The 441,165-nt window shown below is 42.5% G+C and overlaps 40 protein-coding genes and 1 long non-coding RNA gene across 82 annotated transcripts; 25 read left to right on the top strand and 16 right to left on the bottom strand.

Annotated features, from left to right (window-relative positions):
• The first annotated feature begins 5,149 nt into the window (after positions 1-5,149).
• On the top strand, positions 5,150-11,865 carry LOC100677938 (serine protease nudel-like). The gene is made up of 12 exons (XM_003424331.5): positions 5,150-5,238; positions 5,316-5,411; positions 5,488-5,733; positions 6,353-6,721; positions 6,881-7,087; positions 7,426-7,595; positions 7,684-7,808; positions 8,595-8,975; positions 9,569-9,867; positions 10,042-10,183; positions 10,263-10,393; positions 11,036-11,865. Coding segments are annotated over exons 1-12 (2,400 nt in total). The 5' UTR covers positions 5,150-5,237; the 3' UTR covers positions 11,269-11,865.
• Positions 11,866-21,087: 9,222 nt separating this feature from the next.
• On the top strand, positions 21,088-22,395 carry LOC103317956 (trypsin-1). Its single transcript, XM_016983483.3, has 5 exons — positions 21,088-21,214; positions 21,287-21,388; positions 21,454-21,698; positions 21,760-22,080; positions 22,151-22,395. Exons 1-5 carry the CDS (start codon positions 21,151-21,153, stop codon positions 22,337-22,339), a joined length of 921 nt encoding a protein of 306 aa, XP_016838972.1. The 5' UTR covers positions 21,088-21,150; the 3' UTR covers positions 22,340-22,395.
• Positions 22,396-24,516: 2,121 nt separating this feature from the next.
• Positions 24,517-68,827, top strand: LOC100122612 (sushi, von Willebrand factor type A, EGF and pentraxin domain-containing protein 1). 2 transcript variants are annotated; one of them, XM_031927972.2, is made up of 32 exons: positions 24,517-24,954; positions 40,014-40,088; positions 46,732-46,765; positions 50,572-50,653; positions 51,422-51,588; positions 53,775-53,918; positions 53,998-54,581; positions 54,676-55,050; positions 55,130-55,298; positions 55,382-55,927; positions 56,001-56,177; positions 56,259-56,461; positions 56,613-57,236; positions 57,326-57,449; positions 57,529-58,851; positions 58,936-59,388; positions 59,465-59,935; positions 60,019-60,860; positions 60,937-61,820; positions 61,900-62,279; positions 62,367-62,784; positions 62,871-63,412; positions 63,491-63,703; positions 63,783-63,938; positions 64,013-64,139; positions 64,322-64,384; positions 65,020-65,210; positions 65,279-65,916; positions 66,000-66,349; positions 66,427-66,629; positions 67,015-67,131; positions 67,437-68,827. In XM_031927972.2, exons 2-32 carry the CDS (start codon positions 40,017-40,019, stop codon positions 67,466-67,468), a joined length of 10,704 nt encoding a protein of 3,567 aa, XP_031783832.1. In that variant the 5' UTR covers positions 24,517-24,954; positions 40,014-40,016; the 3' UTR covers positions 67,469-68,827. The 2 variants fall into 2 exon arrangements, with proteins under 2 accessions (XP_031783832.1, XP_031783833.1); XM_031927973.2 differs by lacking the exon at positions 64,322-64,384.
• LOC116416985 lies at positions 62,293-65,026 on the bottom strand. Its single transcript, XR_004344690.1, has 2 exons — positions 63,512-65,026; positions 62,293-63,392 (listed from the first exon to the last, which is right to left on the bottom strand). It is a non-coding gene; the product is annotated as an uncharacterized LOC116416985 (long non-coding RNA).
• Positions 68,828-69,245: 418 nt separating the features above from the next.
• On the top strand, positions 69,246-78,306 carry LOC100122625. The gene is made up of 5 exons (XM_031927974.2): positions 69,246-70,632; positions 73,276-73,350; positions 74,505-74,910; positions 75,802-76,382; positions 76,714-78,306. The coding sequence occupies exons 3-5, from the start codon at positions 74,634-74,636 to the stop codon at positions 77,383-77,385; spliced, it is 1,530 nt and encodes a 509-aa protein (XP_031783834.1). The 5' UTR covers positions 69,246-70,632; positions 73,276-73,350; positions 74,505-74,633; the 3' UTR covers positions 77,386-78,306.
• A 1,881-nt stretch (positions 78,307-80,187) lies between these two features.
• Positions 80,188-87,080, top strand: LOC100122636 (xanthine dehydrogenase). Its single transcript, XM_008218408.4, has 24 exons — positions 80,188-80,644; positions 81,394-81,467; positions 81,551-81,731; positions 81,843-81,974; positions 82,038-82,194; positions 82,265-82,493; positions 82,558-82,778; positions 82,861-82,963; positions 83,046-83,173; positions 83,285-83,407; positions 83,470-83,637; positions 83,721-83,999; positions 84,079-84,183; positions 84,251-84,467; positions 84,568-84,751; positions 84,828-85,207; positions 85,290-85,483; positions 85,567-85,725; positions 85,808-85,936; positions 86,009-86,142; positions 86,216-86,468; positions 86,557-86,653; positions 86,737-86,847; positions 86,919-87,080. Exons 1-24 carry the CDS (start codon positions 80,610-80,612, stop codon positions 86,984-86,986), a joined length of 3,861 nt encoding a protein of 1,286 aa, XP_008216630.2. The 5' UTR covers positions 80,188-80,609; the 3' UTR covers positions 86,987-87,080.
• Positions 87,081-87,182: 102 nt separating this feature from the next.
• On the top strand, positions 87,183-88,642 carry LOC100678079. The gene is made up of 4 exons (XM_003424333.3): positions 87,183-87,456; positions 87,549-87,888; positions 88,055-88,272; positions 88,328-88,642. The coding sequence occupies exons 1-4, from the start codon at positions 87,370-87,372 to the stop codon at positions 88,535-88,537; spliced, it is 855 nt and encodes a 284-aa protein (XP_003424381.1). The 5' UTR covers positions 87,183-87,369; the 3' UTR covers positions 88,538-88,642.
• On the bottom strand, positions 88,629-99,360 carry LOC100122659 (chaoptin). Of its 5 annotated transcripts, none has more exons than XM_003424334.5 (17): positions 99,185-99,360; positions 98,859-98,954; positions 98,423-98,768; positions 97,422-97,592; positions 96,668-97,143; positions 96,366-96,585; positions 95,879-96,207; positions 95,579-95,803; positions 95,094-95,315; positions 94,840-95,014; positions 94,235-94,767; positions 92,779-92,973; positions 92,261-92,545; positions 92,045-92,170; positions 91,699-91,812; positions 91,355-91,590; positions 88,629-91,285 (listed from the first exon to the last, which is right to left on the bottom strand). In XM_003424334.5, exons 3-17 carry the CDS (start codon positions 98,700-98,702, stop codon positions 90,997-90,999), a joined length of 3,876 nt encoding a protein of 1,291 aa, XP_003424382.1. In that variant the 5' UTR covers positions 98,703-98,768; positions 98,859-98,954; positions 99,185-99,360; the 3' UTR covers positions 88,629-90,996. The 5 variants fall into 5 exon arrangements, with proteins under 5 accessions (XP_003424382.1, XP_031783346.1, XP_001606268.2 ...); XM_031927486.2 differs by having other exon boundaries at positions 98,423-98,711; XM_032597751.1 differs by having other exon boundaries at positions 90,267-91,285; positions 95,879-96,189.
• Positions 99,361-99,994: 634 nt separating this feature from the next.
• On the bottom strand, positions 99,995-121,921 carry LOC100122683 (lysophospholipid acyltransferase 1). 4 transcript variants are annotated; one of them, XM_031927493.2, is made up of 11 exons: positions 109,944-110,072; positions 109,569-109,714; positions 109,266-109,343; positions 108,291-108,382; positions 107,767-107,878; positions 107,389-107,515; positions 106,714-106,864; positions 106,358-106,563; positions 105,256-105,453; positions 105,004-105,155; positions 99,995-102,733 (listed from the first exon to the last, which is right to left on the bottom strand). In XM_031927493.2, exons 1-11 carry the CDS (start codon positions 110,055-110,057, stop codon positions 102,577-102,579), a joined length of 1,533 nt encoding a protein of 510 aa, XP_031783353.1. In that variant the 5' UTR covers positions 110,058-110,072; the 3' UTR covers positions 99,995-102,576. The 4 variants fall into 4 exon arrangements, with proteins under 4 accessions (XP_031783353.1, XP_003424410.1, XP_031783355.1 ...); XM_003424362.5 differs by lacking the exon at positions 109,944-110,072 and adding an exon at positions 121,714-121,921 and having other exon boundaries at positions 100,850-102,733; XM_031927495.2 differs by lacking the exon at positions 109,944-110,072 and adding an exon at positions 121,714-121,915 and having other exon boundaries at positions 100,850-102,733; positions 109,573-109,714.
• Positions 110,239-111,665, top strand: LOC100122694 (hymenoptaecin-1). 2 transcript variants are annotated; one of them, NM_001172358.1, is made up of 4 exons: positions 110,239-110,247; positions 110,449-110,646; positions 110,896-111,039; positions 111,168-111,665. In NM_001172358.1, the coding sequence occupies exons 2-4, from the start codon at positions 110,479-110,481 to the stop codon at positions 111,483-111,485; spliced, it is 630 nt and encodes a 209-aa protein (NP_001165829.1). In that variant the 5' UTR covers positions 110,239-110,247; positions 110,449-110,478; the 3' UTR covers positions 111,486-111,665. The 2 variants fall into 2 exon arrangements, with proteins under 2 accessions (NP_001165829.1, NP_001165830.1); NM_001172359.1 differs by lacking the exon at positions 110,896-111,039.
• LOC116416940 (hymenoptaecin) lies at positions 114,474-115,979 on the top strand. The gene is made up of 3 exons (XM_031927498.2): positions 114,474-114,834; positions 115,002-115,198; positions 115,327-115,979. Exons 2-3 carry the CDS (start codon positions 115,031-115,033, stop codon positions 115,642-115,644), a joined length of 486 nt encoding a protein of 161 aa, XP_031783358.1. The 5' UTR covers positions 114,474-114,834; positions 115,002-115,030; the 3' UTR covers positions 115,645-115,979.
• A 6,308-nt stretch (positions 121,922-128,229) lies between the features above and the next one.
• Positions 128,230-133,319, bottom strand: LOC100122702 (putative homeodomain transcription factor). 4 transcript variants are annotated; one of them, XM_008218415.4, is made up of 15 exons: positions 132,828-133,319; positions 132,444-132,583; positions 132,165-132,376; positions 131,900-132,086; positions 131,580-131,825; positions 131,436-131,500; positions 131,192-131,358; positions 130,957-131,093; positions 130,532-130,841; positions 130,224-130,452; positions 130,040-130,135; positions 129,818-129,961; positions 129,653-129,748; positions 129,392-129,580; positions 128,230-129,316 (listed from the first exon to the last, which is right to left on the bottom strand). In XM_008218415.4, the coding sequence occupies exons 1-14, from the start codon at positions 132,851-132,853 to the stop codon at positions 129,431-129,433; spliced, it is 2,205 nt and encodes a 734-aa protein (XP_008216637.1). In that variant the 5' UTR covers positions 132,854-133,319; the 3' UTR covers positions 128,230-129,316; positions 129,392-129,430. The 4 variants fall into 4 exon arrangements, with proteins under 4 accessions (XP_008216637.1, XP_008216639.1, XP_008216638.1 ...); XM_008218417.4 differs by having other exon boundaries at positions 128,230-129,267; XM_008218416.4 differs by having other exon boundaries at positions 128,230-129,331; positions 132,828-133,317.
• Positions 133,320-133,403: 84 nt separating this feature from the next.
• Positions 133,404-137,167, top strand: LOC100122711 (ER degradation-enhancing alpha-mannosidase-like protein 2). 2 transcript variants are annotated; one of them, XM_008218414.4, is made up of 4 exons: positions 133,404-133,645; positions 133,851-134,024; positions 134,092-135,559; positions 135,648-137,167. In XM_008218414.4, exons 3-4 carry the CDS (start codon positions 134,218-134,220, stop codon positions 136,376-136,378), a joined length of 2,073 nt encoding a protein of 690 aa, XP_008216636.1. In that variant the 5' UTR covers positions 133,404-133,645; positions 133,851-134,024; positions 134,092-134,217; the 3' UTR covers positions 136,379-137,167. The 2 variants fall into 2 exon arrangements, with proteins under 2 accessions (XP_008216636.1, XP_031783348.1); XM_031927488.2 differs by having other exon boundaries at positions 133,456-133,645; positions 133,766-134,024.
• A 167-nt stretch (positions 137,168-137,334) lies between these two features.
• LOC100678302 lies at positions 137,335-140,750 on the top strand. The gene is made up of 3 exons (XM_016983802.3): positions 137,335-138,143; positions 138,364-139,611; positions 139,694-140,750. The coding sequence occupies exons 1-3, from the start codon at positions 138,098-138,100 to the stop codon at positions 140,014-140,016; spliced, it is 1,617 nt and encodes a 538-aa protein (XP_016839291.1). The 5' UTR covers positions 137,335-138,097; the 3' UTR covers positions 140,017-140,750.
• LOC100122733 (CXXC-type zinc finger protein 1) lies at positions 140,026-146,972 on the bottom strand. 2 transcript variants are annotated; one of them, XM_031927492.2, is made up of 7 exons: positions 146,449-146,972; positions 143,000-143,285; positions 142,630-142,751; positions 142,463-142,553; positions 142,128-142,366; positions 141,443-142,019; positions 140,026-141,351 (listed from the first exon to the last, which is right to left on the bottom strand). In XM_031927492.2, exons 2-7 carry the CDS (start codon positions 143,024-143,026, stop codon positions 140,839-140,841), a joined length of 1,569 nt encoding a protein of 522 aa, XP_031783352.1. In that variant the 5' UTR covers positions 143,027-143,285; positions 146,449-146,972; the 3' UTR covers positions 140,026-140,838. The 2 variants fall into 2 exon arrangements, with proteins under 2 accessions (XP_031783352.1, XP_032453643.1); XM_032597752.1 differs by having other exon boundaries at positions 140,273-141,351; positions 146,455-146,972.
• On the top strand, positions 143,686-145,678 carry LOC100122744 (alpha-tocopherol transfer protein-like). 2 transcript variants are annotated; one of them, XM_031927496.2, is made up of 4 exons: positions 143,714-143,873; positions 144,021-144,289; positions 144,385-144,748; positions 144,835-145,678. In XM_031927496.2, the coding sequence occupies exons 2-4, from the start codon at positions 144,021-144,023 to the stop codon at positions 145,093-145,095; spliced, it is 894 nt and encodes a 297-aa protein (XP_031783356.1). In that variant the 5' UTR covers positions 143,714-143,873; the 3' UTR covers positions 145,096-145,678. The 2 variants fall into 2 exon arrangements, with proteins under 2 accessions (XP_001606341.1, XP_031783356.1); XM_001606291.6 differs by having other exon boundaries at positions 143,686-144,289.
• Positions 145,181-148,592, top strand: LOC100122752 (alpha-tocopherol transfer protein-like). The gene is made up of 3 exons (XM_031927497.2): positions 145,181-146,345; positions 147,100-147,463; positions 147,686-148,592. The coding sequence occupies exons 1-3, from the start codon at positions 146,062-146,064 to the stop codon at positions 147,941-147,943; spliced, it is 906 nt and encodes a 301-aa protein (XP_031783357.1). The 5' UTR covers positions 145,181-146,061; the 3' UTR covers positions 147,944-148,592.
• A 115-nt stretch (positions 148,593-148,707) lies between these two features.
• LOC103317942 (retinol-binding protein pinta-like) lies at positions 148,708-151,050 on the top strand. The gene is made up of 6 exons (XM_008218419.4): positions 148,708-148,961; positions 149,138-149,424; positions 149,516-149,877; positions 150,024-150,107; positions 150,191-150,330; positions 150,485-151,050. Exons 2-3 carry the CDS (start codon positions 149,153-149,155, stop codon positions 149,823-149,825), a joined length of 582 nt encoding a protein of 193 aa, XP_008216641.1. The 5' UTR covers positions 148,708-148,961; positions 149,138-149,152; the 3' UTR covers positions 149,826-149,877; positions 150,024-150,107; positions 150,191-150,330; positions 150,485-151,050.
• A 233-nt stretch (positions 151,051-151,283) lies between these two features.
• On the top strand, positions 151,284-154,204 carry CPR35 (cuticular protein RR family member 35). The gene is made up of 4 exons (NM_001172807.1): positions 151,284-151,376; positions 151,766-151,967; positions 153,120-153,334; positions 153,434-154,204. Exons 1-4 carry the CDS (start codon positions 151,362-151,364, stop codon positions 153,611-153,613), a joined length of 612 nt encoding a protein of 203 aa, NP_001166278.1. The 5' UTR covers positions 151,284-151,361; the 3' UTR covers positions 153,614-154,204.
• On the bottom strand, positions 153,968-156,244 carry LOC100122790 (synaptosomal-associated protein 29). Its single transcript, XM_001606343.6, has 3 exons — positions 155,886-156,244; positions 155,360-155,649; positions 153,968-155,121 (listed from the first exon to the last, which is right to left on the bottom strand). Exons 2-3 carry the CDS (start codon positions 155,627-155,629, stop codon positions 154,564-154,566), a joined length of 828 nt encoding a protein of 275 aa, XP_001606393.1. The 5' UTR covers positions 155,630-155,649; positions 155,886-156,244; the 3' UTR covers positions 153,968-154,563.
• Positions 156,245-156,793: 549 nt separating this feature from the next.
• Positions 156,794-162,031, bottom strand: LOC100122801 (citrate synthase, mitochondrial). The gene is made up of 9 exons (XM_031927491.2): positions 161,541-162,031; positions 160,968-161,408; positions 160,275-160,487; positions 159,730-160,080; positions 158,256-158,470; positions 157,876-158,008; positions 157,373-157,570; positions 157,195-157,296; positions 156,794-157,114 (listed from the first exon to the last, which is right to left on the bottom strand). Exons 2-9 carry the CDS (start codon positions 161,109-161,111, stop codon positions 156,899-156,901), a joined length of 1,572 nt encoding a protein of 523 aa, XP_031783351.1. The 5' UTR covers positions 161,112-161,408; positions 161,541-162,031; the 3' UTR covers positions 156,794-156,898.
• Positions 162,032-162,718: 687 nt separating this feature from the next.
• LOC100122813 (ras-related protein Rap-1b) lies at positions 162,719-181,105 on the bottom strand. 3 transcript variants are annotated; one of them, XM_001606364.5, is made up of 6 exons: positions 175,146-175,488; positions 173,812-174,296; positions 171,958-172,124; positions 168,047-168,283; positions 164,841-165,044; positions 162,719-163,709 (listed from the first exon to the last, which is right to left on the bottom strand). In XM_001606364.5, the coding sequence occupies exons 2-6, from the start codon at positions 174,047-174,049 to the stop codon at positions 163,515-163,517; spliced, it is 1,041 nt and encodes a 346-aa protein (XP_001606414.3). In that variant the 5' UTR covers positions 174,050-174,296; positions 175,146-175,488; the 3' UTR covers positions 162,719-163,514. The 3 variants fall into 3 exon arrangements, 2 of the variants coding, with proteins under 2 accessions (XP_001606414.3, XP_016839293.1); XM_016983804.2 differs by having other exon boundaries at positions 173,812-174,031; XR_004344689.1 differs by lacking the exons at positions 173,812-174,296; positions 175,146-175,488 and adding an exon at positions 179,855-181,105.
• Positions 181,106-182,549: 1,444 nt separating this feature from the next.
• Or1 (odorant receptor 1) lies at positions 182,550-194,115 on the bottom strand. 3 transcript variants are annotated; one of them, XM_031927183.2, is made up of 9 exons: positions 192,891-193,197; positions 192,249-192,380; positions 191,779-192,162; positions 191,455-191,709; positions 190,854-191,098; positions 185,392-185,491; positions 185,219-185,323; positions 184,986-185,141; positions 182,550-184,713 (listed from the first exon to the last, which is right to left on the bottom strand). In XM_031927183.2, the coding sequence occupies exons 2-9, from the start codon at positions 192,378-192,380 to the stop codon at positions 184,663-184,665; spliced, it is 1,428 nt and encodes a 475-aa protein (XP_031783043.1). In that variant the 5' UTR covers positions 192,891-193,197; the 3' UTR covers positions 182,550-184,662. The 3 variants fall into 3 exon arrangements, with proteins under 3 accessions (XP_031783043.1, XP_008216398.1, NP_001164465.1); XM_008218176.4 differs by lacking the exon at positions 192,891-193,197 and adding an exon at positions 193,871-194,115 and having other exon boundaries at positions 182,836-184,713; NM_001170994.1 differs by lacking the exon at positions 192,891-193,197 and having other exon boundaries at positions 184,663-184,713.
• Positions 194,116-196,323: 2,208 nt separating this feature from the next.
• Positions 196,324-199,565, top strand: LOC100680268. The gene is made up of 10 exons (XM_008218421.3): positions 196,324-196,546; positions 196,675-196,846; positions 196,974-197,184; positions 197,264-197,405; positions 197,489-197,605; positions 197,688-197,998; positions 198,560-198,889; positions 199,010-199,069; positions 199,180-199,236; positions 199,322-199,565. The coding sequence occupies exons 1-10, from the start codon at positions 196,462-196,464 to the stop codon at positions 199,481-199,483; spliced, it is 1,647 nt and encodes a 548-aa protein (XP_008216643.1). The 5' UTR covers positions 196,324-196,461; the 3' UTR covers positions 199,484-199,565.
• A 2,386-nt stretch (positions 199,566-201,951) lies between these two features.
• Positions 201,952-208,456, top strand: LOC100122839 (alpha-tocopherol transfer protein-like). Its single transcript, XM_001607886.6, has 5 exons — positions 201,952-202,254; positions 205,451-205,589; positions 205,751-205,910; positions 206,487-206,956; positions 207,743-208,456. The coding sequence occupies exons 2-5, from the start codon at positions 205,451-205,453 to the stop codon at positions 207,892-207,894; spliced, it is 921 nt and encodes a 306-aa protein (XP_001607936.1). The 5' UTR covers positions 201,952-202,254; the 3' UTR covers positions 207,895-208,456.
• A 1,617-nt stretch (positions 208,457-210,073) lies between these two features.
• LOC100122849 (endoglucanase E-4) lies at positions 210,074-221,529 on the top strand. Of its 3 annotated transcripts, none has more exons than XM_003424339.5 (7): positions 210,074-210,385; positions 212,251-212,533; positions 216,640-216,883; positions 217,656-217,934; positions 218,007-218,347; positions 218,539-218,788; positions 219,098-221,529. In XM_003424339.5, the coding sequence occupies exons 2-7, from the start codon at positions 212,501-212,503 to the stop codon at positions 219,406-219,408; spliced, it is 1,458 nt and encodes a 485-aa protein (XP_003424387.1). In that variant the 5' UTR covers positions 210,074-210,385; positions 212,251-212,500; the 3' UTR covers positions 219,409-221,529. The 3 variants fall into 3 exon arrangements, with proteins under 3 accessions (XP_003424387.1, XP_008216646.1, XP_001606454.1); XM_008218424.4 differs by having other exon boundaries at positions 210,084-210,389; XM_001606404.6 differs by lacking the exon at positions 210,074-210,385 and adding an exon at positions 211,215-211,380.
• A 272-nt stretch (positions 221,530-221,801) lies between these two features.
• LOC103317943 lies at positions 221,802-229,782 on the top strand. Of its 5 annotated transcripts, none has more exons than XM_032597744.1 (15): positions 221,802-222,045; positions 222,377-222,502; positions 222,567-222,659; positions 223,064-223,228; positions 223,773-223,910; positions 224,289-224,419; positions 224,708-224,830; positions 224,929-224,963; positions 225,282-225,471; positions 226,027-226,320; positions 226,952-227,200; positions 227,488-227,845; positions 228,017-228,591; positions 228,665-229,192; positions 229,267-229,782. In XM_032597744.1, exons 1-15 carry the CDS (start codon positions 221,940-221,942, stop codon positions 229,396-229,398), a joined length of 3,243 nt encoding a protein of 1,080 aa, XP_032453635.1. In that variant the 5' UTR covers positions 221,802-221,939; the 3' UTR covers positions 229,399-229,782. The 5 variants fall into 5 exon arrangements, with proteins under 5 accessions (XP_032453635.1, XP_008216651.1, XP_016839536.1 ...); XM_016984047.3 differs by having other exon boundaries at positions 221,803-222,045; positions 227,488-227,929; XM_008218428.4 differs by having other exon boundaries at positions 221,803-222,045; positions 227,485-227,845.
• Positions 229,783-235,028: 5,246 nt separating this feature from the next.
• Positions 235,029-262,153, top strand: LOC100122870 (glucose dehydrogenase [FAD, quinone]). The gene is made up of 8 exons (XM_001607898.6): positions 235,029-235,227; positions 248,017-248,186; positions 251,819-252,062; positions 252,133-252,391; positions 252,810-253,070; positions 254,280-254,510; positions 260,116-260,443; positions 260,831-262,153. Exons 2-8 carry the CDS (start codon positions 248,017-248,019, stop codon positions 261,141-261,143), a joined length of 1,806 nt encoding a protein of 601 aa, XP_001607948.2. The 5' UTR covers positions 235,029-235,227; the 3' UTR covers positions 261,144-262,153.
• A 31-nt stretch (positions 262,154-262,184) lies between these two features.
• Positions 262,185-274,149, bottom strand: LOC100122881 (zinc metalloproteinase nas-13-like). 9 transcript variants are annotated; one of them, XM_031927756.1, is made up of 6 exons: positions 273,847-274,067; positions 273,502-273,754; positions 265,758-266,133; positions 265,169-265,474; positions 263,610-263,743; positions 262,185-262,672 (listed from the first exon to the last, which is right to left on the bottom strand). In XM_031927756.1, exons 3-6 carry the CDS (start codon positions 266,125-266,127, stop codon positions 262,511-262,513), a joined length of 972 nt encoding a protein of 323 aa, XP_031783616.1. In that variant the 5' UTR covers positions 266,128-266,133; positions 273,502-273,754; positions 273,847-274,067; the 3' UTR covers positions 262,185-262,510. The 9 variants fall into 9 exon arrangements, with proteins under 9 accessions (XP_031783616.1, XP_008216665.1, XP_031783615.1 ...); XM_008218443.4 differs by having other exon boundaries at positions 262,185-262,630; positions 273,502-274,149; XM_031927755.1 differs by lacking the exon at positions 273,502-273,754 and having other exon boundaries at positions 273,843-274,067.
• LOC100122893 (leucine-rich repeat-containing protein 47) lies at positions 270,598-273,263 on the top strand. 2 transcript variants are annotated; one of them, XM_008218435.4, is made up of 5 exons: positions 270,858-271,035; positions 271,315-271,604; positions 271,686-272,165; positions 272,235-272,562; positions 272,637-273,263. In XM_008218435.4, exons 1-5 carry the CDS (start codon positions 271,022-271,024, stop codon positions 272,833-272,835), a joined length of 1,311 nt encoding a protein of 436 aa, XP_008216657.1. In that variant the 5' UTR covers positions 270,858-271,021; the 3' UTR covers positions 272,836-273,263. The 2 variants fall into 2 exon arrangements, with proteins under 2 accessions (XP_001606500.1, XP_008216657.1); XM_001606450.6 differs by having other exon boundaries at positions 270,598-271,604.
• Positions 274,150-275,451: 1,302 nt separating the features above from the next.
• On the bottom strand, positions 275,452-283,001 carry LOC103317958 (CDP-diacylglycerol--inositol 3-phosphatidyltransferase). Its single transcript, XM_031927757.2, has 5 exons — positions 277,495-283,001; positions 277,201-277,360; positions 276,478-276,766; positions 276,182-276,345; positions 275,452-276,082 (listed from the first exon to the last, which is right to left on the bottom strand). The coding sequence occupies exons 2-5, from the start codon at positions 277,244-277,246 to the stop codon at positions 275,928-275,930; spliced, it is 654 nt and encodes a 217-aa protein (XP_031783617.1). The 5' UTR covers positions 277,247-277,360; positions 277,495-283,001; the 3' UTR covers positions 275,452-275,927.
• Positions 280,869-306,122, top strand: LOC100678715. 3 transcript variants are annotated; one of them, XM_008218430.4, is made up of 10 exons: positions 280,869-283,115; positions 292,055-292,168; positions 293,574-293,954; positions 294,585-294,866; positions 295,538-295,898; positions 296,104-296,556; positions 296,633-297,014; positions 297,090-298,161; positions 298,254-298,938; positions 299,102-306,122. In XM_008218430.4, the coding sequence occupies exons 1-10, from the start codon at positions 282,798-282,800 to the stop codon at positions 299,170-299,172; spliced, it is 4,119 nt and encodes a 1,372-aa protein (XP_008216652.1). In that variant the 5' UTR covers positions 280,869-282,797; the 3' UTR covers positions 299,173-306,122. The 3 variants fall into 3 exon arrangements, with proteins under 3 accessions (XP_008216652.1, XP_008216655.1, XP_031783609.1); XM_031927749.2 differs by lacking the exon at positions 293,574-293,954 and having other exon boundaries at positions 282,712-283,115; positions 299,102-302,110; XM_008218433.4 differs by lacking the exons at positions 293,574-293,954; positions 294,585-294,866 and having other exon boundaries at positions 281,010-283,115; positions 299,102-302,110.
• Positions 306,123-306,985: 863 nt separating this feature from the next.
• On the top strand, positions 306,986-309,448 carry LOC100122912 (WD repeat-containing protein 55 homolog). Of its 3 annotated transcripts, none has more exons than XM_032597745.1 (8): positions 306,986-307,372; positions 307,558-307,701; positions 307,848-308,062; positions 308,132-308,314; positions 308,382-308,455; positions 308,536-308,702; positions 308,775-308,992; positions 309,079-309,448. In XM_032597745.1, exons 2-8 carry the CDS (start codon positions 307,621-307,623, stop codon positions 309,338-309,340), a joined length of 1,200 nt encoding a protein of 399 aa, XP_032453636.1. In that variant the 5' UTR covers positions 306,986-307,372; positions 307,558-307,620; the 3' UTR covers positions 309,341-309,448. The 3 variants fall into 3 exon arrangements, with proteins under 3 accessions (XP_032453636.1, XP_003424389.1, XP_031783611.1); XM_003424341.5 differs by having other exon boundaries at positions 306,990-307,372; positions 307,843-308,062; XM_031927751.1 differs by lacking the exon at positions 306,986-307,372 and adding an exon at positions 307,437-307,464 and having other exon boundaries at positions 307,843-308,062.
• A 728-nt stretch (positions 309,449-310,176) lies between these two features.
• On the bottom strand, positions 310,177-316,937 carry LOC100122923 (cytoplasmic FMR1-interacting protein). 2 transcript variants are annotated; one of them, XM_031927344.2, is made up of 17 exons: positions 316,623-316,937; positions 316,039-316,267; positions 315,782-315,961; positions 315,497-315,678; positions 314,899-315,423; positions 314,385-314,804; positions 314,175-314,305; positions 313,898-314,068; positions 313,729-313,811; positions 313,436-313,504; positions 312,624-312,697; positions 312,127-312,532; positions 311,311-312,040; positions 311,130-311,224; positions 310,811-311,049; positions 310,588-310,735; positions 310,177-310,497 (listed from the first exon to the last, which is right to left on the bottom strand). In XM_031927344.2, the coding sequence occupies exons 2-17, from the start codon at positions 316,246-316,248 to the stop codon at positions 310,285-310,287; spliced, it is 3,876 nt and encodes a 1,291-aa protein (XP_031783204.1). In that variant the 5' UTR covers positions 316,249-316,267; positions 316,623-316,937; the 3' UTR covers positions 310,177-310,284. The 2 variants fall into 2 exon arrangements, with proteins under 2 accessions (XP_031783204.1, XP_031783205.1); XM_031927345.2 differs by lacking the exon at positions 313,436-313,504.
• Positions 316,938-317,195: 258 nt separating this feature from the next.
• Positions 317,196-324,479, bottom strand: LOC100122942 (cationic amino acid transporter 4). 3 transcript variants are annotated; one of them, XM_001606499.6, is made up of 10 exons: positions 324,292-324,479; positions 322,874-323,017; positions 322,505-322,753; positions 322,019-322,354; positions 321,087-321,333; positions 320,295-320,730; positions 319,979-320,213; positions 319,741-319,908; positions 317,749-319,658; positions 317,196-317,640 (listed from the first exon to the last, which is right to left on the bottom strand). In XM_001606499.6, the coding sequence occupies exons 2-9, from the start codon at positions 323,013-323,015 to the stop codon at positions 319,480-319,482; spliced, it is 1,992 nt and encodes a 663-aa protein (XP_001606549.1). In that variant the 5' UTR covers positions 323,016-323,017; positions 324,292-324,479; the 3' UTR covers positions 317,196-317,640; positions 317,749-319,479. The 3 variants fall into 3 exon arrangements, with proteins under 3 accessions (XP_001606549.1, XP_031783238.1, XP_008216668.1); XM_031927378.2 differs by having other exon boundaries at positions 324,271-324,368; XM_008218446.4 differs by having other exon boundaries at positions 324,263-324,349.
• Positions 324,480-327,738: 3,259 nt separating this feature from the next.
• LOC100678888 (dentin sialophosphoprotein-like) lies at positions 327,739-329,615 on the bottom strand. The gene is made up of 2 exons (XM_003424342.3): positions 328,210-329,615; positions 327,739-328,108 (listed from the first exon to the last, which is right to left on the bottom strand). Exons 1-2 carry the CDS (start codon positions 328,342-328,344, stop codon positions 327,785-327,787), a joined length of 459 nt encoding a protein of 152 aa, XP_003424390.1. The 5' UTR covers positions 328,345-329,615; the 3' UTR covers positions 327,739-327,784.
• A 1,263-nt stretch (positions 329,616-330,878) lies between these two features.
• LOC100678927 lies at positions 330,879-332,598 on the top strand. The gene is made up of 3 exons (XM_016983435.3): positions 330,879-332,148; positions 332,213-332,338; positions 332,418-332,598. The coding sequence occupies exons 1-3, from the start codon at positions 331,963-331,965 to the stop codon at positions 332,445-332,447; spliced, it is 342 nt and encodes a 113-aa protein (XP_016838924.1). The 5' UTR covers positions 330,879-331,962; the 3' UTR covers positions 332,448-332,598.
• Positions 332,599-338,268: 5,670 nt separating this feature from the next.
• Positions 338,269-340,838, top strand: LOC100678959 (UDP-glucuronosyltransferase 2B15). The gene is made up of 5 exons (XM_016984729.3): positions 338,269-339,023; positions 339,258-339,680; positions 339,758-339,989; positions 340,073-340,298; positions 340,373-340,838. The coding sequence occupies exons 1-5, from the start codon at positions 338,616-338,618 to the stop codon at positions 340,656-340,658; spliced, it is 1,575 nt and encodes a 524-aa protein (XP_016840218.1). The 5' UTR covers positions 338,269-338,615; the 3' UTR covers positions 340,659-340,838.
• Positions 340,839-343,743: 2,905 nt separating this feature from the next.
• Positions 343,744-346,654, top strand: LOC100122972 (phenoloxidase 1). The gene is made up of 9 exons (XM_031927596.1): positions 343,744-343,884; positions 344,028-344,220; positions 344,302-344,525; positions 344,602-344,804; positions 344,882-345,299; positions 345,380-345,508; positions 345,587-345,914; positions 345,982-346,220; positions 346,296-346,654. The coding sequence occupies exons 1-9, from the start codon at positions 343,783-343,785 to the stop codon at positions 346,515-346,517; spliced, it is 2,058 nt and encodes a 685-aa protein (XP_031783456.1). The 5' UTR covers positions 343,744-343,782; the 3' UTR covers positions 346,518-346,654.
• A 47,214-nt stretch (positions 346,655-393,868) lies between these two features.
• LOC100122980 (zinc finger protein Elbow) lies at positions 393,869-403,545 on the bottom strand. Its single transcript, XM_001606538.6, has 2 exons — positions 402,474-403,545; positions 393,869-397,112 (listed from the first exon to the last, which is right to left on the bottom strand). Exons 1-2 carry the CDS (start codon positions 402,534-402,536, stop codon positions 395,613-395,615), a joined length of 1,563 nt encoding a protein of 520 aa, XP_001606588.1. The 5' UTR covers positions 402,537-403,545; the 3' UTR covers positions 393,869-395,612.
• Positions 403,546-425,813: 22,268 nt separating this feature from the next.
• Positions 425,814-428,781, bottom strand: LOC107980963. The gene is made up of 2 exons (XM_016984731.2): positions 428,128-428,781; positions 425,814-427,842 (listed from the first exon to the last, which is right to left on the bottom strand). The coding sequence occupies exons 1-2, from the start codon at positions 428,601-428,603 to the stop codon at positions 427,725-427,727; spliced, it is 594 nt and encodes a 197-aa protein (XP_016840220.1). The 5' UTR covers positions 428,604-428,781; the 3' UTR covers positions 425,814-427,724.
• Between the last annotated feature and the right edge of the window lie 12,384 nt (positions 428,782-441,165).

The raw sequence follows: 441,165 nt of genomic DNA, 5'->3' as shown, positions 1-441,165 counted from the left end.
GAGGTTGTTACCACTAATTCTATAAGAACGATAACAGTGAATTTATGAAACTCGACGTATATTTATGGAGGATTGATGCAAGAGATGCATTCGCAGCATTGATTAGGGTCAGAGAGTATTATCAAATGCGTTTAGCAATACGATTTTTTTACCTTCGAAAAAAGTTGTTGAGGCTGCACCTATTAACTTCTGTCAGTGCGTAAGGCTACTAAACATTCTTTAGCATATACTACGAATGATTTGCGTTCTGTTAAGAAACCATGCATGACAACTAGTGACATTTCATGTGATGTCTTTAATATTATTGAGATTAACAAAAACCAGCCTTATTCAATTTCCTCTTCCTGTGATGAGTATAGCTCTGTTCAAGGCACTTGGTACAAGATAAAACTCCAAGCACGAGATGTAACCACTTTCACTTTTGCCAAAAACTCTTGACGAATTATGTTCGATAATTCCTGCTTTTCACTTTCCTTTTCACACCCGTAACTTCTATTAGGCGGTATCTTGACACTCATTCTCTGAATTTGCACTCTGATTATCCGATGCACATGTTGACCTACTTATCCACAATTTTTCAATGACTCTGCTCATCAGATTGTATGAAATAGTATTTATGTACTCGAACGTTTTTTTTTTGTTTAGCTTAGATGCGAGCCCAGATGTGTCTGTCAAGGCCAACCATTTCCAATTTCCAAAACCTTCGTAGCTTCTGCATTGAGTATCAGATTTTCTAACATGGATTGTATTCAAGATTACATTTAACATTTAAACATAACTTAAACAATATTGGCTACAACCATTTACTTTACCGTTAATTTGAAATGTATGCGTTCGATCCAGATAATAGACATTATACAAGCGTACACTGTAGTCGCTCTGCAAATCCCGGAAAGAGGAAGCGAAAAAAGAGAAGGTAAGGTGAATAAAAAAAAAACGAGAGGATAGACGCGACCTTTGAAACACAGTAAAGCCGTGCTCGTTGGAATATTTTATCAAATCGCCTATAGGGCCTTGAATCGAAGCGTTTCTCGCATGCACGATTGAAACAAATGCCTGTACATACACGCGAGACTTTGTAAAAAGGGAAGATAGCACACGAGACCGGAACATACATTCTCGTAGATAATTACGTGACCAGACTTTCGGGCTACTTAATTGTTCAACTCAAAGTTCTCGCACCTTGTCGGGACATCTTTCCGCGTTTAGGTGGACGCGATTGGAGTACATTATTTCGAGCTTGGATCATGTTATAAATAGATAATGTATAGAACCGTTACTAATGCTTATTCAATATTAATTGAGTACTTATATAGTCGGTGAATACGTAGAAGGAGAAGAAGACTTGCCAGTGTCAAATTCTAAATTTATACGTTATATAACCAGAATAGTACGGACAGTAGGCAAATGCAGAATAAAATTAATAAAAAAAAAATACGCAACGCCCGCTACAGATAGCTCTATCATCGCGTAATCGATATTGGAGCCACATTTTTCAGCGTCTACATAATATCATAACTACAGCGATTATCGAGAATCGCGCAACAACAGCGAGACGGAACCATAAATGCAATAACCAAACTGCGAGCATTAAGAAACCATTAGGAAGTGAGCCATAGAAGCGGGCAGTGAGTATTCTTCGCAAGCTATAAGCGCTCAGGCACGAGAACACATGCGTAATAATCAGCGGCGAACGACTCGTTTCGATATAGCCATGCTTCCTGTGTATTATACATCGTCGTCATCGTAGCAGAGATATCGGAAAATGTCGTACCACGAAACAACCCATATAACAACTAAACACCCTATGAACACATAACAGAACTAAGCCCCTGAAGCATTAGCGTCGACTTTTGCCATAGAAAGCACAGCGCGTATAACAGCAGAACTGCATGTAGGTATTATCATTGTGTCACCAGTCTACACTACTGTCTCCTTGCTTTCCTTCCTTCCGCTCGATATGTGCAGGTGTAATGCTATGTATTTATAATCTTATTAAGTAAGGCGCTTACTTACTTGGTGAAAGAGGGAATTTACTATGTCTATGCTTAGCTTGTTATTCTTGTAACGCTGCATATATAGATTCAATTTGTGAATCGTAAATAATAATTCTATTGAGAAGTAGGTCTATATTCAACAGTAGGATTTTACGCTTTTGATTTCAACAATTTGGGAATAGCTTAGTTTATTTTTGGATTTTATAATGGTTATTTATGCGCAAAAGCATTAACGGTAACTTGCAGCAATCAATGAATTCTATACTGATATAATAGTACGAACTAATGTTCTAACGCATTGTATAAATACTTTAGATATATTGAACGTATCGGTTCTTCCTGTACTACCGCAACTTTTTACACATGACCGAAATACATTTTGAAGCTTGGCTATTCGCTGCGTGGCGACAAGCGCTTGTTCGCATACGAAATGATCGTTTTTGAAAGTATACTTACTTTACAAGCATTTTTTTATACTGAATAAATTATATCAATTATCCAATTGATTAACGTAGACATAATACAAAGATACAGGAACTTTCGCTAAAAATAGCAATAATAATTGTACGTGTTGGGTAATCATGTTCATTGTTTTGAACAAGTTAAATTAGACAAATATCGATTTGCTTTTAAGTCAATTGGCGGGTGATACTTCCGTAACAACATTAATTAGAATTTCAGTTTCCAACTGTGACAATCGCTTACGAGATATTCTGATCATGGCGTACATGTGAGAATCAAAACTAGTATTTTTTGGCTTTTATAACGTAATCTCTAATTATCCTAAGCTTCAGTACCTTCCAAAAGAATTCACTTTTTTCTATTCATAAGATTGCCTTCTACGTGTATGCATAATGTTACAAGCTGTTAGATCAACTTCAACGTTGACCGCATTTTTTCAACCATTTTCCCTGAAGCTATACGTGAAAATACTTCTGACTTTAAATGAAACTTTTTATGGACTCTATCCTAAAAGGTTGTTCTTATTACTGCCCAACGGAATGTAATATAAAACTTTGCTGCTATAATGTGTCGTATATTAACAGAGTTTTTTATTACCATAATAAAATGGAAAATGGAAAACCTCTCCGTCATATCAGATCTTTGACGCTGTATCCACATTACGTCCACACTCCAAGTGCATCCCGTCGATCAGCTGATAGAGTAAATGTATCAGACAGCATTCTCCTGACGCCGCACCAAAACGTCTGTCGAAAACGATGTCCAGCTCCAATTTCAAATCTGCAGATTTCATCGTCGAGAATTCTACAAAACGAATTTTACTCCTAAAAACTGACACAACATCCTTGTTTCTCAACCAAATCTCGAAAAGATTCAAATCACTCTGAGAAAAGCGTCTCATTAGGCTCTGTCCACAACGACTCCATCAGTACAATAAATCACCGTGTCGTCGGCTCGCACGCGCGACGAAAATCTCGGAGATCATCGTTTGCATTTTATGTAAGGCGGAATCGGTCACTTTCAAAACTGTGGATAATAAGACGGCAGTGCGGCAAGAGAGAGAGAGAGAGAGAGAGAGAGAGAGAGAGAGTGAGGGAGAAAAAAGCGACGGAAAAATAGGAGAATTATAGAGGAAAGGCGGACGAGCGCGTTATCGCGAAGCAATGCTAGCGCGGGTACTGGCCGTGCGAATCGGCTAAGCTAGTGGAGAGACCAGCACTCCAAGAGAGAAAGTGAGAGAGGCTGTTCGCTACTCGGCCAATACTTATGTATTGCACAATGGATATATACAATAAAAGGCGAGTGTGCGCGTGCTACCGATGGCGTGCCTCGCGATCGACGATTAATAGAGCGATGGATCCGTGTATGGGAGGCGTTGTATTACTGCTTGATTGAATGATGAGCGATGAGATGGATCGCTGCTTTGACTGATGATGGGTCCAGCTTCTGGGTGGTGTTTGAAGTATACCGACGTGTCTTTTCGTATATTGGAAGATTGATTTGGTAATTATACGTTCTCGAGAGTTGAATGTGTATTTTTAATTTAATAGTACTCCTGCCATGTTTTCAGTAGGATGAAGCATGAATTAGAGAGATGTAGACCTTTAATTTTATCTTAGGATTGAGTGAAACTCCGAGTTCATAGGTTCATAAAAATATAAAAGAATACAGCAGTTGGAAGAAAAACTATGATCTTTATTCATTAGCCCACGTTGAACAAGACAATTGTAACATCGCTAATTCTAGCCATGAAATCTTGTTAAATGATAAAACTTTTTCAATACAACTGCTGATTGACTTTTCAATAACGATGCAGTACCCATCTAACAAGAAAAAAAACTTGGTAACTAAGTCTCTGTGAAACAGTAAATGACTACAACACAAAAATGGACTCTACTTTCTTCTTTCAGCACATAAGCAGGAAATTGCATAATTTTATTTCTATAACTTTTTTCTTATGGATTTCTAAGATTTCACTTGGAGTTTCTCTCGAATCATTTACTTATTCTATGATTCCTTCAATAATCAATGAAAATTCACAATCATCTACTGCAAAATGCTTATATTTTACATAATTATGTAATAAATATCAAGCTATTGTATTATAAATATTAATCTAAATGTTTTTTTTTCGACAAATAAAAATGTACTCTTACAATTTATCAACATGATAACGGAAGCAAGAAAAACGATAAAAATGCAAAATAAACTGTTCGTGTTGCCAAAAATGGATTATTAATCCTCGGAGTCGCAAAAGCTTACTGGGCGCGTGTTAAGCTTGTCTTGGCCATAAAGCAACCTTTACTGACGTAAATGGGCTTAAAACTTCACACGCCTCAATTTTAACTTTCCCAACTCCCGCTCGCCCGTGTGTCTGCGACTTTTCCGAGTTTTGCCAAAAATATGGTTATTGGATTATTGTTACATGTCGAAAGCCTCTTCGGAATGAAAATTGACCCAAAACATATCACACAATTTTCATGCACATTTAATTCGATCACAATAATGTAGAACTAGAACAATAAACAAAGTACTATTCAGCATTATGATACACAGTAAGCATAAAAAGCAAATAAAGCACGCGTCGAAAAATAGGCATCAAAATGAAGGCAGTAACCTGAGATTGCAAAATATCGCTAAGCATTTTTCTCTTGGTCTTATACTGCTTATGCTAGCAATTTTGCTTTACTGACATTCGAATATCAGTGATCTACTATCGTCAGTGCGAGTTTGACAACGAACGTGACAAATTTAATTGCCTCATAAAATTTTTCGAAAAGTCTGTATCATTCAATCACAATACCCATACTACTTTTTTCAAAACTAGTTGACTAAATAATTGATTTTTTCTTATAGTGTTCTACCAACTAAAAGTTTTCTTCATAACTCTGATTGTTGTCGTTTGCTGTTTCTGTTTATTTGCTACGATGACTTTTCATTACTTCGAATTGGGTAATAGACATGCATCAGAAAGTGCTAGTAATAATTCGGTTCAGAGATTGATAAGGTTTTTTACTGTGATGTGCAGGTGAAAATTCAATCCGAACAGTAAAACAAGATGGCACGCATGCGAAGCGAAATTCACACGTGGATAATCCTATTCCGATTCACCAGGCCTATTCATCGGTTTCTTTTGTTGGCCGCGTAAAACGCCAGGCAAAAGAGAGCTTGGAAAAAATTTCAATTCCCGCTACGGAAATTACAAAAAGTAGTCAACAGATACTATTCACTCCCCCGCTTTATGGCGTTCCAGAGTCTATAAATTCCTATCAGAGTAAGTACTCTTTTATTGATTATGCTTTCAAATGAGAACCACAGCTCGTATTTGAATATATTTTAATAACGAGAGTATACTGACAGTATAATACTAACAAAAGGAAAACCTTTAATTATTCAGCACATCTTTTGAAAGGTGCATCATGCAATCACAAAGTATACTTTTTACAAAAGTTTTGACCACATTGATTATACTCTCAGTTTGTTACAAATCAGAAGCACGGCTCGTATTTATTTATATTTTAATGCCGAGTGTATATTGGCAGTATATTCTAACAAAAGAATAACCTATATTTATTTCATTTATAGCATGTTCTTTGAAATGAAAAATACGCAATCACGATATTATAAAAATATTATAATAAATCGAATATGGAGATACAATTTTTAATTTTATTTACTGACATCGAAAATCAAGCTCGTTAAAGTTTCCGTTTTATGCTCATTCAAATATATCCAAATTCATAATTCAATTTAAAATATTACATCATTCCCACGTGCAGTCAAGCGCTCGGCGAAATTACAAATAATAGTAACAACGACCTACATTTTTTTCCTCGTGTAACCCATTCACTTCTCTGTTTCTCTCTCCGACCATTAAATTAAATTCTTTCCAGTGACGGGTCAGCAGCAATTCGCGCTACCGCATTACGGGCCTCTCCCGGACGACGCAGTATCCTCTGTTCCTGCATTTTCGCAATTCCTGCAGCAGTCGCAGCAACAGCAGCCGATAATGCATTTACAGATAGGCACGGACAACCAGATGATGCGGCCCGTGTGTTTCATGAGTCAGGGAAATCCGCCTTACCCCAACGCTCAGCCTTTTTATTGCACCTACATTCCGATGCCGCCGACCTATCAGTTTCCTGTAGTGCCTGGAATCACCAATTTCAATCAAGCTATCCTCGGGTCTAGTAAAGGAAATAGCGAGCAGGATGATCTTGTGAGAGCCCAGTTCGCCAATCCCTTCGAGCACTTGTTCAAAGGTTATTATATTTGTACTTATTCTATATATTAGGTGTATGAAAATCGATATACTTTAAAATTCTTTAGCGAAATATTCTTCGCATAATTTTGTGCTCTTCGCTGAAACTGCGAAATTGCGATTGAATTGCTTGAAATGTGCGTCCTTCGCTCTTTTTCAGAGTACATTCGAGAGTGCCCAGTTAGTTTTTATCGCTGCAACGACGGCTCGAAATGCATTTCAAAGCTGCAATGGTGCGACAGTCGCGTCGATTGTGAGGACGCGAGTGACGAAACTAAATGTTCGTGTCGAGAGCGCATCGGCAGAGAACGGCTGTGTGACAATTACCAGGACTGCCCTCATGGAGAAGATGAACTTGGCTGTTTTGGTAAGTATTGTTCAGATTGGAATATTTCAATGTATCTTTTTTTTATCGTCGCGATTCAGTTGTATGTGCTATTTTACTACTTTATTACTACTTTTTTATATAAAAGCTGCATAAGGAAGCTTAAGTTTATAACTTGCTTCACTGCAAATTTTCACTTTCGAATTTCAAAAGTAGGTCAAAAACTCACTTTACTTTCTATGTATCGCACGCCATGTTATTTGAAAATTCGTTATTATGTGCGGACTTTTGACCTTATACATATTACATATTTAACGGGATTACGAAATTTTGTTTCAAAAAATCCGTATTATTATTCAAGAAAACGTTACTTCTTTAAGGCTGTCCAAAGAGCTCGTTTAGCTGCAATGACTCGTCCAGCTCGTTATACAACAAAGGCATCAGCTGCATCTCGCAGGAGCAACGCTGCGACGGAATCAGACAATGCGCCAATGGTAAAGATGAAGAACTTTGCACCATCTTGACTGAGTCGTACACCGGCGGAAACGAGGTGACTCTTGACAAACAAAATACACTTCAACATTGTTGAAATTTTAATTGACCATTCGTCTTGATTACAATGATTGTATCACTCCTAGATGTATCCAGTGGGTTACGATGTTGGATTTCTGCGCAAAAACTTACGAGGCATTTGGTATCCAGTATGTGGTCACGCGTATACATGGGCTAAAGAGGCTTGCACTGCTGAACTTGGATTAATAAGGTACACTTTTATTACCGCATAGTTTTGAATTAATACGTATGTGTGAAAGCACATCTTTATTCGTCCGGAACATAAAAAATCAGATGGAACTGATTACTATCGATAGAAAAATACAATAGATTGAACGGCACCAGCGCCGTAAGTATTTAAACAAAAAAGGTTCAAATGTTTTCAAGTTAGCAAAGTTTTATTAGGATGGCAAAAAAGAGGGACTTCAAACGCATACAATTTGAAAAATGATGATTTTTATATTGAAGGGTGAACAATATAAAAGGAACCTAATTAAATAATGAAATTTTCGTAAATTACATAGTCGGGAGATTTTGTCCATGGGCAACATATAGCGAATAATAATTTACAGGATCAAAAGCGCTACGAATATTTCAACAGAAATTAAAGAATACGAAATAGAGAGACTTCACTCGAAAAAAATTCAACTTCAAAAGAGAAAAATTGGCTTCTGATAAATGATCGAAATAACAGAAATTTTATGGTTCAAAATTACAGTGTTTGAATAAAATGTCCATTATAAAATGATATAATATTTATAGGGGATTGAAAATGAAAAAGAAAATTCAAGATGCAAATTTTAAAGCTTGCAAAGGGTCCGCAGCTAGTGTTGCATAAGCTATATTTCCAATTTTATATTCTCCTTGCAATTGATACAAAGAGAACTGAAATAAATATAAAAGAATATTATTAAGTCCTTGATGGGCCCCTATACACAACATAATTCGATACTATATCGAATAAAATAAATATTAGTAACCCTAAATCTTGATACAGCGAAGACCCGCAGATAGAAATGGTGGTGATGCCCAATCAGCGCGAGATAGGTCCCTTTTTGATGCAAGACGGCTACCTCGGCAAAGTCATCCCCGAGTGTCCCACCGAGATCACCTACGTCCGCTGTCCGGGACCTTCGAGCGACGCGAATGTCGTGCGACCCTGGTCCAACGACGACGAAGTCTACCTGTCGTCGAGCAGAAAAGCCGGTGGCAATTTCACAGCCGGGTCCGATCCGATAGTCAGCATCGTTGGCGGCCACAACAGCTCGCCTGGTGCCTGGCCTTACATCGTTGCAATCAATAAAAACGGCCGCTTTCATTGCGGTGGCGCCGTGCTGAGCGAATGGTGGGTGCTCAGCGCGGCCCATTGTTTAACCGAGTAAGTATGATATCCAATGAGCTTTTCTTGCGCTTTCAAACTCTTTGTTAAGCTCGTACTTTATTACGGCAACTGCGTGCTCGCTGCTCGCTCTCGTATTTTCTTTCTTCCGTCCGCGAGAAGAGTCGTTTAAAGCGAGAAAGGAACGATCGATTAATTATTTGTTTTTATATACGGCGTCGCTCGACACACGACCTCCTGGCTCTGCTCGAGTGAGGAGATGATCCTAATTACTCGCTGTAGTCTTGGAGGTTTAATGGAGTGACTTATCGTCTGACCTCGGAAAAAAATATTACTATGTATAGATGCAAATTAAGGAATGATATTTCAAACCAGTTTCAGTTCATTTAAAAGTTCTTAATTAGTATCTACTTATCCGTAGCTTTATAAACTCATCCTAAACGTCAACTGACGAAAATTTCGGCCGTCGTATCAATTAATCTTTTCATGCGTTAAATTAAGCAAACGTCATCCCGTCAGAAACGTAAGAACAGCTTCTCGAATTCATCAATGAGGCATCGAATGAAATTCAGAGCGAAAATCCGTTAATTAAAAAGTCGTTTAAATCAAACAAAACTAATCCCTTCGAACAGCGCCAGGAATCATTACTACGAGATCGAGGCGGGAATGCTGCGACGTTTTTCGTACTCCCCGGCTCAACAGATCAGACGAATCGACGGGGTGATAATTCATCCGAAATACGATTCCACGACCCTAAAGAACGACATTGGTTTGGGGCTTCTCAACGAGCGGCTATACTTCAACAGTTGGGTGAGACCCGTTCGTCTTCCACAGTTGGACGGTCAGATTTTTGGTTGGAGACAAGAGCCCGTTTCGGGAACCATCTGCGTAGCAGTAGGCTGGGGTTCGATGGAAGAAGGAGGAGCCGATCGTAAGATATATTTTCCATCTATATTTAACTTTTACATTTACACTTCAATTATAATAATCGCTAAGTATTGCAAACGATACAGTACGTAATCGATCGATGATTTCTATTCGTATATTTAGCTTTTCTTTGCCACTCATATTATGCGACTCATTAAATTGAGCGTTTGATTTTTAGCCGACCATTTACGAGAAGTCGAAGTGCCTATAATAAAATGCCAGCATTGGGAAGACAGAAATAGCGCAGAGATTTGCGCAGGACTGATGCAAGGAGGACGAGACGCTTGTCAAGGCGACAGTGGAGGTCCTTTGATGTGCAGGTGTGTTTTGCATGAACAAAGGAAACAGTAGACACAATGATGAAAATTCTTTTTTCTCAACGTTTATACTTTGACACAGAATGTCTGAACCAGACTCCGGCTGGTACATCGGGGGGATAGTAAGTCATGGAATAGGATGCGGACGACGAAATGAGCCTGGAGCGTACACAAAAGTTTCTCACTTTGTCGATTGGATAAACAGTATCATGAGTAAGTTTACGAGCATATTTATTGACGCATCAGATTATTTAATCAATTTAATGTTGCTTCTTCATTGTATCAGTCGGAATAGATATAAATGTCTCACGCAAGTTGGTATAGTTATAGCTAACATTCGCTATCATCTTAAGAGTCATTTTTAACTTTTACTTGATCACAGAGCTGAAGATTTGTTATCAAAACGTAACATTTCCTACGTTTACTTCCATAACTTGATAAATATCAATTTCCGAAGCTTAGTATCAGTATGAAAAACAATTTATTTTAAGAACTTATTTACTGCACTATAAGCGGTATACTGTGTCTTTATTATCAGCTTAGATTAATCACGAAGATTTCTCACGTTTACTACACTAATATCTCAGGGAAGCTCAAAAGAATCAGTCTAGCGACCTCAAAAAAATTGAATGTTTGTGACAGTCTGTTCCTTCAATAATTTTTTTTAATTGATCGAGCGCGCGATAATCAAACATTTCGAATCTAATTATCGAGCAAGTGCTCTAACGCAATTATCATCGTAAAAAATTAAAAGGCTAATACATGATTTTCCACCCTCACGTTTACCTCATATTTGCGCTCCTTCCTTCACACCACTCAAGGATGATATCACTTCACCCTCCTTATTGTTTGCAGACAGTCGAAAAGCACCTGCGGCTTTAAATCGACCGCGCACCGTTTGCCCGGGCTTCAGCTGTAATCAACCCTACGCCCGCTGCCTCATGGCCAGCAGACGCTGTGACCGAGTAGCGGACTGCCTTGAGGCCGAGGACGAGATCAACTGTCCGTTCTTCACGAGTCTGTTGAATAGTATTCTTGGGCAGCCGCAGGAAAGTACTAGTACAGCATCTACGATTGGGACGCAGTGAGAGAGATAATACCCGGCTAATAGCTAATGTTCGTAATTACTTATAGGGAGAAGTTGCACTTGTGTGCTATATGGTAGAGAACTTTGAGATTTTAAATTTGATGTAGCTCAGGAAATGATTTCTTGTGATAAATTGTCGAGGTCGTGTTGAGGCTATTAGTAAGGCTTTTCAGCTATTTTATGCTCTTGAAACTTTCGCAGTGAAGTATGCAAAGGGCTGTAGTATACTTAATTAACTTAAATTAAGCGGTTTTAACTTAGTTGTTTCATAGCTATGAGTTACAATTTGAAACAGATAAAAAGAGATATCACTTTAAAGTAACTAATTATCACTTAGTTGTTCGATGACTTTTCGGTAGGCGCAGAAGTTGCAGGCCTGCAAATGATGAAATAAGTATTAAGCCCTCCAGCACTACGGGAAGATGATCGAGAATCTTCAAAAGCCACTTTTCACCAAAGAGTCTTTTCACTTTGAGCATGCACGTCGCATCAAACTTTAAAAATAATTTTTAACTTAAAATCGCATTGTATATTTGTAGGGATCTCCTCTACTTCATTGAATCGATAAGATATATTATAGGTATCATGTAACAATCAATTACTTGTAATTTCTGATTTTATTGTTTATTCAATTATCAACATTTCATAAAAAATCGGTGAATCCTCAATCGGATTATATAAAATTTATGTAAATGCGTCCATACGATTTCAACAACAATAAAATGTATATCATAAAATAATGGCCGAATGGCGCTGCGGTATCGTTGAATTGCCAATACGTATAATTTTATTTATTTTTAAACGTTTTCATACGTCCATCAGTTAGCGACATCTAGAGTACCTGCATAAAAGCTTCAAAAAAGAGAATCTACTGCCACCTACGCTTGATTCCTAAGCGTCGATAACACAGTCTTTACAAAATGATACTTTGCCGACTGTAGGCATGCAAGGATTTATGGGGTCCAATTATAGATAACTGAGGATATCTCAGAAAAATTCAAAAATTCACTCGAATCATTTAGTACAATACATAATGAACTAAAACTCCTTCCGATTTAATTCTCGCTTAATACCATACACTTACTCAAAATATGTTTCAAAGACTTCCTTTCGCCTCGACCAAAAGCACGTGTGTTCACACATTACTTCCCGCATTATCCTTTCGCCAGTCGCGCACTAAAAAGACGCATCCTCGGCACTAACTAACATCGCAGACGAAGTAGAGAGAAAAAAGGAACTAAAAATCTCGCAATTTTCAAGATATCCAAAGGCAGTAAATTTCCGCGCGAGAAAAGCCCTGCCTACGCGCGCGCCATAAGGAAAGCGCTCGAAGGCGCGTCGAGCGTACGTTGCTCCTATCTCTGGCTGGCGAATTAGTAAGCAGAGAATGTGAATGGCTCGGTTAAGCGTTATGGAAGAAGGCAGCGGTGGCGGCGCGGCAGGCAGGTCGACAGGCGCAGCCGTTTGCCTTCAACGGCAGCGACCCCATTCGCTACATTCCTTCTCCTATCTCTCTCTCTCTCTCTCTCTCTCTCTCTCTCTCTCTCTCTCTCTCTCTCTCTCTTTCTCTCTCGCTGCCCTCCTCCTTGTTCCCTCTTCTTTGGCTGTTACATGTATGTGTGTGTGTGTGTGTGTGTGTGCGGCGCGCAAGTCGCGCGCTTTTGCCTTTTCCATTGCGCGCCGCTGTGAGAGTTTCTTCCTGATTACGGCGAACGCGAGCGTATACAGTGTCGGGCTGGAGGCAAGTACTTACTGGCCGAGATTCAGAGAGTACGAGGCTTTGTAATAAGGGTTGAAAGGGTTTTTATAAGTGGGTAAATGCTTGCATTGTGGAAGAATTTTTTTGCTCTACTTTTATTAGCGTAGAGGGATGATTTAGGATACGTGCGAATTCCGGAAGAATTCCAAGCGTTCCCATAACATAGTGTGATATGCGTATCCTATCCACCTGAGTTTTGGACCATCGCGTTCTTTAGACTAATTTCATCATTTTGTATGCGGCAACGTGGATTTTAATCATTATCATCAGCATTTTCATTAAACAGTTATAGCATGAGTATAGCCCAAGCAGCAGGCCCAGCAAGACAGTTTCAAAAACTTCCAAAAGGTGAAAATCGGATACACCAAGACTATCCCACGCAAGCAGACAACGCTCGCTACATCTCCTTCGTGACCTTTGCAGGACCGCATCCGAGATAATTTGCACTCTCCTCCCGCGCGCGCGCGTGAACTCACCGCAGCAACAGGTAGGCTGCGCAGATATAGGCGCATAGGCCGCGAGATGACACAGCCGCGGTGTGGAGCTTGTGAAACGCGCTGCCGTGCAGTGCGAGTGAGTCACCTGAGGTAATCGACCGCAAACGCGCTGTACACATCTCCTAGAATCATTGTCGCGAGCGAGAATTGCAAAAGCCCCTTACGGTCAATTTGAATGCGCGCGCGCGCAGAGGAAACCTTGAAAGGGAGTATGGAGAAGCTGCGCGAGAGAGTCGCTCTTTTCGCTTGCACAAAGCACTGATGCTGATGCAGAGGAAAGGAGGACTTGTGCAGCAACGATACCAGCTTGCGATGCAACGGTGCGAATTGCCTAACGCCGTATGCTTTTATTTATTTTGCAAGCTCTCGCTAATTGAGTGCATTTGCAATTTACGAGGTGGTATTTTTAAGTCGAGTTTCTACTTCTGTGAGTGAGAGTAAAGCTGATGAACGTCTCGATCTCTTTGAATTTTGTAAAAAAATTATGAAAATTGAGAGAGACCAATACGATAATTCGAACTGAAAATCATTTGAGTATAATAAGCATTGCGTAACGAATTATTGCGCAACAAATGATTGTCCAATTCGACATAAGTAGAGTTTTACGTATTTCTCCAAAATTATTGCGTACACAGTATGGTTTTAATACTCCCAACTATAAAATTACAGTTCCCGCATATGCAGCTATATGAATTGTACCAGCGTGTTTGGGTAGAACAATTATATCACCGACGAGTAAAAAATAATTCGTTTAACTAAAATCAATAAGTATAATAAACGTATGATTTTCTCCTGTAATATAACAGCACCTCGATCATCGATCCAGAATCTCGAACCGCCGACGGCACCTATGTGAAAAGGAATCCGCCACTAGATTCCGCCAAGTGGAACTCATCACGCTCCAGTCCGAGACCGGCGATTTTTGTTATTAATTTTGAATTGCCGAGCATCTACCAAGGCAGCACTCTAGTCTCGCGCTGCATCGATACGAAGAAAAAGACAACGAGGCGGTACGAGATTCTTCATCCGTGCACGTACAGCGCGAGCGAACTCGATCTTCCTCGTCATACACCTATATATATATACTATATAAGGAGGACGACGTCGGGGGTATGTACAGGTACACGCCCCGTGATTATGCAATCTGTGCACTGCACAGGCCGCATCGCTATGTACGTAATTTCGATCCTCCTCTCGCGTGCTTGGCGGCAGCGGCGCAAAGTACCGTTCGTCCTCCGCCGCAGCCGCCGAGAGTGGCCCCAGTGGCGCGCGCAAGCCGATCGCCGCCGATATTCCTCGCAACCTTTACGAGTTATACGAGAGAGAGAAGGAGAGAGAGAGAGAGAGAGAGAGAGAGAGAGAGAGAGAGACGGACGCTGAAGGATACGTGTAGGAAAGGAACGTATGGGTACATACACACATGCCCGAGGCAGCTGGAAAATCAGCGGCACGATTCGCCCGTGGAACGCAAGGCATTCGTATAGGATATGTGTGCTAGAGGAACAGCCGAGGGATTAGCCGCTGATGAAGTGAGAGGCTAATGAAGGGGAGAGCAATTACTGTTAGCGATTATCGTATGCGCTGTTTTCTGATTTTTTATACAGGCTGGTGAACGCTTCGATTTGCGTCGATTCGAGCTAAGTGTGTGTACTTATATGATGACTATAAATTCAAAGGTTTAGACGATGTATAATAATATGTAGTACCCGTTAACTCGGCGCGCTGCAGCACATTTATAACTGCAAATCCTTCTGTGCGTGACTCAGATCCGATGCGAGGGATAAAGTAGCCTGTTACACATTGACACTGTTTCGACTTTGTTCAGCCGTCGACAAAAGAGCGCAGAGTACGGTATTCAATCGGTACACGCGCACGCACGCGCCTCGTCATACCCGACAACCTAATTACCGACCGACACTGATTTCAGAGGATTAGTAAATATAGATATTGAAGATGACGATGCAAGCGTCAGGCTTCCACGATTCATCATCGCGGCTCTGTGTGTGACTTTGACCCGACAGTCATTGCGATTTAGTGTACAGCGGACACACATCAGCTGCGCTTGTCGCTTTTAAACATTGTAAAATCACAACGTCAACGAGTCGATCATGAAAAACTCGGTTTATTTCGTTGTTTCTAGAAAAGAACAAAAAATATGTCGCGCTTTCCACGAATGTTTTCTTCAGTCATCGATGGGCATAGCTACACGGAAAAATCTGAATGAAAAATCTGGTCTTCGGAACTAGTCGAACGAGAGGCGGATGCTGACCGGGACGACGCTCGATCTTCCTCGATACAGTAGAGGAGAGGGGCGATAGGAACTCGAGAGAAACAGAGCGAATGACGAATATGAGGAGAAAGCAGCAGCAGACACCTGCATCGCTCAGGAATGTGTGGAGTTCCGTTGCATATTACGTATGGGTATACACGTGTGCATACCCCCGTCGACGAAAAATGAGAGAGAACGCCGGTGATGCCAGGCTCGTTAACTGCCCTTGAATGTCGCCATTCATTTTTGCATGCTAGCTGACTTGTAATCCGCGTGTGGACTGCGAGACTTGTGCGAAAAGAGATTCGTCTATTGCGTAATTCGATCGTGACAATACTGTAAGTAATAATTTTCAAGAAACCACGAAAACCACCTTCCCGCTGCCTTACACCTCGGCTCTCTGTCGCCCAAACAGCGAAACGTGCAGCGCACCATCAGAGCCAACGGTTTTTTCTCCTTCACTTTAATCGCGGATCTCGCGCGCTCGTCATATTAACGACATCCTGTTTGGAACCGTGATTCATTTCGCACCTAATTCATTTATCGCGAGGTGCGGAATACTGATGGTGGAGAACAATCGACGATTATGACACTAACGCTAACGAATCGCATGATCCTTGTGTCTATAGAGGTGTAAACGTCGACTCCCGTTACGTGCATTAAAATAAATAGGATGAAAAACTGTTGGAAGTTATTTAATGCGGCTCGTGTAAATGATATCTCCCGAACGGATTTATAATAGCTCGTTGTGTTATTCTTAGAGGAGCGAGAGCTTTTCGAAAGTCATCGACTATGCCTTTATTTTGACCTCATTCCGTTTGTACGAACGGAATTGTGATGCGCCGCGAAGCCATATAATTTTCAAAGATGACGTACTGTCGATCATTTAGAAATTACCTAAAAGAGTACAGAGAATGAACCGTTAAAAGGATTACCATACACCCCGTGGTTGCTACTGCTGGAATGTAGTATAAGAAGTAAACTTTGCGTATCCGCGATATTTTTCAGCCTTCGCTTCGCAATCTTATAATCAATCACAGAGCGACCAGCTCCTACAAATCGATCAACGCGAATAAAACCGCAGCGTCTCACTTCAACCCAAAGCATCCAGCGACATCTTCGACAATTTGTCTCGAGTAGCTCGGCGGTATCGCTGCTCGCGAGTAGGACGATCGGTACGCAAAGTGTCCGAGCGAAACGAATAAGCGACGACGCCGCGCGCTCGTCCACATTTATACCGTTACAAACGAGCGGCTCAGACTCTGCTGCTTCTGCTTCCTGTCTCTCTCTCTCTCTCTCTCTCTCTCTCTCTCTCTCTCTCTCTCTCTCTCTCTCTCTCTCTCTCGCTTACTTACTCCCGACTCGGCTCTTTACTGCCGGCGGCGCGTCACCTTCGCATCGCGCATACTTATACACAACGAGGCGCATATACGATCGACGCAGGGGGAACTGCCTTATTCGCCGTTCGAAGGAGCTACCCCGGGAATTCCAATTAACCCGTATGGCGGACGCACCGGATGGACGCGAGGATGCAGATACGGCCTGGCACGAGCTGGGTATATCGATGGGGCTATTGACGCCGACGCGCGCCGCGGGTAACGACGTGCTCCGGGTTATGAGGCAACGCTGCCGTAATCACGGGATAGGTCAGCTATGGAGGAATTTTCCGAGATTTTGTATTGGAGAGTGATTTAGGGGATATAGGTTTGGGAGGTTATTGGTGTACAGGTGAATTCCGGGTGCTGAGTTTTAGATGATTTTCATCATGTACGGGAATTCGAGGTTGATGGGCTGTTTCGTGAAGATGCGCGTAATGAATATGAGAAAAAAGTAAGATTCCATATAGGTGCAAGGTAAATATTCCGTAAACAGCGGTGTTGACGTATGGCGTAAAGTTGTTCGGTGCGCAAATAAAATTTACAAAAATTCCGGTGTTGGAAATCCGTGCTGCACGCGCGTACAAATTTCAGCTCGCCGATACCTTCATAAATGTGCAAAAGAATGCGAGGAAACCGGTTCGACTCGGGCGCACCGCTTCACCCTAGCCCGAATAAAAATGATTTCTATATAGTTATTTATGATCGGTATATTACGATTGTATCTAGTTATGCATAACTCGTGTCTCCGCTTTATCTGGTTTGAATAAATTCATCGAAAAACTCGAAAATCACAACTGAATTCAGACTTCATAATAGTTATACTTTTCAATCACTATTAACGTTGAAAATTCCGTTACCATCAATCCCGATACTTTCCTCCTACTTCCCACAGGTTCTCCTCTCGAAACGCGAAATAAGTACACACATCAATCGCAAATCATGACGCAACGACCGAAATCCTTCACCGAATCTCGTATTAGTACTCCGAGCCTCATAGCTTCTCCCCTCCGTCATCGACCGCAAGCTTCGCCAGAAAGAGACACGTCGCGATGACTGAATCAAAGTGTAATGATCCGCGTCCTCCCATAGCCATATCACGTGGTACACACTCGCGCTTTAATCCGCAAACTCTTCCGATGCACGGATAATCCTGCGCCGACCGAAAAAAAACGAAGCCGTCGCGCTCGATTTTAAAAACCCACAATCCCAACAGCGCACCTGACGATGCGAAAGAGTGAGCTCTCCGTAGCCGCGGAAAGTGGTCCGAGAAGTGTATACTATATATATATATATATATATATATATATATATATATATATATATATATATATATACGCACGGCGTACACGCGGCGCGAGCAAACGGTTCGGACGAAAAGGCGGAGGAGAGACTCTCGGGTCGACGGCCTGCCGAAAAACTCTGGTATAATATCGCCGCTAGATTCCGGCGATCGGTATGCAGGCGGCGCCGCGGCGCAACAGGTTTCTCGAGCGCGACGCGCTCTTGTGAGAAAGAGAGACGCTCGATTAGCGCTGATCGAGTGTGTATAGAGTTCGATTCGGTCGACGCGGCTTTTTTCCGCGATGCTTCTTGACTATTTTTTTCTTCTTCCTTGAGAGAGAGAGAGAGAGAGAGAGAGAGAGAGTTTTTCTCGCTTGAGGTGAGCTTCGAGCAGCGATGGGTTTACCGAGGGAAGCGCGAGATTGAGACTTCAGGTGGATTGGCTACGCTGTGGAGTTTTTATCTCGCGCAATGCAAGGAAAAATGAATGGATTATGTGGATGCAAGCGGCTGCGATAGGGGAATTTTAATATTATGAAATTTGAATAAATATAAATTGTACATATAAATTGTTTGAATAAGTATATAATTGTAATATAAGTGTATATATATATATATATTATATATCACTATTTTAATTGAAATTTTCTTTTTTAGATTCAGTAAGTAAAGTAATAGAATACTGTAAGAAAAAACTTTATCCTCGTATATAGGACATCAAAATACATCACGTACAGCAGGTACTTTCGCAATCTCCTTATCGCGTCGCGCAAGAGAAATTAATAAATACCTCAAGATAGCCTGCTCGCAAGAAGCCAGGCAACTTCATTAAAAACTCGGCATCACATTATTGTACAAACCAACAAAGTACATCAAAAGTCACATCTCTTCGCTGTTGCATCTCCGGCGAATCTGCGCACACGTCATAATATGTGAGCATCGACTCGTCGATTGTTGATACATCAAAAGGCAAAGAGACTGGAAAGTATCTTTGGCATAAGAACTTTTCAACCGAGAGCCATTATATACGACGACAGTGGGATATACGCTTGCGTCACGCGCTTCTGTAATGTGCCTACGCGCTGACTCGCGCCCCAGCGAATAAAAGCCAAGAACTAGGAATTCTCGTGGGTTGCCGCGAGAGCTGACGTTGCTCCATAATAAAGTCTCCGTCAGCGCTACAGCTCTACGTCTCGGTGATCTCTGAAAATGGCGAAAACTCGCACTTTTCCGATTTCGCTTCGCGAGCTATATAACTACACGCGCTATACGCGCTTTTTATTAGCTCTCGCGTGTGCGTTCGCTTTATCGAATGGCATTATATTGTGTACGTCGATGCAGGGTCTTTTATGGCGCGCGAGAAATTCGCCGAGAGTTTGCCAGTTGTGGGCATTGACGAAAAAAACGAAACGCTTCAGCTTAATTGCGGATGTTGATTTGCAAGAAAGTAACTTTTTTTTCAACAATTACTCGTTAGATCGTTCAAGACAAATATTTACCGCGATAATCGGCGAATAATATCCACACCTTTGATCGTACACACACGTATACAATTTTCCTCTCCACACCTAGCGAAGAAAAAATTCAGCCCGAAAATGCAGGCGCGTACATACATCCGCGCGTACTTAGACGTGCGCGTGTATCGCGCGTAAAAAATCATTACACCGCGGGCGCAGCAGTGCGTCCGCTCGCGGGATTTTCCAGTTTGTCGAGCAGCCTAAGGACGACGTTGGCCGTCTGCGTGCCGCAGCGCGCGGCTGGAAAGTCGTAGCCAAGGAGATGTGCTGCAGCAGATACACGCAAGTGGGTATAAGTGCGTGGAGGAGCCTGGGCTGTATAGCCGGGTTGAACGCCTCCGAGTGCAGCGGACCTCGTAACTGATAACGGAAGGTGCTGCGTGTGCTGCTGATGCAGGGCTCCCTCTCTGTGAGCTCGTTAAATGTATATCGCGCGTGCGCGCGCGCGGCGTCGTCATCATTTTTATCCTTATTAAAGTCGAGCGAGCCGTGTTTCAGTCGGCAGATTCCGAGCGTTATACTGTGAGAGCAGATGGACTTGTTGGAGAAATTTTGTGATGTTAGGTACGCTGATGCTTGTGATAAGGGGAGATTTGACATAAGCATAATGTAATCGTTGGAAGATAATTTTTTTCCATGTGCGATTACATGTTTTAAGAGATTAGAGGCGATAGAGAAGCATGATAAGTAATAAAAGATCAATGTTTTACTCGACCAGCTGTAATGAATGAATAAAATGTACTACTTATTACACTTTGCAGAAAAATTTCCATTTTTTAATCATTGCAGTCCGATATTGTACCAATTCTATTGTGGCTGTTCGATTGTTTTCACGAGCGATTTTAATGTATGAATCCAGAACCTGATTATAATGGGTGAACTGACGCACTGACAAATATAATTTGTAAATAGACTTCTTGTAGGCTAATTTCTTTTTTTCTAGCAAAAAGTATAAGGCTAATTTTTAAAAAGACACTTGTGAAGAACTATTATATTCATTTTATGTCAAAGTCACGCTGCTATCAGATTTATGCATCGTAACTTTATTTTACTTCTACACGTACACACTGTTCTATAGCTTATAATGCTACTTACATAATTTATAAAATACAAGGAAAATGATCTGCTTCTTAAAAAACTATAAGCTCACAAGACCTTTTGAATACTTGTGAGGAAGCAAAATGACACACATTCAATTTATATTATATTTTTTAGCTCAGTCTATAGCTTTCTTGAATAGCAATGGTAAGTGAAAACTTAGATTTTTAGTAGTTTATTTAAATTAAAAATATTAACATTTAACATATTCCCCGCTAGTGAATGGTTTCGAAGCTGAAAGTATCGTTGGTGGAGAAAAAGCCACAATTGGTCAATTTCCATACGTAGTGTCATTGCAGAATGCGGGGATCAAATTTCCTGGTAAAAATTTATAAATACTTTAATGCTTATTCAAATATATTAAAATTCGTGCATGTTTTCACCAGAATACGTGTGTGGCGGAGGCATTATTAGCGATGAGTTCATCCTTACCGCAGCTCATTGTTTGTTTAATGAAAAAGGATATTTATACGATGTATCATATTTGGTAGAAGCAGGAACTATCGACTTACAGTCTCCGACGGAAAAAATTGAAGTAGAAAAAATCTACAAACCTAAAAACTTTGAATATTCAAAATACGAGTCTGAAGGTTTTCGTGAATATTATATTTCTGATATCGCAGTACTGAAGGTATAAAATTCAAATATTTGTTAAATGCAAACAAAAATGCTCTAGATTTACGAAATTTCAGTTGAAAAAAGGTCTGGCATTATCAAGTAATTGCAATTTAAGCAAATTAGAACTACCTAAAAGACCTTACTCACTGTACGTTGATGATAGAGCTGTATTAGCAGGTTTTGGATACATTTCGGTTGATGTAGCGGTCGATTATACAACTGGAGAATTATATGAAACAGGTGGAACGGTGGATGACAAATTGCATTATGCCGAAACCAAAGTAATCACGAACGACGAGTACGCTAAAGTTTTCGGATTTGTACCTGTTAACAAAGATGGTCTTTGTGCCAGGATAGAACAAGGTGATCCTAACAAACCTAAGGGATTGTGTAATGTAAGAAAACTTAATTTTTTCAATCAATCAATGCATTGTTTTAACATTTTTATAAGTTATAATTTTAAAGGGCGATAGCGGTGGCCCGCTTGTTTACAATGGCACTACTGTTATTGGAATAGCAGTATCCAGTCCTATGGCGTGCAACGAAACGGTAGAAGCTGGAGTCTACACCAGGGTTTCGTCTTACGTAGAATTTATTGAAAATGCTATGAAAGACAATGTTACTGCTGACATGCAAGTCACGATGTTATCCTAAGTTTATAATTGTTGATAATCTATTATTTTAAATAAGAAGCTATATACAATAAGTTATATGTGAAGCGAACTTCTCCAAACACATGAATCCTTCATAAATAATTCCCACCTTCAGCAGACATTTGACCAACGAGAAATCACCGAGCGTCGCTAATAAACTGCTCTCGCGTTACGTCAATAGCCGTTCCGCAGCTTCCGCAAAAGAAAGCACATTAGTTTAACGTCCGATCCTTAAAAAAAAGTCGGCGTTACGCAGATCCAAGAATCTCAAATCTAAATACCAAAATAACGCGCAAAAACCGAACCTCGCGTTACAACAGAATTCTATTGAATGTAAAACAGCGCGCGCGTTCAGGGTAATAATCCGTGCCACGCATTGACATAATATCGCGCGCATCGGCAACACTTCCGCAGTGGCAGCCTCCGAAAATTGGCCTTTGCATCATCGTCCCGGCGATTTTTCGGTACGAGCCGGTGCTTTCCTCTATATCCTCGGCTTATAAGCGCGATCTAGTGCGGAACACGATAGTCACGAGCCGCTGGGTGCGAAAGTGGCTTAAGTCATAGGGACTAGCGCGAGTCTCGCGTACATACGATGTACCTGCGGCCAACTCAATCAACGCCGTGCGGTACAGTATATACTCTCTCTCGGCGCATATTCAGCTATCTGGGCATATGACTGTGTATACACACGGGTTCGTCACAATTCCACGAGGGAAACGGGGTCAGATGCGGCGTTTACCGTACGTGTGTACACAAGCGGGCGCCGCCGCGCATCGTGAGTGCCCGCGTGTTTTTTAACCTTCTCCTTTCCTCCTTTATACGCGTTTCCACCTGATGCGATGTGCGCTTTGTGGCCGGGCGAGTATGTTGTGTACTGTTGCACGCTGGGCTTACTTTGGCCGTTTTTTTTTTATCTCGTATTTTTTAACGCTTATTAGCCAGCCGCGGTGTGCGAGGATCGAGGCTGTTATTGTTGCCAAGCTGAGACGGTCGGGTTGAGATTGTTTGGGAGCGCGTGGATTTTATAAGAAAGGAGCGTGATTGACGATAAGACGGATGTAACTGGTATTTTTCTTGATTTTACTTGGATCTTTTTATTCTGGAACGGAATGTCAACGAAGCTAAAAGATAAGATTCCTCACAAAAAAATTAGATATCCCATTTAGTTGATTCATAGAATTTGTAAGCATTGTAATAAAAATAACGTGTTTTATAGTTGAGAAATCAAATTGAATCGAACAATCGCAAAATAAAAAATAAAAAAATTACGCAAATAAAGATTGTAAACACGGAAGCGAGAGAAAAATCCGGATGCGCGCGAGCTGAGGATTCAGGGCTCTCTCACACGGTACTGGTACACACAACTGCTGCTGCCCTGCCACCGCTGCGGCAAACTCGCGCAGTCACTCTGTGCTCCGCGGTGAGATATCAAGCAGAAAGAGGGAGCGCGAGAGATCCCGCCGAGTCGCATGGCCTACTGTCCATATTCACTCGCCGCCGCCGCCAGGAGAGAAATGTACAGTCTTGCGGCTGCCTCACTGTACCAAAGCGTCGTGCACTGTAGCATAACCGACGCCAGCTCCGAGCGCAGGTAAAAAGACGGAGCGCGCCGTTCACCAAGTTGGACGGAGACGGAGCTGGAGGATCTGGAGGACTAATGCAGCGGCTCCACTATGTGGGATGTGTAGATGAAGCGATGCGTTATCCTCGTATGCTAGAGATGAATCTTATAAGGAAAATTTCATGACACGTTGACCCCGTAAAAGTTTATCTCTCGGTTAAAAAAGCCCGCCAAAGTCGCTGGATCACCCGATTCCATGCAACGAAAATCCAGTTTCGTCATAATCCTCGACAGCGGGACAAGTGCACACGGAGCTGGCGTATACGGACCATATAAAACGGGCCCGAAAATGCCAATAAAGCGCTCGCGGAGTGGAGAGGCCCCTTAAGAAAGAGGGACGGAGATAGGAACAGGTATATTATATACAGCGGAGAGCGGGAGCGAAACAGGTAAGAAGGAGAGAGAGATAGCCGCACCTCTCTCCCTCTCTCTCTCTCTCTCTCTCTCTCTCTCTCTCTCTTCGGCGGTGGCATACAAGTCGCTGGCTCCCCCTGCCGCAGCGTTGGGCCTCCTTGCTCCTCTCACACAGGGGCCCGAAGGAAGCCTCGCGCGCGGGCCAGTTCCTTAGTCTCGACGCGGCGGGCCGGAGGGAAGGTGCTCCGTGACCCTGGGATAGAATAGCCCTCACAAGTCTCTAGTATATAGTTGTTGTTTTGCACATCGCCAGCAGCGAGATATCGGCCACGCACTCTCAGTGCGGACATTTTCGAGAGTTGTTTTTTGTTGCACCGTATTTTTTGTTTTTTTTTTATTATTAATCTCCCGGAAAACTCGAGCGAGGAGACGAGTTCAAGTGCAGTACATACACAGGACCGTCGTAGAGTATACAGAGAGAAAAGTGCAGCTGGACCGGACAGTTATCTCGGCCCGAAGACGCAGCATCGAGTGGTGTTCCATGAGTCGACGGCGCGCGCCTCTCGGAGCGTAGGACCGCAGTGGGTGATTGTTTATAATTTTCATCGACAACGAGCCGTCGCAACGACGTACTATACGTGAGTGCCTTTTTTTCTCTCTGCAAAGTTTGTTGCACTTAACTCCCCATAATGCTCTGTATAATGTAACAACTCGTTGCGCTCTTACCGCGAGGAGGAGCGAGTCCCTCTCTCGCGCGGGGAAAAAAGTTCCTTGAACTCGGCCTATGCTCGTCTCTGATGTACACGTATACACGCGTATGTGCAGGAAGGACAGTCGTCGCGTGTGTGCACTTCTCTTCTGGAGACACGAGTTCTCGCTTATATGCGTTTGCACGGCTGCACAGCTCGCTGTAAGCGAGACGCGCTATTGTCCGGGACTTGTACGAAAAAAAGAGCGCCGCCAGAACAGACGCGGATGACTGGGCAGCGGGTATAGGAGTTTGGTTACGGCAAAGGATTTTTCTCTTCTTCCCGAGCACGCGGGAGAGTTTTGCTTTGCTGATCGATATTTTTAAACAACTAAACTGTTTTGATACTACCGATTGGAATCTATCGAAAATTAAAATATTCCATCCACCCATACCGGCAGCGATACACCAGCCGAAAAGCAATTATAGAAGCCCACGCGCTAAAAACAAACAAGATCTCCTCGCCGCGAGGAATTCCGAATCAGGAATCTCCATCTCGCGCAATATCCTTCGATCACCTTCATCCCGGTAAACTGTGGCGAGCGAAACCACTCCTTTTTTGTTTTGACGCCGGGGCACTCCCGCATCAGCCGACATAAAGCGAATTTCGCATTCCCGATCTCCTTCGCTCTTTCGCGCCCGAGAGATCGGATCCATAATGCAGCGGGAGACGCGAGGGCAGAGAAATAAATAAAGGACGAAAACGGAACGGTCGCGCGCGCGCGCATGGACCTTGAGACGCGTATAGCGATAATATTATACTCGCCGCTACGGATAGGTATACATATAAGCTTCTCTGGGAAGGAGCGGGCGACGGCCGTTTCTTTTCTGGAGTCACGGCCTCTCTTTTTCATTCTCCCTCGCTCGTCTTTCTCCGGCGTGAGCCGCCGCGAGCGATTCTCGGAGCTGCGGAGAAAGAGAAAGAGCGCGGAGAAAGAAGGAAGGAATGTCATGGAAATTCGAATAGGGTGTGTGTGTGTGTGTGGAGGAGCGATTGTTGATTTTTTTTTCTTATCTGAGTTTTCACCTGTGCATATCGCAGCGTGTAGGTAGCGTGTTTGAGGAGCCGAGCGAGGAAAGGAGCAGTTGTTGAACTTTTGAACGTCGATTGTTTTGGAGTCGGTGAATGTTGTCTGGTTGGGTTTGTGTGCTTACTGAGCGGAGACTAAGTGCGCCTTGTATTATCTTGCTTTTAGCGTTTTCATTTAGATATGCGAAATTATGTCGTTGCCTCATGAAGCTTTGTCTGCGAAATGAATACTTCGCTCACATTTAGAATGAATTAAGCGTAATGGCTGCAGAAGTTAAACTATATAAGAGTTTCGGAAATACATTCGTTAATCTGTGACCGAAATTAGCCGGCGCATTAGAAATTTCACCTTTTGAACGCAAACATAGTAGGCGGGGCTATTTAATGCTCATTAAGCGGCAACCCCATGCAAGAGTCTCTCTTTATGACGAATTTTTAATTGCCTCTTCCGCACTGATACACAGCTAATTGCACCTCAGCGCGCACGTGCTCTGTATATTCGCAGTAATTGCTTCTTTGTATACGCACACACAAGTAGTTGTTCAAATGCGCACTCGGTATACATAAACTCGTAATGCTCTCCTAATGTAACATATTCATGTCTAAATGGAATCGGCCGTGATGACTGTACTCCACAAACGCAGTCGCGAAGAGAATTTTTCTTCACGCTTGATAAAAATCCTATATAGTTGTTATCCAGTTGCAAAAGCCTATTTACACTCGAGCATGCAGCATTTCGCAACGTATTTCAATGGCTTTAAACTCCACGTTTTTCTCAAATTATATATATTGACTAGACACCATCCAAAACATTCTTGAAATCGGCGACGTAAATATACCAGCCGCGCTTTTTTCTCCTACACACAGCTCCGCTCGACCCGTGTACATATTTTTCCCTCCCCATACACACACACACACACACACACCGCACAGGTTTCTCTCGGTTGCAGTAACTCTACGGCAATAATCTCGAGCGCGAGTAGGCTCGTTACGTAAACGCGAATTCCTGGCGCGTTTAGCGGGATGCCGCCGATCAATTAGCATATACATCGTCGGCCAGAGCCAAAACGGCTTGAATTCAATCGAACCGCGCGCGCTTATTTTCTCGTATTATGCACACACACAAGCAGCGCACTAAATGTTCCCGCGTGGATTGCAGCTTGGCCGAAGAAAGAATAATAAATAAAGCGGCGTGTAAAGGAAAAAATAAAATACGAGGGGGAGAGAAGAAGAAACTCTCGCGATCGGCTGGCAACCGAACTACCGTTCGGAGCAGGATACTTCCTCGGCGTGTACGTGTATAGTAAAACCGGTCGAGTATACACAGCGACTGGAGGAGGACGATAGTCGTGTCGGCTCAGGGGTTAGTACGTACAAAGGCTCGATTTCCCGATGACCACGAGCGAGACGCGATCTGCTCTTTCCGTGTAAGCCTATATCCGTATTGGCTGGAGATGTAGGCGAGAGTGTGATGCATCGGTATACATCATGCGGTGAGTTTCTGCACAGGTCTTATCAGTATAGCGCACAGCAACGATCGAGTGTTCAATCTGCCGCTAACGGTTTTCAAAGAGTGTCGCCAAATTCTTTTTTCTAGATCGGGATAGACGCGTTCGTGTACGCGGTTTTCCGTTGCTTCTCGTGGGAATCGGTCAACGTCGGGGAGATCGAAGTGTGCGCGGGGAGGGAAGTTTGCCAACGCAAACGGAAAGAATAACGCGGCTAATTTAATGGACAGCAAAGCTCCATTGTCTGGCTAAAATGGCTTTGGAGAAATGACTTTTTACATTAGCCGACTACGGCTATCCGCAGTTCTCAAGGCGAAGGTCGACCTTGGCTCGTTCTATGCTGTGTAATTAAGGACGATTAGGCGCGAGCCGGCTTTATTTTGGAGGAAAGGGCAGCAAATCGTTATTCTTGTCGACTTTCCTTACCGCAGGGAAGCCGCGTATACTTTTTTCAATCTCGGAGCGAACTTTTTCTCAAAGAGAGAGAGAGAGAGAGAGAGAGAGAGAGAGAGAGAGAGAGAGAGAGAGAGACGACCGAAGCGGAAAGAGCGCAATCATACGCTGATACCGTAAAGCCGATATTGTTTCCGCACACGAAAGTCCAAACATGGATGAGAGATGATTTCTTAGCTACGGGCGTATAACGCACTATAAGGTCATAGCTCATGATTCCACGAGTATTATGGCGAGAGAAAGTCCATAAAAAATTACTAAACTTTCCCCGCACAAAAAGTCTCACGGAGATGCGTGCGGTATAACACTTGAAAAGGAAGGGTCATAATTGTATGCGCGTCTCGGTATTATTTTGTCAGGCATTCATGAATTCCCATTGAATTCTGACGCCCGGCTGACTTTTCCGCAAGGGCCGTACACACCAAAATAATTTCTTGTAAATAATCGCTTCGTTTTCTTTATGCGAGAAATGCGATAATTACGTTTTCCATAAAAATAAAGCGCGAATGCAAATTCACGTTACATTGCGATAATCCGATTTCTATACTCACAGCGTTACACACGGACTCGCTATCCGATAATCAGTTGCACTAAATAACACAAGGATTTTCACCCAAAAGCGATTAAAATCAGACGCCCGTCTAAGAGCCTGCATCGACAGACAGAAATTAATCAGCTTTAGAAAGTCCGGCATATCAAAAATCCATTTTTTTTTTTTTATAAAGCCCTCGGCACACTGCCGTTCGATTAAAACACCGTCGAGCCCGCGTACAAAACAAAGAGCGCCTCAAGAGAAAAATTTAATCATTCACTTTCTAACGAGCACACATACCACTCGGCACCTGTTATATCCCTCCTCGATCCGAACAGCACACTTATAACCGCGAGAGCTTTCTGACAGTTCTAGGATCATTTTCCCGCGACTGTCCGCGCGCGGCAACTCTTGCTTTCGATCTTTTCGATGTATCGGGCTCTCGTATAAACATTACGAATTTCTACTCGGCTCTCTCGCTTCATAGTGTATTATAAACCCGCACGGCGGGCATCTCGGCTCGAAAGTGCGCCGCGTTGCTTTATGTAAGAGCAGACGGATAAAGTAAAAGTAGCCGCCGTGAGAGACGTCAGGCAGAGAGGCTCGTCCCGCCGAATATAATTTTATTTCGCTACGGAGCATATTTTTCCGCCGCCGATGTCATCGCGCAATTAGCCTCGTCGCGCGTATCGTGTAATTAACGCTTGTGCATTATACCTACAGCTTATAGGAATTGTAGAGAGCGAATCGTTCGCGGAGGATTTTTTCGAGTCACGAGAATTCAGGATCAGAAGTATCATTGTGTGTACGTTGGTATAGAGATTATATGCTCGATTTCGTCATCGCGCAGAGACTAGAGCAGAGGATCGTGGAGATACAGGCTTTAATCCTGGGATACACAGCGTGCATCGCATTCCTTCGTGGATCAGATTTCGGGATGCATAGAATTTGATTTTTCTTTGAACAAAAGTAAATTCAATATTTTTTCAAAGTTTTGTACGAGGGAGCGCGAACTTTCAGGATCTAAATTTAAATTCGAAGCAGCAAGTACAGGTCGAATTTATTAAAATTTCACGATCGTCCCTTGCGGCGAACGGTCGCTGCATATAAAACCAGGCGGCTCTCGGGTTTCGCACGACAATGAATACTACTTATGCACGCGTGAAGGTTTCAAGGTTAAATGGAACTCAGCGTTTTTTAAAGCTACTTATAAGGATTCGAGTACACTCGATTCCGCCTGGACAACGCCTCGCTTTTGCTTCTGGTCTCTTATCGTTATACTGCGCGAAAACACTTTTATTCTCTTGAAACTCCTCAAAGAGTCAAAAATAATCGTAATATAATCCGAGTCGAACTTGAAACAGGTCCATGAATCATTGGCTCGAAGCGATGCTCGATCCTTGCGACGAAACCTCTCTCTCTCTCTTTCGTGAAAAACCAGCTCCGTTTCCCGCTCCCTCTCGCGCGTCATTTCTATTTTCGAAAGGCGCAAGCTCTCTCGACAATATCTCGCTCGCGGCCCGTAAACGAACTACTCGAGAGATTTCGTATCCGCCTCGCGCGATGTCCCGTTATCACAAGCGCCTAGAGAGCAAGAGAGAGAGAGAGAGAGAGAGAGAGAGAGAAAATGCGCGTCCGCTCAAAAGTCGCGCCGTGTACAGTGTATATACAGATCGGCCGAGTGAGATTCGAGGCACGCGCGGCGGCGGCGGCTTCTCGACATCGATAATACAGCGCGGAATCATAATTAACGGAGTAGGTACGCGCACGAGCGACTTAACGGTTATGTGTGCCGGGAGAGATGGATAGAAGCGCTGGTGTGGTATGCTATAGCTAGATGTGGCAAAAGGGACAGGAGACACGTATAATAATAGAAGAGATGGCTATGGATTTTGAGAAGGAGTCTGCGTAATTGCGGAAAGTATTTATAGCTTAATTGCGGACAGTTATGTACGTATAGCGTCGATATAATGCATCAGCGGGTAATTAGCGAACGGTAATAACTCACGTGGGATAGAGCTTCTGCGGTTCGTCTCTCGGCTTACTGTCTGTGCGAGCGAGTTTACGGTTTCCGAGCGAATCTGGGGAATCGATCTTCGACATACTGTCCCTGCGTAATTAGCTCCACATTTCTTATGTATGAATCATCGACTAATTCCTACTTAACGATATTTTAACATATACGAAAAACAAAAATACACAATCGCACATTCTGCACACATAGCAATTTGTACATCGTCCGATATCATCAAAAAGCGCTTCTCTTTTCGCGCGCGAGCAAAGTTTCACCTTTGTCGGAAGTTCGCTCGGTGCGCCCGCAGAGCCGACGATCGTATCGACTTTCGCGTCTGGTGCACTTCTATATCGCGCGTATCATACTCCTGCACTTGCGGGCGAGACTATTAGGTGGAAGCCCGCGTGAATTTCTATATAATATAATATACCGGTAGAATATGGAATATAATAGAGAAGATCGTTCCGTGAGTGGGCGATGCTAATCGCTATAGATTCTAGAGGAAGTGTCTTGGTGCGGTCATATAGGTAAGATCGAAGTAGCATTAGCATTTCCTGACTCGGATGTGGTGAATATTAAAAAAAATTCATGAGACGCATTTGAGTAATACGTGATGTCACTTAGAATATATTATTGTCATATAGCGTAGAGAAGCATTGTGTTGTCATCCAGCTAAACGACTATTGTAACAGTTCTTTTGTTGGATTATACATATGGAATTGATTATGCAAGCGCGCCTTTCTTTCTGGGTAAACAAACCGGGAAAAGTTAGGAAGCGTGTATAGTGTGTTAATTTTAATAACAGTCCACTGTAGTCCATATAATTTTGACGCACTGAAGCAAATTCGCGCTTACTGTATCTCATAATATACTGTTGCACTTTTTTTCCAAGAAAATACATCGCTGCTATATCAAAGATGATCACGTTACAATAAACCACTTCCTATTTATGCCTCGTCGTTCATTCAGAGGACGATTGCCGGCGCGAAAAAGTAGGCTACCATATAAGGATTCGGCGCAGCATAAGAAGCGTATACACACGCGCTCACTTGACGTAACTATCACGAAATGGAGTACCGTTCGCTATTGTCTAATCGTCGACGTCGTCGTCGGCGGCGACGCGACGTTTCCGGTCAACGACTCGTGTGTGCGATCATGTGTGTACAGGCTGAATTACTTTGACATTGAATTGGACGATTGATTCGATTCGGAGATGAGCGGATTAAATTCAAATGAACGCTTTAAATCCTGTAAAATCAGTCGTGAAAGTGTGTAAAGTCAAGCTCGTCTCCCATTGTGCATCACTTCCGTCGATCACAATGACACTCGAATCCACCCGCCTCCTCAGCCCTTTGTGCCGTGTACTGCCACAAGAACAAAAGCAAAAGGCGCTTATAATACTCAAGAAAATTACACTCGAACATCGGCGCTCTCGTCATCCTCCCACCATCATCATCAAGCGCTGCGAGAGAGGGCCCAAGGCCCAAAATAAGCGTCTTTATCCCCACTACTTGCCGACTATAGGCTCCCCCAATTTTCGCTCGTTCCGTGCGCAGGTGCTCGAAATTCCTCAAGCGCCGCCGCTGGTGCATCTGCGGGGAGCGTATACCTGCTGACGGGTTTACCAGAGGGCTCAGATGGAATTTAAAGGTTTCCGCTGCGCGTGGAAATCTTGTTTTCAGGTTTATGGGATCGACAGCGTAGCTTCTTCGAAGAGTATTACTGTGCGGGTTCATGGTTTTGGCTGTGGACTGTTTTTTTTCCGTGGCTGGCTTCGCGTTGCTGAGATTTGGGAAAATCATTACGGAGCTGGCGCCGGTTCGGGGTCTTTTATGGCGTGGAAAGTTTTCGAGAAGAGGCAGGCAGAAGTTTTCGTAAATTAAGGCTGCAATAGTAAACGCGACCGCGTTGGTTGATGAAAAGTGAAAAAACTCTCGGTATCGCCATAAGTTTCACTCTTCAGGTGAAAAAATGTATTTCCAATAATAAACGCGGCGTTTATTAGAAAACAGAGCAGAAAGTCGTCGAGGCATTTCACTGGATGAACAACGTTCTGATTAATTACACTTAAACAGACAGCTATGGAAAGTGCCTTAATTTTCGTAAACGCGAAGTGTAAACGTATGATCATAGCTTCGGTCGCTTTCGAGTATCAAAGCGTGAAACCCTCGACGCGTATAAGTTTCCCAGCGTGGGAAAACGAATACACAAAGTCGAAAATCGTCGCCGCTGAACAAAGAACCCCGCGATGCTTTGGATAATCACGCTTTTTTACGATCAATTAACCAGTAGTTTCCTCGCGCATTATGTAATTACGTCGCGGATAAAGGAAAAGCGATTCCGGCGGTTAGCTTAACTTTTACAACGACTTCGTATACATGAACGCATCGCACCTAATCCGACTAAAACCAATCCAGCGTCTCAAACGCGTCACCGACGACAGGTACACATACAGCACGTCCGCCTCTCGCGCATTAATTCCCGCGTCCGGCATCAATTAAGCGCGAGAGAGACTCACAGCGCGACCACCGCGCGACGATGTATTTTCGCAGGGTACCGTTCGCCGCGATTGCGGTACACATACGTGCGGAGCGCGCGGGACCGTTACAGTCGATGCAACGCACCAAAGGACACACGAGGATGTCGCTCTCGCGCGATACTTTCTCGCTGCGAGCTGCGGAAAACGAAATCGACGGCGAGAGACTTTCCATTTTTCGTCAGCTGCTCTGTCTCCTTCCTGGCTATTATGCGTTGAAGCTGTTTTAGGCTTTTTGGGGTTTAAGGAAAGTCATAGGTATAGAAAGATGCGATCGGTCGCGGTTGAGTGGCTGATGATTCAGTCGAACGGAAGCTTATTGAATTAATGGTAATGCAATGTAGTCTTTTTGCTATTTGTGCGTAAAAAGAGATATCTTCCGAGCGCTAATTATCTGCGTTTCAAAATATTTGGAAATTATTCCTTGAATTATTTCAGCTGGTTATCAGCTTCGACAAGAAAATTGGTCTTGTCAATTAAATGTGTAGCAACGATATGATAATTATTTACAACCTGAACTATACGTTTGTCACAGTTGCTCGCTTCAAAAAAATGTAGAAAGAAAGAAATGAAATTACCAAGATGACTGACAGAAAGTTCACTTGATCAATCGCAGCCAATGTTCCAGAACGAGTTTATACGAGCTTATTATACAATGCCAAGATCTTTTCTTTTTTCATGAAAAAAGTGCAAACTATATCATATGGCACAGCTGTCTCTTCTCACATAACTCTATGCACAGCTCGACCTAAATGAACACTTTTCGCTAGCCGCATGACTAAGCACTTCCAGCTCTCTCGCAAAAAAAAATCACCCTGGTAACCTTAGACTATAATTGGATCTTGATACAACTAAACTGCAATTTTCACCATCGCAGCGCGAGAAAAGAAAAGTCATAACCGCACGTCGCTCCGCAAGACAAAGAGACACCGCTTCATTTTTTCCAAAGGAACGCGCTCGACTTATCTCGCGGTCTATCGCCTCGCTTTAGTATAATGTGCATGTAGGTGGACACTTAGCATTCGTACGGTGCAGCGCGATGCTTTTGCCCGGAGCGCGAAACGCCGCCAACGCTCCGCGGCCATTCTTCCCGCGAGCCTTTCACACGCACACGCGGCGGAGACGCGGTTTATATTGTGCCGCGAGTAAACGGGTTACCCGAATGCTTTCTCGTATGACTGTATACTCGCTTATACGAGTGTTTATTAATGCTTCGGCTTCGACCTTATATTTTTTTGGCTGTGGTGTATAGTGTGTTATTTTGGCGGTTGCACTATATTGCCACATGCGTATGTGTGCTCCGATTTCGTGTGGGATATGGGGTCGATGCTTTAGATCGAAGATCGAGATAGTGAGGTAGGATTTTTTATTTTTCAGTTTCAAGGCTCCAGTACTTTCGATATCGGGCCACGAGAAATTATTGCTGCCTTACGTACTATATGATGGCGGGAGTACAAAGTGGATATGTACAACATGTGCTTTTGTTGCGAGACTTACATGTGGCTGGTCTAATTGATCGATCTATATAAAAAGGCGGAATGGCTATCGTTGCGGCTATTTCTCAAAGGTGGATTGATCAAGAGACTGTATAATGAATTCTCGTAACAATCGTAGATGCATATTTTTACACGCAATTGATATGCCTTTGTCAATACAACAATGATACATGCGAGATTTAAACGATTACTGACAAGCAAATTCTGGTTTCGAATTACGGGAGAAACTTTCAGTAGTGAGTCAATAAAACAAACCTTCATACTTTTCAAGATAACACACCTACCGGCGGCTATAACTGTACTCCGTACAGGTAGAAACTGTATTTTTTATACTTCCTCTTTTTTAAGGAAATCGCAACAAGTTTTTTATTCTGCTATACGTACAAATTCCGAGATAAATTTTTTAAATCCATCCGTCATTGTTATTTCGCCCAACGCTGCAGTTGTTTATATACGTTCCTCTAGCTTTAAAAAAAGAAACGATGCATCAATGTCGACGCCGACTTTGTGATTCGAATCCTTAACTACATGCGAGCGCGTTTGGTCTCTTTAAACGGAAAAAATTTAAATGCGCTTCGTATACACTCACGCACTTTCTCACCTGAAAGCTTTCCAGCGACTAAATAACAGATTTTCTCATAGGTGAATATACGTCTACGTTCGAGTCCGAAATAGTAATGAAGTCTGCGAATGTATTTGGTTCAAAGTTGATGTCTGCCTTGCGCATGCTAATCCTAAACAGAAACTCCCTGCATTAACATAAACTATTAATTTCTTTGCAAATCCCATGGAGAAACGCGATTATTTTTTCAAACGCTATACAGCCGAGTTTCTTGGGAATATGCGGAGTCGAGATTTTGAAAAGGCCAATTATAGAAACATCCCCAGAGGTGTTTCCTCTGCACTTATTTCCTCGAAAAATATTCCACTAACTGTAAGACAGTCGTTAACAGCAACGCTCTCGAACCGAACCATATTTCCACCATTGGTACAGTAATTTCTGTTGTTCCCCGAATCACCGTCACAGCTACACATGTTTACGATTTCCATAAAGAAAATCCTATTCATTCCTCTCGGCTACCCCGATAAACCGACAAATAAATTCTGACGAGAGAGCCAAGTAGCTTTCTACCCGCACACCTGGTATAATTAAACAATTCACTACACTCGTCCCATAGCTTATCCTAACACGTGCAAAAACAAACGGCGCCTGAAATAAAATCGATTTCTCTCGCTTCCTCAAGCCATCAAACGAGCTTCACACGCACATGCACGTCGCGATCCAGTTAAAAGCAATAGAACACGCCTCTGTAAAACGCTGACCGAAAACGCCCAACGCACGCGCGGTGCAATAAGAAGGAAAACACATCGGTGTACCGGTTTCCCTCACGGCGACGGTCATGCAGCTGCAGTTGCGCCACTTTTACAGTAGCTACAAGTATTGTACGTGTAAGCAATGCGGCATCTAAGGTTGGTACTTTTGATTGTCGCGCTTCGACGCCTTGGGTAGATGTGTACGCTAAGAAGAGAGAGAGAGAGGCTTTTAGAAAGGTGCGAAAGATGCGCGAACGCGTATATACCGTACGTCTGCTGCTGTTGACCCTGAATTCGTAATTGCCGCGCGCGACGACGAGAGAGTTTTCTAAACTGTGAGAGAGAGAGAGAGAGAGAGACCTGTAAGGTGCTATTAGGCTCTTTCGCGAATGGAAGATTATCAGACATGCGGTGGTTCGTTTTGAAAGATGCAGGTATACAAAAGATGATTTATATCAGAGGGTTGTCAGGATGGAACCTATAGTGCGGTGATTTGGAATTATGCTAATCCTCAAAACAAGTACCGTGTAAATGACCCGCTGCTACGAGTGAACGACCGCGTAACGCGACACTTTTATCGCTTGGCATAAATGATTGTTTCTAAAAATAGACTCTTCATCAACGTTAAATCCGAGCAACAATAATTACCCTCACCGCACCGCGCATTAAACTATTACGAACAAACGATAGGAGCACCACCTCTCACACACATAATAATTAAATTCCCCACACTCGTCACCGCCGATTTCAATAAAGTCGCGTATGAAAAGTTCAGTTAGCTGATGGAATTAGCAACACATCCCCGTGCGCGCGGCTCTCACACCGTTAGCACAGGCGTTACAGTCATGTTTATGCAATCCGGCGTCATCCTCGCGCACGCATTGTGTCCTCTCTTACATGCTCCGGCAACTGGAGCGAATCACATGAGACTGCAGATCTTATTGTACAGCGATCGGAGGTGTGGATAAGCGTATACGCGCGGCTAATTAATTAGTGCTGCTGACTGCGATATTATATTCTCAATCGGACGATCGTCGTACAGGTGTATTATCCTCGAGGACTGCGCAAGACAGTTTGACGGAAAAATGTAGGTCGACGAGCGATGAGTCAATTTGCTCGCGAAAATTGGCGTGTATACGCTTCATTTGGGTTAATGTCTTCACTCTTCTGCCGTCGTCGACGTTCTCGGTGTGGATTGAGACGCTTCTGGATTATTTTGCTGGTCATCGCGCGAGTGAGACTGGGATGCTCGAGTGACAAAACAGTTACGTTTGAATGCACTTCGTATACTGTACATACCATATAAGCTGCTAAAACTGAATTTAAAAAAAATCGTCCTACACTACTATACACCATAGCAGCACTTCGCGATAGGTTCAACACTCCTAATGGCATTTAAATCGCACGCGTACGATCCCCTCGCGAACGCGCTCACCTTGAACGCCGCGTATACTCCTCGCGATAATTGCGCCCATTTGCACGCGCGCTGTTATAATCTCAGCGCGTGTGTATATAGATAGCACTACTGCTGCAGGTGTAACGGTTCTCGCGTCGCGCATAGCTGGCTACGACGGCCCGCGATTATAAATCGGTTCCATTTCTTTTTTAGGCTGCAGCTATAGCGTGTACTGACTCGCTTTCTGAATTTTCCCCAACGATGTTCGTGCGTGTACGGAGAGAAACTTCTCGTCTCGACGCGGATGGTTTATCTCGAGACAAGCGCGATTTTTTTTTCGAGGACGAGAGAGTTGGAGCGGTGTATCGGTTGTATACTCTAATAACGAGAGCTGGGCTGGGCGAAATTCGCGCGAGGAGATCTCGTTCGGCTGGAACGAGAATGCGCTGCGGCTGATGTATTCCGATCTAATGAAAATCGCGTATTGGAGAAGTAAATGTACATTTAGAGGACGCGCATGCGGTCAATTATTTCGAGCGATCGCCGATAAGATTCTTCGAATGTTCAGTTTTTTTTTTCTCATGCTTGGAAAAATGAGCGCATGCGGTCGATCTTTGCAAGCGGTGCTGCGATATTTTTTTCGCTAGTGTTGTGAAATCGCTGGGATGAAAAAATCCTTCGTTGTGAAATCGACGACGAAGGCTTACCATTTCGATCTTATATCTGAAAATCTCCCGCCGATAGTTATAAATAACCCTGAGGACAGCTTATAGGCATTAGTAGCGTACGATCCATGTCGAAAGAATTCGCCTGGCGAAAAAAACCGGGCTTTTTCCAAGCGACATTCTCGCCGGCAAAGAAACTGGTTTCCAATGTATAAATCAGGCGTATCACAGGCGTCGACGAATTAACCGTATACATACCTCTAAACGACACATCCTCGCGAGATCGAAAAAAAAACCGAATATTAAATAATCCAGTAGGCATGAATTTCTTCACACCTCGACGTACAACACACAACTAGAGAAACTACACGCCACGTGTGCGCAGCTCGTATATAGACTTAATAAAGGCGCGTAACAAGCACCTGCGCGCTTTCCTTTTTTCACGCGACTGCAGCGCAACTTGGAATTCGGATACTTCTCTTTCCATGCTACTGCACTCGATGCATATAGACATGACTCGTCTTACGTCAGCTGCGCGCTTGCAATTAGAATCGCATAGGCAGGGAAGAGTTTTCGACGCCGGTGCATGGGAACCGAGCGCGTGTACTTGGTTTTTTGCCCGCATAAATGTATTGCGAGCGAATTCGTCGCGGTAGTTTGCGCCGCTGATGATGATTCATTCGCGTTGCGCGATTTTTGACAGTGTAACTTATTGCGCTCAGAATGAAGTTATCAATTTTCTTTGCGGGAGTTGATGTTTTTCGGAGCATCGAACTCGTTGGTGGACGATAAAAAGTGCGAAAGTTTATTTGCAGGAGATAATCTTATCGTTCCTCACGCACTCACTTTGGTAAACAACTGCATATTCATACTAAAGTTTTCCATTAACGTAAAATTGTACAGATAAGAATCGAATGCTCATCGATCATCGAACGACGCGCGCACTTATACCTCCGCGGACAATGAAGCGCTGCTTAGATATGCAAGTGTCTCGAGCCGGTAAATCGAGAGGCAAAGATACTCTCACGCTTCTCGGTGTGAATGGGATCTCTTTGCGCGTTACGCTTACTCACAGTACAAGGGAATGAGCTAACGAGCTACGCTTTGACTAAAGGCCGTTACCTTTAATTATGTCATCTATTGTCTCGGAGAAAATTCTCAGACTGTGCAGCGAATTGTCTGCGTTGGCTGTGTATACATAGACGCGCGAACGAGAAAACAAAGAAATAGAGCTCGCAGTGATGCGTCTATTTATAACTGTTTTAGTGCAATAGCTTCTGTATACGCAAAGCATAGTGCGCGTTACATTTTTTCTTTCTTCCTCTCCATTGATTTTTGTGAGGATGATTCGAGTGAAACTAAAGTGCACTACATATTCGATTCAGAAATTATCAACTCAGTTATAGCAATGAGCGGCCCAAGCAAGCCCAACAAAAGTCAGTTTTCGCATTAGTAATATACCCCTATATATACATTCCGTGCGTGAATTATCATGCGGGAAAAGAAAGCCCTTATGTGCCACCTATATCTTGACTGGCTAGAACCTCAGTGAGTTTGAATGAATCACGGTCCACATGTCCACGGCTATGAAAATCTATCTTTCACCCAAAAATGATGATAGAATTTCGTTTTCTCATGCATACGATTATGACGCAGCCTTTTTAAACGAGATTTTGTGAGACTTCACTTTCTCATGTAAGATGATGTGGCATTTTTATTCCGTGCACGTGTGCAGCTCGCAGAAGAAATCAAAAGAAAATCTCAAAATAAGGCCGTTTCAGAGATAATTAACCTATAAGTTTTTTTCTAAACCGATTCATAAATCACGGGAAGAGGCTTTCTCAAATAATTAACGTTATGAAGAGCTACACTAAAAGATAATCATCGATAATCACCATAAATCTAAGCGCGGTTTTATGCGTGTTGTGAATATTATCAAATAACGAAAAAAAAAAAATCCACAGAATATACATGAATGCTAAAAACTACTCTTCTCTCTTTACAGAAAATGCTGATAAGGAAATCGGCGGCTGTTTGGCTCGCCGTCCTCTTGTGCCATCTTCGACTAACGGAGTCTCAGGTGAGTTACCTCTCTCGCATGTACATACTCCAGCGCTTTAATGCCCACACACACACACAAACACGTCTACATATAAACCCACGAATGCAGCAGCAGCAGTATAAGCTGCCCCGGAGCGCGTTCGCACTCTCATAACCGCCGCGCGCGGCGGCGAGAGAGCTTGCCCAACCGGCATTCAGCCTCTCTCGAAACAGGTTTTCGCTATTTTTTACTCGCGTTTTCTTCGCCAGTCCAACGGGGAGTACGCATTCCCCGCTCTTATTCTGCTCTTCTTGCGCGCTCGAGAATATATACTTTCGACGCGGACAACACCGAGCGCGAACAAACGGATAACCGATCGCGATTGTGCAACTCTCTCGCGGAGTTTATTTTTAATTTGCAGCCAGCGGCGAGACCGGAAGCGCTGCGTTAAATAATTTAAGCGCGTAACTGCGTTTTACCGCGCGACATTGCGCAAGGAAATCGGATCGGAGATCGGTTGATCGAAGCGCAGATCGTCGACATCCCTGACTCACAGCGGCTTTCGCAACGAGTAGGAGACGGAGTTCCGTTCGGTCGATGTAGGTGGCGGGCCGAGGCTGCAATTAGACGAGCCAGTCGTCCGAGGAGAACAATGCCTCGGCGAATAATTTGCGTCCCCGCCGATGCAGGCGCGTAGGTTGTCCCCGCATCGCTTATTCTCTCTCTGTCACTTTCGTTATTAGCCTGCGGGCGCGAGATGGCTTTTTAAGTTTGAATAGTCAACCATGGACGGAGTAGAAAGTGTACACAATGCGATATACTTATGAGTAAACAAGTTATCATTTTCTTTCAATTAGCGCCTTGGATATCGTTGTCATTGTGTTTTGCCATTGTTTCTCGGGCTGCCGATCGTATAATGCCTTTCTTAAATGCCGAAAGTCCTAACTGGAACTTAAAATTGTTATTTGTTTGCACACGTCGATCGTAAACCATTCGGCCAGCTTACTTATGGTTCGAGAAAAATTCATGAGATTTCATGAGAAGTTAGTAGACCGAAAAGTTCGTATTTTTTTCGCAGTCGAACGCAGAAAAGAAGAAAACTACCGTAAACTCGCGATACCGAACATTAAGTTTACAGTCGTTACCGTAATAAACCATCTCCGGCATCAGACATCTCTTAATTTGACGCTTCGATTTTGTTTGCGTTGACTTAATTGATTAAACGTGCTGTGATTGCATGCTTTGAATTTTCAGGGAAAATATCAAACGCTCGCGGTGGATATAGCGTTTAGCAGTCTATATCGAGGCTCTTTTGAAAGCGGCGTAAAACCGTTAGTTTGCCTTACATATAAAAACAGTACGGTATATAATTCAGTTACGGAGCGATAGCGCCATCATGTGCTCAGGCGAAATTAGCACTTCTCACAGCTTCTGCACACAATTCGCTCAAACGTGCGTGTGTAAAGAATAAATCCAGGAAAAAAACAAGCAGACCCGCGGTTCCTTTCTATACTGAAAAACTTGACATCTCGCGTGTGCATATGTGTAGTAATTATAAACTGGTTTGAATGGCGAGGAAATTCGCACGTTTTTAGAAAAGTGTATTATGATTAAGTGATTTCATTTTCGAGAACCAGATACATTCACGAAAAATACTTTCGCGCATATAATTACAATATACGTATACGATCAAGTCGGAGAACGTGCGCGCGCACCTGCTTCTCGATTACGTAAAAATCATTGAAAATCTCCGGCAAGAAGTACCGCTCGTTAACCTACACTCCAAAAAAGTACCCAAAAAAAAAAATAGAAAACACTCGTTTACTCGTATATCGCTATAACACAAGCAGCAGCGTCTCAAGGCGAGCACATACAGTCTCGGAGACTTGGAAAGGCTTAGGTCGCGAGATAGGCATCTGCGAAATGGCCGATCGGCGCGGCCTAGCCTTATAGCGGTGAAAGTGCATTCTGCGCGAGCTCACGCACCCATGGCCGAGAGGTGGTGGCAATAACGCATCTGTGCGCGCGGCTGTGGTGTTGTTGTTCGCTGAGTTCGCGGAAATTGGAATCGATACTTTTGCGCACTGCGCTTATTAGATCGGCGAACTCGTTTGCACGCGCGAAAGGAGTTTAATCGGTAGCGATTTTCCGCTATGGACTCGCGTCGTTGCGAGTATGGTATTTTCGAAGTGTAACTTGTGGTTACCTTATGTGCACATTCTTGATGTATGACTGCGCACATCGAAGTTCGAAGCTTGTTAATCAGCAGATACGCGAAGCATTATTCGAAAAAGTTTCTCAGTAGTTTCACGCCGGGATAATGCAAAGAAATCTATTAATAATTTGTAGTAGCGTCAGAGGGAGAAGAACTAAATCATCATTTCCGCATAAAAATCTCGCGCTAATTAAGTTGTTTCGCCAAATGACGTTTCTAATTTCCCGGGCATACGCGGCTCTTCCCGCCAACCTCTAGACGCGAGAATATGATTGATGTGATTTACTTCGGGCTCGCTTAAGTAGCGACAGGTAAAATTGCGCTTTTCACAATTGCGAGCGCATTTGTGACCAAAACAATTGCACGAATCATGTGTAAATCCACAAAATGGAACCGGAGCAGCGCGAATTGAGTCTCGCGTTTAATTGCAAAAGAGCTAGATAAACGGTTCATTGCAAAACAAATAGAATAATGTGTCTCGCCAACACTTCGAATTACATTAAAAGCCCATATCTTTACGACTCTGAACTGTATACAAACATTCGCAAGCACAGAAAGCCAGCCAACCGGCTCTATCCCTTTCAAGACACGCACATAGGGAATTCCGCGTCCGCGAACACGAAAAGCGCGTTAAAACAATCGCTCGCGCGACAAACGAAACGCATTTGCGGCTACACTACCTGCAAGCATACCCCCATGGGTGCCTAACTCGTAAATTAGTCTCGCAAGGATTTGTGTGCGCGTGTAATAGAAAAGCTCGTATAAACGCGGAGGAAGGATCGGACGAAGGAATGCGTATAACGTCTGCCGCTCCTCGACGGAATGCGATAACCCGTTATGTCATTTACGAGCCGAGCGAAGGAGGAGTGGACGTGGCTCCGAATACGCGCTGCGGACTGACTGCGGGATGAGCGAGCGGTTTTGACTTGACAGTGAGGTGTCGCGGAAGATTTTTGCTCGGGGAAAGGGAGTGGCTTTTCTTTTAGAGGGTTTTGTATGTACTATTAGATTGTAGCAAAGCTGATCTTCTCGGTAAAAGATGACTTTGGTTATACGAGCTGTGCGTTTATCGCTGTGAATCCATCTGAGAGCACAATGCGGGTTGGAGGTGCACCGAAGCGGCTTTTGGAGTGGATTCTATTGTAATTGCCTGATACGGGGATGAGAGAGATTATCGCGCGGTGTGATCTCGAGTCCGAATAATTTATTATTCAAGGTTATTTATATTAAGTCATTTCGAATAGCCGAATGCGTGCCTGGTGTGAATTTATCGTAATTCTGAGGATGTAACGTAACGAGGATCAACGACTTTGAAAATTAAAAGCATCGATAACGCATTTCTCTCCCTCTCCGTCGTTATCCAACCGTGCGTGCCTTCGACCTCTCCTATACTCTCTAGAGAACAGCGCATTAGCCTAAGCCACACGCACGTACCAATCAACACTCTGAATAAATTACAAAAAAAATGCTGCACTCCGGGAACTTTCCTTACACAAGCCCATACGCAACAATGCCGATATTCGTCGCATAACAAGCATCGAAAACCGCGCGCACACACAGAGATCGAAGAACATTTCACCTCTCGCACACGTACGCATACAGCTCGAAAAATCTCGACCCGCCGCCGGACCGCCAGGGTGCAATCTTTGTACACTTTCACTCGGTCTTTCCGCGGCCACTCGACGCGCGTCTATAACAAGTGTGCAGCTCGCGCATAGCGCTGGAAAACGCGTCACTGGAATGTGTCCGTTTGGGCGCGTAGCTCTATGGATTCTTTTTTGCGCGGCTATTGCAAAGTCACGTTCGCGTTTCATTCAGCGCGATATGTGCAGCCATTCACCGCACGGGTTTACGGCTAGATCTGCGCGGGTTTTAATGAGAAACGACGGGAAGTCTCTTTCGCGTCGAGAGAAATCTCGGGCTAGTCGAGGCTATTAGACGACGAACTGGTATGGGACGTTATTTTGTTGCTTTTTGGAAAGCTGCTTCGAGAGGAGCCGGTGTGACTCTTGATCTTGAGAGCCGTTGCGGGCAGATCGACTGGCTGATAAGTGCTAACGAGATGATAATATGGTATCGCAGTGTTGCTTTATTATCGAACGGTTTTCCGTATATGTGGTATGAGTAACGTTTCGCCGTTTTCAATTTGCAATTATTCCGCGGAGATTATTGGGAATGTGCGATTGAGCGCACACGTGTGTCTTTATTATGTGCGAATAGGAGTTTTTCGACGGGAAATCGGTATAATGATGAAGTTCGTCGGGTGCAATAGATATGCCTGGAATCTCAACCGCAACGAGGCGCATAAATTTGCGCGTGTACGGCTTGATTGCGGCAACGCGTTACTCAATATCGAATTTGACGGTGTTTACTTGCCTGAAACACATCGATCTGATGTACTGGAATCACAAATTTAGTTGTCTATTCATATCTCCTGCGTATTACCATACGTCGAAACTTAGAAAAATAAGTCTCACAATGGCAGCGCTGCAAACACAAAAATACACGCATTTTGCTTTTGCGCAACCGAACACGTTATAGGTTCGGTTTTCGCTGTACTTACCACAAATCATTGGTAAACAAGCTTCGAATAATAGATATGCATATAGGCTTCGGAGCATTAAACTTCCTTATTCGCGGCAGCAATCAACAATGAAACACGGACAATTACACAAGCCAATAAATCTCTCTTTTGTCGCCGAAGATTATACCAGCGGCGTGTATAACCTTACGACCTCTTAGCAACGCACACAAACACCTAAAAAAATGCACATCGCGTTTTACATAACCTCTCGCATCGGGTATACCAGCAATAACAAAATAAACTATCAATACACCCATAGACTCGCAAACATATCCATAAAGAAGCCGCGTATCTGTAAGTTCCGCGGACGCGTTATATCACCCGACATTATCGGACCGGTGAACCGCAGGAGAAAGCCGCGACACACCGCGCTGCATAAAGTCTGACTAATCGCACGCGATTCCCTCGCTCAAAAGAGTCTCTCGACAGAATATTCGGTAAAACGCGCGAGAGTATAGAAACGTACGTAAGTAAAGCCTATTGTCAGCGCAAGAGTGCGTGAAAGTGGCGTGACCACCGAGAGAACCGAAGCTCGCGACGAGAAATACTCTCCGCGAAATATATAATGCATCCGGGGGTCTCCTGTTCGTTACGCTTCTGATCCGAGGAAGTTACGTGTGTGGTTTTGAGGAGTCGCACGCATTGTTGTGCGACGATGCTCTGATGCCGTGGGACGCGTCGATGCTGTAATGCTCGTTTTCTTTCAATTCACGTGACGAGGATGCGCAGCTCGTGAGAGAGATGGGCGGGCTCGCTTTTGAATTTGTTGAATTTCTGTATAGGATCGCACTGCTATACGGCAAATGTCAGAAAAAAGGATTGCATTTCAGTTTATTGTAAGAAACGCTTCCTTTTTGCGCGAACGAGTGAAGAAAAAAAATGTCGTAAAATACTTGTATACCTACTCGTTATTGCTGTAGCCTGAAAACAGGTGACTCACGGGTAATAACGTGTTAGACGAATAGAAAAGAGTCAGGAAAACTTGATCGGCGAGTTCAGTAAACTCTATAAACTTACTTCCACCGCTTTGATCTCCGCGTCGATGGATATAACTGTTCTCAGCTTTTTTATAACTGTATATTAATTTCGGGATTGATAGGGTACAGGGACTTTGGCAGAAAGTTAGTGAGACGTTAATTGATATTAAATGTATATTATTTGTTTGTAGTAATGAGCTTTCACTATGTATACGACGTTTATTTAATTTAATGACCAGAAAACATGTCCGCGGATATACTTGTATAATAGCTGGAGTGAGTGTTTTTATTAGAGTAATATCCGTATTGTCAAGTACCGAGCAAACGATTTCTGATTCAAATTAACACACTTTTTTATACATTTTTAAATGTAATTAACACTGAATCTACAAAATATTTTACAAGCTCATTAGTTATTATTCCTGGTACAACAACTGGTCGAATAAAATTCTCATAATTAATTACTTCCGCTGCTAATATACCACTCGAATTTGTACGAACCTTTCACCAAATATTCTATATTCCTACAAATTTTCCAACGTAAACACCGCACACACTCGAGCACAACCTACACTTTTCCCCGAAGCCCACAATCGCAGTTTTTTGATCTCCCGCACGCAGCGACGTTAAAAAGTATTGCCTCACCGATCCATTATACACCAGCCCACGTAATCGGCGACGAAAATCGTATTTAAGGCGATTACACAATTTTTCCTCTCACGATAGCCACCTGCAGCTCCGAAAAAAATGTCTCGGGCATGAATAAAATACCGATTACGCCGAGAGAAGAGTCGAAGAAAAAAGCTGCTCAATCTCACACACGCGCACACAGGCATCACATAAACAAGAAGCTATAAAAGAAGCTGCATCTATCAAGGCTAACGTATTTCATCTTGTCTGTTACAGGTCCCAGCCACGAGCGTCTTTACCTGCCCGAACGGTGAGTATACAACCAAAGCCCATTGTATACGCCCCCCTGCGTATCTTTCCCTCTTATATACCCACGATCGTCGCTCTCTGGAAAAACTGAGGCGCCGGTACGAGTCCAATGCTCCCTCCCATCCAAAGCATAAATTGCTCCGCCGGAGTGTATAATACCCTCCCGTGTGTTGTTTGATTTCTCTATACCTGCCGCGCGCAACGTATCTCTACACACGAGCTATGCAGCCGAAAAATTTCGGGTTCGACAAAGATGCCGGCTTTTCTCGTTCCAGCCGCTGGTTTTCACAGTCTTCTCCATATAGCTCGATGTCGACGCCTGTCTTGTCCGAAAGAGAGAGAGAGAGAGAGCACACATTGTAGACGTCAGGTGTATATGTGGATGGAGGAGAAAGGCAGCGAGACCTTTTTTCCATGCTGCATCGTAAAATTCGATAAGTTCAGCGTCTGATGAAAGGACTTTCTAGAATCGAAAAATTTAGAGGAATTTCATGGCACCTTTTGAGCTCGGCTTTTGAACTTCCGGTGTGCGGCTTCTCACTTTCGGAGAGATTCGGCGGCTGATTAGCACTTTTTAGCGTTTTATTACGTTACTTAATTAGATACGCGGAAAGATGATTTTATGAAGATGGAAATTCAGGGGCTGAACTTTTTTCGTAGCAAAACAAATGATCAGTAATAATCCTGTTGCCGAGCTGTATTTCGTTAATCTTCCGTTCATACCAGTGCAGTGCTCGTTACGTAAGGCCCTAATAATGGTATAAATTATTTAATACCATTGTACAATTCACATGATCGATCGTACTCATTTGCGTATATAAACAAGTAACAATCAACGCACAGCTCGATAGCTCATAATCATTCAAATGAGAGTCGCTCACTCGCAAAACATTTCACCTTCGTACCGCAACAAAGCTCGATATAATCGCAAGAGCTTCATTACCGCACGCAAATAAGTACAACCACACGCGAGCAAAAACTGAAAGAAAGTTGTTGTAGCTTTCGCATATACATCCCACTGAATAATTCATATCATGAAACCGATGCAGCATTGCACTATACACCTATCACATCTCTATACGATTCAATTATAAAGCGCACGCGTCGTTTAGAAACTCCAAAACGAGGGATAATCAATTAATCAGCCACCGAGTGTCCTCCGGTATAAATAATAAGTCACGCCGAGCACAGTTGGAAGCTAACTTTATACATCCATATACACAGAGACGAGAGAGGAAGCTGGCGCATGCACGCGACTCGCGGGGTTAACGGCATCGCCGCAGCGCGAGAGAAGATCCTTATACTCGCGCGCCGCTGCGGATATAAACCGGCAACCTACATAATTGCACGCGGCTCACTGCGCAAAAGTGGAACGACGTTAACGAATGCTCGAATTCTCCGCAATCTTTTCTCGCGTTTCCACGTCGCGCTTTTTTCTCCTATGATCTCGTTCTTCTTTTTTTTCCTTCGCTCGGATCGTTCGATGCACTTACAGCCCCGACACTTTCGTCTAGTGTATATTGTAACGCGGAAGAATCGCTGGTCCGGTCAATCGTGCGGATCTTACTCTGTGTTTCCTCGTTTACAGCTGATGTATAATACAGACGCGAGAACAGCTGTTGCGGAGAGATGGAGAATCGAAGGATCGAGCGGAAAATTGGAATTTCCGTTGGGGGGAGTGATACAGCGAATAGTTGTTTGAATGACGCGCGAAAAGTGCGATGATGTGGATAGTCAGGATTCGAGGATCGTGTTATCGATGAAAATTGTAAATTTGGTCGTTTGAGAAGAGACAAAGCTCGCTCGAAGGTAAACGGGAATTCCGGCTATCATTTTTGGATGACACTCTTGCGGCTGTGATTTAAGGATGAGTCGACTCGTAAAACCAGTCATCCTCCCAAGGATGAGACTTTATTCTAAATAGAATGTCTCTTTTATTTTATATATTCCGCACAGTGCTTTTTATACTGTTCCGGCTGATTTGCGTAATTTAAACATATAACTCATACGGAAAGAGCGACAGATTCGAGATGTTACCTAATTACCTTGCCTAATTAAAACGTGCAAATAAAGAAAAATAAACCAATCCAATACTCCACACCTGAACGGATCGAAATTGCGTAAGCAAAATCTGAAAAAAGCACGGGCTCAGCACTCGAGCAAAGGTCGATCACCTTGACTCTCTTCGCGACTCATCTCCTCTCTCCTCCTCTCGGCTTCATAATATTCCGAAGGAGATTCAGGTGACACGGATCGGTTTCTCAGAAGCGACGCGTCACACACGCGTGCGCGGAAAGAAAGAAGCCGTCTGCCACTGCATCAGCGCAGAAAAAGAAGACCGGCGCGCGAAAAGAGAGAGCGTACGCGCTGCACACATCCCAGTTTCCGGCGTATCCGCGATACGTCAGAGCAGACGCGGATGCTGTCACCGCGGAGCAATGGCTCTACGATAACGCGACGGGACTTTGACGCCGGTGAAAGATAGATCGACCGATCGGAGATATGAGTCATCGAGGGACTGGCCCAGATTTTATTGTGTACAGGCCCGCGGGCGAACCGATTTCGTGTATCGAGCTTTGATGTCTATCGCGTCGGTATTGCGTCGATCAAGAGGATGTGTACATGGGAATGCTGAGAGGATTGTTCTGATGAATGGGATGGACTCGGAGGATCGTTTTTGATGCAACGCTGGTGTGTCCTGTGGGGATTGCCCAATAACCGACTACAGCCACTTGAAAAATTTGAGTATACGACGCGCTGCAGCTTGGCTTAAAAATTCATAGTTCAATAGTTATGGGCTCGGTTAGGCTGTACCGTTAGCCGGTAACGAGCACGCGGGAACGAAAAACGATACCTCGTCCAAGCGCTCGTTGAAAAAGCTATAGATACGCGGCTAAAAATCCAAGTACAGTCGCCGAGATCGACCACATCCCTTGTTGAACACGTACACGCTCTAAAACCACGATCTCTTTCCTACTCCGCGACAATAGAATCGCCGAGACGCTTTTGCACAACGGCCGCATACCTCGGATACAATAAATCCACACACAGAGTCTCGCGACAATCGCAAATCATAGAGGAGAAAGCAAGGGCATCGCCATCATCATCGGAGCTGAATAAAACCGCGACTCTAATATATAAATGCATTCCAGACCGCGCCGCGCTTGGCTAACCTATCAACCCAATATATGCGCGGCTTTCGCTCTTTCTTTTAGCTGCGCCTAGCTCTTTTTCCTCTGTCCGCGCGCGCGCGTTTACTGCACGTAGACACGCACTCGAGAGGCGCACTAGAAACGATCGAGGTCAGAGCCTCGTTTGTCCCTTAGGGGAAGACTCGCGGCGGCCTTTCGTATAGCGATGTGGCTCGTGTCGCTGTGTATTATCGCGAGAGAGGATGGATCGATCTGAGGGATATGATGTGTATATGCTTATAATATGCGCTGACCTCGAGACCGATGAGACGTGGATCGGTATGTGTGTGCGTATCGATGAAGGCCGCGGGGGTTTGGGAATGCGTTTCTGCGGGAGGTCGTATAATTCTCGAGAACGTGTATATATGGCTCGTACTTGACCCAAAAGTCGATTCGTGCTGATAACCGGATTCTGAAGAAGAGATTATGGTGAAAAATGCAAAGATATTACGCACAACGGATGCAATATAATATAAGAAAGGCTGAATCACTCCGGTACAATTTTCCCAGCCATCTGTGTGTACCCCTTCGTTCTCATTTTCCTGAAAGCTTCACCGCCCACCGCATCATCTCAGCGGAGGTTCAATAAATTCATCTCTGACTTTTTCTTCCGCAGGATGGGAGCTGAAGGGCATCCACTGTTACAAATTCTTCAACATCAGGCATTCATGGGAAAAGGCAGCGGAACTATGCAGAAGGTAATCTCTCTCGGGCCATTGCGCGCTTTTGCTACCAGCAGCTTCTCGTAACTCTTTCTCTCTCTTTCTCTCATCCGTATATATATATATATATATATATATATACATGTATAGACTAAGTTACGTAGTATATCGGCTACAATATTCGCATCCCCGCGGATTCCCACGATACGCGCAAAAGGCTCTTGAACCTCATATACGCATATAGCCTCCCGGCGACGGCTATTTCCGATATCCATTCGTCAACTTATGTACTTCAAGACTTTCCAATTACGCGCCTATTACCGTAATCGCGAGCTCACGGGATCACCAGATTGAGCAACTTGCCAGACGCCTGCGATTCGCACGTTTTCGCTCGGCTAATTATATCTAGAGACGGGATATATCCTCTGCGGCGGAGAAATTGAATCGGATCGCGACGCGTACGTGTACGCATAAATGCCTAATTGAATGTGGCGGGAGATTCAAGCGTTGTATATGTATATATGGGAGGAGGAAGAGGCGGTGCGGAAGGAAATGATTCTAGCCGCGAATGGTAATATGGAGCCGAGAAAGTGACGAGGTGTTATTGTTCGAGGGCGTAGCATAAATTTTCGTTTAGCCGATCATTCGTTGATAGAAAGTGACATGAATGCATTCATGATATCGCGATTGTTTCATATACTCTCTCGGTCGAGTCATTGATAGTCTTCTTCTTGTTTTCAATCGTCTTTGTATAATATGGATAAACAATTATAAATTTCGACGCTTACCATTGGTGACTCGCAGATACGGCAGCGAACTGATGGTTATCGAGTCCTACGGCGAGAACAATGTGTCGGCCAGTATGGTCGGCCGACACTTGGACCGCTACTGGCTCGGACTGGCATCCTTGGACGACCTGAGGACCAACACTCTGGAATCGGCGGCTGGCATGCTCGTCTCGCAATATGCTGGTAAGTGCTGTATTTTGAGATTATTTTTTTTGCGAGTGTAAACGGAGCGTCGATGTTAACCGGCAGGTGTTATGCAATATTACGGTGTTTAAATGAGAGTATCGCGTCTTATGAACCGAAAGAGGTCATACGAATTTTGCGTTACGTAAAAACGGGTCTTTTTTCGTTCAATATTTAAATTAACTTATACAGTAAATATACTTTCTTGTTGTTAAAATTCAGAATAACAAAATCTATAAATAACTTCTCAATCAAAAATGTTCCTACTCGTTTCCCAATGAAACCATCGTCTCGTTCACCAGCGAACGCTGAAATAAACAGGTTCTTGTTCCTCGGCATGTACAAAAAACAGTAATCCACCATAAATAAGACAAACTAATTAAAATCCGTAAAGTGCATCCAAGCGAGGACATGAAAACAGCAGAACGCCGCCGGACGACAGTGCATTTATAGCCTCGAGATACCATAAAATATCGGATGCAAAAGCCCGCAGCATTTCCTAACGACGAAAATATAGATCCGCATCGCGGTTCCACTCAATTTTTTACTACCCTCCTAGATCGTAGCCGCGCGTCCAATTACGTCTTCCCGCGCGCGTTCTTTTTTTTCCGGTAATCTGCACCGCAGTGAGTCGACGTGTCTTCGCAACGCATAACGATCTGCTATTTGAAAACGGAAATCGGCGCAGCTCCGTCGCGAAAGCGAAATCGAGTGTACGTATCGTTTATCAATGAAAGCATACGCGCGCAGTGAACGACGAAACGGTTGTTAAGTGTCGCGCGCGACAAGCTCGAGCGCGGCGATGTGGTCATTATTATAGCCTCGCGCAATATGCATCGGCTCTGTACTGGAAATCATCTGGATTTTGCAACTAGCGACTCTTGCGCGAATATAATGGAAAAAGTTTATATCCTTGTGAAACACAGCGCTCGCTCCGAGATGCGAAATACCGGTTATATTCGGGGGAAATTATTGTAGTTGTTAAAACTGCATAATTCGTAGCTAGTGCATTAGAATCGATGATGCAAATTTTTTAACGCTGCTTTATGGATTCGAATCGTATCGGCGTTCCTTTTCCCCATAATTGTACGAAGCCGCATGAAAAAAAAAAATACATCGCTCGTGAATCACGATCATTTGCATAACGGTACCTGTAACACAGTGGATGAAAAAACGGAGCATCATCCGATCATCGCCGGCGCTGATTCACGCATCGTCTGTCCGCTCCGAGTGTGATGTGCTAAAGTCACGGGAATTTTCTAAAAGAAAAAAACGCGCAATTGAGTCCACGCGACGCGCGAGAAAATCGCGATCCAGGCCCCCCTTATTAGTCGTCTCGGTACGCGCAAAGCCGAGCCTCGCCAATGGTCTGCTGTCTTCTTTCTAGTCTCTCTCTCTCTCTCTCTCTCTCTCTCTCTCTCTCTCTCTCTCTCTCTCTCTCTCTCTCTCTCTCTCTCTCTCTCTCTCTCTCTCTCTCTCTCTCTTGAGCGGCTCGTTGAACATTATATCGAGGTCGCGGAAACGCGGAACTCGCACGCGGCACGAAGACACACTTTTCCCACTACAATACGCGATGCCATCTCTCTTTCTCTTAACGCGTGTGTGTGTCTGACGCGCTAGGCTGGTTCCCTTTTGCATAATGGGGCGGCGCGCAAAAAGCGTAATCGCGACGCGCGTCTATATGGTAGAAAGGAAACCGAGGGAAATCATTATTGTACATGCATGCGCGGTGTGTAGCTTTCGGTGAAGGACAAAAAATTAGCGGCGGAAACTTGTACTTTTGCGTTACGAAACTTTGTCATAGTATGACTGCGGAGCGGGTAATTACGCGCTGCTAATGAATGTTTATTTAATGTTTGTATAATAGTTATGAGGCCTGACTGCGGTATCGCTTTTTGGGAGTTATATATACATATGTCGTATCTAAGAGGTGTTATTTTAATTCGTCGAGATTAATCTGACAAGCCGGAAGTGTTGATTGCGTAAAGTTTAAAACGGAACTAATCGGAGTTACGAGTCGTTCAGCTGTAAGAATATTTCCTTCTTCGTAAACTGTCAGACGGCATTACTAGAGTCATGTTAACAAAAATCGAATGTCACGACGCTCGAAATAATCCTTTCCCACGACCGAAAGGCTCTTTATAAAAAAATAATCACCAATACAACGCACTCGATTGTCAATGTAGGTTTCTGGGCGCCGAGACAACCGAATCCCCGATCAGGTGAATGCGTCGACGTCAAAGTTACGGACGACCAGCATCAATCTTGGGAGCTCACGACATGCGAGTCTCTTCTTCCTTTCATGTGCCGTGCCAACGCCTGTCCAGCAGGTGAGTTATCTCCGCACGATTCTTTTCCCCGAATCCTCACGACCCGCCCATTAATCCCTCGCTGTTCTCTCGTCTCCAGGCTCGTTTCACTGCTCGAACGGCAAGTGCATCAACAGTGCCTTCAAGTGCGACAAACAGGACGACTGCGGGGATTTCTCCGACGAGATGGACTGTCCGCAAAACTGTCAATTCTACGGGGCGAGCAGCGGCGACGTCGTCGAGAGTCCGAATTACCCACACAAGTACATGCCTCTGAGCAACTGCAAGTGGACTCTGGAAGGTCCACAAGGGCACAACATCCTCCTGCAGTTCCAGGAGTTCGAAACGGAGAAGAGCTTCGACATCGTGCAGATCCTCGTGGGCGGAAGGACCGAGGAAAAGTCTGTAAACTTGGCGACGCTCTCCGGCAAGCAGGAGCTCAGCAACAAGCTCTTCGTCTCGGCCTCGAACTTCATGATCATCAAGTTCAGCACCGATGGCTCGGTCGAGCGCAAGGGATTCCGTGCCTCCTGGAAAACGGAACCGCAGACCTGTGGCGGTATGCTCAGGGCCACGCCCCAGGGTCAGGTGCTCACTTCGCCCGGTTATCCGCAGAATTATCCCGGAGGCTTGGAATGCCTCTACATCATTCAGGCGCAGCCCGGAAGAATTTTGTCGCTTGAGGTGAGTTTAATTTACGTTACGTCTTGCGGCTATAGACGTCGAATGTTTGCGTGGGTATATTAGAGAGATATTATAATTTGAACGTCTATTTCAGATCGAAGATTTGGATCTGGAGACCAACCGCGACTACATCTTGATTAGAGACGGAGAGTCGCCCATGAGCCGACCGATCGCCAGATTGACTGGCGATTCCGATGACAATCCGAAGGTCATCATGTCGACTGGTAGCAACCTGTATCTTTACTTCAAAACCAGCCTTGGCGATTCCAAACGCGGCTTCAGCATTCGCTACACCCAGGGATGCAAGGCCACGATCGTCGCGCGCAACGGCACCGTGCAATCGCCTTCTTATGGTCTCAACGACTACCCCAACAACCAAGAATGCTTGTACCGAGTTAAGAACCCCAAGGGAGGACCTCTATCCCTAAAATTCGACAACTTCAACGTTCACAAGACTGATTACGTACAGGTATGTTAACCGAACTATTAGATACTGCGTAATTCGGTCCTCTTCAAAGATTTAGCTGCATTAACGACGTTTTCACCAGGTTTACGATGGATCTAACATGAACGGACTGAGACTGCACTCTGGCAACGGATTCACCTCGAACACACGACCAAAGATTACTCTCACCGCTGAAAGCGGAGAGATGCTGATTAGATTTGTTTCGGACGCTCTGCACAGTAGCACTGGATGGCAAGCTTCCTTCTCAGCTGGTATGATCTGAATCTATATACCTTCATTCGACTGATATCCTAAATTGTGAACAACCAACGTCTGAGTCTCAAACCCTTTCCAGATTGCCCACCGCTGCAACCAGGTGAAGGAGCAATGGCCTCTAGCCGCGACACAGCCTTCGGCACAGTCGTCACCTTCTCTTGCCCACTTGGCCAAGAGTTCGCAACTGGAAAAGCCAAAATCACGACCGAATGTCTGCCTAGTGGAAACTGGTCCATCACCTACATTCCCAAATGCCAAGAGGTGTACTGCGGTCCAGTTCCGCAGATCGACAACGGCTTCTCCATTGGATCCTCCAACGTCACTTACCGAGGAGTTGCCACTTACCAGTGTTACGCCGGATTCGCCTTCCCCACTGGCAGACCTACCGAGAAGATCTCTTGTCTCGCTGATGGCATGTGGGAGAAGAAACCCGCTTGTCTGGCTTCCCAATGTCCTCCACTTCCTGAAGCTCCTCATGCCAACCTCACCATCTTGAACGGCGGAGGAAGAAGCTACGGAACCATCGTGCGATTCGAATGTGAACCTGGCTACGTAAGAAGTGGTCATCCAGTGATCCTTTGCATGAGCAACGGAACGTGGTCCGACGATGTTCCAGTCTGTTCTCGTAAGTTATACAACGATCAAAATGATCATCATCAAAATCAAACATTTTACTAACCACTCGTTTTAAATTCCAGGCGCGAAGTGCCCAATCATCCCTACAATCAAAAACGGCTTCGTCGTCGACTCCTCGAAGGACTACTACTTCGGCGACGATGCTAGAGTACAGTGCAACAGGGGCTACAAGCTATCCGGATCCAACATTATAAGCTGCGGCACCGCTCAGCGATTCGAGAACGTACCCACGTGCGAAGGTACGTTTTATCTCTCTTTGAATTCTTGAAATACAGAAGTTTTCATCGATAAGGCTAAAATTTATTGCTGGATTCTTGCAGATATTAACGAATGCGCCTCGAGCCAATGCGATCTTGCCTCGACGGAATGCATAAACACACCCGGCGCATTCACGTGCAAGTGTAAACCAGGTTTCTCTTCGACAATGGAATGCCGGCCGATAGGAGATCTGGGTCTGATTAACGGTGGCATTCCCGACGAGTCGATCACCGTATCCAGCTCCGAGAACGGATATACAAAATCGGTATGGATATTGTTTCTCAATCTTCTATTATATCCAGTTTTCTTCCTCAAATACACATGGAAGTTCTTAAGCTTCGTTCGCAGATTTTCAAAAATGCTCTATTAAGCCAGACTGCAGCTTATGCTAATATTTGCAATTCCCGTGATTACAGGGCATCCGATTAAACAACGGTGACGGCTGGTGTGGCAACAGCGTAGAGCCTGGTGCAAACTGGGTCACGATCGACATGAAGGCACCCACCATAATTCGTGGTTTCAGAACACAAGTGGTCGCTCGTGCTGACGGAAACATTGCGTTCACCACAGCCGTGCGAATCCAGTACACCGACAACCTAACCGACATTTTCAAAGATTACACAAATCCCGACGGTACGCCCGTCGAATTCCGTATACTCGAGGCAACGCTCTCGGTTCTCAATCTGCCCGTGCCCATCGAGACCAGATTTATCAGATTCCGCGTCCAGGATTACGTTAGCGCGCCCTGCATGAAGCTGGAAATCATGGGATGTACTCGACTCGAGTGTACGGACATCAACGAGTGCGCCATGGGTAACGGAGGCTGTCATCAGAAGTGTATCAACAATCCGGGTAGCTTCACGTGCTCTTGCAATACCGGCTTCGAGCTTTACAAAGGCAACGGAACCGCTGGTTTCGCGATCGAGAAATCCGAGACTGGAGAACGGGACGGCGATCTCTATCAGAGAAACAAGACCTGCGTTCCTGTTATGTGCCCTGCTCTGCCTGCTCCTGAAAATGGAAAGATTCTGGCTACCAAGGTAATAATCTTTTATGATTCTCTCTTTTTTAACTCTACGAGCGTATTTTTAAAATAAACTAAAATTAAATGATTTACTTTTGCTTTCAGGCTCAATATCACTTCGGCGATCTTGTGAGATTCCAATGCGACTTTGGATACGTTCTTGCTGGATCGTCCGCCGTACTTTGCACGTCCACTGGATCATGGAACGGCACAACTCCAGAATGTCAATGTGAGTTTTATTGATCCGAGGGTTTCGCTATGCTTACGAAAAATATTATGGCAGATACTAACTTTTTAAAATATTCCAGATGCCAAATGCGTATCTCTACCTGACGACAAAAACGAAGGACTATCGGTCATCCGAACTGACGAGACCAGCGTTCTGGTCCCATTCAAACAAAACGTAACTCTCAAGTGTAACAACAATGGACGTTCTCTTCGTAATACCGCAACTTCCAGCTTCCGCCAATGTGTATACGACCCCAAGCCTGGTTACCCCGACTACTGGCTATCAGGAACCACACCAGCTTGCCCAAGAGCCGATTGTGGAAAGCCTCTTCCAACTCCTGGTGCTGAATATGGACAATACATGGACACGAAATACCAATCATCCTTCTTCTTCGGCTGTCAAGACACCTTCAAACTGGCTGGACAAACCAACCGCCATGACAACGTGGTTCGTTGCCAAGCCAACGGAGTCTGGGACTTTGGAAACCTTCGCTGTGAAGGGCCAGTTTGCGAAGACCCTGGCAGACCAGCCGATGGCTACCAGGTTGCAAGAAGTTACGAACAAAGCTCCGAAGTTCAATTTGGATGCTCCAGACCAGGTTACATTCTGATCAACCCAAGACCGATCGTCTGCGTCCGAGAGCCAGAGTGCAAGGTTGTCAAACCTTTGGGCTTGGCTTCTGGGAAGATCCCAGATTCTGCTATCAATGCAACTTCCGAAAGACCTAACTACGAAGCTAAGAACATCAGGCTCAACTCCGTTACCGGATGGTGTGGAAAACAGGAAGCTTTCACCTACGTCAGCGTTGACATGGGACGCGTATATAGAATCAAGGCCATTTTGGTCAAGGGAGTCGTGACCAACGACATCGTGGGAAGACCCACCGAAATTCGATTCTTCTACAAACAGGCTGAGAGTGAAAACTACGTCGTCTACTTCCCGAACTTCAATCTCACCATGCGTGATCCTGGAAACTACGGAGAGCTCGCAATGATCACTCTGCCCAAATACGTCCAAGCTAGATTCGTCATTCTTGGGATCGTCAGTTACATGGACAACGCTTGCTTGAAATTCGAGCTCATGGGATGCGACGAACCAGTTGCAGAGCCTCTTCTTGGATACGATTACGGATTCTCACCTTGCGTTGACAACGAGCCACCGGTATTCCAAAACTGTCCGCAACAACCTATTATGGTACAGAAGGGACCAGATGGAGGCTTACTTCCGGTTAACTTCACCGAGCCTACAGCTATTGACAACAGTGGTAGCATTGCCAGACTCGAAGTCAAACCTCAGAGTTTCAAGACACCAATCCGAGTATTTGAAGATACCGTTGTTAAATACATTGCTTACGATTACGACGGCAATGTAGCCATTTGCGAAATCAACATTACCGTACCTGGTAAGTTTTTCGTTGTACACAGGCTCGATATAATTACATTACCTATAAATTCAAAATTTAACTTTCTTTTTTAACTTTTTGCAGATGTAACTCCACCAAAACTAAGTTGCCCACAGAGTTACGTAATAGAGCTTGTGGACAGACAGGACAGCTACAACGTAAACTTCAACGAGACTCGTCGTAGAATCAACACTACCGATGCCTCTGGGCCAGTAAAAATCACTTTCGTGCCAGAGCGAGCTGTGATTCCGATTGGAGGTTTTGAAAACGTAACCGTATACGCAACCGACTCCAGTGGAAACAGAGCCTACTGTCATTTCCAAGTATCAGTCCAAGCTACGCCTTGCGTGGATTGGGAATTGAAACCACCTGCAAATGGAGGACTCAAGTGCCTTCCTAACGACAAGGGACTTCAGTGCATTGCAACTTGTAAGGCTGGATACAGGTTTACCGATGGCGCTCCTGTGAAGACTTTCTCTTGCGACGTGCAGAGACACTGGGCTCCAGCGTCTGTCGTGCCAGACTGCGTTTCTGAAAGTGAGTTTTCTTTCGATTCGAATAGAAGTAGTTTTTATTTTGCTATTATTTCAAACATTCTACTTTCTACTCGTAGATACTCAACAAGCTGATTATCACGTGATTGCCTCGGTAACGTACCGAGCGAATGGAGCCGTTTCCCGACCATGCTTACCACAGTACCAAGACCTGATGTCCCAGTACTACATGAATCTGAACACCATATTGACTCAGCGTTGCTCTGCTGTCAACGTTCACATGAATGTCTCGTTCGTAAGATCCTTGCCAACACTTCTGGAAGAGAACGTTCTGAAGATGGACTTCGTACTATCGATCATTCCCGCTATCAAACAACCACAACTTTACGACCTTTGTGGCTCCACTTTGAACTTGATCTTCGACCTTTCCGTACCTTATGCCAGTGCTGTAATTGAACCTCTGTTGAATGTCTCGGCTATCGGTAACCAGTGTCCTCCACTCCGAGCGCTCAAGTCATCCATCTCACGTGGATTCACGTGTAGCATTGGCGAAGTATTAAACATGGACACAAACGACGTTCCACGATGCTGTAAGTTCAAATCGGTTGCAACTAATATGGTTATTTAATATTCTATAAAGACATATCTTAATTTCCTATTCGAATCGTTTCAGTGCACTGTCCGGCAGGAACATTCGCTGGTGAGAAGCAAAAGCAGTGTACGTCCTGTCCCAAAGGCTTCTACCAAAACAGCGACCGCCAAGGTTCCTGCTTGCGTTGTCCCTTCGGAACCTACACCAAAGAAGAGGGCTCCAAGAGCATCGATGACTGCATCCCTGTTTGCGGTTACGGAACATACTCACCCACAGGTCTCGTACCCTGTCTGGAATGTCCAAGAAACAGCTACAGTGGCGAACCACCAATCGGTGGCTTCAAGGACTGCCAAACTTGCCCAGCTGGCACGTTCACCTACCAACCAGCAGCTCCAGGCAAAGACAGATGTCAGGCCAAGTGTTCCCCAGGAATGTACTCCGATACCGGACTCGCCCCATGCGCCCAGTGTCCCAAGGACTTCTTCCAACCTCAGCACGGCGCCACCACCTGCAACGAGTGCCCGACCAACATGTACACCGATAAACCCGGCGCAGTTGGCCGTGAAGAGTGCAAACCCGTCCAGTGCACCGATAACATCTGCCAACACGGTGGCTTATGCGTACCCATGGGTCACGGAGTTCAGTGCTTCTGCCCTGCCGGATTCTCCGGAAAACGTTGTGAAATCGACATCGACGAGTGCTCCTCGCAGCCTTGTTACAACGGTGCTACCTGCATCGACTTGCCACAAGGCTACAGGTGCCAGTGCGCTAACGGATATTCCGGTATTAACTGTCAGGAGGAGAAGTCCGACTGCAAAAATGATACCTGTCCCGAGAGAGCCATGTGCAAAGACGAGCCAGGATTCAACAACTACACGTGCCTCTGCAGATCCGGTTATACCGGTGTTGATTGCGACATTACTGTGAGTACTAGCTTTATCTTCCTCTTTCTCTTATTTTAATAAACATGAAAATAAACGTGTTCATGAATATTTACAGATTAATCCTTGCACTTCGAACGGCAACCCGTGCAACAACGGAGCTAGCTGTGTTCCTCTACAGCAGGGCCGTTACAAGTGCGAATGTCTGCCTGGTTGGGAAGGACAGAGCTGCGAGATTAATACCGACGATTGTGCTGAACGTCCCTGCCTTCTGGGAGCTAACTGTACCGATTTAGTGGACGACTTCACCTGTGACTGTCCACCCGGCTTCACTGGAAAACGTTGTCATGAGAAGATCGACCTTTGCTCCGGAAACCCTTGCTTGAACGGCATTTGCGTGGACAAGCTCTTTAACCACGAGTGCATCTGTCATCCGGGCTGGACTGGTCCAGCTTGCGAGATCAACATCAACGAGTGCGCCGGCAAACCGTGCCGCAACAACGGCCAGTGTACCGACCAGATCGACGACTACACTTGTACCTGCGAACCTGGCTACACTGGCAAGCAGTGCCAGCACACGATCGATGACTGCGCTTCCAATCCTTGCGTCAACGGTGGTACCTGCATTGACCAGCTCGAGGGCTTCACTTGCAAGTGCCGTCCAGGATTCGTTGGTCTTCAGTGCGAAGCCGAAATCGACGAGTGTCTCAGCGATCCTTGCAGCCCTGTTGGAACAGAACGCTGTGTCGATCTGGACAACCAATTCGTCTGCCAATGCAGAGAAGGCTTCACCGGAGCTACTTGCGAAACCAACATTGACGACTGTATGTCCGACCCTTGTCTCAACGGAGCCACCTGTCGGGACGAAATTGGAGGATTCAAGTGTATGTGCAGAGAGGGATGGACTGGAATCAAATGTGAGACTGACGTGGGAACCTGCCAGAACAAGCCCTGTCAAAACGACGCTGCCTGCGTTGATTTGTTCCAAGACTTCTTCTGTGTGTAAGTATATTTTGTTATGCTTGAAAATTGAGATTGTTTTTTCAAAAGGGATAAAATAACCATATGAAAAATTTCACAGATGCCCATCTGGAACTGATGGAAAACGTTGCGAGACCGCACCCGAACGATGCATCGGCAACCCTTGCATGCACAATGGACGTTGCCAAGACTTTGGATCTGGTCTCAATTGCACTTGTCCAGATGACTATACCGGAATCGGTTGCCAATACGAATACGACGCTTGCCAAGCTGGTGCTTGCAAGAACGGTGCTACTTGCATCGATAACGGTGCTGGATTTACTTGCATTTGTCCACATGGATACACCGGCAAAACTTGCGAGGAAGACATCGTCGACTGCAAGGAGAATTCCTGTCCTCCATCGGCTACTTGCATCGATCTTACTGGCAAATTCTTCTGCCAATGTCCATTCAACTTGACTGGTGATGACTGTCGAAAATGTAAGTCATTCAATAACACAGTTGTTGTTAAGCTTTATTACTCTGTTTTAATTTTCACAAATAAATCGTTATTTCGTGATTCCACAGCCATCCAAGTCGACTACGACCTCTACTTCAGCGACCCAACTCGCAGCAGTGCGATGCAAGTGATTCCATTCTTCACTGGAGCCAAGAAGAGTTTGACCATCGCTATGTGGGTGCAATTCACTCAGCGCGACGAGGCTGGCATCTTCTTCACCCTGTATGCCGTCAGCTCTCCTCACGTTCCTACCAACCGTAGACCAATGATGCAAGCTCATAGCAACGGTGTTCAAGTTTCGATCTTCCACGATCTGCAAGACGTGTACTTACCATTCAGGGAATACGCCACTATAAACGACGGACAATGGCATCACATCGCCGTTATTTGGAACGGTGAAAACGGCGGTGAATTGACTCTCATCACGGAAGGTCTGATTGCCAGCAAGACCGAAGGCTACGGTAGCGGAAGAACTCTACCCTCATAGTAAGTGATTGAAGTTAATAAATGATAATAAAAATTCAACGAGAGTATCGAATAAAATTAAAACAATCAATTCTTCAAATTTTTAGCGCCTGGGCTGTCCTGGGTAAGCCACGCAGCGAAGTTGGCAAAGGCTATACGGAGTCTGGCTTTCAAGGTCACCTTACCAAGGTTCAAATCTGGGAGCGAGCTCTTCACGTGACCAACGAAATCCAGAAACAAGTCCGCGACTGCCGTACCGAGCCAGTCCTCTACCAAGGTCTCGTGCTCACCTGGGCCGGCTACGACGAAACCGTTGGTGGAGTCGAGCGAATCGCACCATCGCACTGTGGTCAGCGAGTCTGCCCACCAGGTTATGGTGGCAGCAAGTGCCAACAGTTGGAGTCCGACAAGATACCACCTAAGATCGAACACTGCCCTGGTGACCTGTGGGTCATTGCCAAGAATGGATCGTCAATCGTTACGTGGGACGAGCCGAAGTTCAGTGACAACGTTGGCGTTGTCAGGGTTCAGGAGAAGAGTGGACACAGATCTGGACAGACGCTTCTGTGGGGATCATACGACATCAGCTATGTGGCTTACGATCAGGCTGGAAACTCTGCCAGCTGTAACTTCAAAGTTTACGTACTTCGTAAGTGAAGATTATAATTATATTTGAATTCACTTAATTTTGGAACTTTACTGATGGAAAATTTGTCAAACTTTATAGATGACTTCTGTCCTGAATTACCTGATCCTATTGGTGGAATGCAGCAATGCAAGGACTGGGGCGCGGGCGGTCAGTTCAAGGTTTGCGAGATTTCTTGCAATGCTGGACTTAGGTTTGCGCAAGAGGTGCCCAAGTTCTACACTTGCGGAGCTGAAGGTTTCTGGCGGCCAACCAACAACCCCGGCCTGCCACTTGTCTACCCTGCTTGTACAAGTAAGAATAAGTTTTATCTTTAAATATTTGCGTGATCATCTAATTCAGGATTATTTTAATCAACTAAATTTAACTTTAGGCGCTTCTCCCGCTCAACGTGTATTTAAAATCAGAATGAACTTTCCTACGTCTGTACTCTGTAATGAGGCTGGACAAGAGGTGCTGAAACAGAAGGTCAGACACGCTGTCAACTCGTTAAACAGGGACTGGAACTTCTGTTCTAACTCATTCGAAGGTAAGTTTTTATTCGAAGGTAAAAGTGTTATCTATTCGCTTTGTTTGTATTATTACTAACGGTACGTATCGTAGGAACCCGGGAGTGCAGAGACTTGAACATCAACGTTCAGTGTGACCATCGTGCACGAACCGCCAGACAGGCGTCGACTGAAGACGATGCCGGAACTTACACGATCTCTGTTGACGTACTTGCCGAGCCGTAAGTGTTTTTGTCTATATTCACGTTCTCAATCGTTACATGTAAATTGTAAATTACTGCTCGAAACAGCAGTTACACTTGTTATCATTTTGCAAAATATAAATATGCATATTATCTTTGCAAAAGCAAAAAAAAATGTACAAACACAGTTTCATAAAACTGAGAAATTTCTTGCACCATAGAACGAGACAAGCTCGCCAAGGCAGTGATACGTACGAAGTGGAAATTTCCTTCCCAGCAATAAAGTAAGACATAGTTTGGGCGCAAAAAACCATAGTCTTTTCGTAATTTGCAGATTACCTAACTGTCACTAATAGAGGGATAGCGGCGTTGCTTCCCGTAATCGGGCAGCGGACAAACATACAGAATAATCAATAATTTATACTCAACAGTATAATATAACGAAATTTCATACAATTTATTAATCACTGCAATAGCGTTGGCATGGTGCATGAGCTTAACAACACATTTATACGTATACGACAATTACAGTATTACCCTGTGGACACTCTCCGATGCATCTTCTTAGTGCTAAGCTTATTAGTATATAACGTAGATTTTAAAATAGGCAGTGCTGGAATTGCGCATTAATCATAGTGCCGACACTCCAAAGGTGAAGAGGTAAACCCCACATAGGACGACACGACGATGCTATCACATAATATATAATCTACAAATCACAATACCGAATAACGATCTAACTAATTATATTCGATTTATACCTTAAGATTATTTATTAACAACCACAGCAATGTCTCGATGTGTATATACCGCGTCTAAATACTAAGTGTACAAAGGAATGACTAAATGCTATAATATAAACATCTATGCTCCGTTGTGACTAACCAGAAACTAATAGCCGATTTTCTCTGATGTTTAGCGATCCGATCCTGAATTCGAACTCGAACGAACGAGCCACCGTTCAGAACCTCCTCGAGAAGCTGATTCTCGAGGAAGACCAATTCGATGTCCACGACATCCTACCCAACACCGTACCCGACCCAGCCTCTCTAGTCTTAGAATCCGATTACGCTTGCCCCGTCGGACAAGTGGTCATGGCTCCCGATTGTGGTGAGTACTTACCCTTATAATATCTTCGATCTCCAATCAACATCTCTCAAAAAAAAATGCCCCCACAGTACCTTGCGCGATCGGCAGCTACTACGACACGACGACGAAGAAGTGCGAGTCCTGCCCGGTGGCGACCTACCAGAGCGAGTCCGGCCAGCTAAAGTGCAGCTCGTGCCCGGTGATCGCGGGCCGTCCCTCGGTGACGATCGGTCCCGGGGCTCGCAGCGCCGCCGACTGCAAGGAGCGCTGTCCCGCCGGTAAATACTACGACGACGCGGCCGGTCTGTGCCGTAGCTGCGGTCACGGCTTCTACCAGCCCGAGGAGGGCAGCTTCTCGTGTCTGCTCTGCGGCCTCGGCAAGACGACGCGAACCGCCGAGGCTGTCTCGCGCGAGGAGTGTCGCGACGAGTGCGGCTCCGGACAACAGCTCGCCGTCGAGGGCAAGTGCGAGCCCTGCCCCAGAGGCACCTACAGGACCCAGGGTGTTCAGGCCGCCTGCCAGGCTTGTCCACTCGGAAGGACGACGCCGAACCTCGGCTCGGCCGCCGTCGAGGAGTGCTCGCTGCCGGTCTGCGAGCCGGGATCTCACCTCAACGGCACACTCAACGAGTGCGTCGAGTGCAAGAAGGGCACCTACCAGCCCGAGGCCCAGCAGACCTCCTGCATACCCTGCCCACCCAATACCAGTACCAAAGGACCCTCGGCTGTGAGTTACCGATTTATACGTTACAGCTGATAAATTTTGTTGCAATGAGAGGGGACGTTTTTAAAAATGTATTTCGCTTACAGACCAGCAAAGCCGAGTGCACGAACCCCTGCGAGGTGAACGGCGAAGAGATGCACTGCGACGCTAACGCCTACTGTCTGCTCATCCCCGAGACGAGCGACTTCAAGTGCGAGTGCAAACCCGGCTACAACGGCACGGGCCACGAGTGCGTCGACGTGTGTCTCGGCTACTGCGACAACGAGGGTGTCTGCCTCAAGGACTCGAGGGGCCAACCCTCGTGCAGATGCAGCGGTAGCTTCACCGGCAAGCACTGCACCGAGAAGTCGGCCTTCTTCTATATCACCGGTGGTATCGCCAGCGGTGTCGTCCTCATCATCATCGTCGTCCTGCTCGTCTGGATGATTTGCGCCAGGTTGGTTTCACATCCCTATCATATACGTATAGCTATAATATCGTACAGACACGATTAAAACGAGCGAAATTCAACAGGGCATCGAAGAAGAAGGAGCCGAAGAAGATGCTGACGCCGGCTACCGATCAGAACGGCTCGCAGGTGAACTTCTACTACGGCGCCCCGACGCCCTACGCCGAATCGATCGCCCCCTCGCATCACAGCACCTACGCGCACTACTACGACGACGAGGAGGACGGCTGGGAAATGCCCAACTTTTACAATGAAACTTACATGAAAGGTAAGAGCGAATCTGAGCGATCAGACGCCATTATTTTTTGAGCACTACTTTCATTGATCTTTCAATTATAAATACAAATTATGCCTCGCAGACCAAATATTAAATAGAGCCATATATAAGTGACGCACGCAGAGTCGCATGAAACTGCAAATTATAACGTTGTATACTGTGTGTGCTTGTGTGCGCTTGAATTATTCTTATATATATATATATATATATATATATATATATATATATATATATATATATATATATATATATATATATATATATATATATATATATATATATATATATATATATATATATATATATATATAATAATGAGAAAAGACAAGACAATCTTTTGTAAAAAACCCATATTCTTTGTTCACGTTGCACGCAGAGAGTTTACACAATGGCGGGAAAATGAATAGCCTCGCACGATCGAACGCGAGCATTTACGGTACGAAAGATGATCTTTACGACAGACTGAAACGCCACGCGTACCCCGGAAAGAAAGGTTCGTAGAAACAAACAACACAGCAAATTTAGCACTTTTATATAAAACCATCATACATATACATATATCTCATTTATACACATGAATTATATGCATGTTCATTTATGCATTCAATACCTTTATTTCGCACATAATTCATCATTTATATATTGTTATACATAGTATAAATATTTTTGAGCTATAGCATGTAAGCTTTGTTGCATACACCCATCCATCTATACATTATCATAATTATAATAACCACAGTCCACGTTAACAATTGGACATTTGAAAGTTAATTGTATTGAATTGTGGTGAATTTATAGATAAGAGCGACAGCGATAGCGAAGGTCAGTGACTTTCGGGAAATGTGGCCAAAATCTCGAGTCGAAAGTGACGAATCTCCATAATTACGGCGAATACTCAACGAATGTGTCTCTATATGTCAGTGTGTGTATTCGCATAGAAAAAAAAAATTAAGCAAAAAAAGTGCAAAATCGTTGCGCTTTCTCTTGCGTATAAAGCACACGTGTGAGAATATAAAGATTGATCGGTATAACTCGAGAGATACACACATACACACATACACGACGATGCGAGCGCATGGATAATTGCTTGGGAAAAATAGTCCTGGAGCCGCGATCGACCTCAGGCATTAATACTACGAGAAGATTAAAGCAGTATATGCATATATATATATATAATTAGCCAGAAGGAGGAAAAACAATGTGTAACGAGCCAGTCGACGATCGCCGCTTCGGCGCGTTTTCCTCGCAACTCTCGCGCCTCGCGAAACTGAGAGAAAGAGAGAGAGAGAGAGAGAAAAATACTCCAAATGCAGGACGATTTATTATTACTGTGTAAGGAACGATTATTATATACTTTATGATATACGATTATACCAAGTGCGACTGATATTCACATTCTGATTTGTGGTATGAAAGGGAACGAGCGATATCCGTGTTTAACTATATAGACCTACACATGTGAACGAGTACATACATACACACTTTGTATTTAATTCGAGAAGCTGATTGACTATAAGTGATCTTTTTTTTTATTTTACGTAATACATGATATTACACTCGTTCGTTGTATGTTTTATAATAATCCAGTTTTTACTTCGGTGATTTCATTTGTTTACTCATCTCATTGATCTACTGTCAGTCATAACGCGTAGGTATACCTATATATTTGTGGATTACGTACGATTCTTTCTCTTTTACGTTGATTAAACGCAGTGTAGGTTTACTTCTTTTTTTCATTACTATTTAAACCTTTATACGAAAAGTCTTCCCAGTATATAGTTATTCTTTACATTAACGGTGCGAAAGAAAGATATAAGCTAGTGTGTGCTGATTGTAATTATTAATTTTATTATTATATTGAAATTAAATTAGATGTATAAGCGATTTTTATTATATATATATATATATATATATATATATATATCGTTATATTATAAATATGTAACTATTTTGTACAATAATTTACGTTACACGCATTGACCGAAACGTGGGAGAACAATGTTTGAAAATCACTTATTACCGACGACTAACATGTGCAAGAAACATTTCATAGTCAGTAGAAAGGTAGAAAGCTCGGTATGTATTTTCATCGACAGATTTTGTATTTTTAAACCCAGAGCTTGTTCTCCATTGACACTGTAAAAATGCTTCGACGAATTGTTTTTAATAAAAAAATATGTCTACAATAATCGTCAGTGTTTCGATTTCCCAATATATCCTACCGTTCCCGAAGTTAATTTTGTATCGTGAGTCCATTACATTATAGTTTCGTTGATAAGATAACACTTCTGACGTTAGCAGTGTAGTTTCAGTAAAATGACTGTTATAAGAGTTTGACCAACGTTGATTAAAGAGACAAAAACGCATTTCGTTAAAATGTCACCCAAAAAAAAACTGGATCATTTGAGAATTTAGACGCGACTGGTCAAGCAAACAATATTGTTAATGGAAGGAATGTTAGCTGATTTTATAATGAGAGTGTGGGAAGGTTACGACAATTTCTGATGTTATATAATTGCTCACCACCTAGTGTGTTATTATCTAGAATTATTGATCAAGATAAAAGACTAGATTAGAATTGGAGAATTTCTAGTGCTCATCAGTATTATTGCACCATGTAAGCCAAACTTCTTATAAACCGTTCATGCATCGCGTTCTAAATGATCTTTCACTATTTACAATCTTTTTTTGATCTTCCACGGCGTTCGATGAAAAAATGGCGCATGACGTCTGACCATGCGAGCTTTTACTACTTACACCACCCACGTCAAAACATTCACGCTACAGATACGATATTTTTAGTTTCGACGAGTCGACTGCACAATTTTAAAAACAAAAAAAAGACTATATAATTCAACGCATTCTCTTATTCCGGAATGCATGGCGCGCAAGGCGAATGATAAAATTAGTAATTAGTAAAACAATTATTCCTCGTACAGCAGCGTCCTGGCAAAATAGCTTACGTAAGTAATCAACAGCTCAAAATTACGCGCTCGCGATGTCGTGGCGTAATATCGACGTAGTTTTTCAATTGCCTGTAATTGCCATTTCAGTATACACCTACATTGTTTCGAACGCTTGAAAAACAAACGACGCACCGTATCGCGAATAATAATTCACCGATCAAACGCGGCAAAAAAACTGATTTAAACACCTACACTCGCATATAATGCCCGTCTACTCCGCCAAGCGCGAGACGATAAAAAAGTCCCCTACCTTTCCATCGACCAGCCTCTCGGAGCTTGGTTCCCGTCCAAGATAAATCAATTACCCGCACGCGCTCGATCCAACTACGCACTTCATCATTGCTGCGCCGTCCCAACTTCTCGAGAGCAAGCCCACACACACAGACACACACACACACACACACACGCGCGCGCGCGCTTTAGAAAGGGGAGCCACTCACAAAGCTGTGTGCAAAATTCACGAGTCGCGATGACGTCGTATCTTTCTCTCGGCTCGAGCCCCCTCGCCCTCCACTACTCGGCAGCACAATATCAAGCGGCTCCGGATTGTCGGGCCGTAGTCGATTGGCCGGCTGTAGCGTCAGCGATTCTCCCATTGGCCGAGTCTGACGCAAAAGCCAGGCCGGTGCCCGCAACCTACGATTCCGGCGGCTGCAGACAGCACTGCTGTGACGTGCGTGCGCGAGAGTTCGATCCCCAGCCGCCAGACACTACTCGACAGTGAGCCGAGAAGGACGTGATCGCCAGAGCCACACAACTCGCAGCAGCAGCACTTATACTTATACGCTTATACCGCAACTGCAGTAAACCGGCGAGCACACTACTACTTGTTGTACCCGTCGATCGACACTGAGCGTTTTCACGGCGAGCCAGCGCTAGAACAACGCTCTAGAGGACAGCCAGCGGTAGAACACCTCGAGCGAACGCGGTAGACAACCACGTTCGTGACGACAAGAGCCGGGACAGCGACTACGCACGTCCCTTCCGCCCAGGTGGACAGAGTAGAAGGGTTGGCAACTTTTGGGAGGGTGAGTACCATAATTCACGTATAATCATTCCGTGCACCATTGCCTCTTCGCGATACCGATCGCCAGTCTTACGTAACCCGGCTGTTACTACTGCCGGCTCTCGTACATCCTCTCCGGGCACTACATGTGCATTCCGCGGCAAAAGTGGCGGACGATAGTGAGGACGAGTTACATTTTACGTAACGCGGATAGCATGTAACAATGAGTCACTTCGGCGCGCGACGATTACGGATTAGAATCGAGCCGGAAAATTTGCCGAATCGATAGTGCATAAGCATAGCGATAAAGCCGCGCGCAGCGCAACTCGAAGATAATAATAAAACCGAGTAAACAAACAGCCGTGCGAGGTGTGCATGTGACCGTGGGCTCAGCGACTCAACTTCGCCGCTATTATATACGTCGAAGCTTCCAGAAAGACGCTCTCTCGCGCCACCCCTTGTAGCGTACGGGCGCACACCTGCCGCCTCTGTACCTATGTGCGCACGCTTGTGCGTCTATGTATAAAGTTTCGAGCGAGTTTCGAGGACCTGCCGGGAGTTTTTAAACGACGGACGCAAAAGCTTCGCTAACGTCTGACGCAAGCGTCAGCAAACGTCGCGACAACGCGCGTAGCTATATATACATACTCGTGCGCTGCAGCGCGATTCGTTACGTAACGGCTGGCTATGCTATACTCTCATCGCTTCTCTATATTGAGCGGTGCACTACCCATACCGTTTCGTCGTTCTTTTCCTTCCGCTGCAGAACAACAACCGCTTTAGGACACTCATATATGCGTCTAGACCGTGTGCGCGCGAAAATGTGCTATCGTCACATGACCGACAAAAATCACGTGATCGCTGTCACGAGAGCGGCGCGAAAGTTACGTGACAGACGCGTGTTTTTCTCTCAACCGGCGCGTCTTTGTTCTCTAGGTTAGACAAATTTCCGCGAAAATCGCGGTGAAAAGTCCCGCGTTTTCGGCTCCACCGAGAGGATGATGAAACTTTTCGTGGTAGCACGCGATCCGCCGCTGCTGGAGAGAAAGAGCGCAGCTTTATATGCGGAGTGGGGGAAGCCTGTGAGTAAGGATGACTCGACGGAATTCCCCGGTCAGACGCACGGTCGACACGGTCAATGGACTGGCGATATTCACGGGCGCGCCGTGTATGTATGTACCGTCATGTGCATGCCACTCTCTCTCTCTCTCTCTCTCTCTCTCTCTCCCGAGCGCGGCCTCTTTAATAGGCGCATGCGCAAATTCTCGGAAAAGCCGCTTTCGGAGGGTGCTTCTATACAGCTCTCTCGTGACTCACGTCTCGCCAATGTTTGCCGCCGCTGCTCTTTCGGGGAATCACTCCACACAAGCCTGTTATGTATGCGTATACGGATATACACGTATACTAAGGCTGCCGGTATCGCGAGTTATTGGACGAGCTTTTTTGGGCGTTTTATCGCTGCTTTTTGCGACAGAGAAGATACTTACTTTTGAACGGTGACGCGTGCGCGAGAAAGAGAGAGAATGACGAAACAGGCAACGGATAAGAACATACAGCGTGGCGAGAGAAAGAGAGAGATAAGGATCGTGTATAGGTGGCGACAGAGAAGGGGTATTGCACACATCTGCTGGAGGCGACGGTCGCTCGATAAATTCTTAACTTGCACGGACCTGCACAGCCGGGTTGACGCTCGCGTGCTGTGCCTTGTGGCTTATTCAGGCGATTCTCCACGCGCGGCGCACTGTACGATTTTTATCGCGCGCACGACTTTGACGTTGTTTTCTCCTCTGCCGGGGTAGGGATGAAATTATTAGTTAGCGATGATGGCAGATTGCTTGTTTTTATTATTGCGCTTTATTTTTTTTTTCGCGATGTTTTTTTTTAGTTGCGCATGTAGAAACGATCTGAAAACGTAAGTTTGAGTTTTGTCTGTTTTTGTTCGATGAATTATTTTATTGTCTCAAAGAATTTTTCGTTGCGTAAAAATGAGTCGACCGTTAGTAAGGAGTATACCGCCCGTATAGATAAACGCGTAAAGACACTTTATCTCGTTTAATGAGAAAACTCGGCGGTACTTTAGAGGAAGAGGAATTTTGATGGAAACTGATATCTCTGAACAGCAATGTATATACCGAGCGGCAAATTTTTCAAATACTTTGTAATTGCAACCATCGTTATTATATCAGATAAATCATTGTTTTTAAATACTCAAGGTCTTCTCTTACATCCAATTATACACTTCCACTCGTGTATCGCAATTCCGTTTTTTCCCTGTAATATCTTGATTTGAGTTATTAAAATCTATAATCTACGTACGTGGATCTATGGGCACACTCTTTTGCGAACGGAACACTCAGCTAGTATATGTCAACACGAGCGTAAGTAGATACAGACACGAGTTGGTCAGACATGCTGATTGTACTTGCGTGGGTAGAAACGCAAGGTCAAACAGTGCGGGACTAAACGTTATTTTCTTTATCATTGTACGTAGGTAGTTTATTCATACACAGGTAAAGCTAAACCACGTAGAGCCTGATGCATCTTTTGCATCTTATATTCATATATGGCGTAAACGAAAAACAAACGATTTGCCTTATCGTGTAAAAAAACGTCCGTATGGCAACGCTAGTGGCAGAGTTGTAATGTGACGATATTTTTTTTTCAGGCATCCAAAATCCCTCCCGTCTACGAACGCCAAACGGCCAGCAACATTTCAATTGAGCACGGGGTTGAAGTCAAAGTAAGCACCTTTTCATTATACCGTATTTTACTTGATTATATGCAAATTGTGGACGCAGAAGGTTGAAAAGCAAAAAAATGTTTGTAAACACGCTCATGATTCTTTTGTTTCCCTTCGCCGTAGCGCATTTAAGACCATGAATTACATCCGTTCATTATAATTCAACTTATATTTGTGCACGATGAATTATTTAATGTTACCAATCGGTTTCCAAGGCAACATTTCTTGGAAAGATATTTTAAAAATACCTTTGGCACTTTTCAGGCTCGTAATCAGATTACGTAATGAAATCATTAAATTCGAAAAAACGAGGATTACCAAAGTAATGTCGCGAATCAAATGTTAGAAACAAAAGACTGAATATATAATGCAAAATTGATTTAATTTTTACGAAATAACTCTCTGAAAACGCACAAGGCGTGATGAATTAAAAGACTTTTTAAGAATCAATGAGATTACGTAACGACTATATCTTGATTCTAATAAGATAAAAGGATAACAAACTATATTTATTATTTATTACTACTACTAGAATTATCAAGACTTAAGATATTCTAAAATTTTAAGATACATCATAAGTTTAATGTTAAGGAACTTATTCAAAGAACAACTTATATAATGTTTGTTTTTATTCCTTTTAATTGCATAGGCAATAATATCAATGGACCAAACAACGTATAAGGTATTTTAATATTAAAACAAGATCTATAACCATTGAAAAAGGACAAAAAAAAAATACAAAAAAATACAAAAAAAATCTGGTAACATTTTATCAACTAGCATCATATCATTTTTTATATAAAATTCACAAGATCGTTGTATTCTGATAGATTCACTGCCCAGCTATAGTTTCAGATTTATAAATATTAAACCGGCAATTATCAACAATTGAAGGACAAAAAAATCGATTATTCCTATTATCTAACGCAGTATACCTATACAGCATACAATTAGCTCGCACCCGTGAATCTATCAAATACGTTCATAAGCCCGAAAAGATATACGTTTTTCGTCAAAAAAAGACTTCAATCCCAAAAAAAAAAAACAAAAAAAAAAGACTGCGCTACAATATGCATCGTGGCGATCAAGGACACGTTGAAAGCGCTGCAAAACCGAGGATAATAAGTGACATTTTGCTGTCCGACTACCCACAGGGACTAGAACCATGCAACCTAAAGCTACTTCAGTCATCTGCTTCTCGTGGCGTGAGATCGCGGCAGCAGCAGGAGATCGACCGCTTTGCCCCGGTAAAAGTCGAGACGATCCCCCTGCTCAGCCCGACAATGGAGTCCGAATTGATGCGGGAGCCTTGGACCTTCCCGCGGGAGCCGACCAGCTGCGTCATCGCGCCCCACGTCGTCCAAGCAGCTTCGCAAGCAACAGCCGCTACTGCGGCAGCATCCGCACCGCTCACGATTACACTAGACGAGGAGCCCGCAAGCACGGCCCTCTCCGCTTGGGAGGAGAACTTTCAGGATCTAAGCGGCTGGTGCATGAGCAACGTACAGCCGAGATGCGATTTTCCTACAGGTGAATCCCCCATGGCTGCTAAACTTACAGGTGAGTCTGACTTTTCAAAGTGCTACGCTTTGCTAAAACGGCAGCGATGAGCTGCTTGAAAAACAAAAGAAAATCAATAATTTATATTATCTAATCTGCAGCGTCATGACGTTATCTGCGCTCTTAGACAAACAAGGCAGATGGAGGCATTTGTCGTTGCCTGAAATTTCGAAAATCGGTACCTAAAATTAGACTTTTATCGCGCGCGAGACTAACAATTGCAGCTTTCGCAAACGTTTTTATTCAACAATGATCGCGTTACGTAATTATTTTTGCGCACATTCTCGAACGCCTCATCGAAGTATCAATTAGAATCTACGCTACAGCGAAGATTAGATTATACAACGTGAATCATTGGATGACGCGAACTTATGTCTCGTGTTGTACTCGATCGCTGAAAAATATACGGAAAAACAGAGTGTATCAATGTTTCTGCTTTCCCAGAATCGGCGCCGATCACGCACTGCCGACAAAACCAAAATTATTTATCCTTCACGTAACGTACGGAGGAGTAAAGTGCAATTCGACGAAATAAATGCCGCAAGAAGAGTTGACTTTCCGAAACGTTGCTTATGCATAAAAATAAATATGTTAATTACGTAAATAGCTTATATAAAATAAAGTGGAAAAGTATGAAAATAACACGTAAATATCGTGGCATCAAAGTATAAACCGCGAGAATGTGCCAAATTCATACGTTCGGAAGGTCGATGATTGAATAACCCTAATTCCTATATACGCAAACTCGAGGGTCTAGACTAAAATCGAGCATGCGTATCGCGAGTTACGAGGCATGAATTTCGCCAACTGCAGCGTATATGACAAATCAAAAATAGCAAACCGCGAAACAATTCTGGCTATTCTACAATACTCTTGTTCACCACATTACAGGTACGAGAATTGAGGGTAGTGACGTCTTAACCGCACCGGACGGGGCGACAAGGGGTTTTATACAAGCGATCGGAAGGAAGATCTTCAAGGGCGGTGACGCGATCGTGGGCGCACGTCGGCCGCAACAGGCCACGGGCCTCGTCCCGCCGCAACTGGACCATGCCTATCCATTGGTTGGTCACCAGCAGGAACATCAGCAGCAGCAAATGTATTTTAGTAATAATAACAATCATCAGCATCAGAACAACAACAACAGCACAGGTATCGGTATCGGTACCAAGCGCATCAGCATCAGCAACGAGAATAGCCCGAATGACAACAGAAACGTGTGGATGGGACTACCGGCGAAGACCGAGCCCATGATTATTCCAGCGGGTAACAACAATAGCGTCAACTGGCAAGAACTCGGAGATCTGGGAATCGTGTCGGCGGCCACTGGACTGCCGGTTTACCAACAGCCAGCGACGGATTTGGACGTGAAGCCGCTGCACCAGATGCAGCGACAAGATAGCCAAGACGTGTTTAGGAGCTTCGAGAACGAGGCCTCACCAAATTTCGATTTGCTCTCGTATTTGTGCGAAGTAAGTGGACTTTCTTTGTTGTACAATGTGGGGCAATCGTCCATAATTTGATATTGCCATAGAGTAGCTAAATTTTAAAAGCTATCGCTCAATTAAGGAAACATGTAACCGATGTACGATCGTCGATCTTGATATCGATAAATGTCGGACTCTATTCCACCCGACACTCGTCACAACCAGAAGCACGCGTATAGCGTAACTGATAAAGTTACGACTGCGTTTTGCAAAATATCTCGCAACGAGGAAAACGAAATCTTCTTATTAGAATCAAGTGTATAATGGGGGGATAAATACGAACGGCTATTATACAGAGAAATCATTTTGTTTTCAGGACGACATTCCATCACCAGGCGACAGCGTGTCCACGGACTCCTCGCACATCAACAACCTGCCGAGGTTACCCTCGAATCCATCAGCGCACATAGTCGTCTCACCGAAGACCTGCGAGCCCATCAGTCTCTCAAGCATCCAAGCCACGGACCCTCTGAAATCTCGACTCCAAGTCTCGGCGGACTCGCCCTACTCGCACGACAGTCCCAAACACTCGCCGATATCTTCCGCCTCGTCGGAGCTGGCGATGACGAGCAGCAGCGGTCGGCCCTACCGGCAGCTGCGCAGCATAGTCAAATTGGAAACACCCGAAAGCCCGACACCGATCGAGAGGCGATCCAGCCGACCGAGGCGGGCGCGAACGAGCTCGAGCACCAGCAGGAGCAGTAGCAGTCGGGGCAAAGGCCGAAAGCGCGCTTACGACGAGGACAGCGATCTGTCCGACGACGGCAGCTACAGGGAGACGCGCGAAAAAAACAACGAGGCGTCGCGCAAGTCCAGGATGAACAAGAAGGCCAAGGAAATGGAGATGTCGAAGAGGGCCGTCGAGCTCGAGAAAGACAATAGGATACTCAAGATGAAGGTGGAGGAGCTGGAGAAACTGGTCTCGTCGATGCGCAACGCCCTGTTGCGCTCGGCTCTCAAGAGGGAGGTCAAGCCTAATATGTTTTGAGCTCTTGGCCTTACCCACGCGTAAGATGGGCTTGATGATTCTTTGCTTTATTATATAGCCAACCACTCGCTAAGCGGCGTGGCTCGAGTTCTTGTTTTTTATTTATGGAACGACGCGCCGTCGAGTGGAGATCGAACGATTTCGAGTTGCCGATCGTGAAGTGGATGATATTGTTCTGTTCGTATTTTTTATTTTTTGTGAACGCAAGCCTTTATGCATTTGCACTAATAGTACGAGTTATGTTTTTTTTTTATTTATTCCGACGATATCCAGTTTGCTGTGAGCGTATAAACGCTAGGGATGTAAAGTGATTTGTAATCGTTGTGGTCGGGACCGACCCTTTTTTATCAACTTTGGTTAACGACGCGATGTTAGAGGAGAAACGATCAGTAGACATTACTGACGATGCATGATTTTATTTTCCCATCGGAACCGATGGGATAGATATCTATATATATAGATTATTTTTTCCACCAACTGTAAAAGATCGCATATATAAGATGGTTGGACGTGAAAGATGAAATATTGATAAGAATAATGATCGTATTATATTTTTATCCACCCTGGTAGAATGATTCATAGTGATTCATAAAAATTCTGATCCGACTACAGTCGGACTAGAAAGATTTGTGCTACAAAGTGTGTACTTTTCAGAATCAAATTTACTGTGTATTCTGTTTTAAATATGCAACCGATCATTAACAAAATGAATTTTTATTGGCTTATTAAAGATCGCATCCTATTGTACTATGTGTAAAATGCGTGTGAATCGATGTGAGCGAAGTAAGTTTTCTACCAGGGGAAGATCATTCGCTATTTTATAACTTGCAAGAATATCTTACTATTATAAATGATAAAACTATGTGAGTTCACGAGATTCACGCAAAACAAATATAATGAATCTGATTGTTGAAAGCGAAATAATCGACGCTGCAACTTATTATTTTGTATAATTTACTCATTCTTTTCTACATTATGGGAATTTGGATCAACATACCTGTAGTTTTTATTAGTTCTTATCAAGCTTTTGAACAAGAGTGTCTTGTTGCGCATAACGATAATAAATTTTACTATTTTGCTGATTTTATTGAAATGTGCTATAAACATATATATATATATGTTTATATATATATATATATATATATATATATATATATATATATATATATATATATATATATATATATATATATATATATATATATACATGGCAATAAAGAATGAGAAAGAGATATTTTGTATATTAAGGGTGTTGTGCTGTTGAAAAACGATTAAAAATGATTTATTTTAAACGTATATCGTTAAATTTTATTAATGTTAGAATATTTCCTGATGATAAACGCAGTACAATGCATCACTCGCAAGAAAAAAGTAACGAAAGATATGTAACCGGAGTAAATAGTTGAAAATACGCAATCTTATTTTCGTAGCAATTATTGTAGCGACTATATTAGAATCCACGTACATGAAATATTTGAAACCAACAGTGAGCAATCACGAAACGCGGCTGATTCGAGCTTCTGATTATATTTTTTAAAAAAAGTTGCTCGAATCTTAAAAGAGCCGAAGAGAGTTATATTCAAATATTACAGAGATCTGTCATCAATATATTACAGATATATTATATTTTGTCATCGGAGAGTCGACGATTATGTTGGTTCTCTAATATGTAACAATATTTTTGTTAGTGAATGTCTATTTTTTATACGCTGCTAATGTTGCTTTATACTTCACAATTGCACACTGTAAAATCAGAGTACCGCCACGCAAGCGAGAAGCGATGAGCAGCATTCGTTACTCAAAAGAAAAGCATTTCCCGTGTATTGGATAATCATTTTAAACAATTTGAATGAACTTCAATCTGTGAACTGAAAGAAATGTCTTAACGATCATATTTTATTCATCTTGAACAAGATAATAATAATCAAATACACCGATTTACATTTAAATAACTGCAAAGTAACGAAAGGTGATCATTTAGTAATCCTCCAGTTCTAGACAAAGTGTCTGAGAAAGCTTGCCACATGTCACAGTTGAGGCTTTGTGGAAAGTAATCGCATACACTGCGTTCCGTTTATGCACAAAAAATTATAATTCAACATACTGACTGTCTTCTGTGACAGTCATGTAACTACCACGAACAGCTTCAATTGCATGTGTTGACTTTTGTGCCGATTCAACAATGTATCACATCTTGTATGCAATAAATATGTCTAATTCAAACCTTTCATTATTCACCCGTTTTTAACCCTAATATATCCTTGCCAAAAAATATAAATTCAATGTATGTATCTAAACTCTTAGAAAACAGTAAACTTGAGTTAGTCAATGAGAAAAAAATTATTAAAGATTTTTTGTAAACTTAAAGTAATTACGGCAATATGTTTGGCTATAATTTATTTTCAATTGCAAACAAAATTAAATCTCTACAGTAGTCTAAAAATTGTACTTCAATATGCTTGAGATATTTGCAAATTTCCACTGACGTCCAAACATTCAATATTGCTCCGTCACATAATTGCCATTTAAAATGGTCAGGAACGCTAATAATGTTTGTATATGTACTATACAACGAGCAGTAAGGAAACAATTTAGGTTTTTTTAGTATCCGCCAATTTTATACTGACACAAATTTCACACAATGAGTTACAATTCATAGATCTGCAAGATAAGAATAACAATTAACCATGAACAGTAATAACCCGTGGTACCGCAGTATGTGTACGAAGAATCACAGACGTCGATTCCCAGTACTTACAGTAGGTTTAATTTTTTTGCACATTCACCGTGAAAAATTATCAACTTGGCATTACACAGATTCGCATATGTGCATCAGGAATCTACGAAAACGGATTGAGCTTTCAAGTATTACCGCGCTTACCTCGAGCGGGTTATGCAAAAAGGAATACAGGAACACCGTTCAGAACAAGTGCAGGTCTTTGCTAACAAGACGTTGGTTTTCAGTCGCGTATAGCTTTCGGCGTAAGAAACACCAATTGGCGGTGATCCTGTTCGTTGGAGTAAGTGGAGATAAAAATTCCTGAAAGAGATACTTTGCGCTCCATATAGCAGTGACCTAGATACCAATTAATCGCAAGTGACTTTGGAAGCAACTTGTTAGGGCTCGATTCTGAAAAAATTATTCCTTGGATATTACAATTGACTTGATATATCTGAGTTGGATTTGATAAAAAAATTGTGTTTTGAATAGTTGATTTTTAAATATGGGTCAAGGAGAGAGTACGCTGACCCATGAATCGTAAGTGAATGCCATTTAAAAATTACCTAGCATATTTTGTAATCTTTTTTATACCCATAACTATTGTCATGGTACACAAACTTATTTAAATTGTTTACAATAGTTTTAGAAACGCATCTAAATATTACAATTCAATTTATACCTGTTTAAATCACATAGTTTTATCGTTTGATACATATTTATAAATAATGATCAATTTAAAAATGGCACCAAATGCAATTGTTTCATTATTGTAAGTTGTATAATCAAGGTGCGCAAGTTAACTTTCACAATGTACTTTCACCATCATAAAACGTGATTCTTGAAAAGCTACAGTAACAGAAATTGTAAAAAATTCCGTCATATATAAGAGAACATATATAATGAATAGGTCTATTATTTTTCAAAATAAGTTGTTTTTATTATCCTATAATAATAGAAAATTGAAAAATTATGATCGAAAAAAATGAAAATATCTGATATTAGCACATAACTATGAAAATGTTACTTTGTATCTTCACGTGTACATTGGAACATCTTATTAAATATCATTGAAACCACTAACATCCTTCTGTACTTACTATGGTTCCATGTATAATTTCTTTAACGATGTCTCGTTTTGTTTCATGTATGTAGAAGTATCCTTTTGCGTCATTAATCATAATAAGATAGTTATTAAACTCTTCGACATAACCGGATTATGGAACGTTGACGACAAATTTTTGTATTAATTTAATTTTGTCTAATAACCAAAAATTTATTATTTCTAGATTAAGCGAACTAAAATTGATTGAAGATGATGACATGAACGTACAAGTAACAATTAATAATATAATGTATAAAGGTAATAATTATAATAAACATATCTAATTATTTCTCATCAAGTTTTTTGATAACAAATAAAATAAAATCATTTATATGCATTAGTTTCCCCGGAAGTACCATCGGGAACCTCATTAAATACTTTTATACGAGATTATGCAAAACTTAAGGGAACTAAAGCAATGTGTCATGAAGGAGGATGCGGTTCTTGTATTGTAGCTGCAGAAATGAACGGACATTTAATGTCTGTAAATTCTTGTCTCGTTCCAATATTCATCTGCGATGGGTGAGATTTAATGGATAAATATAGTTATACACTCTATTATAAACAAGTTTTTACAATATTTTGCGCTGGTTAATTGTGTAAAAAATGAATTTTTGATTTTATGATGTATAGGTGGAAAATTACAACGATAGAAGGATTAGGAAATAAACAAGTCGGCTACCACACTTTGCAGGCAGCTTTGGCCGAGATGAATGGATCTCAGTGTGGTTTTTGTTCAGGGGGATGGATAATGAACATGCATAGGTATGTATCTCATTTTTTAAATGATAAATTAATAGAATAAATAAAAATAACTATTATTTTTAGCTTAATTCAAAATGGCAAAATGACTATGAAGGAAATTGAGAATTCTTTCGCGAGTAATATTTGTCGTTGTACTGGCTATAGGCCCATTTTAGATACTTTCAAAAGCTTTGCAAGCGATGCGCCACCTGCGATGAAAGATCAAATCAAAGATATCGAGGTAATTATATCGTAATAAAATAATTCTTAATTATTTTAAAAGTTTTAAATTTTACTTAAAATATTTTAAGGATCTGCACAACGTAAGAAAATCATGTACCAATTGTCCAAAAAAGACATGCAAAGGTACTTGTCAAGATTTAGAAATCATTTACAAATCCAGCATTCCAAGATCTTTAGAATTAGAGTTGCACGATTCTGTAAAATTTCATAAGGTTCTAGATATAGAAGGTATATTTGCTGTATTTGAAAAACATCCAAATTCAACTTATGTAATGAACGGAGGCAATACCGCTCATGGTAATTATACCAAAAAATATATAAATTACATATATTTATATATATTCATAAAAACTTTGCGTAGGTGTCTACCGTCTCAAAAAGCGACAGGTGTACATTGATATTAACAATGTGGCAGATCTGCATAAAATCGAAAAGACGAAAGAAAGCTTAATCTTGGGTGCTAATGTCACTCTATCTATGATGAAAGCTACTTGTGAGAAATATATGACTGAGCCTGGATTCGAGTATCTTAAGAAACTGGCTAGACACATTGATCTTGTTGCAAGCATACCTATAAGAAATGTAAGTTGGATATAAACTTAGGTATACATTTTATGTATCTAAAATAAAGTATTGTGACAAATTTGTATGTTTGCGTGTATAGATTGGAACTATAGCAGGCAATTTGATGATCAAAAATCAATATCATGAATTTCCATCGGATATCTTTTTAATACTAGAAACTGCCGGAGCACAAGTCCATGTTTGTATGTAACTTATAGCGATAAGAACTATTAGTAAATATAGTGCTTTATATGTGTATGTTTATAATAAAATATATATTTATAGTGGATTTACCAGGCTCTAAAAACAGCCTAAACCTACGAGAATTCCTGCAAATAAAAATGAACAAAAAAATATTGTACAGCATCGTCATCCCAGCTTTAGGTAAAGAATACATGTATAAAAGTTACAAGGTAAATTTTGTTTACATAGCGTTCACATAATTGCATTGTCGTACTTTTAATTCAAATATAACCCTTTTCCATTTAATGCTGAATTCATCTTGTTTGGTGAAATGCAAAAAGGTTATGCCTAGAGCGCAAAATGCCCATGCCCTCGTTAATGCTGGCTTTCTTTTTAAACTGGATAATACAGGGAAAGTGTTAGAAAAGCCAAACATATTGTTCGGTGGAATCAGACCAGATTTCGTAAGTAATCAATTTAATCAAAGATTTTAACTAAATCAATGTTTACTATTGACTTATTACAGCTCCACGCATCAAATACAGAACAATATTTACTAGACAAAAATCTTTTCAATGCGAAAGTTATGGAAAAGGCTCTTAGCACTCTCTATTCAGAGCTTAACCCTGATCACGTTTTACCAGATTATTCACCGGAATTTCGGAGGCTTCTTGCTGTTGGTTTGCTTTACAAGGTATGACATTTCTAAAACCTTCATTTTGTAGACCATTTTTTTATAAATAACTAATTTGCTTGATATAATGACTCCTGATATAGTACATTTTGAACCTGAATCCAAATAAAGCAAGCCCTAGAATAAAAAGTGGTGGTACATTATTACAACGAGAACTGTCATCTGGAAAACAAGAATTTAATACAGATCGTACAACGTGGCCTGTAAATGAGCCTATAAACAAAATAGGAGCGATACATCAAACGTCAGGAGAGGGCGAATACATTAATGACATTATAATCAGAAATGATGAAGTCTTCTGTGCACTCACACTAGCAGAAGCTCCTGGAACAATTGAAAAAATCGATTTTGAAGGAACCATGGTACTTCATAACTTAACTATTTAAATTAGTATCTTTTAGGATGATAATCTGATGCTAGTTTTCTTGTTCATTTTTCTAGGAGATAGATGGCGTAATAGCTTATTTTACTGCAAAGGATATTCCGGGAAAAAATACGTTCATCAATTCTATGCACAAGTATTTATTTTTGGAAATAGACGAAGAAGTGCGTTTTATCAGTCGAAAGCTAAACTTTCAAAATACAATACTAAACAAATTTAATTATTTTTCAGCTTTTTGCTGATAAAGAAGTAATGTACGCTGGCCAGCCTTATGGAATGATAGTTGCAAAAACTCAGAACATAGCTCAATATGCAGCTTCTAAGGTGAAAATCGTGTATCCCAATGGTCCGAGGAGAAAACCCATGATTACCGTACACGACGTAATAGCCAGTAACGATAAAACGCGGATAATGAAAGTAGTGGATTGGCCTGCAAAGCAACCAGCGGGTATTTAAATCATACATTCAGAGCTGCGTCTTGTATAACCGTGTATTTATCATCATTGCTTAAGAAACGTTAACTTTACTGACCATCAATTTTTCCAAAGGCAACGATGTAAAACATAAAATAGAGGGGACGGTCCAGTGCGGACCACAGTACCACTTTTCCATGGAGACTCAGACATGCGTATGTGTACCTATTGAGGATGGCATGGACGTTTACTCGTCCACACAGTGGATGGACCTGAATCAAACGAATATCGCTGCAGTACTCGCGGTTCCTATAAACAGGTTTGCAACAACTCTGCGAACGATAACTTTCGAATTTTTATTAAATCAACGTATTCAAAGTCGTTTTATCCCGCAGTATAAACCTCAAAGTCAGAAGACTCGGTGGCTCGTACGGATGCAAAATATCTCGTTCTTGTCTAGCAGCATGCGCTTGTGCTCTCGCTTGTCACAAGCTCAATCGACCAGCTCGGTTGGTAATGTCCATCGAAGACAACATGCGTTCAATCGGCAAGCGTGTGCCTGCTTACATGGAATACGAAGTGAGCACTAACGATGAGGGCAAAATTCAACAACTCAATGGAACTTATTACGGAAACGTTGGCTGTTCGTTTAATGAAACGCACTCCATAGTTGCGATCTATCATTTTTACAACTGTTACGATCCTGCGAGCTGGAACATGATCGGTAACGACGTTAAGACTGATTTGCCGTCAAACACGTGGTGCAGAGCTCCTGGTGAGAATAAAACGATAAGAGAACGCATTTAATTTTTAATTTTTGAGTGTAATGCAAAACTAGTAGGAATTTTATCGTTTAGGCGCTGCTGAAGGAGTGGCAATGGTAGAGCAAATTATGGAAAAAATTGCTAGGATAACTGGAAAAGATCCACTTGATATCCGAATGATTAACATGAACGATGCTGATAAAGCAATTTTGACACCTATGATTGACGAACTGAAGAAATCTTCAGATTATGAAAAGAGAGTGAAAGATGTTGATAAATTCAATAGCGTAAGAAAAAATACGATCAATCGTAACAATTACACTGAACTGGTTATTTTATAGATTCATGTTGACAAATTACATTTTCGCAGGAAAATCGCTGGAAAAAGCGGGGAATTTCATTGGTACCAATGAAATATCCATTCTCCGTTTACGGACAGTTTCATTCATTGGTTTCTATCTATGCACGAGATGGTACCGTTTCAATTTCGCATGCTGGTATTGAAATGGGTCAAGGACTTCACACGAAGGCACGCGTTATCAGTTTTGTATTAAGATATATACTCTCAATATGTTAATCAATGTGAATTAATTTTTACGCTATTTATATAGGTTGCCCAAGTAGCAGCATATACTTTGGGAATCGACTTAAAAATGATAAGCGTCAAACCAAGTACTAACTTAACTACGCCGAATAGCTATGTCACTGGTGGTAGCCTTGGAAGCGATGTTTGCGGATATGTAAGTTTTACTTGCTATATTTTTGTTAGATATATTTATTAAATGAAATGTTTACTGTATATTTTTATTAAGGCTACGCAACAAGCATGCAAAATACTTTTGGAAAGACTCAAGCCGATCAAGGAAATGCTAGGGGGAAATCCCTCGTGGCAGGAATTAATACTAACAGCCCATGCTAAAAATGTCGATTTGTGCGCTTCGTTTATGTATGTAAAATCAAAGCCAACACAATCATGGTTCCAAACAAAATGCTGTATATAAATTTTTACTTCTTATCAGGTTCACAGCGGAGCAAGATATCAAGTCATATCCAGTCTATGGGGCAACGGTATCCGAGGTCGAGATTGACGTACTAACGGGTCAGCATTTGATTCGTAGAGTGGATATCTTGGAAGATACAGGAGTAAGCTTGAGTCCGAAAATTGACATTGGTCAAGTGGAAGGGGCGTTTATCATGGGGATCGGTTATTGGACCTGTGAAGACTTAATTTACGACCCCGAGACCGGAGCTTTGACTAATTACAGAACTTGGGTAGGAATTCTCATTTTTGTAATTCTCTTTACTAAGGCTGTATATACAAAATCAAAATATAACTAACTGGTATTTTGATACTTCAAAGAATTACAAAGTGCCGGGGGCAAAGGACATACCTATAGATTTCAGAGTTTCATTTGGACGCAACACGCCAAATCCTCTTGGAATTCTTCGATCAAAGAGTCAGTATCGATAATCATATAGTCCATGAGGCAACAACGTGGTTTTTATAACATACCAATAACGATCCATTCCTTTTATACAGCAACTGGTGAACCACCTTTTTGTATGAGCTGCTCCGTTCCCATTGCGATACGTCATGCTATAGATTCTGCTCGAGCAGACGCTGGAAATAAAGACCACTGGTACCAGTTAGGTTGGTGAAAACTCTAAAAACGTTTACTTACACAATAATAATGTGTAAACTTAATATTAATTTTCTTTCAGATAACGCAGTTACTGTAGAGAAGATTTTACTCAACTGTCTTACTTCAGTGGACGCAATGATGTTTTAGAAATTATTTAATTTACCAATTTTCTTTTTTTAACAGATATTTACGGGAATAACATTAATGATGTACATTTAATAAAGTATTATTTATAAATGATCGTATGCAGTACCTTTGATAAACCTTGCCTTAATTGCTGGTCCTTATATGTCTGTTCTAATCTATCGTTGACTGTTGACGAAATTTTGTTTTTTGCTTGAAGTGAAAATAGTTACACTTACTGTTTACCAAGTTCACAGGAGTCATGTAAAATAAAGTTCCGCCCGAGTTAGGCTAAGGATTCATATTTTAGTTATTTAATAACAAAAATAAAGTCATTAATATCTAAATTTTATTGACCTGCGAAATAAATTCTTTTTCAATAATAATAATATTTCTGAACAATAAACATGGTGGCCGATAACTCCTTACCGGAAAAATCCTCCATTGATCACAGTCTTGGCGAAAATGTTAGCAAGATTATCAGTAATTTTGATGTAAGTTAAGGGGAAATCTTTATTTAAAATGTGTTTTTCTAAATATCACGATTTATAACAGAAGATTAGATTTTGATATGGAAATTATTTAGGTTAGCCAGTCTAGTTCATCTTCAGACGAAAGTTCAAAATCAAGGTTGGATAATGATAGTCGCAAGGATAAATCGTACGATACCAGCGCGAAGGACGAATCCAATGACGAAAATAGGCAGCTCAACAACACGTATTTGTGTTACAAATCCGATGCCCAAGGCGATTTCGTTGAAAATGCAGCTCTAGAAAAAGAAGAAGAAGCAAAAGATCTTATAACTTCAATAATGAGCAAAAGGAGTTCACCCGCAAAATCTACACCAAGAAAACGCCGAAATGTTTTTAGTTTGACAAGTGATTTCGATGAATGCGATTGGAATTCCGAGTTGGGCTCAAAAATAGGTAATGAACATTTAACTTTGTATATTTTAGCATTGTCATACTAGATCGATATCACCAACACTCGAAAACATATGAGTATATTGAAGCCTATTAGCTAAAAAGTCATTTTCAAAATTAAAAAAGTTACGAAATGAATGCCTTAGTTATCTTGCTTAATCAAATTTAGAAACTTTGACGGTGGACGAGTCAAGGTTAGCAGACCATGACACCGATGAATCCTTGTTTGTAAGGATAAGGAATTACTTGGCTGAGTATCAAGAGCTGCGTGGAACGTCGCGCGAAGAGTACACATTTTCCACTTTAATCAAGGTTATGGGCCAAGCTACCGGACGTTGTTTGTTTGCGCTGTTCTACGTTTTTCTCAACATTGCGCCTGTTTTAGAGGTAACCAAATTATCCAAATTATGTGAAAACGATTTTAAAATTCACGAAATTTCAGGTATTTCTTCATATCTTGAGATTTATTCTCGACAAAGTAATCGATATTAAATCTACAACTGATGTCCAACAATTCATTGTTAAGAATGCTATATTTGTTTTTCAACTGGCGAGTATTTACGTCTGTTTGATTTTTATTTTTGGTTTCATCATTTCCCCATTTATAAGAATGGCTTTTGGGATTCTCTTAAAGATAATGTTGTATGATTGAATCCTTATTTCGATTGAAAATTCTGTTACACTCTTGAAAGTGAAATGTAATACCTTCGAATTCGAAATTAAAGTATAATGCTTAAAAAATGTTTCATTTACAAAATTAGGTGGTTCATTTTATTTATTACATATCGATTTATAATTTACTTACAATCATCTCTTTGATCAACAAGTAGTAATTTAGTAATATACTACCTGTTTTTTCATAGTTATAATAGTTTTGCATTGGTCGCTTCGTACAGAAATTAATCATTTTGTCTCAGAGACTAATTATACATAAGTATAATTATACTTATGTATAGAAATGAAATTATAATTATGATTATGATCGACAGATTAATTTCTTACATTTTTCTATCATATTATTACATAGTGGGATTGTAATTACAAAATGTAAGTTATATAAACAACTTATATGATCACTCGTTACTATATATACTAAAGTGTTACAAAAGTAACTCAAACTCTTTATGTTATTCCAAATTTTAGTAACTTACGTAACTTATATCCAAACGGCGTACATTTATGACTATACATATATTTTGATATAAAAGAGAATGAATCAGACAATTTGATTTTACTGCAAGGCATTTTTGGTTCACTTGATATTGAAATACCTAAATAAAGAACTGTCTCATAGAAATTTAGTTTATCTGAGTACTTTAAATACGCTTGCAATAATATTTTATTCTCATAAATGCACGATATGGACATATTATATATTTATAAGAATTATTTTTATTATACATATATATATATACTTATATATATATATATATATATATATATATATATATATATATATATATATATATATATATATATATACTTTTAAGTTTATATATAAGAGCATAAATATTTGAAAAAATACAATCCAGCTGCCAGAAGGAAATAAAAGAAGTCATTGAATAAGAAACAGTTAAAAACTAAAAATAGTTATAATATACATTATATCAACGAAAATGTATTTCCTTATCTACGATAATGTGTTGTGTTATTGCGCCTGTGCAAAAGAACCTGTATTATTGTAAACAAATCATAAGGTTAAAAAAGATAAAATGTTAAATGCAATTATTTACTCTTGAACAATGTCAAAGAGATAAAATATTGTACTCTTGCAATTATTTATGCACTTTTAAAATGTTCAAATGTTATGCATACATGCGAAGTAAATACTATGAAAAGCACCTATTATACATATTTTTTTCTTTAAATTATCATACAGCGTTAAAATTCAGATGCCCTAATGAATATTTTTAATTGTTGTTGTTTATTTTTAATAGAAAACATTCATTTTTTAATTCGGTAGATAAATTTAATGTATCAAAGAAATATAAATTGACGTGATCTCTATAACTTCGTTAGTCATCAGTCAGGCTCGCTTTGTATGCCACTGCTTAAGTAAGCCTCTTTGCTTTGCGGCAAACAAAAGTGTGTTTTATGACTGATGTAACTCTTTGTAGACAAGCGATTTTACATTTATTTCATGTCATAGAGACCGAAGGATTCTGTTATAAATCAGGTTTTGTAAAGTGAAAAAACTGCGAAAGGAAATTTTCGATTTTCAACCCCAGTACAGTCATGTGCACTGATAAAACAAAAATACAATATTATCAACTCTAAAAATAAATCTCTATTTGCAATTATAAACCTATCATCTATTGCTACGTGCACATCTAAAATATTCTCATAAGCTTAGAAGATGACGATGATTATGATGGTAAAAATTTAATTCATAAAGTAATACAAAATTTTATTTACGAAAATACATAAAAAGTTTTTTAAAGGTACAAATGCGCGAAACCTTCAATGAATTCAAAGGTCAACTTTATAAGTTTTTGATAAGCAACGGTAACGGCTGCAATTCTTCGTCATTCACTAGTTTTCACGATCAAACTATAAATAATAATCATAATTATTTAGATGCGCAGTTTAAAGTTGGAATAAGTTTAATTTACCCCAACAGTTTTCAAATAAAGATTATCCATTTAACTTAATTAATTTTTTAAAATTAATTATAGATTCTACAGTACAGTAGTATACAGTAACTATATATGTAGATATATAGTTATTATATATTGCCTCTTTCTCGTGTTGATAGAATAACTATGATTAATTGAGCAGATTTTGTTTGCAAATCAAAATGCTTCATTTTATAAAAAATCTGATGAACTATTATTGAATAATCAGTGAAGTATTTTTTTTGAAAAATACTCATTATTGAATCCTCCAATTTGTGATCTTGACAAAGTTTTTTGTGTAATTTTGACTTTTTCAATTTAACAAACTGTTTTTAAATCTTAACCAGACATTTAAAACTCTATTTTTTGATTTGATTTTTCATTGCCATTTAACAGTTTGTATCCACATACCAAGCGAACGTTCGATTTAAAGAGTAAATCTCTCATTCCGAAAGATTCTGAAAATAGAAAAACAAAAATCAATCTCTCATCTCCTTTAGTACGCTGCTGCAAACATTGCAAAAAGAATCGAGAACACGATGATTTTAGACAAGTGAGGCGAGTAGGCTGCAGACCAGCCACACTCGAGATCAGACTTGAGGGACTCCGCAACGGACACATTGTTCTTGTTGACGCAAAAGCTTTCGCGTAGATCGTCGTCCCAGCCGTTGTCCCAGCAGTCGTACTCGCTTCCTTCTTCTCGCTCGTAATTGTTCAATTCCGTATGAGAATTGCAGCGATCCTCTTGATACTGTCTATGCTTTCTTTGCCACATTTCGATCCAGCTAATACAAAGAGCCACCGATTAATACTCTCGTTTCAATTGTATGCTTATTAATTGTGCACTAACTCACCCAATATCGCAATCGCAATTCATGTGACTGCCTCGCATTCGAAGCCTCAGCAAAAACCGCTTTCCTGGCACCCCAGGCTTGTAGCCATCTGAGGGATTGTGCAAAGTCCGAATCTCGTTGTCCCGAAGCTCTATCGTCACGTTCCTCACGAGCTCCGCGTGTTTGAACATTTCCGATGGCACGTTGCTGACACTCGTGTTGTACAAGCTGAAGTGCAGGTGGGGGTTTCTCATCCCCTAAACACAAAAACAACGTATAGATTTCGTTTGTTATTATATTTTTTTAAGAAGTTCTTCGGCACTGCGCGTGTATGACACTTAAATTAGCTTAAGCAATTATCTTACATGTAAGACTTCCGAGTGGATGTTTTTCAATGCTCGACCGCTGAACGTGAAATTGTAGAGTTTCACAGGGAAACGGCCCTTCATTTCTTTCTCCAGGTTTGTCTCGTTTTGTACCTGAATACCCAAATATTACGATTCGTCAAGTCAGTTGTCAAACCCCAAATAATTGGACTTATCAAGTCTTATTTGTTGCATATTATTTTTCTTAAATCAGTTTTGACCTTTTGACATTAATTACAAATGCAAATTGAAATCCGATTTCAACAAAATATTATTGATTACGTAATAGGATTAACTTTTCTTCTACCGTCTATAGTAGTCTTTTTTCTGAAAATATTTTGCTTACATCAATGAACAAGTGCCTCAGACCATGGTTATACTCCAGAAGATTCGGGAAATTGAAGTTTTTAACTCCAGTGTAAGCAGTACATAATAGGCTTCTAAGTTTAGTAGCTTTGCACAAAGCTCCAGCCTATTGAAACAAAAAAATTGTCGTGTCAACAAAATGTGCTTACATTGTGCTACTTATTATAAATTATGAAAAAGGAAAATGGAAACAAACCTCAAAAGTAGAAAGCGAAAGACGGCGTATATCTAGCAGTTCGAGAGTATCCGCAATTCCGAGAAAACTCGTGTTCGTGATTATCGTAATAGGATTGTAGGCGATGTTAAACATCCGCAAGTTCGGCAAAGCATGAGTAATAAGTGGAACGACGGTCAGATCGTTGTGACTCAAGTCCAGTAAATGAAGACTCGTCAAGTTCGACGCCATCTCCGCGGGTACCGATGCCAGCTCATTCTGTGCCAGGTGAAGCCTTTGCAGTCGATGGAATGGAAGCTCCGGAACCTAAATATCACAAGGGAAAAGAAACGAACGCTATAGTCGGTGACCTGTTTTCATTAACTATCGGCGCACAAGTAGAATACATCAGATGGTAGAGCTGGTATTATGAATTTAAGTATATAGTACCAGACTTAAAAATCGCCAATCAATAAATGGTTATTTTATCAACAAGAATTAATCATCGTTCTTAAAAACGCAAAGATAAATTATTATTTTCAATTTTATTCTAAACATACCGACAGTAAAGAAATGTTGCTCAATCCAAGAAATAGTAGAGAATCCTCTAAACCATGGAAAGTTCTTCCTCGTGGCTCAAGTATAAGTTGTTTGTTGTGACTCAAATCAAGATACGATAACTGTGGCAAATCAGAGAAAACGCCGTCGTCAAGCCTGACGAGTCGATTGTAGGACAAATCAAGCCAGGTCAAACCCTACAAATTCATCAATTGAAAAAATAAGAACACAATCAATACAGAAATTAGGTTATCGTTTGTAATGCAATAGTGACATATATTTTTCCTACAAACTGAATAATCATTGTAAATCGTGTTCTATGTTTACAAAAAAAAGTATAGTCAACATCCATATAATGGTAGCAAAAATAAATAAAAATATCGCAAATGTGAGGTATCGAGTGCACGTGATGCAGATTTACTAAGGTCAATTAGCTTATCGCATTAGCGAAATGTCCACGTTCGTCGAATCCAATGAAGCGAAATTTACCGAGCAAAGTAGAAACATATCCAACCTAGTCTAATTAGCCACTAATCAGATTCAAACCGCGTGTTCTAGGAAATAACTAAAATTAGGTCTACAGTTAATATATATATATATATATATATATATATGGAAGTATATTTATATATTGTGAGTCTATTGCTCGTTTAAAATTACAAAAATGTTAAACTGACTCTATCGGTCTATACGAGCACAATTAATTTTGAAATAATAGGTTATGACACTGTTTATTCTCAAAATTTGAGATCTTGAACATGCATACCCTTCAAAAATAAATAAAAATCTCAGCGTTACGCCCCACCGTCAGATTGGACTCCTCAGTAAGGATCTGACGGCTTCCTTAGACGTCTGCCGCCTTGTCAAGTCGCGGCCTTTAAGTAGCCCGCGTCTCCGTTATCTCTTTCGAGAAAGAGAAAAAGAAGACTTAGCCATCTAATAGACACAATTTTCAACCAAGTGTCAAAATACAGTTAATATATATATATATATATATATATATATATATATATATATATATATATACACATATATATGGAAGTATATTTATATATTGTGAGTCTATTGCTCGTTTAAAATTACAAAAATGTTAAAATGACTCTATCGGTCTACTTAAAGGCCGCGACTTGACAAGGCGGCAGGCGTCTAAGGAAGCCGTCAGATCCTTACTGAGGAGTCCAATCTGACGGTGGGGCGAAACGCTGAGATTTTTATTTATTTTTGAAAGGTATGCCTGTTCAAGATCTCAAATTTTGAGAATAAACAGTGTCATAGCCTATTATTTCAAAATTAATTGTGCTCGTATAGAACGATAGAGTCATTTTAACATTTTTTTAAAATTAGGTCTACCTATATTTCCACTTATAACCAAAACGCTTCCACAACGTTCCGCAATAATTAAAATGTGATCTCAATGATTGTATCAGTAATAACATAACAAGAAATGAAAATATTTACCTTCATTCTAAAAATAGCGTCTGTGTTATGCACTCCGGATAAGAAATTCCAAGACAAATCCAGTATGGAAAGACTGGCAGCAGCCGTCATCGACATTGTCTTAATCGGAAGTCTCATAAACTGATTATGGGATAGATCGAGACTCTCGATACTTGCATCCATAAACAAATTATCGGCAAGAGTTCGAAGTCTGTTGTGCGACAAGTCGACGATACGTAATTTCTTCAAAGGTCTAAATGACTCAGCTGGTATGTCCATGATATTATTATGAGAAAATTTGAGTACTTGTAGATTCTTCGTCTCCCTGAAGCAATCGAAGTCGATTTCCATGAGATCGTTGTAGCTAAGGTCGAGCCACTGGAGATGCGGCATGTTCCCGAATACGCCTTGAGTCACATTGTTCAGCTCGTTATGCGAGAGATACAAGTGAGTCAAGGAGTACTCGACAGGCTTAAAGTAGTAACGCATTATTTCTGTGATATTGTTGAAGCTAAAGTCCAGCACTTTGATGTTGGATTGCATCATTCCACCCACTGAAATAGTATGATCGATTCTTTAAAAATACTATTGCATGAGAAAAATGTGTCCACGAAAATAGAACTTACTGTTATTTGTTGATGAGGATGCTGCAGAAGAGCTGTTGATTGATAACCGGTGAATCTCGTTGTGACTCGCGTTAACTTTGAATGATGACAGTGTACCGACTTGATCAAAGGATGCAAAGTCAAACTCGAACAAATCATTGTATGCTAGATCCAAAAATTCCAAGTCAGGCAAATTCTAAACAGAAACATACAGTGCTTGATTATAATAGCAGATGATACTTCAAAAAAATTTGTAAATAATTTTTGGTTCATACCTGGAAAGCTTCATCCTGAATGTTCTTAATTTTATTTCCCCTTAAGTTGATGTATTTCAAACGATTCATATTCATGAATGCGCGACGTTCAATGTTACTTATAGAATTATCTTCAAGATTTATAGTGCTCATCATATGCAAATCAACGAAGGTATGCGTAGCTAAGCTGCCAATTTTGTTGTAGCCGAAGTTTACTTCCTCCAAAGCTGAATGTATGTCGCCCTAAAATTGAAAGATGAATAGTAGCGCAAAATAGTATATATTATGCAACGGGTACATAAAGACTGCATTTTCAAAATTCGTTACAGCACGAGCCTTCGGCTCGTGCTGTAAACTCTCGTTTTGAAAATGCAGTCTTTATATACAAGTTACATACGATATTTTATGCCGCGAGAGCCGAAAATTCACATTAAAGTTGTGATTTTGAGGTTAGAGTGGTATAAATGCTATTAATTACAATTATTTATGTGGATTTAATGGTATACCTGAAAAGTTCCCTTTTTGATAGAATCAATTTCATTATCTTGCAATTCTATACGTCTTATTCTCTTCAGAAAATGAAAAGACGTTTCTGGCATAGATCGAATCCGGTTATTGCTGAAGTCCATAAGTTGCAAATTTGTTAGAGATTTAAAGGGTTTATTTGGCAATTCACTAACTGACGATGACAGACCGTGTGCAATTTTCAAACTTATCAAAGAATTTCCAACCTTCAAAGGTGTATCAGTATAATTAATCATACAGATTTATAAAGAAAGTGAACATGAGTTGTAGTAAAATTTTACCTCTGAAAAGGCATCATCCTCAATGGACGAAATAGCATTTTCCGAAAAATCTAGATATTTGATTCCTCTGACGTGTCTGAAAGCATGGTTTTTAATAGTTTGCAGATTGCTTTTTACTATTCTAAGCTCTTTGATGTCCATTCCAAACTCGAGAAAATCTTCTGGCGACAGGGTCGACCCTGGCATCCTCGATATCGCCAGGAATCGCAAATTTCGCATCTGGCGCAAATCCTGAAGCGAAATCATGCCGTTCTGCTTTCCGCTTAAATCCAGAGTGTACAACGAGTATTGAAAGCCGTTAAAAACTTCAGCTGCAGAAAAATTCAAAACTGAGATTTTTTTTCAGTAAGTGCACTACCTCGGGGCTCGAGACAAAACTCGAAGGCAGAATCATTCTTTTCTCTATGCTACGAATAATTTTCCTTCCAGTTTTATCTCGAAGCCCCACGATCTGAAACGAATTATTTAGTAAAGCGAGTAATAGTACTTGGATTGAAGGTACTGATGCGATTTTCACGGAAGATCAGAGTGCGCAAGAAATCGTACTCTTGAAACACGTGATTTGGCAAGGACGTTAGATTGTTGCCAGAGAGATCCAAGAGTTCTAGGGAAGATTCTAGACCCATGAAGTCTGGCGAATCGACTTCGTAGAGATCGCAATCGGTCAAGTAAAGCTCTCGAATCCTTGAGTCTTTGAATGCTCCTTGCTGAGTCGGGAACCAAATGTAAAAGTTCAAAATTATCAGTACTAAACCAGTTTAAACAACGTGACGCATTCTTTTATCTTACCTCGATCGTCATAATAGGATTTCCATTCAGATAAGTCCTGTTTACTTTCTGGAAGTGCTGAAAAGATCCCGGGTGCAGAGAATCGATTTGATTGTAATCAAGTCTTAGCACGTCCAAGGACATGTGGACACCTCTAATTTCCGATTCCATTTGCGAATGTATCATCTTCGAGATGCGATTGTAGCTGAGATCCAGAACTCTCATGCGCTTCAAAGCCGACAATTGGTTGTAAGGTATGCTGTTGAGCTGGTTGTCGTTGAGATACAATTGAGTCAAGTGAGCCATGCCGTCACGGAAGACAGAAGGGTCGATATCTTTCAGGCTGTTCTCGCGCAAATCGAGGTATTCCAAGTAAGCCAAGCCAGCGAACGCATCGGCTGGCAGTCTGTCGATGGAGTTTCTGCCCATCATCAAAGTCTGTAAGGAGTTCTCCAGACCGCGCCAATTGTCGGCGGCAATGTGCGAAATCTGGTTACCTAAGGGATAAACACAAGCGGCAATGTACTCCGTTAGGTCAGTATCCTGTAACTGTCCATTCATATTTGTTAGCGATTCACATCTCGGTTATGAACTTTCATCGGATATTTTCAGTGAAACATCGAGTCGCACAGTAAAAGTGTGGAGGTCGTTTACGTAATCGTCGAGTCGAAGCATAACAGTATTGAACATTCACGGCATTGCTCTGGACTTATTGTCTAAGACGCGGGTGTCGATGACTCGAGACAAAGGCGAACGGTCGAAAATTAGACAATACCTGTTAGATCAAGAAGCCGCAGCTTCTGTAGGTGCCGGAACGATTTGCTGGGCACTCTCACGAGACGGTTGTAGGGTAGTTCAAGCTCCCACAACGATCTTTCAAGCCCTAGGAACGCCTCGTCCGGTATATCCGATAGGGGATTATGCTTGATCTGCAGCTTGTACAGACCTGAGACATAAGACACATACTGCCTGCTTTATGTGATCTCAATTTTTTCGATCATCTTTTCCTATTCTTCTTCGATATCGTTTAATGTAACATGTAGGTCTGGTATCGCATCAGCGCGTACCTTAAATTTTATTCGCGAGAATGTAATGTACTTTATTTTGCTGAACAATCGTTTCATCAAATTTGGTAATGCATTACAAATCAAAATTTCTAATTAATAATAGTTAGTAATAAATTATTTCTAATGATTTTATGACTTTGAATTAACAAACCATTCACATTACAAATGACACACGAGACGTATATTTACGTACGGAATACGATACGTATACGCGCGCGTCTCCCCTAACTGCTAACTGGGTGGCGCTGCCCAAATAATGAATCAAAGTTGTTTACTGACAAAATATTTACGGTATACTCATCGTTGCTTCAAGATAGACGCATATATATATATATATATATATATATATATATATATATATATATATATATATAAAAGATGCTTGAAAAATAATTTACACAGCTTGATCAGGAACTACGCATGTCAGCACATTAATTAAATCATTAAAATAATTGCTCATCCCTTTAATCCAATAATAGTTGCAAATGTCGCTTTGACAACATCAATGAGCATTCATGCGTTCCGTCTTAATAAACGATTAACTCATAACAGTTTGCTGTCAATTGCACGCGTCATTACTCGAAAATTCTAAATAAGGAATGAGGAATCTCTTAACAATCTTTCTTTAGAACTCGAGCAAAAACATCTCTAATACAATTCTCCAGATAAAAAATTTAATCCACCAGTCAAAAATAATAAAATCACTTACCGGTATTCATGAGAAATTGCGGCTTTATCGAGCGCAGACCGTTATTCTCGAGCTGGAGCATGAATACCTTGGAGGAATTGATGGGATGAGGTATTCTGGGCATCGGTACGTTGAAACAGGTGACGATGCCGAGATCGGGTATCACCTTGGAGCACGTGCAGAGCGGATTGAAGAAACAGGGCGGGTACTGAACGGGCAGCTCGTGCATCCGGACCACCGACGTCCAGAACATCAGTATGAGCGTGATGATCATCATCGTGTAGCCGAACTTTATGAACATCAGCAGATTCTGCAAGAGCACAGCGCGAACGCGTCCACCTGCTTATTCGTTCGATTCACTTTGTGGCTGTTATCGAATTTTAGATGAGTATAAATGACAGATAAAATTTCAAAATGATAATTATATCGTTTCTTTTCGAAAACGAACGAGCTTTACCGATCAATGCTCCACGTCGGCGAGCTGTATACTATACTCCAAATCAACTTGAACTAGATGTATAGAAGCCTCGAACTAGTTCAGCGTTTCGCTGCGCTGCGGAAAAAAAAGCGAAAACAGGCTAAACCTCGAGTCGAACCAAAACCACCCCCATCGTCGCCGCGAACTCAAGCAAAACTGAACGAAGTTCGCGCACTAGCGTAAAAAAGTCCTTTTATACTTTATATTACGATCCCGCGGTTAAAAAATCGTCGCTTGTCACTCGTCGAGAAACCGTATGAAAAATAAGGATTCTGCATGAAGACAATATACACTTCCCCATTTACCATGCTGATCGAGGGCGTTCCTCACAAGAACACGTCCCTTTATCTCTCACTTTCGTTTGCGGGTGGCAATATATCGTGGAGAACTACTTAGGGCGAGTTGGCCGCGCGTAGCCGGCGGCTCTACTCTCCGCGAGCGCTAGACACTGATGTGATGCCGGCAAAGACGGACCTGCACCGGCCCGTGGATGGGAGACTCTCGCAGTGCTCTCTCTCTCTCTCTCTCTCTCTCTCTCTCTCTCTCCCTCCCGCGCTCTCAAAACTCTTTGCTAGGGCTTCCGGAGTGCGCAGACATTTACAGTGCTTCTCTTTACCCGATTATGCCCTGCGATATTCTATTAGGTCGCGGATGAAAATAGTTGCGCAAAAATGTATAAGCATGCACAGGCTATGCTATAACGACGCGAGACGCTCTCGTTATTGCGCGCGGTTTGTTACCTTAATATATTGAGACTCATCGGTGCGATGAGACAGAGAGAGAGGGATGAATTTTTAGTTGTATTTGTTGACGGATTATCTTGAGATGTGTATGGATTAATAGGCACTTTTATACTGAACGAGTCATGTTCGGTGACTGCAATTTCTGGGTGGTGAGAGATCGGTGTTGGCTTGTCGACGCTTTCTAAAAAAAATGTTGAAATCGTACGTCCCATGAAAAAATTACTTTTATTTATTAATCGTTTTTAAAAAGTACCGACGAAAAGTTATAGATTTTATGAAAATTATAATAATAAACATTTATTTTTTGAAATGCTTTTCATGATTTGGTTTAGGATAATGGGTACATGAGAGGTCCAAGTGAAAGATCGTAAATTTTAAAGAATATTTTATATTCCAGAATAACACGTTACACGATACAAAATTTATTAACGTTAGTGTAAAAAAAAAAACTAAATTACGATAAGACGAATCCACATGAATCGATATGTTTATGCTTTCATAAAATGCTGTTCATTCAAATCCATTCCAAAATTCTTCAAATGCGACATTTCATTTCTTTCACACAAAAACCAGACAACACTTATCAACGTAACGTTAAATTTTTTTTTTTAATCGTAGAGAAAATTTACAATTTGTAACATTTCAAATTATTAACAACAATATTCTCGTATCGTATTCTGTATTGTCAATGCGTACATTAAAAATGGGGTGATTCACATTATTACATGTATTATTTATTCGCGATCGTAATTTACATATTTTTTTAATACGTATAAAAAGTTGATAAGAAACATTTTTATTTGATAATTATGTACTTTTGAAAATACATAATTTTTGTGCACATAAATCTCGGAAGACAATGGCGTTGGAACAGATTGCGAGTAGTCCAAGATTCATATAAACGCTTTATGAATTAGGAATAGTTACTTCAAACTGTTTTCTCATGTATTAAAAAATGTGAATCCCATTCCCAAACAATTCTTCGCATTAGTAAAAGTTTGTGAATCTTAAAATAGTGTTAAACGAGATGCCTCCTCGTAGCTCGTTTATTATTTGAGGCGGGCAAGTTTGATTATCAGTTTTTACATTCCATAACTGTGCAGCATGAAAAGTAAGTAATCCGAGTCGACGGCGGCACCCTAGTCATTGCTTTCTGACTTTTCGTTTATCTTCGTATATGCGCCTCCAGCGCGCTATATATAATCACAAAAATCGGAAGGCGCACACATGCTGCTCACGCTCGCCCCCATAATAAACAGAAAATGCTATTGCGTGAAAATCTTTTCAGTTGTTCGAGTTCGTCCAAATAAACATTTCTTGTCATACCGCGTGTCAAGAAATATGATACATTGTTTGAGCTTATATGCGTGAATATGAAAAAGTGACGTACATATTTTATTAAGTATTTTAATTGTTTTATTATAGTAAATAAAATTAGATATATAAAAAGTTTGTAGTGTAAGTCTTTGCGTTAAAAAACCTTTCGTATCGGTGTATTATAAGATTCTGGAAAAAGTGTAAATTCATTTTGTGTGAATTTTTCATCGGTCAATTCATCGGTTTGATTTTCCCTGTATCACGTTATCACTAGAACCATATAAAAATATTAGATTGAAAACGCTAAAATTACGGTAGAATAACAATTCATTGATTTTCGCATAAGTTTACAATTAAGATTATCTTGCCAGAGCCCAACAACGGATTTTGGCGTTTTCGTCGACATGGGCAACGCGGCGGTAAAATTAATAAAAATAAACAAAGTAATAAATCTTTGCAATATACAATCATAACAGTAGATACGCAGATATCAAATCTTTTACAATTCAACGAAATAAAAAAAAAAGAAGAAGAAGAGACTGTTGCAACGTTGATAAAGCTTGGCGTTCCCGATGGCTACGCTTAAAAAGCGCGTACACCTTGTCCCACATTCATTAGGCTTGCATCTATACACACACATATCATCATCACCATTGTCATGCGACCGCTCCTGCAGTGCATACTAAACGCCCTTGCATACATGCGGATACGTGCATTCTTATCCATGTACAATATCATGTATATATAATTATAAATATTTTTTGTCTCGCTCATTCGTTCGCTCCCGTGTATATATAAATAATATAATCCCTTTAAAAAATAATGTATGTAGTAGTCAAGCCACCGCGCTCACTTCCGAGTTTACAAAGTATATATCATATATTTTCACCGGTAACGCAATAAAGTACTCGTGCAAACTCGAATTCCAACGATTTGAAGCTTGATGTAATGTAGAAACTTCGAATTACGTAGTGTACGTATATTAATTTGCGGGGAAGCGACAAAAAGAGATCACAATTTAGCGGCTTAAGTCTAAATAAAATGTATATAAAACCAATCGCGGCGATACTCGTAAAAAAATGCATCACCGCGAGCGCATCAGTTTCACAATCATCACAATTTTGGTTAATACTAGCTCGATCGGTCGTAATGGATACTTATAAAAAGAAAAGAAATGGTTGGTAATCGATCGGAATAGGTTATAAAAAAATCTATTCGATCTCCCATGATTATTGGATAGAAAGCTCGGCGAGATCAGCAGCCGATCGATCCCAATAAACTTAAAACTTCATAAACGTGAAAAAGTGGAATTTCGAGTTATACGTGCGCCGCGACGCGACGAATTATACGCACATATTGCGTCGCACGGAGAAGGCCGGTGCACGCGCCGGCACAGCAGAAACTGTACCCTACAACCGCGCGCACTGCTTCTCTCCCTCGCGGTTCCAAAACATCGAGCTGCCGCTGGGTAGTCGTAAAATTGGTATAGTAGCTGCATGTAGACCGGGGACCGCAGCGCGAGGATATAGAAGCCTTAGCCGGCGGCGGCGGCGGCGGCGGCGGAGCCAAGTAAAGCGAAGGGAAGGCGGTCGCAGCGACGGTACAGGCACGAGCGAACGGCGGCTGCTGCTGTCTCACTACTTGTCTTTGTGCACGTGTCCGTTGCTGTGAGAGGCCGCAGCCGATGCTTTCTCGTGCTTGGCTTTGGAGCCGCCGGCTTCGCGTGTCCTTGGTAACATGGGCAGCACGAGGATAGCCGACAGGCCGAACAAATGCGGTGCGAGGTACATGTTCCTGAAACACAGAGAAAAATCGATCGATGCTTCATTTTGTTTTCCATAATACGCATACTTATAGGTCGCGGGATTTCCGCGTTGGAATTTTTCACGTGTTTTTCCCCCGCAGAGTTCAAGCGCCGCCGCGCTCTACGATTGCATTATGTAATGTTTTATTTTCTTTTTAGCGAACACATATGTGAGCAGCGTCGCTCCGTGTATTATGTATGGATACGTGATTTTTACGAGAACGGAAGTGACCATGAGAGATCGTTTAACGGCTGATGATTTTCCATGTTTATACCTGGGTATAGAGTATAATGACAGCCGGCGCGAGAGCGATATAATAGCCGTCCTTCGGATTTTATGCGCGATTTTTTATACGTCACGTAGACACACGACTTGCTCGTCTGTATCAAGAAAGTTCGGTTACTATTCACAGGAAATAAAAACCGCGACAGAGCACAGTGGTCAACGACTTATTTTTTATACGTGTAGCTGTCAATGATTTCTTTGATATTTTTTCAAGGTTTGTTTTGTTCGATACATACACGCGAAACAAGAAGGTAAGGCGAAAGTAGGGCACAACGTAAACATGTTTGTTTTTTGCAAATGAGAAAGACACTTTCTGTCATTATAACGCACACGCTAACGAGTACTACGAGTTCGTTAGCAATAGTTATATAAAAATGTGACTGTTAAACTATGGCGAAACGATGAATAATGATAAATGGATACGCGGTCGTAGCAGTTTAATTGTACACATAATGATACTACAGTATTATGAAAAAGATAGAAACATTTATCAGAATAGTCTTTACAAATGTAAGATAAAATTACTTATTAGTATATTACGCTCGCTCTTATCGCTATAAAAGTTGCGCTGTTCTAAATTTGTTGTTATTTTTATAATTCGCAACACTATTTCCAAGTGTTTGTTCGATCGGTCTCTGTAGCGGAGAAAATAATCTCAATACAATGATTCACGCGCTGCAGATAAACGTTATTATAATGCATATACTTATGGCCGTGCATCGTGCACGTGCCGCAAATTATGCTACGTGCTGAAGCACGAGTAAGCGTCTCTCCCACCCTCTGGTACATAAGTTGCTGTTATCTCGTGAGCCTCGGCAAAAATCATACGGGTCCGTATATCTATATAGATGTCACTGTTACCGACCCGTGGCGTTCAGACGCATACGTATAGATATAACGCCGACACACACGCGGAGAGTTTGTTGTGGAACAACTCGCGTCGATTAGAAAGTACAATATTTACAAGATTTTCGATGCAACTCGAACGACAGCCGCTGAATTTTCACGTAGAAGCGAGAAAACGCCATTTTATACGCACCTCCAGTCGAGAAATCTTGACGAGTATTTTTACAAGAAAAAAACTGTAAAAATATTCAGAGCCCAAGTAGGCCTAAGCGCTGCGTAGACTCTGCTATTCGACGGTGTAGTAGCGATGCACTTCACGAAACGTAAGGATGCAACGATAATTTTTTAGTTTTGAGAAAAGATTACACATAATACTGCTACGAGTTCGCCAGGAAAACGGAGCGCACAATTTTACACAACATGCACAAGACCAGAGCTCTATAAGGTTACTGACTTTCAAAGTATGGACACACAACGCTATATATAAAGCGGCCTCTGGTGTACGTTTACTCAATCGCGCGACAAAACAACACACCAGTACACCACTCTCCACTATAAGGCTGTCACGCGCGCCTGACAGATACGTACTCGCGGCGCATTTGATAAAAAATTATTAGATTTATCAATTTCAATGACACGGTTTATAAATAAACTCGAGTGATTCGGAAAAATATATTATTTAACCGAATTATCAATCGGCGAATAACGAATAACGTTCATAGAACGATTATCCTGCGATTACAATATTAAGTGGAAATTGCAAATTCTTCTTGTTTGAAATGTGTCAAGTTTTTATTGTTGTATTTCCACTTAATGCAGTTGAGAATTTATTAAAGTACATTCTAGAACACTTTGTGTCTTATTGAAATGCTCAGATATATGGTACCTATACTTGCTAAATAGATCATAAGTAAAATGGTGAATATTTAGTTAATTCAAGAGCTCGAAGATTTTTTAAATTTTAAAGCAAGCCAAGCGATAATATAGTTTTGTTATTTATAAAAAATATACGGACGTTACCGTTAAAAATGCGTGTACCTAATGGTTTTACATACAGATAACTGTAAGCACTAAACGAGAATTATATTAAGATTTATAGTAAGATAAAACTTTAGATGGATAACTTACAGGTACAAGTTGATACTTGGTCTGAACTCGAGGAGGATGAAGCTAAATGTTATGTATGCCAGTACGAATCGAGTTGTGACCAAGGTAAGCGCGTCATAAAATACTTTCTTTGTCTTTGAGGTAAGAAAATACGGTCTTATGTGTCGACGAACCTGGAAAAAAATCACAAAAGTATATCATCATGTTGCAAGGTGTAAAAACGATGAGAACGCGAATGCCTTGGAATATTTATATTTTCAAAGAAACACCCACAGCTCGAGAGGCAAATGTGAAGAAGGCTCCGCCTGCAAAGGTGAGGTAATATCCAGGATAGAAACCGTGCCATAAAGCGGAAAGGGCATAGGTGAAAACGGTTTTATTCCGTTCAACTCTTTCATAGACTATCATTCTTAACCATCGATTTGTTCCCTTGTTCCAAGCCTCAATACTATCTCTCAAGCTTAGTGCAGTCTGTAACAAAACATGTAATTACTTATACAATTTAACGCGGAAAAGGCGATTATGATGATCTGTTTTACATGACGGTATCGTTTTACAATAAACATCATCAATATGCGGAAGCCGAGATAAATATTAAGGTCGACCGCAACAATGTTATATAATTGAAAATATTGGCATGTCAAGAGTCACGTATGACCTTACGGAGGTAGCACGTGGATCGCAATAATGTAAGAAATCAACAATCATTTTACTCAAAGGGAAAACACTCCATCGGTATTCACGAAGATCGAGGTCATAATAATATTTATTCGCGATAAGTGAACTTTCGTTTTAACAGCTTCGCTGTTTTAATCAGAGAAGATGTTATCTCCAGACGAGATTATTTATATCTTTTGCTAAATCCTTATCAAAGAAAAACTAAAGTCCTGGATACTGTACAGTCATTACCAATGAAGCATTCCTTTCAGTAAATATTAAATCTTAAACGTTCTTTTTATTTCTTTGATAAATTAAAAAAAAGGAGCAAAGGAATATTTAAAATTATTACTAAACAATTTATTTCGCTTATTTGAGCAATTTCACTTGTCAGGTATTAAATTGAAATGCTGTGTATTTAAGTGACTGCATTTCAATTTTGCTCTAATATTGAATGAAATTTGATTAATTAGAGCAACAGGTGTTGCAGCAATTAAGACAAAGCAAACATGAAAGATAAGTATCCAGGTGAAAATCTGTTGATCATAAAAATGATTATGGATGACCCAAATAATGGGTGAGAGAATTCATTTTCTGAATTGATTTCTAAAAAATCGCTAAAGAGAATTTTGAATAACGTATGTGTAAACGTAACTTTTGCATAAATAATTAATTAGGTACTTTCACAAAGAAATAATATGTACGAAATATTAAATACCTCAAACTTGAAGGCATCTACGTTAGAAATAAGATCCCAACGGGCCGTGCCATCTTCGTTGTAGCCATTAAATCCCAAACCGGAATTGTTACAAATAGCATCAGCGAAAAGCCACGCGTGATAATACTTAAAGCGAATCAGCATTGTCGCTATCGTCAGGTACCAATATTTGTAAAGCATTGAGGTGTTGTAGAGGAAGTCATCGTCTGTAAAAAGAAATGCGCGTTTACAACATTGATAATTACGGTAATTAATTACGTTTATATTATGTAATATATAATTACGTTTAATATTTCGTACATATATTACGGTATCCTACAAAATTAGCATATTTACAAACTGTTCTAAAATATCACCTTTGATCTTTTGCATCGGATACGATGGAAGCATTGTCACAAATATTAATGCACATAGTAGACTTGCGACAACTTTCTTTATCACAACTAATCGTGGCGATGGCTCCAGCACTATTTCATTTACTTGACCAATTTGCTCATCATAGGTACCCTGTTATGTAAGACATAAATAAAACGGTACGTAAGTTTCATATCATTCCTATAATGCATTACATTCAATGCAGTTTCCTACTTTATCGACGATATAATTTTCTTAAGTCGTTAAGGTTTTACCAGCACACTCGTCGTTTATTCGCTAAATATACTTTACTTCTTATACTAAAAACTACCTTATTCTATTACCAGTAGAACCTTCTTAAATTTATAGTATAACTAAAGGTATAATGCAATAATGTATATATATTCTGGCTTTAAGACAATGTCAACAAATATGGCTTCATATTTTAGTTCACGTAATAATACCACTAACGCATGTTTGTATAAAGCTCCAAATATTTAACTTTGAATGAAGAATACACAAGTGTATAGCATACAGTGACAGAGAAAATCCAATTATATAATAGAGCTTGATTACTTAAACATTATTTTGTGCCGTGTTATTAAAAAATTAAAAAATTGAGCAAATTAAAATTAAAGTCAAACAAATATACTTCCTAAACTCTTATATGAGATTACCTTTAGCAACTTTTGTCCACGCCCGTGAATGAAATCGATGTAATCGCGGTAAAAAATGATTGGACCTGCCATAAGAGCTTGAAAGTGGAAGACATAACTGAAATACTCCAGCGCAGTCGGCATTTTGCTAGAAAATCAATAAACGATTGAACGATTAATAAAAAGGCAAAAACAAAAATTTCAATCAAAATAAATAAATACATGTAAGAGTGCAATATCAATTTTGTGAACATTAAAATTTAGCTAGACTGCATAAAGCAACGCAAAATAAGTCTATTTCAAATGCTAGTGTTACGCAAGCACGGGGCTATAGAATGAAAAATGCATTCTATACACTAGATTTTGACACTTAATTTGCCCGTACAAAGTGGAACGTACTGCACGGCATGATGACGTTGCGAAGGCGTCAGTTCGTCCTCCTTACGCGTTAGCCCATCGTGCACGCTATATGCCAGGCTCGTAACTTTTTGAGTAATTACCATCAGTGGACCTATTAACATACATTATTTATATATGTAGCGCTTTTTTACGCAACTAGAAACGAATGATTCATAAATTAAAAGCCTCCAAGTGCAAGATAAAAAAGTAGACGAAGAATAGATTTTTTAAGATTACGTGTAACGTGTTTACAGTTAAAAAACCGTTCTTATCGTTCGTCACGTGTAAGCAATTAGTAGAAACTGACAAAAAAGGCATTTTAGTTTATGATGATAATCGCGTGATTAGCTCTTATCTATTATTCTATCAGTACTTATAAAAATGTGCATAGCAAAGATGAAAACATAATTTTCATTTAACAATTACGTATTAAAGTTAAAGAATACGTCCGTTTAAAATGCACGTGATTAATAGGCTCAAGATCCGGCTACATGAACCACGACACAAACAATGCATACACATACCAGTAATATCGAGAGTGTAAGAGCCGTAATCATACAATTGACGATGAAAGTGTATGCACGACAGATAAATCAGCGCAACTGCAAGGACCACTCTGCAATCATACAAATATTATTTGTCAGGCTTCATACTTATTTTAAGAAATTAATTCATCAATTTTATCGCAGAAAGCTGTATAATGCGGATCATTGTTACATATACTATATATCAGTAGATTATACATTCGTTATCAAGATAATAACATCTTCTACACTCACATTATTATCTTCAAATTTAGCCACTAAACCTACAGGCTTTCTACGGGGTATGCATATTGAAATTGAACTATCCGATAATCGATAACCGATATACGCGTTGATGCCGGCAAGAAGCGATTATACATATACGTACGCTTAGTCACATAAATAATTCTCAATGCCGAGCGCAGCTATACTAAATTTATAAAGTATAAAAAAAAACATGATTCTTCCTCGTCTCCGCATTAAAAAAACGACACAATACACGCGCGCGTGCTTGCAAGCTCACACGTGAAAAGAGCAACATAATAATTATAAAACGTTATTCCTCGATACACATGTTCGCGCGTGCGAATGAAAAAAAGGGCGGAAGAGAAGCGAGATCGTCCGAATCGAAGCTGGAAACGCCTTGTATGGATGTTCTTAATCCGATAAAATAATCCGAGGCATCCGGTGGACGACGAGCCGCAAACCGATTGGCATTGCTCTGTAGCACCGTCAGCAGCAAGCAGCGCCAAAGAGTCTGCGCTGTCCGCTAATCCGCTTAAATGGAAAGAAATTGTGCAGCGTCGCGATACACAGCGAACCATTACCTATTTGGTCTATAAAGAGGTAAAACGCATGCTAACAAAATGCGGTGGACGACGCGTGTATAACCGGGAATCGGAAAGAGAAATGCAACAAGAGACTTTATTTAATCAATGGGACACATGGTTAAAAGGAAAGAGAGAAAGAGCTTACCTCTGCATGTGATGAGGGTCCAGCACTCGCATGGCTACGTAGCATAGCGCCGGAAGTCCTGCCAAGTGTATGGCTTGCCTGAGAAAAAAATGCATATGCATGGCATAAGTAGTTATTTATCTTTTTATGAAGTATACTATCGACCGGATATAATCATCCGTGATTAAGTTACAATTATAACCGAAAAGTGGATTATAGATTGTTTTAGATACTATTTGCGTGATAACACTAATGCATTATTAAAGAAAGCGATGCGAAAATTGTAAAAATACTTGATAAATTAACGGACATTGCAAACCTTACTTGCCAAAACTGAAGTAGCCAAGGACAAGGCCAATCACGAGACCAAAGGCGTGTCGGCTAGCCGGAGAGGCGGCCACTGGATTTAACGACGACCTCAGTAATCCAGCCAATGCCAATGCCGTGAATTGGGTTATTAGGAAGTTTACCTACAAAAAGCCAAGTCGTTAGCCGTAGCCTGATTCGATTAAGTTATTCAATTTTAATAGACTTCATTCCTCTTATATTCAACTTTATAACTCAATCAACTAATTGAACCCCGTTAGGAAAATCTAAACTTGAATCTTCGTGATTATCAAGAGGCGTATAATATTAAAAAAAAAAACATAATGCTACACAGTGTATACGGCAGCTACACTCAACGAGAGCAGAACTTACTCTGAATTGAAAAATAAACCCCGATTCCAGTTTGAAGAAAGACTGTATGATTAATTGATAAGCATAGAATGAAAGAACATCGCGGGAGTTCCCACTTCTTCCGCGTCTCTGCATACGTCACGCATATGATGCCTCGCAGCATCCACACTAAACTTGATAAAGCTTAAGAAAATCCTAAGATTCTCAAATACAAGACCAGTGGTTCCCCGGCTTGAATGCATCTTTTCCTTTTAGCCACCGACTATAAATATTCAGACTACATTGGAGAAATCATTCAGTCCTTCTCGACCACTGCTGCAGTAAGGTAAGTGTTTTAAACGCCAACAGAAGTAATACTATACTTGAGCTTTTAATAGTCAAAAAACATTTCTTAATTATTCTAAGTTATTAGCTATATATAAAAAGAATATTAGCTCTTTATGAACTATTTATAAAAAGTTTACAAGCATTAACCATACTTGTAAATACTATGAACTTTATTTAATTCATTACAATATTGTTCTAGGACACTAGAAGAAAAAAACCAACAAACATCATGAAGCTTTCGATTGCTGTTGTCTCGCTGTTTTGCATCGTCGCATGCGCCCACGCAACTTTTGCACCCACTAGACCTGGGCAGCCATCATTTCCTTATCCTGGTACTAGAGGAGGATGGCCCCCAAGATCTACAGGACCAACTTTCCCTCGCCCTCCCCAACAGCCCGTAAGTTTTGAAAACTACATATTAGAAGTAAATGTTACAGTTCTATCCACCTGATACTTTATAATTATCAGGACCAGAATAGATTTAATTTAATCTTATGCGCTAAAAATTATATCAATTTAAATAGGCCTTTTTTGAAAAAGTCCATTTATTATGAAGATCGACGAGATGATCCCATACGATATAATTTTTTGCTGTAATTGAGAAGAACTTAGAATAAAACTAAATTATTCCTTTTTTTCATAACAGATTAATCATCGATTTCGTCGGGAGGCAAGCCCGACTTTTGCACCCACTAGACCTGGGCAGCCATCATTTCCTTATCCTGGTACTGGAGGAGGGTGGCCCCCAAGATCTACAGGACCGACTTTCCCTCGCCCTCCCCAACAGCCCGTAAGTTTTATAACATACAAATTACCACTAAATAAACATTGATGGATCAGATTGTTTCAAATAACAATATTCTATCCTTTAATTGAAACTCTTACAATGATCTAAATGATTTTTAAATTCTATAACAGTTCAATCATCGTTTTCGTCGGGAGGCAAGGCCGCAGCAAAACTCCATCAGTCTTGAGGGCGTTAAACCTCTGAGTGGACCAAATCGCCAGCCCTCCCTTGATCTTAACTACAACCATCGAATCTTTGAGGACCATCGCGGCAACCTTGATGCCTACGGGGGCGCGAACTGGGCGCCTGGCCGACTAAGCCCACACGCGGGACTCAAATTCGAAAGGAACTATGGAAATGGCTTTATTGGTGGCCATGGTCAAGTGCAGCCGGGACCTGGAGGTCGCATGGATCCCTCGATCGGCATTCATGGTGGATTCCGATTTTGAATAAAATTTGATCATTAATTTATACTTCCACGTCCGTGTCCATTCAATATAATATGTATTATAATGTATATAATTTATTTGAGAAAAGGCTTGATTATTCTTTGTAAAAAATGTAAGACTATTATAATTATTATTCTGTATTTGTAAAAAAAAATTAAATAAAATAAAAATAAGTAATTCAAAATTGATGTCGATGATAACATTCAATAGATTAAAACCTGTTCTGAAAATCCATATTCGTACAATTCGTAAGAGTAACAAAAATATATGTAGGGAAATATAGCACTTTCATGTAACATTTATTTGTACAATTATCATTTATTGCTATTGATGTATGTTAGAGTATGGCTAAAGTACGTGCGACATTTTAACAGTTGCGTAGAGCTTGATCAACCCCACTATACCTATCGGCAGGTCAGAGAGCACACCCACGTATTCTCGTTGGACCTTTTCTTATTAATAAAGCTTCGGTACTTTAACTAGAATCATGCAATACTTCTATTTATTTATCCATCTCACCACCGGATTCCCTCAATGTACAATTAGAAAAATAAATTTATAAAACGTTATTTTTTGAGTTTCTTATAAAAACCATATACATAAAAATATGTATCCTATGTACCCCAATTAACATTATAACATTGTAATCATACATAATCATAAATGCGTAAAGTTATAAAAGATTCTCCGTGGCGTTCGGAAAATCCTTCATACATGACTTTTCTCGTTAAGCTCCCTGTTCTACCTATTTGCATTCAATTACTTGTAAAAAACATAACTTTCTAGGCCCAGTGAGTCTTATAAATCGTGCACAAAGGGGTCCGTCTAGCCCGAATACGCAGAGTAGCAAAATCTTGACTTTAGAAAATCCGTCGCAGCGTTCGACCCGGTCAAGGCACCCTGTTATAATCACTCTGATCCGATTCCTTGCGTAAAAACACAACTTTTTAGGCCCGGTCGGTCTCTCGAATCGTGCACAAAGCGGTCCGTCTAGCCTTAATTCGCCGAATGGCAAAATCTTGACTTTAGAAAATCCTTCACAGCGTTCATCCAGATCTAGGCACCCAGTTCTAACCACTTTGATTCGATTCCTTGTAAACAGACACAACTTTCTAGGTCCTGCGGGTCTCCCGAATCGCGCACAAAGAGGTCCGTCCAACCCGTATGAGCTGACCAGCGAAATTGACCTTCGGAAAATCCTTCACGGCGTTCGTCCCGATTGAGGCTGTTCTGACCTCTTTTATTTAATTCGGTATAGAGAGTAGCGAAATTCTTGATGCCGACGTCAGAATAGTGTTTTCCTAATTTGCCGTCGATATATATTATCGATATTATAGCTACACCCTGTCATCGAAAGCAGAATTTTATAAATTGAAAATTAAACGTGTTCAGTTAGAGGAAAAACTATATTCCTCTCTTTAAAAAATGATGGCCTTTGTTGTGAAGCATTTAATACGTGATTCTGATTGGTTGCTGGTTGGTTGCCTAGGCAACGAGATCAGAACCGCGCTTTAAATTCATAACCCTCAAAACAGTCATAACTCATAACCCTGGTAGAAATATTTAAGGTGTTTAAAATGAAATGTGGAAACCTTGATAACAGATAAAATATATGTAATATAACTAGCAAGAAATTTTAGTAAAAATTAATCATTACCAAGAGTGTGTAGTATTACAACATGTGTATTGAAAAGTGGCACCCTAACCCTATTTGAAGTAGTAATAAAGTGTGGGAATATTATTTAGTTTTTTTTGAAATGTCACTGAGAAGTTCAATTAAAAGAATAAAGAGTTTGAAGATATACTGTGTCTCTGTGCCCAAAGTCGCCCTCGGTGAGGTTTGAGAGGTGAATTCAAAGAAAAGTTCAGTATCCGAGTCAGTAAGTTTAAGTCTATCATTATACAATGCTCTTTGAATTTTAAAAAGGCTACTAGACAACTAAAATATGACACTGCTACTTCCTATGTTACCTAGATGATTCTGATTTTTAAACTGTTTTCGTTCATATTTTCACATCCAGGCTCATGCGAATTTTTTAATTGAGTAGGTCAAATTTTACTTATACTGGCTATAAGTAAAATTTGACCTGCTCAATTAAAAAATTCGCATGAGCCTGGATGTGAAAATATGGACGAAAACAGTTTAAAAATCAGAATCGCAGAAACTACCATCTCTAGCACATTGTATTTCTGGTTTCTAGCATATTTTTACGTGGAAAAAGTGATAAATGTTTTGGCTTTTTTGTCAAGGTTTTAGGTAATTAGAATTTTGACTTTTAATAGATGTGAGAGATTTTGAGACCGATACCTGTTTTTTCATTTTTGCATTTATTCTCATTCAAAAACTAACAAGTCGAGAGAGCTCATATTTTGATTTAACTTTAAGTATATTTCCACAATCGCAAAAGAAATCTACATGCAAAATATGAGCTTTCTAGACCTGTTAGTTTTCGAACGAGAAAAAATGCTAAATTGGAGAAACAGGTATGGGTCTCAAAATCTCTCACAACTGTTAAAAGTCAAAATTCTAACTAATGCCTTGACAAAAAAGCTAAAATACTTATCACTTTTTTGATGTAAAAATGCACTGGAAAGCAGAAATACAATGTGCTAGAGATGATAGTTTCTGTGTAACTGTCTACAAGCAAAATTTGATACGCTAAATTAAAAATTCATATGGGCCTCGATGTGAAAATATGAATGAAAACAGTTAAATCATAATGTAGGTTACATGTTTTCTAGGTAGCATAGTAAGTATCTGTGTAAAATTTCAGTTGTATAGCTTTTTTATAATGCAAATAAATGGCATTGTAATAATAGACAAACCCACTGATTCTTATACTGAACTTTTCTTCAAATTCACTATTCGAACCAATGATGACGACATTGAGCATTATTAATATATTTATTAAAAAATAGTTTTGAGGGTTTTAGTAACATGTTACATGCTTATTAGCAGACGTTAGTGTGCCGTCCAACACTTATAATAGATTTTCTACCAGTGTTATTAGACAGAGATAGAATCAAGAGCGCGCGAAGCGCGCCTTCATTCCTAGGATTATAAACGATAAGCGTTTAAAAATGACAGATCATCGAGGGAGTTCCCAGTTCTTCCGCGTCTTTGTATATACAATCTACATCGTGTATATAATGCATCACAGCATCCGCACTGAAGTTGATAAAGCTTAAGATAATACTAAAACTTTCTTACAAACCTCAGTGGTTCCCCGGCTTAAGTGTGTGCTTCATAAAATGCATCTTTTCCTTTTAGTATTTAGCATACTGCCTATAAATATTCCGACTACATTGGAGAAATCATTCAGTCCTTCTCCTCCACTGCTGCAGTAAGGTAAGTGTTTTAACTTCAATAGGACTTATTATACTAATTTTGTTTTTTAATAGTAATAAATTGTTTCCTCCATATTACAAATTATAACTATTAAATGAACTTAAACGTTTAAAAATTTGCTTTGATCATACAAACTTTATTTAATTCGTTTTGCATCATTGTTCTAGGACCATTTGCAAAAAATTCAGCAAATACCATGAAGCTTTTAATTGCTGCTGTGTCGCTGTTTTGCATCGTCGCATGTGCCCATGCGACTTTTGCACCCACTAGACCTGGGCAGCCATCATTTCCTTATCCTGGTACTGGAGGAGGGTGGCCCCCAAGATCTACAGGACGAACTTTCCCTCGCCCTCCCCAAAAGCCCGTAAGTTTTATAACATACAAATTACCACTAAATAAATATTGATGTATCAGATTGTTTCATATAACAATATTCTATCCTTTAATTGAAACTCTTACAATCATCTAAATGATTTTTAAATTCTATAACAGTTCAATCATCGTTTTCGTCGGGAGGCAAGGCCACAGCACAACTCCATCAGTCTTGAGGGCGTTAAACCTCTGAGTGGACCAAACCGCCAGCCCTCCCTTGACCTCAACTACAACCATCGAATCTTTGAGGACCATCGCGGCAACCTTGATGCCTACGGAGGCGCGAACTGGGCGCCTGGCCAACTAAGCCCACACGCGGGACTCAAATTCGAAAGAAACTATGGAAATGGCTTTATTGGTGGCCATGGTCAAGTGCAGCCGGGACCTGGAGGTCGCATGGATCCCTCGTTCGGCATTCATGGCGGATTCCGATTTTAAATCGAATCGGTTTTTTATTAGTTTTTTGAACGATCATTGTATGTACATATTTTATATTATTTATTATAATTCATTTAAGAAAAAACGCGATGACTGCAAAAAATGTGAGAGTATTGTAATCTGTTATTCCGGACTTGTAAAATAAAACAAAATTTTTTGAAATTGATAAAACAATATTTTACGTCATTTGAATAATCGCTGCGGAGATTAAGTTATCGAAACTTTAGTGCAAGCATCTCAGTAGAGTTCAAAGTTGAGCCTCTCTAAAAAAAGAGATGATCAGATATTGTGAAGCCGTTAATAAGGCGATTTAATTGATCCTTTCTTAAAAAAAAGAGATGATCGGAATTTGCGAAACCGTTAGTAAAGCGATTTAATTGGTTATCTCTTAAAAAAGAGATGATCAGATGTTGTGAAGCCTTCAAGAAAGCGATTTAATTGGTTATTGAAAAACAAATATCCGGTCTGAATGTAGTTGCAATTTTGAACTTCTAACCTCAAGAAAATTGAGCGCTCATTGGATTTAGCTATAGTTAAAAAACTTAATCTGATCAGAAGAATTGCAATCCATGAAATTTTGACTTAATTAATAACTTGTAAAAAATGTTCTTTTAATTTTGAATTTTTGTATAACTGATATTAAATGCTGTTCATATGATTATTTTAACGTTTCAATAAATTACACAATTACAGACTTTGAAAACCCTTAAATTTGAAATGACTTACTGAGCTATAATTATGTTAAACTTTTGCTACTATAAATTGTTTGTTGTTGAAAAAACTTGAAAATGCGGTTAGAATTACAGAAGACTATAAGAGGAGCAAAATGGATTTATGGAAACGCGTTTTACTATACTCGACTTGTGCTACTTCCTAAATATAGTTAGGTGTATGGGTTTCATCGCTTTCTACGGGTACTCAATTAGTTATTCTGAACACGTATTCCTTTAAAATGCTACACTGAACAATAGAACGACTTAAATACATTTTATTAAAATAAATATTTAAATACACTTTTCAAAACTCTAGTAATTTTTGGAGTGTTGTTGTTTGCTAAAATTATCACGTTGTCGTTCAAAAAAGACCAACTAGGTATAGTATCGGTATCTTTTAGGTTAATTGCTTAAATAATAGCGGGACATCCTCTACTGTACGATAAAACTCTATTGAACTGCGAAAAGTTTTACCTTGAGATAAGTGGAAAAGGCCGAAGAAAACTTTGCATTCAGAATCGTCTAATCAATAATTATAATGATAATAAAAATTTCATTTGTTTTAGTTCGTATAACATAAATAAAGTAAATGATTCATCATCGTCCCGATTAAAAATGAAGCATATTAACGCGAAACCTTATATTTAGTTAAAATCATATTCAGGAAGCGTAAATAGCTATGTGTTCCATATATGTATATTATAATATCCTCTTTGTATCCTGCCCTGCTGTATCTCGGCGAATGAACTCAGCGAACTCACCAGCTCCTCACACATGCATGGTTGGAAGGAAAGTTCGCATAACAAAAGACTCCAAGTTGAAGTGCAAAAGAGCGACAACGTAACTATATACATGCTGCTGTATGGTCATCGATTGGGGGCGCGAAAGGAAGCAGACGCTGCAGCAACAGTAACGGAGAACGTCTCGTCAGTCTCTTCTCTTAATAAAAGCCCTATTCACATGATAACAACACGCATACATATAGTGGTGTGTTATTGTTGTGCAATTTAATTCTTGAATCGGGGGGAGACGTTGATTGTATTTTTTCCGAATTATACATAGTTTTTATTGATGATTAGAAAAAATTGAAGTATATATGACACATGATAATTATAAAATGTTTAATTTATTTAATAATGTACTTTATTCTAAAATGGTATTCGAGAAAATGAGTAAATAAAAGGGGTGTCGTTTGATAGCGCTATCAAATGAGCAAGGAGCAATATTAAAAAAAGTGTACGTACATACTATATTCGACAAAAAATAATTCATATGCGCGCGTTATTGAACGTCGTATAAATTTTCATTGAATTCTAAAAATCCAAGTCAGCTATACATATATCATAGCGATGGTTGTTGATTGATCGGTATCATAAAAGTTGAAAACGCATTTTAAATTTTTATCGTGCGCTATGCTATATATCGTGCACATACCCATCAATATTATAATAATTAAGCGGAAACGTACAATAAATCTTCTTATACATAAAAAAATCATCAATAACGTTACAAATTCATCATCTTCACAAAACACAGCAACCTCGCTAATTCGCAGTGACTCAAGCTCTAAAAAAAGTTTATATGCAGAACATCGTCGCATTAGATCTTGAACGCGCGCGCGCAGATATTATACGGTGTATATGCAATAAGTAATATTCTGATCGATGATGATCGAATGACAGAAGTTCCGTTCTAATTCCGAAATATCCACTAAATTTAACCAAGCGTGCGTTTAACGAGCCCACGTGGTCACATCAAGGTCGAGCGACGAACTTATATAAATTATAAATATCCAAGAGTGCAAGCACGCGCAAACTGCAATATCCGCAATGGTTATAACGAATGCTGATTAGAACCGTGGCAGATTCAATAAGCCGCGCTCACTTATTGGTGTATATAGAGAGATAAATCGTCTTTTTTTTCTACGGTCGGCTTACGATTGCGTTATGAGACAGTCGAGCACGTGAGCCATCAGACTATGAATGACCGTCTTGAGAGAAGTTTTTTCGAATTTTACTCTACTTATACGTACTTGTATCCAACGCGAGATTTTGAATCATTATTTCTTTTAAGACAAAGAAAGTATAATCAATCGAGAATTCAGGTTGACGTCATGCTTTAAAAAGTTCTATCGAGCTTTGTGACGTCAGCGTAGTCAAACAGATATAAAATTGGTCCCTATTTTCGAGGTGTTTGCAGAAGAAAAAATGTGAACGTTCATGCCGTCTAAATATACCATTCCAGATCATTCTTCGTCGATGACAAAGTTTGATATTATAACTATACCTATACGGATATTTTTTCAAAATTACAGTGAAAGATTTTTATTGCTGGTCGTAGCATGTAATAAATTTATGTAACTGTATCATAAAGCGCCGATCGCTTTTGCAAAAATGTCGTAAAATCAACTTTATCTCTAATCTTTTCACACATCAGTTGTATCAGTGATCTAAAAACGATTATCAAACAAATGTGCGTTAATATACTTGGAAATTAATGCACTCCACCATGCGATTGAGGAAAATTGATAACAATTGAGGTATATATGCAGCAAAAAGCCACCTCAATAACTACTGCAAATAATCGCAAAACTTGACAAGTATTAATGCCCCCCTTCAGTATATCTATGTTATGGATTAGTTCAAGAAAAAAAGTCGTTATACCCGCTTTCGAGCGATTCTTTTTTTAACGATTTCCATTGTTTCCGCGCAATGACTCAAGTCGACCCGACCACCGGTATCCACGCAATATTGTCTCTGTAAATACGTAGATAAAGAGCCCGACTCGATACGTCTCTATAACATAGCTACCGCTGCAGCAATTCGTTCGGCCGTTAGCGAGCCGCGCAAAAATTTTTCGCGGCGCTTACCTACACATAAACGCACAGCAGCTACGTGATGCCGGCCGCGAAGTTATAGCGCCGACGAAAATAGGCCTCTGAAAATAAAATCTCGCGCGTGTATTATATACATCGACGGATGAGGCACGCGCGAATATTCCGCGAGCGGCATATAAGATCATCAAAGCGGTACCAGTTGCTGCCCGCGCGATCATGCCTAGAGTCCGCAAATTGCGCTTTATTTTTATTGCACTGGCTCGTTCAAGACGCAGCGGGAATTTCGAATAGTTTGTTCTTAGCTCGGTTTTCCTTCGCTATACTATATATATATATATATATATATATATATATATATATATATATATATATATATATATATATATATATATATATATATATATATGTGTGTGTGTGTGTGTGTGTGTGTGTGTGTGTGTGTGTGTGTGTGTGTGTGTGTGTGTGTGTGTGTGTGTGGTGGGCATGAATATATTCTGCTTCCACACGCGGGTTTATAATACTTGGTTCGAAAGTTTATAGATGAGCATTGTTCTCTCTGCGCGCGGCGAACTGGGTATTCGTTTAGAACGAAGTGATTACATATTCCATGGAATAATGAATGAGAGAGAAGTAGGTGTATCGAGGAGTGAATATTTGAAATTAACTTTAACATTTTTTGTCGGTTTGTACACGTTGACATATTGAAATCGAATCAATCATGCAAACGTTTCGATTGCGTAGAAATAATAATTCCATTATTTCCATTAATACCTGAAGATATAAAATGCTTGTTAATAATGAATGAGATAAAATAATGAATGAGAGAGAAGTAGGTGTATCGAGGAGTGAATATTTGAAATTAACTTTAACATTTTTTGTCGGTTTGTACACGTTGACATATTGAAATCGAATCAATCATGCAAACGTTTCGATTGCGTAGAAATAATAATTCCATTATTTCCATTAATACCTGAAGATATAAAATGCTTGTTTACTTTGAACTGATATAAAGTCATCTGAATCGTGAGAGTATTTATAAACGTATAAGTGCATTAAAAAAATGTCTGCACATATTATATTGTCGTGTACTTTCGCGTCAGTGGTATCAAAGAAAATTGGAACGCACCAGAGTGTACATCGCAGTTGTTTACCGATTCCTAAACTTCCAAACGAGGAGTTGAACCAAATAAAGATTTAAAGTTTGCAAGTCCGTATGGATAAGAATAGTCCCATATTTCTAACGATTACTTACGAGGTTTTACAAAGCTCATCGCCTATAGCTATACACAACGATTTGCAAATTAGAGCCAGGCGATGAATTCCAAAGTGACAGCAAACGCCTTGTTAATTTGCATTACAAAAAAAAACACACACACACTTCTTTTTGCGACAATATCTAACGAGCAAGAACATTTTTTAAAATCAGAACGAGGAGATGCTTCGAAATAAAACAAAGAGAACATTGACAAATCACGCGACGCAATTATTATGCATCGAACGACCTCATTATCATCGGCAGTTGCCTAATAGTCGAAGTAATTAAGTGGGGACGAACCCGTTAATTTCACACAACGCCGTAAGTACATAGAGTCGCCCGTCTTGCGCAATAGGACGTTTAATTCCTATACGAACCCGCAACGGTTCGTAACCCCTCATGACAACGTGGACTCGCTTGCTGAAGCATGTCTCTGTATAATCCCCCCCATCATGCCACAAGATATAAACAGCCCGACTCTCGAAAAAAATATGTCTCATTATGCCTATCGCAGAACGCTCGTGTGATCTCGCGGCGCAGCTTTGATCGAGAGATGGCAATTGAAAACGACGACTGAACTCGAAAGTAGCTGTATATACGAGCGGCGCGACTGCAGCTCTCGGGACTCAACAAGTGTGCCAAGCGAGCGAGGCGTAAGTATTACGGTTCGAAAAAGGCCGCTAATGCGGACCGGCTAACCCTGGTTTCGGCCGAAGCGCGTCGACACTCGAAAATCACCGATTCAATCAGTCGGCGGATATACACGTATGTGGGACTCTCATCGAGAGCGCGTACGTGGGTGGAGGTATGAGTCAGTTTGGAACGCCGGGATTAGATTTCCCACGGCCAATAAAAATTACGAGTACGTGACATCATGGTATATATCCTCGCGACTTTAGTAATTCTCTCGCGAGCGATCAGCTGAGCGACGAAAACAATGGAAAAACGACAACAAGGCAAAGTGACAGTCGAAAAACGTGCGCGCGGAGCAGCGAGCAATCGTCGCGTTTCGGAGAGCGCGCGGGTCTCCGCGGCTCCAAAAATTACAAACGGAGATCAGCAGCTGGCGGCGGAGCAATTATAACGCGTATATAACCGTAAAACCACGCCGACCTGTACCGCGGCCTCTGTGCGGAGAGTACATGTACACAAACACATGAAGCCATCCCCGCGTATATACGCGCGAGAAAGAAGAGCAAAGAAAAAGGATCAACAGTGTCAGAGCGTGGTGCTGTCGGCGGCGCTGGGACACAGGCTGCACTCACTTGGTCGATAGGGAGGCCGGTGAGCTCGGATAACCAGCTGAAGGTCCGAAAGCCATTGTAGTAGACGTCCTCGTTGGCTGCCATTGCCAGGGCCGCTTTTGCTTCTATCCGGCGGTGATGCTTCCGTGAGCGTTAACCTATCCTGCGGCTGCGAACCTGGGACGCGCGTCTCGCTTTCACGCTGCTTCACGACACACTACCTTATAACACTGCGGCCAAACGGGTGAGCTATATGCTTATACCAACGAATATAGACTTCCTATAGAAGAACGGTTCGTATAGCGGCGAGGGGGCAGAAAGCGGTAGTTCGGTACGCTCCGCGAGATGGCGACAGCCATCAATTTCTATCGTGCTGTCTCTCTAACTTTCACGGCGCCATTCAAATTTTAAGCTTGCGGTCAACTCAGCCGAATATCAATGTCCTTGCTATATGAATGTTATAAAATTAAATAATAGCAGCTTAGATGTAAATAATAAATAAATATTATATATGACGCACTATAAAAATCGTGATACTTTAATTTTTACGTAATACTTAGAATTTAATTTTCGCTACAATGTGCGTAAAAATAATAAATCGGGATACTTGTTCTTAGTTAATATTAGTTTGTTTATGTAATTAAAAACAATCAAACTAATATTATTCGATGGAAACAAATCAGGAAGGTGGCTAAGTTTTCTTCCATTAGGAACAGGTTAGGATAAAAGGAAAGCATAGGTGTAAGAATAGCGATGATGATACGCATAAATTATTTACATTTCATGCAACTATCGATCAACACTCATGCAACTGCTGTTAATGAAGGTATTTACAAATATTTAATTAATTAAAGAAAAGAAAAGAATATGAAAAATCAAAACATACTATTATTTAATTAATGAGTTAAAATATTTATTATGTGCATGCAATTAAATACAAATGATTTTATATTGATGAGTGATTAAAAGTTGTAAACAAAAATAATTTTAAATAAAAACCAGTGCTTATTCTATTTAAAAAATTACTACCGTTTATCGACAATTTATAAGAATTCCTCGGTGAATAAAATAAAATATAAAGTATAAAGTAATAATTGGCTGAGACGACACAATAAGCAAATAAGCACTTTGATTATCTTCGAGACATAAAATTTGTTGCTAAAAATGACTGTAGAATTTGATTGAAAAATTTATTTTTATATACTCGAACTGTGCTTATCGATGGCTTAATTTCTGTAATTTGGCATTCGGTTTCTCACCAGCAACAGCACGTTTTTGACATTTTGCATCACGTGCACGCCAATTAATCCATTTTAATTCATAAAAAATGTGCACTCTCACAAAAAAAGCTACTATACGTTGTCAATGCGATTTGCATGTCCCATCAATATTAAAGTACTTTTGATCCACTCTAAACTATTTTTTAAATAATCTACAACCTGTGGATTGTGATCGGATAAAGGTCGGCGCAAAGGATTTTTGTCTTTAGGGCTTCTATTGTTTAAGCAATTGAAAAGATCATTAACTTTTTTAATAAAATCACCCGTGGCTATACTGTGTGGATTATTTAATTTGTCCCTAGTTACAAAAGAAGCAGTTAATATAGCAGATGAAACTATGTTAGTGAAAATTTGAGCCGCTAAGCTAACATTCATTACTTCAAAGCACTACGTTCGAGATGTTTCATAGTTAATTTAGGTGCCGATTTAGAAATTCAATTTTCTTCTTTAGCGTACAATTCTTTTAAAACGTCCCAAGATACTTTGTTACTCGCAATGGTCATTTGATGAAGCCTAAAATTATTACGGAGGCATTTAAGTAGGTGAGGAGCATCGTAGTTAAAGAAAATTTTACGTTCATATCGCTCAATGTAAGGTTTATCTTTCTTAATTTTTAAAGTATTATCTGCAGTTCGATTTGGAGAACCCCCATCGCAAACCATGGATTTTACTTTAAAACCGGTTTCTTCTACATAATCTAAAATATCCAAAATAATTTTACTGAGTTGAGTACCACAAACGGCGTTATGTGAAACATAGTAAGCGACAGGTTGTCTCCAATTATACTGCATGAAAACATGAAAACTAAAACATGATTACCCGCCTGCACGCTTCGGCCGTGTTCAGCTAAATATGTAAATCCCTCAACATAAACTTTTTTAGAATTGTAATCTAAGCGTTTTTTGATGCTCATCTCATCCCACATTAAATCACATTCGCGTTCTTTTGAAGACATCGCGTCAGCTTTTAACAATTTAGATAAATTTTCAGATTTTCCCGTAGCTAAATCTATTTCATTAACCCATTTCCTAATATTTGTTACGCAAGGGAGAGCAAAATTCTATTATTTACGTAAAAAACAATAAGCTTTAGGAGATGTATAAAACAACTGTAAAGCAAATTGTTTTTCCTTGTCTGTCCATTTACGTTTTTTGATATGATTAGTCTGCATTTTAAAAAGGTTTAATTGTTTTTCATTTAATTTTTCAAATTGTTCAATAAAATCTAAAGTTTCATTATTTTTTTCGATTGTTTTACTTAAATTAACGATTTTTTTGTTTTTACTTTTCAAAACTTTTTGGTAATTTACGATTTTATATTTATGTTTTTTAGTTGAGCTTTAGCGGCTATTTGTACTAATTTTACAGATTTCTTGCAGTTTTCGTCTATTTGAAGTAATTGTTTTTTTTAAGTTAGTGACTTCTTCTTCTAACTTTTGTTTTGAATTCATATAAGCATGAGTTGAAGTTTGATTTTGGAACAGTTTGCTGTTATTAATTATACTTGAATTATACTTCGCGTGCATTTGTCGAAGAAGAAGCGCGTATAGTTGAACGAACATTTAAATCGATCAATCTTGGCTCTCCATTAACTAATTGTGACAAATCTGAATTTAATAAAGTATCATCAAGTAAACTATCATCAATTGGTTCATCGATTTCATGAGTAACATGTTCATTTATGTTTTGAGAGCCTTCTGGAACTGTACATAACACAAATGCTTTTGGGGTTGCAGAAGTCTTAAGTTTTCTCGTACCTGCTTTATTAGTATTCATCACATTATCATCTGCGAAATGTGATGAACAGATACGCTTGTTGTCTAACTGCTGCTTAGTCAAATCTACCAAACTTGCGTTGCTTTTTCGTAGAATCCATTCGGAACGTCTATAAATTTCGGCTGGTTAAAAACTAGATATACAGAGCTACAAGCTAAAAATAATCCATGCTAGACGGCAATTCACATTGGGTACATAATCTCTACGTTATTTTATGTTAGATTATAAAATAATCGCGACTGTAGAAAAAAATAATAGAAGTTGTTTCACTAACCATTTATTTAATTACTTTTTCTTCAAAAAATTAACAAATTATATATTATATATTGGATAAAATCAATTCCTTGGTAGAAATGCTCCGCATTAGTTGAGCAATACATGGGGAATTTTCAAAGTTGAAACGTAAGACTGCTTATTTAATTATTGACAAAAAAAAAAAAAACTAAGTATGTAAGCATCTATATTTTGCATAAGTTAGCATAATCACAAGTTAATATTAAATTAAATTAGATTGCTCCTGTTCAGTAAAACAACCCCATTTTATTAACATATTCGCCAACGAAAATTGTGAAATTACTGCCAGGGTTGAAAAATAGTTGTGTAATTTATTTAGTTTAAATTTACAAAAGGGTTGTATGGGATACAAAATAAATTTTGTTTGTACTTGAATATTTTCCAAAAAATACTAATATAAAAAGAGAATACATGAATATATAGATATTTATGTATATATCAATAAACAATTGCTCGTACAACTTTGTGTATGAACAGTTGTAGAATAAGATTTTAAATATAGTATGTTGCTCAATATTTGCAGAGATCATGAATAATTAAAATAAGCCGACTGTGCAATTTTTTAATGATTAGAAATTATAAATGATTATTATAATAAAAATACAATAAATAATTCAGTAAAACGTGAAAAGACAAACGAGTATGAACTATTGATGAAGAAACAAAATATTCTTACAAAAGTCATCGTCACATGCATCATACAAAACGTAAAAATCAATTCAATGCAATCTTAATTACCTGCTTAATCAAACGTGATAATGAATTTAAAAAAATTACATCTAAATAAAATCTCACTTGCTCATCAAAACCAAAAATTAATAAGTTAAAAATAAAAATCCAAAACCATCACTATTTTTGGTAAAAAAAAATTTGTCGTTATAAATGTTTACAAAGATTTTATCGACTTTTTACCTTGAAGGAACTCAAATTATTTGTTTATTTCCGCAATTTTCTTTTAATTTAGCTACATCTGAAACTTTTACTGATGCCCTGGTATATAGGATATATAGGATTTAATAGGATCAATCGTTTTATATAGATAAATTTCCGATTAAGATTTACAATTAGAACTGATTATATTCTTCTAAATCGGATTTAATGAGTTATTTTTACCAGGGTGTATAAAGATTTTCATGAATTTGGGATGTTTTTATAACCTCCGATTACTGAATTTTCACATTTATTAACTCTAACAACACCCATGACAAACAGATTTATCGTATCTCATCACGCGGAAATCTGTGAAAGGTCAAATCAGGATTTTTTGCCTTTGATGTTCCACAATCGGTGTAGACACAAAGTGCACGTGGAGACGACATGCTGACCACGAAATCTTCTTCGCTAAACACAATAAACCTATCTGAAAAATCTCACGAAACTAGAACGATGTACTTCCCTATTTACTACTATTATTTAACGCTATTTGTTGCAAAAGAACTCTGTAGACTGTGAACAAGAATGACTAACAAACACAGAGACTGCGGCAAAGCTCTCTTCGCGCTGTTTACGCGGCTTTTTTCCTAATCAGAAAAATATGGTTGTCACAAGCAATACTTTTGTAGAGCCTCCTTACACACTCATTAATCATTTTCTTATCATTTATTTATTTTCATTATTGTTAAAAAGTATATTTTACATAATATACTGCGTGAATGATGAATCGTCTGCTGGTGCGTGCTCATATGCGCGACAAGCTGAAGGAAACTCATAGGTGGCGCCGCTGAGCGGTTGGGTAACAGAACTAACGGCCTGTTACCCAAGCTTTCGTCCCCCCATCTTAACACAGAACCGTTCTTCTATAGGAAGTCTATATTCGTTGCTTATACGCGCGCGCGAGAGAAAGAGAGAGGCTGAGAGCCGTCTCGCCCCGCCTTGGCTTGCGCGCACGCGCCAGACCGAGACGGACAGTCAAGCTACTACTGAGTACTGCCTGTGTGTTATTACTCCGTATATATGCAATATGGAATCGCCTGATATGCCGCTGCTCTGCGCGTCTGCTGTGTACTTTGGATCTCAAACATCGAGGGGTGTGGATGCGTGTATGGTATTTATTTTTTTATAATAAATCGACTTCTCGTTGTAAGTACTACGGAATCTACGCTGTCGGTGTGGAAATTCAAAAAATTGTTTTTGCGGAGCTTCGAAGTAGGTTTCAATTATTAACATTTTACATACGCAAATAGAGTCTCTGTGCGATTATGACATAAAAATCGCTGCTCTCTACATTTGCAAAGTTCAATCGATTAACAAATAATTAATCACCGGGCGGCCTTTTTTCTCGCCGATGACTGATCGACGCGAAACTAAATTTAGTCGAAGGCGGGAGAAGGAAACGCGAGTGAATATATAAACACACGCACATGCCGACTTGAGAAATGAGAATTACTCGCGCATAGAAGACGAATCCGCGAATGATATAATACGCAGAGGTTCATCGAATATGCGGGTGTGTTCGCTGAAAAGAGATAAATACAAGGCGAAAAAGCTTTGTGCCGATAATGCGTCCAGTTGTTTTCGAACTCATAACCCGAACCAGAGATTGCGTAAACGTTTTTATCGGTTGTATTATACTTTTCTTTCTACTTTCTCTTTTTTCACGAAGCATTGTCAAAGTCTCGAGGATTTTTATCTGGTGCGATTACACGTCTCTATCGATCTACGCGATATTGTATTGTAATAAAATATACAACTTTTTCCTGTATAATTATTATAGGAAATTTATAATTAAAACGTTTCGCGCGCGGTCATCTTATTTTTGCTAAAGATCAGTATGTATAATGAAAATTAAAATATTTCAACTTTATAACAGTTTTATAAAGTTTAAACGAAAAAAAATGCGAACTATTAAACTTACGAGTTTGTAAGCAAGGTTAGAGATTATTAAACCAGTTTTCAAATAAAAGAGAGCTGCGCATTTCAGCACAACGAGACTATATTTTAGATAAAGAATGTAATTACGCATCATCGTGAAACTTATTAAAAAATTATTAACTTGATTAATTAAAAACTTAGAATACTAAACAATTATATACTACGTTTTCAAGAACCCTTTAGAGCTATTTAAAATTGTCCAAGTAGATCTTTGTTTCCTTTTGTTAAATACAATTAACTAAGGTATAGACAGGACATCTATTTCAAAGTGAACAAAAACAGATATTCAAGGGATCTAGATAAAAAAATAAGCAAAGTTTAAGTTTACATATTGTAACTAACATTGTTGTATTTTTTATTGATTCTAAACACTGAAATGTACAGATATAAAATGCAAAACTTATATAAAATTAAAATTATTTATTATATTTGTAATTCTTTCAGAGACTAAAATGGTAAATGAAAATATCTATCTATTTAAAGAATATAAATATATGTTTATATAAATAACCATTTATATAAACTAATATTATTTTACAATTTATACATTTATACAGACAAACGCGTTTTCTTTACATAAAGTCTATGAGTTCTAGTTTGAATCAACAAGTTCACCTTTCAAACAAGTATGTATGTACATTATAATAAACACAATTCATTCGAATACATGTAACAATAATGCATTCGTCATTCATTTTCAAGATAAACTTTTAACAAATTACATAAATATTTATATCTCAAGAGGCGCACTATAGTCCCGATGGCAACTATAATTTAGTATATTTATTAATCAAAATTTTCGAAAAGATTTTCATTTCATGATTTCAAGTAAAACTATGTATCATAATTAAAGGTAAATTGTTCTGAAATCGTTACTATCAATTTTATTAATAACATGACTAGTTTCTTGGGGTATCAAATTCGTAGTAAATAACTTTTTGAATTGCTATTAATGTTTCATTTTAGATATTTTAACAGTTTTAATAATATTTTACTATTAAATTAGCTATATTGTACCTAATATATTATATGTAATGAAAATATTTATTTCAGATATTATCAGTAGAGGTAGTCATCAATACATTATAAAATAAGTATCATTGAGATTTTAATTGATTTATAAGGATTCTAATAAATTACAAAGTGGTCATGCTATTTATAATCTACTATAGAAATTGGTGATGACGCGTGCCGCCCGCGTTAATTTTATTGTTGTTGAACTCTCTGAAGTTTCTCCCTATTTCCACTGTACCCACCAATGCAATTTTTTGATAACGGTCTGAATTGGCTCTGTAAGAGCTTCCATTCGATACTATCGCAATCTCCCTTTTAGAAATGGATTTTTAGAATATAATCTATACACATATTAGATGTCAAATTTTGCGAAAATTCGTGTGTAATTTTCTAAGAAAATATTCTCTGTAATTTTATTGATTTATTGCCGTAGGTATTTTCTAATAGGTATTTCCAAATCCTTACCTGTATGCCTTTTGTAGCAATAGCAGAAAAAGTAACAATTTACTTTATCTTAATTTTATGAAGCTTCAATTTGAATCCAAGTAATTCTGAAAGAACTCCAGATAATGCAGATAAAAGTATAACTTTCGTTATTGTATATAAATATGGATTCGCTGATAAGCCGGAAATTTTAAATGGACTTTCAAGCTCCTATAAACAAAAACAAAGATTTGACTCTGATAATTAAAAAAAAGTAGTTACTAAATAAAGAAATGTAGCTACCTTTATCAAATCTGCTGCTAATTTTAAAACACTATTAGCAATCATTAGTTCCTCCTTTTTGTGAGGCTTTTGTTCAATTTGCAAATAAAGATTTATCTAGAAACAAAATATCAATTTGAAGAAGTTGAAATCATTTAAATGCAATCAAAAGTAAAACAAAAATACCTGCTCTGTAATCAATACAGAAATATTTCTATATTTTTTATTAATTTTTGTTCCAAGTGTCATAAATCTTAGTATAAATATACCAAGGGCAAAGCTCCAAAATAAGGCCTCAATATTGTAATGAGAATGCAAACTATTGAGATCCTGAAAAAATAATCATCTTGAAGTCATATGTAGACATAATAAAACGTAAGTTATTTTCATCGCATATATTTTACTTACCTTTATCAATTCCAAAGAAACAAATGATAATAAGGCTAATGTAATGATAAAAACCGATGATACAATGACGTCAACGGATCTCTGTGGACCTCTCCTCTGCAAAAATAAAAAAAATATTGATTACCTTGTTTTCAAAATTATTGCATTTTTGTCTTATATTAGTATATATTCGGGATAGACTGACCTTCAAATATGATCTAACACTTAACCATGTTTTAATATTTCTAACTTTGTTCAAACGAAAATGAGGTAGATTGGATTTTCTTGCTCGTCTCGAAGATGTTAAATGCGAAAATAATTTTGCGTAAAGCAATCGTTGCTTATACGTTCGTTCGGCAACTGCCAATAAAAAGAATAACAAAGATGCCAAAACAAGTCTTTCCAAAGCTGAAGAGAGAATCAATATTCGTTCTCTAAAAGTAAAAAAGAAGATTAATTTTCTTACCTATAATTTAGCTAAAATCGAAAAATTAATCAAGTAGAAATACGTACAAAAGAGATGACCCAAAAGCCACGTTGATTAATTTACAAATTAGATCTACAATTGTTTCAGAATTGGCCAGAGATAATTCACTAGGCTTCAAGGAACTAGCAGTATTGTTCATGGGATCTATTCCAAGATGATCACTCACACGTCTCAAAGAAGGCACCAAAGACAGCACAACAGCAAGTACCAATCCAGCATAAAAATAATCTATACTTTCTGGCATAGACTCTACCCTTTCGATTATTGCCGAGCTTATATCAAGTGCTGAAAGCTCAGCTTTTTTAATATCACGAGAAGTCCATATTGTGCACGACACTAAAAAAATTAATTACATTCAGTTTTCAAAGTTATTAAATTAGAAAACTTTCCTTATCTTCTAAATAAAGAATTTTCGGATTTATTTCTTTTATATTTTATTATTGTATCAAACCTCGATCTGCTGAAGCAGAGCCTGAACTTAAAAACATTGATTGTGGAAGTTCAAATTCCCATGCAAATGGACTTTCCATATATTCTTCATGATTCATATTAGCCTCAGTTTGACAATCAGACTCTTCAAATTCAGAGCTAAGAAAGATGGTTTAAAGCAAAATGTTAAATAATCTGTACATTAAAGTATATGGATTTTACGAGTTATCGTAGTATAGGTACATATATCTACATACCTATAACTACATTCATCACTATTTGTTGTAACCCCCATCCACTCAGTTGCTGAGGATGTTGCTTCCAATAAATGATTCGTAATTGCTTCTTCACACTCTCCTTCCTCTTCACTTTCACACTCTTTCTTATCACTTTTTGAACTTTGGATTGAAGGATTTCCACTACCCTGGAGTATAACTTAATTTTAATATTTTTTTTCTAAGTCAGTTTAACTCTAGGTACAATAGATTTTTAAATACTTACTGGACTATCACAATTATCTTCTTCACTAGGATGCAAATCAGTGTTAATTATGGAAATTTCTGGTGCTACATATAAAAAATTTTAGTTTAAAAAACTATTTAATTTTGTATTAGACAGCAACTAACCATAATAAATGTTTAATACCTAAATGATCTTTTATATCTACACTTTGAATTTGAATAATAGATTTAGAATTAGCTAATTGAGTTTTTCTACTGTTACTTAAAGGTTCACGGGAATCTTTAATTGTAGATTTGGTATCCAATATTATTGTTTGTTTATCAATTATTACTTTATTAGTGAATCTCACTGAGGGGGATGCTTCACAATCTACTTTACTGTTAGTGTCTGCAGTTGCATCTTGACAAGTTTTTGCATCTTCATTATCACCTGTAAAGTTATAATAAAAAATTAATTTTGAGTGAAAAATCAAAGGGACTTTAAGGAAAAATTTGCTATTTTACTGCGAATGTTTCTTCTTGCTCTTGTCTTGTTAAGCCGCGATCGATCTTGTCTAGAGCGTCGTATTCGTTGTCTATCATACTTAATACTTAATATTGGACCAGAGTTTGTCGATACAATCTGTGAATGTACCAAACATAATATAAGCATCATTACTGCAGGGGTTATCACCTCTGATATTGTAATAATCTGAAAAAATACACGTTTAATAATTATTCTGTAAGATCCTTTAGAATTTAGTTCATATGCAATAGTGAAACTTCTTACATCAGATTCATTTTCCTTAGGAAAGTAGTTGAAGAATATGTAGAGATTAAGCATTTGCAGGCCATAAAGAAGTATAAATAAAATGTAAATGCGAAAACTAGTTTGATGAATCCACCATTGAGCATGATAGGGTAAAAATAATAGCCTTTGGATTGCAAGATAAACCACTGTTCCAAGTCCATGTTTGGGCTTAGCTTTTGGAAAGGATGAACCTGAAAAGCATAGTACATTGTAATATGGTTTAAATAATTTTTCAAATTCTATTCTAGCATCACATACCTCTTACTAGATCAACATCAATCAATTCAGTTTTAAGTTTGGCTGCTCTCATAGGTACATGAGTCAGCCCACAAAATATTTTTTGCTCTACTGTATCTTCCCATTCTTGTCTGTCGTAAGTTCCAATTTTTTTCTGATACCTGTAAATGTTTAAAAGCATAAGTAAGAATAAAATTAAACTGTCATTATACATGTTCATCAATCAATTTGAAAATTTAAAATAATAAAAAAGCGCACAAGTGAATAAATGATTCAATCGATCAAAAGCAAATGTGAATATTGAAATGCAATAAGTTGTCGAAGAAACACAGCTTGCGAATCAAACATTTATCAAAGTGAATGCAATTTTCTAAGAAAAGAAAGATAACAACATTGGCTTCTTACCAGTAAACGAGCTTGTTCAATGCCATCTTACAAGTTAGTCGCGAGTAGGTTTTGTCGGTTCGTGAGTCGTCGTCTTGCTGTTTCAGTATCTGATCGCGCTGGAGCGTATAAGCTTGCAGGGGCCCAGTCAATTCGAGGGTAAACCGAAAAAATGCTCATCTTACTGGTTTGCTTTAACCTCGAGTAGTCCGCCTTTCTCCGTCTCCCGTTCGCCCCAATAATTATGTCCTCGGCGCCGCGCAGAACACCACTAGTCAAGTCGACGAGTAGTGGTGCTGAATAACAGTAGTGCTCCAAAATTTTCGAAGTTCCCCCACCTCCTTGTGAACTCACACGCTCGAACGATGATGATGATGATGATAATCGTGACCTGTCACTCAGCTGCGGAATCACAACGACGCTGCCAAGTGCCGTTCGCATTGTTTTGACGGACTTCCGTCATTGTTGTCGCGCGCGACTATTATTCTCTCGGCACTGCGGATCGACGACTGCGGCAGCGACAACGCGAAGGTTGAACATTTTCGACGAGCTCGACTGTTCGCTATATATGTACCTATGGCTATACATATATAGCATGTCTACAGCTGTATAGCGCTCGCGCGTGCGAATTCCGGCCTGGCTAAATAATTTTTTGGACGTCGGCCACGTCTGCGCATTGTGTCCCCTTGAGCTGTAGATATATCTGTACATGAAAAAAAAAAAGATAATAATAAATAACTATTGAATCTGATTGCCATGATAGATTGAGACAGATTGTAGCGTGCAATCTTATGGATAATTGGTTTCACAATATATCGTGAAAAAAATAAAAAATATAGGTGACCGCATTTTCTACTAATTTATTTGTGTTTTTTGTTTTGTGCCGGTAATTATAAGCGTACGCTATAATCTACTACATATTTAAAATTCTATAACGGTATAATTGACTTTGCTTTTAGTGCATATTGTTTATAACTGTATACACAGTAGAATAGAAGTGAGAAAAACACGATTAAATCGAAGAAAACTATATTGAATTTTCAGATCACGCATTGTTATAATTTTAAAGTCCCACAGGGGGCGTCTTTTAAAAAACTGTATCATTGTAACCTAATTGCAAGAATGCAAGTTCGCCGTATGTAGCAATTATATAGCTACTGTCAGAAATCTAAACTTGTTCCATATGTATGAATAATAATCGCTATTCTTTCAAGCAAGGTAATTTCTGATTCACTTATGCTCATCGTTATCAATACACATCTAATACTGTTGTATTTTTTTTCAGAATGAAGATGTAAACTATAAAATAGTATAACTTTTTGGAGCTCCTTAGTACTTAAAATGCAATATGAAAAAACGTAGTTATTTACGCTTGATTTCTACTATTAAAAAATAACCCATATGTTAGAAGATGTTGATAGTATATATAAGCTTGCTCACTTTACAATGTGTGTCATTAGTTACGGGGGTGCCTCAAAGGTACGAAAAAAAAGACCTTCTGAAGTATCGTGAAGAAACTCGTGCAATGTTTGATCATGCATATTCTAGTTACTTGAAATACGCTTATCCTTACGATGAGCTGCGCTCCTTGAGCTGTGATGGTTTTGATACATGGGGTAGTTTTTCGCTGACCCTAATAGATGCTTTAGATACATTAGCTGTAATGGGAAATTTCACTGAATTTCGCAGAGTTGCAGAAATTATTGCTTCAAGATCTGATTTTGAGGCTAACATCAATGTGTCTGTGTTTGAAACTAATATCAGAGTTGTTGGTGGTTTATTGAGTGCACATTTACTCTCAAGAAAAGCTGGCATGAAACTAGAGCCAGGGTGGCCATGTAATGGTCCATTGTTACGACTTGCCGAAGATATGGCCAAAAGATTAATTGTTGCATTTGACACTCCTACTGGGATGCCCTATGGCACAGTCAATTTGAAATATGGAGTTCCCCAAGGAGAAACCAGCATTACATGTACCGCAGGAATTGGAACATTTATATTGGAATTCGGTACTTTATCAAGATTAACTGGTGACCCATTGTACGAAGAAGTGGCAATGAATGCCATGAAAGCACTACACTATTATAAGTCTAATATTGGCTTAGTTGGAAATCATGTTGATGTTTTAACTGGTCATTGGACAGCTCAAGACTCTGGTATAGGTGCTGGGGTTGACTCGTACTTCGAATATTTAGCAAAAGGAACACTACTCTTTCAGGATCCTTCTTTAGCTGTTATTTTTCATGAGCATAGAGCAGCTATTGAAAAGTATATTCGTCGAGAAGACTGGCATCTTTGGGTATCTATGACCAAAGGTCAAGTGACATTACCAGTATTTCAATCTCTTGATGCATACTGGCCTGGAGTTTTGAGTCTCTTTGGAGAAATTGGTGATGCTATGAAATCACTTCATAATTATCATAGAGTTTGGAAACAGTTTGGATTCACTCCAGAATTTTATAATATTCCACAAGGCGAAGCAGGAACTAATAGGGAAGGATATCCACTTCGGCCTGAATTGATAGAATCTGTTATGTATCTTTATAGAGCAACTGGTGACCCATATTTGATTCAAGTTGGTGTTGATGTTTTGAGAAGTTTACAACATAGTGCTAAAACTACCTGTGGATATGCTACTATAAATGATGTTAGAGATCATCGTAAAGCAGATAGGATGGAATCTTTTTTCCTTGCTGAAACAACAAAATACCTCTATTTATTGTTTGATCCTGATAATTTTATTCATAATGCAGGTATGCTACTAAATATTGTAATATTCTTATTAATTAAAACCATCTAATGTAATATTTATCGAATCTAAAAATTTTTATATATTTTTAGGCAAACATGGCGATGTTGTCCAAACACCATGGGGCCAGTGTGTTGTTGATGCTGGTGGCTATATTTTTAACACAGAAGCTCACCCAATTGATCCTGGTGCATTGCATTGCTGTCAACGTCCACACAACCTATTTCCTCAAAAGAAGTCTAAAATGCATAAATTTGTTATCATGAATGACAGAAAAAATGAAGATCCGACCAATGTAAAATTTTTTGAAGACGATGCTAATAAAAGAGAAGAAAGCAATCGAACTATGAAAATCGAAAAGCTCTCTGATATCAAAAGAGTTGCATTAAGTGATATTAATAATAATACAAAGTCAGATAATATTACTGAACCTGAAGTAATTTCTGTTAAGAAAGAGGCTGACACCCTTGAAACAAATGGATCTGAAGATTCAAGTAACTATAAGGTTCGAGTAATAGCGCCTCCAAGTGCAATTTATAAAGCTGATGATAGTGAAAATGTAGAAACACTTGTAACTGCATCAAGAGCAAGTGGAGACTTTCCGCCAACTAATGACGATACATCGAATAAAAGTGAATCAATAAAATTTGAAGAAACTACCTCAGAAAGAAAGATTTACTTTGACCCACAAATAATGCTAGAAAGGATAAGGAAAAATAATTTATATCCATCTAATACCACAGCAAAAGAAGATTTCCAATTACTGAGTTGTCAATCACAACCTTTTCTACAACGTATATCTATTGTGGGAGAATTTTTCTGATTTGCATATTATTTGCCAAAAACCTGAATTGTTATACAATACATTAACTTTTTTCTGAAATCATTTGAGAAGTACAAAAATGTTTGATATGAATTTATCTAAAATTTGAAACTCAAGAGTAAGACTAGTCAGTTGCAATTTTTTAGTATAAGTGCACTGATGAAATTAAACATTCTTTTTATTTATATACTTATATCTATTCCTTATACTTTGTGCATTTACTATGTATTTTACTTTATGATGAAAAATGTGATTGAGCCTATTTAAACTATTAATAATTAGGGAATAGATATAAAAGTAGGAAACATTAAGATTTTTCTTGCCACTTTACAATAGAGAAACAAACATTGGCATATTGTAAACTGTGCAGGGATAGCTTTTATACTGGAATCTATACACATAATGAACTTATGACGAGTTTTTGTAATGAAAACATTCAAAACTATCGACCATTTATAACGAATCGCACGATTTAAAAAGTATAATTTTGACTATTAAAGTATGCTAAGAAATGTGTGTATAGAAATGCATGAATTTCAAGTCCACATTATACACATTATAACACCTGATTTAATTGTGAAATTTGAGTAAATAGTTTGAACTTATTGTGCTGTATATCATTACAGTAAGTTCAATTAATCTACTTGTACGATTGTGTATAATTGTATACTGCAGTGACACGCTGTACCTATTTTTGGAAACATATCTGGGAATGGTATTTTTCTGTTTCAATGTTGACTGACATTGTTGTACAGTTTTAGAAATAAAGTGTTATTGTTACAACTGCAATATTTTATTTTCATTTGATTTCATTTATTTATAATAATAATAATCTAGAATGAAATGACTAATTTTGAACTTTTAAAATGCATTAAGAATTCTTTACAAAGGTATTGAAAATTCAGACTCATTAAAACTGACATCTGCACACGTATTCCTACGTTTAAAATTTCACAAAATTATACAAATGTGGGTGTTAAGTATATACGCACCTGTTAGCATGTTTCGCCGTGTGCGCCGCCGGTAAGCGATTCGCTCGTCCGCAGTTTGTTTACGCCCGCCTACCGACCACCAATCCGGTTTGCCCATTCCCAACATTGAAAAAGTTAATATCGATAGCGCAGAAAAAATCGACGCACTAATCTCGAGCGTCTCTCCATGATCTAACGTAAAACAGTCCTCTCAAGAGCGTGTGAACCAACGCGGAATCACCTTATCGTAGGGTCGCATTAAACTTATCTCAACGCTTTATCTGACGCTGCAGTTGGCATTGCCTCTTTCCCGTGATATCGTAAGGGCATATTTCAAAAGTGACCGTTTGGGTTTCGAGTATCCGCGCGCGGCGGCTCGACCGTTTTTTTCTCGGTTTCCATCCCTTCCCCAACCTGCTCGTTCTCTCTCTTTCTCCATGGGCTGTGCTGTAGGACTCTGGTATCCTTCTATATCCTATACGCGACGCAGGGCGGCTCCGATTTCTACGTATAATGAGATACAGTGTAGTAGGATTCGTAGTATAGATGGACAGCACTGCAATCACGCTGTTGCGGTACACTCCCTTCAGAACTCAAACTCAAATGCGTCGCGATCGTTCTAGTGCACTGACAGTACTTTCTGTATACTTATAGATGTTTGGTATTTTTTACGTTACTTCGTACAAATAAGCAGTACTCAGTTCACTTGGTTGACTGCAGGACTGTGTGCAGATTTTGGCATTGCAACATGAATCGCCTAAAAGGTTTTTTGCCCAGCAGCACCGTCGGCACACGTGAGTAAAATGGAAAAATTTTCGTTGTTTCCCTGCATGGATAGACTTTTGTTTTGTTTTGTGACAATTGTCTTACATACCGCCACCTATATACTTCTTTACTTAGTTCGAATGTTACAACCAGCACGTTTTGTTAATGGAAAATGCTAATTCAATATAAGCTCCATAAGTAAGTTCAAAAACACATTTTTTTAAACAAAATATTTTTTTTCTTTTTTAGGCTGTACAAGTTCTGAAAATGGTACTGCAAGCGGTACATCTGATTACAGTACCTGCTCTGATAATCCAGGACATTTATACATGAGAAATGAAAATGCACAGATAACACAGCAATCTGTCATTTTAGCAGGACATACTTTACCAAATCAAGAATCCATAGATGAATCCGATTATTCAGTGAATTTTTTGGAAAAAAATATAGACGTTCTCACCGAAGATGAGGATTGTTTTGAGGATTGCAAAGAGCCAAGTCAATCAGAATCAAATGGAGGAGATCAAAGCTCTGAATACATACCGCTTCAATCTGTATCCAATTTATTAGAAATGAAGTCAAATAATCATTTTTACAAGAGTTATTTAAATGCTAATAATTTATCGAGTAATGCTGAAACAAGTCACTCAACTGATTCTGTACCAGTTACTAATTCACAAACAGAAGCTGAGCGACTAATAACTATTATGGAAGAAACTGAGGTGACATACACTACTAATACTATTCTTGTTAAAAACAAATCTCCGATAAATTATAATAACACAGGAGAGTTAGTGGTGGACATGGTTGAACAGCTCAAAAATTATGAGAAGCATAATAAGACTGATGGGAACTCCACTAAAAGAGTTTTGTTTGCTAATGAAGAAAATATAATTAATGATAATCAAGAAAATAGCAGAGCTGATAAATCTATATTTAAAAAATGTAGACGTGCTTCTAATTCATTAGTTGATAAAAATGTATGCTCTGCTGGAAAAGGAAAAGATATAAATGAAAACAGTAAAAGTCATAATCATAATACCACAGAATCGTTTGTTTTGTGGGAAAAATATCTTGAATCTTCTGAGAAAATAAGTAGTAGAAGAAGCTTGTCATTTTCAGAATTGAACTGTGTTAATGAAAGTTATGGAGGAGATGATGAATATTCAACGACTTTCAAATCACTGGATGAAACTTGCTTATCAACTTGTTCATTCGATTCAGTTCATGAAAAAAAGAATTCACAGCAGAAACGTTTTAGTCGCAGGAGCAAATCATGCGATGATCTTCTAAAAGAAGTAAAACACTTACCACACATTATATATCAAAGATTTTTAAAATGTTTGTCAAAAGAAATTGACAGCATGTTAAAACAAAATGTTGTTTGTACATGTGAGCGATCTTTTAAAAAACGATCAAATAAAGAGAATAATGGAAAAAATACAAAAGCTGCTGTGTGCAGAGCTACAGATTTCAAAAAATATAATAGTACAAAAGGTAAATTTTTATTTAGAAACATAAATAAGATATTTAATGACTCATTCTATTTGTATTTAATATAAATTATTTTATTTTATAGAATCAAGATTGACTCCAGATAGAATAGTTACTAAAAGTCCACTTAAACCTCTTGCTAGTGAATCAAGATTGACTTCAGATAGATTAGTAATTAAAAGTCCTCTAAAATCCGTTACAAATGAATCAAGATTGACTCCAGAAAGATTATTATCGAATGCATCTAAAAATCCTTTAAGAATGAGTCCTAAATCACCAATTAAAACACCAACAAAAAAACGTGAATTATATTGTTGGCAAAAAGAAATTGTTTCACCAGTTGGAGAATACATAAGAGGAAAAAGGCAAAGTCCTTTTCAAAGTTCTCCAAACAAGAAGAAAGTGTAACCTTCTTTATTTATTTTTTGTTTCAAACTATTGCAAAGAAAAGTGATAAGTGCAAACGTATGTATTTTTTTTATTCGTTTTTATTTTATTTTATCTAAATTTTATGTTGGAGACAAATTTTAATATTAATATAGGTTCAATGAGTATTCTTGTTTATATTATTATCTTACATTAAGCTTTCAAAATAATACATTAAAAGTATTTTGCAAATATATAAGTTATAGAAAATAAGAGAATTATTATTAGTAATGAAGTATTTTGTATATGCAAATTGATTGCCAAGAGACTAGTTAATAGAAATATTAAATGTGTCTATTTGGCAATTTAATAAAATATGTGCAAAGTTGGTTTAATAAGATAAAAGTTTTTTACAAAAAGAAAAATAATACATGTATTAACTTTTGTAATATAATCAACGTTTTAAATATGTTTGAAACTATATTTTTCAACTTTGAAGTTACTTTATAATTCTTAGAGCAATACAATATTAGTTATGGCAGCTACTTAATTTATGACATTTTGCATTTAAATCAGTTTTTAAGAAAAAAATGCAATAGCGAAAATGTACAAAAGAATACACATTAAAATCATTTAAATTTAAAAGAGAAGTATATCTAAATTAATGATGATTATACATAAGCGTAATAATTCATCTTGAATTTATTGTTATTTCGAAAAACATTGTACAAATTGTAAATTATTATCAGTAATGTAATAAAATTATTTACACACTACACTGTCTACAAAATTATTTTACTTGAATAATTTGAAATCTGATTTTTAAAAAATAGGACCTGCATACTGATTAAATATAAATTTAAACTAATCATTCTTTTGCTCCGTTTTTATTTGCATACTATATTTCTGCATTTCTTCTTCCATCGCTCTCATTTGCTCTCTATTCTGCTGTTGTGTTATTTGCTCCATTATTTCATGGTTATAAGTTGAATGTAGTAAAAGAGCAAGCACACCTGCTCTAGATGCCATATTTGATCGAATTTGTTTTTCTTGTTCAATAAGTTCATCAAGTTTTAACCATTGACGCACTCTTTCCATATCTATTTCAGCTCTTCGTAATTTTTCCCATACATAATGCCTTACACAGTGCTTTTTCGGAGCTCTACAGAACTCACCTGTAGCATCAAAAACATTTGTCACTAGAGGACACCCACATACTTCTGTGTCACTTATTTTAGGGTCTTTACAATGCTCTGGACAAAGCACTTTCAGTCTTTTACAATAGGTTTGATTTATTGGATTGTAAGAATCACAAAACATAACTTGTCCTTCAATTCTTGTTTTAAAAATTGATCCAAATGACGCTTGAGATTCATACTATAAAGAATATATCAATCAATTAATTTTACTGACATTTTTAGATAAAATTAAAATTATCATTGCATGAATATGTTAATTTTTTAATCACCTTATTAAAACATTTCTCCATGTGTTTAATAGCTGTCCTTGAATTTATTTCATGACCACACGTAATACAGTACATACTCATCTCGGTATCATCAGCATCATCAGTTTCAGCTTTGGGATCTATCATAGCGTGTTTGGCACGTTCTACGATTTTGTCTAATTCTGCATGTCTCTTGTCTAATTCATCAAGAATCCTCTGTGACTCATATATTTGTCTTCGAACCGTTTCCAAAGATATCCTATTGTTTTGTTCAGCTATACAAGGTGTTAGAGCCCATTCTTGAAGTCTTTGAGGAAGAACTTGAAATATTCTACTAGTAGCTAATTTGATTCCACAATCTTCAGAGCAATACTTGCTACCAGGCCTGGATTGTTTTGTACATGAAGGCCCATAGCAATGTCTGGGTGGTTCAAGATAATCTATTCTTTCATTACTAGAATCGCGTCTTCGTTTTCTGTTTAATTTTGTATTACGGTTAAGACTTTTTGATGGCTTTAATGGATCCCCGAGAACTCTACAGGTCCTTTGATTACAACAAAGTTTCAATCTAACCGATGGGCCAAATTTTTTCAAATGCCTGCAATAAAATAATTTAATTCATAAATTTTATTCCAGTACGCATGATTTTTATGTAATCAACGGTTTAAAAAAATGTTTGAGTTGCATCAAACTAAGAATATTGTACCTGCATGCATCACATTTTCCACAGTTATCAGTTCTTAAACAACCAGAACATTCACCACATCTTTTAGAGGATTTCTTAGTTGTTGCTGGATCCCATGCAGCATCATACTCATACCTTAAAACTCTTTCTTTTTCTTTGTATCTTTTATGTTTGTGTTCATCCTGTTCAGACTTCTCTACCCGCTCTGATTTTTTAGGTTTGTATCTAGTAACCAGAGTTGGATCTTCTTCTCTGCATCTCTGAAATAATTTTTAAAATATTTTAGTACACATAATACAAATGAATTATAAATGGCATCAAACGTTTTCTCTATTTAAAAATATAAAATAACTTACAACACAGAAAAATTGTTTGATGTACTTAGCTTCCTTTTCAGTTATATTTATGCAATCCCCATGATACCATTCCTCACAAGCATCACATCCTCTAATAAATATAGAAATTTATGATATCAATAAAATATTGCATAGTTAAAACGTTATTCAGATTCTGAATCACTTACATCATAAAACGAGAACTATCAGAACTCCGGCATATACAATATGCTTGTCCATCTTGCTTTAGGAGTGTTGCTATCTTACTTTTTCTTTCTGGTAACATAAACTGCTTTGCAATTTCTTCTTTCTAAACAGTTTCAACAAAATTATATTATATTAGCATCAAAAATATTTGAAAACATATAGCTACTTGGAATAAATAATGATTTCTTGAGATTCACTAATGTAAATATAACCTAACCTGACCAAATTTTAATACATTTAATTACGAAAAAATCTTGAAATTTAAACAAATTAAAATGTGTTGAATATATCTGATACTAAATAGCAAATTTAATTTTGAAAATGATAGTACAATAAAAAAAATTTAATTACCGACAAGCCATGACGTTTGTCTCCCATTTTATCGAATGACTAATATTTTTTGATAATTATTCTTCGAGCGAAGTGCTGGGATATTATCGAAAAAATTGAAAGTAATAAAAGAAACTGAACAAATACATATTATATTAAATTATTAGTATGCTCGTTTTTTGCTCATGGAAATAACTGCAATAATTACACTCTCCTGGCGCAGAAACAACAAAAATCCACATCACTATATATATATATATAACACTAGTCAGCCATTTTGATTTTTCCCTTGAAGCGCGAAATTTAACTGAAAGCAGACGAAAAATATATATATCAAAATAACGTCACACATCTTTGTGTCTGATTCAAAGTAACAAAATATACTAAATTTAATTTGAATTTCAGAAAACTGAAACTAAAATAGTTATACAATGATTCAAAAAAAAATCTTAATAATACATTTTATATACGAATTCTATTGCAGTAAATTCGATCATTAATAATAAATTATATACGTGAAATATTACTTTATTATTATAACAATGTGCGTAACGTATCAAATATACCACATAATACAACGCATAGAATACTCTGAACCTGAAAATCATCAAATTATTAAGAAGATGTTTTTACGGATGTCATTGTTGTGTCGTATTTCTTTCTATCATTATGACATGACATAAATCGTACGCCTATATCTCCGTTTTTCGTTTTGTAATGCTATAAATATAACAAGTGGTAGAATTATTCAAACGCTGAACAGACGTTCGAAAAACGTCTCAGAATTTTTTTCTAAAAGTTTCCTTTATTTTATTATAAGATGCAACAAACCTGTTCGTATCTTTAATTTGTTTACCGCACACAAAAGAGAGCGATAGCACTGAATCACTCTTCGGTATTATAGCATTTTTTCTCAAACGCTTTATCACTTAATTAAGTTTAGATGATGTTTATAGTAGTAAGCACCAAAAAGAAGTGATAAAATTGTGTTTTCACCTGAATTTTGAAGAAAAGCAACATAGATATAATGGCGAAATTACAGATGGTACCGTTAGCCAAGGAGATGAAAAAGAATCCCGAACTAAAAGAAGCGGATATTCAATCGTTACGCGATTGGTGTCAGAAACAGCCTCACCTGCCGCAAATGACCGACAGCGAATTAGCTTTGTTTTTGCACAGTAATTACTATCGTTTGGAGCCAACAAAAAACACCATTGACACGTTCTACACCGTCAGAACTCACGTGCCGGAGTTTTTTTCAAACCGCGATCCGGTAAACGCCAAAGATCTGCTGCAAATGTTCAAAGTTGTGTGAGTATAATTTTTCGCGCGAAAATTTCGAATTTTATATTTATTAAATTAGTCCCCGAAAAATGTCAAAGAATAATAAATTATTATTATCGCAGGATGAACATGCCTCTGGAGCGTACGACTAAGGATGGCTACGACGTGATCTACGGCGCGCTCTCCGATTTCGAGCCTTCGAATTACGACTACACGTTCAACATGAAGCTCTTCGGGATGGTGATGGATCTGTGGCTTTACGGCAAGGGTACTATGAAGGGACACGTGATACTGGTCGACCTGAAGGGCCTTGTGATCGGTCATGTGGCGCGATTCAGCCCCATGGCTCTCAAGCGATTTCTCTACTATCTGCAAGAGGGTCTGCCGGTCAGGCTCAAGGGCTTTCACTTTGTCAACACGAACCCCGTCATGGACATTCTCATGAACATCATGCGCCCCTTTATGAAGAAGGAACTGCTCGATATCGTAAGACGCATTTAAATTTTGATCATCACGTACTTGTATGTACTTTTATGACACGTTCGTAAACATCGATTTCGTTTTATCATCAGCTTCACCTGCACCAAAGCGTTAACGCAATCGAGGAGTTCAATATTCCCGTGGATATACTGCCGAATGAATCGGGTGGTAAAGCCGGACCGGCAAAGGAACTTTTTGCGGCGGAAGTGAAAAAATTAGAGGCTCATCGCGAGTGGTTTATTCAAGAGGAAAAGACTCAGCGCATCGACGAGTCGAAGCGTCCCGGAAAAGCGAAGTCTGCTACGGATCTTTTCGGAGTCGAAGGAAGCTTTAAGAAGCTTGAAATCGATTAAGTTATGATAATAAGTTTGAATGTTAATATATTTACTTGATGAGATAAATCAATGTCCTTGTAATGAATTCTGTTCCCCTTCATATAGACAGTGATACATAAGATTAATAGTTATGTCAACGTTAAATAAAAATAAGATGATGGTTCATGTTGTGTTGTATCATTTAAAAATGTCGTTTTGATAAAATTTAGGCTTAAAAATTGTGAAGAATCACAACTGTTCTGTTTAAAATTTTATACTGTTGAATTCAGATAATATACTCAGTAATTATATAACAAAACAATATATAGAAGCTGATAAAAACCATTTATTTAAAAATTGATTTAAAATGAAAATTTTATTAAAATGTTAGCGACTATTGAAATACAAAATTTAATTACGATTATCACTTTCATATTCGACAGAATGAAAACAATAAAATAAGAATGATGATGAGAGTAAGAACTTACGGTCTTCAAATATATAAGCAACCAAAATGTATGTGTCACTTCAATGTCGTATAAAATATTACCTTTTAGTTTCACTGCGTCTTCTGTGTCGATACTAATTGCATATCTATTAAAACGTTTTGATGTATCACTCGGATCGCATTCGTATACAAATTATTTTTCAAAGCAACCTATGATTATAATCAAGTGACAAAAGGAAATGTGACAATCATACAAAGCTACAAAAGTGCGTAGCATAAAGCATAATTTGTACTGCAATAGTAGTTGGAATGAGTAGCAGAAGTTAGCTTTTATGATATGTTGCAAATTTTATACCGCTTAACTGTTCGTATGTGACTGCGATCGTGCTGCCGTTTCAATCTAATTGAAATTGCACCTTGGTCGTTGATGCATAGTCGCTCAGTTTTTCCTGAGCATCTCAAGTGTCGAGACACCAACTTGCCAAAGGCTTTAGCAAAGCTAACAACATTTTTAAGACATACAAGACAATCGTTTTAGTTTAAAAAAAGAAAAAAAAATGGCTAACACGATTTTTGTCCCTCTGGAAGAGGAGTTGAAAAAGAATCCGGAATTGAAAAAATCAGATATCGAATCTTTGCAGAACTGGTGCGCAAAGCAGCCGTTTTTACCGAAAATTTCCGATAGCGAGTTGGCCATATTTCTACACAGCAATTATTATCTAATGGAACCGACGAAAACTACGATCGACACGTTTTACACCATCAGGACACACGTACCGGAGTTTTTCACAAACAGAGATCCAGTAGGTTCGAAAGAGTTACGGAAAATGTTTAACACTGTGTGAGTAACTAATTTTATTATAGTAAAACGTTTTTATTTAATGCACAATCAATGAAGTGTTAAAATTAAAATTTGTTTGAAAAATATAAAAATTAATTTTTACCGTTACTTTTTTACATTCCATCGCTGAAAATCTACATGACTAATTCTTTGTATGATTCTCAAGGCCGACAACTTGTTCGAAGCACAAACCTCCTTTTTATTTCTCAATTCGTTACAAGCACGTACACGTGTTCGCACTTGACAAAAAGCATTTGTCAACTGTCCTCTCGTGCAAAGTCTGTCCAGTCCTTTTCCAACTTCATCATCCAACATCGACCCCGCAATTACGTCTCTTATGACGAATTGTGCTTCATATACTGAATGATCGCGTGGTTCAAATTTGCAATTATAGCATCGTTGGGTTATTAATTTCAACCTGCGCGTGCCGTAAGAAATACGATCGTATATAAATTAAAATTACCGACAGTTTTTCAATTAATTTTACTGCATTCACTCGAGCGTTTGCCGCATTTCTGTTAAAATTCAATACCTCACACACACAGCATGACCTTCAGCGCAAATTCGTACTCATATAACGGATGCCCGTAGCGTGATTGTCTTTGAACTATCCGCCGTAAATATACACACGAGCGTCGCATCGCTGACACGTGCGGCTGGTTGTTCGCTCACAGTTCTCCTTGTAGACTAGTGACTACTTATATATAGTGTTATATTTCCAAGATTGTAAATGAAATGCTTTTCATGGACTCAGGTGCATCATGCCGCTGGAAAAGCGCACCAGAGAGGGTTACGCGGTTATCATGGGTCAACTCCTCGACAGGGATCCCGCTAATTACACCTACAACGACCACATAAGAGATCTGTGCATGTGCATGGATCTCTGGATGTATCAAGAAGGCACGACAAATGGCCACGTAATCTGCTTCGATACCGCCGGTGTTACAGTCGGTCATGCAGCCCGTTTAAATCCGATGGGACTGAAAAAGTTTCTCTTTTATTTGCAAGAAGGTTTGCCCGTCAGGCTCAAGGGATTGCATTTTCTCAACACGAGCCCTGCGATGGATCTGATATTGAGTATGATGAAGCCCTTCATGAAGAAAGAACTCCTCGATATGGTAAATCCATCGGGTTTTTTGCATTCCCTGTTGAAAATAATGACGTCATAAAAGGTTCCAATTTGTAGCTTCAGATGACGTCATCTAATGACGTAATTTAACGACATTTAATGACGTCAGTCAATGACGTCATATTGTTTTCAACAGGGTTGAATAATATAAGAACATATTTAAACGAAGCTTGATTATGTTACTGATCGATTATAAACTTTTGTGTTACAGTTGCACATGCATTCGAGCATGGACAGCGTCGATAAGTTCATCCCTATTGAAATTTTGCCGAACGAACTTGGCGGCAAAGCGGGACCATTGATGGAGCTTCACAATGTCCAGATTAAAAAGCTCGAAAGCTTTCGCGACTGGTTTTTGGATGAAGAAACACGTGCTAAAATCGACGAAAGCAAGCGTCCGGGCAAAGGCAAAACAGCGACTGACCTTTTCGGAGTCGAAGGAAGCTTCAAGAAACTTGACATTGACTGACAAGATAGAGACTTTTTCTTCGACTATACAATGTGTTTTCATCTGATATAAAATGAGTCTTGCTGTTTATTTGAAAATCTGACATACCATGAAAAAACATTGCCTATTAATTTATTATTTTATTTTTGCTGTTTTTGTGCTGCTGTCTAGATAATAAAATTGGAGTTTGTTTAAAAAATTATCTTACGATTATTAATGTTACACGGTATGACTTTATGCAGCCTCCAATATAACGTGATGTGCACTATACAGATAGCTTTGACTGTATAACCATCAGAGTCGCCGGGTAAAATTTTAAGCATATTCTTAGAGTAGTTTCAACGATAAGATAAAATAGAATATCATAGGGAAAACTGCAGTTAAAGTGATTTATTTTTAAATCGATAAAAGTTGCCTGCACAGCCGTAATGCGTTGAGAAGTCTTCAGAATAAATTCTGACCATATCGAGTAATTACAAAATATATAATTCACTTTCTTGTAAATTATTGTTCTAAGTGTAAAATAAATAAGCAGTGACTCATTGTAGCAAAGAAAACAGTCAATTTGTAGTTTTTTTTCGAAATATCCATTAATTGATGTTTATAAACATACGCGTTTTCTCGGAACCGTACATAAGAAAGTAATCAAATATAATAATCAAAGGGTGAACGTTTGTGATGTTTTTGTATTTTTTTCCTTGTGTTTTGATGCCAATTTTGAGTTTAACAAACCTTATTATTCTGTAATTTTAACAGCAGAATTTTCTAATTTTACAAGAGCGAGGCTATGGTCAAGCAATTTGTTTCGATTCATCTGAAAAAGTCTCGTTAAAAAGTGCCATCCAACAATGTACCTCAGCAGAGTGCACATCGCTGCAATCGGAAAATTCGGAGTGACATTCATTTTAAAGTCGACATAGAATTCAAGCAGGTATATAGCGAACAACAAATCTTTATTTTCGCTGTTATACGGATCAGCGCGCGTCGCTCACCCGCCTAACCGACGAAACTAAGAGGGGTATCGTAATGATAATCACAGGTAAACACGCATACACGATATCGCTATATATTCTACCCTTTGTCGCAGTCGATGAGCAAAAACTCGCGACTGTAAAGCCTCAGTTTTACTCGAACGCTCGAGATCGAAAAGCTTCTTTTTTCCACACACAATTTTTCGATTTGTGGTGTAATTTTCTTTTTATTTGAATTTTCAAGAGTATCAAAGGCGCCATGAACTCCGTATCCATCAACGAAGAGATGAAGAAAAATCCAGAATTGAAGGAGGATATCAAGGTCTTGGAAGAATGGAGCGGTGGTCTGCTTCATTTGCCGAAAATTAGCGAAAGCGACTTCGCGCTTTTCCTTCACTGCAATTCTTACGATGTAGAAGCCACGAAAGAGCACATCGAGAACTTCTACACCATGAGGACTCATCTGCCCGAGTTTTTCGCCGACAGAGATCCAGAGAAAAACGCAACGTTGAGGAAAACGTTTGATAGAGTGTAAGAAATTGTTTTTTAAATCGAACGATGTCGCATGTAGTGAGTTATTTTTATTTAGCTTAACATTTGTTTTATTTTCATGTGATTTCAGGAGCGTCATTTCTCTGGAAAAGTGTACCAAGGAAGGCTACGAAATAATTCTGGCGCGCTTGATCGACACCGACGCCGACAACTACGTTTTCAACGATGCCATCAAGTATCTTAACATGGTTCTGGACATCTGCGTCCACGAGGAAGGAACCAGTGACGGATACGTGATCGTCGTCGATTTGAACGGAGCCAATATCTCGCACACAACTCGCTTGACCTGGCTGGGGTTGAAAAAATTCATGCTCTATATCCACAAGGCGGCTCCGATCAAATGGTCTTCACTACATCAACACTGGAAAATCTTCCAATGAGTTGGAGGACTTCGTTGTGGAGAAAATCGTGAATAGTATTTTCATTGCAAGGGTGAGTCGCAATAACAAATTATTATATTCCTGCTTTTAGTCCGAGCTACCTTTTTTTTAATTTTTACGGTATGGTTGATTGTATAAAATTAATAATTCAATTTTGATTTTTTTCTGTAAATCCTTTGATTTTTGGAAATGCTTCAGCATCCGTCTGTATCATCTGAGATAATTCTAAAGCGGAATGCCCTTTGAGCGGACAATCCAAACTTCACAGCTGAATTAAACTATGTAAGTATAAAAAATATTAATTTTATAATAATCAATTTATCAACGTTTAACTATATATTTATAGAAAGTTTCATTTTTTTCAGATTCACGCAACATGCATATAAACTGTTCGTTCAATTTGGATTCTGTATATGGAAGATACGACAGATCTCAAATAGTTACTAAGACTAGCAAAGGCCAGAGGGTTTGCAGGGAAATAAATGAAGATTTTTAGTTTCAGAAGGTAATTATACATATTATATCTTGCAGAGATAACAGTTCATTTGAATTGCTGAGATTGTGTTTTGTGTAAATTGCTACGTGCATCGTTTTTAAATCGCATTAAAATTTAGGAATTCGGATTATACGTTTTACAACGACTACGATTCAATTCACAGATCTCTTTGCACTCATCAATGGAAAAAGGACCGGTACAGACTCTTCATAAAGCTGAGATCAAGAAGCTCGAGAGTTACCGCAATTGGTTCTTGAAGTCCGAGACACAATTCAAGGTCGATGAAACGCTGAGAGCTGGAGGACCAATGGATGCAGACAAATTATTCGGCGCTGATATGCCTAATTTTAGAAATCTCGACATTGATTAATCAACGCGCTATAATCTGAAAATCCTATACCTTTTGTGATGCTAGTTTTTCTAGAAAAATTGTCAGAAATGAAAATTCGTGGAATTTAAAATAATTTTTGACATTTAAGATGAAAGCCTTGAAAAGACTGACGTAGAAAATCAGAACTGGTTTTCTGCCTGGATAGTGTCATCACCGGATATTCTATAATACTTGCATGGTTAAATCATCGAAAGGACTGATTATAGCATTTGGATTTATTTTAAGTGATGCAACGTTATATAAAACCAACATCATAATGTATCGTCATTGTAAGACATTGGCTGAGTTATAAATAAAATGAAATCAAGCAAATATTCCTAAGTGTAAGAAAACTAAAACTTTGTTTGTCCGAATCTTTGAGACCTTTATGAATCATTGCATGAAAAAAAAAACAGTGTATAGGCAAATCCCCCACATTATTATATATATATATATATATATAATACGTCGTGGCCAAACTCCTGATGTGATCCCACTCACTCCGCCTTTTCCACACGGTGCGCGTTTCGTCTTTACATCACTTTCACTGGCCGCCCAAAGCAAGAAGCGAATGTCTTCGGCGTTTCGTTTCAGTGGCACATCGTACGAGGTATCGGGAGGTTCGCATCTGAGTTTCTTCTATACTTATATACACAAATTGGATGCCAGGATGAAGTTTTTGATCGTAAGTTTTTGAAAAGCCGCAACGCTCCTTTATTAGCAAAATCGACGATTGCGCTAGTATATGGAATATTGCGAGTATAGACGTATAATGCGCTGCGGAGAGTGAACATTTTACATGAACGTCGCAAAGCGCAAAGAAAGTGAAAGCAGGGGATACGTCGATTATCCAAGTTCGATTTGACACTATACATATGCAACTCGTGCGCGAGTCAAGTCCATTATGTCATTATCCCATACAATTTTTTTAAGCGAAGGAATTTTTATTGCGCGTTGCTAGACGAAATATATTCGCGTAAACACGTTCATGAAATATATGCATGCGAGAGGTAGCTGTGTGGCAAATTCCATCATCGCTAAATAAACTCTTATTAAAAATTCATTCGCATGCAGGCATTTTTGGCTCTAACGAGCCTCTGTCACGCCGACGTGTCCCACTTTCTGCAAGCACAGGGGGCCGTGGATTACCAGGAGCCGACCACAACGACACAGGGACCACCGAAACCCTACAGCTTCAAATACAGCGCGGGCCGATATCCCGGACACATCGACAGGGTCCAGAGTGAGTCTAGCGATGGCTTCGGCCACGTTCGAGGTAATATTATACAATATACACGCATATGCGCAGTAAACGTGGATTTATAATGATTCGCTCGATCGTTCGACATCGGCGAACAGCAACTATAGCGATAGAGGGATTTTGCAATGAGAATAGCGATGAGTTGTAGCAGATGCAAATTTTTACGAATTACTTTGCAGCTGGCTTTTGGATGTTGATGCTAAAATGTTTTTACAGTCGCGAATGTTTAGTTAAATTTTCGTTCGTTTCCATACGTTCTCGCACGTCATCCTGCGGTATACCGATATATCGCACTGAATTAAACTGAAATATACAAAAATGTACTTAAAAGTAATGATAAATTAGCATCGAGTGAAAAATAGGTTTCAATCGGAAAGAACTTTATTATTTCAAATGCGCGAAAACTTTCCGAAAATTGTTTATTTTATTTCTGTACGATACTGTAAGTTTTCGTGTGTTATAGTACTATTTGCGTATGCGTTTTAATACCTTTTCGTAAGATTTAGTACATTTTAGTACGTTTTGTTACGTTTTTCCTTATATACGTTCTTGTACGATTATGTTATAATTATGTATAATTTGGTATTTTATTGTACGTTTCCGTATGTTATTCTGTACAATTCCATACGTTTCCGTACGTTTTTGCATGATTGCGCATAAAGCGCCGCATGAAACGCACAGGAACGTATACCGTACGTACCTCTGATTCTAAATTAATTTCTGCGTTGAGTATTAATGATTTTTTTCCATCTGGGGTTGGGTTTCATTTTTCATTATCTGTAAAGTTGTTTGCGCGAGTTTAGAAGATTTATTTATATACACGATTTATAAATTTAGAAAGTAAGATTCACCCCAACTGACAAACATGTTGACTTGTTGGGCATGGCATACTTATTGGTTCCGTGTGCGATTCTTGATGATATCTCTACATCGAAATTCATTCACGGCCGTGATTGATTTGAATAGTTTTTGAAAAAAAAAAATTGATTGCTTTTAGGATGATGCAAAAGCTTATTGATTATTAATTTGATTACAATTGATAGCTATAACTGTAGTAGCTTTTCTCGGTGATTTGTAGAAAATCTATCAAGGAAATCATTGATAATAATATAAGCAAATTTCTTTTAATCTGCAATCATTTAAAATATGATTCTTTCATTATTTCAGGATCGTATTCTTTTGTCGATCCCAAATTCAAAGTCAGAACTGTGCAGTACACCGTAGATGAAAATGGCTTTCATCCATCTCTGAACAATTACGACGATATATTGAGACAACCAACAGATTCTGAAGCTGTAAAACAAGGTAGAGAAAGACACCGCATACTTTATGAAAATATTGCCGCTCGCAACTCCCAAGGCGCCCAACATTATATACCTCAGGTACATACATACGAGAGTGATATATTTTTTATGTGATCAATTTCGATTTAAGAACATTTGTGCAATATTATAATTAAATCTTTTAATGATCTTTTACAGGATACTTATGTCGTGGCAAGAGCCAAAAACCATCATCACTATCTTTTCCAAAAAATAGCAGCAGAACACGCTGCAATAGGAGCGCAACGCGAGAACACACGTTCGGCCTTTGAAGCAACCTCCGTAGCAAACGAAGTCAACAATTCAGAGGATTATTACAATTACCGTCGAGCCTTATAATTCAATATATAAATCCACATTCAGTGCACGTATTTTACAAAACTATTTATACCAATCGATTTTGACTCAAACCTACCCCAAACACAAAATGTTATAGTCAGTAGAATGCTTATATGTATACTTTTGTAACTTTCAATACTGATAGTCTTGAAGACCCACAGAAAAAATGCCATTTGCTATCTGGATAGTGTACTCCCTAGATATTCTGTTAGCTATGTAATCGTAAGAATTTATTAAATTTAGTATTTTTTCCTTATATCGTTGATTTTCCGCTTATTTTAATATCAATTATTATAATTTATGCGGTATAAAAAATGGGAACAGAAATTTAAGTAATATAAAATAAGACTAGTATATAATTACCATGCTTATTTAATTTCTTTTAGGTATAAATTGCTTTTATATATGGTTTTTACAAGATATATGTTTATGTAGAACAATATCTATTATTCTAAAGATGATAAAGTTCACCAACAGTTGAAATATTCGTTTTATAGAAGCTTTTACTGAATCTCGTAGTAGCATTTTTAATAATGATTATATAATTTTTATAGAAACTTTTTTTTAAATATATTACGAAATTAAAAGATACTTCAACTTATTACAATGTACTTATTTATATATACACAATTTTTCATATTCAATGAACCTGTTCAATATACAATGCACCCTTGAGTGATTAAAAACGTGAGTACACTTCTTACAGTTAACTATAATTCAGTTTTAAATAAAGAAATTCAACGGTACACAGGCAGGTTGACATAAAAACTATCCCTTTCACAATATTTTTAAAATACATACATTTTAGAACTGATTCTAGTATTGCATGGAACTAAATTGTTCAAAATCGTTTTTCACAAGTACATAGTTGATAATTTATGCACCATTTGATCAGACCTTTATCCTAGAACAATTGATTTAATTCGGCCAGCCAATCATTCACTAAGTTATTACTTCTTTAATAGATTTCTAATGTCCTTATTTTGTCGCTGCAGTGTTATATCTGCCTTTTCTGCTTTGTCTGTGATGTTATCAATTAAATCATTTTGTGTCTCAATTTCTTCAGATAAACCAATAGCTAAACCTTTTAGTCTTGCAATAGAGCCACTCATTTCATCTAAATTTTTCTCCAACACAGCAGCTATATTTTTAGTAGGATCGGGACGAAAATCTTCTTCTTCTTCTGTCATACCTCGAAGACGGAAAGATGGATGTTCTGAGTTTCGTCTTGCATTCTCGACAGAACTGTTTAACTTATCTGCTAGAGAACTGTTAGAGATTGGAGATGTTGGGGATGTAGGAGACATTGCAGATTCAGGAGTTTTGATTCCACCAGCACTTGAACCGGGAGGCACGTCCATAGATTTACTACCACTGAAATAGTTTTTCAATCCACCAAAAACACTTTTTATACCTTGAATGTGTTTTTGACTGAATCTTAATGTGCTGTTAATATCATCCAAACGCCTGTCAGTTCTTTCTAACTGTTCTCGTTGCCTAATCAATTCCTACAAAAATATAAACTACGTGTTAAAAACTATGTGATTTTCTACTCAACATTTATTTCTAATTTACAATCAAATCTTTCAATGAATTGGAAATTAAACAACAAATTGTAATCAAAATTGTATTGATACTTTATCAATTTAAATAGGAGTTTTGACATGCAGCAGGTTGTGTCTGGAATTCATCTGGCTTGGTTATCAGACTAATGATAAAAGTATCACATGAATAGCATTAAAATACCTCTGCAGTTGCAGTTCCAACTTCTTCTGTGTCACGTAGTACTGATATAGAGCGTTGAGAGGATTTAATTGTTCTTTCCTCTATTTCTTTTTTTCGCTGGAGTAGTTCTTGATGCTTCTTTTCAAGCGTGTTATCATAATTTTGATAATGATTATTGGAAGTAGTTGGACACCTTGGCGGGGCACTTCGTAAGAATGTATCATCATCCACATCATCTTCTAACGAGAAGAATGGATTTTTTGGGTCACTGAGATAATTGTGACCAGCCATTTCTTCAAAGTTTCTAAATGCTGACAAGAGACAAAGAACAAAGAAAATATATCAAACAAAGAAACTAATGCTCCAGCAATATTAATTTATTCACCAAATTGTAAAAAAAAATTTAGAAAAAAACAAAATTATTCGAATTATCTACTGTTTACTCAATATAATGAGACGTATTATCGAAGAAAAAATTTATTTTGTAATAAATATCTAGTTCAAATATTTTTGTTATCCTTTACTGGCATAACATTCTCTGACTCACCAAGGAAATCCTTATTGACGTGTTAATAACCTCGAAGTACTTTCCCAACACTTCTTTATTCAGAATGTATATTTTTCGTGCAGTTCTTTGAACTTCGAAATTTCACTGATAATCAGCGTTTGATAAACAAGTTCTCAATTAACTAAAAGGCAGTGTAGCAAAGCCTTGTAAAAAGTACCAAATGGTTCATTGTAAGAACAAGGTTGAATGGCTGATTTGACACACCGACTGGCACTGGCTACAGTTAAGACTCGCGACAGCATATATATACAATGACCATAGTATTATACGGGATATATCAAGCAACGAGTGCGAGTGAGACACGAAGCGAATAATCAAAGTTGCCAAGTTGCTGCAAGTCGCCATTCGCCAACGAAGCCAATGATAATACAGGAATTTTTCCTAGTTCAGTTTGTGGTCACTAGATGGAACTACGTGTTGGATGCAGTTTTTAGGGATTTCGTCTTGTCAATTTGTCATGACTGCAGATCAAGACTTAAGCCAAATATAAACATTCATAGTTAGAATTTTACTTGTGTATAGAATAGTTTAATTATAAATTCTCTGTATCCATCAGTTATCATAAAAATATGTATTTGAAGAATTTCCGTCAGTTACATGAAGGTTAGGTGCGTCTTGTAGGGGATTTCCCAAAGAAGTTTCTTTCTAATTTACGGTAACACTGTTCGAGGAACCAAATTTGAAAAAATATATATTTTTACAGTTATAGAAAGAATATGTTTACATTGCTCCATAATGTGATTTCAATAATAATATACACAGTGAATCGTGAAGCAATACTTGCTTTATTTTGGATCTCCATGGTAAAAGTATTTCTAGTAATCGAATCCAATAAGTGATAAATCTATGTACTAAATATAACGTATTTTTTAAAAATAAATATCTTCGAACAGAGACAAGTAAAAAAATATATTTCTCTTAATTACAATTTACAATAAATTATATATTTAATAATAATCAATGAATTTTCGATCTTCGTTGGAACCACTTCTCTACTTCCCAGTGTTTTTCTGATGTCTGCTTGTATTACCGCGACGGCCGTGATGGTCGTTTCGAAAGTCGCTGAAATAGCTGTGCGTACATTTGGCCCTTGGTCTCTCGACCGGAGCATTCAGGGCCGTCGTCCAGATCATTGAGGCCACGATACCGAGAGCCCGAGCCATACACAACAGCAGCTGATTGTAGTTCATGTCGCGCAGTCCGTAAAACTGTCGAGTGTAGATTGGCATTTTAATTTTTTAATGTTGTTATACATACAGTCATAAATCGTTATAAATTGATAATTTACTTGGAACAGAGGTGCCGCGATCGCGTTCTGCTCAGCGACGACCGAGCGATTTCTGGCCTCTTTGATCTGCTTCTTATAGATGTTGGACAGTTCTTGGGATAACTGACTCGGAAAGAGGAAAACACGATTTAAAACAAAACTTTTTTATATATCAATTTCATAATAATTTTCTCATCACCTTGATCTCCGGATCGTTGGGTACGTGGTTCTTCACAAAGTCCCGCAATACTGTGTATCGAGTGTCTTCGAACTGAGCAATTTTATGTCCAGCGATTTGGAATCGCTTATCGATGAGGGTGCTGACGAAATTTCGCAGAATATCGTTCTTTGGTTCTCGGCCAACGGCGTTTTGCAACTGTACCAGGAAATCCATGTACTGAAAAAGAGAATTGTTCGCTATATATAGATGAAACATACTGATGCGCTTCTGTATAAATAGAAACTTTAACAGGATTAAAAAAAAATGCATCAACACAAAAATTCTGGTCTTTACTTTAAAAGCCAGGATGTGTGCACGCATAAAACAATTTTTTTATTTTTGGTTATCATATTTCCCAACAATTATATTTGGTGTAATCTCTGGGAGGCACAATAATAATAATATATATGATATTGCACGAAGCCACACGGCTGTATTACTTTTGGCGAATCTAAAAGCTACACCTATATAGATATACCCACTTGAAATAGAGTGCCGCTGGTGGGTTCATTGGCATAGGCAAGCACACCCGCGGCTAAGGCTCGACTGGCGTCGAATTGGCAGGATCCCATAATTTGCGCCACGTGCGCCCCTGGTATTCCACCGTCGTCGTCTCTGTTAGGCAAATTTTGAATATATTCATCTATCAGTAGAAAATATTCTTTTGTTCTATTTGCACATCGCATATTCGTGTAGCAACGAAAAGCTCTCACGTTATTGTTTACGAGTAAAACGTTTCAGTTATAATCGCGACGATATCCAAATAAACGCTCTGTTATTTTTGCCAATATCGTACTATATTATTGACATTGGTGGCAAAGACAAACGAAAAATAAAATTCTTCGTCGCAGAGCAAACTTACGCATTGACGGCGATGTAGAGCCTCAAAAAATCAGCGAGACTCTGCCTCTGAGCCTCGGTGAAGCCGTCGGTGGTGTTGTGCAGACAGTCGATGAAGAAGTCGACCCAGTCGGCCTTCTCGAGAGCCAACGGCGTCGGTCTTGACTCACAAGCGCTCACGAGGGCGACTATCGCCGGCAGCGAGGCCAGCAGTTCCATACTGTCCTCGTAAATGTGCTGCGGGCCGCGCAAACGTTCGGCGTAATTAATGGACGGGCATAAGCGACCAGAGGGAAACTCGCCGGCCAATTTCGCGGACCTTTGTGCACCCGCCCTCCCCCCTACCCTCCATCCCCGCGCGCGAGCGAAAGCGATAATTAATCGAGACTATTTGGAGCCATTGAACGCGCGAGGCCAGCTTGTACATTGTTTATACGCGGGAAAAGGGAATGAAAATTGCTCAAGTATTCGGCGCGCAGGGTGAGCATCGAGAAAGTGAAATCTCGTAGAGAATTCCGAGGATATTAAGTATGATGAAGGTAAAGGAGCCGTATTACAATGGGGTAATTATACAGGGACCCAGCTTTCGGCGCAAGCTCCGCTTTTAGGCAGCGCGCACATAACGACGGCTCGTTTGTAAAAGAGCTGATGACGGTGGTCGCTGGAGCGCGAGATTACGCGGCCTTTTGTTTATGGACTCGGACCATTTATCTGTATTACAAAGGGCCGCCGCACATCTGCATTCGAGTGCCGGGCCGGAAAGCTCCCGCGAGCCGATCCCAAAATATATAAGATTACATTGTGTGTGGGTGTGTGTGTGTGTGTGTGTGTGTGTGTGTGTGTGTCGGCTTTGTGTGCGGAAACTTTGTGATTTATGGATGATAAGCGTATAATATGGTATGTATCGATATATTTGCTCGCTATATATATATCGGTTTTTACGTTCAATCTCGTATTGCAATAATAATATAATTCGATATAGCATAATACGATATTTCATTATTGATTTATTGGCGCAAATGAATTGACAGAATCCGTCGCAACGTTTCATAATTTAATCATCGCGCGGTCTCATTTTAATAACGAAGAAACATTTGCGCCGTAATTCCTTTCAACCGAAAATCGAGCGACTATATTTCAACTGTACAAGATTGACGGCTCTTTTTGCCCGCGGCAGCTTTATATAGGGGAATCCCCAGCGCGGTATTTTCCAGATAATGCTATTCGCATTCTGTGCGCATTCAACAAGACAGCCTGATAGATCGCTTGTTCCCTGCGCACTTACGAGCAACTGATAGATTCCCGGCAGTTCGAGAAAACGTCGCGAGCACCGAGCAAACGAATCCCTTTGCGTAAATCAACGTCACAAAAGAAGGAATTGAACAGATAGCTCGCCCCTTCATCTCCCTATTCGGCATTAACTTTCGGCACAGTCCGTTCGGTGTGTTAACATACTTAGTCCAACACTAGAGAGCGACTCAAATCGACCTACTCACTTCCCAATAGGTGTAGCTCATGGCGCCGCTCTCTACGGCCTTACGGTAGTGCTTGTCGGCGTCGAGGGCAGTCAGGGCGATGGCGAGTCGACCGACGGGCGCGACGTTCTTGGGTAAAGCTCTGAGGACGCCACCGACGACGCCGCCGATCTCGCCTGACGAACCTGACCACCACCAGTCCTTGCGACGCTCCCGACGTTCCGTCCAGTCCGCTGTCAGGGCTTCGGTCTGCTCGTGTGTGGGAACGTCGCCGGTTAACAGCAGCCAGAACACGGCCTCCGGACTCGGAGATTTACCTCGCCGGGGTAACAGCTGGTAGAGCTCCGGGATCGAGAGCCCTCTGTATTTTATCTACAGGTTTGATTTTTACGTTTTAATTTTAAACGTGAGCTTGCAAGTTAAAAAGCACTCGACAAAAGGTTATACTAGGTTAGTTAGGACTTCACTTATAGGACTCACGGAATCGCAACGAAATGTGTAAAACAAAAAAATCTGCGAGTAACGGGCGACATTATGTTCCTGCATGGTTGAATAAAAAAGCTTACACCGCATTGCGAGTCGATCTCGGAGGTCTCCCTGATGAGGGCAGTGACACCGTCGAGGCCGCGATAGATGTCATTGACGGTTATCTGGCTGACTACGTCCAGTCCGTGCTGCTGGCGAAACTTCCGCAGAAGATCGTGGTGAAGGGGTATCTTCTCGCAGAGCGCCTCCTTCAGATCCGTGCTGGTGCTCGGCACTCCCCTCGTCACGCTCAACTTCTCGCCGGGAATTAGAATTTTAAATCGTAAAGCTTCCCGCGCTTTCTCTACTGGAGCAGCACGGGATTCTCCGCTGCTCGACTGCGACCGAATGGAATTAGCGACGAGAGAGAAAGCCCTTTCATAACGAAAACTTTCAAGCTTTGTCCCTCTCTCTAACTTTGAATTTCAACTATACATAGTCTCTCGCGGCCGGATTTGAGCGGGAAATTATGAATTTGTGCTGTAATGGAAAATTACGAAAGCCGCGATGTTGATATGAAGCAAACATATCTTCCGTTCGAATATTTTATTAAAAAGTCACAATGGAATTTTTATTTAAATACATCGAACGATATACCTATATATGCACAACTGCATTGAAATACTTGGAGACTAGAATCTAATGCCATTAAGCAGCGCCACGTACACTACATGTATACATATTCAAAGAAGTGCTTAACCTAAAAAGCGAACGAGTCTCTCTCTCTCTCTTACCTGAGTGAATACGAATCCTTCCTGATTATTACTCGCGAATCCAGCGGACGACGCAGCCAAGTGGTCGAATTCCAGAAGCAAAAGGTTAGCGGATTCCTTGAAAAACTTGCGTTTCTGCCTTGCACCACGACAAAACTTGAGCATTTTGCGACTCTCGTCGGAGCTCTCGGGACGTCCTCTACTTATTTTTTATTGTGCAAGTGTGTAAGATCACTTTACGATTTTTCGCGGCGCGACAACAAAGCTTCTGCACCGCGCGGAGGTCATTGTTACTGAAAATTTTGAAAACAGCCCGCGCGCTGCAACCGAGCGCGGTCGAGAGAACTTGAGGATTTGGAATGAAAGGTTAGACACACTGAAGACAGCCGAAGTCAAGGTTTTCGATCTATTTATTTCACGCTCCTGCACTCGACGTCTACTCACTCCCGCCAAAATCTCAAACTGCAACAATGTTCATATAGTTCATATAATGCACCTTATACTCTCAATCTAACTTTCTCACTCTGTCTTTCTCACTTTATATATATATATATATATATATATATATATATATATAATAGATTTTTAATTAACCGTAAGAACAGTTTTTCCTTTTTTCATTTCCTCAGCTAATAAAGAGTGTAAGAAAGTCGCGGTAAAAAGAGTCGACTAAAACTGATTTATACCATTGTATATATGATTCGAACATCCGTGTGGCTAATAATACGCGCAACATGGCACAGTTTCAACGTTCGCGCGCATGAGCTTGCAGTTGCGAAAAGGAATCACTTCAAGGTTATATGCACACTTCATGTCATCACACATCTAACTTAATTATAACGAAGGCTCAAACTAGATAACCATTGTTTTTTTTCTTTTGTTCAGGCTCAGCTGATCGTTCGCTCTCTCGCGGCTCACTGCAACAATTAAAGCTCTCTCACTCTGCACCTACGCGCGAGTGTGTATAATATATGCGTCGCCCGCGCAACTGCGTCACGAATAACAAGACACCCTGTATATATATTTATATGATTCTAAATCAAGTGTAACAGATATAAACTTGGCACTGCAATATATAATCATATATATATATATATATATATATATATATATAATATATATATATATATATATATATATATATATATATATATATATATATATTATATATATATATATATATATATATATATATATATATATATATATATATAATATATATATATATATATATAATATATATATATATATATATATATATATATATATATATATATATATATATATATATATATATATATATATATATATATATATATATATATATATATATATATATAATATATATATATATATATATTATATATAATATATATATATATATATATATATATATATTATATATATATATATATATATATATATATAGTATTATGTTCATCTGTATATGTTGTCCTCTGGTTCGCCACGCAAAGTTCGCCGCATCGATTATCGAAAGCCAATTTGAAAGTATTCATGGATAAAGGTTTTTTAAGAAAGTTTCTCCTATTCCGTTTATCTTTATCTTCTCTTTGTTTCGTTCAATGCCGTTCGTAATCGTTTCGTAAAGAGCGGCTGTGCATATCCTGTCATTTTTATCTTGCATCATACGCACGTGCAGCCTACAGATAGCCGTCGATGCTCGCTTTGCGTTCCGAGGTATACAAATTGACGTCAGCATCGTATAATATATAGTATAATAGTTGTGTTTTTCTTTTTAATTTAAATCCTCATCGTTATTATATAATATCATATATAATTACAGTGTCGTCGTCATTTTTTTTTTGTTTTATACATTTTACAAACAATATACTGCAACACACATCGCGCGTCTCGGTCTCGGACGCTTGCGTTTATATAACGGCTAGTTTTATCCTTTTTCCACTTTTGCTTTCTGCCGTATATGCTTTATCATAATGTACTTATTACTAGAAACGTGTGTATATTATTCGGTGCGTCGTTTATTTTCGTAATCATAATCATCAACCTTTTTCGCATAAGTATCATCCATAAGACATAGACTCATTATTTTTTTTTTTTATGGCGCAAAAGACTTTTCTAACGTTTATCTTATTACAATATTAAAATATACAACACGTCGTCACTCAATAATAATAATAATATTGCTTGAGCCGCCGTCTGCCACACTCGCATGGCACATTGCTACGTTAGGCCGTGTATATTATACGTTTAATCGTAGTTATAATATAATAATATCGGATCACTCTTTCCCCGGTAAACATCAATCTCCGTCACTCAAAATTCAAACTACGCGCGTAACGAATAATAAGCATATACAAATTCCCATCATCACCGCACGCAGACCTGATGCACACTAACAGCAATTAACGTCGTCTCTCGCTGGCACAAACGAAAAATTCAAAAGGAAAAGCTCTACTTCCTCGCGCGGCTTCTACTCTCTGGCGTATACAGATCTACAGTACCTATGATAGATGCAGCGCTAACTAGATGGAAATATAGGCGAGGATCCTGTTGGGGGGAAAGAAGCGGCTACCTCTTCGCCTAATGTCAGAGAAGAATACATTTCTCGGAGTTGCCGGCCTGTCCGCTGGCCCCCGCGGCACCGGCGGCCGCCGAGCCGCTTTCCGGCGTTTGTCCAGCGCTGCTCGCCCCGCGCATCAAGGGCTGCAACGAGCTCGTCGGCGTCGGTGAGGACGGCTTACCCTCCACTGCCTGGATGCTCTTCATCAGCTCCCGGAACACCTGCGCATGTGGATATAGCAAGATTAGGGAGCTTGCAACTTCCTAATGCATGGCTCGGGATATAAATTCGACGGGTGCACGCGACGCTGGAAGGCCTTAATATGCGAGGGAAGCTGAATACTCGCTGATAATATAGCGGGGGCTGGGAGAGTTGTCGGGAAGTTTCGGCGCGGGCGGGTTGTTAGCGAGTTTTGGTGTGTATAAGGCGAATTTTTATCGAGGCTTCTTTGCGCTGATTATTATTGCGTTACGTTATTAATGAGGTTCAAGATTCCAGAGCTGCTTTGCGATGCGCGCAAGGAGGAGTTAAAATTGCTCGGAAATGGTAGATTTCAAGGCTTTTAATCGCTCCGCGCTTTTGCTAAAATATCTCGCATTTTGTTATTGTCGAGTAATTCGGGCGCGAGCGAGATTGAACAAAGGGACTTTTCCCTTTAAAATCGTGCCAGCTCTCTCGAGTTGATTACTTATTCATTCTTCGAATCCATCGCGCGGGATTATCATTCTTCCGATAGTTCATGTATGAGCTTTCTGAAATATCATCCTTTGAGTTGCCATTTGTAATTCTCCGCGTCGCGAACGTTATTCCAGGGAATCGATTTCCTGCCAATCGGCTGTGCATATCAATCAACGTGGAATTCCGAAGATAGTTGGTGAAATAATACGTCACAGGTGCACGTGGTTAATAGCGATTCGAGGTTAGAATTGGAAAATCATTACAAGCAGGCTTATATTCGAGTTTTTTTTTAAATGAAAGTATATAGAATAATGATTTGCATGCGAAAAATCATCCGAAAAATTTCGAGCGATCTGGGACTCGAACCCGAGCCCTGCACAAGGATAGCCGCGTGCCTTAGCCAACCGAGCCAAGTAAACGTTCTTAGCTTTTTCACCATTTTAAATCGGCCAATTTCTACAGGGTAGGTTGAAACAAAAATTGCATTATAAATCACGAAACCCGGGACGCGTCACGTCCTCACGACCCGTTGCACATCAGTCGGGCGCAATCACGAGGTTCGCGCGATCAAATCCAATATAAGGAACAAGCCCGAGCAATCGATAAAACCGCGCTGACCCACAGCCATATACCAGCTCATATGCGTATATGCAAAATAAAAGCCGCGTACTCACCTGCACGACGCGGCAATTGAATCTGGCGCTGCACTCGACGTAGCCGCATCTCCAGTGTTTGCGCACGAGGTTGACGATGTCCCGGTGCCTGGAGCTCGAGGCCACCGTCGAGGGAAGCTTGTCCTGTTTATTGCCGACGACGAGCAAAGGGACGCTCCGCATGTCCCGGGCCTCGTAGATCTGCTCGCGTAGCGTCCTTATGTACTGAACAAACATCGCGCGCATAAAGCTTTCCGCTTAATCTCTCCCTCTATACTACCTCCTCATCCCCAGAGCTATGAATATACATGTGCCAGTGCTGTGTGACATGCAGACGAGGCGCCGAACGTTTCGGCGCTGCAAGCTCTCTGTGATTTTCCGTATAATGATTCTTCCCCGTGCATGTAAAATTATGGGCTTGTGTGCGATTGAAAAATCACGCGCAAGCTGTAGTAGATCACGTCGCGCGGTTCGAAAAAGCCGTGCATGCAGTTGGTGCAACTTTTTTACTCTGTATGTAAATTCGCGAAATCCCGCGGATTATTATTCATACGAAAACCCGATGCCTGCGCTCGCTATAGAAATTTCCATTGCAAGCTTCCAGCTTTGTATTTATAGACATTAAACTGCACTCGAACTAAAACGCGGTAACGTAATGAATTTCATTATTCAAACGATACTATACGCTCGATTCGTTGCCGCGGGAGAATCAAGCTCGATCGCTCGCTACATAATACATAGTTGTATTCGAAAAAAAATAAAAAATAAATAAATAAATGCGGGTTCGATTGAACGATACTATAAATACACGTGTGTTTACACGTTGGAATATTTAAGCTCTGATCGCGCGAGCCGCCAGTATATCCGTTAAAATCGTTTACGTTCAATTACTCATTTAAATCGGCGATTCTGTCGAGCTTGTTTTGATTCTAAATTCTTCATCACCGGCTTGCAACTAAGTCGAGCGGATATAACCCTTGTGCACATATACCGACGGATTTTTGACTCTAACCACTTCGGCGTGTATATGCTGATTTGCCCAGACAAGGGCTTCGCGCAGCAGCAACAGCCCGTGTGTTTGTTGTCGCGCACGTCAAATTGCGCTGCCCGCCGGCTTTAGGCTATTCCACCTCGCCCGGCCGGCGCATCGCAGCTCTGTGTACTGCGTTAAATCGCCAAAGGAGCTTTTGCGTGGGAAAATATGCCGGAAATGACGAGGAAAGACGCGCGACGGAAAAGTTCGCCCTCGCGGAAAAGAGAGATTACACTTCTATTCAGATTTGCCCTAGGGGACCTGACGTTTTCAATAAGATGCGCGCACCTTCTTTCGCCGTCTCTTGGTTTTCTCTTATATACATATATTTCTCGAGCTTACGGACGAGGGATCAAAGCTTTCCGACGCAGAGATGTGATCGTTATTTTTTAATTACTCGGCAGTCGCATAGCGCCGACGTCTCTTTGATCCGCGGTGTAGCGAAGAAGGATGCTTTGTAGTAATGGGATAAAAAGCTCGTTGTCGTATTTACAGCCTCTTCACAACGATACATATCAATTCTTTTCGATCTACGAGGTCTACTATGATGCTTTATTTTTTTCTCGGAAAATCACACAGCACAGGAGTACGAATTGAACTTATCGCAGCGGGGGCATCGCGTATACACACAGCAGCTTTATCAACTCATTAGCCTGCCGCGAGTAAAGCTCGAATGGCTTTATAAAATTTTACGCGTTATAGCTGCGCGCGCGCCTTCGGTATTTACAGCGTTTAGTTCATAAAAAGGCGAGCACGTGCGCCTCTCTCTCTCTCTCTCTCTCTCTCTCTCTCTCTCTCGCGGGACTCGGAGCAGATCCCAGTAAAGATTGTCTCGCCGCGGGTTGAACAAAAAAAGCTCTCGTGATCTATGCGAATTTTTGCATTTTTAAAGCTCGCGCGCGTGCGCTCCGCGAATATACTTTACATTTATCGGCTTGGCGGTACAAATTGAAACGAAACGGTTCGCGGGCTCCGTCTTGATTCCTTATATAGAGAAGAAATACGAGTATTATGCGAGCTCGTTATATTATAATACAGGGGAGTAGAAGAGAGGGACGATCGTCCGCGCGAAATTGCTATTCGTCGGATCCCCGTAAAACTTGTTAACTTCCGTGATTGCGGCGTCGGGATGCCCGGAGATATTTTTCAATTAAACTTGGAAAGCCTCTGCCGCGTCGCACGTACAATAATCCCTCGGCCGAGTTTTCTCCTCCTCGATGCGAATAAAAAATGAAAAGCGAAAAAAGCTCGGCGCGAGTATAAAATAATTGCGATCTCACAATGCGCGCATAATAATACGTATAAAGCAAATCCGAGTAAAGAAAAGCGTCGATTTAATAATAATAATAACCGCCGTGTGCGAGGGAAGCGGCAGAATTTAATATTGTCCCGCCGGAGACGCGCAGCTCATCATCGTCGCACCACCTGCGACGCATATCACACGCGCGCCTAGCGTTGGGCTCATTTGCAGACACGGATGCTCGTGGGTGTAGTAAGCGCACAGGCGCCTCGAAGCAACTTTATCGAAGCCGCAGGGGGTGTCGGTTTCCTCTTTGTTGCCGCCGCATCGATACGGATGATTCAGCAACGCGGCTCTGCTGTCGATTGCTGGGGGCAGGGGCTTGTTAGGTATGCGGCAACGTGAGTTTTCCAAACGTACGCCGCGCGAATGATTAGTGCCGCGGCAGCAGCAGCACTGCGTGCGCGTTGTTAAGCGCCCGAATGGAGCTTGATGGGTGGTAAAGCCAACGAGCTTTGCGTTCGACAGCTTATATAATGTGTAGCTGCGGGGGCTTCGGTTGCCGTGCGAATTTTGAAGGAATATCGAGTATCGTGATGGGGAAATCCGAGAAAAATATTGAGTTATTATCAACCCAATTAATAATTCTAGGAAGCGGGAATGTTATACTTGGAATTATGGAGGGTAGCTGAAATAAAAACGAGCTATTCTTGAAAATGCAAAAATAAAGTGAATGAGAATGTCTGGTTGAAAGATCAAAATTTCATTCACTACAGTACGAATCATGGATATGGATCGAAATCGAAATGAAATCAATTATCCGACATGCGCATATCCATAACCGACCCGCCGCATAAATATTCAAAAGCTACATCTCATAAATGACGGTCGAGCTCCTTGTTATCTCGTAAACCCTGACCAGAGATCTATGAATACGACAATAACGACGCATACCTGAAAGGTGTCCTGATTGCTGAGGTCGAAGACGAGCACGTAGGCGGTCGCGCTGCGCAGCCCGTAGTACCGGAAATCGGTCCATTCCAGGTGCGAGCTGACCGGGAAGTAGGGTATCGTCGGTAGATCCGTGATCTTGAGCTCGTAGAGCCGCTCCGCGAGGACGACGCTCGGGTAGTAAGTCTCCCGGCGATCCGTCGGCCTGTACTCCTCCGAGAACTCGCTCCAGACGAATTGCTGCAATCGACGTTTGTTTGTACAACTGACAACGTCAAGCAGCGCTGCGCTGAATAGCCTCGTCGGCGCATGTTGGATCAACGTGTACCCCCATACATGTATATACGATTCATGTGTCCTGTGTAATTACGAGGGGCCGCAGCTGTGTACACTCGCTTGTATAAGCCGCGGATGTACGTTGCAGATGTTCCATTATACGAAGGCGAGCTTGATTTTGATTTGTGGATGTCGCGGCTAAGTTGTGTCCTGTCGCGAGTTTCGGGAAACAAGCACCGATTATCGCTAAGAGCTTTAGGTTCTATAGTCTAGAGAATTTCTAATCTTGACTAGTTTATCCGAAGTATAACTCTGGGCGTTTATTTTCCTTACACCGTTCGGAACGAAAACAGCGAGGAGCTCACATCTCTTCGCCGGAGATATTTGTCAGCGCTGCGCACGCGGCTTCTTAATTAATCCGAGATTAATGATCGCGAAAACTTTTCCAATTAAGCCGCGCCCGCGTCGGAAGAGACTTTTTCGCATATAACAGTTTAGTATTTTATCGACAAGCCGCACGCGCGGTAAGTCGCTTAATTAGTGCACCGACGCAACAAGTATATCGAGCGCGGCGCGTATGAGCTTTTCTTCTTGGCGGCAAGTTCGAAATCCGATGCGCACTGTTGGATCGTCGTTGTCGGCTTCGCAGCGCATGGGACAGGCCGGAAACGACTCTCGGAAATGAGCGGAAGTCGTTCGCACGTTGGGAAATGGATTTTCCTCGCGGAGCCCGCTCAGGTGCAGCTGTGTGTCTATGGATAATGCGACGAGCGAGTGTATGACGCGCTAGAGGAGCTGAACTTGTATGCGCGGGCTTATTTCCTTTCGGAGCGCGCGCCGAGTTACCGAGCGAAGTTGTACGTAAAATGTGGATGCGGTTTTTGGCTGTTTTGGAGTTCAGGATCACTTTTTCTTGACATGTTTTTGAAAAGATCTTTGCTCGAATTAAATCCCTCTAAAAGAACCTTTTCGCGATCCCAACGTTTTCGCACACAGGTGTATAAATTCCGCCGCATGCACGTCCTCATTTTCCACGCGGATCGCATTCCATTCCACTACTCTCGCTTTAAAAAGCGTCAATGGCGGCGGCAAGGTTTTGAGTTCGACCAAGCGGAAGCATTCCGCGCGAACAACTGTTTATCGAATTTTTCGCTCACAGCTCTCCTTTCAACCCTCACGCAGCTCTCATTCTTCTTTCTCCTATTTCACTCCTTGCCGGTTCTCTTTTTTACGATGTTGTTATCTTCGTTCCTAGAAGGCTTTCTATTTCCCTCTCCGCCGATGCAGGACTGCGCGCGTATTTTTTTTTCGATTCGTTTCTTTTTTGCCTTTCATTCGCGGTCGTTGCAGCGCGAGCTCTAGGCAACCTGCTGTGCAAAGCTCGGCCCTTGTGTGTGCCTTTGCGTTCGTTTATTTTTTTTCTGCTCCGAGCCGCATAAATTGCGCGCGTGCGAAGGGTGTGCTTTTCTTTGCGGGTATTTTTGCTCTGATGCTCTGAGTTTTTTTTTCTCTGATGTTGAGGTCTGTGAATAAATCTGCGGGAGAGTTTTTCAGAGGTTTGATCTCGATACTCGCGCTGCTGTATCGCTCGCGAGATCTTTATGGGATTACTTTTGAAGTTGGGGCGCAACTTATCGATGCGGCGGAGAGTCGTGACTGAATTTTTCGAGTTACACGCGTTTCCCTCGATTTTATCGAATGTATATACCAGTGTTAATATGAGAAAAAGCTCGAACGTGTGAGCATTTATGTAGCGAGCGAGAAGTGCAATTAACGGGCTAGTACTTTTTATACAGTGGTGAGCTTTTTTAGAAAGCTGTTATTGAGTAGATTTTCTTTATGAGAAAATCAATGAACTTTGATTCTAGCAATATTTAATTTCCGTTTACACCCACCAATATTGAGTACGTGACGTTGAGCATAATTGCATGTTCATTTTCCCATGTTCCAGAGAATTCAAACTGGCTGCCATGTTCAGACCATCTAGATATTTTTCTCATATTCGCTATACATTTATCCACGCCACACATATAGAATTTCCTGCAATCACGGCGAGAAAAAAAATTTGTTCCCCACACCTGTACATCCGCGCGGACGCTAACAAGTGCTAATCACGAAAGCTCGTGTCCCTGTGAGTGTCAATCTCTCGCGCCGCAAAAGTTTGCCAGCGCGCGCTCGCAGCGCTTTGGTCTAATTAGTTTGTAAGCTCCGCGGCAGCGGCGGCGGTAGTCTTGCCAGAAACGCAATTACACGCAACGCGTGCGCCCAGCAAAGGCCTGACAAAGGCAAATTAAATTTATTATCCGACGTGGCCAAGCGTTATGCAGCGCCCGCTGGTCCGAAAAAAAGCTCGAATCGCTTTATGCGCTGCAATGAACGCGTGTAATCTCATCTCTGGACCCTCTCTAGCCTTGCTCTATAGTGTATATAATCGTCGTTTTATCGTACGCTCGCGCACGAGTGTCGGGAATAAGAAACGGCGCGTACCTGTTGTGCAAGTATATTGTCGTCGAGCTTTTTTTCGAATGCCCGGATGAGCAAAGGTATTTTCTGCTTGGATAGCTCTATTTTTATTCCGTAATTCCGACGAAAGTATGCAGCTCATAAGCATTCTGACGATTTTTCTGCGATACGCGTATACATACATAGGCGTTGTAGTTGCAGAACAGCGCAATGAAAGCTCTCTCCGCGAGGTTTATGGATTTTTTATTTCCATATCTCTCGCGCTGAATACTCGTTTCTTTTTTTCGTTGCATATCGTGCGTTGTATTTTAAGCTGCGAATAGGATCTCGTTTGTTTAGATTTCGCTGAGCCGCGATGTAGGACGAGTAAAACTTCCCGTTGGAGCTTTTGTGGAACGTTACGCTTATTGTAGAGTGTAGCGCGGGAATTTACATAGAACTTGAAGTTGCTGAATCAAATCTTAACAACTGTTGATCACGCACTCGTCATTGTTATAGACTAGACGATCGGGTTGTGCTTTATATTTATGGCAGGGAAAAAACTGCCACTGAGAGTGGAAACGTTGCGTCGCAATTTGCATCGCAAACTCCTGTGCTTTGCATAGACGATCGATGGAGAACAGAGTCAAGTGTAAATGTTTATTTTCAAATGTTTATTTTCAAATGTTTATTTCCCGATGTCGTTACTTCGTGTAAAACTGTAGGATTGAGAAAATCTGTCCCTTTCGCCCTGAAATATAGATCATTTTAATCTGCTTGTGTGAAGCGGGAACGGGTGTTTCAAAAGTAGGTCAATTATTCCACTAATCTGTCCTAATCCGCTCAGTCGACGACTAGACCGTAAAAATGATTTCACTCGTGTAACGAAGAAAGCCATCTAGAACTCGTTAATACAACAGCAGCAGCCCCTTGATTACCGTCCCAAAAAATCCTCATCGCATTAATAATAAAAAATAAAAAAACCCCGGCTTAATTACTCGCGACGAGATATATCTGGTCCGGGGATTCGAGATCCAATATCTCATTTCCTGTCCTTTTCGCAGCCGCAGCAGCCGGCGAAAGCGCTGCAAAATGTGCGATGCACGCTCGGTCAGCTCTCTGCGACTGCACGGCGTCAGTGCTCGGAGGTTCGGGAAAATTAAAGCCAGCGGTATATACCGGGGGACGCAGCTTACCCGAATGATGCTGGATTTGCCGACGCCGGGAGCACCGAGGAAGACGACCTTAACGCGCTCGAGGCTGTCGGCTGGACTGTCCTCCTCCTTGCTGGCGGATCCACCGCTCGTGACTTCCGGCTCGTAGCCGTCACCTCCACGTCGTTCCAAGTAGTCGAGGTCTAGCTCTGCAAAGAGAAAGATCCACGTGTATGTGTATATCCCTAGGAACGAGACTTTATATACACCTTCGCGTAAACACACACACACACGCACACACACACACACACACAAGCTCGACTTGCGAACCGGTTACTTGTAACACTATACACCAGTGCCATTCAACGCTGCCGCTGATGGTCTATTGGGCACGTATGTGTGGTGCAGGCCGCGCGAACCCGCTGGCTTGGAACTTTAATTAGATCGGCGACTTTGCGCTACTTTGATAGATAATTACCGCGGGCTGACGGCTTTAATCTTGAGATTTCTGGCACGTCAGCCCACGAGTATCATTCAGTATTGCCCTTTTGGATCGATTGCGTTTTACGGATGAGAAGTTTCAATGGTTAAATTGTTATGTTATTGCTCTTAATGGTTCATAAACAAAGTTAAACAAATTTTGCAATCACGAAGCATCTGATACTTGAAATAAATCGTTTTATGACTTGCGGAAGAGAGATATTGTTATTGCCAGTAAAAGTATGAAACAAATACGATATCGAATATTCATAACGAAACTATGAATCTAGACAAAAGTGGATATTAATTATTTCAACCGGTATATCGCCAAATTATAAGTATAAATCTTTTAATCAACACGCTGAAAGCAATTATTACGTGGGAAATTATATTTTATTGACCCTTTTTTTTTCAATCTAAAGAATCATTGTCAGCATGATTTCACATTTCATTCAAGTATCAGCTCTTTGGCACATTTTATCAGTATATACAGGTTATTTTGCTAACATTTATTCAAGCACATGATACATTAGAATGTGTTTTCCTTTGGTTCAAAGCAGCTACTGCATATCCCATACATATTAATAGCAGTCACGCCTTTTCCGTTCGCTACTTTATTTTCGTCAAGTCAAGCTGCGGAGTGAATAAAAGGGATAAAGGAAAAAGTGCTCCACGCGGGTAAATGTAGGACGGGGCGAAAGTCATTGGCTGAAGGCGAAGTTCTTTCTTCTCTGGATTCCCCTGCATACACCTCTACAAAAGACGAGGTAACGATCGTGAAAAAATACTGCCTTTTGTATCCTTTAGCTTTCTCGCACAATGTGACCCAGTCTATATAGTTCCCCAAAGGTAATACCTAATTTCGAATTCCATCTCGAACGTTTAAACGAGACCCTTTTGTACGAAGCATAATTGGCGTAAAATCTCGACGTGAAGCGCTCTACAGTTTCACGCTTTGAAGCGGGGAGAAAAAAAATTCGACGATCTCGGCGCATGCATGTAACCCACTACACGCGCACTGTAAGCGCGGCGGCTTTATGCGCGAGCTATATAAAAAGCTCGGCTCGTCGAAAATTCTCCGCTCATTTGCACTCTAATTGGGCACGACGGCAGGCGAAAGCTTTCTAATTTAGCAGAGAAAAATACAGGCCGTTCAATTAACTAATACGCCTCGCATCATTTTCCTCCTCGACTTTACGCACGGCAGAAGCGCAATAAAGGCCTGACGGGAGTATAAAGGATCAAGAGCGTCGAGCGAGGCATCAATGACGGGTAAAATATAGCGACGACGACGCATACGACTCTGACGAAACAAAATTCCCAAGCTAAGCAAGTCCAAAAGGATGTGATGCATCATAGTCAGGTCCCATTAATTTCGTACACACACAGACAGACACAGTGTATAGGCTTATTTACCCAGTAGAGTTTTGCTGGCGACGAGCGTTCGCGGAAACGTGTCGCTCTTCTCGGCAAGCTGGTCGTCCATCCAGTGTCCATTCAATATTTCATTGGCCCGAGCGACGAAGGAGAAAGCCGACAAGAACCAAAGACCGCCGCCGGCGTCGCCTGGCGGACAATCCCTGTCCGATAGGTGGATCCCGCTATCCCAGACGCCGGATTTCGAGCTATTAACAAACTGCCTCGGTCGTCGCATGAGACTCTATGCGATGCTTTATCAAACGCCACCGTCCGACTTTTTTTCCTATCCGCGCCTAGATTTAGTCCTACGACGCTTGTGTACGTCCGCTTGTGTACGTTCGCATTTGCATTCTCGACTGTTTTTGCACGCCACTCCATACACCGCAATCATCCTCTTACGGAAAGTTTTGATCTTATACGCTTGTTTCGTCCGTACAAACTTTGGCCCGGACGGCTTAGCCAAAACTTTCCGAGAGCGTATACTACTCGCGGGCATAAACATGTAAATAAAAGAAAGTTTCGCGGGGGGGGGGGGTCGTTCGTCATCTTATCCGCTCCGATTCGAAACTTTTTTCGCGACTCGACGATAAATTGTATCAGACGAATGTATGCTAAGTCTCGCGTGGTTTTAATTTTCTCGCGGCGCGCGATTCTAGTATATAGTTTAGAAAAGTCCGCTTTTCGCGCGCACCGCGTGTCGAGTACATGCGGCGCGGCCGGAAGTTAAGTTTTATTATACGTATTATATACAACCGGAAACAAATTATCGGAAAAAGTTTCGTGCTGCAGACTGTGGGGAGGCAACAAATCTGGCACTGTAAATCGGAGTGTGATACGAGCTGCTTTTCAATTCATCCTCGCCAGCGCGTATACTTGAATATTATATTCTGGTCATGCATAAATTGTGAAATTGGATCTTTATTACGCATTCGCGCTTTGATTATAACTATAAAATAATGCCACGTAACGGCGAACAATTGCTTCGCGTTTCGATACAATTTGAGCTGTTTTTGCAGCATATCATACAGATTCGTTCGATGCTGTAATTTAATCAATTATACTTCATATTGTAATTCAATAAAAGCATTTGTTACATCAGTCGTGCAGAAACACATTTGCATACGCAGAAAGCCATCGTTCACGTATCTAAATTGGTCTCGACGCACGATAGGAACTTCAAGCAAACAACGTGTAAACGATCATTAAAAATCGGCAAGTCTTCGATATAACGAATTAAATTAATTAGCCGCTTCATCGCCCGGCTCACAGCTAAAATAGCAGCACGAAACTAATCCCGATACAACGTCGCCCAGCAGCAGCGCATCGAATACCATTTTGCATAATTTCCCGCATTCTAGCAGCGGAACACAGAAGGGCAGCTTCCCTAAGCAGTCCAGTGCGGCATCATGAGAAATTTTCGCAACTCGCTCGAAGCCACCGCTGTTCCCTCTCAAGAAAGAAGAAAAAACTCCAATAATTCGCTCGCTCACTGAACCACCCCACAGTAGTGCCGCGTGCCGAGTTACGAGTCGCGAACGTAAACACCGTGTATACAAGGATAAACACAGAGCCGGAGACTCGTGGCGCGCGAGTGATAAGAGCCGGGTACGGTCGGACAGGGCGCGATGCGCCAGCGACCTTCGCGCCGGAGTTTCGCGGGACGACTGACCGTCGGAGTATGGAAAAGGCGCGCGTTGTCCGCCTGCGGATGGCACGAGCGAGCAAGAGAGAGAGAGAGAGAAAGAGACCCCCTCCAGCGCATGCCTCGCCACCTCCGCGGAAGGGAGGATGCTGCTCTGCTCTATGTGTGTGTGTGTGTGAGAGAGAGAGAGAGAGAGAGAGATAGTATATACTTACGTGTGCGGTTCCTCTCACCCTCTTTCGCGCGCGCGCCTTCGAGCGGCCGTTTCCATTGGATTACGCGGCGCACAGGGGAAGTTCGAGTCTTTTTGGCCGAGCGAACGCTTCTCTCCTACAGCTCGACAGAGGCGCTTTTCTTATTTCTCGCCGGCGAGGACGCTACGCACAGCAAGAGGAGAGCTTTTTTTAAAGGGCTTTACTTTCGACGGACGACAGTAATTAGCCATTTATACCCTGTGCGGCATTGCCTACTTTCTCTCTCTCTCTCTCTCTCTCTCTCTCTCTCTCTCTCTCTCTCTCTCGCGCGCAAAGTCGCTTAAGTTTTACTCGCGCGCAGGAGATTGATCTTGCTGTCTTTTAGAGAGGAAGTTTTTCAGAGATTTGCTCGCGGTAATTAGATTCGAAAGGATATGGACTTGTGACGCTGCGCTCGAAAATGCAGCTTGACGGTGGCGCGCGGTGCGTTATATTCGCCGGTTTTATTGAGAGAGGGAATATTTAATTAACGCGCGCGCGTTTAGTTAATAAATGTTTTATACCTCTGCTGGCCGTATAATTTTGATAATCATATACCGTCGGATTTTCCTAAAAATGTGATGGGCTTTTTTATCTGTTATAGATTTAAGCTTATTTAAATAAACTTGCGGAGATACTTAAAATTTATACAGCTAGTATGCGATCTAGCTGCAATTTAATATAATATCGGTCATAACAGTTTGTTTTGCTTGTTCCGAGACCGAGAACCATATTGAAAGCTTTCATATCGAAACTGAAATCTCGCAGTTCACGCGGACTACTACAATAATATACTTAGTTGGAGAGCATGATTAAATCAACGCAAACAACGGCATAAAGCGCTATTCTCATTCTTCCGTGGAAACTCAACGCGAGAAAGCAAACGAAAAAAAAATCCGTTACGTTCAATCACATACGCTCATTTTTTCCGTTTTAACTTTTTACTTGGGTCACGCATCCTTATATGATTAAAAAATACAAATCTGGAACAGCATGGGATCCTCTTATACATTTGAACTGCGCACTGATTTGAATATTACGAGTTTATAATATAGTACTCCAGAGGATTTATGCAAGAGTCAGAGGAACTTGAAATTCGGAATGTAGTTCAACTGGACCCATTCCAAATGCTACAAAATTAACATCCTCGCCATCATCGCCGATCTCGTACACACTTGTAGGTCGATGTAGGTACACCACACATATAACTACTCTCATGGCCAGTAAACATAATAAGCGCAAAAACTTGGAACATGCTTTTTGCTCGACATCACACTGTAGTTAGCACGCGCGTAAACACGATATTTTGCAACACCAACAAGTGCAGCACTTGAAAACCTTGCATACGTGTACGAAGTCTAATTTTATTATTGTCCATCATGTTGATGTAATTAATCATGTTGATTAATTTTAAAAAAATTTTAAGATATAGTTTCATAATTTTAATCGATGTCTTATATAAAAGTAACGTGTCATACGCAAGCCAAATATTGTCTTCGCAAACTTAGCGCGTTATGCTATTAAGCCTCCCACTATGAATGTGCAAACTAACGTCTTGTTGCCTAGCCGCATATTGCCTCCACTTTTCTCCTAATTAAGAAAGTGTACACGATCGCTCACACATACGAGCGCGTTGGCATCGCCATTCTAAATAGACTTGCAACTATACACATATGCAAGCTCCTATATAAGGTGCTTGCGCAGTAGTGGCCCAAAGAAGCAAATGGAAACTCGTGTTCGTCAATATTGACGAGATGCTTGGGAAGTATCGCTCGCTGACCATACAAAAGCAATAACGAGACGATACAGCGTCAGCAACAAGCAAACGCGTCGACTTGACACAGTACGGAAATTAAGATTGTGAGTCATCTACAGAGCTGAAACAACGGTCGCGATTCCATACGATCACGCGGCACAGAAAGGGTCCAATTCGTGTATTTAACTCGTATTCTGCCTTCGCAAGCAAAGATATTTTAATCGATGATGCTTCGCTCGCCGCAAATAAAAAAGCTTTGCGAAGCTAGTCTTGCTTTCGCCGCACCACGCCTACTCTCTGCTCTTTCTCTTTCGTGTCGTCCGATTCATCTCTCCGCCTCTCGGCCGCTTCTCTCTCTTTCTCTCTGTGCTGCAGTCGACGACGTGAAACTGCGAAACTGCACTTTTGATGCGCTCAAACTTTACCGCTTGCATGCTCCGCGGCTACGGGCTTGAAAAACTTTTCAGGCTATCGACGGTGCATGGAAGCTTGTCGAAGAGCTTGCAGCAATTATTCAAGAGCTTCGGGCGTGGCTTTGCGTTTTTTTGCTGTAGGAGTAATCGATTTTGGGAAAATTTTTCATCGGTAATTTCGCGAGTGCGATATCGTGTCGCGTTGAACGAGGATACTGTGTATAAGTTTCTGATGTATCAAGTTTATGAAGTATATCAACAGAAAGTTTGAGCCAATTTGCTAATTTTGTTTTTCTTTAATTGGTGGAATACGGTTAGCATATTTTCATACAAAATCTCCCTGAAATAAAAAAAACGTGCTTCCTTTTTAAAAATTCAACTTAGCTCGATGTAAACCTATTTTTGAGCTCTAAGTCACAAAGTTGTTTTCCACACGAATGAAGTTCGTTCGTGAAAAAGTTTATAACAATCTTCCGGATAGAACAATATTAAAAAACTTTCAAAAGAACTTATTTAACTTATCTTTCCTCTTACAATAAAACAGCTGTGATATACAAAGAAGGGTAAAGAATATGGATCATAATTTTGCGCTCCTTTATACTTAGGCCTCATAATTCCTTTTTATCAGGTTGTACGCAGTATACAGTGTTTATAACTATATGCATAACTGTACGTTACGAAAGTAAAGAAGTATTAAGATATCAATATTATGAAGTTCTTATGAAATAATACAATCAATGCAATTCTCTTCAGCATCAATCAATTTAATAAAAAGCTATGCATATTTGGAGCAAACGTTCCCAAAGCTTTTCCATAATGAATAGCTTGAATAGACGTTACAATTTAAATGAAATAGAATTTGAACTAGCGACGTAAATAACTCGAGTGCACTTGTTTGATCAAAGTTACAATAGAAGGGCTCAAGTTTCTTTAGTACATAGTCGAGTATCCAAGACTCGACAAGCTATAATCAAGTAATCAATGTACGATCACTTAATCACTGATTCTTTTCTTAATTTTCGTTCTATACGCACACCTATCAAACATAATTAAATATTAAAAGTTTTCTCCGTATTTATTGACCCTAGAGAATAATTGAAAATTAGAATGTTAGCGTGACGTTAAGTACTGCCTACTCACAAATTATTAATCCTTTCATTTAGCTGATATCTGAAGTGCTATTGAGAATTACCTTAAAACGACTGCGTCAATTAAAACTCATGTAACGCATGTCTATTATCGCTCCATTATTGAAGGTCTCTGATAATGAATAAGCTAATGAGTTTCTAATCACCAAGATATTTTTTAAAGTCCTGTATTTTGTTCCTACATCTTGCATAGATTAATAAACGTTACAAAATATAGTATTGAGATTTTTTTATAAATCTAAATTAAATTAAAGAAAATTAAATTAAATATTGTCCCGATGCAGTGCTAATCGTTTCTGTAATCAAACTGATCTAAAAAAACTGTATCTAAAAAAAGCAAGTAAAACATTGATAACAAAAAAACTAAAGTTTGAGAAGGTTATCTTAACGATCTGCACATACAAATATCCAGCCAAACACCACCAGTTTTTACTCCTATGTGGTTTCAATACCTTCCGAATAACCAGAGTATACAAAAACAAGCTCTACAAATCAACCCCCACGTCGCGATAGACGAGAAATACAGCAGTGCATAATAATAATCCCCACAAAGCGTTAAAATAAAGTCTCGGCTTAACACTCGATAAGCGAGAAAGAAACGAGAGCCGAGGAAAAAGCTCGTAGAAAAACTATTATACGATACCCGCTGCTCGACCCCCGTTGCGTAACGCTGGATATAAACAAAGAGCAAAGTTTCCCAATCTCCGCGCGCCATACGTAGCAATAACGCACAGACTTTCGCCCGCATCGTAAGCTCGAATTTCTCTCTCACACATAAACGCTGCACGTATGTATAGGGGGAAAAACACTTTAGGAGAGGATATAAGTATATATACGATTATACTCACGGCATTGTCTCAGCGCCGGGAGGCTTTTCCTCCTCCTGCCGCTCGCGGTTTTCGTCCCTATGGTGACTGCTTGGCTGGAGTCGTCCCTCCAGCGGACCGGAGGAATGAGCTCCGCATTCGTCGCGGGTCAGGGCGAAACAACGAGGACGTTTAGTCGGGCGTTAATAACCAGCCTTGGCACGCTTCGTCGAAGATTCTTTTTGGCCGCGTTGTCGCTTCTCCATGCTTCGTCTCCCTCTCGATGTGATACGCTTATTTTTGTATACGTGTGCAGGCTCTCTTCGACTCTTCCGTTTTTGCGTCGCGACGAGCCCTTCTCCGCTGTCCTACAATCTGTTTTTTTTTTTTTTTTTTTTTTTTTTTTTATTGGCGCTTAAGTATTTGTACGTTCGTTCGATGCCCCACGAGTGAATACACTCTTCCGTACTCGTGGCACTGGGTGTTTTATTGCTTCCTGCAGCTGCGACGCGTGATCGTCAACTTCAATATTGTCTTCACTAAATCTTGTACAAACAACAACAATAACCTCTCTCTCTCTCTCGTGTGCGCGTAACATGTTTCGGAGAACGCCGAGCACTCGATCTCTCAAAGTCGCGCGTGTACGTCAATATAACAGAGTCAACAGCAGCGCGGTAACAACAACAACGTTATAGGCAACATATTTATCCAAAAAGCACCTGCGACGTCCTCTCGGTGGCAGTGAGCGAGGAATCCCTCGAAGCGCAGCGAGCATCGCCGTCGCTTATCCCAAAGAGAAGTGCCCAGAGAGGATGATGAGAGTGAAGTGCGTGTGCAAGGCAGAAGAAGAAGATGACGAAGAAGAGCGGAACAGCGTGTCAGAGCACTGGACGGCCCTCGGGCCACTCGACGGCAGCAGCAGCGAAGCCGCGACGGCAGTTGCGCTGCAGGCCGAAGCTCATTTTCACCACTGGCTCTTCCGATCGACGAGCTCCTCGTCCTCGTCCTCGCCGTCCCGGCTACACTTGCTCGTCGTCATCCGCTGCCGCCGTCCGGAGCTTCGACTCGCCAAGATGAGATCTCTCTCGCTATGTGCACACGAGAGAGAGAGAGAGAGAGAGAGAGAGAGAGAGAGAGAGAGAGAGGGAGAGAGCGCGCGCGTCGAACACGAGGTTAAGTCTCCCCGTGTGCTGTGCCTGCCTCGTTTACGCGGGTGAGGGGGACAGGGAGGACGCGGCGGCGGAGGCGGCCAACCCCCGAGACGATCGAAGCTCCCCTTCGGGCGCCGACTGCCGTTTGGCGCATGCGTCCGCTCCCGGACCGACTGAGAGGGATGTATATGCTATATGCGCCGAGGCTGGATGCTGGGCTGCTGCGCGATTTAGATTTTCGAACGTCGAATCTCGACAGCTGTGATGCGGGGATCGATCGCTCGCGCTTCGATTTCGCGCGTGTCTGAGCGAACGCGGGCTGTTTCACTGATTTTGAGTTTTTTATTGAACAATTTTTATTTATCCATGATAAGGCAAAGAAATAATAGAAGTTTATGAATCGCTTGAGAACGATACTCCGTATGAATAAGCTGCTACTAGACAAGTATTCACGATTTAACTATGTTTGTGTTTACGCTGATGGCTGCGTCTGTGTCGAGATTATGATTAGGCTGGATTAGACGGAACTGTGTACACACGAGAAAGCAATGCACACAAAATTAGGTGACCCACATCAGCGGCGTTTCCATAGGGGGCCGCGTGTCGATTGAGCGGTCGATTAGCTAAAATTTGAGTAAACTATACTGCCAACGTAAACATGGCAAACTCGTATGTAATTTATCGAACTGAATGCAACGATTTAAAATTTCGAGAAAATTAATAAATGAATCGCATATAGTATATAGTATATGATTAATTTACAAATCTATACGATGCTAACAATTAACTTCTGATGGTCATAGTGTTGTTAGCAAGGCTTTAAATTTTATGAAGCAGGTTTAAGAAGTGAACATTAATGAAAACTCGTGGCCTTATTAATATAGCAGACCTATGACCTATACGGTTTACCTATAGACACCTCAAAGATACCTCAAAGACAAGCATAACGTACGCCCCCTGGAGAATCTATATGTGCCCGGCGGGTTCCATTATTGTTGACCACAAGCATTTATCTCACACAATAAATATCGGCGAGTCGAGAAATTCCGTTGATGCATTGGGCTGTTATTTACAATTGGTAAAATACAGTTTCAGTTTAAAAACGTTTACGTGAATGCTTTTTAAAGTAAATAACAACAAATAAATGCCGCAACAAAAGTTTGCTCTAAATCGATGTATCTGCGCCACCGACTTGTCTTTTGCCACCCCGTTTTTTTCACATCTTACTCTTGCTTTTTCAGTTATATTAGTTTTATTAGAAGTCTTTCGTAGCCTAGATGTGTCTGAGATTTTCTCTATATAGACTCGAATCTTTTTTTTTTTTTTTTGCTGTTACCGTGTCGAGATATTTCTTGTCACTGGCGCACATGTGCGCTTTGGCTGAGTATACAATACCGAACTCCAGGGAAAAATGACACTTGCGCTATTGTGTAGAGAGAACAGAATAGCTCTGATGCATGCGAGCGATGCGCAACATCTTTCTCGTTAACACGTGTTATCTAAGGAACGAAAATACATACCGAATAAAGCTTCTTTCTTACATTAGTTCCGATTTTGAGATTTCTTATATAAGAATGAAAAATATCTGTATTTTGTGGTATTTTATTAAAGAAATATAATACAGTTTACATAATTTTACAGAGAAAATCATCTTCGTAGTACTGAAAATACAGATCGTAAATTAAACCGTTACACTAATTATTTTAAAGATATTATTGCGTATGATATTGAGTTTAATTGATACAGCCCCAAATTATACTTCGAGGGGACCCACATGTGTAAAAATAAATTCGTATTTACTATATTGAATCTTTATTTATATTGTTCGAAATGAAAAAAGATTAGTTGTGAAAATCTTGAAACACCATTCGATACTATAAAACACGTTTTTTTATTTTCATTACTTGCTTTACAAAAACATTCCTCAAGCCATACGCAAGTTCTTTCGGTTCTTGACGGCACTTTTGCTTCGTTATGCTCTATATACGAGAAGAAAAATTGTGAGTTATTATAAATATAGCAGTAAACAAACAGGTGGTTCTAGGTGGTGATCACAGATATTTTGTATTATTAACGTAAATAGCTACATTAATCGATGTTATCTTTGTTAATATATACGAAGATTTTATATTTTTACAATTATAGCATTTCGAATCGCATTGTATTATACATATACAAGTTGCGCAATTTTTCATGTACAAGCTCAATTTACGAGATGAATAGCATGTTCTCCTTTTTTTTTTTTGATTGACTAGCTCCGACAGCTGCACTTCCGCACATATGAGTGGATAAACGTGCAAAACTTTGGTACTTTAAATTACTTGCAATGAAAAATGCCTCAGAAGAAAAACAGGCCACCAAAAATATTGAACGTTGTATTTACAGTGTTTTGCATCGTATATAATAAGTATATTTCAAAAAGACCATTCTTCATCATCATATTGTACATAATTATGTAGCATAAATAAAATTAACTGAAAAGCTGCAATAGATTTTTAATAAAATATTTGATGCGCGGTATCAATACAAAAAAGATTGAAAACTATTTTTTTTTTGGCCAGTCGACGATCGGTTGATTGATAATAATTAAAAAGACATAGAAAAAGACTTATCCGACTATTTCGTTCAACTTATTTTGCAAACTTTTGAATTTTGAACTGGTTAATAATCATATAATCTACATTATATTTAACTCTACTCTGAAATGTACGTTATAATATGTATTGTCAACAGTTAACATTGATAAATCATGTACAAATAATATGCATTATCTCTTTTCAATATACAATTAAAAAGTCACTTAATCGATGCATATATAGATATCTATATGTCAGGTATATCTATTTATGTTTATAGCGTATTACTTCCCCTGCAGTATATGATTGCGTCTACTGTTTCAAGTATACAAACAAAGTAAAACCCGCGAGAAAAAGAACAGAAACAAAATAAAAACGAAACAATAAGAATAATCCTGTGAAAATTTCAGGACACTTGCAACGAATTCATACCGATAAACGAATAATAACGACTGTTGCGAGACCTTGGAAAGTTTGAAAATTGTTGGATTATAGAAAAATTGATGAAGCAAGGAACTTTGATAGTTTTGTATTGTGCCTTTAAATGAATAATAAGCGCGCGCCGTACGCTTCCTCTTGGAAAGCTTCTTCTCGCAGCTGTTTCTCGTTCGCCAATGTTCCTTTCCTTCGATAAAACCTATATACGCATATAGGAGCTGGGATTCGAGTGTTTTCGAGATATCAAGAGATATATGTAGAATCGTTCGGCCGAGTGCAGCAGCACAAGGACAACGCGAAATTCGCTCGGCTGCCAAAAGCGCTCGTCGGAATGATCTCGCGAAACTCGCCGAGACAGAGAGAGAGAGAGAGAGAGAGAGAGAGAGAGAGAGAGAGAGAGAGCGAGAGAGAGAGAGAGAGAGAGAGAGAGAGAGAGAGAGAATCCACGCGAGTATACGCAGAGCAGAGTGGGTTCGGCTCTGCCAGCCGCGCAATCTCTAAATAACGAAGTTCGAGCTTTACTTTCGCCTCGACGAACTCCCTCTATCTCAGCTGTACTGCCGAAAGATTGCTACCGCCGCTGTGTGTTGGAAAGTTCGCTCGGGCTTGCGGATGTACAGCAAGTAGTAGGCGGCCCATCGCGAATTGTAAAACTGATGTTGCAGATGCGCCAGCCAGCCAGGATTTACTTCAGCTGCACCAACACCATGAAGTATGTCACCACGGCTCCGAGGACCTACGCCGAGTTAACGTCATTAGTTTCAGCAAGTCAAATTTTTGCCCCTCGAGTAAGCGCGACGGAGAGAGCTAGACTGACTAGTTATGTGTATGTATGTATAAGTACTCGAGCTTTTTTCCCCCACTTGGAGTTCCGAACTCCAGACTATACAGCTCGTTTGCAACTTTTTCTCGCGAGACATCCTCTATAGCTGATTGCGTCGCATTGTGCTTGTTTCTCTCTCGGAAATTTTCTCCACCCGAAATGTTTTCAAAAAGAATTTTCCTTACCGAGGCGAAGAGATCCAGCGACACCGTGAAGAACTTCGCGCCGGATATAGACATGGCTTTCTGACACTGTTGACACACAATTTGCACGAAGGTCTTGGCCTCCTCGGATCCGTCGTACCAGTGGCAGGAGTAGGCGGCTTCCATCACCGACGAGCTCTGCGAACGACATAACGCGTCATGAGATTTATTCAATGCAAGTAGGTATACACTTGAATGTCGATATGTGTAACCACCTCTTCAATCAGTCGGTTTCCGAAGATACAGAAGAGGAACACCTGGCCGAGAGTGTAGAGCAAGTAGCCGATGACCGTGGCCGCGTAGACGTTCACTCCGTTCACCTGTGGATCGACGATTTATAGACACCGATTCCGATCGATGATTTCGGTATAGTATGAAAGATAAGTACCTTCGTGGCTTGGTAAGCGAGCAGCGTCAGAGTAATGGTGGTCGTCAACATGTGCAGCAGCAGCGCAACGCCGTACGCGTCACCGACCGACGTTACCAATCTGCAACATTTTACTCGTTACGATATACTTCTCTACTTGGCTAAATTAGTATGCTAATCAGCATCAGGAGTCAATTACAGTCCGATGACCCTCCCCCAATAAACACTAGCATCCTTTCATCGAGGGGGGACCCAACGGCGCAATGATAAATTAACAACGCACACGAGCCATCGATACTACCATCGAAGCAATAAGGGTATCATGACCGGCCAGGCCATCATCGAGCACACGATAATTCCGCCGAGTCATACATCGTCGAGCGCGCTCGTAAAGCGGCGAAGCAGTCCGTTAAAACGCTAACGAAGCGGCCATTAAAGTTTGAGTCGTGCGCGGGCGCGCAGCGAGGGAATTAGCGGGCAATTACGCCGGCGATACGCTACATTATTCAGGGCCAGCGCGAACTTTAGGCCATGCCTGCAGCAGCAGCGCAACGACGGCATCGGTAGCTTGCGCGCGCGCCTCCGGAAATCGATAGCGGAAAAGCGGCGACATTTGAAGGAGAGAGGGTGTGTGTGTGTGTGTGTGTGTGTGTCTAGAGCCATGTTCCGCGTGCGCGTAATAACGGGAAAAGCGAAGAGCGTAGATATGGGCTGTAGAGCGAGTGCCGTTCGCGACCAACTGCGGGGGTGGAGGCTATACGCTGCTTTACGAGCTGCTGCGGCTAAGTAAGACCGTGTACGCGGGCTCGCGATTGATTGCCGTGTACGGAAGCGTCTAGAGGTCTCGGGGCCTCTACACACAGTCACACACTCACACACACTCACACACACTCACACACACGCACACACACACACACACGTGGTGCGCGCTGCAGCGAACGTCGCGAGCCTACTACATGCCCCCCGGCTTTTATAGCGGTTGTTATGAGCCGGAGGATCAAGCGACTGGGATGTACGAGGCTTCATTCATTGCCCGTTTACCTTGATTCAGTTACGGATTTTGCTGCACGGATGATTCCGCAAGCTCACGTTTTATTCTCCGTCTCAAAATATCCTCCTCTCGCTGAATCATATCACCACTTATAAATTATACTCTCATGCATACGAAAGCCTCGCAGAAAACCGACCGATGTTCGCGCTCGAGAAACAAGCAAAATAAAAAAAGAGAGAATCTCCCGTCGTATACCGATAAAACAAACCAACATCGACATCGAACAAGCGCCTTCAAATCTCAACTTCCTCCCCCTCCCACCCTTGAAAAATACACGCGCAACCCGCAGCATCTCTCGTCCGCGTGCAATCGAGTTAGAAGAATATCTTCCCGCGGCAAAAAGAAAACTTTTTTTCTCTTTAGCCTCTTCCCGCAAAGCTCGGGAGAAAAAGTCTCGCGCAAAAAAGCTCTCAACGCGTTCATTAATCTGATCAGCGTCGACCTGTCTCTTTCTCGCTCGCTCGACGTTATACCGCTACAGCCGCGTGTGTGTAGAGTCACGTGAATATTTGAACGGCTGCGGCACACAGCTGCTGCGACGGGAAATAAAACGCTAGCGCGAGAAGAGAGAAAAGCCCTGCTTGCACGCACACTAGTTGCACCGCAGCGATCCCTTCCCCCGTTGCGGTCAATATCGCGAGCGTAGTGCCGCGCACCGCTTGGATGAATACTTCAGGAGCGCGTGCGACTATATCTTTCTTTTAGCGCGTTATCGCGCGCGGTGGCAGCTCCCCTCCGTATACTCGATTCTTATCGCTCTCTCGCGTGATGCGCTGCAACTTTGCACTTGTGTTATACTCTTGAGAGAGAGAGAGAGAGAGTGATTTTTTTCTCTCGGCTTTTACATTACGCTATATGAAGTGATCGGTAATTTGCTAACTGAGAGGGTGAAGCGTATAACGCAAGTCGGACGTGGACCGAGTTGGCTCTGAATTTACAAGCGAATCGATCAATTTGAAGCATCTGCCGCAGCGGTCGGTAATTCAATCTTTCGACAAATCGATTTGCACTTCTGATTAGGGAAGTTACACTCGTAGCGAATCAGCCTCGCTCGCACCTGGGACTCTCTCCCTTGTAGCTCCCGCGGTGTGTATACACGCGCACAATGCAGCGCGACGAGGACATTCGAGCGCTCTTGGATGGGCTACGTCGGATGCGATATAGCATAGTGAATAACCAATGGTGATTGAGGGATTTGATTGGAGAGTGTCGTAGTGCGTTTGTTCGGAACCAGCTGCCCCAGTGATTGTGTGTCCGATTTCGTATAGCACCAGTGATTATGTCGGATATTTTAAATTCGCTCTGTTTATGAAAGCAAACTGAATTTCCTTTCGATCGCTATACGTCGATTGCAATCATTGCCAACTTTCTTTTCATACATCACCAAAGTGACAATTTTTCCGAACAACGAGCATCGACGGACTAATTCTCAAAAGCTTCCGGATGAGCGTAATAATAAATAAACGTCTCCGCTATATTCCGTCGAGCCGTTTTACGCGGGGATTTATACGTCGAGCAGACGGGAATCAGCCGCGCACCTACGTAGCCGAACGCGCGCTTTACCATAAAGTTTTCATCTCATTTTCCCGGGAAATCCCTCGCGATTTTATTGCTAAATTTAACATCCTCCCGCACTGCGAGCTGAAAAAAAACGCGTCGTTTCCTTTGATGCGGCACATAAGTCCGCGACGAGCGACAGGTATTTTTTACGGTGCCAAAAGCGCGGAATTTCATTTTGGACTAGAGTTGCAGGGCGGTGCGATCCGGATTACGGAACTTTTATCGAGGGATTCGCGCTCGTTTTCCTTAATTGGAAAACCATTGGATTGGAAGAGGCCTTTAAGGCCGCTTAACCTGTGCAGACATCGCGACAACCTATTTCTCGATAGCCAGCGACGAAAGTAGGAATGCAATTCATATATCTCTCTATACAAAACGCGCGATATTCTCCCTGTGTCCCGAGGTCGTCGTACGTGCCGCGAGAATTCAACGAAAAACACGACGCACCGCGCGAGTATAAATTATTTGGTCGCGGCATACACGCGCTTAGGAAAGGAGGCGCTGCACGTGACTGCATCTCGCTGTAGGTATAATACACATTACGCGCTAGGTGTACCGCGCGTAGCCTCGCCGAGTATTTCCCGCAATAAAGCGCGCTCTATATGCATTCCTCGCGATCGATCTAAACGCGCGACTATTATCTTCAAGAGCGGCTTTCTTTATTCTCTCTTTCCAATACTCTTCCGACGTAGTGTTATATGGCATAATATAGCTGGCCTTCGCCGATGCAGCCGCGCGTGAATTTCCCCGCGACGAGCCAGACGCTTTCTCCGGAAATACATAGCTCCCTCGCCGATGCTTTTTGCCGTATAGACTCGCTGCGAAGGCTATGGAGAGCGAGAAAATGGAGAAGGAGAAGCAATCGCCGGGAGGAAAATGTACCCCGAGCTATCTCTGATGTTGATCGTCCGAAATTGCGCCGAAGTCTGTACAGTGCGTTATGCTGATGTTGCTTTCTGGAAAGCTCTGAAAATTTCACTCGCACGCGTGTGTATGTGTGGTTAACGCCAGAAAAGCTTGCCCAGGCTCCTTTTTCCAGAAATAGCGACGAAAAGATTGCGCGAATCGCCATTGAAAAGGATTGCCGTGCGGGAATATATTCCGCGCTTGCGCGCGAAATGTGCGTACGCAAATCTTCGTGTAACGTTATACACCGGGAAATGTTTGCAGCCAAGATTGCCGTGCGGTTTTTCTTTCGTCGCGTTTATTTGCAACTGCAAAATGTTTACGAGGCTGTATATTTTTCACGACTCTCGTCGGTTGACACTGGGTTTCGCGGAATTGAAAAAAGTAACGAGTAAAAAAGACGTTTCTTCTATTTTTTTTTTCATCTGACTAATGCTTTCCTTTTGAATTTGAGCGCTTTCGTTTCGTTATAAGAAAATGAAGAAAAAGCGTAGGTGTAAAACCGAGACGTATAAAACTTGCCTCCATTTCCCAAGTGCTTCCCTCCCACGGAGGAATCATTTAGTTTATACTGCAAAATCGAAGCGGACGGTTCGTTTTGCATAAAACCACTATACCCGGCGCGCGCGATTTACGACGGCAGCCGGCTGATTTACGCTCGAAAAAGTTCATCCGCGAATCTTCTAAATGTATATGACAGCGAAGCGCCATTGTGCGCAACATGCGGCGCAAGTAATTACAAACTCAGCGTCTTCTTCCGCGCGCCGCAGTAGTAACAGGTGCGCTACGGTCGGACGTCGCTTTGGAAATTTAATAAACCCGCGCCTCCGCTCTTATATATATACTTGATATAAACCGAATAAGTGTATCACGGCCCCAAAGTGGAAGTAGGTTCCCGATGAGGCAAAGTAAACAGTTGCTCGAAGAAAAAAGCGAGAAAACACATTGTATAGCGAAAGAACAATACGCGCACGCAACCGACAATTAAACTTTCGCTCTTCAAAGTGCCTCTGAATTATAGAGCAGCAGCCACGTGCGCGTCGTCGTCGTCGTGGGTTGAATTAAAAACCGGTATAAAGCGAGCCCTCGGAAAGCGCGACCTCCGAGAGTCGAGCAAACGAAGGTCGACGCTCGCGCAAGCTCGGAAAGCGCCGAAAGCCCAATGAGACAGTGTTTGCTCAGTGTGAGGTTTGACGTGGAAAATTAACGCGGCTGCGGCTACATACAGGAGTCGCAGTCGGCCTTCCGAGAAGCTATAGAGATTATAATGGCATCAATGATTCAAGCGCGAAAAACGCTGTAGCCTCAGAGCGGTGAAAGCCTCGAGCGCAGCTTTCCATGAGCTTCGTCGCTATGTTAGTTCAAGGGAATTACTACGTTGAACGCGGCTCGTTGTTTTTGTAGGATATAGCATTGATGCGACCAACTCCGCCTCTAATTAAAGCCTCGAAGGTAACGAGATCTAGAGCGAATAAGAACAAGGCGACTACGAGAGAGAGAGGGTTGATGCTCACAGCGGATAAACAAGAACAACAGCGAGAGTCACCGCATCAGCTCTGTCTCTCTGTGCTTTTTTTTCTCCCTCGCGGCCATATTCAGCGGAGTTATTTGCATGAGCGGAGAGAGAGAGAGAGAGAGAGAGAGAGAGAGAGAGAGAGAGAGAGAGAGAGAGAGAGAGAGAGAGAGAGAGAGAGAGCGAAGCGATCGAACGAAAAATCTCCCCCGCTGGGCTGCGGGTGCTTTGTTCACCGAGTGTTGCTGACAGTACACACACGGGGAACATACGGTTATGTATTTCGAAGCCTCGCAGCTCACGCTCCAGATTTCAGAGAGCGCGAGAGGCTATAATTTATGCCTCCGCCGTGGCGGAAATACGTCAGTCAAATTCTGACAGTGTCCCGGGCTTTTTCAAGGGGGTATTTTAAAAGGCGCGAGATCTCGTCGAGCGATAAATTCTCCCCCTCACCTGACGACGTGCTTGTGCCTCTCGACCCAGTACTTGATGGCGCTTCTCACGAGCATCTCCTGCTTCTTGGTCAGGCCATTGGGTCCGACGCCTCCGTTAAAGGTCGTCCCGGCGGTCGGTCTAAACGTGGCCGTAAAGTCCTGTCTGTTGCTGTAGATGCCTCGGAGATCGACGTCGAGGACGTTGTCGCCGTTGCCGCTGGGCTGTACTCCCTGAGAGTCCCTCAAGTGGTCCGCGCTGCCAGCCTGGACACGAGCGGTATGTTGTGTTGCAGTGGACAATGCGAAAATTTTATGATTTTGATTTAACAACATGTCCGAACCGAAACGTTGATTAATGATCGAACCGACAGACTACGCGATATATCGACGCATCTAGGATTATAGTTTTGTTTTGTGTTACAATTCTCGACGCGTTAATTATACGCATCACTATCCCCGTTATTTAGCGATTCTTCGCACAACAATAACGCAGGACGCAGTGTAACAGCGAATAAAGCTGCAGCAACGTAGTCGGAAATTTCTCGAAAACTAATTTAAATATCAAAAGCAATGCAAAACGTGACGTGAAAACGAAGTGCCGCGCATCCGCGCATACAAACCTTGAAGAGTTCGCCGCTGTTGGGAACGACGGTGTCAAGGGTCGCGCTGAGCTCCATGAGCGGCTTCATGATCGCTTTGAGATGCTGGAGCTGCTCGCAGGCGAAGAGCAACCACGAGCAGAACAGCACGTCGAGGGAATTCGAGATGGCCATGGAGATGATCAGGTAGTAGAACTGGTAGATGAGGGCGAAGACGTGCCCCGCGCCGCTCATCGCGTTAAACGGGTAGAACGTGCGTATCATCAGTCTTGGAATCTATGGATTTTTTTTTTTTTTGAGTATAGAGCAGAATTCGCTATACGAGATCAGACAGTTTTGACTTACTGGAATAATGGTCGTCTCGTTGGTCTCGGGATCGACGATCCTCTTGACCGACTCGTCGACGAAGGTGATGCCCGTCCAGGAGATGACCGAGAATATCGTCGCTCCGGCTACGCAGAAGAGCAGCCGCCTCATCTTGGTGATGGCGAGAGCGTGGAAGCGAGCGTTGCTCTCGGCGAACAGAGGATGACTGTTGGGGTTGTTCCAGATGGCCAAGGTCTTGTAGAAGATCTTACTGCGCACCGGGAAGTAGATCATCTTCACGATCGGATGGAGGAAGAAGAGCATCGTGATCGTGTTGGCCGTCAGGTCGTCGACGTCGTCGCTCTCCATCATCAGGTTCACGGCCATCATGCCGTACTGCATCAGCAGCATCAGTAGCGTCACCTGAAATTATTCGTGGACGTCGGGTTTATTATGTACTGCTTTGCTCGACGCTTCGAAGAGAATCGAATAGAATAGCTGGCACTCACGATGCAGTAAATTCTGTGGGGAAACTTTTTCCCTTCGCTGTAGTAGTTGAACATAAAGTGACCCACTCCCTGCATCACCCTGATGTTTGGTAGCAGGTCCGCTACCAAACCCTGTTGCTTCATTTTCATCATCTGGTGGACAGAAAATGGTTAATCGTGAATTTTTTCTGCAATATACACAGCGAGAATTTCGATAGAATTGCAGAGCCAGCAGATATTCAGCAAAAATATGCAAACATGTGCAACGAACTTCAATAACAAAAGCAGACTTTCCGGTAAAATAATTTCGCAGCAAGCCTGGAAGTTAAAGCGATATTTTCTTGCGCTACACCTTATAATTTATTCAGGCAAAAGAATATTCCACACAAGACACGTTAACCTACGTCGATTTCGTTCTCGCAACGCGAAGACTACGTTGAGAAGAGCATCGTGATACAAGATTGCACGTGCGCACAAAGTGGAACGTTCTCGAAGCGTTAAATCTCTAGATTCTTTAGCGCTGACATGATGTACGTGCTATCAAAGCCTCGTCGAGAGCTTTGTACATGATATTGATTAAGAACTTTTGCTCTCTCTCTCTCTCTCTCTCTCTCTCTCTCTCTCTCTCTCTCTCTCTCTCTTACACTTCACGGTGGTGCCTACCTTTCTCAAAACACGAAAATTCGTATTTTTAAGAAGCAACGTTACTTCCTTTGTATTTCCATAGCTGACGTAGAGCAGACCAGGTATGCATAGGGGTAAACTGCAATTATTGACTAACTTGCAAAAGTATTTGACGTTGTCATCAAAACTGTATCTAACCTTTGAACGTCTGGTGTGTATCGTAGTCCTTGGTGGACTTTGGGGGTATAAGCACGCTCAACTCCGTTTAAGTATGTATAGCGCTGTGGTCGCGACGATCGAACGGAAACTTTACATTTTAAAGGTTGTTACATTTTCCGCGATTCGTTTGTTCAGTAAGCCCCTGTACTTAACCGGGAATTAAGAACCGTATATAATTGATTCCGGATCGATCTATATACGAATACACGATGTTTTTCCCTGTCGAAAGAAACAGCTCTGCACCGCGAATAACGCACAAATAGACTCTGGCTGCGGTATAAACTTTATGCATCCATTATTTAACGTAAGCCGTACAGCGCGATATATAGAATTCGCGATTTTGCTGGTATTGCAAAGAGACTTTAGGTTGGAATAAAATGCTCGGAAATGGTTTTGTAAAAAGAAATATCGTATCAAAGCGTATCTCTCATCGAAGCTCGAATTTTCGCGGTATTTATTCTGCCGAATTTAAGGCGCGACTTTTGTCATCGTGAAAAATAAATTTTCCCGAAACTCCGATATAATAGTTTCCGTGTAATATTGTTTTCAAAGCGTGATTTTATTTAAAAAAAGGAACCTTTGATGTTTGTGTTGTCGACAATCTTTTGCTAACAAAATTAAAATCGTTTACCTGGGCCGCCTCACAACGCCTCGAAACAACACAGACACACACAAACACGAACTCCCGACGAAAGCACTGTCATCACCTGCACCAGAAGCACCAAAAACCCGCGCAACAGATCTTCGCTCGTCCGCCACACAGAGTCAGAGAGAAAGATCGAAGAGCAAACCGATCCTACCTTGAAATCGTTATCCTTCTCGGCGCACTCGGGGTAGAGAGTTGAAGAACGCGCCGCGTCCCAGACGCGATTCGCCTACGATCGTCGCAGTGAACGCTCGGCCAGCCGCACTCGCCGTATGTATACTTATAAACGCGCGTCTATAGATGATACACACGGAAACAATAAGACGAGTGCCGTGCGAGAGGGTGAACGCAGCACGACTGGCGCACCTGGCGCGCCGAGCTGCCCCCGCGTTTCTTCGCTCCCCTGCCCGCCGCGGCGAACTCTACCTAGGCGCCGTCGGTATAGGTACCGAACCAAACGTGGACCAATCGCCGACGCGGAACCGGCAACTCCTCGTCGTCGCGGGCTAACGTAGGGGCGCTGCTGCTGCTGCTGCTGCTGCTACGGCTGGACTTGCTCTCGATGATCAATTATTCATGCGCGAGTGTTGTTGAACGAGGGGACGCTCCGTTCTGCGCCGGACATCTATATCTATGTGTATGGTATAGCGGGAGAGGCGAGGGGAAGAGAGAGAGAGAGCGCGATTTTCCTGAGGGGACGAGAGCTCCCACCGACGTTTTTCTCTTCCATTTTATTGCTATCTTCGAGAACGAGTGTCTGGAGATTTTTATGGAATTTACTTTCTGCTTTGGGAGCGGACGCTTTTTAGCGGTGTTACGACCACTGAACTCTGTCGTTGCAACAAACAAAAAACAGTAATTTAATATTCGTAATTGTTAATGCGGCTGCAGAGATTATAGACAATATACAAATACAGCGCGGTACGCGAAGAGCAACGCAGCACAAACACGCTTCGCGGATATAATACACCATATTTAATTATTTACATACGTTATACTTTCGCAATAATGCTTCATTTCGAAACAATGGGAAAACGTAAATTTAATCCCGCAGTTATAATTTGCTTTTGAAACGTAATAAGCGCAGTTGATTCGCAAAGCGCATATCAGCTGAAAAGCGTGTATAAGGCCAAAGGCTTGCTCCTGAAATAGAACAGCCCAGTATATATCCGATGACTTTTTTTTCTAACGCGCGCATTACCTATGTGGATAATTGTAAAGGGGCGGTCAGCACTGGCATATATCGACCAACAAATAACTATAATTTCTCGGAGGCGCACATATGGGCAAATTCAGAAAAAACCGGACACTTTTGGGGGTCTGAGTGAACGAAATTAAAATTTGAGGGCACACCTACAAGACCAACTTTTTTGGGTTCTTTAGGCCACCCAGAACCCGAAAAACCCTGGGTTCCCGCGATCACGAAATACTTATTTTTTGCCGGGCACTTTAAATTCTCTTAAGGGAATTTAACATGGGAAAAATAAACGAAAATTAGCCATGGTGTGTATTACTAGGATCGAAGTATTAGAAGAGAGCTTTAATTTAAGGGCTGGTGAGTAGCGGTCAATTTTAACCATCTAGCCCCCAAATTAAAGCTAATTACTTCGACTTTTGTTTTAAAAATTATATATATGCCCATCAATTATAACTCTTTTTTATCTTTATATATATATATATATATATAATGAAACCGGTAAAATGTTCAATCTGATTTTTGAAAGCAAAATTAGAAGAAAAGAGCTTTCATTTGAGGGCAGGATGGTTAAAATTGACCGCTCGGATCAAAAGTTATAAGGATTTTAAAAATGGGGAAAATCGCTAATTTTCGTAAAAAATCCAAGTCTTAATGATTTTTCGCTATTTTGAAGCCTAGACAACTTTTTCCCTAGGCAATTATTTTTAACTCACCAGCCCTCAAATTGAAGCTCTCTTCTAATACTTCAATCCTAGTCATACACATTTTTTTATTACGCCTTTAGACACTGATTGGGTGAAGTTGAACCATGGCTAATTTTCGTTTATTTTTCCCATGTTAAATTCCCATAAGAGAATTTAAAGTTCCTGGCAATAAAATAAGTATTTTATAATCGTGGGAACCCAAGGTTTTTCGGGTTCTGGGTGATTAGAAGCCTAAGGAACCCAGAAAAGTCGGTCTTGCAGGTGTGCCCTCAAATTTCAATTTCGTTCACTCAGACCCCCAAAAGTGTCCGGTTTTTTCTGGATTTGCACATATGCGCGCGACCGGCCGCAGTATGTCCACGAATAAGTTATATTCCGCTCCTTTTGTACCCGTACGACGCTTAATACCCATGTCAATATCCGAATCGTTAAAAGCCCCGAAACTCGATACAGTAAAGGCTAATTGGATTAGCCACGCTAACGAGCATGTCAATTAGTCCGTCCTGAATTTCGTCGGCTCATGATACACCGACGAGTGATCTATCGATCGGCTTTGCCGTATTTTGTCTACTCAAGTATATACTCACCGATTGTTTGTACTTTCTTTCGTGGATTTTATTCATTCAAGCATGTAACAATAGATTTAAGACGTAAATTACACCGAGGAGAAAAATACCGAAGCAACTCGACTCAGCTGTTTGGCATTGCCAGGCAACGCGACTTCGGCGTTTTATACACATAATAAAGCTCTAAAGTTTTCACGGCGCTTCTCGGAAAAGCGCAAGCTCCTAATTTTCTTCTCTCCCACTCTCGCGAAATAAACTTTGATTAACGTTTTACGCGATGAAGATAAAAGAGATCGTGGCGTTTTGCAGTCTATTCAACGCGCTGTGCTTCGCCTCTGGATTCACTGCTACTAACCGATCTGGTAAATAAAATATATCGCGTGAATTACGGCCGGGTAGTTAAGCGTCGCGTATAATAGAAGAAAAATATTTTTAAAGCACAAGGGACGTGATAAATTCCTGTTTTATGTTTTTTCACGATAATTGCTAGAATGGAGCGCAGTTCCGCAATTAAAGCCTCGGCCACAAGTGTCAGCGGAAGTTTTAATGAAAGACGCTCGAGCTAGAGGAATTGATGACGCGTTAAGAAGTTCAGAGGAGAAAAAGTCGTTAAAACGGGAAAACGTGACGATAGCGAGGAGAACTCCTTCGCTAGAGAAAAGGTTAGAATTTTGCTTCGGACGTTAACAATATATTGAGCAATTTGGAAAAAATAAAATTTACTCGGCTAAAGTTAGACAAATTAGTTACTTTAGACACCTGTTCATCGTTATAATATTATTTCAAAAGCGATCCGGAGCACCAGACCAATCTCGTGGTCGATTTGATGACCGGGCCGGAAGTCCGCTTCGATCAGCGCGAGAAATTCACCAAGGGCAGCGGCAAAAACGAACCCTTGAATGTGATTCTGTTGCTGATCGATGGACTCGACGACGCGGAAGAAGATCTCAAAATGCATCTCGAGAACCCGGACTATTTTCCGACTCAAGGATTCTTGCAGGTTAACATCTCACGGTTACGCTGTATCGTATACGAAGCGAAAAAAAAAGCGAGATATATCATGAGAGCATTACTTTCAGAGCTGTCCTGAAAAGCCGAATACAGAGCCCGAAGCTTTCTATTTCGCCGAGAGAAGCATGAACTGCGACTGCGAGGATTTATTGCGATCCAATATCGTCGCACTATTATCGTGGGCGCAGCACGAGAGGGAAATGTCCACAAGTACGTATTAAAAGAAGCGCGACGACAAATTATTGCGCCCATTCGGCACTCTTACTCGCGACTGTGTAAATATCGATTCGCAGGCGCCCTTTACGAAATGCCGACGGTCTACTCGCGGAGAATAGAAACGGATAGCCCTGCTCATGTGCGTCGGATCGATCGCCAACGTAAAGCCTCAAAGACGCCGAGCTCGCAAACTGGTAACGACCCAATTATCATATTATTTTTCGACGACCATCCGACGACGACTCGTATATGTGATAAAAACGTCTCGGAATTCAGAGCCGAGAAAATCCCGCCACGCGGGCAAAGACAAGAGGAGCAGCAGCCTGCACGAGGAGGGTCACGTATCGGGCGTGTTATCGCGTTTGCGAGAGGCTTTCTTCCGCACTCTGCTGAAGAGCCTCGGCAGTAGCGAGCAAGACGAGCAGAAGCGACGTTCGTTTCCTCCTCGAGGCTACTCGAACTTCCGCGAGCTGGCTGCTCGCACTCTCGAGGAGCTCAATTCGATGCCCAACGAGAGGGGCTACGTGCTGCTAGCCACCGCCGCTGCCAGCGAGCTTCCCGGTGCCCTTGAACTTTTACGGCTTTACGTAAGTCTACGATATAGTCGAGATGGACGCTAATGATTTCGTTGTGTGTACATATACATGTTATAGTGTGTAAAAGTTGCTCGGCTTGTATACGATGGGGAGTTAATTGTGCGGAACGATTTCTCGCGCGGTTGCTCAATGCGCGCATGCGTTGGCAAATTTATTGGAGATAATTCCGCGGATCGGGTGGATTTCGCGGCGGGAAAGTTTTTAGGCGCATGGAGTTGGTTAATTCCTGCTGGTATACATGCACGATGTGTATTAATTTTGCAATGCCTCGATATAAACGAGAAGTGCGTTTGTAGGGGAATTCAACTCTGTGAAACGGTCATCAAGAAGAATTTCCTCGAACAAAAGGATGTATAGTTTCCTGAACAATACAAAGCTTCGCCTCCCGTCTAAACCTGTATCGAATTTTTAAATTCTCGCTAGACCACTTTTTTCTCAACGCGCTTATGGCCGGGGGAATCGACTTCTACAAAAACATAGCTGCTCATGACGCAAAACTCATACGAATTCCGGTCTTTGAAATACGAATTAAAAAATCTCAACTATCCAAAGGTATCTCCACTGAATACACTGGTCATCGTCACGAGTCCCTGTCCACGCGACAAATTCAGCCTCATTCCATTCTTCGCTCGCGGTCCCCATTCGGAAGATATAATCGAAGCCAACCCGAGCAGTCTACAGGAGATCCCAAGCGTCATCCGCGGTATCATTAGCCGAAGCCACGAATGTCGAGATTCAACGACCGGCTGCGAAAACGCCTTTCCCGCGACCGTTCAACCGTCGCTCTTGACATTCGGAGATCCGATCCTGATTCTCAGCGACGAGGAGATACCCATCCAAAGATTCGCCAGAGACGAGCGGGTGGAAAATAAAACGCACCAGGTGAGAATGATCGACTTTGGTTTTTGCGAACACTTTCTCCTCGATCACATCGATCTAAGAGTCTTGCGCAATGGTCGGAGGCTTGCTACAGACTCTAACGCACTGAATATTACGTTTCAGAAATTAAAGAGGTCGGAAAAAGAGCAGCAGCAGCAGCCGGAGAAAGTTGCAGAAGCTAAGGTAATAATCCAGCGCTAGAGAGACTTCTCGATGTTTTTCACGCGACAAAAGCCGCGAAAAAGCGAGTTAGCGCACTGGGGATATGTAAGTTCCATAATTTCGTTTTACAGAAACCTCGGGAAACAAAAGCCATTACAGCTAAGAGAACCGACGAGGCGAGAGTAACTGTATGGAACATTGTTAAATTAGAGGAACTTTCTCGTCTACGTCATATTATATATACGAATATAACACACGTCCGATCCTTTTCAGGATGAAACTTCCAAGGCCAAAAGCGTACCCCTCGACGTGGAAATTCAATTGCGAATGGGAGACGAGAGCCGAGTTAAGAACTCTCAAGCCACCAATTTGCCGTCGACCCTCGTGTTCGTGACAATCGTTACTTTTTTAACGGTGCTCGCCTCGGAATATTGAATTTCCTATCGATTATAAAATGCAACATCGCCGTAATTAAAACTGTATAACGTATCACGCAATAAAATCGAATTACATCCAACCCGTGAATAATTCGTCAACTCGCGATGCGCGACGTCGTTGTCCAATGCGCGCATCATACGGACGCGCTGCACGCGCTAACGAATTGCCATTACACAGGCGCGTAGTGGCGGCCGTTGCAATGTTAATCGGTCGTGCACCGCTGACTCCCGAGTCAGATTCACGCATCAGCTCGTTTAGCTCTCTGTTTGCACCGAGCAGAAATCGATTACTATCGCCGATTGGATTGATGCGTTGAGAAACGAAAAATACTCCTCCTCGTCGTTGTCGTCGTGCTATCGCAGTGTGTGTAGCGTCGTTAGTATAGCTAATGGTCGCGCGGTGTGTGAGGTGAAAACGCTAACGATTTTTTTTTCAAACGAGCTAATAATAAATACTCGGATTCGCTCGAATCGCCAGGCTAATTGCTACGCTTCCGTGAAAATTCAACGTTGGAAAAAAGATATAGGCAGAAGTATAAGAATCACTGTGTAATCGTGAAAAAGATAGACCAGTCGAGCGGCCACGCGCGCGCACGCTAATTAGAAAAGCAATTTGGCCTCATAATTGCAAAATATTCGCGGCGCGGTTTGCGCGACGGACCGACACTCTCGCGGAGCTGCAGCGCTCGAGTGTGCTGAGTTTATACACGCGATATATGCCCTTTCGCAACTTTAGCGCACCGAGTCAGCGGAATGTTTGACGCGTCGCTGAATGTATATATAGGCGTATGAGCGAACGCGCGCCCAATTACGTTACACGCGCGCTTTTTTGGGGCGAATAAGGAGGAAAATGATATAATAAAAAGAAATAGTGCGCGTTGCGAGTAAAGAAAGCGGTCGGTTGTTGGGCAAGCTGGATTTTTCTATCACAAGTTCAGGCGCACTGCGCGATTTGATGCACGTATGAATCATGCGGAGCTGGTGTATGCGTACGCAATACAGCCAAGTCTGAATAATTTATTGTATTTCCATTTGGAGAAAGATTACTCGTGCATTATTTGTGAGGGATCGCATTGAAATTTTGACGTGAATGACTCGTGGAATATCGGAATTATTTTTTAGTTGCGTTGTTACAAGAAAAAGTTCTCTACCGATCTTACAAAGGCAAAGAAACGAGTTGCATGTGATGTCTTTCGTGAAAGCTGATATTGTATTCCGGTTTCTTTTTTTATCTCTTGGTTTTTAGAGTAACGAGTCACCTAGCAATTCGTGATTCATAGTAATTGTCTTTAATTTTTAACAAGTTTTTGCGCATCCATGCGTTAGATAAGAATCCACGGTGTTTATAAGATGTAAGAAACGCGGATCCGATAAATAACACTGTGAGCGATCATTAATTATCAAGTAGTAAACTTTCTATTTCATTTGTAAATTTCTATATCTCTGTTTAAAATAGTTACGTATATTGCTGGATAAAACAACAGCTAGTTACGTTCAACCCAACAATAGTTTGTGCGGGCACAAAATATTTCAATTTTATGTGGAGCATTGCATGCCTATACGTAATATATGACATTTTCTAATCTTAAAGAAAATACATTTTTCGTCGCGCAGTAATTGGCTGGATAATCGGTTGATGACTAAGATAATTAGCGTATGAAGCTTTTATTATTGAATGATTGTAGCTTTGAAAACAACGTTGATTGTTCCGTAGATGGGCATCATAATGGCGTGTCGTTAACATGCTTTTCCGTGTTAAGGGAAGCTATATACCATGAGAACGACACTAACGAAGCTTGACAAGCTATTCGACACAATTATCTGTTGTTTTGAATATTTCGAAGGTTCGTCTTTTCGCGTATGACATAATGTCAAAAATATAAATTCAGTGTCCGTGACATAAGTAGGCTGATGTTCAGCGTTGCATGTGTTATGTCATCTCAACGTACGGTACCTTGTTAAAGATTCTATTGAAGATTGAAATTCGAATGAAAAAATATTATAACTAGAATGGTACATACATGTATTTGATTCAAAATTTTTAATTAAAAATTTGTTCAAATCTCGAGAGCAGAATTTAATTTTTAACGGTTTACATTGGAGAAAAATCGATCCAATTGCATTAAATGAAATAACAGCACGAACTCTTTCAGCATCGAGGAAAGAAATTTTCTTTAAATTTCTCGCGTGTAACGCAAGAAAGCATTAATTGGATCACACGTACACAGAACATTGTTAAAAAATAAAAAAAAAATTCACGGTTCAAAGGACGTGGGTCCATCATCCGTGAAAGTAAAGAAAAATTCCAAACGTCGTATTCACCGACAAAAACTCCCATCGTGCACATAGACCTCATAATCCAGCAAAAAATAACACAAGCCGGTATACGCGAGCCACGCGTGGATACGGTTGATCCAGTCGAAAGTCAGCCGAAGCAGGTTATTGGCAAAGCGCGAGCGCGTATATATTTCGGGCCTGCGCTTGCAGCTCTCTCAAGTGAGAGAGACGTCGAGAGGAGGGGGGAGAGTAGATATAAAGAAAGAACCGGTCCACCAGACGCTTTCCCACTCTCGGTGTCTGCTCCCCCCTGTGTAAGAGGTGTAGAGAGCGGCGGCTTTGCTCATCAGGTGCGCCCGGCGTTTTCGAGTTTTTCCCCGTTTCGCCGGACGCTGGTCCACCAGTTCGTGTTCGCCAGTCCCAGTGTGCGCAGTCGGAAAGGAGCGAGCTGACGTTTGCGACGAAATCGAAAGTATATCGAGAGCGGTCAAGGTGAGTCGCGAGAGCCAGTTTTGTTGATGTAAGAGCGATGAATTTTTGGGTCAGTGCGGATTATTATGTCGCGCGCGGGAATGCGGTGCTAATGGCTTTTGTTGTTATAATGTATACTATACTGCTGCGAGTGCAAGTTTAAATTTGCGCGCGCGAGAGAGAAGTTGCGCTTCTTTTTGGATTAGTCGTGTGGATTACGCGCTTATGTTTAGAGGCTGGCTTTGGCTTGTACTTGCGCGGTGTAACGCAACGTACAGGTGGAATCGAGAGAAAAAAATGAAGCGTGAGGGGATTGCGAGATGAAGTTGCACGTGCATTACTCAAATAATTATTAAAATATAACGATGGTTGAAATTTTCTGATTTTTATGCATGGAAAATGATGTGGGATTATTTGTATTATATTCATGTTCGAAATTTGGTTTTGAAAAAGTTTAAAATGGTGAATGAAAAAATTAATTATTTAAAAACTGTTGTCATAATGAACAGTATTTACCAAAGAACTAAGTTATTTGACCAGTACAAATTTTGTTTTGTACGGAAATTTGTATGCAGATAATGTACATTTTCCACACAAATCTGTCGGTTCATTATCAGTTTGTATATGTGTTTAATTTATTCGTAAATGTTCATATAGAATCTACTTTCCAAAATAACCTTTCTTTGCAGTATACAAACAATAATGTAACTAAAATAATGAATAGTAGTAATATTCTATGAAAAGTATAATGAACTAAAAAAAGTGTTAATACACAAGCTAACTTCTACTTACGCATTTAGGCGATTCATCGCAATAAAAACATTGATTTATAACGCTAATGGTGCAACAGAAAAAAGACAGACAACGCGCTCGGTTTATTATTAACGAATGAATTTAAGGAATTTCCTAATACAATTTCCGGGTTATGCAAAGAAAAAATCAGAAGCGCGTATCTCACAAAATTAGACGTTCTCTTGATAGTCTAGCAGAGACCGGTACTTAAAACGCGTTCCATGAAAAGAAGCAATGCGCCATATATGCGACGTGCTTAATTTAATAACAGAGTAGCAGGCCCGCGCGCGCGGTAAAAAAGCGATTATTGTTTTCGATCCTTCGAAAAACGTTCAGTAGCGGACGTCAGTGACGCTAAATCTCTCGATATCAGCCCTAATGTGATGCATGACGCAGTCGTGTCATTATAATATTATTTTACACGTGCGCGTATACAGAGTTGGCAGTATAGATGAATTAGAATTTTATATTCTGCTTAAAAAAGCTCGATTAAATTCTCGCGTGAAAGTTTTTTTCCCACACGAGAACCCGCGTAAAACGTGTACGACGATGAAGCAAAACCAAACGAGATAATATCGTCTGTACACTCGACTCGCCTGCGCTACTGCACAAAATGAAAGTACCGCGCACCATCAATCCCGGTCATAAATAATGACGCGACGCACACAAGTGAACAGAGATTTAGGCAACAGCACCGTGCAAAAGTCGGCGATAAACATTATTCTCGGCTCTCCCTCATTCCACTCCGATATCGCAAGCCAAAAGCGATACGAATTTAGCGTCCCCCAAGGAAAAATTCCGCACTTCCCTTTCGTTCCTCTTGAACCAGAGCGCGAAAACCCTAAAAAATCGCGAGCGCGCGGGTCACGGTGAAAGTTGCGGATCCAGACAATCATCTTCCTCTGTACCGCAAGTATAGTCTCCATTTTCTCGCGGCGACAATAAACAATTTCTCCTGTGTATACCGCCGCGCACCGAAGAGCATTAGAGAGATGCTGCGCGGCGGATCCCTGACAAGCATCGGCCATATCTCGTTACATGGCTCATAAGCATCAGTAGTAGTGGCGGTCGCCGGAGAGAAAGTCACGGTGAGGCAACGGCGAGCGCAGCTCTCTGGTCACCGTCGACGCATTAAATCCTCACAAAAGTCCGAGCTCGCCGTAATATCTCGCGATCTACGCTTATAACATCGAGTGTGCATGAGCTCGAGCGATGCTTACGCAATATCTTCCTACTGTTCTATGACTTTCGTGTAATACTTATGATAGCACGTGTGCAATGCATACGAAAAGGTTCATTGCGTTTTTCGACATCGAAATTAGCGTGTTATATGATATTGTAAAATTCTTCGAATTGTTAAGTTTTTTTATATCGCGTGTATAGCTAGTTGGGCAATGTAGCGCCAGATTTGTGAAACCTTGATTTATCGTGCGGCGATCTCTTTACTCGAAGGTATTGAGGTGTAATTATGTAATGCGATGTATCCATATTTGATTTCTATGTTTGACGGACGTTTCTGAAATAACTCTGCGTTTGACATCTATATACAGTCCCGATGTATATACGTTTTGAGTAATCAAATAGTTTGAAGAAAAGAAAAGCACGTTTGTGTTCAGTGAGCAATGTACTGTAGGTGAACCTTAGCTCATTAATATCCCAACTTAATATTGAATCGCGCGCGTTTACGAGAAGTGAAATGACCGATTTTTAGTAGGTTATAATCTTTACTCGGAAAAGCAGTGCAATGTCTCGAGGTCACCTCCATGATTAGTCACGAATTGATGAGCTCCGAATGAAAGGTCTATTCCGTTCCCCGGCCGTCGATATTTAAAAAAGCCACCAAGGTCTCGGATGAATGACGGCTTTACCATTATCTATTGCCCAATCATCACAATTACCTGCTCCTCTAATGAACATCGACAAAAAAGAATCTAGAGACGTCGAATCATTATTTGAAAAATTTCTTTGCCTCCTGCATCATCCATCGTTTGTAATTGACTCCCGGTATCGTTTCTTCGACGATCGCTTAAAGAGTAAAAGCGAAAAAAAGATATTAACAATGAAACTCGCGGGTGAGGACAGCGCAAGATATGGGTCTATAAGCAGAGTCACGAGCCGGCTAATGTACGGACAGGGTCAAGCTTGAAGATCGACGACGCGGCATCGTCACTGTTAATGTCAACTTTTTATATTTGCGCACTACGCGGACCATTATTTATTTACGGCGCATCGATCGCCGTTTTTACCAGCTCATTCAGCGATACTCTATAACTTAAATACGCGGTTTTAAAGTATTGCACTGCCTGCGCGACATTTCAATGTCAGTACACACACTGCCAATAATTATGGATTTTAGTTTGCTTTTCGTCACTATTTTCGATATAATATAAAAATTAATTAATTTATGATTTAATTCGCATTGCAGATGTTGCTAATTCAGCCAACAGAGGAAATGTCCAAGCTGATCCGCGTGGAGCTCAACGAGAACGTTGACACGCGTGAAAAGGACTTGGCATACATCAAAGATTGGATTTCGAAGCAACCTCATTTACCTAACTTTGAAGGTACTTTATCGCGGAATATATTTTTAGCTAAAATGAAAACTTTCTTGTTTGGTAAAAAAAAGAACATTTTGCAATTTACATGGAAATGAATAATTTTCTTCTTGACACCTTATTATCTTTACAATATTACGGTCGACTCATTTTCATTGTATGTCCCACAGACGACTACAGGCTGATGACTTTCCTGCGAGGATGTAAATTTTCCCTGGAAAAGTGCAAGAAGAAGCTGGACATGTATTTCACAATGCGCGCTCTTGTCCCAGACTTTTTCGCTAACCGAGACGTCACCAGGCCCGAAATGAGGCAGATCACAAGCATTGTGTAAGAATATGAAAGTAGCTTAGTTCAGTGTCGTTTATATTGGAAATTGTGAAACTTGAAGGATCATTCTTGAACGTATATAGAGGAATTTTTATAAGCCTATTTTCAAAACATACGATAAGCAAGTAGGGCATCGTGTCAAATTTCACAGAAACTTTTGATTAGCTTGAATTATTTACCCTGGTGAATATACACGCGATGAAAATAATTTCAAAAAATAAAATGTCGCACGTACTCATTCTAAAATGCAAGGTCTATTCTTTTACGCCATTGAGCTCCTCGTATAAGACATTTATATTTTAATGTTTGAATATACATCAGTATTTTAAATACTACTATGCATATTTGCGTGAAATCAAATCTTTTATATCTTTTTTATGTTTCTATTGGCCGTCTATTGTATCTTAACGATTGAGTCATTAGGTACATTAATTCAGATATAGACAAAAACAAAGAATCAATATATAATGGAGAGAATAAGAAAAACGAATTGTTTCTTTTTTCACTATCCCCTGAATAATGTATCAGATTTATAATCAACTTCTGCAAAATACTTATCGTACACAAACTTTGCAGGCAAGTACCACCCCTACCAGGTCTGACCAAGAACGGCCGTCGCGTAGTGGTGATGCGCGGCATCGACAAGGACATGCCGACACCGAACGTTGCCGAGGCTATGAAGCTGGTCCTCATGATCGGTGACATTCGCTTAAAAGAAGAACTGATCGGTGTCGCCGGAGACGTCTACGTTCTAGACGCAACCGTGGCCACACCCGCCCACTTCTCCAAATTCACACCGGCCCTCGTGAAGAAGTTCCTCATCTGCGTACAGGAGGCCTACCCCGTCAAGCTCAAGGAGGTGCACGTAATCAACGTCAGCCCACTCGTCGACACCATCATCAACTTCGTCAAGCCCTTCCTCAAAGAGAAGATCAGGAACAGGATATTCGTCCACAGCAACCTCGAGAAACTCTACGAGTACATTCCCCGAGAGATTCTGCCTACGGAATACGGCGGTGACGCTGGTCCCATTCAAGCTATTCACGGTATGCGTTTTCATGGAGGATGATACAGGGCTTTCTTTGATTGAGATCCTCTTTAAATCTTGAATATTTTTTAAACGTTGCATACATGCTAGATTCGTACGCGTTTCATCTATTGATTCTGCTAATTCGTTTAATTAAGGAATTCTTTCTCTTTCGTACACACGAACGTGGCTTAATTCAATTATACGCTAAAATTTTAATACAGCACAATTGAAACTGTACTCGTAGTTCAAACAAAATCAACGTAGATAATCTGGAGTGCTCATAAACAGAATCACTTTCGAAATGTACATATTAAAATCACGATCGTACGAATAATTAATGAAAATTTCCTGATACGTGCAGAGTATATGTTTCGAGTGAAAACCTGTACCTTATATATGCAGGTATAAAAAGGTCAGTACTTACAGTGAATGATGCTATTTGTTTATAATACTCAATCAAGTGTCAACTCTGTTCTGTATAAATCAATGGGGGAACGCAGATTACATATGGAGTTTTCAAACCCATTCGCGTCGAAATAAAACAATCAATCCCATATCAAAACTTCCATACAAGCTAAATCCCTAGCAATCACGTAACGCTATATATCGATACTTTGAAACTTGAAACGAGTGACCATTTAAAAAGAGTGTCCGTCGACGCCGATCGTTATTAAAAGCCAACCCATGCGGCTGAAATTTTATTCGCAATCAATACGGCGTTCCGTAAAAAGTTTCCTCCCCCGAAACTCTTCCCTATACTTTCATGCGCTCATGGATATTTTATGTGAGCCTTTACTTTTAGAAACTTGGATAAAGAAGTTGGAGGAGTATGGGCCGTGGTTCAAGGAGCAGGAGGCCATGAAAACCAACGAGGCTCTTCGGCCCGGCAAACCAAAGACCCACGACGATCTCTTCGGGCTGGAGGGATCTTTCAGGCAATTGGCTATCGACTAGGGCAAATTATTTTCGAGGGACATACGGAACTTCTTCCAGTATCTTTCATCCGCATATTATAGCTTCTGTATCATCGTATAATTTCAACTTGGAAGGTGTAGACTTATTGGAAAACCATTGCATCGTTTGTTGTATTTTGTTTTTCTTTTTTTCTTATTATTATTATTGTTTTGTATAAAAAATATATTAGGTTGTAAGGAGCACGATTATCGGTACAAGTTACCATCACGTCTATCACACATGTATAGCTCGTAAGATCCTTTTGTATGATTTGTAAATTGAAAAAGCAAAAAAAAATGTACATTTCACGTATAGTTAAGGCTAAATTTAGTCTCCAACTCATTGGTGTGAGCTACATCAGCTGTATCAAGCGTTATATATCCAGAGTCTTCCAAAAAACTGTTCGCACAAAAGAGATTATCGCTCGAATATACCAACTTTTGAAAAATACCAGTGTATTGCGCGCTATAAATTCCAACGCCGAGGAGCATTCTCCAATGTGTATACCTATATATGTAAAAAATAAAAAAAATAAATAAATTCCCCATCTTTTCGTACCAAACCAGACACGTATCCGCTCGAACGTTTCGCAATCCCAACAATCCCATAGCCGCTCGTACATCGCCGCCCTATTACGGCCTGTCGATTCTATACGCCGCAGCTCGAATGCGCGGGGCTATCGAAATTCCGCAATTGGCTCACACAGGGCCCGCCGTTGGTTTTGTTTTGCCCGCTCCGAATCTCGCAATTATCCGAGCGCGAATTAGCCCGAAAAAATCAGTCCGTCTAGAGAGAAAGAGAGACGTACTGCACTTGTGTAAGCCGCAGAAGTGCGCGCCCGAGTGAAAGTCGCGCAGGCTCTAACGAAGTGCATAAGAGTTCGCGTTTCCGTTCGGCTGCTTTATGCGCGCTCGTATGGGTATACGGCTCCATACACGCGCTCCTTGACTTGCGTAATGCGAGTATCCCGAAAGCGTCGTTTATTTCTACGCGTTATGTCAGCTTTTCGTCTTTGCTACTTTCTTAGATAAGCGTGTGCAGCGGATTATTGTAATGTGCATCGTTTTGCCATGACCATTACCGAGGCGATTGTAATTGTTACGTAAGGAGACTCCTGTGCGCGAGTTTTTGTGCATGCGCGGCGGTGGATTTCGCATGATTTGTATTATGTATACTCTTGGGACTTTTTGCAAGAAAATTCGGAGGAGAGATTTTGTTTATTTTTCGTACGCGGCAACGCGAGTCTGAGAGAGATAAAGTCGAGAGAAGTGAGTCACGCTGGACGATTGACGACAAGTGAAACGGGTTTCGCAACTTTCTTATCTCGGATTTAACTGCGATGAGTCGTTTTCGAGAGACAATGCGTTTCTCTGGCAACCGAATTTGTAAAATTATTCACTCGAACGTCGTGAAAGCATCGATCGATTACTTTCTAACGCGGATCTGATGGATTCGACCTAAATTCAGTTTGAGCCTCGTAATTTATTCACTCTAATTACCCCGTAATCGCGTGTGCGACATAAACTTTTCGTTGGCGCAACACAAATACGAAGCCCTGCCCTGATCAGTCATGGACGGACTAATAAGCATGGAAATTCAATACAATCACGACAGTCGGAGCTGCAGCTGCGAAATCCCCGTCGTCACCGCATCGACGTGTAATAATCTCGACGAGTCCTATATGTACATAATCGAGAAATCGATAAACTCATCAAGGGATTAAAACTGCACGCGGACAGGAAGTCAGAGCGCAGTAGCTACTGGACGGGAAATAATCGCCTTAAATCAATCGGATACAATAATCGCGAGAGGCTGGTCTTGGCGCAACAAGCTTCGGAAAGCTCGAGCTCCTGACAAATTGAACAGGCGCGCCGTTTCAATCAATTATAACCAAGCGCTATATTCTCTCACTCATATATCGCGAAATGAAAAAATTCACGCTCTAATCATCGCGCATTCCGAGCACAGCGCTCGGCACAATCGCAAATTGTTTATCAACACACAGGCACGTACTCGCCGACGGTATAATATAACTAATCTGCTCGCTCAAAATAAGCGCGAGAGCTCGAGAGAGACGGCTTGTTCCGAGCAATATCCCCACCTCGAGCGAATACACGCGAGAGAGAGAGAGAGAGAGAGAGAGAGAGAGAGAGAGAGAGCTTCGTCGGCGCGGCAGTCGCTCTCGTCGCTGGCACACCATAATCCCATCGAGTTACGTGCCGGTCGCCTCGGCGCCCGCGCACACGCATGTCGTCGGCTCATCGATCGCGCGGCCGCCTCGATCCGCGGTGCGCGCGTTTCTCGATGTCTTCTTGAAATCGGGGCTGTTTTAAGGAACAAAAATTGCAGAGCGCGTACGTCGCTGTTGCAACGGATTATTAACGACGCTGTGACGTGAAGGAGCTTTTTCTCTCTCCGAGGAGTGGGCGGCGTGGGAGAGGCGGACCTTCTTCTTATTCTTCTGCCTATTCTTCTTCTTCTTACCTGCGGTGTGAGTAAGGAACTGTATACACATACACGGGACACGGGCTTCGATGTATTATTATTCCCGTCGCGTGTGTCGCCTGCATTTATATATATATATATATATATATATATATATATATATATATATATATATATATACATATATATGAGTAGGCGAGACACGGGGGAATTCGCGCGCGCTCGCGAGCCTCTCAACTTTCCTCGCGAGCGCGCGCGCAGTTATTCCATTGTCGCAACTCGGAGAAGTTTGAAAAAAAAGTATGTAACTATAGCTGCTGTGTATTTGTGCACGCGTTGGTTTTTTCTCCCGGATACGGCCCCTCGAGTGCGGATTTCGGGCGGAGGATTCTCGAGTGAGCAGGAGATTATTTTTGTCGGCGTAGCTTATATTTGGGACAAAGACAGTGTACATAGAATCGCGTAATACACGCGTCGGTACGTCGGAATATTCCAAAATCGATAAGCAGAGAATTTTCCTTGGGCAACCGGCTCGCTCCACTACATCACACGTGTACATAATACCTGTGCTATGTACACAATCGCTGTTAATGGCTCCAAGTTTCTCTTTGATTTTCCTAGTTCGATTCCGGGAAAAATTTATGTAAGGGGTATCCGAGTTGTACGTCAATTTGTTGATGTCGCGCGAAATACACGGCAATAAACCGTGTAACCTTCGGCCGTATAGTAATAATATAATAGCCTCGATCATTGAGAGCCGTGCGCGCGGCGCTGATATTGTGAATTATGGATTCCGGAATGGCCAATTGTACGTGAGGGAATTGGCGAGTGGGATATATAAGCGACGAGTAAATACATATTGATAATCGTGAAACGTAATTCAGCTTACGGTCGCGGTCTGAGAGGACTATTGTTCTCTGCGTGTAACTCTGCATTTATCAAAAATAAAAGCTCTCGCATATTTAAAACGTGCCGGATCATTTAAAAGCTTTTTAACCAACGTTCGGCTTACGATCGGCTTAAGCATACGCCACGAAAAACGTATGTAATGTTTCGCATAATGCATGCACTGATTTTTTTTTCAAAACAAGCTTTCAGTCAGCGCGGAAATTAGCTGATTGCGCGGGTAAAGCTCGCGCGGTGGAAGGATGCGGTTCTTTTAAAACGTTAAAAATTTAAAACACGAGTTCATGGTGAAAAGTAAAACGTACCCGCGGAATTAAAAAACGTGTTTTAAAAAACGGATGCGCTTTCATATTTTCAAAAAATAGGAATTTAATAAAGTGGGAACGCGTGTTTTTTTCAAACAGACGCACGCGTCTCGCGTCGGCGAAAGTAGAATTAATTTAGTTTCAGAGATATCCTTTGATTTTCCTGATCGGACTTATAAATAGACGTATACGGACGCTCAAGGGTCGATAAGTATCGATCTTCAAAACCTCTTGTGATTCGCGGAACAAGTGCGCTACACATGATCAAACGTGAACACGTAACTCGTGCGTCGTTTAATTTTTCTTTTCTCCCGTAGTTACATCGCATTCTACGCGGATAAATTAGTATAACTGGAAAAATAATGTTGCGAAAGAATGCAATTATAGCGTGGAAAGCCTGAAATCATTTTTTTCTCGTAATAACGTAGTAGTCGCTAGATCGATCGCATTTGCATGCTCAATTTTTCCAACCACCCGTTGTAAAAATTTTCAATTCCACATCCGGCCTTTAAAGAAGACGACAATTTCCCAGCAAATCGGAAGCACCGAAAACTCCAGCATATCCATCTAGCCGACAGCTGTCCAAAATATCCACCCCCGCATCCCTCCGACCATACAATCCTCCACCGCAACAACATTAGCGGCAGCAGTCGCGAGTTCGAGCAAACTCCTCTAACCGATCTATTTTTCCACATGTCAGAGTCCGAGCGGGGAAGCAGCGCAACGGGCATAGCTGCATCAGCTATACGCCGAGAGAGATGCGCCGTACAGATCCGAGTCGTCCAGCCGCAGCAGCAGGAGTAGTGGTAGCCGTAGCGGCGGCGCATCGCACGGCTGCACTTCGCAGGATCAGCCTTCGAAGACGAAGTTCGGCTTGACGCGCGACACTGGACACACCGCCGGCGGCTGCAGCGAGACGAGGAGAGCCCACATACACATACAGAGCGAGAATGAGAGCCAGCGCTTTCATCACGTGCATCACGGTGAGTTAGCCGCGGGAATTTTTGCCCGCACTTTCAACTTTTTCTTCTCTCTCTCTCTCTCTCTCTCTCTCTCTCTCTCTCTCTCTCTCTCTCTCTCTCTCGCTCTCCTTTCGTTCGAGGTTCCTTTATACTGCACGTAGACGTGAGATTTTTGTGTGCTCGCGAGAGAGCGAATGAAAAAGTTTCTCGCGATCGGTTTTTCTTATATAGCTATATGGCTCTCGGCGAACGATGACGCGGAAAATTTGTGTATGCGTGTAATGGCTTATTGTCGAAGCTTTCGAGCTCGCGTTTAATGACGCCTGCTATACTCGGAAACGTCTCGCACTCGCGTATAGCAGCCTTTTATTTTACGATTTCGCCGATTTACTCGAGTTTGCGTAAGTAGGAAAGGAAAAATATTCTAAAATCGTTACGGCGATCGTTAGACGGATATATGAGCTGGCATTTATCAAAACGAGAGCGAAAGATTAGAAAGATTCCAGCCCATCGATGAATTCCCGGTCTCGGGAATTCGTGATGCATTCGACTGCACTGGAAATACTTCCCCCGCCCGATGCTTCATTCGTGAATTCCGGGAACGTTGGAAAAAGCAAGTATTTCATTAAGTCGAACAGATCCATAGAGCCCATGACGATTCTTTCTCTTCTTTTAAAGTTTATTTACCCGATAGTGTAATATCTGTATATGGACGTGAATCACACAGCGTCGAATTATCCGGTGAGCTGAAAGGCTGCTCTGTTGCGCGTTTAATAAGCAACGAGTGTATACCTACAGGCGAAAGAAAGCATCCGCCGAGGAATTTCGTATATAGGAATTCCCCGGAGAAGAATTCCTTCAATCACGTGTCCGAAAGCTCATTAAAATGACAGCGACGAGAGCTTCGTAGTCAACTATACGATCCTACACTATATTTCTTCCGCAAAAAAGGCAAAGTATAATTCATACAGCCAAGCTTTTCATTGAAAAATTAAAAAACAGCCTCTCGCCGCAACGTCATTACACGCAAAAAAGAAGAGCACGTCCATTACGTCGCCAACCGAATTAAAATAAACCGCGCTCTCGCTTTTATCACTGCGCGGCGAAGCTTTCAAGAGCGCGCGCGCGTGTATGAAATCAGGCTGCATCAAACGCGTTTATTCGCAGAGCGGCTTAGAGGCCAACGAGTATACCTATATGAATAGTTACCGATACACACACCGGCCGGTCATCATCATCGCATCGCGAGCATGCGCCGCCGTCGACGCGCGCGCGCGCGCGCGAAGTGCAGCGTTACTTTTCCGAAGGTAATAAAAATGTAACGCGCCGCCAGCGGGAACAATTCAGCAGCGCCCGTCATGCATCGCAGATAGGTATGGAGGATCGCGAGAAAAAGCCTTTCCCCACCGGCGTGATAAAATTCAACGCGCCGCGTGACTCGATGGAGTCCTGCGATGACGAACAAAAAAAGGTGAATGCATTACACTGGATCGGTATTATACTCCCGTGAAATTATTTTCTGCGGCGGTCGTCGTCGGCAAAATATGTAGTAGGTGAGGTAGATGCTATTTCAAGAGAGTAATGATGTATTCCAGTTTTTCTGGGAATATATAGGAAAAACCGACGCGCGAAGTGACTCATGAGAATGTTATAGTCGCGTGCTCAAAGTTCGACTTTGAAAATGCTCTGCAATGCGTGAAATTGATAAACGTGAGGTACAGGATTTCGCTTCGAAGGCTATATACGTTTGTTTATTCTCGTGTACACTACTTTGAAAATCTTGATAAGCGTATAATTCGCGCTTCAGAGAAACAGCAGTAAATTTCCGAACGACTCGCTGTACACGCATATACGTAGAGGCCAAAGTAGAGTCTATTTGTTCGAAAGGCAAGCTCGCTATCGCGAATCTTTTATGTGAGAAATCTTGAAGATAAATCTATGAAGATAAAAGGGCGAAGCTTCGCCGTAACGGAACTGCCGACTCAAGACGTCGTCGAACACGATACACAAACTCTCGAAACGAGAGCTGCTACGGAAGATGTTAATCGAAGGCTGTCGCCCTCTACTCTCCTTCCGCGTTTCCTGCGCTGTCATCGATTTTCATTTTACGACGACATTACGACTTTCTCTGTCTCCGTATAAAGTTAAATGCGAAGCAGCAGAAAACGTATTTAAAAAATAAATGTACAAAAACTCCGACGTTTCCGGCAGTCTTCGCTCAAAACAAACTCGAAACGTTCGATAAACGTAGCGTTGCAAACGAGGAACTATGCACAATGAAAAATAAACACTTCAAGAGGAAATCGTAAGCCTATAGCGCACTCATGATCGCTTCATTATATAAAAATATTTCCAGGACACGTGGCTGCTTTTCTTCCCCTCGTGTTAGCTCTCTATGTGCCTATAAAGTCCACGCATTATCTCTTTCTCTCCGGTTTCGAGGAAAATCAACGGGACGAGCGCCAATACACGCGACGCGCAAATATGACCGTCGAAGTATTATGCTCTTTCGGTCGTGTGTGTACTCGTCTCCGTTCTGCAAACTAGCGAGCGCTCCTTTTAATCTTCCGCCAGCTGTCGGCGGTTATGGCGCGTTTCGCGCGCAAACATTGCGAATCGTCGTCGAAGCTCGCGTGTGTCGGCACGAGCTTTATGGCGTGGGAGGCTGAGACACGCGATGATTATACCGCGACTGCACGTTTCGAGCGATGCCTCTTTGGGCTTTGTTAATTTGTGTGTTTACGGAAGGTTCAAGTGGGCTGAGAATTATCGATTTTCATGCGTATAATTGTGATTGCTTTTTTGCAATTTACTAATCCGTATACGTCATTTCCACTTCTGCGTACAAAGCATTTTTTCGTGCAAAAAAAAACAATATTAACGTTTGCTTCGAGCGAGAGGTAACTAAAATGGAATTATAATTGTTTTGTTGAAAATATTCACTTTTCCTGCAATCTATTTGTATGCGTATTTTCACTTCTGTTTGAAATCTGCGTTGAAATTGACAGCCTTTAATCGAAAGGGAAGTAATTAAACATTTGCCTCGAACAGAAAATCAATTTGAAATTGTTACACGAAATAGTTTGTTGAGATTAATTTGTAATCTGACGTTATTTAAATAAAAAATATTTCGCGTGGGATTGGAATAAGAAAAAAAAACGAGTACTTCAATAATAGAGTAGTAAATAATTAACTCTGACTTATCTCTCTTCAATACGTCTTGAATTCTTTTCGTCTTCACTTCTGAGCGTCTGGTCGGCTTCAGAATGCTCGTACGCGTGAGATTGCGGGTACATTTTTCTCGGCGGTATAGATAAGGAGCGACACGTGTGCGCGCAAACATTGAAAAAATTGCTTACAATTAGATACTCTGCGAATATTTCGATAACTCTGAAACCAAAAAAAGTTACTATACATCAAGCATTACGTTGAGGACAGCTGATTATGATACGTACCGATATTTATACGGATTCTTTAGAAGGAAAATGAAATGAATGTCGGTTCTTTAATCTCCAACGCTTCGAAAACTGTGTATGATTTCCATCCGCGCTTATTATACATATGCACTGCAGCACTATAGAATTTTACATAAAAGAGCCCTGGATTAAAAAAAGATAACGATCTTTCACATGAAATAATTCGGATGCTTTGAAGCATTCACGTTTCAATTATATACCTACTATTCAAGTATCATCGTATCGTTAAATACTGATGACATTCGCATTTATAAATGCTTCCTTTTTAAATCTTTGATTTCCCATATTTTTTCAATCTTTTTATGCGAGTTTCATTAAATTTCAACTCATTGCCGTTATAGCCATACAGCAATAAAAAGTAAACTCGCAAAAACTTACTGCGCGAAACAAAGGAAGAAAAAGTCCCGATCGTGCACACGTGTATTAGTCTAATTCCTCAAATATCACGTCCGCCATATCTCACCCAATAAAACAGCGCGTTTCCGCTGCCTCCGCAGCTTCCACCATATCTCCGCATACAAAAATACGTCAGCCATTCTCATTCTCCCTCTCCCCCGTACGAAAACCCACGATTCAGCAGTGCATCTCCCAACGCAAAAAAAAGAAGAAAAAGAAAAAAAACTGACGCACACATCCTTCTTCTGTTTGCAGCTGCTAGTGGTGACAACGCCAGCGGCGATCGTGGTGGTAGTAGCGTCACCGGCCTACATGCTGGTACGTCCTCTCGAGGACGAGAACGACTACGCGCGAGTTCTGGAGCTGTCGCTGCTGTTCTACGAGGCACAGCGCTCCGGGAAGCTCACGTCCGAGGCCGGCAGAGTCGCCTGGCGTGGCGACTCTGCCCTCGGAGATCGTGGAGCCAACGGCGAGGACCTCACCGGCGGTTACTACGATGGTAATCCCCTCCCAATGTGTTATACATAGGAGCTAGGTCTGTAAAAACGCGCCGAGAGGTTGAATTATGGAACGGTCCTCGCGTGCAGGCGTAAAACTTATTAGTTATTTACTGTGCGGATTACGCGGATTTCATAAGCGCGATCGATCGATGAATTTTCATCGGCTCGTTTATTTACACACTCGATGATTTATATTTCGCGGAGTTTTTCACCGAGCCGCAGTGCTGTGTGTGAGCTACGGCGAGTAATTAATCCGCTCTATATCCAGCCCGAGCGTACTTTCACCTTTGAGACGTTAAATATTTCCTTGGCAAACACGGCGCGCTGTTTCTTTTTACTAGAGCGCGGACAGAAACAGGAGGAATAACGCGTAGCCTTTTATTTTCGTCCCCGCGAGCTGGCTTCCTCCTCGTGCAATAACTCCGGCGGGATTAAATTACTCGACTTTTTAAAACTCGCGTTATGCCATTTATTAAATTAGAAGTCCGGATATTTCGCCCCGGTGAAGCGACCTTCTCCCCCTCTCATTTCGGAGTATACGCCCTGTACATCCGCGCGTTGGACATCTCTTGTTGAAATGCACAGTGTATATGCATAGCCCGAGTAACGAGCTCGCGTCCGCCGAATAATACGCTAGTCCGAGTTTGGATGCTCCCGTAGGGCAGAACGCGCAGCTGTAAATAATACCCTCGAGATACGCGCAGGTCGTCGAGCATTTTGATTGCGCAGCATATCTATTAAAAACGAATCGTCGTCGTTGTTGCATTGCAGCTGGTGACTTTGTCAAGTTCGGCTTCACGATGGCCTCGACGACGACGCTGCTGGCTTGGGGCGCCGTCAGCTGGCCCGATGCTTACGCGGCCGTTGGCCAACTGGACGTGATTCGCGAGACCGTCAAGTGGGCCACCGATTACTTCGTCAAGTGTCACGTGAGTGAATTCGAGCTATACGGACAGGTTGGCGACTTCGCGATCGATCACACATTCTGGGGCAGACCCGAGGAGCTCAACACCAGCCGGCCTGCCTTCAAGATCGACCCCGAGCATCCAGGTGAGAGACTCGCAGATCGAGTTAAAAATACAAAGAAGACAAAAAAATACAAACGTTCCTTCCTCGTCTCAGGCTCCGACTTGGCTGGCGAAACGGCAGCGGCTCTCGCCGCGGCGAGCCTCGTCTTCCGCACTAGCGAGCCGTCTTACAGCGAGAAGCTTCTGCGTCACGCCCGCGAGCTTTACAACTTCGCGAACAAGTATCGGGGCCTCTATCACGAGGCGATCAGGGGCGCGGCTCAGTACTACGAGAGCACCGACTACGGCGACGAGCTCGCCTGGGCGGCCGCCTGGCTCTACAAGGCCAGCAACGAGTCGCGCTACCTCGAGGAGGCCGAGCACCACTACCAGCACTTCCATCTTCGCGAAAGGCCCAACGAGTTCTTCTACAACAAGAAGGTCGCCGGTGTACAGGTACTCGTCGACTTTGCTTTTATTTATCAATTTTTCAAAGAGTCAAAAAGAGAAATCATACGTGCGTTTAAGTAGATCAAGTCCGAGTTGCGCAAGCCAGGACTGTAAACTGTTACACATCGACGAATCGAAGGAGAAAATAAATCGGCGAAATAAGGAGGCTAAAGGAGGACGCTTTGCTTTGCCTACAGGTTCTTCTGGCGCAGTTGACCGGTACGCAAGAGTACCAGAACGCGGCTCATTCCTTCTGCAACTTCTCCGTGCGGCGACAGAAGCGCACGCGTAAAGGCCTGCTCTACATCGACAAGTTCGGGACGCTTTGTCACGCTGCCAACGTCGCGTTCGTCTGCCTCCAAGCGGCCGATTATCCGGATATCGGAGATCCCAAGGAGTATCGGGAATTCGCCCGACAACAGATTCACTACATACTCGGCGGCACAGGTTATTTGATCTCTTCTACTTAATCCTACTCATCCCCCCCCCTCTCTCTCTCTCTCTCTCTCTCTCTATCTCTCTCTCTGTCAAACGCGTATGGTGTATACGGATTACTGACGCTCAATTTCATACGCGCTCGATATTCGTGGACGATACGCGGGGTATTATGCTCCGCACTTTGCTTTGTTTTATTTCATCGGAACGCGCGCTTTTGTTTGATTTTCGAAGCTTTGAGTTTTATTTAAATTCGGACCGATCGCTTATCGCGTTTCACGATTCAATACAAAAAAGTGATTCGATTAATTGATTCCTCAGGTCGAAGTTACGTCGTTGGCTGGGGCCGCAACCCGCCGAAGCAGCCGCACCACGCAGCCTCCTCATGTCCGGACAGACCAGCTCCCTGCGGTTGGCCCGAGTTCGACCGAAACAGACCGAACCCCCAAGTGCTCTACGGAGCCCTGGTCTCCGGCCCTGACGAGGCCGACCGCTTCCACGACAAGCGCGAGGACTACGTCTACACCGAGGTGACCCTCGACTACAACGCCGGATTCACTGGCGCCCTCGCGGGACTGCTCCAGCTGCAAGTCAAGGCAGCCGCAGTCACGAGCACACCGAGAGCCGCTTGAGGGAATTATATCGTCGCGGACTTTTTCCTATTACACGCTCGTACCCCGAGCTTTTTCTTCGCGCAAGCTCAAGTGATTTATCCCAGGGCGACGGGCGTGAACAATTGCTTACGATCGCGATGGTTCTTCGCGCGGAGCTCTCGCATTGTTATTAATCGGATTATCTCAAGCGCTCCGTCTCACGATGCTTTCGCTGAAAAGTTTCGGAAATTCTGGGGGACTATGCTTTCGCCTGCCGGATAACGTTTAGTCGACGCTATGAACGTTCATTCGGATCCGAAAGGAATACTGCCTGGAATGCGCGCGATGCGTTTTAGCTGGAGAGATCGGAACGAACGCGCTCGCTGCGATCCGATAATAACTCGCGTTGCTGCTCTTGTTTTTTAGATGATTTTACGCCAAACTTTATAAGCACTTGAAACCATCGAGATCGTTAGCTTTCAATTGAGCGACAGCGAAGACTCGAGACTTAGAAGCGAGCCGAGAATTCAAATTCGCAAGCGTTCGGTATGACAGCGGAGAATTGCGACAAGTCGACGGATGATAATGAGGGATCGATGATAATTCGAAGGGATAACGCTTCCATCGGAGAAAAATCGCGGAGATGATAAAGAAACATCGCTGCGATCCTTCGACGATGGAGCGTTCGAATGGTTTTTACGGCGCGAAAATCGTTCGTTCCGATTAGCATCGAATTCCACTTTATTAAGTCACGCCGGCGAAATTATTCATGGATTTTCAACGCAGAGAAGCTATTATATTGCCACATCTTCTCTCTCCGTCGCTTATTTCGAATTGTGAATTCTCGACGACGACGACGACGACGAAGTCACTTCTGTAAAATCAAGCGATATCGTTTCGATAGATGTTTTGTATTCTATTTTTTTAATTAAACGAAACGATTATTATACGATACTTTTACTTCTTAAGCGCAAACATTTATTCCTAAGCCAATCTACACGTGCTTGTGTATCAGACTATAGCAATTAATTATCGAGATTATGATACACGTTTAGCTCGAGATTAAGGTAGCCTTAAACGGGATGAGCTTATGTGTACGGAAAACGATCCCGAGGGGGATGAAGTCGCATTAGCGAGCGTTAATCTCGGGATTTCCAATCGACGAAGTGTCTCTTTCTTTTTTTGACGATAACTCGCGAACATTTTTTTACGACAACTCTGCCGACTGTGCAAACTCGCTGCGGCTCGCGGGGTGATTATACTCCAGAGCCGATGAAAGTTTGCGTGAATCGGAGACTTTGCGACGAGATTCTACTGCATCGAGTTGTTTTATGAAAATTACGTTATTACAGCTGGACCAATTCTGCTTTCGATGACAACACGGAGACGATATTCCGGAGACGATTCGTTCGCTCTATGCCACTTCTGACCCGATCTATACATCGTAGATAATCGGATGTAGAAACTTCGGTAAATAGAAAACACTTTCCCGCGGACAATTAGGTAATTTATTGTACTTTACTTTTCGTAAGACATGATTATGTGGTGCCAAAGCGTTTAGAGAATCGACCTGAAATCATTTTAGGCTATAATTATAGATATGGGTATTATCTTTAGGTGAAAGGAGAAGATGCTCTTTTTTAGTATGATAATATACATGTTACATTCACGCGTATTTTACTTTTTATGCGACTCGCGCTAGATAAGAAAAAAAAATCGACGCTCAATCGTTTAGCTTTAGTTTTATAACGTTTTTTTCTTCTACGCTATGATGGCACATTACGTATACCTAAACATGCGCTGTTATAATTATTGGTTTAGTCTCTAGTATCTATGTAGTTTTTACATTGTGTATTAAATTATTTAACATGAGTGTATGTTGTGTACATTTTAAATGATTTGAATACCTCTCGGGTGCGAACCGAGGTGGGGATTAATTTATATGATGGTACCTATACAACATATAATTTGGAGTCTTCCATTTTATATTTGTACACCGATGAATTATATCACATGCGATTTGTAGTTTATATTTATATAAGATATATAGCGTTGCGCGTACAATATGTGAATGATATACTTTCACAGTTAAATCATAACGATTAAGAATTTTATATGAACAAACATTGCAATGAAATAAAATGATAGCATTACCCGCAACTGTACAGTTTTTAATATACCCTTCCCTCTTTAAAAGCTCCCAATGAGAAACGGTATATACGGAGTCGCATTTCAATTTTAAAATATATCCGCATAAATCCGAGACACGCGCGGCTGGAAATTCGATCGACTGAAATTCCTCCCGTACTCGTCACCGAAGCTCGGCTCGGCTCGCGGATCCTGGCCTGGCTATACGACTATATGCGAGCATAATATCGCAAATTTTCCAATCCCTTATTTCCACTCATCGCACATTACGGACAGTCGGAGGAAGAAAGTCGCTTTTGCAGAGAGAAAAAAAATTGTTGACGAATTCGCGCACGAGTCGCAACGCGTCGGGTTACTGTCGCGCGTACGAGCTGCAGCCGTACAGGCGTAACATTTCAGTGGCTTTTCACAGGCGCATCGACATGCATCGGAAGTCTCTACCGGCGCTCGATACGACGAAGCTGCTGCTGCTGCTCGTTTTTGTTTTCTCGGGAACGCGCTTTCCCGCGGAAAATCCATACGCTGCCGGTGAGTTTTTGGAGGGCTGCCAGTGTCCGGGATATATATATATATATATATATATATATATACGTATAATTGGATTGGACCGTGGCGCGCGCGCGTTATATGTGCTACGGTGAGAAAATAGAGCTGGGGGTATGACTTGAATTCGAGCTTGAATTTGAATTTAATAAAGAGAAGGGGATCTTTTCGAAATTTCGTATAGCTATCGTGTGCGGTTTATGCGATTCCTCTATCCGGGAATTTAATACAAGATAGGGTACACGCAGAGCGTCATTCGATTCTGATTTGATTTGATATTTGCGTATAATAAGCGATTGAATATTATTGCTATCAGGTGCTGATGTCGAGAAAGGATGCGACGAACTGATATGCAAATTGGGTGAGCAGTGCGTGAGTCGAACGTTCTGGTGCAGCAAGTTGCCGTGTCCAAGTATGAGTTATTGCTCCAAGTCGAGGAAAGGTAAGTTAAGAATATATCAGTCCCAACGTATACGGCCGTCGATAATAGAGCAATTTTTTCACAGAATCTCTGAGAGGACCCGAAAGCTGCGGCTCAGTCCAGTGTCCCTCCGGCTACAAGTGCACCGTTCGCGTCCGCGATTGCAGATGGAACGAAAGTAACCATACTCCAATTTAATTTAACAAATGCACCCAAACTCTACGATATCGAACGAAAGCTTCAAACAGCGCGCTCCGGGGTACGAGTTTCAAAACACGCGCACATATACAGTAGCTTCGTCGCTCAATAGCGCCGAAGAAAACGCTATGCTCTCTCGACTCCCGCGCGCTCGCTCGAACACAATATTGACACGTGCAATAATATATAGCTATATACACGCCGCGCTGCTCCGGTCTATCCATCGGTTGAAAAACAGAACACAGCCTTCGTCCATTCGCAAATTATCCGCTTTTGACCTTTCACCGCGCTCTCGCTGACGCAACGGACGACCGAGTATAAAGCCAATCCCCTCTATACACACACGCAGCTTTATTCTCCGTTTCTCTTTCGCCCTTCACGCAGATTGCAAGGACCGCGCGGCGAGATGCATCTCCGAGAGGGAGTTCCAAAAGACGCCGACCAGCTGCACGGACGTCGTCTGTCCCAAGGGCCATCGCTGCGTCCTCAGGGAGACACACTGCCATCGGCCGCCTTGCAAGCTCACCAAAAGCTGCGCTCGGATGGGAGGTGCGTCTTCTTTCTCTATGTGTGTGTGTGTGTGTGTGTGTGTGCGTGTCGTACAGCGCGAGGCTTGATGCAAAAGGAGTCACTCGGAGTGTCAGCTGCATTTTTCATGGAACAGCTGATGCGCATTAGCGAAGAAGAAGACGTATGTGCGCGTCGCGCGTTCTACCGCTGAAATATTCAAAGTCTGATATGCGAGCATTGCTTATGTCGTCTGATCTGGTGCTACTACTTGAGAATCGTATCTCTGTATTATGCGGATGTTTTTGCCGAAAGTCGCGAGAGTATCTTGAAGATCGATCGCTTTTAACACGTGCGAATTTTCAGAGGAGCTTTTTCGAAAGAGCTTTGGAAGCGTAAATAACCGTTATCGGAAAGCCGATAACGTCTGCGACCCGAGGGTCTCTCCTCTCTTTCTATAATTCAATGAAGAATGAATAAGCTTTTACGAATGCGATTTAACCGTGAAAATCGAAAATAATCTTATGATTGGATCCTCGTTTACGAAAAGTAACCGTCCAACGTTAATATCTATATTTACTTCCAGACATGGATGCTTGGTTCGAGAAGTGCAAGCGACTGGGTTGTCAGTCGGAGCACGATTGCTTCTTGCGGAGGCCCCCGGAGAAGTGCGCAATAGCTCCGTGCAGTCATGTCCCGGACTGCCTCTCGACAATCGATTTCAGTAAGAAAAACATTTCTCTTTTCCCGGCGTCCTGAACCTAATACTTACTCTCTTCGGCTCTATCCCAAATGCAGCAGCGAGTCCATCACTTCGGAGTAGCTTCAAAACAAACAATCGTAAATCCGCGCATTCACCGAGCGAATAATTCCAACGTCCCCTCGATCCCGAAATCGCCCACGTAAACTTCCTTGTTACGCGAAATTCAAACACACACCCACATCAGACGCGCGCGAATACTCATGCAAATCCCAAAATGAACTTCGGTATGTATGTGCTATGCAATTTTCGGGCGGCTGCGAAATTTAACAGCCCGAGCACACACTCGCGTACGAAATTCCTCGCGCGATTTCCATATATAGCATCGACAGGCTTTTCCAGGTGACGAGGAGCAATGCCGTGGCTGGATATGCCCGGCGAATCTCGAGTGCCGAGTCGAATCCAGCTGTGACAATTGTCCGCTGGTTAGATCCTGTTACGAGCCGCTGACGCGACGAGTGAACTCGTCCCAGGTAGGTGTGGAGAACGAAGCTTTTTTTTATTCGATGAAGTGGGGACGTTTCTCGTTAGGACTGATTTTTGTTTGTTCGGTCGCTAATTGCGCGGGTTCGTTTGCGCGAGAGTATTTCGATGCGACGTGTACTAGAAGCTTTTTTCGTTCGTTCTCTGTGGAAAAGCTCTGGAATAAATTTTTTGATCGAGACGAAAAGTAAGCGCTCGTGACAGTTTCATCTATAGCGATAATACGTCATCTTCGGTCTCAAAAGAAATAATTTTCATGTTGGTTATCTCGAGCACAGCCCATCGATATTTTATCGGCACGAACGACTTTGGCGGATCTCGAGAGGGAAGTCTTCCTCGAGGAGCGACGCAAGTTACTGACTCTTCTCAAGCCCACTTCAGCTTCGAATTTCACAAAATTGGTAATTATGTTTGCTCTTGAATGGAAAGAAATAAACTTGGCCTGCGTAGATCGAACAGAGAATGGATGAGGAATAATCTTTTTTCTTGATTATTGCAGACGGGACCGGATGAAAATTTCCGGGATATCGAGGCGTAAGTAAATACTGCAAATCTACGTACACCCTAGAAAGTTATATTACTAAAACAGAACGATATAGGGAGTAAGGGAGATGTTTCAATATCGTCCGATGTAAAGCGGAAACTCGCGTGTTATTAAAACTTGAGGTTATTGCAAACTTTTTTGTTAATAACTCACTACGCGCGGTAAAAACAACGATTCTAGGTTAAAAGAACGCCGAATAACGTATAAAAAGATAGTTCGAACAAGCTTTCTCATTCCTACACAATAAATTCGCCATACATTTCCGATCGGATCGATCGAAATAAAGTAAATTAAATATGCCCTCGCAGTACTCAAGTCTCGATGTCTTATAAAAATCGGGATTACTCGACGGGGAAGTCGAAGCGCGTGACGGCGATGCCGAATATGCGGAGCACATCCTCTGGCTATTCGCCCTGGCTGACCTATTTGAAGCGGAAAGCCGGAGCCGAAGCTGTGCAGTATTGGATTGAAAAGGCAAAGAACAACGAGGAGTACGAGGTATTTAACGAGAGCATTCGGAAAATGCCCGCATCTCCGCTGGGGCTGCTGTAATTTTAAAATTATAATATTCGCTTCATTTTTTTTCCGCAGTATAGAGAGTAATTTTAAACATCCATTGAATCACTGGCGTTGCATACACGCCCACCCACGGATGTATCCGTTCGACTAAAGAGTTAATTAAAACTTTTAATTAACGCGCTTATACCGTAATGGATGATGCGGGAATGCTTCGAATTATTTTAAAATCGTACATTTTTTCTAACGTCAAATTCAGCTTGGTTATTTCATAAATTGAATTAATTAGTTCATTACAACAACGATTGTCAGTGCGCCGGAGGAGAGGTATTTCTGTTTCGTGTTCGTGGAATCATTTTTTGAGTGCATTACGTACGCACACGTAATATTTTTAAAAATCAATTTCACGAAAATATTCATCATTATTATAAACGAAACGCGAGGACGCGAAATCTCGCATCGAAATCCATATAGCAGTCTAGCAACGAAAGCCCAAAGTACACGAGAAAGAGAGAAAGGCTTTCTTCTTTGATCCAGGAATTCTCGGAATGGCTAGAGTCGGTGGCGGGCCTCCTCGAGCCGGAGACTTATCGACTCTGGCTCCGCGAGCTCGAGCAGTTACCCGAGTTTCAATCGTGGATCTCCCCTCGGAATCTCCCGGCTCATCGGCCTCCAGTTTCTCAACCACGTCTGCCCACAGCTGACGACGAGGACGGCCAAGACGACGAGGACTACCAAAGGCGGCGATCGGAGCAGGACGATATCGGCGACGCCCGAGGGACTTTTCCGGGTTCGATAGGCCGACAGGCGAAAAATCTCTTCTACGCCGATGTAAGTACAGCTCGTCTTCTCGTGAGTCTCGCGTTTGCCGCTGTACCGATTGTATCGATCTCGCGCGCGAGTATACCAGCGCGGGAAAAGTGCATCGCGCGCGCCGGGGAAATTGGGTCAGTGTCCTGCTGTGTATAGGTATACTGTGTTTTGCCCGCTTTATTGAATTGCTCTTGGGTTGAAATTGGATACGCTGTTCGGTCGGATGCGGTGTGTGCGCGTGTATATTTATAACCACTCGCGAGTTTACGCTTCTGCCATTTGATATCGAGCGCGTTGAATTCGAGGGCTCGCGTGGTAATGAACGTTTTATGGTTCATAAAGCTTATCATCGCGTATTGTCCTTATATGCTGGGGATTTTTCCACTACTTTACGCGAGCTTACATGAGCGATAAATATATAATTCTGAAAATTAACGAATTTATTATTCGCATTAACTGTTTGCGTAAGAAGAACGCGAGATGCCGGTTTAATCTCGACTTTATAATTATATCAAACGACATACGGGTGACGCTCATCGTTTTCCTCTTACGTATACAACATTATACCGAATGAAAAATTCGGTATAATGTTGTATTTTCCCAAAAAAAAAATATATATATTTTCTATAATGAACTCCTTATCTTGCAGAATAGCTTCGTCTCGAGACTCGCCGAGCCGGATTCAAATTCTGACAGGCATCGGCAGACTTTCGCGGAAAAACAAGCAGTCTCCCCGATAATTGCCGCGCACCCGCACGTACCCGAGAGTCAGCGGCAGCAGCAGCATCGGGAGGCATCCAATTTCAATTTCAATGAAGCCAGGCGATTCGATGCTACTGCACCGGCGCCTTTTCCATATCTCGAGGTTGCGCGTCCAGCGGAACTGCTCGGCCGCAGGGTGAGCATTCGATTTCAGGCTGTTTTCCCGGATGCCATCGGAGCGTGCGCAAAAAAAGGCTTCGATATCTTTGTATTTTTACGTGTGCCTCGGTGTTTCGTTAAACAACTTTTTTCCGCGGCGGTAACTGCTTGAAATTCGCGGGGAATCTCTCGAGAACTATTCGAGAGCAGGCGGGTATATTGAGCGTCTTGAAATTATGAGGGGAGACGCAGCAGCGGGAAACACTGCACTACACACATATTCGCTTATCCGCACTCTAAGGACTTTCGCGAATTTCGCAGCAGCAGCAGCAGCAGCTGGCTCTGTCGCGCGGAGCGCAAGAGCGCAAGTTCAGCGATACCGTCAAGAACTCGTGGAAGTCATGGCAATCCTATTATCAGCTGAACCCGCCTCCGCCGAATCTGCCGGGCTTTCCAGCGCAGACTGCCACTGTCGGCCCGTACTATTTCAGCAACTACACAAGCCGTGGAAATTTCAGCATCGACTCCGGTCCCACTTCCACGATGCAGCAGCAGCCACCGCAGATTTTTTTCCCAAGCGGTCAGATCGGCTTTGGGAAAGCAATAGCGGATTCCGATGAGAATCGATCGCCGGAGCTGCGACGGAGCAGCGATTCGACGCTCAGGCGAGTCAAACTGGATGGTAACTTTCCTAGAGCTTCTAATACTCTTTCCGAGCGAGACAAGCTGCCAGTGGGCCTTGACTCGATGATCGATCAGATCGCAGGTGAATCGCGCTTTATGAGTTTCCCTGACGTTTGATACTTCCCGGGCTGCTATATCACTCTTACTGACGAAAGTTCGGTCATTTCAGGTCTTCAGCGATTAGGCCAGTCGAAGCCGAACGTCATCAAGTTGGACCCGAGCCAGCCCGTATCTCAGTTATTGCTCTCCTCGGGCTCCGACGAGGATGAGAATCCGCCGAATTTATTGATCTACTTTCCACCGCCACTGAACTTTTTCATCTATTATTCGACGAATAATCATAACCAAAACGCGAGCGCCAATACCTTGGCGGAATCGGACCTTCCCACGAAGAATAACAAAAGGATCATCCCGTTTGATAGCTCGAGTCTGAATAGCACTGGAATGCGCGAGAGTTCTGGGAATCAATCCGGGAGCGATGGCGATGTGAAAAGTGGCTTAGAGCCGGCTAATAAAACGGCGAAACACGATAAGCACAAGGAACTCGAATACATTCGGAAGATCATAAAGGAGCTGTTGGATTATTGGGACGAGCAGGAGAAGACTTTGGAGAGTACGATTGCGGGGGAGAAGAACGAAAATGATAGTGTACCGACGCATGAGGCTAAATTAGCGAACGAAGCCGATGCGAAGCCGACTTTTAGTACGTTTCTGGAATGGCTGAGCAAGAACACTACTCTGTTGGTAAGTGTTGAGAGTACGTAAAGATCAATGTTCTGTTTGAAATGTTAAAGAATTAATCCCATATCTGCCGCAGGATCAGAGACCGCGAAAAAAGAAACCACCGAGTTTCGACGAACCCGACGAACATCCAAAAACTAACGAAGGTCCGGCCCATCAAAAATTAAGTTCCAACGATCCAACGTCGGGAGACTCGAAAATTCGAATACTCGTCGATATCGACAAGAATCCCGAAATGATGAAGGCGCTATTCTCGAGAAATAGAACTGATTACAAGAACGAATCCGATTCTCACGAATATCAGGTCATCGTGAATCTTAACGATTTCGTCGACCCCAAAGAGGAGGAATTGATAACGCGCAGGTTGCTGAATATTGCATCAAGTCAGTTTCACAGAAATCTGACGAACGATCAGAAAATGCCGAAAATACTCTGGGTCTTTCCCGTTTACGAAGACGAAGATAATCATACTGTCATCGATCAAATTAACAAAATCAACAAAGTTACCACTCTGGAAGACGTCGAGGCGCCGATTACGAGGACTGGCGAGAAAAACGAGCCGCAAGTCGTGACGAAAACTTCGAATGATCCTCAAATAGTTACGGTAAATTACATCTATACCTTATTTTAGTATATCAATATTGTTATTTGTAAATAAATCACGACGAATAATTACAGAAGCCAAAAGAGAAAAATGAGACGCAGCCGAGTTCGCAAACAAGCGATTACGACGCCGTTGAGGATGATTACGATAATGGAACTAACGATGATTACGATGAGAAAGGATTGTATGACGAAGCGGAGGATTAGCATAATTGAAAATATACTTTCATCTTTATTTATTTATTTAATAATTTATCTCTCATTGTAATTGCATATCGTGAGTGTATTCTTTCTCAATTAACGCATCCGAGCATTCACATCATTTACACAGTAATTAATTGATGAATCGCGCTAATTAATTAAATCAACCTGAAGAGACAAACGTAACACAACTGAATTTACGAACAAATGTTGACGATCTGCCTCACAGCAGCTGCAGATGTTAAACGCGATATATAGAACCAATGACGATTACACTGAAATTTAATTTGACGAAGTGGACGAGCAGCATAATTACTTTTGTATCTTCATCATAATTTATTCTTACGTAATTAGCACTTTGCAATAAATTATATTTCTGTTTGGTTTTAATTATACTGGGCGTATTGTTTCTTCGTTAACGTAAAGCTAATGTAAAGTACCGAAGAAAGAGAAACTGCACGTTTTTCGTGGATTTCTAAACAGTCAACGAAAACATTATCACGTAACTGCCTCTCTTAAGGATACAATTTCAATTTCATCGTTTTTACGAGACCGTAAGGAAACCATCTGAATCTATTGGCCAGCACGCATAACATTTACACCACATCTCGCGAATGCAAAACCGTAACGAAATAATAATATGATGCGCAAATACCAAGTACATTCAATCAGGGGATCAATAATCCGTATGTAAAACCAGCCGAAAAGATCTCCCGTGCATCTAAAATTACCCTCTTTAGCGAAAGCTCGAGCTCACACCGATAGCGATCGAAGTCATATTTCAATTTCTGAAATTCTTCGGCTCTCTCTATAGCGCGCGTTCGATTCCCCCCTCCGCATCCAGACCGCGATTCTAATCGAGCTGCTGAAGGGGCACAGCGTTATACATATAGCTATACGAAAATGAAGTTCGCACGCCCCCGCACATACAGCGCTGTGTATATACATACATATACGCATACACACACACACACACACACACACATATATATATATATATATATATATATATATATATATATATATATATATATATATATATATATATATATACAGCGAGGGACGCCATCGAAGAAACCGTCGGCGGCCTTCTGCTCCTGGCCGCGAGGCAATTTTGCGGTCCCGACGCTTCCTGCACACGAAGCTTCGATCGTCGGTGCTGATTACTGCCCGGCCGGATCACGAATTCGAGAGCGCGACTCTCGTGACGTTGCCACTATGCGCTGCTACTTCAACTCTATATTGTATATTATAGGTACGTGTGGTTTCAGAAGCATCAGAAGTGTTGGAAACAACGCCGTCTATGATGGACTGGATTACGATGGATGTCTACTTGTTTTGGATGGAATGTATCGTATATACTTGTGTAGAAAGGTATATTGTATATTGGCTTGTGCGAGTTATCGCTGATCCTTTGCATTGTGTTCGAGGAGTATTAATAAATATCTTGTCTCGTTGGAGTGAGTCGGCATGCCGGAGATGCATCATTCGTTTGTGTGCGTTGATGTGTCTTTAGCTAGAGCTTATGTAAATGCTTATCCTAAGATGCAGCGTTTGATATTGTCTTGCAATAAAATTGAAACATTGATGTCAGACAGGCCATGTAGGCTGTTTTCGTCGACAATAATGCGCCGCGCAAAAAACGAAAACGACTAAAAATTTCAAGACGACCTGATAGAATGATCAGTTGTTATCCTTGGCCCTCCTTTCATCGCCAGGGCAATTATTCGAGCTCTCACTACACGACCATCGTGAATAACAAACCGCCGCCTCCGAAAACGCAAAGAGAGCCGTCCGCGTGATGAAATCTATACAGTCGCCGTTGTCAATATTGCAACATCGCGGTTATGCGTGTTGTTCCAGTTTCGGGTGTGGCTCGATCCTTCTCGATAAAGCTGTGTACGCCGCCGATGCAAAATAACTCGTTACGTAATAATAACATAATTATATCGAGGAAGCGCATCGGATCGCAAGATAAAAGGTTCGCGCATTGAAAAACGTCGTAATTGAAACGAAAAAAAAGTGTATAAGAGCTATACATACACACTGCACTTCCCTTTCGATCGCTAACGAGGCAATCAGCGCACAAAAGGTAGCATAAAAAGCGTATCGGTTTCCCTCCGCCAGTTCGCACCGGCTAATCGCGTCCGATCGAATTGAAAATAGACGGAGAAGAAATCCACAAAGGGGCAATCAACGCGCAGGAATGGAATTATTTTTTCCCTCGCATAATACCGCCCTCTCCTATAGATTTCCACCTGTTGAGCGCTATAGCGTTGATGGCGATCGTAATCATGCAAATGCGTCAGCTCTCCTTGTGTACGCGTCTGTATAAATATATAAGCACGAGATCTTGCAACGGATTTCGAAAAATATTCCATTTTTCGGACGGACACATAACAATGGATGTATACGACGACGAGGCTAGACAAAAGAGGCCAAAAGGTCGAAAGTCGTAACGCAGAGAGCGACTCGCTCGGCTGATCATCGCGAGGCCATAGATGAAAGCCATGCGCGCGCGCATCGGTCATTTCGTGCTCGGTAGTTTTGCTTTTTTTCTCTTCTTCATGCTCGCGCGATGATGATCCACGAAAGTCATACGCGAGCGTACGTACAGCCTTTTGTACGTCCCAGTTCGATCCGTAATTAGCCTCGGAATTGTGAGCCGCGCGATTCATCAGTCGACATGCGGATCATCGGTGCCTGCTATTAAAGTGGATTTTAGGTCGCTATGCTCGGCGCTTCGGATTTTCAGCCGAATGCTATAAGGTCGTTCGAGTTTGGGTATATGGTTTGCATTTTTGAGGGAATGCTTTACGTATAATTTTCACCTCGCAGCCACGAATATTCGCAAAGTTATACTATAGTTCGAATACACAGCACGTATGCCCGTCGATAGTTCCTTTTTCGGAAGCACCGCGTCGCCAAAGTTGTTAGCAAACTGCGTAATATGATTAATTAGGGCTCGACTACATTACTGCACTAAACGGCGGGGAGAAATCTTACGGTGCGTATAGCGTCGAGCAATTCGATGATGCGCAAGTTAGTTAATTCTTACTCCGAGGAAATTCGCCCAAAATTATTCCTGAACATACTTACGGGAAACTATTCGGAGCACGACGCTTTCACGCTGAATGCGAAGTTTCCATCTTGCTCGCGCGCATAGTTGGGGAAACTCAGCGACGGATTGCCCGGGCACATCGTGTCCGCTATTATTGTAATGCGTTCGCGCAGTGAGCACACTGATAAACGGCTTACAAAATAAACACGCTGGAAAGTTTGATTCGAAGCTTATTTCGAAAAACAGCCAAAGTTTTAATGTAAAGCCGTTACGCGCAAAGTTACACGCTTCGATTGTAAACAGTGTGTGTGTGTGTGAAAAACCCGAAAAAGGTATACTTACACCGCAGAAAAAAAAAGTTTGATTGGACGACGCAGTCTGCGCGAATAGAGGCGTGAAATACTCGCACGTCCGCGTTTTACGAGTCGCATACACTCTCGTGTTTACTGTTACGCCGCGGAGAGGATTAGTCGTCGCAACGGTATATGCAGCGCTGCAGGGATATCATTGTGGGAAGAGTCCGTTCGACGTCGATCTCTTGCGCTTTTCGCCTTCCGTTTCAGCAGAGTGTATATACTTCACCGGTCTGGAATCGACTTTTCCACGTGCGTTTGTTTGTTTTCGGAGCAACGGCCTGCATACGCATATCGCTCGCGGAAGTATAGTAACTCTATCCGTATGTGTGTAATGCACGCACGCGATTTCGCAAAAACCGAAAAAAAATCCTTTTCGCATCTATACATATATATTTTTCTGGAAAAAACTTTCCTCGCTTTCTTATGCAAACGTTAAAATTTTGATACGCAGCTCGCATGTGAAATTTTCCCTGCGGCAGTTGATGCATTTTTCGCGCGCGCTAGCTCGGTGTTATTTTATGCAATATATAAACGTATATTCAACGATATTTTCCCGGAGTTATTTTACGTGCGTGCCGCATATTACAGCAGAAATGTAACGAAGTTTGGATTTTTATAAAATTTTTTTTATCGCTCGCGTATATTATTTCAACGAATAATTTTATATCGTTCGGATTTCCGATTTCGAGTACGTGCACTTGTATACAGCAGGTGCACATTCGCTTGTTAAAATGTTACAATAATCTGCTTTGTGTGAAATATAACAGCGTAGCGCGTTTCTTCGATAAAATTTTCGCGTAAAACATTGATTGCTGATGCGCTCTATTATCTCTGCCAAAATTTCCCTCGGATAAAATTTGAATTCACCCCTTGCACGTCGTATGAAGTAATACCAGTATACATCGCGTTATTAATAAACCGTCGACCAATATAATCCTGAACCGCGTACACAAAAAAGAAGAAAAAAAAAAGTTTCCTCCCATAATATATCGAGGCAATTCCATCTCTTTTTCGCGCTTCGCCTATTACACAGACCGCACATACATCATCCGATATTCCCAAAGCGATATTGCTCGTATAAGTGGCGCAGGAGGATGTCGGGGCGCGTTATATTATATTATATAGCGGCAGCAATCTTTTCGAAAATTCCCGGCGCGAGATGCTCTGCGGGGCCACGTAAGTCGCCTCGTGTGCGCCGCGATACGTTATACCTGCTCATCTTCTTGCGGCTTGGATTCAACGACATCGACGTGGTTTCACGTCTTCCCGCAACTCTCCTGTTTTCTCTTTTTGCTACACACACTGGTGTTACGGAAAGTTTGAGAATATGCGAACCAGCAGCGACGCTTGAACTGTAACGGGACGCGTGTGTTATGGCGTGCTCGAAGTAATGTCGACTGATGTGCGAAGAATACTTGATTCCTTTTCGCGGTGATTCAGCTTACTAGCGTTTTTAGATCATATAATGATGATCTTTGACTAGGGAAGATAGGTGGCGCAGAGGTACTTTTCTGTTTCCCTCATCTCGAACTGCGCGCCGAGTCTATAGATATAGTGGTGCGCCAAATGCATGCCTTGCTAATTAGGCCGCTCACGCTACAACTGCTTGATGATCGGCCTATTACATGCTTTTTATCTGTAATAATTCACGTTATAATGTATCTCTAACACGCTTACTCGGCCTAAAATTCGATCTTACTGTATACGACTGTAAAATTATTGAACGATCAAAAGCTCCCCCGTCTTGCCCAACACGTCTGTTTCTACTGCCGGCCGCACCACCGCGCGCCACAATCAAAACTCAAAACAAGCGCGAAAAGGCCATTCCCATCAGGCAACGTATTATACCCAGAGCGTGTATAAGAGTGTACAATCCTCTCGCAATGTCAAAAGCGGCTGTGGGTAAGTGCTCCCGCCCATTCCCATGGCCCGGCACACGTGTGCACAAAGGAAGGTTCTCGCGGTACTGCAGCGCAGGATAGATCTGCGACGCTCTCTCGACTGCGGCGTCGTCGGCGGCGGCGGGGAAAAGAAAAAGGGCCCGCCGGCGTCTCTCTCTCTCTCTCTCTCTCTCTCTCTCTCTCTTTCTCTCTCGCGCGTATACACCTCCATAGCCGCAAGAGCAGAGAGAAAGAGAGCTATGCGCTCGAGCTCGCTGCTCGCGAGAAAGAAAAAGAGAGGTGGTGGAGAGCAGCGCTGTCGAATATTACAAGCGCGATGGAGAATGTAACGAGCCTAGTCGGCTGCTGGTCGCGCAGACCGCGAGAACACACTCTGCCGCGCCGCGAGTCGAGGGAACAGCGCGAGGGAACTCGTTCCGCGCCTCCGCATCGCACACAGTGAGTCCAGCTTTTGGATGAGGCGGAGACGCTGATTTTTTCTTTTGCATCGAGGATCTTTCGCATCAGAGGCTGAAACGTGAGTTTTTATAAATCTGTGTTTGTTTTTTTTAAGGGACATTTTGATTCGGGTCTCTCGCGCAACTTTTAATTGCGAAAACAAGTGGAATATCGTAATCGCTGTGCGCTGTACCTGCTCTAGTTTTTTGACGGCTGTCGGTTCATTTTCTCAATTAGGGACTGGAAGAGCTGTAGGTGTAAATCTATAGCCGAGAGAATTACGTAAGAGCGCAAAGGAAACCGCAAATCTGCAGTAACTTATTGAACCTTATTTTCACCGCTCTCTTTCGGACTAGAAAATTGAGTTCGAAAATACATTTCCTATCCAAAAAACTTTTCGAGGATCGGTACCTCCACTATATTATACAGTAGAAGAATAGCGGCACAAAAAACTATAGTGAAGCCCCTCTCGCAGTGTCCCGCTTCGAACAAAGCGTAGTTTACAGCCAAGAAGGCGGCCAATTACCTCGGGATCATTAAGTTCCACTTGAAATTTTTTCACCCAGCTACATGCAGACACAATAAGATCGCGGCAAAATCGAATTAATTCCTATAGTATATACCGCACAAGAAACGCGAGCCGGCACACACGTCAATCGGTTCTGTTTACATCTTAAATCAATCCACGCGATCGCTCGCCTCGTGGGAATAAGAGGAGAAAAAGGAAAGCAACGCCAAAAGTGTATTATGTATGTACACAGGCTGCGCACCGACATAATTACCGTGACTGTCGCGTTATCCGCTCGCTGATTTGTTTCGCAAAAAGTGCTCGCGGATTCGTTTTCTTTTTCATGCGGGCTTCGCTGCATTAACGCTGTGTATACGTATGTTCGAAGCTCATTGGAGAAGTAGACGATGATGTAAATTACGAGCGAGCGCATTTGCGAAATGAATTTCTATCTGACTATGATGATACTTATTCGATCGCGAAGTGAATGCGGGAGTAAATCGAATTAGAACGCTGTGGATATCTGAAGCGATTATATATGTACGAATGATATAAATAAGCCCATAAACTCGGCGATTAAACGATTATATTTATTCAGTTGGCGTTTATTCGTTATTTATAATGAGCGGGTATTCCGAAGAATATTCGCGAATCGAACGAATTAACGAGTGCTCGCGGTCGGTCTTACCGTATCCGAATCGTTCTACTGATGGCATTTCCAGTGACGTATAATACCACACAACACACTCACCGAACACGCATTAGCCCGGGCAAGTAGCTAGAGCCGGTCGGTAAGCTTCGAGTGTAATAAAGCATAAATTACCCTCGCGCGAAACTACACAGCATTTCGGGCCAACTGCGGCTCTCTCGTATAACTGTCACTGCGGCCGTGTGGCCATGAATCTCACCGCACGGATCAAGACGGATTCGAGTGGGCTGCGCGCGTCGTTATTGTTGCGTCGAGAGAGGATTTCGCGTTAAGTGGCGCGCAGTTTCGAGGGCGAAAATTATACGAGATGTGAGCTAGAGAGAGAGAGAGAGAGAGAGAGAGAGAGAGCCACACGTGCGTAAGCCGAGAGGGTTCATAAACATCGAGGAAATTGCGAGGGTGTCGTGTAACGACGATATAGGCTCTGCAGCTTCGAGGGTTTTATTCAGTTCTAGAGAGTGAAGGGTGTGTCGCGGATGGACGATGATGTGGGACGAAATTTCGGTTACGATTATATATACTCGAGGCTCGAGTCGTGAGTTGACACAATATATAAAGCGATTTGATCGACGATTTACAACAAGGCGGATGTACGTTATAGGTATAATCGTTTCGACACCTAAGCCTCTGCGCAGCGTCTATCTCCAGAGGGGCTTCGTAAGTGTATCGCGAGATTTCGCGCGAGAGGCTTTTACATGACGGACTTTTTTTATTTTATCGCTGAGGGGATCTCCGCGGCGAGAGGATCGAAAGTGCGTTCGATTTGTGTGTGTGTATGTGTACAGTCGGCGCTCGCGGTGATGTCATGCGCGTTAAGTCATTGTGTCGCCACTTTTTGTGCGTATACTCGGTAGGATCGAGCTGCGTGTGTTATTATATTTCGGTTATTTAACGGTAATAACGGGTGATTTTTTTCTCGGCCTGAGGATAAGCGATATTAGTATCGATCGAGGCGATCAGTGATAAGTACGGATCGCGCTTTGATCGTTCATGAACGATTTGTCTTCGCTAAAATCATTACGGTTCAAGGCAACCGATACGACTCGGCCATTTACACGAGCCCAGCGTGTATATACAATTAAATGTTTACCTCCTTCGCCGCATTAAATCCATTACGAAATTCCCTTTCAATACACTAGGCTAATAAAAATATGCCTTGTTTCCACCCGAGTAACTCATATAGAAAGTAATACGCCTCTAATAAAATCCTCCAACACATCGGACTCGAGCAAAAGTATATCGAGCATTTCTGCATTTGCATATCTCCGACGAGCGACATATTTATAAGCCCTCGCGTGTATACACGCGTAATCTCCTTTATCGACGGGACACCCTATCCAACATTCGTTCGACGTGTCGTCGCGTGGCACTAAATCACCCATCTATCACCTTTTTTCCCATATTCGATTTCGATTCGCTCGTATATCGCAGCAGCCGATTATTCTTCTTCTTCTCCTCCTCGCGCGTCTCCCTCGTGACTCGTCGGGAATACATAGAAAAAGCAGAGCCGAATCAACGTTCCGATGTACATCAGGCCTCTCTTAAGCGATTTACGTCGATTGAAACGTATACAAAACGCGTCCGATGAAAAAGAGGGCGATTCAGCACAGCTCGGAATAAAACGCTCATATTAAAGATCCATATCTCTTCCCACGGGAATCACGAATCCACTGTGATCGCTCTTGATTTCCTATATACACACGCAGTATCCACGAGTGCCGCTCTCTTTCGAGCAGTGTGTTTTCGCGCGGCCGTCCTTAGAGCTCGTTTATCCTTTTGCCAGCGAGAAAGAGCTGAGACCTTCGAGAGTGGATATATGCGGGCGCGCGCAGTTCTCTCGGCAAATTAAGTAGTTAATCGCGAGAGAGTATAGGCTTTTTCCGCGATCGTCGTAGGAAAACTTCGGACATGATTCGCCTACTCGTTCTATATGTGGGTCTCCCTATCTCGACTTAATTGCGTCGGCTTTGTTTGCTTCTTTCCTTCCCTCGCTCGCGAATCCGACTTGGAAAACGATTGTTCCAGTAGAGCGTCTCTCCCTCTCGTTCTTAATTAATCGCGCACGAACGACTGTTTTCGTTACGCCAAAGCGAATACGTCCGATCCACGGAATTAATCAACGCGCTCGCGTACACCTACTCTCCTATTGTCGCATCCAACGCGCACAAAGCTGCGCTGTCGCAGCGGCCCGCACGTCGTCATCAAAAATCGAATATTCAAAAGGAACAAAAGGAAGTCCCTGTGTGCCTCGCTCTGCTAATCCTGAAGCGATATGACAAAAGGAGAAGCATCGCACGCTCCAGGTATTTAAGGTCCTCGAGGACAGTCTCCTCAAAGTACAATAGGATCCAGTGTGTGTATAATAACCGCGCACGCGTGTACACACACCGATGCGGCAAAAGGAGCCGCGCGCGCACGTGCGAGAGAGGCGAGTCACACACAGCGTCATCGTCTCGTGAGGTGAAAGGACTCTCGGATCGTGTGTATGCATACGTGTGTATATATATATATATATATATATATATATATATATATATACACACAATATTATGTACATCGCAGCTCGCTCGCGCGTTGTGCAAAACCGGCCCGAAGAGCAGCGGCCGCCGACTGCTCCTCTTATTTCTCGGTGCCGATTACCAGAATATAATTGTTATTAAAACCGTCATTAGTCGCATTGCGAGAGAGACGCTCGGAGGGGTATGATGCAAATTTTCTTCCATAGATAGGAGTAGAGAGAGAGACGGAAATAAAGCGCGAAAAGTGCGCTGTTCTAATTCGTCGCACTTTGCAGTGCTCTGGGAGAGGGGGACGAAGAGATTTACGCTGGCATAATTGGCGGAAAGAACGCCCCGAGCGCGCGGTAATGCCTCTGCACGCGCAGATAGAACACAGAGCGACGTGTCGTGGACAAATCGCGCGGCGCAACGCGTTTAGCGCGGAATGCCTTTTTTTTACCCGTGCGTGTATGTAACTTGGGATGCGGTAGTATAGTTACTCTCTCGCGTTCTTATACTCCGACTAAGTATATGGCGAGCGATTAAGGGCTAAACTATGCTCGGCGATTCCTTTTAATCGATCGATTCCTGCCCTTTGTCGTGTGTGCTTCCAATGATTTCGACGGGAAAGAGAAGGCTATTTACGTTTCGAAACACCAGGTATTTTTATAATACTTATAAGCGAGGTAATGGGCAATTCGCGTAAATACTTAATTACTGCCGCGAGTGTCAGTGCTGGAACGCCTTGGCTGCCTCGTTATATACCGTCCTCTTGCGCCGCGTGCGACTTGCGAGCATTGTCGCGTGTATAGATGTATATAACAATGCTCTTTCTCGGACGAGATAAATCCCGCAATTAAAGTCCTTAAAAAAATTCCACTAATGGTCCAGAATGCAAAGCCGCGAGACCGCGGCGTTTCAAGGGGAACTGTCTCACCGCGGCGTTAAAGTGAAGCGAGAGTTTTATTTTTGATACAAATTTATACCGTATTGGAACTTTCTCTCGTGATGCGGGATTCGGTGCTATATGAGTAGATGCGTGCAGTAATTGCGGCAAAAATCGCGGCGTGGATCGATGAAAAAGGGCATAAATAACGCTTAAAAGCGGGGGTTATTTTTCTTATCGTAAATACATTCATCAACGCGCGAATTACGGCTCCGTTGAAAAAAGTGATGCGTCTGCAGCTGCTGCAGGATTGCGATAGTATACTTCAAAAACGCGCGAGTTTCAAAATTAGAAAGAGCGATAGAGCTATACACAACCGTTTAATAAAAAAGGTGTCTTGTTAATTAAGTTCGAGCCTGCTGTACTCCGGAGTCACGAAGATAACGGAGAAAGCTCAAAAGTCTAAGTACAAACGCCCCGGAAATTGGTCGAGCGGTCCCCCGAACACACGCTCACACACATACCTACCTCTACCCTATATCCTACAGTGGCGCACAGCCCGCGTATAAAACTCAGTGGCGAAAAAATGTGATCGTCCAGTTTGAAAGAGGCGCTACCGCCTGAAAGAGAATATCCGTAATAAAAAAGAGAGGAGGCGCTCGTTACGCTCATTACCCCTGCCCGCGTCAAAAGCGCGCGCGTTCTTTTTTCCTTTATATCTTTCGGGCGTTATAGGACACGCGCGAGAGCGTGCAGAGCCTTCGAAAAGAGTCTCTCTCTCTCTCTCTCTCTCTCTCTCTCTCTCTCTCTCTCTCTCTCTCTCTCTGCGCCGCTGCAATTATGCCCGAGAGCGCGGGATAATTAGGCGCGATTTATGCGGATTCCGGAGGACCTTAACGCTGAATTTCTCTCTCTCTCTCTCTCTCTCTCTCTCTCTCTCTCTCTCTCGCACTCGAGAGGGCTAGAGAGCGCGAGAGAGTAACGAGCTGTAAGGGGAGATTTAGCAACGCGCGTGCGAGGGCTACAACTCCGTAAATGGAGACACGTGTGCAAGAGACGCTCTCGTGCGCCGAGGTCTTGAGATTCGAGTGAGAGAGTGAGAGAGGGCACTTTTGGCGCGCGAGTTGTGCGTGTGGGTATATGGGTTCTTTTAATTGAGTCGTGTGCGCGATGGAGATAGGGATCACCTTTGAAGCTTGTTTTTGTCGGTATTAGGGCTTTTGCGCGGGAGAGCGAAAATACTCTGATGGATACGGCTGGGTGGTATTGCCGAGATGACGAATGCTAGCTATTTGTTAAGTAAATCAAATCTTGAAAATATTATTCGAGTAAATTAGATCGCTATCGTCCGCGATACGTGTTGATGCACATTATTTAGACACGTGTAACCAAAGTTTTTTTTTCGCCTCGACTTTTCTCTCGAAGCAATCGCACAATCTCCCTAAGTGGATGACCTATTTCGAGACACTACTTTCGATGAAAGCTTTTGCGAAGGCTAACTTCAAAGCATCTCGTGTGTGGCGGGTTTTTTTTCGAAGGATTCGCAATCGTTGCATGGGTACACTTTGAATACCTGTCCGCGCGGGAAATCACTAGTGACTTTCTTTTTTTTATTTCCAGATAATTACAGAGTACAACTTCTCACGAACCAATACACCGTAATAAAGCCTTTTCAATTTACGAATATTTTTGACGCCTCGTCGTCGTGTCGCATCGATCTTTATCCATACGAACAATAGTGACAAGTGCAGAAAGAGCAAATTGAATCTATCGAAAGAACGCAAATCCATTAACGATCATAATAGCCAATTATTCGAAAGGCACCGCGCAATTAGCATATTCGTGCGCGCGGATCGAATTGTGGAATCGCAGAAAAAGCCACATAATGCAATTATAGCCCAGCGAAGCTTTTAACCGCTCTCTGCGTGTATATACACACAGGAGATAGTCGTGAATTAATAGTTGGCAAGCGAAACGATGTCTCGAACGAGGACAATCGCCTCTGTTGATATTGAATTTCACGGCCTTCAAGCTCGACTGAGCCAAGAAGTCAAGTGTTTGCTTTATAAAAGAAACAATACCATATACCGCACGGGCAACCTGTATACAACACGTGTCTATATAACAGTGTACAGCAGTAGGCGAACTTGCGCGCCGGTCGATGCGCGGCGGGTTCATTTCCGCAATGCCATTTCTATTTGCTTTGATCCTCAGGAAATAAGGCAACTGCATGTATATGTACGTCGGCTGCTACCTACAACAATTACATAAACGCGTACATATAATAACCGCTTATAGACCGCGTATAACGACGTACAACGCGCGCGTTGTTATTTTTTGCTTCGCTTGTATAGTACTACTCCACCTTACGGCTAATTTCCTCGGCAGAGAATTTTTTCGCGAACACGCGCGGCCATAATGATAACAACCGCGCGCGCGGAGAGCGACGAGGGAAGAAAAAACGGAAAAATAGCGTGTTACGTCTCCTGGAAATGGAAAGGAGGAGCTGTACTACATCGGTGAATCCTTTTTTTCTCTGCGCGGCCCGAATGATAATTATCGCACTGATGTATACGCGACGGAGTAGTGGGAGGTATTGCGTTATATTACGTTTAAAAAAGGGACGTCATCTGCGAAAGAGGCTCCGGCTTATTGCTCCGTCTCGAGACTTTCCGTGCAATTGATCTCTCGCGGCTTATTGCCCATTATACTTGCTAAAGACAATGGCGCCATTGTGAGCGCGCTCGGCGTTAAATATTTATCATTTGCCGCGGAAAAGCTCGTCTCGTTTTCGTTATTATATATACAAAAAAGCTTTCATCCGCCGCATCCTACGACGGCGTATTATAAGAGATTTTCCGCTTTATAAATATCGATTACCGCCTTGTATATAATTTCGCTCGAAAATCATAATTCGAAACGTTGTATGAAATAACAGCGCATTGTTCGAATCCCTACACGCGCGCGAGTAAAAAATTGTATACCTGTATACAGACAGCAACGAGATTTCTATAATTACCTGATATATATATATATATATATATATATATATATATATATATATATATATATATATATATATATACATATATATATATATATATGCCGCCGGCCGAAAGCAAAAGTTTTAATTAGCCGTGTATAAGCTCTCTCTCTCTCTCTCTCTCTCTCTCTTTCTCTCTCATGGTTAAAACTTGGCTAAATACATTTTTTCATCAAACTCGCTCTCGCATTCTCCCAGCTCCGCGAAAGAGCTGTAAACGATCCTTCAGCCAATTAAGTCGACAGCGAACTTTATTAAACAAAACATCGGCTACATATAGATATAGATAGGGAGTATTCGCAGAGAATGAATAGCCCGAGTATAGAAGTAAAGTTCGACATCAGCTTCAATGGGTTTCAGTTACAGCGCCGCTGCCGACGACGACGACGACAACGACACCGGCGGATGTGTAGCCCCGCTGATCAATCATGCAGAAATTGAAAGCGCGTCTCGGTAATTTTAGCCCAGCGGCCGGTTGACCTCCAAAGATGAATAACCTTTCAATTGATACCTGTTTTGTAGCTAAATTCAGCTTAAATGATCGCTGACACACTAATTAAAAACCCGCAGTGATAGAAATATATAGCTATTATTATTATCGTAGCCCGTGAGAGGTTGTTAATGTGTGTTTGCAGGCGCTTCTTCCGCGCGCGCATTCGTGTATTGAATTCGTATGTACAATTGTGTAATGCACAGAGTGTATATAGTACGTAATACGCGTATTACCGAGAAATGCACTTTCTTTTCGGTGCTCGCGCTAGCTGCAAGGTGTAATGATACATTTATTTTCTGTGCACACTCTGCGCATAGCTTTTAGTTCGTCACTTTCACGAAGAAATGCGTTATGTGGAAGAAAAAATAAGTAGACGCATTGCTCTAATCAGCGCGAATAAACGGAAGTTTCGAGCGTAGATTGCGCCACCGCGCTCTGATAATACAACTCTAGGCCCGAAAGTGCGTGTACACTTTGGCAAATCCGTGCGAACTAATTTATATTCACGCGCGGAGAGGCTCGTAAACCCGGAGTGCCGAAAGCGTCGAAAAGGCCGGCACATATAGTTAGTTTTTGTCCTATTGCGAAAAAGGCTGTATTTTGAGGGGGGTTATAATATACAATCGAGTTGGAACGCCTCGCTCGAAGACACATGGTAATTGCGTTCGATCGCTGACGCGTCGAAATATAGAGCTGGGATGGAGGTTGTCGAATCGTTGTCGAATGTGTCTGGTGTTTCGAGTATATAGTTTTGCTGAAAATGGAAGCTATAGGGACGATGGATCTGCGCGTTGACTTTTCATTGATTTAGTTTCGTGTATAGTGTAGTAACTTGTTTTATGGAACATATGGTGTATGTATTGTATGAGAATCGTCATTAACATCGTATAATGAGCTTTGACCTATTATAATAATAGACGAGCGCAGTGTCGCCGTGCTCTACTTGCCCGATAATGTATATTTCCTTCCTTCGTTAAAATAAATATGTATGCCAGAAAGCGCATTAAAACGACTTTTTGATTGATATTTTGTCTGGCTCGTGATTATCCCGGACTGAATTTAGATAAACCTTTGTTACACGCTCGCGCACTTTTTGATTTTAATGCTGAAATTCTATTTTCGCGCTCTATAGGCGTTCGAATAATTTAGTTTTTATTTTCTCTCTCTCTCTCTCTCTCTCTCTCTCTCTCTCTCTCTCTCTCTCTCTCTCCTTTCACGGTGAGATCTTCTCGATGCTTTATGTAACGAGAGATATCTGGAACTGTTGGGGAAGTGCAAATGGCGTAGCCGAGTAATTAGATTCTTCGTGGTGATAGGTCGAATGAAACTGTCTGGAATATGGATGCTCGGAGCCCAATGACGCATACATGATGTGCCGTGTAGCAACATCGTCGGGATATGTTTTGCAGAAATTTCTCGTCGACCTGCATGCAAAATTGCAGTTGGAATCAAAAGCGATGTTAGACATATTTTGTCAAACTATCAATTTTTAAAAAGAAGCCGCGAATGCTCGCTACAAATCAACGCGCAATCACAGGCATTGTTCCACCGCGCGCCCACTACTCCAAAATCCCAACGATAATTCATCATTATAACCTCCGGGCCCCCACAACTCTTATAGTACAGTCAAAATCCGCAGCGCAATCGAGCGATATCGCAGTTCCCGCCAGATTTCGCCAAAAATTAGTATAGCCCCCCGAAAAAGTGTATGCAAAATTTCGAGCCTCTAAAACCGCAGCACATAGCGGCAGTCGCTGAAATAGGAGAAGCCTCGGCCGGAAAACGGCGGATCCGACAATGCGTGTGCGCGCGCGTGTATAGGAAGTTGGAAAGGCGGCTTGTAAAAATGTTACACAAGTCCCGCGTGCGCAGCGCAGACGCAAGAATGGAGCCCGAGAAAAAGAGAGACGCTCGCGCGTTGCGCTAGAAAGCCGATTAAAACGGCGCAGCCGTGAAGAGCCAAGTGCGGCGAGCTACTGCCTTTTATTGTTTCTTCCCCCCCCCCCCCCCCCTTATTCTCTCACCGTTTTCGCGCCGTTTTCTGGAAATTGTTTGTTTTCCTCTCCCCCTCGCTCTCTCGAAGAATCATTATATGTATTATACGAGAGGAGCTTTTGTAACTAAAGAACATTTGACGCCACGTAATGGCAAACACTTTACGGCTAATAATTTAATGAGTAATATAACGTAATAAACAGATGTGTATACGCGCGTCTTGGTTTTATTACGAGTTCACGCTTTCGCAATATGCCGCGGCGAATAATAACTGTCGCGAGATTAGCCGTGCGAGATATAATAATATAATTACGCGTTATAATAGCCATTTTACACGTCGTTCGAGAAATTCCTCAGATGTTTCGAGAGATACAGTAGAGAACGCAGCGCATTTCGCAACGAGAAATCCCTGACATTCTGTCTTCTATTGTGCGCGCAAACAAAGCTGATAGCGCTCTTCCGAATATTTTCGAATTTTCCGATACACGTACCGTCGTCGGGGGGAGAAATTGGATGAAATCTCTCCGACGATTCGCAGCATCCGGCAAGCGTGCGACGGTCCGTGAAAAGTCAAAAGGCCCACAGCGGCAACAATTAACGGGAAAATTGGCCTACGACGCATCGTGTCGTAAAATCGGCCTCTGCAGCTGCACAAAAGCGTTGCGTATAAAATAACAACCGCGCGGATTGTCCGATCTGCCGGAAAAAGAGCATTTTCACGGATGGTACGACGCGTATAAAGTGTATTTTCATCGCAACGTCGACCGAGGCATTCGGGAAACAAAAATACGAAATCCAGCTCGGTTCGTTTATCATCAATTTTTTCTGTTTTTCGCCCAGATTTGGGATTCCCTTCAATCCGGCGGAATTCACTCTCGCGAGTCGCCCCGCGAAAGTTCAAATGTTTTCGCTCGCTCTCTGTTGTTTCGAACTATACAGCCAGGTGTATGCACGCGGATATTCGCGTGTGTGACTGTTGCTTCGATGTTTTTTCGGTGCCTTTTTCGCTTTTGTTTTATTATTCGATATCGTAGCTATGCAGACTACTGGATAAATATTTGAGATAAAAATCCGAGTAAAGAGCTTGCTCGACAGTTTTAGATAATATGTAACAGCCCATAACTATCGTTCTGAAGTTTTTTGATAGATTTAACGGCTTTCTCCGAAACTTTCTCACGGGGTGAGAGGTGAGAATTTTTTCGTATTCCCTTATAAATCTGCTTCGTCCTCTCTTACGTGCCAGCGAGGAATATTGAAAGTTAAGGCTACATGTTTTGGGCCTATTATATGCGGCATATGCGGGCCTCCATTACAAAGGAAGATGCCCACGGGTATACAGATACGATCGATCCGTAACGGTGAGCCTTTCTCACAGGCTCTTTTTTCGTATCGTAGGATGTAACATGCGGAGAAGTGAATGATAAAAAATATGAAATTGAAAATATGACTGAAATTGGATATAATCGTGGATAATGACCTCTGATGAAATCGTAACAGCGGTATAATAAGTATTAATAGCTATTAATAAGCTGTTCTTTGATTAAAATTGATCGAAACCGATTTCAATTAACGAAGCCAATATAATTTGTGATATAACAGTATACTAAATTGCAAAATGATCGAACGCTAGATTGCGATGTTCGCATGACATGAACGATGCGCTAATTTCAGCGCGTGTCCCAAACGTACATCCATATAAATAACGACACATCATCAATAGAGTCATGCGACGTTAATGGCATTAAACTGTACACGAGAATACCGAGCTCTCATCGTATTTGGCAACGTTTTTCCTTGTATTTGGCGATATTCCCAAGCCGCGCGCACGACGCCAACGAGCTCTGGCTCTGTTGGAACGCATTCCCACTTTACCCACGTAACTTCTGTACAACGAGACGTGTGTGCAGTAATTAGTACACTGCACAACTTTATCAGCCCGCAAACACCTTCAATAGCACGACTTTGCATAAGAGTATAGGGAGCAACGAAGAAGAGACATATCAATAAACGAGATCGTCAACAATCGTAATTAGCTCGAGATCGACAACAACCAGCAGGATCGTCGTCGGGTAGAACTTTCTCGCCCCCAAGAGCCATATCGCTATCTCGAGTGCAATAAAACGGGCCGTCGGAGCTGCCTTGATTCGACTCGTGATCATCGGGATTTTTTTACAGCCCGTATATATGCGCGCCCAGCTGGTGGCTGTAAACTGCAGTGGCTCTGAATTGCCGCGCTTCTGCCGGCGCTCCTGACGCTGTGTGTTTTACGAGCTCTAGCGATGCAGCCTGTTACGTCGACGCCTCTTACGTGCGATGTGGAAGCGACCCATTCATTTCTTTCCTCAATTTGTTTTTTTTTCCGCGGCTTATAGAGTGAGAGAGTCGGCTGTAAGAGTACTTCGCGCCGTACAGCGCAGTGCTTAACGTTCATTCAGCTCTTCGGACTTGTGGTCAATGGGGGGATAAATACGCCGCGAGAGCTTTACTGCTGCACAGCACGATCCTCTACGCCGACGATTCTATTCGCGCGCGGGTATAGCTGGGATATATATTTATATTTATCGGCGATTGTTCGCGCGGAATTCGTGAGATTCGCCCCGCAGCTGGAAACGTATATAGTCGTGCAAGTAGATACGTTCCGGGACTGGTCGGACGTGAGAAGATATCGTATAACTTTGAAAACTTACCCGAGGGGAATGAGCTCGTCGACTGAAGCATCGATGCATCAAATTCCAGATGAGCTGCAACTGTCCCCTGACTACGGCCGTAGGGCCCACGCTGGCTTCGACCTGCGGCGGACCTTCTTTCATGCTGTTCATGGGCCTCCTCGAAGTCTTCCTAAGAAGCCAGTGTGATCTCGAGGACCCCTGCAACAGGCCTATACCTCAGAAGCGCGTCAACTCCAGGTAAGCTTCGTTCTTTATATTGATACACACTTCGTTTTGCAACACAGAACCGCAGAGAATGTGAAAAAAATTTTTATGCGAAGACAGTTCGCGCACTCTATACTCTGGCCCGCGGCTTAATAAAGCTCGATGCACACAGGTAGTAAACGCGAGCCTCTGCCATACATTCGCCCCGTAATTGATTGAAAAAATTGGGCAAACATTGATTTTCCATTCCTTTTAATAACAGTTCCGCAGCGTACCCAGCGATTGGGCTTGATATAACGTTCGATCGGCCCCTGATAGCCCTCCACATGCGCGTATCAACTCGGCAGCGAAAACAAAGCGTATATATAGCCTCTATGACGACCTATAGCTTGATTAAAAACCAAAATAAACAGTAACGATCGCGACTATGTCCGTCGTATACATACTATGAAAAAAGCTCTGATGCGTAATCCGATCAATTCCCCGAAAAAACGAGCGCTTCAATTACCGGAAAAAAATCCATTCCTCCCGTAGTATAGCAACGATAAAAAAAAGATCCTTGATTAGTCGCAGCAACGACTTTTCCCAGCTGCATCAACGCGCGACACCAGCGGGTAATCGAGTCGCTTTCTCTCTCTCTCTCTCTCTCTCTCTCTCTCTCTCTCTCTCTCTCTCTCCGCGACGGCGGCGAAGCAGCCCTCATAAATAATCCATGACACTCGCGAGCGGGCAATGATATTCAGAGTAGCGTTCGCGAGAGTCGAAAGGAGAGAAAAAAAGACGATGAGTCATGTAAATGATGAACGCTTTGAGAGAGGCTCCGATGCTCGCGAGGGAGGGTATGTATGTACGTGTATAATTACGGTTTTCAACTTCTGCGAGAGCCTAATGTGCGCGGACTCTTTCTTCCATCACAGAGTCCGCGGTTCTGATGTCTGTCTCATCGTAATACCTCTCACCGTTCGTATACTCGTGGATGTACCTATGGGAGTTGATTTACGACACTGTTTTACGGCCTATTATCATCGCGGGGAGACGCGATGATCTGCCGTTACACATACACAAGAGACTCTGCGGATAGTTTCGGGCTTTCTCCTAAGAGCCATGATAGTAGACAACGTCTCTCTCTCCCTCGGTACAATAGAAGGGCAGCGTGTAGAGATCACCGCAAAAAAAGAACGACTGCAGCAGTTCCGGGCCGACGACGTAACGCTGTATACACGAGAGCAACTGCACACGTGTACGTTCTTATCTTAAATGGTTCGGCTGTTACCGCTTGATGGGCTACATAAAACGATGTACGCGAGCGGAGCTTTTTTCCGCGGCTAACTCGCCTTTGACTCGTTTACGGCCGCCGCCGACGCGCTTAATATGGCGCGCCGGGCATTTATTTATTTATTTATTTATTTATTTAAGCCCGAACTCGCTGCGCGCCGAAATTACACGCTGTGCGAAGATATTGAAATTTTAACGATGCTGTGCGGATAAACGGGTGTATGGAAGAGCTTTTCAGCCATTAGAGAGCCGTATAACGATTTTATTCCGTAATTGCGGATAGAGAGCGTTTATCGATGTACCATGGATAAATCGTGTGCTTCCTGGAAGCAATTTTCGGACGCGACGCGCGCGCGCTCGATGTTATTTACGCTTTATTCGCGCATCGTTACGGGGAGTTATACCGATGGTTAAAGCGTTTTACGTCGGCTTTATGGATATTTACTGCGCGCTCGCGATCGCGTATACGTTAATCAATAATTAAGGAAGCCTACTACTGTGCGAGGACACTTCCTCCTAAAAAAATTCAATTTTATAACGTTATCTGCATATTTTTGAGTAATCACCGCTAATCGCCGGCTGCATCGAATAAAGTCCATATTTATCCAATAACGACGCGCTTCGGCTATGAATCGAGTGATCACACTGCAAGACCGAAATTACAGCGGTGTACCCCAATCACTGGTATCCACACACAGCAAACGGCGAATCAACAAATTACGCGCATTAGCGCGGCAATCCAAACAAAAGCCTCCGGTTACGTAAACGCGAAATATAAAAAGAAGAAGCGCGTAACGGATTAAGCAAACGAAAATACGTTCAATTATACACTGAGTTCCCGTTCCATTATTAGCTACTCCTTCATAACGCGAGAAGAAACAGCGCTATACACACGCGATTCCGAAGATGAGCCGCTCCGAAAAATTACCAAACAATCGAAGCCGCCGCGGTAGCTCAAGCGTGAAAAGAGAGGAAAAGTCGTAGCGGAAACTAACTCTACCAGCAGTATAGCATCGAGAGGACCCTCCTCTCTCTCTCTCTCTCTCTCTCTCTCTCTCTCTCTCTCTCTCTCTCTATCTCTCGAGGCGCGCGTAGAAAGTGATTTTTCTCTCATACTCGCCGCGGCTATAGGAGACATGAAATTACGTCAAAATGCTTTTCTCTCTAGCCTTCGCTGAGAACGGCACCTTTCGCCAGCCCTACATGCGACGCGCTCCGCTAACCCAGTTCCACTGTGTATGTACATCGTGAGATAATACTTATCCGGGCTGCTCGCGTGATTATTGGATTTATTGGACGGCCGCACGCGGAGAAGGTATTATAGCGTGCGCTGGGATACTTTGGCTCCCGGTTGTGCTGCGGCGGAGCGAATCGCGCCGGAGCTGATGATTTACGTTTTGCTCGACTCGAGCTGCGGATATTATACTGTATACCTACTTATTTTTGGATTTGAAACGTTTTCGAATGGGATCGAGGATATCATGTAGTATAATAGTGTGCGTGTAGTGGTATATGAATATAGCGAGAGGATCATTAGTTTGCCTTATCTAGTGAGAGCTTTGCGCCGACGGTGAATTTGCGAATTTTTATCGGGCTTTTTATAATTTTTATGCTGTGTGGGTGTAGGCAAACAGAGAGTGGATTTATGCAAAACGCGTTTTAGCATATAGCTGCTGTAATACGCGCGTTTATTCAGTAGCTTCCATATTGTAAAATACGCAATGTTTGCATGTTTTGCGCAGCAAAGATAATGAATAACGAAACTTTCCCATTTTAGCGCGCGCGTTTCGATTCGGTAATCACATTATATTCCCGGATAAATGTGTAATGTGCGCATAGTTATAAAAATTCGGCACACGGAGAAGATGGCAATAATTTTCATACATTCACACACTCCACATTCTTCTCTCGCAACCGAAGGAGGTGTTGTGTTTCGCAAGTGCGCGCATAACATAATGTCCGGAAGGGATTTCCATTCTTGCGGGAGAGACGAGATGTATAGGCACATGTACCCGAGAGTCGATCTTCCCGATCGATATCGAGGCGATCTCAGACGATTATACTCGACACTCGGATGTGTAATACCGCGATCGAGAGAAGACTTTCTACTTTTTCACGCTGATTTGCGCTTTTCGTCGCGCTGGTCGTCGACGCGATTGCCATCAAGCGAATCATAATCGCGATTGAAATGTCTAAAGCTACTCACGCGTTTCGAGTCTGTATTAATACAGCGCGATATTAATTATTTTCCCGATCAATTAATTATCCGGGATAATGGATTTCTGATCACTGGTGCGATACACATGACGGAGTGCCCATTATATAGCTTCCAAGATTAATTAGTCGCAAATGTTTAAAAATAAAATTTAACATCCCCGATTGTGCGGCAGGTACGACTTTGTGGTGATAGGAGGCGGAAGCGGCGGTGCGACGGTCGCCTCGAGGCTGTCCGAGGAGAAGCGCTTCTCCGTGCTGCTACTGGAAGCCGGGCTGGACGAGCCAACCGGAACGCAGATACCGTCGTTCTTCTTCAATTTCCTCGGCTCGGATATCGACTGGAAGTACTCGACCGAGAGCGAGGACGAGGCCTGCCTCAACAAGGAGGACCGAAAATGCTACTGGCCCAGGGGAAAGGTGAGCGCGTCGTATGATTCAAAATTAATGTATACTTCGATTATCTTTTTACTATTATGCATACACGCAGGTTTTGGGCGGCACCTCGGTGATGAACGGCATGACGTACATGCGGGGCTCGCGCAAGGACTACGACGACTGGGCCAGGCTGGGCAATCCGGGCTGGTCGTACGACGACGTCTTGCCCTACTTCATCAAGAGCGAAGACAACCTGCAGGTCAACGACATGGATTACGGCTATCACGGGGTCGGCGGGCCCCTTACCGTCACCCAATTCCCTTATCACCCGCCGCTGAGTCACGCGCTCCTTCAAGCTGGCAAGGAGATGGGTGAGTACCTGCGCCAGCGTACCCGCGTTCATCTATATATACGTATGCGGAGCGGGAGACGAGCTTGAATTTTCATTATCCTGATGGCCTGTTATGCAATTAGCCCGCGGCTGCTGCTGCCGCTGCTTCCTCGATTAAAGTCAACAGGGAAGTGTCCGTCGCGCTCGGTATACCCTTTATCTATATCACCGCTCGATTTTCCTTTCTATATTTTTTTTGCGTATTTTCCACGGGGACTCGGTTCGTTGTTTGATTTTTTACCGGCTTTTTAGCGGAGCGTTTTATTTTTTTCTCTCGAGATTTTTCGCAGCATCACTGCAGCAGCGACGGCAGTATATAAATCAACAAACCGTAAAGTCAAACGACGATGACTGCGATTTTCTGATTTTAGCAGCGATTATATTAAAAAATATTCCAGGCTACCCAACGGTGGACCTGAACGGCAGGACGCACACTGGCTTCGCGATCGCCCAGACGACTTCGCGCAACGGCTCGAGACTCTCGACCGCCAGGGCCTTCCTCAGGCCGGCGCGCAATCGACGCAACCTTCACATCATGCTCAACTCCACAGCCACGAGGATACTCTTCGACAGGAGCAAAAAGGCCGTCGGCGTCGAGTTCGTGCACGACGGACAGCTTCATCGCGTCTCCGTCGACAAGGAGGTCATCGTTAGCGGAGGTGAGTACTGAAATTGGAATTATTCGCTTATTTTTTTTTCTCCTAAAAGGATAACGTGCAAACAGTCGAGTGCACGAAAAAAAAACAACGAGATAATGCCTGTACACGTGGCACACGCGATAAAATTAATGCATTGTCAACGTTTCCAAAACAAATATCGGCGTTTATACGCGAGGCGAACGAATGTTTTGATTACGCGACATTTCTTTTACGAATTTAAAATCGCCTCTTTCACTTCTGGGATTTGCCGGCAATCGTCCAGAGGGTCAGTACTCGATATTTTTTTGCACACTTGGAAGTGAAAAAGTAGCGACAGATAAAGTTAGAAATGTAATTTAAAGTTATAAGTGGCTCCGCGATAGTAGGCGAATAGTTCGGAAAATTGTTACGGGGGTAGTTGATTTGAAAGTTTTTGACACTTTGAAAGAGACGTGCAACGGATTGCTCGACAAGATTTTCATGATTGCTTATTATACTGGCGTGCAACTAGAATCAAAAATTGCCTTTGGAATTGTTCGTTTGATCGATTCACCAAAAATTCAATCGTAAGAACAATGCAAATTCTGTTTTCATAAGCATACAGATTTCGATTGGAATTTTTCTTTTGTCTTTCGAAGAATAATGCCGCTATCAAACGTCACCAAAACGAACGTAATTTTTCAAACAGTTCCCTACTTACATTGACGAATTATTCAGAAGTTCAAACTCCGTAACTCTCCCTTATCTTTTCTCGATCCCATCATTTGTCTTCCAAAACATCCATCCTGAGCAGATCTCATCTTGACAGCTGTAGGAATACATACACACATACAACGTCGTTCCTGATACAAACTTGTTCAACTTCTTTCTCCCGGATAAAACTTTTTACCTTAAAAAGTTCGAATAAAACGTCGCACTTTGATCTCTCTCATCATATTCGCGTTTCCGCGCAATGAATTAATCGAAACCCAAAAAAAAATTCCTCTAATACATCAAAACGTTTATTCCCACCTCCCCCCCCCCCCCCCCCCAAAAAAAAAAAAACCCCATCGCTCTATCCCTCAAAGTTTCGAGTATCTCGACAACGCGAAAAGCAAAAAGCTCGCAGAGTATCGCCGACAAAAAGCCTTTCATCGGGCAAATCCGTCGGAGCTTTGAAACGTAAAAAGCGTAATCCCGAGCGATTACAATATCGTATACACACAATAACTGACACACGTCGAATCGCAGGTGCGGTGAACTCGCCGCAGATACTATTGAACAGCGGCGTGGGACCGAGAGAAGAGCTCGAGGCGGTCGGCGTCCCGGTGGTCCACGATCTTCCCGGCGTCGGCAGGAATCTGCACAATCACGCGGCCTACGCGATCGCCTTCACCATCAACGACACCGACACTACTCCACTTAACTGGGCCACCGCCATGGAGTACCTGCTCTTTAGGGACGGCCTCATGTCCGGCACTGGTGAGTGTATCCACTTATGCGTAATTCAACTCGAGTTATTGACTTTGTGCAGATACTTTCTATTGGCCGTTTCATAACGATCGGATCGCGATCGGCTTGCGGTGACGATGCGCCTTTTCGCAATCGGTTCGCTCGCGGCGATACATAACTACTCTATAGCTATTGTAGAAACGAAACCATCCCGCTGCAGACGGCTCGATTATTGTGTAAAAAGTTTCTTCGGAGGAGGAAAAGGAAGAATAAACGAATATTTACACGGGCGCGCAGGGCATGATCTAATCTAATCCAGATAGAAGGGAAAATGAAATTTCTTTGAGATTTACGAGCGACCCTCTATACAACCTTCTCCACTCTCGCGCTTCCGTGAAGAGAGACCTACTCTCTCGCGCGCGCATTACTTATCTTCGCTTTTTCACGGAAAATCTGGCGCGCGTCTATATATCTCGTGAAGAGATACGGCCGCTCTTAGGCGCCATAAGTCATGTATACACGCTCGGGAGCGCGATTAAGTAATTTCCAAAGCCGCCCGCCCGCGTAAAATCATTCATCCATTTTAATAAGCGCGAAATGAAAATTTCGTTTTCGCGCAGAGAACTTTGCGATTACGAAAGCCTGACGTAATTTACGGCTCGTTCGCCATTAGCGTATTATGTTTTCTTGCCTTTGATGCTTAGCTCGCGCGCGAATGTCAAATGCACCAGTAGAAACAGCCGGGTATGTTCAGACCGCGAGGACAATAGAAGCTCCGCGCGCGAAATAAGCAAATAGCATCTCCATTGAAGAAATTCAGCGCCGGGTTAATTGAGAGCATTCCCAATAAACTCGGGCCGCGCACGGGTGTCGCCTATTCAGTTCCCAATAATGCAGTCGCGCCGCAAGCGCAAAGCCCCGGCATTCGAATTCCGCAGCTGCAAGTTCTCTCGTACAAAAAAAGTCGATTTTCCTCTGTCTCTCTCTCTCTCTCTCTCTCTCTCTCTCACTATCTCTCTCTCTCTCTCTCTCTCTCTCTCTCTCTCTCTCTCTCTCTCTCTCGAATAAATCCGCGCTGCACACCCCCGAGGCACAGCAAACACGCGCGCCAAACACACAATGGAAAGCTAGTAGGGAACGTGTGCTCGCGGCAGGCACATCTCAATCGACACGCGTGCGAGCGTGTACCACAGCAGCGCAGCGTACAGAGAAAGAGAAAGAGGGAGAGAGAGAGAGAGAGAGAGAGAGAGAGAGAGAGAGAGAGAGAGAGAATAGCTACCGTTGCGGCCAGTGAAAGCCAATTGCGCAACGCTCGGTTTCGCGTGCGCGATCGGCGATGGCGCAACGTTCTTCTGATCCGGTCGAATCGCATCCCGGAGTTTTCTATCTCTTTCTCTCTCTCTCTACGGCTCGCGTTATTACGAGCATATATATATATATATATATATATATATATATATATGTATATATATGTGTGTTTGTGTATGTGTGTGTGCGGCGGGGGTTCACTGATGCATATTGCGAGCGGCTGTACGCCAGAGGGATCGCGAGCCCATTATATTACAGCTGAGACTTGCTGCGCAGATGTGTGCGCTGTTGGAGGATCACAATATTGGCCGCCGCATTCCAGGCCTTTGGCTCGAGGCATTGCACTGGAGCATATTATATTGATGTCGCGAGCTGAGTATCTGTCTGTGTACGGGGCAGGGACAAAGCGGTACTGTACTCGTTACTATGTAGTGGCTCGTTCGCGCGCGGCGAAATACCGACCTAATCGTGTGCGCTCAGATGGTCGCGACCGGTATAAGTGCGTTGGGATAATTGATAAAGTTGCGATTGATTTACAAGGAAGGATGTGCTGTTTGGCTTGGAAGGTACAGTTGATTAACTTTCCTTTTAGAACACCAGAAGATACCCCTTAAAATCAGAGGATTCAAGGGTGAAATGCAAGTCATATACGAAACAATTCGTCCGTGAGACTAACGAACTCATCTCGCGAATCACAGTTTCTTCCTCCACTTTTTTAAAATTCAAACAAGCAGCGAGAGTCAACAGTCAGTGGCATATTACATCATATCTCAACGAGCTGGGAGCTACGCGCAAACTGAAAGAAAAACCACTCGCGGAACCACACTCTAATTAGTCTGCAAGCTCTGCTTGAGGGAGCATAGAATCTACATTAAAAAAACGCTAGAATTAACGCTTTTCTTCAAAGCCGCGCTCGGGAAAAAAATTCCCTCTGCGTTATACTCGCCCACTCGCCTTATAACGAGCCTGCGCCGCACAAAGAAAGCATCGACTCGGCCCGATATAGGACCTCTCTCAATAAAAACCTCCCACACCCTCTCGAAGCGCACGGAGAAAAAACTCTTTGTCTCTTCTGCAATATAAATTTCCATCTTCCGCAGTAGCCTTTGGCCGCCGGGGAAAAAAATGGACTTCCCCGTAAAAGCGAAACTCTCGTATCAACGTCGAAGCTGTACACACGGCGTACAATATACCTCCTCGGAAAAATCGTAAACAATCAATTACGCGTAGGAAGGCTCGTCCGGCTTTGATTTACGATCGAGCGCGTTATTCGCTATTTTGTCACTCCCGCGTATGTACAGGGCACAGCTTTAATACTCCCCGCGCGCAGCTATTACACGTGTACGCGCGCAAGAAACTCCGCGGCGTTTTTCGAGCGCGGAGCCTCGGGCCGCCCTCTTTAAAGCCGCTCTCGTGGCTAGCAGCGGCGCAGCGAATGCGTTATGTTCTCTACTATACGACGCAGGCAAAGCGGCTGCCGCCCCGGGCCGAGAATTATACGGCCGGGCTTCTTTTTCCTTCTTCTCTCTCTCTCTCTCTCTCTCTCTCTCTCTCTCTCTCTCTCTCTCTCTCTCTCTCTAGCTCTCTTATAAGCCCTTGTGTTCTATATTAAGTCGTTCTCTCGTACCGAGCTGGGCTAATTCGCGTATATGCAGTTTTCTTGGGAGTATAGTATAGCGAGAGGAGCTGCGGCTAAAAAAGTATCTATAGCACTGCAAGAGCGCAGCCAAAAGATATAACGGCTCGAGAAATAGGCGCGGAAGCGCGATGTGTTTACCGGCGACTTTTCTTTTTATCCCCCCGCTGCATACTCCCCGCGCCCCCTTTTTATCGCTCGTTTTGTCCAACTCGCACGCGCGCGCGCGACTGTTTTATTCATGAGGTGAAAAATTATTCGCGAAAAGTATCTCTCGCGAAGGCGCTGCTTTATGGCTTTGGATATGTTGCAACGATACGTTCGCGTTTCGTTCGCGCAACTAAATCATATGGGATTATGAATTAGCTGAAAAGTCGCGTTCGCGGCGCGGGTATTATGTGTGTCCGCCTATCATGGCTGAGTGTCTCGAGGAAAAGTTTTTTTTATCGCGTAGCTCGGAGCTATGGATACTTGTGCTTTTTAATTATTCAACGCACTGTTTGGTTTCCATTTATACGTTATGCAATAATGAGAAAGTGTATCAACATGAGATAGATTTTTTAATTCATTATGAGAAAAACGCTATCAAAATAGTGGATAGCGAAGAATAATACGGTGATAAATCTTCCGAGCAAACATTTGACTCGAGATTGATTAATCACAAAGACGCAGCATACAATAGAAATAGGGAAGAATTAATCAAAAATACAACATGGTTCACATACATCAAAGACGAAACGGCAATTAATCACTATATACCTTTCACTGAATCGAATCATGTCAATATAATTACTAAAACCTCTAATAACGGCGCTCACACACACACACACACACACACTAAGAAACGCTAATCCTCAAAACCGCCAGCTCTCAATCGCAATCAATGACACGCACAGCCCATACATATTACAGTCGCGCTGCATAATAGCCGCTCGCGAATAAGAGCCCGCGAGCGTCCGATACTCCAAACAAACACAGCGTGTCAGTCGCCCGCGCGCGAATAATCGCGTGCGCTAAACTATCCGCGTCGCGTGTAATCGCTTTCCACGATCCTGCGAGGAAAAAACAAGGTATTCATGGTCGACTCTGATTAAACGTCTCTCTCGCGCAAGCGCTCGTCGATCTCTAGTATCCCGGTGTGTATCTAATGACAGCGATGGATACTGCGCCCTCTTGCGTAATGAGTCTTTGCGTGAATCTAGAGGGTTTCCAATTTATCGCGCGCTTTCGATTCGCTCGTTTTTCCGAGTAAAATCGCGAGGTTTTCTCGTTTAGGATCAGAAAGCGCTGTACAGCGAGGAGTGAGAAACTCGTTTGCGTCGCTTTATTGGGAGCGGCGAACCATCAGGGATTATCAATGTTCGCGAGAGGGCTTTGTGCTGTGCAGCCGTCAAATAAACGGGCTTTTTTCATCTAAGAGAAAGATAGGGACTAGATGTGTAAGGAATCTAGTCGTGTGTGTGTGTGTGTGTGTACGTGTGTGTATCGAGACGGGTTGCGATGCATACACTTATTGTATACAATCCGAACGCGCTCGTTTATCTTCATTTTTCAAACGGAATATGCGTACACAGTGGATACATAAAGCCGCTGTATTCGAGTAATTGATTTACTCTGTATACGCACACGGCGGCTGCACCCTTAATCAGCTTTGCGGATTGATATTTTCCGCCAGTGTTATATACGTTTCGCTGCGCCTTATCTTCATGAATACAATAACAATATATAAAGAGAAACGAGAATAGCTCTCAGCCGCGACATCACATTTTTCCCCGATTTTCGGCGAGCTTCGCCCGCATTACGAATTCACGTTGCACACGCGCGCATGTGTTGACGCAATAAATTATTTGACCTGGACGTGCTCTCGCTTTCCGTCCCTCGAGCATAAATTTATATTTGTGTGTGTTTTTTGCCCTTTAGCCAAATCACTTTAGCAGCGCGTCGGCAATCACAGCTGAATTTGACGGGTCACGTATTAGCCGCAGCGAGTAGGGGACGAACAAGAGAGACGCGACACCGCAACGGCTTTCTCTCTCTCCCCGCGCGGAGCTGCGAATACATTAGCGTCACAAGTCGTCCCGGCGACGCTAATACGGTTAACTAATCGAATATTAATGCGCGGAAAGTCTATATTTCTATACGTACGTAAGTTGCCCGCCGCCCGTGTCTGGGTCCGAAAGTTCCGACGAGCTTGCGACTTGGACGACGAGTTATAAATTTAACGACAGGCCGAGCGCCGGGCTTCCTGCAGACTGCAGTAATTGTACTATAAATGCAAACGACCACGCGGGAAAAGTCATAAACTTGATTTAGCACACGCGTCGCGATGATGATACAGCCCTCGTCAACAAGAGCGCTCGAGCTGCCGAGCGGCGATTAAAATTCGAAAAGTTTGTCCGACTAACGCGCCGGAAAATTACGAGCTATGGCCGATATTGTAATTACCGAGAGTGTACCGTAAACATGCGGGATGCATCACACACACACGCACGCACGCACACACACACACGTGGAATTAACGTTGCGGAGAGTGGAGGCGATGATAAATTTGAACTTTCTAAGTTAACTATATAATAATACATGTACACCGGTCGCGAGAGGTAAAGTTTCACACGCGCTGGCGAACAAGGAGGCGATAATAAATTAAGGATATTAATTTTGAGTCTATAAAAATTCAATAATCCTCCGCAGGAATATCGGAGGTGACGGCGATGATAAACACCAAGTACGCGGACACGAGCGAGGATCACCCGGACATTCAGCTGATCTTCGGTGGTTATCTGGCTGACTGCTCGGAGACGGGTATGGTCGGGGAAAAGAAGGGCTCGAATCGGGTAATCCTCATCATCCCGACGATTCTCCATCCCAAGAGTCGGGGATATCTGCGCCTCAGGAGCAACGATCCCTTGGCTAAGCCCATGATTTACGCCAAGTATCTGACGCATCCGGACGACGTCGGGGCGCTCATCGAAGGCATCAAGTTCAGCGTCGCTCTGACGGAGACCGAGGCGCTCAAGAAGTAAGCCGATGATTAATTTTTTTTTTTATCTTCAAAGCTTCATCTCGAATAATCCCGGAGATACTGCGCGTTATTCGAATCCGCGAAGCTCATTGTTTTCGCGAAATACACTCCCGGGGCTCTCGAGCGCGTAACGCGAGAGATGTGCGGAATGAAACGGAGGAAGTATTCCGTATCCCTATAGCCGCCGGGAGCTTTTCGAGCTTTGCTTTTATTTTCATATGCGCTTACTTACATCGAGCGGAAGAACGTATAAAAGCTTTTTCCGGCGAATCGAGCAGGAATATTGCGATGCGAGTACGCGCTTTACATTTCCCGTTAATGTATACTCTCCATTGATCGTCTTCGATTTAAAACGAAAAAATTTAACACGTTCAACCATTACAGGTACGGTTTCACCCTGGACCGCACGCCGGTGAAGAACTGCGAGCACCTGAAGTTCGGCTGCGACGCGTACTGGGAGTGCGCGATCAAGCACGACACGGCCCCCGAGAACCATCAGGCGGGCTCGTGCATGATGGGCCCAACGGACGACCCCATGGCCGTGGTCGACCATCAGCTGCGAGTCCGAGGCGTTCTGGGAGTCAGGATCGCCGACACGAGTGTCATGCCGAGGGTTACCTCCGGCAACACCAACGCGCCGGCCATCATGATCGGCGAACGCGCTGCCGACTTCGTCAAGAGGACGTGGATCGGCTGAGCTGCACGAGAGGCTTCGTTATTACGGGAGGCCGTGTGGATGTACATCTGTACCTCGCTGATTTCCGACACGCCGTGAACGCACGGAATCGCGAAGCTTCCTCCTCTTATTTTATTACTATTTTACTGTTAGTATCACTCTGTCGGTTTATATCGGGACGTGGGCGTTGTGTTTGAGCTTTCGGTGCTCCCTTTCGTAGGAGGGCCGAGTTAGCTCTGTAGAGTGTATTTTGAATTATTAACTAGCATTACTGAGTATGAAGTATTAAAATTAGTTAAAGTATCATCAAGTGCTCTTCGCGTTATTTGGTTAACGAAGCGTGGGCCTGTGGTAGAATAGATCTTAGGCAATTTAAAAGTATTATACCGTGTACCGTACAACTATTGTATGCCGGACGCAAGTACCTTTGAAACAATCAAAGAATGTAAGTTTATGTAATAGATAATGATTTATCGCTGTAAAAACACATCTCGCCCATGTCTCAGCTCTTTATCTTTGCCTTCCGGTTCATGAGAATTTGAACAACTTTGTTTCTCCTCTACTTTTAAGATAACAGTGCCTTGACGGATGATGAAACTCGCAGAAAGTTTCAGAACGTGTTAGATTATTTTTAGTAAGTTGATCTACCATTGTAAATTTTCCGAGCAATGTACGCAAGATCTTCAAATTTTACGAATATTTAGTTTGTACAAGTTTCCGAACAACGCGAAGTTTTCGCGGCTTGCTGAATCTGGATGCTGCTATACTGTTAAGAGTAGAACGAGTATTTAGTGCACGAAGCATGAATTTTTTTCACAACTTTTTCTCTTCAATTCAGATTTTAGGGTATAAGCGAAATAAAAAGATCGTGACTTACGCTTTGGTATTGTACTAATTACTTCAACGAGGTCGAAATTCATAATTTATTATGCTATATTTGTGTTTCGTACTAGTATTACTACTGTATGCTTAGTGATTGTAAAAAAGTTTGCTAAATAAAATACGAAAAAGAATCGACTACCATCATTGATCAACGAATGAACGATTAAAATGAATCATCGGTTACAATTGCAATAAAAGTGTATTTAGTATTATGTCCTTATATTCTTACAATGGAATTAACTCAAGAAATCATCAAGGACTAGTACATCAGAATCCAATCGATTCTGAGGTCCTTATAACGATTCGATGTATCCAAACATGCAGACATAGTAAATTTCTACACGCACACATTGGCAAACACTTACGAACTAAAAGTACAGACTAGGATAGACGTTCGATTTCGATTACAGGTATTAGTTCGACTTATGCTCTGTAATGCTGCTTTGGTAAGTTGATTCTCTCAGCTTCTACGTTGTTTCCCTTTTTTTCCTGGAAGCGACGTGGATTTAAAAGAAGAAGAAGCTGCTGCTGCGCCTCCTCTTGCTGCTGCACTTGTACATCCTCCGGATCTTCTGGATATCCCGTTGGCTGAAGCCCTCCCTTTGCCCCAGAGCAATGTTGCCTCCCTGGAAGACTCCGCCAATTAGACCCAAAAATTCCCTACGCCCCTGGCCAAGAATAAGGATTTTTTCGTCACTCTTCTTCTTCTTCTCGAACTTTTAAACTTTGTTATTTACAGTCTTTTTAGTGAACACGAAATGAAAAGTGAAATAATTAGATAGCCGTATATCAAGACATCGACAAGATTTGAAGCGATTACTTCATTGTACGCGGACAAAGGCATAAAAAAGGACTTATTTAGTTTTGTACGCGTCGAGGCATTAGCATTTATATGAGCTTCGTTAGATCGAACAGAAGATAGAGTTAATCGGGCTAAATCCCTTTTCTTGGCGCGTATAATACAGCGAATATAAAAGAGAAAAATCTGCAGGTTATTTCAGAAAAGCTCCAATGAAATTCCCAAAGCATTTGCATCCAAACAACAACAACAACAAAAAGCATCCTTATTTACTTACAAGCAAAGTGCGACACAATAGAAAGCAGAGATGCGAACAGAAGTTTCAATTTATCGTACACATCAAAGCCGCACGCACCCTCATCCATATCAGCCTCTCCCCCTCTCAGCGCTGCGGAGAAATCGAAACAAACCAGCTTGTCGCCTTTGTCACGCTCAACGAGCCCAAACAAATCCGGTCCCGGCGAACACGCCGGTCAAAGCTCTCGGCGGCAATTTCCCGACATCATTTTTTTCTCTGTCATCCTCTCACATACAGCCATGACACCTCCCCTAATCAGATTCAATCGACTACTTCTTTTCCCAGAACGCTCACTCAAGAAATCACCCTATATACCAGTGCAAGCTAGCTCACTACGTGATAATGGATGCACACGATAAGAGAAAAAGCCAGCGGCACACGCGAGGTAATATCCCCCGGGAGACTCGCTCTTATAGGATCTCTTATATGCCAGCGAGAGAGAGAGAGAGAGAGAGAGAGAGAGAGAGAGAGAGAGAGAGAGAGAAGGAGTTAGCGAGAAAAGACTTACCCTCGGGACAATAGTGGGCTGGCCGTTGCGGGAAAAGGCGTTGGCCGAGTAGTGCATGACGCTGCCGTAGTCGTAGCCGACGCCGAAGGCGTCCGTCGTGCTCCTCTGCGACTTCTCGAAATTGCCCTCGCGACCTTTAAGCGGATAACGGCGAGCCGTCAAAACGTTTCATTAGCGGTCGCTGAGGGTTATGCGCGCGAGCGCGAGAGAGTCTCCGTATATAGTTTCGGAGTTATGTGCAGCGCACCGCAAGCTCTCTCGCGGGGAAAATGCATATACCGCGAGGTATTACGCATGTGCAGCGCGGTTCTTCTTTCATTTGTATTCGGCGCTACTATTTCGGCTGTATGACGTCGCGTATCGCTTTATGAGGGATGCAGAAATCCGCGTTGTTTGGATATGCGGCTGATCCGCGTGCGGCCGAATTTCGAATGTGGGGATTGTAAAATTTGTATTCTGGAACGTTCAAACGCGCGCTGATATATTTATGGGCAATTATTGTATGATTGATTGGCCGGATGATCGAAGTAGGCGAAGCAGCTACCGCGTCAAAATTGAAGCGTCGCGCAAATGGGTATAATAAGGGGCTGGTTTTATGGTCGTAAAATTGCCCGTTAATGGATGCGATTCGAGGAATGGATTATATTGTACATTTTATGAGCGCGCGTTTCTATATATCTGAATATTGCGCGTCATTTATTATTCCCTTTTAAAAAGCAGCTCTTATGTGACGACTAATAATTTGAATAATGAAATATTTTTATTATTAACGAACACATTAGAGTCGCTCCAATCTCTGCTGTCAAAGAGTCATTAAAATTTAAGCATTGTTTTAGCCGTTCGAATGAGGGTCCGTAAAATCGCAAAAACTTCTTAACTGCCCTCGCTTTATTTGTGCAAACTTCAATTGGTTAAAGTTCTCCTCGAATCAGTTAATTGAAGCTTCGTTCTAATTGTCATTTTTAGTGTAGTTTGCTCCTCTTAATTACTCTTATCTCCGCGAAATCAATGTCAATCAACTCGGATTAAACCTCACTATTTTGTCGAACAATTAATTTATGTATGGTAGTTCAATACGATTGAGTTTTGTGAGCTGGAAGATACTATCGATTTTGACTGCGTCCTTGTGTCGAAAATAAAACGCGTCAATCAATTTGTAAAAATCCATATCGCGCATATTTATCGATGTAATCAAAATACTCGTAAAGAATATTATTCTATTTACAGAAAACATCCGATAACAAACGTTTATTAAATAAACCCATCCGCTAATCTTACGTGAGTAATATAATTACACAGTCCCAGACACACGAGTGCTATCCTCGTACTTGCGCAGTTCAGTCAACTCTGCTAAAAACCTTCCTTCAAGGATGTCCGCGAAAGAAAAACAAACACAAAAAAAAATCTCTCAACGATCCCAAGAACACTTTCGTTGTCCGTAAAAAAAAAATGCGTCATAACGTCATTATTTTTTCAAGCGGAGAGCGTAATGGCACTCTCGAATCCATATCGATATAACTAACGTCAATGCAAAGAGACTTATAGGAAAAAATACTCACCCGGCTGAATGTTGTGATAGTTGATTCTGACGAACTCGTCCCTCTCGTAGCGGCTCTGCTCGTGGAGGAAACCAACGGCGTGCATGAGCTCGTGGATGACGGTTCCCTTCTTGGTGACGCAGCCGGGCACCTGGAGGTTCACGTCCTGGGGACCACCGATGCGACCGACGCTACTCCAGCAGCCGGTGTTGCCGGCCGTGATGCGAATGTAGTCGGTTTCCTCACCCGTGTACGGCTTGAACTTGATGCAGGTGTTCTTGTGGTAGTCGGCCATCGCCTCGCGAATCAATCTTTGCTGCTGCTCGTCTGTGGGGGAATTTTATATGTTATGTGCGCGTAAGCAAGTTCGAGTAGTTTAAACAAGCATACAGTAGGCGAATTATCGGAATTTGTGTGCGTTCTAGATTCCGCGAATTTTAATGACTCTTGCATGCGCTATCGCGAATAGTACGTGCATTAAACGCGCTTGAATAAAGCATGATGTATGCGCTCATTATACATTATAATAATTAGTTAACTATACAAATTCCATGCTATGTATAATTACCTACCGCGATTTGAATTTTCGTTAACAATGTAAAATACTCACTGAAAAATGGGCTGATCATGTAGGGTACAACGCCTCCCGGCCACCTGGCAGTCTCGGCTTTGACACCATTGCGTCCCATAGACGCCGGATAGAGTATATCACCTTCGGCGTACTCGCCCAACTCCTCGGGATTGACGCCCATACCCTCGTGCCACTGGGCGACCTTCTCGCCGGTTTGGTTGTCCGGCAGGCCGTAGAGTTGACCCTCAAGGTGGGACAAGTGGGCGATCAAGCCGTTCGCGCTGTCCACCGAGTTGTCGAACACATCGCGGCTCTCGCGGTACAACGGGTAGAACGGCCAGGCTGAGCTTGTGGCCGATAGAAGGAGGACCGAGTAGAGAGCTCGTAGGACGATTCCGCGCTGTTCCATTTTTGCCTGTGTGGAAGAACATTATATAATTTTAGTGGAAAAATCCGTGTCTGGCCAAGAAGTGGTTCTAATCTTTGGGATAAGATAAGGAGATTTTGTTATAAGAATAGCTTCGATTGTTTAACTTGAATTGAAGTATGAAGTTGTTATGGAGGATGTATAGAGTATACATTGATTTTATTTCACGCGTCTATATTCGATTTGTTTTCTATTTGCGTGTACTTTGTAAAACCTTCTCGGTACATTTAAAAGTCAATAAATCCATATCGGATTGTGTGGAAGTCACACCAAAATTATAAAAAGAAAAAGCAGACAGTTAAATTCAGAAAAGTTCCACGCAACGCAAACGAATAATTTAATTCACTTTTAATCGTTAAAATAAATTTGTGCAAACAAATTGATTTCAAAGCTATACTCTGTAATAAATTTACAAGGCTTCGCGAAACTAATTAACTGGCCCTCGTAAAATTGAAATTAATTTTGAAAAAACGGCGTTTTAATTTTCAATTAAAATTCATTCAACCCCCTGACGCGCCGTAAACTCGATATTGTCGTCTAAAAGCGCAGACACTCTCTCCATGAATATAAAGTTCATTATAAAAAGTATAAAATACTACATCGAGTCAAAAGCTATAGAGCAACTCCGTTATACCTTACTCTTTAATATTATACTCCAATAAAGTACACTCAGAAATCGATCCGCTGCACTAATCGCTCGCCAACTTGTCCCGGCGACTAACTGACGAACTTCCCCTGGGCTCTCGCGACTTTATAGCCGAGCAAGAAAGAGGCCCCACCTTCGGTCCGATATAGCTGTTCGCCGAGGCGGAAGTATCGGGGCCAGCGAAGATAACCGCGTGAGCCGGCGCGCGCGACACTTGTGCGGCCGGAAACGTCAGCTTCGCGCGCGCGCGGATTCCCCTCGAAATATAAGTAATGCTTCGCTCCAATGTCAAATGTCCCTCTCTCGCGAAACCGATGCGCTGGACCCGTCACGACGATCACTTTGATATTATCCTTGTGCGCAGTTGTGTTTTTGGAATTGTGAATCATTCTCTGTATACACTAGCTTATTATAAATGATCATTGTTATATAGGGGAACAGTTGCGACAGATCGAGTTTTGAAATAGTTCTAATTGGCTGCAGAAGAATTCGAAATATAACTGCGACGATAAATAAAGTTCTCGATTGGCAAATCGGATTAACCTTAGCTTTGGCAAAAATCCGGAATTTACACCGACAATAAAAACGCGTTCGCCGCACTGCGTTTATATTATGTAGGGTAGCGTGTGGGTTAACGACATTCAGCAGGAATTACGCAACTCCTGTGTACTGGCTTTTGATATACAAACGCGGCATTCTTGCTGTGTCTTTTCAGCCAATTAAAGCGCAGGTACTTGTTTCTCTATGTGCTGACTAAGACAACACACAATTATTCAACAAAAGCTCAAAACAAACGCCAACACAAAGCAAAAAGATGGAAACTTTTCCCTATATTATCCACTTTCGCTCACTCCCTTATCCCCCCCCCCCCTCTCGATTCCCCCCATAGCACAAACACATAGACACGCGCAATCTGTCCGCATTGTTTTTTCCTGCTCCTTAATCCCCTTTCGGCACTTCCTACTTCCTAGATAAAAATAAGCCTCGGCGGTCAAAGCTGCCTTTGGCGCCGAAAACCGGTATTAATTGTCACGCGCGCGGTTCCCACAAATTATATCTCTCTTTCGGCAAAAGCCCCTCGTCTATTCGCGAAGACGAGCCGCGCGATTACTCATAGTCGAAGCGAGGATCTACACGCATACGTATACGTCCGCGTGGGGGCCGTGAATATTTATGCGGCTAATCGCGGGATTCGCCAAGTGCGCGCCGCGAGCATTGGTATGGTAATCGCTCCTGATGCGGAGAACAGAGAGAGAGAGAGAGAGAGAGAGAGAAAGCACTATGTGTGTGTGTATATTGTTCTGTTCGTTGAACTTGGCTCGCTGTTGCATAATTTACACGTCCGAGAGACGACGCTATTCTGCTTCAAGGTGTGCAGCGCGACGGACTGCCGCTGATGTACTATATGTTTACGGTCCTTCGCGGGAGATGCTGCGGTCAATAACACTTTTTTATGACGGATCTTGATGGCTGAGAATATATGGCTTTTAGACAGTCTCGACGTGGAAGTTCGATTTTAGAGGAAGTGCTTTTTCGAGTTTTGCGATTCACTGATGGTGCTCCTACATCTTACGGTCGTATTTTAATTTTGCAGGGATTTTTTGTGTATAACAGTAAAATAATAAATAGAGAGAGAGAGAGAGAGAGCGAGAGAGAGAGAGAGAGAGAGAGAGAGTCGTGTGGATTCAGGATATTATTGTCTACATATGCGTTACTGGTGAATCATACTTTTTTCGTCCCAGGAAATCGTTTATTATATTGATGCTGATTTATGTTATTGTTCCGTAAACGTTTACGAGTGCATTTTTAATGTATATATAAAGGAGTAACGCAAAACTAATTAATTATTAGTACTAAGTTTTCCGTTACACAGTATATAGGGTATTAATTAGTTGATCGTATTTTTTACCGATGCTTTTTAGTCTTTTATAACTTTTTAATATTCCTATTATTAAAAAGTTATAAAAGAGGAAAAAGCATCGGTAAAAAAATAAGGATAAACGCAGACGGACCGAACAACTAATTAATACCCTGTATACTATGTAACGGAAAACTTCGTACTAATGATTAATTAGTTTTGCGTTACTCCGAAGTTTACTTTTTGGGGAATACTTAGTACTCAGACGCTAGACTGTAAGGGAGGACTGGAAACGCGAGATGCAAACAAGTAAGTAATGGACGACAAAGTTAATTTGTCCAGCTAGCTGTGCACTTGTAAGATGTAATTTCCATTAAGGTATTGCATATAGCTACAAAACAAGATGGGAAAATTATAGGAAACTTACTGAAAGCGGATAAATGGAAAATTAACACAAGCATCGTATAATTAAGATTTGTCGCACTTTCATTTTGTAAATTATTATCGCGTTTTTCTCCGTATCTTATACTTCACATTATAAACTGAAAGCTCTACTAAATTATGTATGATCTCTATTCACGCAGGTGGAGTTTCGTTTATTTTTGTTCGTGCATTATGTTATAATGTACATGCAAACAATTGCTCTATTATGCATTCAACAGACTAACTGTAATGCTTATTATTGTTGTAATGTTCCCTCACAATAATCCTTACACTTTTAAATACAATACCTGTTTGTAGCGTCAGCAAAATATATTAATTAAAATCATAATTCAAAAATAATTCGCAACAACATTTAATCATTTTAATCGTTCATATTTATAGGCAGCATATGACAAGAATCAGAATGTATGTAGAAGTTACTTGGCAAATATAAAAAAAAAGTACTTGTGACTTTCCACGAGGAAAAGGAGTAACAACCTTCAGGATATTTTGTATAGATCCATTCCGTTGTTGAGTTCGTACTTATAGCGAGTGTCAAAGTGTTCGGTGCGGATCATTAGCGTCAGACAAGCTCTTAAGAGCTCAATGACCAGCTTTTAGGATCAGGAAGGACGATTGCATTCGCCTCTTTTCAGGTTTCGACGAGGAACATTGCACGTTATACAGGTACATACCTCCGAGTAGAATATTGAATAACATGTTTATCGCTGAATAAAAACAAAAGTAAAAACTGTAGAGTTTTCGTCAACAGATATTTTTCTTACTTTATTTTTTCTCGAGAAATGCGAAACTACCGCTCTGCGACTGCTACTATACTTACTGCCAGTGCAACACTTCTTTATCAGTCTCTACTCTAGCCGCCGGTGAGACTGGCACAAATGACCGGCGCATATTGAATTTCGTATCCGCAATAATACAGGTAACATAATCTATAAAATTATCAAGTTTTTCCAATTCTATCCTTCGTAAAACATCCTAATTTTCGAATAATTCACTCGTGGTAAACTTTTGCAGAGAATCGTTCACGTTCACCCAAAGAGGCCGCCTCCGGTGCCGGCATTATTCTCGATTTTTCTCTACCTCACTCTGATTTCTTCCCTCTTAGCTCCCAGGATCTCTCGCACTGAATTCAACAATTACCTCGATCACTATCGCACCGATACTGGACGCGGCTACTTCTCATTCTACCGCCTCGACTCCACCAAACCCTGCTTCCATTCACTTCCTATAGGAAGCGCTCCGCGATCACCACAATATGTCGTATGCGCAGCAACCACTATAGCCTTGCCCTCAGCCTCTATAATAAAAATCTCGTCGATTCTCCCGACTGTTCCTGCGGTGAAGACGTCGAAGATTTGAATCACGTATTCTGGGCATGCTCCCCTTCGACGCCCAACGCACTCGTCTCTTCTACTCTCTCGCCAAATGTAAACTCTTCCCTCCCTTTTCTATCTCTTTCTTTCTTCACAAGCCTCGCAATGACCTCGTCGATATACTTCTTCGCTTCCTCATAGACTGTGACCTATTTATATAAACCCTTTTCTTCATTCTCGGGCTCTCGAGCCGCCTTGTTCCCTGCGCGCCTCTCTGTCTCCCTTCCAATTTCAATTTCTATCCCGGCACGATCCTGCGGGCCGACCTGGCGACTTTTTATCAACTTTTTATTGTGCTCTCCCCACGAGCCCGGCAATTCAATTTAAACTATCCCGCTCTTCACTTACGCATGCGCTGCATGCAACAGTCTGTTAATGGCCGTATACAGACCCCTGGTGTGCCACTTAAACCACAAATAGCGATAGATAGAATCGTTCACCGACACGCTGCCACATAACCTTAAACCTCTTCTGTAAACACAGAGCGTTCCACTCTGCGATATTCGCCAAACGAAGAGAATTCGTGTTATAAAATAAGTAACGAAACTAGTCAAGATGTCCGATACTTGGTACGAAATCACCCAAGTCGTCAAAGAAAATCGACACGAATTGGTTCTCGCGGGCCCGGACATTTCCGAGAAGATAGCTTACAAAGGCCTTGATCCTACTCTCTTCAAGTTGGACGGAATCAATTATTTGAACATTAATCAAACGTGTCTTGAAGAGATTCCTAAGGAACTAGGGAAATTGCAAAATCTCACTAATCTTGTACTTCATTCGAACGCGATTAAAACGTTGCCTAGCACTATTGAAAATCTAACAAAACTGAAAATTCTTGACTGTTCAAGGAACAAGCTGGAAGAAGTACCATCGGAATTGGAAAATCTGCCGCAGCTGATGTCTCTGAATCTTAGTTTGAATCTTCTAAGCCACTTGCCATCCCAAATTTCTAACGTGAAGCTTTGCCTTATTGATCTGTCGAACAACAGGTTTGAATCCTTTCCTGATGTTTGCTACTCCGAGTTAGTACACCTTGCTGAATTAAAATTAAATGACAATATTATCAAGGAAATTCCATCAAATATATGTGTTTTACCTTCACTAAAACAGTTGGATTTGGGAAACAATCAAATTTCAGGTAACCTAATAATATTAAGTATTTAATTAATTAACGTTTGAGGATTGATGAAATATACTTAAGCAACATTATTATTTTCAGTTGTGCCAGGTGAACTAGCAGACTGTATCAAGTTGAAAGACCTAAATTTAAAAGGGAACAAGCTTGCTGACAAACGGTTATCAAAGCTCGTAGATCAATGTCGTATGAAACAAGTTTTGGATTATGTACGTCAACATTGCGTAAAAGTTGGAAATCTATCTTCTAGTACTAATGCAAAGTCAAAGAAAGGCAAGAAAAACCGAAAGAGTTCAGATAATGAAAACATTAATGCTCTGATAGAAAAAAGTGCTCATAAATTGCACATTTTGAAAGTTTCTGACAGTTATCCTGTTATAAAAGTCACAGAAGATGTAAAAAAAGTGCGAGCACATATTCTTGGATGCATTGTTAAAAATTTGGTGTTCACTGATGAAACATTCAAAAGGTTTATTCAATTGCAAACAAAATTGCATGAAGGAATTTGTGAGAAAAGAAATGCTGCAACACTAGCTACTCATGATTTTGATCTGATAGTTTCTGGTAAGTAATGTTGTTATTTAACATAAATATTAATTTGACTTGCTTTACATTAAGATTTGAAATTCACAGGTGATCTGACCTACACTGCCAAATCTCCAAATGAAATCAAGATAAAACCTCTTATGCGCTCAAAAATATACACTGGTGCTGAATTATTTCAACAATTGCAAACCGAGGCTGATAATTTGCGCAAAGAAAAAAAACGCAACGTTTACTCAGGCATTCACAAATACTTGTATCTTCTAGAGGGAAAGTCCGTTTACCCTTGTTTGTTAGATGCTAACGACCAAGTCATATCTTTTCCTCCAATTACAAATAGTGATATCACAAAAATGTCATCAAGTACAAAAACAATGTTTGTTGAAGTAACAAGTGCTCTTAATACACAAACCTGCAAGTACGTATAAAAAATTAAAAAGTAATATTTTATATGTCTAAATGTATAAATAATGGTCCAATCTACTATTTTAGGAAAGTTCTGGATGAATTCCTAAGGGAATTAGTTGTTCAAGGACTTGGGTGTGAAGCTAGTACTACTGAAAACAAATTCCATGAATTGCATGTTGAGCAAATAAAAATTGTTGATCTTGAGGGTAACATGAAATCAGTTTACCCTTCCAGAACAGATGCAGTTTATGAAGATCAAGATATAGTTGTAGTTCGAGACTAATAACTGCATTGAAATGTTTATGTGTGTATAACTTGTAAAAAGTATTTCCTAATATTTGTAATGTATGTCTATCTCTTTAAACGAAAATTTATAATAATTTATCAGTTCAAATAAGTTTTTTATACAAATAAGTAAGTCTGTTGAGGTATCTACCAGACATCATGGTTCCATCACACTTTTTTTTTTATCATATACATGAACAATATATTTCAATCGTATTTAAAACTTGTTTAGCAAAGCTGATCATTACTTGGTAAATATATTTTTTTAATGGTATAAATATTTATTTAAATATTGGTAACTGTAAGTACAAAAACTTAAAATACTACTAGGTGTGATTAGCTTTGTTCTCATGTAAAAATTATGTTCGATATTCTGTTCTAACTGAACTCTTATTTATTTTGAATAAATTTATTTTATACATTTCATCGAGTATCTTTTCATTAGTGCATAAATATTGGTTTAATATAAAAATTGAAAAATTATGTAAATGAATATAATTAAAATTATGGGCATTTTATCGATGAATTATCCAACCTATACATATAACTCTCGCGAGTAGGACAAGCAGCGGTTAAATTCAAATATAAGTAACATCGCGTTTATTCGTTTCCTCTCGTCTCATTGGTCTGATCGTGGAAGTATATATATAGGTAAGTATCTTACTCAGCTGATTTTGGCGCTGTTGTTGTGTTGTTACCCACGCATACCACCTTCCACCGACCTTTGAAAAAGTTTCTCTTTTCAAAGCCGAAGCCGGTCATTCTGTTCAGATGTTTTTATTTTGTACAAATACTTTCTAACCGTCTCTAACATCCTTTCCGTTGCTACAACTATATACGTGTTCAGTAACAAGTATAAGTAAATAGTTTCATCCAGAACAAAGAGTCGGTATTTCGCGCTTTTTCTCTCCATCGGCCTTGCAGTTACAAAGATATATACCAGTATAGTGTATGTCCTCCGTCTAAGTATGCGCTTTCAGTTCGCTAAAAGTACGATACTCGTACCTACCTTGCCTAAGTAGAAACATCAGGACAACGACGGGCAGACTCGTCAACTGCTCTTGAGGCGCCGGGGAATAATTACCGGATATTGTCAGAGAGTAGAGTAAGCGACGCTCGCGCGAATAACGACATTGCGATTTTCGAAGTCATTTGAATTTCTTCCCCTCTCTCTGTCCGTCTTTCTCTCTCGCAACTATAATACCACCGCCGCAACATAACATGCGCGAACGTTCAAAGCTGTAAAATGGCGCTGAAACGTGACTGGCAGTGAACGTGTGCGGATCAAGGGAGGATATCAAAATTCACACCTTTGAGGTTAGTTTTTTTTCGTTATTTATTTATTTGTCCGTTTCGACCGATGCACTCGTTGCTTTTCTATTTCGCTCCTTATGGTAAGGCTGCGGAGGCTTACCACTTGCTGGAAATAACGACCGAAATATTCTAATCTACGTCACGTTGCTTTATCAATAATGAAAGTATGCGAGATGATTTACTTATATATACACCCTGCCATTTTTGCAACGTTTAGCGATTTTTGTATTCTTAGTTTAAATCCGCAACTCTTTTGGTAACAAAGGCGGCGAGAATTTTATTGTTTCGGGGTGTATTTAGTTTAAAACGGGCCGCACGATTTCGTATTAGAAAATACGGTGGGAATTTTCTGTGGCTTTATGCAGTGAAGATTTTTTTTTCGCGAATCGTAATGACATATGCATCTTTACGTAATTTGTTTTGCTTGATTTAATGTTTGATGGTGATCATGCAACTTTTTAAATGCATTTCTATAGCGATGTGGATGAATTTTTTCTTAACATTTTATTTTGCCAATTTGCACAATGCTCTTAAATTATGAATCATCAAGTTATATTTGACACAAATGACTTTTCTTTATTTATATATATATATATATATATATATATATATCATGAAAATATTCTTCATAAGTTATTTTTTCAACAAAATGAAATATTTTCCATTCTACATTTCTAACAAAAATATGTTACTTCAATATTTCACCAAACCTAAAATAAAGTAAGTAGTATGAAACACAAAAAGTGTTAAAAAAGTCACTAAGTCTCTGCAGCGAATCTCTTCACATGTATGCTAAACTTTGTTTAAAATAGAAAATGATGTGTCAAAGTGAATATAATTTGGGAACAATCCACTTTGCATGGAAAACTGGGAACAAAGAAAAATTTAGTATAATAGAATAACCTAATCTTGCCTTAAATCTTAGTTAATTTCTTCATAATTAAGGTAATTTATAAAAAAAATTGATTAAAGATTCACTTAAGTACTTGGAAAATTGAATTAATCACATATTTTTGAGAAAGTACTTCAAAGATAACTTTTAATTTATATAGAATAGTTAGATATCTTATCAAAGATGCCTAAAATTAGTACAGCTTTATGGAGTCAAGTGTTTTGTAGAAAAATATAAAAAGCATCATTTAGAAAATTTACATTTGTTTTAGTAATGGGAGAAAAGCTATATTTTGAGTTAATTTAAAGCAAAATTAATCCATCAGTGCATATAAATCAATTTGCCTTTGAATGTACTTCTTACACAATGCTTATATAGTGACACAGGTTGAAATAGTAAATATTCCTGTATCTCTCTCTTTCTTTTATTTTATATTTAAAAATATATACTTTATTTTTAATTAAGTTAAATGCTTATGATGGTACAACATGAGAGAAGTATATTAAGTTGAAAAAATATGTATGAAAGTATTCACACTTTTTCAATTATTCTAAACAAAAACACAAATTAAGTAGATCCATATTTCATGATAAAAATCATGCAATTATCAGTAAGTTGCAAATAAACATTTTGTTCTAATTCAGATCTTCTCAAAGAAACTTCAGTCTGTAAATATGAAAAATTCGATGTCCTGCATCGATAACTCGAAACTAATTATAAAATTAACCCAGCATCAATGGCATACACTTAGGACATACAGATTTTGCTAAATGTTTGACACTGCTATACCGTGAAAACATAAGTTTTCATTGAATTGGATTCTGGGAAGATTGTTATGATCACATTCATCTTGACTAGCAAGTAAAAATTATCTGGAACAACTTTTATTTGGCTTTGCGTAATGCCTCTCGTTCCTTCACATCAATTATGCTTAGGTTGATACAAGCCACATAACCATGGAGTAGAGATAGCAGGGTTTTCACAAATGCTATTGGTGCTGACAAGTATACAACAGCTCTGAATAAACTGATACCAACAACTGAAATGAATAGAAGTTTACATTGAATAACAAATTATATGTACCATTCTCATTATGATGTTTAAACTAATTTCTGCTACATTGCTTTGTTGTACTTACATACAGGTCCTTCGGTAAAATGCAGAAGATACAGAGCTGCGTAAAATGCTTCATTGCCAGCACACATAAAGAATAGAACTTTACGGTTGGTGTAGTAGATGCTCATAATTGGATTTTCAGACATATCTACAAACTTGTGGCTTGTTTTTCCTTGCAGAAGGGTCCTAAAATAAAAATCACATTGAGCATCTAGTTTTAATCAGTCACTTGGTGATATCTCTCTTTTTTCCAAGGCAGCACAAACTTTTAGTTGCTGATTCTTCTCATAATTTGGTTTTATCTCATCGAACACTTACGTGTGTAAGTAGATCCAGTGGCAACAGATGTCAATAGCCATGCTAAGCTGGAACCAAAATGTGTAGTCCGGATAGAACTGTGCCAGTGTGACAAGGAGGCACATGGTACCAGCTCTGTCCGTCAACTGGTCCAGCATAGCTCCAAACTTTGTTCCTTGATTGAAGTATCTCGCTGCATGTCCATCGAATGCATCCAACAGGGCACTGGTAATGTAGCACCATGCTGCAACCGCGTAATGGGTTGGCATATAATAGAAGGATATCAGTGCCAAAATGACCCTTCCATAGCCTGCAAAGTCATGAAAAGTACATGAGAAATGTAGATACAGTTCATATTTTCAAATGTAATAAACTCTATGACTATTGACTGGGAAAGCTTATTATATAAAACGTTACAGCTCTCTCAAAGACTCAATCAATAAAAGAAGTCTTTGAAATGCTTTCCCGCAGTTATGTCCGCGTATATCTCTCGCGCTTATTGAAATGTATATTTTTAGCCCCCGCTTATTTAAACTTTGAGTGCACGTCCGATAAGAAAGCCCATCTTCCATCGTACACGAAAAATCGCACGCGCACTTTGACCCGCTAAACGTCGTCGTGAAAACAAAAAAAAACAACACTCCCCTTCCCCGCGACTTGACAGCCCTCCGCTATACCGTTGGCATACACACTTTATCATCCGCACCTCTGACGCAAAAAGTCCCCTGCTTGTGCAAAACTCACCGATAATATTCGGCACGAAGAGAAAGATGTTCTCGGTCTCCGTCATTTTCTCAGCGCTTCCGAATTGGTGCGTCGTCTCTGTCTCTCTTCTTCTGCGTCGACCTCAGGACTGGCTTCGCAACGGGATTATTTGTCTCTCTCTCTCTCTCTCTCTTACTCTCTGCGAACAGGCGGTCAGAAAAATAAGATGCGCTATCACTCGGTCAACGCAAGACTTGTGCACTGAGGCTGCCCTTATCAGAGCGATTTTTTCTGCCACTTAACCCGGCTCTATACTGGTACACTCATACTTACAGCCGGTGTTGCGATGCGTCCCGCGTTTTCGGAGCGATGAAAAAGAGAGAAAAAGAGGAGCGGAAGCGCACGAGTGATGATCGAGAGAGGAACCGTCGGCCGAGGAAGAAGCCGTGTTTCTGTCTGCTCGAGGCCCGCCTTTTACCACTGCGCGTTTCACGACTCGTTGGTGGAAGAGAGGCGGAAATGTGTCGGAGGAGCTGCGCACGCGCGTTCGCGGATTCCGAATGAGAACGTCAATGAATCGCTGGAATCGCTGCAGAAGACGCAGTTGATATGGCGTATAGGTTTGGTTATACCCGAGTGTCGAGGTATCGAAGCCGAAACGCCACGCGAGTTCTATCGATCTCGAGGGCCGCGAGTTCTAGCAGAAGACTTTGCCGGGGATTGCCTCAGGGCCGTATGTTACGTGGGTGTAGACTTGTGTACTTGTTTAAACGAGAGTAATGAAATGTTTGCTTTTCTATTGTGAAAAAGCAAACATTTCATTATAAAAACCCTTCGTTTTTTAATACTTTCGAATAATACACTTTGATCTGTATTTTCGGAAAGAAAAATTAAACAGTTTCTATCTCGATCAAAATTTATGTAGTTGTGTAGGTATGTGTAATAATCTTCGAACGTGCAAATAACGCGGCTCTTGCAATGAATCATTGGTATATATAAGTAGATAAAAACCGTGACGATCCTTACGTAATAATCCCGTTTTTGTTTAAAAAAAAATCTTCTCAATTTGAATTATTCATGTGCGGAATATTTAAACTAGTTTTACTGAATATTGCAAAATTTTTCAACAAATGTTCTATTTTATCATAAAGATAAACTAATATTTCTTTATGGTTTGATATAATAATTCGACGTCCAAGGTTACATATAGTTGGGAAAAGTAGAACACAGAATACGAACATATAATTATTACTTGTATTATACGTTTGATGGCTATTTACACTCTTCGATTACTAATTTGCAATACAACCATCGCAGCTGTATCGTGCTTGTGTCTCATTAAATGCGAACTGATGAACGACCTAAAATAAACAAACAATTACGCATGCCGTTTCATTATACAGTTATATTAATAACCAAACGTATAACTGCATAACGTACGCGTGATAAAAAATTATTTATCATATAGATCAGGTATTTTTTATGTTTTTCAAAGTTTTCTTTGAAAATAACGACTAATTTATTCAAAGAAAACTCAAACATTGAAACTTCAATGACTCCTGCGTATAAATGAAACGATGAATTTCGTTTTTAACTGAGAGTAAAACGTAGAGAACTTCACGTTTTTATTACAAAATAATCGTATTAGGTGCAGCTTTTGAAAAAACTCTACAACGAAAAGTTTTATACAGTAACTTACATAACGCAATTATCAAACAAAAGCAGAGAACACAGTCCTACATCGCATTTAACAAAGCGCAATGACGCTCATTATACTGATGAATTTAATCATTCAATCGTCTATTATACAATACACACCCGCTTTATTGTCAGCACCCTTTGTCCCACACACATTAGACGTCGATCTCGAACAGTTCGTCCTTAACAATGCATGCAAAATTCTCAAACCAAGTGATTACATTTCTCTTGAACAACTTTAAGTAGACTCAACCCCCCTTAACTTTCCTCGCAAACAAAACCCTGTAGAGAAACAAAGAGGAGCCGCAAAAGTAAGCAACTGTCCGTCGCGAACTTGTCGCGTTTATCTATTCATTGTATGCTCGCTCTCGTCGAGCAATCTCCATACAATGTGTCCGCGCGCGTACAGCCGGTCGTAAAAATCACTCGACGCGAAATTCCCAGGCGCAATTTATTTTCGTACTGTACATGTATATAAACACTGTGTCTTACACCATCCCCAAACTGTATACTTTCATTACGGCCCTGTCGTCTCTGTGCTATATATTCCAGCGCAGACGACATTTTCAGCGGTTATCCGCGCCTGCTCTCTCACCTACGTATTAAACACGTATACAATATAACCCCGGCGTTTCTTCCCCTCGGCTAATTTAGCGACGCGTCCAGCTCCTCACGCGCCCGCACCCACACACTCGCGCGCGCAGCGAGTCATTCATTCCCGGCTCTCGGAAGAGGGAGCTCCGCCGCGCGTGTTGTTATACGTATAGCCGACGCGGAAGTAAGTACCTGCGCGAAAATACATATAGGTATATAGGCGCTGTGTGCACCGCAGGGCTGCACAGTCGAGCGCCTGCAGCTGCGCCGAGTGTAATAATAAAATGCTCATCGTTATAATATACGAGTAAAAGTCGGCTGAATTTTTTTAGAGCGACATGGGTTTACCTGCGCGGCACTTCCGTCAAGCGTAGAGAGAGAGAGAGAGAGAGAGAGAGAGAGAGAGAGAGAGAGAGAGAGAGAGAGAGAGAGAGAGAGAGAGAGAGAGAGAGAGAGAGAGAGAGAGAGAGAGAGAGAGAGAGAGAGAGAGAGAGAGAGAGAGAGAGAGGAGAGAGAGAGAGAGAGAGAGAGAGAGAGAGAGAGAGAGAGAGAGAGAGAGAGAGAGAGAGAGAGAGAGAGAGAGAGAGAGAGAGAGAGAGAGAGAGAGAGAGGAAGCTTGCGTCGACGGAAGCAGCACAGGAGTAGCACAGGCGCGACGACGTCCCAGACATAGCTAATCGAATGGCAAAGAGCAACGCGATATAGACGCACGTGTGTGCGTGTAACTGTATCATCGCTAACAAAGAGGAGAGAATCTGTTTGTCGAACGTCGGCTTTGCAACGACGCGTGCAGCTCTTATCGTTAGGAGACGTCGTTATTTGTAATATACAACGTTCAGAAGCCGAGATTCGATAAAGCGCTTGGAAAGAAGGAGACGATAAACTCTGCATCAGTGTAACACGAAGGGGCTGTATTGTGTGCTATACAACGCGATCGATAAGCTGTCAACGACTGGCTTATTCGCGAGGACGATTTCGGGACCTACATATACATCCCGCGACGGATGAACCGTTGTCTGATGATGGCCAGCTGCCGCGGCTGCTATATATTCTATCGCTGAACGCGAGGGGTTGCCGCGCGCAGGTGTCGGCGGCTCTCGCAATTGTGTGTACGTATACGTTACGTTACTCCGCGGGCCCGGGAGACAAGGAGAAAGCTGATCCGATGTACTTTTGAAGAGGGTTTATAACTGAAAAAAAGTTCAATCGGAAACATCGAAGAACAGAGTGTCATCGCTGCCATGTGAACAAACTCGGAAACGATAAACTCCAACGAAAGTAAAGAAAAAGCTCGCGCAAAAAAAGCTCCGAAAGCCCGACGTTCAAAAAAGTGCATTCGCACGATGCTCGGCACAGGCGCAGATCGTCGCAGCGACCGTCAGAGTATAAAGCGTCGAGAAAGAGCTGCGAGAGTTAGCGCTCCCGCATAGCCAGAAGAAAACGCTACTCCGTCTCTCTGCAGCGGCACACTATTATACTCGTCGGGCTGGGCGCGAGTACCTATATAGAGAGCGCGTGCAGCAGCGGCGCAAATCGCCGTCGCAGTCAGTGTCGCGGGTGCGTGCGAAAAAGACAGACGAGCAGCAGTAGCAGCCTCCTCTCGTCATCTCGCGCGCGTATAAAGGAGAGAGAGTATATAGCTGGCGGTGCACGTATGCACACACACGCGCGCGCGAGTTCCGAGAATCCGAGCATGATGGAGACAAGAGTGCGCGGTATCGGCCGGGACGACGAGCTCCTCGTCGAGAAGTCAGCTCGGTGATCGTCGCGTCGAGAGCAGAAGCAGCCCAGCAGCAGTAGCAGCACCGGCCATCTTGGAAACGGCGGCACCCCGCGCCTCGTCGGTGCTCTCGACCGAAGGCCTCCTCGTCCTCGCTCTCCGTACCCTCGTCAAGGAGCTTCGCGGCGATATGAGGCTCGCGGCCTAAGTTCTCGCGCGACTCGCAGTCTTGCGGCGGGCCTTGCTGCGGTCGGCGCCGAGGAGAGAAAAATCGAGGCTCGGAGGAACGTGGCGCCGAGGCGCGATCATTACGGGCCTGCGCTAGCTCTCCGCTGTGTACTATATATACACACGAGGGAGGGAGTGAGTGCGTGTGTGCGGAGTGCGAGTCTCGTATCTTACCCCGTGTGCAGTGTCGTGGGATCGCGTGAGAGCGAGTCCTCTCTTTCGCTCGCTCGCCTGCACCCTTGTGTTTTTTCCTGCGCGGCCTGTGTGTGTGTGTTTTCGGCGAGCGCGAGGTGTAAACAAGCGCCGGACTCCACGGCAGCGGAGCGCACGCTGGGATCGATCGTTCGCGCGCGAGTGTTACACACGCACGCAGGGCCTGCATCGCGAAGAGAGACGACGAGCAGCGCAGCTATACTTCTCGCTCTGTCTGTCTCTCTCTTACCTGCGCTGCTCGTGGTGTATTATACGCACGATACAGCTCTCCTGGCTGGTTGCGTGAGTAGGTAGTGCGCGCTGCACGAGAAAAAAAATAGGAGAAGCTCCGCAGACGACAGACGGCCGGGAAGAGAGACAGAGCTGCTGGCCACTCGACGCGCGCGCGTCCAAAGTGAGGTTAGGTGTCTCTCTCTCTCTCTCTCTATCTCTGTCCCAGGAGGTGGAGGAGCACAGTGCGGAGATTCCGTGTGCATCGTGTGCGCGCAGCCGAGAAGGGCTCGAGTGTCGTGTATGTGTGTGTTTGTGGAGTAAGAGAAGAGAGGAAGAGGACTGCGCCAGTGCAGTGCGTCGGTTCGGGATGCGCGACGGTGTTGTCGACGGGTCGCTGATGCACGAGGAGCTACCGCCACCGTCGTCATCGTCGGCGGCCTCCCGATGACCTTGACTCGGTTTCTTCCCCACCCCGCCGGTGGCCGTTAGCCAGCAGCAGCAGCAGCAGCAGCAGCAGCAGCAGCAGTAGCAGTGGCAGCAAAAGATGCAGCCGTCGACAAGCAGCAGAGACTTCTCGCCGACGACCACTACTACGAAGACGACGACGATTCCCTGATCAGCTTCGTGCTCCCGTGTACATATCCGAATTTATGTGTAAAGCCCGGGCCGAAGGGAAGAGCCGCTGCAGTGCATCGTCCCGTATTGTCGAGCAGCCGAAGACTAGACAGAGAGAGACTCAACTTCAGACTGCGAGAGTGTGAGTGCGAATAGAGACAGAGACATCATTGAGCTGCTATAGTGATGACGAGCAGTAGTCGTAGTGATAGTAGTAGTAGTAGTGATAGTACTATAGTAGAAGACTGTGAGTGAGAGAGAGAGAGAGAGAGAGAGAAAAAAAGATAGCACACATCAGGGCAGCAGCCGCCGCCACCGCCGCCGCAGCAGCGCCGTGCTCGTCGTGTCGATCGCTATGAAAATGGCCCCAGGACCGGACCACCAGCGGCAGGAGCCCGTGGCACCTGACAAGAGCAGCGCCAGCAGCAGCAGCAACGCCTCCTCCTCGTCTGCTTCTTCTTCTGCTGCCACGGCAGCCGTGGCTTCGACCTCCTCCTCATCCGTTCCATCTACTTCGTACAGCTCCGCGCCGGTAGCGGGCACCTCCTCGTCGTTCTGCCCCAGCTCAACAGCGGCGATCTTCCTCGCGTCCGAAGCTGAGACTAGCGCTGCTGGCAACCAGGAGGCCGCACTGCCGATACTCAATAACGCTGCCCTCGTCGACAGCAAGCAGGTGATCAATGGTTTTTTCTTCTTTTCTCCTTCTTATCTCTGCGTGCTCTATATTGTGTTCCAAGAAACGGCATTCGTATTACTGTTCATTGGTATGTACATACATAGACACCGATGTGTCTGCGAATGATAGCTTCTGCCAAAACGAGAACAACTGCGAAAGCGCAACGTATATTCGCTTGAAAGCAGTTTGAGGTTAGGAAAGGCGTGACGTGTATTTCTCCAAAGAAATCTTTAGAAGGCAAGTTAAATCTTTGCTCAGCTTGATTTTGTTTACTTTTGTAGAAATGGTTTTATCTCTCGAACTTGTTTGCCTTGCGATTAATTGATTGATTGTACATACCAATAGAAATGTATTTTCGGTGTAATAGAAGTTCTCGGTATGCCTCACTTTTTAAATTGGGCCAATGTGTTTCATGAAATTTTTTAAAATAATAGCGATGAATCTCTGGAAACGCATTGTATATGAAAATTTTTCCATTGCAGCATTGTATATGAAAATTTTTATCCTGACGATAGTTTATTTACAACGCCTGAAATTCATCAACTGTACTTTTCATCGTTCATCCATTTAACTTGTGTAATTAGTAAATTTGACAACTTTGACGTAGAAATAAGCATTAAATATGAGCTGTACCCCAAAAAATCAATACCTACTCGGTCTCCAGCGCACGTTTTCGAATGTTGCGCTACGCAAATTAAACTCGAATGACGATCAACCCCAATAACAGCTGGTCTTGGAACCTTTTTGATAAGTGCAATAATTGCCCTATATCGACGCAAAAACCGAGGTGAAACCATTTTGTGTCATTGAGTTCGCGAGTCGGAGCTCTACATATAGTAATGTAACGTAAATAAATAACGTGTTGTATCATTCCGAAAACAATCAAATCGTTTGTCCTGCTACTTCCACTGCATTTTCCCTTTTATGCGCGACAAATTGAATTGGAAGTAATTTGGTTACTTTTTCATCCTTTCAAAAACTGCTCTATTTTTCTCTACTATTCTACAGAAAATTGAAAGCAGTAGAGGAAAAAAGTCGAGTGAGAGAGAGAGAGAGAGAGAGAGAGAGAGAGAGAGAGAGAGAGAGAGAGAGCGAGAGAGAGAGAGAGAGAGGATATAAAAAGAAGCCGATAACTTTCAATTGAAACTGAAAGAAACGAAAGAACTGCCTCGATGCGTTCGTTAATACGTTTTTTTATTTTTGACTATATATGACTGTTGTTATTGTTGCTCTTTTTATTTTCGATTCCCTACGAATCGAGGGCGTCTCTGACCTGGTATACACTCGATGTAGCGTGTGTGTGTGTGTGTGTGAGAGAGAGAGAGAGAGAGAGAGAGAGAGAGAGAGAGAGAGAGAGAGCTAGCGCGCGGCCGAGGCGATTGCGTCACTCGCGTGTATAATATTCGGTTACGGTTACTTTATAAAGCGCTCCAGTCGTGTGGATTGGAACGTGGCACGCTTTTAGGTCCGCGAGAGAAGAAGAGTGAATAACAAAAAAATTGTCGCCCATTTTCTGGGCGAGATATATATATTGTTTTTTCATGCGAGACAAATGTATACAAAAGCTTGCCCCTCGGTGCCAGGCGCTGCTGGTAGCGTCGTGCTCAGCTTGATTTATCAAAAAGTCACCCGGATTAATTTGTCATGCTTGAGCGTTTCATTGCTATAAGTAAAAAGGCTGCATTACCCTCGTATCAAGTTGGTAATAATACGGTTCATTAATGCATCGAATAATATTGTAGTCTATACAAATCACGCAGTAATTTGCTTACTAACACGATGACGATAATGGTTAACATGATTTGTTTCGAACTCAATAATTGGCATTTTAAATTTATAATTGAGTTTAAAACTTCAATGCGTGAATTACAATGTTTGTAACTGTAACTATTTACTCTATCCAACAATGCAACACAATCGTGCGATTGATCAACTTTTTTTTTATTTTTTTTATTTATTTATTTATTATTTTTTGAGAAACAACATCGACGAAGATTTTTTTTTATAAAATTATCAATGAATTACTCAATGATTAAAATCGATTATCGCGATAATTAATTTTTACAAAACCCTTTCCTCCATTGACGTATGCTTTTAACTTATTACCGATAGAGCTTCCTATCGGTTATCAGATTAATCTTCGAAGAAAGCGTAACCATAAACAACTTGGCTGCAGCACTATAAGGCGTTGAAAACGGACTCTCATCTATTCGATCTAGCCCGTGAGATTCTCCTTGCACACGTGCAACTATGCACTTCCGTCCAGTGTATATTTGCAATTCATTCGTCGCGGTGAGCTCGCTTGCGCGAGGAATAATTCTTACTTCGCGAGAATGGCCTTTGAAGGAATGAGTCTTTGTAATCTCAGCCGTCAGAGTCCTATATATTTTGATTTTGTAAGGGAGCTGCTCCGCTCGTTCCGGTTTCCGTTCCCCACTGTGGCGCGAGCGCAAGCAAACTGGCGCGTTTTTGTGTGGGAGATCTGGAAGTGACAAGTATTTATATTCTCCAATGGGACGTAATGGGAAGTGGGAAATTGAATTTTAAACACTGACACGGACAGCTTCTCTCTGTGCGTGTGCATACTTGGTAAGAAAACTATGAGTATGGTCGAGCAGTGGTTGTTACGAAATTGCGTTACATTAGAAACGTTTATTGACATTTACGGATTCTTCGCATACTTTCTTCGTTGCTTGCTCCTGGAGCAAATCATAATATTTTTCGTACTTACATTCTCTGAATTTTTCCACAATTTCTTGATAGTTAATGATAAGTATTGCACAATCATTATTAATGAGAAAAATGATCTAAGAAGCTTGCATTATAAAGATTTTTTACCAATAAAAATTCGTGGTACCTTTATAATAAAAAATATTGCAATACAATGCAAGTTTAAAATTGAACAATAATAGTACATTACGATACGTCTAACTTAAATGGTTCTTTTTTACACGGCGCAGTTAGCACCCGAGCGTAGCGAGGGCGCTAAGCGCCGTGTAAAATCGAACCATTTAAGTCAAGAGTATCGTATAAAATTTTATAGCACAGACTGCTAAAATCCGCAAGTCTTGCCTATTCGTGACTAAAATAGTCCTTATTTGCACCGTGAGGTTAGCACACGAGCGTAGCGAGTGTGATAAACACGGTGCAAAAATGACTACTTTAGTCACAGATAGGCGTGACTTAACAGCGGATTTTAGCCACACTGTGCTATAAATAATATTTTATATCATGAACCCGAAAAATCATACTAAAGTTGTAATTTTGAGATTATAGTAGTATATTTAAATTTTTTAATAGCATTTTTCTCAGTGAAGAAATTTTTCAATCATCTTTGAGATTTAAGTGTAGATACCCTGAGAAAGTGCTATTTTTATTCCTGTATTCATCAATATGCAAAGATACAAGTGCCTGGTAATTAGTATGTTTCTATTTTATAAAATATTATGAAACGCAAGTTCTACTCATTGGAATAAAGTATGCAAGAGATTGCATCACCATCATGAAAAATCGCATGCATTGTTCAAATGTGTGACACCGACATTATAACATTCATTATGTTACATTTGAAATACTTTTGGTTTTTCTTTTTTCTTGTACTTACTGCTTACCGCTTACCAATATTAATTAGAACGTAGTTCGAATAAATATCGAATTTACAAAATGGAAATTGTCAGAGTAAAGTACTTTGTACAACTACTCTGTTTGAAATTATTGAATGATAGTTGTTTTCATGTGCAAACGTGACATTAATAATAAATGGATTATGTTATGTAGAAAAAAGTATGCATAAGCAAGATTGTAATTAACTATGATTTTCAGTTTTATATTTTTAACACGAGTGCATGCGAAAGTACATTATTTATCTCATATCACAATTTTCACTTGAGCATAAAGTCACATGAGGTAAGTAATCTACTTTCCCGCTAGTCAGGAATAATATTGAATGCCATGAGTACAATGACATTTTTCTTAATTTTCAGTTTTCTTAATTAGTATAGTCTGTCATTAAAAAAGCGGGGAAGGGCAATATCACTAACATCTTCCATCCGAGCTAGGACCCCCTTCTCCTACACATTGTCCTTTTTTGTAATTACAGATCCTTTTTATTCGTAATTTAGGACGTGTGGAAAATGGCATATTTCAAGTCAAGTTTTCCTTTTTTGTAATAATATACAGTTGAAACTCGATTAGCGAACATTGTATATAACCCCCTTTTAATGTTGGACAATTGTTTATCCCGTGATATATGGATAATACAATGAACCAATACATATTAATACATTATTTTACATTAAATACATATTTAACCCAAAATACACAGTATTTCCATGAAATAAGCTGCTTTGCATTTCGCATATACGTAGATATAGTAGTCAATATTATTTTTTGTATTATTTGTTTCTTTTCTTTCTATAAATTCCCATCTGTGCAAAGGCCCCAAAGACCATGATGATATTGTGTATGACATTTTTGTTATGTTTTTAACTTCTATTCAGAATTATTATACAGCACTAAACATTTTTTTAACACCATTGTTATAAAAATTTTTATTTATGACTGATTATTTTTATTGAATGATAAAGTAATATACTTTTAAATTTAGAAGAATATTGAAATACAATGTTGGAGAATGCATCCATAATATTTGTTGTTGTTGACATTCAGATTTATCGTAGAAGAGCAAATCAAATTGCACGTGTTTTTAACAAACTAAGATTTACGCTAAGCCTAATGGTACTTTGGAATTCATGAAAGTCAGCTATTAAGTGCGAACTTCTCTCGGCAATTTTGGGAAAACTCTCTCGCAAAAGTTATCTCCGTTATAGCATTCCTTAAATTTTCTGTGTAAAAATAAACGACTTCGTGAAACTCGAGGTAGAACATTACATCTGCGGTCAAACTTCGTAGCCGATGGTTTGAATTAATTATAAAAGTGAGCAACGAAAATTTGTTAATTATACGATATCATACCGTTTTATTTAAACTTATAATGAGCTTGTTCGTGATAAAAAAAATGACTGAACAGCCGAAATTTTTATAAAAAAGATAATGTCCTACTTAAATTAAGACCACCACGTTTCTTTCTACTGCAGTCACCTAAAAAAAAACCTGTTCTATATATCGTTCGAGATAGTGATAAAAAATACGTTTTCAAGGAATGGTAAATTGAAAAAGAAATCTTATAAATTTACTTATTTCTTCCCAAGGTATTTATATCAGCATAGTGGCATAAGTTCTTCTCTAAAAGTCACTTTTGGATTCTCGATTTAGAAATTTTTAGCTAATTTGGTGTTTGGGATAACAGGTAAAGTAGTAACATGCAGGACATATCCAGACAGTAGAATGATGCCCGTTTTTTGGTTACAATATTGACATTATTTTCAATATTAAAATGCTATTAATAATTTGCACTAAAAAGCCGTTTCGGATCATGGGTGTATAATTCAGTATACGAGTGCAAACAACAGCCGAGAACAAGAAGCACGAATAAATGTACTTTTGCACTCAAGCGTTTCTTGATTATTTTCTCTTGAACCGCCTGATCGATACAGGTGCAGCGCGTTATATTAGTTAATAATCTTCCACGTATACCTATACGAGACCGCACACTCGGTACATTACGAATATGAAGCAATGACTCAGTCTTAATTTATTAAAGGTTCCGAGAACAGTCCACCCTTATCAAACGTTCCAAAAGCTCCGTGAATTAGCGCGGATAGTGACCCAATTGTCGGCGATAATCAGCGAGGCTCCGAAAACCCGTCGATAATTATGCTTGGGAGTATGTTCAAAATCGTAGCTATAGAGAGACAGAGAAAGAGAGCGAGATCTACGAGCCTAGTGCAGCCGACCGAGAGGGGCTCCAGGTCGCGAGTCTACACTCCTGCAATGGTCGAGTCCGTGTGTCGCATATATATATATATATAGGTAGACCAGCAGCTCCACTCGGCAGAGAGTGCTCCAGTATAAGAGAGCGGCAGTGGCTCATAATGGCGACCCGACCATGCCGACCGAGCAGTTCGCTTGCGGTGCTGCCGCGCCCGAGTCCGCTCGTCGTTGAATTATAGCCTCTGCTCTGGCTCTCTCTCTCTCTCTCTCTCTCTCTCTCTCTCTCTCTCTCTCTCTCTCTCTCTCTCTCTCTCTCTCTCTCTCTCTCTCTCTCTCTCTCTTTATTTCGCTGTTTGCGGCTGTATACCGATACACACGCACCAGCAGTATAGTGTGTCCCGTCGGTCCGCCGTTGGTGCGTGCGAGTCGCGCGCGCGCGTGTGCGTGTGTGCGTATCGTCGTCGTCGTCGCGCTCGCGCGAAACCCGGCGCAGCGCGGCGGTGGTGGCCACTCGCCGCCAGTCAGCTCGTCTCTCTCTCCTCGTCACGGACGTATTGTACGCGTATAGCAGTATTGGCAGCGGTATACAGTGCCCAGCAGTAGTAGCAGCAGCAGCAGCAGCAGCGAGTGTCTGCCTCTGTGAAGCCCGTCCAGCGGCTTCTGCGGCCTTGCAGCACGTCCTGCGGTGAAGCTCTCGGGAAGAGTAGGTAGTCCTTGGAGAATCGACAGCAGTGGCGGCGGCGGCAGCGGCGGGGATTTCGGTTGCCGCGAGGACGGGCGGAGGCACTGTCTATACGTGTGCGATATTGTGTGTGTGTGTGTGGGTCTGCGAGACTGTCTCTTTTCCTCCTCTCTCTTTCGCTCTATCTATGTCTCTTTCTCACTCTCTTCGTATAGTCTCTGCGTTCCGCGGTTCGTACGTCCGCCCGCTCTCCTCGGCGACGACGGAAGTCGGGGCGTAAACGGCGGCACGTACACACGTACATTTTTGCATTTCGCTCTCTGCTCCACTGTCGCGAGGCAAGAGCTGCGGCGGCGGCGACGGCGGCGGTGGTGCGGCTTATACTCTCTGTCCGACTCTCTGACTCTCTGACTGCCTCTGACTATATTGCGGAGCGCAAAGGCGAACGCCGATATCTGGGTGTCCTCTAAAAATATAAATTCCGCACCGTCGGCACACTGCCTGGCAGCGACGGCGACAGCAGGCGGCGGCCCGCGTTACTTTTTTTCCTCTTTTCATGCCTCTCAAGTAAGTCTATTCTCTTTTCACTCCGAACTACCTATATTCGCACACTATCTATCTCTCTTGCTCCCGCTCACTCTGCGACTTTATAGTGATTTTTTCCAATCACTTTTCTGGGCCAGCAGCAGTCGAAAGAGTCGAAAAGTCGAGCACACTCCTTATTGACTGAGCAGTGGCCCTCTTCATCGATGGGATCTAGTTACACTGAGATTGAATGTTTCGCTGCAGCTTGCCATTTCGAGTGATTAGAATAAGAAGGGAATATGGCTGACTTTAGAATGATTGAGAGGAGTGCAGGTTTTTAATCTGCTCTTTAATGATGCGTGGTTTCAGCACTGATCCAAGATGACAGTTTTCTCTCTTTTTTGTGCTCTCTGGTATCAAACTGTTCGATCATTTGTATCTGTTTGTCGCTGATTAGGCTATAGCCAGAAGTATCGTTGTAAGTGATTAGAGTAGTGCCCGATGCTAAAAAGCAACCGGTTTAAGAGTATTTTTTCTCTGCAAACGTGGCGAATTATTTTAATATCCAGAGATTCGCACTGACCAATTCCATAATGACTTGGCAAAAGATAAGGTTTTTATCTTCAAGCTAACATTTTGAAGCCAATAAGTGCTCAAATTTGTACAAAAATCTGAAACAACTATGATATTTTTTTTATTGCAAAACCAACAGTTCTACAAGCTTCTATCTTTCCATGCACTTTCAGATGGAAAATAAAAGAGAGGTTAAGAGTATGTAATCGTCTTTGCATAATGTCTAATATAATGGGCTCATATAAACAAGTAGATATCTGTTAAGTATTGGAAGTTATACTCAAAAATAATCATAAAGATTTAAACATTAGTGATTGTGTTTTGATTTTAAATGTTTTCTTCAAATTCTATGTATTGGCATTGTAGAGTACATATGTAAATATTTGTGTATAATATTAAAGACATTGTGACTATCATCACACGGTTAGACCTGCTTCATGAAGAGATTACCTAGTCTTATGTTTTGAGCAAGCGAATATTTATCCTTAGCGAACACACAATTCCTAGTAATACCACGCATTGCTCAGGAGACAATCCAATAAGTGAAACCTCAATTTATCCATCATCTACATATCCACAGATATTGTGCTTCCAATCCTATTAAGTCACTTCTTTTGTTATAAAAATGGAATATATACATTCATGTTAACTTCTTTAAATATATTTTAAGCTTATAAATTAAGTAACATCGGTAACAAGTCTTTGATCAAAGTCATGTTAACACATTAGGAATTAAGCCTATATGTGGCATGATATTTTCAGTTTGAGTTGGATGACATAGTTCCCTTATTCGATAAGTTGAGAAAACTTGTTTTTACCTTATTAGTTGATACTATTTGGTTTAGAAGTATCTTCTCATTGGATCTTCAATGTGTTGGGTTATTAATCTAGGGCTACTAGAGTATGTCTTGATGACCCTGGTGGTTTAAAATAAAATTTAATATTTTCAAACTTAAATTTCTTTTTTGATAATTTGATTGATGATTTGACATTACAGTTACTTTCAGCTTTTTGATAAAAAAATGTTTATGAACAATGTGTAATATAAAAATAATCAATGTATCTTTTATTAAGTCTTATATAATTGAACAATTTGCTTTGTAATTATAATTTCTCTTTGTGCAACATGCAGAACCTCTTCTTGTGTCTTTATCGTCTGTGGTTAATTTATCTTATATACTTTTTACTTCCCTTATCCCAAATTGATTAAAATGACGTCATGTTATACTTTATGATTTTTTTATATTACATCAAGCAGTAGTAAATAAATAAATTATTGATTTCTTAAGTATTTTATTAATTGTAATGGTTTTTTAATTTATAGGAAGAACCTGCAACACTGTCAACCTTAAACGAAGGAGAGTTGCGAGCATTGTTGGATGAAGCAATCACATACAAATGTCCCAAAGATCGTGAAGGAAAATCCAATCTTTTTAAGGTACAGTTTTTTACTTTTTAAGTTTGAATGTGAGTGTTTTTGTTATCTTCTTAAGTAAAAAATAAGTTAGTTGTGTGCTACTCAATTTAAATACTATAACTGAACAATTGATTAAGTAAAAGTCTTCATTCTAGTTACTTTTATGAATTACATTTCAATCTTAAAATACATATAAGTTAGCGATAAGAAGCAAACTTATAAGAATAACTAGACTCCAAATAGCAAATTTTCAAATTTCATTGTGACAATGCTACCCATCAATATTATATTTTAAAATTATTGTTTTAAAGGAACAATAGAAACGTTATACAAAACGTATATCTAACTCTAAATTAAAAATTATATTTTATGATGTTGAGGTTAGAAGTGTTATCTTAAAATAGATAATTTTGTATCTGACGACTTTGTTTATAAGAGCTGTTGGCTTTTATTCCTTAATTGAATTCCTAATTGCAACAACCGTGCTAGTGACAATACTGATTCATTTTAATGTTTATGTATTAATTATACAAAGTATATAAAATCATCCGACTAGCGCAGAGTGATCAAATTATACTTAAATTTATTTAGATCAGTCATAAGGGGGTAGATTAATATTGCAAACATTTGTATTTTAAATGCTTATAGTTATTATCATCTCATACTTGATCAACTTCATATCAACATTCATCCAATAAACATAGTTTATCATCACTTCAATATTATTACATATCTATTTCGTTAATAACTTTAAAAATTGTACATATTTTCTTATTAAAATTCTAAACACTACGCGTAATATTAAAATAATTTAAGCCTTTCTAAACCTTTTCGAATAAACTTTTATTCAAAAACTGATCAAAATGTTCATCACTAGCTTTCTTAAAAGTTATATAATGCAATTCACCATGAGTCAACATTTCTTTTCTCTGATTTATGGAAGAAAAACCTGTAAGAATGTCATGTATGACATTGTGAACTGAAAAAAACGAAATGATAAAAAATCCAAGCACCTAATAAGTAAAATAAACTTAACATTAGCCAAGTTAAGGTTTCTTATAATTCTCTAATTAGATTTAAACTCATGGAATGTCTAGATCGTAGAGCTATTTTCGATCAGATTTCCATCAAAGTACTCTGTCATCGCTGGCACTCCTTTCCATTTATTTGCTTTTTCTCTCTGTTGGGTGCATCTTGGTTTCTCTCTCCCCCTCTCTCTTTTATTCTCTAGTTTTCTTTCTAAAGACATATCTTTTTCCTTTTTGTCTTTGAATTGGGCTGAGTGTGGCACAGGATGTTATCTCTGCTCGCAATTTGGCAAAAAGTAGAGAAACAAAGCAATGAAATAATAAAGAAATAAACAACAAACAAACTGAAAAAATGCCTGTCTGACCTCGGTCCGTCTGTGTTAATGTGCCGCACGTAGGAACTACTTCAAGAAGCGGAAGCCGACGAGAGCGAAGAGAGCCGCTGGACAGTGACGAGTGGCAGTAGTGGCGGCTCATCGCGCTGTCTGCCCGGTTCGAATCGCAGCCGACGGCACAAGCGAGATTCTGTCTCGGAGCACCTGACGCACGGGGGCTCGCTTCAGAACTTAGCGCGCGAGCCCGGCTGCAACTCCGAGTTCGACGCTTACCTGGCCTCAGGCTCTTCGCACACATACGCCGCCGGCAGGCGTAAACAGAAGAAGCACACCGGACCCAGCGTCTCCGCCAGGCAACGGGAAGGTGGTTCGCTGCCCTCCAACGTCAACGCCACCCACACGCTCGCATCCCTCGCCAACTTCGACCTAGTCTTCGAGAAGAAGGTACTCACTCCTCTTCCACTCTACTTATGCTCTCTATCTCTGTCTCTCTTCCGCTATCTTTTTCTTGTACTGAATCTTTGGACCAATACTCTGGATCTTTTCTTCTCACCTCAACTCTCAAGTGCAGGCTATATCTATGTGGCTTTATCCTTATAGATTTATTTGTTTCTTTAAAGTTTATCATAGTCGTAGACTATTCTACATTTATGAAATGTCATTGTATACCTTTTTTATATCACATTTATATCGCATGCACAATACTTTAGATGTGAATTCCAAGACAAATATTGACTTTGTACGTGATCATACAGACCTTAATTTTTATTCCTAATTTCAAGAACTTCAAACATAAACCTTCTAATATAATGCATAAGTAGATCCTAAGTAAAGTTTCTATACTTGATTCACAAATTATCATTCATATTATACTCGGCGATTCTCACATGCAGGTTCACTTTCAAGAATAGCAAAGCAAAATTACTTACAACCATTATTTCATTCTATTCTGTAAACGATAATAGTTAGATTCAAAGAATAATGTTATATGCTACAACCCAAAATAATACATGGCCTTTTTTATTTTTTTTTATTTTTTATTTTTTTTATAATAATACATGTCTATTATTTCAGAAGGGTTTATCTGAAGAGAAATCTGCATACGATTGGACTAATAAAGAAAAATCCAAATCTTTGGATAAACCTTCGTACGATCGTTATTCTAAAAAGGAAGAAAAAGAAAAGGATAAAAAAGATATTAAATTAAGTGGTTCATGTGACATTGAAAGCGAGTTGCGCGACAAACGAAACAGTAACAGGGTAAAGCTTGGAACAAATGAGATGCTCGAGTCAGACAACCCACCTCCAGTATACAATAAACAAGATTGTATAGAGATCAGTCTGGATGATTTCGAGGTTTGTATAAGTGAACTCGCAAACTACGTGGGATTAAAGTCATTACATATCATACGAAGTTCGTTATTCATCTGAATCAGCTTTCAAACAGTTAAAATGCTGAAATAAACCAAAAATTTCAGGTTTCATTGTCACATACATAAAATAGGGGCTAAGAATTTACCGATCACTCTGCGTTGCTTAAAAAATATATAATTAATAGTTACATTGACAAATATATCATAAATGTATCGAAAATAAAAATGTGTATACTTAAAATTGTCACTAGCACGAATTCTAATAATTCATCAAAAGAAGATATAACTCTATATATCTTGATATCCAACAATATGTTTTTTTTTTCATAATTGTATGATTAGCAGTAGCCTTTTGATTTGTTCCTCTTGAATTTATTTATTTTAGCATTATACCTAAATTTTATTGTTTTCATTCTTTTAACCCATATTCATATTCAAACTAACTGCTCTAGAGACATTTTTAGAACTTACTCTGTTTGATTTATGTAATAGTAGTATTTGTAATAAGTGTATAAAGCTAACCAATCTAAAACATTAGGACACTTCTATTAAGATCAAAAAGATTGGTTGGATGAGAGATTACATTATTTTTTTTACAAGCAGCTATGGGTATAGATGAAGAATTTAATATAAAAAATATATATAATGTTACAGGAAAGTGCTGCAAGCGAGCGAAATGCTTCAGCCGCGCTCGGAGGTGTTCAGAGGCCTCGCTCACTGGACGCAGAGGATGACGAAGGAACTGAAATGAAAGTTATCGATCACCGCCGGCATTTACAGTTCATATCGCGTGCAACCATCGATATACCTCAGACCCCTGTCGATTCGACCATTGAGTTTCCAACATTTCGCGAACACACCACTAAGCTGGAGAAGTCAAAGATCAATGCTAATGGAACGGAGGGGACGAGTTCGCTTCCCTTTCCGCCATATAACAACAACATAAAATGTGTCATGAGTGGACCCCCAAATGTTTACTCTGTGATGTCCTGGCCGTCACCTAATATTTCTATGGGTAAGTTTTATGGTAAAATTAATAATACTTTAAGGCTGTACACCTGTGCTGAAAGTTGACTTTTATAATTATTACATTAATGATAATGCAATTATTCTAATGTAATTTTAGTTCCTATTACCATATTTACTTTGATTTGTCCGGGTGTGTATCCTTAACATGAATCATTGTAAGTTGTATGCAGGTTTTAATCTCGTAGACACAGTTTCTAGGCTTACAGCGCAACACATTGCGGGAAAAGAATCGTCTTTATCCGGAGAGAAAAAGTCACTTGATGAAAACGGCAACTCCGTTCAAAACTACAACGGAGAACGAAAGAAATCGCGACGAAAGAATGCCCAAGAGCCGAACGTCATAGTCTACCAAGCCGAGAACGTAAAGGGTCACAGAGACGACGATATCGATAGTTTATTAAGTTTCATTGAGAACAAAGAATGTAAGAGTAAAAAAGGCAAGACCAGTAATACTGTTAAAGTAAAAACTGCATCGAATACAAAGTCGAGATCTCGGGATAATAAAGATATTAAAAGGGAACAGATACCAACGAAATTGCAAAAGTCAAATTCTTTAGAGGAAATTTCAAAGACCAAACTCGAGGATCTTACTACAGAACAAAGCGCAACTTCTAGTGGATCTAGCAGTGTATCCAGCCAACATGGTAAATAATAATGCTATTACTATTTTCGCAAAAATAACTATTCAAATGTTTTTTACTAATTTATGTTTTAATGCAGGTTCGATCAACATAGCTTTACGTCGTGCAAAGCAGCGTAGTACTGGCGACGCAACTGCAGTCGATTCTCGAGGCGATCGTAGATCCTGGGGTACAGAGGAAGGTCAGGCCATTTACTGCAATGACACGGGTGACGATTATAGTAGTCGTCGAAATTCTGTAAAAAAGGCAAATACCGAACACGAAGCTGAAACCGAGTTTCACGTTGTTACTAATAAGAAGAAAAAGACCAAGAAACAACGTAGAAGTTCTAGTGGAGGTAGAGCACAAAATCTTTCTGGCTCTGGATCATATCTACAACGCGGCAGAGGTTTCTCTAACGATTATAGAACGCCTTTATCCCCTGAACTTAGACGAAAATCTGCTAGCAGCATGCCTCCAAGGTACACATTTAAAACATTTTATTTAAAATTGTATTATATTTAAAACGAATATTGTGTAAAAATTTTATTTCGCAGTGATAAATCAGATAGCAGTGACTTAGATTCAGTTCATTCACTGCCTGTGACATCAAACTCCAAACATAATTCTTCGAAGACTGCTACTTCATCATCGAATGCACCACAGGCGAGCTACGCTGATATTGCACGTATGGCAACCTTGAATATGTCGGGAGGGCCAGTTATTAACATATCGAATTTAATGCCAAGCATGATCAACACGACATGGCCTAGCGTTGCTTCATCAAAGAGCAATGCCGAAACAGAGAAACTTCCCAACGATTATTACCCTAGCTTAGATGAGTTGCAACACTCAGACAGAAAAATACGACAACATAACTTTAGCCAGCAAGGTGGGAGTCTTAGTCTCGACAAACCACCATCACCGACCATGCCGAAATCTAAGACATCACCTGAAAGCAGCAAAAAAACAGAGGCACAAGATGAGGCCATAATCAAAGTTGTCAAATATGTGCAGGATATAGAAAAGATGCAACAAAGTCAATTGCAGCAGGAAAATAAACAGTCAAGTAACAATTCTAGTCCAAATTCAAACGAGACAACACCTACTAATCCACTGCCTCCCAAAATACCCGAACCGCTGTCAAACTATTCTCCTTCACCGGATTCAGAAAGTAACAGCAATGGTGAAAGCAGCAGAGACTCCAGTGCCAATTCGAAAAATAACGGTACAAGAGTACGTAAGAATCACTCGCAAAATTCTAGCTCCGGTATACGTGATTATCCTATACTTCAAACACAGAAGGATGAATCGCGTGATACCGTAAAAATTTCAAGCTCTCAACTTGAAGAAAACGTAAAGCCGTCTAATAGTCCAAATCAATCATTATCAGAAGATAGAGAAGTAAAGAAAATGACGAATGTATATAATACAACGGCAGGTTCGTCCGAAACTATTGATTCAACAAAGTCCAGGATAACTAATAATATTAAGCCGGTTCAGCAATTCCGACCTAGTATTGATACTGATACTATTCGTGTAAATAAAATTGAAAGGCTACCAAAAGCTTCTAAAGATCAATCACAGGTGAATCCTAAAGATACTTCAAAAGTATCATACCAGCAACAGGTAATCAATGTTTTTCATTTTTAATTGAAATACAGCAAATGAATATTTCAATTTTTATATGTTTTAAACATTATTTTTAATTTATTTTACAGACTTTGAGCAACCGGCAGGACAAACCAGTTGATGATACTGAAAACAAAAAGTCAAAGCAATCAAACTCCACTACTAAGCTCGAAAAGGAACAAAAAGTTCCAGAAATACAGATGTTGAACAAATCAAACTCTTCTACAGCAAGTATAACGAGTATAACGAGTACAGCGAGTGCAGCGAGTAGTGCACGACCAGCAGTGATTCTTCTAGACGAAAACATTGCTGATCAATCTAGAAGCTTGGACTCAGAATTTAGTGAGCTGACTTTTGGCTTTGAAGTCAATGAACAACTTCTTTTGTCAGAAGAAGAAGAGGAGGAAGAAGAAGAAACCCCAACGGCTAGTCCGGACTTGTCACGTTTCTCAAATTCGCCGCCAAACTTTTCTCGACAGCCACCCATGTTCGACAAGCACGTTAGAGTTGACAAATTTAATCCGAACTTCCCGATGAACCCATATATACCTGTTCATCCGATGCCCTCGATTATGGTTCAGACGATGTCGTACATGGGCTGCCCAGTGAGATTTCAAGGTCCATATGTGCTACCTCATCCGCATCCATCACAACCAGTCATTGAAAAGTGCCGAAATCAACCAAAGGAGGACTTTTCTTCGCGTTACATTGCCCCTGATGAAAGTCACGTACAAAATTTTAATCATGACAAGATTGTTTCCTTTGTTGGATTAGGTAAGATTATTGAGTATTTTTATTTACATTTGGTACAACTAATTTAATTATCTAGAAAACGCATTTCAAAAATCTAATTTTAAAATTGTTATATACTAAAATTTGTCCAAACACATTGTAACAATAGTAATTTATAATTTTGTTTGATTTCATGAAAATACAGCTTGGGACGACGTGATGCGAGAAACAGGGTCAGCATCATCCGGCCGTGTGCAGTACTATAGTGGACAGTGAGGAAAACTTCACAAACAGTAGACGAATAGTAAATAAAGTGCTTTTACACAATTCAAACAGAAATCACACTACATAATTATACGTACACTTTCACAGGCATTAATACATACATATATTCTTACATACATTTTATTCGTAATGAAAACTGCCTTGTTTGTCACACGTCTGACGTTAGTGCTCGTTTAGTGCTGGTGCGACCAAATCGTCTGAACTTCATGAAGTGACCAAGAGTAAATGCACAGTTGAACTGTGCCCGAAAAATAAAAGCGAAAAAAACGAGAACTTTGTTGAAATGAAACGCAGTCATGTAGAAGAATATATTGATTCAAGCAGTGAAATAGAACATTGAATCAACGAAGCCAAGTGGCGCAACCCAGTGCCTCAGGAGGTAGTAGTGTACATATGCGTGTGAAAACGATAGCAAGTGCATGCAACTAAAAAAAATTAATAAAAAAGAAGTAGGAGACTTAAAATTCTTGAATGAAATGTACAGTGCCTCGTGGCAACGAGCAGAGTACCCAGAAGTAAAGCATTAATATATTTGTAGGGTTCACACGTCAGTCACTTCTATTTATCGAAAATATAGACATTATAATTCGATATTGAGGAAATCAAAAGTTCGGGACATTTTAGCACTGTTAGAGAATTGAAAAGGTCATGAAAAGGTACCTTTTTACGTATAGACACTGCGAATGTATATACTTTAATAAGGTTCCCTCTGCGAGGGAAAAATTGTCGAAGAGCTTAGAAGTGAAATTGGATGAGTTGTGGTTTTCGCGTAATAACGGGAATCCAGATAGACAATGGTTTCTGAACTGATGGAACTTAAGATTCTTGAAAAATGGAGTTAATCTGACTATCGTGAATAACCATAACACAGAGACAGTGAAAGTATCTCGTAAATACTTCCTAAAGAAAAAAACTATAAAACAATGTCAACAATCGCTTTTTTGTGCATTGACCGATTTTGTGAAAAATAAAAACTGATTTATGAAGCACTGCGCTTAACGGTATAGTGCAGAATAAAAATAATTAAACGTTAAAAAGCGAGAACGAAATAAAAAATATGTGAAAGGAGTAATGCGTACGAAAAATGATAAATTTTTACAAAAACTCGCTCATTCAATGAATATAAATAACTAATTTTTAAGTATGCGTAAATGGTAAAGGATAAAATGCGCTTGTGATTGATTGCTTGAAGAGAGAAATCACCTTTAGAAATCGTTGCGCTAGTTAGTTTTGTTATGTTTTGTGAAAAGATTGCTGTTCACAGATTTGCTAGATAAGTTCACCCAATAAGTCTGTGTCCTTCGCAACATATAGTCTGTAAATATATAAATATATATCTTTAAGGGAGATGGAAAGACTATTCGTAAAAAGAAAAGAAACTTTTTCCTTCCTATTTGACTGTAATATAAAACAAGGGAAACTTTAAGTATTACAAGTGAAAATTCCTGGAAAATAATGACACTTGTATCAAATACATAATGCATATATGGACAACTTTTCGCAATACTTGAACAATTTGTTATTTCAAAAATTACACTTTTTTTAAATATTTATATTGCAAATATTAAAAGGAGATACCAAGAGTAACTTTACCGTTTGAGCTGATAAATTATGATGATTGATAAATTGTTTATGGATAAAGTATGTTTATTCAAGGTTTATAAAGTCATATTGAAATGTACAAGAAAGGTATTAAAATTACGTTAAAGTCACGGTGATTTGATACATGTGCACGTTTCTTTTGCTGCGCGTTCATTTAATATTAACGTCACATATAACATAGTATGAGTCGTAACGAAAAATGTCCAATGTCCATGTAAAGGTTTCAGCAATGTAGAAAAAAGATACGGGTACTTCAAGTTTAAGGGATTTCCCATTGTGCCATGTAATTTATGTCTTAGCGAGCAATCGTGTCGAGGCATAAAATTTTGTAAAGTGAAAAAGAAACAAGAGAAGGTAAACAAATTTGTTCAGTAAACTGGCTTTAATGTTCAACAAACAAGTGCCTCGCCAATGATTGCTATTTTTATTTTGTTTTTTTTTTATATTATTATTAAAATTATTTACTAGTTACTGGCGTGTACATATTAAGAGTGAATTTGAAAAAATGAAATTTTCTTAGTAGCCCGGAAAACATTTTTTTTTTATTAATTTCTTTTTGCAAAATGTCTGATTGACGAAAAAATTGATCATTTCAAAATTAATAAGTGTTTAAAAAAATCTACAAATTATTATTATTTTTTAAATATTGCACAGATGATTTTCGATAACTTTTACATATAAGAAAGAAATTATCTAGTATCCAAGAATATTGAAGTAATTGTTTCTGAAGTTAATTTAATTGGATATAATTAAACTTAAGATTAAATTTTTTAAATTCTAGAATTTCAGTTTTGTTTTTTTTTTATAATTGGCATGATTTCTGCGCAATATTTTAAAGTTAATAGTTGTATTGTTAAAAAGCAATTTATTTTCAATAGAACATTATAGTTTTCCTGTAGTAGAAGTATATTTTAATCCTGGAAAATTAATTTATAAAAATCATAGTATTATATAAAAAATATATTTTAAATCTTATTTCAAGTGTGAATCCGAAATCTTAGAAAACAGCTTGTGGTTTTTCTAGGGCAGTTAAAGTTATTTCTTTCGTTTGTTCGGGGACACATGGCAAAAGTCATGGATTTTGTCACTTTAAACGGTTACATCCAATTCTAACAATGAATTATGTCGACGAAAGCAAAACGATGAATCTTGCAAATGTCTTTGAACAGTAATCTTTTTATATGCGAGGAATGCCCATCGATAAAAGAAACTCGAAAAACAATTAAATATTAATACTTTAATGAGTAATGCTTTATCGTGGAAATGTATGCTTTGAGAAAATTAGTTAAGAAAAAAACGTGAATGCGTTTTTAGTATTAAGCGCTAATCAATTACTAATTCGTTAGGTGATTATTCTTTTTTTTTGACATATTTTTTTGTTTTTTTTTTTAAGGTTATATGAAAATTCTTAAATAGAAAATGCTCTTTGTTATTGTTTCCCTCTTTTTCTTTCATTTTTTTGAAAAATGAAGTGTAAGAAGTGAGAATAACACGCACTATACGTTTATTAAAATTGTTTTTATTAACAAATTATTCAATATAGCTTCGATATGAATACAGTAATTCTCTCCTTACGCACTTTTTATTTTAAAGAAAATGGAGTTACTACTATTTTCGAAGTGTTCAAAATCTGCATTTTATCATATCGTTGTGATAATTTTTCGAAACGATAAAACTGGTATTATGTAAACATATACAAAGTTCATAGTTAATTCAATGAATCAAATCTTGTTATATAATTTTAAATAAAAATGTCTAAACTTCAAATGATAAATTATTTTATGAAATTTTATGAAAGATGTTCAAACAAATACAACTTGAGAAATTACGCATCTGATATAGTTTTCAAGATTAGTATGTATTTTCTTGTTATAAACGTTGTTTTCAAAGTATCTCTACTCTATTGAAGAAAGTCTGTAATGTATATTAACAAAACAATTACTTTCTTACTCTATTCTAGATATTTTCATTAATATGAAATTGATAAACCAGCAAAAGTTATAATGTAAAAGAAAAACTGCAATAACAAACTATTCAGAATGAAACTTCTTTATTTACAACTTTATATACAATTATTCGATCTCATTGCATCATAAATTTCAAGTACTTCGAACCTCGCGATGACATAAATCTGTTTTTAATTTCACATTCATTACATAAAAATTCATTCTCGTAGAAAAACAACTCAACAAATTTTTTAGCGATATACTTTTCATTTTAACGCGCAAGATAAAGTCACCTTTGTCGCAAATTAATAAAAGAATGTCATGAACTTACGACGTATACGTGTAACGAAATGAAAAAAAAAAACATATTAAAAAAGAAAAAAAGAAATCGACTCGTACTTTCTTTGGCAGTAAACAAGAAAAGCAAGCTTCCTTTGGCGCACGTAAATTCAATTGCAAGAGATAAATTCGTGCGTTAAGTCGAGAGATTTTTATGCCTATGGAAATTCTTGTTACCTTTTTTTCATGCTGTTTTATTCGACAAAGTAATCCAATGCAGCAATTCCACGGAAAATTCAGTCGAATGCCTGAGATACAAACCATTAACCCGACAGTTCGTGATAAGCTTAAAGCTATTGCTGTCATCTTTTGTAAATGTGATTTGTTATAGTGATGCGACTAGATTGATGTTAAATATTTATTTGTATTTTAACAACATCAATTTTTCATAATTTTGTAAGTTCTTCATTGACGCTTTTGTTACGTATAAAGGTCTGCTTGACAAGATTTCTTTCAATATCAATCGTTTTCGATATTAGCATTATATTATACACTGATATTTCATTTTTTCTAAATAATCAAAGTAACAAGTTACACAGAGCACATATTTTAGATGACTGATCATTAATTTATCCCAATTTGGAAGGACTGATAAGGCATGTATCACCTCTCTCGATCGAAGACTGTTAAAAAAAATCAATAAACAAAAAAGTAAAAAAAAATGTGGCTAAAAAAGGAAGAAACAAAGTGAATGCGACTCGGTTAACTTTGTAAAGCTGTATAATTTGTTATTAGGTGTTGAACACTTTTTCCATATTGTGTATATATATAAACGCGCATTATTAAACGATTAACGGTCAATGTCCAATAATCAGAAAAAACTTATTCGACTATACTATTTAAAATATTGATATTACACATATACATAAACATGTATTCACTATGTCTAAGTATATGTATAATTCAGATGATATATATTACATAACTGAAGTTAATTGAAGATACGTGCGAATGCGTGCCTGATATAAAATGAAAAAAAAGAAAAGTTACGTGTCAAGTATGTGTAATTGTGTGAATCATATGTACAGAATAATTATTATTATAATATGATTATTATGATTATTATTATATGTGCATAGATAAGTGGCTTTAATGCCCGACCGTACGTGAAAAAAATAAATTGGACGAGCGAATGCGTGTTTAATGTATGAGATAATGTGCGAAAGGGAGAGACGAGGAACACGAAAGGATTATCGTTGCCAACCTTAAGTACGTTGCCAAAGTCCCTTTGTGGGTTGAGAGAAGCCGGCGTATTGGCGGGTTAACGAAACTCTTGTGCCCTAATTCAATAATCATTTATTTTTTTGTCTTATTGGAGCGTTCACACTTTGTTCATTTGCGCTTCATGTTATAGTGTTAGGATTTAGCTCGTAAAGAGGGATATGCGTTGATGAAATCTTAAAAGTACCATATAATTAATATACGAAATTATTATTTATTTGCACACAAAAAAATCATAGCAAAGATTCCAGATCTTACGTTTTTAATATCGTAGCTTTTTGTACAATAATTCAACTTGTAAAAAACATTCTTGTCAAGAAGAATTTTAAGTCTAAAATTTTAATAGAATTGATTGAATGCGTAGAGTACATGGAATTTTTTCAATAATTTTTTTCGCAAGTGCACCTTACGATTAAGGGATGTTTTAAGCACAACGTGTTATTTTGTATTAAGTAAGAAGAAAGTATACTTAAGTTATTTTATTACACTTATTATTTATTTAAAAATCCTAGTTAAAGTACGTACGTAATGATTTCACTAGCGCATTACCTAGGATAAAATTAATCGGAACTTTTCACTTTAAAGTTTTCATCTTTTGTTTTCTTTTATACAAAAAAAAAAAGTAAAACTTTCGCGGATGCGAAGTAAAAGAAATCGTCGCCGCGAAGTACAAGCGCAAGAGTTTCTTGTGATGCTTTTACGCGCTTCTTGAGGGAGCTACGTTTCTGGATCTACATATGCACACGGCGTTAGGAGTTGCTGAACAAAAAAAAATATACATAATAATAAACAAATAAAAGCCTAATTGCACGAATTGTCTACAAAACGTCGGCAGTTCGCTCTTTTGTACTTTTGTCTTTGTCGCATATCGTGTGAGACCATGCGTGTCATACTTTAAAAGCATAAAATATACAGTTTCCAGCAGAGTAGCTCCCGGCCGTCTCTAACTACTTTGTTATATTAATCTTTAAATAAAAGCGAATAATAAAAATATATGAAAGCTCTATTTCGTGCAAAGCTAACGTCAACAGAAAAATCACGGATATAGATCATATATACATGTAATATTGTGTAAAATAAATAAGGTGGTTTTTTGAGCGAAAAAAGGAAACGACAAAAAAAAATCGTAAAAAATACAATAAGGAAAATCGAAAATACGTTTAAATCTTAAAACTACAGTGAGAGGAAATAAAATAAAGAGACATTTTCTCCCTATATGTACGACAATTGAGGGATATTAAAGGGATTAAAAAAAATAATAATAATAAAAAGTAGTGTCGCTATATTGGCCTTTAATGCTATATTTTATCTGCGACTCATACAAGCTTTGCGTACGGTACTGTGATATGTCGCTGTTTATTCATTTTTGTTGCACACGTTCAAATGCCACTCTCATGCTGGGAAAATTCAGCGCTTGTTAACTACAATTAAAAAAAAAACGGTAATGAAAAATGGTGTACTTGAAGTGTATAAGCAAGATGCATAATGAATGTAAGAGTGAACGAACAATGAAGGAGTGAGTTTAAGGACCGGAGAGAAAGCGCGAGAATGAAGGAGAGAGAACGAAAATTAGCGAAATAGATTTAGAGGAGAAAAGAGGAAAAACTTCGCAAAAAAGGAAACGTCGAAGGATCAAGCGAGTAATCAGACCGAAATCTTGTAATCGGAATAATTGATCAATAAAATGAAACATACATCAAGAAAAAAAATTTATGTGACGATGACAAAGAATTTCTCTTCATCGCTGTTCAATGCGTCAGAGCAATTCCTATATGTTCGTGCGTTCCATATCTGCGAAAGTTAAATAAAAGAGGAATAATGTTCTCAACAAAAGTTCTGTCATGCTCGACTTCGTTATTTTATTTACCCTAATAGGAAACCTGTGCACTTTGAATTTTTTGAGACAATTAATCATTTTTAATGCATACACTATATTATAGATATTGTTATGATTTCTTTTACGCTTGTTCGGTGTTTTAATTGCCGAATTAAGTTTAATAAATCTGTATAAGGCTATCGCATAACTAGATGTCAAGTGGCAATTTTAATTGACACATAAATAATCTTAGAAATCTGTAAAAGAAGTTGAGATTGCTCAAGAAATTCATTATTTAAAAAATAATTGATCGCCATACTTGGTTTTAATGCTCTCAAAGTGCAAACTGTATCTATTACCAAATTCGATTTTAATGAAATCATTGAGGTATCTAATAGAATCTAAAAGAGACAATAAGGGCGAACGAAACTACTTGTTTGATTGTTTTGATTTACTTGCATTGTTTTTACTTTATGAAAATAAAAGTGGCATTACTCATAAAAAGTTTATTTTTTTCATTAATTTTAAAATATTTAATGTGTGCAGACCATTTTTTTTCATTTACTCATAAAAAGTTAATTTTTTTCAATAATTTAAAAATATTTAATGCGTGCAGACCATTTTTTTTCATTTGCATCAAAAAATTCTATGACAACCATTTTATGTTTGTATCAACATTTTGGTTAATTTTTATTTTTTCATCCCTTTTTCTTTTACTGAATAATATTACGTTTACTGATGCAGTTTGCAAGTTAAGTGTTTTTTTTTTATGACTATTGATGAGATAAGTAGTTAAAATAAAATATACGTAAGGGCAGAAATAAAATTATCGATGTATTTTATTCATTTTTCAAGCTCTGCTTCATTTCTCATTACTTGTATATTAATAAGCGTGTCAACTTCTTTCTGTATCTTCCGGGCTGTAGAAAAATCGGCTTCGATTGCTTAAGTATTTAAATTTTCGAAGTAATTAAAAACAGAATGAGTTAGATCTAAGTACCGGGTACGAACTTGGATGCAAACTGTCCACCTAATACAAGAATTTAATTCAGGTTTATTAGATTAAATACGAATTTAGTGTTTTAAATATTCGCGCTTTCATGTAAAAGACGCGAAAATGCCGATTTTCCAATATGGCTCCCGCATAAAGACCGCGTCGCCACACGCACAAGCACACGCACGTGCACTGACAAGGAACGATAATAAACACTAGTCAATTTTATATTTGCATTAACGATCATGAAGTCAAACACAGGTTTTTTAAAAGGTAAAACATCCTTTTAATCAATAAGTTTTGAAATAGAATATATTACATGTCATAAGTTAATTTACAGTTGCATTTTAAAATGATGAATTTAGGTTAGGTTTTTCTGTTTATTTTGATTCGATAATGAAAAAAACTAATTCAAGTTAGAAAGTAGGGTAAAGATATTGATTTTATTAATTTTTCAGTGGATAGAGATAATAGTGACAATGAAGATGAAATCAACATGAGTGACAGTGATGATAGCATGAATGAATCAAGTGATTCTGACAGTTCTGTTTCTGATACTGACGATGACAGCGATGCTGATAATGCTACTGCAGGTTCTTCAGGTAATACATCTTTTATAGATTATAATATTTGTTCAAACTATTTAATACTAACTTATTCAACTGTAGCATATAATGCATTGATAATTTTAAATAAAACAATTAATTTCTTAATTGTGTTAAGAATGATTGATTTTTTCGTAGGACAGAATGAATCAGGGCCATCTACTTCAAAAGGAGAAAATAATGAAAATGATGTAGAAGAAGAAGAAGAAGATGAAGTGATTAAAGCTATTTTAAAGTCTAAAGAAATTCACAGAGATCACCCACCAACAATATCAATAGAAGATACTTTATCGGATATTTGTTTTCACCCCACAAGAGATATTCTTGCATTAGCAAGTATCACAGGAGATGTGCTTATGTATGGATATATTTTGTTAGTTTTATTTTAAAATAATCACAATTTGTAATTTATGACGATGTTATTTAGATACAAATATAACAATGAGCAGAATGAATTGGTTTCAACACAAGAACTACATGAAAAAGCATGCAGAGATATTGAGTTTAATGAAGATGGAGGTATTTTATTTTCAACTGGCAAAGATAAAACAATTATGATGAGTGATGTTGCGACGGAGAAACTCATACAAATTTATGAAAATGCTCACGAGTAAGAATTTTTACTTTAAATAAATTTAGTAAGCAAATAAAGTTTTTTAATTGAATATTTCTTTTAGACACCCAATTTATTGTTTGTCTCTAATAGATGAAAATACTTTTGTTACTGGAGATGATGAAGGATATGTAAAATGTAATAATTTTGACTAATCTTTAAAAAAATCTATTTTCATTCATAACTATTCAATGAAAAATATAAATGTATGATTTCAGTATGGGATCGAAGACAAAAAACAAACAATCCTGTTTTCTCTTTAAAGGAAATGGATGACTTTGTAAGCGCAATGGTAACAAATGACGATAAAAGATATTTAGTTTGCTCCAGTGGAGATGGTACACTAACTACTTTAAATATAAGAGGAAAAAAATTACATGTTCGCGTAAGTTTCAAAAATTAAATGTTTATACTTTTTCTTTTGCTTTGGTATCAAAATAAGTTATTTTTTTTTTAGACTGAAGACTATCCTCAAGAACTACTGTGCCTTGGATTATTTAAACATGGTAGAAAAATTTTAGCTGCTGGTAGCAAAGGAAATTTGTATCTTTTCAATTGGGGCGAGTTTGGTCTTCACTCAGATGAAATACCAAGTCTAACAAAAAAATCAATCAACTGTATGATTCCTATAACGGAAAATATAGTGGTTACTGGGGGAGAAGACAAAATGTTAAGGTAAAATCATAATATTTTGAAATTCGAAACTTCATAATAACAAAAGTATTAGAAGAATCAATATTCAATAATTTTATAATTTTTAGGGCCACAAGCTTATTTCCTAATCGTCAACTTGGAATTGTCGGTCAGCATGATATGTCTGTAGAATGTCTCGATATTTGTAATGATGGTACAATAATTGCTTCATATTCATACGATAATAGTGTGAAATTTTGGAATGTCAGTTACTTTGAAACGTTAAATGTGGCGCAGCCCTTAATAAAGGGTGGAAAGCAGAAGCAATTAAAACATAATTTACCTAGCAGTAAATTAGAAAATGCTTCAGACTTTTTTGCCGATTTATAATTAAGCGCTGTACATACATTATTTTATTAAATATTATAAGATTTATTTAAGAAATAAATTTGTAAAATATGTTTTCAGAAATAAAATAATTTTTTAATATAAAATTAATTATGGGTTTAAATAATTAAAACCAGATTTATTACATATATATATATATTTTTTTTTCATACAATAAGTTATGAACTACATTTGTAGATATAAAATGTTTGGTAGGACAATGGAAGTTTTATAAAGGTATTTACACATTAGATTCGCTTAACAAGTATTTGTCATACAAAAATCATAAAAATATTTATTCCCTTATTGGTTCTGGTTAATAATACTTTGTAGTATCATACTGAAAAAATTAATTAAAAAAGAGGAGTGTTGTTATTTTGATTCTTTTTCAATTAAATATATAAAAGCCATATAATTGGTACGTTAAGATACAATACTCCCTAGCTTCTAAAGACAAAATTGTAACAAACTGAATTAAATTACGTAAAACTATCAGTTCAATTTATTTTATCAAACTGCACCAAATGCAATTTTCTGTAAACTCTTCTAGAAATATTAAAGTCGCCTCGACTTTTCAACCGGCAAGTATAATAAAACATAAAATTCGCAATTTTTCAATTAAATATAAGAGAAATTAAATTATTGTTCGATATGCGACCCACCCATAAAATAAATCACTTAAATATATTTGGTAAAATTAATTTACATGTAATACTAATATTGTATTGTGCATGTAATAAATTGAAAAGTGCAAGACATATAAATAAAGCAATTATAATTTTAACTATGTTAGTTAATAACCAAAATTATTGCGAGTAAAACGTATATAATACATCCTGTAAGAATTATTCCTGATATATTTTGCACTTACTGAAAAAGTGTTTACCTCATTTTGGCAAATAAAGAGTAATGAATTGTTATGTATTAAAAGTCAACATGCAATCACTTTATGGATGGTTCACTTGTCGCAAGTATTCTGGAGCATGATAGTGCTGTTGAACGTGAGCCAGTGATGGATGAATAGGTGGTGGGAAGCACCTGACATGTTCAACGCTGGAAGCATCGCTATCGCCGCTCTTCAAGTACTTATTTAATACAGCGAAGATCTGGGAGTTTAGAACTTGGAAGCGTCTAATACGATCCACCATACGCTTTAGATGCTGAAAAAATATAGTTATGTTTTATGTATTGCTGCTATTTTAATTTGTAATTAATTTATATATAATAATAATAAGGAATGCTGCACATACAATTCCTTTCACATTTTCATCTTTTCCGTCAACACGTTGTACTCGCAAGATATGATAGCAAAAGTCTAGGGCCTCGAATCTTCGTTGTTGCCCAAGTAAAACAACCATGGCACACCCGGCCCAGTGCAAACCTTCGCCAAATAACTCCCTGCAAGAATTGCGATGATTAGTTTCTTTTTTTGACATGTATCAAGCAGTAAATCACGTTAAAGCATATACTAACTCAACAGTAAATTCAGTATCTCCTACGGGAATGCAATAGACAAATTGAAGAGCGCTCCAGAGTCTGTGGAATTCGGTGCATTCATCAATGTTCATTACTCCATTAGCTGGAGGTGGTCCCACCCATATCGGATCATCCAGGAAGCTTCGTAATCTGCTCAATACGACTTCGAATATAGATAAGCCACAGCAAAGTCTTTCGCGGGTTAATAAATCTCCTTCTCTGGCAATCATTGCTTGCTACAAACGAAGTTGATTGGTTTTCATCGAATAAAATGCCTTTAAAAGTTTACTGTTGTTTAAAACAAAAATAAATTTACCTTTGCTGTTCCAAGTTTATCAACATTTGGCACGATTTGAAGTGCTGCATATTTGGCCTCCAATCTTTTTTGCTTGGTCTCAGGTTTTTCTCCCTCTGTATTCGTAAAGAGGTAAAGTAGTTAGAAAAATTTATCAGCATCTATTTTAAAAATGTAAATGTAAATAACAAATATTAATTACCTTTGCAGTATGGTCTGGGGAGAATATTTTGGAAGGGTGCAGCGTGCATGAGATCGCAGACTTCCTCTTGTGATAAAGCCTGCTCCATTAGCAGGCAAAACAGAATGGTGTTCCCGAACTCGCGAAAATTGTGGAAAAGTTCTGTTTTTGCGTCTGGATACTGTACGATGTCGTTAAGCTGAGCGTGATAGTAGCCTAGAACTCCTGGAGAGCCATAGTCGTATCTTGGTAACTTACAGACTTTTGGCATGGCTTCCATCAGAGTTTTGGTAAACTGTAGAAGGCTGCCTTGGATAAGCGATTTGACAATTTTTAGGAGTTCTTCCATGACGACGGCTATTCCTTGGTAGCCGAGAAGCTTGCACATTGTCCGGAAGTGATAGGGTCCGACAAAACCAGAGTACTGGCCATACTGAGTACTGTAGGCGAGGTTCAGCTGCTTACTGCCCCAGAGGTAGTGGTGAGACATCTGAGGTGGCTTATCGCGGTGAACAGGTTGTACAAATTGTAGACCCCGACATTTCACAAATCTGTTAGTGGCAGCGTTGTAACAATAATTTGGCAAAAAATCATAGTTAAGTTCCCAGAAGACGTGCAAGGTGATTCGACCGTATGGCGCCAATACGTTGTGATTTGCCTCTCTGAACATTGCGTCATATTCATCTAAAGCTAACCACTTGCTCAGGAGTTTATGCGTTAAACGGTTAACTTGCAGTAATCCTTCCAGTTCCTTGAAAATAGAAAAAGAAATTAACAATTATGTTTCAATAACTTCGAGGTAATAATCTTTCCATTTACAAGAAATCAATAACTTACAATTACACCGGTTATGTCGCCGGATTCGAATTTGCTGATGGCTAAATCAAGCGATTTTTGCATATCTGCATTGATGCGTTGAGTTATCAATTTATTCAAATCGATGCTCCTACCAAGTAGTTGAACGTGTCGCTGTTTCAGCAGGGTTTCGTATCTATTTGCTCGTGGATACGACAGAATGTAAGCTCCAGCAGCCAAACACTCAACCCGAAATCTTTTGTCCAATAAAATGCTAGCCGCTAACTGCTTGTAATGAGCGAAAATCTGCTCGCTGAGTTTATACACGAACTGATCAAAGCACAAGTTTACCTCTGCTTCAACTTCATCGTACAAAAATTGCTTTCGGAATATCGTTAAAGCATACAGAGCGCTATCATTATATAGATCCAATGGGTATAGAACGTACCTAAAATTGTATTGAACGGTTAAAGAAATCACTCATAGCGTTTATCACTCACAAAGTTTGTCCTTTGATATCATTAAACATAAATACTCACTCCATCATCGAAGGCTCTTTACTTCGGAGTATGTGATCGGTTAATATCCAGGGCATCGACATTTCAATTGGAAACTGTAATGCAACAAAACGCTCAAATTATTAAAAATCAATTAAATGGTGGACCCATTACTCGTTAGTACGTGAGGTAAACAAGATCAAAATGAAAATATAAATTGTATTATTTTTAAATGTACCATAATTTTACAATAATTATTACAGTAACCTTCATAATGCCTGTACGCCATAAACGTTTGAATTTTCCGTTAAATTATTATTAATTGATATTTTATTACATATTTAATATGTTAAGAAATAATAAAGTAACGAAAAGACAACATTTGCTTTTCTACTTTCTAATGATAAAACATGATTCGATAGTGAACTTCATTCTCTGTATTACCATGGCCAATGTAAAAATGTTGAGTACGCATGTATCATGCTACCACTAACACATAACTATAAATAAAGTACAAATATCATTTAGTTAAAAAAATATATAGAACGAAACCCATAAATAATGCATTACGAAAAAAAATCATGTGCGAAAATTATTTGCCGTACAAAAATAAGAAATGTTTCAATAATGCTGCTATCTATATAGAGACACTAGTGAGCTTTTATGATATTTACAAAACGTACGATCTGTACAAAGAAAAACACACATGATAAACGCACAACACACAAAAAACACACAGTGCAACTGAAATTTATCCAATTCCCAGTTGTGCAGTTCCGTGGTATGGAAATACGAGTAAAAAATAATTATCTACTCGCTACAGTGAGATGATGATTTTGAGGCGAATAGAGTACCTGAATGCGTTTCTCCATGGTGATCAAATCGCTGCATTCCTCATTATGCTGGTGTCGCACTTGGCATTTCTAGTCATGAAAACAGTCAGAGAAAATAGCTGATAAAGTGTTAGAAAGGAACAACGCCGAAATACGTTTCAGTCGTGATTTATGCAAGAATAGAATTTGAAGCAGAAACGAAATAGTAAAGTATGATAGAAATTGCTTTTCGTATGAGCTGTCCATTAAGTACTTGGCCATTTTCTTAAAAAAAATATTAATAACTTTAATAAAATAAATAAAATTGTTCTTACCTGTATTTTACGACCCATGGTCATCTCGAGATAAAACTCCCTGTACCATAATTGCGAGAGATCACAACAATTTTGTAAGGCCTCTGTAAAACAAATTTCATTATTATTAAAATTGTCGTACAGTAGCTAAAAAATGTTCTTATTAAATTATGGATTCATGCTTTCGTACCGCTAAAATTTAATAGATAACCCCAATAAAAACTAGTCTTATGAAACTGGTCGATTTGAACAAGGTATTGACCATCGATATCTTTTCTTAAGGTTCGTTTGCCTCCACTTTTGTCAGCGATTAATGATTCAAGCATCGTGCGCACCATGTAGAGTTGAGTTGACGATGGACCTAACAACCACAAATTAATATTAACATAAAAACCTTGATTGAATCAAAAACATTCGTGTTTTATTCAATAAATTATACAAATTAATTCTGTTTAATCTGTACGTACCAACTTTCCTCCTTGGCACTTTAATGCCGAATCCGTTGTCTGGATCTTTCTTGCCTTTGAGTGCAGGATCGGCCGTAGGTTCTACTCCGTGATGCCAATCAGCACACGTTTCCCTCACAGAAACGATTATACTAAAGCGGACATATATATTTTTTTCATTATAAAACAATTAATACATCTTTTATTTACATAAAACTTAAAAATACGAACCTTCTGATCAAATCTTTCTTGTTCTTTATTGCTTTTCTTAATGGTTCTCTTAGAATTAATTGTACAAAATCCTGTAATTCGGCATATATGTTTCTGCGTATTGCGTCAACAAATACAGTTTCCATGCGAGCCATTAAAACTTGAAGTCCTTTGATCATAGCTATCACTTCAATTAATGCAAATTTTTCCTCTTCCGTATAATTGTAACGTGTAGCTCTTTCATACTCTTCAGCTTCTTGAGGGCACTCTTTATTCATGTGATGATCTGTTGGATGTAATAATTTCCAGCTGTAGAGTTCTGTTACAACACTGGTCCATTGAGAAAGCAATTGTAAACCACGTAAAGCTAATTCAGCGGTTTCTCTATTCTCTGTATCACTTCCACAATCTTTATAAGTTGTAGTGACTTCGTTGCTATACCTGAATAAAACAAAGTTAATTGATTCAAAATTTACATCACAATCAGGAAAATTAGAATTATATAATAATAACATTATGAAAATAAAATATTTACCTAGCCAATTCACTTATGTATTTGACATGATCTTCTCGAATTTGAGGTAAATGCACCATTAAGTCAGCTTGGGGACTCATACTGTTTACAGATGAAGACAATGGCCATTTTGAGGCATCAAAATGCTTGGATCGTTTTATATAATTAAATGGAGCAATTTGCATATCTCCAAAAAGTGGAACAACTTCTAAATTTTTGAAAATCCTATCAATTCTATCTAATTTTAATTTTTTCTTTTGGTCTAATTTATTAATATTGCACAATTCACTATCCATTAGGAAAAGACCAAAACCCATGACTTTCACCAGCATATGTTTCTCATTTGGAGTAAGGTACATTTTTGTTTCAAACATATGCACACAAATATTTACGACGTCAGCCAGCAATTCTTCGTAGCCCTGAATTTTTTCTAAATTTTCCTTAACCGTATCTCTAATTTTATTTTGGGTAGCCAGAAACATTGACAAATTTTGAGATTCTTGCAGTGTCTGGGAGTCTGACATCACTTTTAAAAATTGTGCAGCTCTGTTAAATTGTAAAATATGATGAGTACTCTTTTACTACACTAAATAAAGTATAAAGTTATACTGTTTACTACCTTCTATAAGTTGAATAATCATTTTTGACACTTGATTTCATGTTTTTAAGTTCATCAAGAACAGCAAACATATTGATGAATTTGCCCAACGTTAATAGATACGCTTCAGAGACAAAATCCTTTCTCTTTTCTTGGTGACAGAGGCGTTTTACTTCTGCTGAGAATCTTTCAATGGCTTTTCTCTGATAATGAATAATTAAAATATTAAATTTCACATTCGCACTAATTTGTGAGTCATTATGGCAATGACTCATTAAATTCAAAGCATAGAAGTGTGGTACTTACTTGAAAATACATAAAGTTTAAGAGCTTATTAACTTCCGGTGCAAGAACTTCTACAGTTTTTTCGTATATTTCAACTCTGTTTGGCTGTTCATTTGACTTGGGTTGCGGTATAGCCCTGGAACAACATCTCCACGTATAAAGCATAACCGCATGTTCCAGTCCTTCTTCCAGTAATTCATTCTGCAAAATCAATTATATTTTAAAATTATGCGTTCTGTTGAAAATTATGCTAGATGATAATTTGACTAGATACTAACCAAACTTGCATGCACAGTAGCTTCTTCAATATATTTGGCAATACCAGTGACAAATCCATTTCTATCTTCAAAGTTTGTATCAAAATTAGCTTGATATACAACCGAGCATGGCTGCGCCTCAATGCATGGCTGTTCATAAGGTAGCGTGAACTCATCGAGAACATCAACATTGGACAGGGCATCCCCCAAAGTTACATGGTCAGTAGTCATGCTTGGGTTTTTGTTTACTCTGTCAACGAGAAAGCATTTACTAACGATTGAAAATTTGCAAATTTATTCACCTCCTGCACGTCAATTTCAATAATCCTAACCTACTGACGTTCCACCCTACGAGACAATATCTGATCAGTTTAAGTACCGACGAAAAGCGCAATAAAAGTGCATAAAAAATGATCCACAACTAAGTATAGAAGTGCCAGCTAGACACATAGAAGATTCCTTCGAAAAATGACTAGGTTATGTTGTGTTTGTGTACATACACGGAAAATCGGAGTAGAAAAGCATCGATAGTTACATGGCGTGACTTTTCTAGGAAGAAAATAAATTTGCGCAAAAGCGACGCAACAAATTGAACGAGTACTCACCCGTGGCTGCCCTAAAAAGGGCTAGGCGTGGGAGTTCTTTTACAAAAAAACGACGACTCAACTCCGCCCTGATGGCCTGGCGCACTAGCACTACTGTCAAACAGCAGGGAGGGGGGGGGGCCGTTTACAATAACGCGCCTGAATTTCCTGGATAATTATGCGCTCGAATGTGCATCATGCACTCGTGGTGATTGTTGGTGAAAATCTTAGATTAGAGATTTTGGTAAAAAGTCATCACGCAAAAGTATAACAAAGACACTCGAGTGTACTGACACCCAGTTGCGTCATTATAGACGCACCCAGTTAGAGGAAAGGAGAGCCTAAGGCCAAAAGGACCCCTGCCATCAGGCTTCTACTCTCATCTTGGACGCCATTTCAGCTGAGAAGACTGCAATTGAATGTTCTATTTTCGAAGTATTTTATTATTTCTATTTTGCGTCCTATTCTACGTCTACTTGAGCTTGAGGTTATAGCTATATATAAGTATCTTCGATTAAACTTTTCTGTCGTATAACTGAAGAATGCATAATTACATACTATAAATAAATAAATTATAAATGTATTTTTGAAAACTTTTTTTTAATTTTACGAGATTTTATTTTCGAAGAAAAGCACAGCTTCAGTTACAAAAGATGAGATTACATTAATAATACTGATAAAAATAAAGAATGCAGAGGTAAATCGCGTGTATAGGTACATATTTTATAGGTGTAGAATTATTTTATTACTATTCGTGTGAGGTTTAAAGTCATCTACAGATGAAATAAGGTACAGTAACTAGAAACAATAAGCGGTGAAAGTACTTCTGTCGACAGGATCAGCTGCAACATTGAGCAGATTGAGCTGCGTCTTTATCGTTATCGACGAATCTCTTCTTTGGTGCAGCTGCTGCAATTTTTCCGGCATCAACAGTTTGATCTTTGGCTCCTTCGGTAGCTCCATCAGTAGCCGCTGCGGGTGGTTGATCCGCGTTTTCGACAGCCGACTTCTTTGCAACCTCGTCGTCGCGCTTTTCATCCTTTTTAACATTTTCAATTAATATAGGTCATCATCAGTATAACTTATTATATATTATATGTAGTTTCGTTTATAATATTACCGATCTATACCGATTATTATATCATACCTTTCTCAACGCGTTGGGATCGTCTAGCTTAGCGGGATCGGTATCCCGTCGATGGTGAACGTTCTGGCTCGCAACAAGCGAGCTGCAGACGGCGACCAGAAGGAAAAGCTTGAAGTAGACCATCTTTCTTTTCTTCGTCGGAAACACGTATAGTAGCAAAACCCCACAGCTCTCGGCTACTTAAACGGTTCCATTTATTGCCCGTAATCGTGACCGACTTGTTTGAAATTTCGATAATTCATCGATCGCTGCGTGATTAATCGCTTGGAATTAGCAAACTGGTTTCTTTATCACGCGAGAGCAGGAATTTTCATTGATTATTCGTATAGTGTTTCTCGTTTGAAAAGAGAGGAAAAATGCGTATTATCGATCTAGATTGATTAAGTGGCATCAATGTTTTGAAAAGTGTGTGTTTGTGCAGAGTAGATTCAAGATTCATTTCTGTTAGTTTTCTGTTTTATTTTCTGAACAAAGCCATAAGTTTCAGAAACAAAAATAAGTCACATGTATATAAACAGTTTTGTTTACAAAGTATTTCACAAAATCAATCGTTGTTCATTAACTATAATACATTCAATGATATCGTCAAAAATCAATGTCACATAGATCGCATCTTTTAATACACTTATATTCAGTTGTTTTTTCGTAACACATGTGGTGCTAACAGTAAACGTTTTTTTTTCATAAAACATAAGTCATAATTGTACTTTTTTCAAATCAATTTTTCTCTCGTAACATCACATTGTATTGAGCTATATATAAGTACATGATATACATATAGCTTTCTTTAGACTTTAGGGTCGATTGTTCCATCTCTCTTTATTTTTATCCATAAGCATAGTTTACCGGTCGGTTTACGTCATTATTCGTGAATGTTGCTTTTTCCGTATAATTTGCAACAGGGTATTGTCGATTAAACACAAAGTCAGCCCGAGTAATATTATAGCAGCATATTCAACAGTTTTCAGTAACAGTGAGAAATTGTAGGGCATTGCTTTTTCCATTGTGGAGAGAAATGAAAATCTGAATTCAATAACAGAATCGAGACGAAAATTATACGTGTGCGCTTGCATTCTATATTTCACGGACTGGCTTAACAAACTTGTATGTAAATAGCACCACGTGCACCTCTTCAATTAAGAGCTGATGCCGATAATGTCAAGGCACACCATTTTTCAACGATAAACAGTATTATATATAATATATTTACTTTGTATCTGCGTGATTACACATGCACGGGTTATCAGAAAAAAAAAATGAAAATCAAAGGGATAATATCTTTTGTACGTTGGAAGATTAATTAACTTAATTAACGAACATCTATTATACATTCCGTCGCGATATTTCTTTGCGCACTTCACTTGCTCTGTTCGTGCCTTTTATATTTGTTTATTTTTTTCAGTCTTGCATATCTTGCATCCGTATTTTTTCAAGACAGTTCCTGCTCCGTATAATACCACCTTAACGAAGTCGCCTATCCTTCGAGATTAAACAATCAACGACCTGATCATTCGATTCCGATATAAGCAGATAATGCAGGCGTTTCGACTTTATCAGTAGTGTTCGCTACTCGTGAAGATCTTGATTTACACTTTATTTTCTTTTTTTATCACAATTTTGAAAACCATAACGAAGCTTCTCCAGTTTTCACTTGGAATCTCTGTTTAACCATGATTCGACATCACGAGGATCGTGAAAAACTCGATGGTAATGATTGGTACGTGTGGTCTCCTAATGTAAGTATTCCTCGCTGCCGAGTATCGGGGTAGTGTCGCTTTTTCGATTGAGTCTGAGACTGCCCCATTTGGCGCCTCTTTCCGCCTCGGCAGTCTCCATCAGTACCGCGTACGAATTCGGATCGACCGCTTCCTTGCTGTAGTGAATCCCGTAGAGAAAGTAGATGAGCAGACCTGCGGAGGATGAAACTTGCATTGAGCATATTGCGTAAAATGATTTTTCTTAAAATATATAAAAACAAACAAAACCACTCACCAACAATCATCCAGACGAGGAACCGTAGCCATGTCAACATGGACAGATGGAACATTAGGCCGATGTTCAGAAGAATACTGAGAGCCGGTACCAGCGGGACCATTGGCACTCTGAAGGTACAGCCCAGGCTCGGTGGATTTTGCTGATGAGCTGCGATGACCAGCAAACCTGAAAGCCACATTATATATTTTAATTTTAATTTCAGGGCAAAGCTCGATCAATCAGCAGCTGTACTCACTCGCTACGAGAATAATGACGAGATTGATCAGCATGACGTAGTCCCACCAAGCAGGAGAGTAGGTGTTCTGCGACAAGAAGACCAGAAGCGAGCAGAGGGAGACGCAGGCCACGGAATAAAAAATGATCGACGTTGTTACCGCGGTCCCAGGCTCGCAGTCGCCGAGGAAATTCGACAGCCAGGCGTACCGCGGCTGCACCCTACCGATTCCATCGGTGCAGAAACCTTGTATCAACTGTAACCAACAAAAATTTTAAATCTTTCCTGCAAGTCCTAATTACATTTTTCGACCAAAGTCACTGGACTCGCATCGTACCTGCGACTCGACCGAAGTGCACATGCTGTTACAGTCGCTGGAGTCCATAGCGAGATCGGTATTGGCAGGCGATGCCAGCTGATGGGTCGACGAGCTCGCAAGAGTCGTGTCCGAGGAGACGGTGTTGTCCATAGCTTGCGAAGGTGGCGGCGGCGGTCGATACCTCAGTACGATGACACTCGCCGAGACGATGGTGTACGCGAGGAAGGTACCGATCGACATGAACTCGACCAGATGATCGAGATCGAAGAGCAGAGCGATCAGACCACTGACGAAACCGGCGATCGCCAGGTTGATAGTTGGTACCTGGGTGCGCTTGCTCACACGCGCCAGGAAGCCGAACAGCAGGCCGTCACTCGCCATCGCGTACATCGTCCGTGGCAGCGAGAACAGGGAGCCGAAGAGTGTCGTCGTCATACCGCAGAGTGCGCCCACGCTACGAATTGTAGGATAAGCCTTCGTTACGAGGTCAGGTAATTAATTGCAGTTATGCGGTTTCCCCTTCGCGATTCTAATAACCGATTCCCTGCGGAACAATCCAATAGCTTCGACGAGAGCCCGATAGCAGAGCACTCGTCAGCTTTGATCCCTTCGAATATAAGCGACACATCAATCGCGCGCGCCACAGCTTGCAACCATCAATTAATTCTCCCGCCGCTGAAATCGCGCGGACTAATCAAACTTTCAATCCACCGCAAGCTGAATCCAGGTCACCGTCGAATCGATATACTCTCTGCCTACGCGATATCAAATTAGTTATTATTTTTCAATAAAAAAGAAGGAGGGCAGCACCTGATGACGTATTTGGCCCAGGGGATGCCACGAGCGGCGAAAGCTTCGGGCAAGGCGGCGGTTCGGCTGATCCTGGAGTAGGGCTCGACGAGGGTGAGCGCCGCGCTCACCAGGATGTAGCCGACGGTGACGATGGCCATTGACAGACCCGTCGCTCGGGGGATGCTGCGGGTTGGATCTCGAGCCTCCTCGCCCGAGGTCGCGATCGAGTCGAAGCCTACGAACGCGTAGAAGCACGTCGCTGCGCCTGGAATGGAAGGGAATTGTTTTATGGTCTTGTGCTCTTTTTTATTTCTTTTTATCGATGTTTTGCAAAAAACGGACTTTTGTATTTCACGAGCTGCTGTGAATTTTAAAGTGTGGAAACTTTTTCAATATATTCCGCTTCGAGTTTTTAACGATTTGCAATATACTGCACTCGTTATTAACTTTCGCTTTTATTAATTTAGTACTAGTTATGAATTTCGCACAACAAATTTGCAATACACGAGTATAGAGAGGAAATAGAGTGCGAGAGATGATATTGTGTAAAATGCATAAAACGTGGAGAACTCATAGCTTCCTTTGAGGCAAGAATTGAATGTATCGATTGTAAAGTCCGCGTCTTGAAATCGATAAGGGCATTCAGTTGGTTCGAATAGCATGTAAATTGAACTTTTTAAAGAAAGATCGGTACAGAGCAGTGTGCAAAGCAATTTTTAAATGTACAGACCTATAGTTCAACTAAAACGCTCCGTATAATTTAAAAATACTCAATATATCGAGGCTCTTTTCTCTACACGCAAAACGTACAGAGAACCCATACGAGATCCGGGATCCCATACAAGCTCTCAGCTGTAACGCATCCCCACAATCTCGAATATCCGTCTCTGTTTGCCGTCAAAAGTCCCGCGTCAATAAACAAATAAAAGTAATCCGAGTCGCGTACGTACCAGCGAAAACTCCGGTGATGCCATAAGGCAGAAATCCGTGGCCCTGGAAGTTCCAGTTTCCGAGGTCGGCGTAGTAGAAGCCGAGGCAGATGACGAGGGCCATGACACCGAGGTTGACGAGTGTGAGCAGCGAGTTAACCGCGGCCGAACACTTTACCCCGAGGGCGAGCAAAAGCGCGTAGACGAAGCAAAGGGCTGCGGCCACGGGATCCGGGACGTTACCCAACGGCTCGTCCATGCTGTAACCCGACATCAGCCGCTTCGTGAAATTGCTGATCGCTCGACCCGACAATGAGTCCACGTAGCCGCTCCAGGCGCGCGCCACCGATGCTGCACCTGTTGGAAGAAGTTCCCATTTAACTGTCTGTCTGTATAGTTCAGAATAGAACGACGTAATTCATATGTATCAGGAGAAAAGGTCGGACGTGGCAAGACGATAAAATTACACCGGCATGAATTCTGTTGATATACTATCGTAATCCATACCTATCATATGCTCCAAGATGATGTTCCAACCGATGACGAAAGCCCAGAATTCACCGACCGAGACGTACGCGTAGACGTAAGCGCTGCCAGCTTTTGGCACTTTGGCGCCGAATTCGGCGTAGCAAAGGGCCGCGAGGAGGGAAGCAAGTCCGGCGAGCAAAAAGCTCAATATCACACCAGGACCGGCTATGTCGCGAGCTACTGGCCCAGTCAGTACGTAAATTCCGGCGCCGATCATGTGCCCGATACCTGCGACAAATATACAACGAGATGAGAAATTTCAACAGATTATATTCTAGCCGAGTTATCTAGCCTTGGAATTTCTCATCAGTCGCATCGTGTATATCGACGCATCGCTGGCTTGCATACCAAGAAGGGTGATGTCGAAGGTGGATAGGCAGCGCTTCAATGGGGTGTCCATGACGTCACCCTCGAGCTTCTTCTTCCGATTAATTTTCGCGCACATCCCCGACATTACGTGCCCCAGTATCATTCGCCTGACCGACGGCATCTCTGAAACGAATCGTTTGATTTATTAAAGCTGTGTTGATGGTCTTACGCGTAATGGTCATGGGTGTGAATTAGTAGATCTTATCGCTGTTGATGCGCAAACAACGTTCTTGTCACGCTGAATATAATCAATTTGACTTAATTCATGTGCTTCGTATTTTCATCAAATGTGCCGATATGTAATATCGTCTACTTCCAGGAATAATAACAATAATTAAACACGAAAATAATTTCAACCTTTATCGAAAATCCATTTGGCAAGCCCGAGTTAACTTTTTGTGCCATACCCCCCGGTGAAGATGACAAAAATATATCTGCAATAAGATTAATAATAAACGTCACTATCGGAAACGCATATCCAATAACACTTTGTCGCGAGAGACTCTGATGCATTAAAAGCACGAGTCTCTGATGGTTAGTCGCTAATTTGCAATCCGAACGACCTGGTATAATCGCGCTTAACTGGTTAAAGCGAAAAGTCAAGAGTTTAAAATTCGCTTTCGCCAAGCTTCATTGTATTACGCGCTCTCGAACGCACCGCGCACTATGCGTAGCTTGGAAATTTGATCGCGCGAGCACGTGAGCTTTTTTTCAATCGCCGCCGCGTGAGATGCGGAACAAAATCAATACTCCTTCGCAAGTGTACAATTTCCAGGGTTTTAACTATATATAGCTACAACGACATTTCCGTCCCACAGTTTAAATCTTCGTTATCATTAGCCGATCGATATCAGTGCACACAGGGGGTAGCGAGCTTTTTCTCAACTCGACTCGAATACATTATTCACGGAATTCGGATCAGACTGCTAGTATATTATAGTGTTGCAAAGAGTGAATGAAGATTGATTCAGACGACTGTAATGCGCAGAGAGAAGATTCTGTGCTATCCTCGACACGATATCGCATTATACATACGTTACTACAGCGTACCTGCACAATCGTTGAATTTTATTTTTAACCACGTTTCGATCGCAGAGACAATTCCACTCGTAACGTGAAAAAAAACTCACCCGCGGCGGATCAGATTAAGATTTATACGCGTTGGAAAGAAAAAAATTCCTCGCACCCTCTTCCACTCGTCCAGCGCGTCGAAATCAATCTATCGACACTTCCCTAACCCATTAGCATTAAGCACATCTGTTAACACCAAAACTTTCCACACTAACGTCGATCATACCGACACATACACACACGTCTCGATCTCAAGGCCACAATTAAAATAAGAAGACACAGCGATGAGAACAATACCTACGAACCAAAGTGCAAAAAATCCTTACTTGCGAGGAGAGCTGGCGTCTGCACAAATGAGCTTATCTCCTAGTCCCGTTTCGCTCTGTCTCCTGCGCGAGGAGGATAGTCGTCAGCGTGACGCGCGCGCGCGTGAACCCCATTCAGAAGCCGCAGACACCGCCGCCGTCCGACGCATGCTCGGCCAAGCTCGCGATCGATCGAGCCAGTCTCAATGATTTTCCAACGTAGCGTGTGTGCATACCTTGCGCGGAGAGACACTGGATATATCGAAGATTTTTGTATTTCGCGCGCGGTTGCGTAATTGCGTAAATAGGAGCTGTCGGGAGGATGTCCTTTTGCTTTGTTGCTCTGGAGAGCATTTTACGTACGGCGAAAGCCTGGGAGGGGGACGGAGCTATTTTTAAAGGCGATTCGAAAAGTTTGCGAGAGCTTTCGACACTCGTGGGTGTTTGCCATGTGGGAGAGGTGGATTTGAATGAGCTTTTGAGGCGGGAGTCGTGAATTTTCAACTCGATTTTTTCATTCCTCGTGCGTGGAGAGCGTGTATTCATAATTTTTTTCTGCTGGAACATTCTGCGCGTTTTAATTTTTTATGGAAATCGATTCGTTGTAATTCCATCTACATTGTCACAGACGCAGTGAAGGATTATTTATTTATACGATAATTTGCAGCTATAAATTATTACGCGCACATGAAGATGTGTGTATGGTATAATAATATTTAAATATTGATGTATATTGATCAATTTTTGTGCTCATGATATTATTGTTTTATTTTACTCCTAATATCATAATTATAATGACGATTGTAGATTGTAAATTATTACTATTTATTTCAATTAAAGATTTTCGAAGTCCAGGAGTACATCATGAATCAGCACAAGTAGATATAAAGTAAGGTTACCGACAGACGCCAACGATCACTCACCTGTTACCATTAGCAGTAGGCCAGTAGCGCTGCTACAGTTTCCCTAAAGTTCCTGCAGGTAGCGCTCCTGTGAAAGAGCCGTGCAGTGAAACTTTTCAAACAATTCAAAACGTTGGTAATCAATTCTTCACATGAAATACTACTTTTATACTGAATGAGACAATAAAATCGACTCATCAACTATCTTACACTTTAAAATAAATTGAAGCATCGCAGCACAGTGATCAAGTATTTCAAAAAAGTTATTAAAAAATGTTTAAGACAAAGATGTAAAGATAAAACAACAAACAGTATTATTCAGAGTAATTGTAAAAAATTAGCTGTCCAAACCCGGCCTTCAACTAATCTTCGAGCATAAATTTCCTTTTCGAAGTCCCGACAATTCGGCGACATCAACTCCAACTTGCGCCATATATTAATACAACCGAGTGCAACCGAATCGAAACAGCGCGGTCGAAGCCCTGGCGTCCATATAATAACGTGTCAATGGCGAAAAATCGCTCCACCCCCTCGCAGAAGAAAAAAAGCCCGCAGACACACACACACACACACACGCACACACACACATTCGGACGAGCACTTATTTTCTCATCCCCGCGAAAATCGAACGAAATTCGTTCGCGCGCATATTCCAGCATAAATCATATTGCCGGCTATCCCCGGCAGGCCATTACGCGGAGGCCGTCCTCGTAAACGAAAAAAATGCCGGCCCTCGATCAATTTTTCGACGCTCGAGGGGCTGTAAGTACGAACGACCGGACTCGCCGTCGTCTTTATTCTCCTCGCGGCTGTGTGTGTGTGCACGCGTGTGCATAAGTGCCCACGTATGTATACCTACGGAGCATTTGCTTGCCGATCGGCTTTATTTATCGCGACGATAAGCGCGGCGATGTTCTTGCCGAATGTGTGAAGGTTGAGGATTTTCGCAAGTGATGAGGGTCTTGAGCTTCTTTACTTTTTGCTTCTGATAGATCTGTGCGTATATTGTACATATAGTTAAGGGGATGTGGGAGCTGAAAACACTGTTTTTCGGTTCCATATAACTTTTTGAATAAAGCTTGCAGTGAAAAACCAGGACCAGAGCGCCATAGTGTTGAGTTTAGTGAATCATTCTACCGAAAAAAATACCAATCGGACTTTTGGTTTTTGTAAAAGTTGTGAAATACAAGCGGGTGTTTACGCGTGTTTATGCGATTACAGCGCTAACCTCAAACACCAATTTTAATTCTTAACTTTTTTTAATTTGAAACTTCATCAATATAATGAGCAGAGCGCCATTGGTTTGATATAAGTGAATCATTCTACCGATAGAAAATGTCAATACGGCTTTTAGTTTTTTTTGGCATTTGAAATACTAAATACCCCGTGGCGGATTTGCGAAGCTATAGCTCCCACCTGCCCTTAAATTGTACTTTTGCAAATTCACTTTTGGCGCATGATCACTTTCCTGTTTACCTCATCTTAATCTACGCGCTGAGTCTAAATAATAGAGGTGTACAAGCATTAATGCCAAAACTGCCTTACGCCTACTGGTCCGTTCACGACATATCATTAGTGCAATGCAGCGTAAGCAGAAGAATTTTAAATCGAAAAAAGTCGCTATCACTGCCGCACAGAAAACTTCGAATTTTCTAATCTTACTTTTCACATCCGCGTGTAAGTGCTCTTACGCGCCCCTCGAAAGACCAGCGATCCCTTACAGTATATCATCGGAGTCCCCATACACACAGCTCGTTTACAACGCCTCTGCGACTCGACGATTTTCGTTGTCGCGTATAAGTATACGGATTTCCCCACAGTAGCAGCTTGACCGTTCGAGCGCTAAAAAAGACGGCCGTTAAGGGCTCGATCGGGATTAACCTCTCCTGACTCCCCGAGGGACGTTTTCGCGGCGATCGAGTTCGGAAAAATAAATATGACGTCGCGCATACTTCGACATGGAATCTATGCTGGATGAGAAATCGGAGGGTCCGAGAGAAAACGGCAGTACGGGGATGATAAAGCCGCGGAGATTTCTTTATTTTTTTCTTCGAGGTGTCTGGGTACGATTTCGTTTATCGTATTATAGAGGGTAAGGATTTTGAAATGAACAAATATGTAAAAAAGTAGAAAGGTTATTCGAATTTTCGGAAATTAAATATGCGATTGGCATGCGATAACTTGAAAAAAGCACATTTGTCGTGCTTTTAAATGAACGAATAAGAGCGTCATTTACCAGTTCCTTTTCTTGGCTGCATCAATATCCGATCGCTTGCTCGATGCTAATGTGCCGACAGTTAGACGTGCAGACACTCGTCAGTCAGTTCTCCGACAATATGCTCCTGACAGCTGGGAAATGAGAAACTTCTCGATCATTGCGACGACGAAAAAAAGCTCGCTTTCGGATATGTCAGTGCTGTGCATGATGTGAGCGCAATTTGCATGGAATACTTCAGATCTGTTCTTTTTTAAAGCAAACATCGTTCTATAAGATTAAAAACAACATTCTTAATCTAACGTATTGTTCAATATCCGTGGTGCGTTTTGGGTAATTTTTAGCAAAGGCTTTTTATCCGGTACGATTTATTTTTTTTAATGCTCATACACTTGTTTTAAGTTATAATAATTTCGTAATCGGATGAACTCGAGGAATCCGAATCACTCGATGATTTCGATGAATTTGATTTGCTCGATGGACTCGACGAATCCGATTCGTCCGACGATGAGCATGATGTGTCCGAATTGTCGCATGAAGTCGATGAATCTGAGTTGTCCGAAGAAGTTGATGTGTCCGACTTATCTGATGAAGTTGATGAATTTTGCGATGAACTTGATGAACCTGATTCGTCCGACGATTCTGAATCTAAATCTTCTCCAACTATCAACTGTCCAATTTTGTCTATGAGTTGGAGTTTGTGATTGCAAGACTGCAGCACCTGTCGTATTTACATCATTTTTGTGAAATTAAATAATTTCCACAAATCACACAAGCGTTATCAAACATGATCGTAATAAATTGTTAATATAATTGACTTACGTAAGTATAAATAGGAATTACTTCATATCTGTGAATAACTTCTGTGCTTGGTTGGTCAGAGCGTTCCATATTTTTCTTTTTACCTCCAGATGTGACCGCAATAAATGCAGTCATCAATATCAAAAGTTTGACCATGTTATCTACACGTAACGATGCAACAATTATATTTGTAACTATGAAGTCTTATACCCTTTTTCTGTTGACGAAAACTAACGCAAAACTAATGCGATCCACTAACAAAATGTCGTTTTTAAATACAAACATAACCCAGGTAAATCGTGCTTTATCTTGAAGAGAACTTTTTCCAGTTGCGGAAGCTGTATTATGTACGCTTGCGTTTTGTGCGTTTGAAAGAAAACCTGAATCGTTAACGCTTTTTCAAGTGATTCATTGAGACATGAAATAGAATCGTTTAAGGAAGAAAAACGTCGCGGTTTTCAAGTAAAGTAAATTGTTTCAACAATCTCCAGTTATTTTTTTAGATTTGTCTAACAATCGTTATTCAAGAGCCTCGAATTTTCAAACCTCACAACACAAACAATGTTTACCGCATCGTGACTCCTTAAAAAGCTTCCAAAGTGACACTCTAACGCGCATACATCACCAACGCGAAGTAGCCAGTCCATGTAATCGCGCCTTTCTTACAAATCCAAAAGGCATGATTGACGAGCGCTTCGATTTCCGGCAACGCTCGTCCATACAGCCTCCTCCTCCTCTCCAGATGCAGGTACATTACTTACGCCGAGCGTAAACGCGCAGCGTAGCAGCAGCAGCGTTAGGGCCCCGTAAATCATCGGGTTCTAGTGGCACTTGCGCGTCTCGCTGTCGCGCATTAAAGAACGCCCGTGTGCGAGTGCACGTATACAGCTAGGTGTATACGCACACGGCATGCTCTAATTTACAGTGCTGGAGGAGAGCGTACCCTGAGCCTTGATGGTTTAAGGAGCGCGCGCGCGCTTTTATGGGATCGTTCGTACGGGGCTGGGCTTTCTTACTCTGCGGAATTGAAATTGCGGATATGGTGTTTACAGGTGCAAGAATCGATCGCTTTTTTTCAGCTAAATCGGAATCGCGGCATGATTTTTGCTCTCAACGACGACACCCATTAGACGTTCAATATTCCTTATACAGCAGTCCGTGTCACGAGCGATTCGCATAGCGTCGAAGCAATTTCCGATTCCGCGTCGCGCGTATAACACTACTGCACCCGCCTCCATAAAGTCCAACTTCCAAGCTATACCCTCGAGTGAGAGAGCGAAGCATGCATGGCAAAACTTTGACAGCTATCGCTCGATAATGCGCGCCCGTTTCATTTCCGGTTTGACCTGAATTTCCTGAGAGGACGTATTTACGCAGGACATGCTTTGTCCGTAGATCCGACGCAGCATTTAGCGCCAGTCGCCATCAGACAAGGTGAATGGCTTCGATGCGATGCTGGCGTGTCTGCAAACAAAAATACTCGATTCATACTCTCGCGATGATGAAATTTAGTTCCGACGATCGAAACAGGCTAAAAACAGCGTCAGGCTCGAGTATTTCGAAAATAATTGAAGGAACACACTGTCAAAACAGCTTCGAGTCTTTTGATCGGCGCGGCAAAAAGCCGAGACGAGAAGTCACAACACCGTTCCCCCGATGTCGTTACAACAGCAGGCGAGTTTGAAATTCGGAGCGTGCGTGAGCCGGAGGGTCATAAGGAGTCCAAAAAAGGCGCGAGCACCGAGTCGACCAAAGACGGGGGACGCACGAGAGAACGGGCGGCTGAAACTGAAGAATACAAAGAAGGCTGCGCGCCGGTTAACCGCCGGTAATGATCCGCTTTTTATCTCGCTCTCATCCGCAGCCCCTTCCTTATTCGAATCGAGATCAGAAAAGCGATTCGCGCGCTGCGTTGCGCGAGTCCACACAAACATAGGTATACGCACTCCGGCCGAACGAGCGATAATTACCGTCGTCGCGCTCGCGCCCGTGTAACGAGTCGCGCACGCGAGATGCGTTATTTATGACTTTATTACGTGCGCGCGTGCGACGATGCTTTTTGCCGCTGGTTGCATGCGCAGGGGCGCCGCTGCCGAGTAATTTATCGGGAGAGGGTACGATGTCAGGAGTGGTTTTTTAGAAATTCCTGGAGAATAACGATTTCGATCTAGATCGCCCTGATGGTAAAATCGTTCTGTATATAAGTATCAGCTTTGCCTCGATCGGGGAGTTTGTTTCTCGCCGCGGCTATGCTTATGCGATCGAGCTTATCAACGATAAAACTCTTGCCAAATCGTCGTCGCGGTGTACGTGGCTTGGAGTTATGGGTACACGGGCTAATATATAATATGAAGGAGGAGACCACTCTCTCTCTCTCTCTCTCTCTCTCTCTCTCGCGGGCGCCCGCGCCGGTCGAGCAAGATACGAAGCTATCATCGTGGTTTATTGCTAGGAAGCCCCGGCCCATAATTAATGTTAATAGCTGTAATGGCAAATGTTAATGGCAAGTACTGACTGACTAATCTTGATTTATGTCGCGCGCTAAAGCCACTCGCCATATATCCCCGGAGTTAATGCGCCCGCGCGATAAGATCGCGCGCAGATTAAGATATTAAATATGACTGCGCGCGAGCTCGCTCTATGCGTTGGCGAATGTATACACACTTATATAATGCGAAATCGCGAGAGTCATTCTCTTGCTGCCGCGCGGTGGGACGAGTCCAAGGAGTTGCGGCTATATACAGTGTGTACACCGCCGACGTTGTTGTAAGGTTAAATTAAATTTGCTTGTTTGCAGCTTGATGTGGAACTAACTCAGTGTGTGAGGTTGTTCTCGACCTCTGCGCAACGACGACCTTCTTACGATTGGGTCAAACGTAGTTGATGCTATATTATACTGAAATACTAATGGGTTACGCAGTGAAATTTCAGTTTTCAGAGCGTTCTAATCTATATTAAAGGCATTCGAAGCGTATTAATGCTACACAACGCTTTTTGCAAATATATTGCATTCTTGATGTCTGTTTAAGGTATTATGGAATTTCTCGTGTTGCTAAATGTTTAATTATACCATGTAAGTAAATTTTCAAATGAAAGCGAATTATAAAAACTGCAGAGCATTATAAAATGTAAAGAAAGTGAAGAATCAAGTTTTCTGCTTATCTACACTGCTGTACATGTTCTACAGGTTCTTCGAGAATGCGCTAGATGGCATTACTTATGATTGCTCTGGCTGAGTTTTGAAGAACTACAATTATTTTCGTTATTTGTTTGTTTTTCATTGAAATAGTGCGAAAAACAACAAAACGGTAATAAAAAAAGCTTAGTTATGAGCTAAAGTTTTAGTTAACTTTTCTAATTCTTTCATATTTCTCCAAAATGTTATAAATAGTTGCAATGGTAATTTGAAAATTTGAAGCACAGAGCTTCATGCTTATAAACGTTTTGAGATGAGCGAAAAAAATGATGTAATGTACTATGTAACTGTTGGCATTAGCATAATTTTTTCTACTAACCACGAAAAATATTGAATACAAATGTTTGCTGTTAACAGTTTTTCTTACTTGCAAAATAACTTCCCTAATTCGGAAGTTAAAATTGCTCAATATATAATTAAAAATAACAATTTTTCGTATGACCTTCATATTATTTTACTTCTTACACGTGTCCATTTGTAGCTATAAAGCCTTCTACGCGAGCGTTTTTATTTATTCATACTTCTGTTAAAATTTCTCTACGACGAAATCCAAAAGCTTCAAATACACATCTTTCAACATGGCTTGTTTAAAAAATATTTTATTTTTCGGTCTTGTAGTTCTCTTCTACCTAGCAAATGCTACTGCTCAGGAAGCTGCTGGCAAACAGGAAGTCGACACTCCTGAAGTTACACATTCCGAAGGCGAAGGAGAAGATGATTATTACGACGAAGACGATGCACCGATAAAAAATCCTACTGAACTTGTGAGTTTTGTTGAAAAATTAGCATACCCTTGAAATTCTTCTTATTATAAAGATTGTTTCATAGGATGAACAATGGGTGAAGAATTTAATCGGTGTCCAAATGCCCGACCTTTCAGATAACTGTTTTGAAATCATTAGCAAACATTGTGCAGAGTACGCGGGAAATAACGAAAAAACACTACACTGCGCCGTGAGTATTTATTTATTCTTGTAGTTATTTTTAGTTTATTCTTCGTCTTTTAATTAAAGGTGTATTCTTGACATTACAGGCATCATATCAGAACTTCGAAGTCTGCTAAGGTATAGTAATACGGAAACATTGAGAATAACGTACCAACATAAGAACTACTAAAGCAAGTTTAAAGCAAATATGAAAAAAAATGTAAATAATGTTGTAACAGTTTCTTACTAAACCGATTTGATATTACTGAATAAAAAACTCGAAACAAAGTCATGTATATTCGTTATACGGGGCTAAAAATTGTGGCGCATAAGATAATTCAAGCATGCCAGACCATGTCACAAAACCACAAACTACAAGCTAAAGACGAAAATGGCAAAAGGGGGACCAGACACATAGAAACCAAGCGCCATACAGCAGCCTCGTTTTCTTTAAAAAAAAAAGAACGAGACGCGGAAGGAGCTCGGAATGATTTGCTCGCGCGGGTGTCGGAGCCACAGCGCACTCGCGCGTTTTCAATTCGCGACGTCGCGTTGAAAGACCGTAAATCATGGCGTTTAACGGGCTTTAACGCTTTACTACCCGGCTGCTGTTCGCGAAACAAACCGACGGCGAGCGACGTTAACGTATACAACATGCGTGCATAGCAAGCCCCGAGTGCGTCTATACGTACACGTATACACACTCGAAGGGTATACATACTATATACCTATAGGCGCGCATGTGTACGACATAACGAAAGTCATTGCGGCGCTTTATGCGTGAGGATAAATCGACTGCGCTCGCCTGTATTATACGGACTTGACGATAGAGTGAAAGTAAATCTCGCGAGATTCTTTTCCTATAATACTGCATCTCATGCGCATATGTAAAAGCGTGCGTGTGTGTGTGTGTGTGTGTGTGCGAACGGATACGTTTCGCGTGAAGTATAGCCGCTCGTAATCATCGGTTATATCCGTGTGCAATAAATTTATCTAGCGCCCCCTTCGAGTGAAAGCTAAGGCAAGTCGAAGCTGACTCGAGCTTCACTATTGTTATATTATATGCATGAGTAAAGGGCAGCATTGAACATTTTTAACGCGAGGCGCTCTCGTCGATCAATGAATGAATGTTTTAATTCACGTGAGCACGAGGTTATTTTTTCTGCTCAATATGCACGCGCTTATTATTTTCCGTGAAAAAGCGCACGAGGAAAGACGAGTCACGAAATATTTTCAAGCTTTTACGACTTCCAAACAAATTTTATTGCGCACGAAGTTGGACGTCATACTGGTCGTTCTTTTACGATTCATTTTCTTGGGTTGGAAAAACATTTTTTTTCTTCAACCAAGTAAATTGATTTGATTAATCATCGATTCCATAAGTTAGTACAGTGATTTACGCGAGCTTTCAAATCCGCGCGTTGAAAAAATGAGAAATGCGCTTGACGTCCGCTCAATTACTATCGTATAATTTAATTTTTAATCAGATGTTAATTAAGTTGAACGCGCGCGCGCGCGCGAGTGTGTCGACAATCGGACCATGCGTCGATATTATTCATAGCGATATTTTATCGCTCTTAATTGTCCGGATCATATGCGCTGCGGGAAAAAAAAGACAATGACTGCCCGGTGATTTATGGATATTACAACGAGATAAGATATTCTTTATACTCTGCAATCCCGTCACATAACTCCTACTTCTGCGTTCGATATTAGCATATGGTTACACGAGTAAATATGCAAAGCGCGAATGGGCAATTAAAAATCCCGGCGGCGGCACTTAAATAATCATTCTCGCTGTGTGGCGAAAAAAAATCCCGCAACATAATACGAAATACACGCAACGCGCGCACAGCCATAATCAACACTTTACGCCCTCAGAATGTGGCTCTATTAGAGCGAATTTTTCACTCCCACGTTATTTATAACTCAATTCTGTCAGGTGTACATTGCAATATAGACGGTTACGCGCTCGCGCGGTATCGTTAATCATCTCGACTCTCTCTCCTCAATTTTTATCATCGACACGCGCAGTAGCAGCAGCAGCAGCCGATCGATGTCATTAGAACACAAATACGATAAGCATCAGAGGTGTAAGCTATTAATATATAATTTCCGCAACGCGTACCAGCAGCCCGATGATTATAAACCATTTCAAAACGTTCGTAAATCATTTCTCGAAAAGCAGTCGCGTATTAAATCGCCGCTGCATTTGCTCTATTTTTCTCTCTATCCTTTGTACGAGCGCGATTATGCTCGCGTTATTTTTTTGTCGCTCTCACGACACTTCATTTCCACATCAATATGCCCGCATTACGCGCATTTACATAATCCGCGCGCTCTCGCGAGTAATTTCGAAATTCCCCGCGTGTGTCTCCATAAATTCTCGCGGCTTTTTTTCATACGCGCGTATAAAAAAAAGCGAGAGCGGGAAGCCGCGGCTCTCGCGCAAAAAAGAGAGAGCCGAAAAAAAGGGGTAAATAACGACGATAAATTCGCCGACACGTCGGGCGTTAATAATAATTTGCGCGCGCGCGCGGGGCGAGATATATACTCTCGCGCGCATCAGCGGCTGCGTGCTGCAAACATTTACGCGCGACCATAACTTATCGTCGCGCGCGATCGTTGCGGAGAGATGACGACACGCCGCCGCGCGAGATTATAATTTCGTCGTCTCTCCTTCTCTGTCTCTCGCTCAGACGCAGAGTGTGACGAAATCGCGCGAAGTTGCTTTGAGGGAGGCCAGCGCGTAACAAAACGTGTCGGAGGAAGGAACTCGAAAGAGTATTCATAAAGAAGGAGAGAGGGGTGTGGGGGGGGGGAGGTTAATTATGACTTCCGTAACACTTTGCTTTCAGTTCTTTCTCGCTCTCTACCCGGCTGCTGCGGCCTCAAGCCATAACACGGCTTTATATTGCCTCGCACGGCATTTAGCAATGTTAAAAAGCGTTACGGCGCTCTGCGCTGAAACGCCCGCTACTTATGTACTCTGCGGGGCCGAGCGCCGAGAGGGAAAAAGCTGCGCGATTTGGCTGAGAGCCGCGATAATCAACTGTAGTCGCGCGGCTTTTGCATAAACACGCCGAAAATTGTCGGGGAGTCGTTACTTATGCGCGACTCGAGAATTCGGAGACGAGAGCTTCCGCGAAACTTGTTGGCGCCTAGTAGTGCTCGCTGCTCTGTGTGTTTTGCTGTCTGAGGGATGCTCGCGAGCTTGGAGAGTGGAATGGCTTCGGAGTATTCGACGCGCTGGACTTGTGCGGTTTTCAGGAGAACACGCTCAGAAAATGACGTGGATGTGGTTTTTTGTAGGACTTATCGAATATTATGCGCGGGATTAATGTTTCTTATTTAAAATGTTTATGTTTTTTTAAAACATTACTAAGATGTAGAAAAATTGATTTTTTACGCGGTTTACCGTTTTATTTCGAATCGTGAAATGTAAAGCGCGAACATTTTTGTTGCGTTTCTACGTGGAAACTCGAAAGCGTTAAAAGTAGTTTAACAAATTATAAACTTTTGATTAATGCATTTTACTCGTATTCGTTTTAAAGGATGTCAAATGGGTCGACAACGTCATTGAAAGGGAAGCTAACGATCTTATAAAGGAGTGTAGAGTAAAAGCTGCAGAATTTTGTGCAGATACCGCAGGCAGTTGGGACGCATTGGAAAACGATTAATTGCTGTTTATCTTGCAGAGAACATTCCGAAAATACGGTGGACACTGCGAAGATCTTGATTTAGCTAATCATAAGTTAGACGACTATTACAACGACGAAGAAGACTCGGAGAATACTTCTGAAAGTGAAGTTGAGGAATGAGTCGCCCAACGTCATCATCGAATTATTTCAAATTGAACTAACCTCATTGAACACATAGAAATTGAATTTTGTACATTGAATCACAATAAACCACAAATGACAACACAATATCACCCACTACATCGTGCTTCATCGAGTAGCTCGTTACAAGACACCTTAAATTAAAAGCAAACAGACACCCCCATGTAATTTATAAAAGAATCAGTCCCGCGGTATCCTCCAGGAAATCAAGGAACACACAAGCTAAGCCAAGCTGCAGCTGCCATCGCCGCTCTAGCGCGAGTCAAGAAGATGAACCGGGCGGATAACGCGCCTGGGACGCCGTTGCGCGGAGAACGGGAAATAGAGATTAGAGAGGCGGTAGCCCGAGGGCAACGTGGATAAATCACCCTCTTCCTTTTCCTACACTCGCGTGCGCATACACCTATACACACACGTACAAGATACTTGCGCAGTGTACAACGTTTCGATTAATGGTTGAACAAATGTGGACCGACGTCGTCGTCTCCTGCCAGCCGCGTCAATGACGAGGATGGTGGGTTCCCGATTGGACTTGTCGCGTTGACCCTTTCCTGCGTAGCATAGACTCGTTCTCTTGATTTCTCTCTTCCTCGCGAAAATCTCCCGTCTGTATTATCGACGTCGATCCGACAGCTGATGTCGGGGGTGGTTCGGATTGACGGCTTGAGTATTAATGATGCACGCGTCTGTCGTGCAGAGAGTGTGTAACGCGAGTTTTTCGCGGTGCGCACTTTGAGAAATGATGTCGCGAACGGCCATGGCTTTGATTGAAGACCCCTTGTCTGCGCAGACTGTTCCCTTGCGGTTCTAATTGCGGGGAAGAAAAATTGCTTCTTGGGCGGACGCTTAAATTTTATGGCTCTTTGTGTACAACTGCAAGGCTCTTATCGTTTCTTTTTGTGAGACTGCTGGGTGTTTACAACATACCTCTTAATATTCATTTCAGTTAATTTTTGAATTCAAAAATTTTAATTGTAGTACTTATAACTCCCTACCCCTTTTTCATGGATTTCGGATTTGGACATTGGATCAGCAAACATTTTTAAGGTTAGCAATACTTACGCCGTTTTTATTAATCAACAATATCGCCGAAAAGCGGAATCAGTTGGCAACTTTTTTATCCAGAGTTTCCTTTTGTCGAACTTCAAATAAGATCTGGGAAGATCTCGTTTGCTCAGTCCCCAAAGTCGCGATTGCGCGAGCGTCATAAATCAAGCGAGCATCCGCTGGGATTCGTTTGTCCGATACAAGAGGACCGCGGAGAGGATTGAGAAGAAAAGCCGAGGCAAGACAAAGGAAAACTATGGTAACATCTCATTTGGACACTTTTGCCAAGCCTCGGGAGAGCGAGCCATCCGGTGTCAGTTGCGGGCTACTATGACTATATGCATCACAAACGAAAGAGCGAAACTTCATAAAAGAAATGTAAGGAAAAAAAAAGTTATGAAAGCAAATTGTTTGCTGGATTCAACAGTTCTCGTCTTACGGCTACACTTCCCAGGCTTGACGTTAACACATGGTCGCGCACTGCTAGCTTGGTGGGTCTTTTCTCACAATATAGGTGGTGATAAGAACAGATTGTGAGACGTGTTTATTGAGGTTTGGATAAAACGGCGATGGTGTTATTGATGGCGTGATAACAGTGGTTTGCGGTTGTTAGAACGAAATTTAAAAACTCGCATCTGAGTAATAAATAAATAATTCTGAAGAATTACATTCTAGCGAATTTGTTATCTTTATAGTGAAACTTGTAATTCTTGGTGATTCAGAATAAAAAATGTATCTATAACTATTGAAATTTAAAAACTTTGTAATGTAGGGTATTAACCCACGGAAATACTCTATGAAAATCTTTATTTTCTTAATTATACATCATTGATTACATGGAAAAATTTTGATTATTAGATATGAGTCTTTAAAAGCTGTGAATTAATTATATTGGCCGCTCCATATCTTAATGAATTCTAATCAACAACATTGCTCTTTCATATCTGATACACGGTAGGTTACCATCTGTAATCTTGAGTATGCAGATATGACTGCTTAAAAATGACGATTTAAAAATCCACAAAGATCTTTCAAACAATAAGTTGCAATAATGCCTACATTTTCAATCGTAACTTGAGTGTTAAGTTAAAGATGCAACTGATGCAATGAATAAAAATATTCTTCAAATATAACCGAATCAACTTTTTAAATAATTTAAAACAAGCACTTTGTTATATAATTTTTATATGAGTTGATATTATCGTTATCTAGAATAATCAGATGAACGTCAGAAGCTGCAAAGTGGGAGAAGAGCAGTAGCACGCGGTGTTTTACTTATTATATGAATTGCCTCTATCATACCTATGCACCTCGTTATAAGTCAGTTAGCTGCCAGCTCAGCAGTCTGCACTGTTCAGATCTTTTTATTGCAATATAAACTATATAGTGTTAACATATGCTGTTTTTAAAATTATCATGAATATGAAGTTTGTGCAATTTTATTTTCTGTTTGGTATTGTGTCAGCATGCAGTGGATATAGAATACTTGGTGCATTTCCGTTCAATGGAAAAAGTCATCACATTGTATTTGAAGCGTTAATGAAAGGTTTGGCGAAACATGGCCACCAAGTAGACATGATCACGCACTTTCCATTAAACAAACCGATGAAAAATTATAATGTTATTATCAATCTTGCTGGATCTATGGAAAGTTTTGTCAACAACATTACTATTAAATTTGCATCGGAACTTTCGAACGATATGGTGATACCAATTGCAACTATTTATGGTAATAGACTGTGCGATTTTATGGGTTTTGAAGAAATGCAGAAACTGTTCAAGAACCCACCTACAGATCCACCTTATGATCTTGTAATCACGGAGGTATTTATTGTTTGGAGTTGGTTTGAATAAGTTCTAGTTAGAATTATAACAGAAAAATCTCCTATAAGTTCATTAACAATTTTTGTTGACTTTACCTAAGTAAATAATTGTTTTAAACAACTTTCTATCACATCTATCAAATTTTTGTTTAATTCTTGCCTGCAAAGAAGTAACTGACACATCATTATTAATATTATTGCAAAACATTTGTTTTATTATTCTTTATTTTTTAAGGCATTTGGAGCACACTGTTACATGGGCCTCGGCTACGTTTTTGACGTACCAGTAGTTGCAGTAATGTCAACAATGGAATACCCTTGGGTTAGCTACTTCACTGGGAATAATGATAATCTTGCTTTTGTTCCCAATATTTATCACATCGGTTCTGGAAGCATGAGCTTTTGGGAGCGACTTAAAAATGTAGCCATTCATTTTGCTAGCTTACGTAAGTTCCATACACTTACTGAAGAAATCCAAACACAATCTATGAGAAAGTACCTAAGGCCAGACATACCTAACATTAGAGAAGTAGAAAAAAATGTAGCCCTAACTCTCGTAAACAATCATCCAGTATTATATGGTGTTAAACCAATAACTCCAGCATTAGTGCAAATAGCAGGTTTACACATAGAAAGTAATGAAGAAGTTTTGTCATTGGTAACAAGCATATTAATGTTATTGAACTTTATTATTTCTTGTTTTTTGCATTTATTTTATCAATTATTTCATTTTAGGAACTAAACAAATGGATGAATGATAGCTCACACGGCGTCGTATGCTTTACTTTAGGGTCAATGATATTAATAGAAACTTTACCAAAAGAAACTTTAGAGGAAATATATGATTCTTTCAAAAAAATATCACCCATCAGAATTTTGATGAAAATAGCTGATAATTCTAAACTGCCACCAGGCCTGCCAGAAAATGTAAAAGTTTCGTCTTGGATACCACAGCAAGCTGTTCTCGGTAGGCTTCATTACAACAAATGATACAATTCTATAAGTATATTATAGAAGCTATGCTAAATATGTGAAATGATATTTATGTAGCTCATCCAAATACGAAAATATTTATAACTCATGGAGGGCTGGGTGGAGTGCAAGAAGCCTTGTACTACGGAGTCCCTATGATTGGAATACCTTTATTCAATGATCAGAAAAAAAATACGGAAGTTTTTGTTGCTAAACAAATGATGATTAAAATCGATTTTGATAAACTTTCGGGTAAATTACTGGAATCAGCACTTCAAGCTATGCTCCACAATCCTATTTACAAGTCAGTAGTCTAGTCTATTTCTTCCATATGTACTATTTACTTACACCCCTTTGCTTAATTTTGATTCTTTACAGGGAAAAAAGCATGCACTATTCAAAACTCTTCCGGAGTCGACCAATCAGCCCACTGAATAATGCAATTTATTGGATTGAATATGTGATCCAGAACGGTGCAGATTCTTTGAGATCACCAGCATTACAATTTTCTTGGTGGCAGCTAGCACTGCTAGACGTTTACGGTTTCATACTTCTAGTCATTATTTTAAGTAAAATCCTGGCAGTTCTAAGTATTAAGCTCATTTTTACAAAAATAATCGGCAAATCAAACAATTCGAAGTTAAATAAGAAAAAGACGCATTGATAAAAGCGTGCGTGACATTGAAGTTAATATTTAGTAATTGATACTGCGATACCTTTTTATTGTATTGCTTCATAATAGCTGTGAATAATTCTACAAACATGTAATCTTATTGTTTCAAGGGCCGCCATAAAGGCCCTTGAAGTCCTGAAATAAATAAATTATTATAAGTACACATGAGAATTTAAGGTTTCATCCAACGATTTGCTTTTATCTATTTCTAATTTCTTATTAACTTTATTTTTTCGTAGTTATAGATGCGATAATAATAATCGAGTGATAAATCGGAATAAAAGCCATTACGTAGTATCAGCGCGTTATCTCAGATGTGCGAGCATTCCCGTATCCTAAAAACTTCCTTGAATAAACATAGTACCTTTCCACCGCATTATTACACTTACTGAAAAATGACCGCGAGATTTCGATTTGAAAACCTGCACGTTCACCTCTCGGACTCCGCTCCTAATGGCCGAGATAATTACGCTCGCGTTATTAATAATCCTCCTGACATTGGCAACGCAACGTGGCTGCACACAAATAGACGGACAGATAGCAGCTGTTGGCGGACACACGCTTGTAATAATCGTCCAGCAGCAGCACCGGCAGCTCGAAATAAAAAAGCATTTGCATTCACACACGCGCAGGTACATACACCCGCGAGTTAATGCACCCACAACAATGGAAAAAAGCGCGCCCGCTCGCTCCAGGACGAGGAGAGAAAATAAGGCGTCCAAAGTAAGACCAGAGTGTAAATGATGACTAATTAATAAAGTCCAAGACTGGCGGAGATTAATGTGCCCCGCGACGCTGTAATTACAGCGTCCATATAGGTGTCTCCGCGCGCCGCCGAGGATTTATAGATTTGCTCACGCGCGAACGCCGCCGCCGCGCGGCTGCCTGCGTGAGGCAAGAGTATAGCAGCGCACTGGCGGGCCACCTTTCCCTTCCGTCGGCCGCCTGGCTTCGCGACGTGATTAACGAGCGGCAATTGTCTTTACGACGGAACATTAATTTCTGCGGCCAGGCCGCCGAGCTATGCGCCTCTCAACCTATACTTGGCCTCCGCCGCGTCGTCCTGCAATGCGTCGTGCTCTCGCGAGGCTTTTCAGAGAGGAGGTGCGGGAAACACACTGCGAGCGCGACGTATCTTTGTTGACCGCCGCTGCAGCGGCGGTAACAGCGGCGATGGCGACGCGCAGCGCGTGCGTTGGACGATTTTATGCGAGATTGTAAATACCTGCCGGGGAAATTAGTTTGTTGAGTAAGCGCGCGATTGCGGAGCTTTGATTGATTGCTCGCCGCTGTGGTAATGATCCTATGCTTCTTTGTCTTGAGGAGAGCGTGCACCGCTTGACTTTATGTGCATTGGACGTTATTAAGAACCTGCGGGAATATATGGACATTGTTGCGTCAGGAAATAGAGCAACGAACTGCGTATTGCATTTCCTCTGCGGGCTTGGCTATTTGCGTCGAGGGAATGAATGACGAACTGTTTGCCTTGCGTTATGTAACTGATACTCCTGTCATCGAATCACTTGTGAAATTTGTTCCCACGCGTCGAGCAGTATAATCTATGGCTGAGTGGAATCGATGACTTTAACTATTTTGTTTATCTTATTTTTCACATATAATCAAAAAAAATTTTCAGATTATTATTACTATCAGTGATACTCGTCACAAATCACAGTAGCTTTCTTTCATTTCCGTAATAAAACCCTCCAAGTGCGCACCGACTCAAGCCCATCCATAAAATCCATCACCCTGAATACATATATACCTATCCCAGCACGTTCGTATGTATACATATAGAAGCGTGTGTCTTAGCGCGATGATCGCTCTTCGGCGTCGCTCGCGTGAATAATGAGGCACGTGTCCGCACATAAAGTCTCAGCGGGAGCCACACTGGCGTATATTCTTATCGGCGTGTGAGTTGCCGATCATTGCCTGCTCGTTAGAATCGACCCTTTATACATGTATATTGTATACACATACTCGGCGCGCCGCGAGCTTGAGCTTTCGAGTGGGTTACGGCTGCGGAGTAAACGTGACGCTGGCTTCTAATAAGCGTAAGGGTTCTTAAAGCCCGCGCACGTATATACTGCTATGTTCGTGCAATACCAACTCTCGACAAGTGACAAGGGGAAGCAAAAGGTCGAGAGCATGATCATGATGATGATGACGAGGTTCATGCAAATGCTGCAGCCTATACGAACTGGCAGTCAAGCCTGTCAGGAAATGTCATGAAATTTTTCCGGCTCTTTTTACTGATATAATAATGTTAAAAACACTACGATGTGTGGTGTATTCACTTTTGACAGTGAGTTGAATTGCTACTGATTTGGTTACTACTACTTCATAAATTTAAACGAATTAAAAATAACGGAAATTTTAAGATTAAACAGTAATTAGTTTATAAACAATAATAAGCTCAGAAGATTCATATATATCTTTATGTCATTTTCCATATATTCTTTATTTCTTACGACGTATCATTTTAATTAACAATCATACTCATCTGAATCCAATTTTGGTTCAAACTTTAACTGTGACCCAGCTCCAGATGTTGATTAGTAGTGGTAAAAAGTAAACCTGAGTGCAAGCAAAGAAAATGAGTTATGCAATGATTTTTTAAATTAATAAAAGGACACTGTTATTTATTGTTTGGTAATTATATAAAATATAGCCATGACCGTAAAAATATATTTTAGAGCGACCAATTGACGAAAACAGGATGAAACCAAGCTTTTTATGGTTTTAATATCATTTACTAAATAGAATCAGCGGTCAGCAACACTTCCAGAACAATAATATTTTCGGCTTTCCTATTTGGATGTACTGTATCCCGTTGCAAAGATGACGCCTAGTATTCGACACTAGCCAGCGGAAATTCGTGGCTGAATGAAGATGCCCTATATCAAATAGAAAAGTCTTATCGCCGAAAAAACCACGCACATCCTGCTAGAATCGACTATAAATTTTGGAGAAATCAGAGGTAAGTCATCAGTCAATGTCTATCGCTTCTTACGATAGAGACTCAAAGCATACAGCTTATTTAAAATTTAAGTTCGCTTAAGTTTTAGAAAAATTAACTTTTGCTTACCGTAGAGGTACCTGAACTCTTTCCGCCATGGACAAAAATCTTCTTCTTTTGTTCGACCGCCCTAGCGAGCCCGTTTACGTGCCTAAAGGCGAGGGAAAAGTCAGCTTTGAAGTTCCAACGAACTACTTGGTGAGATTATTATTTATTAATTTATTTTATATTTATTAAATTTGTTAAATAAATAAATCAATGCAATAAATTACGTCAGGCAGTCTGTTAATACATGACTTCGAATAAAAAAGTTATTATTCGTAACATTTGTTTTTTTACAGCCTAAGAAATACCAACCGGTAGCCCAAAGGATTCTAAGTCGTTTCGGCGAAGATTCTCTATCGTCAGTGCCCATTAAGCCAATTGCGATCCCAGACTTGTCTCTGGTTTTGCAGCTTAGCCGATATGACAGCTTCTCCTTATTCATCCCCGCTCACCGAAAAATGGCTACTCGTCTTACCGAGCTATTCTTGGGTATGTATTTTTAATTTTGGCGTACGATCTTGAATAGCAGAATACACTGTATTTTTTCAACCTTCACGTTGTTCTGTTCAGGTATGCGAACGATCGAGGACTTGTTATCGTTGGCTGCCTACACCCGAGACCGCGTGAATCCCCAGATGTTTATTTACTCGTTGTCTGTTGCTATTCTGCATCGCGACGATACTAAGCATCTTTCGGTTCCCCAACTCTCCGAGATTTTCCCTGATAAGTACATGGATAGTCAAGTTTTCAACCGGGCCAAGGAAACTGCTAACGTCGTGCCTGCTGGTTCACGCGTACGGTATTTTCTACTTGTTAGTTGAAAATATAGTCCTAAGAGATATATATTTATTATTATTAATATATGTCTAGATGCCTATTGAAATCCCATTGAACTACACTGCAACGGATGTTGACCCCGAACATCGTGTAGCCTACTGGCGTGAAGATGTTGGTATCAATCTTCACCACTGGCACTGGCATCTCGTTTACCCTTTCGATGGACCACGAGTAGCAGTCAACAAGGACAGGCGTGGAGAACTCTTCTATTACATGCACCATCAAATCATGGCTAGGTAGATCAAAAGTTGCCCATAAATCTATTTTTTTTAAGTTAAGCATTTTAAATCCATAATGTTTGTTGCATAAATAGATACAACGCCGAACGCCTCTGCAACGGTCTCCAACGCGTCCAACCTTTCATAGATCTACGTTCACCGATCCCGGAAGCCTACTTCCCGAAGCTGGACCAGTTGGTTGCTGGGCGTGCTTGGCCAGCTAGACCAACAAACATGACTCTTTCAGACATCAATAGATCAGCCGATAAATTGAGGTTCGACATCTCTGATATCGAGCTTTACAGGAGTCGTATGTTAGAAGCTGTGCAAACTCGCAGAGTTCGTAACGTTCAGGGCGGTACTCAGATATTAGACGAGAACACAGGTATTGATATTCTTGGAAATATGATGGAGGCTAGTATTCTTAGCCCTGATCAAACCTTCTACGGTGATCTGCACAATTTGGGACACCTTGCTATCTCTTACATCCACGATCCAGACCATCGCTACTTGGTAATTAAAGCCGATTCAGTAGTTGTAGTTCACCCTTCATAGAGAATTCTATGGAAATGTTTTATTTTTTGTTATTTTAGGAATCGTTCGCCATCATGGGCGATTCTACAACCGCTATGAGAGATCCAATCTTCTACAGATGGCACGCATTCGTTGACAATGTCTTCACTCAGTTCAAGGACAGTCTACCAGCTTACAATACGCAAGATGTAAGAAACTACGATCCGTAGTATTTAATCTGAAAGATGAAAAGCTTTCTCACTTACTAACGATCGCGTTTCTTACAGTTGGGCTTCCAAGGAGTCACGGTGCAGGATATCCGCATCACCAGCCCAGGATCTAACCCCAATACCTTGAACTGTCACTGGACTAAGAGCGATATCGATTTATCGCGAGGTCTGGACTTCACTCCTCGAGGATCAGTTCTGGCTCGTCTGCAGCATCTTAACCACGATGAGTTCTCTTATAGCTTTGTTGTAAACAACACGAACAACCAAGAAGTGACTGGTACTGTGCGAGTATTCATTGCACCAAAGTACGATGAGACTGGACGAGCTCTCAGCTTCAACGATCAACGACTGTTGATGATCGAAATGGACAAATTCACTACCAGGCGTAAGAATACATTCTTGTAATAATACTCTTGAATGAAAAGATAAAACATATTTATTCTTATTGCTAGTGAGGCGTGGACAGAACACGGTCAACCGCAACTCAGTTGAATCAGCTGTGACCATTCCTTTCGAGGCTACCTTCCGCAATTTGAATGATAACAGACCATCCGACTCAGATCTTTCTAACTTCGACCAATTCAACATTTGTGGTTGTGGATGGCCCCAGCATATGCTTGTACCTAAAGGTACAAGACAGGGCTACCCTATGGACATGTTCGTCATGATCTCCAATTACGAATTTGACAGGGTAAAAATTATTATCTAGAAAACAACTAAACCTAATCTTTGAAACATATTCAATACGAAAATGTACTTTTCCCAGGTCAACCAAGCAGAGCCAACTGGCTGCCGTGACGGCGTCAGCTTCTGTGGACTGAAGGACCTCAAGTACCCGGACGCACGCTCAATGGGATACCCATTCGATCGCGTGGCGCGTGCTGGAGTCACATCGATGTCCGACTTCCTCACCCCCAACATGAGGGTGCAACAGATCACGGTCAGGTTTACCGACACCATCAAAGCCCGTCAGCCAAGTACTCTGTAAGTCACGAAACTCACGTGATTCTGAAAGATTGTATGGAATATTTAATTGAATGTATATTTTATTCGAAAGTGCAATTGTAAAAATATTGACCATGAGGTCGCTAAAAATATAAATAAAAGAAACAGCATACACTATAATCACCATGTTTACTTTGTTTCAAATCTAAAATAGACCTTTCTAATTAGCCTAACAGAGTTTAAGTAAATTTAGATTAACGCCTACGTGCCATTTTAATGAGCCATAATTGATCACTTCCCGCAAACTTGCGGCAAAAAAAGAGTTCCCAGCTACTGAAACAACTATACCCGCGAGAAAATCAATATCGCGGCGTTGCGAGCTTAATCTGGCAAGATATGCTAATCCGTTAAGGCGGCAAAGGATGTAAGAACGCGGTGGGTCGAGTGTATACGCAGAGAGCGAGCGAGAGAGAGAGAGAGAGAGAGAGAGAGAGAGAGAGAGAGAGAGAGAGAGAGAGAGAGAGAGGAGAGAAAGCGCCAACGGTAGCTTATGCTTGCGCGGCACTATAAGTGACAACTCTAACCCTGATAACGAATACCAGCCCTAGAGGGGTAGTGCGCGCAGCCTCTCTCTGTCATGCTGCGGCTCTGGGAGATTAGATGCCAGCAATTAGCTGGAAATATGAGGAGAGTGCGCCTCTTTCCCTGGAGGAAACTCCAAGTGCCGCATATACTATACACAGTCTTCTCTCTCGCTTGATATTCTCACTTCTTGACGCTTGATCCTAATGAATATTGCTTAGTGATGATTACGCTTGGATGCCGATTTAAGAGTCTTCCAATTTTTCAAACTTGACTTGTACTTGGTCACTACATACATTTTATTTCGATACGTACATTTATAACGAAATGCATAAAAAAATTGAAAAACCAAAATCAAAAAGTATAAAGCAAGAGAAAAGTGGCGAGGTTGGCCAAACAAAATAAACGTGTGTATACTAATGAGCTGAATGCAGTATCGGTGTGTGTTAGTCGTAACATATTCTCCTCGTTAGCGGCGTGTTACTCGATTAACACACCGTACAGCGACACTCAGTGAATTATATCAACCGCGCGCGCGCTAAACAGTCTGTGCACCGTATATGTATACATCTGGGCTACGAGCCACCGGTCGCTTTATGTATATGCATGTAATACGCTTGTTTATATAATACACCCTCGCAAGCCCCTAAAGCTTGACGATCAATTTCGGTTTCTTAAGTCCACAAAGCGGTTCGCTCTGTATGTATATATATTGCGCGCATATGCACTCTGCATATAGCCAGCACCGCTCTGGCGTTTCGTAAGCCTCTGCAGAAGCCGTGTGAAATATGTTACCAGGCGTTGTGGTCGTCCTGACCCTGAGTGTGTTCGTTTTCGTTATAATGTTGAACATTAAAAGCGAAGTATAGCATTAAAAAAAACTCAAACTAATACGCTAATTTAATTATCTGTTTAACAAGCACTTTCTACCCACCTCAGCAGCAGCATTTTTCGCTCTCGGCATCCGGAGTCGCGATCTCCTTTCGGCTTTGTTGGCCCATTTACTTTCTCATCGTCCCTTCGCCGTCGCCCCAAATACACATAAACGCGGCATTAAAATGGTCCTTAACGAAGCGACGGTGTGGACAGATAAGGCTCGCACGAACCGCTCGGCGAAAGTAAAGCTCGCCGCTGAGGCAGGAGAAAGGGCCAAAGGGGAGAATCGGCATCGCAGGACCGGCTTCGTACAACGGGGGTGCAGGACTACTGTGTGTGTATTATACGGGTCTATAATGTAACCCTTAACAAAATTATTAGATCAGATTAGGCTCGAGGCGATGTATTTATGGCTATTTGTTTAGGGGAAGGATGCGAGCGCAGAAATCATAGTTCATATAACCGAGGTGATGATACTCGAATAAATTAGCAATTCCGTATAAAGTATGTTTGCGTAATGAAGTCAAAGCTCTTCGTGTGAATGCAAGAGTGCAATTTAATTTTGATAATAGTGCACAAGAGTTTTACAATATCTGCTCCATCCAAAACAAAACGTATAATCAGCAACATCTAACATCCTGCCGACGAGAAACAGTTTCATTAACGTGAGAACCTTCGAAACAATCGGCCCTCAAAAACAATCTCAGGTTTCACCTTTTATCAGAATCTAATCAAGCTCCTTGCCAACGACGAAATCTCGAAGCGTATGCAAGGCCCTTCAAACCCTCTCGTCCTAAGTTCCTTCCTCTCTCTCTTATACTAAACACAAATGAATCCGCAATAAATCTCCTGGTGCAGCGTGCAGCGGGCAGCGAGTCTCGCCTCGCAAAGGATTAAAAATTCGCCGCGCGAAGCCTGCGGTCCTCTCGAAATTCCCGAGTGAGAGAGAGAGGGCAGGGTGAGAACGAGCAGCGAAAACAAGAGGTACCAAACGAGCGAAAGGAAGCTAATGCTCGAGCCGTGGAGAAAACGAGAAGAAAAGATCGCTGGTATAGAGCGTATAGTATAACGTCGTCGTCGGCGGTCGCGCTCGAATCGCGATGGGTATCGCGTAATTCGACGGAGAGCTGGGCGTCGCGAAGCCTCTCGGCTCGTTACGCCGCATTAACATCGTGTCCTGCTTTTTATCTTGCTTGTTAATCGTTTGTTGGCTGCTCGCGCTCGTATTCTCAATCTTTCTTAGAGAGAAAAGGTGAGCGTTAGCAATTTCGCGAATCGCCCGTGAGATCGTGCTGTCGTCGTTGTGCTTCGCTTGTGTGATAAGTGTTGACAGGGCTTTAACGAACGATTTTTCTAATATACAAATTGGCTGTTATAAAAAATATGCCACGAATGCAACAATCAATTATACAAGACCTCTCGAATTTAGTCATATTCTCAGCTAGACGCTCTCTCAGAGGGACGCTGCGCGCGCGAATGATATATCCGCGCTCTCTCCTGCGCGACACGCGCGTACATATCTTTCGCGAGTGCGGTAGCAGCTTTCGCGTCTCGTCGCGCGCGCGCGTTATATTTCTCCTCACGCACACGGCAGAAAAGCTCGGGACTTTTTCCCATCGCTTATACATACACTATAAGGCAACGGTAGAATAAGGCACGAGCTTTTTGCGCGAAAAATGAACATGAGTCCGCTGGACACGCGCGTGTATCCTCTCTTCGCCCCTTATACGCACGGCGCGCACGCGTTGGTGGGCGCGTCGACGCGATGTATCGGCCGCCGGTGTGTGTATAATAAGAAGCTGCTGCTGCCGCTGCGCCAGCTTGTACGTCGTGCCGCGCCACTTAGCGCAAATAAATCTCTTTCTCTCTCGCTCTCCTTTCTCTCTTTCGCGCTTTATAAATTATTTATAAGGAGGCATCGCCACACAAGATGCACCGCCGCCGCTGCATAAGTCGTGTTCTCTCTCTCTTTTGTTCCCTCTTGCACTCTCTCTCTCTCTTTCTGTTCGTGTATAGCGCCGTGTTTCTCTCTTTCTGCTGCTGCTATGCCGCGGTTGCTGTAATGAAACCGGCCCCTCAGGCGAGAGTATATAAGGGAATTTTCATGATCGTTAGCGCCGAGAGAATCGCGTATATATAGAGAGCTAGGGAGAAGGGGAGCGATGCGCGACTGATTCGCTGGTGTAACTTGACGCGATTTCCTTTGCGCGACGCCGCGATGGTATTTATTTGGACTCGCTGTGTGACGTAATAAAGATTTCTAGAAATGGACCATTTCTTATACCTTCATCTCAGCGTCGCTCGTCTTTGACCAGACTTTTACCAGCGTTGTGCCAACACAGCTCGATCATCTCTGGTGCCTCGCGGACGAAAGCCCGTTTTACCGCACTCCGTCATCCATCTCCCTCATTAGACACCGCGTGGCGAGCGATCCCGAATTACTCAAAGCATGAGTCGCGTGAGAATGCCGGCGCGCGCGCGAGCGACGACAAGCTGCACATATATATCTATACACACAAGGCTTCACCAAAGCTCTTCTCTTTCCTTCTCCTCTGTCGTGATGGATGGATGACCTCCGCGTCGGGAACGCCGGCCATTAGTTTTCATCCGTCCCGACTCTGAATACGTCGGTTATCTTCCAGCGGCGAAGGGCTAACGATTGTTTGTTCGTTATACACGCGTACACACGCGCGAGATGGCGTTTCGGCCCTTAGATACCGAGGAGCCGCGAGAAAAGAGACATCGATCATCCCAAAATCATTTGTGGATATGGAGGAGAGAGAGAGAGAGAGAGAGAGAGAGAGAGAGAGAGAGAGAGAAAGAGAGCGTATAGTTGGTGTGTGTGAGAGCTGAGAGTATGAATATATAGAGAGCTACAGCCTTTGCACGATCTGCTCGGCGGATAAGACTAATTAGTGGATCGTGTGCTGATCTTCACGATCGGAGAGAGAGAGAGAGAGAGAGAGAGGGAGAGAGTATATGGTGTGCTGATTCCGCTGCGCCTTAATTATTTAACGGGTCGCTCCCCCTTATCTTTTCATCTTTGTCTTCGATCTGATTCGTGAATCAGCGCGGGCATCCCATAAACCGTACGCGCCGTTACTATACAGCCCGAGTAGGCCCAACAAAGCAGTTTCCTAATACCGCATAATCTTCGAAGAACGAACAGCCGGTGTCGCGCACAAATTAAAATTAATAAGAGCGCCCACATCTGGTAATAGCGTGCAAAAAGCCGCGGCGCGTATTTAGGGAGACGAGAAACAAATGTCTAACAATAAAGCTGCATCTTACATTACCGCGCGGTCTCTTAACGCCGATCTATTTATCCACGCGCGCACACGTTCCAGAAAGCAAGCGATCCCTCTCGTCTGGTATAAGGGAGGGGAGGGGAGAAAGAGCAGGAGTCACGAGGTCCGTGAGGCCGGCAGGAGCAGCGGAGAGCAGGGATTTATAGTCAAAGTCTGGCTGCAATCGTCGGGCCATACATCACCTCCCGCCTCTGCAACGCGGAGGGCTTAGAGAGAGGAGGAGGAGGGGGTGGGGAGAGCGGAGCGAAGGCAAGTTTGCTCGGAGCACACGCCGACAAGGATAAAGGACGCACCGTCGCTCAGGCTGACGCTTTTTCTCCCTCTCGCAGCGGTGGCGGCTATCACTTACTCTCGCGCTCCCTGACATTTCCTCCTTTCATTCTCTTAATCTTCCTCTTGTTTGTCACTGTTTATTTTCTTTCTTTTTCTTTTCTCGCCCAAGCGCGCAAGCGGAAGCCGCCAACCCGGCCCGGATGACGTTTTCAACTTGAAAAATTTGTCCGCCGAGCGAGCGACGTTTAATTGATTCCGACGAGACGGCGGGTGCCTTTATTATATGGCCACGCCGAGTGTGCAGTGCGGAGTTGATGATTCCGGATTAGCTACGCGGTCTTTTCTGGGAACGTTTAGCCGCGCGTTCGCAGGTGATTCGATCGTTTTAATTCAGATTCGTTTTGATTCTTTTATTTCGCAATTCCGCACCGCGCAAAATTGTTGATGAAAATTCAAACGACATAGCGCGCGCATTAGTCGTATACTGAAAAAAAAGAGTTCACGCACAGCGAAGCGTGTGGCCGCGCGACGATAAAAAGTTATTTTTTCCAGCCGCGGCCGCCGCGCACTAAAATACGAAACAGCTCGAGCAGTAGCGCGGTTGCAGCGTCGTCGTCGTAAAACCTCCCGCACGGGAAAACACACCAATCTGTACCGCAGCCGTGTACCGCATCTCTAGCTCTCTTCGCTCCTCTCTCTCTCTCTCTCTCTCTCTCTCTCTCTCTCTCTCTCTCTCTCTCTCTTTCTCCGCGCACAAATAAGGAAATCGGAGATTTGACGCGTACACGCTTGTGCACGCGAGGGAGTTAGCGTTGCTTATGAGTAACGAGCGGTGGGTCGTGTGTATTTTTTCCCTAGAAAGTGTGTGGGGGAGGCTCGATGGAGAGCTTTTATTTTGGGGTGTAGGTGTGCGTAAGACTTCGTGAAACTTGCGGCTGCGGCTCGGTTGAGTTTTGGATTAGGACAGAATGAGAAGATATTTTCTGAAAATTTGCGGTGAATCTTGAATAAAAGCTAATTCATCTTGCAACAATGAGAAAAAAGTCATCGGCACTGCTCCCCTTCTTTAGGGCTTCCTCCTCGCAGCGTGTAATGCTACACAGCCACGCCGCGAATGCGTTTACGAGCGACGGGTTTTACGTCACCGCGCCAAAGCGATCTTCTTGCTCGCACACACTTTCTTGTCTATTTTTTTCTTGCCTCTTGCAGAGATGCAGACGTACCGTACATATGCGCTAACCAATTTAAGTCACGAGAAAAATAAAATGCCAAGCTGGTGGTGTACAAGCCAGCTTCTGGCTGTCGGCGATAGGTGGCGCATAGCCACTTTCCTGTTTCCCTCATCTCATTCAGCGATCCGAGTCTATAAGCCAAAACTGCCTTGTCGAAGCTGTTACATGGACCGATCATGCTACAACTGCGATTGTTTATAACGCGCTAACTCCCCTTGTCTCATACTGGAAACTCCGCACTTGGCCCACAAGAGCCCACTTTACGCCCTTGGTACACAAAATATCATAAAAAGATACTGCCCAAGAATCGGCATAAGAAAAGCCAGCCCAACGCTGAACAGCAGATTCAATCAATCTCACGCCTTGCGCGAGAGAGACAGCGCAGTAGGCTGCACAATAAGGCGCGCGAGACTTTTAATTTCGCGTGAAAGTGGCAGTTCACAAACCAGTAAATCAAGAAGGGTTTTATTTGCCGCAGCAATCAACACGATGTAGGTGAAGAACATTATACCGCGCGCGCGCGAGAAACAAATAATTACCGCTGCCATACAGCTATGCTCACTCGCTTGCCTCGTGGGTGTTTCAATGCAGATGAAATCGCGCCGGAACGCAACTCTATTAAACGTGAATTATCAAGCGAGCGTCGAGCTTCGACAAGATGTTGAAACGATAGTTCGCTCGTAAGAGCTGCGCGCAGGTGTGTCGCTTTGTGCAAGTATACACACTGCGCACTAGCGCGTAGGCGCAAGCTTTCACAAGGGATCGGTTCGAAACTTTTAATAACGTCTCTCGCACCGCGCCGCGAGTATAATATGATTTATGATAATTTGCAATAGCAGCATTTTATCGATCGTACGCCTGTAAAGCGGCTCATTAACATTGAATTAAGATCGGCGCGTCATATAGTGTCCCGTTCTTTTTCAATCGCGATTTTCAATCGTGGAAAATCTGGCGTAATTGAATGCTATTAGATTAGACGAAAAAGGACACGGCGCGGAGCGAACTGTGAGAGAGGGCGCAAAAAACGCGCCGTAGTTTATGACGCTTTGACGTTTATTATTATTGATTTCAAGCCTGTCATAACAGTTATGCGCTCTGGTCCGATATAGGATTGCGAATTAGCAATTTATCGCCACTGGTCGCGTTCTAAATGCGATCGTCTCTATATGTGCGAGCGAAAAAAAATCGCATATACGTTTATTAGCTTCGAACGTAATTTACTGCGAACGTGATTAAATAGAATTTGCATTATTTCCAGCTCAGCCAATAGACACCAAGCTTATCTATCAGATAAAACATCGCGACGCCGATGACACGATGCTTATAACGCCCGTTACTTATCAGGTTCACTTATCAGGCGATTTGTTTGCCTTATTGGCACGTTTTCTCGTTAATCTAGCCTACATAGGCTTCAAGAGCACAAAAGAATACGCAAAATAAGGGGCTAGAACTTCGGGCAGTTGCTGCTAAGGGACGATGCATCGGCTCGAACAGGAGGCTGTAATTCGCCTGTTTCTTGGGGTGCACTTACCAGGCGATCTCGGTACCTTTGCGCGTTTTCTCGTTAATTTAGCCTACATAGGTTTGAAGATAACGGAAAAACATGAGCAGCTAGACATTATAGACACCGAGTTTTTTTATCGGATAAAACATCGCGACGCCGATGACACGATGCTTTCATTGCCACTGCACTTTTATTTGCGTTATCCATAGACACTCGAAACCGCAATTCTGTAAACGAAAAAATTCCCCAAAGCAAAAAAAAAATCAAAAAGCCCGCACACCCCTATAGCCTTGCTTGCCATATATCGTGCACCTCGCCCGAAAAAAGGCTCTCCGTGCAAAAAAGGAGCGAGAGATGAAAAAAAAAAAACAACATCCGGAACCGATAGCCGCGACCAGCCGGCTTCCATCATTCGCCGTCGGGCCGTGAATCACTCGGCTATCAAAGCCAGAGTGCGAACCGTGCACATGCATCATCGGCAGAACGAGTATATAGCGTCGGTTATGTTAGCCGTGCCGCGGCGGTATTATATATAGCTATATATACATTCGCGGAGCGCGGCACATCTTTATGGTGGCCATTAACGTCGGGAGCAAAGCCTCGCGCGGACACGCGGGCGCAAGTGCGCGCTGGACGACTATGTGCACCGGACGTATGGACTTCTCGGCGAGGAGGACTGTCGGGAAGGGACAGTCGGAGATGCCCGGCGTTTATGAGCCTCGGCCGAGTTATGCGCCACCGACCTGTGTCCGCTATGCTTGATAGGATTTTCCTGGGGTTTCTCTCGAGTTGCGCTGAATTCTGATGTTCCATCGTTCCGAAAGATTAGCAAGCCGAGAGGAGTTTCTTCTCGTAAACGTAGCGGAGACGACGTAGTCATCGCGCAACGCGTGCACCGCTGCCAAGTGATTCGCGACATTTCGCACATCCGTATTGCGATGCGGAGTGGGCTTCTCTTAGTCTCTCGCTCTGTACACGAACCGGAGCGCGCAGCCTGCAAACGAATGTAACCCATGATTTAAGGGGGTCTCTCTCTCGCGCGCGCGAAGCGGCGGCGGCGGCCTACCCCACGCGCGCCAAGGATATGAGTTACTGCGCCATATAATTCCATAATTCAGATTCATACCCGGAGTTTACGGCGACTGGGTAACAAGCAGACTGCGAGCCTTGTTTTATGGCCGACGAGGCTCTCCCTCTTGCAGCTCTCTCTCTCTCTCTCTCTCTCTCTCTCTCTCTCTCTGCAGCAGTTTCCCCCCTTCATCCCTCGGCCAATACAATAGTCTGCGCTTATGCTCGCGCGTCAAGGGGGTTGCGATGTCCTTTTTATTTTTCGTTCTTTTGTCGCGTCGGGGCTTCTGACTTTTTTCCGTCCGGAAGAGTGGGAGTCGCATGCTGGACGCACTAGGACCTTCTGCTTTCGGAAATTTAATCAGAGAAATGTACAAGTGGCTACTTCTCTGCTCGCCGAGGGGTAGTTTGTGCTACGCGGTCTTGTCGCGCGCGAGTTAAGGAGTAAGTGCTTTTGGAACTAAGGGTCCGCCAACGGCGAGGAATCTACTTTATCGACTTACATTGCAGTGTTGCACATCCGTGTGCGATTGACAGGTTACACACGCGGGTATTGCAATAAGTGGAAGCGGACAGTAACTAGTCAGACGCGACAGAGCCAACAAGCCGAGCCGACAACAATTTCCATAAACGCACGGCAAATGCCGCGATTAATTTACATAACGCGCCTGCGGAGGCCTGACACTCTGCGGAGCAGCACAGCTGAAACACGTGACTCCGCTCCCTACTCATCCGCGATACAGCTATACGCATATGATCCCAATTTCATCGCGACTCGCGCTTCGATAGAATTTACATCTGCGCGCCTTGCACAGACACCCAAGTTGCTCGTATCACTCGACGCTTTTCGTGCGAGGCACAAAGTGCTGGAATTTGCGGCGCCGCTTTCAGAAAAAACACTTATCCTAAGAGCAGCGGCATCGGAGCCTTCGCTCGGTAAACATGCGAGGCGTGACAGGCTTTTGAAAAAAAAAAAATGCCCGCGCCTTTACAAGAGCGGAGGAAGGTATCACGTCGATGAAACGGTAAACCTCGTATTAAAAAGGGCTCTCTCTGCGAGCAGTCCGTATATCCGCGTGTATACGGGGTTGTTTCAGTGGAGTCTCCGGGGAGGGGATGGTGTACATCGCTCATAAACGTCAGCGTCAGTGTCGGGTGTTTCAGCCTCGCTATCGACTGCCGATGACAATATTGCCGCAGATGCGCGAGTGTGTGTGAGTGCGTTTGCCTTGTGTTTTTATACCTGCGACAGTGTGTGAAAGTGAAGAGCACATACACAAAGAGAAAGGCGAGAGCGCGGTGGATGCTCGCGTCTCTATTACCAAGCAACTCAAGTGTTATAAAGGAAACCTTAACCCTCTGCTCTTGTGTCTATATACATTCGCGCGCGATGCTTTTATATTCCCTTTCGCGATGGGGGATGTGTATAATATGTACGAGTGTATTACGGAGGAGGTGAGCTTACGTGTGATATTGATCTGTGATAATTGTGTAGATGCAGCAGGCGTTATTTAGACATTTCGTGCGTAGCCAATTTTGTTTACAAAAACTGTGTGAGTTAATTTTTGCAGGATAAAAGTTTAATTCAATTTTTTTTTAATAAAAGTCGTACTGAGAAAGCTTAGCCCTGCGGTCCCGATCATCCAACTTTGTAAGCTTCTTATATATTGAATTGTTCAAAAAGTATGTAACCAATTCGAAATACGAAAATCATCAAAAAATTACAAAACGCGATTCTTGCACGGCAGTTGTAGCATGAACGACCCAAACAGGCCTAACAAGACAGTTTTGACATAGGTGGCACGCCGCTAAACCTATATAGACTTGGCACGCAAATGAAGATGAGGGAGAGTAGAAAGTGCCTATACGCGCCACCTATCGCTATTAGTCAGAGACTGGGGAGTCGGAAAGTCTAAGCGGAGGGGAAAAGGCCTGGCTAAAACCGTTTGTTTTACTGAATAAATTATAACGCGACGTATGGCTTCTAAATATTCTTGCTGATAGTGGGAATCCGATCAACGTCGAATGTCGATTAATTAGTTGTTAATTTCGCAACAAGAGAAATAGTAACGCTCGAGCTGCCAACGCAAAAAATCCAGTGCACACGCATCCGCGAGTTTAAAATCTAAGCCACGTAGTCCCGATCTGCTTGATATTTGAAAATCATCCCTAGGCACGTTCGACACGTATAGAGCCGCTCATGCATATAAGCCCGTATCCACGTGTGTACATTTCATCGGGAGATCGCATACACGTATATAGAGGCCACTGCATGTGACGCAGAGGCGCACGTGACACAGCGTACGCGTAAATCTGCAATGACCTGTCGCAGCGTTACACGTGCGCGCGCGCGCCAATCTTACATACACGGCTGCTGCTGGCTGTCGTTGACGCGTTTGTATATGTATATTCGCGGCGCATAGCGACTATTTTAAAGGGAGGAAAATTTTTCAGTCAGCGCCAAGTGAATTTGCAGCAGATTTATATGTCAGTCACGCGCGCGAAGGTCTTTGCATGCGCGCTTGCGACCCACATACTGAAGATTGACTTATGATTGTCAAGTCGCGCTCTGCAGTCGATGCATTTTGCGTTACACATAGAGAGCGAGAGAGAGAGAGAGAGAGAGAGAGAGAGAGAGAGAGACCTCGAGACGCGCGGCTGACAATGGACTTTGAAGAATTTCGCTCTTCCGAATATATTGGAAATATTCATCGGTCGTATACGCGTTGTGTCTCCCGGGCGCATCGAGACGTGACGCGACGTTCGAGCCAAATGTATGTATAATGACGTGCCCGCGCGGAATTCGTTTTAGATTCTCTCTCTCTCTCTCTCTCTCTCTCTCTCTCTCTCTCTCTCTCGGCTTTGAGAGACTGTGACCCGCTGAAAACGAGATGCGATTGCTTTTAACGTCACCTGGATATTATATGTATAAGTGCAGCATTCAGGACAGCCTGTGTGTATTATATACTCGATCGATTCGCGAATTCGTTGGGCGATTCCGCAGTGACGCACTGGGTCTTGTCGATATAAAAGGCGTGAGGATGTGTATATCTCGGTGTATAGCATTGTTTATGTAAGAGCGTCGGTTGTACATACATTTGTCTGTGGATGTTGATATCGAAGCACCGATGAGCTAGAGTTACAGGCTATTTTCGGAGGATGTTACGGATTGGCATAGATTTATTGCGGACGATGATTCTCGACTGACGCTTCTCCGATACACAATACAGTCCGAATATCACGAATGGAAATACTCAATGCGACACTTGATTCGTTTACCATGCGAAAACAATCGTGAAAAGTTAACTCACCGCGATTAATCAAAGCAAGCGTAAAAGTAATTGTCCAACCAAGCTCGCTACATCGGAGCAATTCGTAAATCAGTAGTATTCCCCAAAGTCGACGTCCACTAAATATACTCGCGCCCCGAAACCTCCCACCCTATAACAGCGGCAGCACCGGTAGCAGGTCTATAGCGGACGTGCGCGCAACACAATGGGCGCGCTGGTAATGGAATTTCACGGTTGGCCAGCTGGCTAATTACGGCTATCTCTCTCCTGCATATTCGGCAGAAAATCGCACGGCGTGTATAGAAGTAAAGCTTGAAAACGTCGCTCGGCTTCCGCGAGCGCAGTGCGCCGGACAGCTGACAGCGGGCTGACGCGGCGGGGCGCGCGCCGTCAAGTGTTCCCGTAATCTAATGAACCCTTTTCAGCGGCTGACAACGCGTGCCTAATCGCTGACAGCCTCAACGACGACGACGGCTGCTGAACTACGCCCTCTCCCTCTCTCTCTCTCTCTCTCTCTCTCTCTCTCTCTCTCTCTCTCTCTCTCTCTCTCTCGCTCTCTCTCTCTTTCTCTGCGGCAGCTTTCGCTCTACATAGACGGGGAGAGAGAGAGGCGGTACTACCTGTCTCTCGTCAAGCGAGCAGCGCGCGGCGCCGGCGTATCAACTGACACGATGTAATCTTAGCCCTGCCGCGGATCGCGCTCTCCCGCTTTGACCCTTTTTTTCTCTCGCTTCTCGCTCTATTATTATTCTTCCCTCGCGCGCGCTGCCTGTCTAGCTTGGGTTACCATGGATAATGAAATCGCGCGGTCGGCCGGCTTTTACCGGCCGAAAAGATGTGTGTGTGTGTGTGTGTGTGTGTGTTGCGCCGCAATAAGTAGTCGCGTCACTCCCCGCCGCTCGCTCTATACGTGTGAGTGTGCGTGATGGAGGTCTCTTTTTTTGCTGCCCCCGGAGAGGGTATAAAAAGCACTGGTTTGCTTATATATACGCTACTCGGGCTCGGGGTCTATTCAGTGATGAGAGTCTCTCTCTCCGCGGTGCCGAGAGATGAGAATTGATTTTCCTGCACATATAAGCGGAGACGGGCAGAGTAATTGCTGGCACACAGCCTTTATGCTGTTGTTACCACTGCTGCTCCGTGATGCTTTTGTCGCTATGATGGGGTGTCGGTATAATGAGCTTTGTGTATGATGATGTGTCATGTGCGAAAGGGGTGTGATATAGTTATGGAGAAGCGTGATTTTTGCTGTTTCAAAGAGACACAAGAGAAAATAATTTCTGTAGATTACACGAGTGCATTAAATACTAAACATGTCTTCTCATGTACTCTGCCAGCATCGTTAGTTTCAGAGGTACATCGACTCGAAAGCTCGGCGCGTAACGAGTTTAAATGAATTTCGCAATTATCCCGTCAATTTTTCCGCGGTAAATTATCTTAATCATATACGTGCGAACGTCGAGTCGGGAATTAAATGTAATTATTGCAGCTTCGACGTAATCTTACGCGTCTCGCGGAATAAAACACTCGATACAGTCCAGCAGATATAAATCATTCCTGGCGTAATTACTTTCGAATAGACTTTTAATTGAAACGGTTACGCGAGTGAACGCAAAGTACAATAAGCGTCAATTTTTACAAGAAAAAGCATCGCAATCGTTAGGGATGTAATGAAAGAATCGATAAATCACAAATGAATTATCATTGAGAACGCTTTTCCTCGAATAAACAACGATAAATTTCAACAAAGTCGCTCGTCAACGGCGAAAAATCGTTCGATTACGATATCTGCATAATTGTCCCGAGTGCGAATTGTGCCTTGTGAGCCGCGCGGCAACGACGCAATTAATCACGAGAGATAAATCTCCCGCGGAAAATCATTAGGCCGATATGAATTTCCTGCACTAATTCCTTTCGCCGCCATGTCTACGCGCAATAATTTCAAAGCTATACCCGCGCTGTTACAGAAGTACATCGCGAAGGGCATTAGAATGAAATAACTCCGCGATAATCATGGATCTGGAAAAGAAATACTCGCGTGTGCAATAAAGCGATTCGGCGAATTTGATAATAACACTTTTAGGTAAAAAGAGGCATTTTTTGCAGCTTATCGCCGCGGACTTGTAATTTGAGCACGGAGTTTGCTTTCACTTCTGACAGCTATGAATTTATTCGCGTCGCTCCGGGATCTTTTTCGCGTTTTAATTTCATCTATCATTTAGCATTAACGACAGGCTTTGATTAACGAGGCTGGAAATCTGTTTTTAACGACGGCCGCCTCGATGCTTTTTTCCTTCAGTTCGTCGTAGCCTAAATCCATTCGCTGCGATCATATACACGTATGATAAATCTGCCTCTCAACGAACATTACGTTATCCAGCGCTACTTCGCTGCATCGATCGTAAATTTCAATTTCGATACGCGCGTATATAAGAAACTCCTGTTTTAGAAAAACCAGCCGCGCGTTATACACAAAGCCTCGCGTTCCCAATTCCCAATCCCTCCAAACGAGCCAACAAAGTATACAGCAATTATGGGAATAAATCCATCACGCGTCGCGCGCACTCTAAACAGTAATTTACCCGCAAGCCCCGCAGGCCTATAATCAACAGACACACATACACACATACACACACACACGCACACACACAAACGCGCATACAGCTCCTTAGCGACTTTCGCCTTAATCAGCCGCTCGTGCGGCCGAGCGATTATTCTCGCACGCGCACACACGTCATATTTTGTATATTGCACTACGGGGCTGCGTGCGAGCGATAGCCGCGGCGGTATAATGCGCTACCGACGTTGTTTATACAGGCGCGGATCATTACCGTAATTGCGCGGCACACACAGAGCTTGCGCGGTATAACCTCGGGGATAATTATTACACCCTCGATAAATTACCGAACGCAGCGAGTAGGGCTTTCCGCGACTGCGGCTCGCAAATTACAGCGGAGAGAGAAGTGTTCGTCGGATATGACCCGAAGCGAGAGGGAGAGTATCGATTATACATATCCATCGAGCGACGATCGATCATCGCTCGAGCCGAAGGTGAAGCGCTGGGGCGTGGAGGGACATTCGTCATCCGGTGTTTATTACTTAATGAACGAGCTCGCGAATGATCGAGGGATATGTTCGTCGTGCGCAGTCGCACGCTGAGATATGTATCCAGTTTCGGATTTTAACAGCCGAAGCTGACATCGCTTTTAGCGAGCGGTGTGCTTGCGTATACGAGATATAGCTGCGAACTATTTTAATAAATAAACTCCACAGGCGGGTGTAAGGATATAAAGCATTAGAGCGTAAAATTGCGGCTTCAATTAAAAGATAAATGATCGCGGGATAATGTCTTGCGAGAAAGCGGGATACAGAGAGTAGTAGCTCGCGGCGGGCTTCTGGAAATATAATCAGTTTAGTTCGCTATAGTTCTGTTTAGCATAATTGTGTACATTCGCGAAGTGCCTTTATCGGGGCGAATCTAAAGCGTATTAGCGCTGTTGCCCTCATGCGTCGGCGCGATTATGCCGATTCTGAATATTCATGTCTCGGCGTTGTTGGACATTATCTACTGCCCCGCCGCGAGTGTATATACAGTTTTTCTAGAAGTTTCTTTATCGACCCGCGATCCGAGAGCGTTATTGTATTTCTTGCGCTTTCGAAAAGTCGTTTATATTTCGTTTTTTTTTAAATTATGGCTCTTTGTCAATTCAACGACCCCAAAAAAGCGTCGTATAATGCACTCGGTGATCCAATATGCCTACACCGCTTACGACTCCGCTCCGAAATAAGCGATAACACAAGCGTGTATACAGCCATAATAGACTCCATCTTACCACGGGCTTCTGTACAAACACGACGTCTCCGTCAGTCTCCATATAATGTACACCGGCAACTTCCATAGTCGATCAGTCATGCGCGCTTGCAAGGATCCTTCAGCGTCCATTTGGAAGGACTCGGGATGCGCGAGAGCGCGGGCGCGCGATATGTGTATCGCGCGATGATAAATCAAGATTAGGATCGAGATTTATCGGGACAAGAGTAATGGCTCGGAGCTTAGGATAAATTATGCGGCGCTGCAGCGATAGCCCGCAGTGTGTATGTATACCTATAGACTCGGTTGCCTGCACCGCTGAAAAAGTGCCGCGCGGTCCAGCTCGGGAAAAAACCGAGCTTCCGGATGTATTTAAAATCGATTAGGCATAGAGCTTGCGATTACGCATCGGACACCGCTATTTCGAAGCAGGTGTGTTGGGCGATTGTAATTTTAGTGTTGATTGCCTACAGCATAATTCCATTCCCGCACAGTGTAGACTACAAAGACAGCCCATCAAAGCGACCCATCGGTGATTCGCATCTGCGAAGGATTTTTCAAAGGACGCCGCAACTCGACGAAAGCTCTCTCGAACGATACTACGAGAGAGATGCGCCTGCGGGGCTTTCGAATCCGCGCGAAAGGGAGCCGGTGCGCGATATTACGCGGCAGCGTTTGTTCGCGAGCGAGCGATTGCCGCAGAGAGCATGATTTCCGAGTGCCTTCGGGCGAGCGCTCTCAACTCTCGCGCGGAATTCAATCGGCCCGGCCCTTTTTCAACGCAAGTCGTTATTATTCACGAGTTTCCGATTGCGTAAGCTCGCAATTTCCGATGTCTTGTGTGTGCGACGACGTGGGATCGAGAGAGAAAGCCGCAATCAGAAATTTATTTATTCCGCCAGCGCACACGCCAGCTCCAGCTATGAAGGATTTATCGAGGCTTTCATTCTCTCCGCGGAGTAGTGCGCGAGAGCTTGCGGAATCTTTTGTGCTGATATTCTTTTTTCTCTTGTTAGATATGTTGTGGCTTTTTATCCAAAATCGATGTGTGGTCTTTCAAAACACACACGGAAAAGACGAAGCGTCAGCATCATCGGCTCACCCTCGGAATAAGCCAAAGCTGCGTTCTCACCGCGTACACACGCATACCTTCTCGATTCTCTCGCGGCAGGCGATTCAGTTGCAAATTAGCCGATGATGCATCACTCGAGCCCACAGCAGCAGCAGCAGCAGCAGCGGGAAGCTCCGCTGTCAGAATTTCGCAATACGTCATCGGCGTAGCGTGACTGGCCGGCGCATAAACGAGTTTGCGTTATATTCTCGCTGGCGATGTATCGCGGCGGCGGCGGCCCTGTACTCCGCTCCTGCCACTGGCTGATTGATTGCCGTACACCAGCTCTCCCCTGATGTTCAAGCTGCTGCGAGACGCGTCGGAGAAAGAGCTGACTCGTTGCGCGCCGGGGATATGTGACGGGATGATTTTCTTTTATTAATCGATCGACCCTTCGCGCCTGACTGCCTACGCTGATGATGCGCCACGCTGCAGCGGAGGAATCAATTCCGACGTGTGGGCGCGAGGAGTAATTATTTTCGAAGAATTTAATCCACGTGGTTTTTCGGTATATTATAAGTATACACGTGTCTGCAAAGCCGCGGCTGTGAGAATTAATTGGCTGTGGATCGCATTTTCGAACACGGCGTGATAATTGAGAAGGAGGTTCGACGCACGTGCGCGACGATAATTACAAGGTACAGTCGGACGTTTTTATTCGCTCGCGTAATCGAGAGAAGAAAATAACGCGTTGTATATACGACTGTAATTGACTTACGTAATATTTTCGGACCATCGATATCGCCGCGCATAACGCAGATCTTCCCGCAGCGCGCGGCCGTATGTTTTACAGCGTAATAAGTAATACCCGACCCACGCGGCGTATCGATGTACATTACAGAGAAACGGCGCGAGGAAGTTACGGCTCTCGAACCGTGGGCGGCCAAGTGGAGATTGCGGCCGATATAGCGATTAATTAGCGCGAGTCGATAAACGCGGCGCGGCACTGCTCGAGAAGCCAACCCGAGAGATAGCGAGAGAGAGAGAGAGAGAGAGAGAGAGAGAGAGAGAGAGAGAGAGAGAGAGAGAGAGAGAGAGACTATTACTGCAATGGCTGTTTGTGCCGCGATCTAGTTGCGCGTGTTTATCGGGAAATCGAAATTTCAATTAGCGAACTTCGTCGAAGACGCTTTGGAATGTATTTCCAGTCCTCAATAACGAGTATTTATATAATTTAAATAAACAGCAACGAAGCTCACGTGAGCGTAAAATCCCGAGATTCAAGCACGTACACTTGGAGAGAGGATATAAGTGAGGAATACGGTACACACCTAAACACAATGCTTTAAGTGGCCCGAGCACACGAGAGAGCGCAGGCTGTATAGCGATATCGCAGAGGACTCCGAGCGAGCTATATAGCTGCGGTGTACGTGTCCCCGCAGTAATTCCCACGGCCGTTTGCTCAGCGCGCGAAATAAGCAGGATCAGCTATTCGCAGAGCCGCAGTGTACCACCCCCGTACTCGCACACACACACACACACACACACACACACGCTCACGCTCACGCGAGAGATTCTCTACCGGTCCATTATCGATGTCGGAGCTGCACACTGAGCTCGGCCGTTTATGCGCGGTCGCGTTTTCGAGCCTCGTCGGCGGCTTCTTCTCTTATTAAAATTTCTAATCAGTGCAAATGCGGGCCGACGAGGAATTCTTTACGATATTTACTTATCGCCTACAACTACGGCCGCTGCTGCTGCTGAAGGAGGATGTGGAAAAGGGTGTGGACTCTGTTTGAACTCGCTGGATACCGTCGAATTAATGCCGGGAAATGGACTTTTGAATGGCCTGGACTTTTATTGAAATGAGAGAGGCAGACGCTATACGCGGCAGCGCCGAGCTTTGGATGGGATTATAGGCGGTTATAAGGCATGAAAGCGCTGTTTCTCTTGAGTGCTCTCCGAGTGTATAAGGAGTATGCGCTTAGTTGTGGTGGTTATACTGATAAGCAAGGTTGTGTCGTGCGCTGAGGCTTTTTTTTCGACAATGTCGAGTGTATACGCGATGCGCTCGTTAAGATAAGCGAGATACAACGGCGGTTGTAACGTAATTTTAGAGCAGTCGTTGCGGACGTTGATGGGATTGCTTGGTTTATGCTTTTAATGAAAGATGTACGTTATTTTCACGCGGGTAGACCATATAATAAAGTAGGATTCGGGCGTGTTGTAACACGCAAACACACATTCGAAGAAGGAAGAGGAGCCGCGCAGGAAGAGCCGTTCGTCTTACCTCTCGCGGGCCGCCTTGAAAAGCCCAGCTCGGCGGCAAAGGTTCCTCAGTTCTCTCCCTTCCTCCGGCTATAAAGATGAGCTTGTCAGATCCGGTATAAACGCTCTCTTACTGAATAAATCTCTCCGGCTCTACTGCGGGCCCCGAGCGCTTGCGGATAACAGTTTATAAATGGCGTCTGCCATTACACGCCGCGCGCGCGGGGCTGTGCGAGCTGCTGCATCGCCGCCGCGATTGATGAAGATGGCACGAGAGCTGCGAGTGTTATAAGGGAAGGATCAGTGGTGTGCTGCTGCGGCTTCGAGTGATATGCGCTTGTTCGCAGTGTGTGCGTACGTGTGATTTGCTCGCGGGGAAGGTTCTCGTCTCGATGAGCGATGATTGACGCTATGGTAATCTTATTCCAAGCGATGCTCGGATCGGATTGAAAACTTATCGGGTTTTGATTGTACATTGTTGCGGATCAAATACACGAGACACCATTACGATTCAAACGTGCGCCGCTTGTATCGCACTTTTTCCTCAGATAACGCTTATTACGAAGACGACGACGAGGACGAGCAGCTCACGGAGTATAAACCGCGCATACCTCGGGGGCATCGGCAATAAGATAAATTTAATTGCCTCATTATCTCAGCCGCGCATCTAATCACACACACACACAGCTGCTGCAGGCTCGCGTACAGCGAGAGCTTAAATTTCACAAAAGCCTCGAGTCATTAATTTGCTCGCTCGCGCCGACTCGTGGCAAAGTGGCAAGCCGCCGAATAACGCTTCCGCGGGTCAGCGCGAAAGGTCGAATTGCCGTTAGCGCTAAAACGCTTCGTTACAAGCTGCGCGATCCTCTCTGCGCGCACGACGCTTTCTCTCCTTTCTCTGCCGCGGCTATATGTGTGTCCCGCGCTGAGACAATCGTGGTGCACCTTATGGAGGAGCTGCGATGCCGTGTGTGCAGATGCGCTACACGGGGATAATAATCGTGATCATTGGCTAATCCTGTTGCGAGTGGTATATTATTATTATAGGTGTACAGGTACGATCCGCATGAGGCGGATTATGAAGTACTGCTGGGATACATTATTGCTGCACGATGTATAGCGAACGACTCGCTGGAGATGAGCAATTCCTTTTTCATTCCGCGTATATGTTTCTTGTGTACGAAGTATGATTGATTCTACTTTGAGGGATCGTAATGACGGCATTATTTTCGAGGATCCAGGCATTCATTTTGCCGAATGGAAATCGATACCCGTCTATCTATTGTTTTGCACTCTTGATGATTTGTTTAGTCGTATAAGCTTGGCCTCTTGGTCAGATTTTTTTCAAATAGTGACAGTTTTTCAATAGTCAAAGTAATAGAGTGAGTTGTAGTTCTAACGAATCCCATAAAAAAAAGGAAATTCCGCATCAAAATCCTAACAATCCTTTACGACATCCTCGATACTGTGAAAGCACTAAAACGAATTCACAATAATCCATAACAGACACACCGCGCAAGGTGGCAACTCCAGCCCAGGCGGTAAGGACCAGTAGTACAAGAAATTAATTTAATCGTTAAGCCGGCATCTAATTAACCGGTCGACCCTCGCTCCTCCCCTGAGGACACGCAGCCTCCTCTGCAACGCGCAACATCAGCAAACCAAAGCACCTCTACTCTCTCGACAATAAAACAACACTCACTACTGCGAAACCGGTTTGTACCTCAGCGCCCGCAGTCGAAATGATTTCGGCTCGTTTAATGAAACACGTCGGCCGCGTCTTAGGGACACCCGCGCGTTTCGGTATCTCACTTCATCATTGGCTCACCTCCTCCGTGCGTCACGGGGATTAAGTTCGACCGGCAGACCGAATCAATTACGCGCCAGGCGCGACAGAGACCACCGTGTGCACTTTTAAATTTCAATGTTATCTCTCGGACGCGCGCGCGACTCCTCTCGCAGCTGTTTCTTTATTCGTCGGGTGATGCCGGGATGGGATTTCTCACATAAAATGTTTCTTTTGAATCCGGCGTATGCAGAATTCTGTTTGCTATAGATTTATCGAGAGAATCGTGAGGAGCTCGAAAGAATAATACACACTGGGAGTAGTAGTACTTCGGGGAAGATTAATGGTGCCGAAACAAAGAAGGTTAATTTGCATGTTAACGAATACGCAAGCGCAGCCTCGAGGCATCGCGGAGCGGCACTCGTGTACCCCTTTTTACAAACTGAAATTATCATGCTAATATGCCGTGCGCGAGAGGCCAAAGGAAGCGAGTAACAGTCGCAAATTAGACTCCACGCACGAAGCATAAACAATTACACTCTTATCGCGCGCAGCCTATATAATAGCTGCAGCTCGAGTATCCGCCACATCTGGAACAAAAAGCAGCGAGCAACAAATCCATTAGCATTATGTAAACAACCGTAGTCGACATGGAAAACTCGTCTCTCTCTCTCTCTCTCTCTCTCTCTCTCTCTCTCTCTCTCTCTCTCTCTCTCTCTCTCTCTCTCTCTCGCTCTCTCGGCTAACAATTATGAAGAGCATCGCTCGCCATCAAGCCTCGGAACAATCGGCGCTAATTGAGGCGAAGTAATTGTAATTGCAGCGGCGACGTCGTCGGGGTATTATCGGCCGACGCGACACCTTGCATCTGCTTCTCATCTTGCTCGATTAGCATCGGTAAAGCGCGTGCGGCCTTAAAAGGCTCGGCGATTATGGGAGCAGCTCGAAATGTTTGCGTTCGCAGCTGTCAGACCTGATATCCGCGAGCGAAAGCCGCGACGTTGATGAATGAGATGCTACTATTTAATCGGCTCTGATCGATACTTGTCAGTCGACGAGGCATGTCCGAGCTGAGAAAGATGAGCCGGCCGGCTTAATTGTCCGTAACTTTCGGTAATTAACCTAAATATACGCGTACGCAGGCTGATGAGTGGAGTATTGTGGGATTTGATTGTGGATTATGTGCTTTGCCGAGTGCGCTTCCGCGAGAGATTCGAGCGTAATACAACATTTTTGATGGGTAATCATTCTTCGACAGCGGCATGAGTATCCCATTAGAGTGATTACTAAGGAGATTAGCGGAACGAGTGTGGTTAGTCTTCACTTTTTGTAATTACTTCGGGGCTGTGTTTGAAATTGATGTTTCTTCATCGCGTTGAAGAAGGGTCGATTTTACCGTAAAGTTAATTTACAGAAATTTAATTTTTCAAAAGCTACTCGACTTGCCTAACAACAACACGTACACACCGCTTACCTGACGCATCCTCGAGAATATCGTAATGCACAGACCCCATAAGTCGAGTCCGACAAAAGAGAGAAAGAGTAATACGCGGTGCCTACTACGTCGAGTTTTACAAGCTCGCATCTTGTATTATTCAGGACTTTCCGAGTCGGCGGAGGGTCCCTTCTAACTATACACGGCATCGTGTGCGCCATCAGGATTCCCAAAGACAGTAGCGAGCAAAGTGCGAGTATAGGTGCGCACGGTAGTAGGCGAAGGCAACCATTGCTCAACAAATCGTCGGAGAAACGTTTCCTGGAATAAACGAGGGCTGCGCGGCTGTAGCGGCGTGCGAGCGATTCACGAGCTGCGATTTTATACCCCTCGTTGTTGTGTACTGTATATAGGATATCTGTACGTGTACGTGTGTACCACTGTGCGCATCCGCGAGTGCTAACATTGTGCTATTCAAGCATAAGTAGCCCAAAACGCTAGTTCCTTTATTCACAGACTGTTGTACGTCCGACAGGTGTAATGAATTAAAGAGATTTAAAATAGCATTTATCAAAATAATAATGCAAACACGAAAACCAAACCGTCATAGTTTGCATCGCAAGCGTATGCATTTTGCACTCGTGGTTTTCCGCAACAGGTTTCCTCAAACCGCGACACGAGAGCTACCTGGCTTTCTCTCTCTTCTGTGCGACTGAAATAGCGACTGAATAACGCGTCGACGACACGTGAATTTCGCGAGTACATTATTGCAATTCTCCTTGAACACATAAAACTGTATTCATAAATAATAAACCATTCCCAAATAATTGTTAACTTAAGCTCGAGAATAAATCATCAGACAATTATACCAATAGCGACGATGCAGTAGCCGAACAAAAGAACTCGTACATGGGCATGCTGAATGAGAAACAATTAGTAACCGCGGCGAGAAAACAATGCGAGCACTACTTTACTCGCTGTTTTCGGTCGCTTAATGGAGCTTCTTAATTGGCTTTCACACACATGACAATATCCAGCGACGATTCTTTCTTGTTTGCACGGAGAATTTTCATACGATACAAAACTGCCGTCTTTCAGCACAGAAGCGCAGACGGAATGACGTTGATTATGTCACGCTTTATAAGTAGAGAAGAGACCTGAGTAATTATTCCTTCTTTCGTGAGTATTGTCTCTGGAAGTATCAAACTTCCCCCGCTCTCCCGTGTCATCCCAACCGCTATTATGCAAAACCAACCAGTCGCAATCATCGAAATTCCACGAATCGTTCGAAAACTCAAACATAACTGACATTATAATCAAGTGTCTGACGGTTATGCGCCTCGACGCGTCGCGCGCCAAGTCGAAAAGGCTAATCGCCGCGCTCGCAGCCTCGTGCGCGCGGGCAAGCATATCGAGCTTCGCTTGCACATCTCTCGCGCGCGCGTGAGGCAAGAGTGATGTATAGTGGCAGGCTCGCGACGAGGTGTCGAGCCTCCGCGCTGCGGATGGCAGCGAGCGCGCGAGCTCTCGCAACTACCAATTACCCCTCGTAATTCTGGCTTTCTCTCTCGCGCGCTGCAGCTATAACGGCTTTTCCTAGCTATATACGCGATCCGCATTTTTCCTCTCCAAAGACTGCAGATGCCTAGAGAGCAAACGCCCTCGATCCTTATCTTTTTAGTTACTCGCGCGCGAGTCATATTTTACGCGCGAGCGCAGGAAGAAGAAGAGTAATGGCCTTTTTACGATGTACTCCGCTCGATGATCGTCATTTCGGAGGCGGTGTATATGTGGAACGCGATGATTCCGTGACCAGGCGTACACAGTTTTATTATACTCGGTTCTCAGCGCTGTATAACGCTTGGACGATTCTCTGATAAAGCGCGCAAGGATGCATCATGGGAATGCTTTTCATGATTCGACGCCCGGACGCGGGCGATTTTTCTTTCGGCTCTTTTTACGTTTCGATACCCGCGCCGACTTTTACGGCCGCGCGCAGGTGAAGCGCGCGTTCGAGGAAGTAAATCAATTTTTGTTGGCTTCTTGCGCGCCGCGGCTCTCCGTTACAGTTTTTAGAGGGAAAGGGATGAACGGCGGTGCTGGGAGTTGCGAGCACTGTGCAAAAGCTTCCGGATTTTTGTATCAAATTTGAAATTACGGTAGATGCGGAGTGCCGGAGTCGTGGACGGTGGGAAAAAACGGAAGCTGGGAAGCGAGATCTCGTTGCGGTGTGTGTGTGTGTACTGTTATACGCCGCAGTGTCGTGATTTATGGACTGATAGTTGCGCTGGTCTAACGAAAAAGATGTATATTCACGATTTGGATGCGCGGGAATAGCGCTCGCGCGGATTTCTCTGCCGCTGCGCGGATTTATCGGGATTTAGAAATAGTGCTTGATTTGGCCGTTAATTTTCCGAGACGCATTAGTTTTCGTGAAACTGGAATATAAACGATGTTTTGAGTTGATTTATAGTTTCTGTTTGAAGTGGATGGCTAAAAGCTTCGTAAATTATTCTTCGGCATGGCGATTTGTTAGAAAGAGACGCACGCGCGATAAATTAGGGCTAGATCTGATAACTGATGTTATTTGGCAGAAAAATGTCTACACATGTGTCCGAATCACTCCGAAAAAATACAAACACAACCTCCAGTTTTAGCAATATTCTATTTAAAATTCATCACATTTCCGCTGCCGCAAATGAATCACGTACGATTAGCGCGCTCCAGTCGCAGAATCATCGAAAATACATAATGGCAAAGTACTCGCTTACACACACACACACACACACACCGCTCAGCGCTCGTTGTTAAGCGCGTCACGTCCTTCTCTCCCTCTCCCTCTCCCTCTCCCTCTCTCTCTCTCTCTCTCTCTCTCTCCCTCTCCCTCTCCCTCTCCCTCTCTCTCTCTCTCTCTCTCTCTCTCTCTCTCTCTCTCTCTCTCCCTCTCCCTCTCTCCCAGCAATACTGCGCCTATCCCGATGTACGTATATATATAAAGCAAGGCGATATCAATTTCGGGTATAAATGCCGTCGGCGGCCTATTGCGGCAGCTCGCGATTTATCGGGGACACCTGACGCGCTCGGGCTTTTCATTAAAGTCGTGATTCATTCCGCGCGCTGACCGCTCTCTCTCTCTCTCTCTCTCTCTCTCTCTCTCTCTCTCTCTCTCTCTGTGAGCACTGTCTCTTATGAAATCGGCCAACATATGGTCGCTCCGGATGATGCATGTGTAATTCTTTCAGCGCGCAGCTTTAAATATTTCGAGGGCGTCGAGACGCGCTCGCTCGCTGGCTTTTTTTCCATTCTATATATTCGCGTTTCGCTAATTGAAAAATGCTCGCTGCGAATCATGATGTACGGCTTCCGAATTTATAAATAATGGCGCGTGAAGGCTATAATTCTGCCGGCGTTCGGCGGAGCGAGGCTCGACGTGACGAATGTGCTCCCGGAGCTGCAAGACGTTATTAAAATGAGGAAATAGTTGCGTTTGGTATTCCCGGCCTGTGCGCGCACGCGTGAATCTTTTTTATTTCGCCTCCTTTTTTCCACGACGATTGTCCGTACCGAATCAATCCGCGCGCGCGCGTTGAAAGTTTACAGCGCATAGTGCGGCGGTGCAGCGATAAAAATCTTATTTTAACTCTTGATGAAGTTTGTTTATGGAAGTTGGCGCGGCGCGTCGCGAAATTTATATTCGGAGGAGGTTCGCACTCCGACACTGTGTGTAATGGCGTTTCTATGCAGCGGAATCTTTTTCCGCGAAGCCAACAATGCTGCGCAGGGCGAAGAATACAATGTGCAGCTCGCGATGCCGATGATGGCTCATGAATTACAATGCGGGGACTTAATGGAGCGTCAGCGGACTTTAAATTATGCTAATTAATTTTTATTATTATTAACACAGCAGCGTCGCGTTCTTATATCTTCATATATAGCAGGCTTGCGAGAGTGTATGCGCCGCTCTCGGATCGACGTAATATAAATCAAATTGAGTTATCCTTTCGCTTTACGTTCGGATCGAGAGCCTCGCTCGTATAATCTATTTTACATTCAGCCGGTGTATCGAGATGTATCTCTAATTTAATACACACCAGGAGATATTATACACCGCGCGCGTTCTGATCGTAATCGCGCTAATTCCAAATAAAGCACTGCATCTAGAATGTGCGCATAATTTAGTGCTATAAGTACGAGTAATGGCTTGCTTATTCATAAGTAGATACAGGAGTAAATAAACCTACTATCGAGATATCGCGGATACGGCGCGAGAGATATAATCGACTCCTTTGTACACACGATCGTTATTTTAATTGAACTATATTAGAGCGTAATGTGCGAACCAAAAAGCGAACCATTCGAAAACCATCATGCATTTCTCTCTCCCTCGACTGCACCGAAGAATCGTGTCGCAAATGCTCGAGCACACTCTTGGCTGCCGGTCGCCACAGCAGCAGCAGCAGCAGCGGCAACAATAACTCGACAACTCGATACGCCGCATAGATAGCCAGGGAATTATCATAATACCTGACTGGCTAATGCGCAGCGCACCGCGAGTGTTCTCTCTCCACTCGCCACCCAGGACGACTTATACGCCCGATCTCTCGGGCCGCCCACGCGGACAGCGTACACACGGCGCGTATCACCTCCTCCCGTGCGCGCGCGAGATTCTTTTTATCGTCCCCTCTCTCTCTGGGCTGCAGGTATACAGGACCTCTTTGTGTCAGCGCTTCGGCGAGTCCTTTTCTGCATCTGGCATTCTGCGCAGCGGCGGCGGCGGGCCTTTTTGCGGGCCGCGTGCGGTATTCCCTTGTAATATATGTGCACACGTAGGCCGTCGCTTTCTTCACCCTTTGCGATACGCGGAACTGGGACGTATTTTTTTTTGTTTTTCTCAATCTCGATGGCGCGCGTGTTTTAAAGGGATTTAGCGCCGAATGCGACTCGAGCTATTTTATTTGTATATAGGATTTGAACGGTATAACGAGGATTATACGAGCATAGCCTTCCGTTCGATTACAGAATAGAGATAGACGATTGTGTATAGATCCGAATGCTAATGCGCCGCCGCGCGAGTAGTAGGATAATACTAATACAGTCGGCCGATCAGATATATGCAATCCTATAATAACACCGCGCGTGGGCGTGTGCGTGTCTTTGCTATATGGGTAAACATTGACGCACGGATATACACATACGCGTATATAATCAAGCGCGGCTTAAGTTATGCTAATATAAAGCAGCGTATCGCTGTCATTAGTACCCGGCGTTTCACAATCGCGCCGCGTTATAATAGAAACGTCCCTCTATTACGAAGCATCGGCGTGTCAACTCACTGACAAAACATCGCAGCCATTGTAAAGACACTGCGCGCGCGCGGCAATGGTATACCAAGATCGCTCCGCGAACAATAAATAACGCGCGTAATCGTATGCAAAATAAACAGATCCAACCCAAAGATATACACTACGGAGATGGTGTATCCGCGCGCGCACAGCGAAATGGCGAAGGTTTAAGCGCGGGTCAGACGGTATATCTCTTCATCGAACAAGCTGCCCGCCAGCGCGGGGGAGGAAGGTTTCGCGTGCGGCGTGACCGTTTTCTGCATTGAATCCGCGATCGGTACGTGTATCGGAGATGGTGGTAGCGAGAGAGACCTGAATTATGCGCCCCGACCACGTCGAGCGAGAGCATTATGCGCGTTTTTCGTCCGTATATTATTATGCGATAGTTATACTTGGACTACGTCGAGGCTGATATTTATGTAGGTATCGTTGAGAAGCTTAACTTGCAAGAGAATTTTCATTGTCGTGGACGGTGTATTGCTTGAATTGATGGTGAATGAGAACGTAGTGGAATGGACTCGATGATGGGAAGGTTAAAGTGAGCGGATGCAAGTAGTCGGCGATATGGATAAATTCTTTAGAGATTTCAATATACATTGCATCACAGCGATCTTTTTTGATCCTATACTTCAAACGTCATCCTCTGTATAAACGTAAATCCTCGATGCTCTGTAATACGGCGACGCCACGTATGTTCGAGCAGAACCCCGCGCATCAATGCTAATCGCGTAATAACCCTTTGCGAGCTGAAACAACAATCTGTCATGTCTTTCTGAATGGCTAGTGCCGCGAGGGAGAGAGAGAAAGAGAGAGAGAGAGAGAGAGAGAGAGAGAGAGAGAGAAAGAGAGAGAGAAAGAGATCCATAATCATTGATCCTACATCGCACGCATTGTTGTTGCGTACAAAATAAGCCGCGAGATTATATACCGCAGCCTTCTCCGGGGCAAAGAAATTGAGTGTTAGAATATACAAGACAGGACAAACCCTCAAAGGACGACGAGCTGCGTACATTATACTATGGCTCACGGATCGAATTGCATTTTCGGGGATCAAAGACAGATGGCACAAATGAACGGGTTCTTGTGTGTGTTTAGCATGCGATATTAAACACCACACGCGTTCTCGATATTCACTTTGACCATACATATGTTGGCTTACGTTGTATGCTAGCTTTATCCTAACATAACGTGATAACATAAAAATACATGCTATAGCACTCATCTTGCGTCACGCGTTGATCTATTTGGTTCGTTCGTCATCTCTTAGAAGAAAAAAGGAAACCTGGTCACCGTTGTGTAAAGAAGAAGCTCGATCGGGCCGTCAGCGCTGAAGACTATTTATAACAACGGATTGCAATCGGCGCCGACACTCGAACAAAGAAAAGCAAACCATGGCGACGACGATGTCTAGTCGTCGACGATTCGTCGACTGACGAGAATCTTGGCAGACGATCTCGTTCTGCTAATCGGGACGCCATCAGAGCCGAGTTCAGTCTCTCGAAAAGCTCGAAAAATTCGATGCAATAGCTGTGGTCAGGGAATCCACTGCACATCCTTGAATAATTTTGCAGTAGTAGCAGGGGATCGCGACGACGCATGGATAATGCAGCTCGAGCTAGTTAACGCTAATAGCTTTTGATGGGCTTTGTGTCTGAGCCACGGCTGCTGCTGCTGCTGCTGTCGCCCGAGCGCATATAGGGAGATGGCGCGTCAAAGGTTTTAACGAGCGCTTTTGTGGGGTGTATGATTGTTTTGCGGATGGCACGGGACAGAGAGGGAGATGCTTTGCGGCCAGAGCTGACGTCGGGAATAATTCATAAGCCTTGCTTTATTTTCGGGCTGATTTTTTATTCCATATTCCAGGAGGGGTTGAGTTTCTCTGTCGGCGAGGAGGAGGAATCAAAAGTCAATTAAGTAGATAAGAGTAATTGTTCTTGATTTTTTCAAGCACACATTTTACAGAGGATATTTTGCTAGCATAACGCTGTTAAAGGGTCAGGGTCTACGCGTGTCCAGGTGGACACAGCCCAAAACCGCCAAGTGGGTTGCGGCTATGCAGGCGCTATCACGCACACGCGTTCGATCGCATCCACAGATATAGATTTGGCTCCTAAAAAATATTTTCCACTCGAAACCCCATCGCCCAGTCAGTCCAGTCACCGCTGAAAAATAAAAGAGCAACGCACCGAGAAAAGGCATTTTTTCTTCAACCGTCGCTCGGGTTTTCGCGCTCTCGCTCGCGCGCCGTCATTTGCATGAGTAACGGCGACTCGCGCGCGAAGGAAGTCGGGCTCCGAGTCTCGCGCGCCGAGTAATTTATAGTCAATAATTCTTGCCGAGGCAATTTTCACATCGAGCGCGAACGTTTCCTCGGCCGCGTTCGGCGAACATATACATATACATACGTATACCTATATTTGAGAGGGGGCGCGAAGCAAGCCGGAAAAGACGAGGGAGAGAGCAGGAGCTAGAGTGGAAAGAAAGCCGGAGGGAAATGAGGCGGAATGTTAAATAGCTCAGCTTCTGCCGCTATGTGCTCCGAATCGGTCCTTTTTATATTCCCCGCTCAACGGCGCTTCCGATTTATCCGCGAGCGCCTTGGCTGATGCCGCTGCTGTTTTTTGGCACGAGTGCGTCGCTCTTTTATTTTCTTCCCTTTTTATTCCTGCGGAGCAGAGGAGTCGCTAGTTATATTGGCCTCGTCGCGAGGATTATGCATTGCGTATACAGGAAGCTTCCAGCATATCGATTATACTCGCGCAGCTTTGCATTTAGACCTGTTCATCGTGCTTCGTTGAGTGCTAACAAAGCGTTGATTCGAGCGCAATTTTCTTGATAAAAATTTCACTACCGATTTTGCGGAACATCGCAAGCTCTTTCTAATCTTTTTGCACTCAGAGCAATGAAAAAAGTGAAAACTCCATCAGCCGTTATTACACAGCTCTCGTATACGACTCTTTCCGGAGAAGGGATGAAAATTCGCGACGCTCGCTTGCAGCTCTCATTGTTTCGCATGGAATATCCGCGATGAAAAGAAGTGCCGCACGTTGCAACAGCTGCCGCCCTTGAGGCAAGCAAAAAGATGCAAGGAACGTCGGGGCGTGTACTGCTTATATATACACTCCTGCGGGAATACTCCCGGCGCACTTTCGCGCTGCGCGCGACTTTTCAACAGCTAGCGCTTTATGCTCGAACTTGAGCTTAGCGTTGGAACACAATAGGGTGATCGAAAAGTTACCCAAGTTTAAGGAAAGCTATCGGTGTCGTTTGATCGTGCTTAATAATTCGGGTAAGGGGTTAAAAGTAGGGAAGAAAATGCGCTCTATTATTTTGTAAAAAATGACTCCTTTTAATATTTTGAAATGCCATGATAAAACATATTACTATTATTAAAAAATAATTTCATCGCACGGCCATACATTTTTCTGAAACTCTCATAACCAGCCCAAGTTTCAATGAAAACTTACCGATCACCCTGTATACGCTCGAAAAATGAAAAAATATGCAAGGGTGGAGAGGAAAACTGCCGTCGTGCGGTATTAGATAATACGCGCTGTGGCTTATAGTCACGGGCGGGCGCATCCCACCGAGAGCTATCAGACTGATAGAATACCACCTTGAAAAGGTGCGCAAGTGTGCTCTCTCTCTCTCTCTCTCTCCCTCTCTCTCTCCTCGCTCAGCTCCCTTGTATATACATATATACGCGTATATAGGCGGTGCAGGGGCGGCTCTTTGTTGCAGAGGTGTCTCCGCCGCGCGCCGATTACCATACATAGCGCTTTATTTAAAGCGGCTTTTATCGCCGGCTGACTTACGCGCGAACCTCCCTTAAACTCCTTCCGTCTCGCTTGCCGCTCTGCGCCTCTTCCCTTCCGCGCTTATAAGCCGAAGATGCGAGTATATGCGCGCGCGACGCCGTATATGACTATGGCCGATAACGCTTCTCCTTTTTCTCCGCTTTTTTATCTCACGCCCGCGCGCTGAGGGAAAAGTGCCTGCGAGAGCTTTTCTACGACGACGAAGGTGTGTGTGTGCATAGAATATAGATATACTCTCGACCCCTTAAGCGGTTGTCATTTTTATAGGAGCTGTATTGTACGAGTTTGGAATTAGGAGACGGCTTTAGTTTAGTCGGGAATATAATGTGTGGCTTCGTTTCGTATTCATCTTCGAAGTAAGATAGAAGTAGAGTTAGTAGTTCGAGACGAAATTGGAAAAATAAGTGGAAAAGGTTCAGGGTTGGCGAGACGACGAAAAATCATCGTAGAAAGAATTCAAAGGGAATTGCTCGTGGGGGGGGGGGGGGGCTGCGGAGCCGTTGAAAAAGCCCGAGGTGACAATGGCTACTTGTCTTCCCGACTAATTTACAGGGAGTTTTAAAGTTGCCTTTCGTTTATTGGGTAATATAGGAGAACTTTACGTGCAAATGGGCTCAGTTGTACGGATAATCGTTATCTCCCGCGTTCATTAAGAGCAAGTGGCTCGCTTTCATTATATTAAGGAAGGTTAAATGCACGTGGAAGTTAAAGCGATGCTAATTTAGAGAAAACTCGGCGTCGCCTCTGCGCGCATACACTCGTTTATATAATGTAGAACAACATTGCTCCGATTCGATTTCTCATCGACGCATTCCTGCGGCCGATTGTTCGAATTTTTTTCAGCGTCGTTTTTTTCTCTCTCCCTAACCACGCTTAACGATGGCATCGCTTTAGTGCGCAAAACGCGAGCGGCCCGCTCGAAATTGCATCCATAAACACCGACAAAAAAAATACAATCCGTATACCCGTTTCTTTAACTGCTCGGCGCAATTATTTATACGACTGCGCGCTCACAGCGAAATCCTTGCACACAACGACATCCCGACTCGAGAGAGGGAGAAAAACACGAGCGCCCGCAGCTCACTGGGAAAAAAAGGCAAGAGCGAAAATTTATATCTCATCGGTCAGTACGTGTGTATAATAACACTTTATGAATGGTAATCCCGAGGGAACATACATTTTTTTCCAAGCCGCCGGGGTCGGAAGGATGAAGGAGAAAAAAACACGCAACACGCGCAATAATTGCCAGCGGCGACGGCGATGCTGCTGTTGAGGGAACAAAGGACAGAGGAGCGAGAGAGCACCGCAGAAAACAATTGACGCGGCGAGAAGAGGAGGAGGTGGACGAAGAGAAGGAGAGCATCAGCAGCAGCAGCAGCAGCGAAAGAGAGGATGACTGGAGGCCGGACATTTACCGGGCAGCTGTAATCATAGTACTCAGCAACTCGTTAGGTGAGCTTCCAAGAATCCGGACTGATCTCGATCGCGCGGCGCGTTGAAAATTACACCGGCCTAACGAGATTTGTCTAATCACGGTAATTTCGCGGAACCTCGTCGTTGTTCTCCTCGTCTCTCTCGCTCCCAAGGGGCGGAAGAGAATTTACGGGCGTTTGCGTACGTGCGAAAAGTTCAAAGAAAAAACGCTGTATAGGAGAGAGGAGAGCTCTGACGATTTGTCGCGAGTGACACGTGTCTCGGGAAAAATTCGATCGTTGATTCTACTTTGAAAAAGGACAAGGTAAACTCGTTTATTCTGTTCGTTCTTCGAAAAAAAATTGAAAATTGAAAAATTGCCTGAAGCTATCAAGCAGACCACTGCCGCAAGTACCGCGATCTAAAATACAGCGCGGGGTAAAAATAAGCTTTTTCTCCATTCCTCCTCTATAATTACACCCCATATCCGAGAGGCAATTAGTCTGCCTTTAAAAATATTCTAATTTATAATCCAACATATAGCGTCTAGTCTGCTCGGCCATCAACTATTCAAAGCCGAGTTAGCTCGACAGACAAGACCCGCACGCCGTCGAAATAATACACCGAATCTCCTGAATAACGGAAACAACAAACCTCTCGCACGTGCATACGTAAATTCATCATTAAACCGGCCCGAAAAAATATACCCGAACATATAATACACGAGTACGACTCTTCAATCATCATTAGAGACGAGCCCCGATGAATAAAAATCCATCCAGACGCTCCGCTGAAAATACGCCGCGAGAGAGTATACGAAATCGATCAGCGTGCTTGCGCGGCGGTAAATGATTTATCCTCGCGTACACGAGACCGGCAGAGCATGACGACGTATATTATTACAGCCGCGTCACGTATATGCATCTCGGACGTGTCAATCGCGGCCTTTGCTGTGTGTACGTATTTTTACAAGCGCGCAACGACGGAAACACGCCGCATAGAGAAAGGAAGTATACCTGCGCCCGCGCGAGAGTGAAGGAAAGATATGCGGAGGCTCGCGCGCGTATATGGCTGTTCGAAGGCTCGGGTCGTAAAAGCGGTTATTTGGCCGCGCGCGCGCACGCCGATTACAAATATTACCCGGTGCGCTCGCTATGTGCATCATGTAGAGCGCGGGAGGGGGCGAGGCGGTAATGATTGAAAATAACAGGAATCGCGTAAACGTGCAATCATCCGCCAGGCGCTCATCCACAGTCGCGGTCAGTGATCATGCGTTTTTTTCTTCTTTCTCGTATTTCCTAGACCGCGAGGGATCATCTCGTTCCGAAGACAAGCATTACGATAATGGCCTTCATTATGTCCGGATTATAAAATTAGTGAGCGGCCGGCATAAATCATCGAGTCCGTTCTCTCTCCTGCGCTGAGACGTATTTTATATATATATATATATATATATATATATATATATATATATATATATATATATATACGCACACACACATACGTGTGCATCAGAGCGCCCTTTGTGATATGCCTTCTTTTTCGTATAGCCAGTATACACGGAGGCTCCTGCGAGTATAAGTTCGTGTAGAACGCGTGTATTTTGTCGGGCGATCAATGTGCAAATAACGCAGGAAGTATTCGGCCGTTGCAGCTCGACTAATTGGCTGTTCTCGGAAAACGGGAGCACGAAAACTTTTTTGGCTTCGAGCTGAAGAGGGTGTTTCTTGTTTGAGATTTTCAGCGCGCTCGCGGCTTCTGTCTAATTATTCGCAATTTTCGTAAATTTTAATACTAGAAATTGCGTGCGAGAGGCCGTGTATACGACTCGCGAGAGAGGCTGATTATAGGCGAACTGTTAACCGACGTTTACGCAGCTCGAACGCATTCTCATTCGCTGCGGATGTGAGTACAGACCTCGTATTTTTTTAGTAAACAATGCGTCTAGCGATTTCAAACAATGAATTCTTTTCTCGACTCGTCCACGTAACCGATCAGCACGGAAGTCTCCATATACGAACATCAGCATAATGTATTAGCCGGTCTCGGGATTTTTTCGCCTTCGCAGGCGCTCTCATCGCGACGGGGGGAGAAATGAAGCGCGCGATAGCCGCCGTGGGCTGTTTTGCAAAGGCGAATCGCCAGAGATTGCAGGGGCTGATACATAAGTGACGATTCGCTGATTCACTTGTTCTCCGTCGTAATTTGATGGCTTGAATAATTTATCAGATTCCGGCGGGAGGGCTCTATTTATACACGTGAGCGGGAGAGAGAATTTTATTCAAATTACTGAAATAACACGTTAGCCGCTCGCTCTGACTCGAGCAAGTGCATCACGAGAAAGGATGTATAATGCCTGTGGCGCGGGGGGTTCGCGCTAATTTAAGCCATTCATTTTAAACATTGAGTATAACGACGCGACGACGACCACGAGAGAGAGACTCGCTCTCTCGATAAGTAAAAATTCGCGGAAATTACTCGACGACGATGCATAATAAGCGCGATTAACCAGGCGTAAAATTGATAATAGCGCCTCATTATATACCGCGGAAAAAGGCGAATATATTGTACGTCGGAAAGCCGGTGCGTCGGCAGTATATAATATTATGAAAGGAATTGCTGATATTTCTTCCGGTGAATATGTTACTCATTTTTCCAAAGCTATACACGCCCACACGTCGAATCGACAACGAACCTCCTCGAGAAGCAAGCGATGCATCAACACACGCGTCGATACTCGTACCGCAACGTCATCTCGACAGCCCCGCACAGAGAGAGAGAGAGAGAGAGAGAGAGAGAGAGAGAGAGAGAGAGAGAGAGAGAGAGAGAGAGAGAGAGAGAGAAGGCGCATACACGCATCGAGCGAGTCGTCGCGGTGGGCATCACACATCCCCGCTAATGCCCATCACACGGTGGCGGCGAAGATGGAACTAGCAGTAGGACGTATCCACCTCGTCATCCTTCAAAGCGATTAATCATCTCGTTTCGCGCGAGCGTTACATGGCCTACACACGGCTGTCTACATAATAAGTCGCGCGCGCGGTCCAACAAACACTGCACCGCCCGATCTTACAAACAGGCCATTGTACTGGGCTGTTATGACGTAACATTAATCACGTTGCCGCGGCTGCAGCTCTCTTCCTCGGCCTGATTTCGCGCGCTTATTATACAGCCGGCCGACGAGCGATATTATTGTATTCCCGGCATTGTCTGCGTGTGTATACACTGCTGGCTCTTTTTTTCTGCGCGCACGACGATTTTTCAATTAAAAAACTCGTTAACGCGATGAGCGCAGGACGGCGGAGTCACTTCGGATTATTGAAACAAAGAGCGAGCGCGCGTGAAAAATCAACTTGAGCTGTATAGGTATGTGTATATCCGCGGCCCTCCCGAGGCCATCGTTGTGCGCATGTGTGTGCATGTACGGAGAGAGCGTTTTTTCGCTTTGATCTCGCGCGCCGGCCGCGCCGGCCGCGCCGGACTTTTACTTGTCAATGTGCGCGGAGCCTCGGATATAATGCGAGACGTCATCTGACGCTCGGCATGTGGAACAATGTGTGTGTGCGTGTCTGTTTGTGTATCGAGTGCTCGGGATGAAAGCTGCGTGAAATAATTAATGGCATTGATTGATGGCGCGAAATATTTGGGATCGATGCCTCTTTTTTGTCCATCTTTTAATTATAGTAAAGGATGGGAAATGAAGTAGGCGATGCGCCACGATGATTGGTTTTTTTATTGAAAAATTCTCTATTGCTACTGAGCCGTATACCTGTGTGTGTGCTGAGAATGGAAGATGCTTACGTTTTACATTCTTAATAGTAAGCAGTCTCTTATCGACATCCCGCAATGAAAATAGTCCGACTGGTCCCTATTGTGAAATCACTCCGGCGATACTTTCTACGCAATTTAATTTGCAAATTAGTTTCCAGTTACTAAATCTTCTTTCTGCCATTAACGTTAACTTCAACATACTTTACAATCATCGTAAAATTGATTAACGACCGCGAGTATTTCACATACCTCCGTGCAGCGTTTCACTTCGCAGGATCTCATATGCGTTCGTCTTCCTCGACGTTTCCGTCAACGGTAATTAAAGAGATGAAATTGAATGGTGCCCATAAAGAGCGAGCTTTCGTAGCTGTTGGAATTGAAGAATATCGAAATACTAAGAAATGTAATAGACGATCAATTAAAATTTAGTCTTCAACTGTAGATTCTGGCAGTTAAAGCATAAGCGGCCCAAACAGCAGACCCAACAAAGGTAATTTTGGCGCGATTGGCGCTCTTCTATATATGTAGAGTGCTTGCAAATACTGATAAGGGAAACAGGTATCCACATGCGCCATCTAGCGTGAAACTATTTAAGCCGTAAGGGAATCAAAGCTTGGCGCTGCTATATTCTCTTACAAGTCAAAGCTTGCGAAATTTGAATTTTTTGGTAATTTTATACATTAAAAAACTAGCTACCGTAGCCCTTGATTCCACTCGACGTACAACCAATTAAGACGGCCGTATACACGTCGGCTCCTTGTATGTATCCACAGAACCTCCTCACCGAAAATTCTCCCAACGCTTTCATCCAGCACACAATGGGCTACTCGAAACGAATCCGCGTGTATATACGCGAGCACTCGAGTAGCTATACACCGCACGTCGCATTATTATATATAGCCCACGGACTGACTCAGCATCGACGCGGCGACGCTTTTCGCTCGCGCGAGAGTAAGTGTACCTCTCGATTATCATCGCGCGAGCGAGCGCTCGCATGCGGCGCTTCCTCGTTAATCTTTTTCTGGCGTAATTAACGTCTCGTGGTTTGTGCCCGGCTGACAGCCACGTCGGCTTATGCGGGCGCGCGCGCGCGCGTGTGTGTATGTGTGTGTGTATATGTGCGATGGGGAAGACGGTAGGAGGTCGCGTGAAAGCAAGCATGACTAGGCGAACGCTTCGCGCGATCGTGTGTCCGGACGGACTGATCCCCTGACGCAAACGTCCGTTGTTCAGCGGCCCTGCGCCCAGGAAATGTGGAGTAGAGAATCGCGCGCTCTGGGTTACGTGCGAGTTTCGAGCCTTTTACACTGACTTTGATAGATGCGTACTCCATTTTTTGTCGATGGCTTCGCGGAACTTGGCATTGCAAAAATTGCATCATTTTTTCAGAAGAATAATAAGTTATGTTTCAATCACATGCATCGTACCCCTCCGTACACGATAACTTTTTTCGACTTCAAGGGTCACCCTGGCACACGGCCGAGCCCAAGGGGCCAATGATCATTAGCGAATTATAAGCAAAAAAAAGGAGGAAGAAACTGGCAGCTCGCCAGTAGCGAACTGTCGCAAAGTGGCTTATTCCCGAAAACGCCGGCGCGACGATTGTTATTGTTCGAGCACGCTTTTTCGGGAACAGGCCGACGCAAGAAGTGTCGTTTCGCCGCGACACACTTCTCAAGGGGTCGGGATGGACTGACGACGTAAAAAAGCGATTTTTTGCCAAATGAAGCGAGCTCTGGGTCGTGCTCGGGAATTTAGGACAATTTAACATTACTTTCGATGTGAGATGAGTGAAAAATTTAGTATCGACTGTACTATTCCGAGAGATGAGAATCGAACTAAATGTTATTATAACCTTCCATTATCAGAATATCAGAGTCTGAAATTGGACGGGGAAACGTCGATTATAAAATCTGTCGATCCTATTATCGGGTTCGCGTTAAAATTGAATAACCAGAGCAGGAATGAATATTATGCGAGAAGCCCTCTCGGAATAATCTTGAAATCAGTATGATATATCGGTGCTTGCTAAATATTCTTCAAGTCGCCGATTGATCTTGTTACATTACATCCGGATGAATCTGCGAATTAATTTTCACAAAATTGATTAAAGTATGCATAATAATAGCGCGAGCTCTTTCGGTCCGCACACATAGTGCCATAGTTTCAAAACGCACACATAGCCAGCGAAAATCTCGTCTCGAGTGCTTTTCCGGGCAACACTCTTCAAAGAGACATTTCGCGCTGGCTCGTAACAGCCGCTCGGCCGGAAAATTTCCGTATAAGTGAATTTGTGCCTTCAGATAGAGCCCGTAGCCCCAGGCCAGATAGGTTATATACGAATGGGCTCTAAGCCAATTTTCTGCTGGAGTTCCGCTCTCGCTTCGAATCTCGTACCTTTGATTCGTCAAGCGTGATTAGACGAACGCCCGATTTGCCTTCGGGGCTACTGCTTCTGCTGCTAGCTCCTGCTACTCGCACCGCGTACACATACACGCGCCAGGGGAGGTTCTTTTCACTTGGCGAATCAACGCCAGCCTCCGGGCGCTATTAGATCGAGTAATTAAGGTCTCGAGCGTGTGTGTGTGTGTGAGTGTGTGTTCGCCCACCGTTGCGTTTTTGATCTCTGAAGAGCCGGTCACGTTTTCGCCCGACAGTTTTTCGTAGAGTTTGCTACGGGGAAAGGGGCGAAAGCATCTATGTGTGTGTATGTAGGTATAGGTGCAGGAGCCGAAGATGCACGTGCGCGCACTTGAGGAATCGCGAGCGGGAATGTCAATCGCTCGCGCTCTCTCTTATGGAAATTCGAAAAGTCTCGAGTGGGAATCTGGGAAACGGCTCGTGTGATTGGGAGGCTCCGGGGAGTTCGACGCGTATATTTCCCACTGAACGATCACACGCGGCTCTGCCTCGCGCATGTGCACGTTTGCTTGAAAATACTGCCTTCGAATGTGCGAACGATCAAAGGATCATTTTATGGATGTTATATTTTATACGCACGGTGAGGATTATTTTTACCTTTTTTCTCCCGGCTGTATAATTCTTTGAATAGCCGGCGACTACCAAACTCGACCGACCGAAACTCTCGAAGCTCCGCAAAGAGCCTCCCATGCGAGTAGAAAACCTGAACTATTTTTCGTTGCGTCGTAAAATAATGCTAATCAGCTCTCATCCGCGTAAATCCGCTATGTTGAAACATAAATTAGATCTAGTATAGTCTTCTAACGATCAAAGAGGCGCACAGACCGCGTCCGCAACTGTATCCAACCTTTCCTCATGCAAATGAAGGGCGCCGATTTTCGGAATTCCACCGTATACCTAAACTAGTTGCCTTTGTGCAAACGCGGACACCTGATCACGCCCCTTCGCACTAAGAATTTTAATTTCAAATCTCTGACTGTTTGGGTCGACCTTTGATCTCTCTTTCTCTTGCACGAAAACCCGGGCTTTGTCCGTTGCGCGAGCAGTGTCCGAAACTGGGCGACCCGGTTTCGCTGAATGGGCCCGGAAATTCGCGAGGTCCGAGCCGGCGGGATTTTTCGGGAATGCGATTATCCCGCACCGCGCAGTCGGGGGTATGGTGTTTCTGCATTTTTTATCGAGCCCTAGCTGCACCACCGTAATAAATCGAAGGATCTATTCTGGATTCTCTTGACCGGTTGGGGCGGAATATGCGTCGGCCGAAACGTGTTCTCATTCAAGAGCGTACTCGAGAGTAATTATACCTAAACTACTTCGCTGCTGAATAATTCCGAATAATAATAAATCATCAGCACGTATGGTGTGGGTATTATGCGTTATTATTCACGCCGATTGTATAATGCAAAGCTGCGGAACGAAAGCGAGAAACTGTGAATTCGTCGTTCGCTTTTGAATATTTCTAAAAAAATCTAAGAATCCCCAAAACCTCCGTCGAAAGCTCGTCCGGCAAGTCCACCACAAAGTCGCCGGCGTCGACAACGGGCCAAGCGACGCTTACAGCTCCGGCAAACGCGATTACGACTGTACGCTCGAGGGCTCAACGGTCAAACCGCGAGCTAGCTCGAAGCTTACTTGTACACCGCGCCTGAAAACCCTCGTCAGGACAACACGCTGCGCCGAGTGTGTGTGTGTGTGTGTGTGTGTGTGTGTACATCGACTGCGAACCCCTATAACCGAGTTACGCGGCTGAGCTGTACTAACGCGGTTTGGCCGATTGCTCGCTGCGATTAGAAAGCAATTATCGCCGGAAAATGCGCCTCGCACAGACTTCGTTTTGTATATAATACGGGATAGCCGCAGCGATGCGCGAGAAATTCTCTGTTGCGAAAGCGAAGAGGCCCCGCGGGCTATTTGCCTTTTTGCCCTCTCCGCGCTGCAGTGAGCGTTGTCTATTTAGCGGGGCATTCTTGATCTACTGTTTTCGGGGGCGTTCCAAATCCTTGCGCGCCAGCTGGCTAATTGTTGCTCCGGGCGTAAATTCTTAAAGAAGGCGAGTTCGCTGCTGTGCGCGCGGGACTAGGAATTGAGATTTCATTTCGTTTGGCAACCGTTGTGCTTCGTTGCCGCGGATAGAATCCGTGGGTAAATAAGTCGTATAGAAGCCACAACGGACCGAAGCTATGCCTTTAAAAGAAAAAAAAAAACAGAAGAAAGCGTTTCTTCCACCGTCTCTCGCCACACCTGCGACTAGCCATTACCATACGAACATACCTGGGCGCAAATACGTCCTTTCTCTCCCGGCGAAAAGAATCAGCGCGGATTAGTGAAAAAAGCGCCGCCGTATCCCCGGTAATTTGCATGAGCACGACGGTCGCGCAACGACGATGAAAGGGAACACAGCGCTTCGCCGCGCGACACAATGAAACGCACGATGCATGAAATCGCGAACGTCTAAACCTCCGATCCGATCCACATAAAAAAGAGTGCCGGCACGCATGCGAGCACACGAATGAAGCGGCCCGCCGGATAAGCGTTCGACACGGATAAGTGCATTCGTTTGGGGGGCTGTAGCTTCTTACCTATACGCTCATTCCTATGGCTTCGCGCTTTCACGCGCTCGATGTGCCGTCGGGCGTGTAATCGTTCTCTGGGCGACAAGCATGCGTTGAACGCTGCGAGTTTAATCGATTTGTGTTCATCAGCTGCGCTGCTGTTGATGTATTATAGGTGTACTCGAGGTAATTTTTCGACGGGCAGTCAGTGATCTGTGCAGTCCTTGGGCGCCATAGCCAGGGTTTTGTGTCGAGGCGGTGAGCTGTGCGATTTTTCGAAGGAGATGTGCGTAAACATTGTGTAAATATTGGGCTGGTTTGAATGAGATGTAGACGAATGAATCAGAAGGATTTTCAGGTGATTAGTTAAAGTACAGAATTCGCAAAAAACAATGTAAAAAGAGCATTTTCAACTCGCTAAACTAACATTCTAATCAACTCGCAAATAAGCTGTTTCGTATAACACTCCGTAAACCGTAGAAATCAACCTGTGCAACGTATCCATTCGGCGTTTACCCACCAAAGTTGAAACGGTGCTGTAAAGCACAGCGATTCATGTAGTTTTCTCCGCGAACTGTCAGAGTCAATTGAATTGCTAATTTCATCCGCGCATTCAAATTTCCAATCTGCGACTCCAACCGCCACACAACAATCCAACAATATCAACACACTCGTATACACTCCTCAGACCCGCATAGACAGCACAAAAAAAGAAATCCCTCCCCAACGAATCAACGCCGGAAATCGGGATCCCTTAAACTGCCGTTTGACCACAATCCTAAGACGTTGCACTAACGTGCTTGCCTTGGCCACCGATTCCTTTCACGGCGCCTAATCGATTAATTCGCCTCTATCGCGCTGGTATAGCCATTCTCGGCCCTTTGCGCGAGAGAGGCTCCAACAAAGCAAACCACAGCTGGCTTAACTCGCGAGATCGCGTCTCGGGAGGGCCAATTTTAAATTGTGTTGTTGTACAAATACGAGCGCGACGATGAAAGGAGCCGAGGCACGAAAGTGTGACACGCCTCTTCCTGTGTATAACGGAAGCCAAGAAACCTTATTCGAATCGAGAATCCTCGTCGTTCTTCTTCCGCGCCATGACCTCGAATGAAATATCAAAGCTTAGTCGTCGTATGCGGGGATTGGCACAGCGTGAAATTTCGTCAATACCGGAAGGCTGAATATCGCGTTAGCCAGCAGCTCTGTCGTTTGTTTACGCGTTATTTCGGATTTTGACGCGGGTTCGCTCATCCGATGCGGGCTTTTCGCTCGATCGCACCGGTGCACATATGTACCGCCAGAACAAACCACCCGCTGCTGCTGCTGCTGCTCGATTCTCGGGATTTTTGTGCAAAGTCGCTGGTGCGGTTCACGAGTTTGCAAACACGAATTTGTGCTAAGTAATGATATTTTTTTCGGAAATCGGATACTGGGACTCGTCATTCAACTTTAACGCTTTCAAATTATTCAACGTTTTCGTCGATGCTGCTGTACGAAGTTATTTCTCCAAGGCAAAATAATATCGGGCAAAGCATCACGTCGAAAATATTAACGGAGCGATTTTGCAGCTCGAAACAAATGGCACATGCCAATAATAATTAATACCGAAATTGATTTTCCACGAAGACGTCAAGACTGACGCGCCGAGCTTTTCGAGAATATCAAACGACCGCAAAAGCTTGCGCGCAACTGCCATCGACAGAATCCTATTTCCGCGCAGCAGTCCGTGAGCGTTTTATCGCGCTGTACACTCTGATGCAAATCACACAGGCTGCGAAATTCCATCGAAGGCGTGGACTTGCTCTAACGTGACGATGTAAATTCTTCTGGAATTTAAATCTGAATACAATACGTTTATTAATAAACCAATTATTATATTATAATCGATGTAGGTGTATCTTAAATTAATATAAACCAGACTCCATTTAAATATGTAATTTAAAATCATACTTTAGTTTTAAACAATAAACCGACGCGCGTCATACATCTTTGTGAATATTCACGCCCCAGGCTGCGGTGCATCCGTCGAAGCGGGCGAGCAATGAAAGCGAAAGAAACTCGTTTAAATAATCAGCAAGTCGGCGCGGCTATCCGCTCACATATACATACACACAGGAGAAGCTCGAGATTGTTTAGAAAAGCCGCAGAGAGATTGAACGCGGCAGTATAGCTGACAGTGATCGGTGTGGCGGCGGCGAGAGCCATGTCAAGTGCAGCAGTAGTCTTGCACATTTGGCCGTCCCGTCGATGCGTCGCTTTATGCTATACACGCCGACGCACTTCTCTTGATGTAGAACACGCCACCGGAAGCAGCTCCTCGTACCGACCACTTCAGCACCAGCTTCCTTTTATCGCGCGATTCCAAGATGCCCAGACACCCTCGTTTCTAAGCACGGCTTTGATAGATCGCGTCTGCGAGCGCGGGATTCGCGTTGCGTGATTTTATTGATTTTTCAACGTCGTTATACGCATCAGTTGGCTAGCAATACATCGTGGATTCATGATGATTAATTCGAGGAGGTAACAGGAAATTGTTTAATATGTAAAGCGTCTTAAAGTAGATCATGTATGAGTGTGCTATAATATCAGCTGTCGGTGTCTTCAGTGTCGATGGCAATCATAAATGTATAGGACGTGCGGCACAGCCGTCAAAATCAATCGAGACGCTCTTCTCTCGGATATTCTTGATATCGCGTAAAACAAATCCAGGACGGTTCTGAAAATTGATTAGTCGATCTCGTAAGTCTGATTAGTGTTTGCGCGAGACTGGCGCAGCTGACACGAAAAACGTCGGTGATCCTGCAGGCAATTATGAATGCGAAATCTATCCCATACGATCGCGCTCGCTATATTCAGGTTTATCCAGAACTAAACTCTGCCAAAAGCAGTCGCACACATCGCGAAAAACGCAATAAACACCGAAGAAGAATGAGCGACAGTTAAATTTACGAGCAACACTCTCCTCGCGCGCGCTGTGTCTGATGAGCCACGGACATTTCTAATTTTCTTCAAACAATAAAATTAGGCATCAACGCGTTCACGCATGCGCGTCGGAGAGGATTCGAGTGTCCGCGAAGCTCGTAAACTCTCGGAGGAATGACAGAAGGTGTCCGGCATATATAGCCGGCCGAAAAAGCCTATTAAAAAGCCGTTCGGTTACGCTGCGAATTGATGGCTCGACGGCGAAGAAAAAAGACGATATTGAAGCGTCGCGGAAGAGGCTCGAACTCGTTTCTCCGTAGAGCCAAAAATCCGCAGAGGTCGAGAGCTGCCCTCATGAATACATTATCCTTTGTAACGAGGCGAATAGGTCAAGTGGATGGAGTCTCTCTCTCTCTCTCTCTCTCTCTTTCTCTCTCTCTCTCTCTCTCTCTCTTCCTCTCTCTCTCTCTCTCTCTCTCTCTCTCTCTCTCTCTCTCTCTCTCTCTCTCTCTCTCTCTTACTCTCGCTCTTGCGTACGGCGGCTGTCCATAAATCACTCAAAAGGCTAGCAGCAGCCAAGGGATCAGCGTTGACTCGGTAACCTCCTCGTATCTCACGTGTGTGCCAGCGTGTTGTTGGCCTCTCGTCTTCCTCCACTCGTCCCATCTGCTTCCGCTTTTTGCCCCCGGCCAGAGAGATATTCGACCTGCTCACATGTATAGTCTCTCTGAAGCTGTTGCTCTGCCTTGTTTTATTCAACTGTAAAATTACCAGCCGTCACGAGGCTGTTGCTACAAAGGCTTTTGGATTTTATTTTCGCTGAACGAATCCGAGTAAAGAGCTTTGTCAGAGGGTGGTATTGCCGTTTAGTCGATTTTATACACGCGACGGATGATTTTTTTTTCATCCCGTTGTGGAATTTCGTTGCAAAGCGGACAGCATCAATTGCCTTCTCGTTTCAGTTACAGCAGAATGCCCCAGTTTTATGTTTCATAGAGGCGCTTTGAAAACACGGAATATTTCTGAAATTTCTTTGAAAAAAAACACGCGCATTTTCAGATGTAAATCACTCGCAGCGGATGAGCATATTTCAGGAGATATCCCGTGAAAAACGATCACAGAACTCTCATGTGGGTCATTATGAATTTATTACATTTATCGCGTGTAACATGCGGGCCCGTTTAGCGTTGCTGAAACACCCGCTTCGCTTGATTTATTAGCTCGAAATACACATGTTCTCGGCTATTTCCTTGTTCATTAAATCGTTTCTTTTTTCGCGTAATTCGTTATTTTCGACGGCCCAACTGAATTTCAGGCCTGCTATCCGCGGATTACAAAAGTTTTGCGCGGCGAGCGACGAAAAAAAAAATTGAAACGAAATCACGTAAAAAATCCGTATCCGTTTCCCCCCGACACAATAAATTTGCGCTAATGCTATTTCCGCGAGAAAGCTATGCTCGCAGTGCGCGAGCGTTAAAAATTTCCGAGTCATAAACCGCGGCGAACTATAAATTTCAATCTCCATTATAGAGTTTGACCTCGTCGTCATTTCGCCGAGCCAGCGGAGCATCAAAACGTCGATCACGGAATAAAGTGTTGTAAAAAAGACGCGCGCACACAATGCAACTCTCCGACCAGCTTATATAGGTATACAGCTGTACATTACGCATCAGACTATACACACTGAATGCATAATAGCCGGGCACAGCAGCAGGTCTCTTGCATCGCCGGGGCGTAAATCGTGCTTGCATAGTCCGCGTCGTGTGTCGAAGGGCCGTATCCGTTGGCCGGTTCATCCGTGATGCGTGTACTAATATCGCGCTCCTCGCTACGGGGCCGTAATATGACAGGCGCAATGACGTTCACGAGGCGTAATTCCCGCGCGACGCGCCGTTACGTTCGATTGGATGGACGGAAGGCTAATTCGCGCGGAGATGAAGAGAGACCGGAAGGGCTCCACGCAACCCGATGAATATTTCTCTCTATCTCCGACCCTCTATACTACTGCTGCGTTGCCGCGGCTGGACAATACCCGAGTTCTCGCGATAAATCAGCGGGGGATAATGGATATGCGCTACGAGACGCCGTCGCGGCCGTGTGTGCCGCTCTTCCTGTCGCCTGTGAGGCTGAAATGATCAGCGCGAATTTCGGATTGAAAATGAGGACGCCGCAGAGAACGATCATGATGCGCTGCGCTCGCTCATCTGCGATGAATTACGACGCGGCTGGTTGCGGCGAGCTTTCGATGGATCTGTGTTTATGTGTGTGTGTGCGCGGCGGTTGCGCTGATGATTCATTGTTTGGAGTTTATATACTTGTTCTCGTTTTCTGCTCCTTTAATTTTGTTGTATAACAGCTCGTCGATCGATGCTTTCCCGTTAATGTATGTGTTTTGTGGAAATTAATCAAAAGTCAATCATTCTCTGGTTTTTCGCGAAATTCAAATTGTACGCTCGCGAGATATAACTGACAGTTTTGAAATTAAAGTCGATAATGGAAAACGCTGAACAAAACATAAACGTAGCGTACATAAAGTAAACTTTCATCAAAATTTTAATACCGTTGAAATTAGACTTCCCTGTATTCTACTTTTAAATAATCGTACAGGGCATTGATGGATCAAAGGATAAGAAAACTCAAGGGTATAGAGTAGAAAATATGAAATCAATTGTGGAGTGTGAAACAATTTGCTGTATTTCAGGTTCATCTTTTCATCTGCTTGTATCATTTGACAGATTGAAACAACAGTACATAATAATAAGAAGAAAAAAACAACTATAGAAGCGCCAATGTTATTGGTATGTCGCGCGGTGGCCTCTGTAACTTTTTTCTTTCATCTACCGCGATTACGCTGTACATTACAATTTTTCCGCATCACGCGAGTACAAGCACCCGTTTCGACGTATCCACTACTGATGAATTGTCCGAACTAAGAGGCAGACACACCTCGTGTTGTGTAACTTTCGGCGGCATTCTTAATGCCAGACTAATATAATAATAATAATAATAATAATAATAATAATAATAATAATAATAATAATAATAATAATGATAATAAAAATGAACGGCACGTGTTTATTTCGCAATAATACAATATTATTATTATAAAGTAATGATGATAACTAATAATTATACAATAATAAAGGTCGATATAGTATCGATAAATATTATATCATCATGAGTCATGATGATTTACAGATGACGCGAATATACATATAATAATAATATTAATAGAAATAATAATCGTAGGTGTGTGTGTGTTCTATGTATAATAACCGGTGATGTTATCAACGACATAAACGCGCGTACTCGTTGATAGCATTACCGCGTACACGATATCTCGATAAATTCATTTATACAACCGACGTTTATAGTTGATATACAGGTAATCGTTAATAATCTTTGTGTCATTCGTCACTCGTTATTTTCGCTCAGAGTTTACTCTTCCTTCCTCACTTAGCTCTCACTCGGCCGATACTCTTTTTTTCCTTCCTTTTTATCCCATGCATACGACAGTCCAATGAAATGTTTTACTATATAAAGAACTTTGGTTACGCAAAAATAGACGACGAGATTGTTTATATATATTTATATAATATTTATAATTATCTATGTATAGTTAGAGATTTATCTTTAGCACTTATGTCCCACATCCTCCTTTGTCGCATGAGCACTTTCGCTCGCTCGTCCTTTCACGCTTATCCGCACTTTCTCTCATTCTCCAACAGTTACAAGCTACGTACGTATATAGTTTACAAATGTGTGTGTGTATGTGTCTCTGTGTATTTTTCTCGTCTATGAACAAATTTACAGCGTCTTTTCGTCCTCTCGGAACGATAGCGTGCAGTGATGATTCGCCGCGGCGAAGTTATAACACGGTGAATAATAGATCGTCGCGACGGCGTACATAGTGTGTGTGTCCGGATATATAAATAATGAAACGGGGTGTGGGGACACTGACCGATCATGCATAGCCGTAAGGAACGTCGAGGCTCGAGCTAGTATAATTTATGGGTTCGACAAGTCGTGTGCGTAGCGCTTTGTACTGCTCTTCTTTTCGAATCTGTCGGAGTAGTATCGTACACGTGTCTCTCTTTCTATTCCGATCGCGCTCGTCGTTTACGCCAAATGTGCGTATAAGTACAAATATATACCGGGGAAGAGAAAGCCGCAGCGCGACTCGGCGCTGTACAAGAGCTACACAATGATAGAATAGAAAGAGCAGGCGACGGGGAAGATAAGAAAATGTAAGACACAGAGACTACGCGGACTCGCAAGCGCTATACCTATAGTCGACGCCGGCTCTCGATTTGCATGTCCTTGGCTGTCTCTTTTGCGACGACGGCGAGGGATATATATATAATCAAAGTCGAAGAATCACAGTCAAACGGTTTTTATCACACGGCTGCAGCGGCTTAGGGATGCATGCCGGAGGCGGCGCCGAGCCTCGAGTTCGCGTAGAGCGAGGCGTAGGGCGAGAAGTAGGGCGGCAGGCCTGCGGGGTGAGGGGGCGGCGGCAGAGGCAGCCCCAGTGTGGACAGTCCCGGTGGCCCGGCGTAGGGTTTGCCGTAGGGGTGGTAGCGCGCGGTGGCCAGCGGGCTGAGCGGCGGCGTGGGGTACGTCCTGGAGAGGAGGGGGTGTCCAGGCCCTAGACCGGGCGGCGTCAGGAGCGACAGGGCCGCTGCAGTGGTGGCGGCGGTGGCGCCGGCTGCCGATTCGGCGCTCGGCTGGCCCGTGTGTCCGCGGAAGTGCTGCAGCAGCTCGTCCGAGGTAGAGAATCTCTTGCCGCAGTAGGCGGCGTCGCTGCCGATCCAGTTGCAGACGTAGGGATGCATCTGCGAGGCGGCCGCTAGGGCGACCAACTGGGCGTGTGCGTAGGCGGCGTAGGGCGAGGACGCAGCGGCGAGTTGGGCCGCGGCCGCGGCGGCTGCCGCAGAGGGTTTGTGGTCGCACTGGGCGCAGCCGGCCGGGCAAGGGCCTGCTTGACTCGTTACCGGGAGCTTGCCGCCGTTGACGCCAGAGGCGGTGGACGTGCTTGCCAGCAGGTGGCTGTTGAGCTGGCAGCCGTTGCAGTAAGGGTCGCGGCAGACGGGCACGAGGGTGTCTCCGCCCGAGGGCGTCTTCATGCGAGCGTAGCTGATGTACGGATGGCTGGCGAGGCCGTTTTTGAGGGCGGCCGCGGCCGCGTGATGCTGTGACATAAGCGAACTGGCGGTCATGGCGTCGAGGGGCGGCAGCTGACCTGGGTAGGGAAGCCCGTAAGCAGCAGAGGGCGTTGTCGTCGTGCTCGCGCCGGCGGACGTTGCCGAGATCAGACTCATGGGCGAGGGCCTGAAACCGGCGAGCGAGTACTCGTGCGACTGCGCGGGGCTGTAGGCTGCCTTGGGCGCCGAGGGGCTGCTGGTTGCGGCGAGCCTCGAGCTAGGGGATTCCCTGGGGTTGCTACCACCGCTGCTGGCCGTCGGCTCGTTGCTGGGCGTCGAGCTCTTGCGTCCCTGCGGGGTCATGGCTCTGCCGCCGGAGGAGGAGGCACTCTGGTTGCTGGAGCAGCGCTTGTTGCCCGGCGTCCGCGAGCGGTTGCTGCTGCTGCCCGAGGCGGAGTGTGTCGAGGGGACGCGCTGCTGCTGTGGCTGTTCCGGGCTGGCGTCCTTGTCGCGGCTGATGCAGGACTCGTAGGGCTTGAAGCTGCTGGACTTGGCGCCCTCCGAGGTCGGTGGCGAGTAGGTTGCGGTGCCCGACGGCGTCGAGCTGTGGCCTGTTCCCGGCGACGATTTGTCCCTGGCGTCCGACTTGCCGGACGACTTGCCGGACTTGTCCGGCGACACCTGCAGCAGCGGCTTGCTTGAAGGCGGGTCGATGCCGATCTGGCTGCAGGTCTGGGCCAGCAACGCCAGTGGGCTCTTCTTGGCGTCCAGCTGCAACACGGAAAGAAGCGACGAGTCAGTAAAGTTGGAAAAAGTCGAACCAAAGCTCGCTCGACGCGCGCGTTATAAATCTCGCAACCCTCCGTAAAACGCCGCGCGCGGACCGTCGGCTTGCGCTTAATCGAAGCGACGCCCTGAAAAAGCACTTCCTTGCGAAATTGCTTGCGAAAGTCCGTCCAGCGAGAGCTTCTATATGGCGGAGAGAGAAGAAAGAACGCGCCATAAACCGGCCGCGGCGGCAGCGTACAGACACAAGAGCCTTTGAAATGGAGCGAGGTTTATGATGCGTGCCTGAAGTACGGGCGATAAAATCTCCAGACGGAATAAAGCCAGCACGCGGGCGAGCATTATTCCCCGTTGACAAACGTCACTCTTTAATGCCTTCCTCTATGCGCGCAATCGCTTACGTGTGTACGTGTGTGCATGCGAGCTGCAGTATACAGAACGGCCGAAGTGTCGACGACTACGCAGACACGCGAATATGCAACGATTCCGATGGATTAATGTCGTTTCGGCTGGCACGTACACGAGTGTCAAAGTAGTCCAGATAATTTAAGCGCTTTGGCAATCGATCAAGAACTCGCTGAGCCGCTCCGGAATCGCTGTAGGCGACTCTCTACGTGCGCCCGCAGTCGAGGACGGTAATAGAGTTTATTACACGCGAGCGAGAGCGGATAAATAAATCGGACAGGTATGTGCATTGATTCGATGATTGAGGTGAGCTCGATGCCGAGAGGTATGCGAGAGAACTTTTTTACATCCTGCCGGAATTCCTCGCTTCGATAAACTGCGAGCGTAAAGAAAGCGGCGGAGGGAGAGAGAAAAAGGGGCGACGTTGCAAAGGTGCAAATTTGGCGCAATAAAAAGAGAGGCACGCCGTTATACGGCTGCAACGGGCCATTATGCGGCTCGCTCGCGCAATAGACGCGAGCGTGTATAGCTGTGTGGTATACGTGGGCGAGCTACACGTATACTTGTTTGCGTGAGCGAGAAGCCGTGAAAATTTACTGCTAATTATATCTCTTTGCAGAGTGGAAATGGCTCGCGCGCGAGAACGTGAGTAGGCGAAAGAAGCCGGCTACACATGCGCGGAGCGAGAGTGAGTCAGATTTAGTTTATATCGGTATAAAGCGCGCGTTGTATAGCATTTGCAACAATAATGGATAGTCTCTTTCGGATCGTTATCTTTCGTGAAATATAGCCAAAAGCAATTATGCCGGTATTAGCGCTGCTAATAAACTATAGCCAAGAGAGAGAGAGAGAGAGAGAGAGAGAGAGAGAGAGAGAGAGAGACTGAGCTAATGAAATGTAACTTAATTGTCGGATTATATCGCGCGAGCACGTGGATTTTCCGAGAGGATATAGCAAGGACTTAAATTATAACGAATTTACGATTGACTTTACAACGTCTTTTCGCAATGCCACTCCTGGTTCTCGTTCGATCGCGATGTTCGAGTAGAGAAAATATTTTAATAAACGAAAACACGTTTTTTTTTCCACTTCGAAGTATCGACAAGCAATATAACAAGAATATTAACAACCTCGCGTTATTGGTTTGCGCGGCGATAAAACTTTGAAATAAGAAAAAAATAGCCGGCGCTCTCTCGAACACGTAGGTAAACATTTTTAAAACGCGCAGCGCGCCGCTTCGTCGAGCTATCCCATAATTCAGAGAGATTGAGATACCGGTTTTTATTTTTTACGATTATGACTATGCCATCAATATAACTTGTCGGGCTACTGGAATAAAATTTTAATTTATACTTTAAGCCGCCTCTCTCTCGCTTTTTATATTAATGATGGATGCTATATTATTACTCGGAACCTGTTAAGTTTCGTCGCGCGTTTAATTTTAGACTGTCCACTACTTTCGCGCGCGCGAGAAACTCACCGAAGCATTATCATTCGCGGATGACAAATTTCTTACAGTTTTTTTTCGTGTAAATTGAGAAAAAGCGTGCTAAATTATCGCCGCGGGAGAAAAGAGAGAAGGCTCGCGTATAAGTTAAAAATTAAACGCACCTGCGCCCGACATTATTCTTAATTTAAAATAGCGTCATTTTCATAAACAACCTCGTATCAACGACGACGTATATCGTGTACACGAGTGAGTCTTGGCACGGCTAATTTACACAAAAATCGCAAGCAGCTCTTACATTAAAACTCGAATCAACCGAAAATAGAACAATAAACGTTAAATTTTTCTCGCAGCTCTCTCGACCCACAATCGCGCGCGCATTAGCACCTCGGAAATCTCAATCGATTTCGCGCGGCACCTCCTGGTCGACCGCATACTCCTTTCGCTCCGCATGTATTATATAGCACAGCGGCTCTTTCTTAATGCGGCGCCGCGGCGCGTTCATTCTCGTGCTAATTGAAAAGAGTCGTCAGCGAGGCGAGGAAACTGATAAAATCGAAAGTCGCGTTTAATGTTGTTTATGTACGGAGGAGACGAATGAATGTTTCGTGAAATAAACGCGCGATTGCACATTATCTCGGCCTGAGAAAATTTATAGTGGAAGTAACTGCTGCTCCTGCCGCTGCGGCTTTTTTTCTCCTCGGATCTCCGCAAGCGCGGCTTTAAATTTATCTTTCGACGCGAGGAATTCGTGCGCTTTTGATCTTGGCGAGGTGAAAACGCTGCGCAACCTGTGTGTGTGTGTGTATTAACGGAAAAAGTTATAGGCGTCGTTACATTATGGATTTAAGTATCGTAGATCGACGTCGGATCAATCAGCGCTCGAATAACTCAACGTGTTTTGGATTAGGTATTAAATCAATCCGATTAAAAATCATCGTAATATCATACACGCGTGGCAGCGGCGCGCATTGTTCTGTATATATACACTCGACAACGCTTTCTCGAGAGGTGTGTATTAATAAAAATTTCCGAGATTTATTTCTTACACGCGACTGGTGCAAGATATACGAGAACACATTTATCTTGGCCGCGCGGTCACATAAATCACGATCATTTTTCTTGCTTTCTTTTTTGACTGTATAATTTTGTGTTTTCATAATTCATCGCGCGCGCTCGCGCTGAAATCGTCGGCTTCGGCTTTTCGTATAATCCCCGAATAAATGTTGTAAGAGACACACTCGAATAGCGATCGCAAAAATGGGCCAACACGACCCTTGTATTTTCACATTGGAAATCCGTGAAATCCAAGATGAATCCGTGCTTTACCGAAAAAAGGGACTTCGGACGTAAATAAATAGCGTTAAAATAAATATTTGGCTTCACCCGTATTTACATGCTCGCTGCGCGGCGCCGCCGCGCTGGCTAATAAATCTGAGTGACTGACAACGAGTAGATTCCGCCGCCTCAATAAACGTAATTTTATGCAATCTTATCTTCTCCGCGAGAGACACGTTAATTGAATTATTTATTACCTTGGCTAAAACCGTTATACACTCGGGCGTATATATATTTATAACGCGCCGAAAAAAAAAGAAAATTAAAAACAGTTCCCGACAGCAAACACAATGAACCGCAACGACACTTCCGATAATTAGCGGCAGCAGGTCGACGGCATTGCGCAAAGCTCTCGCGCATCGCTGACATCTGACAGCGTAACGACGACGGGTCTTTGCCCCGGTGACGCGTACGCACAATAAAATATGCGCGCGCTCGAATTTATTTCCAGGCTGACGAGGCCCCTAAGCAGCGTACAAGCAGAGACACACAAAATATATATATATATATATATATATATATATATATACACAGGCATTGTTTCGAGCAAGCAGCGTGTATAGCGCGAGCGAAAGTGAGACGGAGAGCTTGATTTATGCGGCGCATAAATCGAAACGCGTCGCGTGAGACCGGAAAGCTTGGCAGTGTGCGGCCCCTGTCTCTCTCTCTCTCTCTCTCTCTCTCTCTCTCTCTCTCTCTCTCTCTCTCTCTCTCTCCTCTCGTATCACGAAAATAGTAACTTACGGTGCCGGCCGAGTCGGTCGGCCGCTTCCGCGGATATGAGAGCTTGTATTGTAACAGGGGAAGAAAAATGTCTCGGCCGGCTGTCGTACCACATGACGAAAGCTCGTCGTGTTGCGTTAACTGATTCCGCTTGTTCGCCTGTCGGCCCGATTAAATTCGAGCTTCGTCAAATTGCCCGTTGGCTCATGCGAGAGATATACGCGAGAGTCGCTTTTGCGAAAGAAACGTGTTGCGGTCTGTAATGTGCTCAGCTCGCTCTCCGCAGCCTCTGGTACTTTTTTTTTGCTGCCGTTTGTTGCGTCGACTTCCTTTCTTTTTACGCCGGCGCGCTGTAGTTGTATTTGCATTTCTGGACCTCTTTGTACAGTCGAATCGCGTTATGACGGAAGCGGGTAATTGCGGCTGAAAATTCGTCGCGATCATAAAGAAAAAGAAACTCGACGGAGCGAGAAATTGAAGGCGTAATAATCGCTCCGGTGATTATCGCGAGTATACGAAATAAGAATGACACACGATCGGCCGCGCGATATAATCATCGCGAGTACAGCAAAGGGCATAATTAGTCAGCGACGGTGGCGGACACGAAAAATGTCAAACGGAAAACGTGTTGCAAGTAATTTCAATCCCGTCGAGCATATAGCCCCCCGACGCTGTAATTATAACGGGTTCACATACTGCGTATACAGATGATTGATCGCTCTTACAACTGTTATAAAAGCGAGCAGCGCAGCTTGCAAAGTTCTTTTTTTTCTCGCCCGAGCTCTTTCCGAGGAGGTAAAAAATAGATTGATGATGCAACAGTTTTATACGCGAGCTCCCGAGATATTTATCGTCCTTACGAATAAACTGGGTTGTACTTTATTTCTCTCTTACGTACTAACTTTTCCCTCATGCCCGCGACGACAAAAAAAACGGAGCAGAAAGAATGCAAATGTCCTTTCTCGATAAACTCGCGGGCGTAAAAAGCGAAGCGAAGCGATAAATCAAAGAAAGGGAGTGCACAGACGGTGCGCGCGTAAATTCGGGGAACCCGCGCCGCGGCAAGAAAGAGATCGGTGTATACTCGAGCTCCAATTTGGGGCATAGCGCAGCTGCCGACACGCCGCCTTTAACAAATTGCCGGCGATGCTCTCGAGTATAGAAAGCGCAGCGCGATCGCGCAAATATTTGGCTTCCTAGACCAGACCGTTTGTTTTCCCTTCGGCGAAAGGAGCGCGAGGGCGAGATCATCGTGCACATACATCGCGGCGGCCAACGAGGATTTACAGTGCGACGGAGCCCACGCGCGCGAAATAGAGCTCTACTATACTACGCTCCTTTTACTGATATACGAGCTGCGAAATCCGCGCGGGTATATAGATAAGCGCGCGGAGGTATCACAAAGGTGTATTATGTGTGGGCCGATGCCTTACCGTCGTGGGCAGCGGTGTCAGATATTCCGGACGGAGGTACTGATTGGCGTTGGACGTCAGCATTGTGTACTGTACTCCCTTATCTCGGCGAGCTTGTTCCTCTCTTCCTCGTGTTGTAGCTTGTATCCTTCTTCTTTTTGGCAACTTGAAACACAGCTTTTTTATACTTTCTTAAAAACTCTCTTGGATAGATCACCACACCGAGTCGCTAGTAATAATCACTGATTTTTCACTGATGGTCGAGAGCATATCACGCACAGCGCGCAGCGAAGGAGACTGCGAGCAAATTCACTTCTGGCTCGATATTATATTATTATCGCGCTATTATCCAGCCGGCGCGGATATCTGCGTCGTCGAGAAATCCATTAAAGCTCCTCAACGCGCACGTCATCCGCAGCGAGGAAAAAGCGTCGCGCGCACTCTCCGTATAGCTATATACTATACGTATACACTTGCTGCTGCTCGCTCGCTCACAAAGGCTGGCTCTTTCTGCTTATAATCCAGGTGCGCGCCTGGCGCTGACGCGTGCTGCTAGACGGGCTGCTAAGTCTCGGACGTGTGTATACAGACGCAGAGCCGGGTGCACGTTCACCGGACGGACTCCGAAGCGAAACTAGTGCCTCGACGGCGGGCGCACGTTCGCTGCGGCTCGCGCGCGCTGCTCCACTTCCCCTCTCCGCGCCTGTCGCTGCTCGGAGGAGAGGACATCTCCCACCCCTCGCAGACTCGCTCCTTCGCCGCTACTGCCGCCCGGAGCGCTATACCTACACCACTACTATAGGTATACTGTGTGACTCTACTCACCTCACCACCAAAGAGGAGCTGCTCTCCCCACTGACAGGCCAGCGCACGTCGACTCGTTGATGATGTATACGGAGATGTGTCTACGTATTATTTCGGGATCAGTGATGTACCGGCGATGCGCTTTCTGTCTTTGTGGGGGGTGAATGATTTCGTTGAATTAGTTTGACGGAGTAGCTTCGGTCGCGTTGATGGCGGATTTTCAAAATGTTTGTATTACTCGAATCGATGGAAAATAAATAGAGGAAATGTTTGACACAATACCTTTCGAGGAAATCACTATTGGCTTTCATTAATCATACATAGTGGTATACGCGAGATACACATGTGACACACGTGTCGTAAATACAAATGCTTCTATACGGTTATTATTCTGGGAAGCTTCGCAAATGTCACAAATACTCTGCAACAAAGAGCTTCGCTTGAATATGTACATATTAAATGTTCTGCAATAAAAGCCATATGGAAATCGCGCGGACAATGTTTTCTAATACGGAAGTTTTCAATAAGTTAAACGCTCGATCTTTTATTCTCTTCTTTGAAAGAATTCTCGCGTAGCTCGAGAGACGTCAAAGACAAAACGTGTCAAGCACTTTGTTTAAAAAATGTTTTCCAAAAGCTATATAATTGCGAAAAACGCACGTTTAAAATATTAACGATTTTAACGTTACGTATCAGCAACAAAGAACCGAGTACAGAGTTTCAAAGCATATTTTTTAAAAGAAAATTCAGCACAAAAGTAGCGCAAAACATGGTAAACAGCTTTTGCGGCATGTCTCTCTACCTCATTTTTACTATGACGAGTTCTTGAAAAAAAAGGCTGACGAGAGTTGTGGGTTCTTGCTCGACACCGTGTCACGCGTTCTCGCTTTACGGGTAGAGCTGGTGGTTTTGTTAGCAACGGCTTGACGAGTGAGCATTAACCGAGTCCCCTTTATAACGCTTATTTTTCTATGCGTTTTTCTGTTGTTCTCGTCGCGCATTAAGGCTACGAGATTACGGATGAATTATTTTCATCGACGTGCTATTTCTGTTACATAATCCTGTGCACCTGCTGTCAGTGCAGAGCGTAATGCAATATTTTGACTTTATTAATGAAATAAGATAAAAACAGAACTTTGTGAAAGGTTGATTTTATGGATAAATTTCAGGTTATTTGATTTTCAAGCAAAAAGCACACCTGTCGTTGCACACGATTTTGAGCGTAGTGACACCGGCAGATAGCGACATCTGCCGATCGATATCCGAGTCAAACATTTATTTTTCGTTGATTGAAGTATCTCGTTATTACTACGAATTGTACTTTCTCAAAATTGCTATAAGGTATTATAGAATATAAAAGTTAAAAAATTATCGTCTAAAAAATTCACGTTCTAAAAATCAACTTTCTTAATAATTTTCATCATTCTAGCGCAATCCTCTGATCACAAGTCTATCAATACCTTGTCACACTTATAACCGCACGTGATTTTTTCCCCTCGGGATTAATAATTCATCGAGACTTTCAATGACGGCGAAGTAGCTCATAAAATGTATTTCGAATCATTGAAATCGATTCTGGCACACGCATAAGTTTTTTAGCTTCATAAAAATAAAATTACCTCTGGCATTCAGCGGTACGAAGTTTAAAATTTCAATTCTTAAAACTGCTCTGTTTCACAACTGAAATAAATATGTAGCGAGCACATTCGTTATTTAAAAGACCGAATAATTGAAATCTCGACAGTTTACATCCATTCAACGAGACACACGCCACATCTCGATGAACGTCAATCCGAAGCATTACATCGTTCACAGAAAAAAAATCGAAGGAACGACGTGTGCGGGCGCGATCTTCCCTTCCCCGTGTTGATAAAGTGAATATCAGCGATCATAATTTACGGCTGGATTGACAATTGTTCCGCACATATGCGCAACGCCGCAGAGAAACGTATGTATGAATTACCTCTGTGGGGCTTTGACGATAATGCATTAAAGCGTATTTAATAGCAAACATTGGCCGATATGCCGCGGAGAGGCGCAGAATGCACACGCGAATACATAGCCCCAGTTCCATATAGATAGCGAGAGACTGATACGATCGCGCGCCGGCGCTCTCTGTGTGACAATGTGACGGCAGCTCTCCGCTGTATTATTCATATCTCGCTCGCTATATCCACTCGGTAATTATAATGCAAATGTATCATTTACAGAATAGTTTAGTCAAATAAGGCCGTACGTACGGCGATGCTTCAATTATAGCGTCGCGCGGCTGCGCGTATACGCGTCCGCGGATACATGCATAATGCGATAGTAGACCGAGTAGAGACTTTGTATAACGGATGATAATTGAAAAAGGAGAAATTCGAGTAGGCAAGCGTCTGTTCGAGAAGGAATAACAACATCGCATTATATACTGCAGTTGGAATTGATTGAAAATTTCATTCTCGATGTGCATGAAATAAGAGCCGTTCGTCACTTTTTATTATGTTTTGGCATACGCCTCTCATGGATTATGGAAGAATCATTCAATTACCTGAAAGATAAACTTGTTTGGCAGTCGGTAAACGCATCTATCGTTTCTTCGATGTCAAGTTTAAGCGAGATTACACTGAAATTGTGCAAAGCGAGCATCGTTATTGCGGTAACAAATCACCCAGTGAATAATAACGTCTTCCAAAATAGAAACCGCGTATCATCAGCTGAAACCATCATCAGTGCGTCACACATAAGCATTCGTCGTATAATATCCCTCTTCGCAAAATTTAATCGCCTACTCCGCGAAATAATCCAAACGCGCTCGTTCGAGTCTGCCGCGAAGCCCAATTCACAACGGATATCCGTACTAATTATTCCAGATCATTAGCAAATTTTACTACCCGACGCTGAACCTGAGCGAAAGGACGACGACGAGGCTTCTTAATACTCTACAAGCTGCTTTGGGTCCGCACGACGTGTACGCAAGAGTTTATGGCTTTATGGGCCGTAGTAGTGGTGTGCAAAAAAAGCAATTACGGTTTACGGCCTTAATTCGAGCATGCAGTCGGCACCGGCGAGCAGTGTATGCGAGCTTTGAAGTGACCGGCACTTTAAACCGATGGGCCCTAGCGAGGAACTGCAAGCGTTTCTTGGGACAAGTGTTCAGCCTCTCGAGAGTGTGTTGCAGTGCACACACGGATTTGATAACGACAGGGAGTTGCTGTGTACGTCTACTGCGACGAGTTGCGAAAATAAAAATATTTTAAAATTTGTTGTCACTATTACACATATACGTACGAGGAAAATAAAATCGCTTTATTTCTTAGTCTCTTCGTAAATTTTTATTCAAATTTTAATATAACTTACTCAAATTCCCTCATGCATGAAAAACGTAAAAAATGCATCGCGATCATTCACAATTTAAAAGGAATTTATGAAAGCAATTCAGCGAGATTAAATTGTTCACTCAATAAAAAGAGTTTTACTCCTCAATAATTTACAAGCATTATGCGATTTCCCAGTAATCGCGCTGCGAAGCTTAATTTTATTAAGCGGCATAAATAATCTTGCGCAATAAATTCGCGACAAATCGATGATTACGAATATTTTTTAAATACGCACTATAAATAACGATTGTAAATTCCGAACGCCTCTCTTCGAGCATCAGCCATTTTTCCCGGCTTAATTGCGCCTCTCCTCTCTCTCTCTCTCTCTCTCTCTCTCTCTCTCTCTCTCTCTCTCTCTCTCTCTCTCTCTCTCTCTCTCTCTCTCTCTCCCTTCAAAGAGTGAAAATACACGGACGAACGACATAAACACGAATGTATCGAATCGCGTTTTCGAATTATGCGATAATCCTTTTTAAAAGTTCTCCACACGCTCGACTTTGTGCAATTACATTAACTCAAGTAGCGCACACTGCTGTACAGTACGGCGGCAGGAAAGTTTTTTCAATTAAAAACAGTGCCATCAATTTTAAACTGCATGACGAAATAATTTGTGCAGTGGCGGCTGCGCGCGTGCGGCCGAAAAAAAAGTGTACACCCAATTTACGGCTTGTTATATTTATAACGGTATGACACTCGCGGCCAAAACGCAATCGACCTTATCGGCCGCGAAAGTGTGTTTCGCTTGTTATTATCTTACGGCGGTTTCCTTCGCGACTCGGGTTTATACCAAAAGATCGAAGGTCAGCTGCGAGGAAATTCTTTCGGAGCGTGCGATTTCTTCTATATAGGTATGCAATATTGATTGACATTATTGTAGAAAAGTTTCGTGTCCGATGTCGTTAAAACGTACTTACGCAGTCCCCCATGGTTTCTTCCCCCGCACGCGATACGGCTCTTTTCGTCGCGTCAGCGTGTCTGCAATCTCATGTTTTTATGGACCTGGACTTTTTGGTGCAGCGCGGACTGCGCAGCGAAAGAGAGGAGTGGGTGTTTACGATGCGATTCGAGGAAGCGAACGGCGGGTTAGTCCCGTAATTTTCCAGAGTTTTATAACTGTTGATTTGGCCCATTGCGCGTTGCTCGATCTGCATGAGCTTTTATTGTCCGGCTTTATGTTATAACTTCGCATCGGCTCATTGTTCTCCGCTTCTGGCTGGCAGGTATTCATCGACGTAACAAAGCCAGTCGAGTTGCGCAACTATACGAAAATGTATAATCACCTCTTATTAGCAGAAAACGCTAGTCGATTATATTCTAAAACCAGCGACAGCCCGCTGTTGATCAAAGGCATTTTTTTCCCTACTTCCGACGCTTACAGAGCGTCGACGCGCCGGTCACCAGCGTCGATCATCATTCTCTTCTGTGGTGTTCACTCATCGTCGTCGCGCTTAATAGCCGGTCTTTCGGCAGCCGCGCAAACACAGACGGCCTTGCGTCAGTCCACCCGCACTCCCGACTCCACGGGAATAATTATACAGCAGCACTCGCGCCTCTCTCTCGTCACTTATTCGACGGCGACAGCCTTCTCTCTCTCTCTCTCTCTCTCTCTCTCTCTCTCTCTCTCTCTCTCTCTCTCTCGCTCCTCTAACTAGCGCTAATAACGCCGCTAATGTTCTTCCGAGGAAACTCCTCGCGGCTAACGAGCATCTCCGCGTGCGGAGGCGGAGAGCTGCGGACGGGGTTAAAATTAAAGGTCGAAGGATTATTAAAAAAGAAATTGTGCCCATTTCGGAATTTACAAAGCGAGCGGTGAATTTAAGAGAGAGGGCGGAGATGGCCTGTTTTTTTGCGGTGAAAGTGGATAATGTATTGTGGAAGCGTGGTTTTTTTGACGGGTCAGCAAAATACTGGTGTTATTTTTGGTTTTTGACGAGTCCTTTGCTTCCTCTACAAATTGATAACGTCATAGACGAAAATGAAAATAAAAATCGTTCGAAGGTCCCGTTATACCACGCTTGTTATTTCGAAAAAGTAAAATATCGATGACGGTAAAAAATGAATAAGCTTTTTCACCGCTTGCCAAACACTATACGCGTGAGGGGAAAAAGATTTCGCAGTCAGCATATCAATGCATCACGTACACCGAGCGCGCGCAATATAAAACAAGAATTAATCCGAAAAAATACTCGCTCGCGCCTGCGCTGCTCCCCATCAACAATGGAAAAAAATGTTTCGATTTCAAATAGCTTTTTTCGGTCGGCCGCGATATATAAATTCGAATTTGCGAAAAAAAGCCCAGCGCAGTCTGCAGACACTCGCCCACACGCACACGCACAGAGAGGAGAACTCGAGCGCAGGGTTGAACGGCGACGGCTCTTTTATTGTTTTTCCCTCTTCCACTCCTCCCTCTCTCACCTAAATTATATTTCCCGCGGGTCTGCGGCCGTTTGTTCGCGGCGCGTACGAGCGCGGAATTTTACGAGGAGCAATTATTAAAAATATTCCGCGCGCCGGGAATTTTCATCGTCGCTTGCTCGCTCGCGTCGTTTCGGCAGTTGTCAGATGAATATCTATTCTATACATATGTCGCAGCTCTGCTTGCGCCCTCTGCAAACGCCTGTATGCATATGTAGATGTGTATGCGGCTGGTACATTGTGTGAGAGGATACACACCTGTAGTATACATTCCGCGATTTCGCGTGTAGGCGTGACAAAATGCGCTCATGCGCTGTATATACGTGTATGTATGTGTACACAAAAGCGAACGAGGGGTGAAAAGGAAAAGCCAAAAGGCGATGTCGGTGAAAGTGAAACATTCTGTTGCGCGTGTTTGTCGCGCCATTGATTGTGTTAAACCTATGCTCTCCCCGTTATTCAATATTCCGGAGAGTGCTAATTTCAATAATAAGCGAATACACAAGCGGAACGAATCGTTTACACGGAATTCTAGAAGTTCTCTCACGAATTGAATGCAGAGGATACTTTTACTTCTATACCGTAATAATGGAATATATAACACATATAACGTTTGATTCATCCGGATGTCACTCGATGCTCGCGCGTGCGCGCTTACATCGACAATATAACGTATAATGTCCGTACGATATATCTCTTAAATCATAAGAATTTACAGCACAAACATCGCGCGATATATCTTGGAAAAAGATTACGCGTTGAAAATACACACACATACGAGCGCGTTGATTGTCGTTGGTGCACCGCTCTCCGTGTGTGTGCGTATATGTATCAAAGGCGAGTGATAAATGGATTTATATGAATTTTGATCGTAAAGCAAGGGGGCCATGAGCATCGCGATACGTATCGCATATTGCGCGCGCGCGCGCTTATGGCGAAACGACGACGAGTAGTGGTCGGGGCCGCGCGCGTATGAAAAACGAGAGAGGAGCGATTGCTGCGCGCACAATGTCGAGGGTCGTTACGCGCGCATTTTGACACGCATGTCAATAAAAGCCAAGCTAAGATGAATCTTAGTTAATGCGTTTTATGCGACGGTGGATCTCGAGAGAGGAGAGAGACAGCACTGACTTATGTGCTCCGGGTACAAAAAAATAGTCGGCGCGAAATTAATCTCCCCGTGTCCCCGCTATTTTTTTCCGGGAAAAAATTAGCTGACGCACTTTTATTTATCCTTGGCTCGAGTATACGTCATATTCAAAAGCACCGACATATTCGCGTTAGGCGATTGATGAGAGAGACGAATTTTCGTCGAAAACTATTCACTCTGAGATTTCTCTGCAGACGCGTCTTGAAGCAACTCTGCTGCTGTCATCCGTTGAGAATTGATTTCTCGGTACGTGGTGCATCAATTTTGATAGATTATACAATAAAAATAACCATCCACCGCTCAGAACACACACAGAGCCGATAAATCAACTCCACACACGCAACGAGCAGCTCTACAAGCTTAAAAAGAAAGTGTGAAATCCTCACTAGTCCGCAAACGAAAAGTCAGCTCACGCAACTCGACTGTTAACCCCATACAATACAAATTTCTCATATACAAAGCTGCGGCCGCCTCAAAGGCGGGGCAATTGATCGATTAGACTTATCGCGGCGTGTGCTGCGTATAGCATATATATATAAAACCCGATCGGCAAAGATAGAGTCTCGCGCGCCAACACTATCGCTATCGCTCGCGTTCGCCGGATAATAACTGGCGCTCGCGAGCGCTGTATAAGTCGCGGGCCAAGATTTATTGGGCCGCCTCACGCAGCCGGTTCCTTAACTCCTCTAACGCGTGTGTATGCATATATGTGTTATATATCTGGAGCGGCTTTGTGTGTAGGTACGCGCGAGCACGACACACTGAGCGCCGATTATTTCAGCTCGATTTATTGCAGCGCGCGGGCCTGCGGTCTCGCGTCGTGCTTTTGACTTATGGCTGCCAGAAAAAGAGCGGCGCTTTATCAGGGAGCCGGCTCGAGAACGTTGAAGCCAAAATCCGAAATTCTCGATTACGACAAGTGAGGTTTTTTTATTTTTTCACTACGTTCGAGAATCAATTTTTTCCCCTACTGCCAGCGAGCACAACGAACATATTTCCAGATTACTCGAGAACACACGAGCGCCGGAGGGGGCGCACAAAGGAGAAAAAGAATAATGTGCGCTTTCAGCAACATTTTGTCGGCGTTTTAGGGCGATAAGCAATCTCGTGATAGATCGCGGCGACTGCTGCCGCTCCATTAGAATCCGCAGAATGGAGAAACAATTTCGTCCGATATATGCGCGCGTACGCGTATTATACACGTCGTCGTGGGCTTCTCGATAAGCGCATAAATGAAGAAGCCATAAGTCAACATTAGGAAGTGACGTCAGGGCATTTTCGGCAATCCGGCCGCTCTCACTCGTGAACTGTGTGCGTCTATATACGTATATACAGTGGGGAGGGAGAATATATACGGCGTCTATCAGGGATTAGGTATGGCGCATACGAGTGCTCGTGGATCAGCTTGCCGCAGACAATAACGTATTTATTAGCCGAGGGGGGATGTAATCTATAGAACGGCCTGTCGGTTAACCCTCGGAAATATTTATCACCTATGCGAAAGTGCTTCGCCGCGTGTGCGCACGCCACGCCGCGGCTCTTCTCTTTCGCTCTCTCTCTCTCTCTCTCTCTCTCTCTCTCTCTCTCTCTCTCTCTCTCTCTCGCTCGGATGTGCTGCGTGTGCTCGATACACACCGTGCGTGTATACCTATATATAGGGGGAGGAAAGAGCGAGACAATGAGACACCGCAGTACATAAAGTCATTCTGTTCTCGGCTAAAACGTGACGATAATGACCTTGAGTGATTTACGATATCGCTCGCTGGCTCGGCCTTTCTGCCGTCGCTATATATCTGTATCTCTATGCGTGTGTGTGTGTGTGTGCGGACGGTAAGATGATAGACGAAGCTCATCGCGCTGTTTGATCTGAGGACGTGCGCGCGCAATCGTAAATTCAGCGCTATTATACTTTGTTGCTAATATTTGATCGTTGATATCGTCGGATCGACAATTTACTGCAGCGCCTAAACACTGGCGCTCATTGTTTTCAGTATATTTATGTTTGTAACAGGCAAACAAGGCAGATTTGGCGCAGGTGACGCACCGATATATAAGTGCACGTGGGATCGCAAGAGACATGCCAGTCCAAAACTGTTTTGCTCGACGGCTTATATGTTTATAAAAGACCGATTCTGCAGATCACGGCGATCTTTTTATCTCCACGTGAAAAAAAAACAATTCACTAGATCGAACCCTAAATAGCTCGAAAGCAATATTTATACACAGCTTCCTGCCAACGCGGCGGCAGCATCAATAACAAGCCCATACAGCTCCCAAAACAATCGAGGAAAACGCAAGTGGTCGGCTGTTTCTCAAGGTTTACGACTACGCGGAATCTCTATGGTCTGCTTTTCCTTTTTTCACTGGCTTCCCATCACCTCCTCTCCCAGATGGAGCAGACTATAATCTCTCCGGCGTTGCCATCCAGCGCGAACGACAGAGCGATCAGTCCTGAGCGTAAACAACGCGATTAGCATGACGCGCGCGCGCGCGTGTGTGTGTGCGCGTATATAAGTTCCAAGCGCGTTGGCAGCTCTAATCCGACTACGTCGTCGGGAGTCACGAACGTATATGCCGCAGGGCTATTTCCCGCGCGACGCGCTCGCGCTCTCTTTATCTTTTTCCACCCTCGCTGCGTTATTTATCGCCGCTCGCTTGCAACTATGACTGCGCGCGCTCGGGGATGACAAGTGTGCGCGTGTCTTCTCCCGTGTATTTTCGCCGCCGCGACACACGGGCCAAGTTTGTCGTCCGCTGTATAGGTGTGTAACGAGAGTAGCTTCTTTCACTCTGCGTGTGTGGGTGTGTGTGTGTATCTGTGTGTGGTGCGGGAGAGCTTCGCGTAGAATCGACAGCTGTCGCGACATATTTCGTGTCATGCAGCTCGGCTCATGGTGTGCGCCGATCCCTCAAGACTCCGAAACAGTGTTCACTTCCGTTACTTGAGTTTCGTTACTCGAGACGCGCGAGGCTGCGGCGCTGCTTCGACGTGAGATGGGATGTGTATCTCTCTCTGTTCCTCCGCCCGCGTCTCGAGTTTTCCGTCATTTTTAAGTGCGCTTGCACGCGCGTTTCTAACGGACACGTTATACTCTATATTTCCTTCTGGAAGATTTAAGATTATTGTCACGTTTTCGAGATGGAGCAGCCGCGCAGTTTAGAGCTTCCTCTCTTTCTTCGCTTAATGGCCGCGCGCGGCTGGTTTATTTTGGGTTGTATATAATCTGGCGTGAATCACTCTGGGATAATAAATATAACTTTTTTTTGTATATACTTATGGAGTGGCGGCGGTAGTGGATATTTTGGCCGGATGGAAATATTATACTCGATTATAAACAAAACGATGAAAAACTATTCGCTCATCCACGTCGATCTATACGCGTTAACTAACCTTCAGGCCATTATAGAGGGTATAAAAAGTATAGCCAATAAATATCTCCGGATAATCGCAGCCCCATCCCCCCGAAGAAATCTTCGAATAAATCCAAACCTAAATAAAGAAGCTCAGCTATTCTATTTCAAAGACGGAGAATCTCTCCAGCGTCGTGTATAAAAGCCTCTCAGCGCAGCAATCGTAAAATATTTAGCGCTAAACCAGAGAAAGCTAAGAATCGCTCTCACTCCCCATGAGACGTTCCATAAATCACGCCTATACAGCCGAACTCGACTCATAACGAGCTTTAAAGACCAGAAATCCGTACACTGCCTGCGAGGAAAAGAAATCCCCGGCTTCCTATATATTACGCTTTCATATATAAAGGAGCATAGCGCATTGTACGCATACGAGCGCATCTAAATAATCGGCGAAATTACAAGGAGCGCCGTCGTATTTCAGCACCGAATCTTTTATCCATTGCATGAATGCGCCCGGCTCTCTCTATATATATATATATATCACGACGCGCAGGGAACAGAGAGTGCATCCGAAATGCGTTTGTCCGCGGCGCTGCTGCCTCGTGTTCTCTTATTTCTATGCGTCCGAGTCACACGCACGGGTGCATAGATCACCGGCTGAGTTGCCTCTCGCCGCGCGCACATATATAACGCACTGCGCGAGAAACTGCAGTGCGTGCGCTCCGACACTTACATCAGAGAGGGAATGCGCGCCACCGGTGCAGAAGGTGTTATTTATGTTCCCTTTGTCGGCTGACGTCGATACGACGACTGCTGGGACTGTACGGACGATGCGAAAGAGAGCAAGTATACATGTTGCTGCTGGTAATGTAGGCGCACGCACGTGCGTGCAGATGTCTGGGAAAAGAAGCGGCGTATGGAAATTGCAGAAACACGCGGGAAATTAAGTTGAAAGGTGTATGTGTATTAATTAGTATGTCTGCGATTGCATACAACTCTGCCATTGTCTTTCCGTCTGTCGTACTCCTTCTTGCAGACGTTTTCGTCCAAGAATTACCGAACTGAAATTTCGAAACTCTGAGGTCGTTACCATCCGAATACCGAGGACTCTAAAACAGTTTTGCAAATAAAACCGTAACACTCAAGACGGGCTTAGGAGGAAGCGAAAGGGTGCGCGCACAGGGGAGCGTCGAAAGAATCGGAGCTACTATTATCTCGAGCTGGATGCAGCAGGCGGTCATAGGCGTGCGCTATAAATAATGCGCGCGCAATTTCCCGTGTAATTGATGGGGCCTCCGTAATAACGCGAGAGTGTGTGTGTGTGTGTGTGTGCGAGAGCGCGGATGTTAAACTGCGAGCGGCAGCACCCCGCAGGGCGTAAACTCGACAATGCCTTCGTCACGCCTCGCGCATTGTTTGCCCTCGCGCCTGCAGCGGTGTCGTCGCTGCTCTGCTGCTGCTGCTGCTGCTGCTGCTGCTGCTGCTGCTTTCAAAGCCCGACAGAGAACACGGATGCGCTGTACTTTAAGAGACGCACTGGTCTATATAATATAGCTGCGGAGCTGAGAGCCAGCGAGCGAGCGAGAGCGAGAAAGAGAGAAATGGATCATAGAGGGAGATAAAAGACGGGAGAACGGCCGAGTTTGGAGCGGCTTGATTTACTGTGCCACGCAAAGATCGTGTTGTCTGTGCTATGCAGTATATGCGGCGAGAGAGAGAGAGAGAGAGAGAGAGAGAGAGAGAGAGAGAGAGAGAGAGAGGATGCCGTGTGCAGAACTGGATTGTTGTCCACGTGGACGCGGGGGATTTGCTCGCCGCATTCATCGCTCGCTCTCACGTGTCTTTTACTGGCTTTTCGCCAGCGCTCTTCGGCTATTTTTCGCGGGGGTTTAATGGCCCTGCCAGGGTATTTTTGCGTGAATAGTTGAAGAAAATCCAAAGTTTCTTCAACATCTCAACGCACAACCCGCGAGATCCACTGCTTAACGCAGGATGCGTATATTGTAATAACCAACTTAACTTGTCGCGCTCGCAGCAGCGCGCATTTAGCGAAGAGGATCGCTGCGGTCACGCCGAGAGCGCGCGAGATAGTTATACAGAGCCGCACAATAGAGACGAGCCATAGCACTGCATACAGCCTCCCACATACACACGGCCGTAAAGGGCTCGCGCACGTGCGGTATAGCTGCTAAGCTCATGGCGGCCGACGCCGCCACCGCCGCGTGTTTGCGGTTAATACGACGAAAGTGGTCTAGCCGCAGAGGAAGCCCGCTCAGCTGCGGTGCCGCGGGCCGTATTAGTTGTCTTGTCTTGCCTATTATTGTCGCGCGTGAGCGCGAGTATACCTAGCGGTCGCACACACACACACGTGCAGGTATAGCCGGGACATTAGCGTTACGCGCGCGCAAGTGCGCTTATCGCTTGCGCCGTGCTGCCGTTGCTGGATTATTATGGCCGAGGATACTACAGCTGATGTCTGCGGTTTTCGAGCTCGACGCCGAGAGCTTGATTGCCGCCGATGAGGCGAGACTGAGATTTGAATTAAGGCGCACGAGGTGAAGTTGATCGCTAGCGAAGTCGACGTTGTGCGATTTTTAGAATTGAATACTATATTGAGGATCGTCTGCTGGCTAATCAACCCCATTTATCCGCGAATAAGGTATAATGAATATCGGCTTCATCCGAGCAGGCGATATTACACATGCGCATGCGGAGTTCCACTTAGCGAGCATTTATCAGGATTCGGCTAATTTGGAGAGAATTCGAGTAATGATCGAGTGTAACGACGAAAACTGGATTATCCCGCCGTTAGATATTAGATTAAGCTAACGGTTAATCGGCCCGAGGCGTTCGACGGCCAATTTGCCTTGAGATATTAACGTTTATATACCTGCGGGTACTACTTTAAGCGTATACGAGCATGTTGATCACGCTTAAATGCGCCGTTCGATATCCTATCGCTGAATCTACTCGTTACTTGTATATTTGTGCGGACTGGTAATCGAGGATGCTGTACAACTGTAATCTTTCTCGCGAGATATATCAATGAGTGATCATGACGTTTTCAAATAAACCAATCGATCGCTGTGTGTTTTACAAAGAGTTATAGCTAGAATTTGAAAGTGCGATGAATGATTTAGCTGTCCGCGATCGCGGCTCTCAGGTTGGTGATTATAGGAATAATTTAGAATCGAATAATATATTGTTTTCTCGAAGAGAAAGCTTCGGTTCGGTAATTTTTCGCATGCTTCGGTCGTATAAAAAGACCGGTTCGGGGACCATGTTAATGAACTTAAAAATAGCTACAGATCTTGCCGCTAATGAATTTTCATTTACGAAATCCCCTGATATAATTTCCCCTCAGAGCAGAAAAGTAAGGGAAAACGTACAGCGCATCATACATCCATTAAGAAATTATGTAACGCGTCCGCATAGATTACGTCCCGCGACAGCGTACATAGCGCACGCGGGAGGTGGCGTACACGGGAAGAGCTGCAGGCAGCATGTCGTGACGGTGTTTGCACGCGCGCAGTCGGCCTCCCGGCATCGTTCCTCTCTCTCTTCGGCGCTGGTTTACGAGAATGCAGAAACCGTGTTACGCCGAGTTGTAAGGTGGATAGGAGCACATAGGGAGAGAGGGAGAGACACCCAGACGCGCCGTTTCCGCGGCGGCGGCGGCGACCTATCCGCCCTGGGGAGGGCCATAAACCGTCCGCGAAATGCCACACCGAAGCGTATACCTATGTGTGCGTGTACCTTATACCAGCTCGCCCCGGAGAGCTGCTTTTATCTCTCTATCTCTCTTTTTATCTGGCTGTATGTCTGCTTTTTTCGCTCTCTTATTTCCGCCCTCTCTTTTACGTGTCTTTAGTCCGTTTTCCCGGCAGCTTAGTTCGGCTTTCCTTCCCCGGCTGTCCCGCTGGCTACTGGGAAGGAGATTTACGGCGAGGCCATGCCGAATTAAGCAGATTCTTTTACGTGCGAGGAGTGATACGGTTAGGGCTCACACAGGCTGAACGCTTTTATCCCTCTCCAATGTAGCGCTCGATTTTCTTCGTCTGACGCTAACGCGATGTATTCACTCAGACAAAAATTCATCTCCGGCAGCGACGGACTCGAAAAATTCGCGAAATATCAGCCTCCCACGTCATTTCCATTTCCTTTTTCACGCGTCCTTCGCCCTCTCTCGCGCACGTTGTCGACACTCCTCTCCCTCAGCAGCAGCAGCGGCGACAACGACAACAGCAGTAGCACGACACATCGGAGAGGGTAGAGGGGAGTTAGTTCGTGCTCGCTCTTCGCGCTTTACCGGGAGTTACGAGCCTCTCGCCGTAATTCGCAGTAGCGCGCTAGCACTTTTATATCCGTTTTAGCCGCAGCCCCCTCGCGCTCGGCCCGTCGCCCGCCGGCAAACGCGGAGTTACTATCGCGCCGAACTCGCGAAAGCTTTTTGCGCGGAAACTGTTAGCGACGCGTGGATTTGTGTCTCCCGTGAGCGTCCGATTTTTCTTCGATCTGATGTGCCGGTCACACGGGAGCTAGACGCGCCTCGTAGTAGTAGCATCAGCTGTCGTCGATGGAAAAACGCGCGACACGCGCGCAGGTGCATGGCTGCCTCGAGGAAGCGCGTTGAAAAGAGAGCCGGCGATGTCATACGGCGCTCTCTCGAGTCTCTCGTTTAAAAGCCCGGAGCGTCGAATGGGCGTTACGCAGGCCGGGGAGAGCCGTCTTAAATTTTCAGCGTCGCCTACTCGAAGCTAAAGCGATGGTAGAGGACTGTAAGCTTCATAAGTAAGCGCATTGTTTATTACGTTGTCCGAAAAATATAGGAATATATGTTGGTGCTTGAGCAGCCAATCAGAGAGCGAACGTAGAACGATCACCGCCATGTATTTTTCTGAATAGGATTTCAGCATTTTCACGGCTTTCTGCGCACTCATGAGAATAAGTCCACTCGACCGTGATGCGTTTCCACTCTGAAATAAATTAGGGTGCGAGTCGGCTCCACGAAAAGAATGTAAGCATCGCGACAATTGGCAGAATCGCTTCGCCACAAAACGACTCGAAATTCAATGCTCCGACGGCGAAAAATCGAATATGGCTCCCACAGAGATCCGCCCGTGGCGCGTAAGCTCTTGACCCTCTTTCCGTCGAGATTTCCTCTATACATACATAGACGTACGCGTCAACGACGATAATCCCGATTTTACATTCGTCCTTCGTTTTTCCCCCTATATATATGCTGTGTGTAGCAGCGAGGGGTGAGCGATTGAAAAGAGCAACAGTGGGCGCACGCGCGCGTTTTAATCGCATGAGAAAACACACCTGCTGTCGTCGAGATTCGCGAAGGGATGGCGACAGAGTCGAGCCGCTGTCCAAACAGTCAAATCCTCGTTCGAGGGCCTAGCTGTATGTGTGTGCGCGTGTGTATGTGGGCACTTAGGTTCGCGCATGACTGAAGCGCGATGCGTATAATAAGACAGCTGCGGCTTGGAGTAGTGACCGGTCTGGATACTCCGGAGAAGCAGGGTTTGGGAACAGTTATGGGCGGAGGACACTGGGGTGACAAAATTAAAATTTGCATTGGGTATATGGGAGCCCCGAGTTTTAGGGTGCCCTGGAGTTCGCTGTTTGATTAAGTTAATTACGAGAGAAGACTGGATGAACTTGCTATTTGAAAAATAAGCTAGAAATAAAATTTGACGAATTAATTTTTCCTCGCTCTCGCTATATACCCCATCAATTATTCGAGAAATAAAGCTCGAGCTCGCACGTCCAAGAAGCTCAAACTCGAGGATTGATGTCCGAGGGCCGTCGTCGACGCCGAGAGATACACAAAACTATCGCGGCATCGCGCTGTAGAGAGGCACGAGATTAAAAGAGAGCTGCGCACGTCGGCATCGCAGAAGCGCGACAGACTGTCGCTGCATGCCTCTCGCGCACAATGCTTCTTGCGCGCACATACACACGCCAGCGAGCGAGCGAGCGAGCGACGAATGGCCCGTTAATGTCGAGGAGTGTCAGCGTGATATATTCGAGTGCCAGGCGCGAGGCAAATGAGCATGACCGACGTCAACGCGCTGCAGTGTGCTCTAAGTGAACAGAGAGCGAGCGAAAAAATAAATAAAACAGTGAGAGACAACTGCAGCGCGCACCTATTTTATCCCCCTTTAGTCGCTGCGAAATTCCACTCGTCGCGATGCTTGTATGCCTGCTATATCCGAATCGACAGTTAATCGCGAGAGGGATCGATTATTAAATAGGCGCCCCGCTGCAACGTGCGGACAGCTTGCGTGTGCGCGCGTCACGGGAAATAACGTTTGTTTGAACCGCGTGCGGGGATTTGCGCAGTGTGCAGAGCGGAGAGCGGCCTGTTACAGTCCGGTGCATGCGAACATCGCTCATACGCAGCGGTGCACCGCAAGCTGCGGCTAATCGCGTTGCGAGCGAGCTCACGTTTCCGTAAGCGGATTTTCGCGTTTGACGCTGCGCGAATTTATTATCGCGCCTATTCGATTAACTCTTGACTGGGCGTGCGCGATATATTTATAAAAAAGCTCGTAATTTAGGAAACCGACTCGGAGTCAGCGAGAATAAATAGCGCTAAAAGCACGAGGCCCCGAGGGAAGTGTGTTGTAGAGAAAATCCGTTGAGCGCCGCGCAGCCAAAGTGACAAATAACTAAAACAAATCATCTCGCTCTCTTTCCACGCTATTCTCGAAAACGACGACGACGAGACGCGCCTCGCGAACAATGAAGAGATAAATCCTCGTGGCCCGACTATAGACGCGCACACGTAGAAAGCGAAGCTCAGCTCTCTTGAGAGAAAATGAAGTAGTCGTGTAGGCTATTAAGAGAGGGAGCGATAGACCGAAAGGGAGATCTCTCCGGAGTGTACACACACGTACGACCGCGGCGGGCTCTGGTTTTTCTCTTTCCCTCGTCGGTAGCAACAGCTGCTGGCCTCGGATCGCTTCGACAGTTACATAATAATCCTCTTAACACCGGCCTGAATCCGACGAGCTGTTGAATCACTCTCGGCATTCTTCTCACGTGTCGTGTCCTCGCACTGCGTCAAGAGAGAGAGAGAGAGAGAGAGAGAGAGAGAGAGAGAGAGAGAGAGAGAGAGAGAGAGAGAGAGAGAGCGAGAGAGAGAGGGAGAAGTTAAAAAAGCTCCAGAGAGATTAGTCGGGTGCATTTTTTCTTCTTCTTCCAATATGCGCCTATGTACAGGGGGGAACAACGAAGCCTGATGTGTCGTACGTGTCACGGTGCTGTAGTCGTTGACTTGGATAAATCCCTATTTATTTCTACGAGGATAAGCTCCCGAGGAAGGTGTGTGTATGATGGTAAATCGCGGATGGGTGAGCTCGTTGATGCTTTTTTTGTGCTCGGATGGTTGCGCGCTTTCTTCAGAATTAATTCGAGAAAAACATTTATACTGCGGTTTTTTCGGCTGGGAACTGGCTAGGATGAAACTGGTTACGCGACTATTTTGTTAAAAATTATTTTCTCTATGTCCTCAATGAAATTAATCTCGCTCCGAAGGTTATCATTATCAATCCGCAACCTCATGCTCCCCATCCCGCATCAAAGCTCGGATGATCCTCCGCAAATCCCCTTTCAAGCCCTCCGTCCGGTCGAACATCGCGCATCAGTCCTCTTCAGCCATGCTCTCATCGGACGTCTCCAGCTCGGATCTCATGCCGCAGCGTTTGCACTGGCAATCGTTAAGAGGAGGACTTTTCGGGCGGAGCGGACACACACACGCACACATCTGCCAACAAAGCCTCGAGCTGCTTACTTAGGATCGTCCTCGCGAGCGGTTACCGATCGTCGATCCCGTGTCTTCCATCGGCCGACAGGCTAATGGTCAGAGCACACACGCGACCAACTGTGGATTGGCAGACCGAACCGCCTCTCGTTTGTATTATAATATAGACTGGAGAGAGAGAGAGAGAGAGAGAGAGAGAGAGAGAGAGAGAGAGAGAGAGAGAGAGAGAGAGAGAGAGAGAGATACGGTAGCGCGTTATACGCCGGCGCAAACAGAGAGCCGGCAAATAGACCGGCTACTGTTTGCGAACCGCGTGTGTGTATCTGTTATTGCATGCCTCGAGAGCTACCGTGAGCTGGCACGTTTTCAGATGCTAATTTTTCAGAGTGCTTTTTCTTACACACAACGCGCACGCACACGCGGGGCTGAAGGTAAGGGGGAGAGCTTGCTTTTCTTTTTAAGCGAGATTCTTCGCGTTCCTCGTGTTTTCGAGCGGCCTATGCGCGCGGCGGGACTGATTGACGCGTTGATGAGAATTGGGAGGTTCGCCTAATTTGTATTGTGCTCTATGCGGGAATGCCGCTGATGTTTGATGAAAAAATGACCGGCTGCGCGGACTTTGATGAATGATGATGGCTGTGCTAATTTTAAAAATAGATGCGGCTTTGTTTTGACCGTTTATTAACGTTTGAAGAGCGTACGCTCGAGTTTGACGGGTTGACGAAAAAAAAAGGATAATTTAATTTTGGTGTGTAGTAAATTAGGTACTACTTACTCATATTCACAACATAATAACTCATAATAACTCATATTGACGAATAAATTGCAACCTGCATTTTCAGGTGATTACGATTTAATTCAAATTAAATTATATTTTTCAGAATTTATTAATTTATTTATTTTTATTAAATTGTACAACATAACACATTGCGTAAGTTCTTAAGGAAGATCCAGTATTTCGGATGTCTATACTCGATCGCTCGCTCGTTTATATCTCCTCCCGTTTCAATTTGGTAGCCCCCTAGTGGACGCGGGCCGTACTACTCAACAGCTCCTTTCTTGGGCGCAGCGCTATCTCGATATACATACAAAGCTTAAGATGGTTAGCGATAGATGGCAAACCGAAAAATTTTCCTCGCAAGTGTTAAGATCAGTTGATTTGTATATATATTAGATCCAAAATTTTAACCGTCGTAGTCCGATTTCTCTCAGGAAATTTCCTTTCGATCGTTGGAGATACATTCCTTCAATTCAACATTCTGAAATAGTATCGTCCCCAATACCAAAAAATGTGATAAACCGGCTGTGAAAAACAAAAAAATAAGCACCAATGATTGAAAGTACTGATAGAACAAACTTCGACTACACTTTTGCTTTTTTGTAAATTTTTTTGTTGTACGTTGAAGATATTTTTAATAAAAAAGTGCTTTTCACGAAATCAATCGACAACGAACCAAGTTTTTTGACCTCGTTATGTATATGAAATTCCTCCCCCTCGTGTTACCCCCCCTCCCCCCTCGCGGATGTGCACGAGGTATTGTATATTGTAACGAATAATATGAATAGTGTACGCAACGGAATAGTATATATCAATATACGGTAACAGAAGACAAGTGTTATGACCTCGAGAAAAAACGAAAGATCTAGGATGTTTTCGTAATGTCATAAACCACCTCCACGCGCTGTAATTCCAGCGATATGCGCAAATCAGCTTTAACTCGCGCAATACGACCTCTCAAGAGCAAGATTTGCGCTCGCACGCACTTCTAATTAGCAACGCTATGGCCGCAATAACAAATGACGTAGCGTGGCTCATGGCCGTGTAACAACTGCACGAATGTACGAATTGGTGCGCTACAAACAAACAATCGACGAGCATGTAATACTACGGTGCGTGTATATATAAGTGGTCTTCTGTGCGGATGCATCTGGCTGTGCTTGTAAGATCCCCCGGGTCAGTCGAGATGTTCTCCTGCCCTGATGCTGGCGTCTCATCTGCGCTGCCAGGGATGCTAGCGTTGGTGGCCCTGCTACTGTTGTGCTGCTGGTGAGAATCGCGTGTGTTGTGGGTGTCGGAGACGCCTTTATAAGAAAAAACGAACAATACTAATTAGTCTAAATAATATTTCGACTAATATAAAAGTAGTTTTCTCCGCAGCACGCGTAAAGTGCGTACTTTAGCCGTTCCTAGCGAACGCCAAGATGCACACTTCACGCTTGGCGCAGCAAGAGCGTAGGCTCGAGTTTGACGCGTTGATGAAAAAAAAAGGATAATTTAATTTCGGTGTGTAGTAAATTAGGTACTACTTACTCATATTCACAACACTTTAATAACTCAAATTGACGAATAAATTGCAACCTGCATTTTCAGGTGATTACGATTTAATTCAAATTAAATTATATTTTTCAGAATTTATTAATTTATTTATTTTTATTAAATTGTACAACATAACACATTGCGTAAGTTCTTAAGGAAGATCCAGTATTTCGGATGTCTATACTCGATCGCTCGCTCGTTTATATCTCCTCCCGTTTCAATTTTGCTTTGGTGTTACGGGCAGCCCCCTAGTGGACGCGAACCGTACTACTCAACTGCTCCTTCTTTCTTGGGCGCAGCGCTATCTCGATATACATACAAAGCTTAAGATGGTTAGCGATAGATGGCAAACCGAAAAATTTTCCTCGCAAGTGTTAAGAAGATCAGTTGATTCGTATATATAGTAGTTCCAAAATTTGAACCGTCGTAGTCCGATTTTTCTCAGGAAATTTCCTTTCCGTCGTTGGAGCTACATTGTTTGAACCTTACATTCCAAAATAGTATTAAAGAATCCATAATTCCACAAACTGTGATAAACCGGCTGTAAGTTACGTCCCATGAATCCCACATTCCAAAATAGTATTCAAGAACCCACAAACTGTGATAAACCGGCTGTAAAAAAAAAAAACAATAAGCTCCAATGATTGAAAGTACCGTAGAAGAAACTTCGACTACACTTTTGCTTTTTTTAATTTTTATGTTGTACGTTGAAGATATTTTTAATAAAAAAAGTGTTTTTCACGAAATCAATCGACAATGAACCAAGTTTTTTGACCTCGTTATGTATATGAAATTCCTCCCCCTCGCGTTTCCCACCCCCCTCCCCCCTCGCGGATGTGCACGAGGTATTGTATACTGTGACTCAACGGAATAGTATACATCAATATACGGCCCATAACGCACTTCGTAAACGTACAATCAGCAGCAACAGAAGACAAGTGTTAGGTACTGCAAGAACCGCGAGAAAAAACGAAAGATCTAGGATGTTTTCGTAATGTCATAAACCACCTACACGCGCTGTAATTCCAGCGATATGCGCAAATCAGCTTTAATTCGCGCAATACGACCGCTCAAGAGCAAGATTTGCTCCCGCACACACTTCTGATTAGCAACGCTTCGGCCGCAGTGACAAATGACGTAGCGTGGCTCACCGCCGTTTAAAAACTGAACGAATGTACAAATTGGTGCGCTACAAACAAACAATCGACGAGCGCGTAATACTATGGTGCGTGTATATATAAGTGGTCTTCTGTGTAGATGTATCTCGCTGCGCTCGTAAAATCCCCCGTGTCAGTCGAGATGTTCTCCGGCCCTAATTGTCCGGGCGCTGGTGCTATCTGAGTGTAAATTCTGAGTTCCCCTCAGTAACTTGGAGTTTTTCTATGTATTTTGGGATACTGAATCGAAATTTGTTGGTTACGAAGCCCGAAACCCAGTTTTTTGTTATAAACAAATTACTGATTAGCAATAAACAAATAATAGTTATTTGCAATTTAAAAAAATTGAGTAACATTATTTAGGTATTTTCGAATCGAAAGCGTTCTTACGACTATTTCTCGTAAAATACATACTTTTTAAGTTATAAATCGTTGAACTTTTAGATTTCACGAGAGTGAACGGGAAAAATCGTATTTTGTGAAAACTTTATTGATTTTTCCGCGATTCTTCGAGCTGTTTTTCTCTCTTGGGGCTGAGTGCTTGAATTAATGCGGCGTGGAAGAAGGCATCATCGGATGGCCGGAAGCGTCCTGCGTGAAGCGAATGTAACAAGGGATGCGATTGGCTCTGCGTGGCCAGAGAGAAAGTACGAAGCGGAAGCGGAAAGGTCGAGTGCACACGCACACAGTTTCACACAAACGCGATACAGGCTCTCCTAATTTGTATTGTGCTCTATTCGGGAATGCCGTTGATATTTGATGAAAAAATGACCGGCTGCGCAGACTTTGATGGATAATGATGGCTGTGCTAATTTTAAAAATAGATGCGGCTTTGTTTTGACCGTTTATTAACGTTTGAAGAGCGTAGGCTCGAGTTTGACGCGTTGATGAAAAAAAAAGGATAATTTAATTTCGGTGTGTAGTAAATTAGGTACTACTTACTCATATTCACAACACTTTAATAACTCAAATTGACGAATAAATTGCAACCTGCATTTTCAGGTGATTACGATTTAATTCAAATTAAATTATATTTTTCAGAATTTATTAATTTATTTATTTTTATTAAATTGTACAACATAACACATTGCGTAAGTTCTTAAGGAAGATCCAGTATTTCGGATGTCTATACTCGATCGCTCGCTCGTTTATATCTCCTCCCGTTTCAATTTTGCTTTGGTGTTACGGGCAGCCCCCTAGTGGACGCGAACCATACTACTCAACTGCTCCTTCTTTCTTGGGCGCAGCGCTATCTCGATATACATACAAAGCTTAAGATGGTTAGCGATAGATGGCAAACCGAAAAATTTTCCTCGCAAGTGTTAAGAAGATCAGTTGATTCGTATATATAGAAGTTCCAAAATTTGAACCGTCGTAGTCCGATTTTTCTCAGGAAATTTCCTTTCCGTCGTTGGAGCTACATTGTTTGAACCTTACATTCCAAAATAGTATTAAAGAATCCATAATTCCACAAACTGTGATAAACCGGCTGTAAGTTACGTCCCATGAACCCCACATTCCAAAATAGTATTCAAGAACCCACAAACTGTGATAAACCGGCTGTAAAAAAAAAAACAATAAGCTCCAATGATTGAAAGTACCGTAGAAGAAACTTCGACTACACTTTTGCTTTTTTTTAATTTTTATGTTGTACGTTGAAGATATTTTTAATAAAAAAAGTGTTTTTCACGAAATCAATCGACAATGAACCAAGTTTTTTGACCTCGTTATGTATATGAAATTCCTCCCCCTCGCGTTTCCCACCCCCCTCCCCCCTCACGGATGTGCACGAGGTATTGTATACTGTGACTCAACGGAATAGTATACATCAATATACTGCCCATAACGCACTTCGTAAACGTACAATCAGCAGCAACAGAAGACAAGTGTTAGGTACTGCAAGTACCGCGAGAAAAAACGAAAGATCTAGGATGTTTTCGTAATGTCATAAACCACCTCCACGCGCTGTAATTCCAGCGATATGCGCAAATCAGCTTTAACTCGCGCAATACGACCGCTCAAGAGCAAGATTTGCGCCCGCACACACTTCTGATTAGCAACGCTTCGGCCGCAGTGACAAATGACGTAGCGTGGCTCACCGCCGTTTAAAAACTGAACGAATGTACAAATTGGTGCGCTACAAACAAACAATCGACGAGCGCGTAATACTATGGTGCGTGTATATATAAGTGGTCTTCTGTGTAGATGCATCTCGCTGCGCTCGTAAAATCCCCCGTGTCAGTCGAGATGTTCTCCGGCCCTAATTGTCCGGGCGCTGGTGCTATCTGAGTGTAAATTCTGAGTTCCCCTCAGTAACTTGGAGTTTTTCTATGTATTTTGGGATACTGAATCGAAATTTGTTGGTTACGAAGCCCGAAACCTGCCAGTTTTTTGTTATAAACAAATTACTGATTAGCAATAAACAAATAATAGTTATTTGCAATTGAAAAAAATTGAGTAACATTATTTAGGTATTTTCGAATCGAAAGCGTTCTTACGACTATTTCTCGTAAAATACATACTTTTTAAGTTATAAATCGTTGAACTTTTAGATTTCACGAGAGTGAACGGGAAAAATCGTATTTTGTGAAAACTTTATTGATTTTTCCGCGATTCTTCGAGCTGTTTTTCTCGTTCACTCTCGTGAAATCTAAAAATTCAACGATTTTTAACTTAAAAAGTATGTATTTTACGAGAAATAGTCGTAAGAACGCTTTCGATTCGAAAATACCTAAATAATGTTACTCAATTTTTTTCAATTGCAAATAACTATTATTTGTTTATTGCTAATCAGTAATTTGTTTATAAAAAAAAAAAAACTGACGAATTTCGGGCTTCGTAACCAACAAATTTCGATTCAGCATCCCAGAAAACATAGAAAAACTCCAAGTTACTGAGGGGAGCTCAAAATTTACACTCAGATGGTACCAGCGCCCGGACTATAATTCTGGCGTCTCATCTGCGCTGCCAGGGATGCTAGCGTTGATGGCCCTGCTACTGCTGCTGCTGCCACTCCAGCAGGGGGAATCGTGTGTGTTGTCGGTGTCTGAGACGCCTCTATAAGAAAAAACGAACAATACTAATTAGTCTAAATAATATTTCGACTAATATAAAAGTAGTTTTCTCCGCAGCACGCGTAAAGTGCGTACTTTAGCCTTTCCTAGCGAACGCTAAGATGCACACTTCACGCTTGGCGTGGAGAAAAATAGCATGCGCACCGCGGGAGAAGCGAAAGCCGCCCCAAAGCACGTGTAGCAATTTACACGTGCTCTATGGCTTGTCCTTCTCTTGTACCCCATAGATGCACAATCTACGATTTTTAAAGTTGTTTAAATATTTTACCTTAGCTGTCTCCAGCTTCTGCTGGTTCGCCTGGGCTCGTGAGCGCGTCTCCTTCTCAGCTTCAAGTTCCTGCTGATCCGGCATCGTTGCTGAGTCTCCTTTTGCTCCGATGCGAAATCCCAGCGTCGCTTGGTGTTCTGCGCGTGGCTTGGGTTCCCCCACTCTTCTGCTTGCTGTCTAGCCGAAAAGGTCCGTCCCAGCGCAGCGCTGGGACGGACTGCGTCTTCACGCTGCCAGCTCTCTCGGTAGACTGAACCGACTATTACGAATTGCGTGGGTCGCAGTCGTCCCTTTGCTCTCCCCCTCATTCTCCCCTCTCTTTCTCTGCAGACTCTATTTTGACTACGGCTTGGGCTCGCACTCGCTTCCGCTTCGTACTTTCTCTCTGGCCACGCAGAGCCAATCGCATCCCTTGTTACATTCGCTTCACGCAGGACGCTTCCGGCCTTCCGATGATGCCTTCTTCCACGCCGCATTAATTCAAGCACTCAGCCTCGAGGTCGAGTGCACACACACATAGTTACACACAAACGCGGTACACTCCCGGGTGTCGAGCAGCGCAGCGATCGATCTCCCGATGATTTATGAAATCTACTTTCGAGCTCCGTGAGCAGCAGCAGTCGCTATCGTTGATTGATCGTCGGAGCTCGCGACGACGGTTCAGCAGATGAAGGCTATATAAGCGTTGCGTGCGTGCGCGCGGGATGGAAAGCGATTCCTTCTTCCGCAATTCCGTGCGCGCAGTGAGGCGCGCGAGAACTCGTCACTCGCCATTGACATTAAGCGCGAGCGCGTGTATTTCCGAGAAGCAATTTGTCAGAGTTCCAATTTTCTCCCTCTCTCGCTCGACTATGCGAGGCTGCCCTCGCGCCGCTTTGATGTCGGGAACGGAATGGAAGCGTTTTCGTCGCCTCGTTGTCCTCGCATTATCTCTGATTAGTTTCGATTCGATTCGAGCTCGCGGTTTATTATGCAGTCGGAACGATTTCATCGAGTTGTAAAATAAGAGACGAGGTTATACGGTGCTCCTGAAAATGTTTTGACTTTTTTTTCCTATTCCAGTGTTACGCGCGCGTGTTACGACTCGATAAACGCGGCGAGACGCTTCGACACTGGTTTGTATAATAGCGAAATTAACTCGCAGTAAACGATTCACGACTGCGCGTAAAGCCGAGGAGCATATTGCTTTTCTCGTATTATTAAATTCCCGTGCATGACCAATATAAAGTCAGCGCGCGACCTATGGCAATATATAGTGCGTAAAAAGCTCCGTATACGACGGAGGCAAATTTACGACGGCTCGTTCTTCTCTCCGCAACGAGTATACGCAGCCATATAGTATACCGCGCGCGTGTAAAATAATGAAACCGTAATCAGACGCAGAGAAAGTATCGTAGCGTGGTGTTATCCATACGGACGAGTTAAAAGGGCGAAGCTCAAAAATAACTCTGCTAGGCGGCTGAATTTCTTCTCGAAGCGAGCGAGCTCGAGCTCGTGGGTGGAGATATAGAAGAAGAAGAACAAGGAGAACACTAAGGATCGAGAAAGCAGCAGCAGCGGCAGAGTCGTCGCGTAAATCTACTGGATGTCCGGGGCGAAAGGTGCGACATATCTTATCGTAAACGTCTCATAACGGCGCTGCGGCAGTAACGACGCGTGACACACGACGACGTAAATCCTTGCGCACGCGCGCGCACGGCGGCGGCGGTAGCAGCAGCCTCGTAAACCGCCTCGTCGTCGTATACGCGGCGAAGCTCGCCCGGCATCGGCCTTCCTCCGCGCGGCGGGGCGAATAAACGAAGAAATAAGACGAGAAAACATGACGGAGAGAAAGAGAGAGGTGGCCGTAAAAGAGAGTGGGAAGAAAAAGTGGCTGGATTAGAGAAGCGGGAGGCAAGATTACGTGTGGACGAGCGGGGTATATAGTATACAGCGCGCATTTATGACGTCAGCACTACGCACACAGGGCCAGCCGCGGGATGCTGTCACAATCACGCCACGGCCATAAAGTAAACATCCCGACATCAAAGGGCCGCCTTATACTCCCCCGTGTCGCGGTCTCTCCTTCTCTCTGTGTATACCGCGGCTTTCGTTCTCTCGCCTGGGCTTTATTTCACTCTTTTGCTGCTGCTTCGTCGCGTAGTCTTTTTTCTCTCTGCTCTCCGTCGCACGCGCTTCTTAGCCGCTGTCTTTTCTCTTCCTTTGCGGACGATCGCTCCGCGCGACGTGTGTCTACTCGCTTCGCCAGAGTCGTCGGATTTACCGCGCGTCGTCTTTCGAGTTTTTTTGCGCTCTCTTACGCCCGATTTACAGCCTTTGTGCGTGCGTTATTAATTGAACATCGTTACATACGAATTTTGATACAGCCGCGGAATACATCGGAATTACGGCGCGCGAGGAATATCTCACGGCCGCAGTAAAAGTTTCGTCGGCGGCTCGGCAATGAGAAAAAGCTTGGCAGCGGCGGCTTCGTATATGCAAATGCAGAGGCGAAAGCTCGTGAATATACGGGGCGCCGAGTGACAGGCCGTTGACGCGCTCGTTGCCGTGAACGCCCGCGCGCGAGAACTCGTTTTACGCGTCGACGTGTCAAGCAACAGTAGTCCCAGAAGCGTCTGGCGAAGGACGATGATAGCACGACACGCGCGAGTATAGGAGAGCTTGCGGAATGACATCTGCCGCTTTTGCCGCTGATGGCGCGTAGAAAGTTCTGTTTGGTATCTAATTATGTGCGAGTCGAATTTGTCAATGCTCATACGTACGTTCAAGCAGTATAATGAAACAAGAAAACTCGGTGGAAAAACGAAACTTGTATTAAAAGTGTTCCATCAAGCACCACACGTCAGAGAGGAAAAAGTTTTAACATAAAAGGTACCGAGTTAACATCAGGCCTGATGATTCATCGTATCCATCATCGGCCTTCGACTCCGTCAAGAGCGACTCAAGGCCATGCCTACCTCGCTACACACATCCACTTTGCCTGTTCTCTCTCGCTCTCTCTTACTCATTCCATGTATCCCCGCTGATCCTACAATACGCCACACAAAGCAGTTCGGCTCCTCCCGTGTTCTTAAAAGGGGCAGATACGGCACCCTGGCGCCTCGGGGAAAATTACACAGTCTCTCCTCTCGATCCCTAATGCGCTACCCACACACGCGCGCGCGCGTGTACATACGGTCTGCGCTCTGCGGGCTAATGACGAGCTCCCGTGTTCCCAGCACTTAAGGGTTGCGGAGGCGGCGGCGCCTATTTATTAAAGTGCCGCGAGGACAGACAGGCTGCAACTTCCAAGACGATTTCCGATAATTAGGCAGCAGCCGCTGCTGCCTTATAGAGCCGATTGTTTGCACGGCGGCGTCTTCTTAAGTCACAGCTACTCCCCCATCAAACGACTTGCTGCTTTCTCACGAGATATACACGCGCCGAAATAGACCTGTGACGCGCACTTGACGTTCGCTTCCACGTGACCCTCTCGGCCGCCGCTGTTATTTGACTTTTCGCGTGGAAAAATATACACCTCCCGGGAATTTCGGCTTTTCTAGCTAAGTGTCCAGGTGTTTTAACAGGGCCACTCCGCGTCCGTTTACTTTGCCCGAGTAGGCTTTGACTCTTATGTACGTGTGTATAAAGGAGGCGCGAGAGATCACGTGATGCGCGATTTGCGAAGAGCCGAGGGCTCTCTTTGTTTTTAAAACAAGCGCGGAGATTTCGGAAGCTCTCTCGTACAATATTGTTTTAGAGTCCTCTCTCTCTCTCTCTCTCTCTCTCTCACTCGCAGCTCCGCTTTTTCATTCGAAAATAGGATTTTCTCAAAGCTCGCAAGCTAATGAGGATTTCGGAACAGCGCTCGCGACAATATTATTGTTCCGACTTACACGCACTAATTGGCATCTTCGACGCGTGCACGATAACGATTTTATTTTTCAGCTTTTCTCAACGCGCCCTAAAAACTGATGACGTTCAAAATTCAACGCCGACAGATAATGAAAACACTCTCCTCGCGCAGCTCTCTCTGGTAAAGCTGTGGAAATTTTTCCAGGAAAAAGGGAGATTTTTCAAAGATTTATTTGCCCGCAGCTCTCTCCAATTTGGGTCAAAGTCGTAAATTCTCCGCTTCGCGCACGAATTACGAATGTACGCTATATACTCTCCCGCAAGTTATATAATCTCTCACTCTAAGATATCATAAAGATGTACGGGCTTAATCCTCCCGAAGCCGAGGCTCATAAAAGCGCGAACAGCCCGCGGAGCGATAAACTCGAAGCCGGCGCAGCGGCTGTTGTAAACAAGCCGTCGGGACTTTTCTCGATCGAGCTGGGAAAAAGAGAGATCCCTCGACGCGATCGTTATTCTCGAGCGAGCCGCGAAAAAATTCTCGTGTTTGGCGTTTAAGCGCGCAGAGGCGAATATAACGGTCGGCGTTAATGGAAGCGTTCGGCTCGCGCCGCGCTTTGACGGAGAAAGAGCGGACGAGGCGTGGCTGTGTGCGGACTTTTATTAGCGTCGAGAGAGCGGGAGCGTCTTGTAAATAAGCTGCGAGAAAATCCATTAATGTCCGTGTACAGCGCCTCCCGCGAAGAAACAGCTGTGCCAGCGAGCGAGCGAGGATGATGGGAACGGGAAGTGTATTGTTTTGAATGACGAATATAATTGCGTTTCCGCGAAATAATAAATCGCTTTTGTTTCGACGATCGTGTGATTGACGCGTGCGGTTACGTCGGGCTCGGAAAGTTTTTATTGATTGCGGCGTTTACGCGCACTCGTGTTTCAAAGAAAGTACATTATTTTCTGAATGTTAACCAAAAACACAAACCCGACGCATAGGAAGCTTCAACTCACAGTTGCAGGAAGATCACGACCGATATCTTCGCACCGCAATAGCCGCACTCACAGGTGCTCAAATATAGAATACAGCGTGTTATTGCCTATGCCGCCGCACAGTCTTTCTTCGCTCGCCTCATGCAGCACGCGTTGAGGCTCGTAAAGCAGCGGCGTCAATCGTAAATCACCCGTCCACACAGACAGACAACAGCTAGCTGGCGTGTGCTTCGCGTTCTGGCTACATAGGATACATAGACAATGCGACAATGAGGCATCGAGTGACACAATGCGCTGAGATGTTACTTCCCTTCTCGCTTTATTTATCTCGGTTATCTCTTTTGCGCCAGTAGAGCTCCCCCTCTCTCTCTCTTTCTCTCTCTTTCTCTCACTTTCGCTCGAGAAAACAGGAGCACTTGTCGAGCGCGTAATAAAGCATTGCTCCTCCGAAGGATCACGCGATGAATTATTAAAGCAGCCTCGCGCGCGCAAATGCGTGAGAACGGAAAGTCACGTATGGTGGCGGGGAGAGATTGCGGGTGTGCGCGCGTGTTTTGCAATCTGCGATCAATAAAATATGTTTTGACGAGGCGAGCCAGGCGAGTGCAGGGAACGATAAAAATGTACGTATATAAGATATGTGAGCTGCTTCGCGACGGTGTACTTAGCGCGCTCGCATAACGCCGTTATTTATAAGTCCTAAAAATAATAACCCAAGAGAGACAGAGACAGAGACAGAGATATTGTTCGAGACGATTTAACGATGGGAAGACGGGAGATAACGAATTTTAATGAGGATATTTTTCGCGTGTACACTGAGCGAGCGAGGGCTGTAAAGATTGCGCGTTATCTGAGCCGGATGAGTGTTTTTTCCTACGATACTATATATGATTTCGGGCGAAGAAAGTTCACCGTCGTATAAAATTTATGACGTGTGTATATCGCGTATACTGCTTTATCGACGCGCAAGCGATATTCTTTAAGTGCGGGCGACTGTGAAGCGTAATAATAGAAAAAGTTTTCATTGAGTGAGAGCGAAATCAGGAGCTCCCGCAATAAATTAGCCTCGTATCAGCCGTTTAATTTACAAGAATTATCGGCGATAGGAGAGTAAAACAAGTTCGCGATCGGCTTTATAATATACGATTCGCGGGCGAATAAGTCATTAATTTTATTGCCCGCCTCGATAAGAAGTATATCCGACGAGAGAGAGAGAGAGAGCTAGAGCAATAAAACATACTTTACAATAGTCCACGGCGAATATGACTCAAGTTTTAATTCTTCGGCGGCGGCAAAATATATACAGACCGAAAGTTTCCGGCCGCCTCAAAAATACGTGACTAATTGATGAGATATCGCCTGGCGGATAAGAGCTCGGATCAAAAGTTTTCTGATTTATTTCATCCGCGAGAGTGAGAGAGCTTCGACACTTTCGCTGATTGCAAAATTTTATCACCTCGCCTTGGTTATTTTCCTCGCGCGCACGTGTGCGCTTAAAACGTATTCGAACGATTCGACGAGCCTCTCGCGACTTTGCATACAATCACTCCTCGGGCGATTCATCATCCCAGTATCCCGCTTTTTGATCCCAAGACGCTCTAGTTTAATTTACGCGCGCTTTAAAATATACCCACTACAGAGACGGAGCACCGAGAATGCGAAAAAAAGAAGGCGGAGGAAGGGAGCACGGGCTTGTTCGAGTCTTAAATCACCTCCCGAATAATTCTCCCCGGCGCGACATTTGAAAAGGCTCATTACTCCGTCGGGCGCGAAAAGGCGTTAAATCATCGTGCGGAGTTCTCCTCCTGCTCTCTGTGCGCCGCGGCAGTAAACATCGCGGGCGAGACTTCACACGAATAACACACAGGGCTCGTCGCTCGGGCCATTAAGCAGTTGTGCGTGTACATCTGCTTGAATTCTCGAGGAAAGTCGTTAAAATTAGTTCGCGACGAAAAACAAGGCTCATCCATTAACAATTACGCGGGCGCTCGTCTATCAAAAGCTGCTACGAATCGCTGCAGTCGCTCGTGACACATCGCGTGTAATATCGTAAACACGATCTCTCTCCTCCGCCCGAGCTTCCGCGTGTGTCGCTCGTCATCGTACTCGCAAAGAGCGGAGAGCAGAGCCGATGATGATAAGCGCGATGATTTATCCGTGACAGGCGGCCGCGGCGTCGATGGATTATCGTACTGATTGCAAAGTATGAAATAATTAGGGCCACTAGGAGAAGGAGGAAGAGAGAGCGCTCGCTCATCCATCATCGCGCGCGCACAGACCAGGCCAGCGATGGCCGCTTGTCAGGCCGACCGTCCGTCCATTCATCATACTCACTCGGCCATTACCTACCCTTTCCCCCCCCCCCTCTTTATTCTGCCGCCGCGCGCGCGGTAGCGGCCTTTGTTTCCGAGTATAAATACAGCTCGCTCGCGCGTCGATACACGCAGGGATCGATGGCCGATGTGTCCGCCGCCCGGCGCTAATTACCCAACGGTGAGACTCTAATACTGCGAAAGATTAGGCTAGCAGTTGCGCGCAGTGGATGGGGTATCGAACGTATTAGCGTGTCGCCTAATCAACGTCAAGCTCCCGACTCCAAATTCAGCATTTACACCGGCGGCCGCCGCCGCGCAAGCTACTGCAGCAATGCGATGCGATTATGTGGGATTTGAATCGGTATACACGCGAGCGAGCGAGCGACACAGCTGATTAGCATTCCACTCCGCTGCTACTGCAGACGTCCGGAGAATTCAATTGGCCCGCCGCCGCCGCCGTCGACGAGCTATGGCTGTACTCGATCCCGCTCGCGACTATACAATTTGTACTCCCGAGTGATTTGCGATATTCCCGGGGATTCTACGCGCTGAAAGAGGCTCGCTTCTCCTTTTTCGGCTCCTCCACGAGTGCGCAGGATTTTTCTCTCACGGCTAATTGGAGATACTCGCGCGCTGCCGCTTTTGGGCGTGTATCGCTTAATGAGCTCTCGCTTTTTCTTGCGCGCTTGCGTCCTGCGGATATTTTTTCGCCGCTCTGCAGCGCGCCTCGCGTGTTTACGAGCCGCAAGTAGCAGCGCCGCTTGAGCATTAATAATGTATGAAATTTCGATATTCTCGTAAAAATATTAATTTCACGTCCCCAGTCGTCTGTGGAGATTATCGACCGTTATGCCGAGTTTTACGGCTCTTGACAAAAAGTCTTTTCGTGTCCAGAACACACTGCGCGAGTTTATGTTTTAAGAGACGTGCGCGGTTAAGCCGTAAATCGTTAAGCAGAGCGTTTATACAATCTCCGAATACTTTATAACGTAGGATTCTTCGACGTCCGAGTGACGCACGAAAAAATTCTCACAGCGCCGTCCTTTTACCGCCTAATCAGCTCGTAAAAGACGCTCAAAGTAAAACGTCGGCGGACCCGTCAATAACCTCGCACACGGCCATCAAAGCCGGCAATATCGTAATCCTCTCGATTCCGGTATCCGTCCGCGCGCGCCTAATGATAAACACCCCTGCAGGCTCGCCGCCGTGGCGACGAGAGCTGTTACAAGGTAGAAAATCACACTTGGCTTTTTACGCGCGCGCGCGCAGCCATTCATCGTTTACGCTGAATACATACGTTTTCGTATCATCCGAAATGTACGAGAGAATAGAAGCTTTTGTGCCTTTATGTCGGTGGATGCATATTGTATACAGTAGGTCGTATGGCGAAAGCGACGAGCGCCAGAAAGAAGGAGAGAATCGGTGGGGCTTGGCCATAAATAACAGGCTATCGTGAGCACTTTATCTCCATATCTCGAGAGCGAGGAACAGAATTCCGTTGTTTCCCAGGGCGCAATAAAGAAAAAAATGTCCCCTGCACCGCCAGCGCCCCACGCGGACTAGACGCCGGTAGCTAGTCGGCCGAGTGCACCGCCGAGAGCGGAGACGGAACTATCGACCGCAATATAAAAGCTCTCTGCTCTCCGTATAGTATACAGCCGAGGATGCCCTTCGATGGCAATAAAACGCGTTCCGTATCTCGCTCTCTTTTGCCACTCTCCCCGCGCTTGCCATACCGCTTTACGATATGATATTCCAGGAGGTTAATTTACGTTGAAATTATAGGCATTTCCCCTGGACGGCCGGGGCGAAAGTTGCCGCAGTAACCAGCATAGTTATGGTCGCATATAGTAATGCAAATGTCGCGCGGCGCTTTTATGCTCGGCGGAGGACAAACAGACGCGCGCGCGCGCACATGGGTCGAGTCTTCTGACGTACAATGGACTTCGAGGGTAAGTGTAACGCTTTCTGCGCGTATATACCTCGAGTCGTGACGCACTGTCTCGCTCGACAGCAGGGGCTTGTTATATTTGAGCGCCAAAAACTGGGACGAGGGTCGGTCGGAGAAGTGCGGAGAGCGGCTCCTTCAACGTGTTTCGCGATGATTGAAGATGCGCCTGGATGTTTGGGCTGGTTATACACACGGTTTAAGGGCTCGAGCTGGCACGTTGAGTGACCCTTCAGGTTTGAGGGCTTATCGATATCTATATCGTTTTGAATACTTGTTACTGGAGGAAAGAAAATCACGTCGAGTCGTTCGAGCGAAACTCTCGCTATTATCGATAACAATAACATTTGAACGTGATTGAGAAATTTATTTTTGTTGAAGTTGAAAATCAATAAACAATTTATGAGAGAATTTCGCAATCGCATAACGAGCACCACGTGCACCTAACATAATCCTTCGGCATACTGTTCCGAATTCGACTCACCCATTCGCCTATGGACTCACTACCGTCTCATCTGCTTAAGCAGGGTCACCTTTCCACCAGCAGTGCGTGCATCGGCGACCTGCGACTGTCTCTTCTCGGATATTATATACACCTCGAAAATTCCCCGGCTCCCTACACGTATTTATAGCCTCCTATAAACCCAGCGGCGTTTTTCCATTGTCGCCGGCTGACAGCCTGTCCAAACACTCTAAATATCCGAGCAGCCCAGCCCTTTGTCATCGGGCTCTCGTCACCACTGCGCTGCACTTCCTTTGGCTCCGCTACCGCGAGAGGCTCGTTCGGTTTTGCGGCGCGCACAATAATGCCTCGGCGAAACCGCGCGCGCGCGCGCTCGTAAATCCGCTTTCCCCGCCGATCTTTTCCACGCAGCAGCGGCTCCTATGAGTGTTAGGTATAGCGGTATACATATACCGAGGGTTAGCTCGTAAAGTTCGCTGCTTTTTTCTCGACTTGTTATCTGGTCGCGCGATTTATACGCGGAAGCGTGCGAACTCGACGCGTATAATAGAGACGCGTTTTTTTCTTCGCGCACACGCGTGAGAACTTCTTTTTAAATGGTAATTCCCGGCGCGCGGCGGTACATCGCATGGCTCTTAAAACTTACGCGGATTAACTTTTCAGGCTTTGGCGATAGGTGAATTTCATTAATGTAAATTGAGATCGGAGAGGAGCGCGCGTGCGTTCTCGCGGCGATGATACTGCGTTTGATAGAAATAATCGATAAATAAATATAAAAAATTTTACCGTCTCGATAAATAACTACTGCCAGAAATTTCGACGAGGACTGAGTAATAAAACTGTGAACCCTTCCCCTCTTATTTTTTTGAGGTCTTAACGAGTCCCGAACATAAAATTATACAACTTTATTGTATTTTAAGTATGTACAAAGGAGAGACCGAAGGTACAGAAAAAAAACTCATCGGCCGCGAGTCATCCGCGGCAGTGTCACTTTTATACGACTGGCTCGCATCGTATACCTCTCTCGAATCCCAGAAAATATCGTCAAACTGTAACTTTTACGGTCGGATTTTATTATATTTCCCCTCCGAAGGATCATGCTACTTATGCGCGGCCATTTACGATATACCGCCGCCGACCGCCGCGTCTGCTGCAGGTTTTTATAATTTCGAGAAAGCCCATAAGGGAGAGAAGGGCCAGCGAGAGAGAGAGAGAGAGGGAGAGAGAGAGAGAGAGAGAGAGAGAGAGAGAGAGAGAGCCGAGGGAAAGCACGCTGCACAAGTGCCGACAGTAGCTGGTCGATAAAAGCAAAGCCAAAGCTTGTAAAACTCATCGCGAGTGCGCAGGCAGGTACGCCTGAATATAATGCGACAAAGGTTGTGAAAGTATTGCGGAGAGCCGTGCTATCATCGCGCTTCATGAATCTGCAGGTATAGAACGTTTTCGGGAAAAGTCGGATGCAGTGGGTACTCGCGTCGTTTCTCCGCCGTCAAGGACGCGGTTTGCGGCTCTTCTCGGTATTATAGGAAGACAGAAGAATTGTCCACGGGGCGCGGCGCGATGCGTCTTCGTCGTAAACATTGTAAAAATTTGATTTACGAGCAGAGCCGCCGGGACGGGGCAATATTGCGCAAGAGACGAAACGACCGTAGCTGGAAGGAGAGAGAAAGAGAACGACGACTATCTCAGGTGGAATATTACGCTAGTGGCTTTCGCGCGGGGCTGCCGGAGGGAGAAAGAGAGAAGAGAGTATAGCAGATCATAAATCTGGCCTCCTCTTATTCAGGCGCTTTTACACGAGTCGCGCCGCCGCCGGGGCTGTCGAGTCATGCGCCGAGTAGAGAGAACCACCCGCGGTAAAGTAAGATGCGGTTTCTCGAGCGAATTTTTCTACTCGAGCGCGACAAAAGGCTTGGAATTTTTTAAGCCCTTTTCTCTTTTCAGCACCGCACGATTTGGAAAAATTTTTTCTCTCCGTTGGTCACTGGGTTTTCGACGAAGAACCCACTGACTGCAAACGGTCTACCCCCAGGGGTGAACTTTCTTCTGACTTTTGACCAGCCCAGAGACAGCTTTGGAGATCTTTTTTTTCGATCGAAGAAATTCCCCGGATTGAATGACTCTTTTGTAAGAACCTTGACCTGAGCGAGTAGCACGTGGAATCAGTCGTCGCCCGAGTCACAGTATCGCACTCCAGGCCTTTCCCCCGCGATTGAGCTCTCGGGCTTCCTCTATATAGTCTCAGGCTAGCGAAGATAGATGGCGCATAGGCACTTTCCCGTTTTCCTTATCTCAATATGTGCGCCGAGTCTAGATATAGCGGAATGCCACCTGTCATGCAAAAGCTGTGTCGAGCCAGCAGCTTGGCCCACTCATCCTATAACTGCCCAAGTAATCGAGTTATTTTACTTGTTCAAGTCTTTCTATTTACCCGTACGCGCAGATCAGTGCTACAGCGACACAAGTGCGATTTTCATAGCCCCTTGCACTGATTTATCCAGTCTCTTTCTCCCTCTTTCTCAGCCGCTGCACACGGCTACACCTGTACAGCAGCAGCTGCTGCGTAGTAAGTGCAAAGTACCGCTCGCTCGGGTTCCTTCCGTCCGCCTCGACGCGCGAGTGAGCGAGTGAGAGAGAACTGCAGAAAAGGGAGAGAATAAAGAGAGCAGAGAGCGTCAGCGGGAGCGAGATAGCTAATGGACAAGATTTACTGCGGCACGCCTGGCTCAATTGCGGAACGAATTTATCTTCCAGCGCGGTCAGCGGGCTCTATTGCTTCCTAACCTCAATCTTGGTTCCGCTCCCGGCTCCTACTGAAATATTGGCTTACCCGCAGAGTCGAAAGTTAGCTCTCTTGCCTAGATGTATACGCACGGTAGCGCGCAGCGGAGTAGAGCTGCGGGAAAAGACGTTTTTCAGAGCCTACATGAGGCCTCCGTTGCTACCCCTCCGCACCTACACACACTGTTCAGCGTCGCCCCCCGAAAACCGGCTGCGGACCGCCGGCTCTCTCTACCCGAGAGTACGATGACCGCGCTGCGGTAACGCCTGTAAATTGCGCCCTTAATGCGCAATTAGCGTCTGCGGACGCTGCGCCATTAGGCTCCTTTCGCAGCCTAGACAGCGAGTGTGTGTGTGTGTGTGTGAGAGAGAGAGAGAGAGAGAGAGAGAGAGAGACGGAGACATTTACGCCTGCAACCGCACGAGATTCATCCCGAGCTTTCTCTCTTTGTCTTGCTGCTACTCCGTACTATACTGTATACCTCGAGTCAAGACACTTTCCTTTTTCCATTGTAGCCGGATTTTTTTATTGTCCCCGCCTCGCTGCGGTGTTCTTCTTAAAAGAGCGCGCGTGCGCAGCCTCTGCGGATTTTGTCAACGGCGCGGAACAGACGCGATTGTAAAGTTTTGCGGCTTGGGCCTGGCCCACGAGTGATTTAGGGCTCGGTCTCTCTCTCTCTCTCTCTCTCTCTCTCTCTCTCTCTCTCTCTCTC

This window comes from Nasonia vitripennis, chromosome 3 (assembly GCF_009193385.2).
Source record: "Nasonia vitripennis strain AsymCx chromosome 3, Nvit_psr_1.1, whole genome shotgun sequence".
NCBI classification, from domain to species: domain Eukaryota; kingdom Metazoa; phylum Arthropoda; class Insecta; order Hymenoptera; family Pteromalidae; genus Nasonia; species Nasonia vitripennis.
The sequence above is the reverse complement of the archived record's forward strand: the minus strand, read 5'-3'. Positions and strand labels throughout refer to the sequence as shown.

Coding starts and splice junctions, on each gene's coding strand:
- LOC100677938 (XM_003424331.5), top strand. Junction 8,976..9,568: donor GCGGCCCATTGTTTAACCGA/GTAAGTATGATA, acceptor CCCTTCGAACAG/CGCCAGGAATCATTACTACG. Junction 10,394..11,035: donor TTGGATAAACAGTATCATGA/GTAAGTTTACGA, acceptor TATTGTTTGCAG/ACAGTCGAAAAGCACCTGCG.
- LOC103317956 (XM_016983483.3), top strand. CDS start 21,151: ATGACACACATTCAATTTATATTATATTTTTTAGCTCAGTCTATAGCT. Junction 21,215..21,286: donor AGCTTTCTTGAATAGCAATG/GTAAGTGAAAAC, acceptor ATTCCCCGCTAG/TGAATGGTTTCGAAGCTGAA. Junction 22,081..22,150: donor AACCTAAGGGATTGTGTAAT/GTAAGAAAACTT, acceptor ATAATTTTAAAG/GGCGATAGCGGTGGCCCGCT.
- LOC100122612 (XM_031927972.2), top strand. CDS start 40,017: ATGCTGATAAGGAAATCGGCGGCTGTTTGGCTCGCCGTCCTCTTGTGC. Junction 56,178..56,258: donor GAACGTACCCACGTGCGAAG/GTACGTTTTATC, acceptor GGATTCTTGCAG/ATATTAACGAATGCGCCTCG. Junction 65,211..65,278: donor GGTCATGGCTCCCGATTGTG/GTGAGTACTTAC, acceptor ATGCCCCCACAG/TACCTTGCGCGATCGGCAGC.
- LOC100122625 (XM_031927974.2), top strand. CDS start 74,634: ATGGAGTCCGAATTGATGCGGGAGCCTTGGACCTTCCCGCGGGAGCCG. Junction 74,911..75,801: donor CATGGCTGCTAAACTTACAG/GTGAGTCTGACT, acceptor ACCACATTACAG/GTACGAGAATTGAGGGTAGT. Junction 76,383..76,713: donor TGCTCTCGTATTTGTGCGAA/GTAAGTGGACTT, acceptor TTTTGTTTTCAG/GACGACATTCCATCACCAGG.
- LOC100122636 (XM_008218408.4), top strand. CDS start 80,610: ATGGGTCAAGGAGAGAGTACGCTGACCCATGAATC. Junction 84,184..84,250: donor TTTTGGAAATAGACGAAGAA/GTGCGTTTTATC, acceptor ATTATTTTTCAG/CTTTTTGCTGATAAAGAAGT. Junction 84,752..84,827: donor CTCGCGGTTCCTATAAACAG/GTTTGCAACAAC, acceptor TTTATCCCGCAG/TATAAACCTCAAAGTCAGAA.
- LOC100678079 (XM_003424333.3), top strand. CDS start 87,370: ATGGTGGCCGATAACTCCTTACCGGAAAAATCCTCCATTGATCACAGT. Junction 87,457..87,548: donor AGATTATCAGTAATTTTGAT/GTAAGTTAAGGG, acceptor GAAATTATTTAG/GTTAGCCAGTCTAGTTCATC. Junction 88,273..88,327: donor ACATTGCGCCTGTTTTAGAG/GTAACCAAATTA, acceptor ACGAAATTTCAG/GTATTTCTTCATATCTTGAG.
- LOC100122659 (XM_001606218.6), bottom strand. Junction 97,593..98,422: donor GCAATTTCTCATGAATACCG/GTAAGTGATTTT, acceptor CTTATGTCTCAG/GTCTGTACAAGCTGCAGATC. Junction 95,804..95,878: donor AGGATGATGCCTTTTCAGAG/GTAAAATTTTAC, acceptor ACACCTTTGAAG/GTTGGAAATTCTTTGATAAG.
- LOC100122683 (XM_031927493.2), bottom strand. CDS start 110,057: ATGCAGAGACGCGGAAGAAGTGGGAACTCCCGCGATGTTCTTTCATTC. Junction 109,715..109,943: donor GGTTTATTTTTCAATTCAGA/GTAAGTTCTGCT, acceptor GGCTTTTTGTAG/GTAAACTTCCTAATAACCCA. Junction 107,516..107,766: donor CAACGTCATCATGCCGTGCA/GTACGTTCCACT, acceptor TTGATTTTCTAG/CAAAATGCCGACTGCGCTGG.
- LOC100122694 (NM_001172358.1), top strand. CDS start 110,479: ATGAAGCTTTCGATTGCTGTTGTCTCGCTGTTTTGCATCGTCGCATGC. Junction 110,647..110,895: donor CTCGCCCTCCCCAACAGCCC/GTAAGTTTTGAA, acceptor TTTTCATAACAG/ATTAATCATCGATTTCGTCG. Junction 111,040..111,167: donor CTCGCCCTCCCCAACAGCCC/GTAAGTTTTATA, acceptor ATTCTATAACAG/TTCAATCATCGTTTTCGTCG.
- LOC116416940 (XM_031927498.2), top strand. CDS start 115,031: ATGAAGCTTTTAATTGCTGCTGTGTCGCTGTTTTGCATCGTCGCATGT. Junction 115,199..115,326: donor CTCGCCCTCCCCAAAAGCCC/GTAAGTTTTATA, acceptor ATTCTATAACAG/TTCAATCATCGTTTTCGTCG.
- LOC100122702 (XM_031927487.2), bottom strand. CDS start 132,853: ATGGCATTGAACAAGCTCGTTTACTG. Junction 129,749..129,817: donor CTGTATTGATTACAGAGCAG/GTATTTTTGTTT, acceptor TTTTGTTTCTAG/ATAAATCTTTATTTGCAAAT. Junction 129,581..129,652: donor TAGCAGCAGATTTGATAAAG/GTAGCTACATTT, acceptor TTTTGTTTATAG/GAGCTTGAAAGTCCATTTAA.
- LOC100122711 (XM_008218414.4), top strand. CDS start 134,218: ATGTTGATAGTATATATAAGCTTGCTCACTTTACAATGTGTGTCATTA. Junction 135,560..135,647: donor TAATTTTATTCATAATGCAG/GTATGCTACTAA, acceptor ATATATTTTTAG/GCAAACATGGCGATGTTGTC.
- LOC100678302 (XM_016983802.3), top strand. CDS start 138,098: ATGAATCGCCTAAAAGGTTTTTTGCCCAGCAGCACCGTCGGCACAC. Junction 138,144..138,363: donor CAGCAGCACCGTCGGCACAC/GTGAGTAAAATG, acceptor TTTCTTTTTTAG/GCTGTACAAGTTCTGAAAAT. Junction 139,612..139,693: donor AAAATATAATAGTACAAAAG/GTAAATTTTTAT, acceptor TTTATTTTATAG/AATCAAGATTGACTCCAGAT.
- LOC100122733 (XM_031927492.2), bottom strand. CDS start 143,026: ATGGGAGACAAACGTCATGGCTTGTCG. Junction 142,554..142,629: donor GATAGTTCTCGTTTTATGAT/GTAAGTGATTCA, acceptor TATATTTATTAG/AGGATGTGATGCTTGTGAGG. Junction 142,367..142,462: donor TCAAACAATTTTTCTGTGTT/GTAAGTTATTTT, acceptor AAATTATTTCAG/AGATGCAGAGAAGAAGATCC.
- LOC100122744 (XM_001606291.6), top strand. CDS start 144,006: ATGGCGAAATTACAGATGGTACCGTTAGCCAAGGAGATGAAAAAGAAT. Junction 144,290..144,384: donor CTGCAAATGTTCAAAGTTGT/GTGAGTATAATT, acceptor TTATTATCGCAG/GATGAACATGCCTCTGGAGC. Junction 144,749..144,834: donor AGAAGGAACTGCTCGATATC/GTAAGACGCATT, acceptor TTTTATCATCAG/CTTCACCTGCACCAAAGCGT.
- LOC100122752 (XM_031927497.2), top strand. CDS start 146,062: ATGGCTAACACGATTTTTGTCCCTCTGGAAGAGGAGTTGAAAAAGAAT. Junction 146,346..147,099: donor CGGAAAATGTTTAACACTGT/GTGAGTAACTAA, acceptor TCATGGACTCAG/GTGCATCATGCCGCTGGAAA. Junction 147,464..147,685: donor AGAAAGAACTCCTCGATATG/GTAAATCCATCG, acceptor TTTGTGTTACAG/TTGCACATGCATTCGAGCAT.
- LOC103317942 (XM_008218419.4), top strand. CDS start 149,153: ATGAACTCCGTATCCATCAACGAAGAGATGAAGAAAAATCCAGAATTG. Junction 149,425..149,515: donor AGGAAAACGTTTGATAGAGT/GTAAGAAATTGT, acceptor ATGTGATTTCAG/GAGCGTCATTTCTCTGGAAA.
- CPR35 (NM_001172807.1), top strand. Junction 151,968..153,119: donor TGGCTTCGGCCACGTTCGAG/GTAATATTATAC, acceptor TCATTATTTCAG/GATCGTATTCTTTTGTCGAT. Junction 153,335..153,433: donor CCCAACATTATATACCTCAG/GTACATACATAC, acceptor GATCTTTTACAG/GATACTTATGTCGTGGCAAG.
- LOC100122790 (XM_001606343.6), bottom strand. CDS start 155,629: ATGGCTGGTCACAATTATCTCAGTGACCCAAAAAATCCATTCTTCTCG. Junction 155,122..155,359: donor TTGGAACTGCAACTGCAGAG/GTATTTTAATGC, acceptor ATATTTTTGTAG/GAATTGATTAGGCAACGAGA.
- LOC100122801 (XM_031927491.2), bottom strand. CDS start 161,111: ATGCTCAAGTTTTGTCGTGGTGCAAGGCAGAAACGCAAGTTTTTCAAG. Junction 158,471..159,729: donor TGAGCTACACCTATTGGGAA/GTGAGTAGGTCG, acceptor CGCGGCCCGCAG/CACATTTACGAGGACAGTAT. Junction 157,115..157,194: donor TCGCGGCACCTCTGTTCCAA/GTAAATTATCAA, acceptor TACACTCGACAG/TTTTACGGACTGCGCGACAT.
- LOC100122813 (XM_001606364.5), bottom strand. CDS start 174,049: ATGCGACGACCGAGGCAGTTTGTTAATAGCTCGAAATCCGGCGTCTGG. Junction 172,125..173,811: donor CGCCAGCAAAACTCTACTGG/GTAAATAAGCCT, acceptor TTCTCTTTGCAG/AGCTAGACCTCGACTACTTG. Junction 168,284..171,957: donor GCAAATCCAGCATCATTCGG/GTAAGCTGCGTC, acceptor CGTCGATTGCAG/CAATTCGTCTGGAGCGAGTT.
- Or1 (XM_008218176.4), bottom strand. CDS start 192,380: ATGATGAAAATGAAGCAACAGGGTTTGGTAGCGGACCTGCTACCAAAC. Junction 185,324..185,391: donor TCGCTTACCAAGCCACGAAG/GTACTTATCTTT, acceptor GTCGATCCACAG/GTGAACGGAGTGAACGTCTA. Junction 184,714..184,985: donor CGCTGGATCTCTTCGCCTCG/GTAAGGAAAATT, acceptor AACTCGGCGTAG/GTCCTCGGAGCCGTGGTGAC.
- LOC100680268 (XM_008218421.3), top strand. CDS start 196,462: ATGAAGATAAAAGAGATCGTGGCGTTTTGCAGTCTATTCAACGCGCTG. Junction 197,606..197,687: donor GACGCCGAGCTCGCAAACTG/GTAACGACCCAA, acceptor CTCGGAATTCAG/AGCCGAGAAAATCCCGCCAC. Junction 199,237..199,321: donor CCGACGAGGCGAGAGTAACT/GTATGGAACATT, acceptor GATCCTTTTCAG/GATGAAACTTCCAAGGCCAA.
- LOC100122839 (XM_001607886.6), top strand. CDS start 205,451: ATGTTGCTAATTCAGCCAACAGAGGAAATGTCCAAGCTGATCCGCGTG. Junction 205,590..205,750: donor TCATTTACCTAACTTTGAAG/GTACTTTATCGC, acceptor TATGTCCCACAG/ACGACTACAGGCTGATGACT. Junction 205,911..206,486: donor AGGCAGATCACAAGCATTGT/GTAAGAATATGA, acceptor CAAACTTTGCAG/GCAAGTACCACCCCTACCAG.
- LOC100122849 (XM_003424339.5), top strand. CDS start 212,501: ATGAGAGCCAGCGCTTTCATCACGTGCATCACG. Junction 218,348..218,538: donor AGAAGGTCGCCGGTGTACAG/GTACTCGTCGAC, acceptor CTTTGCCTACAG/GTTCTTCTGGCGCAGTTGAC. Junction 218,789..219,097: donor CTACATACTCGGCGGCACAG/GTTATTTGATCT, acceptor TTGATTCCTCAG/GTCGAAGTTACGTCGTTGGC.
- LOC103317943 (XM_008218427.4), top strand. CDS start 221,940: ATGCATCGGAAGTCTCTACCGGCGCTCGATACGACGAAGCTGCTGCTG. Junction 227,930..228,016: donor GATGATCGATCAGATCGCAG/GTGAATCGCGCT, acceptor CGGTCATTTCAG/GTCTTCAGCGATTAGGCCAG. Junction 229,193..229,266: donor ATGATCCTCAAATAGTTACG/GTAAATTACATC, acceptor GAATAATTACAG/AAGCCAAAAGAGAAAAATGA.
- LOC100122870 (XM_001607898.6), top strand. CDS start 248,017: ATGAGCTGCAACTGTCCCCTGACTACGGCCGTAGGGCCCACGCTGGCT. Junction 252,392..252,809: donor TCAAGCTGGCAAGGAGATGG/GTGAGTACCTGC, acceptor AAAATATTCCAG/GCTACCCAACGGTGGACCTG. Junction 260,444..260,830: donor GAGACCGAGGCGCTCAAGAA/GTAAGCCGATGA, acceptor CAACCATTACAG/GTACGGTTTCACCCTGGACC.
- LOC100122881 (XM_031927755.1), bottom strand. CDS start 266,127: ATGGAACAGCGCGGAATCGTCCTACGAGCTCTCTACTCGGTCCTCCTT. Junction 265,475..265,757: donor CATGATCAGCCCATTTTTCA/GTGAGTATTTTA, acceptor ATTCCCCCACAG/ACGAGCAGCAGCAAAGATTG. Junction 263,744..265,168: donor CTATCACAACATTCAGCCGG/GTGAGTATTTTT, acceptor ATCCGCTTAAAG/GTCGCGAGGGCAATTTCGAG.
- LOC100122893 (XM_001606450.6), top strand. CDS start 271,022: ATGTCCGATACTTGGTACGAAATCACCCAAGTCGTCAAAGAAAATCGA. Junction 272,166..272,234: donor TTTTGATCTGATAGTTTCTG/GTAAGTAATGTT, acceptor TGAAATTCACAG/GTGATCTGACCTACACTGCC. Junction 272,563..272,636: donor CTTAATACACAAACCTGCAA/GTACGTATAAAA, acceptor CTACTATTTTAG/GAAAGTTCTGGATGAATTCC.
- LOC103317958 (XM_031927757.2), bottom strand. CDS start 277,246: ATGACGGAGACCGAGAACATCTTTCTCTTCGTGCCGAATATTATCG. Junction 276,767..277,200: donor CTTCGTGCCGAATATTATCG/GTGAGTTTTGCA, acceptor ATGACTTTGCAG/GCTATGGAAGGGTCATTTTG. Junction 276,346..276,477: donor CACTGGATCTACTTACACAC/GTAAGTGTTCGA, acceptor TTTTTATTTTAG/GACCCTTCTGCAAGGAAAAA.
- LOC100678715 (XM_008218430.4), top strand. CDS start 282,798: ATGAAAATGGCCCCAGGACCGGACCACCAGCGGCAGGAGCCCGTGGCA. Junction 283,116..292,054: donor CCCTCGTCGACAGCAAGCAG/GTGATCAATGGT, acceptor TTTAATTTATAG/GAAGAACCTGCAACACTGTC. Junction 296,557..296,632: donor CAGTGTATCCAGCCAACATG/GTAAATAATAAT, acceptor GTTTTAATGCAG/GTTCGATCAACATAGCTTTA.
- LOC100122912 (XM_003424341.5), top strand. CDS start 307,345: ATGAAGTCAAACACAGGTTTTTTAAAAG. Junction 307,702..307,842: donor TGCTACTGCAGGTTCTTCAG/GTAATACATCTT, acceptor ATTTTTTCGTAG/GACAGAATGAATCAGGGCCA. Junction 308,315..308,381: donor ATTTATGAAAATGCTCACGA/GTAAGAATTTTT, acceptor TATTTCTTTTAG/ACACCCAATTTATTGTTTGT.
- LOC100122923 (XM_031927344.2), bottom strand. CDS start 316,248: ATGACTACTGACCATGTAACTTTGGGGGATGCCCTGTCCAATGTTGAT. Junction 314,069..314,174: donor AGTGCCAAGGAGGAAAGTTG/GTACGTACAGAT, acceptor TGTGGTTGTTAG/GTCCATCGTCAACTCAACTC. Junction 311,225..311,310: donor CCCCAGACCATACTGCAAAG/GTAATTAATATT, acceptor TTACGAATACAG/AGGGAGAAAAACCTGAGACC.
- LOC100122942 (XM_001606499.6), bottom strand. CDS start 323,015: ATGCCGTCGGTCAGGCGAATGATACTGGGGCACGTAATGTCGGGGATG. Junction 320,731..321,086: donor TGGGCCAAATACGTCATCAG/GTGCTGCCCTCC, acceptor TACAATTCGTAG/CGTGGGCGCACTCTGCGGTA. Junction 319,909..319,978: donor CGTCATTATTCTCGTAGCGA/GTGAGTACAGCT, acceptor TGTGGCTTTCAG/GTTTGCTGGTCATCGCAGCT.
- LOC100678888 (XM_003424342.3), bottom strand. CDS start 328,344: ATGGTCAAACTTTTGATATTGATGACTGCATTTATTGCGGTCACATCT. Junction 328,109..328,209: donor TAATTCCTATTTATACTTAC/GTAAGTCAATTA, acceptor TAAATACGACAG/GTGCTGCAGTCTTGCAATCA.
- LOC100678927 (XM_016983435.3), top strand. CDS start 331,963: ATGGCTTGTTTAAAAAATATTTTATTTTTCGGTCTTGTAGTTCTCTTC. Junction 332,149..332,212: donor TAAAAAATCCTACTGAACTT/GTGAGTTTTGTT, acceptor ATTGTTTCATAG/GATGAACAATGGGTGAAGAA. Junction 332,339..332,417: donor AAAAAACACTACACTGCGCC/GTGAGTATTTAT, acceptor TTGACATTACAG/GCATCATATCAGAACTTCGA.
- LOC100678959 (XM_016984729.3), top strand. CDS start 338,616: ATGAATATGAAGTTTGTGCAATTTTATTTTCTGTTTGGTATTGTGTCA. Junction 339,024..339,257: donor ATGATCTTGTAATCACGGAG/GTATTTATTGTT, acceptor TTATTTTTTAAG/GCATTTGGAGCACACTGTTA. Junction 339,990..340,072: donor ACCACAGCAAGCTGTTCTCG/GTAGGCTTCATT, acceptor ATATTTATGTAG/CTCATCCAAATACGAAAATA.
- LOC100122972 (XM_031927596.1), top strand. CDS start 343,783: ATGGACAAAAATCTTCTTCTTTTGTTCGACCGCCCTAGCGAGCCCGTT. Junction 344,805..344,881: donor CACCATCAAATCATGGCTAG/GTAGATCAAAAG, acceptor TTGCATAAATAG/ATACAACGCCGAACGCCTCT. Junction 345,300..345,379: donor ATCCAGACCATCGCTACTTG/GTAATTAAAGCC, acceptor TTGTTATTTTAG/GAATCGTTCGCCATCATGGG.
- LOC100122980 (XM_001606538.6), bottom strand. CDS start 402,536: ATGCTGACGTCCAACGCCAATCAGTACCTCCGTCCGGAATATCTGACA. Junction 397,113..402,473: donor TGACACCGCTGCCCACGACG/GTAAGGCATCGG, acceptor TCCGTGTTGCAG/CTGGACGCCAAGAAGAGCCC.
- LOC107980963 (XM_016984731.2), bottom strand. CDS start 428,603: ATGCGGCGTGGAAGAAGGCATCATCGGAAGGCCGGAAGCGTCCTGCGT. Junction 427,843..428,127: donor AGAAGCTGGAGACAGCTAAG/GTAAAATATTTA, acceptor TTTTTCTTATAG/AGGCGTCTCAGACACCGACA.